Source organism: Macaca fascicularis, chromosome 1, assembly GCF_037993035.2.
Source record: "Macaca fascicularis isolate 582-1 chromosome 1, T2T-MFA8v1.1".
NCBI lineage: Eukaryota > Metazoa > Chordata > Mammalia > Primates > Cercopithecidae > Macaca > Macaca fascicularis.
Window position 1 is genome coordinate 1,936,097 of NC_088375.1, and position 475,852 is coordinate 2,411,948.

The following is a 475,852-nucleotide window of genomic DNA, read 5'->3' on the forward strand; positions in this document are numbered from 1 at the left end:
ATCTGAGAAGCAGCAAGTCTTTGTTTTCACTCCCAGACCTGTTTTCTTTGCTGAATAGGGTCAGGAGACCCCCAGGTCAAGCTTCTTCTCATCTGCAGATAGGCTGAGTTACCTTCGGTCCAAAAAAGGGCTGGGCCTGTGTTTCTCCCAGAAGGAACTCTGCACTTCTCCAGCCAGGGCTGGACCCTGGGACAAGTCAGTGTGGCTGAGATTCGCAGCCCGCAGCAGGGAACACAGGCCACCTGGGAGTCCATGGTGTAGACGATCTGTACTGCAGCACAGAGGCCCCCAGAGCTGGTGAGCTAAGAGAGCTGCGCCCAGGTCAGCAGAGAATGGACCTACTGCGCTTGTGTCTGAGCTAGGTCTTGATAAGTGGCCTCAGACTTAGCATAGAGGTCATCAGGCTTTTCAGAAGTGGCAGCAGGTGATCTCCTGGGGACTGAGATATGGGCTGCTTGCTGGACCCAGTGCAGACCCTTGGGGATCCACTATGGCAGGCATCACAGGTCTGCTCAGTTTTCCTGCTGTAGGGCCCCCAGCTCATGAACACAGAACAGTCACCTCTCCCCTGGCTGAGCGTACCCACCAGTAGTGGCCCAGAGTTTCCCATGGAGAGCCTCCGAGAGGCATATGGAAGCCCCTCTGCCACTGCCACAGTAACGGTTCTATCCCTGCTGCCTTTGGTCTGGGGAAGAAACAAAGAACCTGAGAGCTACAGCCAAGCTTACAGCCACCACCACAGCCCCACACCGAGAGCAGACTAGTCTTTCTCCCTGTGAGAGCTACACCCAAGCTTACAGCCACCACCACAGCCAAGTTTACAGCCACCACCACAGCCCCACACCGAGAGCAGACTAGTCTTTCTCCCTGTGAGAGCTACAGCCAAGCTTACAGCCACCACCACAACCAAGCTTACAGCCACCACCACAGCCAAGCTTACAGCCACCACCACAGCCACCATACCGAGAGCAGACTAGTCTTTCTCCCTGTGAGCCTTCATCCCATTGCTCCCCAACAAGTGGAACCCCAAGCTTATGCCAGCAGTGCAGCTGCCCCACCCACCAGCTGAACACCCCCAATAACTGTGGTTCTGCATTTCTTGGAGGTGGAGCCCTCAGGAGCAACCAAAAGCCTTTCTACCACTGCAGTGGAACTGCCCTTGCTATCCTCAGACAAATGAATGAACCAATACCATAAGTGCCTTATCCACACCTCCAACAAACTGCACTTGACCCAAGGAGAGGAGACCAGTTCATCTCCCACGGGTTCCACCCACACCCCTGCTTGTCACCAGACAGGAAACCCTGGGCTTGGACCCACAGCACAGACCCTCCATCCTGGGCTGGTTGCACTTAGCAATTGCTAACTGGCACCTCTGGGGTGGAGCCCCCAGGAGACAAGCAAAAGACCTTTGGCCACGACCACTATTAAGGTCCCTTCCTCTGCTGCCTCCAAGCCAGAGGAGGAACATAAACCCTGAGACTGCCCCAGAGCTGTGGTGGGCAGCCCAAGGGTGCCAAGCTGCAATTTATAGCCAGCATTCAAGTGGGAGAGAAACCTGCACTTTCAGAACATCAAGAGAAGCGTGACTGCAACTGTCAGAAAATATAGGGGAGCCACATGACCAAGCAAGAGCCTACCAACTAACCAGTATGCCTAAGTACCACCTACTGGATCACATCCCAAAGTTCCAACACCAAAAACACCTTGCTATCATTCCCCTCTGTGAGACCAAAGACAAGTCAGCTACAAATGAAGACGCTGCACAAAGCCTCGGCTCTGTGAAAACATCGAGAAAAAAGGTGTACTCACTGTACTCAATCTACACTGCAGTTACAGGAACACCCACGTGCAGAGATGAAAAAGAACCATTGAAAGAACTCCAGTAACTCAAATGGCCAGAGTGTTATATGTCCTCCAAATGACCACACCAGTTTTTCAACAGGGGTTCTTACTCAGGCTGAGCTAGCTGGAATGACAGAAATGGAATTCAGAATATGGATAGAAATGAAGATCATCAACATTCAGGAGAATGCAAAACCCAATCCAAAAAAACTAAGAATTGCAGAAGCTGAAAGACAAGATAACTGATACAAAAAAGAATCTAATCATTCTGACCGAGCAGAAAAACACACTACAAGAATTTCATAATGCAATCACAAGTATTAACAACAGAAGAGACCAAGTGGAGGAAAGACTCTCAGAACATGCAGACTGGCTCTCTGAAATAAGACAGACAAAAATTAAAAAGAATAAAAAATGAACAAAACATCTGAGAGATACGGTATTTTGTAAAGTGGCCAAATCTATGAATTATTGGCATCCCAGAAAGGGATGGAAAGAAAGCAAACAAGTTGGAAAACGTTTTAGTATATCATCCACAAAAACTTCCCCAACCTTGGTAGAGAGGCCAACAGTCACATTCAGGGAAACCAGAGAACCCCTGTAAGATTCTATACAAGAAAATCATCTCCAGGACACATAATAATCAGATTTTCCATGGTCAAAATGAAAGAAAGACTATTAAAGGCAGCTAGACAGGGCAGGTCACCTACAAAGGTCACCCCATCAGGCTAACAGCAGACCTCTCAGCTGAAACCGTACAAGCCAGAAAAGACTGGGGGCCTATATTCAACATTCTTTTTTTTTTTTTTGAGACGGAGTCTCACTTTGTCTCCCAGGCTGGAGTGCAGTGGCACGATCTCAGCTCACTGCAAGCTCCACCTCCCGGGTTCATGCCATTCTCCTGCCTCAGCCTCCTGAGTAGCTGGGACTACAGGCGCCTGCCACCACGCCTGGCTAATTTATTTGTATTTTTAGTAGAGACAGGGTTTCACCATGTTAGCCAGGATGGTCTCAATCTCTTGACGTCGTGATCCAACCACCTCGGCCTCCCAAAGTGCTGGGATTACAGGCGTGAGCCACCACGCCCGGCCTCAACATTCTTAAAGAAAAAACTCTTCAACCAAGAATTTCATACCCAGCCAAACTAAGCTTCCTAAGTGAAGGAGAAATAAGATCCTTTTCAGACAAGCAAATGCTGAGGGAGTTCATTACCACCAGACCTGCCTTACGAGAGATCTTGAAAGGAGCCCTAAATATAGAAAGAAAAGTCTGCTACCAGCCAATACAAAAACACACTTAAATACACAGATCAGTGACACTATAAAGAAACCACACAAACAAGCCAGCATAATAACCACCTAACAACATGACAGGATCAAATCCACACATATCAGTACTAACCTTGAATGTAAACACGCTACATGCCCCACTTGAAAGGCACACAATGGCAAGCTGCATAAGAAAGCAAGACCTGATGGTATGTTGTCTTCAAGAGACCCATGCAGTGACCTACGCTCACAATAAAGGGATGGAGAAAAATCAACCAAGCAAATGGAAAACAGAAAAGCAGGGGTTACAATCCTAGTTTCTGACAGAATAGATTTAAACCAACAAAGATTTAAACTGACAAGGGTATTACATAGTGGTGTGAACCATGAAAACTTGAGATGAGTCACAGTTAATTTAGAAAGTTTATTTTGCCAAGATGAGGACACTCATCCATGACACAGCCTCAGGAGGTCCTGACAACATGTGCCCAAGGTGATCAGAGCACAGCTTGGTTTTATACATTTTAGGGAGACATGAGACATCAATTAACATATGTAAGATGAACATTGGTTCAGTCCAGAAAGGCAGGACAACTCAAAGCAAAAGCAGGCCAACTCGAAGGGAGGGAGCTTCCAGGTCATAGGTAGGTAAGAGACAAGTGGTTGCATTCTTTTAAGTATCGGACTAGCCTCTCCAAAAGGAGGCAATCAGATATGCATTTATCTCAGTGAGCAGAGGGGTAACTTTGAATAGAACGGAAGGCAGGTTTGCCCTAAGCAGTGCCCAGCTTGACACTTCCTGTTATTTCTTACTGTCAATCATGTTCACACTCAGCCTTAAACAATTTGCCAATTACACTTTTCAGTTTTCCTGCAGATGTACTGGTTCATGAAGATGTTGTGCTCATGAGTTTCTACTCTATTAAGTTTTGGGTCTATGTATGTACCTTTCTTTCTCTGCACTCTTGGGGCAAGGATTTGCCATATGATTGATCGGAGAATTGTTCATTTTAAATTAGAACAGAATTTTTATTATTTCTTTTATTCTAAAAAACAAAAACAGGATACATGTATAGAACATGTGGGTTTGTTACATGAGTATACGTGTGCCTTGGTGGTTTGCTGCACCTATTGACCTGTCCTCTAAGTTACCTCCCCTCATCCCCCAACCTCCAACAGCCCCTGGTGTGTGTTGTTCCCCCTCTGTGTCCATGTGTTCTCAATGTTCAGCTCTCACTTATGAGTGAGAACATGCGGTGTTTGGTTTTCTGTTCCTGTGTTTGCTGAGGATGATGACTTCCAGTTTCATCCATGTCCCTGCAAAGGACATGATCTCATTCCTTTTTATGTCTACATAGTGTTCTATATATGTCTACATAGTGTTTTATATATGTGTGTGTGTATATATATGTGTGTATATGTGTGTGTGTGTGTGTATATATATATATATCACATTTTCTTTATCCACTCTATCATTGATGGGCATTTGGGTTGGTTCTACATCTTTGCTGTTGTAAGTAGTGTTGCCATAAACACATGTGTGCATGTGTCTTTATAGTAAAATGATTTATATTCCCTTGGGTATATATGCAATAATGGGATTGCTGGGTCAAATGGTATTTCTGGTTCTAGATCCTTGAAGAATCGCCACACTGTCTTACACAATGGTTGAACTAATTTACATTCCCACCAACAATGTAAAAGTGTTCCTATTTCCCCACATCCTCACCAGCATCTATTGTTTCCTGACTTTTTAATAATCACCATTCTGACTGGCATGAGATGATATCTCATTGTTTTGATTTGCATTTCTCTGATGATCAGTGATGAATTTTTGTTCGTGTGTTTGTTAGATGCATAAATGTCTTCTTTTGAGAAGTGTCTATTCATATCCCTTGCCCACTTTTTGATGAGTTATTTGTTTTTTCTTGTAAATATATTTAAGTTCCTTGTAAATTCTGGATATTAGACCTTTGTCAGATGGATAGATTCCAAAAATTTTCTCCCATTCTGTAGGTTGCCTGTTCACTCTGAGGACAGTTTCTTTTGCTGTGCATAAGCTCTTTAGTTTAATTAGATCCCATTTGTCACTTTTTGCTTTTGTTGCAATTGCTGTTGGCATTTTTGCCCTAAAGTTGTTGCCCACGCCTATGTCCTGAGTGATATTCCCTAGGTTTTCTTTTTCTTTTTTCTTTCTTTTTTTTTTTTGTATTTTTAGTAGAGACAGGGTTTCACTGTGTTGGCCAGGCTGATCTCGAATGCCTGACCTCGTGATCCACCCACCTTGACCTCCCAGACTGCTGGGATTACAGGCACGAGCCACCATGCCCAGCCTCCCTAGGTTTTCTTCTAGAGTTTTTATGGTTTTGGATTTTACATTTAAATCTTCAACGCATCTTGAGTTAATTTTGGTATAAGGTGTAAGGAAGGGGTCCAGTTTCAGTTTTCTGCATATGGCTGGCTAGTTTTCCTAGCACCATTTACTGAATCAGAGATCCTTTCTTCATTGCTTGTTTTTGTCAGGTTTGTCGAGGATCAGATGTTTTTAGATATGTGGTGGTATTTCTGAGGTCTCTGTTCTGCTCCACTGGTCTATATGTCTGTTTTGGTACGAGTACCATACTATTTTGGCTGCTGTAGCCTTGTAGTATAGTTTGAAGTCAGCAGCATGATGCCTCCAGCTTTGTTCTTTTTGCTTGGGATTGTCTTGGCTATATGGGGTCTTCTTTGATTCCATATACTTCTTTTTTTTTTTTTTTTTTTTTTTGAGATGGGTCTGACTCTGTTGCCCAGGCTGGAGTGTGGTGGCATGATCTCGGCTCACTGCAACTTCCACCTCCTGGGAGCAAGCAATTCTCTTGCCTCAGCCTCCCCAGTAGCAAGGATTACAGGTACACGCCACCATGCTTGGCTAATTTTTGTATTTTTAGTAGAGATGGGGTTTCACCATGTTGGCCTGGCTGGTCTCAAACTCCTAACCTCAAGTGATCTACCTGCCTTGGCCTCCGAAAGTGCTGGGATTACAAGCATGAGCCAGTGTGCCTGGCCAATTCCACATGAAATTTTAAATAGTTTTTGCTAATTCTGTGAAGAATGTCAATGGTAGTTTGATGGGAATAGCACTGAATCTATAAATTACTTTGGGCAGTGTAGCCATTTTCGTGATACTGATTCTTCCTGTCCATGAGGATGGAATGTTTTTCCATTTGTTTATGTCCTGTCTTATTTCCTTGAGTAGTGGTTTGTAGTTCTCCTTGAAGAGGTCCTTCACATCCCTTGTTAGCTGTATTCCTAGGTATTTTATTCTCTTTGTAGTGATTGTGAATGGGAGTTCATTCATGATTTGACTCTCTGCTTGCCTATTGTTGGTGTAACAGAATGCTTGTGATTTTTGCACAGTGATTTTGTATCCTGAGACTTTGCTGAAGTTGCTTATCAGCTCAAAACGTTTTTGGGCTGAGTTGATGGGATTTTCTAAATATAAAATTATGTCATCTGCAAACAGACTTCCTCTCTTCCTATTTGAATATGCTTTATTTCTTTCTCTTGCCTGATTGTCCTGGCAAGAACTTTCAATACTATATTTTGTTGTTTTTTTGTTTTTAATCATTATACTTTAAGTTCTAGGGTACATGTGCACAATGTGCAGGTTTGTTACATATGTATAAATGTGCCATGTTGGTGTGCTGCGCCCATTAACTCGTTATTTACATTAGGTATATCTCCTAATGCTATCCCTCCCCCATCCCCCCACCCCATGACAGGCCCCGGTATGTGATGTTCCCCTTCCTGTATCCAAGTGTTCTCATTGTTCAGTTTCCACCTATGAGTGAGAACATGCAGTGTTTGGTTTTCCTTCCTTGTGATAGTTTGCTCAGAATGATGGTTTCCAGCTTCATCCATGTCCCTACAAAGGACATGAACTCATCTTTTTTTGTGGCTACATAGTATTCCAAGGTGTATATGTGCCACATTTTCTTAATCCAGTCTATCATTGGTGGACATTTGGGTTGGTTCCAAGTCCTTGCTATTGTGAATAGTGCCACAATAAACATACGTGTGCACATGTCTTTATAGCAACATGATTTATAATCCTTTGGGTATATGTCCAGTATTGGGATGGCTGGGTCAAATGGTATTTCTAGTTCTAGATCCTTGAGGAATCGCCACACTGTCTTCCACAATGGTTGAACTAGTTTACAGTCCCACCAACAGTGTAAAAGTGTTCCTGTTTCTCCATATCCTCTCCAGCACCTGTTGTTTCCTGACTTTTTAATGATCACCATTCTAACTGGTGTGAGATGGTATCTCATTGTGGTTTTGATTTGCATTTCTCTGATGGCCAGTGATGATGAGCATTTTTTCATGTGTCTGCTGGCTGCATAAATGTCTTCTTTTGCGAAGTATCTGTTCATATCCTTTGCCCAGTTTTTGATGGGGTTGTTTGATTCTTTCTTGTAAATTTGTTTAAGTTCTTTGTAGATTCTAGATATTAGCCCTTTGTCAGATGGGTAGATTATAGAAATTTTCTCCCATTCTGTAGGTTGCCAGTTCACTCTGATGGTAGTTTCTTTTGCTGTGCAGAAGCTCTTTAGTTTAATTAGATCCCATTTGTCAATTTTGGCTTTTGTTGCCATTGCTTGTTGTGTTTTAGTCATGAAGTCCTTGCCCATGCCTGTGTCTTGAATGGTATTGCCTAGGTTTTCTTCTAGGGTTTTTATGGTTTTAGGTCTAACATTTAAGTCTTTAATCCATCTTGAATTAATTTTTGTATAAGGTGTAAGGAAGGGATCCAGTATGTCTAGCCAGTTTTCCCAGCACCATTTATTAAATAGAGAATCCTTTCCCTATTTCTTGTTTTTGTCAGGTTTGTCAAAGATCAGATGGTTGTAGATGTGTGGTATTATTTATGGGGGCTCTGTTCTGTTCCATTGGTCTATATCTCTGTTTTGGTACCAGTACCATGCTGTTTTGGTTACTGTAGCCTTGTAGTGTAGTTTGAAGTCAGGTAACGTGATGCCTCCAGCTTTGTTCTTTTGGCTTAGGATTGTCTTGGCAATGCAGGCTCTTTTTTGGTTCCATATGAACTTTAAAGTAGTTTTTTCCAATTCTGTGAAGAAAGTCATTGGTAGCTTCATGAGGATGGCATTGAATCTATAAATTACCTTGGGCAGTATGGCCATTTTCTCAATATTGATTCTTCCTATCCATGAGCATGGAATGTTCTTCCATTTGTTTGTGTCCTCTTTTATTTCATTGAGCAGTGGTTTGTAGTTCTCCTTGAAGATGTCCTTCACATTCCTTGTAAGTTGGATTCCTAGGTATTTTATTCTCTTTGAAGCAATTGTGAATGGGAGTTCACTCATGATTTGTCTGTCTGTCTGTTATTGGTGTATAGGAATGCTTGTGATTTTTGCATATTGATTTTATATCCTGAGACTTTGCTGAAGTTGCTTATCAGCTTAAGGAGATTTTGGGCTGAGACAATAGGGTTTTCTAAATATACAATCATGTCATCTGCAAACAGGGACAATTTGAATTCCTCTTTTCCTAATTGAATACCCTTTATTTCTTTCTCTGGACAGAAGTTCTCTGACCAGAACTTCCCACACTATGTTGAATAAGAGTGGTGAGAGAGGGCATCCCCGTCTTGTGCCAGTTTTCAAAGGGAATGCTTCCAGTTTTTGCCCATTCAATATGATATTGACTGTGGGTTTGTCATAAATAGCTCTTATTATTTTGAGATATGTCCCATCAATACCTAGTTTATTGAGAGTTTTTAGCATGAAGGACTGTTGAATTTTGTCGAAGGTCTTTTCTGCATCTATTGAGATTATCATGTGGTTTTTGTCTTTGGTTCTGTTTATATGATGGATTACATTATTGATTTACATATGTTGAACCAGCCTTGCATCCCAGGGATGAAGCCAACTTGATCATGGTGGATAAGCTTTTTGATGTGCTGCTGGATTCGGTTTGCCAGTATTTTATTGAGGATTTTTGCATTGATGTTCATCAGGGATATTGGTCTAAAATTCTCTTTTTTTGTTGTGTCTCTGCCAGGCTTTGGTATCAGGATGATGTTGGCCTCATAAAATGAGTTAGGGAGGATTCTCTCTTTTTCTATTGAGTGGAATAGTTTCAGAAGGAATGGTACCACCTCCTCCTTGTACCTCTGGTAGAATTCGGCTGTGAACCTCTCTCATCCTGGACTTTTTTTGGTTAGTAGGCTATTAATTATTGCCTCAATTTCAGAACCTGTTATTGGTCTATTCAGGGGTTCAACTTCTTCCTAGCTTAGTCTTGGGAGGGTGTATGCGTCCAGGAATTTATCCATTTCTTCTAGATTTTCTAGTTTATTTGCTTAGAGGTGTTTATAATATCCTCTGATGGTAGTCTGTATTTCTGTGGGATCAGTGGTGATATCCCCTTTATCATTTTTTATTGCGTCTATTTGATTCTTCTCTCTTTTCTTCTTTATTAGTCTTGCTAGTGGTCTATCAATTTTGTTGATCTTTTCGAAACACCAGCTGCTGGATTCATTGATTTTTTGAAGGGTTTTTCGTGTCTCTATCTCCTTCAGTTCTGCTCTGGTCTTAGTTATTTCTTGCCTCCTGCTAGCTTTTGAATGTGCTTACTCTTGCTTCTCTAGTTCTTTTAATTGTGATGTTAGGGTGTCAATTGTAGATCTTTCCTGCTTTTTCTTGTGGGCATTTAGTGCTATATATTTCCCTCTACACACTGCTTTAAATGTGTCCCCGAGATTCTGGTATGCTGTGTCTTTGTTCTCATTGATTTCAAAGAACATCTTTATTTCTGCCTTCATTTCGTTATGTACCCAGTAGTCATTCAGGAGCAGGTTGTTCAGTTTCCATGTAGTTGAGCGGTTTTGAGTGAGTTTCTTAATCCTGAGTTCTAGTTTGATTGCACTGTGTTCTGAGAGACAGTTTGTTATAGTTTCTGTTCTTTGACATTTGCTAAGCAGTGCTTTACTTCCAACTATGTAGTCAATTTTGGAATAAGTGTGATGTGGTGCTGAGAAGAATGTATATTCTGTTGATTTGGGGTGGAGAGTTCTGTAGATATCTATTAGGTCCACTTGGTGCAGAGCTGAGTTCAATTCCTGGATATCCTTGTTAACTTGCTGTCTCGTTGATCTGTCTAATGTTGACAGTGGGGTGTTAAAGTCTCCCATTATTATTGTGTGGGAGTCTAAGTCTCTTTGTAGGTCTCTAAGGACTTGCTTTATGAATCTGGGTGCTCCTGTGTTAGGTGCATGTATATTTAGGACAGTTAGCTCTTCTTGTTGAATTGATCCCTTTACCATTATGTAATGGCCTTCTTTGTTTCTTTTGACCTTTGTTGGTTTAAAGTCTGTTTTATCAGAGACTAGGATTGCAACCCCTGCTTTTTTGTTGTTTTCCATTTGCTTGGTAGATCTTTCTCCATCCCTTTATTTTGAGTCTATGTGTGTCAATAGGAGTGGTCAGAGAGGTCATCCTTGCCTTATACCAGTTTCCAAAGGGAATGCTTCCAACTTTTGCCCATTCAATACGACATTGGCTGTGGGGCTGTCATAAATAGCTCTTACTTTTTTGAGATATGTTCCATCAATACCTCATTGATCGAGAGTTTTTAACATGAAGGGATGTTGAATTTTATTGAAGGCCTTTACTTCATCTATTGAGTCATGTGGTTTTTGTCTTTGGTTCTCTTTATGTGATGGATTATATTTATTGATTTACGTGTTAAACCAGCCATGCGTCCCAGTAATGAAGCTAACTTGATCGTGGTGAATAAGTTTTTTGATGTGCTGCTGGATTCAGTTTGCCAGCATTTTCTTGAGGATTTTTGCATTGATGTTCTTCAGGGATATTGGCCTGAAGTTTTCTTTTTTTGTTGTGTCCCTGCCAGGTTTTGGTATCAGGATGATGCTAGCCTTATAAAATGAGTTAGGGAGGAGTCCTTCCCTTTCAATTGTTTGGAATAGTCTCAGAAGGAACGGTATCAGCTCCTCTTTGTATTCTGATAAAATTATTTGAATCCATCTGGTCCTGGGCTTGTTTTGGTTGGTGGGCTATTAATTACTGCCTCATTTTCAGAGCTTGTTATTGGTCTATTCAGGGATTTGACTTCCTCTTGGTTTAGTCTTGGTAGGAGTCCAGGAATGGATCCTTTTCTTCTAGATTTTCTAGTTTATTTGGATTGAGGTGTTTGTAGTATTCTCTGATGGTAGTTTTTATTTCTGTGGGGTCAGTGGTGATACCCCCTTTATCATTTTTTATTGTGTCTTTTTGATTCTTCTCTCTCTTATTAGTCTAGCTAGTGGTCTCTTTTGTTAATTATTTCAAATAACCAGCTCCTGGGTTTGTTGAATTTTTTGAAGGGTTTTTTGTGTCTGTGTCTTCTTCAATTCTTATCTCATCTTAGTACTTTCTTGTCTTCTGTTAGCTTTTGGATTAGTTTGCTTTTGCCTCTAGCTTTCTAATGTAGGCATTTAGTACTATAATTTTTCCTCTTAACATTGCTTTAGCTGTGTCCCAGAGATTCTGGTACATTGTCTCTTTGTTCTCATTGGTTTCAAAAAACTTCTTGATTTCTGCTTTAATTTTATTATTTACCTAGCAGTCATTCAGGAGTAGGTTTTTTGATTTCCATGAAATTGTGTGGTTTGGAGTGAATTTCTTAATCCTGAGTTCTAACTTGATTGCACTGTGGTCTGAGGGACTATTATGATTTCAGTTCATCTGCATTTGCTAAGAATTGTTTTATTTCCAATTGTGTCATTGATTTGAGAATAAGTGCCATGTGGCACTGGAGAAGAATGTATATTCTGTTGATTTGTGGTAGAGAATTCTGTAGACATCTACTAGGTCACTTGATCCAGAGCTGAGTTCAAGTCCTGGATATCCTTGCTAATTTTCTGTCTCATTGATCTAATACTGACAGTGGGGTGTTAAAATCTCATACTGTTATTACATGGGAGTCTAATTCCTTTTGTAGGTCTGTAAGAACTTGTTTTATGAATCTGGGTGCTACTGTAGTGGGTGCATATATATTTAGAATAGTTAGCTCTTCCTGTTGAATAGTTCCCTTTACCATTATGCAGTGCTCTTTTTTGTCTTTTTTGATCTTTGTTGGTTTAAAATCTGTTTTGTTAGAGACTAGGATTGCAGTCCCTGCTTTTTTTTTACTTTACATTTGCTTGGTAAATATTCCTTCATCCCTTTGTATTGAAACTGTGTGTGTCTTTGCACATAAGACGGGTCTCCTGAATACAGCACACTGATGGGTCTTGACTCGTTATCCAGTTTGCCAGTCTGGGTCTTTTAATTGGGGCTTTTAGCCCATTTACATTTAAGGTTATTGTTATTATGTGTGAATTTGATCCTGTCATCACGATGCTGTTTTGTTATTTTGCCCGTTAGTTGATGCAGCTTCTTCTTAGTGTCATTGGTCTTTATATTTTGATGTGTTTTTGCAGTGGCTGGTACCAGTTTTTTCTTTCTGTATTTAGTGCTTCTTTCAGGAGCTGTTGCAGGGCAGGCCTGTTAGTAACGAAATCCCTCAGCATTTGTCTGGAAAGGATTTTATTTCTCCTTCACTTATTAAACTTAGTTTAGGCCGGGCGCAGTGGCTCACGCCTGTAATCCCAGCACTTTGGGAGGCCGAGACGGGCGGATCACGAGGTCAGGAGATCGAGACCATCCTGGCTAACACGGTGAAACCCCGTCTCTACTAAAAAATACAAAAAACTAGCCGGGCGAGGTGGCGGGCGCCTATAGTCCCAGCCACTCGGGAGGCTGAGGCAGGAGAATGGCATGAACCTGGGAGGCGGAGCTTGCAGTGAGCCGAGATCCGGCCACTGCACTCCAGCCTGGGTGACAGAGCGAGACTCCGTCTCAAAAAAAAAAAAAAAAAAAAAAACTTAGTTTGGCTGGATATGAAATTCTGGGTTGAAAATTCTTTTCTTTAAGAATGTTGAGGCTGGGCACGGTGGCTCATGCCTGTAATCTCAGCACTTTGGGAGACCGAGGCAGATGGATCACCTGAGATCAGGAGCTCAAGACCAGCCTGATCAACATGACGAAACCCCATCTCTACTAAATACAAAAAATTTGCCAGGTGTAGTGGCCATGCCTGTAATCCCTGGTAATCAGGAGGCTGAGGCGGGAGAATCACTTGAACCTGGGAGTCGGAGGTTGCAGTGAGCTGAGATCACATCACTGCACTCCAGCCTGGGTGACAGAGTGAGACTCCATCTTAAAAAAAAAAAAAAAAGAATATTGAATATTGGCTCCCTATCTCTTCTGGCTTGTAGTTTCTGCTGAGCTATCTGCCGTTAGTCTAATGGGCTTCCCTTCGTAGGTGACCTGGCCATTCTATCTGGCTGCCCTTAACAGTATTTCCTTCATTTTGACCTTGGAGAATTTGATGATTATGTGTCTTGGGGTTGTTCTTCTTGTGGATTATCTTAATGGTGTTCTCTGTATTTCCTGAATTTGCATGTTGGCCTGTCTTGCTAGGTTGGGGAAGTTCTCCTGGCTAATATCCTGAAGTGTGTTTTCCAGCTTGTTTCCATTCTCCCTGTTCTCCTGGTACTCCAATCAGTCCTTGAGTTCGGTCTTTTTACGAAGTCCCATATTCTTGGAGGCTTTGTTAATTATTTTTCATTCTCTTTTCTCTCTTCTTGTCTGCATGTCTTATTCAGTAAGGTGGTTTTCACACTGTGATATCCTTTCTTCTACTTGGCCAATTCAGCTGTTGATACTTGTGTGTGCTTCACGAAGTTCTCATGCTGTGTTTTTCAGCTCCACCAGGTCATTTATGTTCTTCTCTAAACTGGTTCTTTTTTTTTTTTTTTTTTTTTTTTTGAGATAGAGTCTCGCACTGTCGCCTGGGCTGGAGTGCAGTGGCACAATCTTGGCTCACTGCAACCTCCACCTTCCAGGTTCAAGTGATTCTCCTGCCTCAACCTCCCAAGTATCTAGGATTACAGGCACCCACCACCACACTCGGCTAATTTTTTGTATTTTTAGTAGAGACGGGGTTTCACTATGTTGGTCTCGAATGCCTGACCTCATGATCCACCTGCCTCAGCCTCCCAAAGTGTTGGGATTACAGGCGTAAACCACCGCTCCCGGCCTTAAACTGGTTATTCTAGTTAACAATTCTTCTTGTAGCAGGAGGGGCTGCAGACAAAACTCCTCAGACATCGGGTTAAGGAAGGAAGGAGCTTTATTCAGCCAGGAACTTCAGCAGACTTGTGTCTCAAAAGCCGAGCTCCCCAAGTGAGCAATTCCTGTCCTTTTTAAGGGCTCACAACTCTAAAGGGGTCCGCATGAGAGGGTCATGATCCACTGAGCAAGCAGGGGGTACGTGACTGGGGGCTGCATGCACCGGTAATCAGAACGCAACAGAACAGGACAGAGATTTTCACAACACTTGTCCATACAATGTCTGGAATCTGTAGATAACATAACCGGTTAGGTCAGGGGTCGATCTTTAACCAGGCCCAGGGTGCGGCACCCGGGCTGTCTGCCTGTGGATTTCATTTCTGCTTTTTAATTTTTACTTCTTCTTTCTTTGGAGGCAGAAATTGGGCATAAGACAATATGAGGGGTGGTCTTATTGTCTTATGCCCAATAAGGGGTGGTCCTCCCTTATTCTAACCTTTTATCAAGGTTCTTAGCTTCTTTGCATTGGGTTAGAACATGTTCCTTTAGCTCATTGTAGTGTTTATTACCCATCTTCTGAAGCCTACTTCTGTCAGTTCGTCCTACTGATCCTCCATCCAGTTCTGTGGCCTTGATGGAGAGATGCTGTGATCGTTTGGAGGAGAAGAGGCACTCTGGCCTTTTGGGTTTTTAGCATTTTTTCATTGATTCTTTCTCTTCTTCGTGAGTTTGTCTAGCTTCGGTTTTGAGGCTGCTGACTCTTGGATGGGGTTTTTGTGTAGGCCTTTGTTGTTGACACTGTCAGTTTCTGCGTGTTTGTTTTTCTTTAAGTAGTCAGGTCCCTCCTCTGTAGGGCTGCCTCAGTTTGCTGGGGGTTCACTTCAGGCCATACTCATCTGATTCACTCCCATGCCTGGAGATGCCACTCAAGGAGGCTGGAGAAGAGCAAAGATGGGCGCCTGCTCCTTCTTCTGGGACGTCTTACCTCAAGGGACACCAACCAGACGCCAGTGGGATCGCTCCTGAATGGGGTGCCTGACAACCCCCGTTGGAGGAAACAGGGAGAAGGACCCGTTTAACGAAGCACTTTGTTCCTTGGTGGAGAGGGTGTGCTTCGCTGGGGGGAAACCCACCCATCAGGGCTGCTGAGATTCCTCAGAACTACCAGGAGGAGGGGCTAAGTCGGCTTCTCCTCAGAGACTGCGGCCACCCCTCCCCTAGGGGCTCGGGCCTAGGGAGATCCAAATTCTGTCCCTGAGCCTCTGGCTGGAGTTATTGGAGACCCTCCAGGGAAGCCCCGCCCAGTGAGGAAGGATGGGTCAGGGTGAGGCCTGAAGAGGCACTCGCTGCAGGCTGCCACAGCCGCCTATTGGGCTGTAGGGACAGGTCTTGGGACCGAGCTGCCCCGCCTCCCTGGCTGAAGCAGGGGAAAGTGCAGCCTGGAGCTTTAGAAATGAGTGCCACCCTTCTCCCGCCCAGGGAGCTTCGCACCTTAGGCAGTTGCAGTCCCTGTGCTGGCTGCTGCCCCTCCCCCAAGGAGCTCAAATGGCTTGGACAGCAGGCAGGCTCCAGTGCTGGTTGCCCCTCCGCCTGGGAAGTGGGTGGGCTTAAGTAGATTCCAGCTGAATGGCTGTAAGAATACGGGCATTCCAGGGTTGGGCCGCTGGGCCTCCGTGGCGTAGGTTTGCGAGTGGGATCTTCCCACCGTGGGTGGCACAGCTCCATGGAAATAGCACAGTTTCCCTGGTTGGGTTGCGCAGTCACTCACCGCCTCCCTCGGCTGGGGTAGGAGGTGCCCCTTGCCCGCATGCTCTCAGATGGGCCCCGGGCACCACACCGTTCTTCCTGCTGTCCGTGGGGCACGCCATGCTTCTAGGCAATTTTGATGAGAGAACCTGAATACTTTGGTTGCTGGTGAAGGATTCACATGCTTATTATGTTTTTTGTTTGTTTTGTTTTGTTTTCAGACGGAGTCTCACCCTGTCGCCCAGACTGAGGTGCAATGGCGTGATCTCGGCTCACTGCAACCTCCACCTCCTGGGTTCAAGCGATTCTCCTGCCTCAGCCTCCCGAGTAGCTGGGATTACAGGCATGCGCCACCAGCCTGGCTAATTTTTTTTATCTTTAGTAGAGATGGGGTTTCACCATGTTGGTCTGGCTGGTCTCGAACTCCTGACCTCATGATCCGCCCGCCTTGGCCTCCCAAAGTGTTGGGATTACAGGCGTGAGCTACCACGCCTGGCCTATTTTGCATTTTCTAGAATTTTAGATGAATACAATTGTACAATATTTACTTTTCCCCAGTTAAAATAGCTTTTATTCAAATGTCCTTAGCCTTATCTGGATTATTTTACTTGGACTAGTTAATCTGAGATCCATCCACATTGCTGCATGTGGTTTAAATAGGTAAATCGTATGCTGTTTGAATCCTCTCTCAATAAAGGTGTTACCAAAAACTCCCATGAGATACCACTGCATTCCCAGTAGAATGACTAAAATGAAATATATAGACAGCTGGGTGCAGTGGCTCAGGCCTGTAATCCCAGCACTTTGGGAGGCCGAGGCAGGCGGATCATGAGATCGGGAGTTCCAGACCAGTCTGGTCAATATGGTGAAACCCCATCACTACTAAAAATACAAAAATTAGCCGGGTGTGGTGGCAGACACCTGTAATCCCAGCTACTCAGGAGGCTGAGGCAGGAGAATCACTTGAAACCAGAAGGCGGAAGTTGCAGTGAGTGGAGATGGTGCCATTGCACTCCAGCCTGGGCGAAAGAGCGAAACTCCATCTCAAAAAAAAAAAAAAAAAAAAAAACAGACAAAAACAGGTGTCAGTGAAGATAAGGAGAAATTGGAACCCTCACACCCTGCTGGTGGGATTGCATAACGGTGCAGCCACTCTGGAAAACAATCTGGTCTATCCTTGCAATGGAACCTTATTCACCCATAAGAACGAACAAAGGGGCGCTGTGGCTGATGCCTGTAATCCCAGCACTTTGGGAGGCCTAGGCAGGTGGATCACTTGAGCTCAGGAGTTGCCAGCCTAGGAAACAGGATGAGAGCTCATCTGTACTAAAAATGCAAAAAAAAAAAAAAAAAAGCTGGGCATGGCAGTGTGTGCCTGTAGTCCCAGCTACTTGGGAGGCTGAGGTGGGAGGATCACCTGAGCCTGGGGAGGTCAAGGATGCAGTGAGCCATGATCACACCACTGGACTGCAGCCAGGGTTTTAGAGACCCTGTCTCTAAAACAAAACAAAAGGAATGAAATGCTGATACATACTACAACATGAATGAACCTTGAAAGTATTTGGCTAAGCGAAAGAAGTCACATACACACACACACGAACCCCACATATTGCATGATTTTATTTTTATATGAAATGTCCAGAATTGGCAAATAGAGACAGAAAGTAGATTAGTGGTTGCATAGGCTGGGGTAAGGGTGGCTGGGGGAAAAGGAGTTGGCTGCTACAGGATGCAGAATTTCTTTGGGGGGATCATCTCAAATTGACTGTGATAGTGGTTGCACAACTCTGTGGATATACTAAAAGCCACAGAATCAGGGCCGGGCGCGGTGGCTCACGCCTGTAATCCCAGCACTTTGGGAGGCCGAGGTGGGCGGATCACAAGGTCAGGAGTTTAAGACCATCCTGGCCAACATGGTGAAACACCACCTCTACTAAAAACACAAAATTAGCCAGGTGTGGTGGCGTGCGCCTATCATCCCAGCTACTCAGGAGACTTAGAGGTAGGAGAATCGCTTGAACCTGGGAGGCGGAGGTTGCAGTGAGCCGAGATCACACCATTGCACTCTAGCCTGGGCTGTAACAGAGCGAGACTCTCTCTCAAAAAAAAAAAAAAAAAAAAGTCACAAAATCATTCTTTTTTTTTTTTTTTTTTTTTTTTTTTCTTGAGATGGAATTTCGCTCTTGTTGCCCAGGCTGGAGTGCAATGGCGGGATCTCGGCTCACCGCAACCTCCACCTCCCAGATTCAAGCAGTTCTCCTGCCTCAGCCTCCAGAGTAGCTGGGATTACAAGCATGCGCCACCACGCCTGGCTCGTTTTTATTTTTGATAGAGACGAGGTTTCTCCATGTTGGTCAGGCTGGTCTCGGTCTCCTGACCTTAGGTGATGTGTCCGCCTCGGCCTCCCAAAGTGCTGGAATTACAGGCGTGAGCCACCGCATGCGGCCCAGTCATTCATTTTAAATGGCTAAATTTTATGTGTGTGAATTATATCCCAATAAAGCTATTACCAAAAAATGGCTCAGGTACTGAGTTCCTTGCATTGTGTGAATACACCACAGTTTGTCCATGCATTCATTTGTTGATTGGCCATTGGATTGGTTCCGGCTCTCACCCATTAAAAATCCCAGCACTTTGAGAGGCCAAGGTGGGCCATCCTAGGCAACATAGCAAGACCCCCTGTCTCTACAAAGAAATTCAAAAATTAGCCAGGCCTGGAGGCTTGTGCTTGTGGTCCCAGCTACACAGAAGACTGAGGCGGGGAGATCATTTGAGCCCAGGAGTTTGAAGCTGCAGTAAACCATGATCATGCCACGGTACTCCAGCCTGGACAACCGAGTGACACCCTGCCTCTAAATAAATAAATAAACTGTAAGCCAGGTGGGGTAGCACGTGCCTGTAGTCCTCGCTACTTGGGAGGCTGAGGCAGGAGGATTACTTGAGCACAGGAGTTCAAGTCCAGCCTGGGAAACATGGCAAGACCCTATCTCAAAAAAAAAAAAAAAAAAAAAAGCTGCTGTCATTTATATGTGTCAATATACCTCAGTAAAGCTGAAGAAGAAAAATAAATAAAAAATTAAAAAAACAAGCTTGTATGAACATCCATGCATGAGCTCTAGTATGGACATACGCCTTCCCCCACTCCCAGGTAAATACACAGGGGTGGAAAGTCTAGATCACACGGTAGGTATGTTTAACGTTTTAAGGAACTGATCAACCATGTCCCAAAGCAGCCTCATCAGTCCGCTCCCCCACTGACAGTGTATGAGGGCTCCACATCCCCACACTCTTGTCAACACTTAACATGATGAGTCTTCTAAGTTAGAAATCTGATAGATACGCCGTAGTACCTCATTGTGATTTTAAGCTTGTATTTCCTTAATGGATAACGATGTTGAACATCTTTTCATGGGCTTATTTGCCATCTGTATAAACTTTTAGGTTCAGGGCAACACGTGCAGGTTTGTTACGCACATAAACGTGTGTCATGGGGCTTCAAAGTGCAGATTATTTCATCGCCCAGGCATTAGGCCTAGTACCCATTAGTCACTTATTCCTGATTCCCTCCATCCTCCGACCCTCCACCCCCTGAGAGGCCCCAGTGTGTGTTGCTCGCCTCTATGTTTCTACGTGTTCTCATCATTTAGCTCCTGTGTATAGGTGAGATCATGTGGTATTTGGTTTTCTGTTCCTGTGTTAGTTTGCTAAGGATATTGGCCTCCAGCTCTATCCATGTCCCTGCAAAGGGCATGATCTCAACCTTTTTTATGGCTGTGTATTATTCCACGGTGTATATAAACCAGTCTGTCATTGATGGGCATTTATGTGGATTCCATGTCTTCACTCTGGTGGATAGTGCTGCAGTGCACATATGCATGCATGTGTCTTTGTAACAACGATTTATATTCCTTTGGGTATATACCAAGTAATGGAGTTGCTGGATCAAATGGTATTTCTGGTTTTAGGTCTTTGAAAAATCACCGCACTACTTTCCACAATGGTTGGAAATTGACACTCCCACCAACAGTGTATAAGCATTCCCTTTTTTTCTGTAACCTTGCCAGCATCTGTTATTTTTTGACTTTTTAATAAGAGACATTCTGACCGCTGTGACATGGCATCTCATGGTGGTTTGGATTAGCATTTCTCTAATGATCAGTGATGTTGAGCTGTGGTTACACGACTCCAGTGTCCCAGTGGCTGAGCACAAAGTGTAACCCCAACTTGGATTTGATTCACTGTATGTGGGTGACCTTCCGGGGAAGCTGACTCACAGGTGGCAGGGACCTACCTCCTTCACTTCCACTCCGCCCATTGCTCAGTCTAGTCCTGGCTCTGTGAGAGGCACTGGGAAAGGCAGAGGAGAAGTTGGCCAGTCAGATGCAATGAGCATTTCAACCTCACATACTTCACCTGGTAGCTCTTCGGGTGAAAGTTTCCATGTTTTTTCACAGTCCATGTTCCTTCCCCAGCCTGTCTATAATGGAAAGTTCATTGTCAATTGTGGAAATAGATACAGCAAATTTGGGTATCAGGTTATGTTCACACATGATTGGTGCAACTGAAATATAATAACAGATCTCATTCTGTAGTTAATAGTTTGTGTTCAATTACACCAAAAAAGATTGTTGTGTACATAAGAACATAATATGTGTATTGTGTCTCATGTACACTGTTGAAAAGGTAGCAGCCCACGATTGATGAGATAGTCCAGTGATCTTTTTTTTTTTTTTTTTTTTTTGAGACGGAGTCTCGCTGTGTCTCCCAGGCTGGAGTGCAGTGGCGTGATCTCGGCTCACTGCAAGCTCCGCCTCCCGGGTTCATGCCATTCTCCCGCCTCAGCCTCCCAAGTAGCTGAGACTACAGGTGCCCGCCACCACGCCCGGCTAGTTTTTTTTTGTATTTTTAGTAGAGACGGGGTTTCACCATGTTAGCCAGGATAGTCTCGATCTCCTGACCTTGTGATCCACCCGCCTCGGCCTCCCAAAGTGCTGGGATTACAGGCTTGAGCCACCGCGCCCGGCCAGTCCAGTGATCTTATGAGATACAAGTTTGTTCTTACGTTCTGTCTCTGACATTGTCTGTACTTAGTTATTGTGTTCATGCTTATTCCTTCATGGTCCAAGTTGGCCGTCCCACGTCCAGGTATCAAACCACATTCCAAACAGCAACCAGGAGGAAACATGAAGCTGACAGGTCATGGGGAATTAGGTTGGCAGCCATTGCTTTTGAATTTAGAGAAGGCCATCCTCCCCAGGCACTTCTTTCTAAGTCTCATTGATCATAACTCAACCATGTGGCCATCATCAGCAGACATCTCTCTGTAGCACCGTGGAACACATGAGAACGTAATTGGGGATGGCCGTTGTTATTTGAACTGTTTTGAAAGATCTGACATAAAGGTCATTGCCTTGTGCACTTCAACAGGGTGTTATTACAAAACTCCCAGGTCTGGGCATGGTGACATACACCTGAAATCTCAGCTATCTGGGAGGCTGAGGTAGGAGGATTGCTTGAGCCCATGAGTTTGAGGCTGAAGTGTGCCTGTGAATAGCCACTGCACTCCAGTGTCTAGGACACATAGGGAGACCTCACTTTTTTATGGCTGCATAGTATTCCCTGATAAAGAAATGTACCACATTTTCTTTATCCACTTCACTGTTGATGGACATTTAGGTTGAATCCATGTTTTCGCTATTGAAGTCACACTTTTTAATCAAGTTACTTAACTTTCCTATGTTCATTTATGTGTTATATACTGAAACATTTTTATTTCTGTGGTTTTAATGCCACCTAATATGATTATCAATATGCATTCTCCACAAATCATTGTGTTATACATGTTAAACGGTTACATATTAAGTGTACAGGTATAATAATGACTAACACATTGTATGAACTAAATAAGTACTTATCACTCTGATTCATCAAATTTCCATTGTTCATCCCATTCATAATTTATTAAGTGGTGTAGTATTTGTTCTTATCAACATTTGCTTTTCTGTCCTATCTAAATATTAATGAAACAGTGGAGGTGGGCTCAGTTTCAGTGCTGTCTTGAAATAATCCAAAGTCAGATGGCATGCTTCACTGGTTTCCTTTAGATTCAGTAACTTATTCGACTCACACAATAAAATGAGTTTTAAGTATATCAGCTATCCTTATATTTGTCATGCTACAACAGAGAAAACTCTGGGTCGCCGGGCATGGTGGCTCACGCCTGTAATCCCAGCACTTTGGGAGGCCAAGGCAGGTGGATTGCCTGAGCTCAGGAGTTCGAGACTAGCCTGGGCAACATAGTGAAACCCCGTCTCTATTAAAGTACAAAAAATTAGCTGGGTATGGCAGCACGCGCCTGTAGTCCCAGCTACTCAGGAGGCTGAGGCAGGAGAATTGCTAGAACCCGGGAGGTGGAGGTTACGGTGAGCCAAGATCACTCCACTGCACTCCAGCCTGGATGACAGAGCAAGATTTTTGTCTCTTAAAACAAAAAGAGAGGCCGGGCGCGGTGGCTCAAGCCTGTAATCCCAGCACTTTGGGAGGCCGAGGCAGGCGGATCACAAGGTCAGGAGATCGAGACCACAGTGAAACCCCGTCTCTACTAAAAATACAAAAAAAAATTAGCTGGGCGCGGTGGCGGGCGCCTGTAGTCCCAGCTACTCGGGAGGCTGAGGCAGGAGAATGGCGGGAACCCGGGAGGCGGAGCTTGCAGTGAGCTGAGATCGCGCCACTGCACTCCAGCCTGGGCAACAGCGTGAGACTCCGTCTCAAAAAAAAAAAAAAAAAAAACAAAAACAAAAAGAGAAGAAAACTCTCGGTCATTCACTGATGACACCGAAACCTTACCCTCATAAATCTTCCATGTCGACTGCCCAGAAAACCTAAAAACATGGAATACTATGGAATACTACAAATTAAGAATAAATATCTCATTAGGTACAAATTATCAAGGTAAACCCAAGATGAAATAGGACAAATACACATATCATAGTAAAGAGATTTAATTAATTTAAAAATATACAAAGTTGCAGAGAGAAAAGCAAATGTTTTTTATTTTTTTATTTTTATTTTTATTTATTTATTTATTTTTTTTTTTTGAGACAGAGTCTCGCTCTGTCGCCCAGGCTGGAGTGCAGTGGCCGGATCTCAGCTCACTGCAAGCTCCGCCCTCCGGGTTCCCGCCATTCTCCTGCCTCAGCCTCCCGAGTAGCTGGGACTACAGGCGCCGCCACCTCGCCCGGCTAGTTTTTTGTATTTTTAGTACAGACGGGGTTTCACCGTGTGAGCCAGGATGGTCTCGATCTCCTGACCTCGTGATCCGCCCGTCTCGGCCTCCCAAAGTGCTGGGATTACAGGCGTGAGCCACCGCGCCCGGCCAAAGCAAATGTTTTTTAACCAATTAGAGACAGTCACAGGAGTGATTCCCACTTTTATGAATTGACATGTTGTTGAGGGGAAACTACATCTAATTTTGGACTTTGGTTCATAGCAGGTTCTATATGAACCAACAACTTCATATCCTGGAGAACTACTCAGTGCACAGGATTTTGTTTCCTGCTGGTGCCTTTTTTTTTTTTTTTTTTTTTTTTTGCTGAGACAGGATCTCACTGTCTTCCAGGCTGGAGTGCAATGGCACCATCTGGGCTCACTGAAGCCTCGACATCCAGGGCTCAAGTGGGAAAATTGCTCCCACCTCAGCCTCCCAAGTAGCTGGGACTACAGGCACGTGCCACCACACCCAGCTCATTTTGTTGTATTTTTTGTAGAGACGGGGTTTTACTACATTTCCCAGGCTGGTCTCAAACTCCTGGACTCAAGTGATCCTCCTGCTTCAGCCTTCCAACATAATTTTGTCTTTCATAGGTTACTCCAAACATTCTTTTTTTTTTTTTTTTGAGACGGAGTCTCGCTCTGTCGCCCAGGCTGGAGTGCAGTGGCGCGATCTCGGCTCACTGCAAGCTCCGCCTCCCGGGTTCACGCCATTCTCCTGCCTCAGCCTCCTGAGTAGCTGGGACTACAGGCGCCCACAACCGCGCCCGGCTAATTTTTTGTATTTTTAGTAGAGACGGGGTTTCACCGTGGTCTCGATCTCCTGACCTTGTGATCCGCCCGCCTCGGCCTCCCAAAGTGCTGGGATTACAGGCGTGAGCCACCGCGCCCGGCCCTCCAAACATTCTATAATGCTAGTAGAGTTCAATGAAATCTACCAGTGAACTGAAGACTTAAGTGAAGCGAGGCCTCCAGCCTGCCCATTCCCCTGTACCCAGCCAGGGGTGCTGTCCAGCCTGTACCCAGCCGGGGGTGGTGCCCACCTTGGGAGCAGTGAGGTAGGGCGTGCTGTCCAGCCTGTACCCAGCCAGGGGTGGTGCCCACCTTGGGAACAGTGAGGTAGGGCGTGCTGTCCAGCCTGTACCCAGCCAGGGGTGGTGCCCACCTTGGGAACAGTGAGGTAGGGCGTGCTGTCCAGGCCTGCCTTGCTGCCACTCACCTCCATGTGCTGAGGCGCTGTACACCTGCCGTGGAGCTGCACCTCGCTGCCCAGCAGAAGGGGCTGGCGAGGAGAGCACGTTGAGGGGCCCAGCTGGGCTTAGGGCTACCTCACTTCATGCTCCCTGCCTGAAGGCCACAGCCCACACAGCATGTCCAGCATGTAAGTTTGCTGGATGCTGCTGAGCTTGTTCTTCATGACACGGGTGGAAAACAGCAGTCTGAAGGCACTGCACTCTTCATAACCAGACTCTACTGCTGGTGCCTCAGCTCCACATGGAAGGGCGGGAGAGAGGATGGCAGCCCTGCAGAGAGGATGGCAGCCCTGCCCCCACCACCCTCCAGGCCCACCTCGATGCTCACGTGTGATGCTTTCCATGGAACTTCTTCTGGCTCTTCAGCCAGATGGAGGGAATAGAGTTGTCCACGGTCAGGCATCAGAAGCAAATGGTGTTGGTGTCTGGCACCACAAGCTGGTTCCTGTCCACCCACTGGAGCTGAGTCCAGTGGGGTCCCTGTTGGCAGAAGTGCACGGGAAGGCCATAGCCAAGGTGGGGAGCAGAGGCCCATCTGACCCGATGCCCTTCCAAAGCTGCCCTTGCCCACGCCTGCGATCTTGGTTTTTCCTCCTGTGTAGGGAGTGTTGGCCTTTCAAAGACCCCTGCCTAAGTAGATGAGGCTCCCAGAAGCCTCGACATCATGTTCCCCCACGTCAGGCTTTCTCAGAGCTGGACCATGTGTCCCCTCCCCGTCTGCTTCCTCCAACTGGCAGCTCCTGCTGAGAGGTCCGGGGTGCTCCCCCTTGGCCTTGGGGCCTTCAGGTCATAAGGGCATCTGCCAGGGGAGTACCCACCTGCCCGAGGAAGCACACTGAGGCAGGCCCACCAGGAGAAGGCCCAGGACCCAGCTGGGTGCATGAACCAGGACAGGCCTTGGGAGCAGTTTACCAGAAGGGGAAATCCGGCTGCCTGGAGAACTGGGAGCCTCAGAGACGGCTGGGCAGCGATGGCCCACTGGAGTCTGCGCCCCTAGTTCTCCCTCTGTAGAGCTCCAGGGCTTGGTGGGTACCAGGTGAGGATGGCATCCAGGAGGCCCTGCCTCTGCCCCCTTCTGGTGTCCGGGGCTGCTGCAGCCTCTACCCTCAGCCCAACGGTTTTCTCCCCTGGGGGCACCAGGAGCTCAGGAGGAAGATAACCCCTCCCCATGATGACCTTTCTGTCACCCACCCACAGGGACACGCCCCCTCCCCATGATGACCTGTCACCCACCTACAGAGACATGCCCACTCCCCATGATGACCTGTCACCCACCCACAGGGACACGCCCCCTCCCCATGATGACCTGTCACCCACCTACAGAGACATGCCCACTCCCATGGTGACCTTGCTGTCACCCACCCACAGGGACACGCCCCTCCCTGTGATGACTTTGCAGCCACCCACACACAGGGACATGTCCCCTCCCCATGATGACCTTTCTGTCACCCACCCACAGGGACACGCCCCCTCCCCATGATGACCTTGCTGTCACCCACAGGGACACGCCCCTCCCTGTGATGACTTTGCAGCCACCCACACACAGGGACATGTCCCCTCCCCATGATGACCTTGCTGTCACCTACCCACAGGGACACGCCCCCTCCCCATGATGACCTTGCTGTCACCCACAGGGATACGTCCCCTCCCCATGATGACCTTGCTGTCACCTACCCACAGGAATACACCCCTCCCCATGATGACCTTGCTGTCACCCACAGGGATACGTCCCCTCCCTGTGATGACTTTACTGTCACCCACCCACAGGGACAGGCCCCCTCCGGCCCCCTCCCTGTGATGACCTTGCTGTCACCCACCCACAGGGACATATGCCCACCTCTCAGGGGATGATGCCAAGGCACTGGTGGGCACAGTTCGGACAGATGCTGGGAAGAGGCACCTCCCAGAGCTCTGAGCTGCCCTCCCAGGCTTCCCCGGGTGGGGGGCAGAGACCCCAGGAGACAGTGAGAGCCTAGGAAACTGCACCAGGGGCTTTCTCAGGACCAGGCAACCACAGTGACTCAACAGTGCTGTCCACGGCCAGACAATACCTTCTGAAATGCTGCTGTCCAGGGACCCTCACAGCCCAAGCTCACAGGGGATGAAAACGCCTAACTCCTACCTGGGATGGTCAGGTAGGCGGGGGCAAGCAGGGACTCAGGGCAAGAGTACTGGAGTATGTGATCAGGAGTAGGGGCCATGGGGACAGCACAGCCAAAAGAATTCTCATCCTATCCCAGGATCCACTGCTCTGGCCTCTGGTACCCTGGGCTTTCCCCGACTTCCCCCTCCCAGGCTGGCTCCTCCTCACCTCCTTGCCTGCTCCAGTCCAGCGGGCATGGGGGCTCAGCCCATACGCCATTGGTCCCCAGGTTGTGTGACTGCCCCCCTCCGTGTCCATCCCAGGATGACACTCACTCGCATGTGCACGTCTCTTGGCTTCTCCAAAGCCAAGTCCCACCTCCCCACCCAGGCCATCTACAGTTGAGCAAAGTGCACCTGCCTCTGTTCCAAGCCAGAACCCCTGGGCATTGTCCCCCTGATTGCTGTCTCACACCCACAGCCATCTGCTGGGAAACCCAAACCCTGCTGGCACTAATCTACAGCCCCTCATAGACACCCTCCCCCGCACTGGGCAGTGGCAGTCATCTGCTGGTGCCCTTAATGCCTGGGTCCATTCACCCCATTGCAGCCACCTGAGCTCTGCTGTAGTCACATCTGCGGGCTCCACCTCACCCAGAGTCAACACCAAAGTCCCCACAGGCCAGCCCTGGCCTCCTCCTTGCTCCTGGAGCCCTCGGAGCCCTGCGCCTCAGTCTCCCCATCTGCAGCATGGGTGTCCCCTCCCACCCCCAGCCTGCTACCCAGGGCCCAGGGCCAGGCATACAGACCCATCTCAGTGGCCCAGCTCCTCCTCCACCCTGAGGCGATTTAGGGAGGTCATACCCCAGACCTCAGTCCCTTACCTGCCTGTGGAGGTCTGGGCTTGCTGGGTAGGAGCAGGCGTCACCTCCGGCCAGTCTATGTGCCTGGAATCTGGTCTCCCCTGTGTCTTAGCCTCATCCTCCCATCTTCCTCACCTCCCGAGGATGGAGCAGCTGCAGGGCAGGAGAGGGTGCGAGTGGGCGGGGGCCCTAAGGCAGCCCACACCCCGGTGCCTGCTGCTTCTCAGCTGGGGGAAGGGACTTTCACCCCAAGGGCTCAGTCTCTGACTCGCCCCAGGAGGACCCTAGGCGCCCTTCACAAGCGGGAATGGAGCCCCTCAGGCAGCACCTCCTGGGGGTCCTCTCCTCTCTACCAATGACAAGCAAGTCCTTCAGGGTAGGGTCATGGCAGCCACACCTCCAGAGACCCGTTGGCTGCTCCTGGACCACACAGTTGCTCAGGGAACTTTAACCTCTGGCCCCCTGCACACAGCCCGGCATGACCCCTGCAGGCACTCGCCTGTCACTCGCACACAGAGGGCACGGGACACACAGCCTGGGGGAGCCGCTGCCAGCAGCTGTTGGCCTCAGCGCTCTCTCGAAGGCATTGGCACCAGCAGCCACTGGGACCCCTTCAGAAAGCAGTTCAGGACACCAGCCCTGCCCCAACCTTGACCCAGACACCGCTGGGTGGGTGGCAGCTCAGCCCCAAGGTGTCCCCACTGGTTAAGAGTAAATATTCCTACTGGCCAGAATCAGGCACTGGGATCTCTGTCAGTGAGACAGTCAGCCTGATGCAGGCACCCCAAAACCTGGCACAAGACTCAACACCCCACAGGGAGGCCCCATGGCACCCCCACTTTACAGACACACCAGCAGAGGCCACTGGAGCCCTGAGTGAGGAAGGAGCCGGCCCAGAGCCTGGGGTCTCAGCAGACAGTGCTCAGAACCAGGCATGGGCTGGAAACTCCCTAAAGAGCCGAGGGTCAGTATTTTCAACTTTGTCAATGCTTCCGTCCCAAGGACGGGGCCCTGCAGTTGCAGCGTGACCGCAGCCTTCCGCAGACAATGTGTAAAGGAACAGGCAAGGCTACACTCCCAGAAAACTTCACTATGGACATGGAAACTTGTAATTGGAAAGTGTCATAAAGTGTTAATCTTCTTTTGATTTTTTTCCTATTGCTTGGGGATGTAAAATTCACTCAGTTCATGGGCAGCACAAAAGCAGGTGGGGACAGGGTGCGCCTGGCTGACCTCTGGCTGACATGGAGTTCGGGGAGAAAATGATGGGATGGGGCAAGCCCAGCCCCCTCACAGTAGAGATTCACCCAGGGGGGTCCCTGTCAGCACCCCCTCCCCATCCCTCGTCTTGGCTTCAGGAGTAGCTCAGGTGGAGAGTGGGGGAACAGAACGGGCCTCAGCAACAAGGATGGAGATGCAGGCCCAGGCAGCCATGTGGACAGATCCACTCAACAATGCACACTGCAGGGGCTGTCAACACCAAGCCAAACAGGCTTGACCAGCCAAGGGCCCCAGAGTGGGGGCTTTCGGGGGTGGGAATGTTCTATACCCTGCGGCTCTTATGATAGCTCCACACAGCGGTAGTTACAGAAAACACACCCTGGGAAAAAGCAAAATACAAACAGGACACCAGGTCTGGCCAGTTGGGTCTCACAGGCCAGTGGAGTGAGGAGGCCCAGGTGGGCTCATAAGAGTGGCTAATAGCAAACTCTACCTGCATGGGGTTTGGAACCCTGTGTCTCCCAGAGGAGGACTCAGGCTGGGAGAAGGAAACTGTCAGAGTCACCATGCGAGCTAGTAAGAGCTGGAGCCATAGAGCAGGTAAACAGTCCTGGGCCCCAACCCTGAAGGCTGAGAAGCTGGGGTGGGGGCACATCTAAGGGCAGATACACACAGGTAGCCCCTGGGCCCCTCCCCCTGCCCAGTGAGCACCTAGCTCCTGAGGGGCCACCAAGGCCTGATAGCAGGGACGCACCAGCAGACCATCACCCCCAGGCCTCTCTGCCAAGGTCAGACAATAATACCCAGTGCAGACAAGGTGGTTCTGCTGGGAAAGCCTCTCCCCAGATCCAGCTGGGCCAGCAATTCTTTAACTTGCCATTCTGCTGACACTGGGCCTAGATCCAAGGGCCCCGCTGCCCACATTGGCCACACCAGTCCTTGGCTCCCTGGCCAGGCCGAATTCTGCCCATCCTGCCTAAGCCAGCTCCACATGCCCAGTTCCCACCAGGATTCTGCCAGCCAGAAGGACCCCCACTCACCCCCTGAAGCATCCACAGGAGCCTGCGTCCCACAGGGACCTACAGCTCATGGCCAGGTCCTGTGGTCAGGGGTTCCCACCCTGATCTCTTCCCTCCAGTGCTGGACATCGTGTCTTGTGGGGACCACCCAGAGCTGGGAGATGCCACCCCCCAGAAGGCAGAAAACTGACTGTTCATGGCAGCCTCAGGCCCAGGCCCTGGTCCAAGGGCAACAGCTGGTTGGTTCCAGTTTGGTGAGGGCAACTGACAACAGGTGAAGCCATCTGTACAAGTATTTCCTTCAAACTGGCCTAGTGAGGGGCTGGGGAGGACCCAGAGTAGCCCCCAGCCCCACCAGTGTAAGCAGGGGTGGGGGAAAAGACCCATGTTCAGCCAAGGGCTGACCCCTGACCTGCCCACCCTCTCAGCCCACTAGGGGCCAGATTAGGGACCCCTGACTTCAGGCAGAGGCAGGCGACAGAGTTACTACCTCCTGTGAGCCCATCCCAGGGCCCCTGGGGACACATGGCAGGGCCGAGTTGGCGGAATGAGGCAGGGGAATGCTGAGTGAAGGATGTGTGGAACTGGGCAGGAATGGGCACTAAGGCCAGGGTCTGGCTCCCCCTGGGGAGGTGGCAGTGGAGCACGGGGCAGCCAAGCCCCCACATCCCCCACTGCCACCTGCCCAGCTGCTAGGCATAAGTGGTACCTATACTCCCCTGGCCGCTCCAGGAATGGTTCTTTTTTGATCAATAGAAAGGGGCCCAGTCCACACCCACATAGGCACAGGAGTCCACACACATCAGAGAACAAAACTGCTGTGCCAGGAAAGGGTGAAAATGTTCCCCTCCGGCTGTGGGTCCCACAGCACCTGCTCCTGCCAGCACCCTCACCCCACAAGGTGCTGACCCAACCAGGGTGCCACATGCCAAGAACAGCCCAAAGGCTATGGCAACCTGGAAGGGCTGTTCAGGACCTGGGCATGTTTCCCAGTCACAGTCTCCCCGACTTTGCTGCTCACTGGCCCTGTGCCTCAGTTTTCCCCACTGTGGCAAAAGGTAATCTCACCCTGAAGGCTAGGGGGTCTGAAAGCAGAGGGCGGAGATATTTCCTGTCCAGGGTCTCTTGCCCAGAGATCACTGTGCATCAGGCCATGGCCAGGCCAGTCTCCTGGGGGGACTGTGTTCCCTGTCCCCTGCTTCTGGAGTCTAGTGGCCAGATCCAGGTCGCTACAGTTAAGAGCCCCCAGTGTATTGGGGGAAGCCCCGGTTGGGGGGCGGGGGCGGATGGAGGTGGCATGATGCTCCATCGAAAGGGCCCTGGGTGGGTCCCAGAGAACAAGCATCAAATTGAGGCCCTTTTCTGAAGTGGCTGCCCAAGGAATTTGAGTTTTGGAGTGAGATGAGAACATGGGGTCAGGGAAGAAAGCATTTTGGTTTTGGAAATGCACAAAGTTCTCTGAAGCTCTCTGAGGTCCAGATGTTTTGCTAGGTATGTGCTTTAAAAGGGCCTAGAAGGAGTGGGGGCGCCCATAAGGGACAATGCAGCCAGGGGCCAAGGTCCAGCCTGCCTGCCTGCCCCCCTGCAGGCGTTCCAGAGTTCCACAGCGAAGTCAGAAAAGAAAAGTAAAAAAGATCTGCAGCCAAGGAGGGCTCACGAGAGCTTACCAGGATTGTCCAGTTTAATCGTCAAAACACCCCTGACATATGGGTCCTTCCTGGCAGGTGAGGAAACTGAGTTTCGAGTAGGGCATCCAGAGGTGGGGCGGGCAGTTGGCAGCCTGCAGCCCCTGAGGTCCTGGCAGATCTTCCCTGGCCCCCAGCCAGACACGCTCCACTCCAGCTCATGCACCTGTCAATCACCTGTCCAGGACTCAGGCTGTCTGGGCCTCCCGTCCTCCCGCCAGCCCCCTTGCTCATCGCTGGGGCCTCCCTGCGAGGCTGTCAGCGGCCGAGGTGGGTGCCCTTGCCGGGGTGGGTAGCCGGCTGTCCCCCGGATCAGGCCCCCTGCAGCAGCCTGCCTGGAACCCGAGCCTGGCCGCGCAGGGAAGGAGCGGCGGCCCCGGAATGGCTCCGCCCAGCTAAGGCCCGGGCAGTGGCTCCCGTGCAAGGTGGGCCTGTGCACCCTGCAGCCCCTGGGCCCTCCTGGAAAATCCTTCGCATCCTGTGGGACCTGGACCGCCAGCGGCCTCCCAACCCTGGGCATCTGCCCCTCGCCTCCGCCTGGCATTGGACTTCTGAGAACCCTGGGCACGAGGGCAGCGTGGGCGCAGGGGAGGCTGTCAGTCCAGGCCGGCGCTGAGAGGACGCGTCCACCCCACCCTCCAAACGCCGTCCTGCTGCTTCAGCCAAAGCCGTCCTGGAGACGGGCCCAGGGACTCCCCGCTGCAGCCTCGAGCTCCGGGGTGGCCCCGCGGCTCCCAGGGGTGGCCCCGCGGCTCCAGGAGTCACACACTCCGCCGCGCCAGCTCGGACCGACCGCAGACTTCGCGAGCAGAAGCAGCGCCGCGCGGGCCCTGACCCCACACCCTGCCCCGGCGCCTCCGCCTGCAGGACCCTCCCCGGGCTCGCTGGGTCCTTCCTCCCCCGCCGCTCCCCCGACCGCGCGCGGTGCCGACGGCTCCAAGGCGGCGCCAGCCAAGACGGTCCCGGCCACGCAGCGGTGGGTGCGGTGGGTGCGGTGGGTGCGGTGGGTGCGGCGGGTGCGGCGGGTACGGCGGGTGCGGTGGGTGCGGCGGGTGCGGTGGGTGCGGTGGGTGCGGCGGGTGCGGCGGGTGCGGCCGGCACCACGGGCCCGGCAGGCGGGGAGGACGCGCTCCCAGTCTCCGGCAGCAGACCGACCCCTCCGACTCCGACTCCGACTCCGGCCGCCTCCTCCCCGCCGAGGTCCCTCCGGGGGCGGCCGCCGCACACTTTCCGGAGCGGGAGCGACTGTGAACCCGAGTCCTCCCCGCGCCCGCCGGTCCCGCAACCCGGCCCTGCGCCCGCCCGGGGACCCACTAGTGCGGCCGAGCGACCCGGCGGGACCCACAGGGCGCCCCCTTCCCGCGTCCTCTCCACCTCCGCGCGCTGGGCCGAGGCGCCGGGTCTGGCGCGGGCTGCGGGACGAGGGTGCGCAGTCGGGAAACAGTCGGTCCTACGAGGCCCTTTGGCCTGGCGGGGGCTCAGCCTGTAACCCCAACAATTTGGGAGACCGAAGCGGGAGGCGCGCCTGGGTCCACGAGTTCAAGCCCCGTTGGGGAAATCCGCCCCGCACCGCCGGCGGGTACCCCGCGTCCAGCGGAGACAAAGGATTTAGAAAGAGACAGAATAAGAGTTAAAAGGCGGGTCCAGGGCACCGGAGCGTCCGAGGCTTGCTCACGGCCCGAGCTCTCGGCCTCCACCCAATTTATTGGTTTACAAGCTCTTTGTGCTTAGGGCGAATGGGAGGGGTAAGAAGGGAGGAGGAAAAGGATTAAATACTGAAGGAGAACTCGTGAGTCGTTCGATAAGGTGTATAGCAGTGGCGGTTTCTGCGAATTTTCCTTGAGTAAAGGCGTGTGTCTAAACTACTTAAGATCTTTAACTTAAGATCGGGACTGAAATGGGTGGGAGTGGGTTTCAGGAGGAGCCAAGATGTTTGATTATACTCCACTTCAACGGAGTGTTATCTCCCCGAGCACCTGTAGCATGCGGCTGAGCTGTTACACTGTGGGGCATAAAGACATGAAGGCAATAAGGAGACTTTTCTCCTCAGAGGCCGCCCATGGCTCCCCACGGATGTCTCACACAGGGGAGACCAACTCATCTGGTATTCCAGAAACTCTCTTTCCCACATGTGCCCCTCTGTTTGTCTCTATTATATGTATGTTTTTTTTTTTTTAAATTAATAACCGCCATTGCTATTTCCTTCACTGTCTGGCTTCTCTCCCAAGGCGCGTCCGCATCTGTAGACTAAAAACAAACAGCATAAACAGACACAAACCAAAATAAAATTTGCGATTGTTGATCTACCTATGGTTTTAATCCACTTTAAAGGATTAGTGTTAGAAAGGCCATCAGCAGCTCCAGTAAGAATATCAGCTCCAGGCAACAGGCTGAGATGAGCCTGAGATGCCTCGAAAAGTTGTTTTTTCAGTTTAGCAATATCTAATGTTAAATTATCTTCTTTTCCTTGTAGTGACGTCTAATCATCTGCCAGTGGTGTTCAGTGGCATTTAAGAGCTAGGAGTAATACAAAAGTCGGAAGTATTCCAATCACATTGCATTTGAATTCTATGCTCCAAGCTCATAATCCAATCTCCCATCCAAATTACTGTTTGACGGAGATCATTCATTTGATTTGCCAATTTTTGTTCTGTTTGGCTTTGGGAATTCCAAAGCTTAGAAGAATTGTTCTGCCAACTATCCACAAAGCCCACAGTTTGAATAGAAGAGTGCAAAGCAACACCAGCAGCAGCAGCTATGACAGCTAAAAGGCCCATGATCACAGCTATTAAAGTAAATATGAATCTTTCTGATCTACTAAGCATTCCTTTTAGTACTTCTGTGATACTCTGTATGGAGGGACAGGCCTCCCAAGGTCTATTGAGGGAAACAGGTATCCAAACTCCTTCTCAGGCCCTAACCACTATCTTTATTAGAGGTAGAATTAATGCAGGTAAAAAGACAACAGCTGAGGCATGATATGGTTTGAGAGTCAGGTAGGATGTTAATTTTTCCCACTGCCAACATAAAAGGAGGTTTAACACAGCTCTGCAATGGGACCGTCCGATTAGAGGTCATGGCTACAACAAATTGAAGTTTTTACCATGGGTCTCTGTTTTATATTCTCCTTTCCAAATCTGAATTGGGGTTTGAGCCATCATTAATTTCCACAATTCTGGATGTTCTGTACTTTTAATTGGGTCAATCATTTTTGGGCTTGGAGGAGCCATACCATTCTCCTCCCACTTAATAGGGTAATTTGTTTCAATTATTCTATGTAATTTTGGTGCATTATCTGGGTAGTCGTTTGCAAAAGTAGTCTCTCTACAATCTTCTCTCTGTCCAGTACAATTTACTGCAAAGTGTCCCCTAGGGGCTCAATCAATGATGATTCCATAGGAATTATTTTGCAGTACAGCAGCACTGTTTGCAATACAATCTTCCGAGGTTAGCACCTCTAGCTTCTCAGACCATTCAATGGCAGGAGGTTCTTATTAGGTTTAAATTTATTAATCTGGCGATGTGTCATAACATAGCCATGCTCAAAGTATTTAATAGTGTCCAAAGATTGAAATGTTCTTCCACTGATTACACGAATAAAGGCTTTTTATCCATTATGTGCAGAAACATAAGCCATCCAACTTTGTGTATCATAATTTAAACATCCCGCTGCTGGCCCCAGGCAGATGGGAGGAAAGTGATAACCAGTAGAAATATTCATTAACATTCCTTCCTCCTCTGGATGAGTAGGACCTCAGTTATCTGTTGGTCCAGGCATCCAGACACTATCATTAACATAAACCTCCACTGGGGTGTCTAACCATGTAACAGGCCTAACCAGTGGTGGGAATGGAATGTAGGCCCAATAAGTTTTTTCTTATATTCAGGGAGAGAAGATGATATTACTCCCAATATCGCAGGGGTTGTACACACTTCCTGCGATATTGTTCCTAATATCCTGAAGGGGAGAGCATAATATTACTCTCAATATCGCAGGGGGTGTACACCTCCTTTGTAATATTGTTCTCCCCCTCCCTGCCTAGCTATTACGATCCACATCGCAGGGGGGTGAGGCCCCCCCGCGATATGGGGAGTAATAGCCACCCCCTCTCCCCCTCTCCCCCCTCCAGCCTTATATAAGGAGGCTGGCCTTATATAAGTGCACCCCAATGCCATCGCAGGCTTTAATGTATTCACTTAAAGTTTTTTCCTCATTTAGATCTGCCTTTCCCTTAATAGGTCTAATTGCTGCCTGACATTCTGCATTAGCATTTTCATGAGCAAGCAGCTGAAGGATCACTTTCTTGGCATGAGAATCGGAAATAGCCTTTTGAGCTGCATCGTGCAAACAGGCGATACAATCTGGATAAGGCTCCCTTAGACCCTGTTGAACTGTGTTAAAAGAAGGATAAGCAGTAGCAGGGTCGTGAATTTTTCTCCCAGGCTCTTAGGCATAGTTCTGAGCTGATCAACAACCTCATCACCCATTTCCATCTGTTGATTTAGAGTACCCCATGCCTGTCCAATTACAAGCAATTGATCAGATGTGATATTAACGGGACGTTGGGCTTGAGCATTTCTGCCTGATTTGTTGCTTCATCCATCCACCAGGTTTTAAATTGGAGAAATTCAGAGGGGGACAGGGTGGATCGGGCTAATGCCTCCCAATCCACAGGTATTCAACGTCTGTTATAAGCCACACATTGTAACAAGGAACATAAGGAGAATTTGGCCCATATTGTCCAATTGTTTGCTTTCAGTCTTTAATATTTTAAAAGGAAATGGCTCCCAGCATGCTTGAGCAAGTTCTCTGGCCTCCTCAGCTGGCGAAATAATGACCAGAAACTGCCAAGCATTCAAATCCCCCATTTCTTGTGCCCGGCGAATGGATGACTGGATTGTCCCTGTGCCATAATTTGTATTTGGACCGGCTGGCAGCACTCCTCTACCATAATTAACAGGTGGGCAAGCCTGGATCATTCATTCCCTCATCGTAATTGGCTGTTGGACAAGCCTGAAGCTTTCCTTCGCCACAGTTAACAGCAGGGCCTGCAACAATGGGAGCGGCAAGGCCAGTCTCAGGCTCCCCTTCCAAAAATTCCTAAGGCTGTCCTGGGGGTGGCCATTCCAGACCTTCCCCTAAAGGCGCAGTAGGTGGCCCTGTTTCTTTTATAAGTTTTTGGAGATTAGCATACATACCTTCCCGTTTCTCGCCCTTTTTTAAACTAGACTGTCATGGTTCACTTTGCTGATAATTAGACTCCTGATTATTCAACTTTCCTATGTCATCCTGAACTCCTTCTTCTCCTCCTCAGTGTGGAAGGGCTCCAGGGCTGTTTTAATTGCCGATCACACAGACCAAGCAGAGGGGAATATCGTGGCCCTCTTGTGCTGGTTTTAAGTCTGATCCGACCTTGTCCCAACCTTCTACATTCATGATTCCATATTCCGGGAACCAAGGAGAATACTCGTCTACCAGATGGAGCAAAGATGTGAGATTTGGGGTACTCACAATTACCTCACCGCGGCGCAGTAACTGCCGCACAAGGCTTAAGTAATTAGCGAACTTACTCTCAGCCCGACCCACATTTTCCCGAGGTTTCCCCGGAATTCTCCGAGCGCCCACTTACCCTAGAGCTTGAAGTGAAAACCTACTGGGGAGTCCTTTGTCGGTCGTCCTCCGCTTTCCACGCTCTGGTGTTCCTTCACTGGATTATTTGTAGACATTACGGGGAGCCCCGCCTTGGGCACCAGAGACCAGCCTGGGCAACCGAGGGAGACCCCCGTTTCTACCAAAAAAAAAAAAATTAGCCAGGTGTGGTTTCGCGCGCCTGTAATCCCAGCTACTCCTTGAGAAATCAGACAAAACCTGGCACAGAGACTGATTTTCTTCTGAAATGCTTTCTCCAAAATATTTCTAAAACAAAAGGGGGAAATTGGAAAGGAAAATATTTTGGGCCCCCCAAATCACTAAGATAAAGGGAAAAGTCAATCTGGGAACTGCTTAGGGCAAACCTGCCTCCCATTCTATTCAAAGTCATCCGCTGCTGGCTGAGAAGAATGCATATCTTATTGCCTCCTTTGGAAAGGCTCATCAGAAACTCAGAAGAATGCAACCGTTCCTCTCTCACCTGCCTGTGACCTGGAAGCCCCCTCCTGGCTTCGAGTTGACCCACTTTTGCTTCAGGTTGTACCGGATCGAACCAGTGTTCATCTTACATATGTTGATTGATGTCTCCTGTCTCCCTAAAATGTGTAAAACTGTCAGATACAGTCAGTTTCTCTTCCAAGGTTTGGCATGTTAAAGTTCTTGTGTTTTGTTGTGGAACCCAACTTTCTTGTTCTCCATGCCTCCTTGCCCTTAGTTACTGTAAACAACCTTCCCCCCGTCAGTTCTAATCGATCACTCACATCTGTTCCCTTGGTTACCTGCTCTGCACCCATTTCTCCCTTCCAAACCACACGTCCCACCATTGTAACTCACGACTCCCTTCCCCCTTCCTTATTTGGGAAAATATTCACAAATAGCCGACGGGGTCAGTTTGGATCTTGAGGTCCGGCCCCAGCCCATGCCAGAGGTAGGGATTGCGTCAGGAATAAAAACCCCTGCTTTCCTTTGTTCTGTGTGCTCTTGCGATTGTGACTGATGCGAGCAGCACGCTTCTGCAGAGGTAAATTGCATTGCTGAGAAAACTTTCGCTTGAGTGCTGGTTTCACTTTGCGACACCGAGCATTTATCTCCAACAAAACCAAGCTGTGCTCTGACCACCTTGGGCAGCTGTCATCAGGACATCCTGAGGCTGTGTCATGCACAAGCATCCCCAACCTTGGCAAAATAAACTTTCTAAATACTCTTTTCCCCAAATGCTCGAGGAGACTGATTTGAATAATCATAAAACTCCGAGGCTGCACTCCAGCCTGGGCGACAGAGCAAGACTCTGTTTCAAAAAATAAAATAAAATAAAATAAAATAACTCGGATCTCCCGCACAGCCGACTCTGCGTGAATTACTCTTTCTTTATTGCTATTCCCCCGTCTTGAGAAATCGGCTCTGTCTAGGTAGCGGGCAAGGTGAACCCACTGGGCAGTTGCAGAATTGTCATTATATTGCTTTTAATTTTATATCTATATTATGCACAAATAGCTATAACCCTGTATACAAGGTTAAATGCGAAGGTCCTCCTTGCATGGTCAGATCCCAGCGCAGGAAGGACGCACCCCCTACAAACCGCTAGGCCAAAAAGGTCATTCTGGCCACATCCAGCCTAGTGAGATCGCAATTTCCTGTCACTCTGGGCCTGAGGGGGCGGGGCCGGAAGCCCCATACAATCAGGGGCGCTGGGGTGGGGACCCGTCAATCAGGCGCGCCGCCGGAAAGGAGAGGGCGGCTTCCGGGATCTGGCTGGCGGGCGCTTTGTCTCGCCTTCGCCACCGTAGGCTCTTCCTGTGAGTCTCCGCTGCTACTTCCTGGCTCTGGGAGCCCCGGTGGCTCTGCAGCAGCCTCGGCCACCCTGTGACCTGCGGGTGTTGGGACATCCCTAGCTGACGCCGGGACACCCGGGGAGCCGAGGAATGGTGAGTGGACTGCGCCTGGCTTCCCGAAGTGGGGAAGAGGGCTGGGTGAAACCTGCTGGAACCAGCCATGGGCTGCGGAACCTGCGGACCGAGTCGCCGGGCGCAGCCGGGCCTCAGTCCCCTTAGTACAGGGCCGGGCGGCGCGGGCAGCGGGACCCCCGCGTCCTGTCTGTACCTGCGGGCGCCACTTCCGCCGGCCGGAGCCCTCTCCGGAACCCCGCGCCTCCCCCACCCAGGTAGTGCGGTGACCACGGGAGGGTGATCCGGGAGATCCCGACTCGGTGTGCGGGGTTCCAGCGTGGGAGGAGCTGTGGTTCATGGAGCTTCCAGTCCCACCTTTCTCCCCCTAAAATTAGCCTGAGGCTTTGTTAAAACGTTAAACGGCGTGTTTGAGCAAACGCGATTCATAAACCGGGTACCGCAGTCATGGTTTGTGGTTTGGGGTCCACGGGAGGGGCGTAAATGAGAGTCTTTGATAAGGTGAATGAGGAAGCAAACCATTTATTATTATTATTTTTTTTTTTGAGACGGAGTCTCGCCCTGTCAGGCTGGAGTGCAATGGTGCAGTCTCAGCTCAGTGCAACCTCTGACTCCGGGTTCAAGCGATTCTCCTGCCTCAGCCTCCCAAGTAGCTGGGCTTATAGGCGCCACCACCACGTCCAGCTAATTTTTGTATGTTTAGTAGAGACAAGGTTTCGCCATGTTGGCTAGGTTGGTTTCGAACTCCTGACCTTAATTGATCGCCCACCTCGGCCTCCTAAAGCTCTGAAATTACAGGCGTGAACCACCTTGGCCAAAATATTTTTGTTTCCAAACATTTTACATGAGAGGAAAGCGGAGAATAAATCATCTGACACTCTACTGTAAAAAAAAATCTTTGTGCCTCTCTTCTTTTCATCCTTCCTAAGTGTACATATTACCAAAATGTCTTTAGGTTGAGGTCGCCCCGTGAAAACTTTACAGGGTGTTGTGTCCTCAGCCACTCTCCTGTCTTTTCCTAGTCCTGGCATTTTAGAACTGTCTGGGGATGACCCAGGATACCCACAGTGGCCATGTCTATTGGAGGGTCTAGTGAGTATCAGCCCCGGGGTCATCTGATTCCCAAGAACAGCCTGAGGTAGGGGGTAGAGTCTCTCAGGGGAGCAGCTGGATGCTCTTGGCCTTAGAGGAATCTCCTGGTATAGTTTCATCTAAAATGGTGACCCTTTAGGGTCATTAAAATTTTAGGACATTAAAATTAATGGACAATACAATGTAATGTCACTAAAGTTAGGTCATTAAAATTGTTCCTCCAGCCCGAGTTTTTATTCCTCGGAGACACATTGATGGTCTGCCAATCGGATGCTGATATTGAGAGGAAAAGGCAGAAATGATTTCTGCTCTCTAGCTTGTCTCAGACTTGTGAAGAGAGAAAAACTGTCCCAAAGGACAAGGAAAACCCACCCCAGAGAGGATGTGCAAGCACCTGAATATTAAAATGCACTGAAGGCACACAGGAGGACAAAGAGCAGTGCCAGTGCCTCCTAGGTGGTCACTGAGTGCTTTACTGAACAGGATGGGTGTCCCGAGGGATGGAATGGCCTGCCGTGACACTTAGAAAGGTCTGCGTTGGAGTCAGCCCTGCCTCCCTGAGTTTGTTACCTTGAAAAGGCTTGTCCGCTTATTTGAGTTTCAGGTTTTCACTCACTGTAAGATACATTTTGTCAGTACAGCTTGAAAGATAAAAATACTATTTCCAAAGAGGCAAGGTAAAATGATGTATTTCATTTGCTAAAAATTCGTATTTATTGCTTCCCCAGAGTGAGTGTGGTAAGTTTTAAAGGTCTGTTCTTATTTTATTTGCTAAAAATTCGTATTTATTTCTTCCCCAGGGTGAGTGTATAACTTTTAAAGGTCTGTTCTTTTTAGGGGTAATTTCAAATGGAATTGTAGGACTTAGTTTTGTAAATGCTACTGGTGAAATAAAAGTGTGACAGATAAATTGATGATTTACAAAGATTCACCAAAATGTCAGTTCCCCTCTTGTAGCATGGTGAAGAATTTATGACAGTGGACACATCTGTACCCTATTATGTGGATATCTGAAGGTTTTTTTTGTTGTTTTTTGTTTTTTTGGAGACGCAGTCTTGCTCTGTAGCCCGGCTGGAGTGTAGTGGCACCATCTCTGCTAAATGCAACCTCCGCCTCCTGGGTTCAAATGATTCTCCCGTGTCAGTCTCCCGAGTAACTGGGATTATAGGCGCCCACCACCACACCCAGCTGATTTTTGTATTTTTAGTAAACATGGGGTTTTAGGCCAGGCGTGGTGGCTCATGCCTGTAATCCTAGCACTTTGGGAGGCCAGGGTGGGTGGATCACGAGGTCAGGAGTTCCAGACCAGCCTGGCCAACATGGTGAAACCCTGTCTCTACTAAAAATACAAAAAAATTAGCTGAGTGTGGTGGCAGGCACCTGTCATCCCAGCTACTCGGGAGGCTGAGGCAAGAGAATTGCTTGAACCCAGGAGGTGGAGGTTGCAGTGAGCCAAGATCTTGCCACTGCACCCCAGCCCAAGTGACAATGCGAGACTCTATCTCAAAAAACAAATAAACAAAAAAGACAGGTTTTTGCCATGTTGGGCAGGCTGGTCTCAACCTCCTGACCTCAGGTGATTGCCCGCCTCAGCCTCCCAAGGTGCTGGGATTACAGGCGTAAGCCACCATGCCTGGCCCACTTTGTTTTCTTTTTATTCCCTAAATTTTAATATGTTTGAGTTTGTCTGTTCCTTTATCACTTTTTTCTTCCATAAAAAAATTCTGCCTAATCCTTCGTAAAAAAAAAAAAAAAAAATCTTCCTGTGACTTCTGAAAGTGTTCTGGCTTTATCTTTCATATTTGAATATATAATAAGTTGATTATTGTTCATGGAATAGAGAAGAATGCAATGCATTTTCCCAAGTAGATGCCAGCCTGGTTTGCCTCATATTTTAAAGTGCATGTGATTTCTTTTTCTATTCTACAGTGCCTACTCTATCATTCATCAACCTTCCATATAAATGCTGGGTCATTAAGACTTTTTTCCCTTGGTCTGCTTGTGCTTGTTCATCTCTCTGCTAATACTGTGCTGTCCTGAATATTTTTGTTTGAAAATCTTGGAAGTATGTTAGGCAAGCCATCACTCTTTTTTTAGATGACTAAAAACCATTTGACATTTGTCATTTTTACTAGGTATGAAAAAGTAGTTTTTCTTGCCTAAAAAAGCCTGATTTGGGAATTTATGTGATTTCATAAGAATAGCATCTGGAAGTGGTGACATTAATGTCATTTTTAAAAACATGTGCCATATTTCCTCTTATTCCTTTCTGCTTTGACATTGTGCAATAGAAAATTTTAAAATTGTATTAGTATTGTTAAATATCAATTATTGGTTTTATTTACTAAATTAAATTTAATAAGCCTATTCTTTCTTGGTGTAATCACATGGAATGGGCTCAACTCCCCAGTTAACAAGTGACAGCACATGTAAAATATTGTCTTCCAGGGAAACTCATTGAACACTTCGTGTTCAGACTGTGTTTTGGTGTCTGGTTTCCTAATACCACTGCAGTGACATAAAATAATAGACCTTCAGCAGAAAAAGTTTTGGCAAATATATTGCATCAGTTGTTTAGATGCAGTGAGTCATTCTTATTACTTAGGTTGGTGGAATCCCTTTCAAAAGGTAAGTTACTAATACAAACAAAGATTGAACTTTGCGAGCAGGCATTTTTAAGAATAAGAGTCTCAGGACTGATAATATTAACTCACTTACACTCATTAGGTAGGACTTTATTATGACAGATACTAGAAATGTACAAAGTGAAGTTAAAAGGTAAATCCTAGCAGCACATCTTACTCCTTGGATTCTCTAATGAGATGGGTGTTTCTACTTTGCTGTTGCCTTTTTGAATAGTTCAATTTTAGCATTAGTACTGCTGTGTGGGAGGGAGTATGTGTGAACAGAGTTACAGTTATGACAATCAAGTCATAGAATAAATGCTTGGAAATTTTAGAATCATGTAAACAGCTTATGAATTGAGTATAGATTCCCAGTGCTGTCAGTCTCACCCATCCTTCTATCCACATGTGTGGAATGTTCCAGGACTCCGTGGCTTTTGAGGATGTGGCTGTGAACTTTACCCAGGAGGAATGGGCTTTGCTAGATTCTTCTCAGAAGAATCTCTACAGAGAGGTGATGCAGGAAACCTGCAGGAACCTGGCTTCTGTAGGTGAGAATGACAACACATTTCACTTAATTACAGAAGTATTTCCCTATCATCAGTGCTATTTGTGATTTGGAATGTGGCAAGGGAATGATTTGGTGAAGAAATCAGGCATGGGCACTGTGTACAATGAACATTAAATCTAGTAATGTTTCTTTTTTTTTTTTTGAGACGGAGTCTCGCTCTGTCTCCCAGGCTGGAGTGCAGTGGCGCGATCTCAGCTCACTGCAAGCTCCACCTCCCGGGTTCACGCCATTCTCCTGCCTCAGCCTCCCGAGTAGCTGGGACTACAGGCGCCGCCACCTCGCCCGGCTAGTTTTTTGTATTTTTTAGTAGAGACGGGGTTTCACAGTGTTAGCCAGGATGGTCTCGATCTGCTGACCTCATGATCCGCCCGTCTTGGCCTCCCAAAGTGCTGGGATTACAGTCTTGAGCCACTGCGCCCGGCAAATCTAGTAATGTTTCTATAGTTTGTAATAATTCATGATAATTTTGTGGGTCTGCATTTTAGGAAACAAATGGAAAGACCAGAATATTGAGGATCACTTCGAAAAACCTGGGAAAGATATAAGGTAATTTGCACTGAGAAGAGGAAATAAAAGTCCTCTTAAGCATGTCATGAACTTAAAAACAAGCAATCAAAACAAATAAGAGTCGCTTGAAATTTATTTCTTTTTAGAAAAATTTCACCCAAAATGTAACGTACTTCAGTGTAGCAGTGAGTGTTTGGAAAACAGTTTACTTGAAAATAGTACTACAAAATTGTGTATATGAATGTTACTATTTTGGTTATAGCCATGCAAGTGGTAGCTGTGTTTTCAGTAGTCATTTACTTTCAAATAATTCAGTCATGGCAAAAAAAAAAAAAAGCATTTTCCCTGGTATTGGTAGCAGTGTAAGTCCAAGACCTATTAATAAGTAGAAAGTTAATAATAAACCAACCAATAATAATGTGCTTGTCATTTTTTTTACAGAAATGATATGGTACAGAGACTGTGTGAAAGCAAAGAAGGTAGTCAGTGTGGAGAAGTTGTCAGCCAAATTCCAAATCTTGATCTGAATGAGAACATTTCTACTGGATTAAAACAATGTGAATGCAGTATTTGTGGAAAAGTCTTTGTACGTCATTCCCTCCTTAACAGGCACATCCTAGCTCACTCAGGATACAAACCATATGGAGAGAAGCAATATAAATGTGACCAGTGTGGGAAACTCTTCGTTTCTGTTCCAGGTGTTAGAAGACACAGGATAATGCACAGTGGAAATCCAGCTTATAAATGTACAATATGTGGGAAAGCGTTTTATTTTCTCAATTCAGTTGAAAGACATCAGAGAACTCACACAGGAGAAAAACCCTATAAATGTAAACAATGTGGTAAAGCGTTCACTGTTTCCGGTTCTTGTCTAATACATGAACGAACTCACACTGGAGAGAAACCCTACGAATGTAAGGAATGTGGAAAAACATTCAGATTCTCTTGTTCTTTTAAGACACATGAAAGGACTCACACTGGAGAAAAACCCTATAAATGTACCAAATGTGATAAAGCCTTCAGCTGTTCCACTTCCCTTCGTTACCATGGAAGCATTCATACTGGAGAGAGACCCTATGAATGTAAACAGTGTGGCAAAGCCTTTAGTCGTTTGAGTTCCCTTTGTAACCATAGAAGTACTCATACTGGAGAGAAACCCTATGAATGTAAACAATGTGACCAAGCCTTCAGTCGCCTCAGTTCCCTTCACCTCCACGAAAGAATTCATACTGGAGAAAAACCCTATGAATGTAAGAGATGCGGTAAAGCCTACACTCGTTCCAGTCACCTTACTCGCCATGAAAGAAGTCATGATATAGAGGCTGGGTGTAGTGACTCAGCCTATAATCCCAGCACTTTGGGAGGCCAAGGTATGTGTATTGCTTGAACCCAGGAGTTCATAACCAGCCTCGATTAAAACAATGTGAAACAACCTGGGCAACATGGTGAAACTCTGTCTCTACAACAAATAAAATAATGCCAGGCACAGTGGCTCACACCAGCTACTCGGGAGGCTGAGGCAGGAGAATGGCGTGAATCCGGGAGGCAGAGCTTGCAGTGGCCGAGATTGCACCACTGCACTCCAGCCTGGGCGACAGAGCGAGACTCCGTCTCAAAACAAAACAAAAAAATCATTGCTGGGCATGGTGGCACATTTCAGTTGTCTTAGTTCTTTTTCAAGGACATAAAAAGCCATGGGGGGTTGGGGGGAAGCCCTCTGCTTGCAGATCACGAGGTCAGGAGATCGAGACCATCCTGGCCAACATGGTGAAACCTCGTCTCTATTAAAAATACAAAAATTAGCTGTGTGTGGTAGCATATGCTTGTAATCCCAGCTACTCAGGAGGCTGAGGCAGGAGAATCACTTGAACCCGGGAGGCGGAGGTTGCAGTGAGCCGAGATTGTGCAACTGCATTCCAACCTGGCAACAGAGCGAGACTCCGTCTAAAAAAAGAAAAAAGGCCCATGCATGTAAGAAATGTGGTAACATGTACTCTTTCCCATTCCCTCATAAACAAGAAAGAGCTCACACTGCAGAGAAACCTTAAGAATGTAGGAAATGTGGTCAAGCCTTCAGATTTTCCTGTTTTTGAAGATTTGGGAGGACTCAGAGTGGGGAAAAGCCTTTTGAATTTAAATTTATGGTAAGGCCTTCAGTTGTGTTAGTTCCATTTGAAGACATCAACTCATTCCTGAGAAAAACCCTATGAATGTCCAGAATGTGGGAATGTTTCATTTCTCTCATACCCACTCAAGGACGTATGAAAATGCACACTGTAGCTGGCTGGACCTTGTAAATACAAGAACGTACACAGGATTAAAACTCTAATAGTTTAGAAACTGCAAGAATATTTTCAGTTTTAACATTTACTTGAAAAGTCATGTGAAAACTCCCACTGGAAAGGAGTTCTATAAGTGAAGCTTTTCTAATTTGGAAAGCCTGATGCAAATTAATTATCGTGCAGTGCTTGAAAAAAATGTGTGAAATCTTACACAAGTTACAAGTATATTGTTTTTATCAGTGACTTTAGTCTTGAGTATGCTTTTCACCTTATTTTGCAGGGAAACCTTGAGGTGAGAGTTCTGTAAATGCTCTTTAAGCAGTAGTACTTGAATTTCATAGGTAATGATATTTTCTTAAGTTTGTTGGTAGAATTTTTGTCTATTCATTTGATAATGTGCTGAATTCATGGTTGAATTTTGATGTTTTCCTAATATGTAGGTAAGTTTAATTTTTTTATTTTATTATTTTTTTTGAGGTGGAGTCTCACTCTGTTGCCCAGGCTGAAGTGCCGTGGTGCAATCTTGGCTCACTGCAACTTCCGCCTCCTGGGTTTAAGCGATTCTCCTGCCTCAGCCTCCCAAGTAGCTGGGATTACAGGCACCCACCACTACATCCAGCTAATTCTTTGTATTTTTAGTAGAGACAGGGTTTCACCATGTTGGCTAGGCTGGTCTTGACTCCTGACCTCATGATTTGCCCACCTCAGCCTCCCAAAGTGCTGGGATTACAGGTGTGAGCCTCCGCGCCCGGCCAGGTAAGTTTAATTTGTATGTGTTGTCCTATGATTAATGGACCAGTGAATACTGATTGTTAATTGTTGGAATTTTTCTTACTAGCCTCATTTGGCAAATTTTGATTATCCCTTGTCCATTATGCACATTTCACCTTTTTTTATTAAAGGAAAAACTACTCCTGATGTAGAGATGTTTACTTTTTGCTAATAATGAGTTGGTGTTAATTCCTAAGTACATAAAGTTTACCATAGAATATCATCTCGTGAGTTCTTTGCATTTGTTGCCCTTTATTCTTTATTATTTCTGTTATTTGGATCGTTCACTTTGAATGAAGGAGAGAAAACTGTGATAGGACAATATATTATCACTAATCTGAGGGAGGAAGCATCAAGTCTCTCAGTCACATATGATAGCGTTGGACCTTTCATCGATGCCTTTGGTGCTGTAGTAGATAGTATTACGCCATTATGGTATTATAGTTTGTATATTGTATTTTACAGTATTACAGTCTTACCAGTCAGTGTCACATGATTCAGTTCCCTACCAGCCAACAGACAAACCAATCACATACTCTTGTAGGAACAAAGGAGCATCCTCAGCCGGGCGGGGTGGCTCACGCCTGTAATCCCAGCACTTAGGGAGGCCGAGGCGGGCGGATCACAAGGTCAGGAGATCGAGACCATCCTGGCTAACATAGTGAAACCCTGTCTCTACTAAAAATACAAAAAATGAGCCGGGCGTGGTGGCAGCGCCTGTAGTCCCAGCTACTCGGGAGGCTGAGGCAGGAGAATGGCATAAACCCGGGAGGCAGAGCTTGCTGTGAGCCGAGATCGCACCGCTGCACTCCAGCCTGGGCGACAGAGCAAGACACCGTCTCAAAAAAAAAAGGAATATCCTCACTTTTTTAATGCTATACCGCTCTCTGCTCCCAAGTTCATCCCTGTTTGGGCCTGTGGGAGCTTACACCATCCTCCTATACGTAATTAATAACTGATGTTCAGCTTATCTGTTTAGTAATAGATGTCATGTGTTTAACGGTGCCAGTAAACGTAGGGTGCTCATTCCTTCCTCACCAGTGGGGTGCATGAGACGCTATTGAAACAATTGGCAGCACAAATGGAATGGACCAGCCCTCATGCAGGACACCTGCTCAGCTTGACCTGTCTGCTGTCGACTGATGGTTCCGTAACACATCAGCAGTCACCTGGGTCAGAACCGTGAGCTGACGATGGGCCTTCCCTTTGGTCTGCACAGTGTTTTGTGGTCTTCAGGTGTTTTCATCTTCTCCCACACTAAAATGCTGTCATCTCCTAGACGTGAATGTTCAGTTGCACCCCAGCATGACATTTGGCCTGTGCTTAGCAGGCAGTTTTGAGGCCCTGGCTTATTAATGCACAAAAGGACAGCACATAAGCCGACACTTAAGTCCTAATTAGCAAGAATCAGGCTGTATCTCTGTAGTCACTGCATCTACTCTGGTCACCATCTCTGTATGCGTAGGGCAGCCATGTGAACATTGTTAATTATTGTACACTCCTGAGACAATAGTTAATATGTAGGCAGAAGTAGTGGCCTTGTTTGTTTCTTGTGCTGCTGCTCCCCTTGCTGCTGTCCCATACACCCTCCTGATGAGGTGTACATCTATGGTGCCTCATGGTTCAGGCACTGATGAGCAAAGAAAATGGGAAGAAATAGTTTGATCTTAGCCCCTGCCAAAGCATATGAAGAAGCATCTCAGCTGCTTTCACTGAAAAATTCCTGGCCCGTGTGTGGGTTTTTCTTATCACTGCTGCTTATCAGCATGTCAGAAGTCTCATCTTCAGACTGCAAGTCTTGACGGCCTTAGACATAATGGCCTTACTGCATGTGGAGCTAACCCCAGGAAGCTGGAGTGGCACTCTCTGGAGGATTAGCTGGTCTCCTCCAATGTGGGCTGATGGGCTCCCGAACTCTTTCCTTTAACCATGCAGAGTCCACACTGCCAGTGATCATGTGCCACAACTCTATAGATGTAGAAACTCAAAATATTCTGAAACAGTTTCCATTGAAAGGGAAGAGAAAAGCAGTCAGGTGCCACGCTCCGGTTAAGAGAACTAGTAGATGGCTCACAAGAACACTCTGTCGCTACTGTCTGTGCCTCTGTCACCACAAATATCCTGATCCTTCAGTTTTAAGGGTGCAGGGCCATTTTCCTCCCTTTCTTACTGGTAGTTCTCAAGATAACTGTATGATATACTGCGAAGGCAATATCCTGATAATCAAGTGACATTGGTCAGAACAGCCCAGGCTCTGTTATAGGCCCTGCTTGAAACAGAACAGCCTTTAACGTTTGTGTCCAGCAAACCACATCCTGGGAGAAAACCCAAGGTGGGCTGCTTTCTGGGGTCCCTCAGTTGTAGTGCAAGTGAAGCGTTAGTCAAAGCTCCATCCATCTGCTCTGGGTAGCCTTCCTGATCTTGTGGTAGCGGTTCATATTGAATCCTAGACTTCTGTTGTCTTTTGTTTGCTATTTGTAAGTAATAAATTCACTTCATGGGATTTATGTATGAATGTGTTTGGTCTCATTGTACTCAGAAAAGTTGCACAGCGAACCCTCTTTCGTAATTGGTGAAAACACCTATGGCCCCCTTGTGCCACAGCAAGGAGGTTAATTCAGCCAAATATCAACTTCATGTTCATAAAACCCTGTAGCACAATTATTACCATGTGGGAGGCCTTTAACAATGGTGATACTGATTTGAAGAACTCTGCAGGAAGAAATTTACACAAATGGGTTGGGTACATGGGCGTCCCTCCTAACTTAAAGCAACCCTTACTCCCCTCCGCCTAAAAAGAGTGGAGAGGCCGGGAGTGGTGGCTCAGGCCTGTAATCCCAGCACTTTGGGAGGCCGAGGTGGGCAGATCACCAGGTCAGGGGTTCAAGACCAGCCTGGCCAACATGGGGAAACCACATCTCTACTAAAAATACAAAAATTAGCCGGGCGTGGTGGCGGGCACCTGTAATCTCAGCTACTTGGGAGGCTGAGGCAGGAGACTCGTTTGAATGTGGGAGGCAGAGGTTGCAGTGAGTCGAGACCATGCCACTGCACTCCAGCCTGGGTGATAGGGCAAGACTCTGTCTCAGGAAAAAAAAAAAAAAAAAAAGTATAAGAACTGAAACACGTTTAAAATTTCACCTCATTGGAAATGCAAAGTTTACAAAAATAATATTTAAAATAAAAGGTTAAATGAATGCTCATTGAATTTTATGCCTCCACAAAATAGGTTGTGAATTAACTTCCACATTTGTTGAAAGCCACCAAAGTTGGGAAGCCTCTGTGTCTGAAATTCACATGTGGCTCAAATAAGCATTATACCTGGGGATACCCCAAAGTTTAAATATGGTATCCCCTATGATATGAGGAATTACTGTACATAAATCAGGTTGTCTTCCTTTAACTCTGAAAATCATATTATCTTGCCTAAATTCTCCATAACGCATTGCTCTGCAGTATCCTATAGTGGACATAGCTTTCCTGACCAATGAGCTCTAAAATTATGTGTGTGCGAATCACCTATGTGCTTATCAAAATGGAAATCCCCGAATCCCACCAGTTAGAATAACATGAGAGAATGTCAGATTTTCGGAATATATAAGTTCTCTGTAAGGTTATTAGGTATTGATTCCATTTTATTAATAGATATAAATATATTTAGATTACCTATTTCTCCTGTGTTTTAGTATTAATAGATTGTGTCTTTTACTTCATCCAGTTGGTCTAACTTACCAAGTTTGTGGGTTATGGAGATTGTAATATTCTTTATTGTTTTATCATCCCTGGGCTCTCTAATATAAAGGCCTCTTTTAATTCTTATATTATTAAGCTGGTGCAAAAGTAATTGTTGTTTTGGACCATGAATTTTAAATTTTTATAACTAGGCTGCAACACATCTTTATTAATCAAAATAGAACCCATTACAATGGGCTGGGTGCAGTGGCTCACACCGATAATCCCAGCACTTTGGGAGGCTGAGGCGGGTGGATCAGGAGGTCAGGAGTTTGAGACCAGCCTGACCAACATGGTGAAATCCGTCTCTACTAAAAATACAAAAATTAGCCAGGCGTAGTGGCATGTGCCTACAATCCCAGCTACTTAAGAAGCTGAGATAGGAGAATCACTTGAACCCAGGAGGCAGAGGTTGCAGCGAGCCGAGATCGCACCTTTGCACTCTGGCCTGGGTGACAGAGTAAGACTCTGTCTAAAAAAAAAAAAAAAGAAAAGAAACCATTACAATGAACACATTTTTGCCAATGAGAAATAAACTTGTTTATTCTGTGCTTTCAGGGTTCGATGAGCTCTTGGAAAGCGTTTTCTACATCCTGCTGGTTGTGTAAATGTTTTCCCTGCAAAAAGTTGTCAAGATGCTTGAATGGTAGTTGGTTGGCGAGAGGTCAGATGAATATGGCAGATGAAGCAAAACTTCATAGCCCAGTTTACTCAACTTTTTTTTTTTTTTTTTTTTTTTTTTTTTTTGAGACGGAGTCTCGCTGTGTCTCCCAGGCTGGAGTGCAGTGGCGTGATCTCGGCTCACTGCAAGCTCCGCCTCCCGGGTTCACGCCATTCTCCCGCCTCAGCCTCCCAAGTAGCTGAGACTACAGGTGCCCGCCACCACGCCCGGCTAGTTTTCTGTATTTTTAGTAGAGACGGGGTTTCACCATGTTAGCCAGGATAGTCTCGATCTCCTGACCTCGTGATCCACCCGCCTCGGCCTCCCAAAGTGCTGGGATTACAGGCTTGAGCCACCGCGCCCGGCCTTACTCAACTCTCAAAGCCTGGTTGTATGACATGTGGTCAGGCGTTGTGGAGAACTGGGCCCTTCCTGTTGACCAGTGCCAGCTCCAGGTGCTGGAGTTTTCTGTGCATCTCATCGAACGGCTTGGCATACTTCTCAGATGTAATGATTTCACCAGGATTCAAAAGCTGTAGTGGATCAGAAGACTGGCAGCTGATTAGCAGTGACCATGACCTTTTTTTGGTGCAAGTTTGACTTTGGGAAGTGGTTTGGAGCTTCTTCTCAGTCCAACCACTGAGCTGACTGTTGTATGAAATCCACTTTTCGTGGCATGTCACAATCTGATCAAGAAATGGCTCGTTGTTGTTTCATAGAATAAGAGAAGATGACACTTCAAAAGGATGATTTTTAAAATATTTGGTCAGCTCATGAGGCACCCATTTATCAAGCTTTTTCAACTTTCCTATTGGCTTCAAATGCCGGATGACCATAGAATGGTCAACATTCAGTTCTTCGCCAACTTCTCGTGTGGCTGTAAGAGGATCGAATTCAGTGGTTGCTCTCAATTGGTCGTTATCAACGTCCAGTGGCTGCCCACTACGCTCCTCATCTTCAAGGCTCTCGCCTCCTTTGCAAAACTTCTTGAACCTCGGCGCTGTACATTAATTAGCAGTTCCTGGGCCAAATGCTTTGATGATGTGAGTTGTCTCCCCTGCTTTAGGACCCATTTTGAACTCAAATAAGAAAGTCGCTTGAATTTGCTTTTTGTCTGCCATCATTTCCATAGTCTAAAATAAATAAGTAATAAGTCATTAGCAAAAAAAAAAAAGACAAGAAATGCCCATTAAAATAATATATAACATAACCACATTTATTTCAGAGGGTATTCCAGTATCAAACAGCAAATTCCAAGAATGCAAAAACTGCCATTACTTTTGTACTCACCTTATAGTAATTTGTGTGATTTCTTTTTTTCTCTGTTAGCCTGGCTGATAGTTACCAATTTTGTTGATCTTTATGAAGAAACAGCTATTGTTCTATTGAGTTCTTCTGTTGATTTTATGTTTTCAGTGCCATTGACTTGTCATCTTGTTTTCATTTATTTTGAGTGAATTTGGTTTATATTGTTCTTTTTTCTTTTTGTTATTTTTTGAGATGGAGTCTCGTTCTGTTGCCCAGGCTGGAGTGCAGTGGCGTGATCTGAGCTCACTCCAAGCTCTGCCTCCCGGGTTCACACCATTCTCCTGCCTCAGCCTCCTGAGTAGCTGGGACTACAGGCGCCCACCACCATGCCCGGCTAATTTTTTTGCATTTTTAGTAGAGACGGGGTTTCACTGTGTTAGCCAGGATGGTCTCGATCTCCTGGCCTCGTGATCCGCCTGCCTCGGCCTCCCAAAGTGCTGGGATTACAGGCGTGAGCCACGGCGCCCGGCCATGTTCTTTTTTCTTTAGTGACCTAAGGTAGAAGATTACATCATTGGGTGTGTAATTTTGTTTGTAATGTATGCATTCAACATTGTGAATTTCTAAGCAATACTTCCACTGCATTCCAGAAGTTCTGATATATTTTTATTTTCAGACTGGACACATGGTTCATGCTTATAATCCCACCACTTTGGGAGTCTTAGGCAGGATTGCTTGGTGCTTGGAGCCAAGTGTTAGAGCCTAACCTGGGCAAAATAGAGAGACACTGTCTCTACAAAAATTTTTAAAAATTAGCCAGACATAGTGGTACGCACTTACACTCCTAGCTACTCGTGAGGCTGAGACAGGAGGATTGCTTGAGCCTAGGAGTTTAAGGCTGCAGTGAGATATGGTCATACCACTGCACTTCAGCCTGGGTGATAAAGCCCATCTTTTAGATGTGTACGTGTGCATGTGTGCTTTGTGTATGTGTGTGTGTATATATGTATATTTTTTCATTTTCAATATATTTCAAGTACTATAAAAGTAGAAAGGAACAATTGTTCTGTAATATGACAGTATGAGTTTTAATTCACAGTTGTGATAGCAAAAGGTTAGAAATAATTCAAGTGTCTATTTCGAAAGGATTGGATAAATGACCTCATACACACTTAAAAAATGAGGGGCAGCATTTATTGATATGAAAAGATTTGCAGGATTTGTCAATTGAAAATAATCAAAGTATATTGCAATGTTTACACCATTCTACCTTTCTACAGCTTTTATGGTCATCTGCAGAGGCAGGTGGCCCCCAGCCACAAGTATGAGCCAGATGTTGAGATTAATGATGCTAATTATACATCAAGATAATAGAAAGTGTTTATTACTTCCATAATTGGTCTTTGGGGAGAGCAGGGCAGGACTCTCAAACAGGCGAAAAGTGGCCTGAGAGAGTAAGAAAAGAAACTTAGGTTTTTGTTCTGGTTAGTTTGGGGCCAGGGTGAGAGTTTGTATATGCATGTACCGAAGAAGAGCCTTGTGTAGTAGTTTGCTTTTTCCGCTGGCACCAAAAGAGGAAGCACCCAGTCTTGCTTATCACCTTTGTAGAAATAGGGCATAGTGGCCGGACACGGTGGCTCCTGCCTGTAATCCCAGCACTTTGGGGGGCTGATGCAGGCAGATCACGAGGTCAGGAGTTCAAGACCAGCCTGGCCAACATAGTGGAACCTCATCTCTACTAAAAATACAAAAATTAGCCAGGTGTGGTGGCAGGCGCTTGTAGTCCCAGCTACTCAGGAGGCTGAGGCGGGAGAATTGCTCGAACCCAGGAGGTGGAGGTTGCAGTGAGCCAAGATCACGCCACTGCACTCCCTCCAGCCTGGGTGACGGAGTGAGACTCCATCTCAAAAAAAAAAAAAACAGTGGGACATAGTAGGAAGATCATGAGGTCAGGAGTTCAAGACCAGCCAGGCCAACATGGCGAAACCCCGTCTCTACTAAAAATACAAAAACTGGCCAGGCAAGATGGCTCACACCTATAATCCCAGCCACTTTGGGAGGCCAAGGCGTGTGGATCACGAGGTCAGGAGTTCGAGACCAGCCTGGCCAACATGGTGAAACACCATCTCTACTAAAAATACAAAAATTAGCCAGGCGTAGTGGCAGGCACCTGTAGTCCCAGCTACTCAGGAGGCCAAGGCAGGAGAATAACTTGAACCCAGGAGGTGGAGATTGCAGTGAGTCGAGATCGTGCCACTGCACTCCAGCATGGGTGACAAAGCAAGACTCTGTCTCAAGAAAAAAAAAATACAAATATTAGCTGGGCATGGTGGTGCATGCCTGTAATCTCAGCTATTCGGGAGGCTGAGGCAGGAGAATTGCTTGAACCGGGACCCGGGAGGCAGAGGTTGCAGTGAGCCGAGATCATGTCACTGCACTCCAGCGTGGGCTACAGAGCGAGACTCTGTCTAAAAAAAAAATATATATATATATAGATATATATATATATGTATATACACACACACACATATATACACACACATATATATATACACACATACATATATATATGCATATATATATGTATGTATATTTGAAGTATTGTCCAATGAGATGTTCCGGAAGACCACATTTAAATACAGAATCTGAATGGGGGCCCATGTGGCACCTGCCATTTTTTTAACTTTGCAGCTGGGCTTTTCTCCTCTCCTCTGCTGGACTCTGCTGTTTCCCACGAGGTGTTCAGAGACTCTGCCCTGAATCCTACAACCAGGAGATGAGCAGCACAGAGTGACACCAGCAGGAGAACATAAGGACATGGTGACAGTTGTCCTCCTGCAGAGTCCAGAGCCGTGCACTCCTACCGCTGGTGCCCTAGCTAAGCCTGAGGGCCAGCATGCCCGAGGATAGTCTGGGAGTGCTGCAGTCAGGGTCCCCACAATGGGCACCCAGCCTGTGCCCTTGCACTCTGCACGAGCGTGGCCATTGTCACCTCAGAGCCCCTGGGTACAGAGCAATGCATCCTACCAGAGCCGCATGTGAGGAGGGACCACGTGAGTCCTGGGAAAGAGCTGAGGCCCTGCAGGAGGAGGTGGCCAGGACCGAGACCTGATGCCTGTGTGGAGAATCGTCTGTGGGTGTGAGTGGCACTGTGGGGTCAGTGCCCGGGTTCTGCTGCTCCCCCTCCTCAAAGATCAGGGCCCGAGCAGGGGCTGGCATGTGTGTGGCACCTGGAGCTGCAGGGCCACCGCCCATGTGTGAGACCGTCATGGGGACCTGAACACGGTGTCGTCTGCAGACCCCACCTGTCCATCGGCCCCAATTCCTGGCCAGCTTCTGCCAAGGTGAGAGGGTGGAATTCGGAAGGTGGGTGTAAGCTGAAGCCTGTCCCCCAGTGGCTGACATACAGTGGTGACACTCTCTGTGTGGAAAAGAGAGATCAGACTGTTATTGTGTCTATGTAGAAAGACGAAAGACGAAGACATAGGAAACTCCATTTTGGGCCGGGCGCGGTGGCTCAAGCCTGTAATCCCAGCACTTTGGGAGGCCGAGATGGGCGGATCACGAGGTCAGGAGATCGAGACCATGCTGGCTAACACGGTGAAACCCCGTCTCTACTAAAAAATACAAAAAATTAGCCGGGCGAGGTGGCGGGCGCCTGTGGTCCCAGCTACTGGGGAGGCTGAGGCGGGAGAATGGCCTGAACCCAGGAGGCGGAGCGTGCAGTGAGCTGAGATCCGGCCACTGCACTCCAGCCCAGGCGACAGAGCGAGACTCCGTCTCAAAAAAAAAGAAAAAAAAGAAAAAAAGAAACTCCATTTTGATCTGTACTAAGAAAAATTCTTCTGCCTTGAGATACTGTTAATCTGTAACCCTAGCCCCAGCCCTGTGCTCACAGAAGCATGTGCTGTATTGACTCAAGGTTGAATGGATTTAGGGCTATGCAGGATGTGCCTTAGTGAAAATGTGTTTGCAGGCAGTATGCTTGGTAAAAGTCATCGCCATTCTCCAGTCTCGAGTACCCAGGGACACAGTGCACTGCAGAAAGCCTCAGGGACCTCTGCCCAGGAAAGCCTGGGTGTTGTTCGAGGTTTCTCCCCACTGAGGCAGCCTGAGATACGGCCTCGTGGGAAGGGAAAGACCTGTACGTCCCCCAGCCTGACACCCGTAAAGGGTCTGTGCTGAGGAGGATTAGTGGAAGAGGAAGGCCTTTTTGCAGTTGATATAAGAGGAAGGCATCTGTCTCCTGCTCATCGCTGGGAATGGAATGTCTCGGGGTAAAACCTGACCATACACTGTATTTACTGAGATAGGAGAAAACCGCCTCACGGCTGGAGGCGAGACGTGCTGGCGGCAATACTGCTCTTTACTGCACGGAGATGTTGGTGTAAAGTCAAACATCAATCTGGCCGATGTGCACATCGAGGCACAGCACCTTTCCTTAAACTTATTGATGACACAGAGTCCTTTGCTCACATGTTTTCCTGCTGACCCTCTCCCCACCATTATCCTATAGTCCTGCCACATCCCCCTTGCCGAGATAGTAGAGATAGTGATCAATAAATACTGAGGGAATTCCAGAGACCAGTGCTGGTGTGGGTCCTCCGTATGCTGAGTGCAGGTCCCTGGGCCCACTTTTCTTCCTCTAGACTTTGTCTCTGTGTCTTATTTCTTTTTTTTTTTTTTTTTTTTTTTTTTTTTTGAGACGGAGTCTCGCTGTGTCCCCCAGGCTGGAGTGCAGTGGCGTGATCTCGGCTCACTGCAAGCTCCGCCTCCCGGGTTCACGCCATTCTCCCGCCTCAGCCTCCCAAGTAGCTGAGACTACAGGCGCCCGCCACCACGCCCGGCTAATTTTTTGTATTTTTAGTAGAGACGGGGTTTCACCATGTTAGCCAGGATGGTCTCGATCTCCTGACTTCGTGATCCACCCGCCTCGGCCTCCCAAAGTACTGGGATTACAGGCTTGAGCCACTGCGCCCGGCCTGTGTCTTATTTCTTTTCTCAGTCTCTCGTCTCCACCTTTCGAGAAATACCCACAGGTGTGGAGGGTCAGGCCCCCTTCACTCTGATGCCACCCTTGCCCTCACCTAGCTCTCTCATACCTGGGGTTCTAAGGGGTCTGCCCCAGGGTTGCATGCCCACTGCCAATCAGAGGTGAACACGTCGATGCCTCCTGGATGTGGGGCTACTGGTGGTCAAGACCTGGCAGTATGTGGAGGGTCTTCTCAGAGGGGCCATGGAGCTAGGGAATAGGATGGGGCGCTAACTCCACCCTGCACAGGAACCGCAGCCCCCAGCCAAGCCGGCCCAAGTATTCCAGGTGCTGTCCACCCCGCATGCACACTGCCAGGCTCCAGGTGGCCTGGCAGAGAGGGGTGGCCTGGTGGGCAGCTGAGAAGCCAGAATGAAGGGGGCGTGCACTGCCGTCCGCAGTCTGGCAGGCACGAGCAGGGAGGCTGTGGCCTGGTGAGCCAGGGGGATTGGGGAAGGGCAGGCAGCCCAGTCAGCCTGATTTACCAGTGAATGAGCTGTGGGCGGAGCCGCTCCTGGCTGAGGGCTGGGGTTGGGGCAGTCTGTTAGGACCTCCTGGGCTCCAGGCTGCCAGCTGCCTGCCCAGGGTCTGAATGTCCTACTGTGACCTGTTTCCTCACCTGGCCCAGAGGACAGATAGGGAAGGCTTGTTTTGAGGATTAGGCAGGGTAATCCCAGTCAGCCCTCATTAGCTTGCCTATCCTCCAGGTCTTTTTGATTTCTTTTTTCTCTTCTTTGTTGTGAAACTCTGGAGAATTGTCCTCCAGCCTGTCTTCAGCTGGGGAGGTGGAAAGGCTGGACCTTGCCCTCGGCTTCAGGGCCCCTTCTGGGTGCCCCCTCCTCCTAGGGTTTTTAAAAGCATATACTTAGCAACATATCCTGTACCTGAGACAGCTGCAGAGAACCTCCTGTGTGTCCAAACCAGAAAACATTGTTCCCTGACCCCAGGCCCTCATCACACCCCAAAGCCCAAATACTTTCAGGTGGCCAGCTTCAGACAAGAGTCTGAACTCGATGCTTGTTTTCTGGGGTCTACACAGGCCCGTATGATGGGGCTACCTCCATTCTACCCCTGTGCCTCCCCCAATCCATTAGGAGCCTCAACTCCAGCAATCCCTAACTGGGAGCAAGGTTCCCCAGGCAGGGAATGCAGCCCTCCCCAGGATGCTGGCCTGGCCATGCCCCAGTGGATATCAGTCCTGGAGCAAGAGGTCCAAGGCAGGGAGTTTCACCCCCCATTTCACCAGGTGTGGTGACCTTTCTGGGTTCCTGGCCTTCAAGATGGGATTTTTACACTGTGCCACAGTGGGGGAAACCGAGGCACAGGGCCGGTGAGTAGTAAAGAAAGAAAACCTCTGTGACTAGAAGAAACGTGTCCCTTGCCCAGCACAGTCGCTCCAGGATAGCACCCTTTGGGATGTACTGCTGAGCTGTTCTTGGCACGTGGCATGGCACTGTGGAGGTCAGCAGCTTGTGGAGTTGGGGGTGGGGTGTTGGCAGGAGCAGGTAATTTGGGACCCACCATGGGGAGGAAGGGGACATTGACCCTTTCCCCACACCTTGGGCACAGCAGGAATTTTCTTCTCTGATGTATGTGGGCACCAATGCCTATGTGGGTGTGGGTGCGTCCTCCCCTTTTGTTGATGAAGAACCTTCCTGCAGCCGTTGGGGTGGGTATGGGCACCACATGTGCCTGGCAGCAGGGTGGGGCCTGCACAGGCTTGGCTAGTATATGTCCCACGGCCACCTCCCCAGGGGAAGCAGACCCTGTGCCCTTAGTGCCCCTCATACCCAGTCCCTCACATTCTTCACTTGGCATCCCCCTGCCTGATTCTCCCAACTCAGCCCCTGCCCGGTTTCTCCAGGCCCTGTGGGCCGTGGGATGTGATCAAAGGAGGCAATAACTGTGCTGCCTGCCTCTGCCTGAAGTCGGGGATCCCTGGCTGCTACTGGCGTCTGGAGGGCAGGGTAGGTGGGGAGGTCAGGGTCAGCTTTTCCACCCCCAGCCTGCACTGGCTAAGCCACCAGGTGTAACTGGCCTGGAGGCTGATCTGTGTCCTCCATAGTCCCTTGATGCATTATACTGAAGCCAATCCTTGTGCGAATGACATGACCTGTTGTTACTGCCCAGATCAAACCAGAATCAAAGGACTGTTGCACTTGGGCCCAGAGCCTGGGGCTGAGGCTGCCATGACCACCCTGTTCTCTTCCTTCTGTTGCACTCGGGCCCGGAGCCTGGGGCTGAGGCTGCATGGCCACCCTGTTCCCTTCCTTCTGGGGTCCCCAGGAAGCTCCCAGGACTGAATGAGCCCCACAAAACACAGTGGCCAGGATGGGAGGGCTGGAGGTCAACTCCCCCCTGCCCCTGCCACCACAACCAAGAGGCCCCATGGAGGTTGGCCCTGAGCCGTGGGTCCCTGTGGCATGCAGGCTCCCACGGATACTTCAGAGGATGAGCATGGGTCCTCCTGGCTGACAGGAGCCTGGTGGGCACTGGGTATGTGGGGCCTGTGTAGGTGGGTTGGACAGCACTGGGCCCAGCCAGGGAGCCAGGGACTGGTGTGGCCAAAGTGGGCAGCAATATGTTGCCTGAACTAAAACTACAGTGCAACCAGCCCAGCTGGTAGGGAGAAGGAGGCCTGCCTAGCAGGACCATCCACCCCGTCCTGGCACCAAGCACAGACTGCCTGCCTGTACTGGACATTGCCTGGTCCAGGAGGCCTAGGCATCATGGTCAGGTGGTGTGTCCCTGGGTTCCAGGCCTTGGTGGTCCCTTGGAAGCTGAGCATCCTCTGGGCAGGAGGAGGGCCCGCGGTCCACTGTTTGCATAGGCCCCTGGGGGTGTGCCCCCACCCCAGCTTCTCAGCCCGCACGGGGACGTGGCCAGGGCTCCTCACCTGCTCTGTGGCTCCAGCTGTGATCAGCTCACTGGTGACTCTGACAGCTTCCTCCCCAAAGCTTGGGTCCTCCTCTGTGGGAATGGGGTGTCCCAGGCCCCCTGCAGGCAGGAACCCACCCCCAGCTCCTCTGGTGGGCCCTCCTGGGCTTTCTTACCTACTGGCTTGTAAGACCCAGTCGGCCAAACTTGGTGTCTTATTTTTATTTTGGCTTTTTTCTTGGTGTGTGTTTTCTGTAACAACTGCTGTGTAGAACCTCTATATGAGTTTTAGGTAGAGAATCTTGTCCACTCAGAGGTCCCCCACCCCAGAGAGCCTCCACTTCGGCCCCCCCGGGCTGGTCCTGCCTGTGCTCCGCTTGGTGTGAATGCTGAGCGTGACTGATCCACACGGCTGCTTGACCCTGCATCTCCTTCCTTCTTGTTGCTGAGGCCAGTTCTGTTCTCTCTTTCTCTACCTGAACTGCACTTGAATCCAAGACGAAGGATGAGAAGTGGTTGCTAAGAAGGACCCTCCTGCAGCGAATCCGCTGTGAGAGGCTGCGCTGGCCCAGCCTGTCATTTCCTTCTCTAAGCTCAGTCCAGAGGTCGGCAAGGGGCAGCCTGTCCCTGCCTGCTCTTGTGGCCCGTGAATCAAGAATGGATTTTACATTTCCAAATGGCTGAACAAATTAAAAAAAACACTTCATGACACTGAGAAGTGTCCATGTCCATAAGTAAAGATTTATGGGGGTGCAGTCATGCCCATCTCTTCACAGGTCGTCTGCAGAAGGCTGCTGTCGTGCAGCCATGGCAGAGTTGCATCCTTGAGGCAAAGATCAGTTGGCAAAGCTGAAAATACTGACTCCTGGCTCTTTAGGGAAACAGTTTTCAGTCCCTGGTATAAGGGCTGTGCGGCAGGATCCCAGAATCTTGGTCAGATTGTTCCTCACTCAGGGCCTGCTGTGGCCTTCACTAGTATGTCTGCAAAGTCTGCGTGCTATGGTGCCTCTCATGGGGCGTTGAGCTCTGTCGTGCTAGATTTCAGGGTGTCTGGCTCATGGTCATCTGTCTCACCAACAGAGACCCCGTGGCCAGATTCAAACTAGCAGGAACAGTTGGTCTTCGGCAGCAGGGATACCTTAGAGCTGAGCTGCCACCCACCCTGAGGTGGTCCCCTGACACCCACTGTCTGGGTCAAGGTTGGGGCAGGGCTGGTGTCCTGAACTGCTTTCTGAAGGGGTCCCCGTGGCTGCTGGTGCTCAATGCCTTCGAGAGAACGCTGAGGCCAACAGCTGCTGGCAGCGGCTCCCCTAGGCTGTGTGTACTGTGCCCTCTGTGTGCAAGTGACAGGCGAGTGCCTGCAGGGGTCATGCCGGGCTGTGTGCAGGGGGCCAGAGGTTAAAGTTCTCTGAGCAGCTGTGTGGTCCAGGAGCAACCAAGGGGTCTCTGGAGGTGTGGCTGCCATGATCCTACCCTGAAGGTCTTGCTTGTCATTGATAGAGAGGAGAGGACCCCCAGGAGGTACTACCCCAGGTGCTCCATTCCCACTTGTGAGGGGCGCCTAGGGTCCTCCTGGGGCGAGTCAGAGACTGAGCCCTTGGGGTGAAAGTCTCTTCCCCCAGCTGAGAAGCAGCAGGCACCGGGGCATGGGCTGCCTCAGGACCCCCGCCCACACGCATCCTCTCCTGCCCTGCAGCTGCTCCATCCTCTGGAGGTGAGGAAGATGGGAGGATGAGGCTAAGACACAGGGGAGACCAGATTCCAGGCACATAGCCTGGCTGGGGGTGAGGCCGACTTCCCACCCAAGCCCTGCCCTCCACAGACAGGTGAGGGACTGAGGCCTGGGGCATGACCTCCCTGGGGTCAAATCCAGGGTTGGGTCACCTCAGGATGAAAGAGGGGCTGGGCCATCAAGATGGCTCTGGGTCCCTGGCCCTAGGGTCTGCGTGCCAGGCTGGAGGTGGGAGGGAGACACTCATGCTGCAGATGAAGGGAGTGAGGCACAGGGCTCTTTGGATTCCAGGAGCTGTGAGGAGGCCAGGGCTTTGGTATTGAATGCAGGTGAGGGGAGCAATCGCAGGTGTGAGTACAACAGGGCAGGAGGGCTCAGGTGGTTGCCCATCAATGATAGACTGCATAAAGAAAATATGGTACATATACACTATGGAATACTATGCAGCCATAAAAAGGAATGAGATAATGTCCTTTGCAGGGACACGGATAAAGCTGGAAGCCATTATCATAGCAAACTAACGCAGGAACAGAAAACCAAACACTGCATGGTCTCACTTACAAATTGAAGCTGAATGATGAAAACACATGGACACAGGGAGGGGAACAACACACACTGGGGGCTGTCAGGAGATGGGATTCAGGGAAGGAGAGCATTAGGGAAAAGAGCTAATGTATGCTGGGCTTAATACCTAGGTGATGGGTTGATAGGTGCAGCAAATCACCATGGCACACATTTACATATGTAACAAGCCTACACATCCTGCACATGTATCCTGGAACTTAAAAATTTTTAAAGTGTCTGTACATGTCCTTTGCCAACTTTTTAATGGGTTTTTGTTTTTCTTGTAAATTTGCTTAAATTCCTTATTTAAATTTGCTAAAATTCTTTATTCCTTAGACCTTTGTCAGATGCATAGTTTGCAAAAATTTTCTCCCATTCCATAGGTTGTCTGTTAATAGTTAGCTATTAACTCTGTTATTAGTTGTTAATAGTTAGCTATTAACTCTGTTATTAGTTGTTAATAGTTAGCTATTAACTCTGTTATTAGTTTCTTTCACTGTGCAGAATCTCTTTAGTTTAATGAGATACCATTTGTCAATTTTTGCTTCTGTTGCAATTGCTTTTGGCATCTTTGTCGTGAAATCTTAGCCCGTGCCTATGTCCTGAATGGTATTGCCTAGGTTGTCTTCCAGGATTTTTAGTTTTGGGTTTTACATTTAAGTCTTTAATCTACCTTGAGTTAATTTTTGTATATGGTGTGAGGAAGGGGTCCAGTTTTAATTCTCTGCATATGGCTAGACAGTTATTCCAGGTGTTTGTTTATTTGTTTGTTTGTTTTGAGATGAAGTCTTACTCTGTTGCTCAGGCTGGAGTGCAGTGGCACAATCTCGGCTCACTGCAACCTCTGCCTCCCAGGTTCAAGCAATTCTCCTTCCTCAGCCTCCCAAGTAGCTGGGATTATATGTGCCTGCCACCATGTCTGGCTAATGTTTGTATTTTTAGTAGTGATGGGGGTTTCACCATGTTGGCCAGGCTGGTCTTGAGCTCCTTACCTCAAGCGCTCTGCCCACCTCAGCCTCCCAAAGTGCTGGGATTACAGGCATGAGTCACTGCACCCAGTCCATTGCTGATTTTTTTTTTTTTTTTTTTTTTTTTTTTGAGACAGAGTCTTGCTCTGTCGTCCAGGCTGGGGTGCAGTGGCCGGATCTCAGCTCACTGCAAGCTCCGCCTCCCGGGTTTAGACCATTCTCCTGCCTCAGCCTCCCAAGTAGCTGGGACTACAGGCGCCCGCCACCTCGCCCGGCTAGTTTTTTGTATTTTTTAGTAGAGACGGGGTTTCACCATGTTAGCCAGGATGGTCTCGATCTCCTGACCTCGTGATCCGCCCGTCTCGGCCTCCCAAAGTGCTGGGATTACAGGCTTGAGCCACCGCGCCCGGCCCCGTTGCTGATTTTTGTCAGGTTTGTGCAAGATCAGATAGTTGTAGGCATGCGATCTTATTTCTGGGCCTTCTATTCTGTTCCATTTGTCTGTGTGTCTGTTCTTATACTAGTACCATGCTGTTTTGGTTACTGTAGCCCTGTAGTATAGTTTGAAGTCAGGTTCCACAAGACCTCTAGCTTCGTTCTTTTTGTTTAGGATTGTCTTGGCTATTTTGTCTCTTTTTTTGGTTCAATACAAATTTTATTTTATTTTTTTATTTTTATTTTTATTTTTTTTTTGAGACGGAGTCTTGCGCTGTCACCCAGGCTGGAGTGCAGTGGCCGGATCTCAGCTCACTGCAAGCTCTGCCTCCCGGGTTCACGCCATTCTCCTGCCTCCGCCTCCCGAGTAGCTGGGACGACAGGCGTCCGCCACCTCGGCCAGCTAGTTTTTTGTATTTTTTAGTAGAGACGGGGTTTCACCGTGTTAACCAGGATGGTCTCGATCTCCTGACCTCGTGATCCGCCCGTCTCGGCCTCCCAAAGTGCTGGGATTACAGGCTTGAGCCACCGCGCCCGGCCTCAATACAAATTTTAATACCAAGTCCTGGCAGAGATACAACAACAAAAAAAGAAAACTTGAGGCCAATATCCTTGATGAACATCCATGCAAAAATCTTCAACAAAATACTGGCAAACTGAATCTAGTAGCACATCAAAAATCTTATTCACCACGATCAAGCAGGCTTCATCCCTAGCATGCAAGCTTGGTTCGACGTACACAAGTCAATAAATGTGATTCATTGCATAAACAGAACTAAAGAAAAAAACCACATGATCATCTCAATAGATGCAGAAAAGGCTTTTGATAAAATTCAACATCTCTTCATGTTAAGAACTCTTAATAAATTAGGTATTGAAGGAACATACCTGAAAATCATAAGAGCCATATATGACCAATCCACAGAAAACATCATACTTAATAAACAAAAGTTGGAAGCATTCCCCTTTAAAATTGACACAAGACAAGGATGCTCTCTCTCACTATATTAACTATATTTAATATAGTTATTGGAAGTTCTGGTCAGGGCAATCAGGCAAGTGAGAGAAATAAAGGGCATTCAAATAGGAAGAGAAGAGGTCATACTACCCTGTTTGCAGATAACATGATCCTGTATCTAGAAAACCCCATGGTCTCAGCCCAAAAGCTTCTTAAGCTGATAAGCAACTTCAGCAAAGTCTCAGGATACAAAATCAATGACAAAAATGTCTAGTATTTCTATATACCAACAACAGTTAAACTGAGGGCAAAATCATAAATGAACACCATTCACAATTGCCACAAAAAATAAAACACCCAGGAATACAGCTTACTAGGGAGGTGAAAGATCTTTACAAGGAGAACTACAAACCACTGCTAAAGAAACCAGAGATGACACAAACAAATGGAAAAATATTCCATGCTTATGGATAAGAAGAATCAATGTAATTAAAATGGCCACACTGCCCAAAGCAATTTTTGAATTTAATGCTATTCCCATTAAACTAACACTGACATTCTTCACAGAACTGCCTCTGTCCTGATTTTTTATTTTTCTTTTGTCTTACCACAGGTTTACTTTGCCTGAAATCCTACAAAAGATACTATGTCCAGCTGTCTCACTCAGCGAATTCATGAGGCTCATCTAGGCCATGCTCTTCAGTTGTTTTTGTTCCTTTGTATCACTGAGTAGTATTCTGTTGAAATGTTAGACTTGGAACCAACCCAAATGCCTATCAATGGTAGACTGGATAAAGAAAATGTGGCACATATACACCATGGAATACTATGCAGCCATAAAAAAGGATGAGTTCATGTCCTTTGCAGGGACATGGATGAAGCTGGAAACCATCATTCTCAGCAAACTAACACAAGAACAGAAAACCAAAGACCACATGTTCTCACTCATAAGTGGGAGTTGAACAGTGAGAACACATGGATGCAGGAAGGGGAACATTACACACCAGGGCCTGTCAGGGGATGGGGGGCTAGGGGAGGGATAGCATTAGGAGAAATAAATACCTAATGTAGATGACAGGTTGATGGGTGCAGCAAACCACCATGGCATGTGTATACCTATGTAACAAAAACTGCATGTTCTGCACATGTACCCCAGAACTTAAAGTATAATTTAAAAATGCAAAAAAAAAAAAAAAAAAAAAAAGAAGAAGAAGCGTTTCTTCTACATATTGGTGATCACACATATACCACATCCATGTGGATTGCCCAATCCCATAGGGCAAATGGAAAAATACATAACCCGACTGCAGACATTTTGAAAGTGATTGTGCCCATACGGGAGATCTAAATTACAACTTATGTTACAGTTGCCGGGCGCGGTGGCTCACGCCTGTAATCCCAGCACTTTGGGAGGCCGAGGCGGGCGGATCACAAGGTCAGGAGATCGAGACCACGGTGAAACGCCGTTTCTACTAAAAATACAAAAAATTAGCCGGGCGCGGTGGCGGGCGCCTGTAGTCCCAGCTACTCGGGAGGCTGAGGCAGGAGAACGGCGTGAACCCGGGAGGCGGAGCTTGCAGTGAGCCGAGATTGCGCCACTGCACTCCAGCCTGGGTGACAGAGCGAGACTCTGTCTCAAAAAAAAAAAAAAAAAAAACTTATGTTACAGCTATAGAACTTACATTTAAAATGTTTTTCAATACAATGAGGGAAATAGAAAAAATATAATAATGTGCAAAGAACAAGAAACTTGAAGCTTGACAAGCCATATTTGGAAAAGAGCTAAATATGAAGTAAATAATTGAAAATGTAATTAATATGCTTAATATGCAACATATGGGTTAAATGTTAAATTATTCTGAGCTGGTGAGAACTGGTATATTGAGCAAAATAAATATAGTAGAAGGAGAAAAAATATAAAATACAAACATAATTAAACATAGAAGTGAAATGAGAGGGAATAAAACAAATCTAATTGTTCTTCTAGACTATATTAAAATAATTCAAGTAAGTACTCAAAAAGTTGGTGATAAGTTTTTAAAATTGAACATCAGACATAAATCCTTGAATTCAGAAATGCAATGTGTCAAAAAAAAGAAAAATAAAAAATTACTTAAAAGAAGTAATAGTCAAGGTGCATAACACCAAAGAGAAGGAAAACACTAAAAATCAGAGGAAAAAAAAAAAGAGATAATTTACCGAGATGACAGCAAAACTTCCACAGCTTGAAGAGAGCCAAAAATAATGAAATAAATATTAACAGACCTGGGAGAAATTGTCATGTAAGCAAGAAGTGAATACTTACCTACCTAACACGCCTTTAACAAAAAAAAAACCAAAAAACTGTGAATTAATACAGTTTCAAAAGAGTAAACACTGAATAATTTGGTTACCAAAAGGAACTTAAGAGTGTACTTCAAAAAGAAAGGGGTGTGTGTGTGCGCGTGTAAGCTGAAAAATGATAGAGTAAGAGATATGATTTGGGAGTATCAAATCCTGGTGGGCATTGAACTCAAGAAACTATGTAGGCCAGGTGCAGTGGCTAACACCCGTAATCTCAGCACTTTGGGAGACCAAGGTAGGCAGATCGCTTGAGTCCAGGAGTTTGAGACCAGCCTGGACAAAATGGCGAAACCTTGTCTCTACAAAAAATACAAAAATTAGCCAGATGTGATGGCATGTTCCTGCTGTCCCAGCTACTTGGAAGGTTGAGATGGGAGGATCAGCTGATCCGGGGGAGGTCGAAGCTACAGTGAGCTGAGATCACACCACTGCCCTCCAGCCTGGGTGACAAAGTGAGACCCTGTCTCAAAAATAAAAATAAATAAAAGAAAAAGAAGGTGACATGAAGAAACTAAGAAGAATGAAGAAGACTGCATCAGTGGATTAGATGTAGAAGACTGACTATGCTGTCATAAATTTATATTAAAATCATTAAATAATAATTAGTACAACTTAACGCACATTGATTTGGAAAGCAAAATGATATGGAATTTTTCTGGCGAAAAACATATATAGTTCTTCCCAATATAGACCCCTGTTTATAAGTCTAAACAGAATAATATCCACAGGAGTAGAGAAGTTTATAAAAGAAGTGCTCACAAATAAAGTTCCGGGATCAAGTAGTTTAACAGGGAGATTCTACAGTCTTTTCAAATAACACATAAATCAATGCTTCTAACTCAATTTAAGAATATTGCAATGGAAGTATTACCTCCAAATAGGTTATGAAGATCAAACGGAACATTGGTACCCTAAATTTCCAAATGTTGTACAAAATAGAATAATACAGAAAAATCTCATTTCTGCCTACACACAGATACATGTAAGATAAAATACTAGCACATTCTAATTTATTATTAAAAACAACATATGACAAAATGCAATTTATACCTAGAATTCTAGAGTGATTAAATATTTGGAAGTCAACTGATAAAGTTCATCATTTTTATAGAGATAAATAGAACAGTCCCTTGATCATGTCTGCATATGCAAAAATGTCTAGCAGAATTTAGCACGTGTTGCTGTTAATTTAAAACCATCTACAATAGTAATTGATGGATTTTTTTTTTCAAAGATAGCAAAGTCTTTTTCATACTCATGGAAAACATACTACAGGCTACTTATTTTTAAGCTAACGTCAACATTGTATTTGATTTATCATTTTTTAAAGCTAGGAACAATTTTGCAAAGTGTATATGAAAGAGCAAACATATAAGAATAGCCAAAACGAAACACAGTGAAGGTTTCTGGTTCTGTAAAACATTAAAATACATTATGATCTTAAAGCAGTGCGATGTTGTGCCAAAACTAGGTGAACAGACCAGGGCAGTAGAAAAATCAGAAATATACCAAAATGCATAAGAGATATTATACAATAAAATCCACAGAGCCTTTATTAATACTTTGTGTTTGGCAACCGAACATGCCCATAAAAAGATGAAAATTAATTCACTCTTCACAAGCTATAGTAAGATAAGGAATAAATGAAAGAAAAATCTAAATGATAAAAAAAAAAAATGGGCCCAGCCCAGTGGCTCACACCTGTAATCTCAGCACTTTGGGAGGCTGAGGCGGGAGTATCACGAGGTCAGGAGATCAAGACCATCCTGGCTAACACGGTGAAACCCCGTCTCTACTAAAAATACAAAAAACTAGCTGGGCGTGGTGGCAGGCGCCTGTAGTGCCAGTGTCTCTGGAATTGGTGGGTTCTTGGTCTCACTGACTTCAAGAATGAAGCTGCAAACCCTCCCGGTGAGTGTTACAGTTCTTAAAGATGGTGTGTCCAGGGTTTGTTCCTTCTGATGTTCGGACATGTCCAGAGTTTATTCCTTCTGGTGGCTTCGTGGTTTCGCTGACTTCAGGAGTGAAGCTGCAAACCTTCACGGTGAGTGTTACAGCTCATAAAGGCAGCGGGGACCCAAAGAGTGAGCAGCTGCAAGATTTATTATGAAGAGCAAAAGAACAGAAAGAACAAACCCTCCTCAGGGTGGAAGGGGACCCCAGCGGGTTGTCCCAGCTGGCTCGGGCACCCTGCTTTTATTCCTTTATTTGGCCCCACCCACATCCTGCTGATTGGTTCATTTTACAGAGAGCTGATTGGTCCATTTTACAGAGTGCTGATAGGTCCATTTTAAAGAGCGCTGATTGGTGCATTTACAATCCTTTAGCTAGACACAAAAGTTCTCCAAGTCCCCACCTGACCCAGAAACCCAGACAGCTTCACCTCTCACTAGCTCTTTGGGAGGCTTAGGCAGGAGAATGGCGTGATTCCGGGAGGCGGAGCTTACAGTGAGCTGAGATCCACGCCACCGCACTCCAGCCTGGGCGACAGAGGGAGACTCCGTCTCAAAAAAAAAACAAAAAAGAAAACATAAAAACAGAAGAAAACATTGATAAATACTTCTACAAGCTGTGAGGATAAATCGGGCTTATGACTCAAACCAAGAAATATTAATTTAAAAAATTGATAAAGATACAACATAAAACCAGAATATTGTGCGTGTTAGGAAACGCCATAAGCCAAGTAACAAGGAAAATGCCAAATGGGCATCTCTTTGCAACTTATATAACAGAAAAAGGGAAGCACACAATTTCCGTCTGCTCCAGAAAATAAGCTCTCAAAACATACCATACAAGGACAAAGGAGGCAACGTATAGAGTCCCTCACTTAAGATGGGACAATTTGGTCGGGCGCGGTGGCTCACGCCTATAATCCCAGCACTTTGGGAGGCCAAGGTGGGTGGATCACCTGAGGTCAGGAGTTCCAGACCAGCCTGGCCAACATGGTGAAACCCTGTCTCTACTAAAAATACAAATTTAGCCAGGCGTCGTGGTGGGTGCCTGTAATCCCAGCTACTCAGGAGGCTGAGGCACGAGAATCGCTTGAATCCGGGGGGCAGAGGTTGCAGTGAGCCGAGATCGCACCACTGCACTCCAGCCTGGGCAACAGAGTGAGATTCAGTCTCAAAAAAAAAAAAAAAAAAGGGAGGGGGGATAATTTGAGCTCAAAAAAATAGATATAGACTGCAGTGTATGGAATCTCATTAAATACACAAAAAATAAGGTTAGAAAAAATATCGCTCACATTTTTTTTGTTTGCTGAGGTCACACCGTCATTATTATGACGACTGATAAAAGGGAGAATCAAGCTTTTAGTCTTCCTTTCCTAATAGACTAGTTTTTAATGTAATGGAGAGAGTTCATGAGGAAACGCAATTTTTAATAGAAAAATGAGAACTAATACCTGTAGAGAAAATAACTAGAAAACCACTATTTGGCAACTCTCCCTGAGATAAGTGAAATTAAGAAATACTAATCAATAAATAATGAACAGTTATATGAAAGGAACAGGCAGACATTCCTGGACCCATCGAACAACCTTAAAATAAAGTGGTAAAACCAGACACGTGTATCCAAATGTGCAGTCTGAATTGAAGCATGCCGGAAGCTTAATACAGAGAGTGATTCTGAAAGATTTAGCACCCACCCAAATTAACTTCATTAATAACATTATAAGGCCGGGCGCGGTGGCTCAAGCCTGTAATCCTAGCACTTTGGGAGGCTGAGACAGGCAGATCACGAGGTCAGGAGATCGAGACCATCCTGGCTAACACGGTGAAACCCTGTCTCTACTAAAAAATACAAAAAACTAGCCGGGCGAAGTGGCGGGCGCCTGTAGTCCTAGCTACTTGGGAGGCTGAGGCAGGAGAATGGCGGGAACCCGGGAGGCGGAGCTTGCCGTGAGCTGAGATCTAGCCACTGCACTCCAGCCTGGGCGGCAGAGCGAGACTCCGTCTCAAAAAAAAAAAAAGAGCCTGGGCGACAGAGCGAGACTCCGTCTCAAAAAAAAAAAAAATAATAATAATAATAATAATATTATATCGATTGTAAGGTCCTCTGAGCAGGCTGCGCCATGGTCAAGCCATGTATACATGACCCACATGTATACACCCAGAAGGTCTCCTGGAGCCAGAAAGTCTGGGACAACAGGAAAACCACAAAGGAAGAAAAAGGGCTAGTTTCTGTCTTAACTGATTAGCCAACCTCGCAGCATTCTACCATTGTGACGTGCACTACCCTAACTGATCAGCCTAGTGACACTGTGACCCCTCCCTCTTGTGACAATGTACCTTGTGACATTCTTCCCCTGCCCGCAATAAACGGCCCCTAACTGTAACTTTCCATTGCTGACCCCTCACCTATAAAACTAACTCCAATCCCACGACCCTCCGCTGACCCTCTTTTCGGACTCAGCCCGCTCGCACCCGAATGAATAAACTAGCCTTGTTGCTCACACTTAACCTGTTTGGGTAGTCTCTTCAATTAGGCACGAACTTAACATCGATCATAGATTGAAACAATATTTTTTGCTATATTTGGTTAAATAAATCATTGTAATCAATTTCACGTATTTTTTTCTTTTCTATTGCTACTAGAACACACGTGGCTCACATTTTATTTCTATTGGGCATTGCTACCTAAGAGGACGTTCTCTTTTCAAAATTCAGGCTGCCTCTAATCCCACTAGAAACAAGAAAAAAAAAATTCAGGCTGCCTCCTCAAAAGATAAGAGGTCAGGAAGGCTGTGAAATCTGAAATTTTAGAATAATTGTCATCATAGTGTTTCCAATCATAAATATCACAACTACTACTCATAAATGGACATAACCTTGTGTACAAGGTTGAATGGGAAAGTCCCTCAGGGGGCGCCAGGTCTCAGCACTGGGCAGAATCCACGCCTTGGAAAAGGACCGCACGGAAAGAACCGGCCTCACTCCGCGCTTTGTCTGATGGCAGCTCCGGTCACTCAGGGCTGAAGGGGCGGGGCCTAAAGCCCTGTCCAATCGGGCGCTGGGAAGGTGACCGTTCTCTCAAGCGCGCGGCGAAAGGAGGGGGCAACTTCCGGGCCCTGGCGGGGCTTTTGTGTTGGGCAGCGAGACCCTGGCGAGCTCGGTGTGTCTCCGCCGCTCCTTCCCCTTATCCCTGGGAGGTCCAAGTGGTTCCGCGGCAGCCTCTGCGGCTCTGGGACCTGCAGGTCCTGGAAGGTCCTTAGGGAAGACCCGAGACACCGCAGAGTGGGAAATGGTGAGTGTCCCCGCCAGTGTCTCGAGGGGGGAAGCGGGAACCGGCAGGAAGCGCTGTGGCGAACCCGGACCTCCCCGCGGTGCCGACCCGAGTTTCCGCTGTCGCCTCGCGGCCTTAGTGGCACAGGATGGGGGGCTGGACCCGCAGCCGGACCCTGGGCCGCCTGTCCCTGCCCCGCCGCCTCGGCCCGCCCCGGAACCTCTCTGGGCAGCTCTGCGCCTGCAGACCCGCGTCTCCCTCGGAGCGTGCGGAGCCGACGGGAGGGTCCTCAGAGGAGAGTCCCGACTTGGGGTTCGGGGTTCCTGCGTGGGAGGAGCTGTGGTCGGTGAAGTCTCCAAAACCTCCTTTATCCTGTTAGAAAAAAACTGAGGCGCCGTTAAGATATTAAAGAGTTTATTTGAGCAGAGAGTCGTGAGTTAGGAAGCCGCCCAGCGTGGTTTGTGGTTTGGGGAAGGAAGGGCTTTTGTAAGGAACCCAGAAGCAAACCCAATTAAACGGTTGATTGTGCACAGTTGTGTAGTCACCCCACATAGACTGTGCGCCAGGTATCTCCTGGTTATGTCATCAGAGGTTAATTGGTGGGTTCGTGGTTGCTTAAGGCTGTTTTGTTTGCCTTTAAGTTATTAATTTACAAGACAAGCATGAGTTAGTTTTGGTTGGTTGGTTACTCATTCATGTGTGTATGTACATATATATGATGGAGTCTCAGACTCGGGCTGAAGCGATCCTCCCACCTCAGTCTCCCTGGTACCTGTGTTTAATTATTTTAACATAAACTCCACATTTCTAAGTGTATGGCTAGCAGGATCTCACATCAGCGACCGTGTTTCCACAGCCTAACTCTTCTGGGGCTTGTAGTAAAATCCTAAATTTCCAATTCTTTTCCTACATTCAAATGCAACATTATCAAGTATTTGTCTTTTATTGTACGTTTCAGACAGATGCAGTGTTTTTTGGTTTTTTTTCAGAGTAGTGAGTCGTTTTGAAAATATTTGTTTTCGCTCGTAAAATATTTCTGAACGTTACATATGAGTGGAAAGCAGTAATAATCACCTGACAATTGTTAAAAAAAAAAAAAAGTCTTTGTGCATCTCCTAGTTTTATCTTTTTTGAGTGTGCACATCTTACCAGATTGTCTTTGGGGTGAAGTTCCCCTTTGGAAACGTTAGAGGGTGATATGTCCTCAGGCACCCTCATATCTTTTCTTGGTCCTCTGTTTAGCGGCCAGATCTCTTGGAGTGTCTAATGAATACCTTCTCCTGGGTCATCTCCTCCCAGAGGACAGTTTAAAATATGGGAGTAGAGCCTCTCCAGGCAGCATCTGGGTGCCCTGGAGCTGAGAGACGTCTCCTAGTATACTCTTCGTTTAAAACACAAGTCCCTGGTGCATTAGGATTTTCTTCCTCCAACCCTAGTTTTCATCATTCCTTGGAGACATGTTGTTAGGCAGCCAATCAGACGCTGGTATTAAGGGAAAAAGCTAGAAATGATTCCTGCCCTCTGGATTTTCTCGGACTTGGAAAAGGAGAAAAACTATCTCAAAGGACAAGGAATATCCCCCTCCCCCAGTGAGGTAGTGCAAGAACCAGAAAAGCACCATCATCAGAATTATGTAAGAAGGGAGTTGGCTGGACGTGACCCACGCCTGTAATCTCCGCATTTTGGGAGGCCAAGGGGGGTGGATCACTTGAGGTCAGGAGTTGGAGACCAGCCTTGCCAGTGTGGCAAAACACTGACTCTACTAAAAATACAAAAATTAGCCCAGTCTGGCGGTGCATGCCTGTAATCCCAGCTACCTGGGATGCTGAGGCAGGAGAATCGCTTGAGGCCAGGAGGTGGAGGTTGCAATGAGCTGAGATGGTGCCACTGCACTCCAGCCTTTGAGACAGAGTGAGACTCAGTCTCAAAAGAAAAAAAGGGAGTTTATTCTAAAATATTGCAATGGGGGGAAAAACACCAGGTATAAGAGCTGCAAGCATGTTAAAGTTTAGGCAGAAAAGGGCTTAGAAATTCAGGCACACAGGCCAGGTGCGGTGGCTCACACCTGTAATGCCAACACTTTGGGAGGCCGAGGTGGGCAGACCACGAGGTGGGCAAACCAGGAGATCGAGACCATCCTGGCTAACACGGTGAAACCCCGTCTCTACTAAAAATACAAAAAATTAGCCAGGCGTGGTGGCGGCGCCTGTAGTCCCAGCTACTCTGGCAGGAGGATGGTGTGAATCCCGGAGGTGGAGCTTGCAGTGAGCCAAGATCACGCCACTGCACTCCAGCCTGGGCGACAGAGCAAGACTCCGTCTCAAACAAAACAAAAAAAATTCAAGCACATAATGGGGCACAGTACAGTGTCTCCTGGGAGGATGATCATTGAGTATTTCTGTGAGGAGAATGGGCCTGTGAGGGTATCTAAAGTGATAAAGTGTCCCGACTTGACACTTGACCCGGAGATGTCTATGTTCTGTCAGCCTGACCTCTCCGAGTTTATTGCCTTGAAAAGATTTATTCACTTAGTTCAGTTTCAGTTTTTCGTTAACTTTAAAATGTTTTATTCATAGAGCTTGAAAGATTTAAAAAAATTATTTCCAAAGAGACAAGAAAGAGGTGGATTTCAGTGGGAGAAAAATCTATTCATATTCCATTTGTTAAAAATTCTTGTTGCTGGTCGCGGTGGCTGAAGCCTGTAATCCCAGCACTTTGGGAGGCCAAGACGGGCGGATCACGAGGTCAGGAGATCGAGACCATCCTGGCTAACACGGGGAAACCCCGTCTCTACTAAAAAATACAAAAAACTAGCCAGGCGAGGTGACGGGCGCCTGTAGTCCCAGCTACTGGGGAGGCTGAGGCAGGAGAATGGTGTGAACCCAGGAGGTGGAGCTTGCAGTGAGCCGAGATCACGCCACTGCACTCCAGCCTGGGCGACAGAGAGACACTCCGTCTCAAAAAAAAAAAAAATTCTTGTTAACCTTTTTCTTCCCAAGAGTGAGTGTAGTAAGTTTCTCAAGTCTGTTCTTTTTTGAGGAAGATTTGAAAGGGAATTCTAGGGCTTTGCTTTGAGAATGTGTATTAGTTTGTTTTCATGCTGCTGATAAAGACATACCTGAGACTGGGCAATTTATAAGAGAAAGAGATTTAAAGGACTTACTGTTCCACATGGCTGGGGAAGCCTCACAATCAGAACAGTGTGGTCCTGAAACTATCCCCACCATCTGTGGAAAAACTGTCTTCTATGAAACTGGTCCCTGATGCCAGAAAGGTGGTGAACTGCTGCAATAAAGTAAATTCAGAATTATATGAGAAGGGAGTTTGTTCTGAAGTATCGCAATGAGGAAAAACCACGTATAACAGCGGCAAGCATGTTAAAGATTAGGCAAAAAAGGGCTTTCTTAGGAAGGAGCAAACTAGATTAGAAAAAAAGCGGAGAAGAAGAGGGCCAGATGGATTCTAGATCAGAGAACATTTCACCCTGAGGTCAGCCTGTCAGCCTGTTCACAGGAGAGGAATAAAACAGGGTTGTATGTTGACTCAGACTGAGGGTGTATCAGAGTTCAGGGGCCTGAGGGAAGGAGGGAAACTTAAGTAAAATTTGGTTAACAAGTATTTTGTTCTGACCACTGAAGACAAATTTAGTCAGCTAATTAGTTAAGAGGCAAAAAAAAAAAAAAAAAAAAATTGTCTGTTTCTGGCTTTATTATACGTAAAGGAAGCATCATCTAAGTCATACTGAGAAGGTGTTTGTTTTCACTAAGCTGTTCCTGGAGAACACAAAGAATATTTTTGTTGTTGTTTGTTTTTTAAGTTGCAGATATTTAACAGGATTACCTACTCACCCCATCTTCACCTGCTACATTCCCTTGTCCTCTATAGCTGTTCCATTGAGTTGTTCCTGAGTCATATCTTTTATAATAAACTGGTAAACATCAGTAACTTGTTTTTGCTGAGTTTTGAGCATAGTTTTTTTTCACATTATCAAACTTGAGGAAGGGGTGATGGGAACCTCTGACTTACAAGCAATTGCTCAGAAGGATAGATGGGCCCCTAGGGCTTGCCACTGGCAAGTGCACTGTGGGCAGTGTTGTGGCACTGATCTGTGAGCTTGTGGGGTACGCGTTGACTCTGAGTGGTGTCAGAATTTAATTGTTGGACAGTTAGTAGGTGTTGGAGAATTGGTTGGTGTTCAGCGAAGTCCACACATTTGGTTTCAGAAAAAAATTTTGGCTTCAGAAAAAAAATTCAGAAGACTCACAGATCAGAGTCTTCACCGGACTCTGGGAGAGTGTGTGGTCACTGGTGAGAATTGAGACCTGGAGAAGAGAGCATTTCCTCACCTGCAGGGGATAAATGGGTATGGAGCACCCAGAATTAAATTCCGATCGCTCAGGCTTCCTTCACTCATTCCCTAGGAATGAACCACCTTGGGCTGTATCTCCACTTTGAGAGTGGTCCCCAAGCTTGGAACATATTTAACCTACTGAGCATGGGGTTCGTCTTTATAAAATCTTGCTGGGACATAATTCCAGTTTGGGCAAGTATTTAAGAATTTTATTCCATGATTTGAATGTGAGATTTTGATTCTCTTGATTGAAAACGAGTGAATTGAGTGATATGACTTGAAAAAAATCATAGATAATTCTTGGAATAAATTGTAAAGTCATGGGCTCGGCGGGGCGCGGTGGCTCAAGCCTGTAATCCCAGAATTTTGGGAGGCCGAGACGGGCGGATCACGAGGTCAGTAGATTGAGACCATCCTGGCTAACACGGTGAAACCCCGTCTCTACTAAAAAAAATACAAAAAACTAGCCGGGCGAGGTGGGGGCGCCTGTAGTCCCAGCTACTCGGGAGGCTGAGGCAGGAGAATGGCGTGAACCCGGGAGGCGGAGCTTGCAGTGAGCTGAGATCCGGCCACTGCACTCCAGCCTGGGTGACAGAGCGAGACTCAGTCTCAAAAAAAAAAAAAAAAAAAAAACAGGCCGGGCGCGGTGGCTCACGCTTGTAATCCCAGCACTTTGGGAGGCCGAGGCAGGCGGATCACGAGGTCAGGAGATCGAGACCATCTTGGCTAACATGGTGAAACCCCGTCTCTACTAAAAATACAAAAAATTAGCCGGGCATGTGCTGGGCGCCTGTAATCCCAGCTGCTCAGGAGGCTGAGGCAGGAGAATGGCATGAACCCAGGAGGTGGAGCTTGCAGTGAGCCAAGATCGCGCCACTGCACTCCAGCCTGGGTGACAGAGCGAAACTCCGTCTCAAAAAAAAAAAAAAAAAAAAAAAAAAAACCCATAAAGTCATGGGCTCACTCTCCAGGTGAATAAACAGACCTTGTGCAGTTCTGGTGTTCTGATCTTTTCTAACTTCTGCTCAGAGATGTGACCACGGGTCTGATTGTTTTTTCTTATTCTTTGTGGATTAACTGTCTATTTATCATGAATCAGAATTTTGCTCTTTTTTTTTTTTTTTTTTTGAGACGGAGTCTCACGCTGTAGCCCAGGCTGGAGTGCAGTGGCGCGATCTCGGCTCACTGCAAGCTCCGCCTCCCGGGTTCACTCCATTCTCCTGCCTCAGCCTCCCGAGTAGCTGGGACTACAGGCGCCGCCACCGCGCCCGGCTAATTTTTTGTATTTTTAGTAGAGACGGGGTTTCACTGTGGTCTCGATCTCCTGACCTTGTGATCCGCCCGCCTCGGCCTCCCAAAGTGCTGGGATTACAGGCTTGAGCCACCGCGCCCGGCCAATTTTGCTCTTTTTTTATGGCTGCATAGTTTTACCTCTTGAGTTTTTAGTAGCTTAATGTTACTATTAATATACCATAAATATTGTGCTGAAAAGATATTTTTGTGTGATTTCTTTATATATAGTATATATTTATATAATTATAAATACATACCATATTTTGTATAATATATAATATATACTTTATATGTTATATTTTATAAATAATATATAATATATACTATATATTTTATATATATATATTTTTGAGATGGAGTTTTGTTCTTGTTGTCCAGGCTGGAGTGTAATGGCACAATCTTGGCTCACCACCACCTCCGACTCCCACGTTCAAGCAATTCTCATGCCTCAGCCACCTGACTAGCTGGGATTACAGGCATGCACCACCACACCAGACTAATTTTTTTGTATTTTTAGTAGAGACGGGGTTTCGCCATGTTGGCCAGACTGGTCTCGAATTCCTGACCTCAGGTGATCCTCCTGCCTCGGCCTCCCAAAGTGCTGGGATGACAGGCGTGAGCCACCGAGCCTGGCTTGTGGTTTCTTTTTTTAAGTATATATTAATTTTTATTTGAAATAATAAGGTGGCCGGGCGCGGTGGCTCAAGCCTGTAATCCCAGCACTTTGGGAGGCCGAGGCGGGCGGATCACAAGGTCAGGAGATCGAGACCACAGTGAAACCCCGTCTCTACTAAAAATACAAAAAATTAGCCGGGCGCGGTGGCGGGCGCCTGTAGTCCCAGCTACTCAGGAGGCTGAGGCAGGAGAATGGCGTGAACCCGGGAGGCGGAGCTTGCAGTGAGCCGAGATCGTGCCACTGCACTCCAGCCTGGGCAACAGCGTGAGACTCCGTCTCAAAAAAAAAAAAAAAAAAAAAAAAAAAAAAAAAAAAAAAGAAATAATAAGGTTAGGCACAGTGGCTCACCACTGTAATCTCAGCACTTTGGGAGGCTGATGTGGGTGGATCACTTGAGTTCAGAAGTTTGAGACCAGCCTGGGCAACGTTACGAGGCACTGCCTGAACTTAAAAAAAAACCAGCCAGGCGTGGTGGTGTGGAGCTGTGGTCTCAGCTACTTGGGAGGCTCAGGTGGGAGGATCACTTGAGCCTCAGAGTTCCAGGCTGCAGTGAGCTGTAATTGCACCATTGCACTTCAGCCTGGGCAACATAGTGAGACCCTGTTTAAAAAAAAAAAAAAGAATTGGCCGGGCGCAGTTGCTCACACCTGCAATCCCAGCACTTTGGGAGGCCGAGGTGGGCAGATCACGAGGTCAGTAGGTCGAGACCATCCTGGCTAACTCGGTGAAACCCTGTCTTTACTAAAAATACAAAAAATTAGGTGGATGTGGTGGCGGGCACCTGTAGTCCCAGCTACTCGGGAGGCGGAGGCAGGAGAATGACATGAACCCGGGAGACGGAGCTTGCAGTGAGCCGAGATTGCGCCACTGCACTCCAGCCTGGGCGACAGAGCGAGACTCCGTCTCAGGAAAAAAAAAGAATGATGTAATGGACTCTGGGATCTCAGGGGAAAGAATGGGTGGGAGTTAGGGATAAAAGACTGCACATTGGGTACAGTGTATGCTGCTTGGTTGATGGGCATACTAAAATGTCAGAAATTACCACAAAAGAACTTACCCATGTAACCAAACACCACCTGCTCCCCCAAAACCTACTGAAGTTAAAAACAGAGCACAAAAGAAAGATTATCTGGTGCTAAAAATAAGGTTTTCTCAGGTCTTTTCTAAAAATTATGTGTTCTTCTGGGCAGACACACAGTTTCCTGAATTCCCTAGTATACCTGTGCTTTTTAGTACTCTACTCTCTGAAAGAAATTTTTACTCCAGCTTTTTCCTGGGTTGTAGGTGGTCTATTGTATGTGTCAGGCGCAGTCTGTTGTTTCAGGTGGCAGCATACTTTTTGTTTACGTAATTCTTTCCGGTTTTTCACACAGATTGCTTTCTGCCTTACTTGGAACAGAGAAGAGAGTCTTGTTTTAGAGATTTGGCAGCCTCCAGCCAAATTGGATCATAACCATGCAGTAATTTGTATATTTCATCTCTACTCCCTGTAAAACCAACGACCAAGGTTCCACACTGCAAACTTGTGATTTTGTCTTCAAGACTGGCACCACATTGGGGAGGGATTGGAGCAAGGAAAAGGAAAATCTTGATCAGGCTTTCCTGCTTTTGGCATTGTGGTTTTTTGCTTTTTGTTTTTGTGTTGTATTCTATATTTGCATGTTTGCTACAAAGCCTTTGATGGCTTTTAAGAGTTTTGAGAGGTTTTTAACAATTCTGCCTGTTGTTTAAATATTTTGGGGAGGGACAGGTGTTTGGCTATGCTTGCTCTGTCATTTTGCTGCCTTCTTTCTCACTAGACTCTCTGATGTATTTCATTGATTTATATGATTTTCTTTGTGCAATTTCAACAGTCTATCTTGTTTAGTGTTACTTTGAAGCAGTTTTGAAATTGTAAAGTGTGAGTTGTCATACTTTGCTTTTTTACAAGATTGTTGTGGTATTCTGAGTCCTTTGCAATTCCATATGAACTTGAGCATCAAGTTTTCAATTTTTACAAAGTAGTTGCCTGGAGCTCTGACAGGGATTGTGTTAAATACATGGAGTGTTCTGGGGAGTATAACCATCTTAATAATACTAAGCCTACTGAGCTATGAACATGGGATGAGTTTCCATTCATTTAGATCGTCAGCTTTTTCAACAAGGTTTGTCGTTTTTAGAGTAGAAGTTTTGTACTACTTCTTTTAAGTTTATTTCTGTATATTTATTCTTTATGTACTATTGTAAATGATTTGTTTCCTTTACTCGAATTTTCATATATTTCAAGTATAGAAGTGGAATTTGTTTTTTTGTTTTTTTTTGTTTTTTTGAGACGGAGTCTATGTCGCCCAGGCTGGAGTATGGTGGTGCGATCTCGGTTCACTGCAACCTCTACCTCCCGAGTTCAAGCGATTCTCCTGCTTCAGCCTCCAGAGTAGCTGGGACTACAGGTGCACGCCACGACGCCTGGCTAATGTTTTTATAGAGACGGGGTTTGGGGTTTCACCGTGTGAGCCAGGATTATCTCAATCTCCTGACCTCTTGATCCGCCCACCTCGGCCTCCCAAAGTGCTGGGATTACAGGCGTGAGCCACCGCGCCCGGCCGGAATTTAGTTTTGTGTATGTTTTACCTCTGACTTTGGTGAACACATCATCTTGGTTGTTGCCAGCTTCTGAAAATTACAAATAATGGTGCCATAAATGTCCTTGTGAAGGTTTTTGTGTGAACATATTTATTTATTTATATTTTATATGTATATTTTGAGATGGAGTCTCGCCCTGGTGCCCAGGCTGGAGTACAATGGCGTGATCTCAGCTCACTGCAACCTCCGCCTCCCGGGTTCAAGCGATTCTACTGCCTCAGCCTCCCAAGTAGCTGGGATTACAGGCGCCCGCCACCACTCCCGGCTAATTTTATATCTTTTTTAGTAAAGACAGGGTTTACCATGTGGATCTATATTTTTAACTCATTTGAGTAAACCTTTTGGAATTGGTTTGGCTTCTAGGAGATATCTTCTCTATGGCATGAATGGAGTTGAGAACAATTCACTTTGTGAAACTTAAGTGAGAGTGAGCTGATTATAAGATCTTTGTAAAAGCAGTGTGTATGTGTATTTGTATGTTTGAGAGCCATTATTTATCAAGTATTAATGTCTTGCTGTGTAACAGACCTTTTAATAAGTGTGACAGTGAATCAAACTCAATAAACATCCCTGTCCATTTGAGGCTGACATTCTAGGAAACAGGAGAGGAAAGATACAAGTAACATACAAAATAATTCAGATGGTGGTCTTGCTAAAAAGAGAGGGAAAGGTGGTGAAGAGATCAGAGGTCTGAGCTGGTTGTGTCTCTCTTAGAATCCATTGGTGACTTTGGGCCATTGCCTCTGAGGGTTAGTGAGCTTGTGTATCTGTGTGTGTGTGTCCCCACCTGTATGTGCAGTTGCGGTGCATGTCTGAGTACTGTCTATATCTGCTTTGTAAATTCTGGAATTTGTTTTTCTAACTGATTTCCTGGTAGCACCTTCTTTACCATGTTAAATAGAGGTGATAGGAGGATGGGTATTTCTCTTACCACAGCATGTTTAGCTCTGGTAAAATTTCATTTGGTTAGGCCTTTGAGAAATTGTTTATTTTGCATGCAGAAATATTAAGAAGATAATTATTTGGGCGTGAATAAAAATGTCTACTTTCTCCTCCTTCTGGAATCTGAGACTGATTTTTCCGTGATCTTCACTGGTGTATTAGTCTGTTTTGCATTACTATAAAGGAAAACCTGAGACTGGGTCATTTATAAAGAAAAGAGGTTTATTTGGCTCACAGTTCTGCAGACTGTACATGTGTGGCACCAGCATCTGCTTGGTTTGTGGTGAGGCCTCAGGAAGCTTTTACTTAATGGCCAAAAGCAGAGGGGGCATGTATGTCACATGCTGAGAGAGCGAAGGAGATTCCAGGCTGTTTTAAACAACCAGCTCCCATGTGAACTAGTAGAGTGAGAATTCACTCAGTACCATGAAAACAGCATCAAGCCATTCATGAAGGTTCAACCCCCATGACACAAACACCTCCCCCAGGCCCTCCTCCAACACTGAAGGTTACATTTCAAAGCAAGACTTCATGGACACATGCATCTAAACCGAATTTCACCCCTTGCACCCCAAATCTTATGTCTTCTCACTTTGCAAAACTCATCCCTTTTTAATAGTTCCCCAAAGTCTTTTTTTTTCTTTTCTTTTTTTTTTTCTCTGAGGCAGAGTTTTGCTCTTGTCCCCCAAGGCTGGAGTGCGATGGTGCGATCTTGGCTCATTACAACCTCCGCCTCCCAGGTTCAAGTAATTCTCCTGCCTCAGCCTCCCAAGTAGCTGGGACTACAGGCATAAGCCACTGCACCCAGTCTGTTCCCCAAAGTCTTAACTCTTGCCAGCATCAACTCAAAAGTTTAAATTCTCATCTGAGACTCAAGGAAAGTTTCTTTCACCAATGAGCCTGTAAGATTAAAAAGAAAAAGAGTTATTTACTTCCAAGATACAGTGGTGGCACAGGTATTGGCTAAACCTTCCCATTCCAAAAGGGAGAGATTTGCCAAAAGAAAGGGTAACAGGCTCTGAAATCCAGTAGGGCAGACATTAACCCTTAAAGCTCCAAATAAATCTCCCTTGACTCCATGTTGCACATCCTGGGCACATTGATGCAAGGATTGGGCTCCCAAAGCCTTGGGCATCCTCACTTCTGTGGCTTTGCTGGGTGCAGCCCATGTGACTTCTGACATATTAGAGTCTAATGCTTGCAGTGTGTCCAGGCTCAGGTGCATGCTGCTTGTGGCTGTGCCATTCTGGGGTCTGGAAGGCAGCAGCTCTGTTTCCACAGCTCCGCTAGGCAGTGCCATGGTGGGGACTCTGTGTGGGGGCTTCATCCTCACGTTTCTCTTGGCACTGCCTTAGTAGAGGCTGCCTATGGGGGTTCCTCCCCTGTGTCAGGCTTCTGCCTGGGCACCTGGGCACCTACATTCCTGATAACATCTGAAATGTAGGTGAAGCTACCAAGCCTCCTTAACCTCTTGCATTTTATGCACCTGCAGACTTAACACTAAGTGGAAGCCGCCAAGGCTTATGGCTTGTGCCCTCCGGAGCCGTGGCCCAAGTGGTATATGGGGCCTTTTTAGCCAAAGCTGGAACCAGAGCTACTGGAATGCAAGGAACAGTGTCCTAAGGCTGCACAGGGCAGTGATGCCTTCGACCTGGTACCCCAGACTTTTTCCTTTTAGGCCCCTGGGCCTGTGGCGAGAGGGGCCACCACAGAGTTTCCTGAAATGCATCACAGGTCTTTCTTAGTGCCGTGGCTGCTGGTACCTGGTTCCCCTTTAGTTGTGCAACTCTTGTCTTCCAAGTCATTGCTCCACAGGCTGCTCCACAGGCTGCTTGGATTCCTTCACCACAGGGCCAGGTTGCACATTTTCCAAACTTGTATGCTCTGCTTCTCTTTTAATCACGTTTCAACTTTAAATCACTTCTGATTGTGGGAGCAAAGAAGCAACCATACCACCTCTTGAATCCTTTGCTGCTTAGGAATGTCTGCTTCTGGAGACTCTTAAGTTATTACTCCTAAATTAAACCTCCTGCAAATCCTTAGGCCATGGACACAATGCAGCCCAGTCTTTGCTGGGGTGTAACATGGGTGACCTTTGCTCAAGCTCCCCAAGACTTTCTCAGTTCCGTCTAAGGCCTCATTGGCCTGGCTTTCACTATCCATATTTCTGTCAACATTTTGCTTTCAATCATTGAATCACTCTCTAAAAAGTTCTAACTTCCCTTATCTCCCTGTCTTTTTCTGAGCCCTTGAAGGTCTTCCAGCTTCTGCCTGTTACGCAGTTACAAAGCTGCTTTCACATTTTCAGGTATCTTTATAGCAACACCTCACTCCGCAGTGCCAATTTTCTGTATTATTCCATTTTTCCGTTGGTATAAAGTAATTCCTAAGACGGGGTAGTTTTAAAGAAAATAGGTTTATTTGACTTACGGTTCTGCAGGCGGCACAAGCGTGGCACCATCTGCTGCTTGGCTTCTGGTGATGCCTCAGAGGGAAGGCAGAGGGGGAACAGGCAAGCCACATGGTGAGAGAGGGAGGAAGAGAGAGGAGGAGGAAGTTCCAGCCTCTTTTAAATACCCGGCTCTCCTGTGAACCAACAGAGAACTCATTACTTCAAGGACAGCACTGAGTCATTTATGAGATGTCTGCCTCCATGACCCAAATGCCTTCCCCTAGGCCCACCTCCAACATTGGAGGTCACATTTAAACATGAGATTTGAAGGAAACACACAACCAAACCATATCAACTGGTAATGTTTCTGGATGTAAAACTCATACATTAGTGGGGATCCCTAAGCCTGGGCACCCAGGAGATGTCTCGAACTTGAGCAGCTCACCAATTTCAGTTTGGTTTTTCCTATACATGTACTGCTACTCGCAGAGGATTCTTACAGTTTTCTCATCAACTAAGTGTTAATTCTCTGGATGTGCCTCTCGGTCTCTCTATATTTTGCTTGGTAGTTTTTACTGGGAACTCAGTTCTTTAATGGTTAATCTTAGAGTTGTTTAGTTAAATTTATTTGCCTTTTATTGTGAATGTGAATGTTGCTTTTTTTTTAACTTTTGTGTTCTGGGGGTACATATGCAGATTTATTACATGAGTAAATTTCATGTTTCTGTTTTGCTGCACAAATGATTTTGTCACATAGATAGTGAGCATAGTGCCTGATAGGTAGTTTTTTGACTCTCACTTTCCTCCCATTCTCCCTCTCAGGTAGGCCCCAGTGTCTATTGCTCCCATCTTTGTGTCCATGTATACTCAACAGTTAGCTTCCATTTATAAATGAGAACATGTGGTATTTGGTTTTCTGTTAATACGTTAATTTGTTTATGATAATGGCCTCCAGCTGTAGCCATGTTTATGCAAAGGACATGATTTAATTTCTTATAGCTGCATAGTATTCCATGGTGTATATGTACCACTTTTTTAAAAATCCAGTCCACTATTGATGGGCATTTAGATTGATTGTGTGTCTTTGACATTGTGAATAGTGCTGTGATGGACATACTAGTGCATGTGTCTTCTTGGTAGAACAACTTATATTCCGGCCGGGCGCGGTGGCTCAAGCCTGTAATCCCAGCACTTTGGGAGGCCGAGACGGGTGGATCACGAGGTCAGGAGATCGAGACCATCCTGGCTAACACGGTGAAACCCCGTCTCTACTAAAAAATACAAAAAACTAGCCGGGCGAGGTGGCGGGCGCCTGTAGTCCCAGCTATTCCGGAGGCTGAGGCAGGAGAATGGCGTGAACCCGGGAGGCGGAGCTTGCAGTGAGCTGAGATCCGGCCACTGTACTCCAGCCTGGGCGACAGAGCGAGACTCCGTCTCAAAAAAAAAAAAAAAAAAAAAAAAAGAACAACTTATATTCCTTTGGGTCTGTATCCAGTAATGGGATTGCTGGGTCAAATGGTAGTTCTGTTTTAAGTTTTTTGAGAAACCTTCAAACCGCTTTTCACAATGGCTGAACTAATTTGCATTCCCACCAGCAGTGTGTAGGTGCTCCATTTTCTGCACTACCTTACCACCATCTGTTAAAGACTCTTTAATAATAGCCCGAATGTTGCCTTTGGTTTTTGGGTTGTTTTGGGTTTTTTTCCCCAATTATTTCTCCTTTTATTGCTCCTTCTATGAACCTTGACACTTTCCTTTGGTGGTCTCAGGAAATCTTTTCAACATAAATTATTTCTCAAGCAAAGGAAAATTTACTTTGAGCATTAAGACACATACGTAGTTCTGCTGTATTTGTTAAATGGCTCTTGGAGCATTTGATCCTTGGTTGAAGGCAGAAGATACCCACATTGGTTTGAGGAGCATTGTCTTCTGAAATCTTTTTGTAAATCACTCTTCTTAAGAAGTTTTCTTTTTCAGGGTTTACCCAGGTTTTCAAGAAATTGTTCAAAAACTGTCACATAAGGTACCAGACTGGTCTTAGAATCTCTGGTTCTATGTTTAATATCAGATTCAGCTTAATTCTCCTTTTTTCCTCTTTATTAGTGGAAGAGGCATCCAGTTCATGGCAGATGAGGCTTATGGTTGGAACAGTAAGTGGATCAAACCGATCCACTTTCTGCAAATCAGTAGGCACAGAAATGCGACCTGTTTTAGGATGAACACTAAAAGGGCTCTTCGGTAAATGATTGATTTCTTTGCTGACATTGATACCCCATCGTGGAAACAGTCCTGGAGCATAATCTCCCACTCCAGCCAGGTCCACATTTTCATTTTTGATGTTGTTCTGACATCTGCTGGTGCGCCCAGTGCTGAAGTGAATTGTGAGACTTTTGGAAGCTTTGTTGAAGTTCATCCTGAATTGTTTGAGGAACAAAGGCTAAAATCTTATCCCAGCTTTTGTTATTTTTGAGAATATCTTGATTAACCAAGGCATAGTCTTCAAAGTTTTTTTTTTATTATGTTTATAGATTTTCTGACAAAAGGGTGAATTTTTCAGTTAGTTGAACTTTCTTTTTAACATCTTGACCATGCTTTACAAGGCTCAAATACTCAACTATCCCAGAATGTACCACCGAAGACAGTTTTCTGATTTATCACAGACCCAACAATATACCCCCCTACTTCTAGAATATACCCAGAGACGATGCTTAAATCCAAAGTCCTCCCTCAGTGCTGTGTCAGTGATGCATATGGCCGTTGTCATGAGGATACAGCACTTAGAACATGTATCTGCAGAACTACAGCATCTCCTCACATTGTCATAGTCTGTCATGTCAGTGTCAAACACCAGTTCGTTTTCCTGAGCCTGGAAAGCTCCCAGATTCACTGTGTTGTGTTGATTGGGTCTGTGGGAATATACTGTGCCTATATCAATCTTGTATGGATTCATTTTCTGCATCTCCTTTTCCAGATCACTCTGGTTGTTGAAGGGTTGGTATCGAATGTAAATGTCATCTTTCAATGTGAATGAAAATTCACAGCGTTGGGAGTAATTCTTTACCACGCTGCTGCAGTTGAGCCAGTTACAGTACAGAGAATAGGGAAAGAGCCTCTGGTAATAACGTTTAAATAGCTCAGGCAGCTTGGTGGGGTCAGACATTTTCGTGGAGCTGAGAACTCAACCCAGGAAGCTTGACCATTGCCTTTTATGCCTTGCTTGACTGGAAATCAGAAGTGTCTGTCTCCATCTTTTTCTTTTAATTGACTGCTGTCAACTTTTAATCCTAAACTTTCTTTGTTCTACTTCTGACCTCACATCAGGATATGGTGAAAACAAGCCTGGGTGCTCTCTCTGGGTTTTGGCAGCAGATTGAAACCATGTAAATCTTTTACCTTGAAACTGAATTCTCACCCTAGCTTTCCACCTACCTTCAACAGAAAACACAGGCCTGGCTCCTTTTCTTCCTCATTCAAACCATATCAAACCATCTTGAAAGGCCTGACCTGATGGATCCACAAGGGTCAATTTTCTGAGTAATAATTTCCTACCCTCTCCAAACACATCTCTGCACTTGACCATCGCACTTAGTACCACTAGCAGAATGTTCAGACATTGCCCACCACCCTGTGGTTCTGTCTTCTCTTGCAATGACTTGCTAATCGGCTCTGCCGCCTGGGATCTGGTATGTACTTTAGCTGCTCACTAAGCAGCTAGCACTGTGAGCTGTGCTGCTCGATTTACTTATTTCTGTGAAATCTGTAAATCACAACTCAGATCACCATGTTATAAGACAAAGAAACAGAAAAATTGCGTTCTTTTAAATTTTAATTAATTTTTAAGTTTTCTGTTATGAAATATAGTAAGAATGAGTAAAACATTTGTCAGGAGTTTTAGTAATAATAGTTGAAGCAACTTTGATTCTTCACTGGGCCCCGTACAGTCCTTAAGAGTTTTCTGATAGTTTCACCTGGACTTGTCTCTTAGTTGACCACTGTTGTGATTCTTTGGCTATTTTTTTGCATTTTTATCATCGGTAATTTTTCAGTTCCATTTTGCTTTACTGGAACTTTCTGTAAATGAGTATGAATGGAATTAAAACAAAAAGGTTTATTTGGTGATTTCCTTGTGTCATTATGTTGCACACATGCTAGTGCCTGAGGCTGTGGACCATTGAATTCAGCCGTGCATTCTAATGATTCTGATGTTCGGGCTTTTTCAAGTTTTTTGTTTGTTTGTTTGTTTTTTTGCTTTTTTGGAAAAATAATGCTCCTATAATTTTATGCCACATTTCCAAGTGCAGATGCACAGTAAGTTCTCTGGACATTTTAGAAAAATTAATGGGCTACACATTGTGGTAAATTCAAATTAGAGCAGCGGAGAGTATCAGTTGACTCCTCCTTTCTTCCTGAGTAACCCGTTTGCCATGGCCGTCGTCACATGGAGTTGATTTTTTTCTTCTAGTCAATTTCAAATGTCAGGCACCTATTTTCTATTTTCTCATTACCAAGGAAGTTGACTTTTTAAAAAATAGATGGTCTTTCATCTTCTTTTAAGTATGCTTTGCTTATTTTCTCACTTTTCAATCATGTTCATTTTTACACTTCATACTAATTCTTTTTTTTTTTTTTTTTTTTTTTTTGAGACGGAGTCTCGCTCTGCCGCCCAGGCTGGAGTGCAGTGGCCAGATCTCGGCTCACTGCAAGCTCTGCCTCCCGGGTTCACGCCATTCTCCTGCCTCAGCCTCCTGAGTAGCTGGGACTACAGGCGCCCGCCACCTCGCCCGGGTAGTTTTTTTTTGTATTTTTTTAGTAGAGACGGGGTTTCACCGTGTCAGCCAGGATGGTCTCGATCTCCTGACCTCGTGATCCGCCCGTCTCGGCCTCCCAAAGTGCTGGGATTACAGGCTTGAGCCACCGCGCCCGGCCTAATTCTTTTATATAGCATGTATTACAGTTTTTTCCCACTGCTTTTTGCCTTTTAATTTCCTGAATATTAATATATGTGAATTCGTCAGTTCCTTTATTTTTTTTTCTATTTAAATGAATTCTGCCCATTTTTCTGTCCAAAAATACTCCTATTTTCCTTTGAAGTCTGCAAGTATTTTAGTTTTGTCTTTCACGTTTGAAATAAAGAAATTGATTATTGTTCATGGAATGGAGGGGAATGCAGTGTACTTTTTCAGTTAGTACCAGTTTGCTCTAACGTGCTTTTGATTTCTTCCACTGTTCTGGAATGCTCTGTCATCAATAAACTTTACATATAAAATTTCTGCTTATTTAAAACTTTTTTCCTTTTTGGACTATTTGTTTATCTCCATGTTAATACTATGCCATCCTGAATATTATAGTTTGAAAATTTCTGATACATGGTGAGGAAGCCATTGCCCTATTGTTTGGAAGACTTTAACAATTCTTAGACTTTTTTTTATTAGGTTTGGAAAAGTAGTTTTCAGTTGCTAATAAAGTGTCTGTTTTGGGGATTGATGGAATTTTTTAAGGCTATTTGAAAGAGGTGATATCTTGATGACATTGAGTTTCTTCTAAGCACATGTACTATCTTTCTGCTTACTCCATTGCACTTTGTTGTTATCTGATAGAAATTTTAAAATTGTTTTGTGTTATTAAAGATAAATTATCAGTCTTATTTACAACTAGATTTAATTTGGTCTGGAGTAAACTACTTGCAAGCTTCCAAATATTTTCTTTTTTTTTTTTTTTTTTTTTTTTGAGACAGAGTCTCGCTCTGTTGCCCAGGCTGGAGTGCAGGGGCGCGATCTCAGCTCACTGCAAGCTCCACCTCCCGGGTTCACGCCATTCTCCTGCCTCAGCCTCCCGAGTAGCTGGGACTACAGGCGCCGCCACCACGCCCGGCTAATTTTTTTGTATTTTTAGTAGAGATGGGGTTTCACCATGTTAGCCAGGATGGTCTGGATCTCCTGACCTCGTGATCTGCCTGCTTCGGCCTCCCAAAGTACGGGGATTACGGGCGTGAGCCACCGTGCCCGGCCCAAATATTTTCTTATTATAATCACGTTGATGCCTCATTTCTCCAATTAACAAGTTATAACAGCATATGAGAAATATTGTTTACCAAGAATGCTCGTTAGAGACTTAATGCTCAGAGTGTTTTCCAGAGCTGATACCCTAGGTACCACTGCAAGAATGGAGTAAAGTAGTAGGCTTTCAGAAACAAAACAAAGCTGGAGTTCAGCGAATAATAAATATATTGTTTGCATAAGATTGTTTACATATTGTTCACATAGGGTGATGAGATCCCTCAAAAACATCTTATTTTCTCACACCAAAAGGTCAGACTTTGTGAGCAGGTATTTCTAAGGATATGTAGTCTTAAGACTTAACACTAACTGTTATACGCAACAGATAGCATGACTTTTTTATAAGAGGCCCTCAAGATAAAATCTACACGTAGAAATTAGGGGTGACCTCATTTCTTACGGCACAGTTTATTCCCTCCACCTACCAATGAGAAAGGTGTTCCCACTGTGCTATTGACTTTCTGAATAGTTCATTTTAGCATGAAGAATGTTGAGTGGGAAGCAGTAAGTGCAGACAGAGAGTAAAGTTCTGATGACCAAGTCATGGAAGAAATGTTTGAAGTCTACAGAATTATGTTACGATTTTATGAGATGAATATAGATTCTTCATGTCTGTCTAAGCCATCCTCCTCTCCGCATATGTGTGATATTCTAGGATTCAGTGTCATTTGAAGATGTGGCTGTGGCCTTTACCCAGGAGGAGTGGGCTTTGCTGGATCCTTCTCAGAAGAATCTCTACAGAGATGTGATGCAAGAAATCTTTAGGAACCTGGCTTCCGTAGGTAAGAATAACACTTTTTCATGTAGTTGATTAGAAAACAAGTGTTTTGGCTGGGCGCGGTGGCTCACACCTGTAATCCCAGCACTTTGGGAGGCCGAGGTAGGCGGATCACCTGAGGTCGGGAGTTCGAGACCAGCCTGGCCAACATGGCGAAACCCCATCTCTACTAAAAAAATACAAAAATTAGCAGGTGTGGTAGCAAGCACCTGTAATCCCAGCTACTTAGAAGGCTGAGACAGGTTAATTGCTGGAACCCGGGAAGTGGAGGTTACAGTGAGCTGAGATTGAGCCACTGCATTCCAGCCGGGCCAACAAAGAAAGACTCTGCCTCAAAAAAAAAAAAAAAAGAAGGAAAGAAAGAAAAGAAAAAACAAGTGTTTCTTTGTCATGAATGTTTCCTGATTTGGCGTGTGAAAAGGGAGTACTTTGGTGAAAAAAATTAGACATGGTCACAGTGTATAGTGAACCTTGAATCTAGCAATTTTTCAAGTTTCTAATCATTTGTAATAATCTTATGGATGTACATTTTAGGAAACAAATCAGAAGACCAGAATATCCAAGATGACTTCAAAAATCCTGGGAGAAATCTAAGGTAATTTGCATTCACAAGAGCAAAAAATGCCCCTTGAGGGAATCTTAGCATGTCATAAGTTTTTAAAACAGACAAAACAGCTGGGCGCGGTGGCTCACGCCTGTAATCCCAGCACTTTGGGAGGCTGAGGCGGGTGGATCGTGAGGTCAGGAGTTCGAGACCAGCCTAACCAATATGATGAAACCCCGTCTCTACTAAAAATACAAAAATTAGCTGGGTGTGGTGGTGCATGCCTGTAATTCCAGCTACTCAGGAGGCTGAGGCAGGAGAATTGCTTGGAGTCGGGAGACAGAGGTTGCAGTGAGCTGAGATCACGCCATTGCACTCCAGCCTGGGCAACAGAGCAAGAGCAAGATTCTGTCTCAAAAATAATAATAATAATAATGATAATAATAATAATAAACAGACAAAACAAATAAGAACCACTAGAAATTTTTTTTGTTTTTTGTTTTTTTTCCAGAAAAGTCTTAGCAAAAAACACACCTGAATGTAACATGGATGTTCAGTATTTTCAGAACATTTTACTTGGAAACACCACTAAAATACTGTACATGTGACGATCACAGTTGTGATAATAATGATAATAGCTGGGCTGGGCGCGGTGGCTCACGCCTGTAATCCCAGCACTTTGGGAGGCCGAGGCGGGCGGATCACAAGGTCAGGAGATTGAGACCGCGGTGAAACCCCGCCTCTACTAAAAATACAAAAAATTAGCTGGGCGCGGTGGCGGGTGCCTGTAGTCCCAGCTACTTGGGAGGCTGAGGCAGGAGAATGGCATGGCAGGAACCCGGGAGGCGGAGCTTGCAGTGAGCCGAGATCGTGCCACTGCACTCCAGCCAGGGGGAGAGAGCGAGACTCCGTCTCAAAAAAAAAAAAAAAAAAGATAATAGCTTTTTTATGGGGGGCCCATGTCTTAAACAGTAATTAATTTATTTACTTTAAAACAATTTAGACATGGCAGGAAACTTGCATTTTCCCTGGTATTAGTAGCAATGTAAACCATGAATAAATGTACCATTAATGATGTGTTTATCATTTTTACAGCAGTCATGTGGTAGAGAGATTGTTTGAAATTAAAGAAGGCAGTCAATATGGAGAAACCTTCAGCCAGGATTCAAATTTGAATCTGAATAAGAAAGTTTCTACTGGAGTAAAACCATGTGAATGCAGTGTGTGTGGAAAAGTCTTCATATGTCATTCAGCCCTTCATAGGCACATCCTGTCTCACACTGGAAACAAACTATTTGAGTGTGAGGAATGTCCAGAGAAGTTATATCAATGCAAACAATGTGGGAAAGCCTTTATCTCTGTCACCAGTGTTGACAGACACATGGTAACACACACTAGTAATGGGCCTTATAAGGGTCCAGTGTATGAGAAGCCTTTTGATTTTCCTAGTGTATTTCAAATGCCTCAGAGCACTCACACTGGAGAGAAAACATATAAATGTAAACATTGTGATAAAGCCTTCAATTATTCAAGTTATCTTCGTGAACATGAAAGAACTCATACTGGAGAGAAACCCTATGCATGTAAGAAATGTGGTAAATCATTCACTTTTTCCAGTTCTCTTCGCCAACATGAAAGATCTCACACTGGAGAGAAACCCTATGAATGTAAAGAATGTGGCAAAGCCTTCAGTCGTTCCACTTACTTGGGAATACATGAAAGAACGCATACTGGAGAAAAACCCTATGAATGTATAAAATGTGGCAAAGCCTTTAGATGTTCCAGAGTCCTCAGAGTCCATGAAAGGACTCACAGTGGAGAAAAGCCCTATGAATGTAAACAGTGTGGTAAAGCCTTCAAATATTCTAGTAACCTATGCGAGCATGAAAGAACTCACACTGGAGTGAAACCTTATGGATGTAAGGAATGTGGTAAGTCGTTTACTTCTTCCAGCGCCCTTCGAAGCCATGAAAGGACTCATACCGGAGAAAAACCCTATGAATGTAAGAAATGTGGTAAAGCCTTCAGTTGTTCCAGTTCCCTTCGAAAGCATAAAAGAGCTTATATGTGGTAAAAAAAAAAAAAAACCAACAATAAAACGCCTCTGTGAATGTAAGAAGTGTGTTAAAGCTTTCATTTACTCTAGTTTCGTTAGAGCACGTGAAAAAATTAAAAACTCAGGCCGGGCGCAGTGGCTCACGCCTGTAATCCCAGCACTTTGGGAGGCCGAGGTGGGCACATCACGAGGTCAGGAGTTCGAGATCAGCCTGACCAACATGATGAAACCCCATCTCTACTAAAAATACAAAACTTAGCCAGGCGTGGTGACGCGCGCCTGTAGTCCCAGCTACTCAGGAGGCTAAGGCAGGAGAATCACTTGAATCAGGGAGGCAGAAGTTTCTGTGAGCCGAGATCGTGCCACTGCACTCCAGCCTGGGCGACAGAGTTTTTAATTTTTTTAAAATTTAAAATAGAGAGAAATCCAACACATGTAAGGAAGATTAGAATGTTGCAATTTTCCTAGTTCCCTTCTAAAACTTAGAAGAACTCATCCTGGGAAAGAACCTCATAAAATACCAAAAATGTGTTAAAGCACTTAATTTTCCCAGTCACTTACAAATATATTTTTATCAGTGATTCATTGTTAAAGAAGGTGTCTATACTTTAGATTTTCAATTTTTTGCAAGGAGTCATGGAGCTGACAATTTCATAGATACTTTATAAGCCATCGTACATGAGCTTAATAGGCTGTGTTTTGTTTTGTTTCTCATCAGTTAACATAATTTTTGTCTATTTATTTAAAAATGTATTGGATCCCTAGACTGAGTTGAAATGTATTTCTGACAGTTGGCAATTTTAATTTCCATGTGGTTGTTTTAATTGTTCTCTGATTAATGGACCATTGAAAAATGAGTTCTTGTTAATTGTTGGAAATTTCTTACTGATCTTATGTGGCAAGTTTTGGTTATTCCTCCCCCATTTTATATATATGTGTGTGTGTATATATATATCTATATATTTATTCTGCCTTTTTATGGGAAAGCTACTTTTTTGTTATAAAGATTTTCTTCTATTTTCTTTGCTAATAAAGAATTGTTATTAATTTGCATGTATGTGAAGTTTATATAGTCTCATGTACAGTATTATTTTCATTTTCTTTCCTTTATTCTTTGTCATTATTGGCTGTTATTTGCATAGTTCACTTTTTAAAAAAATGTTCTATTTTTAGAGAGGATCTCACTCTGTCAGCCAAGCTGAAGTGTAGTGGTATAGTCATAGCTCACTGCAGCTGCAAACTCCTGGGCTCAAGTGATTCTCCCACCTTAGCCTCCTATGTAGCTGGAGCTACAGACACATGTCACCATGCCCAGCTAATTATATAATTTTTAAAATTTCTTACAGAGATGGGATCTCGCTGTATTGTCTAGACTGGTCTTGAATTCCTGGCCTCAAGCTGTCCTCCTGCCTCAGCCTCTCCACATGTTGGGGGTACTGACATGAGCTACCATACCTGGCCTACTTTTTACTTTGAATTAAGAAGAGAGAACTGTGATTGGACAGTGTGCTTGTCTAATCTGAGTGTGAAAGCATTCAGTCTTACCATCAAGCATATTGTGGATTTTTCAGAAATATTCTCACACAGGCTCAGGAAGTTTTCTTGTGTTTTTTATTTATTGTTTCATGGTCAAGGAGTATTGAACTCTTATCACATGTTTTTTTCTGCATCTATTGAGATGATTTGTGGTTTCTGGCATTGTATTAATAGTCTATCACATTAACTGGCTTTCAGATACAAATACGGTCATTGGGGTGAAATCTGTCTTCATCATGGAATATAAGTATTTTATCTACAGGTTGAACGTCTGTAAAGCCCAGATTCCAACTACCAAATCTGAAATGCTCCAAAGTCAAAAACTGAGCACCAGCCTTATGCTCAACAGAAATGCTCATTAGAGGATTTTGATTTTTGGATTAGGGATGCTCATCCAGAAAGTTTTCTGCAAATATTCCAAGAATTTTTAAAGTCTGAAATCCAAAGCACTTCCGTTCCCAAGTATTTCAGATAAGAAACACTCAATCCATATTGATACATTCAATTTTCTAGTGTATTGTTGGGGCCTTTTGGATTTATAGTCAAATTGGTGTGCCCTAGTATACCATATAGTATAGCATCATCTAGTATATATAGAATGTCTACATGTATACTTATATGTGTATACATAGCTATATAATATGTAGTATAGTACAGTTTTGTAAGTTAGTATGAATTTTGCATAACTAGTTTATATTATATGTAATTAGCACTACAATAAATTGTATATTACAGGATTATGGCATTATACTATTTTGTTCTCACCAGTCTGTAGTCTAACATATTTCAGTTGCCTACCATTCCACATATTCATTTAAGCAAACCACTTGCATCCTCATGAGAACCAAGAAGCATCTCATGTTCTAGATACTACAGAGCATTCCCCTTACACCCTGTTTGTTCTATCTGCTCGCCAGTGCAAGTCCTATGTGGATCAGCCTCATTGACAGTACCCTCCCTCTTTTGTCTATGAGTATATCTAACTGATAACTGCTCTCAATCTTATCTGTACAGTCATGGGTGTCACGTGTTTTTCCCAGTAGCCTTAGGGTCCTAGTTCTTCTGTCACCAATGAGACTGTGGAAACAACTGGCATTACCAACAGAATGAACCAACAATGACTGATGATATCTTTTCAGCTTTAACTACCTGCTTTTGTCTAACTGGTTCCATAATGTAACAGAAATCACCCAAATTAGAACCAGCAATTGATGATGGACTTTCACTTTGGTCTACACAGCACTTTGCGTTATCAGCATTTGCCACCTCATCCCACAGTAAAACTCTCAACTCCTAGATGTGATTGGTTAACTGGCCATTCCCCAGCAGGAGGTATGTTCCACCTTGACCTGTGTTTGGCAGGCAGTTTCCAAGGTACCCCACATTGAGGCAGTGACCCAGCACCTTCACCACTGGGTTCTTCATTCCTGATTATCAAAAGTCAGACTGTTGCTCTGTGGTAGCTGCATCTCGTTTGCTTACCATCACTGGATGCTTGGAGTAGCCATGTGAACATTATTACTGTACACTTGGGACAGCGCCAGGGATTTTGTGTGTGTGAAGTTGCAGAAAGGAAGAATGTCCCCATGCTGGGGAGAATTAAGCATGTCACCTAATTGTCTAACAAGATGACTTGTGCAAGACTAGTGGCCTTGAGTGTTTCTTGTGCTGCTGCTTTTATGTGCATTCTTCTGATGAGGTGCACATCCATGGTGCCTCATGGTCCAGGCACGATGAGTCAAGAAAAGGGGAAGAAGCATTTGACATTAGCCTCTTTCATTGCAGAACCTCCATCTAGTGTATGGGCTTCTTTTAGCACTACTGATCAGCATGCCAAAGGCCTAACCTTGCAACCTAGATGGCCTTAGTCAAAATGACCTTACTGTATGTTGTTAACACCAGCAAGATTGAATGGCATTCACTGGAGGATTGGGTGGTCTTCAGTGTCAGTTGATGGACTCCTGAACTGTTTTCTTTAACCATACAGATTGCCCACACTAACGATAAATCAAATGCTGCTCCTTTGCATGAGAATTAAAAGGTCGTCTGAAGCAGTTTTCATAGAAGAGAAAAGCAGTCATGTGTCATGCTCTGGTCCAGCAACCTAATAGCAGATGGGCCACTAGGACACTGAAATTTCTGTACTGCTGCTGCCTATGTTTCTATCACAACAAATATCCTGATGCCTCACTGTTAAGGATTGAGAACTATCCTCCAAGTTGTATTGGACTGGCCCAGTTCTACCCTCTTTCTTACTTGCAGTTCTCAAGAATAAGTGTAGAATGTGCTGGGAATGCAGCATTCTGAAATCAGGAGAGAATGGTAGAACAGCCCAGACTTAGAGTCTTCACGGGAAATACAATGTCTCAACACTTTGCTCAGTGAGTCAGGGGATCCTGGGCTGGGCTATTTTCTGGAGTCTCTTAACTGTGTTGCAAGTGGGGCACATGCAGTCAAAATTCCATCCTTCCAGGCAACTTCTCTGAACCTTAGGTGACCACATCACATTGAATTTTAGACTTCTCATCTTCTTTGATGCCTTTATAAATAATAAATCAACTTATGTAATATGTGCATGAATGTGTTCTCTCTCATCATACTCAGACAAGCTGATAACAGTACACAGTGAGCCTGCTTTGGGGAGAAACAACCATGGCACCCATATGACACAGCAAAGGAGTTAATTCAAACATAAACCTAGAAGAAGAATTATTATTATTATTATTATTATTTTCCTGAGACGGAGTCTCGCTCTGTTGCCCAGGCTGGAGTGCAGTAGTGCGATCTTGGCTCACTGCAACCTCCACCTCCTGGGTTCACGCCATTTTCTCGCCTCAGCCTCCTGAATAGCTGGGTCTACAGGTGCCCGCCACCACGCCCGGCTAATTTTGTTGTATTTTTTTAGAGACGGGGTTTCACCGTGTTAACCAGGATGGTCTCGATCTCCTGACCTCGTGATCCACCCACCTTGGCCTCCCAAAGTGCTGGGATTACAGGCGTGAGCCACCGTGCCCAGCCAAACCTAGAATTCTTAAACCCCACAACACAACTATTACCTTGTAGGAGACGTGCAACAACGACAATGTTGGTTTTATCCTTTCTGGAGGAATACATTTATAAATATGAATAGGGTACACAGGCATTCACCCACTGGCCTCAAAGGAGCTCCTACCCAAGAGAAAAAGTTTTACAATTTGACCTGATTGGGAATCTGAAGGTTTACTAAATAACATATAAAACTAGATAATTGGGTGCCAATTGGGTTTTATGCTTCTGCAAAATGGCCTGTGAATTAATTTAAAAATCTGTTGAAATGCCTCAATTGGGAAACCTTCATGTCCTTAATCGATAAAGGTTACAAAAGAATTAAACCTGGTGATGCCACAAAATTTATGGTTCCCCTATGATCTTAGAGGGAATTACTGTATATAAAACAGGTGTGCTATCTTTTAATCAAAAAACAAGTATCGTGTAGCCTAAATTCTCCATAGTCATAGCACCCATTGTGCTATAATAGACTGTAGTTGACATGGATTCCCTGATCCAATGAGTAATACAATTGTTTGCTACTTCTACATGTTCTTGACAAAGAGGGAGCCCCTGAATCCCACTAGTTAAAATAAGTTAACATGGTTGAACATAAGTTTTTCCAAAGGTTACTAGGTAGATACTGATTCCATTTCATTAATAGATGTATTATCTCCTTTTGTGGGTTTTGGTAGATTATGTCTGAAGGAAGTGGTTCCATTGACCTGGGTTATATTTGTGGGAATAGAACTGTGTATAGTATTTTTTTTTAATCCTTTCAATGCCCATGGGGTCAGCGATGCTAGTCTGTCATTCATTTTTTATATTTGTTTTTTTTTTAATCTTTTTTTCTTGGTTATCCTGGCTTAATATTTATTAATTTTGTTAGTCTTTTCAAACAACCAGTTTTCGTTCTATTGATTTTTCTCTGTTGATTTTCTATTTTCAATCTCATTTACTTGCGGTGCAATTGTTTTGATTTTCCTTTTGACTAATTTAGGTTTACATTGCTCTTCCTTTCGTTTCTTAAAGTGGAATATTCTTGATTTTATTTTTTAAATATTTGCATATTCAGTGCTTTAAATTTCTTTTTTGTTTTTTTTTGTTTTGTTTTGTTTTGTTTTTTTTTTTTGAGACAGAGTCTCGCTCTGTCGCCCAGGCTGGAGTTCAGTGGCCGCATCTCAGCTCACTGCAAGCTCCGCCTCCCGGGTCTATGCCATTCTCCTGCCTCAGCCTCCCGAGTAGCTGGGACTACAGGCGCCCGCCACCTCACCCGGCTAGTTTTTTGTATTTTTTTTAGTAGAGACGGGGTTTCACCGTATTAGCCAGGCTGGTCTCGATCTCCTGACCTTGTGATCCGCCCGTCTCGGCCTCCCAAAGTGCTGGGATTACAGGCTTGAGCCACCGCGCCCGGCCGCTTTAAATTTCAAAGCACTGTTTTCACTGCATCCCAGAAATTTTGACAAGGTCTATTTTCACTTTCAATACATTTAAAATACTAAGTTTTAAAAGAACATATTTTTACTATGTCCTGCTCCATCTTAACATGAGTTATAATTCAGTTTTGGTAGCAAAAGATTAGAAACCATTTTTAAGTGTCTTTCTAAATAATCAGTTGCATAGCGTCATCACTACACACACCTATATAAAAATGAGCAGCAGCATTCATTGATATGCAGAGATCTATGGGACTGATTAATAGAACAAATTTGCAAAATGTATTTAAAATTACACATCATCTAGTTGATGCTAATTATGCACCCAGAGGGTATAAAGTGTTTATTACCTTCATAATTGACATATTTAGAGACCAGGCCTCTCAAGTAGGTGCAAAATGGTTTGAGTTAAAAAAAAAAAAAAAAAAAAAAAAAAAAAAGAAAGAAATTGGCCTGTATTTTCATTTTTAGAGGTTGTTTGGGGCCATGGTGAGAGTTTGTATTTACATGAGCCTGGGCAGGAGATCGTGCAGTTCGATTTTCATGCTGGCACCAAATAAGGGAGCACCTGGGCTTGCCTTTTCGAGAAGTGAGTCATAAGGGCGAAAATAAGATATTAGGCACCAAACGTGTCAGCAGTGAAACCTCAGAACGTAAAATCAGAGACCTCAGTTAGTTGGTCTACCATGTAAAGAACGTAGCCGCGGTTGTCCTACTTCTGTGTGAAGAATTCTGGGGGGGCCGGGCGCGGTGGCTCAAGCCTGTAATCCCAGCACTTTGGGAGGCCGAGGCGGGCGGATCACAAGGTCAGGAGATCGAGACCATAGTGAAACCCCGTCTCTACTAAAAATACAAAAAATTAGCCGGGCGCGGTGGCGGGCGCCTGTAGTCCCAGCTACTCAGGAGGCTGAGGCAGGAGAATGGCGGGAACCCGGGAGGCGGAGCTTGCAGTGAGCCGAGTTCGCGCCACTGCACTCCAGCCTGGGCCACAGCGTGAGACTCCGTCTCAAAAAAAAAAAAAAAAAAAAAAAAACTAGGAGCGGCGGCGCTCCGAGGCTCTCACTGAAAAAACGTGATAAGCGGCCGGGCGCGGCGGCTCACGCCTGTAATCCCAGCACTTTGGGAGGCCCAGGCGGGCGGATCACGAGGTCAGGAGATCGAGACCATCCTGGCTAACACGGTGAAACCCCGTGTTAATACAAAAAACTAGCCGGGCGCGGTGGCGGCGCCTGTGGTCCCAGCTACTCGGGAGGCTGAGGCAGGAGAATGGCGGGAACCCGGGAGGCGGAGCTTGCAGTGAGCTGAGATCCGGCCACTGCACTCCAGCCTGGGCGACAGAGCGAGACTCCGTCTCAAAAAAAAAAAGAAAAAGAAAATGCAAAATATCCGTAAATAGAGAAGGCAGATCAGGGACAACAGGGGGTAGGCGGGAGAGTTCAGGGGAGGTTTCCCGGAAGAAGGGATCACAGGAAGACACAAGGAAACTTTTGGGGGATGATATTTGCCATCGTGACTGAGGCGACGGTTCCATGCGTGTACACGCTTGTCAAATCTTATCAAATTACACACTTTAACTGTAGTTTCCTGTGTGTCAATTATACCTCAATAAAGCTATTTTGAAAGGAAAAAAGGGAAAGGAACAGTAACTTTTTAGAATATGCTTAGAGTTCTTCAATTGAGAAGAAAAAAACGGAGTGTATTAAATAAAACGTAACTATACACTCCCTGTGGAATTATTCACATCTTTGGATAAATTTCTGAACACAATTAAATTTCATGAAAAACATTCTTAAAATTCATAAGCATATCATATATACGATATTTCATGAGTGCTGAAATAAGTAAATCACGTAATAGTTCTTGCATGAGTAAAAAGCAGAAAAAAATTAGTATTTGAATGAAGAGATTCTGGACCAGAAGCCATGATATTTTGAGAAATCAATTCAGTGTGGAGAAAAGAGGTTTGCCAGCCGGGCACGGTGGCTCACACCTTTAATCCCAGAGCTTTGGGAGGCCGAGGTGGGCAGATCACTTGAGGTCAGCAGTTCGAGACCAACCTGGCCAACACAGGGAAACCCCGTCTACTAAAAATACAAAAATTAGCCGGGCGCGGTGGCGGCGCCTGTAATCCCAGCTCTTTGGGAGGGTGAGGCAGGAGAATCACTTGAACCTGGGAGGCGGAGGTTGCAGTGAGCCGAGATCGCGCCACTGCACTCCAGCCTGGGCAACAGGGGACACTCCGTCTCAAAAAAAATAAAGATAAAAAAAAAAAAAAACCCGGGCGCAGCGGCTCACACCTGTAATCCCAGCGCTTTAGGAGGCTGAGGCCGGTGGATCGCCTGAGGTCAGGAGATCAAGACCATCCTGGCCAACACAGTGAAACCCCGTCTCTACTAAAAATACAAAAAACTAGCCGGGCGCGGTAGCGGCGCCTGTAGTCCCAGCTACTCAGGAGGCTGAGGCAGGAGAATGGCGGGAACCCGGGAGGCGGAGCTTGCAGTGAGCCGAGATCGCGCCACTCACTCCAGCCTGGGCAACAAGAGAAAGACACCGTCTTAAAAAAAAAAGGGGAGGGGGTGTGATTTACAGAATATGTGAGGTTTCTAGTCTGTTAGCATACCTTCAACTCTTTTTTTTCTGAAATTATCTGTTTTTTCTAATGTTTTCCTTTCCTTATAAAGACAGGCATTCTATCTTTCCCTCTCTCTCCCGCCTCTTTCTCACACACACTCTCCATAGTTCTCATACTTCTAAAGTTTATCTTTTTTTTTTTGAGGCGGAGTCTCGCTCTGTGGCCCAGGCTGGAGTGAGTGGCGCGATCTCGGCTCTCACTGCAAGCTCCGCCTCCCGGGTTCCCGCCATTCTCCTGCCTCAGCCTCCCGAGTAGCTGGGATTACAGGCGCCGCCACCGCGCCCGGTTAATTTTTGGTATTTTTTAGTAGAGACGGGGTTTCACCGTGTTAGCCAGGATGGTCTCGATCTCCTGACCTCGTGATCCGCCCGCCTCGGCCTCCCAAAGTGCTGGGATTACAGGTCTGAGCCACTGCAGTCGGCCCTAAAGTTTATCTTTGGATTGATATAATTGTATATTTGTTAATGTAAATCAATACCCAAAATATGCATGTGTTTTGTGGGCCTAGAAGGATGGCTTGTGAAAAAAAAATGACGGTAAAATTCAAGATTAGGGAAGATACAGTTTATTATCAAACTTTTTTTTTTTTTTTTTTTGAGGCGGAGTCTCGCTCTGTCGCCCAGGCTGGAGTGAGTGGCGCGATCTCGGCTCACTGCAAGCTCCGCCTCCCGGGTTCCCGCCATTCTCCTGCCTCAGCCTCCCGAGTAGCTGGGACTACAGGCGCCGCCACCACGCCCGGCTAATTTTTTTTTTTTTTTTTTTTTTTTTGTATTTTTAGTGGAGACGGGGTTTCATTGTGTTAGCCAGGATGGTCTCGATCTCCTGACCTCGTGATCCGCCCGTCTCGGCCTCCCAAAGTGCTGGGATTACAGGCTTGAGCCACCGCGCCCGGCCTTTTTTTTTTTTTTTTTTTTTGAGACAGAGTCTCACTCTGTCACCCACACTGGAGAGCAGTGGCGCGACTTCCGCTCACTGCAAGATCCGCTTCCCAGGTTCAGGCGATTCTCCTGCCTCAGCCTCCCGAGTAGCTGGGACTACAGGCGCGCACCACTGCACCCAGCTAGTTTTCCTATTTTTGGAGGCAGGGTTTCACCGTGTTGGCCAGGCTGGTCTCCAACTCCTGACCTCGTGATCCGCCTGCCTTGGCCTCTCAAACTGCTGGGATTACAGGCGTGAGTGACTCCTCTTGGCTCTAAAATGTTTATTATAACTATCATAATATCTCAGTAGTCACACAAGTAAAGAACAAAAACATAATTTATGGTATCAATGTTCTTCAAACGATTTGGAATGTAATGCCACTAGGAATAAGGATTGCTAGAGACGATTGGCATGTATTACCCAATAGTACAGTGTAACAATCTGCTACCTAGGACCTTGAGCAAGGTGGAACAAGCTAACATTTTTGGTAAGGTAACACGTCAGTCAATATACAACAGTGTTAACACAATAAAAACCATTCCATTTCCTTTATTAAATTAAGTTTACAAAGAGACTGAAAAAAGCATTTCAAAATCCACTGTTTCCCCAATGGCCAAAATGCAGATTACACTCAAGGAACATTCTTCTTCTTCTGATACCATGATCTATGTAAAAAATATGCCTCTGGCCGGGCGCAGTATCTCACGCCTGTAATCCCAGCACTTTGGGAGGCTGCCGCGGGTGGATCACCTGAGGTCAGCCTTGCCAATATGGTGAAACCCTGTCTCTACTAAAAATAGAAAAAATTAGCCAGGCATGGTGGCAGGCGCCTGTAACCCCAGCTACCCGGGAGGCTGAAGCAGGAGAATCGCTTGAAACCAGGAGGCAGAGATTGCAGTGAGCTGAGATCACGCCATTGTGCTCCAGCCTGGGCAACAAGAGCGAAACTCCATCTCAAAAAAAAAAAAAAACTTCCTTTATTTTTTGAACTGAGGCTAAGTATTTAAAAAATTGAATTCAAAATAAGTATATTTCCCACTAGAGAGGAGTTATCTACACTTTTTGAGAAAGGATCTTGCCCCATCACCAAGGCTGGCATGCAGTGGTGTGTTCATGGCTCACTGAAGCCTGGACCTTCTGGGCTCAAGAGATCTTTTCACCTCAGCCTCCTGCGCAGCAGGAACCACAGGCATATGCCAGCATGCCTAGCTAATTTTTAAATTTTTTGTAGAGATGAGATCTCACTGTGTCGCCCAGGCTGGTCTTGAACTCCTAGGCTCAAACAATCCTCCTGCTTAGGCCTCCCAAAGTGTTGAGAATACAGGTGTGAGGCCACCATGCCTGACCTATCTGTACTTTTATCTCTTATCTGTGAAGATTTCTTTCTTGCTACCATACCAATCAATATTCAGGAGTTCTAACTATTGCTACTATGAACATATATGAGAATATTAATGGACTAAGCAGACTTTTCTTTTTTTTTTTTTTTTTTTTTTTTTGAGAGGGTGTGGGAGTTTCACTCCTGTTACCCAGGCTGGAGTGCAATGGCACGATCTCAGCTCACCGCAACCTCCACCTACTGGGCTCAAGTGATTCTTCTGCCTCAGCATCCAGAGTACCCTCAGCATCCCAAGTAACTGGGATTACAGGCATGCACCACCACACCTGGCTAATTTTGTATTTTTAGTAGAGACAGGGTTTCTCCATGTTGGTCAGGCTGGTCTTGAACTCCCGACCTCAGGTACTCCACCCACCTTGGCCTCCCAAAGTGGTGAGATTACAGGCGTGAGCCACCGCGCCCAGCCCAGACTTTTCTCTTTTATGAGTAATTGGTAAAACTATTCACTTCTGAAACTCAGAGTGTCCCTGTCTCATACTTTAATACAGAAGAATGAACACTACTAATGTGTGACTTAATACACTGTTATACAATGAGAACACATGGACACAAGGACGGGAGAAACACACACTGTGGCTGGTTGGGGGTGGGGAGAGGGAGAACATCAGCATAAATAGCTAATGCATGCAGGGCTTAATACCTAGGTGATAGGGTGATAGGTGCAGCAAACCACCGTGGCACACATTTACCTGTGGAACAAACCTACTCGTCCTGCACGTGTATCCAGAGCTTAAATGAAATTAAATTTTACTTTGCAGTCAGGTAGCGTGATGCCTCCAGCTTTGTCTTTTTGCTTAGGGTTGTCTTGGCTGTACGTGGTTCCATATGAAATTTAAAGTAGTTTTTTCTAATTCTGTGAAGAAAGTCAATTATAGCTTCATGGGGATAGCATTTAATCTATAAATTACATTGGGCAGCGTGGCCGTTTTCACGATTTTGATTCTTCTTATCCATGAGCATGAAATGTTTTTCCATTTGTTTGTGTCCTCTCTTATTACCTTGAGCAGTGGTTCGTAGTTCTCCTTGAAGAGGTCCTCACGTCCCTTGTAAATTGTATTCCTAGTTATTTCATTCTCTTTGTAGCAGTTGTGAATGGGAGTTCACTCATGATTTGGCTCTCTGTCTGTTATTGGTGTATAGAATGCTTGTGATTTTTGCACATTGATTTTGGATCCTGAGACTTTGCTGAAGTTGCTTATCAGCCTAAGGAGTTTTGGGGCTGAGACGATGTGTTTTTTGTTTGTTTGTTTGTTTTTGTTTTTGTTTTTGTTTTTTTTGAGACAGAGTCTCGCTCTGTCGCCCAGGCTGGAGAGCAGTGGCGTGATCTCACCTCACTGCAAGCTCTGGCCATTCTCCTGAGTTCAGGCCATTCTCCTGCCTCAGCCTCCCAAGTAGCTGGGACCACAGGCACCCGCCACCACGCCTGGCTAATTTTTTGTATTTTCAATAGAGATGGGGTTTCACCATGTTGGCCAAGGTGGAGGTTGCAGTGAGCCGAGATCGCACCACTGCGTTCCAGCCTGGGTGACAGAGTGAGATTGCATCTCTAAATAAATAAATAAATAAATAAATAAATAAATAAATAGAAATAAACTTGGAGGTTGCAGTGAGCCGAGATCGCACCACTGCGTTCCAGCCTGGGTGACAGAGTGAGATTGCATCTCTAAATAAATAAATAAATAAATAAATAAATAGAAATAAACTCTAACTCTAAAATCCTTAGAAGAAAATATAAGGGGAAAGATGGCAAAACCCCATCTCTGACCTCAGGTGATCTGCCCGCCTCGGCCTCCCAAAGTGCTGAGATTACAGGTGTGAGCCACCACACCCGGCCATATGGAGGTTTCTCAAACAGAATTATTATATGATATAGCAATCCCACTTCTGGGATTTGCAAAATATGCAAAGCAGGACCTGAAAAACATATCTGCACACCCATGTTTATTGCAGCAATATTCCTGAAAGCCGAAAGGTCGAAGCAACCCAGGTTTCCTTTGATGAATGAATGAAGAAAGAAAATGTGGCATATGGCCAGGCACGGAGGCTCTTGTCTGTAATCCCAGCACTTTGAGAGGCTGAGGGGCAGATCGCTTGAGACAAGCCTGGGCAACATGGCAAAACTCCGTCTCTACCAAAAATACAAAAATTAGCCAGGTGTGGTAGTGCGGGCCTGTAGTCCCAGCTACTCAGGAGGCTGACGCAGGAGGATCACTTGAGTCTGGGAGGCAAAGTTTGCAGTGAGCCAAGATTGTACCACTGCACTCTAGCCTGGGTGACAGAGTGAGACTGTGTCTTACAAAAAAAAAAAAAGAGGCCGGGCGCGGTGGCTCAAGCCTGTAATCCCAGCACTTTGGGAGGCCGAGGCGGGTGGATCACGAGGTCAGGAGATCGAGACTATCCTGGCTAACATGGTGAAACCCCGTCTCTACTAAAAATACAAAAAACTAGCCGGGCGTGGTGGCGGCGCCTGTAGTCCCAGCTACTCAGGAGGCTGACGCAGGAGGATCACTTGAGTCTGGGAGGCAAAGGTTGCAGTGAGCCAAGATTGTACCACTGCACTCTAGCCTGGGTGACAAAGTGAGACTGTGTCTTACAAAAAAAAAAAAAAGAGGCCGGGCGCGGTGGCTCAAGCCTGTAATCCCAGCACTTTGGGAGGCCGAGGAGGGTGGATCACGAGGTCAGGAGATCGAGACTATCCTGGCTAACATGGTGAAACCCCGTCTCTACTAAAAATACAAAAAACTAGCCGGGCGAGGTGGCGGGGGCCTGTAGTCTCAGCTACTTGGGAGGCTGAGGCAGGAGAATGGCGTGAACCCGGGAGGCAGAGCTTGCAGTGAGCCGAGATCACGCCACTGCACTCCAGCCTGGGAGACACAGCGAGACTCCGTCTCAAAAAAAAAAAAAAAAAAAAAAGAAAGAGAAAAGAAGAAGAAAGAAAATGTGGCACACAGGCATATGCACAGAATGGAATATCATTCAGCCTCAAACAAGGAAACCTTTATAACACAGTGCAGTAAGAATAACTCTTGACCACATTATAAGTGAAGGAAGACACTAACAAAGTGCCAGAGAGTGTATGATTCCACGTCTATGTAGTAAACTCACAGAAAGTAGAATGGTGCTTGCCAACAGTTGGGTTTATAAAACTGCAGCCGCACCCAAGACCAAGGGGGACTATTGTGAGAGAGCAGGCCCCCACCTAGTGGCACACTGGAGGACCCAAGGTCCTGACTAAAGATCGGGAAATAGCTTATTGAACTTGGTCTCACTGAAGATCCTGAAGCAACCTGGTAACCCTCTCAGACTCCTCTTAGCCATGATCTAGAAACAGTCCTGCCCATTGAGATAGCTGGGGGAGACACGCACAGCTGTGGCCATGGAGGCAGGCCCGCAGACCTTGGCCTCAGCTGTAGTCCCTTAAGAAGCACTGTGACGCAGTTCCAGTCCACATAGCTACAATCCATGGCCAGTTCTTCACACCCAGAGGCTGACATAGTGAACTGGGAGGAGAGGTGCTAACTACCTAGTGGGAGCCAAAATCCATCCATGCACCAGGTATCAGGCCCACCTGGATCCAACTGCAGGACCTTGCCCTTGAGCCTGTCCTATAAAAATCAAAGTTCTTGGCCGGGCGCGGTGGCTCAAGCCTGTAATCCCAGCACTTTGGGAGGCCGAGACGGGCGGATCACGAGGTCAGGAGATCAAGACCATCCTGGCTAACACGGTGAAACCCCGTCTCTACTAAAAAATACAAAAAACTAGCCGGGCGAGGTGGCGGGCGCCTGTAGTCCCAGCTACTCGGGAGGCTGAGGCAGGAGAATGGCGTAAACCCGGGAGGTGGAGCTTGCAGTGAGCTGAGATCCGGCCATTGCACTCCAGGCTGGGCGACAGAGCGAGACTCCGTCTCAAAAAAAAAAAAAAAAAAAAAAAAAAATCAAAGTTCTTAAGGCAATCCAGTCTGCCCAGGGACCAGACGGGATCCTTGACTTCCCAAGTCCCTGGTAATAGGCACACCAAAGGCAGACCCCACTGTAGACCCAGCAGCAGCCTTGTGATCCAGCTATAACCTCTCTTTTGTGCAATTCAAGAGGAGATCCTATCAGCCCAAGGACCCTGCAAGAGATCTTTACCTGATAAAACTAGTTTATAAAAACTGGAGATGTTTGCTCCTTCAAGCATCCAGATACCCACGCAAGGCTACACGGTGCCCACTCTCAATATGTCTATTTTAATATATTACTGAAAATTTGCACCACAGTAATTAGGCAATTTTTAAAAAAGCTCTCTGACTTGGAAAGGAGGAGTAAAAATGTTGCTATTTGTGAATGACATCTTTTCTTTTTTTTTCCCACCGCCTTGAGACAGAGTCTTGCTCTCCTGCCCAGGCTGGAGTACAGTGGCATGATCTTGGCTCATTGCAACCTCCACTTCCAGGGCTCAAGTGATCCTCCCACCTCAGTCTCTCGAGTAGCTGGGACTACAGGTGGGCACCACCACACTCAACTAACTTTTTCATTTTTTGTAGAGATGGGTTTTTTGCCATGTTGCCCAGGCTGGCCTCAAGCTCCTGGGCTTGGGTGATCCTCCTGCCTCAGCCTCCCAAAGTGCTGGGATTAGAGGCATGAGCCACTGAGCCCTGCCCCAACATAATCTTATATGTTAAAAAAAACCACAAAAAACACTAGAACACAGCAATAAACTGTTTGAACTAATAAATACATTCAGGAAAGGAGCAGGATGCAAAATCACATGAGAAAATCAGATGCAGCCGGGCACAGTGGTTCTATTTCTGGTTCTATTTCTTGGTTACACAACTGTATTCGCTTTGTAATAACTCACAGAGCTTTACGTGAATGTTTTGTATTTTTTTGTATGTGTGTTGTATATCAAAAAAAATTATATATTTTTACATAAATCCTAACTTGGAATCTCAGAATAACAGTAGTGTTTTATTTTGTTTGAAGTGAGACACACTCACCCATGACACCATCAAATGGCTTTGAATATTCTGAGCGATTTATTCATGTTGTAACCCTTGGGTAACCCCCCAGGTCTTTTCAGTTTTAGTTTTACTCCAATTTGGAAAGCGGAATAGTTTCAATTTGGGGGGGGGGGTGCAACTGTTTTCTGGCCAAGTCCTACCCTAACCCTAACCCTAACCCTAAGGCCAGGACAGCTAGTACTGTGCCCTGTGCATAGCAGGCAGTTGTAGAACTGGGCTGAATCAGAAACAAAATTAGTAGCAACCGCTGGTTTAAGGTAAGAGATGCATTAACCGGGCATGAATTCCATGTGTGCTGTGAGAGTTTGCCCCATGGCCAGTCCGGGGTTTAAGTCTTAGAAAATAGCTTTGCCCTGTTACAAAACAAAAAACAAAAAAACAAAGAGTGACTTCAAGACATACTCAGCTGTTTGGCTAAATTTCTGCAGGAGGAAATGTCTTCACAGCTGATCTTTTTCTTTTTTTTTGAGACGGAGTTTTGCTCTTATTAACCAAGCTGGAGTGCAATGACGCAATCTCGGCTCACTGTAACCTCCACTTCCCCGGCTCACTCGATTCTCCTGCCTCAGCCTCCCGAGCAGCTGGGATTACAGGCGATCGCCACCACTCCTGGCTAATTTTTTTTTTTTTTTTTTTTTTTGTATTTTTAGCAGAGACCGGGTTTTGCCATATTGGCCAGGCTGGTCTTGAACTCCTGGCCTCAGGTGATCCTCCCGCCTCGGCCTCCCCAAGTGCTGGGATTACAGGCGTGAGCCACAGCAACCCGCCAGATCCTAGAAAAAAATTTTTTTTTTTTTTTTTCCGGACGGAGTCTCGCTCTGTCGCCCAGGCTGGAGTGCAGTGGCCGGATCTCAGCTCACTGCAAGCTCCGCCTCCCGGGTTCACACCATTCTCCTGCCTCAGCCTCCCAGTAGCTGGGACCACAGGCGCCGCCACCACGCCCGGCTAATTTTTTAATATTTTTAGTAGAGACGGAGTTTCACCGTGTTAGCCAGGATGGTCTCGATCTCCTGACCTCGTGATCCGCCCGTCTCGGCCTCCCAAAGTGCTGGGATTACAGGCGTGAGCCACCGCGCCCGGCCTATCTTAGAAAACTTTAAATGACACGCGTGGCTCACGTTTTATTTATACTGCACGTTGCTGCCTGAGAGGATTGCCTCACTTTCCACAGCTCGGGCTGCTTGGTCAAAAGACCAGAGGCCGGGAAGGTTATGAAATCGGAAACTTTAATTATTATATATTGTTTCAATCTGTGAAATATATATGTGCATGTGTGTGTGTATAAAACTTATAAATGGATATAATCTTATATACAAGGTTAAATGCGAATATCACCCAGGCAGGTCCGTCCAGGTCTCAATGCCGTGAGGAATGTCGCCCCAAAAGGCCTGCACCCCAAAACCTGTCACTCTGGTTTCTTTCGGCCCAGTGTCTGATCGCCCTTCCTGTCACTCAAGACCTGAGGGGGCGGGGCCTGGAGTTCCATCCAATCAGCGGCGCCAGCGTGAGAGCTGTCCAATCAGGCGTGCAGCCAGAGAGGAAGGGGCGGCCTTGGGGATCTGGCGGGGCCTTTGTCTCCTTGCGGTTAACGGGGTGCTGGGCTCGCGTTTGCTGCCTCCCGGAGAGTCCCCGTGACCGCTGCAGGCCCTGTCGCCCTGTGGCCTGCAGGTACTGCGAGATTTATAGGGAGGCCGGCGGGACACCCAAAAGCTGGGAAATGGTGAGTGTGCGGGGCAGGGTGTCCCGAGAAGGGAGAGGGGTCTGACTGGAATCGGCGGGAATTGGCTGGAACCAGCGCTGGCGACCCCCGGCCTCCCCGCGGTGGGCTCCGGAGTGCGCGGCCCTCAGTCCCGTCCGCGCTGGTAGGGGCTGGGCCGGCAGCGGGATTCCGGCCGCTGAGTGACTGTCCGGTCGCTGCCTGGTGACTTCCGCCCGGCCCAGAGCCCTCCCGGGGCAGCCCCGCGCCCGCAGCCCGCTCTTCCCTGGATTGTGCCTTGATGGCGGTGGGGTTGTCGGGAGAGTCCCCACTGCGGTGAAAGGTTCCTGAGTGGTGTCATGCGCGTCCGTGTGAAGAGACCACCAAACAGGCTTTGTGTGAGCGATAAAGCTTTTTTTTTTTTTTTTTTTTTTTTTTTTTTTTTTTTTGGAGACGGAGTCTCGCTCTGCCGCCCAGGCTGGAGTGCAGTGGCCGGATCTCAGCTCACTGCAAGCTCCGCCTCCCGGGTTTACGCCATTCTCCTGCCTCAGCCTCCCGAGTAGCTGGGACTACAGGCGCCCGCCACCTCGCCCGGCTAGTTTTTTTTTTGTATTTTTTAGTAGAGACGGGGTTTCACCATGTTAGCCAGGATGGTCTCGATCTCCCGACCTCGTGATCCGCCCGTCTCGGCCTCCCAAAGTGCTGGGATTACAGGCTTGAGCCACCGCGCCCGGCCGCGATAAAGCTTTTTAATCACCTGGGTGCAAGCGGGCTGAGTCCGAAGAGAGTCAGCGCAGGGAGAGAAGGGCGGGCCGTTTTATAAGGTAAAGGAACATTACAGTCAAAGGGGGTGTTCTCTGGTGCGCAGGAGGGGGGGTCACAAGGTGCTCAGTGGGGGAGCTTTTGGAGCCAGGATGAGCCAGGAAAAGGAATTTCACAAGATAGTATCATCGCTTAAGGCGAGGACCGGCCATTTTCACTTTTTTTGTGGTGGAATGTCATCGGTTAAGGCGAGGCAGGGCATTTGCACTTCTTTTGTGATTCTTCAGTTACTTCAGGCCATCTGGGCCTATACGTGCAAGTCACAGGGGATGCCATGGCTTGGCTTGGGCTCAGAGGCCTGACAAGTGGGAGGAGCTGTAGTCTGTGGGTTCCTTTCTCCTCTTTTTTTTTTTTTTTTTAAAGACGGAGTCTCCCTCTGTCGCCCAGTCTGGAGTGCGGTGGTGCGATCTGGACTTGCTGTAAGCTCCGCCTCCCGCGTTTACGCCATTCTCCTGCCTCAGCCTCCCCAGTAGCTGGGACTACTGGCGCCCGTCTGTAATAAGATTTATTAGCATTTGGTGGTAGTTAAGCCTACGTTTTGTTTTTCTCCAAGTTTGCAATTTATAAGAAATTTATTTAAGTTAGCTAGGATTCCTTAGATAGAATCCCAGGACATCCAAGCCACTCAGTCTAATTGCCTGCCATTTAATTATTCTAACACTTCACAGGGGAACTGGTTTTCCCAGCAATTTTCTTTTTTTTTTTTTTTTTTTTTTTTTTGAGACGGAGTCTCGCTCTGTTGCCCAAGCTGGAGTGCAGTGGCCGGATCTCAGCTCACTGCAAGCTCCGCCTCCCGGGTTCACGCCATTCTCCTGCCTCAGCCTCCCGAGTAGCTGGGACTACAGGCGCCCGCCACCTCGCCCGGCTAGTATTTTGTAGTTTTAGTAGAGACAGGGTTTCACTGTGTTCACCAGGATGGTCTCGATCTCCTGACCTTGTGATCCACCCGTCTCGGCCTCCCAAAGTGCGCATTTTTCAAATGTATGGCAAGCAGGACCTCAAATCCAGGACTCTGTTCCCCCAGCCTGTTTTAAAGCCTGAAGGAAATCTTTTTTTTTTTTTTTTTTTTTTTGAGACGGAGTCTCGCTCTGTCGCCCAGGCTGGAGTGCAGTGGCCGGATCTCAGCTCACTGCAAGCTCCGCCTCCCGGGTTCCCGCCATTCTCCTGCCTCAGCCTCCCAAGTAGCTGGGACTACAGGCGCCCACCACCTCGCCCGGCTAGTTTTTTTGTAGTTTTAGTAGAGACGGGGTTTCACTGTGTTCGCCAGGATGGTCTCGATCTCCTGACCTCGTGATCCACCCGTCTCGGCCTCCCAAAGTGCTGGGATTACAGGCTTGAGCCACCGCGCCCGGCCTAGCCTGAAGGAAATCTTGCTTCCAGTTTCGTTTTTCTTTTCTTTTCTTTCTTTCTTTTTTTTTTTTTTTTTTGAGACGATGTCTACCACTGTTGCCCAGGCTGGAGTGCAGTGGCGGGATCTCGGCTTACTGCAACCTCCGCCTCCCGGGTTCACACGATTCTCCTGCCTCAGCCTCTCGAGTAGCTGCGATTACAGGTGCACACCACCACACCCAGCTAATTTTTTGTATTTTTAGTAGAGACGGGGTTTCACTATGTTGGCCAAGCTGGTCTGGAACTTCTGACCTCGTGATCCCCCCTCCTCAGCCTCCCAAAGTGCTGGGATTACAAGCTTGAGCCACTGCGCCCCACCTCCAGTTTCTTTTCTACATTCCCAAATGCTAACTTCCTCTCTCCAAGCACAACATTATCAACTATTTGTCCTTTTTTTTTTTTTTTGTGAGATGAAATCTCACTCTGTTGCCCAATGCCAAAGCTGAAGTGCAGTGGCACAGTCTCGGCTCACTGCAACCACCACCTCCCAGGTTCAAGCGATTCTCCTGCCTCAGCCTCCGGAGTAGCTGGGACTACAGGCAGGCGCCACTACGCCAGGCTAATTTTTGTATTTTTAGTAGAGACAGGGTTTCACCGTGTTAGCCGGGCTGGTCTCAAACTCCTGACCTCATGATCCACCCCCCTCGGCCTCCCAAAGTGCTGGGATTACAGGCGTGAGCCACTGTGCCCGGCCTATTTATCCTTTATTTGCTTTTCAAACAGATTCAAGATTTTAGTGGTTCTTTTTTGTTTTTTTCACAGTGCAGTGAATGGGCTTTTTTTTTTTTTTTTTTTTTTTTGAGATGAAGTCTAGCTCTCTCTCCCAGACTGGAGTGCAATGGCGTGATCTTGGCTCACAGCAACCTGCGCCTCCCGGGTTCAAGCGATACTCCTGCCTCAGCCTCCTAAGTAGCTGGGACCACAGGCGCGTGCCACCACGCCCGGCTAATTGTTGGTATTTTTTGTAGAGAGGGGGTTTCACGCTGTTCGCCAGGATGGTCCCGATCTCCTGATCTTGGGATCCTCCCACCTCGGCCTCCCAAAGTGTTGGGATTACAGGCGTGAGCCACCGCGCCCGGCCATGAGTGGCTTTTTAAAAAATATTTTCTCTTCTGAACATTTCACATGAGAAGAAAGCAGAGAATAATCACTTGACACTCTGCTGTAAAATCTTTGCTCAGCCAGTGTCCTGGACAGTTTCCTTATGTTTTCTGTTCATAGTTTGAGGTCTTAGATTTAAATCTTTAATCCATTTTTATTTGATTTTTTTGTATATGCCGAGAGGTGGGAGCCAAGTTTTTTTTGTTGTTATTTTTTGTTGGGTTTTTTTTTTTTTTTTTTTTGAGACAGTCTCACTCTGTCGTCCCCTGGGCTCAGGTGATTCTCATGCCTCAGCCTCCCGGGTAAACTGGGACCACAGGCCGGGGCCACCACAGCTAGCTAATTTTTGTGTTTTAATAGAGACAGGGTTTCACTATGTTGGCCAAGCTGGTCAGACTCCTTGGCCAGGCTGGTCTCGAACTCCTGGCCTCAAGTGACCCTGCTGCCTTGGCCTCCCAAAGTGCTGAGATAACGTGTGAGCCACCACACCCGGCCAAGGGGTTCAAGGGGTCAAGTTTTCTTCTGCGTATGAATATCCAGTTTTTCCAGGACAATTTATTGAGAGACTGTTGTTTCCCCCAGAGTATGTTCTTGGCACTTCTGTCACAAATGAATTTGCTGTAGATGTACTGATTTTTTCTTGGTTCTTTATTCTGTTCCATTGATCTATGTGTCTTATGCTAGTACCATGCTGTTTTTATTGCTATAGCTGTGTACTATAATATGAAGTCAAGTAGAGTAATTCCTCCAGTTTTTTCCTTTTTGCTCAGGATGGCTTTGGCTATTGTTAATCTTTTGTGATTCCAAAAAAAATTTTAGGCTTAGTTTTTCTATTTCTGTGAAGAATGTCTTTGGTATTTTGGTAGGTATTACACAGTTTGTAGAATGCTTTGGGGAGTTACGGACATTTAAACAATACTGATTCTTCCAATCCATGAACACGGAATATATTTCAGTTATTTTGTGTGCTCTTCAGTTTCTTTCATCAATGGTTTATAGTTTCTGTGGTTGAAATCTTTCACTTATTTGGTTAAGTTTATTCCTAGGTATTTTATTTGTTGCTCTCATAAGTGGGATTACTTTCTTCATGTCTTTTTCAGATTGTTTGCTGTTGGCATATAAAGCTACTGATTATCGTATGTTAGTATTGTATGCTACCACTTTACCAAATTTGCTTTTCAGTTTGAATAGTTTTTTGGTAGACCCTTTAGGTTTTTCCAAGTGGACAATCATATCATTTCAAACAAGGAAAATTTGATTTCTTCCTTTCGAATTTGGAGAGCTTTGTTTTGTTCTCTTGTCTGTTCTAGTTAGGACTTCCAATACTAAGTTGAATAACTGGTGAAAGTTGGCATCCTTTTCTTGTTCCACATCTTAGAGGTATAGCTGTCAGTTTTTCCTTCTTCAGTATACTAGCTGTGGTTCTGTCATTTATGATTTTACTGTGTATGCTCCTTTTATACTCAGTTTTTCGAGGGTTTTTTTTTAATCATTGAGGGATGTTATGTTGAATTTTATGAAATTCTTTTTCAGCATCAGTTGAAATGATCATATGGTTTTTCTTCTTCTGTTAATATGATGTGTCACATGGATTGATTTACATATGTTGAACCATCTTTGCATCCCTGGGATAAATCCCACTTGGTCATCGTGAGTGCTCTTTTTTTGTTGTTGTTGTTCTTTTTGAGACGGAGTCACGCTCTATCGCCCAGGCTGGAGTGCAGTGGTGCACTCTCAGCTCACTGCAACCTCTGCCCTCCCCGCGGGTTCAATGATTCTCAGCCTCCTGAGTAGCGGGGATTATAGGCGCCCGCCACCATGCCTGGCTAATTTTTGTATTTTAGTAGAGATGGGGTTTCACCATGTTGCCCAGTCTGGTCTCAAACTCCTAACCCCAGGTGATCTGCCCTCCTTGGCCTCCCAAAGTGCTGGGATTACAGGCATGAGCCAGATGCCTGGCCCTAAGAAGAAATTTTAGCTGTCATTCAAACACTAATGTTGGGGTCCGTGCCGGGGGTGGTGGAGAATGAAAGAACACACAAAAGACAAAGACACACAGAGAACATGGCGGCCGCGCTCAGAGCCTCCGCCTCACTTTATTTATACTCCATAAACCCCACGTCAGCAGAAAGAATGCAATGCAAAACAAACTTTCTTTTCCCAGATGTAACCTTCTACTCAGTTCTTTGTTTCTGTGCTCTTCCTTATCTGCCCGCCTTCTTGGCGCCTACGGGAGTTCATTAAAAGTTCAATTGGAGATACTGTCCTTGAGCCCTATCTATTCTCAGCATACTGTTTTCAAAGGCCCCTGCATTTCCCCCCTTTTTTTTTTGTTTTGCCTCAATCCTAAAAAGGTAGCCCATATTTGTTCTTGTGTTTTCTTTTGTTTTTGGAGGCGACGGAGGGAGCATCGAATCACCAAAAGAAGTAGACCCAATCCAAGTGCCCAAAGCAATATACTTCCAGAGATTGTAGAAATCCATGTCTTCATCTGGGTCCATGGGTTAAGGCAGCAAGGCGCTGACCCAGCTCCTGAAGGGTTACAGTTCTGGACAACACATGTAATTGTTGTCGAAATGCTTCGGAAATGTTCTGAGTGAGCTCTTGGATGTCCAAACTAATATTTTTATGGCCTACTAATAATTCTCGGATTACAGTCCAATTTTGAGAGATGTTAAAAGGCACAGGCGTTACACAAAATTAAGTGGAGTTCCAATCACATTGTAATGTCATCCGAGTACTGAGTACAGTGAGCTGATCTCCAAGCCATGTCAATGCTTGCTCCATGTTGTCCAATCTTTCAGCAAGTTAAGAGTCAATGTTTCGTTGTTGAAGCCATAACTGGTGAGATTGTTCGTGCCATTGCTGCATAAATTCAGCATTTTGTATGCTTTGACGAAGAGCGAGTCCTGCTATGGCTGCAGTGGAGACGATGGCGACAAGGCTCATCACCGAGGCAATTATAAGTCCAAGGGCACGGAGGGTTCGCTGGAGAGAAGTCCAAATATAAGTCTCAAGAGGTGATGCCCCCCATGGTCGCGTAAGGTTAACAGGTAGCCAAATTTCCTTACGAGCCCTGAGGATATAAATATCCCCAGTAAAGTTGTGCCACCAGGAATGATTGAGGCAAGACAAAAATGTACACGTATCTGTACAATTAACAATCCCCGTAAGATTATCCCATGTCAAATTTCCTGCTAATAATAGGTAGGGCTTACAGACACAAGCAATAATATATCAGGAGGTATTCCGATATAACTGAATATGAAAGGAGTTATTCGGGTTAGAAAGATTAAGGGCATATTTCCCACAAAAGTGCTAATGGCATCGCCTGCAACTAACAACTTCCAAAAATAACTCTGTACTTCAGGCCTCCTTCACGCCATACCAAGGTTTCATTACTGTTAGCAGCAATACTTTTATTTACCCAGTGTCATTTCAAAGGTATGTGACTAAATTTTGTTTGAAAATCACCGTGCACACTTCAATCAGTTATTTGCATCCCATTGTATTCTAATAAAATCCGGGGTTTAGTTCCCCGACATTGTTGTCACTCCAGCACCTCAATATTAGGAGAAACCTCTAGAATAGGACAAAAAAGTAAAGAACTAGGAATAGTTTCATTACTATATACAGTATGATTATACTGAAAGCTTCTAGTTACAATAATAACAGTATTAGCAGCCACATGACTATGATTATAACGAACAGCCCAAGCTTCATGTGATTTTCGGAGACAATGAGGACTATTTCCCATACATATTGGAAGTCCTTCCACTCCAAATTGGTATGTGCTGATTATAATTGCTGTTTCCCGTTCTATGTTGTCCTTGTCCATATGGGGGATGGCATCCAAGTAATGTCATTGGTGAAAACCTTAATTTCCGCCTCTCCCCAGGCGACTCCCTGATACAAGGGTGGAAAGGGAATATAAGTCCAATATTCATACAAAGCCTCACTAAGAGAAATAAGTCCCCCGCCGAGGCACATCCAACAAAGGAAGAAATGCATGCTGAATCCAATTCTCTTTTCAACAGGGTTTCAATCATCTTGTAGGAAACCACTCAGGTCCGCTCCCTGTAAGGACAAGAGCATAGCCCCGTCCCTGTTTTAGAACTTGCCCTTGAACATACTTACCTTCTTCATTAGGATACCAAACCTTTAAACTGTCAGTGGGGACTATCACCAAGGGAGGTGAGGAAAGATGGGTTACGACAGCAGAGTCTTGCAATTGTCTCCATTGATTCAAAAAAATTAAGGTAAAAAGAACCTTCAAAATCTGGTTTCAAAATCTGGTTTCTGGGGGGCTCATTTCCCCCTTTTTGTTTTGTTTTAATAGTTAAGTTTTTAAAGTTAAATTTGCGCGCTCAATGATGGCTTGACCTTGAGTGTTGCCCGGGATACCGGTGATATGTTGAATATTGTATTGCTGTAAGAAAACTTGTAATTTACGAGAGACATAGGCAGGGGCATTATTAGTTTTAAGTATGAGGAATGCCCATGATGGCGAAATAAGCTAAGAGATGAGTAATAACAGAAATGAGAAAAGGTATCAATGGTATGATGAACATACTTTAATCGTCTAAAAGAAGGGACACCTCGTGGATTAACCCCAGGATGGAAGGATGGAATGCTCAAAGGAGCACAGGAAGGACAAGCTCGAATAAGAGAACGAGCTTGTTTATAAGTTAAATGAAACCATCGTTGAAGGCCAGAACTATTAGTATGATGTAGAGTATATTTTTGTTCTGCAGCATGTAGGTGGCCTATTAAAAGCAAATCAATCTGTGTATTACCATGAACTAATGGTCCAGAAAGTTGAGAATGAGAACGAAGATGAGTGATGAATAAAGGAGCTCGATGTTGGCTCAAAGTAAAGGATAACAAAGAAAAGAATTTCTGAAGAGAAGAAGTAGCACAAAGAGGTAAAGTGGCCTGAGAAATATAAGAAGTAACATAAACGGCGTATTGAGAATCACTAACAATGTTACAACCAGTAGTAGGGAAATCAAGTAAGATCATCAGAACAGCAAACAATTCTCCCTGTTGCACCGAGGGATAAGGATAAACTGTAACTCAAGATTGATGAAGCTTCTTGCCAAGAATCAGAAGTTGCAAGAAGATAAGTGATCTGACTATGAGTGAATTGAGAGATAATTAAGGAAGGATCTCCTCCCCAAAGTTGTCCACAGTGATGCTGTCCTTTGATGATCAGTTCAGCTAAACGATCGATATAAGTAGCCAAGCGTTTAGATATTTTATTGGACAAAAAGATCCATTTTAGTGGTCGATTAGTTTGATGAATCATTCCTGTGGGAGAAGGTAAAGTATGAAATAAACAAAAGGAAGGGCCTTTTGAAGTTGCTCTTCAACAAGCTGGAGTTCCTGTAAAGCCAAAGGAGTTAAATGGCGTGAGTTGTCCAAGTGACTGTCTCCTTCTAGAATAGAAAAAAGATGTTATAACTGATATGTTGGTATTCCTAAAACAGGACGCATCCAATTAATGTCTCCTAGAAGCTTTTGAAAATCATTTAATGTTTTTAAATGATCACGTCGAATTTGAATTTTTTGGGGTCGAATATTTTGTGCCCCCAAGGTATAACCTAAATATTGAATAAGAAAATCCAGTTAAATTTTTTCTGTGGCAATATTAAGTGAGTAGAAAGAAAGCTGAGTTTGTAATGATACAAAAGCATCTTGCTGCTTTTCTCTGGTTTTAACTTTGTGGGATAAGGGCAGGATTAGGAAGACCAGGCTGTAAACTTTCCCTAGGTTTAATGTAAACATTTATAGTTTTAAGACAAGACAAAGACGGGAATTCCATGCAGAAATACGTGGCTTTATATTCCTTTCGGCCATTTGTTTTTTAACTTACTCTTTTAGAGTCCTAAGTATTTCTTTAAATAATGGTCACTGTTTCACCTAAATAGGAGTGGTGGCTATGAGTTTAAAGGATTGTAGCCCATTTTGAACATCTTATTTTTGGCAGCTGAGGAAATATGAGGAATGTTTAAAAAAGCAGCAAATTGTTGTGAAAGATCTTGTTGCCAAAAATTAATATTGATAGGAACAATATAAAAATAAAAAAAAACACTTGACCTTGTTGACCTTTAGGACCGACACAGGTTAAAGGTTCTACGTCTTGATAAATCACAGAAGCAGCACCCAAGCCAGTGAGTATAACTGAAACTTGTCTTTTTTCCCATTGAATAGGCCACTAATTTAAACAAATAATAGACATATTCACCCCCATATTAATTAACCCTTTAAAAACTATTCCATTAATATGCAATGAACATAAAGGCTTTTGATTAGAAACTAAAGTTTCCCAAAAAAACAGTTTTTTCTGTGCTACCAAATCCTCCCTATTGAGAATACGTTCCCCTGCCTCTAGGCGTATAAATTGTGAAACTTGTACCATAATAAAAATTTTATTAGTAACATCAAGATCAATGATTTCTGGAATCATCATTAACTTCCGTATAGCACTGTTGTTTTGACCTAACAAAAGTCCTACATGTCCTTTTGGCAAAGGGTCACACACTCTAATAGCTAATTTATATACTCCTCTATTAGGAGACAAAGTGTAAGGCTGAGTAATAGCTAAGTCAGCAGCGGCACTCTGCTTAGTTGCTGCATAAAGCTGAGAAACTGGGGTAAGGTGTGGGATCCTTAAGGAGGACTTGAATTTATTCCTTAATGTTGTAGGCCATTGCTCACTGAATATTGTAGTAGACTTGTATTGTAATTGTTGGGGCCCCAAGCCTGTGGGCCCCAGCTCCCGTTTCCCAGGAGAGGAGACAGTAAATTTCCACTTTTATCAGTTTTGGAACGACATTTATTTGTCCAATGTCGACCTTTACCACAATATTTGTACACCTCTGAAGGCAGCTTTCTGCCTTGAGGGATAAAAGTGTTCAATTTTTATGACATTCTTTTTTTTGAAATGTCTAGGTTTACCACACTGCAAACAAACACCTTGTTTGTTATTTCCTTTTAAGGCTTTAGACAAAGCTCCAGCAAATAATTGAGCATCATAAAGAGCCCCTCCAACACTAACACAAGTTTTAATATATTTATCTAAATTGGCCCCATTGGCCTTTAACGATTTTAACAATTTTTAACAGTCAGCATAAGCATTTTTAAAAGACAATGTTTGTAACAAAATTTTTGAAGCAAGGCCAGCACCCACAATTTTGAAGACAGCATCCTGAAGACGGGCTACGAAATCTGAATATAGTTCATTTGTGCCCTGTAAAATCTTCACAGAGGAAAGGGAAGATTTTCCTGTTATCTCTACCTTATTTCAGGCCCTTAAAAACAAAGTCTTGATTTGAGTAAAGGCAACATCATCTAAACCAGCCTGAGCATTAAGAGTAGCATATTGGCCCGTGCCTGTGAGTTGTTCCTCAGTGGGTCCGGGGGGATCACACATAATATTTTTCCTAGCCTATACATGTGCCTTGTTCATTTACCAGCTGTGCAATTGTAACCACTGAGAACGATCAAGAAAAGCCTTCCCCAAAGTCTTCCAGTCTATAGGAATCATCAAATTTTCTGATGAAAAAACATCAAGAAGACCAAGGATAAAAGGAGATTGAGATCCATAGTTAGAAATGGCAGCTTTCATTTCTTTTTAAAAATTTAATTTGTAAGGCATTAAATTGGACATTATTGCCACCATTTGAAAACTGAGCATTAGGAGCAAAAGAAGCACAAATAATTGGAAACAGATCCAGCTCCTTAAATTTTTTTTTTAAATTAAAACTATATATAATATATAATAATACTCATATCCCCAAATATAAAGAATCTCAACATATTAATAAGAAAAGGCAAATAACCCAACCAAAAGTAGCAGAACAAAGAAATGACAATAAACCTATATGTCTAACATCATTACTCACTAGGAAATATGTATATTAATACCAAATTGAGAATCATTATATACACAATACAATGGTTAAAATTTAAAAACACAGAAAATATCAAGAGGTAGTTAATGTGTTAAGCAACTCGAATACTCAACTTCTGTTTGGAGTGTAAATTGGTGGAACCTATGCACCCCTATAACATAACAATTTCCTAGCTGGGGTTATTAATACTATATTAATATTAATAGTTAATATTAATGTGTTTATTTATTGACTATTGAAATACTCATAATATTTTAACAAACAATAAGATATACATATACACTGGTTTTAACATATTAAACAGGTGTTTAGTATAAATTTAAAGTATGTCTGATGTGAACAGGGCTTCAACTTTGCCAAACAAAGGCAAAGATAAGGAAGCCGGGGGATTGGAGGCTCTGGAAAATCCTCTTTTAACAGGGCAGAAGGAAAAGAAACAGGGAAAGCTTGCAAAGGTGAATTAGAAGAATATATCTGTAATATTTGTTGAAGCATTTCCATAATACTCTGCATGTCAGAATTTCCCTTAGAAGAAGGAAGAGCTGGCTTTTTCTCTTCTCCCCCTTTTGCTACGCCCCCATCCTCTGTTATCCTGGCACAAATGGGCTTCATTTCAGATTTATTTTTTTTCCAAATCCTCAGATACCTTTCCTCCTGTGGCTACATTACCACACTCTGAATCAGTCTCAAGTAACTCTAATGTCTGAGTGATAGAGTCACACAAGGTCCACAATTTTAGAGGCATAATATCCCCTAACTGGAGAGCTCTAAGCAGAGTTTTTACTACCTGTAACCATTCTCTGCGATTCAGCTGCACTTTAGTCTGATACTGAAACCAGTAACAATGTTGTTCAACATGGGCAAACAATCACTTCAAAGTCTTTTTCTTTCACTTCTACTCCTATAGACAGCAATAGTCCTTGAAACAGCCGTAAATATTCTGAGGCCAGAGAGATGGAATTCCCCATAATGAAAGCTTAAGAAGGTTCCCCTTAACAATATCTGGGCCTTACCCGCCCCTAGGGGGTTCCCCTTCTTGTTCTCCCCTACTCACCCGTGCTGACCCTGCTCGCTGCGCCACTTGTTGGGGTCCGTGCCGGGGGTGGTGGAGAATGAAAGAACACACAAAAGACAAAGACACACAGAGAACATGGCGGCCGCGCTCAGAGCCTCCGCCTCACTTTATTTATACTCCATAAACCCCACGTCAGCAGAAAGAATGCAATGCAAAACAAACTTTCTTTTCCCAGATGTAACCTTCTACTCAGTTCTTTGTTTCTATGCTCTTCCTTATCTGCCCGCCTTCTTGGCGCCTACGGGAGTTCATTAAAAGTTCAGTTGGAGATACTGTCCTTGAGCCCTATCTATTCTCAGCATACTGTTTTCAAAGGCCCCTGCACACTAAGAATTTATGAATACACTTTTTTTGTTTTTTTCTTTTCTTTCCTTTTCTTTTGAGATGGAGTCTCGCTCTGTCGCCCAGGCTGGAGTGCAGTGGTGTAATCTCAGCTCACTACAGCCTCCGCCCCCCAGGTTCAGTGATTCTCCTGCCTCAGCCTCCTGAGGAGCTGGGATTACAGGCGCCCACCACCATGCCTGGCTAATTTTTGTATTTTAGTAGAGACGGGGTTTCACCATGTTGGCCAGGCTGGTCTCAAACTCCTAACCTCAGGTGATCTGCCCGCCTCGGCCTCCCAAAGTGCTGGGATTATAGTCGTGAGCCACGTGCCCGGCCCTAAGAAGAAATTTTAACTGTCATTGAAATACTAAGAATTTATGAATACACGTTTTTAGAAATATAGTTCTAATTGAACAGTGTTTCAGTGTGGAACATAACATATTTACCAACATCTAAATATATTTTGTTTTTCTGAAATAAAAAGCCCAAAATATATAAGATGAACTCATATTTAGTAGCTAAATATCTTAGCATTACATCTTATTTGGAAATTATCTGGATATTTAATGAATATCCATCACTGAATTTAGTTTACCAAAACTATAAAGATAGAGAAACTTTTTCCCCTATAATTTATTTACAGTTTATTTATTTTTTCTTTTCCAACATTTATTTTAGATTCAGGGAGTATGTGTGCAGGTTTGTTATACTGGCAAATTTTGTTTCATGGTGGTTTGGTGCACAAATTATTTATTTCATTACCCAGATAATGAGCATAATATCCAACAGGTAGCTTCTATTCTTACCTTCCTTCTACTCTAAAGTTGGCCCCAATGTCTTTTGTTCCCATCTTTGTGTCTATGTTTACTCAATATTTAGCTCCCACATATAAGAGAGAACATGCAGTATTTGGTTCTCTGTTCTGTGTTAATTAAATTATCCAGCGGCATTCATGTTGCTGCAAAGGACATGATTTTGTGTTTGTTATGGCTGCATAGCATTCCCTGGTGTTCATGTACATCATGTTATTTATTCAGTCCGTTGTTGATGGGCATGTAGGTTGATTCTATGTCTTTGCTATTGTGAAAAGGCTACAGTGAACATACACATGCAATGTGTCTTTGTTGGAGAACGATTTTTTTTTTTTTTTTTTTTTTTTTTTGAGACGGAGTCTTGCTCTGTAGCCCGGGCTGGAGTGCAGTGGCCGGATCTCAGCTCACTGCAAGCTCCGCCTCCCGGGTTCCCGCCATTCTCCTGCCCCAGCCTCCGGAGTAGCTGGGACTACAGGCGCCCGCCACCTCGCCCGGCTAGTTTTTTGTATTTTTAGTAGAGACGGGGTTTCACGGTGTTAGCCAGGATGGTCTCGATTTCCTGACCTCGTGATCCGCCCGTCTCGGCGTCCCAAAGTGCTGGGATTACAGGCTTGAGCCACCGCGCCCAGCCTGGAGAACGATTTATACTCCTTTGGGTGTATACCCTGTAATGGGATTGCTGGGTCGAATGGCAGCCCTGGTTTAAGTTATTTCAGAAATCTCCAAAATGCTTTCCACAGTGGCTAATGTACGTTTTCACCAGCAGTGTATAGGCATTCCTTTGTTTCTGCAACCTCACCAGCATGTTATTTATTTACTTTCTAATTATAACCATTTTGAATGGTGTAATATAGCATCATTGTGGTTTTGTGTTGCATTTCTCTAATGATCAGTGATTTTGAACATTTTTTCATATGCATATTGGCCATGTGCATATCTTCTTTTGAGAAATTTCAGTTCATGTCCTTTGCCTTTTTTTTTTTTTTTTTTGAGACAGAGCCTCGCTCTTTCGCCCAGGCTGGAGTGCAGTGGCGCGATCTCAGCTCACTGCAACCTCCGCCTCCTGGGTTCAAGCGATTCTGCTGCTTCAGCCTCCCGAGTAGCTGGGATCACAGGCGCCCGCCACCTCACCCGGCTAATTTTTGTATTTTTAGTAGAGACGGGGTTTTGCCGTGTTGGCCAGGCAGGTCTCGAACTCCTGACCTCAGGTGATCCGCTTGCCTTGGTCTCCCAAAGGCGTGAGCCACCGCACCTGGCCGTTGTTATTTCTTTTCTTCTTCTAGCTTTGAGGTTGGTATGCTCTTATTTTTCTAACTCATCTAGGTCTGATGCTAGGTTGTTAATATGAGATTTTTCTAACCTTTTGAACTGGGCTTTTGGCACTATAAACTTTTCTCTTAACATTGCTTTAGCTGTGTCCAAGAGATTCTGAAATGCTGTGTCTTTTCTTTATTCATTTCAAATATTTCTTCATTTCTGCCTTAATTTCATTATTTACCCAGTCATTCAGAAGCAGGTTGTTTAATTTCCACGTAACTGTATGGTTTTCAGAGATCTTCTTGATACTGAGATCTATTTTATTTAGCTGTCGTCTGACAGTGCAGTTGGTGTGATGGCCAAGCGTGTGGTTGATTTGCGAATACATGCCATGTGCGGATGGGAAGAATGGGCATTCCGTTGTTGAATGGAGTGTTCTGGAGATGTGTATTCAGTCCGTTGTTCAGGTGTTGGGTTCAGGTCCCTAACTTTGTTAGTTTTCTGCTTTGATGATCTCATACTGTCAGTGGAGTGTTAAAGTCTTCCACTAATACTGTATGGTTATCTGTGTCTATTCATAGGTCTCTAAGAAATAGTTTTATGAATCTGGGTGCTTCAGTATTGTTGCATATATATTTAGAATATTTAAGTTTTCTGATTTTATTGAACATTTTATCATTATGCAATGCCCTTCTTTGTCTTTTTTCTTTCTTTCTTTTTTTTTTTTTTTTATTTTGAGACGAAGTGTTGCTCTGTCACCCAGGCTGGAGTGCAATGGTGAGAACTCGGCTCACTGCAACCTCCACCTCCTGGGTTCAAGTGATTCTCATGTGTCAGCTTCCCAAGTAGCTGGGATTACAGGCACGTGCCACAACGCCAGGCTAATTTTTTTTTAATTTTTAGTAGAGATGGAGTTTCACCATGTTGGCCAGGCTGGTCTCAAACTCCTGACCTCAAGTGATCCACCTGCCTTGGCCTCTCAAAGTGCTGGGATTACAGGCTAGAGCCACCACCATGCCTGGCTCTTTTTTTTTCTTTTTTTCTTTCTTTCTTTCTTTTTTTTTTTTTTTTAACAGAGACAGGGTCTTGCTATGTTGCCCAGGCTGGTCTCTTGAAATCCTAGATTCAAGTGAGTCTCCCTCTTTGGCCTCCCAAAGTGCTGATTACAGATGCTATCCTCTGCTCCTGGCCTGTCTTTTTTTGTTATTGTTGGTTTAAAGTCTGTTTTGTCTGAAATAAGAATAGCTCATTTTTCTTTTCTCATTGCTTGATAGATTTTTCTCCTTCTGGTTACTTTTAGCCTATGGGTGTCACTCTATGTGACATGGGTTTCTGGAAGACCATAGAGTTGCGTCTTCTTTATGCAACTTGCACTCTGTGCTTTTTAAGTGGGGCATTTAGCCTGTTTACATTCAAAGTTAATACTGATACGTGTTTTTTTCTTTTTTTCTTACCTTTTTTTTTTCTTTTTTTTTTTTTTTTTTAGTAGAAACAGGGTCTCACTATTTTGCCTAGGCTGGCCTTGAACTCCTGGGCTCAAGCAGTTCTCATGCCTTATGCTCCCAAAATGCTGGACTTACAGGCATGAGCCACCATGCCTGGCCTTGATATGTGTGGATTTGATCCTGTCATTGCATTGTTAGCTGCTTGTTAGACTTGTTTGTGTGGTTGCTTTATAGTGTAAGTGGTCTGTGTACCTAAGTGTGTTTTTTGTGGTGGCCAGAAATGGTCTTTTGTTTCCATATTTAGCATTCTCTCTCTCTTTTTTTTTTTTTTTTTTTTTTGAGACGGAGTCTCACTCTGTTGCCCAGGCTGGAGTGCAGTAGTGCAATCTCAGTTCACTGCAAGCTCCGCCTCCCAGGTTCACGCCATTCTTCTGCCTCAGCCTCCCAAGTAGTTGGGACTACAGGCGCCGCCACCACGCCTGGCTAATTTTTTGTATTTTTTAGTAGAGACGGGGTTTCACTGTGTTAGCCAGGATGGTCTGCATCTCCTGACCTCATGATCCGCCCGCCTCGGCCTCCCAAAGTGCTGGGATTACAGGCGTGAGCCACCGCGCCCGGCCAGCATTCTCTTAAAACTTCTGATAAGGCAAGTCTGGTGGTCATGAATTCCCCTAGCATTTGCTTGTCTGGAAAGAATTTTGTTTCTCCTTCACTTATAAAGTTTTGATTGGCTACATGCAAAATTCCTAGTTGAAATTTGTTTTCTTTAACCCATTTCTCATTCGCCCTGAGAATACTCTTGTCTCTAATCCTAATGTAACATCATAGACATTTCCGTTACATTTCTGTCCTGTCTTCTGATCCTAATGTAACATCATATATATTTCTGTTGCATTGGGATTAGAGACAAGTTAGAGATAATTCCAAGGACAGTTTTTATATTATATCTTAACATTGAAAATCAGTCAGATTTGGCCAGGCGCGGTGGCTAATGCCTGTTATCCCAGCACTTTGGGAGGCCGAGGCGGGTGGATCACGAGGTCAGGAAATCGAGACCATCCTGGCTAACACGGTGAAACCCTGTCTCTACTAAAAACACAAAAAAATTAGCTGGGCGTGGTGGCAGGCACCTGTAGTCCCAGCTACTCGGGAGGCTAAGGAAAGAGAATGGCGTAAACCCGGCAGGCGGAGCTTGCAGTGAGCCAAGATCGCGCCACTGCACTCCAGCCTGGGTGACATAGGGAGACTCCGTCTCAGAAAAAAAAAAAGAAAATCAGTCAGATTTACTTCAGCCTCAAGGAGTGTGCTTATATAAAACTGAATGAGCACTGGCAGACGACTGCACTTTTCTTTTTTTAATGGGAAATGGATTAAGGATGCTGAATATAGGCTCCCTGTCTCCTCTGGGAGAGGAGTGTACATGCCTGGGATGTTTCTGGGTATTTTCATCCTTTTCTGCTATCAAGCATTACAGTGTGTTCTGCCTTTTACTGTCTTGCCTCAGGGATGTTCACATAGCCCCACTATCTGTCAGGAACTTCGGGTAACAGGATAACAGACCCCGGTTGATGGACTGCCCCTGGTGGCGGGGGTGGGGACATGGGTTTCATCGCATATCATGTTGGCTTCTGAGTCTTTCTCCAGCTGGCACACGTACCTTGCAAACCTTGCTGTCTCACTTGGCAAACAGAGGCTGGGCAGTCAGCACAGCACCTTCCACTGGTGAATGGTGTGCAGTAAAACCATTTTGCTAACCAGGTGCAGATGGTGGCCTCTCTCTGGAGCAGGAGGAACTATTGTGTCTGCAGAGCTGCCCTCTTCCTCCTCCACCACCACAGGCTTGCTGTGATGCACTCAGGATCCAATTCCAAGCTCTTGGGAGGACTTTCTATGCAGTGTGATTGTTACTCCTTTTTGTGGTTTTGTTTTTGTTGTTGTAGTTGCTATTGCTGCTGTGGCATCTGGCCACAATGTTCCTCCATATACCTGCCCCCGGGGAAATCACGAAAGCATGGCCTGAAAATAATGTGAGGGTATTCAAGGGTATGGGAGGGTGGAGTGTATGGTGGATGCACCTGTGTGACAGCAACAGCTAAACGTGAGCCTCCCTTGAGAATGAGCCTGTATGGCAGATGTAGCTGACAGCAATGAGGGTTGCTAGGTGGGGGTTGCCAGGTGGAGGGTGTTAAGTGAAAATGCTATATGAACTGCTTGCTTTTTGCAAGCAGTTGTGGTTCTCCTTGCGTGTTTTTGCGAGTGGTAATGGTTCTTCTGTCCATCCCACCACCACTGGACCATCCGTGTATATCAGTCCCCCTCAATAAAGCCTATGTCTCATTTTTTGGCTCCAGGTCTCTTCTTTGGTCTGCTGGACATGCCGTTCCTACTGGAGTCCACAGGGGTCCAGCTTGATAAGGGCCAGCAGAAAATGCCATGTTTCAGGATGCTGATTTGTGACCTTCACTTTGTACCATAAGTATTTGTGTTGTGATCACAGCGCTGAGTGTAAGGGACTCAGTGCTGTGCCTGCTTTCTCTAGCTGAGTGCTACCATAATGGTCTAGGAGAGGCAGCATCAGCGTGCAAGAAGCCAATTTGTAGACCCTTCTAAACCTCTGGAATCACATTACTTAGACTAGGGCCTGGAATACCAAATTATTTATCTGTACATTGAGACTCGAGGGGTAATACTTAGCTAAGTGGCTCTCACCCCAGGCTTCAATTAGGATGACATGGCCAGTTTAAAGAAATACTGTCACCTCTGTGCTTCCCTCCCCGATTCTGTCTGTTGGTCTGGGTGGGAGCATCCATATTGTTTTAAGTGTTCCAGATGATTCTAAGTGAAGCCACGGCCATGCATAAGGGCTCCCAGATACATTCATGAGAGTTGAGTTCAGCCTTTGTTCCAAAGAAAGGTTACAGGGCCTGCTCTGCTTGGGTTTGGTAGAGGTGGGTCAGTGTGTTCCATGTTCCCGTGGCTGCAGCAGCAATTGCTGGAGTCTTTGGAGGACAAGGGCACCAGAAAACAAAGAAACATACATTTTGATCTTTATGTAGGAGCTCATTGTTCCTGACTCTTTCCTGTGATAAAAGGACAGGGAGCGTGTACTTTTTATGAACCTCTAGGATTTTCTTCCTGTGGATGTGGTGGTAGAAGGGGAAAGGGTTGTGCCTACCCTTTTAAAGGCTTACAGGATGCAGGTGTGATTGGCCCAGAGACTCTCACCTGAGAAGGAATCCCAGAAATGGAGGAGGAAGACGAAGAAACGAATGGTTCTCAGGAGAATGTGTCCGGAGTCAGGGACTGTGTCCACTTTTTTTTTTGTGGAATGTCATGTGTTTAGAACCCACAAATATGTCTCTACTTCTGATGTTCCTGCCTAACTTACTCCCCCGAACCTTTTGTTGTGATAGTCAGTGAGCTCTGTACACTCTTTCTCCCCTATATCCCAGAGCCTTCTTTTTTTCTTTCTTTTTTTTTTTTTGAGACAGAGTCTCGCTCTGTCGCCCAGGCTGGAGTGCAGTGGTGCTATCTCGGCTCACTGCAAGCTCCGCCTTCCGGGTTCACACCATTCTCCTGCCTCAGCCTCCTGAGTAGCTGGGACTACAGGCGCCCGCCACCATCCCTGGCTAGTTTTTTGTATTTTTTTAGTAGAGCGGGCTTCACCATGTTAGCCAGGATGGTCTCCATCTCCTGACCTCGTGATCCACCCACCTCAGCCTCCCAAAGTGCTGCTATTACAGGCGTGAGCCTCATGATCCACCCACCTCAGCCTCCCAAAGTGCTGCTATTACAGGCGTGAGCCACCACACCCGGCCGATTGTAATTTAATTAAGGTAACTTTTCGTGTAATTGTTACGTAATTTTTTCAGTAATTTACTGGGCAATAATTTATTTATATTCAGTAATAATTTACTGGCCAAGAAAGCAGCAGTGATGTTGTACCTCTTGTGTGTATTAGCACACGATGCCAATTTTCCTATTGTAATTTATGTTAATTTTATTCACTTGAATAAAGTGCTGTCTGCCAGAATTTTCCACCATAGGGTTAATTATTTTTCCTTTTGTTATTAATAAGTATTTTGGGGAGATTTACTGATTGATGTACATAAATAATCACAATTAATCGGGAAACTTCTTTTTCTCTTTAGATTCTCTTTGCATACAGCTTTCTCTAGAAAATGAAGGCTCTCATGTTTGCTTACTGGTCGAATCAACTGGGATGAATGTAGGCTCTGCTATTTACTGGATGTTTGACAAAATATTCTTCTTGAGCCAGAAGCATAGGCGCCGCTGGCTAGCCTGTTAGAAAGTCAGAAATTCAGGCTTCATCCCAGATCTGCTGAATCAAAATCTATACTAAAAAAAAGAATTTTTTTTTTTTTTCCAGATGGGTTTCACTCTGTCATCCAGGCTGGAGTGCAGTGGTGTGACCTGAGCTTACTGCAACCTCTGCCTCCTAGGCTCAGGAAATTCTCTCATCTCAGCTTCCCAAGTCACAGGGACCGCTGGCATGGGCCATCATGGCTAATTTTTGTATTTTTTGTAAAGATGAGGTTTTGCCATGTTGCCCAGGCTGGTCTCAAACTCTGGAACTCAAGTGATCCACCTACCTCGGCCTCCCAAAGTGCTGGGAATAGAGGTGTGAGCCACCATGCATGCATTTTATTTGTTTGTTTGTTTGTTTTTTGAGATGAAGTTTCACTCTTGTTGCCCAGGTTGGAGTACAATGGCGTTATCTTGGCTCACTGCAATCTCCACCTCCTAGGTTCAAGCAATTCTCCTGCCTCAGCCTCCCAAGTAGCTGGGATTACAGGCGCCCGCCACCATGCCTGGCTAATTTTTTGTATTTTTAGCAGAGATGGAGTTTCACCGTGTTGGCCAGGCTGGTCTTGAACTCCTGACTTGCAGGTGATCCACCCACCTCAGCCTCCCAAAGTACTGGGATAACAGGTGTGAGCCACTGCACCCAGCCCGTGCCTGCATTTTAACAAGATTTCTACTTCATTGACATACTTGTTAAAATTTGAGAAGTACCTTCTAACTCACCCTGACTTCTCCATGTGAGAACAATACACAACTTATCCTGTAGGATGTGAATATATCAGTGCTTGAGTTGATGCCCTTAATTTTATACTATATTATGCACAAAAGTAGAGTATCTACACTGGTTTGTGGATCTTTTTTGTTTGTTTGTTTGTTTTGAGATGGAGTCTCGCTCTGTCCCCTAGGCTGGAGTGCAGTGGCCGGATCTCGGCTCACTGCAAGCTCCGCCTCCCGGGTTCACGCCATTCTCCTGCCTCAGCCTCCCGAGTAGCTGGGACTACAGGCGTCCACCACCATGCCTGGCTAATTTTTTTTTTGTATTTTTTAGTAGAGATGGGATTTCAACATGTTAGCCAGGATGGTCTCGATCTCCTGACCTCGTGATCCGCCCTCCTCGGCCTCTCAAAGTGCTGGGATTACAGGCGTGAGCCACCGCACCTGGCTTAGAGTATATTTGTGTGTTAAAAATTATCTTATTTGATAATTCTAGTCACTCATATAAGTCAGAGCCAGTTCTCTTCACTCTGTCTCCTTGCCTGGAGTCGAACTCTGCCATGGCCACTTGGTAAATGTTTTCTTTTTCAGGGACTATTGGCATTCAGGGATGTGGCTCTAGAATTCTCTCCAGAGGAGTGGGAATGCCTGGACCCTGCCCAGCGGAATTTGTACAGGGATGTGATGTTAGAGAACTACAGAAACCTATTCTCCCTTGGTGAGGATCACTTCAATATGCAATTCCTATTTCACCATAAGGATTTCATCTTTTTCCGTTGTAGAATGTTTTCTGGGAGTTTCTTCTGATTTGCATGAATGAGTTTCAGATCACTGCTTTCAAGAAAACCTTGGGGATTCCTTGGTGTAGAAAACAAAACTTTCAAGATGTTTTGCCTTGACATCAACCTTTCTCTTCAGCTGATGTACATCCTTGCTCTAGATTGGTGGTAATTCTAGAAATTCAGTAGTATCAAATATTGTTGCCTCCACTTCAAAATCCAGTTTCCACCACCAATTTTTTTTTTTTTTTTTTTTTTTTGAGACGGAGTCTCGCTCTGCCGCCCAGGCTGGAGTGCAGTGGCCGGATCTCAGCTCACTGCAAGCTCCGCCTCCCGGGTTCACGCCATTCTCCTGCCTCAGCCTCCCGAGTAGCTGGGATTACAGGCGCCCGCCACCTCGCCCGGCTAGTTTTTTGTATTTTTTAGTAGAGACGGGGTTTCACCGTCTCAGCCAGGATGGTCTCGATCTCCTGACCTCGTGATCCGCCCGTCTCGGCCTCCCAAAGTGCTGGGATTACAGGCTTGAGCCACCGGGCCCGGCCTCCACCACCAATTTTTGATCCAGTTATTATAGTTCTTGGTAGCAGAGCTGAGGACTCACAGATTTAAAACACTTCCTGAATATATTAAAGGCTCTGTCAGAAAACAGTATTCTGGAGTTAACTTTCTAGGATCTAATGTGATGTTTTCTCTTCTCTTCTGAGCACAGTGAAAGGTTGGTAGTTCAAGAATCCCCACAAGAATCATGCACCTTTTTTCTAATAAAACAGGTCTTGCTATGTCTAAGCCAGAACTGATCATCTATCTGGAGGCAAGGAAAGAGCCCTGGAATGTGAACACAGAGAAGACAGCCAAACACTCAGGTAGGTGGGAGTGAATGAAGCAAACATAGGTAGGGGGTCTGAGGATCAAGGAAGAAGCCAGACTTTAAAATGTGGTTTGGGAAGCTCTACTCCCATGGAAATGGCTTCTGAGAAGCCTGGATTTCTTTCTCTTGCTCTCACATAGGGGCATCTTCTATCTCATGCTCTTAAATTATCTAAGGACTGTACTTCCCTTCAGTGATTTTCCTTCAAGTTCACAGTGAGCGTCACAGTCATCTTTGTAGGTCATAGGGGACTGCATGATCTGACTGCTCTTCCATTGCTTTGGGGGACATGGAACTGTCTGCGTATTTTTGAGGAACTCTGTTAAAAATTATGTGTATATATATGTACACACACGTAATTTTCTTGAGATGGAGTCTCGCTCTGTCACCCAAGCTGGAGTGCAGTGGCACAATCTTGGCTCACTGCAACCTCTGCCTCCCAGGTTCAAGCGATTCCCCTGCCTCAGTCTCCCGAGTAGCTGGGACTACAGGTGCCTGCCACCACACCCGGCCAATTTTTTTTGTACTTTAGTAGAGATGGGGTTTCACCATGTTAGCCAGTATGGTCTCAGTCTCCTGACCTCGTGATCCACCTGCCTTAGCCTCCCAAAGTGCTAGGATTACAGGCGTGAGCCACCGTGCCCAGCCTAAAATATTTTTTAAGATCCCTTTTTGCATTGCATCTGGAACATGTGAGAGTAATGGTGATACTGGTATTTGGTTCAGAAATCCCACAACAGATATATGTTTTCTCCTTTATGACTTACCCTGTGGAGATTTCAAATGTAATTCTACAGAAATTGATAGTAATTTTATCAGAAGACTAAGCATCTCCCTAAATATAAGAAAGTCTAGTTTTGTTTACTTAAAAATGTTATTTCTTTTGTGTGAACTGAGATTTGTCATTTAAACCCTATGTGCCCAAATTTCTCAGCTGTTCTCAGTTTAATATATCTACTCACATCCTAGATTTCTTAAATACGCTGGGTCGTTGGGGAGTGTAGAACATTACCGATTATATAGTAAACTCCCACTTGTTACCTTCCTTTAAAATAACTGTCATTTTATAATTTTCTCTTGTTTAGTATGAAACTTCGTGGGTCTGTGTCATTTATATATATGTGTGTGTAGATATGTATGTGTATAATGTGATTTTTTTTACACAAATAAAAATTGGATAACTATTGTGTACAGTGTCATGATTTGATATCTATATATAGTGAAATGATTAATACAGTTAAGTTAATGAACACACCTGTCACTTCACATAGTTATTTTTATGTTGAAAACACTTGTCTGCTGTGTTAATACAGATTTTAAGCATACAAAACATTATTATTATTAACTGTACTCATAATGCTATTCATTAGATTTCCAAAGCTTATTTATTTTATAACTGAAAGCTTATAGTGCCCTTGTAATACTACATCTTCCATTTTCCTACCCCCTTGGCAGTCACCTCTGTCTTCTGTTTCTAGTTCAACCTTTTAAGATTCCTCATATGAGTGAGAAGAACAAGAAGTATTTGTTTTTCTGTGTTTGGCTTATTTCACTTAGCATGTTGTTAGAATGGCAGGATTTCATTATGTTTATTGCTTAATAATACTCTTATTACATCTACGTAAACATTTTCTTTATCCATTCAGCATTCACAAAGATTTACATTGTTTCTATATCTTGAAAATTGTGACTAATGCTATAATGAACATGGGGATGCAGATATTTATTTGAGATACTGATTTTATTTCTGTTGATTTTATACAAACACACACACAGATGTGAGATTGCTGTCTTGTATGGTAGTTATTTTCCTTTTTTTTTTTTTTTTTTCTCGAGACAGACTTTTGCTCTGTCGCCCAGGCTGGAGTGCAGTGGCACGATCTCAGCTCACTGCACCCTCTGCCTCCGGGGTTCAAGAGATTCTCCTGCCTCAGCCTCTCCAGTAACTGGGATTACAGGTGCCCACCACCACATCTGGCTAATTTTTATATTTTTAGTAGAGACAAGGTTTCACCACGTTGGCCAGGCTGATCTTGAACTCCTGACCTCAAGTGGTTCACCAGCCTCAGCCTCCCAAAAGTGCTGGGATTATAGGCGTGAGTCACCGCGCCTGGACTTTTTATTTATTTATTTATTTATTATAGAGATGGGTTCTCACTCTATTATCCAGGCTGGTCTCAAACTCCTGGCCTCAAGCAATCCTTCCACCTCGGCCTCTCAAAGTGGTGGGATTCTAGGCCTGAGCCACCACACATGAACAATTTTTACTTATGTATTATAATTTTTATGAACATATTCAGTTCTGTACACTTCAAGACATTATGGTGCAAAAGTGAATAATTCAACAATCACATCGTCTATTACCAGTACATTTATCTATAAGTTTGTTTGCCTTTATAAATGTTACAGGCAAACAAACTTAGAGATAAATGTACTTGCAGAAGACATGCCAGGACGTTTTCTTTATGATGTGTGTGTGTGTGTATTTGCCTGGCCCTTTAGAAACACCATTCTATATTTGTTTTTAAGGGTCTGTTTCAGATATCTCATATAAATGGATTCGTATAGTCTCTATCTTTTTGGGACTGGGTTATTTTGTTTAGCATGTCACCAAGATTTTCATTTTTAATTTGTAAGCGTACATAGTAGGTGTATATATTTATCTGGTACATGAGATACTGTGATACAGGCATGCAATGCATAATAATCACATCAGGACAAAGGACTTTTCTTAAAGATTCATCTTTATTGTAGATTTTACCAGATTTCCTGCTTTTTAAAAGCTGAGTAATATTCCATTATTTGTGGGGGGGATTTTTTTGAGACATCTCGATTTCTTGGGCGTCTGTGGTGCTAGTGTGAGTTAATTTTGTTGTGAGGAGTCTTGCTGTGTCACCAAGGCTGGAATGCATGGCCTGACCTCAGCTCACTGCAGCCTCCACCTCCCAGATTCAACTGATTCTCCCACCTCAGCCTCCGGGGTTGCTGGGACTACAGGCGCGCCCCACCATGCCTGGCTATTTTTTTTTTGGTATTTTTAGTAGAGACAGTTTCGTCATGTTGGCCAGGCTGGTCTCAAACTCCTGACCTCAGGTGATCCACCCGCCTTGGCCTCCCAAAGTGCTGGGATTACAGGTACGGGCCACCCACTCCCAGCCTATTTGTGTATTCTGAATTATATTTAGCCATTCATTTGGTGACGTAAGTTTGGGTTGTTTTCCCTTATTAGCTTTTGTGAATAATGTTGCAATAAATATGGGTATGCAAATAACTTTTCATGTGCCCATATATGTGGAGGTTTATTTCTGTGTTCTGTATTCTGTTTCATTGACCTAATTGTCTGCCTTTATGCCAATACCAAACGGTTTTAATTACCACAGCTTCTTTTTTTTTTTTTTTTTTTTTTTTTTTTTGAGAGAGAGTCTCGGCTCTGTCACCCAGGTTGGAATGCAGTGGTGCGATCTCGGCTCACTGCAACCTCTGCCTCCCAGGTTCAGGTCATTGTCCTGCCTCAGCCTCCCAAGTAGTTGGGATTACAGGCATGTGCCACCATGTATTTTTAGTAGAGACGGAGTTTCACCATGTTGGCCAGGCTGGTCTTAAACTCGTGACTTTAGGCGATCCACCCATCTCGGCCTTCCAAAGTGCTGGGATTACAGGCATGAGCCACGCGCCTTGCCGACGGAAATGTATTTTAAAATCAGAAAGTATGATACCTGCAACATTGTTCTTCTTTGTGGAGATTATTGCTCTCTTCATGGTTCCTTCACTTGCTGTGTAATTTTAGAGTTGCCTTTTCTATTTCTGCAAAAATGAAATTGTGAACTTGAAAGGATTGCCCTGAATCAGTAGGTCACTTGGGTGACATGAACATCTTCATAATATTAAGTCTTCCAGCCCACAAAGAAGAACATGCTCAAGTGTGTGTTGTTGAACTTCCGTGTATTTGTGAATGTTTCAGTTTATTTATTTATTTATTTATTTTTTGAGACGGGTCTCGCTCTGTCACCCAGGCTGGAGTGCAGTGGTACGATCTCGGCTCACTGCAACCTCCGCCTCCTGGGTTCGCACCATTCTCCTGCCTCAGCCTCCCAAGTATCTGGGACTACAGGTGCCCGCCACCATGCCCAGCTAATTTTTTGTATTTTTTAGTAGAGACGGGGTTTCACCGTGTTAGCCAGGATGGTCTCGATCTCCTGACCTCGTGATCCACCCTCCTCGGCCTCCCAAAGTGCTGGGATGACAGGCGTGAGCCACCGTGCCTGACCGAATATTTCAGTTTTCTTTTTTTTTTTTTTTTTTTTGAGACGGAGTCTTGCTCTGCCGCCCAGGCTGGGGTGCAGTGGCCGGATCTCAGCTCACGGCAAGCTCCGCCTCCCAGGTTTACGCCATTCTCCTGCCTCAGCCTCCCGAGTAGCTGGGACTACAGGTGCCCGCCACCTCACCCGGCTAGTTTTTTTTTTTTTTATTTTTTAGTAGAGACGGGGTTTCACCGTGTTAGCCAGGATGGTCTCGATCTCCTGACCTCGTGATCCGCCCATCTCGGCCTCCCAAAGTGCTGGGATTACAGGCTTGAGCCACCGCGCCCGGCCGTCAGTTTTCTTTCTGTTACTGATTTCTTGTTTTATTCCATTTTGGTCATAAATAATAATCTATAATATTTCCATTTTTAAAAATTAGTTAAGACTTTGTTTTGTGGCCTGACAGGTGGTCTATCAAGGAGAATGTTTTCTGAGCTGTTGAGAATATTGTGGATTCTGTTGTTTAGGGTGTTCTCTAGATGTCTGTTGGTTGTCATTGTTTTATGGTGCTTTCAAGTCCCCCTGTTCCCTGTGTACTTCTTGCTTCATTTCTGTAAATATTTGCTTTATATATTGTAAACCCTGGTGAGAAACAGATGTAGATGTAAATACACAAACAGACATACATTTGTCGTAGGTTTTCTGTGAACAAAACCTTTTATTTATTGTCTTTTTTGTCTCCTGTGAGTTGTTCACTTTTGGTTTTTTGTTTGTTTTTTGTTTTGTTTTGTTTCTTTGAGATAGAGTCTCGCTCTGTCACCCAGGCTGGATTGGAGTGGCATGATCTCAGCTCACTGCAACCTCTGCCTCCCAGGCTCAAGCGTTTCTGCTGCCTCAGCCTCCTGGGTAGCTGGGATTACAGGCGCGTGCCACCACGCCCAGCTAATTTTCTTTCTTTTTTTTTTTTTTTTTTGAGACGGAGTCTCGCTTGGTCGCCCAGGCTGGAGTGCAGTGGCCGGATCTCAGCTCACTACAAGCTCCACCTCCCGGGTTCCCGCCATTCTCCTGCCTCAGCCTCCCGAGTAGCTGGGACTATAGGCGCCCACCACTTTGCCCGGCTAGTTTTTTGTATTTTTTTAGTAGAGACTGGGTTTCACCGTGTTAGCCAGGATGGTCTCGATCTCCTGACCTTGTGATCCACCCGTCTTGGCCTCCCAAAGTGCTGGGATTACAGGCTGGAGCCACCGCGCCCGGCCTAATTTTCATATTTTTAGTAGAGACAAGGTTTTGCCATTTTGGCCAGGCTGGTCTCCAACTCCTGACCTCAGGTGATCTGCCCACCTCAGCCTCCCAAAGTGCTGGGATTACAGGTGTGACCCACTGTGTCCAGCCACAACAATATATTTTAAACTGGTAATGTCTTCAGTTACATACAAATTTTTTTTCTCAGTACGTCTGCCTTGAACTTTAGGTTACTGATGTCATTGATCATATCTTTTTATATGAACAGATGTTTATAATTATTTTTACGCTTTTGTTCCTCTGCCACCCGGGTTCAAGCAATTCTTGTGCCTCAGCCTTCGTGTAGCTGGGACTACAGGTTTGTTCCCTCACGCCCAGCTAATTTTTTTGTATTTTTAGTAGAGATAGGGTTTCACCATGTTGGCTAGGCTGGTCCCGAACTTCCGACCTCAAGCATTCCTCCCACCTTGGCCTCCCAAAGTGCTGGGATTACAGGCATGAGCCACCACACCCAGCCCCTTTAGTGTTTCTTGAGTGTAGATCTACTGATGACTTTTTCAGCATTTGCTTACCTTATATTCTTGAGCTCCATAATTTCTATTTCTTTTTATACTTTTTATCTTTTGGTTGATCTTCCAAGACAACTGATTTCATTTAGTTTTCTATGTTCTTATTTCACTTATTAATATTATTCACATGGTTATTTTGAGTTTTTAAAAATAATTTATCTCCATTTCTTTAGGGTTGCTATCTGGATATTTCTTTTTCCTTTCTGGGGCCATAAGTATCCTGATATTTTGTATACATTGTAATCTTTTGTTCAGATTTGAAATTAACAAAAAGCCACCTGTTTCAATCTTTATAAAGTGGCATTGTTCTGGGAAATTCTGACACCAATTGATCAGGCTAGAGGTTATGGGAGCCTCTCAAACTTGTTCTTGGGATATGTCTTCTCTGGAATGGTGTTTTGATTTGTTTTGTTTGAGACAGAGTCTCTCGCTGTGTCTCCCAGACTGGAGTTCAATGGTGCAATCTCAGCCCACTGCACCGTCTGCTTCCTGGATTCAAGCAATTCTCCTGCCTCAGCCTCCCAAGTAGCTGGGATTATAGGCACGTACCACTATGCCTGACTAATGTTTGTATTTTTAGTAGAGATGGGGTTTCACCGTGTTGACCAGGGCTAGGATTACTGGCGTGAGCCACTGCGCCCGGCTATTTTCTTAATTACAGAGGTTTTCACATGTTTCCTCTTATGAGGCTGTAATTACTTGTTATGTCTGTTGTCCATCTCTGGTACTGCAGTTTCTTGTCTGCTGTAACAATCATTTATTACTGGTTTCAAAACAACCAACCTGTCGGTCAAAGTATACCATCATTCCATTCAGTACTCTGTCATAGAAGACAGCAACCAGTTTTTTTCAAGCCCCCAAAATTATGGACACATGTGCCACTATTTTCTTTATTTTATGAGGGAGAAGTCAGCAGTTTACTCCTAAGGGCACCATACATACCATATTGGGAAAAAGGAAGGGCTGTGGTGGGTAAATGGAACACACTTTCCTTCCACTTCTATGGGGCTTATGGCATTGTGCTCACCTGGGGTGCTGCAAACCCTTCGCTGATTTTTAGAGTTCTCAGAAAGGCTTTAAAAACATTTTTTTTTAATTGTATGTATTTATGAGGTACATAAGATATTTTGATACAAGCATGCAACGCGAAATAAGCGTATCAGGGAAAATGGGGTGTCCATTCCCTCAAGCATTTATTTTTTGAGTTACAATCAGATTATACTATTTAAGTTATTTAAAAATGTACAACTGAAATTATTTTTTCCTATGGTCACCCTGTTGTGCTATTAAATAGTAGGTCTTACTCATTCTTTTTAAGTAATTTCTTGCACCCATTAACCATCCCCACCTCCCCCACCCACTCACCCAGTACCCTTTCCAGCCTCTGATAACCATTCTTCTACTCTCTATCTCCATGAGTTAATTGTTTTGACTTTTAGATTCCACAAATAAGTGAGAGCATGCAACGTTTGTCTTTCTGTGCCTGGTTATTTTACTTAACATAGTGACCTTCGGTTCCATCAATTTTGTTGCAAATGACAGGATCTCATCCTTAAGGATGAATAGTACTCCATTGTCTATAAGTAGTACATTTTCTTTCTTTCTTTCTTTCTTTTTTTTTTTTTTTTTTTTGAGACGGAGTCTCGCTGTGTCGCCCAGGCTGGAGTGTAGTGGCCAGATCTCGGCTCACTGCAAGCTCCGCCTCCCGGGTTTTTACGCCATTCTCCTGCCTCAGCCTCCCGAGTAGCCGGGACTACAGGCGCCCGCCACCTCGCCCGGCTAGTTTTTTTTTTTTTTTTTTTTTTTTGTATTTTTTAGTGGAAACGGGGTTTCACCGTGTTAGCCAGGATGGTCTCGAACTCCTGACCTCGTGATCCGCCCATCTCGGCCTCCCAAAGTGCTGGGATTACAGGGTTGAGCCACCGCGCCCGGCCTTTCTTTTTTTTTTTTTTGAGACAGAGTCTCGCTCTGTCGCCCAGGCTGGAGTGCAGTGGCGCGATCTCGGCTCACTGCAAGCTCTGCCTCCCGGGTTGACACCATTCTCCTGCCTCAGCCTCCCGAGTAGCTGGGACTACAGGCACCACCACCACACCTGGCTAGTTTTGTTTTTGTATTTTTAGTAGAGACGGGGTTTCACCATGTTAGCCAGGATGGTCTCAATCTCTTGACTTCGGGATCCGCCCGCCTCGGCTTCCCAAAGTGCTGGGATTACAGTTGTGAGCCACTGCACCTGGCCTATAAGTAGTACATTATCTTTATCCAGTTGCCTGTTGATGGATACTTAGGTTGCTGCCAAAATTTGGCTATTGTGAATAGTGCTGGAACAAACATAGAAGTGCATCTGTCTTTGATATACTGATTTCCTTTCTTTGGCATATACATCTGCAGTGGGATTGCTGGATCATATGGTACCTCTATTTTTAGTGTTTTGAGAAACCTCCAAACTGTTCTTCATAGTGGTAGCACTAATTTAAATCCCCACAGTGTACAGGGTTTCTCACCAGCGTTTGTTATTGCCTGGCTTTTGGATATAAGTTATTTTATCTGGGGTGAGATGATATCTCATTGTAGTTTTGATTTGCATTTCCCTGATGGTCAGTGATGTTGAGAACCTTTTCATATGCCTGTTTGCTATTTGTGTCTTGTTTTGAGAAATGTTTATTCACATATCCTGACCATTTTTTGGCTCAGATTATTAGATTTTTTTTCCTGTAGAGTTGTTTGAGCTCCTTATAACTTCTGGTTGTTAATCTCTTGTCAAATGAGTAGTTTTCAAGTATTTTCTCCCATTCTCTGGGTTGTCTGTTCACTTTGTTGATTGTATTCTTTGCTGTGCAGAAGCTTTTTAACTTGATATGTTCCCATTTGTCCATTTTTTTTTTTTTTTTGGTTGTCTGTGTTTGTGGGGTATTGCTCAATAAATTTTTGCTTAGACTAATGTCTTTGAGGTTTTTCTCAATTTTAACTTTTAAAAAAACTAATTTTTTGTTTCATTGATCTTTTGAATTTTTCAAAAAATTTTAATTTCATTTATTTCTGTTCTGAGCTTCATTATTTTTCTTCCACTAATTTTGGGTTTTGTTCGCTCTTGCTTTTCTAGTTCTGTACGATGCATTGTTGGATTGTTTAGTTGAAGTTTTCCCTTTTTTTTCATGTAGGCAGTTATAGCTATAAACGTCCCTGTTTGTACTGCTTTTGCTGTATCCCATAGGTTTTGGTGTATTTTGTTTCTGTTATCATTTGTCTCAAGAAATTTTAAATTTCCTCCTGAATTTCTTTTAACTCACGGGTCATTCAGGAGCATATTGTTTAATTTCCGTGTATTTGTATAGTTTTCAAAATTCCTCTTTTCATTCTAGTTTTATTCCATTGTGGTCAGAGAAAATGCTTGGTATTATTTCCATTTTTGGAATGTTTTAAGACTTGTTTTGTGACCTCACATATGGTCTCTCCTTGAGAATGATCCATGTGCTGAGGAAAATAATGTGTATTGTGCAGCTGTTGTATGAAATGTTCTGTAATTATCTATTAGATCAATTTGGCATATAGTGCAGATAAGCGCTATGTTTCTTCATTGATTTTCTGTCTAGTAGGTTTGTCTGGTGCTGCAAGTGAGGTCATGAGCCGCCGTGCCCAGCCTTCGTTTAATGTTTTCACTTTGGACCAAAGTAGTTTACACACCAGAGTTATAGGGTTATTTTGTGTTTTTGTGTGTTGTTACTATTACCAGTTAATTTTGTAACTTCAGATGATGTTATTTTTTTTTTTTTTTTTTTTTTTTTTTTTTTGAGGCGGAGTTTCGCTCTGTCTCCCAGGCTGGAGTGCAGTGGCCGGATCTCAGCTCACTGCAAGCTCCGCCTCCCGAGTTTACGCCATTCTCCTGCCTCAGCCTCCCGAGTAGCTGGGACTACAGGCGCCCGCCACCACGCCCGGCTAGTTTTTTTTGTATTTTTTAGTAGAGACGGGGTTTCACCATGTTAGCCAGGATGGTCTCGATCTCCTGACCTCGTGATCCGCCCGTCTCGGCCTCCCAAAGTGCTGGGATTACAGGCTTGAGCCACCGCGCCCGGCCCAGATGATGTTATTATTAATTAATGTTCTTTTCTGATTGAAGTATTCCTTTTAGCATTTCTTGTAGGACAGGTCTGGTATTGATGAAATACCTCAGCTTTTGTTTGGCCATCTTTATTTCTCTTTATGTTTGAAGGATATTTTTGCTGGATATAATATCATAGGGTAAAGGTTTTTTTCTTTCAGCACTTTAAGTATGTCATGCCACTCTCTCTTGGCCTGTAAGGTTTCCAGTGAAAAGTCTGCGATGAGGCATATTGGAGCTTCATTGTATGTTATTTCTTTTTTTTCCCCCTTCAGCTGCTTTTAGGGTTCACATAATGGCATTTTGTTTAGTATATTTTTGTTAGGATTATGACTATGAAGGAATAAGGGCCTGTAGTATTTCATTATGCTATCTTGCTAATGTGCTTGTATAATTTTTTGCCTTAGATTTGTAAAGTATGTTATCTAGTAAGTGGAATAATTTGTTGTTTTTATTTTTTCCAGCTTTGTCTTCTTATCTTACTGAAGACATTTTGCCAGAGCAGGGTCTGCAAATTTCATTCCAAAAAGTGATGCTGAGAAGATATGAAAGATGTTGTCTTGAGAAATTACGCTTAAGGAATGACTGGGAAATTGTGGGTGAGTGGAAAGGGCAGAAGGCAAGTTATAATGGACTTGACTTATGCTCAGCAACTACTCATAACAAAAACTTTCAATGCAATAAATGTGTGAAAGGTTTTAGTAAATTTGCAAGTCTAAATAAACATAAGATAAGCCATACTGGAGAAAAACCATTCAAATGCAAAGAATGTGGCAATGTCTCTTGCATGTCTTTAATAACAACTCAACAGCAGAGAATCCATATTGGAGAGAACCCCTACCAACGTAAAAAAGGTAGCAAAGCCTTTAATGAGCGCTCATACTTTACTGACTATAAGAGAATTCATGTTGGAGAGCAACATTGCAGATGTGAAGAATGTAATAACGTCTTTAAGTCTTGCTCAAGTCTTGCTATTATTGAGAAAATTCATACTGAAAAGAAAACCTACAAATGTGAAGAATGTGGCAAAGCTTTTAACCTGTGCTCAATTCTTACTAAACATAAGAAAATTCATACTGGAGAGAAACCATACAAATGTGAAGAATGTGGCAAATCCTTTAAGTTGTTCCCATACCTTACTCAACACAAGAGAATTCATAGTGGAGAGAAACCCTACAAGTGTGAAGAATGTGGCAAAGTCTTTAAATTGTTGTCATACCTTACTCAACATAAAAGAATTCATACTGGAGAGAAAACCTTCCAATGTGAAGAATGTGGAAAAGCCTTTAACCAGAGCTCACATCTGACTGAACATAGGAGAATTCATACTGGTGAGAAACCATACAAATGTCAGGAATGTGGCAAAGCTTTTACTTGGTTCTCATACCTTATTCAGCATAAGAGAATTCATACTGGGCAGAAACCTTACATATGTGAGGAATGTGGCAAAGCTTTTACCTGGTTCTCCTACCTTAATCAACATAAGAGAATTCATACTGGAGAGAAACCCTACAAATGTGATGAATGCGGCAAAGCTTTTAACTGGTTTTCATATCTTACTAATCATAAGAGAATTCATACTGGAGAGAAACCCTACAAATGTGAAGAATGTGGCAAAGCCTTTGGCCAGAGCTCACACCTTTCTAAACATAAGACAATTCATACCAGAGAGAAACCATACAAGTGTGAGGAATGTGGCACAGCCTTTAACCACTCTGCACAACTTGCCGTACATGAGAAAATTCACACCTGAGAAAAATCCTACAAATCTAAACAATATGGCATAGTCTTTAATACCTATTCACAACTTCACAGCAGAGTATTTTTACTGAGTAAGAGTGTTACAAATGTAATGATTGTCAAAAGTCCATTTACAAACTGTAAGCCTTTGAGTGCACTAAAACGTTTAGGCTAGGAACAATACAAATAGAAAAACCGGTTCAACACCTCCACTGATATCACAGCTCTTATTGTACACAGAGGAATTTATACTGTAGGGAAACCTTCCAGTTGCTCAAACTTTATTCAACTTCAAAGACTTTGTATTGGAGAGAAACCCTACAATCGTAATAAATGCAGAAACAGCATTTGTTCAAAAAATATACCTTAGAAAACACCGGAGTGTTCACACTAAGAACTACTTTACAGATGCAGTAAATGTGAAAAAAATAACTAATCAAAAATTACATCAAAACACGTCCAAGAATTGGCCGGGTGCGGTGGCTCAAGCCTGTAATCCCAGCACTTTGGGAGGCCGAGACGGGCGGATCACGAGGTCAGGAGATCGAGACCATCCTGGCTAACACGGTGAAACCCCGTCTCTACTAAAAAATACAAAAAACTAGCCGGGCGAGGTGGCGGGCGCCTGTAGTCCCAGCTACTCGGGAGGCTGAGGCAGGAGAATGGCGGGAACCCGGGAGGCAGAGCTTGCAGTGAGCTGAGATCTGGCCACAGCACTCCAGCCTGGGCGACAGAGCGAGACTCCTTCTCAAAAAAAAAAAAAAAAAAAAAAAAAAAAAACACGTCCAAGAATTCACAGTAAAAAGCACTAAGTCACTAACACTTTCAGATATTACTGTAAATCTGAGTGTTTATTATAGAGAATAATCCAAAGTAAAGTTAAAATAAGTAGGAGATTTACCTTTTGGGGAAGTTCTAATTACATTTAAAGTATACCTTTTGGTGCCAGGCATGGTGGCTCTTTCCTATAATTGCTGCACTTTTGGATGCCGAGGTGGGGGGATTGCTTGAGCCCAGGAGTTTGGGACCAGCCTGGGCAACATGGCAAAACCTCATCTCTACAAAAAGTAAAATAAAAGCCAGGCTTGGTGGCACATGCCTGTTGTCCCAGCTACTTCGAAGGCTCAGGTGGGAGGATTGCTTGAGCCCGGAGGTTGAGGATGCAGTGAGCTGATATCTTGCAACTTCACTCCCACCTGGGCAACAGAGCAAGACCCTGTCTCAATAATAATAATAACATAATAATAGTAAAGTATACTCTGTGCATTGAAATAGTTTTAGATTTTTTGAAAAGCACATATTTATGTAATTCAAGTTTGAAATCACTTGATACCATGCCTTCATTTCTAGTGTCTATGTGAAGGCATGTGGCCTATTGTTGCTACTTGAAAGCCTTGAGAGTTTCTTCTATATTTGGGCAGGCATCATTCATCTCCTTTTCTTTGGAAGATTATGGACATTGCATTTTAAGCTTCCTGAAGAAATGTAACCGGAGAGGCTCTTTGTAGTTGTAAGTGATTCATGAGATAGGTCTTCAGAGTAATATTCTCATTATATTTAAGAAAGAAACATTTAAGTTGTCTTTAGGCCATTGTATATTAAGTGATGTGTATCCTGCCACCAGCGTTGACCTATCTCACCTTAGTGTTATGGTTGTGGGTGACTAAAGGTAACAATACAATAGTGGGTGACATGGTGGAGTAGTATCTCTAATGATCCCTTCTCGCAGTGGCATTAAACTTCGAATAATTTGAAAAATATTGTTCCCACAAGTTACACTTTCATTCTGTTTGCTCTTTTTGTAATGACAGTGTCATTATTAGGGCTATAATAAAGCCTATATAGGATTATAATCAAAGACCATATATTTCTGAATCTTAAAGGACTATTAACAAAGTTTTATCTTACATTTTTCTTTTAACATGTGACCTCTCTGGCTTGCAAAACATATACATACTTTTAGTTTTGGTTTATATGGAGATAAATATATAAATATATTACTCTGAAGATAATTGTTAGGTGTAAGAAATTATGAAGCAAGTAATATGTTTGAAGTAAGTACATACCTGTTTTCAGAATAAAAGAAAAATGTTGGAACCAAACATAATTTTAAAAGTATGGATAATTTATTAGCAAACTAGAAACCTCAAAAATGTTGAAGGCAGATCTGTTTTCAATGCTTTGTATTGAATGCATTTCTCTAAAATCTTATTGCACTTTTTTCAGAATTTCCCTGTGAAAATCCTGTTTTTACTTTTATGTTGCTTGTGCTAGAGATAACATATAATCTTCTTGTTCCAAAATTCATGAAGAATTTCTTACGTGATCTTCTCAGGGATTATAATAATGATTTTATGAAACTTATTGGTGCTTCCAAAATAATCTTAAGATGTGAGTAATTCCACAGTGAGTGTATTTTCATTGTACTTAATTAATACATTTCCATTTTTCCATTATTAGAGAACACTATTCAAGCCAACTTTTTTTTGTTTGTTTCTTCCACTTTTCTGAATTGCAGTAATTGAGTTTATTGACTCTATTGGGCAATTTGTTCAGGTAAACACTTTGGAGGCTTTATAAGTTATAGGCTTATTTTGACATAAAAATGAAGTGAAGAAACATAGGGCAGTGCTAAATATGTAATAGATGCTCCATAATTAGCAATAAATATTCCTGTTGGAGTGAATTTGTACCTCCAGATAAGAGATTGGAAATATCCAGGATGAAGACCTGGCATTGATTCTGCATGCAGAGAAGGGACTTCTGTACCCAGGCTGCACAGTTGACTCTCTCTAAAGAGGAGGTCTGCTTTTATTTCCAAATTATCTTTTTTTTGTGGTCTCTTTTTCTTTTTTTTTTTTTTCTTTTTTTTTTTTTTTGAGACAGAGTCTCGCTCTGTAGCCCAGGCTGGAGTGCAGTGGCCGGATCTCAGCTCACTGCAAGCTCCGCCTCCCGGGTTCCCGCCATTCTCCTGCCTCAGCCTCCCGAGTAGCTGGGACTACAGGAGCCGCCACCTCGCCCGGCTAGTTTTTTGTATTTTTTAATAGAGACGGGGTTTCACCGGGTTAGCCAGGATGGTCTCGATCTCCTGACCTCGTGATCCGCCCGTCTCGGCCTCCCAAAGTGCTGGGATTACAGGCTTGAGCCACCGCGCCCGGCCTTGTGGTCTCTTTTTCTTTGTTCCCAACTACTTACGTATTCTAGCTCTCTTCCTTTTTTTTTTTTTCCCTTAAAAACCTGTGTTATGGCTACACTTTCTCACTGTTCTCCACACAATATGTCATTTTATATAGTACTTTGTACCTTCTAACAGGAAGTTTAGACTTTCTCTTTTTCTTCTTTTGTTTTTTGGGTTTTTTAAATTTTGTTTTGTTTTGTTTTTTTTGGAGACATGGTCTCACTGTGTCACCCAGGCTGGTGTGCAGTGGTGTAATCTCGGCTTACTGCAACCTCTGCCTCCCAGACTCAAGCAATCATCTCACCTCAGCCCCCTGAGTAGCTGGGACTACAAGTGTACACCCCCACACTTGGCTAATTTTTTTTTTAGTAGAGATGAGGTTTTACCATGTTACCCACGCTTGTCTTGAACTCCTAAGCTCAAGTGACTGACTTGCCTTGGCTTCCTAAAGTGCTGGGATTACAGGTATGAGCCACACCTGGCCTGGAAATTTGAAATTTTTTAATGTGATGATAGATTTTTGTTGGGTTTGTTTTTTTGAGACTGAGTCTCACCCTGTCGCCCAGGCTGGAGTACAGTGGTGTGATCTTGGCTCTGCAACCTCCGCCTCCTGGGTTCAAGCAAGTCTCCTGCCTCCGTCTGCCAAGTAGCTGGGATTACAGGCACGTGCCACCATGCCTGGCTAATTTTTGTATTTTTAGTAGAGATGGGGCTTCTGCATGGTGGCCACGCTGGTCTTGAACTCCTGACCTCAGGTGATCCACCTGCCTTGGCCTCTCAAAGTGCTGGGATTATAGGCATGAGCCACTGTGGCCAGCCAATAGATTGATTTTTAACTGGAGAGTTTGAGGTCATTTATGTGTTACAAAACTGACATTGTGATCATAGCTTACTGCAGTCTCAACCTCCCAGGCTCAAGTTATCCTCTCACCTTAGTTCCCTGGGTAGCTAGGAGTACAGCCACATGCCACCACGCCCAGCTAAATTTTTTATTGTTTTGTAGAAATGAAGTCTCACTGTATTTTCCAGGCTGGTCTCAAGCTCCTGCACTCAAGCAACCCCCTACCTCAGCCTTCCCAAGTGCTGGGGTGACAGGCTGAGCTGCCGCGCCCCGCCACACACAATTCTTTTTTTTTTTTTTTTTTAAGACGGAGTCTCGCTCTGTCGCCCAGACTGGAGTGCGGTGGCACGATCTTGGCTCACTGCAAGCTCCGCCTCCCGGGTTCACGCCATTCTCCTGCCTCAGCCTCCCGAGTAGCTGGGACTACAGGTGCCCGCCACCACGCCCGGCTAATTTTTGTATTTTTAGTAGAGACGGGGTTTCACTGTGTTAGCCAGGATGGTCTCAATCTCCTGACCTCGTGATCCGCCCGTCTCAGCCTCCCAAAGTGCTGGGATGACAGGCCTGAGCCACCGCGCCCGGCCAAGCAACACTCTTAATGGAGGAGAGGGATGCACTATCCATGGGCCAGAGAATTAAATCGGGCAGTTAGCATTGTTTGTTTGTTAAAAGAAAATATTTGAAAATCCTGACACAAAGTGTGGTGAATGTATAATTAATTAGAATAGGCCAAGCTTTAATAACATTGAACTATGTATTGTAAGCGCTATGTAAATAAACATGTCAGAATTTGGAAATCTCTGAAGAGCAAATGTATCTTAGAAATTCTTAAGGAGAGTTAATGATAAATGGATAATTTTGAATTTAATTTTCCATGAAACACTTATAGCACACGTTATGTTTCCATGCAGAACCTATTTTTAAATGTGTACGTTATGTTGAGCAATAATAGAATGACCTCTGTGGATTTAAAATTTGAAATAATCTTTTTTTTTTTTTTTGAGATGAAGTTTCACCCTTATTGCCCAGGCTGTAGTGCAATGGCACAATCTTGGCTCACCACAACCTCTGCCTCCCGGGTTCAAGTGATTTTTCTGCCTCAGCCTCTCAAGTAACTGGAAGTACAGGCATGCGCCACCACGCCCAGCTAATTTTGTATTTTTAGTAGAGTCAGGGTTTCTCCATGTTGGTCAGGCTGGTCCCAAACTCCCAACCTCAAGTGATCCACCCACCTCAGCCTCTCAAAGTGCTGAAATTACAGGCATGAGCCACTGTGCCTGGCGTGAAATAATCTTTCTTTTAGATTTATTTTTGCAATCTTGAGAAATTTTTTAATTTCTTCCTATATTTCACTGGGTGCAGTTCACAGTCCATAGTCTTCATTCTTAATCACCTAACTAGCCAACTGCTTGGTCATTCACTCTAAAGACATCTCAGAGATCATGGTAGCTTTTGGATTAAAACATTTCCTCGGCCGGGCGTGGTGGCTCATGCCTGTAATCCCAGCACTTTGGGAGGCCAAGAGCGGGCAGATCACCTGAGGTCAAGAGTTCAAGACCAGCCTGGCCAACATGGTGAAAGCCTGTCTCTACTAAAAATATAAAAACTAGCCGGGCGTGGTGGTAGACGCCTGTAATTCCAGCTACTAGGGAGGCTGAGGCAGGAGAATTGCTTGAACCCAGGAGACGTAGGTTGCAGTGAGCCAACACAGTGCCACTGCACTCCAGCCTCACTGACAGAGTGAGACTCTGTCTCAACAAAACAAAAAACAAAACAAAAAACAAACCAACATTTCCTCAGTGATTTTGGGTGCTAAATTCTTTTCTATGTTTCTACAGTAGCCAAATTGGGACCATTAGCACTGCCAGCTTCTTTACTGTTTTCTATACCATCACCATCAGGAACAGCAACTCCAGGTACCCCAAGCTTAAAGTAACAGTTCTAAATTACTTTGGTCGTTCCCATGTTCTGTGCTAGGCCTTGAGCACACTGGGAAATACCTGAGTTCCTATACTGATGACGGACTAATAGAACAAAAACATCACAAAAACTTTATTTTTGAGTCTTTTCCACTGAGTTTATGAGAAAGACAGAAACATTTATTTCCCAAATAGTCCCAAATATTATATATTTCAAAATTTGGGAAATATTTCTTTCAATATTTGGGAAATAAAGACGTCTTCTCAACCTACTGATTTTTTGTAGATGTATATCCAGTAGTAAAATTGCTGCATCATATGGTAGCTCTATTTTGAATTTGTTTTGCAGAAATCATCATACTGTTTTTTACAGTGGCTGTATTAGTTCACATTCACACCAACAGTGTGCTAGCATTTTTCTTTTCCCACACTTTTGCCAACACTTACCTTCTGTCTTTTTGATTGTAGTCATTCTAACAAGAGTGAGGTGATATCTCATAGCAGTTCTGATTTGCCTTTCCTTGATGATTATTGATGAACATTTAAAAATATATGTGTTGGTCATTTGTAGGTCTTTTGAAAAACATATTTAGATATTTTACCCATTTTTAATATCTTTTTGTTATATAGTTTAAGTTTTTATGTATTTTCAATATTAACCCATCTGACATATAATTTGAATATTTTTTCATTCTTTGGTTGTCTCATCATTTCATTGATTGTACCTGGTGCTGAATAGAAGCTGTTTAGTTGAAAGAAGTTTCATTTATTTTTACTTGTGTTGCCTGGGATTTTTACATTAAATCTAAAAAATTATTGCCCAGACTATTGTCATGGTACTTTTACCTTATGTTTTCTCATAATAGTTTCAGAGTTTCAGGATGGCTGTGATGAGTATACAATGATGTGAACGCACTTAATGCCTCTAAAATGTACACTCAAAAGTGGGTAAACTTGGTCGGATGCGGTGGTTCACTGCTGTAATCCCAGCAGTTTGGGAGTCTGAGGCTGGTGGATCAATTGTGGTCAGGAGTTTGAGACCAACCTGGCCAACATGGTGAAACCCCGTCTCTACCAAAAAATACAAAAATCAGTAGTGTGTGGTGGTGTACGCCTGCAATCTCAGCTGCTTGGGAGGATGAAACACGAGAATCACCAGAACCCGGGAGATGGTAATTGCAGCGCACTGAGATTGCGCCACTGCACTCCAGCCTGAGCGACAGAGTGAGATTCTGTCTCAAAAAAAAAAAAAAAAGTGGTGGGGAGCAAATCTTAGAGTTTGCATATTTCATTACTGCTTTAAAAAGTGAAATTAACAGCTTTAGGTATAACAGCCAAATAGTACAGGTCTATAGGAAGTGACTAAATGTATCATTTTATAAGGATAAAATCAGTCTTTAAAGGCCATTTAAAAATATATAACTGATTGATAAATTATGTATTCAAACAAAACATAAGATTTTTTTTTTTTTTTTTTTTGAGACGGAGTCTTGCACTGTTGCCCAGACTGGAGTGCAGTGGCGCGATGGCTCACTGCAAGCTTCGCCTCCTGGGTTCACGCCATTCTCCTGCCTCAGCCTCCCGAGTAGCTGGGACTACAGGCGCCTGCCACCACGCCCAGCTAATTTTTTTTTTTTTTTTTTTTTTTTTTTTAGTGGAGATGGGGTTTCACCGTGTTAGCCAGGATGGTCTCCATCTCCTGACCTCGTGATCTGCCCGCCTCGGCCTCTCAAAGTGCTGGAATTACAGGCGTGAGCCACTGCACCTGGCCAGCATAAGATTTTTATGTGAGTAATTGGGAAGGCTTCTATAAATATAAGGTAAAAATTAACGAGTTATTTAGAATGACATATTTTAATTTTTTTAGAAAAATTAAACAGTCAAATTATAATTTAGTCATGGGGATAATTCATTTTAAAGAATACTCAAAACTAACAATTATGAGCAAATTATATGAAACAAAAAGATTGCCTAAAAATAAATTTCTCAACCATATTCATAGTTTAAGAAATATGACTAGATTTGGAATGAGAAATTCATTTAGATAATTTCACCTAGCGAATGGGTAGTAAAGATTTCAGTAACATTTCCGAGGCTATCAATGAAAAATAATTTTCAAGGGGGTAAAAGTAGAGGAGAGCTGAAGGAGGCCTCAAGGATCTGTGTGGTATGATGCACATCCTTCCTTGAAATGGCAAAATCAAAAGCCCAGTCCCCTGGTTGAGATTCTTCTAATTAGGTAAATTACCCAGGATGCTATCCTGGCTGTGAAAAGCAGAATCAGGAGAAATGAGGGCTGTATTCTAAGTCTGGGTGTGGTCCCGTACCCCTCAAACCTCCATTGTCACCACCACCATCTTCTCCACATCTTCCCCCATATCACCCCCAAAGCAACAGGAACAATTCTAAAAACAGCCCCCCCAAAGGACCCTATTTTTGAATTATCTCCCCTCTTGGATCTCAGTGTTTCCTCCAGGTGTGTTCACACAGAGCAGGTCTCTAGGATCTGAGACAGATTCCAGAGGAAAGACTTCAGATCCTAGCCCAGGTTACATGTGTATTCCTGGAATGGATATGTACCTGACTACTGTAGACTTTGAACGGTCGTCAGGCTTCCAAGGTGAAACCATAGAAGTCCAACACACATGACCTCGTTTCTCACATTTGGATAAACAGGACCAGAGTCCACTTAAAAGCATTCATGATCACTGTGTATCTTACTGCATCCCATGCGGGCCACTGTCTTTACTGGAGAACATCATTGTACTGTGCGGCCAGACAAGTTCTTCAAGTCATTTCCCTGGACAAGCGGCTTTGGAAACACCTGAAAATTTGCAACAAAAGCAGACCAGACTGCTGAGTGAATAACATGAAGGAGAGGCCCAGCAACCTGTTATCCTACAGCCCTCCAGGTGGCTCCCGCCCATTCTACGTGCAGCAGCCTCTGCAGTACCTAAGCCATAGTTTATCCTGAGTTAGTGTAGTCATACTAGGAATACACCATACACATGTGGTAACATTAGAGTTGGACTCAAAACTCCGAAAATATGTGAACAAAAACAGGTCTGACCGACTCCACAGGCTTTATTGGTTTCTTGCTCTTTCCCATCTTCCTTCACTGCTTCCTTCTGTTCCTGGGATCACCCCCTTCAAGTAAATCACTTTTATGTGTCGCATCATCATAATGCAAATTAAAGCACTGTAATTTATTGAACATTTTATCAAAATGTAAAACATTACAAAAGATTAACAGGTTATGTTTGATTGTGGGATTGAATACTACATTCTCACTGTTGCGTTTGATCATTTTCATTACAAAGTCATAAGTAATCAAATGATTAGACAGCTCTTTAGTTAAATGTGTAAGAATAAGCATTCCATTTACATACATAATTGTGAATCTGGGATGAACGTATTCTGAATTTGAGGGTTTTTTTTCATAACACCCTGTTCCAGTGCACAAGGTAAATAGGCTTTTTGTCAGAACTCATGATAGTGCAAGTAGCAGCAGCCACTGCCAGTCGCGTTCTCATGTGTTCTGCTGTGCTACAGAGAAATGTTTCTGCTTATATTGGTGGCCAAGTGATAGCGTCCTGCTCAATGAGATTCAGAGAGAAGTGCCTGAAGAGGTTGGCCTTCTCTGAGTTAAAAACACTGGTTTTTAATAAAATTCCCTGTGTCCTCTCAGCTTCACATTTTTCTCCTTGTTGCTGTGTGGCATGTGGTTTGATTGCCTGGAGGTGGATCAGCCAACTTGGGCTCGCTCGAGCACAATGACCAGGTGTAGACAATTTCAGAGACAGGAAATGGAAAGAAACTGGTAAACTATAATGTCACTGCACTTCTGTATCAGTTCTGCTGCCCAAGTACGTGAGAGTACACCTTATATATTCTGATACTATACAAAAGTCTTTTCTTTATAGTTGAACACAAGCTAATTGCTTCAGAATGAGAAGTATGAAAGTTTTTAGAATCAAAATGAAATCACCAATGTCATAAAAACTCTGACAAATAGACATGCTGGAAGAAAGTGTTCTTAAGCTTATATGCCTGATAACAAAACCATCCTAAAAGACTTTTTAAAACCTTATCCTTTCGCCGGGCGTGGTGGCTCATGCTTGTAATCCCAGCACTTTTGGAGGCCGAGGCAGGCAGATCATGAGGTCAGGCTTTCGAAACCAGGCTGCCCAATGTGGCAAAATCCCATCTCTACTAAAAATACGAAAATTAGCCGGGCGTGGTGACAGGCACCTGTAGTCTCAGCTACTCAGGAGGCTGAGACAGGAGAATTGCTTGACCCCAGGAGGCGGAGGTTGCAGTGAGCTGAGATCACGCCACTGCACTCCAGCCTGGGTGATAGACCAAGACTCCATCTCAAAAACAAAAAACAAAACAAAAAAAAAACGGTTATCCTTTCATAAAGACCTTCACAACCTTGTACAAAACATTTCTATCGAGCCATTAAAATACCACTGGGCACTGAAGAGTAGATTTATTTGGGCATATATGAAAGTTTTTGTTAGCTGGCACAAAGCTGTGTCTTACATTTATATCTGGGGCTTGAGGGAGCATAAAAAATGCTTATAAACTTTGCAAATGACAGGGAACTGGGAATGATAGAAAATGTGTGTAATTGATCTGAGGTGGACTTCATAAGTATTGATATACTTTAGATATGTGTCCCTGCCCAAATCTCATATTGAATTGTAAATTTATAATGTCTAAAGTCTAAAAAGTAGCTGCTTCTCATTCTGGTTTTCTGAATTTTATAAAGGCAAATAAATTTTCAATCTGATTTGGGGGTCTCTTATTTGGCTTTGCATTTTCTCTTCAGGATAAATACAGTGTAACTTATTCCTTTCTTCAAATGTTGTTTATTTATAGCAAATGTGGCCTACTACATCATTCCCACTGAAATAGAATATCTTATGTCTTTGAATGCCTCAAAGGAATTTAAAGAAATAATAACTGATCCTTGAGCACATATACCTACAGGGATATAGCAATCAGTGAGCTAAAGAATTAGCTAACTAAAAAATTGTTTTGCAAATGTAGAAATGACTATTTTCTTTTTTTTTTTTTTCTTTGAGACGGAGTCTTGCTCTGTCGCCAGGCTGGAGTGCAGTGGCGCAATCTCGGCTCACTGCAAGCTCCACCTCCTGGGTTCACGCCATTCTCCTGCCTCAGCCTCCTGGGTAGCTGGGACTACAGGCGCCCACCACCATGCCCAGCTAATTTTTTGTATTTTTAGTAGAGACGGGATTTCACTGTGTTAGCCAGGGTGGTCTCGATCTCCTGACCTCGTGATCCTCCCGCCTTGGCCTCCCAAGGTGCTGGGATTACAGGAGTGAGCCACCACACCTGGCCAGAAATGACTATTTCATTCTTGTTCTGGTGCTTCTGTAACCTTGTGTTCTGTCCCGCATGTGGACAATGTCCCTTATCTAGTTTCTGCATAGATTTCAAGAAAGACATAAGGACAAGTTTGTCACATCGCACATCAGTGAAGATGCAGCTTAGGGCAGCAACATTACACACCAATTATAAACCAATAAAGTTCTCCTCCCTCGCTCTCCCTCAGCCTCTCCCTCACCAGCCAGTATCAGCAGATGGTCTATCTCATCCTTCATGGGAAAACAGAAATTGTTCAGCTTATGCTTGGTAAGCCTCTCTCCCTCAACCTTAAGATTTACCTTCAGAGATGCTCATTGCTTCCTTCTTTCCCACTGCCTAATAGAATAAGTTCTCTTCGCTTTCACCTCTTTTGAGACTTGGCCTCTTTAAAGATTCACTTTTGTTTTAGTTATCTTCGATTTTTCTTTCACTTGGCTTAATTCCCTCAGAGACATAATCATTTTCTTGATACTGTGTCTCCTGCTCAGTTTACACCTTAGCTTACTCCTTAGTGTCAGTCTTGGGAGGGTTGTATATGCTTCCTAGCTCCTCTGCCTCATGATTACTCCTCAGCCCTCTGCATTTGCATGCCAAACTCTGAACTTTCATGTTCTCAGCATGTTAGTAAAATAGCGTTCTTGTTTCATTTTACTTAAGTTAGAAGCACTTTGTTATTGCTCCCACAGCCCTCGGTCCAAAACTTCAGTGCATTGTAATTGTTAAAATCCTCAGCACATTGTATTTTAATGGTCTGTGTTCATATGTTTCCTCAGTAGACTAAGTTTCTAAAAGGCAGAAAAATGCATTTATATAGATTGCCTATTCCCTTTGGAGTTAAATGTAGGTCATGACACATAAATATATGGAAAATACATTATTCAATAAATTAATAATAAATACTGGTGGATGTAAGTGTTCCATAGTTACAATTTCTGCTTATATTCATTTTGCCAACAGTATGTCACTCATTTATTTATTTATGAATGCAGTACATATTCGCGGAATGCCTACACTGTCATAAAGTCTGTCCGAAAAATTGGTATATACGGTGAATGACAATATATGTAAGGTTCCTTAGCTATGGAGCTCACAGTGTGGTTAAAGGAGACTAATAATAAATGCAAAAACAACTAATTAAGATGCTTTCAAGTAATACTGGAGAAGAAAGATGAAAGGAGTCAGCCATACGAAGACCTGGAGAGAGACCATTCCAATCACCGGAAGTTACAAGGTTGAAAAGAATCCAAAGCAAAGGAAAGCTGGCCATGTTCCAGAAAAGTCAGTGAGGCCCTTGTGGCCATGGGTCAACAAGAGGGGTGGCGAGAGGAATGAAATGCCTGGGACTAGATGTGCTGCTTTTCTGGAAAGATGTAGGCTAGACAATGTCAACTTACCAAGCTTATTTCTATCTCAGAGTCCTCATGTACCTGTTATTCCATATCCACGTTGATTTTCCCTTTTCCCATTATCCTAGGAAACAAGGCATCTCCTCTCCCTCTCACCTGAATATTACTCTTCTGTTATCCCCACTCTCTTTTATAGTATAATATCTACATTTTTTATTTTAATTGTGGTTTTAAAAAGCCACATAATATGAAATTTACTCCCTTAAGAAAATTTTAGATGTATGATACAATATAGCTATATGTACATGGTAGTCCACAGATCTCTAGAACTTTTTTAGTACATTTGATCTTTGCCTCTCTGTTTCTTCTCCCCAGAGGTAAAAACAGGTGTTCATCTACTGTATCTTAGCTCTGGAGGGACTCATAACCCAGTATTTGGAATCCTAGACCAGAATTCTGATATTCCAGTGCATGCCAGAGATACTCTTGCTGGTCTTTGTGCTGGTCTTTGGGCTGGTCTTTGGATGGTCTTTGGGCTGGTCTTTGGATGGTCTTTGTGCTGGTCTTTGTGCTGATCTTTGGGCTGGTCTTTGGGTGGTCTTTGGACTGGTCTTCGGGTGGTCTTTGTGCTGGTCTTTGGGCTGGTCTTCGGGTGGTCTTTGTGCTGGTCTTTGGATGGTCTTTGTGCTGGTCTTTGTGCTGGTCTTTGGGTGGTCTTTGTGCTGGTCTTTGGGTGGTCTTTGGACTGGTCTTTGGGTGGTCTTTGTGCTGGTCTTTGTGCTGGTCTTCGGGTGGTCTTTGGGTGGTCTTTGGGTGGTCTTTGTGCTGGTCTTTGTGCTGGTCTTTGGGTGGTCTTTGGGCTGGTCTTTGGGCTGGTCTTTGTGCTGGTCTTTGGGTGGTCTTTGGGCTGGTCTTTGTGCTGGTCTTTGGGTGGTCTTTGGGTGGTCTTTGGGCTGGTCTTTGGGTGGTCTTTGGGCGGTCTTCCTGAATAACTGATAGTAAGGTGCTCCTGCAGCGTAGCTCAGACTCTTTCCTCACAAGCTCTGTGGGTTCTTGTTAACATGTAATAAGTTTTTTGTTGTTGTTTTTCGTTTGTTTGTTTTGGTTTTGGTTTTTTTATTCCAAGTAAGCTAGGCAGTTAATTCACAGTTAACAATGAATGGCCTGGAAAATTTCATTACCCAAGCCTTACATTATCAACACATCTGCTTATGAAAAAAATACTTAAAAGAGTGGCCTAAATATGCAAATTATTATTTCCAGGAAGAAGGAAACCACTGACAGGCAACCTGGGAGGGAGTGAGTGGGTGTACTGAGGCCATGAAAGGCACCGACATTCACACATAATAAGGTCATAAAAAGGAATTCACATCTATCGAGTACGTACATGGGCCAGGTATAATTTGGTTCTTAAGACGCACCAGCTTTGGAGTCCGTCAGAACTGGATTTGAATCCCAGTTCCATCATTCATCATTATGTGATTGTGGATGTGTTTTTAACCCCTCTGATCTTCAGTTTTCTCATCTATAAAAGATGCCTTTTTCAAGTTGTTATGAGGCTTAAATAAGGTATTTGTGTACAAATCTGGGCAAAATGCCTGTAATTTTGTGTCTAATACATGGAAGAGTATCATCCTTCTCTCATTTAATTTTTAGAGCAAACAAAGTCTGTGGTAATCATTTTTTATGGTTAAATTAAGGATCAGAAAGATTAAATCACTGTAGCCACATAGCAACTCACAGTACACATTCACATGATAATTGCTAGTTGCAAGTAGCAATGATAATCACATAATCTCACATTATGTAGTGGTTTTACTTTACATAAGCCTCCTTATTTGTTGGAACCATAGATTCTAAGTTGCTCTATCAAAGTGATCATTAGGAATATGTGATGTTCAGCTGGGCATGGTGGCTCACACCTGTAATCCCAGCACTTTCAGAGGCTGAGGTGGGCAGATCACTTGAAGTCGGGAGTTCGAGACCAGTCTGACTAACATGGAGAAACCCCATCTCTACTAAAAATACAAAATTAGCCTGGCATGGTGGTGCATGCCTGTAATCCCAGCTACTCGGGAGACTGAGGCAGGAGAATCGCTTGAACCCGGGAGGTGGAGGTTGCGGTGAGCCGAGATTGCCCCATTGCACTCCAGCCTTGGCAACGAGCAAAACTCCATCTCAAAAAAAAAAAAAAGAAACAAAGAAATATATGTTCTTAGTGTACACATTTTAGGAAATTTCTTATTACTGTTCTGTTTGATTTAATGTGTGTGATATTTTCAGAGAAACATAAGAATTTATATAGTGTATACATTAAAAATATAAGTTGACATCACAGACTTAACTCATGACAAATTTTTTTCTGAAAGCACCTGCAGAAATCGGTGTTCTTTCTCATTTCTAAAAAGCTCAGAGGCTGCCGGGCTCAATGGCTCACGCCTGTAGTCCCAGCACTTTGGGAGGCTGAGGCGGGTGGATCACAAGGTCAGGAGTTCGAAACCAACCTGGCCAACATGGTGAAACCCTGTCTGTACTAAAAATACAAAAATTAGCCGGGCGTGGTGGCAGGTGTCTGTAATCCCAGCTACTCAGAGGCTGAGGCAGAGAATCGCTTGAACCCGGGAGGCAGAGGTTGCAGTGAGCCGAGATCACACCACTGCACTCCAGCCTGGGCGACAGAGGGAGACTTCATCTCAAAACAAGCAAACAACTCAGAGGCCACTGGGGAGAGGAGGCTTTTTGGATTCCCAGTAGTGCATAAGACTTAGATTTGATTACAGTAGTAATTTAAGCGTAATCCACTTTAAGGTGATGATCCAGAGATACTTCATAACAATGCAGAAACTTAACAGCTCCCAGCAGCCGGAAAGGAAGGAAAACCGGAATTATGGTGGGGCAGGGTAACCACTTGGGGGGTCGCTGTGGGAGGGGACAGCCACCGGTGGGGCAGCCACAGGCCATTGTGAGCCAAGTGCCTGGGACAGGAACTCTAGGAGTGATTGGTTCCTGGTAACCAGGTGACCTAGGAGGCCTGGTTAGTAGGCACAGGGGCAGTCAGTGGCACGAGGAGGCAAAGCACCGGCCTCCTACAGCGCTTTCTTCCTGCGTGGTTGCGCTTCTCTGTGCTTGTTGGACTCCACCCATTTCAAATAAGCCAGCAGGGGGGCAAGTTATCTGAGCAGGAGGAGGGAAGGAGCTGAGGCAATCCCAGCACTTTGGGAGGCCCAGGCGGACGGATCACCCTGAGGTCGGGAGTTTAAGACCAGCCTGACCAATATGGTGAAACCCCATCTCTACTAAAAATACAAAAAATTACCTGGGTGTGGTGGCGCACTGCGGACGGCAAGCCACCCAGGTGCTGAGGCAAGGGACCGAAGGCACAAGCTGTCCCAGTGTAATAAAGAAAATACATAGAATAAGAATAGTTATACTAGAAATAGATTATAGATATGATTATACATGAATATCATTAGTCATTAGTTTGTAGTATTACTCTTTATTCCAATATTATAATAATCTTTGTTCTACAGTTATAACCTAGGAAAAACCAGACCATACAGAAATAGGAGCTGAAGGGACATGGTGAGACGTGACCAGAAGGTGTGTGAGCCCTCTGTCATGCCTGGACAGGGCCACTAGAGGGCTCCCTGGTCTAGCGGTAGCATCAGTGCCTGGGGAAGGCACCTGTTACTTAGCAGACCTCCCTTTCCCCAGGGAATTTAGAGACGACTCTGCTCCACCACCTCTTGTGGAAGGCCTGACATCAGTCACACCTGCCCGCAGCTATCCGGAGGCCTGGCCGTCTCCCTCTGATGCTGTGCTTCAGCAGTCACGCTCCTGGTCCGCTTTCATATTCCGCCCTGTACACCTGGCTCCACCTTCTAGATACCAGTAGTAGAATTGTGAAAGTACTGAAGTCTGAAATGCATAGAAGAAATAATGACGAGAGAGCTGTCCTCTCTCTCCGCCTGGGCTACCAAACAGGGAAGGGCCCCCTGTCCAGTGGACACGTGACTCACATGACCTTACCTGTCATTGGAGATGGCTCACACTCCTTACCCTGCCCCCTTGTCTTGTATCCAATAAATAACAGCGCAGCCAGGCATTCGGGACCACTACCGGTCTCCGCATTTAGGTGGTGGTAGTCCCCCGGGCCCTGCTGTCTTCTATTTCTTTGTCTTGTGTCTTTATTTCTACCATCTCTCCTCTCCACACAGGAGGAGAAAAATCCACAGACCCAGTAGGGCTGGACCCTACCGGGCACGCCTGTAATCCCAGCTACTGGGGAGGCTGAGGCAGGAGAATCGCTTGAACCCGGGAAGCGGAGGTTGCAGTAAGCCAAGATTGCACCATTGCACTCCAGCCTGGGCAACAGAGTGAGACTTTGTCTCAAAACACAAAAACAAACAAAACACTTTGTTTTTAGCCCTTCTACTAAGGGTCTTTACTCCTCACCCTAAGTCTTCAACAAGGGTTCTCCGCTCTGCATGGTAGGAACTCACATTTACCAGCCGTGTGTCAGCTTTGGGGATTGTTTAGCTTATAGATTCCCATCAATTAATTGTTCCTTGCCAGGCTTGGTGAGTTTCACCTTATACATGCCAGATTAGTATTCATGAGAAGTCTCCAGGGGACTCGTATGCGGATTTCTGGAGCTCTCTTTACATAGCTTCTTCCTCTTCAATACTCTGCCTCACAAATTGCCAACTGCCTTAGCCATCCCCACCTCCAGTTTTTCCTCAACTCAGCAAGATCTCTTGGGCTCTGTTTGGATTCCTTACACAACAACTCAAAAATTGCCTTCAGGCAAAGAACTGGGGTGATTGTAGGGCTCACCGTCTCTGTTTTCCTCTTCTCAGAGATCACACTTTACACTACCTACAGGCCTAATATCTGAATACAGTTGTTTAATGTATTTTGTCAGTTTTCTAGTTGTCTATGCCAGAAGGGGAACATCTGTCTCAATCACTCTTTCATTGTCAGAACAGAAGTTACTGATTTGTTCTTAACACTAGTTTATTCTGAATTAATGTGTGCTTTAAAACTCAAAAACACTTGTGTTAGAAGAGCTGCTCTGTCTGCTAAGTACTATGATAGCAATACTACAAAGGCTTTTAGAAGATACTCAAGTTGAGTCTTTAAGTATCTCTAACTTTACAAGGCCTGTGGTTTGGCTCTGTGTCTCCACCCAAATCTCATGTTGAATTGTAATCCCCAATGTTGGAGGACGGGCCTACTGGGAGGTGCTTGGATCATGGGGGTGGACTTCTCCCTTGCTGTTCTCATGATATTAAGTTCTCACGAGATCTGGTTGTTTAAAAATGTGTAGCACTTCCCCCTTTGCTCTCTCTTCCGCCAGCTTTGTGAAGATGTGCTTGCTTCCCCTTTGCTTTCCACCATGATTGTCAGTTTCCTGAGGCATCTGCAGAAGCAGAAGCCTATACAGCCCACAGAACCAGAAACTGATTAAATATCTTTTCCTTGCAGATTATCCAGTCTAACTAATACAGAAAACTGGTACCAGAGAGGTGGGGCATTGCTATAAAGATATCTGAAAATGTGGAAGTGACTTTGGAACCGGTTAACAGGCAGAAGTTGGAAGAGTCTGGAGGGCTCAGAAGAAGACAGGAAGATAAGGAAAAGTTTGGAACTTCCTAGAGACTTGTTGAACGGTTGTAACCAAAATGCTGATAGTGATATGGACAATGAAGTCTAGGCTGAGGAGTTCTCAGATGGAGATGAGGACCTTATTGGGAACTAGAGTAAAGGTCACTCTTGCTGTGCTTTAGCAAAGAGACTGGTGGCATTGTGCCCCTACTGTAGGGATCTGTTGAACTTTGAACTTGAGAGAGATGATTTAGGGTATCTGGCAGAAAATATTTCTAAGTAGCAAAGCATCAAGATGTGACCTGGCTCCTTCTAACAGTGTACGTTCATATTTGTGAGGAAAGAGATTATCTGAAACTGGAACTTACATTTAAAAGGGAAACGAAGTATTAAAGTTTGGAAATGTGCAGCCTGGCCATGTGTTAGAAAAGAAAAACCCATTTTCTGGGGAGGAATTCAATCTAACTGCAAACATTTGTGTAAGTAAAAGGAGCCATGTTAATAGCCAAGACAATGGGAAAAATGCCCCCAAGGCATTTCAGAGACCTTCCTGGCAGCCCCTCTCATCACAGGTCTGGAGGCCTAGAAGGGAAAAATAGTTTTGTGGGTCAGGCTCAGGGCCCTGCTATTCTGTGCAGCCTTGGGACTCTGCTCCCTGTGTTTTAGCTGCTCCAGCTCCAGCCATGGCTAAAAGGACTCCAGATATGTTTCAGGTTGCTGCTCCAGAGGGTGTAAGACACAAGCCTTCAAGGCTTCCAGATGGTGTTAAGCCTGCAAGTTCTCAGAGGGCAAGAGTTGAGGCTTGGGAGTCTCCACCTAGATTTCAGAGGATGTATGGAAACAACTGGATATCCAGGCAGAAATTTGCTGCAGGGGTGGAGCCTTTGTGGAGAACCTCTACTAGGGTACTGTGGAAGGGAAATATGGGGTTGAAGTTCCCACACAGAGTCTCCACTGGGGCACTGCCAAGTGGAGCTGTGAGAAGAGGGCCACTGTCCTCCAGACCCCAGAATCGTAGCTCCATCAACAGCTTGCACTGTGTGCCTGGAAAAGCTGCAGGCACTCAACACCAGCCTATGAGAGCAGCCATAGGTGCTGAGCCCTGCAGAGCCCCCGGAAGCAGAACTGTCCAAGACCTTGGGCGCCTACCCCTTGCATCAGTGTGACCTGGATGTGAGACATGGAATCAAAGGAGATTATTTTGGAGCTTTAAGATTTAATGACTCCCCCGCTGGGTTTCGGACATGCGTGGGGCCTGTAACCCCTTTGTTTTGGCCAATTTCTCCCTTTTAGAACAGGAGCATTTACCCTTATTGTATCCTAGAAGTAACTAACTTGCTTTTGATTTTACAGGCTCATAGCAGAAGGGACTGCCTTATCTCAGATGAAACTTTGGACTTGGACTTTTGAGTTAATGCTGAAATGAGTTAAGGCCTTAGGATACTGTTAGGAAAGCATAACTGTGTTTTGAAATGTGAGGACATGATATTTGGGATGGGCCAGGAGCAGAATGATGTGGTTTGGCTCTGTGTCCCCACCCAAATTTCATGTCAAACTGTAATCCTCAATGTTGGAGGAGGGGCCTGGTGGGAAAGTGATTGGATCATGGGGGCAGACTTCTCCTTTGCTGTTCTCATGATGAGTGAGTTCTCATGATATTTGGTTGTTTTTTTGTTTGTTTGTTTGTTTGTTTTTTTGGTTTTCTTTTGAGATGGAGTCTTGCTCTGTCACCCAGGCTGGAGTGTAGTGGCGCGATCTTGACTCACTGCAAGCTCCGCCCACGGGTTCACGCTATTCTTCTGCCTCAGCCTCCCGAGTAGCTGGGACTACAGGCGCCCGCCACCATGCCCGGCTATTTTTTTTTTTATTTTTAGTAGAGACGGGGTTTCACCGTGTTAGCCAGGATGGTCTTGATCTCCTAACCCCGTGATCCACCCGCCTCGGCCTCCCAAAGTGCTGGGATTACAGGTGTGAGCCACCACGCCCGGCCGATATTTGGTTGTTTAAAAGTGTATAGCAGTTCCCCCTTTGCTCTCTCTCCTACCAGCCATGTGAAGATGTGCTTGCTTCCCCTTTGCCTTCTGCCATGATTGTAAGTTTCATGAGGCCACCCCAGAAGCAGAAGCCTGTAAAGCCCACAGAACCGTGAGTTGATTAAACCTCTTTTCTTTATAAATTATCCAGTCTCAGGTAGGTCTTTTTTTTTTTTTTTGAGATGGAGCCTCACTCTGTTGCCCAGGCTGGAGTGCAGTGGCACAATCTCGGCTCACTGCAAGCTTCTGGGTTCACGCCATTCTCCTGCCTCAGCCTTCTGAGTAGCTGGGATTACAGGCGCCGCCACCAGGCCGCCTAATTTTTTGTATTTTTAGTAGAGACGGGGTTTCACCGTGTTAGCCAGGATGGTCTCCATCTCCTGACCTCGTGATCCGCCCGCCTCGGCCTCCCAAAGTGCTGGGATTACAGGCGTGAGCCACCGCGCCGGGCCTCAAGTAGTTCTTTATAGCAATGCGCGAACGGATTAATACACAAAGCCAGGTCAGAACTCCTGATCTTCCGCTGAAACCTGCCCCTGCAAGTCTTCCCCCATCTCAGCTAATGGCAACTCCATCCTTAGTGTTTCTCAGACCCAAAACGTTGACGTCATAGTTGTCTCCTCTCTTTCTCTTTTATCTCCCATTCATTCCATTAGGAGAGCCTATCTGACCTTTAAGCTATATCCAGAATTCAACTATGTCTTGCCACCTCTACTGCTACCACCCTTGTCCAGGTCACCAGCATTTCTAGCTTGGATTTTTGCAACAGTCTTCCAACAAGTGTCCTTTCCTCTACCCTTGTCTTCTTACAATCTATCCTCAACCCAGTGGCTTTTTAATACATAATCCTTTTAATATGTAACGTTTAGGCTGGGTGTGGTGGCTCACGCCTGTAATCCCAACATTTTGGGAGGCCGAGGCAGGCACATCACCTGAGGTCGGGAGTTCAAGACCAGCCTAACCAACATGGAGAAACCCCATCTCTACTAAAAATACAAAATTAACCAGACATGATGCCTCATGCCTGTAATCCCAGCTGCTGGGGAGGCTGAGGCAGGACAATTCCTTGAACCCAGGAGGCGGAGGTTGTGGTGAGCTGAGATTGAGCCGTTGCACTCCAGCCTGGGCGACAAGAGTGAAACTCTGTCTCCAAAAAAAAAAAAAAAAAAAAAAAAGTAATATTTAATATATTTAATATGACTTATTTAATATGTAACTTCTCTGTTCAAACCCTCCAATAACTCCTCATCTCACTATCTCACTTAGAGTAAAACCTTGCAGTGGCTCACAGGGCCCCCCCTAACTTTCTCATTTTGACTTTTTTTTCCTTTAAAGACAGGGTCTTGCTCTTTGCCCAGGCTAGACTGCAGTGATGTGATCATAGCTCACTGTAAACTTGAACTCCCAGGGTCAAGCAATCTCCCACCTTAGCCTCTTGGGTAGCTAGTACTACAAGAGTGTGCCACCATACCTAGCTGATTAGAACAAAGAATTGTAGAGATAGGTTCATGCTATGTTGCCCAGGCTGGTCTTGAACTCCTGGACACAAGTGATCCTCCTGCCTCAGCCTCCCAAAGTGCAGGAATTACAGGTGTGATTCACTGTGCCCAGTCTCACTTTGAATTTTTTTTGGTGGGGGAATGAAGTCTTGCTCTGTCGCCCAGGCTGGAGTGCAATGGCACAATCTTGGCCTACTGCAACCTCCACCTCTGAGGTTCAAGTGATTCTCCTGCCTCAGCCTCCGAAGTAGCTGGGATTACAGGTATCTGCCACCATGTCCAGCTAATATTTAGTAGACATGGGGTTTCACCATGTTGGCCTTGTTGGTCTCGAGCTCTTGGCCTCAAGTGATGTACCTGCCTCGGCCTCCCAAAGTGCTGGGATTACAGGTGAGAGCCACCACGCCTAACTTCACTTTGACTTTTATTCTCTCACTTGTTCACTGTCTTCAGGCCATCTGGCCTTTTTCTACTTCCTGGCACATTTGAAGTATGCCTCTGCCCCAGGGCCTTTGCCCTTATTCTTAACTTTTCTCTTAATATTTTTCTCCAAATACTCACATGGCTTGCTCCTTCACTTTCTTCAAGTCTTCACTCAAATGTCCCCTTTCATGGAGGCCTCCCTGACTACCGGTGATATTGTGATTTATAAAAAAAAAAATATATATATATATATATGTATTTAATTTTCTGGCTTAGTTTTCTCTTGCTTATAACAGAATACCTGAAACAAGGTATATAAAGAGAAAGGAATTTATTTTTTACAGTTTTGGAGGCTGAGAAGTCCAAGGTTGAGAGGCTGCTCCTGGTGAGGGCCTTCTTGCTGTGAGGACTCCAGAAATTTTTTTTTCTTTTTCTTTCTTCGTTTTCTTTGCACTGTCACACAGGCTGGAGTGCGGTGGAGCGATCTCAGCTCATTGCAAGCTCCACCTCCCGGGGTCAAGTGATTCTCCGGTATTAGCCTCCTGAGTCGCTGGGACTACAGGTGCGTGCGACCACGCCTGGCTAGCTTTTGTGTTTTTAGTAGAGACAGGGTTTTGCCATGTTGGCCGGGCTGGTCTTGAACTCCTGACCTCAGGCGATCTGCCTGCCTCAGCCTCCCAAAGTGCTGGGATTACAGGTATGAGCTACCATGCCCTGCTGACTCTGCAGAATCTTGAGCAGTGCAGGAAATCACATGGCAAATGGGCCAAGTGTCCCAGCTCAGGTCTGTCTTGCTCTTCTTATAGAGTCATCAGTCTGATTCCCATAATAAGTCATTAATCTGTTAACCCATTAATCCATGAGTAGACTAATCCATTCATGAGGGCAGAGCCCCACGACCTGATCACCCCTTAAAGTTCCCCCATCTTGCCATACTGCCACATTGGGGGTTAGGGTTTTATTTTCTAATTTATTTTTTATTAAAAAAAACCTTTTTTTGAGACGGAGTCTCACTCACTCTGTTGCACAGGCTGGAGTGCAGTGCCGCGATCTCAGCTCACTGCAACCTCCACCTCCTGGGTTCAAGTGATTCTCATGCCTTAGCCTCCTGAGTAGCTGGGATTACAGGCATGTGCCACCACGCCCAGATAATTTTTGTATTTTTAGTACAGATGGTTTCACCATGCTGGCCAGGCTGGTCTCAAACTCCTGACCTCAAGTGATCCACCTGCCTTGGCCTCCCAAAGTGCTGGGATTACAGGCATGGGCCACTGCGCCCAGCCAGGGATTAAGTTTCAACATGAGTTTCTGAAGGGACAAACATTCAAACCATAGCAATATTTGTCTCCAGTCCTTTGGCACAGAGTTCCTAAAACCCTTTAATTTCCTGAGTAATCAGGGCATTAGGAGAATCTTTTGTTCTGATATTTGGTCTTTGATCTTGGTTCCTGACACAGAGATCCTAATCACTTGGAATTTCCTGGGTAATAGGAGCATCTTTTGTTCTCAGGGGGCACCTCTTGATGGGCTCCTGGATAGGGCTGGTCACCAGAAAGACCAAGCCATGATTAGAAGCTTGGAACTTTCAGCTCCACTCCCCATCCTCCACGAAGGGGAGAGGGGCTGGAGCCTGAGTTAATAATTGGTCGTGCCTATGTGCTGAAGCCTCCATGAGAATCCCTGAACTGTGGGGTTTGACGAGCTTCCAGGCTGCTGAGCACATGGAGGTGCTGGAAGGACGATGCACCCTGGAGAGGGCACAGAAGCCCCCTGCCCCTTCCCTCATACCTGGCCCCATGCATCTCTCCCATTTGGCTGTTCCTCTGTATCCTTTGTAATAGCCTTTCTAATAAATGGGTGAACATAAGTAATGTGATTTTCTGAGTTCTGTGATCCATCCTAGCAAATTATCAAATCCAAGGAGGGCACCATGGGAACTCCAGTGTATAGCCTGTCAGTCAGGAACACGGTTCACAGCCTGGGGCTTGTGACTGGCATCTAAAGTAGGGGCAGTCTTGTGGGACTAAGTCCTTAAGCTGTGGGATCTGACTCTAACTCCAGGTATATAGTGTCAGAATTGAGTTAAATTGTACATCACCCAACTGGTGTTGGAGAATTGGTCAGTGTGGGGAAAACTCCACACACATTTTAGCAACCGGAGAGAAAGTATTCTATGACAAGTATGACTGTAGAAGAGAAAGCATTTGGTTTTTCCTATTATACACCACTCCATTTAAAATTGCAGTATGGCCGGGCGCGGTGGCTCAAGCCTGTAATCCCAGCACTTTGGGAGGCCGAGACGGGCGGATCACGAGGTCAGGAGATCGGGACCATCCTGGCTAACATGGTGAAACCCCGTCTCTACTAAAAAAAAAAAAATACAAAAAACTAGCCGGGCGAGGTGGCGGGCGTCTGTAGTCCCGGCTACTGGGGAGGCTGAGGCAGGAGAATGGCGTGAACCCGGGAGGCGGAGCTTGCAGTGAGCTGAGATCCGGCCACAGCACTCCAGCCTGGGCTACAGAGCGAGACTCCGTCTCAAAAAAAATAAATAAATAAATAAATAAAATAAAATAGGCCGGGCGCGGTGGCTCAAGCCTGTAATCCCAGCACTTTGGGAGGCCGAGACGGGCGGATCACGAGGTCAGGAGATCGAGACCATCCTGGCTAACACGGTGAAACCCCGTCTCTACTAAAAAATACAAAAAACTAGCCAGGCGAGGTGGCGGGCGCCTGTAGTCCCGGCTACTCGGGAGGCTGAGGCAGGAGAATGGCGGGAACCCGGGAGGCGGAGCTTGCAGTGAGCCGAGATCGCGCCACTGCACTCCAGCCTGGGTGACAGAGCCAGACTCCGTCTCAAAAAAAAAAAATAAATAAAATAAAATAAAATAAAATCGCAGTAACCCCCACGCCCACTTTGGTACTCCCAGCCTTCTTCCCTGCTGGATTATTCTCAATAGCACTTCTCTTGTCATCTAGTGTAGAATTTACTTGTTTGCTCGCTTCATTGTTCCTCCCCTCCCACCACCATCACCACCACTAGAAGGGAAGCTCTACAAGTGAGGAAGTTTGCCTGTTTTTTATTTTTATTATTTTTTGTAAAAACAGAGTTTCACTCTGCTACCTAGGCTGGTCTCCAGTTCCTAGCCTCAAGCAATCTTCCTGCCTCAGCCTCCCAAAGTACTAGGATTACAGGCATGAGCCACTGCACATGGCCAGTTTTGTCTGTTTGATTCACTGACGCCCAGCACCTAGATTAGTGGCTGGCACAGTCACCTTTAGTAAACGTATCGTGAATAAATGAATGCAGAAGCAGTGGCAGGGGTGGGCTAGTTAGTGGAGGATGGCCACTTCCGGATGAGGGACTAGCATGGAAAAGCACTAAAGGCAGAGGAGTGTGACATGATCAGGAAATGGACGTTAGCTGAATATAGCTGGAATGAGGGGCATGGAGAAAGGTGGCAAGAGACAGGGGCTGGTTTGCCTGCTGAGGTGTTTGAACTTCAGCCTAAAGGCAACAAGGAATCATTGAAAGGTTTCAAGCTGGCAGAAGGGGGTCAGAGAGGTGGTGAAATCTGATGTTAGTAATTAAGAAAGATCATTTGCAGAAGACATCAGTTTAGAGGTGAAGAGGCCAGCCCCAAGGAAGCCATTTGCTTCTAATCTTAGTAACTCTGATGATCAGTGATGAGGACCTGAATTAAGTCAGTGGCCAGAGCCATTGAGAGGAAAGGGGATGGATTTGAAAGGTATTTAAGAAGTAAAATCTTTATGACTTGGCAAACAAATTGGCTGTGAGGTATGAGGCAGAGCAAGAGGCTAGGATGACAACCAGACTTCTTGCTTGGGTGACTTGAGGGATGTGATGGCATTCCCTGAACTCCGATGTGAAGCAATCGTGCTGCCTTGCCAGCCGTGTTCCTGTTACTGGGCCATGAAATAATAGGTAGCAATACAAGATTGTCACATGAACAAATAAACAGCTCATTATAGGCTGGTGCACCAGTGGTGACGGGCACAAAGCTGAAGTCATTCGCCAGGATTCACCACATGTGCAAGCCCCGCTGGCGACAGGAAGCCTGACCTGAGCTCCGTTAGTCAGCAGCCTCTCCTTCACTGGGAAAGACCAGACCTATCATATAAACATGGCTTTATTTGTTAGCCAGGGCTTTGCCACCTTGACTGCCCTATGAAGCAACCAGAGAAGGAAATTACGCGTGGATTTCCTTAAAGAGAAGTTCAGATGTCTCTAAGGTTATAAAGATACAGGCAGCAGGGCTCGTCGCCACCATCGTCTGCAATGACAACTCATGTCTGGAAAGGACAGGCCCTTGAGGTGCCTCTCTATGCCTCTGCCTGCTTGAGATCTTTTCTCTTAATTGAATGATGAAGGGAGTGATGAAGAGGACCCTTTGCTAACCAGCCCGGTGAACACCGAAGTCAATGATCACAGTAGTCAGATCACCCTTACTACTAAGTTCAAGCTATCTGAAGTCCCTTCCGGGATGGGAATGGGGCGGCGTCCCTTCCGGGATGGCAACGGGGCGGCGTCCCTTCCGGGATGGGAACGGGGCAGGCTGCAGGATGTGGAGCCCAAGGGCAGCACCCAAGAAAACAGTCTGAAGCATCTTTCACCTATCTGAGGGACCTGGCGCGATGGGTCACAATTGGGTCTGAAGCAAAAGACTATAAGCAGAGGTAGCGAGAGGGACTAGGTGAATTCAGTAGAGTGGATGGGAAGCATCCTGGAAAGGTTCCCTGAGTGTCTCGGGAAGGAGAAGCAGAGCCTTCCTGTAAGTATGAAGAGAGCTGTGAAAGCAACACACTTAAACCCAAGCAGCTTATAGAACAATGGCCCTGCAGTTTGTGGAATGGAGGTGGCAGGGAATAGCAATAATGAGGCTTAGGATGTAAGAACATGCACTGTGGGAGGCAGAAGATTTGCATTCATTCATCTTAAAAGCCTTTATCAAGTATCTGCGTGCACAGGAAATAATAGGTAGCAATACAAGATTGTCACATGAACAAATAAACAGCTCATTATAGGCTGGTGCAGCTGGAGGTGACTTTCAATGCAGATATAATTCTAATGGAGTGTTATTTTTTTATTTTTATTTTTATTTTTTTATTTTTGAGACGGAGTCTCGCTCTGTCGCCCAGGCTGGAGTGCAGTGGCCGGATCTCAGCTCACTGCAAGCTCCGCCTCCCGGGTTTACGTCATTCTCCTGCCTCAGCCTCCCGAGTAGCTGGGACTACAGGCGCCCGCCACCTCGCCCGGCTAGTTTTTTGTATTTTTTAGTAGAGACAGGGTTTCACCGTATTAGCCAGGATGGTCTCGATCTCCTGACCTCGCGATCCGCCCGTCTCGGCCTCCCAAAGTGCTGGGATTACAGGCTTGAGCCACCGTGCCCGGCCTGGAGTGTTATACCTAATTAGAGGAGTAACGTGTATGATTTTTGAAATCATGATGCTAAAGATGAGAAGTTTGAGTTATGTATGCATTATTTGATGTTACGTATGCATTATTTGATGTTAAGACTTATACCCCAGGATTCTGAAATAGCTAAGTTTCTTGGTCATCAACTGACCCTACTACGAATTTCAGTGACTGAATCAAGTCAGGAGGCCCACCTTCATCACGAACGTCTTTGAAATGATAATCGAAATAACATTTTTGAGCTGAAAAGACCTTCATAGATTCTTTACTTTTGCAGCTCTCCGTACTATTCTTTGTGTTGTTTTTTGTTTGTTTGTTTGAGACGGGTCTCCACCCAGGCTGGAGTGCAGTGGCGTGATCTCAACCAGTCCGGGCTCAGGTGATCCTCCCACCTCAGACTCCCAAGTAGCTGGGACTACAGGCGAGCACCACCATGCTCAGCTAATTTTTATATTTTTGTACGGACAAGTTTTGCCATGTTGCCCAGGCTGGTCGTGAGCTCCTGGGCTCAAGGGATCCACCTGCCTCAGCCTCCCAAAGTGCTGGGATTACAGGTGTGAGCCACCATGCCTGGCCTGTACCATTCTTTGTAGGATAGATAGCTGCCTTGAACTATTGAGAAATGATCTGAATTTGTAGACAGAAATGAAGAAAATAACTTGTCTTGCATGACCAAGTAGGTCTTGTATAACCTTATCACTCTGAATGGAAACATAGTTCTCTGGGGCATATATGTAAAGAGAACATGGGCAGTATTCTGTACTACTACACAATACCAGCTGTCTTTACTTTTACATATATGACAAACAGCATCGGAGAAATTAGCAAGCCACTCCAAAAGAAACCCCGCTGTATATAACATACATTTTTCCCCAAACTGCAATCATATCAGCCTGCTTGAGTACAGCAAAATGCATCTAGGTTACTGGGAAATCTTAGGGTGGCAGTGTTGTTCACTCTCTAAATATATTAGTGTTCCAGATAAAACTATGGTTCCCTTTTTGCTGATATGTTTACAATTTCTTTGAATAGAAAAGAGGAAGTATTACAATATGAGAAAGTTTCCTTAAATAATGACATGGCAAAATGTGTGAAATCTGACAGGAAAAGCAAGCAATTAAATTATTCATGAAGCTTCTCAACTGGGTTTTTCAATGAGATTGGTTTGTTTCAAATAATACATTGTGAAATGTATAATCTAACATACTTAGAGGAGTTGAGATTCAGTGAATTTGACTATTTCTTGAAGACAGCAACCTACCAGAATAACCACAGTTATGAAAACTCATACATTGCTATAGAGCTAATGGATCAGAAACACTGGAGAGTTTTTGCTTCTGAGGAACAGTCCACTTTCACCGCCTGTCTTCAGAACTGCTGCAGAGAGGGAGAACTGAGAACATCTAGCTGCTAACATCCTGCATCATTGGAGCAGAATGTGGCACGTTGTAAGAGAAAGTGACAAGTTCAATAGTCTAGGTTCTAAAAATATGCCCATTTTGGGCCGGGCACAGTGGCTGACACCCATAATCCCAGCACTTTGGGAGGCTGAGGCTGGTGGATCACAAGGTCAGGAGTTCAAGACCAGCCTGGCCAACATAGTGAAACCCCCATCTCTACTAAAAATACAAAAATTTGCCGGGTGTGGTGGCACTCGCCTGTAGTCCCAGCTACTTAGAAGGCTGAGTCAGGAGAATTGCTTGAACCTGGGAGGTGGGGGTTGCGGTGAGCCGAGATCACACCACTGCACTCCAGCCTGGGCAACAGAGTGAGACTCTGTCTCAAAAGTAAAACAAAAAAAATGCCCATTTTGGGCTTCTCTAGAATAAGCAGATAACGTGTTTTCAACATTTAAATGCTTCTTTTCAGAAAGGAGATTTTATATATATATATATATATATTATTTATTTATTTATTTATATTTATTTATGTTTTTGAGACAGGGTCTCACTCTGTCACCCAGGCTGGAGTGAGTGCAGTGGTGAGATCATAACTCACTGCAGTTTCAAACTCCTGGGCTCAAGTAATCCTCCTGCCTCAGTCTCCCAAGTAGCTGGGAATACAGGTACATGCCCAGCTAATTTTTAATCTTTTTTTTTTTTTTTAGAGACAGGGTCTTGCTATATTGCCCAGGCTTGTCTCAAACTCCTGGCCTCAAGCAATCCCACCTTGGCCTCCCAAAATGCTGGGATTACAGGCGTGAGCCAACGTACCTGGCCAAGACACAGGATCTGATTCACTGACATCCGAGGAGAGTAATGATGGTTTACAGTGTCTGATCCGCTGACATCTGAGGAGATTAGTGATAATTTACAAGACACTTCTTCTTCCCCACGAGTGGCACTCGCTTTCTTAAATCAATAGCAAACATACGTTTTACCTTAGAGGATTTCACTGTCCCAACGTGTTACTATGGCTGCATAACAAATCACCCGAAAGTGGGGTGGCTTAAAGTACAATCGTGCATTACATCGTGTATTATCTCTCACTGTTTCCATGGTTAGAAATTCAGACCAAGCAGCCGGGCGCGGTGGCTCACGCTTGTAATCCCAGCACTTTGGGAGGCCAAGGGAGGTGGATCACCTGAGGTCGGGAGTTCAAGACCAGCCTGACCAACATGGAGAAACCCCGTCTCTACTAAAAATACAAAATTAGCCCAGGTGGTGGCACATGCCTGTAATCCCAGCTACTCGGGAGGCTGAGGCAGGAGAATCGCTTGAACCCGGGAGGCGGAGGTTGCGGTGAGCCGAGATGCGCCATTGCACTCCAGCCTGGGCAAAAAGAGCGAAACTCTGTCTCAAAAAAAAAAAAAAAAAAGAAATTCAGACCAAGCATAGAATGGATGGCCGGTTTCTGACCCACGCTGTCAGGGATATCGGCTGGAAAACTCAAAGGCTGGGGCCCGGACTCTGACGGATCATTCACTCAGGATCATGACAGCAGCTGATGCTTGCTCATGGCTGGGGACCAGCTGAGGATGTCAGCCAGAATTCCTCACTAGACCTTCCTGTGGCCTGGTCTCCTTACCATGTGATGGCTGAGTTCTAAGGGTAAGCATCCCGAGAGAGAAGGAAAAATAAATAGAGGTTGCTTCATGTTTATGACCTAGCCTTCAAAGTCCCATATTTTGTCACTTGTTGCCAAACTTCAATACTTGAGGCAATCACAAGGCAAGTCCCTGCCTAGATTCAAAGAGACGAAACATAGATCCCACGTCTCTGTGGGAGGAATGTCAGACTCATCATAGGAAAGGCATGTAGGATGCATGTAGGGATAAATACACAGGTGCAACCATCTTTAGAAAATGCAAGGCTGGGCGTGGTGGCTCGTGTCTGTAGGACCAGGAGTTCGGGACCAGCCTTGGCAACATGGCAAAACCTGTCTCCACTAAAAATACAAAATATTAGCCAGGCATGGTGGTGTGCACCTGTAGTCACAGCTACTGGGGAGGCTAATGTGGGAGTCACCTGAATCCAGGAGTTCGAGACTGCAGTGAGGCAAGATCATGCCACTGCACTCCAGCCTGGCCAAGCTAAGTGACACCCTGTCTCAAAAAAACAAAGCAAAACCAAAAAAACCCAATTTGCCACAATGTGTTTCTAGAAAGGTATTGGAGGTTCATCTCATATTGCTACATAATTTGAATTTTAATATATTTTATTATAATATCTGCTCATGTGGAAAATTTAGAAAAAGATGAAAAGAATAGTCCAATATAGTCCTACCACCCAAATTAACCATAATTAGAGAAGATTAAAGTTTTCATATAGTCATATATACTATTTTCTGGTGTGGTTTCTTCCATGGCCTGTGTTCCCAATTTTTTTTTTTTAAGACAGTCTCACTCTGTCGCCCAGACTAGAGTGCAGTGGAGTGATCTTGGCTCATTGCCACCTCCACCTCCCAAGTTCAAGCGATTCTCTGCCTCAGCCTCCTGAGTAACTGGGACTACAGGCGCCCATCACCACCCCTGGCTAATTTTTAATATTTTCTAGTAGAGATGGAGTTTCACCGTGTTGGCCAGGATAGTCTCCATCTCTTGACCTCGTGATCTGCCCGCCTTGGTCTCCTAAAGTGCTGGGATTGCAGGCGTGAGCCACTGTGCTCGGCCTGTTCCCCAATTTTTAATGAAAAACTTGAAAGAGTAGTACAAAGAATACCATTTATTCTCCATATAGATTCAGATCATATTAACATTTTATTAATTCAATATTTGCTTTATCTTTTTTTTTTACTGAACCAATAGAAAGTTCATTTCACATTATCATGATACCACCTGTAAATACTGCAATCACAACATGCATCTCTTAAGAATAAGGACATTATACTGAGTGATCACAACAACACTGTCATCTAAAGAAGTAGGCCCAGCACAGTGGCTCATGCCTGTAATCCCAGCAACTTTAAGAGGCCAAGGCAGGAGGATCACTTGAGGTCAGGAGTTCAAGACTAGCTTGTGCAACACAGCAACACCACATCTCTACAAAAATAAAAATAAATAATAGTTTCATGATATCTAATAATATAGAATGGGCAATTCAATATTAAAATATCCCCAATTATCCCATGACCGTTTTTTTAATTTTTGGAGGCAGAGTCTCACTCTGTCCCCCAGGCTGGAGTGCAGTGGCATAATCTTGGCTCACTGCAACCTCCGTCTCCCAGGTTCAAGCAGTTCTCCTGCCTCAGCCTCCCGAGTTGCTAGGATTACAGGTGCCTGCCACTACACCTGGCTAATTTTTGTATTTTTTGTAGAGACGGGTTTCACTGTGTTGACCAGGCTGGTCTCAAACTCCTGACCTCAAGTGATCTGCCTGCCTCAGCCTCCCAAAGTGCTGGAATTACAGGCGTGAGCCACCACGCCTGGCCCCCATGACCATCTTTTATAGATTTTTAAAAAATAATTATCCAATCAAAGTTAGTATCTGGCATGTGGGTATCTTTGGTTAATTTCCTGATCTGGCTCCTGTGCCTTGGTACCTAAATCTGTCACATAAAGGGTTAGTGAGGAGACCCTTGTCTACCCATGGAGTTCTTGTGAGCATCATATTCACTTTCTTCAGCTGGGAATTACTGAGCACCTTCTGTGTGCTGGATACTGTCTGGAAGACAGTAGTACTCTTAGGAGCCTTCATTCTAGAGAGATGGTAGAAAAGAATGGACTTTGAAAAGTTAACATCGCAAGGTAAATATAGGGGGTTATCATTTTAGGCTAAAGGATTGAAGCAAATCTTGGGGAAAAAACCTTTTGTACAAAAGAAAATGGATTTAGATTAAAATTCATTAGTTCTGTGTAGGTGTTTGTTTACAAACTCAATGAAGAGATCGGCAATACTGAGTAGAATGATAATTTTAGAGTTTAGAGTATATCAGAACACTGCAGGAGAGCTTCGTCTACTCTTAATTAGATAAAATTACTTATGTACATTTTGTCACGTAATACAGGTAAGCACCGTATAACGGCGTTTCAGTCAATGAGGGACCTCGTGTACGACAGTGATCCCCTAAGATTATAATGGAGCTGAAAAATGTCTATCACAAATACTTACCATTGTGTTATTATTTCCTTACACTATTCAGTACAGTAACATGCTGTACGGGTTTGCAGCCTAGGAGCAACAGGCCTGTATTGGTCCATTTTCATACTGCTATGAAGAAATACCCAAGACTGGGTAATTTATAACGAAAAAGAGGTTTAATGGACCCGCGGTTTCACATGGCTGGGGAGGCCTCACAATTGTGGTGGAAGGTGAAGGAGGAGGAAAGGCACATCTTACATGGTGGCAGGCAAAGAGAGAATGTGCAGACTTACTCACTATCATGAGAATAGCATGGGAAAAACTCACCCCTATGATTCAATTACCTGCCACCAGGTCCCTCCTATGACACGTGGGGATTATGGGAGCTATAATTCCAGATGAGATTTGGGTGGGGACACAGCCAAAGCGTATCAAGGCCTTACCTGATAGCCTAGGTGTATAGTAGGCTATACTATATAGATTTGTGTAAGTACGCTCAATGATGTTCTCACAATGACAAAATCATCTAACCACACATTTCTCAGAATGTATCCTGAGATGACTGTATGACTGTATTAAATTTTTGTTTTCTCAGTTACTATTTTCCTGAAAACTTAGTGAGCAAGAAAACCCTGTAAGAATACAGAGACAGCAGGTCAGAGTTTCGAGCTGCAAGTGGCCTGAGAGATCATCTAATCCAGATTCCACATTTTTACAGATGATCTGATCAGTGATCATTTTACAGGAATTTGCGTGAAACATAAGGCTCTAGACACACATGGTTTCCATATATAGAAGCCTGATTTCAAATCCTGTACATTAGACAAGACAATCAGAATCTTGTGTTATCCTGATCTTTGTTCTTCATCTTCCAGTTACATGGATTTTCTTGACTGTCTTGTGAGCGCTGAAATAATAGTATCACCTTTGTGGAATGGTGACTGCCAGTTTTGGATCAATCTTAGGCCACTGGAAGGTTGGTGGATCTTCTCCAGCAATATGGGCTGAACTCAAGCAAAGCTGAGTCTAAGATCAGTTTGAACCCTTTCCCCTGGAACAGTTGGCAGGCCTTGCCTGTTTCTGTCCTTGGCTTTCAACTGCTGGGCAATGTGTTTGGGGAGTGTGTGCCAATACTTGGGTTTTTATTCTTCTGGTTTAACAGTTGTTACTGCTGTTGGCTCTCAGGGAAATTCAGGACAAGCTCCTTCTGTAGCTTCAGGGTTGAACTGATTGGCAAGACAGTCTGTCCAGTTGAGGACAAACTGGAGTCATTTGCTGATTCATGTGCCGGCATCCTTGTGCTCAGAAACAGTTGTTTTAAGGATGGCAAAATGGCAGACTTCAGGATTTACGATAATACTGAATGGCTATCCTCTAGGGAGTCTTAGCAGAGTCCCAAGCTCTACGCTTACCCTGAATTTTAGGTTTCTTTGTTTTTGTTTGTTTGTTTGTTTGTTTGAGACAGAGTCTCGCTCTGTTGCCCGGGCTAGAGTGCAGTGGCGCAATCTCGGCTCACTGCAACTTTCACCTCCTGGGTTCAAGCGATTCTCCTGCCTCAGCCTCCTGAGTAGCTGGGATTACAGGTGCCCACCACCACGCCCAGCTAATTTTTGTATTTTTAGTAGAGACGGGTTTTACCACATTGGTCAGGCTGGTCTTGAACTCCTGACCTCAGGTGACTCACCTACTTTGGCCTCCCAAAGTGCTGGGATACAGGCATGAGCCACTGCGCCCCACCAATTTCTTTGTTGGTTTTTTGTTTGTTTGTTTTTGAGATGGAGTCTTGCGCTGTCACCCAGAGCTGGAGTGCAGTTCAAGCGATTCTCCTGCCTCAGCCTCCCGAGTAGCTGGGACTACAGGCGCCCGCCACCATGCCTGGCTAACTTTCTGTATTTTTTTTACTAGAGGCGGAGTATCACTGTGTTAGCCTGGATGGCCTCAATCACCTGACCTCATGATCCGCCCACCTTAGCCTCCCAAAGTGCTGGGATTACAGGCGTGAGCCACTGCACCCTGCCCACTTTATTACTGAGGTTATTCTGTAGGTTTTCTGAAAATAAACAATCAGCATCTAGGTCCAAATTTGCAGTTTTTAATGACATTCCAAAATTCGTCAATGAATAAAACAATAGCTAGGAATGTCATGTTAATTATTTATATATATTGGAATCTGCCAATGTTCCCTTAAGCCTCCCTCCAAAGGAGGCCTGAAGTTGAGCGTATGACAAGAAAATATATAGTAGAGTACAGCAAACTTAGTATTACACCAAAAGTCTAGGAAAGTATTACAATCTGACCATTGGGAACCTCAGAGAATTGTGGTGTGGACATGCCCTTCTAAATTATGGCTCAAGTACGGTCAAATCCTTTTCCTAGGTTTTCTTCAATGTGGCTGAGACTGGCAATAATTTCTTTTTTAAAACAAAATTTATATAGAGAGGGCCTCACTATGTTTCCCAGGCTGGTCTTGAACTCTTGAACTCCTGGGCTCAAGTGATTTTCCTGCCTCAGCCTCCCAAAGTGCTGGGATTACAGATATGAGCCACTGCACCTGGCCAAAAGTCAACAGTTTCTAAAAAGAAGTTGCTGAATACTGTTGAGGAATAAAAGGTGATTAAATATGGAGGATAAAGGAAGCATAACACCAGCATGCTGGAATGCACCTGTAGCCGCAGCTGCTCAGGAGGCTGAGGAGAGAGGATCACTTGAGCCTAGGAGTTCAAGCTTGCAGTAAGCTATGATTGCACCACTGTACTCCAGCCTGGGCAATGGAGTGAGACCCTGCCTCAAAAAAAAAAAAAAAAAAAAAGCATAACATTATTTATTCTAGTCATTCATTCAACAGATATTCATTGAATACCTAATATGTGCTGGATATATGAACTGTGAACAAAACTTTATAGAAGGTTTATAGTTTTTAATATCCTATGTCTGATTAAAGAGGAAAACAACTGGCCGGGCGCGGTGGCTCACGCCTGTCATCCCAGCACTTTGGGAGGCCGAGGCGGGTGGATCATGAGGTCAGGAGATCGAGACCATCCTGGCCAACACAGTGAAAACCCGTCTCTACTAAAAATACAAAAATTAGCTGGGCGAGGTGGCGGCGCCTGTAGTCCCAGCTACTTGGGAGGCTGAGGCAGGAGAATGGTGAGAACCCAGGAGGTGGAGCTTGCAGTGAGCCCAGATTGCTCCACTGCACTCCAGCCTGGGCGACAGAGCGAGACTCTGTCTCAATTAAAAAAAAAAGGGGGGCTGGGGAACAACTTGCAAACTGCAGGGAGACACAAAATAAATAAAAATGTTTAAATCACCTGTGCAAAATACAAAGCACACTAAAGAAAATTTGAAATGATCATCTGTGGTCCCTGTTTTCATAGAGCTTCCACTCTGGTGGTAGAAGTGGTACTTGGGGACTGGGCACAGTGGCTCACGCCTATAATTCCAGCACTTTGGGAGGCCGAGGCAGGCAGATCAATTGAAGCTAGGAGTTCGAGACCAGCCTGGGCAACAAGGCAAAATCCTGTCTCTACTAAAAATACAAAAATTAGCCAGATGTGGTAACATATGACTGTAGTCCCAGCTACTCAGGAGGCTGAGGTGGGAGACTCGCCTGAGCCTGGGAGGTCAAAGCTGCAGTGAGCCAAGATCACACATTGCCCTCCAGCATGTGTGACAGAGCAAGACCCTGTCTCAACAAAATATAGTGGTACTTGGGAAGCCAGACAGTAAATGAAGATAAACTGGTGCTATGAAGAGAAAGCAAGGTAAGAGGATAAAGACCACCCTAGGTAGGGTGGTCAGGGAACCTCTTTGATGAAGCCTGTGGGGCTCATTCTGTCCCTTTCTTGTCCCAAAGGGCTGGCTGAGCTCTGCCAGCACCTGCCTTACCAGGTCTCAGCAGTTCCCACAGGAAGGCTCCTCCACACAGAACCTGGCTTTCCTGACAACTTGGATCCTTGTAGCTAAGGACCAGGCCTCTGTGGTTGACCTGAGACTTGCCTCTTTGTTCTAGTTTCTGGTCTAGGAGCGTGTAATAGTCTCCTAAGGCTGCTGTAACAAAACACCACAAACGATGTGCCTTCAAACATCAGAAATGTATTATCTCAATTCTGGAGGCTCAAAGTCTGAAATCAAGGTGTCCTCAGGGCCTGGCTTCTGCCAACGCCTCTAGGAAAGCATCCTTCCTTGCCTCGCCCAGCTTCGGGTAGCCCCAGACATTCCTTGACTTGTGGCCACATCACTCCAACCTCCACCACCGTTGACGTGGCCGTCTCCTCTCCATGTCTCTGTTTTCCCTTCTCATTGGATTAGGACCCACCCTATTCCAGCATGACGACTTAACTAATCGCACTTGCAATGACTCCATTTCCGATAAAGGTCACATTCTGAGACCGGGGGCTAGGACTTCAACATACCTTTTTGAGGAACACAGTTCAGCCCATAACAGAGACCAAGGGTCCAAGCCCAAGGGCTAGGGTGATTTCTACAATGATGACATAAGGACACATACTGAGGGTGTCTTGGTGCCTCCATTTCAGACCAACTGTATGACAACAGTTAAACTGAGTAAAAAGCACAATATTCCTACAATATGAATTGCACTCATTCTGTAATAAAAGGAACATTAAGTCATACCTTTGTTTTATTACTAACTGTATATTGTTTGGTAGTAAACAAGTCGACATGACTTTGGAGAAATAAGGTATACCCGTTTAATATTTTTCAATTTGGAGTGGTCATAAGAATAGCTAATACTTCTTGAGTACTTGCTAGGTGACAAGTACTGCTTTAAGTGTTTTACACGTTTACTCATTTAATTTTCACAATAATCCTAGGAGGATGAAACTACTGTCTTTTTGCACTTTACAAATGAAGAAACTGAGACATAGAGTGGTCAAGTACCTTGTCCAAAGCTGCTCAACTAGGAAGAGACAGAGCCAGGAGAGCAATGAAGTGTTAATAGCTTTACAAATCCCTGTAATTGTCATCTGTTTCTATATTGGGTGGATTTGGGGTTTTGTTTGTTTGTTTGTTTGTTTGTTTGTTTGTTTGTTTTGAGATGGAGTTTCACTCTTGTTGCCCAGGCTGGAGGGCAGTGACAAAATCTCTACTCACTGCAACCTCCGCCTCCTGGGTTCAAGAAATTCTCCTGCCTCAGCCTCCCGAGTAACTGTGATTACAGGAGCGCGCCACCACGCCCAGCTAATTTTTTATGTTTTTGGTAGAAATGAAGTTTCATCATGTTAGCCAGGCTGGACTCAAACTCCTGACCTCAGGTGATCCGCCCACCGTGGCCTCCCGAAGTGCTGGGATTACAGGTGTGAGCCACCACGCCTGGCTTGGGTGGATTATTATTTTTTTTTTATTTTATTTTTTATTTTTTTTTTTGAGACGGAGTCTCGCTCTGTCACCCAAGCTGGAGTGCAGTGGCCGGATCTCAGCTCACTGCAAGCTCCACCTCCCGGGTTCACGCCATTCTCCTGCCTCAGCCTCCCGAGTAGCTGGGACTACAGGCGTCCGCCACCTCGCCCAGCTAGTTTTTTGTATTTTTTTAGTAGAGACGGGGTTTCCCCGTGTTAGCCAGGATGGTCTCGATCTCCTGACCTTGTGATCCGTCTCGGCCTCCCAAAGTGCTGGGATTACAGGCTTGAGCCACCGCGCCCGGCCAGATTATTTTTAAAGGATTATGTATAATCAAAAAGAATGACAAGTCTGAATCTTTTCAGTAATTATTTTTAAACCATTTGAGAGGCCTTCCTAGTTGTATATTCAAGCACAGTCCTTGGTCATAAGCACACACCAATTTTGTCTTTCTCAAATTATGAAACTAAGCAAAAGCAGGAGGCAACCAGTGGGGAAACATATTCTCCTTTTAATCCATAGACTCTTTTATGAGTTACATCAAGAGCTCATGAATTAATTTGGCTTTCAGTAACTGAAGCCTAGTATACGACTTTAGTACAATAAGATTTTATTTCGTAAAATGGGGCACGTCGCCACTTTAAAAATAAAGACACAAATGTCTCTTCTGTGGCATAAGATAATAAAAATATTACTTAAGCAGTAATCTGAAGCCACATTAATTCCGTATACATTTTCCTGCTACAGAATGTCACTTTTATATGATTATATTTAAAGACAAAATTGTTAGTATGTAATTGATGGTTATACTATATAATAGAGAAGTAATTAGTCTTTTCCGTTTGTTTGCAAAGTAAAAAAATAATATCTCAAAAAGTCACACTGACCACAAACTCAATAGCAAGAAGGTGTGGGGAAGTAAGGGACCTTTGATGAGGTGGAACGATCAGTCACTTTTGGGAACCTGTAAGAATAGAACATGAAGCTCAGTCAGGGAGGAAAATCCAGGGTTCAAGAGATGGAGCTGGAGTGCAGTAGCGCGATCTCGGCTGACTGCAACCTCCACCTCCCTGGTTCCAGCGAGTCTCCTACCTCAGCCCCCCAAGTAGCTGGGATTACAGACATGTGCCAACATGCCCGACTAATTTTTGTCTTTTTAATATGGGTGGGGTTTTGCCATGTTGGCCAGGCTGGTCTCAAACTCCTGACCTCAGATGATCTGCCTCCCTCGGCCTCGCAAAGTGCTGGGGTTACAAGTGTGAGCTACTGGGCCTGGCCCAAGAGATAGAGCTCTTTAGGAGATATTAGTCTCATTAGAGCCAACATAAATGGATTCAACCAGAGCTAAAAATTCCACCTGCCTCTCACAGAATTACTTTTAAAAGAAAATACCATAATATGGTGTTCCCATTTTCGCTTGTAGCAGCAGGGCCCTTCTGTTTCATCACTCCGATCTTTAATTCTTTTCTGGAGTTCTGGAGTTGCTGTTACCATTAGAAAAGTTTTGCATGTGGTAGCTGTTTCCCTAAACATCATGCAAATATTCTTGAAAGCATCTCAATGCCGTTGAAGTGCAAAAAGGAAACTAATATTCATCAAACACTTACTACTAAATATCTGGCAGTATTCTAGGTGTTTTACATAGGGTGTGTAATTTCGTTCTCAGAACAGCTCTGTGAGGTGGGCGCTATTATTTCAGTTTACAGATGAGGGAATAGATGCTTAGGGAGAGGCAAGGCTTAGGGTCTTCAGAGCAATGAGGCAAATGGCAGGGTATAAAGCCCTTAGACTCTTACCTCTCTTGTCTTATGAACCTGTTGCTGGTTTTAAACTTGCTTGAAAAGTTTGCTTTTAGTGCTAAATTGTACAACTCAGGCACACTAAAAAACCTATTTATTGTACACACATCGTGCCAGACACTTCATGGATCACCATTAATTTAATCTCTACAGCAGCCGCCCTGTGAGGTTAGTCTTGTTTTCTAATTTTATTGCTAAGGAGCCTGGGACAGAATGTAAATCAAGGTACTGTTTCCTTCATTGAGAAAGTCTGACTTTGGAAAAAAAGTCAGCCAAATTAAGCAGTGTGTTGAGTGACATGAGTGATTTTATTTTCTGGTACAATCTCCTTATCTCCTTGCAGACTTGTGCAGACAGTTTGGGAACCACACTTGGAGTGGCACTGGCTGAGAAAAGGTCAGTTACAGCCGGGCACAGTGGCTCACGCCTGTAATCCCAGCACTTTGGGAGGCCGAGGAAGGTGGATTATTTAGGTCAGGAGTTCAAGACCAGCCTGGCCAACATGGTGAAACCTCGTCTCTACCAAAAATACAAAGATTAGCCGGGCGTGGTGGTGCACGCCTGTAATTCCGGCTACTTAGGAGGCTGAGGCAGGAGAGCTGCTCGAGCCTGGGAAGTGGAGGTTGCAGTGAGCCAAGATCACACCACTGCAATCCAGTCTGAGTGACAGAGTGAGGTCCTGTCTCCAAAAAAAAAAAAAAAGAAAGAAAAGAAAAGGTCAACGATGTCACTCATCGCCTCACAGGTAATGAGTGGTGGAGACAGAATTCCAACGAAACTGTGCTCTTTCCCAATACCACATTATCTTTCCAGTATTCAAGGAATGACTCTGCAAACAACTCTGCAGAAGTTTCTCCTGCCACAGGGCTTTCCTTGTCCCGTTCCTTGCAATAATTTTGCAGCACATATGTTATATTAGAAAAACAAGAGCTACTTGTTTAAGTGTTCTATTCGAATTATAGAAGGCTGTGATACTGGTACATAGTAATTCATGGAGGTGAGCATGAGAAATTAAAGTAAGGGATAAGATTGTCCTCTGAAAATAAAACAAGTGGTGTCCGTACCCATTATGGATAGAATTATCCATCCGTGGGATTAAATCAAGAGATTGTGTGAATAAACATGTGGTTGAGATGCATGGAAACACCATTCACAGTGTCCCAGAAACAATGCCAGGGAGAAAAGCCTGACTGTAGCTTCATCAGCAAAAACCCAATCTGTTGTTCTGCGCCCTATGCGGAATGACCTTGTGCTTAGAATGGCAGTCGCAGCTCCAGTGTGGGAAAGGAAGTCAGAGACCCAGAGTTGGCTGTGTTGATCTAGAACAGACTGTTCTCTGTTGAGAGGCAATTGTGAGTCACCAGGCTTCCCAAACCTTCAAAACAATCCCTACCCCATGTGCAGTGGTGCATGCCAATAGTCCCGGCTTCTCAGGAGGTGAAGCAGGGGCTTGTTTGAGCCCAGGATTATGAGGCTGTGCTGCACACTATATGACAGGCACGACAGTGCCTGTGAACAGCCACCGCACTCCAGCCTGGGCAACAAAGTGAGGGTCTGTCTCTGGAAAAAAAAAAAAAAACCAACCCCCCCCCCCAAAAAACAACCTTATCACCCCTTTTACTCCTTGATTTCATGTTCACCAAGCAATATTTTGATTACTCAGTTTCCTGCATATCTCACTATCTGAAAAGAGGGTTCTCTGGATCGAGCATACAGGAATCCCAGTTAAGGCAAAGAAGTGTCCACTATTATAAAACAGTAAGTTAGAATTTTCATTTCTAGATACACTTCTTAGGATTGTGGTTCCCCCAAGTCAGTCTCCTTGAGACAGATGAGCTCTAGGAGTCCTGGTATGACCAAGTTTTCTCCAAGAGCAATATTGGAGCCAGGTTTGTGGTGTCCCCGGGAGGGGGCCTGCCTGGCTGCCAGCCAGATGCCACCTCTCTCATCACCCCTCCTCTCAGCCTTCACAAATGAGTGCAGTTGTTGGCTATATAAAGTGCCAGGAAGTAAGTAAAAGTCTGAGAGGGCATGAAAATTTATCAGAAGGCTAAAAATGAGTAAGAAATCAGATAGCATAAGAATTGAGAACGTAATAGGGACCGTGTGGTTCAGAAAAGACGAAAGGCACACAGGCAAAGGCTTTGGAAGAGAATGAAAGTACATTCACGTTGTAGGGAGAGATTGTCATGGTGTGGATGGGAGATACTCTTATCATATAGTGGTAGGTAGACTCAAGAAAAATCAGCAATCAAGATGGGGTGGGACGTGGGGATTAGGAAGGTGAAGAGACTAAAATGCAGTGACGGGAGGATGATAGCCTCATCAGGTGTGACGGGCGGAGCATTTTCATTGTTCACTCTTTGGGGGAACGACAATGAGCTGAAAAATAAAAGCTCAAACCTCCCATATTTATGGAACTATTGTATAACCTTAGAGTACTTCATGTTTTTGCCATCTAAAACCTCTCAGAGGCCGGGCACAGTGGCTCACACCTGTGTGAATTTGAAATGGCAAGGGACAGAAAGACTACTCCAATGGAAACGAGTCTTCAATCAGAATCGGTTTAACACCTCAGCGTAAGTCATATCCCAAGGAGCTACTCAGAACCTTCAGCTGCTTTTCTTTCTTTTTTTCAGGGTCCAGTTGTTGACCATCGAGCTGCTTTGAAGACCCTGCAGAGGTTCTGTCGCTTCTTGAACACAGCGCCTGGACTCCCTGCTCAGGCGAGTTTCCACCAGGTCCAGCTGAGTCAGCCCGAGCTCTCAATTAAAACATGCCTCTCACAGAATCTATTTCTAGTGGATGTAAAAGGACGATTGTTCTTCCATGTTTGTTCCTATTGAGATATCTCTTTTTTCCCCTTTTGTTTTGTTGTCCTAACTCCATGAATAGAAAAGAAAATGTATTGGCCGGGCGCAGTGGCTCACGCCTGTAATCCCAGCACTTTGGGAAGCTGAGGCGGGCGGATCACAAGGTCAGGAGATTGAGACCAGCCTGGTCAATGTGGCGAAACCCCATCTCTACTAAAAATACAAAAATTAGCCGGACATAGTGGCAGGTGCCGGTAATTCCAGCTACTCAGGAGGCTGAGGCACGAGAATCACTTGAACCCAGGAGGTGGAGGTTGCAGTGAGCCGAGATCGTGTGACTGCACTGCAGCCCTGCAGCCTGGCAACAGGGCAAGACTCCATCTAAAAAAAAAAAAAAAAAAAAAAACCGGCTGAGATTCATGCCTGTAATCCCAGCACTTTGGTAGGCTGAGGTGGTCAGATCACCTAAGGTCATGAGTTTGAGACCAGCCTGGTCAACGTGGTGAAACCCCGTCTCCACTAAAAATACAAAAGTCAGCCAGGCATGGCACGCACCCATGATCCCAGCTACTTGGGAGGCTGAGGCAGGAGAATCGCTTGAACCCGGGAGGGAGAGGTTGCAGTGAGCTGAGATCGTGCCACTGCACTCCAGCCTGGGCGACACAGCGAGACTCCAACTCAAAACAAACAAGGAAACAAATAGACAAAAACAGCTGAGTGTGGTGACTCATGCTTGTAATCCCAGTGACTGTGGAGGCTGAGGCAGGAGAATCACTTGAGGCCAAGAGTTCACAACCCAGCCTGGGCAATATAGGGAGACCCTGTCTCTACAAAAAATTTTTAAAATTAGCCAGGCATGGTGGTGTGTGCCTGTAGTCCCGGCTACTTGGGAGGCTGAGGCAGGAGGATCCCTTGATCCCAGGTGTTTGAGGTTGCAGTGAGCTATGATAGCACCACTGCACTCCAGCCTGGGTAAGAGAGTGAGACCCTGAGTCTAAAAAAAAAAAAAAAAACTGAATGCCAACTCTATGCTAGTGCTTTGCTAAACATTGAGGAGAAAAAGATGACGACTTTGTTTGTTTCTTTGTTTTTTGTCCTAACAAAGCTCACAGTAGTCAGGAAAATAATTTATAAAAGGTAATTAGAACATAGCATGATAGATGCTGTAATGGACCCTTGTTCCATTTCCTATTTCAAGGCACCAGGCTTCTCAAGCATGTGCAGAGAGCACCATGATTCATTAACTTCCTTTGTCTGGAGCGCCCCTTCCATTAATTTGGTGCTAACACATCAGATAATAGTAGCAATTATAGTGTAAGATTTTATTTCTAGTTCATTAAGCTGGAAGTGTTTTGTTTCTCTTTCATATGTAAACTGTTTTGTTTCCTATCTAATTATCCATGTTGATGTTTTAAAGTGGGCGCGATAATAGATTTTGTTTGCAGTTGTATCATAAGGGTAATTTCTTCTAAAGAGGAAAAAGAGAGACAGGGACTGAGGGACCGCTGGTGGTTGTCTGTCTAGGTTTACCAAAAACTAAAAATGATTTTGAGCAAAAATCTTCCCACTGAAACAAGATGGAGTAGGTAATTTTTGTTTGTTTGTTTGGTTTTTTTTTTGAGACGGAGTCTCACTCTGTCGCCCAGGCTGGAGTGCAGTGGCCGGATCTCAGCTCACTGCAAGCTCTGCCTCCTGAGTTGACGCCATTCTCCTGCCTCAGCCTCCCGAGTAGCTGGGACTACAGGCGCCGCCACTGTGCCCGGCTAGTTTTTTGTACTTTTTTAGTAGAGACGGGGTTTCACCGTGTTAGCCAGGATGGTCTTGATCTCCTGACCTTTTGATCCGCCCGTCTCGGCCTCCCAAAGTGCTAGGATTACAGGCATGAGCCACCGTGCCCGGCCTAGAGTAGGTAATTTTTAAGGGCCTGACTCTGATAATCTATTATTTATATACAAAATTATACATTAGTTCGACTAACATTCAGAACCAGTGACCAGCAACTCGAAAGAAAAATCATAATACAGTGACGGACTATAGCCTGACATTTATGTAGAATAATTCATCCAAACCAATGGAGAAATATCTTCCATACTATCGCAGTTTGTTGCGTATCAAATAACTCATTGAAGCTATAGAAATAAGAACAATATTTGCTATTGCACATGTTTGGTAGCAGTTCAGCTTACTATGTGTTTTCACACATAATCCTCACAATAGATAAGGAAACTGAGGCTTAGGTAGCTTAAGGTCTTTATCTATGGATGCACAAGTTGCATAGGATAGCATCAGAGATCAAAATTCAAATTTACATCTTTTTTGCCCAAATTTAGGACTTTTCATATTTCAATACACTGTTTCCCAGCTGTTTGAGTGACTCACACCTGTAATCCTTGTGCTTTGGGAGGCTAAGGTGGGAGGGTCACTTAAGGCCTGGAGTGGAGTATGAGACCAGCCTGGGCAACATCGTGAGTCCTTGCCTCTACAAAAAAGTTTGTAGGCCAGGCGCAGTGGCTCATGCCTGTAATCTCGGCACTTTGGGAGGCCAAGGTGGGCAGATCACCTGGGGTTGGGAGTTCAAGATCAGCCCAACCAGTATAGTGAAACCCCATCTCTACTAAAAATACAAAATTAGCTGGGCATGGTGGTACACACCTGGAATTTTTTTTTTTTTTTTAAATTAGCCAGGTGTGTTGGCATGTACCTGTAGTCCTAGCTACTCAGGAGGCTGGGGTGGGAGGATCACTTGAGCATGGAAGTTCCAGGTTACAGTGAGCTATGATACAGCCAGCTGGACAACAGAGCAAGACCCTCAATCTAAAAACAAACAAACAACAACAACAACAAAAAACAGTACTTCTCAAAGTGTTTCTTATTTTCAAGGAAAGTATCAGGAGAATACTGCTTTTAAATAATGTGTTGGCCGGGCGTGGTGGCTTATGCCTGTAATCCCAGCACTTTGGGAGGCCAAGGCAAGAGGATCACCTGAGGTCAGGAGTTCGAGACCAGCCTGGTCAACACGGTGAAACCCCATCTCTACTAAAAATACAAAAATTAGCCGGGTGTGGTGATGGGCGCCTGTAATCCCAGCTACTTGGGAGGCTAAGGCAAGAGAATCGCTTGAACCCAGGAGGCGAACGTTGCAGTGAGCCGAGACTGCGCCACTGCATTCCAGCTTGGTCGACAGAGTGAGACTCCATCTCAAAACAAATTTTAAAAACTAATGTGCTAGGCTGGGCGCGGTGGCTCAAGCCTGTAATCCCAGCATTTTGGAAGGCCGAGACGGGCGGATCACGAGGTCAGGAGATCGAGACCATCCTGACTAACACGGTGAAACCCCGTCTCTACTAAAAATACAAGAAAATTAGCCGGGCGAGGTGGCGGCGCCTGTAGTCCCAGCTACTTGGGAGGCTGAGGCAGGAGAATGGCGTGAACCCGGGAGGCGGAGCTTGCAGTGAGCCGAGATCGCGCCACTGCACTCCAGCCTGGGGCACAGAGCAAGACTCCGTCTCAAAAAAAAAAAAAAAAAAAAAAAAACTAATGCGCTAATGGGGTTAAGCCTATTGCATTTGTGTTAGGAGTCTGGTCTAGAATAGCACATGGCCCACTCTGAATGTTCTTGGCCTGTGGGCGCCTGATGGTCTCAGGGGAATTGAAGGCTGACAGGAAGTTGGAGATACTGTTTCAGATCTTCTCCATTCCAGGAGGTTGACAGTGTTCAGGTTTGAAGCGTGTGCCCTAAAATACCAAAGGAAAGAAATGATTCTAATTAAATAATGTTTACAAAAGCACTTAATTCTTAAGGACTTCACCAACAACTGTCATTGAACATCTTATTGAGATTGATACTATTTAAATGGTTTCTATGATACATCAGCTGGAATTACACTCAAGTTTACCAAAATTGTTTTTCACACATCATTTTATCCTTTAGTGTTTCTGCAGCATGACTCCATCTGAGTCTCACAAAGTGCGGGACCGTATTTCACTCTTTGAAACCTTCATGATCTTCAAACTGAAAAACTCCGGATTTTTTTTTTTTTTTTTTTAAGCAGAGTCTTGCTGTGTCACTCAGGCTGGAGTGCAATGGTGCGATCTCAGCTCACCGCAACCTCCACCTCCTGGGTTCAAGCGATTCTCCTGCCTCAGCCTCCCAAGTAGCTGGGATTACAGGTGCCTGCCACCACTCCCAGTTAAGTTTTGTATTTTTTGTAGAGATGGGATTTCATCATGTTGGCCAAGCTGTTCTTGAACTCCTGACCTCAAGTGGTCTGCCTGCCTCGGCCTCCTAAAGTGCTGGGATTACAGGCGTGAGCCACCACGCCCAGCCAAAACTCTTCATCTTCTTTTCTTATCTTTGAAGACTGTAACTCAAAGAGACAATTCTTAGACTATGGTTCTGGTGTATTTATCTCCGCCCTTCTTTTTTGGAGGTTAAATTTTCCCACTCTCTACTCTCTATTCCGCTGGAATGCCATCTTCCCAGCCTTATTTACTAGAGATGTATCAAGTGTCGGCCGGGTGTGGTGGCTCACGCCTGTAATCCCAGCACTTTGGGAGGCCGAGGCAGGTGGATCACGAGGTCAGCAGATCGAGACCATCCCGGCTAACACGGTGAAACCCCGTCTCTACTAAAAAATACCAAAAAACTAGCCGGGCGCGGTGGCGGCGCCTGTGGTCCCAGCTACTTGGGAGGCTGAGGCGGGAGAATGGCGTAAACCCGGGAGGCGGAGCTTGCAGTGAGCCGAGATCCGGCCACTGCACTCCAGCCTGGGCGACAGAGCCAGACTCAGTCTCAAAAAAAAAAAAAAGATTTATCAAGTGTCTATTTTCCAAAAGCTGCTCCACTGAAGAGGCAATTTATATTTGAGATAGAATTAAAAGATTGCATAATAGACTGGACGTGGTGGCTCACACTTGTAAACCCAGCACTTTGGGAGGCAAAGGCAGGAGGCTAGCTTGAGCTGAGGACTTCCAGGGCAGCCTGGATGACAGAGTGAGACTGTTTCCAGAAATAATAAATAAATACAATTAAATTTGCCAAGTGTTTATGTCGGTGTTGTGGGAAATTTAAAAAAATAAAAATATTTATTTTTATAGGTTGCAGTGAGCCAAGATTGCACCACTGCACTCCAGTCCAGGCCACAGAGAGAGACTCTGTCTCCAAAATTAATAAAAATAAAAATATTAAAATAAAATAAAATTTGCCAAGTGCATTAAACTTTCATGATCTGTAATGAAGGTAATGAAGGGTAGTTACCTAACTTTAAAATTAGGCCTTTTTAAAATAAGAGAATTCAGGGGCTGGGCATGGTGGTTCACACCTGTAATCCCAGCACTTTGGGAGGCTGAGGGGGAAGGATCACTTGAGCCCAGGAGTTCTAGACCAACCTGGGCAACATGGTGAGACACTGTCTCTATAATTTTTTTTTTAAAAGAAGTCAATTGGATGTGAAAAAAAAATTAAACATTATCTCTGACTGTGAAAAAAAATAAAATAAGGAAATTCAGAATCATATGAGTAACAGAAGTCTAAAAGATGATTATAGAGCTGTCATTTGAAAAAGTGCCGCCTTTTATTCAACTGGTGGGGAATTACCCAACCACTTCTAGTAAATTAATGGCTGAACCAAAACCAGAATGTGGGGTTAGAACATTTCTATGACTGACTAGAATGCTGAGTGTTTATTGTAATTATCAGTAAGATACTTATGAGAGAACTGTAGCTCTCCTTAATTTTAAAGTTGCCTTTATAAAAATATTTCAAACAAAAAAATGTTTTTTAAAAATAAATAAAATTTAAAAGAAGAAAAAATGTTTTCATTGAATTATGTTGTTCTGATTACTTTGCTGAGGGACACAGACACTGGTCTTCTTAAGCTGTGGCTTGAATGATGCCGACCCCAAATATTCAATAAATATTTGATGGATGAACCACTGAATAAATAAATGAATGATATGCAACTGAAACAAAGTAACACTGTACTAAAAAAATACTACCATAGAATCATGATTTAGGCTGGGCGTGGTGACTCACGCCTGTAATCCCAGCACTTTGGGAGGCTGAGGTGGGTGGATCACCTGAGGTCAGGAGTTCAAAACCAGCATGGCCAACATGGCAAAACCCGTCTCTACTAAAAATACAAAAATTCTACTCGGGAGGCTGAGGCAGGAGAATGGCGTGAACCCGGGAGGCGGAGCTTGCAGTGAGCCGAGATTGCGCCACTGCACTCCAGCCTGGGCGACAGAGCGAGACTCCGTCTCAAAAAAAAAAAAAAAAAAAAAAAAATACAAAAATTAACTGGGCGTGGTGTCAAGTGCCTGTAATTCCAGCTACCTGGGAGGCTGAGGCAGAAGAATCGCTTGAACCTAGGAGGCGAAGGTTGCAGTGAGCCAGGATTGCATCATTGCATTCCAGCCTGGGAGACAGAGCAAGACCCTGTCTCAAAAACAAAAAAGAATCATGATTTACAGTTTTAACCATGTAATTATAGTTTAATTAAAGTTCTTTATTGTTTTCTGTACTAATCATGTGGTCTGCTAATAAATAATTCATTTCTAAATCCTAAAGATCTTTAACTCATTTTCAGAAGAGTGGTTTAGGGCATACCGAATTTTATTTGATACATTCCATTGCTGGCTCTCCACATATGGCATCCTAGTTAACGTCTTGTTTTAATTTTGGTCTGTGCACCATCGCTCATGCCTCCAATCCCACTGCTTTGGGAGGCCACAGCAGGAGGATCACTTGAGGCTAGGGGTTCAAAACCAGCCTGGGCAACAATAATGAGACCCCATCGCTACAAAAAATGAAAATGCATACAAATTAAAAATAATTTTTTTCTGAAACAGCACATAGTGAAAAACTGATACTGCATCACCTACACTTATGCCTAATCAAATCCAACAAATCTACCCAAAGTTTATTAAAGAACCATGTAGAGGACCCAAGAAATAAACATCAGAAAAGGCGAAAATCAAAAGAAGCCCTACCCCGTCACAGCACAATTTAAACCAAGTAGAGATATGGTTTTGACAAGCAATTTAAAATGCATTGAAACCTTAAAACACCATGCAAACACCATAATTAAAATAAGCTGTGTAAGCTCAATAAGATTAAAATAAATTCACCAGGCCGGGCGCGGTGGCTCACGCCTGTAATCCCAGCACTTTGGGATGCTGAGGCGGGTGGATCACCTGAAGTCAGCAGTTCAAGACCAGCCCGGCCAACATGGTGAAACTCTATCTCTACTAAAAACACAAAAATTAGCCAGGGGTGGTGGCACGTGTTTATAGTCCCAGCTACTCGGGAGGCTGAGGCAAGAGAATCGCTTGAACCTAGGAGGCAGAGGTTGCAGTGAGCCAAGATAACACCATTGCACTCCAGCCTGGGCAACACAGCAAGACTCTGTCTCAAAAAAAAAAGAAAATTAAAATAAAATAAATTTACCAAACAAAATAAGACTGGGAATCTATCTAATAAACGTGGCACAAAGCATTTGTTAAAATGGGTGACCTATTCCCTCAATGGAACGTCAGACTTGACTGTCCTCATTTCCATCACTTTCTACTACAGAACCAACTTGTCTTTTTTTTTTTTTGAGATGGAGTCTTGCTCTGTCGCCAGGCTGGAGAGCAGTGGCGCGATCTCGGCTCACTGCAACCTCCGCCTCCTGGGTTCAAATGATTCTCGTGCTTCAGCCTCCCGAATAGCTGGGATTACAGGTGCCCACCGCCACGCCGAGCTAATTTTTGTATTTTTAGTAGAGACAGGGTTTCACCGTGTTGGCCAGATGGTCTCGATCTCTTGATCTTGTGATCTGCCCGCCTCGGCCTCCCAAAGTGCTGGGATTACAGGCGTGAGCCACCGCGCCCGGCTGGAACCAACTTTTCTTACCTGGGTTTCCTTAGACAGAGGCAGGGAGCCTCAGGCAGGTGACAGATTTGCAGCTCATGAGCAATGCCTGCAATACCATTGACTGAAAGAAGCTTGTAACTCCCTTGTGCCCTCTGGAATCTAACATAACAATGCCAGAAGGCAAGCATGAGTCTTGAGGTAAAGGTTGAAAATAAATAAAAACCGCAATGGTATCAGAGTACACAGTTTATAGTCAGCAACTGCAGGGCAGTCATACGCTATGCCACTAGGTTTTGGTCAACTACTGACTGCAAATGTAACTATGGTCCTCGAAGATTATAAAGGAGCTGAAAAATTCCTGTTGCCCAGTGACATAGCCATCATTGACGCCGTAGTCTAATTACTTGATTTCTTTATAAATGTAGTGTAGCCTAAGCATATAGCGTTGATAAACTCTACAGTAGAGTACAGTAGTGTCCTAGGGCTTCACATTCACTCCCCACTCCCTCACTGACAGCAACTTCCTGTCCTGCAAGCTCCATCCCTGGTAAGTGCCCTAGACCGGGGTACCATTTTTTATCTTTCATACCACATGTTTACTGTATCTTTTCTATGTTTAGATACACAAGTACTCACCACTGTGTTACAAGTGCCTACAGTATTTGGCACCATAACGTGCAGCACGGGTTTGTAACCCAGGAGCAACAGGCTGTCACATATAGTCTAGGTGTGTAGTAGGCTATACCATCTATACCATTCAGGTTTGTGCAGGTGCACTCTGATGTTTGTACGACAATGAAATTGTCATTTCTCAGAATGTTTCCCCATCATTAAGTGACATGTAACTGTATTTCAAGAGCTGTCATTAAGGGTGTTTGTTGGGTTTAAGTAACGGAGAAATCAGAACCTGGATGGTTTTAGCTAAAACACACAGATTTTTTTTAAAGTAACATTTGAAGAAAATAATATGAAAAAAATGGAGAAGTAGAAAGAGGAAATATTTTAAAGAACAGATTAATCGTGATGCCTGTTTATGACAAATATTACCAGTGTTTGGAGAAAGAAATATAATCTGTGGCTTTTGGGGGAGTACCAACCATGCAAACAATTTTTAAAATGCATAAAGACTATGATGAACGGCCGGGCGTGGTGGCTCACGCCTGTAATCCCAGCACTTTGGGAGGCTGAGGCGGGTGGATCACCTGAGGTCAGGAGTTCGAGACCGGCCTGACCAACATGGTGAAACCCCATCTCTACTAAAAATACAAAAAAAAAAAAATTAACTGGGCTTGATGGTGCATGTCTGTAATCTCAGCTACTTGGGACGCTGAGTCAGGAGAATCACTTGAACCCAGGAGGAGGAGGTTGCAGTGAGCCAAGATCATGCTACTGCACTCCAGCCTGGGCGACAGGGCCAGAGTCTGTCTCAAAAAAGTTTTAAAAATTTTAAAATTTTAAAAATTAAAACTTAAAAATGTTGAAGGGTGGCAGAGGATGCCACCCCAAAATATGCCACTTTGGCATAAGGATTATTTTGAGCTAAAGGCACTTGAGAAACAGCTGATACAAAAGGGACACGCGGCCTTCCTTGTCCCGGGAGAGAAGAAACATTCTGGTCATCAGAGATGTGGCGTCAAGGCTGAGAAAAATCTGAAAAAAGTTCATTGTTAAATTAACTTGTATGTTTAGCCTCACGACACATGTCCACAACCGTCACTCTTAGTTCAACCTACCATAGAAGCATTTAGTTTTTGTTATGTCTTTGAATCTTCATTTTCCTATGGGGGCTCCCATGTACATGTAAAAATCTGTATACTTTTCTCTTGTTTTGAGACAGGGTCTCACTCTGTTGTCCAGGCTTGAGTGCAGCAGTGCCATCATAGCTCACTGCAACCTCCAACTCCCAGGCTCAGGCTCAAGCAATCCTCCTGCCTCAGCCACCCACGGTATTGGGATTTCAGGTGTGAGCCACCTTGCCCAGCCCTTTTTCCTGTTAATCTCACTTGTATCAATTTAATTCTCAAACCCAGTCAGAGAGCCTAAGAGGGTAAAGTTTTGCTGCCCCTACAATGTTTTTTGTTGTTGTTATTTCTTTGTTTTGAGCTAGGGTCTCTTGCTCTGTCACCCAGGCTGGAGCGCAGTGGCACAACCACCGCTCCTGCAATCTCGGCCTTCCAGGCTCCAGTGATCCTTCCACCTCAGCCTCCCAAGTGGCTGGGACTACAGGCATGTGCCACCGTGCCTGGCTAACTTTTGTATTTTTTGTAGAGATGAGTTTTTGCCATGTTGCCCAGGTGGTCTTGAACTCCTGGGCTCAGGCGATCTGCCTGCCTCATCCTCCCAAAGTGCTGGGATTACAGCTGTGAGCCACTGCACCCGGCCTATTTTTTAAACAAAACAAAAAATCCATCCCAAAAAATTTGTAGCAAATCATTTGACAATTCATTTCCCCACCTATAAAATAAGGTGTTTGGCCTAGAATATCTCTAAGGTTCCTTATAATCTAATATTGCATATTTTGCTCTTTTTTTTTTTGCATATTTTGCTTATTTTTGCATATTTTGCTTTGAATGATGAATTATTATTTACTCAGTCACTAGACAATTATTTTAGTATGTATTTATGCTCTGGCCATTGTGCCATCACTGGACATATAGTGGGGAACAGGAAAAATATGATTGTTCATTCACCCAGTTTATGGTCAGTTGGAGAAGTCAAGGGTGGGCACTGCTTGCTACAACCAGTCATCTCCACAAAAATGATGAAAATGTACCTGTTAGGACAAAGACAATTTTCTCTATTTGAGACAGATAAACTCCATTTTTTCTGTTGTTAAAGTAATAAGGCTTTTCCTGTTACTTTGCAAAACAATTGGAGATCTAATTCAGAATGCTTCAATGAAGTCCTGAATTCCCTGAAATCAGATGGCTGCTAGTCACTCCCAGGATGCTGGAATGGTATTAAAATATTGCCTCTTGGCCGGGTGCAGTGGCTCATGCTGTAATCCCAGCACTTTGGGAGCCCAAGGCGGGTGGATCACTTGAGGTCAGGAGTTCAAGACCAGCCTGGGCAACATGGTGAAACTCCATCTCTACTAGAAATACAAAAATTAGCCAGGAGTGGTGGCACGGGCCTGTAACCCCAGTGGGAAGCTAAAGCAGGAGAATCACTTGAACCCGGGAGACGGAGGCTGCAGTGAGCTGAGATCATGCCACTGTACTCCAGCCCGCGTGATACAGTGAGCTGAGATTGTGCCACTGTATTCCAGCCTGGGTGATACAGTGAGATTCCGTCTCAAAAATCGATCAATAAATAAAATTTAAAAAAAAATTACCTCTTTAATCAAACATTCCAGATGGAAGCATGAGGATTCTTATCAGTTATTATCCATTTCTAGGCCTTTTACCAACATAACTTAGGACCATATAGGTGAAAACGGAATGAGGTTCTAAGGGAGGCACATACTTCCCTTCCATCTTTACAAGAATTCTGCAAAGTGACATGATCTTTTCTTCTTAGCTGAGAAAAAAGGCTCAGAGACTGAAGTAATTTAATAAAAGTCATGTTGCTAGAAAGTAGTGAAACGCATTAAAACCCAAGTTTGTCTGGCTCCAAATGATTTCATTCTTTTCACCACACCATGCTTCTTCCAGTGCGAGAAAGCTTGGAAGCTGTGTTTACCACAGTCTATTCTGTGGAGCACTAATAAGGCAAAAGATGTTACACAAGCGCAAACGGATGCCATGGTCATGGTCAAGCAACTCTGGGGAATGCCAAGCATAGTGGAGCACTAACAAGGCAAGACGTTACACAAGGGCAAATGGATGCCACGGTCAAGCGACTCTGGGGAATGCCAAGCATATTAAAGCCAGTGAAGTCTTACAGAAAATACATTTTTATTTTTATTTAATCAGCTTTTCCCCCAAACTCATTTGATTACCAAATCTAGATTTTTCTTCATTTAACACTTATTAACATCTCTTGAAACCAATTAAAATAATCTGGTATTGGCTTAGTTAAATGACTGAAAGAGGAAAAAGGGTTGAATGAGAGCTTTAAATTGGAAATTCAGTTTGCGAAGCAACTAAAATAAAAAACTAGCAGTTATGGGGGAAGCATGTTAAGAAGATACAGTCTGTGCTCCCAGCGCAGCTGGGAGATGGAGATAGTGGGTGGATGGAGAGAGTCAGAGGCAAAAAGGGAAACAGACGTGAAATAATTCAGACAGCATATTTTCACTCAAGGTTTTAGTGATTCATGTGGGCTGAAGCTGAAGAAAAGATTGGGAAGAGCAAAGAGGCTTGAGCTGGCCCCTGAAGGATGTTAAGATTTACTCAGGGAGAGAAGAGGCTGGGAGACACTGAAGGAGAAAACAGGTTTGGAGAGTTAAAAAAAACAAAACAAACAAAGCGCTCAGGAAGTATATAGGGAAATAAAATAGGACAGGTAGAGCCGGTCTAGATGATAGACAGTTACACAGGCCGGGCCGGTGGCTCACGTCTGTGATCCTAGCACTTTGGGAGGCCGAGTCCAGCAACGTCTGTGATCCCAGCACTTTGGGAGGCCGAGTCCAGCAACGTCTGTAATCCCAGCACTTTGGGAGGCCGAGTCCAGCAACGTCTGTAATCCCAGCACTTTGGGAGGCCGAGTCCAGCAACGTCTGTAATCCCAGCACTTTGGGAGGCCCAGTCCAGCAACGTCTGTAATCCCAGCACTTTGGGAGGCCGACTCCAGCAGATCGCTTCAGCCCAGGAGTTCGAGACCAGCCTGGGTAACATGATGAAATCCTGTCTCTACAAAAAATGCAAAAATTAGCTAGGAGTGGTGGTGTGCACCTGTAGTCCCAGCTACTTGGGAGGCTGAGGTAGGATGTCAAGGCGACAGTGGCCCGAGATTGTGCCACTGCACTCCAGCCTGGGCGACAGAGCAAGACCCTGTCTCAAAATAAGTAAACAAATAATAAAAATATAGACAATCATACAGAAATCATCCTGTCGATAAAGATGGAAAGGATTAAAATCTGAAAGACTATGTAGACAGTCAATCTGGATAATGTGTGCAATTGAAATAGATTTTTTAATTTCACAACTGGAAGGGCTCTTAGAGCAAAGTTAATAAATGTCTGTCTAATGAATCAGTCAATCCCTTGCTCTACACATCTGATAACTGAAGCCCAGAGAGGTCACTTGATTTTCCTGATGTCACACAGCTCACTAGCAGCACACCTGAGTTGATAATTCATGTCTTCTGACTACCGAGAGGTATAGTACTCATGAACTGGGCATAAAATAGTGCCAAAGAAAGTGTAGAGGCCGGGCGCGGTGGCTCAAGCCTGTAATCCCAGCCCTTTGGGAGGCCAAGATGGGTGGATCACGAGGTCAGGAGATCGAGACCATCCTGGCTAACACGGTGAAACCCCGTCTCTACTAAAAAATACAAAAAAGTAGCCGGGTGTGGTGGCAGGCGCCTGTAGTTCCAGCTACTCGGGAGGCTGAGGCCGGAGAATGGCGGGAACCCGGGAGGCAGAGCTTGCAGTGAGCTGAGATCCGGCCACTGCACTCCAGCCTGGGCGACAGAGCCAGACTCCGTCTCAAAAAAAAAAAGAAAAAGAAAAAGAAAGTGTAGAATGTGGAGCATGTGGCCGGGCGCGGTGGCTCAAGCCTGTAATCCCAGCACTTTGGGAGGCCGAGGCGGGTGGATCACGAGGTCAGGAGATCGAGACTATCCTGGCTAACATGGTGAAACCCCGTCTCTACTAAAAATACAAAAAACTAGCCGGGCGAGGTGGCGGGCGCCTGTAGTCTCAGCTACTCGGGAGGCTGAGGCAGGAGAATGGCGTGAACCCGGGGGGCGGAGCTTGCAGTGAGCCGAGATCACGCCACTGCACTCCAGCCTGGGAGACACAGCGAGACTCCGTCTCAAAAAAAAAAAAAAAAAAAGAATGTGGAGCATGTGACATAAATCAGCACATCCAACAGAGGGTGGTTTCTGTTTGAAGAGGCCTCTTTAAAAATAATTAAGACAACGAACCCCAAACCTCCTACTGCAGAAGCAGTGCTCTTTTTAACTGTTTCTGTCACAACTTGGTCCAATACCTTGTGCAAACAAACATGATATGTATGCAGGTTGCTGTTACTAAAGAAACAAAAATTAGAGAAAAAAGAAAATTACATTTCCAAAAAGCAGCATTATCTCCAAAAGCATATGGGCCAGGCATGACATCCATGCCTGTAGTCCCAGCTGCTCGGGAAGCTGAGGTGGGAAGAGAGCTTGAGCCTAGAAGTTGGAGGCAGCAGTGGCACTGATGAGGCCACAGTGCCTGCGAATAGCCATGCACTCCAGTCTGAGCAACATAGCAAGACACAGTCTCTACAAAAATAAAAATAGGCTGGGCATGGTGGCTCATGTCTGTAATCCCAGCACTTTGGGAGGCTGAGGCAGGTGGATCTCAAGGTCAAGACATCAAGACCATCCTGGCCAACATGGAGAAACTCCGTCTCTACTAAAAATACAAAAATTAGCTGGGCGTGGTGGCACGCACCTGTAGTCCTAGCTACTCTGGAGGCTGAGACAGGAGAATCGCTTGAACCTGGGAGGCAGAGGTTGCAGTGAGCCGAGATTGCACCACTGCACTCCAGCCTGGTGACAGAGCGAGACTCTGTCTCAAAAATAAATAAATAAAATAAAATAAAATAAAATAAATTAATAGGGCGTAGTGGGGCATGGTGGCCCACACCCATAGTCCCAGCTACTTGGGAGGCTGACGTAGGAGGATCATTTGAGCCCACGAGTTCGAGGCTGCCATGAGCCTTGATCACACCACTGCACTCCAGCCTGGGCAACAGAGTGAGACACTGTCTCAAAAATAAAATAAAAATAAATAAATTTAAAAAGCGTATAGGAAAGGTAACAGAAAAGTAGAAACTTTCTTGATAAAAGAGCATCTTCTTAAAATCCCCACTCTACCTCATGTTATAATCCTTTTATTTACTACTTAGTATTAAGGACATGTTCCCTATGTGTTTGAAACATGTTTGGCGCTGGGATTCGCTTCAAAGGAAGATACTAACAATAAGAAATTCCACAATGAAAACCCGCAGTGACCAAAAAGATAATAGTGATTTGGGGTATAATTTTGACTAAAAAGATTAGGTTAGGCTGTGCGAGCATTTTTGGCCATGAAAGTACAGAAGGATGCTAGAAAAACACAGTACCGTGGAAAAAGCGTTTCCCCGGAAGTCTGGGAGCCCACCTTTGGCATGAAAAGCGGGAGCACAGGTTGTAGTGAGCCAAGATCGTGCCATTGCACTCCAGCCTGGGCAACAGAGCAAGACTCCGTCTCCAAAAAAAAGAAAAAGAAAAAAAGAAAGTGGGAGCACAGAACAGAAAATACAGAATGCAAGCTGCCAATTATGGGAGAAAGATTATCACTCGGCCCCAGCTGGCAGGGCCACACGATAACGTGACAAGAGAGTCCGCCTGCAATCGCAGCCCTGAGGCTGCTGGTAGAGCCCGGCGCGACCCCCCGCGAAGACTACCACTCCCAACTGCGCACGGGGCGCGCCGCCGGGGCCGCCAGGGCGGCTTCACGCGCAAGGCACTGTGGGACTCGTAGTCTTTCTCCCCACCAGCTCCTCGGAGCGGGAGAGACCCGAATTTTTGTAAATGATCGGCCCTTCCAGGCCCTGCTTCTCTTTCCTCCCTTTCCCTCCCACCTCCTTCTTTCACCGAGAGTTTGAAAATTCCCGCGGAGCCAGCGCTCGAGCGCGGAACCATCGCGAGAACTCTGGTCCCTGCAGCCGCGATCTCCGCCGGTTCTCCCCTCCCTCTCCGCCCTTTTCCTCCGCTCCCTCCCTTCCGGGGCGTGTGGAAGTCGGTCTGTCGGCCCGAGGTAATGCGCAGAGCGGCGCCGGCGCTGTTCGAGGCTACCAGGCAGCGTTGCAAGGGGAAGGACCCAGAACCGCGGCGGGAGCAGCGACTGCGTGTTAGCCGCTGAGCGGTCTGCAGAGGCCCACAGCCCGCGAAGGCACCCTCGGGGGCGTGTGGCTCTCAGGTGGCCGGGGCGGTCGCAGGCGGAGGCCGGCGCGCGGAGGAGCGGCTTCAGCCGGGCGGAGGGGTGTGAGCCCGGCCCGTGGCGGCCACGTCTCCCGGGAGATGCTGTGACGGACCCGCACGGGAGGAGCTCGCGCCTGGCCTGGCGACCCGGTGGACTCGGCCCGCGGCGGCGCGCTCACCCGCCCTGCTCAGGTAGGGGGAAGGGAGGAGGGGGTTGGGCCCGCGCGGCGGAGGGCGGGTCGCTCGGCCTGGGCCCGCGGCGGCGGCGGCGGTGGGGCTTCTGCTCCGCGAGCGCCGGGCCTAGGCCGGGCGTGCGCGGGGCCAACGGATGGGGCTCGAGGGGGCGAGCGCTGGCGGTGGCGGGTACGGAAGGCTCGCGGGCGCCGGGCTTCGTTACATAACCTCGAACCGGAGGAGCGGCGGCACATGGCGGCGGAGCGGCGCTGGTGGGTTCGCGTCCTGCGCCGGCAGCCGGGTCCTTTCCCGACCCGGGAGGGCCGGGGCCGCGACCCTTTCCCACTGTCCTCCCACGCGATGCACTCGTTGGCGGGCCTTTCCCCGAGGGAAGTGGCCGGCGTGCTGAGCCTGTCCTGTGTTGGCGCGTGTTCCACATGCGCCTGGGCCTGGCCGCAGTGAGTAGTCCGGGCGGGGAGAAGTTGGACTCGGGGCCCAGACGTGAGGCTCCAGCTCACCCGATTGGTCAGATCAAGGAGAGTTAAAATAAAAGCACATCTTGGGGTGCTTATTAATTTGCCTTCCTTGTTCCCACCTGGGAAGCTGAGGGCGATTACTTTTGCCACTGGTTGCCTGTTTTGGTTTGGGTGTTTTGTTTGGAGAGATGGGTAGATTTTGTTCTCAAAGCTTACGAGGTTCACACTATCTGTGAGCAGAGTTTTGTGAGATGAGCGTTTATTTCCAAATGGTCAGTTGTAGAAATTTTTGGAAGAACTGGGTTCTTTGTAGAACAAAACGTAGATCCTTTGGGGAAATCCTAAACGATAGTTTATTCTCAGAATACCCTAAAGAGCCTGTAGATTTTCACAACTGTCTTTACCTGGGCGCAGTGGCTCGTGTCTGTAATCCCAGCACCTTGGGAGGCCGAGACGGGAGGATCGCTTGAGCCCCGGAGTTTGAAACCAGCCTGAGCAACATGGCGAGACCCCCCTTTTTTTTTTTTTTTTTTAACTGTTTGTGTGTGTGTGTGTGTGAGCTTTCACTGAGAGAGTCCCTTCGGAGAGAAGAAATTAAGAGTGGTTTACTGATTTCGGAGGATTTGACCAGGGATGACAAGCCCAGTTAAGGTTAATACTTGAAGGGATGTTTTAAGTGTGCTAAGCGCTATGGGAAGTCTACATTGTCGCTTTCTCATCTTTCAGTAACATACTACCAAACTGTCACGAGTTTGCAAACAACAATAATTATCTTTAAAAAAATTTTAAAACACCATGTCAACCGGGCGTGGGTGGCGCCTTTAGTCGCGCGGCTACTCGGGAGGCTAAGGTAGGGGGAACATTTGAGCTTCAGCCTCAAACCGAGATTTCCAGGATTACAGTGAGCTGGGATCGCGCCGCTGCACTCCAGCCTGTGTGACACAGCGAGACCCTGTTGCTAAAAAAATAAAGAATAAAAATAAAAAAGATCGTTATACGTCAGTTTTGAGACTTTTTTTTTTTTATGCCTCTCCTTTTTCATAGGTACAGATACGTCTTAAGAGGACAGAACATTGTCTTTCACGCCTACCTTTAATATTTTCAGGGACTTCTCTTTCTTCCCAGAATGAAGTCTGACTTCCCTAAGTACGCTCAAAGCCCTCTACAATAAGCGTATGCTACTATCTATCCTCATATATTCACAAATTTTATGCTTTTGCTATTCCGGAATCATCACCAATCCTGGGCCCATTCTGTGGAATGTTTCTTTGCTCATGTTTTTCATCCTGGAGTGCCATCTTTCCTTTTTTAAATTCTCAAATTTCAGGACCTCCTTCGAAATCCCATGTTTTCACTGTATTCTTTTTTTTTTTTTTGAGACGGAGTCTCACTCTGTAGCCCAAGCTGGAGTGCAGTGGCTCACTGCAACCTTCGCCTCCAGGGCTCAAGCAATTCTCGTGCCTCAGCCTGGTGAGTAGCTGGGACTACAGGAACTAGCCGCCACACCTGGCTAATTTTTTTGTATTTTAGTAGAGAGGAGGTTTCACCATGTTGCCCAGAGTGATCTCGAACTCCTGAGCTCAGGCGATCTGCCCACCTCGGCCAACCAAAGTGCTGGGATTACAGGCGTGAGCCACCGCACCCAGCCCACTGTACTCTTTTATTTCCCTTTATCCCACTTTTTTTATTGGGATCTCACAGCATATGCACCTCTATTGTGGCATTTATTCGTTGTATCTGATATTCTGATAATTGACTATGTATCTCCTTTTCTAGATTGTAAACTCCTTAAAGTCAGGAAGTAGGCTATCTTCTTGCCCTTGCATTCCTTTACTAACACGGTGTTTTAAAAGTAGTTCGTGATTTTAAAATGTTTGAATTAAATTGGAAAGAAATTTCTGAAAGGCTTGAAGTTTCTGGGTCCACTGGTAGTTTACATTTAAATGACAATTCGTCTTTTTATTAGTCAAAAAGAAAAAAAGTAAAATTGCATACAAAGTGGTTTATGGAAATGCTTGCTTGGTACAGGTTGCAGTATAATTGTTGAACTAGATTAGAGTTCCATTTTCTGTGGTGGAATTCAGTTACTGCAGGAATTTGTGTATTTCACACAGAAAACTGATTTATAGTATTCTGTTTTTAATATCTGGCCTAGTAATTTTAATAATTTTGTTTTGCTTAATACTGAACCAGTGTATACTTAAAAATAATTGGGCTCAATCTTGAGTTTTAAAAAATTGATTTTATTGTTTAACATGGCTATTCCTTGTCCCTGCTAGTGTCCTAATATCCTGCTACACAGTATCCTGTTATCCTAATTTATTACATTTAGGACCTATTAGTCCAAAGGCACTGTGACCTTGTCGAATGCCCAGGAATAAGATTTGGTGATTTTTAAGGCCGGGCGCGGTGGCTCAAGCCTGTAATCCCAGCACTTTGGGAGGCCGAGACGGGCGGATCACGAGGTCAGGAGATCGAAACCATCCTGGCTAACACGGTGAAACCCCGTCTCTATTAAGAAATACAAAAAACTAGCCGGGCGAGGTGGCGGGCGCCTGTAGTCCCAGCTACTCGGGAGGCTGAGGCAGGAGAATGGCGTGAACCCGGGAGGCAGAGCTTGCAGTGAGCTGAGATCCGGCCACTGCACTCCAGCCTGGGCGACAGAGCGAGACTCCCGTCTCAAAAAAAAAAAAAAAAAAAAAAAAAAAAAAAAAGATTTGGTGATTTTTGCCTTTTAGGAATTCGTAGTGTAGTGGAGAAGACAGGCAAGCAGAAGTAATGAATTTTTTTTTTTTTTTTTTTTTTTTTTTTGAGAGTGAGTCTCACTCTGTCACCCATGCTGGAGTGCAGTGGCGCGATGTCAGCTCACTGCCAGCTCTGCCTCCCTGGTTCACGCCATTCTCCTGCCTCAGCCTCCTGAGTAGCTGAGACTACAGGCGCCCGCCCGGCTAAATTATTTTTGTATGTTTAGTAGTGACGGGGTTTCACCATGTTAGCCAGAATGGTCTCGATCTCCTGACCTCGTGATCTGCCAGCCTGGCCTCCCAAAGTGCTGGGATTACAGGCCTGAGCCACCGCGCCCTGCCGAACATTATTTTATTTAATTAATTAATTTATTTATTTTTCTGAGGCAGAGTCTTGCTCTGTGCCAGGCTGGAGTGCAGTGGCGCGATCTTGTCTTTTTGCAACCTCTGCCTCCCGGGTTCAGCGAATCTCCTGCCTCAGCCTCCCAAGTAGCTGGGACTATAGCCCGCGCTACCGCGCCCAGCTAATGTTTGTATGTTTAGTAGAGACGGGTTTCACCATGTTAGCCAGGATGATCTTGGTCTCTTGACCTTGTGATCAGCCGGCCTCGGCCTTCCAAAGTACTGGGATTACAGGCTTGAGCTACCACACCTGGCCATGAAAAGCCGTGTTTTCATTCAAAGCCGGTAGAACATTCCTGCTCTGCCTATCTAGACTTTGGAAAGGAGTTGAAACTTTGTAAATTACTTTCTTTTTTTTTTTTTTTTTTTTTTTTTGAGACGGAGTCTTGCTCTGTCACCCAGGCTGGAGTGCAGTGGCGGGATCTCAGCTCACTGCAAGCTCCGCCTCCCGGGTTCACAGCATTCTCCTGCCTCAGCCTCCCGAGTAGCTGGGACTACAGGCGCCCGCCACCTCACCGGGCTAGTTTTTTGTATTTTTTAGTAGAGACGGGGTTTCACCGTGTTAGCCAGGATGGTCTCGATCTCCTGACCTTGTGATCTGCCCGCCTCGGCCTCCCAAAGTGCTGGGATTACAGGCTTGAGCCACCGCGCCCGGCCGTAAATTACTTTCTATAGGTTGCGAATGCTGGCATGTCATAAAAGGCTGGGACTCTATTTAATTTTGTACAGTACTGAACGTAGATGTTTCATGTGTGTTTGTGTTTTCATATACCTTTGAGATATTCTTTCTACTATAGTTTTTTTTTTTTTTAAGACAGTCTGGCTCTGTCGCTGAGGCTGGAGTGCAGTGGCACCATCTCAGCTCACAGCAACCTCCACCTCCCGGGTTCAAGTGAATCCCATGCCTCAGCCTCCCAAGTAACCGGGGTTGCAAGCGTCTGCCACCATGACTGGCTGCTAAGTTTCATATGTTTAGTGGAGGCGGGGTTTCACCATGTTGGCCAGACTGGTCTCCAACGAACTCCTGACCTTAACCGATTCTCCCACCTTAGCCTCCCAAAGTGATGGGATGACAGGCGTGAGCCACAGTGCCTGGCCTATTTCTTTCTTTTTTTGAGACGGGAGTCTCGCTCTGTTGCCCAGGCTGGAGTGCAGTGGCAAGATCTCGGATCACTGCAAGCTCTGCCTCCTGGGTTCACACCATTCTCCTGCCTCAGCCTCCCGAGTAGCTGGGACTACAGGTTCCCGCCACCACGCCCTGCTAATTTTGTTTCTGTATTTTTAGTAGAGACAGGGTTTCACCTTGTTATCTGGGATGATCTCAATCTCCTGACCTAGTGATCCGCCTGCCTCGGCCTCCCAGAGTGCTGGGATTACAGGCGTGAGCCACCATGGCCCAGCCATGCAGTTGTTTTTGTTTGTTTTGAGACTTGTTTGTTTTGAGACGGGGTTTCACTCTTGTTGCCCAGGCTGGAGTGCAATGGTGCAGTCTCAGCTGACTGCAACCTCTGCCTCCCGGATTCAAGTGATTCCCCTGCCTCAGCCCTCTTAGTAGCTGGGATTACAGGCATGCGCCACCACACCTGGCCAATTTTTTGTATTTAGTAGAGACGGGATTTCACCCTGTTAGTGAGGCTGGTCTCGAACTCCTGACCTCGGGTGATCCACCCACCTCAGCCTCCCAAAGTGTTGGAGTGACAGATGTGAGCCACTGTGCCAGGCCCCTATTTCTAATAATACAGTGTTTTGATGTTCTCTGTAGTGTGCTTAAATTGTAAAAGTCTTAAAACCAATTTTGCCCCATAGATTCAAAGGCTGTTAAATTTGGAAAACTTTGATTTATTAAACTTTTTTTGAACTCCTTTGTGCTGGGCACCATGATGAAGTCTGGAGAAATAAGTACTCCTCTTTTCTAGAAGCTTGGATATGAAAGGGAGGAAGACAGAATATAGTAAAGCACATTACATGTATTGTTAAGTGCTAGAACCTGGATTCAAAGTTTGAATTAGAAATATGTTAGGCTGTGTTGCTATAAAGGAATATGCGAAACTGGATAATTTATGCAGAAAAGAGGTTTATTTTGCCTCATGGTTCTGCAGGCTGTGCAGGCATGACACCAACAGCTGCCTGCCTTCTGGTGAGGGTCTCAGGAAGCTTCCAATCATGTCGGAAGGCAAAGGGAGAGCGGGATACTCACACGATGAGAGTGGGGAGTGAGGAGGTACCAGGCTTCTTGTTGTTTTTTTTTTTAAATACAGGGTCTCACTCTGTCGCCTAGGCTGGAATTCAGTGGTGCAGTTATGGCTTACTGCAACCTTGACCTCCCAGGCTCGAGCAATCCCAGTAGCTGGGACTGCAGGCATGCGCCACCACACCTGGCTAATTATTTTTTGTAGATACGAGATTTTGCCATGTGGTCCAGGCTGATGTCGAACTCCTGGGCTCAGTCAATCTGCCTGCCTCAACCTCCCAAAGTGCTGGGAGCCACCACGCGTGGCTTTAAACAGCCAGATCTCACGTGAATTCATTACTCTGGAGAGGGCACCAACCCATTCATGAGGGGTCCTCTCCCGTGACTCAGACACCTCCTACCAGGCCCCACCTCCAACATTTCAGTATGAGATTGGGAGGGTACAAATATACAAACCACATTAGGTTTATTTTTTATATTTTTAGAAACAGAATCTTGCCCAGGCTGGAGTGCAGTGGCCTGATCATAGCTTACCGCAACCTCCAACTCCTGGTCTTAAGTGATCCTTCCACCTAAGCTTCGCAGAGTGCTGGGCGTACAGGCATGAGCCATCATGTCTGGCCACAGTTTAAATACTGTGGCTTTATTCTCTTTGAGCTAGTACTTCTATATCATCTTTGTTTTGCATTCAAACAAAGTAACAAAACTCACCCAGCCTAAGAAATAGAACATTTACTGTATTTCATTTTCCAGAAAAATGCTCATTGTGTGTTATCCTTTGGACTTTGGATTTTGTGAAAATCTTTCCAAAATTCTATTGGGATGATTTTGATTGAAGTATAGGGATCATGGAACTTTTTTGCTTATTATTCATTAGCACTCCTTTGAATACACTTTAGAAAAAGCGACTGCGTGGAATTCTGAAGGTTTTGGTTCTGGTTGAATTACTTTGGTTTTAAGTTTAGTAGAAAAAATGTGTTAACTTCAATTCATCATTAAACTGGTTTTATCAAGCTTTGTAAAAGGCTGTCAGAGGGGAAAACAACATAGTAACAATGTGATTCTGGCCTTTTTCTTTTGTCTAAAAATTTTTTGGTACCTACTTAGTAGGAGATGAATAGGATCAATTTGTATAAATATAACAGCAACGAAGGCTTGAGTATAGGACCCTCATGAGGGTTTTGTATTGGAGGCTAATGGTCATAGCTTCCTGTTGATGCACACACCCTTTATATTAGGTTAGACTTTTGGATCTGTTTTGGATAATAAAAAGCAGACTTCTGCTTTTAATGACTTGGAAATCTCAAACATAACTTCCTAGGGTTTGTGACTTAATGGTGACATATGTGGTTAAGTTTTTTGAGGCAGTCTATCAAGTTTTTGTCTAGGAGATAGCATTTATACCCTGAACAGAAAATGATAACTCATGTATTTTAATTTTTTGAGTGAATCTTTGAAATGTTTTTTTCACATAAATTTTTTGGGGGGAGGGGACTCATGGAGAGAATAAGAATGACAAGAAAGAACGTTAGGTTGATTTTTGCCTTGTTCCCATCCTAAGGCTACATAAATATTTTCTGTATTTTTAAAGTTGTATTTTTATTTTATATATATGTATATGTTTTAAGATTCTTTAAGTAATTATTGATTTTATAAGAAATCCAAGCCATACGGAAATGAGCAAATCACAAATTTGCATCACGCAAAAGTAAACGGCACTAATGCTTTGTGAATATTTCAGACATCTCTGTTTGAAGATAAACAGATGGAAGAATTCATAGTGACTGTTGTATGAAATGCTAATTTTTAGAAAAAGTTAATTTTATAAGATAACTGAAAGGAAAGGAATTGTTAAATTTATAATAGTTCTTTTAACATAAATACTTCGTTACAAACTTTTAAAAGCTAAACGTATCTGTTAGAAGTGGCTGTTATCCTGTTATTTTACCACAGGTTTCAGTTTGATAGTATTGATTCTCTTCTATGAGAATGACTTGGGCTGAGTGTTAGAACTGAATGTAGTCCTTTCTGCACTCAATAGATAGGCGGAGGAGTGCTGAGAAACGGTGATGACTTGTACCTCGGATCTCTCTTTTGCCTGATTTATATTCTACGCCTTTGGGCCTTCACCTTTCTCCCAAAAAAGCTGCACAGTTCCCTGAAACATGGGCCTCTGCTCAGGTCCCGTGGCATGGTATGTAATTAGGGACTTCCAGACCTGGAGTTTTCCTGGAGTTATCTAATTCCCCCTTCATTTCACTTCTCCCCACACATGCTAAAGGATGTTAGAATTCTCTGGATTTTGTGAACTCACCTTCTTTCTTCTGTACCTGCTTCTGTGTGCTACACACACACACATACACACACACACACACACACACTTCACTTGCTAGATATCAGGGGAGGAATGTAATGTATCACTTCTACTGCTTCACTCTACCAGTGTGTGAAGTCTTTGCTGCGATGAGTAACACATTATACCAGACGTGCTTATTGAATAGTCCCCATGTCCCCTCTGAACTGAAATATCCAAATAGCTTTTTATCATCTGCTGAACTTTGTGATTCTGTGTCTAGATTATCTGTTTCATTGACCTATTTGTCCATTACTAGCCTATATCACATTGTTTCAGTTATTAAATTACTTATTTTTGTAGGGGACAGAGTCTCACTGTCACCTAGGCTGGAGTGCAGTGACACAATTTTGGCCCACTGCAACCCTTGACTCCTAGGTTCTTGTGCCTCAGCCTCCCGAGTAGCTGGGATTACAGACACATGTCACCATGCCTAGCTAGTTTTTGTATTTTTAGTAGAGATGGGGCTTCACCATGTTAGTCAGGCTGGTCTCGATCTCCCGACCTCAGGTGGTCCACCCACCTCAGCCTCCCAAAGTGGTGCTGGGATTACAGGCATGAGCCACTGTGCCCAGCCTTTTTTTTTTTTTTTCTAACGATTTGATTAAATAAGTTCGTCTTCATTCTCCTTTGGTTGTATTTAATACTAGTATTTGGCTGTTAAGAATACTATTGATAGGCTGGTGTCTCACACCTGTAATCCCAGCACTTTGGGAGGCTGAAGCAGGAGGATTGCTTGAACCCAGGAGTTTGAGACCATCATGGGCAACATAGTGAGACCTCTTCTCTACTTAAAAAAAAAAAAAAGGCCGGGCGCGGTGGCTCAAGCCTGTAATCCCAGCACTTTGGGAGGCCGAGACGGGCGGATCACGAGGTCAGGAGATCGAGACCATCCTGGCTAATATGGTGAAACCCCGTCTCTACTAAAAATACAAAAAAAACTAGCCGGGCGAGGTGGCGGGCGCCTGTAGTCCCAGCTACTCGGGAGGCTGAGGCAGGAGAATGGCGTAAACCCGGGAGGCGGAGCTTGCAGTGAGCTGAGATCCGGCCACTGCACTCCAGCCTGGGCGACAAAGCGAGACTCCGTCTCAAAAAAAAAAAAAAAAAAAAAAAGTTAGCCAGGCATGGTGGCACGTGCCTATAGTCCCAACTACTGGGGAGGCTGAGACGAGAGGCTTGCTAGAGCCCAGGAGATTAAGGCTGCATTGAGCTATGATAATGCCACTGCACTCCAGCCTGGGCGACAGAGTGAGACCCTGTCTCAAAACAAACAAAACCCAAAAAAACCGCAACACAATACTCGATATACAGTGTACATTCTTGCACATGTCCTTCCCCTTTTATTTGAGGCAGAGTCTCGCTCTGTCACCCACACTGGAGTGCAGTGCTGCAATCTCCGCTCACTGCAACCTCTGCCTCCTGGGTTGAAGCAATTCTCCTGTCTCAGCCTCCGGAGTAGCTGGGACTAGAGGCGCATACCACCATGCCCGACTGATTTTTGTGTTTTTAGTAGAGACGGCGTTTCACCATACTGGTTGGGCTAGTCTCGAATTCCTGACCTCAGGTGATCCACCTGCCTAGGCCTCCCAAAGTGCTGGGATTACAGACATAAGCCACTGTGCCCAGCCCTGTATTTGTTTTCAACATGGGTATGTAACAAAGTCTAAAATACATCAATATATCTTTATTCTCTCAGGCAGTAAGAAGACTCTGTATGGTTTATTTAAACCCCACGCAGCCATTATTATTGTTGTGTAGTCAGTGTTTAGATTTTTTTTCTGTATATGTACCAGTACTTTGACATCATCATTCTTGTTGCCTCTCAGACCTTCTATCTGATCTCTGTTCTACCTGAAGCCTTCTTGAATCCTTTAACATTTCTTTTAGGCAAACTTTTTTTTGTCTAAAAACGTATTTCCTATTTGTTAAGGATCCTTTCAGTAATATATAATTATGTTGGCAGTTAAACTTTGGATTAGACTTCTGAAGATATTCCAGAATTCTGATTTCCACTACTGTTGTTGAGTCATTTCTCTTTTTTTGTAGTGCGTAGGATTCATTGGACTTCCTGACTCAGGGAATCGGTGTGTCTCTACAAATCTGGGAAATATATTGCTTCTTCCTATTAGTATTGTATTTTGGGGGGAGATTCTGATTAGGCATATCTTAGATCTTTATATTGTCTATAATTTAAAACTACTCATCCCTTTTTGCTGCATTCTGAATAAGTTTTTGGGACTTTCTAGTTTACTTTTTTACTTACCCTTTGAGTTTGTTTTTGTTGAATATTAAGTAGGTACAAAATAATTTATTTGATGAGTGGGTGCAAAAGAATATAAGCTAGAGAAGATCACGGTACAGTGAATACCTGTATACTCAGCACCAAGTTCTAGAGAAAGAACATTACCACTACTTCAGAGTCCCTCATCTTCTTCCGCTTTCCCTCTCAAATCCACTGTGGATTCTCTGTTTATTTTTTCCTTGTTTTTTTCATAGTTTCATGTTTGCATCCTTAAGCAATATTTTGCTTAGTTCTGCATGTCTTTTTAACCTTATATAAATGTCATTTTGCATGTTTTTTTCTGCTGCTTTTATTTTTATTTTTATTATTTATTGTTTGTGTCAGAGTTTCACTCTTGTTGCCCAGGCTGGAGTGCAATGGCATGATCTTGGCTCACTGCAACCTTCACCTCCCAGGTTCAAGCAATTCTCCTGCCTCAGCCTCCAGAGTAGCTGAGATTACAGGCATTCGCCACTACGCCCAGCTAATTTTTTTTTTTTTTTTTTTTGGTATTAGTAGAGATGGGGTTTCACCATGTTGGCCAGGCTAGTCTTGAACTTCTAACCTCAGGTAATCCACCCGCGTTGGCCTCGTAAAGTACTGGGATTATAGGCGTGAGCCACCACCGTGCCTGCACTTTTATTGTTTGTTTGTTTATTTATTTTGAGACGGAGTCTCACTCTGTCACCCAGGCTGGAGTGCAGTGGCATGATCTTGGCTCACTGCAAGCTCCGCCTCCTGGGTTCATGCCATTCTCCTGCCTCAGCCTCCTGAGTAGCTGGGACTACAGGCACATGCCACCATGCCCGGCTGATTTTTTGTATTTTTAGTAGAGACAGAGTTTCACCTTGTTAGCCAGGATGGTCTTGATCTCCTGACCTCGTGATTCACCCGCCTCAGCCTCCCAAAGTGCTGGGATTACAGGCGTGAGCCACCGCACCCGGCCAGGTTAATAATGTATTCTGACATTCATTCATATTGTTGCGTGTAGCTGTGATTGATTCTCATTGCTCCATTGAGTTTTAGTTTTTAATTTTTCATTTTTAGAAATTTTATTATTTTTTCAAATCTACTTGATTTTTCCTTTATCACATTTACAGTTATTTCTTATCAAGCTAAATCACTGATTTACACAAATATATTAGCCATTTACTTTCTAATCTCTGGTAATTTCAATATCTGAAGTTCTCAATAATCTGATTCTGCTGGCTGTTGATATCCTTGTGTGTTTTATTATTTGGACTGTGAGCTGCTTTTCTTTTTTCTTTCTTTTTTTTTTGAGACAGAGTCTCACTCTGTCGTCAGGCTGGAGTGCAGTGGCACAATCTCGGCTCCCTGCAACCTCTGCCTCCTGGGTTCAAGCGATTCTCCTGCCTCAGCCTCCTGAGTAGCTGGAATTACAAGTGTATGCCACCATGCCTGGCTGATTTATTTCCGTGTTTTTAGTAGAGACGGGTTTTCACCTTGTTGGCCAGGATGGTCTCTATCTCTTGACCTCATGATCCACCTGCCTCGGCCTCCCAAAGTGCTGGGATTACAGGCATGAGCCACCGCGCCCGTACCTGTGAGTTTATTTTCTTTCTTGCTTTAACTTTGAGAGTTCTTTGAGATTCCAGAGGGAGGGTGTGTGGTTGTTTCTGTGGATTGCTTGGAGCAGCCAACCTGAATATACTTGATAATAAAATCTTCTCTTGAGGATTTTTTTTTTTTTTTTGAGATGGAGTCTTGCTCTGTCGCCGAGACTAGAGTGCAGTGAGGCTCACTACAACCTCCACCTCCTGGGTTCAAGTGATTCTCCTGCTTCAGCCTCCCGAGAAGCTGGGACTACAGGTGTGCGCCACCACGCCTGGCTAATTTGTTGTATTTTTAGTAGAGACAGGGTTTCACCGTGTTAGCCAGGATGATCTCGATCTCCTGACCTCATAATCCGCCCGCCTCGGCCTCCCAAAGTGCTGGGATTATAGGCGTGAGCCACCACTCCCGGCCTCTTGAGGATTTTCATATAACATAGCTTGAATTCTGGCCACACATTTGTATGAAAGAAAATGTCTTTCAGAGTAAGAGACTCAGAGCCATGGTCAATGTGGACAGCTTTATTACTTCCCATCCTGTACAATGGGGATTGTTCTTGCTCACCTTTAGGCTGATGTGGCCTAGTGGAGTTTAATGGGTTTGAGGGAGGCTCTTATTAGTTGTCTTTGCCCTAAGCTTTATGTTTTGCCCCTGGATCTTAGAGTGCCCAGAATAAGATCAGGGTTCCCAGGAGTGGATTTGATAGCTAACCAACTCAGATGGCTAAAATCTTTCTGTATTTTAACTAGTATTTTTGGGTGTTTATAATAGGAATCTCATCTTCGAAATGAAAGACAATTTTATGCATATCTTTTTTCTGTCCAGCAAAAGATATGTACCAAACTTGATTTCTGGGGTTTCTGTGAATTTACACATTTTTCATGGACTTTCTCCCCCTTTATTGAAGAAGTAATTTTTCTTTTTCTTTTTTCTTTTTTTTTTTTTGAGAAAGAGTCGCGCTCTGTCACCCAGGCTGGAGTGCAGTGGTGCGATCTCCGTTCACTGCAAGCTCTGCCTCCTGGGTTCACGCCATTCTCCCGCCTCAGCCTCCCCAGCAGCTGGGATTACAGGCACCCACCACACACCCAGCTAGTTTTTTGTATTTTTAGTAGAGACGGGATTTCACCGTGTTAGCCAGATGGTCTCGAGCTCCTGACCTCATGATCCGCCCGCCTCAGCCTCCCAAAGTGCTGGGATTACAGGCATGAGCCACTGCGCCCGGTCCGGCCTGAAGCAGTAATTTTTCTGAAAGACGCCAATCACTTTTTCTTTTTTCTGTGGGGAGGATGGTGGTGGTGAAGTGTTCTTTGCAAGGAGGTTAGACAGTGAGATGAATTGCACTGAACTAGTGTTTAAAGAATCTAGGGAATAATGTATATCCTTAATACATCTGGCTTAATGACTGTTTACTTTCCTAAAGCTGTTTGGGAAATATTTTCTTTTTTTGTTTGTTTGTTTTTGAGACAGAGTCTCGCTCTGTCGCCCAGGCTGGAGTGCAGTGGCGCAATCTCGGCTCACTGCAAGCTCTGCCTCCCGGTTTCCCGCCATTCTCCTTCCTCTGCCTCCCGAGTAGCTGGGACTACAGGCGCCCGCCACCTCGCCCGGCTAGTTTTTTGTATTTTTAGTAGGGATGGCGTTTCACCGTGTTAGCCCGGATGGTCTCGATCTCCTGACCTCGTGATCTGCCTGCCTTGGCCTCCCAAAGTGCTGGGATTATAGGCGTGAGCCATCGCGCCCGGCCTGGGAAATACTTTCTTAGGAGACAGTAGAATACCTTGGTCCCAGATGCACGTTACTTGTTTTTGAGACTGGATTTTGCTCTGTTGCCCGTGCTGGAGTGAAGTGGCACAGTCCTAGCTCACCGGAGGCGGAGGGAAGTGGCACGGTCCTGGCTTGCCGGAGGCCTTGGACTTCTGGGGTCATCCTCCTGCCTCAGTCTCCCAAGTAGCTGGGACTTAAAGGCGTGAGCGTCCGCATCTGGCCAATATGTATTTTGTAACCAGATTTTAGTTTCTCTTTATTTTGTTGGTGGCTTTTACTGTTTTTCTTGGCTGGAGATAATCTAGTATATTGTTTACAAATGTGTCATAATAATGTTTTTTAAAAATATTTACAGTGGAAGTATGCGAGACTTAAGAGCTCAAGTGACTAGTGGTCTCCTGCCATTTCCAGAAGTGACTCTTCAAGCCCTTGGAGAAGACGAAATAACATTAGAATCTGTGCTTCGTGGAAAGTTTGCTGCAGGTAAACATAATGTTGCTGAACATTTACTAATACAGTTGATTTGTAAGTTAAATAATAAGTATATGTTTTAGTTTCTTTATGTGGAAGAAATAAAAACAGAACCTAAGTGATCTTAAATATATAACATCTACAGTTACGTATATAACATTTCTAAGGTCTTTTTTTTTTTTTTTTTTTTTTTGAGACAGAGCCTTGCTCTGTCGCCCAGGCTGGAGTGCAGTGGCGCTATCTCGGCTCACTGCAAGCTCCGCCTCCCGGGTTTACGCCATTCTCCTGCCTCAGCCTCCCGAGTAGCTGGGACTACAGGCGCCCGCCACCTCGCCCGGCTAATTTTTTTGTATTTTTAGTAGAGACGGTGTTTCATTGTGTTAGCCAGGATGGTCTCGATCTCCTGACCTCGTGATCCGCCCGTCTCGGCCTCCCAAAGTGCTGGGATTACAGGCTTGAGCCACCGCGCCCGGCCATTTCTAAGGTCTTGAACACGTTATCAGTGAACCTCTGATTGGGGAGTTACAGTTAATTTTTCCTTATTAAAAATTTCACGTGTTTTGTATCTTAGTATTATCTATGTTTGGGAAGTAGAAGTAACATGCAACTAGTTTTTCTTTGTAATTAGGGAGTTTTATTGGTGATGCGTTTGGATTAGAACTTGAACAGTGTCATGAGTAGAAAAATCTAGGGCCCTAGATGTTATAAAATTTTCAGAAAATCTTATTTTCTTATTTCACTAACCCTGAATAAGATCTTAATATGTAACTTAGATTGTGTAATACACCAGAGAACCGTACTGAAGAAGCCTTTCTCTTACAGATCTTGTTCTAATGAAAGCTATTGCAGAAGACTTTTCTGAAAATAGCTTCATAGCCATCTTCCCAACAGGCAGACAGCAAAACATGTGTGTTAGTCATTTGTCTCTTTACAGTGCCATTCTCTTGAATGTTAAAAGGAGCAACAGTACTTTCTATATGCCAGGCATTGTATAATGACTTGATTGGAGTAGGTATAAAACTTTTCTAAGTAGCCGCTGTTCTGTGTAACTGAGAATGAAATGGTTTATTTGATCCCAGTTACACAGGTAAGTGGCAGAAAGGAGCCTGGAACCTTGGCATTCTCAGACCCCACTGTGCCATGCTACTTTCTTAAACTATGGCCTCCCTTAGCTATAAGCTTACATATCCAACTAATGTACTTGGATGCTTGATGGACATCTCAAATTTAGAAGTTATCATTCATCTGGTTGCTCAAGCAGAAATTCAGAGTCTGTACTTTATTCTTGTTTTACTTACCTCCCTGTGTCTAATTCATCAGCAAGCAAATCCAGTTAGTTCTACCTCCAAGTTGAATCTCCATTCAACCCACTTTTCTCTATCCAGTCACCAAGCAGGTGTCATCTTCCACCCACTGCTGCTACTCTGCTTCTGCTTGTCCATTCTTTGCTTAGCAGCTGGAGTAACATTTAAAAACATGCATAAATCAGATAGTCACTGACTTGATTTAAATCAGATAGTCACCTGTGACTTTGCCTTGCAGGCAGAGTAAAATCCAAACATGACTGACTAGTAGGTGGAGAAGAGGTTCTGATATTTCCTATTGTTATGCTAATTATGTCTTAATTTCTCAATTGGACTGTGAAGTCTTTAGGGGTAGAATAATGTGTTATATTTTATAACTGCCATAACTTCTAGTTTAAATTATTTAAGCTATAGTAGTTAAAGCATGAGTTTTGGAGTTAAATGGACTTGGGATCTCCCTCTGCCGGTGCTACTTTTTGACTTTGGGAAAGTTAAACTGTATTAAGGTTTAGCTGCGTTATGTCTGCATTGAGGTGTGATAAGGAATAAATGAGATATGTTCAAGCACATACCATGGTGGCTTTTACTGAATGACTACTATTGTTGTTGTTACTATTATTATTATTATTATTATTTGAGATGAAGTCTTGCTCTGTCGTGCAGGCTGGAGTGCAGTCGCACAATCTCGGCTTACTGCAAGCTCCGCCTCCCAGGTTCACGCCACTGAATGACTATTATTATTGCAATGATAGTTGCTTGATTATAAGTTTGAGGATCACTGTGTTGTATAAATGCTTAGATTTCAATGTGGAGATAATATGTCAAGTTTTATGTAATGAACATATATTTGTATGTAAATGAGCTAACCATTATTGCATTTTTTGTGTATATACAACACTAAATTAAGCAATTTTTTTTTCTTCTAGGGAAAAATGGACTTGCTTGCTTGGCTTGTGGTCCACAACTTGAGGTAGTAAACTCTGTAACAGGAGAGCGATTGTCTGCTTACAGATTCAGTGGAGTCAATGAACAGCCTCCTGTAGTTTTAGCTGTGAAAGAATTCTCTTGGCAGAAGAGAACTGGATTATTAATAGGACTGGAAGAAACAGAAGGGAGTGTTCTCTGTCTTTATGACCTTGGAATATCAAAAGTAGTTAAAGCAGTTGTTCTTCCTGGAAGGGTAGGTACTGTTTAAGATACCCGGACATTCTCTTTCAAAACTGAACCCCTGCTGGTTATACAGGTGTGTTACTTTGTGAAATTTCATTGACCTGCAACATTACAATTTGTGTACTTCTATGTAAATGTGTTACCTTAAGTAAAGTGTTTAGAATAAAAATGAGGTTAAAGATGATGTTATTCAAGGAACTTAACACTTAAAATGTAACTTTCTTATTGGTTAAAACATTCCAGAGTAAAAATAGCAGTGATGTCTAATGTTCTGATACTCTTTTTTTGTGAAAAGTATCATCTAAATCTTGTTCTTATCTCCAGTTGTCTTCTATGAGGACACTCAAAGTTTTTAAACATGTATTCATTACTATGCAATTTTTAAAATGTTTTTACCTTTTAAATTTGAGACTATAGTCTTGGATTGGAGCATTATGGAAAATATATGTTGGATTCCCAGAATGAATAAATTGAACTTGGTCTGTGCTTTTAGAGAGCTTATAGTCTAGTGGGAGAAGACAAATGAATAAGACTAGCATAAATATAGTGAATGCCTTGATAAACTTAAGCACTCGGAACGCAGAGAATGGATAATTTCTAGTCAAAAGAGTTGGACATTTTAGATAAAGAGGCTGGCATGGAAAAATAATAGTACATGGAGCATTTGGGAAACTAGACTTGATTTAGAATGGCTGAGGGAGGGGTAACGGGGAGGAAGAATGGGGGCCAGAAACGGTGAGGATTTACATTGTGAATGGCCTTGTTTGTAATTAGGGGCTCCTTTGAAATCAACGGTGAAGTAAATTTTTTTTTTTTTTTTTTTGAGACAGTCTTGCTCTGTCACCAGGCTGGAGTGCAGTAGCACGATCTCGGCTCACTGCAACCACCATGTCGCGGATTCAAGCCATTCTCCTGCCTCAGCCTCCTGAGTAGCTGTGACTACAGGCATAGCTGGGACTACAGGCATGCGCCACCATGCCCAGCTAATTTTTGTATTTTTAGTAGAGACAGGGTTTCACTGTGTTGGCCAGGCTGGTCTCAGTCTCCTGACCTCATGATCCCCCTGCCTTAGGCTCCCAAAGTGCTGGGATTACAGGCGTGAGTCACCACGCTCGGCCAGTGGTGAAGGAATTTTAAGTAGAACCCTCATGTAAAAGACTTGCTTGGATTGGGTCAGAGAGGATATTGTGAGAATAGAAACAAAGAGACTGTTGCCATTCAGGTAAATAATGATGAGCTGAACCATGGAAATGACAATAGAGATGGAGAAGATGGGGCAGATTGAGAACACATACGGAAGGAAACATGGACCCTCATTGATCATTTGGATGAGGAATTGAGAAGAAACAATATTCCTGAACTGGTTGCTCAGTTGAATGGATGGTTGTTGTATGGAAGAGAGAATATAGAATAAGGAAAAGATGGGGGAGTAGCGATAGACACTTTCAAAAGTTCAACCTACTAGCTATTTTTTGAGTAGGGTGCAGTATACACTCCTAAATATGGTGGGTTTTTTTTTTTAATTTTTATTTTTTTGAGACGGAGTCTCGCTCTGTCGCCCAGGCTGTCGTGCAGTGGCTGGATCTCAGCTCACTGCAAGCTCCGCCTCCTGGGTTTACGCCATTCTCCTGCCTCAGCCTCCCGAGTAGCTGGGACTTACAGGCGCCCACCACCACGCCCGGGTAGTTTTTTGTATTTTTTGTATTTTTTAGTAGAGACGGGTTTTCACCATGGTAGCCAGGATGGTCTCGATCTCCTGACCTTGTGATCCGCCCGTCTCGGCCTCCCACAGTGCTGGAATTACAGGCGTGAGCCACAGCACCCGGCAATATGTTTATTTTTAACTGTCTTCTAAAATTAAGGTAATATTATTAATCACTTCATATAGTATTTGTATGAGGAATGCAAACTTAGATTTTCTACTCCTCACTGAGGAATTGAATATGCTTTGGTATTTATAGACATTATTATAGTCATTAGAAAAGAAAAAATGATGAAGTTACAGCTTTCAGAATTAGAAACACTAAGTAATGTTTTGTATACTAATACAGAGAAAGAGCCAGGCTTTTGTCTGTAGTAAGTTACAGCCTGAAGAAAACTTTTAATCTTATTAACACATAAATCATTGATATCAGATATTTTCTTTTCTTACCAGAACATTCGTCAGTACAGGTTGAGAATCCCCTATCCGAAACGCCTGAGACGAGAAATGTTTTAGGTTTCAGGTTTTTGGATTTGGATGTTCAACCTGTATTAGCGTAGAAATCACCATTTTATATATCATACCTAATTAATGTTTATGAATTAATAGGAAATTGAAGGAAAGCTAGGTATAAAATATGGATGACTAGTTACAGACATTTAAAATTTGACTCACGAGATGAAGGGGAAAAATATGACTCCATAAAATAGCTAAAGTATAGCTTTCTTTAAATAATAGCAATTCTTGTTAAGTGTCAGTGATCCAGTGACTGCTAGAACTTTATATGAAGTCCAGTAGAAAGAAGGCTAGACCTCTTCAGTCTTTAAGGTATGAAGAGGACTTAAAATACCTTTTTTTGTTTGTTTTATAAAGAGTAAGCAGTAAATTTTTCGAGAATGGTTAGTTTTTACTCTTAGAAGAGTCCATAGAATCCTAGAGTAGCTGTTTAAGAGCTTTAAAGTGAGAACAATTTAGGTTTGAGTTTTATGTGTAATGATTTTATGGCTTGAATAACTAGACTAACTTTCTAAGCCTTAGGTTATTTCATCTTTAAAGAGAAATAATCACACATAGTCTACTATCAAAGCGTTGTCTTGAACATTAAATGAGCCAGTTCACACAATGCCTGGCATATAGTAAGCTCTCCGTAAACATCAATGTTAGTCCAACTGCGTGATTTTTTCTGTATTGAGTGATGGTGTAATTCCTAGTATATCTGAAGATTTCATTATTCAGGTCACAAGTATCAAATGCAGATTTACTCTATTTGATAATCTTAAATCTATTATAATTGATAACCTGCTTTAACTTAAATGTATTGTGCTGTTAATTGTATTTTCTTACTTTGCAGAAGAAAAGCAAATCATGTATTATGTTTTCTAGGTGACAGCTATTGAACCTATAATTAATCATGGAGGAGCCAGTGCAAGCACTCAGCATCTACATCCAAGTCTGCGATGGCTTTTTGGAGTGGCAGCTGTGGTCACTGATGTTGGACAGATCCTTCTTATTGACCTATGTTTGGATGACTTGTCATGCAATCAAAATGAAGTTGAAGCGTCAGGTAATCAGTTCTTTACTTGAAACCAAAAATGGAGCACCTGGATATTCTGTTGCAATATTTTTTTAAATAGCCAAAATTTTTTATAGCAACTGGAGTAAAATAAAAGATATCTTCCTGTCTATTAAAAAAAAAAGGTATTTTAAAATCTTTTTTATTAGCTGGACCTGAGCACAGTGGATACTTCTTACATAAGATACTGTTTTGTTGATCAAGTGTTCATATGTTCTCAAGCAGGCCTTGAGAAAGGTAGTGATAATTGATTTTGTTTCCATGTACATATCTGAATAAGCTCTATTCTTAAGTAAATGCCGGAATAAGGGCTAAATGTAAGAAATCTTGAGCCTTATCAGCCAATATGAAATTATCCAGCAATGTACGATCTAACATAGTGTTTTTTTTGGGCATATTGTTTGTGTTTCTGTGGTAACACCAAGATAGAAATAAAGTAATAGGAAATAACAGTAATTAAAAGTCTTTCTCACAAAATGACATCCTAAAATAGAAGTTAATTCTATTCAGAGTCAAAGAAAATGAAACAATTTTTTTCCTTTAAATGCTTGTATTTATAAAATTAATTTTTTTAAGTGCTTTCAGTTTTTGAAAATTATGAGACTTTGGTTTATGAAGAAAGGAAGAGCTAACGTTAAAATGTGTTTTTTTACTCTTAGTTTTTAGAAAGGGACTGTTTGACCCTTTTTAAAACATTTTGACCTTGGCTTTGTGAGGACATTCTTGATTTTTTTTTTTTTTTTTTTTTTTTTGAGACGCAGTCTCACTCTGTTGCCAGGCTAGAGTGCAGTGGCGTAATCCTGGCTCACTGCAACCTCCGCCTCCCGGATTCAACCAATTCTCCTGCCTCAGCCTCCTGAGTAGCTAAGATTACAGGCAGGCTCCACCACGCCCGGCTAATTTTTGTATTTTTTTTTTTTAGTAGAGGTGGGGTTTCACCATATTGTCCAGGATGGTCTTCGATCTCTTGAGCTTATGATCCACCTGCCTTGGCCTCCCAAAGTGCTGGGATTGCAGGAGTGAGCCACCATGCCCAGCACACTGATTTTTAAAGCAAGCCTAGAATGTCAGTGTAGCTCTTTTCATTTATGGAGCAGCTCAGAAATAGATACAAACTATCAACATTTTATCTAATTTATAATGAACATAATAAAAATTGTCAGTGTATAAAAAAACTGATTAAGACTGCAAGTGGTGTGGAACTGGGATGGAGGTTGCAGTAAACTGAGATCACGAGATCACAGAGGTTGCACTAAACCGAGATTGCACCACTGCACTCCAGCCTGGGCGACAGAGCAAGACTCCATCTCAAAAAAAACAAAAGCAAAAAAACTGCAAGTGGTAAAAACTATACTTAAGAAATGGAAGAGCCAAAATCATTGAACGAAACGTAAATATGCAAAATCAGACCTGAAAAAATTTGATTTGGCAGAAATAATGGTCATACACGCACTTTTAAAAATCTTCATAGAAGAGCCGGGCACAGTGGCTCATGCCTGGAATCCCAGGACTTTGGGAGGCTGAGGCAGGCAGATCACTTGAGGTCGGGAGTTTGAGACCAGCCTGACCAACATGGAGAAACCCCGTCCCTACTAAAAAATATAACATTAGCCGGGTGAGGTGGCGCATGCCTCTAATGCATGAGGCTGAGGCAGGAGAATCACTTGAACCTGGGAGGCGGAGGTTGTGGTGAGCCGAGATCGTGCCATTGCACTGTAGCCTGGGCAACAAGAGTGGAACTCTGTCTCAAAAAAAAAAAAAAAAAACTTCACAGATAGAAGCTATACCTTAACATTTGGTATATGTGGCCAGGCGCGGTGGCTCACGCCTGTAATCCTAGCACTATGGAGGCCGACGAGACGGGCGGATCACGAGGTCAGGAGATCGAGACCATCCTGGCTAACCCGGTGAAACCCCGTCTCTACTAAAATACAAAAAAATTAGCCGGGCGCGGTGGCGGGCGCCTGTGGTCCCAGCTACTGGGAGGCTGAGGCAGGAGAATGGTGTGAACCGGGGAGGCGGAGCTTGCAGTGAACTGAGATGGCGCCACTCACTCCAGCCTGGGCCACAGAGCAAGACTCCGTCTCAAAAAAACAAAACAAAACAAAAACAAAAATTTGGTATGTATACAAACCTGATTGATTAATGAAATTTTTATGTAAAGTTTAAATGATAAGAATTGATTAGCAAAAACAATAACTAAAAATGAATTTACAGATTATCAGAAATGGTATGACTGCTCTTCATAGAAGATTGATCAAAGAAGTAGGCTTGATGGGCTTTTGTTTCAGAGTGTATTTTGTGGTTATAGGTATAAGGCTAGTTACAATGCTTATATTCATAGTGAAAACTCCCTTCAAGTCAATATGGTAGCGTTAAAATATCCTTCATTTCAGAGGTCAGTAATCAGTAGGGGCACAAGGATAATTTTGTAACAAAAGTCTCTGGATTGTGATCAGAACCATTTCTCAATTTTGAAAATTAGGAAGCAGTTGGACTTTATAGCACAAAAAATTAAGCTTTAGGGTTTAATGCAAAATAAATTTTCTTGATTACAAAAGTAATTTATGATTACAGCTGTTCAGGCTTCACTGAAATACACCAAGATAGGAAATGAAGTTCCAAACATACAGCATAAATACTGTTCTGCACCTTCCCCAAACTTGACCAGTTTCTTATATATCTTTCCACATTGGAACCCATAGGGCCTACCCATTTCTTTTGTGAACTGTTTATTGTGGCAAAATCTAATCGCTTGTTTGAAAAAGACATCAGAAGCGGAAGTGATTTGGGGGTGGGGCCTGTTCTAGGACAGTATGATACAATTTTCCCTCTGTTACAACAATGAGAGAATCTGCTCTTGCACAGTGGTTATATTAATATATGAATCTGAGTTTTTTTCTTTTTTTATTGAAGATTTCAGACATTTTCAGATAATTGGAAGAATTCAAGAGTTCCCATATTCCCATCACCCAAATTCAAGTGAAGTTTCAACATTTACTATACGTGTGTCAGTTTAGTTCATTCCCCTTTCCTCTTTTCTTCTGTGTTAGTTTAAAGCACATAGGGATATTTTATTCCATCATCATAATGCCAGTAACACTTCTTTGGTATAGTCTGCTATCTAGTCTGTAATCAAATTGATGTGATTATCCAAAGCATCTTTTTACGTTTGGATTGTTTGGATTGGAATTCAAACACGGTCCACACATTAATTTCATTTGACAGTTAAGTCTCAAGTCTCTTTGAATGTACAGCAATCCTCTTTCTGCTCTCTCTGTTTTTATTTTTAGTGCCATTGACTTGCTGAAGTTCTCTGATAGAATGTTCCACATTTTGGAATTAACTGGTTTCATGTGGTGTCATATTTTCGATTTTCTGCAAATGTAAATTAGCTCTGGTTACAGATTAAGGTTTAACATTTTGGCAAGGTACTTTGGAAGTGCTGAGTACTTCATATTGTATCACATGGGTAGACACATAGTGTCTAGTAGTTTCAATGTAGTGATCAGTGTATTCACGTGGTGACAGCATGATCCATCCTTTTTAAAGTCTCTCATCAACTTTAAACTAGTGGTTCTCAATGAGGGGTGAATTTTGTCCTCCAGGAGATGTTTGGCAATGTTAGAAGACATTTTTGATTGTTGCTGCTGGTGTTACTTGCTACTAGTAGTTAGAAACTAATGATGTGGCTTAGCATCCTACAGTGTACAGGATAGCCCTCTGCAGGGTAGTCCCCTCTTATCTGTGAGGGATATGTTCCAAGACCCCCAGTGGATGCTGGAAACCACAGCTAGTATTGAACGCTGCCCACATGATTTTTTCCTTATTAAGTCAAGAACTTTGACCTTTTCATTTAAAGGAAGCACTTTACAGCCTCTCTTTGGCACATCTGAATTGGCAGTATGACTACTCTTGTGCTTTGAGGCCATTGTAAAGTCAAATAAGGGTTACTTGAACACAAGCACTACAATACTGTGACAGTTGATCTGATAACCAAGATGGCTACTAAGGGTGGCGTATACAGTGTGGATACACCAGACAAAGGGATGATTTATGTCCCTTTGATGGTAGCACATTTCTTCATACCACTCAGAGAAGCATGCAATTTAAAACTTTGGAATTTGTTGTTGTTTTCTTTTTTTAGAGGCTGGAGTGGTGCAATCTTGGCTTACTGCAGCCTCCACCTCCTGGGTTCAAGTGATTCTTCTGCCTCAGCCTCCCAAGTAGCTTGGACTATGGGTGCATGCCACCACACCCGGCTAATTTTTTTTTTTTTTAAGTAGAGACGAGGTTTCATCATATTGGTCAGGCTGGTCTTGAACTCCTGACTTTGTGATCCACCCACCTCAGCCTCCCAAAGTGCTCGGATTACAGGCATGAGTCACCTCGCCCAGCTGAATTTTTTTTGTGTGTGTGTGTGTGTATATATATATATGGAATTATCTGTTTAATATTTTTGTACTTTGGTTTACCACAGGTAACTGAAATTGGATAGCAAAACTGCAAATAATGGGAGGGAATATTGTAATGCCAAAATTGTAAAACCTACTTTGAACTAATTGTTTCATTCATTAAGATTCTTTTTCTTTTTTTCTTTTGAGACGGAGTCTTGCTCTGTCATCCAGGCTGGAGTGCAGTGGCGCAATCTTGGCTCACTGCATGCTTCGCCTTCTGGGTTCATGCCATTCTTCTCCTGCCTCAGCCTCCCCAGCAGCTGGGACTACAGGCGCCCACCACCACGCGCGGCACATTTTTTTGTATTTTTTTTTTTTTTTTTTAGTAGAGACGGGGTTTCACCGTGTTAGCCAGGTTGGTCTTGATTTCCTGATCTCGTGATCTGCCCTCCTCAGCCTCCTAAAGTGCTGGGATTACAGGCGTGAGCCACCGCACCCGGCCTAAGATTCTTGGATATGTCATTTATTTCATTAAAGGCGGCAAAATGATGATTTTTACGTTCTGTCAATGTAAAGCATAATTTTCTCATTAATTAGGGGGTTTTGGTCACTCTGAAACACAATGTGTACAGAACAGGCAGGATAAATAGTATTTCTTAAGTACTAATTTTCAGAGTAAGCAGGTGATACCCAGTTACTTCCAGTTGTTCAATCTAGGGTCTTTTGTAGGTGGGGAGGGTAGGCTTCCCTCTTGCCCCACGCCTCTTTTTTTTTTTTTTTAATCCCTGTGAATTTTTCAGGTTTGGCATGTTTACTATATTTCATTAATTTTATTGTTTTTGATGCCCACAATGTCCTTTCGTTGTTAATGAGAGCCCCTTCATGTTGTCTGATACATTTCCTTTCACCTGTGATAGCTTCCTAGATTACTGGCATAAGATGTACCAGGCTCATTAAGTATTTTCTTCCCCCTGACCTGGAATCGGCCATTGCTCCAAGGAAGGTATTTAGATAGTAGTACTAAATTTCAATAAAGAAATAATCAGTTTTATTTATGATGGTTAACCCTAAAAAAAATTCTACCATAGATAATATTTGAGATGTACTGAGAGAATTTTTTAATATTATATAATTGAATGTATTTTTTAAATTATGGCATTTAAATAGATAAGGATGGTGATTTTCTAGTTTAACATACTTTTTTGTTATCACTAATCTTTTATTTATTTATTTTTTAATTTTTATTTTTATTATTATTTTTTTGAGACGGAGTCTCGCTCTGTCATCCAGGCTGGAGTGCAGTGGCCAGATCTCGGCTCACTGCAAGCTCCGCCTCCCGGGTTTACGCCATTCTTCTGCCTCAGCCTCCCGAGTAGCTGGGACTACAGGCGCCCGCCACCTCGCCCGGCTAGTTTTTTGTATTTTTTAGTAGAGACAGGGTTTCACTGTGTTAGCCAGAATGGTCTCAATCTCCTGACCTCGTAAGCCGCCCGTCTCGGCCTCCCAAAGTGCTGGGATTACAGGCTTGAGCCACCGTGCCCGAACCATATCACTAATCTTTAATTTCAATTAACTTCATTTGCAGCTTGAATAATGGATGACACATTTGTTTTTCTAGTTTTTTAACTTCATTTGTCTAATTTGTGGTTTTAGATCTTGAAGTTCTAACTGGTATCCCAGCTGAAGTACCACACATTAGAGAAAGTGTGATGAGAGAAGGGCGCCATCTGTGTTTCCAGTTAGTAAGTCCAACAGGAACAGCCGTTTCAACTCTTAGCTACATAAACAGGACAAATCAGCTTGCTGTAGGTTTTTCCGATGGCTATCTAGCACTTTGGAACATGAAAAGCATGAAAAGAGAGTAAGTATAACTTTTTTTCCCTTATTTGGTTACAGGTAGTTTCTTTTTGCATATAGCTTGTACTTAGTTGCTAATATTTAAAAATTAGCGTAGTGAGAAAAGGGTGGGTAGATTAATGACTGAATGAATGATTATGACTAATTTTTCATGGCATTAAATCAATGTAATACCATAAAGGGGTGACTTAGCACATGAATTTAGCTTGATTTTTTTTTTTTTCAGTGTTTATTTAAAAGGCATTGCAATCATTGTGTTTAACATGCTAGTAAAGCATGACTTTGTAACTTGACAGTGTTTTGGTCAACAACAGACCTTATATAAGAAAGGGGTCTCATAAAATTTTACTGTATTTTGATTGTACCTTTTTAATGTTTAGATGCATAAATGCTTACCATTGTGTTATAGTTGCCTGCAGTATTCCATACAGTAACATGCTGTACAGGTTAGTAGACTAAGAGCAACAGGCTGTACCACGTATCCTCGGTGGATAGTAGGCTATACCATCTAGGTTTGTGTTACTACACTGTATGATGTTCGCACAATGACTGAATCCCTGATGAGCATTTCTCAGAACAGGTCCCCTTTACAGAACAGAAACATGACTGTGTGTGTATAGTATGAGTTCTTTCAGAAGTACCTTCCCAGTCATCATCTGTGTAAAGTCACAGCTGAATAAAGAATTCTCAGTTGAGAGGGGAAAAAAAGGATTTTTAAAAATCAAAGTGACAAAATACTTGTGTTTTAAATTTTTTATGCTGTCAAAAAGTCCCAAAAATATAATTATATTGATACTTTGTAGCTAAGTTAATTTGTGTTAAGAGTTAAGTAGATGCTTGGCCGGGCGCGGTGGCTCAAGCCTGTAATCCCAGCACTTTGGGAGGCCGAGACGGGCGGATCACAAGGTCAGGAGATCGAGACCATCCTGGCTAACATGGTGAAACCCCGTCTCTACTAAAAATACAAAAAACTAGCCGGGTGAGGTGGCGGGCGCCTGTAGTCCCAGCTACTTGGGAGGCTGAGGCAGGAGAATGGCATAAACCCGGGAGGCGGAGCTTGCAGTGAGCTGAGATCCGGCCACTGCACTCCAGCCTGGGCGACAGAGCGAGACTCCGTCTCAAAAAAAAAAAAAAAAAAAAGAGTTAAGTAGATGCCTATTTGGCCCTTAAGTTGTCGATTGATTTGTTTCTCCATTTTTCCCAAGGCATATTGATATATTTTATTGAGTAATTTATCTTATGGGAAGTGTATCTTAACTCTCTTTGCTGTTATCCTTTTATCAGCTCTTTTTTTTTTCCTTTTTTTTCTATTTTTTTCTTGAGGCGAGGTCTCACTCTGTGGCCCAGGTTGGAGTGCAGTGGCACGATCTTGGCTCACTGCAACCTCCAATTCCCAGGTTCAAGCGATTCTCTTGCCTCAGCCACCCAAGTAGCTGAGACTACAGGTGTGACCACTGCGCCCAGCTAGTTTTTGTATTTTTTTTTTTTATTTTTAAGAGATGGGTTTTCACTATGTTGGTCAGGCTGGTCTCGAACTCCCGACCTTGTGATCCACCTGCCTCGGTCTCCCAAAGTGCTAGGATTACAGGTGTGAGCTGCCGCACCCAGCCCCTGGTTTGTCAGCTCGTCTTTGAATTTGCTTCTCAAGAAATAACTGCAGTACCTCGCTTCTACAGTAGTGCCTTCTCTAACACTATCATCTCTTGGTCAATTTTTGCTTTTTTGGCAGTTTATGGGAACTCTTCAGTTTCTAACTCATCTTCTGTTGTAGTAGTGGGGAAACTGACGCTAAACCCAAACAGCTGAAAAGTCTTGTGGCAGTATCTTGTCTCTTTGTAGGGCACCTTTTATGGCTAAGCGGTATGTAGGAGTATACATTGAATATGACTCTTAGGACCAGTTTACACAGACATGAATGCGTATGCTTGAGTAATTCTAACTCTCGTCAGTTCTGCCTCTCAGGCATTGAATACGACTCTTAGGACCAGTTTACACACACGTAAATGCATCTGCTTGAGTAATTCTCACTCTTCCCAGTTCTGTCTGGGGGGGATGGGTGCCATGACCGTAGTCTTGATGTCTTGTACCCTGTGTATTTTTGCAGATAAGATGACTTGGCCATGACCTACAGATCACTTATTCTGGGGGAATGTATGAACAGTGGTTGCCTAACCCAAATTCTTATATGATGTACCTTTTTCCTTTCTATAAAATAACTTAAAAATATGAAATATACTAATTTGTCTGTTTCAGATATTACATACAGTTGGAAAGTGGACGAGTTCCTGTGTATGCTGTCACTTTTCAAGAACCTGAGAATGATCCTCGGAATTGCTGTTATTTGTGGGCTGTTCAGTCTACACAAGACAGGTAGGTCTCATACAAACAGTTTTTTTGTTTGTTTTTTGTTTTTTGAGACGGAGTCTTGTTCTGTTGCCCAGGCTGGAGTGTAGTGGCGCAATCTCGGCTCACTGCAACCTCTGCCTCATGGATTCATGCCATTCTCCTGCCTTAGCCTCGTAAGTAGCTGGGACTACAGGTGCCCGCCACCACGACTGGCTAATTTTTGTATTTTTAGTAGAAATGGGGTTTCACCGTGTTGGTCAGGCTGATCTTGAGCTCCCGACCTTGTGATCTGCCTGCCTCAGCTTCCCAGAGTGCTGGGATTACAGGCGTGAGCCCCCATGCCTGGCCCGATACATACCGTCTTTAAAAATTAGTCAAAAATAGAACAGGTAGTCTATGTAGTTATGTAGTCTTTTTTAGTGAAGGCAACATAATTCTTTCAGTGAGTTAGTGAGTAGTAGTTGAAATTATTTTAAAACTTAAATGGTTGTTTCTACGTGCTTGAATAATTCTGAGATAACAGTTGGAAGAAATTGTGCCAATGTATTTGAATGTTTTTCACAGATTAAGAGAGCCTTGGAACCTTCCAAGTACCCTGCTGTCTTGTTCTCAATCTCAGTACCCTGCTTTCTTACTCTTCAAATGTACTTGGAGATTGAGAACAAGAGAGCTGGGTACTCAAGCAAAGGACTGAGGAGTGAAATAGTATGGTGTGAAGAACATTAGGAAGGTGTGGTGTGCCAGAAGCCAAATAAAAGAAATAATAACTAGTAATAGGAATTATTAAGAGGGATCAACTAGTAGTAAGATTCAAATTCAGATGATGTGGCTCCGGAATCTGTGCTCTTAACACTTACTGCATGCTTCGTGCTTGAGTTCTTCACTACAGGGCTGATTTAGTATCTTCACTTTGTGTCTTGATTGTATAGGCCTTGTCTTCATGGTCCAGGGCAACATCCACATTAAAAAAAATTTTTTTCCCTACCCTTCCCCCAGCAGCCCTTTCTCCTTCCCACACCCCCCACTGTCCTTTGAACCTCTGCATTTTAAGTAAAAATAGCAAGATGGAGGAAGAGACCAGGATGAAGCCACAAAGGATATTTTGTTCATTAAGGAAGGTTCTCTGAGGTTACTATGGGGTAATTCTGTTTACATCGTGGCCACAACTCTACCACAGGGTACTGCACCTAGCTGCAAAGGAAGCTGGGAAATGTACAACTTTAGGCAACCCTGTGTTTAAGTAGAGTATACCCATTGAGGAAGGAATATTTGAGAAATAATACTGAGTAATCAGTCTTTGCCACATACGATATCTCCTACAGTATGCAATCAGCATCAGTTTAGTTGATTAGAATCAATAAATGTCAGTTATTGTTTCAAAGGACTACATTTTATGAAAATGACCAAATAAAACTAAATTCTTCCCTGTGATCTTAGTTTTGTCACATGCAGTCAACATTGCAAGCAAACTAAACTTACTTGGATAGTAGGAGATGTTTAATGTATTAATGTATTTAGTGCGTCTTGGTTAATTTCTGTTTCAGTGAAGGGGATGTTTTGAGTTTGCATCTGCTGCAGCTGGCCTTTGGTAATAGAAAGTGTTTGGCATCAGGACAAATCTTATATGAGGTAAATGGTCATTGGACTATGGGTTTATATTCTTTTGTTGTTTTCTATTTTAAATATGCTGTCTTTGTTTTAAGATACTGAAAAGTGATTCTTTTTGTTTTTTTTTTTTTGAGATGGAATCTCACTCTGTTGCCCAGGCTGGAGTGCAGTGATGCGATCTTGGCTCACTGCAACCTCCACCGCCCGGATTCACGCAATTCTTTGCTTCAGCCTCCAGAGTAGCTGGGATTACAGGCGCCTGCCACCACGCCTGGCTAATTTTTTTGTATTTTTAGTGGAGACGGGGTTTTACCATCTTGGCCAGGCTGGTCTTGAACTCCTGACCTCGTGATCCACCCGCCTCAACCTCCCAAAGTGCTGGGATTACAGGCGTAAGCCACCGTGCCTGGCCGTGAAAAGCGATTCTTATATGCAAATTAATATTGTATGCATAATATAGTAGAAGTAGTGTTAAATTAGAGATCTGTTTTATCTATTTACCAAGGTAGCATTCTTAACTTCTCATATATAATTTTCCTCTACAATGAGTATATTGGACTAGATTCAAGCTTGTGGCTTAATTGGTACACAGGAAAAGTAATTCCACTTTGTTGCTCTAACGTATCAAGCATTAAGCCAAGGGGTGATTTTTATAAGAGGGTATATGCATCTAGACTTTTAGATGGTACCTATTTTTCAGCTGAATTCCTGAGGAAGTAGGAGGGGTGCTGCTAATAGCTATATTTTGTACACCTTCATATACCTGTCTCTAGAACCGACTTTTCTTAACCTAATGTTTGAGGGGTATAGAAATGGATTTCAGGGAATCCATAAAGTCCCTGAATTATGTGTTGCATTTTTTTTTTTTTTTTTTTTTTTTTTTTTTTTTTTTTTTTTTTTTTTTTTTTTTTTTTTTTTTTTTTTTGAGACGGAGTCTTGCTCTGTAGCCCGGGCTGGAGTGCAGTGGCCGGATCTCAGCTCACTGCAAGCTCCGCCTCCCGGGTTTGCGCCATTCTCCTGCCTCAGCCTCCTGAGTAGCTGGGACTACAGGCGCCCGCCACCTCGCCCGGCTAGTTTTTTGTATTTTTAGTAGAGACGGGGTTTCACCGTGTTAGCCAGGATGGTCTCGATCTCCTGACCTCGTGATCCGCCCGTCTCGGCCTCCCAAAGTGCTGGGATTACAGGCTTGAGCCACCGCGCCCGGCCTATGTGTTGCATTTTTATGGGGAAGTCTGATAGCCTTTTGTCAAGATTCTTAAAGGTATCAATAAGCTAAAAGTCTAAGAACTCTTCTAGAGCAAGAATTTCTGTGAGAACACAGGTATAGTATTGCTGGTCTGGGATGTATGCATATATAATTTTGATGGTTATTCCACTTTACATATCAACCAGTAGTGCATGAGGGCTTCTGTGTTGAGTAACAACTTTGGAAGACTTGTTGGTAATTATTTTTGAGAGAGTAAATCTCACTCTATTTGTTTTAAAGTATGTAAAATTTTAGAACCTTTTCCCATGATTGGTTCTCTTCAGTCTAAATTGTTTTCTTTGTATTGTGTGAACAATCTTTAAATTTGGAGAATATTTAATTTTAGAGTGACCTTTTGCCTAGAATCAGATTAATATTTGCGTATATTTTATGTTACAGAGGTTAAATTTGGAGAATATTTAATTTTAGAGTGACCTTTTGCCTAGAATCAGATTAATATTTGCATGTATTTTATGTTACAGGGGTTAGAATACTGTGAAGAAAGATACACCCTGGACCTGACAGGTGGCATGTTCCCTTTGAGGGGACAGACGAGTAATACCAAATTGTTGGGATGCCAGAGTATAGAGAAATTTCGATCTCATGGTGACAGGGAGGAAGGCATGAATGAAGGTTAGTTAAAGTACTTGAAAATATGTCATGTGAAGGCTGGATTTAAAATTTATGACAGGTATTGTTTCCCAGATTTCATACTCCTGGCAGTTAAGAAAATTAGAATGGTAATTATGGAATTTATTCAGTTCTATATGAGATACTAGATATATCTTGCTCTCCAGATTGCTATGTATAACTAAAAAATAAAATAGGTTAGGGTAATGAAGGACCCTTTTATTTTAATCTAGTTCTCAGAACGAACAGGTGATCCCTAGTCTGAACTAGTGTGACTAGTCTTTGAATGAAGTTTACCTGTGTATTTTTTGAGCCGTGTATGGTATACATGCCTTGGTTGTCTTGAATGTTTTCTGTTTCCTTAGTATCATCGCTTTTTCCTGGCAATTTTTTTTTTTTGCTTAACATTTCAGAGCCCTGTTTCTCCATCTGTAAGTGGGGTCATACAGTTAGACCTTTTGCAGTGGGTAGTTGTGAGGATTAAATCACACAGTGAATTTACCCAACCCAGAAATGCCCTTTTGGCTAGGGCCTGTATCTGTATTTCTGATCCAGTTTTCAGATCCGGTTAAACATGTGAAAAACAGAACTTGTCATGAGCTCACTTCTTTTTAAAACATTTATTTATTTATTTATTTAGAGACAAGGTGTCACTCTGATGCCCATGCTGGTCCAGGCCAGAGTGTGGTGTCACGATCTTGGTTCGCTGCAGCCTTGACCTTCTGGGCTCAAGCAGTTCTCTCACCTTGGTCTCCCAGGTAACTGGGACTACAGGCACACACCACAACGCTTGGCTAATTTTTGTATTTTTTATAGTGGCAGGGTGTTTTGTTGTTTTGTTTTGTTTTGTTTGAGACGGAGTCTCGCTCTGTCACCCAGGCTGGAGTGCAGTGGTGTGATCTCAGCTCACTGCAAGCTCCGCCTCCCGGGTTCATGCCATTCTCCTGCCTCAACCTTCTGAGTAGCTGGGGCTACAAGCACCGGCCACCACGCCCGGCTAATTTTTTGTATGTTTAGTAGAGACGGGTTTCACCATGTTAGCCAGGATGGTCTGCATCTCCTGACTTCATGATCCACCTGCCTCGGCCTCCCAAAGTGCTGGGATTACAGGCGTGAGCCACCACACCCGGCCTGGGTTTTTTTGTTTTTTTTTTTTTTTTTAGAGACAGGGTCTCACTGTCGCCCAGGCTGGAGAGCAGTCGCACAATCTCAGCTCACTGCAACCTCTGCTTCCCAGGTTCAAGTGATCCTCCCACCTCAGCCTCCTGAGTAACTGGGACTACAGGTGCATGCCACAATGCCCAGCTAATTTTTGTATTTTTTTTTTTGTAGAGATGAGGTTTTGCTGTGTTGCTTGGACTGGTCTCGAATTTCTGGGCTCAATTGATCTGCCCACCTTGGCGTTCCAAGGTGCTGGGATTACAAGCGTGAACCACTGCACCTGGCCATGCTCTCTCTTATTCCTCATTCTTTCTGTTTCCTTATAGTAGTGTTTCAGATTTTTACTTCCTTCTTCTCCTGTTGATGTCCCTTACTCTATTTCTGTCTTTCCATTCCACAGGCACCATCCAAGCACTTTTCTTTTTCCCCCTTTACCATGTAACTAGATAAGTCCCTCTCAACTAAGATTCATCATAATAAAGCCTTAATGCCCAAAGGCATCCATTTTAGGTAGTGAATTAACTTCTCTACTACTAGCTCTGTATCATTCTTGGGAGACTGTTCATTCAAATCATTTTCTACTTTGTGCCTCTAATACCTCAACGTTGCTCAGGTATTAACTGAAAACAAGCAAGGATATAACTTCCAATAAGTGAGTACTTTTTAATAAGGCCTTAAAATTGAGAAACAGTCAAAATGCAAGTGAATGAATCTGGTCTTACATACAAATGATATAAATGCGTTTTAATGAATCAAGGGGAATATGAGTTAAACCTCTTAATATGAGTTAAACCTCTTAAGATCTTGCTATAAGAAGATCTCGCTATAATTCTGTTGAGGTAATTTTACTTTGAGATTCTTTATTCTGTTTTTAAAAATTATCTTTTTTTTTTCAGCTCTATCTCCTGACACTAGTGTTTCAGTCTTTACCTGGCAGGTGAATATATATGGACAGGGAAAGCCTTCTATATATTTGGGGCTTTTCGATATAAATCGTTGGTATCATGCACAAATGCCAGATTCGTTAAGGTATGATTTTCTTTTTTCTTTCTCTCTCCTTTCTCTTTGTGTTTGTATATGTAGCTGATTAATGACTTAGTAATGTTTTAAATTTTCTTTTAGGTCAGGAGAATACCTACATAATTGCTCTTATTTTGCACTGTGGTCTTTGGAGTCTGTTGTAAGTAGAACTTCTCCACATGGCATCTTGGATATATTAGTACATGAGAGAAGTTTAAATAGAGGAGTCCCTCCTTCATATCCACCTCCTGAGCAGTTTTTTAACCCAAGTACTTATAATTTTGGTATGTATTTCCTTAACATTACCTCTTAAGAAAAGTAATGCACAAAAGTATGTAAATGTCTGTGTTGTGTAGTTTATTCATTTGGTGTTATCCGTTTATATCTCACGGTTAGTTAACATATGGATAACTTAGGAAATTAATATATGCACACGAGAAATTTAGTATTTTTGTTTTATAAAGGAATTATGACTTATTTTGAACCTGCTAGGAAAGATATTAACTATTTCACATCTGCATTTTATAGTAGTTTTTATTTTTTTGCTGTGTTTCTCAGCTGTGCTCGGAGTTTTTTGAGTTTTGTTTTTTGCTTTTTTCTTGTTGTTTTGCTGTGTAATAGGTTTGTTATCTATTCTTAGGGTGAAAATACCTAGAAAAGTTTATTTAAAGATTTATTATATGTAATAATTTGATGCCTTGCAGTCTGTTATTTGGATAAATTTTGTTCTATTAATGCCATTTTAAATATATGTAAGTGGGTAATTTTTTAAATCTTTTTTATAGATGCCACTTGTTTGTTAAACTCAGGAGTTGTTCATTTAACTTGTACTGGCTTTCAGAAGGAGGTAGGTAACAATTAGTGATTTCTTAATTGAACCGAATCAGATCTTGGAATATAGTTGATTTATGGATTTAAGTTTGATTTAGTGTTAGTGATATTGACAGTTGTTTTGGCTTAAATGGTGGCTTCTGCTAGGTTTATGAGATTAGCAACTAGTAGTATCAGTTACCAATGACAACCTGCCAGAAGACGTATTGAATATTTTTAGCAACTAATGTATGTAGACGCTAGTTACTTGAACCTCAAGCTTTCTGTCTCCTCCGAAAGCTTATGAGGAAATGAAGTAATGCAAAGAAGGTACCTAGCACAGTGGTATAGTGCCTGGCACAGGGGAAAAAAAAGAATTTTGAAAAACACTTTTCTCTTTTTGAGACGGAGTTTCGCTCTTGTTGCACAGGCTGGAGTGCAGTGGCGCCATCTCGGCTCATTGCAACCTCTGCAACCCAGGTTCAAGCGATTCTCCTGCCTCCGCCACCTGAGTAGCTGGGATTACAGGTGCCCGCCAGCACGCTTGGCTAATATTTTGTATTTTTAGTGGAGATGGGGTTTCACCATGTTGGCCAGGCTGGTCTGAAACTCCTGACCTCAGGTGATCCGCCTGCCTCGGCCTCCCAAAGTGTTGGGATTATAAGCGTGAGCCACTGTGCCCGGCCTGAAAAATACTTTTCTAGGGAAGCATGATGTGGCAGACCTTTTCATTGAGAATCGACCAGATGTGGATGAATTTATACTTCATATCAAATCTCTTTCACATTCGATAAAGAGGAATAGACTGCCAGAGTTTTTCTCTGTGTGTGTGAGTTTTGTCAAGATGTCACCAAACCTGTCAGCTTTAGAGAAAACAGCAGGGTTATACAGTTCATAAAAATATATAAGCTAGGCCGGGTGCGGTGGCTCACGCCTGTAATCCCAGCACTTTGGGAGGCCGAGGCGGGCGGATCACAAGGTCAGGAGATCGAGACCACGGTGAAACCCCGTCTCTACTAAAAATACAAAAAATTAGCCGGGCGCGGTTGTGGGCGCCTGTAGTCCCAGCTACTCGGGAGGCTGAGGCAGGAGAATGGCGTAAACCCGGGAGGCGGAGCTTGCAGTGAGCCGAGATCGCGCCACTGCACTCCAGCCTGGGCGACAGAGCGAGACTCCGTCTCAAAAAAAAAAAAAAAAAAAAAAAAATATATATATATATATATATATTTTGTATTATTCAAAACTGGCAAGCATTGGTTAAGCTTAAGAACCTATAAACTGTTTCTTGCAAGGAAATACAGTCTTTCATAATTTCCATTTGCTATCTTTAAATTTTACTTAAATTTTAAGTGTAATTTATTAATCTTAAATTTGATGATTCAAATTGAGTATTGATTGATGCCTTACTAATTTATCTGTTACAGACTTTGACTTTTTTAAAGAAATCAGGGCCATCACTCAATGAAGTCATTCCTGATGGTTATAATCGATGTCTTGTAGCTGGCCTTCTTTCCCCAAGATTTGTTGATATTCAGCCTTCCAGTTTAAGCCAAGTGAGATGATTTTTGACTCTTACTGTTTTCTTTCGGTTGGATCACGTTATTAGCTTTCTATTACAATAAAAATGTATTAGGTAATTTCTGCAAAAATAGGTGAAGTAGTGTAATACTGTGGGTGATCAGCAGTTGTGGTCTTAGGTTTGGCTTAAAATTCCTACTCCTAATACCCAATAGGCCATAACTTGGCAGCAGGTTGACTTAGCTGTATAGAAGGATATAGGACAGGAAGCACCTCATGGCTGCATCAGGCCAAATGCAGTGGCATGGTTCACTGTAGCCTCAACCGCTTGTGCCTAATGGTTCACTGTAGCTTCAACCGCTTGTGCCTAATGGTTCACTGTAGCCTCAACCGCTTGTGCCTAATGGTTCACTGTAGCCTCAACCGCTTGTGCCTAATGGTTCACTGTAGCCTCAACCGCTTGTGCCTAAGCAAGCGATCTTCCCACCCCAGCCTCCCCAGGTAGCTAGGACTACAGACAGGCACCAGTATGCTTAGCCTTTTTTTTTTTTTTTTTTTTGGTAGAGACAGGGTCTGGCTATGTTGGCTAGCTGGTCTTGAATACCTGGCTTCAAATTATCCTCCCACCTTGGCATCCCAAAGTGCTGAAATTACAGGCATGAACCACCTTGCCCAGCCTGTAATAATGTATTTTTACTGTACCGTTTCTATGTTTAAATACACATACACTTCACATTATGTTACAGATGCTTACAGTATTCAGCACAGTAACATGCTGTACAGGTTTGTAGCTTAGGAGCAATATATATAGCCTTGATACGTGGTAGACTACACCATCTAACTTTGTGTAAGTACACTCTTAACCATGATTGCACAACAGCGAAACACACCTAACGAAACATTTAACAATGTATCCGCATCATTAAGCAACACATGGCTGTATGGAAAAATGCAATTCATTTTTTTATATTTATTTGATATCTACATAACTTTCAAGGTATGCGACCATCAGCAAATAATAGACTTTTTTCATTTGTTTGTTACTACCTTTTTCTTTTTTTGAGACAGCAGCTTGTTCTGTTGCCCGGATTGGAGTGCAGTGGCACGATCTTGGCTCACTGTAACCCTCCAACCTCCTGGGTTCAAGTGATTATCCTGCCTCAGCTTCCTGAGTAGCTGGAACTAGAGGCATGTGCCTCCACACCCAGCTAATTTTTTATTTTTAGTAGAGACAAAGTTTCACCATGTTGGCCAGGCTGGTCTCTAACTCCTGACCTCAAGTGATCTGCCCGCCTCAGTCTCCCAAAGTGCTGGAATTACACTGTGAGCCACTGTGCCTGACCAGTTACTGACTTCTCTCATTGCAATGTGGTAGAACTTCTATAAACTATAGGATAATAATGTTAGTAGCAGACGTTTTTGTTTTGTCTCTGGTATTAATGTAAATGGCTTCAGTGAGTCTCCATTTAGAATCATGCCTTCTTGAGTTTTGTGGGCCATTATCATGTAATTCCCTCTGTACCTATTTAACTTACATTCATGTGATTCCTTTTTGAACATCTTTTTTTTTTTTTTTTTTTTTTGAGACGGAGTCTTGCTCTGTCGCCCAGGCTGGAGTGCAGTGGCCGGATCTCAGCTCACTGCAAGCTCCGCCTCCCGGGTTTACGCCATTCTCCTGCCTCAGCCTCCCGAGTAGCTGGGACTACAGGCGCCCGCCACCTCGCCCGGCTAGTTTTTTGTATTTTTTTTTTTTTTTTTAGTAGAGACGGGGTTTCACCGTGTTCGCCAGGATGGTCTCGATCTCCTGACCTCGTGATCCGCCCGTCTCGGCCTCCCAAAGTGCTGGGATTACAGGCTTGAGCCACCGTGCCCGGCCTTGAACATCTTTTAATTTGCTCCTGTAGTGAATGAAATCAATAGATTCCTCTGATATTAAACCAGACTCAGTGATTTTCAAAATATCAGCTTTATTGAGATATTTCATATACCATGCAGTTCACATATTTCAAGTATACAGTTCAGTGATTTTAATTCACAGAATTCTGCAACTGTCATCACATTCCATTTTAGGACATTTTTATTACTTCTAAAGAAAGTTCTGTGCCCATTAACAGTCACTCCTTTTCCCTTACCTTCCTGCCTGCCCCATCTTGCCCAGCTTTATGTAACGACTAATCTACTTTCTGTGTAGATCAGCCTGTTCTAGACATTTCATATAAATGGGTCAAATAATATGTAATATTTTGTGACTGTCTTCTTTCATTTAACATGTTTTCAAGGTTCATCTGTGTTATAGCAAGTGTCAGTACTTCATCCCCTTTTATATGGCTGTATAATATTCTGTTGTATGAGCATACAAATTATGACCATAATTTCTTTATCTACAATTAATGGGCATTTGGGTTGTTTCCACTTCATGGCTATTAATAGTGGTGCTGGGAACCTTCATGTGAAATTTTTGCTTGGGCGTGTATTTTTGTTTCTTTTTGGTATATACCTAGGTGTGGAATTGGAGGGTCATGTGGTAAGTCTATGTTTAGCATATTGAGAAGCTGCCAAACTGTTTTGCAAAGTGGCTGTTCCATTTTACATTCCCGCCAGCAGTATATGAGAGTTCCAGTTTTAACACATCCTTATCAATGCTTGTTACTGTCTTTTGATTATAGCCCTTCTTATGGGTCATAATGATTTTTTTAGCCTTAAAATTTTTAAATTCAGAACCAGAACTTGCCTGTGATCTCACACCCTCTTTCTTTCCTTTCTATAATGCATGGTTTAGGAAGAACAGTTAGAAGCTATATTGTCAGCAGCAATTCAGACTAGTTCCCTGGGACTTTTGACTGGTTATATCAAAAGATGGATAACAGAAGGTAAGATTCTGATTTTTAACAAGTAAAATGTTTGGTATTTTTAAAGTTAGCAATTCGCTATTTGTTGTATTTTTTTCTTATTTTTATTTTGATATAATGGTAGATCCACATGCAGTTGTTAAGATGCAATAGAGAGATCCTACCCCCTTTAGCACATTTGCCCGCAGTGCTATGATCTGACACACCTTTAGTATAGTCAGCACAACCAGGATCCCTCACGTTGCCCTGTTATAGCCATACCCACCTTCCTTCTGCCTCATCCTTAACCCCTGGCAAGAATTTTGTCATTTTAAACATGTTCATAAATGGAATTATGCAGTATGTAACCTTTTGGGGTTACCTTTTTTACTCAGCAAAATTCTCTAGGAACTCATCCAAATTGTTGTGTGTATCACTGTTACTTTTCACACACACCCCAAACACATGGTTCAGAACCATTTCTGAACACATCTGTTCAGAACCATTTGAGAATCGTTTTTTTTCTGAACCATTTGATGATAAGCCATCATGCTTTTTTAGCCCATAAATATTTTGGTATTGCTGCTTCTAAGAATAAGGATACTCATTTACAGAACCACTTTGTGATCATTAAAAAAATCAAGAAAATTAAGACTTTTATCAAATCTAGAGACCTTATTGAAATCCTAGTAATGTCCTTTATTTCAGTTTAGAGGGGAGAGAGGGTTCAGAATCATGCTTTGTATTTAGTTTTTTGGAAAGAGATCTGGAATACTTTGTAGTTGTTTTTATAATTTCCCTTAATCTTGTACATTTTGTCACTTTGTCTTTCAAAAAATTGACTTTAAAAAAAAAAAAAAAAAAAAGAAATGCCTTATTTTATAGGCTGCATTTAAGTTTGTGCCTGCCATCTCTCCTCATGACTAAGTGACAGGTTTTAATTTTCGGTGGCAGTGCTACCCGACGTGATGTGCTCTGTGGTGTGATGCGCTGAAAGGTCCATTCTGCCTCCATTCAGTGTTGGTGTTCACTCGGTTAGGGTGCTGTCTGCCATGTTTTCCCACCAGCAATTTAGAATTCTGTGTGTAATTAATAATCTTTATTTTTTCCCTTTTGTATTTACAAATAAGAACAACCAAATTCTGCTACTAATTTGCGCTTTGTTCTTGAATGGACGTGGAATAAAGTGGTTCTCACAAAAGAGGAATTTGACAGACTATGTAAGTATTAGAAGTCTAGATGTAGGACAGAATTTGATATTAAAATACTAACCTTGGTTTATGTCTGAAGTACATAATTTTTAATCATTTTGAAGTTGTAAACTCTTATTTTGGTTGTTGTTTGAGACGGACTCTCGCTCTGTCGCCCAGGCTGGAGTGCAGCAGCATGATCTCGGCTCACTGCAAGCTCCGCCTCCCAGGTTCACGCCATTCTCCTGCCTCAGCCTCCCGAGTAGCTGGGACTACAGGCACCCGCCACCTCGCCTGCTAATTTTTTTGTAATTTTTAGTAGAGATGGGGTTTCACCATGTTAGCCAGGATAGTCTTGATTTCTTAACCTCATGACCTGCCCGTCTCGGCCTCCCAAAGTGCTGGGATTATAGGCGTGAGCCACTGCGCCCAGCCTGAAGTTGTAAAGTTGTAAACTCTTAAAATTTGAAGATGTCCCAAAAGAAAATTATTTCTTTTTACATTAAAGTGATAAAAGTAATTTTTTTTTTTTGAGACATGGTCTTACTTGTTGCCCAGGCAGTAGTATAGTGGTGAGTTCATGGCTCACTGCAGCCTTGACTTTTTGAGCCCAAGTTGTCATCCTGCCTCAGCCTCCTGAGTAGCTTGGACCACAGGCACATGCTGCCTCACCCAGCTAATTGTTGTATTTTTTGTAGAGACATGGTCTCACTATATTGCCGAGGCCAGTCTTGAACTCCTGGCCTCAAGCGATCCTCCTGCCTGGGCCTTCCAAAGCATTGGTATTACAAGGCGTGAGCCATTCCATCCAGCCAAAAGTAATTTTTGATCAAGATTTTGCAGCAGGTCATTAAACTGGCAACATGCTGATATGCCTACAATAGGAGGTTTTAGGATTATAACTTGTCTTTTTGGTCTTAGGAGTTTAATTTACTAAATATACTGGTGATGGAGTAAGGGGAATGTGCTAGGTAATGCTCAGAAGTTTCTGTACTTACTTTCTATTTAACATATTGATAGAAATGTTGAAGTTGAGTGGCAGGGTAAAAGTGCATCACCGTTGTCCTCCATGGACAGATGTCATTATTGTGGTGGCAAATCATTTTCCTTCTTGACAGTTTTGTTAGTCTCTTGTTCATTTTGATTGAGTCTTGGGGTATGTCATGACTATTAAAAACCTATCATGTCCAGTTAGGGCAAATACAAGGCTGAAAGTACTAGTAGTTAGAGATACAGCTGCACTGTAAGTGCAAGTAAAATTTAAGTTTATTTAGAGGTAAATGTTTTAGTCATTTCTCTTGTGTCATGATGAGTAAACAGATGGACTTTTGAAGTGATTTGACTATAGATAGCTTTTCACAATGTAAGTTATTCTTAGTAGAGAATTTTTATACCAATCAAGTTTGTTAGGAAGACATGGAGCTTTCTAGTGTGTTTAGGCTATACTTATGAAACTGTTGTCATGAATTAATTTAAGTATTTCAGTAATCAGTGTGATTGAGGTCTGGAAGAACACTATCAGGTGTTTAGGATCAGAGTAAAAATGTCTTTTTTTTAGAAGAGAAAAATGTTTGTTAGACCTCATTATGTTTTGTAAAAAGAAACTCAATTCATAAATCGTGTGACTGCTTTGATTCTTTGAGGATAGCGCAGTGTTTGGGAGTTTAACGTGGTAGTTCAGCTGTTGCTGCTTTGAGCTTTATTACTGGTAGGTTGGGTTTTTTAAAAAATAAAAACCTCGGCCGGGCGCGGTGGCTCAAGCCTGTAATCCCAGAACTTTGGGAGGCCAAGACGGGAGGATCACGAGGTCAGGAGATCGAGACCATCCTGGCTAACACGATGAAACCCCGTCTCTACTAAAAAATACAAAAAAATAGCCGGGCGAGGTGGCAGGCGCCTATAGTCCCAGCTACTCGGGAGGCTGAGGCGGGAGAATGGCGTAAACCCAGGAGGTGGAGCTTGCAGTGAGCTGATATTCGGCCACTGCACTCCAGCCTGGGCAACAGAACGAGACTCCGTCTCAAAAAAAAACCTCTAAGAATAATTAAAATACAAAGCATAGTAAGTGTTTTAAATGTATTAGAGATTAGGTGTGGTGGCTCAGGCCTGTAATCCCAGCACTTTAGGAGGCTAAGATGAGAGGGTTGCTTGAGGCCAGGAGTTCAAGACCAGCCTGAGCAATATAGCAAGACCCCCGTCTCTGCCAAAAAAAAAAATTCTTTTTTTAATTAGCTGGGCATGGTGGCACATGCCTGTAGTCCCAGCTCCTTGGGAGACTGAGCCTGGAGGAACACTTGAGCCCAGGAGTTTGAGAGTGCAGTGAGCTGTGATAATAGTACCATTGCACTCCCACCTAGGTGACAGAGTAAGACCCTATCTCAAAAAAAGTATTAGAAGTAAAGCAAATTAGGTCGGGCACAGTGGCTCATGCCTGTAATCTCAGGACTTTGGGAGACCGAGGCGGGTGGATCACCTGAGGTCCTGAGTTCAAGAGTTCGAGGCCAGCCTGGCCAACATGGTGAAACCTCGTCTCTACTAAAAATACAAAAATTAGCCGGGTGTGGTAGCACATGCCTGTAATCCCAGCTACCCAGGAGCCTGAGGCAGGAGAATTGCTTGAACCTGGGAGGGAGAGGTTGCAGTGAGCCGAGATTGAGATTGCACCACTGCACTCCAGCCTGGGTGACAGAGCGAGAGACGCTGTCTCAAAAAAAAAAAAAAAAGCAAATTAGAATTTGATTTGATTTAAAGAAGGATTTTAGAATGAAGACAGTTGTTTTCTAGACCAATAACACATTAAATATTAATGTAACTAAATGGGTCATTAAAGTAAATCCCTGTCTTTTGATGTGTACTGGTTGTGAGGATAAGCTCTAGATCTAGATGATTTGAGTTCATATTCTCATTCTTGGCTTTTGCTAGTTTTATATTGAAAGCACTTTTTAGGTTCCTTGGAAGTTTTGCCATGTCTAGCTTGTCTTTATAAATCTCATAATGAATAGAATAATTCTTTTGAGTGATAGCAGTTTGAGAAATTTTGCATTGTGATTCTAATTTATTTAGATTTACTGTATGGAAACTTATCTTGTATTTTATTCTTGACAGGTGTGCCATTATTTGATGGTTCGTGTCATTTCATGGATCCACAAACTATACAGTCTATCCAGCAATGTTATTTGCTTCTTAGCAATCTTAATATAGTCTTGAGCTGTTTTGCATCAGAAGCCCGAGAGATCACTGAGAGAGGTATCCTCTTTGTTTTATCAATTGATTGTTTTATTAAATTTTACTTTTTAGAGAAACGAATACATTTCTCATGTCTTAGATGGATCATTATGTAAAGAGAACATTATTTCTCCGTGCTAGGGTTTTTGTTTGTTTCTTTGTTTCAGTGAAAAGCTACAGAATGTTGTTAGACATGCTATGCCATAAGCCCATGCTTAAATAAGCTTGGGAAATTCTAAAGTTAATGATTATTAAGGTTAGTGTATTTGCAGTAAAGTTTCAAATTAAGTCATATGTATGTTTTTTATTCAAAGAAGTCATTATAATTTTTTTCTGTTTTGCAATTTCAAAACCAAAACAAGTCAATTTCATTTACAGGCCTGTTTTGAACAATCTATCTTAGTGATACTATACTAGTTTGTAATGTGTAAATTTGAGTTCTAGAATTAGCTGAATGAAAGTGTAGCTGAGGTGGAAGTGTATTCACCTAAAATGTCTATTTTAGGGAGTGACTTACTTATTTTAGCATTTTGGAGATTTGCTTGACATCATTTTGGACCAAAGTAAACTAGATACAAAGGTGAATTAGTTCAAGAGAGATACATATATCTTGAACAAATACATGTATGTAAAATATATATTTACATATATATGTAAATTACCAAGTGATTAAGTTTGAAAACTGTGGAGCATCTTGATTTTTTTTGTGAGTAAACAACTGATGTTAACTCTCTTTACAGGACTGATAGACTTAAGCAATAAGTTTGTGGTTTCCCACCTCATCTGTCAATATGCACAAGTGGTTCTTTGGTTCTCTCATTCTGGGCTTTTACCAGAAGGCATAGGTAAAATATTTGCTTACTCTATAAGTATTAATTAAAACATTCTGAATCTTTATAATTTTGTTATTGTATTCTAATGCTTTCGGTTTCTTTTCTTCCACCTCACTTAATTTTCTCCTTAATTTAATTTATGCTTACCTTCTTTTCTTACATTTTCCTTACTTTGTATCTTCATCCTGTGCCTGCCACACAGTGCTCATACATGTTTATTGGATTGAATAACATTTAGAAGGAAAACAAATTTGAGAAAACACAGCTCCTGAAAATGAGTTCAGCAGTATTACTAGCTGTTAGATCCATAGAACTATAGTTTCTATAACTCAGTTTTCCCGTTTCCTGATAATGGTCCTTTTAATATGGTTACTAATATTTCTTCAATTAAATAACCCCTTTTATCTAGTAATTTATGCCAGTACCAAGAATTAGAGAATTCTTGGTATTTGACTTGTGCTATATTTGTTTAGAATATAACTTGTAAAACCTTCGCTTTCTTGCATTTCCAGGAAGCCGTTAGATTTTATTTAGAAGTGCCTCTGCCACTGTACATAATTGTTGATCTTATTTTTTCATAATCCTCTGAAATTTTGATTTGTAGTGAACATGTCTTGCTTTCAAATTATTATTTGTGCCTAAGGAGTAAAGTTATTTAGAACAGTTTCCGGGGTTTTAAGCCACCATCCATGTTGTTAGACTTTCACGACAGATCGTTTTCTCACTTGCGCATCTGTAAATAAAAAGATATGTAGTAATCTTTTATTACTTAAATATAACCACCCTGTGGGTTAACCAGGGGTTGCTGTAAATATTAAATTACAGTAAAATATTAATATGTATTGTTGAGATATTTTGGAAATATTACCAGCTTTTTTCCCAACTCTTAAAAATCTAGATGATTCTGTGCAGTTGTCAAGGTTATGCTACAACTACCCTGTAATTCAGAACTACTACACCAGTCGTCGCCAGAAGTTTGAGCGTTTATCAAGGTACTAGTAAAACAATTTTAGAAATTACATCTGTAAGAAAAGTTTCTCAGAACAGTGTTCGGCGTGTGACAAAGTGATTGAATGGGTAGAATTCTCAGTAAAGTGTCAGAATTTGCTATTACCATTACTATTTTATTTCTCTCTTTTTTAAAAAAAGAGTACACGAATGGCCTACTTAGTTCCTTTGAAATAAAGAAGCAAAGGTAATAGACAAAGAAAGAGTGGTGTTTAGAGTCTGGACCGCACTTCTGGAAATAGTCGTCTTCCTCAGGTTGCAATGACAAAATTACAAAGCATGTAACATTAGAGCAATGATTCACAAACGTTGATTCCAGGTTTCTTACACCCGAATCACCTGGGAATCAGTACTTTAAAATCTGTGCCAGCTACGCCGGGCGTGGTGGCTCAAGCCTGTAATCCCAGCACTTTGGGAGGCTGAGACGGGCGGATCACGAGGGCAGGAGATCGAGACCATCCTGGCTAACCTGGTGAAACCCCGTCTCTACTAAAAAGTACAAAAAACTAGCCGGGCGAGGTGGCGGGCGCCTGTAGTCCCAGCTACTCGGGAGGCTAAGGCAGGAGAATGGCGTAAACCCGGGAGGCAGAGCTTGCAGTGAGCTGAGATCCGGCCACTGCACTCCAGCCTGGGTGACAGAGCGAGACTCCGTCTCAAAAAAAAAAAAAAATCTGTGCCAGCTGTAATTCTGATGCATGGCAATTGTGGGAACCAGTGCTTTAGAATGACCAAGTTAGGAGAGTGAGCATTAGCTTGGAAGATTGATTAGGATATTTTACAATTCTAGATCTGTTATTTCCTAAGTGTATATCCTTGGCGCTTTGTTATGCTTTCTAATCCTATTTGTTATATAAGTTATGAAGTCTGTATAAAGCTAAATAAAATAATGTGTGCAGGGCATCTAGTGCAGTGCCTGACTCGTTGGACAACCTCAAAGAGTAGTAGGTGCTGCCGCTATTCACAATTAGAAAAGGAAATAAGGGAAAAAAAGAAGAGAAAAGAAAAGGAAACAGGGACAATATTTGCATGTCACATCATAGGCGCTCAGTAATAGATATTTGAGTAAAGGAATCACTGAGGATAAAAGACTAACCCAAGTGATGAAACAGAAACTTTAACTTTCTGTCTTTGAACTTCAGTATTTTCACTATGCTGGGCTTTATACTCTGTGGTAGTTTGCTTAATATGGTGAAAAATAGAATGGTCACTGGCTAGATGGACCACCTGGGGACCTCACCTTGACTGACTGGCTTGCTGATGACTGAACTGGAGGCAACTTAAGGGCTTATCCGACTAACTCTCCTTGATGTCTGTAGTTCTCATCATGTTAACTAGGGTCCAATTCCCAATTCTCTTCTCTCTCTCTCTCTTTTTAGAGACAGGGTCTCTGTTGCCCAGGCTGCAGTGCAGTGGCATGTGTATAGCTCACTTTAAACTCCTGGGCTCAAACGATCCTCCTTCCGCATCCTCCTGAGTAGCTAGGACTACAGGTGCACACCACCATGCCCAGCTAGTTTTTGTACTTTCTTTAGAAATGGGGTCTTGCTTTGTAACCCAGGCTGGTCTCAAACTCCTGACCTCGAGTGATCCTCCTGCCTTGGCCTCCCAAATCACTGGGATTACAGGCATAAGCCATCATGCCCAGACTCTTCTGTCTTTGATAGTTGGGATTGTTGCTTTTAATATTTTGATGCTGGTTGCTTTGATATTAATTAACAGTGATATTAAATAAGTCTTAACTTTTCCCTGATTGCAGAGGGAAGTGGAACCCCGATTGCTTGATGATTGATGGACTGGTTTCTCAGTTAGGAGAGCGAATTGAGAAGTTGTGGAAACGAGATGAAGGAGGCACAGGAAAATATCCTCCTGCTAGTCTACATGTAGGTTTGCAGTAATGTGCTATCACTTAGAGTCTACAAAGCTGGGGAGGGAGGAGACATGCTTAGCTGCGTGTCTGGCACAGACTTGGGAAAACAAGAAGCATGAATGAATGAATGACCTTATAAGATCCACTGAAGGTTTTATCTCTTTGTTTTATAGGCAGTACTTGATATGTACCTATTAGACGGCGTTACTGAAGCAGCCAAACATTCTATCGTATCCTTTTAAGTTTTATCCAGTGTTTATGTATTATTAAAATTATAAAATTTCAAGAGTAGTAGAAACCTGACATATCTAATGTGATCTCAATTGCAAGGTTGAATTTTGGTTTTGTTTTTTTAAGGAGGTATTAAGCCAGGATCTGTTGTTTGGGCTCAGATGGCCTATGATTAACCTAAAACTATATGCACAATGTTGTTTTATATTTGTTTTTCTAGGTATAGGGTACTTGGGCTTTTATCAGATACTTAAGTGTGTCCAAGACACTCAAAAAGTTAACAACAGTTGCTCTAAAATACTACTACCAAGTGGTCTCTCTCAGTGGCGTTAACCTCTGTGCTGGAAATGAATACATTATAAGTTAGTGTGATATTACCTTAGGTGTTATTTGAGTCCTGTAGTCTTTGTGATAATATTTTTGTGCTAATGTTAATTACTTAGTCTAAAAATGTGTAATTCCATTTATAATTTATAAGCTAGATGATGTCTGATTAAGCTGCCATCTTTTGCTGGATCACTAGAAATTTGCATATATCTTTGTTTCTTATTTACTGAGCTACTGACTTCATAAAAATTCACTTTATCTCCTTTGTGGTGCTGGTAATAAAATACTGAGAATGAATGGAGTTGGTGTGGGACCAGTTTTACCTACATTTACTAAAACTATCCTCTCATTGCTGAGTCTCCATGACGGCTTTTAAACACTAAAAACGGGCCTTTCAGGTCTCTTTTAATGCTACATTTTGTTGCTACGTATTGTAAATATATATGTAGGAGGTTTTTGTTGTTGTATTTTATTGTCCTTAATCTGCTTTTTCAAAGACCATTTATTTGCTACTTGATATTATGTATTCCTTTCCCAACAAAACGGACACTCCCATTGAATCTTTCCCAACTGTATTTGCCATTTCTTGGGGCCAAGTTAAACTTATTCAGGGTCTTTGGTTGATAGATCATAATGACTTTGAGGTAAGTCTATTCACTTACAGCTTAAACTTCCATGAATTACTAGAATTTTAGAAAATACACATAATTTAAATTGATATTAAAAGATATGATACAGTCTACTTCTTTTTTTTTTTTTTTTTTTTTTTTTTTTTTGAGACGGAGTCTCGCTCTCTCGCCCAGACTGGAGTGCAGTGGCCGGATCTCAGCTCACTGCAAGCTACGCCTCCCGGGTTCCCGCCATTCTCCTGCCTCAGCCTCCCGAGTAGCTGGGACTACAGGCGCCGCCACCTCACCCGGCTAGTTTTTTTGTATTTTTAGTAGAGACGGGGTTTCACCGGGTTAGCCAGGATGGTCTCGATCTCCTGCCCTCGTGATCCGCCTGTCTCAGCCTCCCAAAGTGCTGGGATTACAGGCTTGAGCCACCGCGCCCGGCCTGATACAGTCTACTTCTAAAAATAGTTGAGGAAGGACTCAGTTTAATCAGTACCTTTACCAAGCACTATTTTAGAAGGCAAGAATATAAATGTAACAATTCAGAACCCAAGATTTCTTACTGTTTAAAGAAGGACACTACTAAGTAATTATGATAGTGCAGATACAGTGATTGTTATATTAGAGATATGTTTGGGGTGTTGGGGGAACCATGGAAGGCAAGATTTGGCCTTGATGTGTGAAATTGGGGATGGGACGATCTTATAAATTAGTGTGATACAGTTTCAGAGGTTTTTGATACAGTGTCAGGTTTTTGATAAGGCTTTTATTCTTTAAAATACAGTTATCACTCAGTATCTGGGCGGAATTGGTTTCAGGATCCAGAAACATACCAAAATTCACAGAGGCTCGTGTCTCTTATATAAAATGGCGTAGTGTTTGCATATACCTTATGCACATCCTCTTGTATACCATCGGCCCTCTCTGTCCATGGATTCCACATCCGTGGCTTCAAGCCACAGATCAGAAATACTCGGGAAAAAACTGGGTCTGTGCTGAATATGTACAGACATTTTTCTTGTCACTATTTCCTGGACATTACACTATAACAGTTATTTACGTGGTATTTACATTTCATTGGGTATTTTAAATCCTCTCTAGATCACTTATAGTATCTAATACAATGTAAATGCTGTGTGAATAGTTTATTCTGTATTGTTTTTATTTGTATTATGTTTTATCGTTATACTGTTATTTTTTATTCTTATTTATTTATTTTGAGATGGAGTCTCGCTCTGTCACCCAGGCTGAAGTGCAGTGGCGTGATCTTGGCTCACTGCAGCCTGTGCCTCCCGGGTTCAAGCGATTCTCCTGCCTCAGCCTCCCAAGTAGCTGGGAATACAGGTACACACCACCCTGCCTGGCTAATTTTTACATTTTTAGTAGAGATGAGGTTTCACCATGTTGACCACGCTGGTCTTGAACTCCTGACCTCAGCTGATCTGCCCACCTCAGCCTCCCACAGTGCTGGGAGTATAAGCATGCGCCACTGCACTTTTTAATTTTTTTTTAAACTTACTTTTGTTTGTTTTAGAGACTGAGTTTTGCCATGTTGCCCAGGCTGGTTTTGAACTCCTGAGCTGAAGCAGTCCGCTTGTCTCAGCCTCCCTCCCAAAGTGTGGAGATTGCAGGCATGAGCCACCGCGCCCAGCCTTATTTTTGCAAATGTTTTCTGTCTGCACTTAGTTCAGTCTACAGATATGGATCCTGTAGATACTGAGAGGCAACTCTATATACCACAGATTAAAGTAGATTTTTTCAGCTTATATTTGAACGGTCTTACCTTGATTTTTGTGGTTTTTTAGTGTTAGGTTTAGCTGCTTTGTCTAAATGTATAGGATTATGTTTATATTTAACACTTTTCATGTTATTTCCAGAGTGGTTTGGATCTTTTGTTTCATCCAGCTACTGCGAAACCTTTGTCATGGCAACATTCAAAGATTATTCAGGCATTCATGAGTCAAGGCGAGCATAGACAGGCCCTCAGATATATTCAGACAATGAAGCCGACAGTGTCCAGTGGTAGCGATGTTATCCTTCACCTCACTGTTTTGCTTTTTAATAGGTAAGTACATCTTTTGAAAGTATAAACTCCTTATCATATCTGTTAATAAAATGGAATTGATGAAATAGATAATTGCAATACACAGTTGGCCCTTAAGTCAGTAAAGTCAGTCCTTTGTATTAGTGGGTTCTGCATCGATGCAGATTGAAAATACAGTATTCATGGGATGTAAAACCTGCATATGTGGAAGGTCAGCTTTTCATATACATAGGCTCTGCAGGACCAACTTTGAAACTTGAGTATGGGTAGATTTTGGTATCCTTGGGGATCCTGGAACCAGTCCCCCCACGGATACTGAGGGACAACTGTATAATATTTTACTTTGTTGCATTACTTATTGGTCTTTCAGTGTTAAGGAAAACATACAACACCTTTTATCTAGAATAAGATAAGTACCTTGAATAAAAGGAAGGGGTGCCAAATTGAGATTTACAGTTATATTTGTTGCTAATTGACAACATTGACAGTTGTCCTGCCTGGACAGCTGAGGGTTTAGTATGCTGAAAAGGAGTCAGGAATAGAGAGGAAGAATGAAGTGATACAGAGTTGCAGATTGAGAATTTGTATTCAGTAGTGGTACGCTGATATTTTTGTTAATATTGGTTGTTTGAGTATTGGAATTCTTTGTATTTGAATTTTGTCATTGCATTTGCCCTATTGCATCCTCATAGAAAGAAAATCTTAATTTAAGGAAGTGTCTGATTTCACGTCTTAATACTTCAACCAGATTTGAGCAAGTGATATCTTTGTTTCTTCTTTTTGCAGATTTTAATGTTCTCTAATCGGTGTATTTGCCATTTACATAATAATGATTATTACAGTCTCACCTACATAGTAACTGTGAGAAAGCTAAATGGCATGATTGGAAGTACAGTGGTGTGGTTATTGGGTTTTCTTATGAACTAAGCTGGAGACGTTGCTTGGAGCTGAAATTCCTTACTAGGCTTACTTTATACCACTTTTATTGGTTTTATTCAACCCTATTGATCGTTTTTATATTTTTAGAAATTACTTTACCTCACTGTGTTATATATGAACCAATTATCAATTCTGCGTCAGCACTCTGAAAGTTACATTTTCTTGGTTCTCTTTGGTTAAATAGCATGTACTTCTACGGATAAGAGGGTAAGATCTACAAATTTCAGGCAGAAGAAAAGTTTTGAAGTTTAATAATAGATTGATTAGACATAGAACCTTAACAGTAATGAATTAGCAAGTACTTGTTGAAATAATCTGGCTTAGCAAAAATGTGTAGATAGCTTAATAAATCTAGAATCAATACTGAAATTTTTTCTGAGATCAAAATTGTAGTTTCAAGAAGATTTACTGTAAGAACAATAATTTAAAGAAGCTAAATGTGATAACTTGAATAAATGGGTTAAGCATTATAGTACTGGGTTGGAAACCGGCATATAAATTTTTTTCATTTGCATATACCTCTCACTCTTTAGTGATGTTAAAGTGTTGATACTTATCACTAATACTTACATCAGAAGGGCAAGTGTTGGAACTTTGGAAGAAACATGTTTGGAAGTTTGCTGATTTTTTTCCTTCTTTTGATTCCAAGTGTCCTCCTTTAATTCATCCAGAGCATGTTTCTCTGATTTGCTGGGTTCTCATTTCCTTTACCTTTGCCATATAGTAAACAAACACTAATAAATAGTTTAATTTCTAAACCTTATTTCTCTTAAGTTGGAAAAAGTCTCAGTTATTGATTCCCCAGAAAACTAGCGCATTAAGGCTCCTATACATTAAATACAGAAATAAAAACAACCACTCAAAATTCTATTTGTGAGATAGCTTGTATTCAGATTTAAGAAATGTTTAAAAATAATTACTAGTCCTGTAAAATAGAGAATGACGTGAGTGTTGCTAAAAAGTCAGAGAACGCTGTTGGAAGTGCAGGTGATAGTTTTTATTGAAGCACCTTAGGAGAAAGCTGCTTAAATGTTTGAACTGATAATTTTGCAAAAGGCAGCCGTGTTTATTGCCCAGGAGATTATATAACAGCATACTTTACACTTCACTTTTATCAGAGAGAAGCAAATAACAAGAAAACAAGCTGATTTACAAGGACTTATTCAAGAAAACAAAGTTTCTGGGTATCTCCCGCGGTCATACATAATCACCTAATTTGTTCAAGTACCTACAACTCTAGTCCAGCAGTGTTTAATCAGTATGTCCTTGAACCATGGATAGAGGTTACATTTGGGAAATTTGAACTAAAAGTCAAAGAAGTTAGGCTGCATCATGGTCTAACACTCAAATGATTTGATTGCATAAAGACAGTTGAAATGGCTGAAAAAGTTTTAATATTTAAACCATCAAACACTAACACTCTCCTCACACTCACCGTCCTGACGGTACACCCTTACTTCTGACCTGAGGAGGTTTTGCCCTGTTTTGAACTATTTATTTATGTTAGTGATATTGTTTATTAATTTGCACCCTTACAAATAATGTTATTGAAACAGCCACTTATTGTAGCAAAGATGTTAAGAGCAAAATCTTTGGACTCAAATAGATTTGGATTTAAATCTAAACTATGCCACTTTCTGAAATAGGATCAAAAGCAGTTTAGTTATCCTCTCTGATTCTGAGTTTCCTCATTAAGAGCATCTTTGCATTTCTCTAAAACTTCATGCTGGTAGCTTTTCAGTTTTATGAGCTGTGTGTACGGACATACCATCACAACTGTGGCGTGGCTGTTTTACGTGCAAATTAACCATGATGCACTGTACAGTGACAGACTGATAAATAAAGACTATAGATAATTCAGCTACTAACACTGATTATTCAGTCTTAGGATTATAAATGTACAAGAAACCTGAAAAATCCTTTTGTATAGGCATAATTTTTCTTCTTTCTATGTTATGTGGGTTTATTTTGCTGTACTTTTTTTTTTTTTTTTTTTTTGAGACGGAGTCTCGCTCTGTCGCCCAGGCTGGAGTGCAATGGCCGGATCTCAGCTCACTGCAAGCTCCGCCTCCCGGGTTCACGCCATTCTCCTGCCTCAGCCTCCCAAGTAGCTGGGACTACAGGCGCCCGCCACCTCGCCCGGCTAGTTTTTTGTATTTTTAGTAGAGATGGGGTTTCACCGTGTTAACCAGGATGGTCTCGATCTCCTGACCTCGTGATCCGCCCGTCTCAGCCTCCCAAAGTGCTGGGATTACAGGCTTGCGCCACCACGCCCGGCATTTTTGCTGTACTTTTAACTCAGGTTGGGTGATTGTTTCATTTTCAGCTTTTTTTTTTTTTGGTAATACAAAAATATAAATCGAATGTCCTACATAGCACCTTAGCAGCATCCCACCATTTTAATAGATGATTCTGTTCTAAATATTTTTAAATTTTCATTATGGTTATTTATTTTCCCTATGATTTAGAAGTTTTAATTTACAAATAATGAATTTAAAAAATTGTGTTGTTGGCTAATTATATTGTAATCATATAATGTGATCCATGTGGTACCTGACCTGTAAAATTTTGCTAAGACTTGCTCTGTTTAAAAGTAATAATAATAAAGGCCAGGCACAGTGGCTCATGCCTGTAATCCCGGCACGTTGGGAGGCTGAAGTAGGAGGATCACTTGAGCCCAGGAGTTCAGGACCAGGCTGGGCAACATAGGGAGACCCTGCTTCTTCTCCTTTTTTTTTTTTTTTTTTTTTTTTTTTGGAGACAGTCTTGCTCTGTTGCCCAGGCTGGGGTGCAGTGACACGATCTCGGCTCACTGCAACCTCTGCCTCCCAGATTCAAGCGATTCTCCTGCCTCAGCCTCCCGAGTAGCTGGGATTATAGGCGCCCGCCACCACGCCCAGCTAATTTTTGTATTTTTAGTAGAGACAGGGTTTCACCATGTTGGTCAGGCTGGTCTCCAACTCCTGACCTCAGGTGATCCGCCTGCCTCAGCCTCTCAAAGTGCTGGGATTACAGGTGTGAACCTCCTTGCCCAGCCAACCCTGCTTCTATTTAAAAAAATTTTTTGGGGTAAGACTTGATTTACCCACTGATAAGTACTCAATGTATTCTCCATTTAATAGGTGAAATGTTAAATATATTTGTCCCCATGATCAAGTTTGTTCGTTGCATGGTTTTAATCTTTCTGTGTCCTTAATAATTTTTTTTCCTGGTCTGTTTTGTGAGTTACTGAGTACGCAAAGTTGCTGACACTAATGGTGGATGTCTCAGTTCCTCACAGTATTGCCAGCTTTTTGTATTTTGAATTTTAGGTACATAAGAGTTTTAGTTTGTTCTTTTTAAAAATGACTTTTAAAATTATTATATGGTGGCCGGGCGCGGTGGCTCAAGCCTGTAATCCCAGCACTTTGGGAGGCCGAGACGGGCGGATTACGAGGTCAGGAGATCGAGACCATCCTGGGTAACACAGTGAAACCCCGTCTCTACTAAAAATACAAAAACTTAGCCGGGCGAGGTGGCAGGCGCCTGTAGTCCCAGCTACTCGGGAGGCTGAGGCAGGAGAATGGCGTGAACCCGGGAGGCGGAGCTTGCAGTGAGCTGAGATCCGGCCACTGCACTCCAGCCTGGGTGACAGAGCGAGACTCCGTCTCAAAAAAAAAAAAAAAAAAATTATTATATGATAACCTTCTTTATCATGAATAATTGTTAGTGTAGACACACAATCTTTTTTATTTATATCCTGTATGTGTCTTTCCCCAGTCTTTTTACTTTACTCTAGTCACGAGAAATCAGTGCTTGGTTGTTTACCTCTCTTGAATGTCTTTTTGTATTGTGGTCTCCACCGTGCATTTTATAATGCATGTTTATATTTCGTCTAGCACGTTTAGAGAGTTTGCCACAGGATGGGTTTTCAGTCTGTCTTTGCTGTATTGCTGAGAACTCCCATGCATTCCTTATTAAAATGACGTCTATATCTTTTACTGCCAACATGCTAGCCTAGCCTTTCATAAATTAATTTTCTTACTCTTCTTCCTAGCATCATTATTGTCTTCTGTAGGAAGAAAGAGAAGAGTGAGGATTTGGAGACTTTGTTTTCAAACATTTGCTAAGTGTTGGCAATGAATTTCTTGAAGTTGAAAGTGTTTTCCTGCTATGGGGGAAACTGGGAAAGAACATAATCATTTGTCATTTGTTGTTAAAAATACTCTGTATACGATTATTAAATATTTGGTAAATCATAAAATAAGTTTCTTATTCCTGCTAGTATGTCTGAGCAACTGGGAGTAGATATCACAGTTTAAAGTGGAAATTTTTTTTTTTGAGTTGGAGTCTCGCTGTGTCCACCAGGCTGGATGGAGTGCAATGGCGCGATCTAGGCTCACTGTAACCTCCACCTCCTGTATTCAAGTGATTCTCCTGCCTCAGGCTCCTGAATAGCTGGGATTACAGGCATTGCCACCATGCCTGGCTAATTTTTGTATTTTTAGTAGAGACGGGGTTTCACCATGTTGGTCAACTCCTGACCTTATGATACTACGCCCACCACGGCCTCCCAAAGTGCTGAGATTACAGGCGTGAGCCACCATGCCCGGCTTAAAGTGGAAAATTTTAAAAATATATAATGCCTATGGGCTGGGGGAGAGACATATTATTTATTTTTGATGATAAGCTATTTACATGCTTCAGTGTTTTAAGAGGTAAGAACGATGACATAGTGAATTCCCAACTGCCTGTTTCTTCTTAGTACCCAGTACTGTGAATAACTTCTAGTGTATTCTTCCTAAGATCTTCTAAACAAATGTTAACAAATGCCTATATGTTCTCTCCCACTAAACCCTTTTAACAAATAAAAACAGTACACTGTATACCCTTCTGACTGTACACCCTTGTGCAATATGCTTTTTTTCACTTTAGTTTGGTGCTAATTTTATAATTACATAAAGGATTTGCTTTTTAACTGTTGCATAGTAGTTCATTATTTGGATGGCTGTACCTTTATTTTTTTAGTTAGTTCTCCCTTTTTTTTGGCGGGGTTGGGGGAAAAGAGTCTCACTTGTCACCCAGGCTGGAGTGTAGCGGAGCGGTTTCGGCTCACTGCAACCTCCGCCTCCCGGCTTCAAGCCGATTCTCCTGCCTCAGCCTCCCAAGTAGCTGGGATTACAGGCATGCGCCATCATGCCTGACTAATGTTTGTATTTTTAATAGCGACAGGGTTTCGCCATGTTGGCCAGGCTGGTCTCGAACTCCTGACCTCAGGTGATCAATCCACCTATCTCAGTCTCCCAAAGTGCTGGGATTACAGTCTTGAGCTGCCACACCTTGCCCTAATTATTAATAGTTCTCTGTAATGAATATTTAGGTTGTTTCGACCTTTAGCCATTTTAAACAATGCTATGATGAATAACCACACATATTGCACATGTGCCAATTTATAGAATAAAATCCTAACGTGAAAGGATGTTTGCCCTCGTAATTTTGGTAGTTTAATTTTGACAAGTAGGGCAAATTGCCCTCCATCAAGGTTATGCCAACTTAATCCTCCTCTCAATTACCATGTGCTATGTTTTTTATCAACACAGTGTACCAGGTATTTTTTGTCTCTTCATCTCATAGGTAAAAATGGTAGTTTTAGTATGTTTGGTCTCACTATAATAATAAAAGTATCTGTTTTTAAAAGAGCTATTTCTTTTGTGACCTGCCCATTAAAATCTTTGGCTTTTTTTCCTGTGTTGTTGGGATTTATCTTACTGATTTATAGCCGCTTTGTATACATTAGAGAAATCAACCTTGTTGTGAAATTTAATAATGAAATGTTCATTTTATTCTCTGTTTTTCTTTGTTCAAAAATGTTCTGCTTTTAAGGTTTCTAGATTTTGGTTTAGGGAAAAATGACCATATTTCTGTGCACATGGACACACAGATGAACACTCTTCTACACTCAAGTTATAATGATTCCACTGTCTAGTAAGAGAAGTACGAGGCAATTTCGGATGTAAATTTTTAGGGAATACCTCTACACATTGTGCTTCTTGACTGTTGGCCTGTATAAGCCCTGTGGAATATGTGAAAATATTCTAGTCCCAGAACAACAAAATTAGCAGATGGCCCTGATCTGCCAAGAGTGGTACCGTTTGCTTCACCGAGTAACTCTGTGTTCACAGACAGTCTGGGGCGGTGCAGGCTTGCCATTTTTATTCTGCCTTGGAAGTCGTCAGCCTCTCCAAAAATTTTAACTGCCAGAGTGATCACTACCATTCTTAGTGTATATCTTCAGAACTTTTTCTTTTCTATTTAAATAAGTATGTAAACAGAAGTTTTATTGGTTTTTAAAATTATCATTTTCATACTGTTTTTAACTTGCTTTTTAAAAAACTAATGATTTTCCAAGTTAATACATATTTTCCTCATATAGGGCTACATCATAATTCATTGTTTCACCATATATTCTTTTTTTTCTTGTTCTTCAAAAAGAGAATCTTGCTCTGTCTGCCAGGCTGGAGTGCAGTGGCATGATCATAGCTCACTGCAGCCATGACCTCCTAGGATCAAGCAATCCTCCCACCTCAGCCTCCTGAATAGCTGGGACGACAGGCACACACCACCACGCTGGGCCAATTTTTGTATTTTTTGTAGTTAGGGTCTCATCACATTGCCCAGGCTGGTCTTGAACTCCTAGGCTCAAGTGATCTGCCCGCCCTGGCCTCCCAAAGTGTTGGGATTACAGGCATGAGCCACTATGCCTGGCCCTCACTATATATTCTTATACTTAATCTTTATGCAATTTTTGCTGGTGTTTCTGTAGACTGTATTCTTTGCATTGGGATCATTGGGTCCTGACCTATATCTAATTATAATTTTTATAGATATGCTCAAGTGAACCTTCAAGACAATGCTGTTGGTGGGGTATGAGTTGAACACTGGCATTTAAACAAATAAATAATAATAAAAAAACCTCCCACCTGATTCTGGGAGACTTCTGTGTAAGAAACACTCCTTCATTTAAATGATCTTATTGCCCACCAAAGGACGTCTCAGCACCTCTGCATGGTATCTGAGACTGCCAAATTTAACCCAAGTTCTCCAATCTAATCTTGCTGCAAATCAACCAAAAAAACATCTACTGCTAAGCTCTGCTCTCCCTTCCCCATGAACACAGTGTGCTTGATTCCACGTGTAGGTCTCTGTCTTTCCCACACTTCCCACTGAGTGTCACTGCTTTAAAAGCCTGACGTTCCTCTGTCACACCACACCAATCATTCAGCTCTATCCAGGCCACATTCGTTTTTTGTCTTCTTTGAAGCTTTGTGTACTTTGCGTTTTTATTATTTTATGTCTAAAAAGCAGCACAAAATTCTTTAAACATGTCATTTTACTGACATTATTAGCAAGATTCTTTATGCAATACTTAGTATTCAACAAATTTTTTAAAGTACTTTTAAATTATTTGTAAAGATACTTTACAAAGTATCTTTGAGATTCTGCGTTTAGATTTCTTGTTTTGTACATTTAAATAAATTTTTCTAAAACTAAACTTTGATAAATATGCTTTCAGATGCATGGTTGAAGCCTGGAGTTTTTTGCGGCAGCATTGCAATAGGTTGAATATAGAGGAGTTACTAAAGCACATGTATGAAGTCTGTCAGGAAATGGGCTTAATGGAAGATTTACTGAAGCTGCCGTTTACAGACACTGAGCAGGTAATTACTTACCCGTGTAAACTTGTCAGAAATTCAAGGTAAATTGGTAGTTGACAGTCTATTTTGTTCTTTTTAGGAATGTTTAGTGAATTTTTTACAGTCCAGTGCCAGTGTTCAGAATCATGAATTCCTTTTAGTGCACCATTTGCAGCGTGCCAATTATGTGCCTGCCTTGAAGCTGAACCAAACTCTGAAGATTAATGTTATGGTATGATTCAAGTTGTCTTATTATGGGGGATAAGAGAATAAGGAAAACTGGAGACTTTTTTGGTTTGTTATATAAGAGATTACAGTTTGGTAACCTCTGTGCCTAGCATTACTTTGAATCCTCAGTTATCTCTGTAACAGAATTGGGAACACGGTATTACTGCCTGATTCTTTTATGTATGCCATTTGTGTTCTGATGTCTGCCTACAATAATGCCATTTCAGTCAGGGAAAACAAGAGGAAGATGTAGAGGCCAGCAGTAGGAGTTACATAGTACAAAGATCATTGTGTGGTAGAGGAGGACGTAGAGGCCAGCAGTAAGGGTCATATAGTACAAGATCATTGGACTTCGAGGGTCAGACTAATTCTTCATTCACTCTGTGTGCTTGGGACACACTCTCAGTCTTGGTTTTATCAACTATAAAATGATAACGTCTCCTTGTGAGGTGGTTTTGAGGATGCACAGAGATGTGTGTAAAGTAGAATGTTGCCTGACACGTATGGAGGCTTAATAACCATTGTTTTTATTAGTTTTGAAGAACAAAGGCTTGGTAGCAGAGATTTGGAATTTATTGATGGGTAAGGATTGATAAAACAATTAGATATGTGGATGAAGTTCTTGGTTTGGAAAAATGGATATGTAGGTAGGAGGAAGATATTTTTGGATATTCGTAGTTTTATTTTAAATGGTAGAATTTTATTTATTAAATATATTTTATTTTAAATATAGAATTATAGCACCTAACATTTTGAAGGTTAAATTTCTTATCAATTTTGATATTTAATAGAATGATCGTGATCCTCGTTTGCGGGAGAGATCACTGGCTCGAAATTCTATATTAGACCAGTATGGAAAAATCCTTCCTAGAGTCCATCGAAAATTAGCTGTTGAACGAGCTAAGCCTTATCATCTGTCAACATCATCAGTTTTTCGATTAGGTAAGAATTTCGTTGAAGAATATCATAATCTATTGGATCAAAAACGATACTGAATAATTACTTTTCTGAAACCACCTTAAATTTAGCTACTTTCGCTAACACTCACAGGCATGTCTTGGAGATATTGCTGGTTTGGTTCCAGATCACTGCAATAAAGTGACTATCACGATAAAGCTAGTCTTCTCAATTTTTGGTTTCCCGTTGCATAATGTTTACACTATACTTTTAAGTGTGCGGTAGCATTATTCTTAAAACCAGTGTGCATACCTTAATTTTGAAATGCAATATTGCTAAAAAATGCTAACGATCATCTGAGCCTTCTGTGAGGTGTAATCCTTTTGCCAATAGAGGATCTTGTCTCAGTGTTGATGGCTGCTGACTGATCAGCATGGTGATTACTGAAGGTTGAGGTGGCTGTGACAGTTTCTTATGATGACACAGTGAAGTTTACCATGTCAGTTTACTCTTCCTTTCACTAGAGTTTCTCGGTAGCATGTGATACTGTTTGATAGCATTTTAGCCATAGAACTTTCAGAATGAGTCAGTCCTCTCAAACCTTGCCTCTGCCCTGTCATCTTAAGTTTATGTAATATTCTAAATGCCTGTTGAGTAACAAACTACTCTATAAGAAGGCAGGTTTTGGTCAATCGGACTTTTTATTATTTGGCTTCTAAGTAAGGAGGACAACACCGGGAGGATTCTCCAAAGCAGTGTCCAGCTGAGGGAGAGTGACAAGAGGGTTTTCTGGAGAGGGGAGAGGTTGTGTCGTTGTATGTGAAGGAGTGGTCCCGGTTGTGTAGACTTAGTTATTATGTCAGTATATAGGTCTCTGTCATGGTAAGGAAGCTGTAGCACCTCCTGGGGTGGAGACTTTAGTATGGTGGTAAAGAAAGTTCATTCTGATTTATCTATAATATAAGTTGTTGGCCTGTCAGGAGATGGTTTTAACAAAGTAGGTGACTAATATTTTACATAGGGTTTAGGAAGAAACCGGCTAAATAGCGGGAGGCTGTAAAAAGGCTGATAGTTGATTAAATTTCTGTAATCCTGGGAAACTCTCTGTTTACAAATTTTCTCCCTGGAGATACGTCACTCGTCATTCTTGAGGGCTGAGAGATGGAGGTCAGTTTTTTTGGTAACTTTTTAATGTTGATCAGGGATGCGTGTCTAGAGATGTTAAAGGAGTGAACATTTTTAGATGCTAAATTTAAATATATTTCAAGATCTCAGGATAGGTTGTAATGGCTGGTATTGTTGTAATAAGAGCAGCTATAGTTGAATTTTTTAAATTTGGAAGATACAGATTTTATTGAGAGGTTCAAGACGTAGGGATAAGTTCATGTTAAACAGGGTGAAGGGAAGGAATCCAAGGCAGCCTGGCAGTGGGGTATATATTTTTTTGGGTGGCCGTTTCATGGCCACCACGTCAGGTTGGTTAGAAAAATGAGCCACCACCCTTTTTAGTGGTCCTAGCATTTGGAAAGTGCTCCCCCAGCTAGCTATTTCCTGCCATTTATGGGACAGATAAGTCAAAAGGTTTAGCAGGTTAAGCAAGGCTACAGTGGGAGCAGCAGTCACTTTTTGTTTGCTTAGCATGTAGAGGAATACATGCCTCAGAGGGACATGTATTTGTCTGAAGATAGAGACATTTAATAGTATGTTATTTGGCTTTAGGTGTCGTCTTTATATAAGGGAGACAGAGGCCCACATCAAAGGTAGTCTTAGTCTCTTTAGTCAGCTGAAATTTTATTGTAAGTTGTTGGCATGTCTACTTGTATATACTAGAAACTGGAGTTTGGCACTCTTTGTCGTGAGTTTTATTTAGTGGGTTGTCTCTATTATTAAAAAATATTTTAAAATGCTAAATATTTTAAAATACTGTTTTTAATATTGAAATATGAATGGTGATTGTGTCAGGACAGTAGTGAGTTGTATTGAGGTGGCAGGTGGTAGTGTCGGAAGCAGCAGCCGGTACCTCCCTTTTGGGTCAGACTTACTACACTGACAATGTCACTTACTACACTGACAATGTCACTTACTACACTGACAATGTCAGTGTAGTAAGTCTGTGTTGAAAGAATATCATAGTGCCTGTGTATTTGACCTACAGTTGAATAGTTTAGTAGGACTTACACAGTAAGTAGTATTTACTATAGATGTGTTAGTCAAGGTGACATAAGGAACGTTTTTGTGGAGGGGATAACTGCAGGAAAGGGGAGCTTGCTCCAGTTTTGTGGGGTGAAAATGAAGTTTGAGGTCACCACAAATTGCATGGCTTGGACAAGCTAGGCTTGTGGGTGTCTATCGTATATTCAGTATTGGGACAGATGCTTTCCCTTTGCTGTGATGCAAGAGAAATCGACTAGTGTATTGTCTCTAGTATATTTAGTACTGGGACAGATTCTTTCCCTTTGCTATGATGCAGGAGAAATTAACTAATGTATTGTCTTTCCAGAGACCGTCAGTCACAGTAATAAAAGGGACTGAACGGTAGAGGGAGAAAGAGTTTATTTTTTATATGGTAATTTATCACCAGTTAAGATTTTTTTATTTTACAGAAGAGTAATGAGTATGGAGAGTTCTGTAAGGGGGAAAGTTTGAATATATCGAGTATGGCAAGGGCACGTTTTACTTAATGTGTAGTGTTCCTTCCCCGGAAGTCAGAGACTGGCTTATAGGAATAAGTTGAACCTAGTAGAGCCTGATCTGAGGGCTCTGGTGCAGCATCACTCAGGAATGATGGTTTTTAGGGTCTGAGCCCCTGAATTTTAGGAGAAGAGTGAGTGGTTAATAGCACATGGTCCAAACAGAGTTTAGTTGGTCCGGAGGTGATTAGGATTTTTGAATCTTACGGTGAACCCGGTCTGTAGGTTAATATGGGTGAAGCTTAACCTCAGTGGGAACTAGTAGACTGTGGTTTCACATATTTTGAGAGTTTGTATGTTTTAAAATCGACAGCATGTTTTACTGCCCTCTCGGTCTCAACAGCAGCTCACGTTGAAGGTTCCATCATGCCAAGCAAGCTCTTCTATATAGTAATCGGAAAGGGCCAAGTCCCACTCCCTTTCAGCACCCGTGATAGTGTGATGGGAAGGAGCTTTAGTCAGTTTTTGAGTTCCCTGGCATAGTTTGGCTAGCATGACCCTTATGGTGTTATTACTATGCTTGACCTTTTTAGATGACTGAGATTTCTTAAGTTGTGTGTAACCTCCTCTATTAAATTTCCAGGGCAGAGGACACCCCCTGAGTAACTTTGTAAATGAAGGCAGTTCTGTTGTCACTCTGGATTGGTCAGAGTAAGCCAGAAACCCCAAGACGATGTCTTTGATTAAAACTCTGACAACCTCGTTTGTCTTTTTGTGTGTGACAAGGGAAGGCTTTTATTTAGCCAGTAAAGGTGTCTACACTAGTAGGTACCTGAAGTTTTCGGGTGCTGGGGCATCACTGTAAAGTCTTCTTGTCAGTCTTTTCCTGGCATGCCACCCCAGCTGACAGCTTAGGTTAGTGGAGGCACAAGGGAGCCCGATCTGGGTGTTATGTTGTACAAATTGGAGACACCTGTTAGATCCTTGATGTTTTATCTTTTAGATCAGGTATCTTTATTAACTAATTGCATAAGATTTGTTTTGTTTTTTACCATGATGTGATGATCTATGACCATATTTAGTTATAGACCACCCTAGGTTTTTGGGAATCTAGATTTTTTTTTCTTTTTTTTGTCATTAATAGTTCATCCTTCTGAATCTAAATGTGGAAAATACCCTTCCCATTTGGCTTTAATTCCAGAGGTGAACACTTGTGGAGTAGGATGTCTGGGATCAGGGTCATTTGTAAAGTTCACATGTTTGGGTTGTCTTTTTAGTAGCTGTATCTTTAGGTTATTATTATTTTTAATAACCTCAAATTTTTATTTTTTATTTTTTTGGTGACCCTGGCAGTAGGCCACCGCTACCCTTTTAGGTAACTGTACTGCTTCCTCTAATAGCTGTAATATTTTTAATATGATTAACCTCCTTATTGTCTGCAGTCAGGAGGCCTCAAAAAAAAAATGCACTGTAGGCATGGATTACAGAGAAAGCATACTTAGAGTCTGTGGAGACGTGATGGCCTTAACCTGTCCTGAAGACAAGGCTCTATCTAGTCAGGGATTGTAGGCTGTTAGCCTCCTTAACTCCAGGTGAGGACAGCATTGTATGCTTTGTTTTTCTCGGCCCCTTTTTATGATGTTACTCTGATTTACAAACAAAGACTTTGTTAACTTCAGAGTTCTGAAAGGGTTTGTTTTTTATGTCCTTTTGACTAGAATACATTTTACCACCAGTGGTTGAGGATTTGTGTAGGGGCAGTTCCTGATTTTAGGTCCTTTTGAGGAGAATACGTTTTACCACCAGTGGTTGAGGATTTGTGTAGGGGCAGTTCCTGATTTTAGGTCCTTTTGAGGAGAATACATTTTACCACCAGTGGTTGAGGATTTGTGTAGGGGCAGTTCCTGATTTTAGGTCCTTTTGAGGAGAATGCATTTTACCACCAGTGGTGGAGGATTTGTGTAGGGGCAGTTCCTGATTTTAGGTCCTTTTGAGGAGAATACATTTTACCACCAGTGGTGGAGGATTTGTGTAGGGGCAGTTCCTGGGAGGTGGGCAGGAGCATGGCAGGGTTAAGCATCTGGCACACCTTGATGTGGCTGCCTCTTAGTTTAAGTTGCTATTGTAACCTCCTCCCCTCAGTAAGCAAATGGTGTCTCTGTTTTTAGCACTCTGGATAACTGAGGACCTAGACCAGTAATGTCTGACCCATGGTTTGTTTCTAAGCTTTTCTCATTACTAGGCAATTTGTAACCACTGTCCTAAGACATGGGGGCCATTTCGTGGCCACCATGTCAAGCTGGTTAGAAAAATGAGCCACCACCCCTTTTAGTGGTCCTCGCATTTGGGTAAGTGCCCCCCCCCCCCCGCTAGCTATTTCCTGCCATTTATGGGAAGGATAAGTCCAAAGGTTTAGCAAGTTCAGCAAGGCTACAGTGGGAGCAGCAGTCACTTTTTGTTTGCTTGGTTAGTTGTTTTTAGTTTTTTGAAGGCTCAGTTGTATTGTTTATCTCATTTAAAAGGGTCTGATTCCGGCTCTTGTAGCTTTTTATAAAAAGGCTTTGTTAAAATACCCAAATTGGGAATTTATATATGACAGAATCCGGCCATTTTCAAGAATTTTGGGTTCTGAGGAGGTGGTATTTGATACACAACCGTTTTCCTGTCCTGGGAAAGACACCCGGTCCCTGAGAAAGTAAATAGCCTCGGGCTTTTTTTTTCCAAGGTTTTTTTTTTTGAGAAGGAGTCTCGCTCTGTCGCCCAGGCTGGAGTGCAGTGGCGCGATCTCGGCTCACTGCAAGCTCCGCCTCCCGGGTTCACACCATTCTCCTGCCTCAGCCTCCCGAGTAGCTGGGACTACAGGCGCCCACAACCGCGCCCGGCTAATTTTTTGTATTTTTATTTTATTTATTTATTTATTTTTTTTTTTTGAGACGGAGTCTCGCTCTGCCGCCCAGGCTGGAGTGCAGTGGCCAGATCTCAGCTCACTGCAAGCTCCGCCTCCCGGGTTCACGCCATTCTCCTGCCTCAGCCTCCCAAGTAGTTGGGACTACAGGCGCCCGCCACCGCGCCCGGCTAGTTTTCTGTATTTTTTAGTAGAGACGGGGTTTCACCGTGTTAGCCAGGATGGTCTCGATCTCCTGACCTCGTGATCCGCCCGTCTCGGCCTCCCAAAGTGCTGGGATTACAGGCTTGAGCCACCGCGCCCGGCCTATTTTTTGTATTTTTAGTAGAGACCGGGTTTCACCGTGGTCTCGATCTCCTGACCTTGTGATCAGCCCGCCTCGGCCTCCCAAAGTGCTGGGATTACAGGCGTGAGCCACCGCGCCCGGCCTTTTTCAAGGTTTTATACCCTCTTTTAGCTAGAAAGTTTAGGGTATTTTTACCAGATTCCTCATTAGAGGAGCTAGTAATTAAAATACCGCTTACGTATTATACTTTTCTCTTTTAAATGTGAAATTCCTGTAATCCCTGGAGACCCTCCATCTGTTTACACTTTATCATTTCAACACTGTAGATTCCATCTCAAGAATCCACTTGTTTGTCTATCTGTAAGAAGCAATTCCTCATTTATTCATGTTTTATCATGAGATTACAGCAATTTATCACATCTTTAGTCTGTTTTTGTTTTTTTTAAGAGACAAGGTCTTAGTCTGTCACAGACACTCTAGTACCGTGGCATGATCATAGCGCATTGTAGCCTTGACCTCCTGAGCTCAAGTGATCCTCCTGCCTCAGCTTTCCGAGTGGCTTAGACTACAGGTGTGTGCCACCATGCCTGGCTATTTTTTGTAGAGAGGGCCTCACTATGTCGCCCAGGCTGTTGTCAAACTCATGGCCTCAGGTGATCCTCCCACTTTGGCTTGCGAAAGTGCTGGGATTACAAGCATGAGCCATCATGCCTGGCCCAGGCTCTGCTTCTTTCTAGTTCTCTTGCTCTTTCCTCCATATCTGTGGTTGTTTTCTCCACTGAAATCTTGAAGCCCTCAAAGTTATTCATGAAAGATGGAATCACCTTCTTCCAAACTCCTCTTATTGTACAGTTTGACTCCTCCCAGGAATTATGAATGTGCTGAATGGCATCTAGAATGGTGAATCCTTTCCAGAAGGTTTTCAAAGGACTTTGTTCAGATCTCTCAGAGGAATCACTCTGTGACAACTATAGCTTTATGAAATGTATTTCTAAATTATATCTTGAAAATCGAGATGACTCTGTGATCCAGGGTTACAGAATGGATGTTGGGTTTTCTTGCCTGCTAACAGCATTCGTCTCCCTGTACATCATCAGAGCTCCTGGGTGACCAGGTGCATTATCAGTGAGCAGTAATATTTGAAAAGACTTTTTTTTTTCTGAGTAGTTCTCAACAGTAGGCTTAAAATATTCGGTAAACCATGCTGTCAACAGATGTGTTTTCATCTAGGCTTTTTCCATGGATAGAAGGCAGGCATAGTAGATTTCCCATCATTCTTAAGGGCCTTGAGATTTTTGGAATGGTGATTGCTTTTAATTTAAAGTCATCGAGTACATTAACCCCTAACTGCAAAGTCACCCTGTCCTTTGAAGCCAGGCATTGACTTCCCATTCATGTGTTCACTGAAGTAGCACTTTTAATTTCCTTCAGGTTCTTTTTTGCATTTACAACTTGGCTAACTGGCATAAGAGGTATAGCTTTTGATTTAAAGTCATGGACATGCGACTCTTCCTTTCACATCAACACCTGAGGTCTTTGTAGGGTTATTTGTTGGCTTAATTTTTAGATACTGTCAGTCTCAGGGAATAAGGGAGGTCCTTGGGGAAAGGGAGAGACAAGGGGGAACAGCTAGTCAGTGGAGTAAGCACATGCTGTTGAAAAAATGGTGCCAGTAGACTTGCTGGACACAGGGTTGCCACAGACCTTCAATTTGTTTAAAACAAAACACGTGGCTGGGCACGTTGGCTCATGCCTGTAATCCCAGCACTTTGGGAGGCCGAGGCAGGTGGATCATGAGGTCAGGAGATTGAGACCATCCTAACTAACACGGTGAAGCCCCGTCTCTACTAAAAAATACAAAAAGTTAGCTGGGCATGGTAGCGGGCACCTGTAGTCCCAGCTATTCGTGTGGCTGAGGCAGGAGAATGGCGTGAACCCGGGAAACAGAGCTTGCAATGAGCCGAGATCGCACCACTGCACTCCAGCCTGGGCAACAAGAGCGAGACTCTGTCTCAAAAACAAAAACAAACAAATAAAAAATACAAAAATTAGCAGGGCATGGTGGCACATGCCTGTAGTCCCAGCTACTCAGGAGGCTGAGGCAGGAAAATCCCTTGAGCCTCGCAGGCAGAGGTTACAGTGAGCCAAGATCATGCCACTGCACTCCAGCCTGGGCGACAGAGCAAGACTCCGTCTCAAAAAAAAAAAAAAGAAAAAAAAAATTAGCCGGGCATGGTGGCTATGCGTGTAATCCCAGCTACTTGGGAAGCTGAGGCCAGAGAATCGCTTGAACCCAGGAGGCAGAGGTTGCAGGGAGCCGAGATCATGCCACTGCACTCCAGCTTGAGTGACAGCAAGACTGGTCTTAAAAAAACAAAAATTATATATATAATTTTTAGCTACTCTTACCACGTAATGTGTGGTGGTTTTTTGTAATCATTCTTTCATATGCTTTTATTAAAATCCTGTTTGTTAGAGATGCAGTTAATTCTAACATTCTTCATTTTACAGTTTCTAGACCCAAGCCATTATCAGCAGTTCCAAAGCAAGTTGTAACAGGAACTGTGTTGACAAGATCTGTTTTCATCAACAATGTGTTATCTAAAATTGGAGAAGTCTGGGCAAGCAAAGAACCTATAAGTAGCACCACACCTTACAATAGGTACGTTTTCTTACATGTTTCATGGTCACGCTGCTTGTTAATCTTTACTGGACATCAGCATCCACTCTCATTGCCTAAGTTTATTAGTGTTAGTGTATGTAAAAAAGATAAACTCTGTTTCTTAGAAGAATTTTTAAAAACCTTTAAAAGTGAAATGTTCATTGTTATTTGTAAGCAATGCGGAAATGTACAAAGTAAAAAAAAATGAAAACCCTTTGTTCTCCCATCTAATCCACTTGTTACCAGTGCTCCTTGTGATACATTAGGAGTAAATCTTTATTTTTGTAGTTCAAAAATAGAAGAACCATCTCCTATAGTGTATTCGCTCCCAGCTCCAGAGCTGCCTGAGGCGTTTTTTGGAACACCAATTTCAAAAGCATCACAAAAAATTTCTAGGTAAGAATTTATTAAATCATTCTTAGAGACACAATGTTAGTTGGTAATTACAATTATAATTTTTAATTATCTTTAACATTTTATAGACTATCTTAAATTATTAAATGAATATTTTAATGTTTGCTTTTTATTATACTTTGGGCAGCAGTAATTTTAGGAAATTTTACATCAGGTAGTGTACTTAAAACATTTGTTTAATAATTTCAGACTGCTTAGTGGACAGGAGTGAAGTTTGTCTCATAAGCAAACTATTAACTTACTTTCCTTGTTACCTCCTTGTTACTAGACCTCTAAATGAAGGTTGTTTTTATACTTAGTTACAAACTAATCTTGGGTAGCTCACTGAAGCTTTCTTCTGTTCAGCATTGCCTACTAAAATGTCTTGTGTTGCTTCAGATGCAGCACTTTCACATCTTACCTGTGGTGTTACAAAAATAGTTAACTTGAAGTTTTGTATCCAAGATGAAATTGTGATTGCAAGTATTTACTTACGAGCATTGGTTAGTTGAAAAATGTTCATAATTATCTACCACAGAGAACAGAGTATGTATCTTAATGTATTGATTATTCTTAATATGCCCAGGATCATTGCAAATTTTTTATTGTTTTATCATGGACAAAATTACATTGTTTAAAGTATTTATAATGATTATAGATAATCATTACAAGATTATCTGAATTTTTGATATTAAGAAAAAGATACTTGAGGTAAGATCATAGAAAGAACTGAGGCCAAAAGTATAGAGTGTAATAATAGACATATTTTAAAGGTTGAAAGGATTTTTTTTTTTTTTTTTTTTTGGAGACGGAGTCTCGCTGTGTTGCCCAGGCTGGAGTGCAGTGGCCGGATCTCAGCTCACTGCAAGCTCTGCCTCCCGGGTTTTTACGCCATTCTCCTGCCTCAGCCTCCCGAGTAGCCGGGACTACAGGCGCCCGCCACCTCGCCCAGCTAGTTTTTTGTATTTTTTAGTAGAGACGGGGTTTCACCGTGTTAGCCAGGATGGTCTCGAACTCCTGACCTCGTGATCCGCCCGTCTCGGCCTCCCAAAGTGCTGGGATTACAGGCTTGAGCCACCGCGCCCGGCCGGTTGAAAGGATTTTTAATGGCCTCAGGTCCTTAAAGAAGTGTTATGAGAATTTTTTTTTTTTTTTTTGAGACGGAGTCTTGCTCTGTCGCCCAGGCTGGAGTACAGTGGCCGGATCTCAGCTCACTGCCAGCTCCGCCTCCCAGGTTTACGCCATTCTCCTGCCTCAGCCTCCCAAGTAGCTGGGACTACAGGCGCCTGCCAACTCGCCCGGCTAGTTTTTTGTATTTTTTTAGTAGAGACGGGGTTTCACCGTGTTAGCCAGGATGGTCTCGATCTCCTGACCTCATGATCCGCCCGTCTCGGCCTCCCAAAGTGCTGGGATTACAGGCTTGAGCCACCGCGCCCGGCCGTGTTATGAGAATTTTTTAAAGCCAGCATTAGCTCAGATGGAAGAGAGCCAATTGGGTTTTGAATATTTACCTTATGTGTTTTTCATACTGAGTTTGCATTACTGGGTAGACAGTATATCTTGCAATGAAATACAGCAAAATAGATAACATCCGTGGGTACATCATATAGTAAGGCTAAAGTGCTAATTTATGAAATTGATATTTTTATGTGATATAGGATGCATTCTTTATATGGATTATAGTAAAAAATATATTAGCTCTAACAAGTAAAAAGTTACATAAATCAATTTTTTTAAATACCACTGTAGATTTTTGTATATAACCTTGCAGATAGTAATGACATCAGAAAAGGTTAGTTCTGAAAGAATATTTGGTCTCAGGATTGAAGACCTGAGACCTAGTGCAATATTTCACATTTCATTTAGAAAATACCTTAAGAAGGTTTTCCTTAGAAGCTTTAATGTTAAAATACTAAGTCTCGTTGATGCAGGAGTTTTGCTTTGACTTGGTAGGTTGCTTTTGTTGCACAGTCCTTGCTTTTGAGAAGCAGTCATTCCTAAATAGGTACCTTAAACATAAATATTAACACAATGCAAACATTTAACAATGTTACTTTGGGATGGCTCAGTATAAAAGTGAACAAACTATATTCCAAGTTTGAATTGAATCCAACTACAGAATTTAAATGCAAATGAGATAGAGAAAGAAGAGAATCTAGAAGAAAAGAAATGTCTAGCAGCCTGATTGGATATTCTTGGTTTGGTAGAAATCTAAAAGCTGTGTTTGATACAGAATAACAAGTGGGAAGACCTTTAAATATTTCCCCACTGTCACCTGTGTGGGTCTACCGCCCTGATAGATAGGATGACAAAGAGGGTCCTGCAACTACAAGTTTGTGTTTCTGGGCTCCACACCGCCCTGATAGATAGGATGACAAAGAGGGTCCTGCAACTACAAGTTTGTGTTTCTGGGCTCCAGAGCACACTCTGCTTTTCTGGTTATTCTCAGGTGAGCCGCGTTGGCATTTGGGGGAAATAAAACGGGATTGTTTTTACTGCTAGGAAATACAACCATAAGATAGACTGTTTATTAGGAAATCGAGAAAAGAGTGACCTGTGCAAATGGTCCACCAAAAATGACCACCTGAAAACTCGACTTTTGAGTTGAAATTTATCTGTATATTAAACTCTAAAACTTACTTGGATTATACATGCTCACCACAAGTAATCAGTGGGATCAGTTTTATCACTGGGACTAGGACATTACGGAAAACCTTGTAGTAGAGTCTTAACGTTGTACTTTGTCACCAAACTCACTGATTTGAAAAAGTTAACTTTTGGTTGTGGGGAGGGGCTGGTCAGTCTAGTCTTTATTGTAATCAGAACCATAAAGGCAAAATGAACCAGTTTTCATTATATGTATTACATGTAAGTGAATGGATATTTTGCATGTTAATGAATTGTAGTAAATGAATTGCCAGGGAAGCTTTGTCCTGTTTTTCTTAGTGTTTTAAATAATTGGCAGTTCATCTTCACTTGAAAATAGATGCTAGGCACATAGCGAGAGCTCAGTAAATATAGGTAAAGGGAAGGACGACGACACAAACTCCTTTTAAAAATCAGTTGCTACATGCAATTCTTTTTTTTTTTTTTTTTTTTTTGAGACGGAGTCTCGCTCTGTTGCCCAGGCTGGAGTGCAGTGGCCGGATCTCAGCTCACTGCAAGCTCCGCCTCCCGGGTTCACGCCATTCTCCTGCCTCAGCCTCCCGAGTAGCTGGGACTACAGGCGTCCGCCACATCGCCCGGCTAGTTTTTTGTATTTTTTTTAGTAGAGACGGGGTTTCACTGTGTTAGGCAGGATGGTCTCGATCTCCTGACCTCGTGATCCACCCGTCTCGGCCTCCCAAAGTGCTGGGATTACAGGCTTGAGCCACCGTGCCCGGCCTACATGCAATTCTTAATTCTGTTTTGCTATGAATAATTTTCTGACTTTTTGAATGCATGGTGGCACTTTGGATTACATTAATATACTTGACTGAATTTGTATTTGCATGTGGCTGTCATAGTTACCAGTGAATATAGAGGTCTGATTAAATGGGGTACTAAATTCTTTTGGTTTTTCAGTATAACTCAATAAATGCACATTCTGATTACAGACTGCTAGACTTGGTTGTTGAGCCTGTCCCCCAGCCTTCTCATTGGTTTTCAGTATAACTCAGTAAATGCACATTCTGATTACAGACTGCTAGACTTGGTTGTTGAGCCTGTCCCCCAGCCTTCTCATTTGGTTTTCAGTATAACTCAGTAAATGCACATTCTGATTACAGACTGCTAGACTTGGTTGTTGAGCCTGTCCCCCAGCCTTCTCAGTGTTCGGAGTTTAGTCAGCAGTGCTCCGTGAAGTCTCCTTTGTACCTAGTATCCCGTTCACTGTCCTCAAGTTCACAATTAAAAGGATCACCTCAGGCTGTCTCCAGGACTTCAGAATTACATTTGCTTGAAACTCCTCTTGTAGTTAAGGTTAGTATTTATGCATCTAGCATTCACAATGAAACTGGATTGCTCTTATTTTTCAAGTAGCAAGGAGAAAAATAAGCAATTTATAACTGATACTTTTGGGGAGTGCTGGGAAATGCTTTAAGCATCTTTTTATATTTTCACATCTTCTAAAAACAGAGCTGATTAAATTTATCCCTTCCTGCTTAAAGTTAACAATTACATTTATTTTCTTAAATGTAATATAAGGTTCTGTGTGGTTATTGCAAATTTGCCTTTGTCATTTGTAATACTTTCAGGTTCTTGAGTTTGTTTGTTTTTATTTTTACATAAGCTCCATTTCTGATATCATTATGCTGTTATTTCTTCTATCAAATGCTATTTAGTTCTTCGGTTTATTTGTATTTAAATTCTTTGACTCCTTTGACAAAACTGTTACTCCTTCCTACTTTGGTATCCCTCTTTAAATTGCCTTTTCCCATCTCATAAGTTAGTTATTAGCTGAGAAATCACAGCACTCAACTTGTGATATCTGCTAGTGGTGGTCTTTTTAAACCTTTCCATTTTAAAAGTTTTTTTTTTTAACATACTATCTTCCTAGCCCCTTGACTAATGTTCTGGATTGAAACCCAGAAGCTTTCTTTCTCCCTCACCCCTCCCCATTGTCCCTCGGTTCTCTGTTTGGATATCAAGCATTTATAGCGAAGCTAGGGAATCCTTATTTTTCAAGTTGAATAAAAGATACCTCAATTAATGCTCTTCCTAAAATAGTTATTAAAATAAGTTGAAAAGAAGATTAGGTTTCAATAAGTTAATATTCAGTATAGTATTTTTCTTCATTTGTCAAAAAAAAAAAATCCACTTTGTATCCTCTGCAGCTAGGTTCAAATGAAATGAAATTGGAGTAATTTTATACTTGCTGCCAGAATAGTCTAGAAAAAAGAATTGTTATGATCTTGTAACATGTCTAACAGAATTTATTATAATCTAATGGGATTCAGTAATTTGTTTACTAGACCTTTAGAGGCTAAGTGAAGGAATTATCTCTACTAAATAAATTTAACATGCTAATTTCAGATTATTTGTATTCATTATACTAAATCTTCAGAGGATTCTGATACATAATTTGGTTATTATTGGATTTGTGTGATGAAATTTTTTTTTCTGAAACATACTACAGTCTTACTGTAGTTTTCTGTAATAGATTTGTATAATTCTATAATGTTAAGTAATTTATCTTACTAATTGGCACTTTATTTTTTAGTTGAATTTAGGTTGGAAATAATGCTTTTAGAAAAATTATGGATGCAGTTTTATGTTTCGTAGACTTACATATAAAAAGCTCTGGAAGAATTTTGTATTTTCTTTGCAGAAATCCGGAATAAATATTTCTGTTGATACGTTAATGGAGATGAGAATATAACCACTATTGTGACTCAGTTGACCCAGTCTGTTTTTATATAACCACTTTTCATGGTGTAATTCCATTTGCTCTTTACCATAGAAAGCTAAAAGTTTGGCCATGTCAGTTACTACTTCTGGATTTTCTGAGTTCACTCCTCAGTCCATCCTGAGGTCTGCTCTTCGATCAACACCTTTAGCATCTCCCTCTCCATCACCTGGAAGGTCTCCTCAACGACTTAAAGAAACTAGAATTTCATTTGTGGAAGAAGATGTCAACCCAAAATGGATTCCTGGAGTAAGTTTGATAATAATTGGGAGAAAAGACATTTTTTAATAAGAATATATTAGCTCTGACAAGTAAAAAGTTACATAAATCAATTTTTTAAATACCACAATAGATTTTCGTATATAACCTTGTAGCTAGTAATGAAATCAGGAAAGGTTAGTTCTGAAAGAAACACTGGGGCCATTGGCTAAACCAAACACGTCATCTTACAGATAAACAGGGCTCAGAAGCACCAAGTTGGCTGTAGTCAACTAGATATATGGTGGTAGAATTGGGACTAGTTTTTAGTCCTTCCTAGTTTTTAGTCCTTCTTTTATGTTTGTTTTTACCTTATACTGTGTTGTTTCTAGCTGGTTGTATATTTAGGAGGGTGTGTCTTTAGATCCACTGTAGATTAATAGGAACCTTTCAGTGACTATTGGTCATCTAGCCTGTTCTGTGTTTTAGTCTTCTGAAAATACTGGTATATTACCAATTAGGGAAACATTAGCCACCATTAACTTTTATGTACCAGAAGAGAATGGATTTAGAATAAATGAATTTTTATTAAGGAGAAAGTTTGGATAAAAACAGCAAAGAAAGCGTGGGTATGACTGGGATGGGTAGCTTAGGACTAGACTTAACTGTGATATTTATTAATTTTTTTGTTTTCAAAATCTTACTTTACAGGCTGCAGATGATAGCAAATTAGAAGTATTTACTACGCCTAAAAAATGTACAGTTCCAGCAGAAACTGAATGGCTGAAGAGCAAAGATAGGACCACATCTTTTTTCCTGAACAGCCCTGAAAAGGAGCATCAAGAAATGGATGTGGGGTCACAAAGTTTAGAGAAACTGGATGTGAGCAAAGGAAACAGCAGTGTTTCAATCACATCCGATGAGACTACCTTAGAGTATCAGGATGCCCCATCACCGGAAGACCTTGAAGAGACTGTTTTCAGAGTCTGTAAGCCCAAAAGCTCTTCCACTGCACTAACTACTAATGTAACTGAACAAACTGAAAAGGATGGAGATAAAGATGCATTTGCATCAGAAGTAACTCCTTCAGACCTGCAGAAACAAATGGGTAAGAACTCATTTCTGAATACTCCAAATTGTTATTAATGTCCCTCAATAAAGTTTATAATAGAATTTTTTCCACCATAAGAAAAGCATCATAGCCAGGCACTGTGGCTAATGCTAGTAATCTCAGCACTTTGGGAGGCTGAGGTTGGAGGATTGCTTGAGCCCAGGAGTTCAGCACCAGCCTGTTCAACATAGCGAGGCCCTGTCTTTACAAAATAAAAATTTAAAAATTAGCCAGGCATGGTGGGAGTGTTCAGAAGTTTGAAACCTCAGTGAGCTGTGATTGCACCACTGTACTTTAGCCTGCATGACAGAGCAAGACCCTGTCTCAAAAAGAAAGCGTCAGAGTTAAATATTATATGCTCACAGTGTTCTAGTTCCTAGACATAATGCACAGATCTTACTCTTTCGGCTTAAAAAGTGTGGCTTACCTTGCTTCATGAGTAGGTATGAGATTTCAGAGGAGAACTTAGGTGTTACATTTTTTATTTGGCCATGAAATTTAGAAAAGAATAATAGTATTTAAGGAAGGAAATGTAAGATGCCATTGTCTGACTTGAAAGTCCTTCCAGTAGTTATAAGAAATAACTTTACAGAACAAATTATTACAATTTTTATGTATTTATTTTTTGGAGACGGAGTCTCACTCTGTTGCCCAGGCTGGAGTGTAGTGGCGCGATCTGCAGCCTCCCCTCCCCCGCAACCGGGTTCAAGCGATTCTCCTGCCTCAGCCTCCTGAGTAGCTGGGACTACAGTCACCCACCACCACACCCGGCTAATTTTTGTATTTTTAGTAGAGACGGGGTTTCACCATGTTGGCCAGGCTGGTGTTGAACTCCTGACCTTGTGATCCACCTTCCTTGACCTCCCAGAGTGCTGGGATTATAGGTGTGAGCCACCGCGCCCTGCCAAATCGCAATTTTAAACTTATCCAGCAGTCTTACGTTTCTAGAATTCCATTCTACTCTCCATCCTCACCTCCAAAATAATCACTGGATAATGAAAATAAATGTTCAGGCTGGGTACAGTGGTTCACGCCTGTAATACCAGCACTTTGGGAGCCCAGAAGTTCAAGACCGGCCTAGACAACAGAGGGAGACCCCATCTCTACAAAAATTTTAAAAAATTAGCTGGTCATGGTGGCCTGCACCTGTAGTCCCAGTTACTCGGGAGACCCCATCTCTACAAAAATTTTTAAAAATTAGCCGGGCATGGTAGCCTGCACCTGTAGTCCTAGTTACTCGGGAGACCCCATCTCTACAAAAATTTTAAAAAATTAGCTGGGCATGGTGGCCTGCACCTGTAGTCCCAGTTACTCGGGAGACCCCATCTCTACAAAAATTTTAAAAAATTAGCTGGGCATGGTGGCCTGCACCTGTAGTCCCAGTTACTCCGGACACTGAGAGGGGAGGATTGCTTGGACGCAGGAGGTTGAGGTTGAGGATGCAGTGAGCTGTGATTGCGCCATTGTACTCCAGCCCAGGCAACAGAATGAGACCCTGTCTCAAAAAGAAAAAAAAACTAGTTCAGTGGCTCATGAATTTATTATCTTCATATTCTTCTACCTATCAAAAAATGTTTTGAGTTCCTAATGTATGTATTCCTGTTAGCTCCTTCTGTGTTTTTTCTGAGTGTTGAAGATCAAACAGGGAGTCAGGTAGAAATGGCACCTGCTCCCTTGTCACATAGAGTATGGTGGACTATATTGACAAACCCTTATAATCCAGTTTGGTTAACAAGAGGGCCAGGGGAACCCTAGTTAGGGGAAAAGACTTGACCTAGAATTGGTGGATCAGAAAACAGCCTATTTATATGTTTCTTACCCTACACACAGTTTTAACAAGGTTATTTAAAGGTAACTCCTAACTCTAAAGCTGTAAAACCACATACTTACATAAAAATCTGCATCGTAAGCAGTTTAAGATGAGAGTCCACTGAAGTTTGGACTATGATATCTTTACTTAGTAAGCATGGGCATTATTAATTGCTCTAAGAACTTTAGCGCCATGCCATAAATAGCATATGTCTAGAAATTTACACTGCCTTATTTATATGAGGCAGAGTCTTGCTCTGTCACCCAGGCTGGAGTACAGTGGGGCTATTTCAGCTCACTGCAACCTCCGCCTCCCGGGTTTCAAATAATTCTTTTGCCTGAGCCTCCCAAGCAGCTGGATTACAGGCATGCGCCACTGCTCCTGGCCTACATTGCTCTTTAGATGTGCCTTGTTCTACTAACATGTTTAAATGGTAGCTATTAAAAGAATGTTCATAGCATTATCTTCACTGATTATTCTTACAATATGAGGCAGTCTCAAATAGAAATCTGTATTTTTTTTTTGAGACGGAGTTTCGCTCTTGTTCCCCAAGCTTGAGTACAATGGTGCGATCTCGGCTCACCACAACCTCTGCTTCCCAGGTTCAAGTGATTCTCCTGCCTCAGCCTCCTGAGTAGCTGGGCTTACAGGCATGCGCACCCACACCTGACCAATTTTTGTATTAGTAGAGGTGGGTTTCACCACGTTGGTCAGGCTGGTCTCGAACTCCTGACCTCATGATCTGCCTGCCTCAGCCTCCCAAAGTGCTGGGATTACAGGCCTGAGCCACCGCGCCCGGCCAGAAATCTGTTTTGTTTTTGTGGTAGGTGGAGTTTCATAAAACACAAACTCTAGAGTGAAGCAAGCTAGTTTTGAATCCTAGCTCAGCTACTTACTGAGTACGCTTCATGAGCTGGGATAGGCAGTATAACCTTAGGCTTCAGTTTTCTTACCTACTTTCTTGGATGTTGAGGATTAAGTGAGTTAATATATGTAAAACAGTTGCATTAGTGCCTGTTCAGCAAAAAGTAAAAAGCGAGAGGTTAAGGAGGGGGGCTTTTGAGCTAGGTTCAGAGAATTCAAAGAAGAAAGTGTTGGCCGGACGCGGTGGCTCACGCCTGTAATCCCAGCACTTTGGGAGGCCCAGGTGGGCGGATCACGAGGTCAGGAGATCGAAACCATCCTGGCTAACACGGTGAAACCCCATCTCTACTAAAAATAAAAAAACTAGCAGGGCATGGTGGCAGGTGCCTGTAGTCCCAGCTACTCGGGAGGCTGCGGCAGGAGAATGGCGTGAACCCGCGAGGCGGAGCTTGCAGTGAGCCAAGATCACTCCACTGCACTCCAGCCTGGGCAACAGAGCGAGGCTCCGTCTCAAAAAAAAAAAGAAAGTGTTAGCAGTCTGATAATACAGCAGCAAACCTAAAAGAACAAAAAAGCAGACCCAACAACTTTTTAAAAAGTAATAATGCAAGACTATCAGTAATCACTAAATATTTAGCATAAATAATATTCTTATTTGTATGACTTATAGGCCATTTAGAAGATGCAGAAACAAAGGATCCCTTAGTTGCAGCAGAGGCATTTTCAGAATTGAATCACTTAAGCCCTGTTCAAGGAATTGAAGCTTCTCTTTGTGCACCATCAGTCTATGAAGGGTAAGTTGATGGAGAAAAATTCAAATACTTTTTAAAAGAAATTTAATGAAATCGTGAACCAGAAATAAAATATTCTGTGCATGTTAGATCTCACTTAGATCTTTAACGTCTCCATTTTGGTAATGGGTTTTTTTTTGTTGTTGTTGAGACGGAGTCTCGCTCTGTCGCCCAGGCTGGAGTGAGTGGCGCGATCTCAGCTGACTGCAAGCTCCGCCTCCTGGGTTCACGCCATTCTCCTGCCTCAGCCTCCGGATTAGCTGGGACTACAGGCACCCACCACCATGCCCGGCTAATTTTTTTTTTTTTTGTATTTTTTAGTAGAGACGGGATTTCATGTGTTAGCCAGGATGGTCGCAATATCCTGACCTCATGATCCGCCCGCCTCAGCCTCCCGAAGTGCTGGGATTACAGGCGAGAGCCACCACGCCCGGCCTAATGTTGGCTGTTTTAAAAGAAATTTAGTTGTACAGTTGTATGTTATTTAGTAGTTACTATGAAATTTTGCAGTGCTGGCTGCTAGACATTTCGGAAATATACAGAGACATGATAAATTGAGGCAGAACTCTGGTGATTCTGTTTTTGTTGAAGACCAAAATTTCACTCACAGCTGTGCATACCTCTGTGCCCTCTGCTTTCCTGTGGTTTCAGGATGATCAGGCACAGGACTCTTCATAGGTAGACCAAAGTAGAACGCAGGGGAGATGACAGACAGTTTTATTTCCTTCCATCTGGTCAATACATGACTCTTAAGTTTGTGTGTTTTCTTTGTTTTTTGGTTTTTGTTTGAGACGGAGTCTCTGTCGCCCAGGCTGGAGTGCAGTGGTGGAATCTCAGCTCACTGCAAGCTCCGCCTCCTGGGTTTACGCCATTCTCCTGCCTCAGCCTCCCAAGTAGCTGGGACTACACGCGCCCGCCACCTCGCCCGGCTAGTTTTTGTATTTTTTAATAGAGACGGGGTTTCACCATGTTAGCCAGGATGGTCTCGATCTCCTGAACTCGTGATCCACCCGCCTCGGCCTCCCAAAGTGCTGGGATTACAGGCGTGAGCCACCGCGCCCGGCCTAAGTTTGTGTTTTTTGAGGACTAGTTGAAACATTATATTCTCAAATAATTTTCATTGACACTTTACTAGGTGACTTATTCAAAGTGTGGTCAAGCAGATTGTTGGGAGTGTCAGTTTATGTTCTGCAACAAGATAAACAGCTTGCCTTGGAATAGAAATCAGTGCACTGCTTCCTTTACGGAAAGTCAGCTGGACTGATGAGTATGATTAGTGAAGCAGTTGATTCACTTTCTGGCAAGAGCTCCTTATCTCATTGCAAGCCTGACACCGACTGCATGTCAGCACTTTGAACAACACGTTGTAGAGGATGCAAAAAAGGGGCGGCTTCAATTATCAAGTGGGAGGAAGGGGGTGACTCAGTAAAATTAACCGGCACGAAACGTAACTCACAACGTTATAAATGGTTCATTACTTTATAAATAACGAACGGGACTTATGAGACCACCTATACAATTCAGTGTCATGATAGTTACCCCTCGTACCCTGAACTAAATCACATGCTTTACGCCTGAAAAGAGAAATCTAGGTTAGCTGGAATCTTTGCCAGGCCTGCATGGAAAAAGTAGGAGAAGCCAATATGAAAGGATTATCCAAATTATGTTTTTGTTGTAATGTTTTTTGAATTTTAATGAAAACTAGTGTTATTTATTGCAATGGCTTTGATGGATAATTGCAACAATTGCAAAGCAAAGAGCAGTCACAGCCGGGCGCGGTGGCTCAAGCCTGTAATCCCAGCACTTTGGGAGGCCGAGACGGGCGGATCACGAGGTCAGGAGATCAGGACCATCCTGGCTAACACAGTGAAACCCCGTCTCTACTAAAAATACAAAAAAAAAATTAGCCGGGCGTGGTGGCGGGCGCCTGTAGTCCCAGCTACTCGGGAGGCTGAGGCAGGAGAATGGCGTGAACCCGGGAGGCGGAGCTTGCAGTGAGCTGAGATCCGGCCACTGCACTCCAGCCTGGGCGGCAGAGCGAGACTCCGTCTCAGAAAAAAAAAAAAAACAGTCACATGAGAAGGAATCACATGAGAATTATCAGTGAGAACCCAGGTGTGTATTCACTATCTTGGCTAACTAGTTCCTTTTAAAATGTAAGCTTATTTGATATTTTGTGGTGATGTATCACTGTTACTTTACCTTTTTCTTGAATTTACTTTAAAATACTATTTGTCCTAATTTTTAAAATTAGCATGCTTTAATTGGGTTTTGAGAAAGGTCAGATTAGAATATTAAAGGAACACTGTCATCATATTCCAGGATTTATTTTCATCATATGGATTAATACAGGTTTCATTGGTCTCTTATTCTGAGTCATTTATCATAGTCTTTCCAGGTAGCATTAAAATATTGCCTTGCCTCTACTGAGTTCATAAAAAATATTCCATAATGTTTGACAGACTTATTTGAAGACTGTGGCCACAGATTATTAAAAATTGGCTTAAATATAATGTATACTGACAGGCATTTTTAAATCATTTCATTTCTACTTTAAGGCCATGCCATTGTTGCCAGAAACATTAGAAAATGGGAAAACAAGTACAGCATTGTTTCTGAATTCACTTTTAAATTTTCTATGATTGTTCAGAATGAGCTTGAGTTGTAATGAATTCTCTGAACCTCAGTTTACATCACCAAAATGACAGGCTGGGCAGTGGGACTAAAGCGGGTTAAAGCAGATGGGATCTTCTTACACACTAAGGTATGTATTTCTTTTTCTAAAGGAAAATGTTCACCCAGAAGTCCAAGCTACCAGTGTTGGATGAAGGATTAACATCTGTTGAAACCTACACCTCTGCAATTAGAGCAAATGACAATAAATGTATGTATTATTTTGACTTTAGGATTATTCCATTTTTGTGTTTTGAGTGAAGAGTTTTCTATTCTTAGAACAAAATAATCTATTCTGTTGTTCAGATTTTTTCTTCCTCAGTTATTCCTCTCTCTGGTCAGCTTTCCTGGCATAGAAGTATTCTAAGATGTATAAGCTGTCAGACAGTGGGTTGCTTGTAAGGCATTCTGTGGCTCTAATATTGAAAGTCTTAGAATGGTTTTTGTGGACATATTTTCCACAAAAAATATGAAAAAAGAACAAAATAAATTACTAGTCCACAGCCAAATGCATCCCTGCTGTTTGATCTTCTTGGACTCAGAAGAGTTTTTATTTTGTGTTTGTGATAACTTAAGGCCACGGTTGACTTTTCATTATTAGAAAATAGTCACAAATGACTGAATATGCTCCAGGAAAATTAACAAATATATGGAATTTTTTTTTTTTTAAACCCAGTGAACATTTTTGTGAAGGCCTATTCTCAGGCTATACAGACATGAGGAAAATAGGTTTTTAAGGAGCTTGCAGTTGGATTCAGGGGAAGCAGACATGTCTGTGCCCAGAATTGGTCTGATCATCTTGTATCTATTACCATGTAGTCCTCACAGCACTATACTGTGACATAGTTGTTACCTGACTCAGGAGCCCACGCTCTCAACTGTTACGGCTTTGTTCCTGGTACATTGTGAATGGGGCTTAGGGAACGCTTCAGCAGGCTTGTTTTTGTCCCATGATTAAGGTAATACATGATTACAGAGTAATCCAGAGAGAATTGTCTAACATGTAAAGTAAAAAGCCCATCACCCATTTTAGGGGTCCATAATTAACTAAAGTGTCTTTCCTGAATTTCTGTTTTCTGTGCACATTTCCCCCGATATGTTGAAAGAGGAGACACGATGGTGCCTAAAGAGTGCAGGCGCCTGAACCCGAATGTTTGGGTTCCTAACCCAGTTCTGCACTCAGGGGCTTATACCTCTATTTTTTTGTTGGTAAAATTTTAAAAGTTTTAAATGGGAGTATTATTAATACCCATTTCATAGAGTTGTCAGGATTAAGCCACTTGCATGTAAAGTGTTTTGTGTAGCGCTTGGTACCTGAAGTTTAGTGAATGTTAGCTGTTAGAAATAATCATCAGTACATTTATTATTTAAGACATTTTTCTGTCAGGAATATAAATTAATCCTGTTGTTTTTAACAGCTCTAACAGTGTTCTGTAGTGAAGATGTTACATGCTTAACTAATTGGTTATTTCTGAACATTTGGGCCAGTCACCATTTTGGGGTTCATTTTGCTGTTTCTGCAGTAAATATTCTTGTGTCTTTGCACATTACATTCTGTATCAGTGTTTCTTTTGGGTAGATTCCTAACCATGGACTTGTTGGGTCCAGAAGTGTGTACAGATTTTTTATTTTTATTTTTATTTTTTTGAGACGAGTCTCGCTCTGTCACCCAGGCTGGAGTGCAGTGGCGCGATCTTGGCTCACTGCAAGCTCCGCCTCCCGGGTTCCCGCTATTCTTCTGCCTCAGCCTCCCGAGTAGCTGGGACTACAGGTGCCCACCACCACGCCGGGCTAATTTTTTTGTATTTTTAGTGGAGACGGGGTTTCACCATGTTTGCCAGGATGGTCTCGATCTCCTGACCTCGTGATCCACCTGCCTCGGCCTCCCAAAGTGCTGGGATTACAGGCGTGACCCACCACGCCTGGCCAGATTTTTAATATTTTATTGTTGTATCCAATAGTTTGTATACTACTTTTATGTATTTGATAAGAAGCCCGTAAAGTGGTTTTTTTCATCGTTGTCTTTTTGCCAAACAGGAAAACATTTTTCATTTTATTCACATGATAGGGATAACAGCCCCATTTTCCATTGAAAGTGTAGAAATATTTTTTCCTAGTTCATCTTTTATTTTTGTGCTTTATTGATTTTTTGTTGTTGTTAAGCACTAAAGGATTTTTAATTGTTATTTTCCCCCCTTGTAGTATTTTGTGTCATTCATAAACTTTACACCCAAATATTAATATCACCTATGATTGTTAATGACATATTAAACTTTAGCAAAGAGGAAGATGAAAGAAGGAATTTAAGTGAGCCCAAAAATTATTTTTTTTAAGTAGTAGAGTGTATTTGTACCCATTTGAATGCTTTCTGCCAAAAGAGATTCATTCTTTTTCCTAGTCATATCAAAGCCCAGATTGCATGTCTCTCATGTAATTCTATAATTACTCTACAGGGATAACTGGTTGTCTGGTAGTCACCTGGTAAATACAGTTTTCAGATTAATAAGGAACAAGCACCTGAACTTCCTCGAAGCAGTTGGTCATCATATTAAACGTTTCCTGATATCATTTATCAGTTACCAGTTTTAAATGTGAAATTTTTCTGTTTTATCTCTGTGGAAAGGTGTGTACTGTTTAAGAAGTTGCAGACTTTCTGTCATTGTGATAGTTTATTAATACACTATTCAAGTGCAGTGTAGCCTTTTCCTTTCTATTTGCTTCCTTAATTGTGTGTAGACTTATCAGTTTAAATGTAAAAATTCACCCATTTTTCTTTCAGCTGTGGCTGGTATCCTTGGTGATAGTGGAAACTCTTCGCTCACTGTCTCTGAAGGTCCTATTATCTCTGAGCGCAGGCTTAACCAGGAAGTAGTGTTGAACTTAAAAGAAGATGATGAAGTAGAAGTTGATGTACTAAAAGAAAGTGTTAACTTACCAGAAGAAAAGCTTCCAATTTCTGACAGCCCTCCTGATACTCAAGAAATTCATGTAAAAAAATTAATTTTTTACTTCTTTGTCAGTCTTTCAGTTTTGGTTTAGTTGTTTCAAGACAGTAGTTCAAACCTAACACGTTCATTTATTTGACTGCTATGTAAAAACTTATTTATAAAAATCTGGGTTCAAAAAATAAGTGTGTAAGTATTTTGTGGAATATAAAAACACGTCCTTTAAGAAATTGGCCTTCAAGGTGGGTGCTGTGGCAGTTGCCTATAGTCCCAGCTACTTGGGAGTTTGAGGAGGGAGGATCCTTGAGCCCAAGAGTTTGAGACCAGCCTGGGCAACATAACAAAATCCTGTCTCGGGGGAAAAAAAAAAAAGAAATTGGTTTTCATGAAAGCCAAAAGGAAGTGTTAAGCCATGGTTTTATCAATTTAATTTTGCTGATCTGGTTCAAATGAAAGGTCTTTTTAGTCGTAAGATCATATATTTGAAAATACATGGATACAGTTAAACAGGATTTCCCCCTACCCCAGGCATCCTTGTGGGAGAATGATAGTCAGCTGGTTGGTACTGAACATCCGTACACTCGGAAAAGGACTTTTTGCTACTTAATATAACTTAGAGTTTTTAGAAAAAATTATGCCAAATCTTTTATTACCAGCAGACAACTTTTATATAATAAATTTTGAGATAAAAAACCAACTCTTCTAATTATTTATAGAAATTTGATTGTTTAGAATTTGGGAAGTTTCTTAACTCATAAAAATGTCATAGTTATCCATACTCATCTTAATGAGTATTCCCACTGCCATATAGATGAGTAAAGTTCCAATTCCTTTAGTTGGGAAGCTGATAAAAATTGTGGGGATGGTGTTAAGTGGGAATCCTCATTTCTAGGTTATTTCCAATCTGTCATCTCACTGAATGTTTGGGGAGTGGGAAAATGTCATTGTCTAGGTGGGTGGTAATGTTCTACCTTCTTGGTCAGGAGATCTCTCTGTTACTTTCTGCCTCCTCCTTTTTCTCCCCTTCCCTTACCAAAAGGTAAATGCAAGGACCATTCCTTCTTCCACCAAACCCTTGCAGGAGAGGTACTGAACTTGAAAGCCTTAGGAATTTCATGGTTTATGCAGCCCCAGCAAAGGGAAGAGGATTGAGTCTAGCCCAAGGGAGCTTATGTAGGTGAATTGTTCTTCAACCTTATGGGGATCATGCTGTTTAGAAAAGTGTGGATAGTTAGGTAATTTGGGGAATATCATTAAAACACAGTTTGGGGGTTGTTTTCTCCGGCTAACGTTTTTTCTTGGGTGAGAACAGAATAAGTTCTTAAATGTTCTCAGAACTGTTAGCATCGTAATTTTCAAGCTTTTGTTGACTGTCTTTTTAGCCAGGGAAATGTGGAATTTCTAGTTAAATTTCAGTCATAATCTCAAAATCTTTCTCTCTAGTTATTTTGACTGAATGAGAGTCTGATTGCTTAAAGGGATAATTTTGTAAAGTAAACCCATAAGTATATGCCATATTAAATATAATTTATGTTTTAAAAGGCACACAGCCAAGGGTCATCAAAAGCCTGTATGCTTCAAGTTAAAACATGTATTACAATTCTTTAACCAGTCTCTTATCTTTAATTCATTTAGGTGATTGAACAGGAAAAGCTTGAAGCTCAAGATTCAGGAGAAGAGGCTAGGAATCTTTCATTTAATGAGTTGTATCCCTCTGGAACACTTAAGCTTCAGTACAATTTTGATACTATTGACCAGCAGTTTTGTGACTTAGCTGATAATAAGGACACTGCAGAGTGTGACATTGCTGAAGTAGATGGGGAACTTTTTGTGGCTCAGAGTAACTTTACCTTGATATTGGAAGGTGAAGAAGGAGAAGTGGAGCCAGGCGATTTTGCATCATCTGATGTGTTACCTAAAGCAGCTAACACAGCAACTGAAGAAAAACTTGTATGCAGTGGGGAAAATGATAATCATGGACAAGTTGCAGATTTGCCATCTGCCATAACTAGTGACCAAAAGTCCCAAAAAGTAGAGACTTTACCATATGTGCCTGAACCTATTAAAGTAGCAATTGCAGAAAATTTACTAGATGTAATTAAAGACACAAGAAGTAAAGAAATTACTTCAGATACAATGGAACAGTCCATTCATGAAACGATACCTTTAGTGAGCCAAAACATAATGTGTCCCACTAAGTTAGTCAAATCTGCATGTAAGACTGCTCAGGAAACAAGCACAGTAACTCTGAATGTCAGCCAGGTTGACGTGGTTTCCTCCAAGACTCATACGAGAGGACAACGTATCCAAAACGTGAATGTCAAATCAACACAACAGGAAGCAGCAGCAGATGTTGCTACTCCTAAGATGCCAGGGCAGTCAGTTAGGAAGAAAACTAGGAAGCCACAAGAAATTTCTGAAGCTTCTGAAAACACCTATTCTGATGTCAAAGGAATATCTGAGAACCAGCAAATATCTCAAAATCCTATTACGCCTAGGAGAGGAAGGAGAAAGAAAGAAGTTAATCAGGACATACTAGAAAATACCAGTTCTGTGGAACAAGAATTACAGATCACTACAGGTAGGGAATCAAAAAGATTAAAATCATCTCAGCTGTTGGAACCAGCAGTTGAAGAAACTATTAAAAAAGAAGTTACGGTTTCATCTGTTACAAAAAGGACTCCTAGAAGAATTAAAAGATCTGTAGAAAGTCAGGAAAGTGTTGAAATTATAAATGATCTAAAAGTTAGTAACGTAACAAGTCCTAGCCGAATGATCAGAAAATTAAGAAGTGCTAATTTAGATGCTTCTGAAAATACAGGAAATAAGCCAGATGATAAATCCAGCGATGAGCAGCTGCCTATTAAACGTATTAGACGGGTCAGAGGGAGAGAAGTTAGTCCATCAGATGTGAGGGAAGACTCCAACCTTGACTCATCTCAGTTGAGTCTTCAAGCAGAATTGGATATGTCTGCCATACCTAGAAAACGTGGTAGACCAAGAAAAATCCATCCATCTGAAGATGTAGGATCTAAGGCTGTTAAGGAAGAGGGAAGCCCCAAGAAGAAAGAAGCTCCCAGCATTAAAAGGAGATCTACAAGAAGTACCGCAGCTAAAAGTGAAAATACTGATGTTGGAAAACCAGCTTCAGGAAAATCCATTTTAGTGCCAAATAAGGAACTTTCGATGGTGATGAGCTCTAAGAAAAAACTTACAAAAAAGACTGAAAATCAAAGCCAAAAAGGTTCATTACAGTCAGTATCAGAAGAACGCACAGATGAAATGACACATAAAGAAACAAATGACCGAGAAGAAAGACTGCTTGCCACAGCTTCCTTCACTAAATCATCCCGCAGCACCAGGACTCGGTCTAGCAAGGCCATCTTGTTGCCGGATCTTTCTGAACCAAACAGTGAGCCTTTATTTTCTCCAGTGTCAGAAGTTCCAAGGAAAGCAAAAGGTACTTTTCTTTCTCTGCAAAACAGTTTTTCATCTCACTCACTCTTCAGCTTAAAATTGGGTTAATTATTTGTCCTAAGAATGGTTTTATAGGGAATTTTTCCCCTTCCCCCTCAAACCAAAATTGATCTTTTAGTAGTAAAGTTTAAAGGTTTCATGTTTCAAAGTTTGAGTTCAGTTATTCAGTATGGTTAACATGACTTCAGTCCTGTAACTCAAGTAACATAGATTTGTTTTTTAGAATAGTATAATTTCTCTTCTGTGACTTTTATAAAAAAGTGACTTTTAATTTTAGTTTCTTCCAAAATAGAGTCAGTATTTTTAATCTCCCAAGTACTGCTGCATTTGGCTCACACCCCACTGATATCCACAACCTGAAATTGTTTTGAAGGGAAACACTAGTAGCTTTTTATTAAGATACATAAATTATTTCAATCCATATTCACTGTTGCCCACAAACTGGTGCATCTGCATGCCCTCATCTTCAGTGAGGCCATCCTTCATTGTCACTGGTGAGCTGAGGACTGTGGTTGGTTGGTCAGACCTTCTCAACAGGGGTGACCTCTCTCCCCAGAGGGAGCACGTACATGTGTTAAGTATACAAACAGATACACAATAGATCTGCAGTGATAAAATGTCCATGGGGGTGCTTTAAAACATGTCTAAAAAGCTAAGACACTGGTGTGACTGAAGAGATCCCATTAGAGTAACTCTCTGTAAAAGTGTTAATGGTTAGGTAAACAAAATACAGGGTTTGTGTTTTTTGTTTTGTTTTTTTGTTTTGAGGTAGAGTCTCGCTTTGTTGCCCAGGCTGGAGCGCAGTGGCATGATCTCAGCTCGCTGCAACCTCTGCTTCCTGGGTTCCAGCGATTCTCCTACCTCAGCCTGCCTAGTAGCTGGGATTACAGACCTGGCTAATTTTTTCTGTTTGTGGAGACAAACAGAAAAAATTTCTGTTTCTGTTTCTGCACCCAGCCATGTAGTTGATTGTTTAAGTTACAGTTTAATGTTTGAATTTCAGCAAAGCAGCTCAGGACCTTATAAATAAAGTAGATGACTTGGCCAGGCGCAGTGGCTCACGCCTGTAATCCCAGCACTTTGGGAGGCTGAGGCGGGTGGATCACAAGGTCAGGAGATCAAGACCATCCTGGCTAACATGGTAAAACCCTGTCTCTACTAAAAATATACAAAAAATTAGCCGGGCATGGTGGCGGGTGCCTGTAGTCCCAGCTACTTGGGAGGCTGAGGCAGGAGAATGGTGTGAACCTGGGAGGCAGAGCTTGCAGTGAGCCGAGATTGTGCCACTGCACTCCAGCCGGGGTGACAAAGTGAGACAGTGTCTCAAAAAATAAAAATAAAAAAGTAGATGACTTGTTGTACTTGATATAGTTTGAGCCCAGGAAAATGCCTCTCCCCATAACAATTGATCATTTGTCCTAAAAAATGATTTGTGGCTATAGGGGATCCTCTTCTCCCCTCCTCACTCAGAAAATTTTTAATTAGATCTTCGATTTTGGTAGTATAACTTAATTTCTTCGTGGTGTTAGAAAAGTGTGCATGGTTATACCTGTGTTTTGCATGAAGGAGAATGAAATGACAGAATGTGTGATATTTTAGTTACCTTTTAAAGTTCATTTTATTAGGATGTTATTAAAAAGTTAAAAAGAAAAAAAAGTTAAAATGAAAATCATTTGATTGGCAGGAAGTCGTTAACATATAACTTATACACTCCTCAGGACTTGGATAAATGTAGTAAACACCAACAGTGAGAGCTGTTTTGTTAGAGCCTAGCAAACATCTCAGTAATTCTGATTTTTGTCATCTTTACATATTTTTCATTTCTGTACCTACTAATTTTAACTGTTTTCTGTTAAACTAAAAATACATGGCAGCAACATGGCAAAAAAAAAAAAATCTCTACAAAAAGTACAAAAATTAGCCAGACGTGGTGGCATGGGCTTATGGTCCCAGCTACTTGGGAGGCTGAGGCAGGAGAATCACTTGAGCCTGAGAGTTTGAGGCTGCAGTGAGCCATGATCGTGTGCCACTGCACTCCAGCCTGGGCAACAGAGCAAGACCATGTCTCAAAACAAAAACAATACATGCCTACTTAGCAAAAACTAGAAAACAGAAGTATATAATCCAGCCATCGAAAGAATCGCTATTCACATTTTCCTGTATCTCGTTCCAGATATGTATGTGTGGTTGGTTTTAAAAACCTACAGTTTATGTACATGCATACATTCTGCTTCTTTCTCCCTACTTATTTCGTGATCATTTTCAGTTACTTTTTTTGTTGTTGTTGAGATGGAGTTTTGCTGTTGTTACCCAGGCTGGAGTGCAATGGCACGATCTTGGCTCACTGCAACCTCTGCCTCCTGGGTTCAAACAATTCTCCTGCCCCAGCCTCCCCAGTAGCTGGGATTACAGGTGCCTGCCACCATGTCCAGGTCATTTTTTTGTGTTTTTAGTAGAGATAGGGTTTCGCCATGTTGGCCATGCTAGTCTCAAACTCCTGACCTCAGATAATCCACCCACCTTGGCCTTCTAAAGTGCTGGGATTACAGGCATGAGCCACTCTGCCCAGCCTCCAGTTAATCTTAAATATTCTTCAAAATCCAACCAGCCTGGGCAACTTGGTGGGAACCCATCTCTACAAAAGAAAAATTTTTAATGATTTGGGCATGGTGGCTGGCACCTGTAGTCCCAGCTACTTGGGAGGCTGAGGTGTGAGGATGGCTTGAGCCCGGGAGGTTGAGGTTGCAGCGAGCCATCACACCACTGTGGTCCAGCCCAGGTGACAGACTGAGATCCTGTTACCTCCCCCCGCACCCCCCCCCCCAAAAAATATACATATATGTTTCAAAATCTTAAACGTAATTTTTTTTTCATATTGGCATTTCATCTCACAAATATGCCACAGATTGTTTAAACCCTCTTCTGTTGGGTATTTGAATTACTTTCAGATTTTTTAATATTAGAAATAGGCACCTTCTAGAATGAGATGATGGGATTGGAGGGGATAAGAAACTTGGGATTGAGATCTCCCATTTCTGCCAGTTACTAGCTGGGCAGAAAATCATATAACCTTTCTGTGCCTTGTTTCCTCATCCTAGAATGAATGTGGTAGTGCGTACCTTACAGGGGTTCTTACGAGTACTCACTACTTTAGCAAAGCAATGACCACTCTGGGACATAGCTTCCTATCTTCCTCTGCCCTTTATACTGTTACCATACCTTGTCCCTTGTGCCTATTTATATTCTAAACTTCGTTTTACATAGGGATGGAGGTGCAGAGAAGACTGGGTGTAGGTCTACTATATGATTGGAAGGCTAGAGGTGGTCCTTTATTTTATTGAAACATAGTGAAGAAATTATCATAGAATTTTGTGTTTTACTAAATGAATATGAAACTTCACATTTCATACAGCAAATATTAAGAAGGGCTTGCTGTATACCTAAGGCCATGCTAGATACATGACGTTCATATATCATTTGATTCCCACTGCAACCCAGTGAAGTATAGGTACTTTTACTTCCTTCTATCCTCATTGAGGAACTTGAAGTTCATTGAGACTGAGCGTTCACATCACCCAGGGAATAAGCTGTGTTGTCCTGGAGCTACTAGTGCTGCTACTGGCTGGTAAGAGCCAATTGTTAAATATCCAAGAACTTGTAACCCAGCCATGGTTTGCACTGGCCACAGGAGGCACATTTATACCTTAGAAATCAGCACATGCTGTACATCAGCACTCTCTGAATTCTCAGAGTCATTTACTCGCACACAGTTGGGTTTGAACCTAGGTCTTTTGAACTCCTTAATCCTCAAAACAGAGATGGGTAAAGAATTGACACACACTCAAAGTCTCATCTGTGCTATAATAGAAGCATATGGAAAAAATGGTGGAGGCTATTTTTGCATGTGATAGTATATTTTTGTATTTCTTTATATATTCCTTTGAAATGGAGTAGGAAAGCTTGGTGAAGATTATGAAAAGTGAAAGAAATTGTCTTTTCAGGTAGTCTAAAAGAGAGTTGTAGAATGTATAATTTTCATTATAAAAATGTAGTATTTTTGTTCATCTGTTTCTTGAAACCAAAAGAGAGACCACCAGTAGACCGTTGCCATTTCTGCCATTTACAAACTGGGAGCAGAGATTATTTCTGATATCAACTCTGTTATTTCTTTTTTTAAGAATCATATGCTTATATATACCTACTGTGTACCCACAAAAAAATTTTTTTAAAGAATCATATACTTTAAAAGCAGAATTTGATATCTGATAGAACTCTTGACTGTCCCAGTAGCTGAGATAACATTGAACTATAATTTTATTTCAAGGGTTTATAAATGAAATGGGATTTATATAACAAATGCGAACATGTGTAGGCACTTACCACTACCATGCCACACATTGTTCTACTTCTTTCATCCTCGGAACAATTTTGAGATCGATGCAATTATTAACCTTATTTTATAGAAACTGATGCACAGACAGCTTTAAGTTACTTGAAGGTGGGATTTACTCCGTCAGACTGATTAAACTGAACTGTGCTCCTCTGTAATTATATTGATGATTGCTTTTAATATGGGGGCCCTATAGTTAAAAAAAAAAAAAAAAGGTCTGGGTGGTAAATGTTTTTAATTCCTTATTTTAAACCAATTGTTGTTTAAACCATTTTTATTTATCTATGGAATATCTTCCTGTTAGCTTTTAACTCTGTTACCCAGGCTGGAGTGCAGTGGCACAATCGTGGCTCACTGTAGCCTCAACTTCCCAGACTCAAGCCTCCCAAGTAGCTGACCCCACAGGTGTGCACCACCACATGGGCTGATCTTTTTAGAACTTTTTTAGAGACAGGGCTCTCACTTCGTTGATCAGGCTGGTCTTGAACTCCTGGCCTTAAGCTGTCCTCCTGCCTCAGCCTCCCAAAGTGCTGGAATTACAGTGGTGAGCCACTGCACCTGGCACTTTCTCCTTTTGTGGACATGAACTTTTCTGTTTGACTGGAACAAGTAGTTCAAAATGAACTGGCTAGAGTTTCTCTTTTTTGATAATAAAAAACCTACTTTGTAAATAACGTGTCTGGAATAGCAGTAGTTACGGCACAGACTAGCTCAGGTTACATATAGGATTAATGCTTTCCCTCCCCAGAATGCTTGAGGAGCAGTAAGTCTATTAAAAGAAATAGACTAAACAAACAGTTCTGTACCTGCTTTCATGGCCTGTCTTTATATTGTAGCCCTTTTTAGTTTGAAGCATTAAATCGTCCCACACATTTGGCTTACCCAAATGATGCTGGGATTTTTCCTGTCATTTCTCTGCTAACATGGATAATTAGGTTACAATACTAATGGTTTCCAGGTTTGGGGATGTTTGCATCTTTCTAAAGTACATCATTTGTTCCAGGTTTTTATTGTAGTTATATATTTGCACACATATATAAAGATACAAATACAGTTTTTTCAACTTTTTTTAGCTAAAAAAATAGAGGTTCCTGCACAGTTGAAAGAATTAGTTTCGGATTTATCTTCTCAGTTTGTCATCTCACCTCCTACTTTAAGGAGCAGACAAAAAAACACATCCAATAAGAACAAGCTTGAAGATGAACTGGTAAGAAATGCATGATTTTATTTGTGTTTGTTAAAACGTACTTTTTTTAAAAAAAAATGTTTTAATTTTATTTAAATTTTAATGATTTTAAATTTTGTTTAAGTAAATGTCTTAAAGATAACAGTCATGTGTACTAAAAGCCAAAAATGGTCTTGTCTGCCCCTTTGGAGACCCTCCTTACCTTTAAGACACATTTGTGGTATGTTACCGATGATATTTTACTGGCAGTTCTAGTTTAAATTACCTGTTTGTGGAAAGGTTTTTAAATTCTAGTGTCCATCAGAATTACCTGGGTGTTTTTTAAAGAAATAGTTGAGGGGTTGAGTGCAAGTCCCTTATGTTTATAAATGTTAATTCATAAGCATTGATTGAATTGTCTGCCATGAGTCTGTTACTCTGTAAATTACACAAAATAATTCAGGCAAATTCCTTGTCTGTCAAGCACCTGCAGTTCAACTGAGATACACATTTTCATTGAGATGAAAACAATTATTTCAAATCATTTATACTGAAATACTTTATAGACCAAGGTTAGAGGAGACAGGCATTCCTCCTGACAGAGTAAATGGCAGAGGCAAAGGCTCAGAGCATGGCAGTAGCAGGCAGATGAGGAGTGTTCATTGTGAATAGCCATGTGTATATTGCAGGTAGTTTCTATGAAAGATGAAATGTGGGTAGGAGAGAATAGTCTCTGGTTGTATACTTAGAAACCGAGAGCCTGGATATGGACAAAGGGAGTGGGTACAGAAGGCAGTAGACAGTGGAAACATTCAAAAATAAAACTGATCATAACTTGGAGATGAGTTGAATTGTAGGAATAAAGAACAGGCCTACATGACTAAGATTTCTACTAAAAAGCATCAGAAAAGGAGTCAGTTTTGCACTGGCAAGTTTGAATTCATCAGCAGTGTTTGGCTATAGTATTCCTTGTCTCAGTATAGAAGTTTTAAAATTAGTTTCGTGTTTAGTACTTAACTTTTTAAAATGTTTAACCCATAGAAAGATGATGCACAATCAGTAGAAACTGTGGGAAAGCCAAAAGCGAAGCGAATCAGGACATCAAAAACAAAACAAGCAAGCAAGTATGACCTTCTGTTCTGTTCTTGATTGATTGATTGATTGAGACAGTCTCGCTCTGTCGCCAAGGCTGGAGTGCAGTGGTGTGATTTTGGCTCGCTGCAACCTCTGCCTCCCAGGTTCAGGGGATTCTCTTGCCTCAGCCTCCCAAGTGGCTGGGACTACAAGTGCTGCTGAAGGTGGATTTCTTTATTTCTTTTTATATATATATATATATATATTTTTTTTTTTTTTTTTTTTTTTTTTTTTTGAGACGGAGTCTCACTCTGTCACCCAGGCGGGAGTGCAGTGGCCGGATCTCAGCTCACTGCAAGCTCCGCCTCCTGGGTTCACGCCATTCTCCTGCCTCAGCCTCCGGAGTAGCTGGGACTACAGGCGCCCGCCACCTCGTCCAACTAGTTTTTTGTATTTTTTAGTAGAGACTGGGTTTCACCGTGTTAGCCAGGATGGTCTCGATCTCCTGCCCTCGTGATCCGCCCGCCTCGGCCTCCCAAAGTGCTGGGATTACAGGCGTGAGCCACCGCGCCCGGCCGATTTCTTTATATACTAATAGCATGAAAGCCCAGTCCTTTTAAAAGGAGCATGGGAGGAATAAAAATAAAATAATAAAAGGAGGATGGTAGGGTGGGGGCAGTTTAGTTCCCAGTGGATCTTTCTGGTTTTTGCAGAAAAACAAAGTAGGGGAGGGAAGTGTGATGGTTTACCTCTTTGTTAGGAAAATTACTAAAAAATAATGATACATTTTAAAATCCTGCAATTATTTTACAAAAAGCAATAAAACTGCATCCATGGGAAAATTACTCCATTTCAGATATATTTGTTACACAGAATCTTGTTTATGCTGTGCTTAGTAGGCAGGGTTGAATTTAATAAAAGTACAAGTTGATGCATTTTATTTAAAAACTGATTTAATAACACTATGACTAATATCACTATTTACATATATATATACTGGCGTATCTATTTGAGAAACTCTTGTGTGTGAAATTCTGTGGATCTTTGCTAATTGCTGGTGTTTGATCATTCACAGTTCTGATGGGCCTGCGGGGCTCTCATCCCCTGGGCTGACTACTGGTACTCGGCCCATCCTTGTAATCCAGCAGTATTTTTTCATACATTTGAAACATTTAGAGGAAAATTCAATAATTGAATAATTGTTTGTAAATATTCTAATCGAAAAGGAAAAATTCCCCTTAATGAAACCTTAACTCTGCTTCTGATTAGCTTATATGACTTAAAGCTTCACTTCAGTTCTCTTGAAACCATTACATCTTTTATAAAATGAAAGCACTAAGCAGTCCCTAAGGTTTCTCTCAACATGTTGGGAAGCCAGTTTTATTTTATAGCGTAAAGTGTTTATTCTTACTTGATCATATCTTTTTTTTTTTTTCAGAAACACAGAAAAAGAAAGTGCTTGGTCACCTCCTCCCATAGAAATTCGGCTGATTTCCCCCTTGGCTAGCCCAGTTGACAGAGTCAAGAGCAAACCAAGAAGAACTACAGAAGTGACAGGAACAGGTCGTGGAAGGAGCAGAAAGAAACTATCTTCGTATCCAAAGCAAATTTTACGCAGAAAAATGCTGTAATTTCTTGGGAAGTTTTTAATGTACACCTATTTGTAAAGTCATCAGAATAGTGTGGATTATTAAATATCTAGTTTGGAAGAAAATAATTTATATAAATTATTGTAAATTTTTATGTAAACAGAAGGTCTTCAATAAGTAAGTAACTCCATATGGAGTGATTGTTTCAGTCCAGGCAATTTTTCTATTTTATATTAAGACTTCATACATTTATATAATATGTAAATATGGCTTCTTAATGGAATGTTAAATAAAATGTATACTTCACAGTTGTTTGTGTCTGTTGGTTTTTGAAAGGGAGGGGTATCTGTTTGGATAGTTTTATATGCTCATTGGTCTCATTTTCTCTATAATGAAAATATTAGACCAGTCTTAAAATGGGGATGATTGAACTATTGATATTTCTTTTTACAGTTACTATTTTATAATTTATGCACTTTGATTCTGTGATTCAGATTTCTAATCATAAAATGTTTTTTTTTTTTTTTTTTGCTTTTGGCTGTTACTATGTTAAAATTGAATTATGGGCATGTAATTTTGCCATCTTTGTAGTTTCACAAATTTTGTGTAATCTACCTCAAATGAATAATCCAAGTATTGGTTAACTATATGTTGGCATCTCTTATTCAGCAAGCTTACAGACTCTTCAAAGTCTTAGTCAAAGACTAATCCAGGTTAGATTGACCGGTTCACTGCTCACTTGCAACCTTATCAAAGGGTTTCAAAGGGAAAGTAAAATAAACCTGTTTATGGATATGGAGTGCATCTTGTATGTGCCTAATATTGATAGGATGAGATGTCTGAACAAATTTTTATAATATTGCTGTGAAGGAGCTTGCTACCGAACCACAGAAATCCCTTAATATTCAGGTTTTAAAACTGGCAAATTCTCACAGAACCTCAGGCACAGATTATTAAGGTTGGGAGAGAGTGAGTAGATGTAGAAAAGGAAAGAAGCAGCACACGCCCTGTTCTCTACAGTACAACTGTGCAATTACGCAATGATACTTCGTGTAGGCTCTAACATTCATCAATAAATAAGTGTTGTAAAATAATTTATAACAGGCAATTGATAGTGTGTAATGAATGGACTATTAATAATTGATCGCCTAGAAACGAACTGCTTTTGTGGGCTAAGCTTTTAATGTTTTAATGTGAAGCATAAGCAGTGTGCTCTCTGCATTTATTTTTCTACCAAATAATATGGATAATGAGAAACTGATGAAAATGCCTACACCAAGTATGGACAGTGTGAAAGTAGCAGTGCGAGTGCGGCCTTTTCGTCAGGTTAGTGATGGATGTTACGCTGCCTTGTTGAAAATTTCACTGACTTTGATTTTACTACTTTTTTAATGATAGTTATCAAACTTGTATTTAAGCTGCTTGTCATTTATGGAATATTGAACTTATTTAAATGAACTTGTTGAATTAATTTAAAGATCTAAACATTATTCAGCAAACAGTTTTACTCCTTTGCGCAAGTAGCACAATAAATATGGATGTTTGTCAAGTTAATGCTTTTTTAAACCAACGCAATTTGGTGAATATAGATGTGTGATACCTGTTTTTAATAAATGTACTTTTTCCCCCTCTGTGAATGTAGATCATAAGCAAACAAATTGCCTGTTCTAAATGAACTTTATATATATTTTAAATGAATGTATGTACTTATGTATAAATGTCTTTATATAGCTTGAATAAAAACACTGCTCATTAAAATGTGTTGCTACAGCATTTTAGGATAGCACATGAATGATATTCTCGGACCTTGTAGCAACTATGTATCTGATAACAGCACTGGTTAAACTAAGGTATTTAGTATCATAGTGAGGTAAACAATAGACTCAGATCAGGTATAGTTAATTCTGCCTGGATAGATACTGAAGGCTTCCTACATGTAGATAGAAGCATTTGAGAGGACTGTAAAGGCTTAGTAAAATGTCAGTAAAGACTTGCTCGACAAAACAATATGTAAAGGCCTGGTCCTGAATGGGCTGCAATGGATTGACCTTATATGAGGTCTTCCTGCTTTTACCATTATCAATATTACTTTGTACATCTTCAGCTGGAATCAGTTCTGTCTGTGCTGTGCCTCTGCATTCATCTATATTGTGGAGAATAGTTCAACAGCTGGGCACAGCTGTGTAATTACGTAACCAGGTATATGTATAACTAGGTAAGTGTAGCTGCTATTTAAGGCTTCGAAAGTAGCATGGTTTCTAAGGCAACTGATCAAAAAATACCCAAGAATGAATTTGTGACCAGTATATTAACTGCTTTGGCCCAAACAGACCGTCAGCAACGACGCAAGTGGTTATTGCTGCTGTCATTTTCACTGACCTCTAATATTGCCAGGATGAGTAACTGCAAGTTTTAAACAGTAAATAAGGACTTGTAGGATTAGGCACTAAAACAGTCATGTATTTACAGAACCTTTAGGTTCCCTTTACAAAAAGATTGCATTTTATTCAGGTTCACCACCAAAGTTGACTAGCTTGGACTAGAATGGTCTAAGCAGGGAGTACAGAGGATGGATTCCGGAGACAGCTTGCAGGTGCAGTGCTTGCTCTGTAGCCACAGGGGCTGTGTTCTAAGGCCCCCAGTGGACTCCTGAAACCACAGGTGGAACCTAACCCTATATATACACTACATTTTTTCCCTGTACATACATACCTATGATAGGGTATAAATTAGTCACAGACTCTTGTACTTTGGGGCCATGATAAAAATAACAGGGGCATAAGTACTGCAGTGCCACCACGGTCATCTGGTAACCAAGATGGTTACTAAGCGACTCCACATGGATATGCTAGACAAGGATGATTCACGTCCAGGCAGGACAGTGGGATGGCATGAGATTTTCACACACTTCTTAGACTGGTGGCACAATTTAAAACATACAAGGTATTTCTGGAATTTTCCATTTCATATTTTCAGATTCTGGTTGACTGCTGGTAACAAACCACAGAAAGTGAAACTGCAGACAAGGGGGGAATACCGTAGACAGAGATCATCCTGCCTAGACAACTGCAATACCTCCTACATGAACTTGCCACCCCCGATCCATTCTTTACCTAGCAGTAAGAGAAAACTACATGTAAAACTATCATGGAGCTCTCTGCTCAAAACCTTTCAGTTTATTGAAAATAAAGTTTTACAGTTTACGAGGCCTAGGTGACCTGGACACTGCCTAATTTTCTAACTCCATATCTAATGCTTATGTTCATTGTGGGATCAGAGAACCTAGTTTATGACACTTTCATTATAAGAAGCAATATATTGCTGGGTACAGTGGCTCACCTGTAATCCCAGCACTTTGGGAGGCCGAGTTCAAGACCAGCCTGGCCAACATGGTGAAACCCCATCTCTACTAAAAATACAAAAATTAGCCGGGTGTGGTCACACACACTTGTAGTCCCAGCTACTTGGGAGGCTGAGACACGAGAATTATTTTAACCCGGGAGGCAGAGCCTGCAGTGAACCAAGATCACACCACTGTACTCCAGCCTGGGCGACAGAGTGAGACTCTGTTTCAAAAAAAAAAAAAAAAAAAGGCAATATATTCTCAGACAGTATATTCTCTGGGCCTCAGTTTATCTGTAAAATGGGCTCGACACTTCCCAAGATTGCTATCGTAAGTAACAGAGGAAATACGTACGTATATCGCAGAGCACAGTGCCTGACAACTATTTCAGCTGCTACGTTTTTCACCATAATCTCTTTTAAACAACTTTGGGGTAATACAATTCAAAGTATACAATTCAATGGTTTTAAATATGTTCAGATATGTGCAACCATCACCACAGTCAATCTCAGGACATTTCCTCACCTAAGAATTTCTGTACCTTTTAGTTATCCTATTTCCCGTCCCTAAGCAACCACTAATGTCCCCTGCAGATTTCCCTTCCTGGGTGTTTCCTATGAGTAGAATCATATACAGTCTTTTGTGACTGACTTTCACACAGCGCGTTTTCAAGGTCCACCCATGTTGCAACCTATATCAAAATGTCATTCTCTATGGCTGGTGAATATTCAGGATTCTATTTTGTGGATACACACGGTTTTGTTCATCAGCAGGACACTTCAGTTGGTTCTGCCTTTTGCCTATTATTAATGACTGGTACACACATTTGTGTACAAGTTTTTGTGTGGGCATGCTTTCATTTCTCTTGGTTATATACCTAAGCATTGAATTGCTGAGCCATACGGTAGCTATGTTTAATCATTTGAGATATTCCCAGATTGTCCTCTAAAGCAGCTGTACCAACTTACATTCCCAACGGCGGTACATAAGGGTTCCAAATTGTTCACATCCCTGCCAACAACTGTTACCCGACTTTCCAATTACAGTCATCCTAGCTGAAATGAAGTGGCATATCGTGGCTATGATTTACATTTCTCTAGTGACTAATGGTATCAAGCATCTTTTTAGGGGTATTTATTTGTATATCTTCCTGGAGAAGTATCAATTCAGATTCTTTGCTCATTCTTTAAACTGGATTGTCTTTATTATTGAGCTGATCTTTATAGATTATGAATATGAATCCTTATCAGATACATGATTTGAAAATTTTCCTCCCATTCCGTGGATTGTATTTTTCACATTATCGGTGTTCTTTGAAGCAGAAACATTTTAAATGTTGGCAATTTTATTGCTTTGCTTTAGATGGCATATCCAAGAATCCTTTGCCCAATCCAAGGCCATGAAGATTTATTCCTGTTCTTCTAAGGCTTTTATAGTTTTAGCTCTTACATTTATGCTTTTAATTCGAGGTAATGTTGTATATAGTAAGAGATCAATTTTTTTTTTTTTTTTTATAAAGAAACAGTCTCCCTTTGTCACCCAGGCTGGAGGGCAGTGGTATGATCATAGCTCACTGTAACCTCAAATCCCAGGCTCAGGCACTCCCCGTACTTCAGCCTCCAAAATAGCTAGGGCTATAGGTATGTGCCACTGTGCCCAACATTTTTTTTTTTTTTTAAATAGAGATAGGGTCTCACTATGTTGCCAGGCTGGTCTCAAACTCCTAACCTCAAGTTATCCCCCTACCTCAGCCTCCCAAAGAGTTGAGATTACAGGCATGAGCCACTGCATCCAGCCAATTTCATTCTCACATAGGTATCCAGTTCTCCCAGTATCATTTCTTAAAAAGGCTCTTCTTTTCCCCATTGGATGGTTCTAGCAGCTTTGTTGAAAATCAGCTGACCATAGATGTCAGGGTTTATTTTTGGACTCAATTCTATTAATTTGTATGTCTGCCCTTGTCAGTACCACACTGCCTTCATTACTGTTGGTTGGTATTAAGTTGTGAAATCAGGGAGTGTAAATTCCACTTTTTTCTTCATTTTCAAGATTGTTTTAGCTACTATGGGTCCTTTGCAATCCATATGAATTTCTGAAGCAGCTCATCATGGCCAGGCATGGCAGCTCACGCCTGTAATCCCAGCATTTTGGGAGGCCGAGATGGGTGGATCGCCTGAGATGAGGAGTTGGAGACCAGCATGATCAACATGGTGAAACCCCATCTCTAAGAAAAATACAAAAATTAGCCAGGCATGATGGGGGGCGCCTGTAATCCCAGCTACTCAGGAGGCTGGGGCAGGAGAATTGCCTGAACCCAGGAGGCAGAGGTTGCAGTGAGCTGAGACTGTGCCATTGCACTCCAGCCTGGGTGACAGTGAGACTCCGTCTCCAGAGGAAAAAAAAAAAAAAAATTAGCTCAGCATTTTCTACAAAGAAGTCGAGTGGGTTCTCACAGGGATCGCACTGGATCTGTATATTAGTTTGGTGAATTCTGCCTTCCAAATGACCGTAAGTCTTCTGATCCATGAACATAGGATGTTTTTCCAGTCTTCGGTTTCTTAGTTTCTTTCAATAAAGTCATATAGCTGGCGGGGACGGTGGCTCACGCCTGTCATCCCAGCACTTTGGAAGGCCGAGGCGGGCGGATCACGAGGTCAGGAGATCGAGACCATCCTGTCTAACACGGTGAAACCCCGTCTCTACTAAAAATACAAAAAACTAGCCGGGCGTGGTGGTGGTGCCTGTGTTCCCAGCTACTCAGGAGGCTAAGGCAGGAGAATGGTGTGAACCCGGGAGGCGGAGCTTGCAGTGAGCTGAGATCCGGCCACTGCACTCCAGCCTGGGCAGCAGAGCAAGACTGTCTCACAAAAAAAAAGAAAAAAGAAAAAAAAAAGAAAAAAAGTCATACAGCTTTCAGAGTGTGGTTTGTATTTCTTTCATTAAATGTATTCCTATTCTTTTATTATTTATTTATTTATTTTTGAGACAGTTTTTCACTCGTCACCCAGGCTGGAGTGCAGTGGCACAATCTCGGCTCACTGCAACCTCCGCCTCCCGGGTTCACGCCATTCTCCTGCCTCAGCCTCCCAAGTAGCTGGGATTACAGGCGCCCGCCACCACGTCCCGCTAATTTTTTGTATTTTTAGTACAGACGGGGTTTGACCGTGTTAGCCAGGTTGGTCTCGATCTCCTGACCTCGTGATCCACCTGCCTCGGCCTCCCAAAGTGCTGAGATTACAGGCTTCAGCCACCGCGTCCAGCCTTATATATATATTTTTTTATTTTTGTGGGTACCCATAAGAATGAATTCTATGTAACTGCCTCACAGTTAAAGGGAGGCAGAGCCACACGAGGAAGTATCAAGAACAGGCAAAAGAGAGGAGAGGGCAGGACTTACAGCGTTTGCCGTCGTTTCTGCAGGAAGCAATGGGCAGGGCAGAGGAGACAAGCTTCACAAGGTTAGGATTGGATAGTATGAATAATTTTCGTGGGCTCTGACCTGTAAGAGTGGTCTTTAGTTGTTTAGTACCTGGCCTTGGGGGTGATTTAAAGCAGGGGAAGTACTGGCTTGGTGTAGAGGAATTAGACAGAGGAGGTAGTTGGGGAAGTGGGTGTAGAGGAGTTAGACAGAGGAGGTAGTTGGGGATGTGGGTGTAGAGGAGTTAGACAGAGTAGGTAGTTGGGGATGTGGGTGTAGAGGAGTTAGACAGAGGAGGTAGTTGGGGATGTGGGTGTACAGGAGTTAGATAGAGGAGGTAGTTGAGGATGTGGGTGTAGAAGAGTTAGACAGAGGAGGTAGTTGGGGATATGGACTTTGATTGGTGCATAGGAGTTAGATAGAGGAGGTAGTTGGGGATGTGGGTGTAGAGGAGTTAGACAGAGGAGGTAGTTGGGGATGTGGGTGTATAGGAGTTAGAGGAGGTAGATGGGGATATGGATTTTGGCGTATACCAGTTAGACAGAGGAGGTAGTTGGGGATGTGGGTGTAGAGGAGTTAGACAGAGGAGGTAGTTGGGGATGTTGGTGTATAGGAGTTAGAGGAGGCAGATGGGGATGTGGGCTTTGATTGGTGTATAGGAGTTAGACAGAGGAGGCAGTTGGGGATGTGGGTGTAAAGGAGTTAGAGGAGGTAGATGGGGATATGGACTTTGGTGTATAGGAGTTAGACAGAGGAGGTAGTTGGGGATGTGGGTGTAGAGGAGTTAGACAGAGGAGGTAGTTGGGGATATGGACTTTGATTGGTGTGTAGGAGTTAGATAGAGGAGGTAGTTGGGGATGTGGGTGTAGAGGAGTACACAGAGGAGGTAGTTCGGGATGTGGGTGTAGAGGAGTTAGAGGAGGTAGTTGGGGATGTGGGTGTAGGGGAGTTAGACATAGGAGGTAGTTGGGGATGTGGGTGTAGAGGAGTTAGACAGAGGAGGTAGTTGGGGATATGGGTGTATAGGAGTTAGACAGAAGAGGTAGTTGGGGATTGGGTGTACAGGAGTTAGACAGAGGAGGTAGTTGGGGATGTGGGTGTAGAGGAGTTAGACAGAGAAGATAGTTGGGGATGTGGGTGTATAGGAGTTAGAGGAGGTAGTTGGGGATGTGGGTGTATAGGAGTTAGACAGAGGAGGTAGTTGGGGATGTGGGTGTAGAGGAGTTAGAGGGAGGAGGTAGTTGGGGATGTGGGTGTAGAGGAGTTAGACAGAGGAGGTAGTTGGGGATGTGGGTGTATAGGAGTTAGAGGAGGTAGATGGGGATATGGACTTAGGTGTATAGAAGTTAGATAGAGGAGGTAGTTGGAGATGTGGGTGTATAGGAGTTAGACAGAGGAGGTAGTTGGGGATGTGGGTGTAGAGGAGTTAGAAAGAGGAGGTAGTTGGGGATGTGGGTGTAGAGGAGTTAGACAGAGGAGGTAGTTGGGGATGGAGGTGTAGAGGAGTTAGACAGAGGAGGTAGTTGGGGATATGGACTTTGATTGCTGTGTAGGAGTTAGATAGAGGAGGTAGTTGGGGATGTGGGTGTAGAGGAGGTAGACAGAGGAGGTAGTTGGGGATGTGGGTGTAGAGGAGTCAGACAGAGGAGGCATTTGGGGATGTGGGTGTAGAGGAGTCAGACAGAGGAGGTAGTTGGGGATGTGGGTGTAGAGGAGTTAGAGAGAGGAGGTAGTTGGGGATGTGAGTGTAGAGGAGTTACACAGAGGAGGTAGTTGGGGATGTGGGTGTAGAGTAGTTAGACAGAGGAGGTAGTTGGGGATATGGGTATATAGGAGTTAGAGGAGGTAGATGGGGATATGGACGTAGTAGTATAGGAGTTACATAGAGGGGGTAGTTGGGGATGTGGGTGTAGAGGAGTTAGAGGAGGTAGTTGGGGATGTGGGTGTAGAGGAGTTGGACAGAGGAGGTAGTTGGGGAGGTGGGTGTATAGGAGTTAGAGGAGGTAGATGGGGATATGGACTTAGGTGTATAGAAATTAGATAGAGGAGGTAGTTGGGGATGTGGGTGTATAGGAGTTAGATAGAGGAGGTAGTTGGGGATATGGACTTTGATTGGTGTGTAGGAGTTAGACAGAGGAGGTAGTTGGGGATGTGGGTGTAGAGGAGTTAGAGGAGGTAGATGGGGATATGGACTTAGGTGTATAGGAGTTAGATAGAGGAGGTACCTGGGGATGTGAGTGTATAGGAGTTAGACAGAAGAGGCAGTTGGGGATGTGGGTGTAGAGGAGTTAGACAGAGGAGGTAGTTGGGGATGTGGGTGTATAGGAGTTAGATAGAGGAGGTAGTTGGGGATGTGCGTGTAGAGGAGTTAGATAGAGGAGGTAGTTGGGGATGTGGGTGTAGAGGAGTTAGAGGAGGTAGTGGGGGATGTGGGTGTAGAGGAGTTAGAGGAGGTAGATGGGGATATAGACTTAAGTGTATAGGAGTTAGATAGAGGTGGTAGTTGGGGATGTGGGTGTATAGGAATTAGACAGAGAAGGTAGTTGGGGATGAGGGTGTAGAGGAGTTAGACAGAGGAGGTAGTTGGGAATGTGGGTGTATAGGAGATAGAGAGAGGAGGTAGTTGGGGATGTGCGTGTAGAGGAGTTAGACAGAGGAGGTAGTTGGGGATGTGGGTGTAGAGGAGTTAGAGGAGGTAGTTGGGGATGTGGAGGTAGAGGAGTTAGACAGAGGAGGTAGTTGGGGATGTGGGTGTAGAGGAGTTAGACAGAGGAGGTAGTTGGGGATGTGGGTGTAGAGGAGTTAGACAGAGGAGATAGTTGGGGATGTGGGCGTAGAGGAGTTAGACAGAGGTGGTACTTGGGGATGTGGGTGTATAGGAGTTAGACAGAGGAGGTAGTTGGGGATGTGGGTGTAGAGGAGTTAGAGAGAGGAGGTAGTTGGGAATGTGGGTGTAGAGGAGTTAGACAGAGGAGGTAGTTGGGGATGTGGGTGTAGAGGAGTTAGACAGAGGAGGTAGTTGGGGATGTGGGTGTAGAGGAGTTAGAGGAGGTAGATGGGGATATGGACTTAGGTGTATATAAGTTAGATAGAGGAGGTAGTTGGGGATGTGGGTGTAGAGGAGTTAGACAGAGGAGGTAGTTGGGGATGTGGGTGTAGAGGAGTTAGACAGAGGAGGTAGTTGGGGATATGGACTTTGATTGGTGTGTAGGAGTTAGATAGAGGAGGTAGTTGGGGATGTGGGTGTAGAGGAGTTAGAGGAGGTAGTTGGGGATGTGGGTGTGGAGGAGTTAGACAGAGGAGGCAGTTGGCGATGTGGGTGTAGAGGAGTCAGACATAGGAGGTAGTTGGGGATGTGGGTGTAGAGGAGGCATTTGGGGATGTGGGTGTAGAGGAGTTAGACAGAGGAGGTAGTTGGGGATGTGGGTCTAGAGGAGTTAGACAGAGGAGGTAGTTCGGGATGTGGGTGTATAGGAGTTAGACAGAGGAGGTAGTTGGGGATAGGGTGTAGAGGAGTTAGAGGAGGTAGTTGGGGATGTGGGTGTAGAGGAGTTAGACAGAGGAGGTAGTTGGGGATGTGGGTGTAGAGGAGTTAGAGGAGGTAGTTGGGGATATGGACTTTGATTGGTGTGTAGGAGTTAGACAGAGGAGGTAGTTGGGGATGTGGGTGTAGAGGGGTTAGATAGAGGAGGTAGTTGGGGATGTGGGTGTAGAGGAGTTAAACAGAGGAGGTAGTTGGGGATGTGGGTGTAGAGGAGTTAAACAGAGGAGGTAGTTGGGGATGTGGGTGTAGAGGAGTCAGAGAGAGGAGGTAGTTGGGGATGTGGGTGTAGAGGACTTAGACAGAGGAGGTAGTTGGGTATGTGGGTGTAGAGTAGTTAGACAGAGGAGGTAGTTGGGGATGTGGGTGTACAGGAGTTAGACAGAGGAGGTAGTTGGGGATGTGGGTGTAGAGGAGTTAGAGAGAGAAGGTAGTTGGGGATATGGGTGTATAGGAGTTAGAGGAGGTAGATGGGGTTATGGACTTTGATTGGTGCATAGGAGTTAGATGGACGAGGTAGTTGGGGATGTGGGTGAATAGGAGTTAGACAGAGGAGGTAGTTGGGGATGTGGGTGTAGAGGAGTTAGACAGAGGAGGCAGTTGGGGATGTGGGTGTAGAGGAGTTAGACAGAGGACGTAGTTGGAGATGTGGGTGTATAGGAGTTAGACAGAGGACGTAGTTGGGGATGTGAGAGTAGAGGATTTAGACAGAGGAGGTAGTTGGGGATGTGGGTGTAGAGGAGTTAGACAGAGGAGGTAGTTGGGGATGTGGGTGTATAGGAGTTAGACAGAAGAGGTAGTTGGAGATTGGGTGTACAGGAGTTAGACAGAGGAGGTAGTTGGGGATGTGGGTGTAGAGGAGTTAGATAGAGCAGGTAGTTGGGGATGTGGGTGGAGAGGAGTTAGACAGAGAAGATAGCTGGGAATGTGGGTGTATAGGAGTGAGAGGAGGTAGATGGGGTTATGGACTTTGCTGTACAGGAGTTAGACAGAGGAGGTAGTTGGGGATGTGGGTGTATAGCAGTTGGATAGAGGAGGTAGTTGGGGATGTGGGTGTATAGGAGTTAGAGCAGGTAGTTGGGGATGTGGGTGCATAGGAGTTAGACAGAGGAGGTAGTTGGGGATGTGGGTGTAGAGGAGTTAGAGGGAGGAGGTAGTTGGGGATGTGGGTGTAGAGGAGTTAGACAGAGGAGGTAGTTGGGGATGTGGGTGTATAGGAGTTAGAGGAGGTAGATGGGGATATGGACTTAGGTGTATAGAAGTTAGATAGAGGAGGTAGTTGGAGATGTGGGTGTATAGGAGTTAGACAGAGGAGGTAGTTGGGGATGTGGGTGTAGAGGAGTTAGAAAGAGGAGGTAGTTGGGGATGTGGGTGTAGAGGAGTTAGACAGAGGAGGTAGTTGGGGATGGAGGTGTAGAGGAGTTAGACAGAGGAGGTAGTTGGGGATATGGACTTTGATTGCTGTGTAGGAGTTAGATAGAGGAGGTAGTTGGGGATGTGGGTGTAGAGGAGGTAGACAGAGGAGGTAATTGGGGATGTGGGTGTAGAGGAGTCAGACAGAGGAGGCATTTGGGGATGTGGGTGTAGAGGAGTCAGACAGAGGAGGTAGTTGGGGATGTGGGTGTAGAGGAGTTAGAGAGAGGAGGTAGTTGGGGATGTGGGTGTAGAGTAGTTAGACAGAGGAGGTAGTTGGGGATATGGGTATATAGGAGTTAGAGGAGGTAGATGGGGATATGGACGTAGTAGTATAGGAGTTACATAGAGGGGGTAGTTGGGGATGTGGGTGTAGAGGAGTTAGAGGAGGTAGTTGGGGATTTGGGTGTAGAGGAGTTGGACAGAGGAGGTAGTTGGGGAGGTGGGTGTATAGGAGTTAGAGGAGGTAGATGGGGATATGGACTTAGGTATATAGAAATTAGATAGAGGAGGTAGTTGGGGATGTGGGTGTATAGGAGTTAGATAGAGGAGGTAGTAGGGGATATGGACTTTGATTGGTGTGTAGGAGTTAGACAGAGGAGGTAGTTGGGGATGTGGGTGTAGAGGAGTTAGAGGAGGTAGATGGGGATATGGACTTAGGTGTATCGGAGTTAGATAGAGGAGGTACCTGGGGATGTGAGTGTATAGGAGTGAGACAGAGGAGGCAGTTGGGGATGTGGGTGTAGAGGAGTTAGACAGAGGAGGTAGTTGGGGATGTGGGTGTATAGGAGTTAGATAGAGGAGGTAGTTGGGGATGTGCGTGTAGAGGAGTTAGATAGAGGAGGTAGTTGGGGATGTGGGTGTAGAGGAGTTAGAGGAGGTAGTGGGGGATGTGGGTGTAGAGGAGTTAGAAGAGGTAGTTGGGGATGTGGGTGTGGAGGAGTTAGACAGAGGAGGCAGTTGGCGATGTGGGTGTAGAGGAGTCAGACATAGGAGGTAGTTGGGGATGTGGGTGTAGAGGAGTTAGAGAGAGGAGGCATTTGGGGATGTGGGTGTAGAGGAGTTAGACAGAGGAGGTAGTTGGGGATGTGGGTCTAGAGGAGTTAGACAGAGGAGGTAGTTCGGGATGTGGGTGTATAGGAGTTAGACAGAGGAGGTAGTTGGGGATAGGGTGTAGAGGAGTTAGAGGAGGTAGTTGGGGATGTGGGTGTAGAGGAGTTAGACAGAGGAGGTAGTTGGGGATGTGGGTGTAGAGGAGTTAGAGGAGGTAGTTGGGGATATGGACTTTGATTGGTGTGTAGGAGTTAGACAGAGGAGGTAGTTGGGGATGTGGGTGTAGAGGGGTTAGACAGAGGAGGTAGTTGGGTATGTGGGTGTAGAGTAGTTAGACAGAGGAGGTAGTTAGGGATGTGGGTGTACAGGAGTTAGACAGAGGAGGTAGTTGGGGATGTGGGTGTAGAGGAGTTAGAGAGAGAAGGTAGTTGGGGATATGGGTGTATAGGAGTTAGAGGAGGTAGATGGGGTTATGGACTTTGATTGGTGCATAGGAGTTAGATGGACGAGGTAGTTGGGGATGTGGGTGAATAGGAGTTAGACAGAGGAGGTAGTTGGGGATGTGGGTGTAGAGGAGTTAGACAGAGGAGGCAGTTGGGGATGTGGGTGTAGAGGAGTTAGACAGAGGACGTAGTTGGAGATGTGGGTGTATAGGAGTTAGACAGAGGACGTAGTTGGGGATGTGAGAGTAGAGGATTTAGACAGAGGAGGTAGTTGGGGATGTGGGTGTAGAGGAGTTAGAGGAGGTAGTTGGGGATGTGGGTGTATAGGAGTTAGACAGAAGAGGTAGTTGGAGATTGGGTGTACAGGAGTTAGACAGAGGAGGTAGTTGGGGATGTGGGTGTAGAGGAGTTAGATAGAGCAGGTAGTTGCGGATGTGGGTGGAGAGGAGTTAGACAGAGAAGATAGCTGGGAATGTGGGTGTATAGGAGTGAGAGGAGGTAGATGGGGTTATGGACTTTGCTGTACAGGAGTTAGACAGAGGAGGTAGTTGGGGATGTGGGTGTATAGCAGTTGGATAGAGGAGGTAGTTGGGGATGTGGGTGTATAGGAGTTAGAGCAGGTAGTTGGGGATGTGGGTGCATAGGAGTTAGACAGAGGAGGTAGTTGGGGATGTGGGTGTAGAGGAGTTAGAGGGAGGAGGTAGTTGGGGATGTGGGTGTAGAGGAGTTAGACAGAGGAGGTAGTTGGGGATGTGGGTGTATAGGAGTTAGAGGAGGTAGATGGGGATATGGACTTAGGTGTATAGAAGTTAGATAGAGGAGGTAGTTGGAGATGTGGGTGTATAGGAGTTAGACAGAGGAGGTAGTTGGGGATGTGGGTGTAGAGGAGTTAGAAAGAGGAGGTAGTTGGGGATGTGGGTGTAGAGGAGTTAGACAGAGGAGGTAGTTGGGGATGGAGGTGTAGAGGAGTTAGACAGAGGAGGTAGTTGGGGATATGGACTTTGATTGCTGTGTAGGAGTTAGATAGAGGAGGTAGTTGGGGATGTGGGTGTAGAGGAGGTAGACAGAGGAGGTAGTTGGGGATGTGGGTGTAGAGGAGTCAGACAGAGGAGGCATTTGGGGATGTGGGTGTAGAGGAGTCAGACAGAGGAGGCATTTGGGGATGTGGGTGTAGAGGAGTCAGACAGAGGAGGTAGTTGGGGATGTGGGTGTAGAGGAGTTAGAGAGAGGAGGTAGTTGGGGATGTGAGTGTAGAGGAGTTACACAGAGGAGGTAGTTGGGGATGTGGGTGTAGAGTAGTTAGACAGAGGAGGTAGTTGGGGATATGGGTATATAGGAGTTAGAGGAGGTAGATGGGGATATGGACGTAGTAGTATAGGAGTTACATAGAGGGGGTAGTTGGGGATGTGGGTGTAGAGGAGTTAGAGGAGGTAGTTGGGGATGTGGGTGTAGAGGAGTTGGACAGAGGAGGTAGTTGGGGAGGTGGGTGTATAGGAGTTAGAGGAGGTAGATGTGGATATGGACTTAGGTATATAGAAATTAGATAGAGGAGGTAGTTGGGGATGTGGGTGTATAGGAGTTAGATAGAGGAGGTAGTTGGGGATATGGACTTTGATTGGTGTGTAGGAGTTAGACAGAGGAGGTAGTTGGGGATGTGGGTGTAGAGGAGTTAGAGGAGGTAGATGGGGATATGGACTTAGGTGTATAGGAGTTAGATAGAGGAGGTACCTGGGGATGTGAGTGTATAGGAGTTAGACAGAGGAGGCAGTTGGGGATGTGGGTGTAGAGGAGTTAGACAGAGGAGGTAGTTGGGGATGTGGGTGTATAGGAGTTAGATAGAGGAGGTAGTTGGGGATGTGCGTGTAGAGGAGTTAGATAGAGGAGGTAGTTGGGGATGTGGGTGTAGAGGAGTTAGAGGAGGTAGTGGGGGATGTGGGTGTAGAGGAGTTAGAAGAGGTAGTTGGGGATGTGGGTGTGGAGGAGTTAGACAGAGGAGGCAGTTGGCGATGTGGGTGTAGAGGAGTCAGACATAGGAGGTAGTTGGGGATGTGGGTGTAGAGGAGTTAGAGAGAGGAGGCATTTGGGGATGTGGGTGTAGAGGAGTTAGACAGAGGAGGTAGTTGGGGATGTGGGTCTAGAGGAGTTAGACAGAGGAGGTAGTTCGGGATGTGGGTGTATAGGAGTTAGACAGAGGAGGTAGTTGGGGATAGGGTGTAGAGGAGTTAGAGGAGGTAGTTGGGGATGTGGGTGTAGAGGAGTTAGACAGAGGAGGTAGTTGGGGATGTGGGTGTAGAGGGGTTAGATAGAGGAGGTAGTTGGGGATGTGGGTGTAGAGGAGTTAAACAGAGGAGGTAGTTGGGGATGTGGGTGTAGAGGAGTCAGAGAGAGGAGGTAGTTGGGGATGTGGGTGTAGAGGAGTTAGACAGAGGAGGTAGTTGGGTATGTGGGTGTAGAGTAGTTAGACAGAGGAGGTAGTTGGGGATGTGGGTGTAGAGGAGTTAGACAGAGGAGGTAGTTGGGGATGTGGGTGTAGAGGAGTTAGAGAGAGAAGGTAGTTGGGGATATGGGTGTATAGGAGTTAGAGGAGGTAGATGGGGTTATGGACTTTGATTGGTGCATAGGAGTTAGATGGACGAGGTAGTTGGGGATGTGGGTGAATAGGAGTTAGACAGAGGAGGTAGTTGGGGATGTGGGTGTAGAGGAGTTAGACAGAGGAGGCAGTTGGGGATGTGGGTGTAGAGGAGTTAGACAGAGGACGTAGTTGGAGATGTGGTTGTATAGGAGTTAGACAGAGGACGTAGTTGGGGATGTGAGAGTAGAGGATTTAGACAGAGGAGGTAGTTGGGGATGTGGGTGTAGAGGAGTTAGACAGAGGAGGTAGTTGGGGATGTGGGTGTATAGGAGTTAGACAGAAGAGGTAGTTGGAGATTGGGTGTACAGGAGTTAGACAGAGGAGGTAGTTGGGGATGTGGGTGTAGAGGAGTTAGATAGAGCAGGTAGTTGGGGATGTGGGTGGAGAGGAGTTAGACAGAGAAGATAGCTGGGAATGTGGGTGTATAGGAGTGAGAGGAGGTAGATGGGGTTATGGACTTTGCTGTACAGGAGTTAGACAGAGGAGGTAGTTGGGGATGTGGGTGTATAGCAGTTGGATAGAGGAGGTAGTTGGGGATGTGGGTGTATAGGAGTTAGAGCAGGTAGTTGGGGATGTGGGTGCATAGGAGTTAGACAGAGGAGGTAGTTGGGGATGTGGGTGTAGAGGAGTTAGAGGGAGGAGGTAGTTGGGGATGTGGGTGTAGAGGAGTTAGACAGAGGAGGTAGTTGGGGATGTGGGTGTATAGGAGTTAGAGGAGGTAGATGGGGATATGGACTTAGGTGTATAGAAGTTAGATAGAGGAGGTAGTTGGAGATGTGGGTGTATAGGAGTTAGACAGAGGAGGTAGTTGGGGATGTGGGTGTAGAGGAGTTAGAAAGAGGAGGTAGTTGGGGATGTGGGTGTAGAGGAGTTAGACAGAGGAGGTAGTTGGGGATGGAGGTGTAGAGGAGTTAGACAGAGGAGGTAGTTGGGGATATGGACTTTGATTGCTGTGTAGGAGTTAGATAGAGGAGGTAGTTGGGGATGTGGGTGTAGAGGAGGTAGACAGAGGAGGTAGTTGGGGATGTGGGTGTAGAGGAGTCAGACAGAGGAGGCATTTGGGGATGTGGGTGTAGAGGAGTCAGACAGAGGAGGCATTTGGGGATGTGGGTGTAGAGGAGTCAGACAGAGGAGGTAGTTGGGGATGTGGGTGTAGAGGAGTTAGAGAGAGGAGGTAGTTGGGGATGTGAGTGTAGAGGAGTTACACAGAGGAGGTAGTTGGGGATGTGGGTGTAGAGTAGTTAGACAGAGGAGGTAGTTGGGGATATGGGTATATAGGAGTTAGAGGAGGTAGATGGGGATATGGACGTAGTAGTATAGGAGTTACATAGAGGGGGTAGTTGGGGATGTGGGTGTAGAGGAGTTAGAGGAGGTAGTTGGGGATGTGGGTGTAGAGGAGTTGGACAGAGGAGGTAGTTGGGGAGGTGGGTGTATAGGAGTTAGAGGAGGTAGATGGGGATATGGACTTAGGTATATAGAAATTAGATAGAGGAGGTAGTTGGGGATGTGGGTGTATAGGAGTTAGATAGAGGAGGTAGTTGGGGATATGGACTTTGATTGGTGTGTAGGAGTTAGACAGAGGAGGTAGTTGGGGATGTGTGTGTAGAGGAGTTAGAGGAGGTAGATGGGGATATGGACTTAGGTGTATAGGAGTTAGATAGAGGAGGTACCTGGGGATGTGAGTGTATAGGAGTTAGACAGAGGAGGCAGTTGGGGATGTGGGTGTAGAGGAGTTAGACAGAGGAGGTAGTTGGGGATGTGGGTGTATAGGAGTTAGATAGAGGAGGTAGTTGGGGATGTGCGTGTAGAGGAGTTAGATAGAGGAGGTAGTTGGGGATGTGGGTGTAGAGGAGTTAGAGGAGGTAGTGGGGGATGTGGGTGTAGAGGAGTTAGAGGAGGTAGATGGGGATATAGACTTAAGTGTATAGGAGTTAGATAGAGGTGGTAGTTGGGGATGTGGGTGTATAGGAATTAGACAGAGAAGGTAGTTGGGGATGAGGGTGTAGAGGAGTTAGACAGAGGAGGTAGTTGGGAATGTGGGTGTATAGGAGATAGAGAGAGGAGGTAGTTGGGGATGTACGTGTAGAGGAGTTAGACAGAGGAGGTAGTTGGGGATGTGGGTGTAGAGGAGTTAGAGGAGGTAGTTGGGGATGTGGAGGTAGAGGAGTTAGACAGAGGAGGTAGTTGGGGATGTGGGTGCAGAGGAGTTAGACAGAGGAGGTAGTTGGGGATGTGGGTGTAGAGGAGTTAGACAGAGGAGGTAGTTGGGGATGTGGGTGTAGAGGAGTTAAACAGAGGAGGTAGTTGGGGATGTGGGTGTAGAGGAGTTAGACAGAGGAGGTAGTTGGGGATGTGGGCGTAGAGGAGTTAGACAGAGGTGGTACTTGGGGATGTTGGTGTATAGGAGTTAGACAGAGGAGGTAGTTGGGGATGTGGGTGTAGAGGAGTTAGAGAGAGGAGGTAGTTGGGAATGTGGGTGTAGAGGAGTTAGACAGAGGAGGTAGTTGGGGATGTGGGTGTAGAGGAGTTAGACAGAGGAGGTAGTTGGGGATGTGGGTGTAGAGGAGTTAGAGGAGGTAGATGGGGATATGGACTTAGGTGTATATAAGTTAGATAGAGGAGGTAGTTGGGGATGTGGGTGTAGAGGAGTTAGACAGAGGAGGTAGTTGGGGATGTGGGTGTAGAGGAGTTAGACAGAGGAGGTAGTTGGGGATAAGGACTTTGATTGGTGTGTAGGAGTTACATAGAGGAGGTAGTTGGGGATGTGGGTGTAGAGGAGTTAGAGGAGGTAGTTGGGGATGTGGGTGTGGAGGAGTTAGACAGAGGAGGCAGTTGGCGATGTGGGTGTAGAGGAGTCAGACATAGGAGGTAGTTGGGGATGTGGGTGTAGAGGAGTTAGAGAGAGGAGGCATTTGGGGATGTGGGTGTAGAGGAGTTAGACAGAGTAGGTAGTTGGGGATGTGGGTCTAGAGGAGTTAGACAGAGGAGGTAGTTCGGGATGTGGGTGTATAGGAGTTAGACAGAGGAGGTAGTTGGGGATAGGGTGTAGAGGAGTTAGAGGAGGTAGTTGGGGATGTGGGTGTAGAGGAGTTAGACAGAGGAGGTAGTTGGGGATGTGGGTGTAGAGGAGTTAGAGGAGGTAGTTGGGGATATGGACTTTGATTGGTGTGTAGGAGTTAGACAGAGGAGGTAGTTGGGGATGTGGGTGTAGAGGAGTTAGACAGAGGAGGTAGTTGGGGATCTGGGTGTAGAGGAGTTAAACAGAGGAGGTAGTTGGGGATGTGGGTGTAGAGCAGTCAGAGAGAGGAGGTAGTTGGGGATGTGGGTATAGAGGAGTTAGACAGAGGAGGTAGTTGGGTATGTGGGTGTAGAGTAGTTAGACAGAGGAGGTAGTTGGGGATGTGGGTGTACAGGACTTAGACAGAGGAGGTAGTTGGGGATGTGGGTGTAGAGGAGTTAGAGATGGAAGGTAGTTGGGGATATGGGTGTATAGGAGTTAGAGGAGGTAGATGGGGTTATGGACTTTGATTGGTGCATAGGAGTTAGATGGACGAGGCAGTTGGGGATGTGGGTGAATAGGAGTTAGACAGAGGAGGTAGTTGGGGATGTGGGTGTAGAGGAGTTAGACAGAGGAGGCAGTTGGGGATGTGGGTGTAGAGCAGTTAGACAGAGGACGTAGTTGGAGATGTGGGTGTATAGGAGTTACACAGAGGACGTAGTTGGGGATGTGAGAGTAGAGGATTTAGACAGAGGAGGTAGTTGGGGATGTGGGTGTAGAGGAGTTAGACAGAGGAGGTAGTTGGGGATGTGGGTGTATAGGAGTTAGACAGAAGAGGTAGTTGGGGATTGGGTGTACAGGAGTTAGACAGAGGAGGTAGTTGGGGATGTGGGTGTAGAGGAGTTAGATAGAGGAGGTAGTTGGGGATGTGGGTGTAGAGGAGTTAGACAGAGAAGATAGTTGGGGATGTGGGTGTATAGGAGTTAGAGGAGGTAGATGGGGATATGGACTTTGGTGTATAGGAGTTAGACAGAGGAGGTAGTTGGGGATGTGGGTGTATAAGAGTTAGATAGAGGAGGTAGTTGAGGATGTGGGTGTATAGGAGATAGAGGAGGTAGTTGGGGATGTGGGTGTATAGGAGTTAGACAGAGGAGGTAGTTGGGAATGTGGGTGTAGAGGAGTTAGGCAAAGGAGGTAGTTGGGGATGTGGGTGTAGAGGAGTTAGACAGAGGAGGTAGTTGGCAATGTGGGTGTAGAGGAGTTAGAGGAGGTAGATGGGGATATGGACTTAGGTGTATATATGTTAGATAGAGGAGGTAGTTGGGGATGTGGGTGTAGAGGAGTTAGACAGAGGAGGTAGTTGGGGATATGGACTTTGATTGGTGTGTAGGAGTTAGATAGAGGAGGCAGTTGGCGATGTGGGTGTAGAGGAGTCAGACATAGGAGGTAGTTGGGGATGTGGGTGTAGAGGAGTTAGAGAGAGGAGGTATTTGGGGATGTGGGTGTAGAGGAGTTAGACAGAGGAGGTAGTTGGGGATGTGGGTCTAGAGGAGTTAGACAGAGGAGGTAGTTCGGGATGTGGGTGTATAGGAGTTAGTCAGAGGAGGTAGTTGGGGATAGGGTGCAGATGAGTTAGAGTAGGTAGTTGGGGATGTGGGTGTAGAGGAGTTAGACAGAGGAGGTAGTTGGGGATGTGGGTGTAGAGGAGTTAGAGGAGGTAGTTGGGGATATGGACTTTGATTGGTGTGTAGGAGTTAGACAGAGGAGGTAGTTGGGGATGTGGGTGTAGAGGAGTTAGACAGAGGAGGTAGTTGGAGATGTGGGTGTAGAGGAGTTAAACAGAGGAGGTAGTTGGGGATGTGGGTGTAGAGGAGTCAGAGAGAGGAGGTAGTTGGGGATGTGGGTGTAGAGGAATTAGACAGAGGAGGTAGTTGGGGATGTGGGTGTAGAGTAGTTAGACAGAGGAGGTAGTTGGGGATGTCGGTGTATAGGAGTTAGACAGAGGAGGTAGTTGGGGATGTCGGTGTATAGGAGTTAGACAGAGGAGGTAGTTGGGGATGTGGGTGTAGAGGAGTTAGAGGAGGTCGTTGGGAATGTGGGTGTAGAGGAGTTAGACAGAGGAGGTAGTTGGGGATGTGGGTGTAGAGGAGTTAGACAGAGGATGTAAATGGGGATGTGGGTGTAGAGGAGTTAGAGGAGGTAGTTGGGGATGTGGGTGTAGAGCAGTTAGACAGAGGAAGTAGTTTGGGATGTGGGTGTAGAGGAGTTACACAGAGGAGGTAGTTGGGGATGTGGGTGTAGAGGAGTTAGACAGAGGAGGTAGTTGGCGATATGGACTTTGATTGGTGTGTAGTAGTTAGATAGAGGAGGTAGTTGGGGATGTGGGTGTAGAGGAGTTAGACAGGGGAGGTAGTTGGGGATATGGCTTTAGAGGAGTTAGACAGAGGTGGTACTTGTGGATGTGGTTGTATAGGAGTTAGACAGAGGAGGTAGTTGGGGATGTGGGTGTATAGGAGTTAGAAAGGGGAGGTGTTTGGGGATGTGGGTGTATAGGAGTTAGACAGAGGAGGTAGTTGGGGATGTGCGTGTAGAGGAGTTAGACAGAGGAGGTAGTTGGGGATATGGGTGTATAGGAGTTAGAGGAGGTAGATGGGGTTATGGACTTTGATTGTTGCATAGGAGTTAGATGGTGGAGGTAGTTGGGGATGTGGGTGAATAGGAGTTAGACAGAGGAGGTAGTTGGGGATGTGGGTGTACAGGAGTTAGACAGAGGAGGCAGTTTGGGATGTGGGTGTAAAGGAGTTAGACAGAGGACGTAGTTGGAGATGTGGGTGTATAGGAGTTAGAGGACGTAGTTGGGGATGTGAGAGTAGAGGATTTAGACAGAGGAGGTAGTTGGGGATGTGGGTGTAGAGGAGTTAGACAGAGGAGGTAGTTGGCGATGTGGGTGTATAGGAGTTAGACAGAAGAGGTAGTTGGGGATTGGGTGTACAGGAGTTAGAGGAGGTAGTTGGGGATGTGGGTGTAGAGGAGTTAGATAGAGCAGGTAGTTGGGGATGTGGGTGTAGAGGAGTTAGACAGAGAAGATAGCTGGGAATGTGGGTGTATAGGAGTGAGAGGAGGTAGATGGGGTTATGGACTTTGGTGTACAGGAGTTAGACAGAGGAGGTAGTTGGGGATGTGGGTGTATAGGAGTTAGATAGAGGAGGTAGTTGGGGATGTGGGTGTATAGGAGTTAGAGCAGGTAGTTGGGGATGTGGGTGTATAGGAGTTAGACAGAGGAGGTAGTTGGGAATGTGGGTGTAGAGGAGTTAGACAGAGGAGGTAGTTGGGGATGTGGGTGTAGAGGAGTTAGAGGGAGGAGGTAGTTGGGGATGTGGGTGTAGAGGGGTTAGAGGGAGGAGGTAGTTGGGGATGTGGGTGTATAGGATTTAGAGGGAGGAGGTAGTTGGGGATGTGGGTGTACAGGAGTTAGACGGAGGAGGTAGTTGGGGATGTGGGTGTAGAGGAGTTAGACAGAGGAGGTAGTTGGGGATGTGGGTGTAGAGGAGTTAGACAGAGGAGGTAGTTGGTGATGTGGGTGTAGAGGAGTTAGACAGAGGAGGTAGTTGCGGATATAGTCTTTGATTGGTGTGGATGAGTTACACAGAGGAGGTAGTTGGGGATGTGGGTGTAGAGGAGTTAGACAGACGAGGTAGTTGGGGATGTGGGTGTAGAGGAATTAGACAGAGGAGGTAGTTGGGGATGTGTGTGTAGAGGAGTTAGACAGAGGAGGTAGTTGGGGATGTGGGTGTAGAGGAGTTAGACAGAGTCTGTAGTTGGGGATGTGGGTGTATAGGATTTAGAGGAGGTTTTGGGATGTGGGTGTAGAGGAGTTAGAGGAGGTAGTTGGGGATGTGGATGTATAGCAGTTAGAGGAGGTAGATGGGGATATGGACTTAGTAGTATAGTAGTTAGATAGAGGGGGTAGTTGGGGAGGTGGGTGTAGAGGACTTAGAGGAGGTAGTTGGGGATGTCAGTGTAGAGGAGTTAGACAGAGGAGGTTGTTGGGGAGGTGGGTGTATAGGAGTTATAGGAGGTAGATGGGGATATGGACTTAGGTGTATAGAAGTTAGATAGAGGAGGTAGTTGGGGATGTGGGTGTATAGGAGATAGACAGAGGAGGTATCTGGGGATGTGGGTGTAGAGGAGTTACAAAGAGGAGGTAGTTGGTTATGTGGGGGTAGAGGAGTTCGACAGAGGAGGTAGTTGGGGATATGGACTTTGATTGGTGTGTAGGAGTTAGAGGAGGTAGTTGGGGATGTGGGTGTAGAGGAGTTAGACAGAGGAGGTAGTTGGGGATGTGGGTGTACAGGAGTTAGACAGAGGAGGTAATTGGGGATGTGGGTGTAGAAGAGTTACACAGAGGAGGTAGTTGGAGATGTGGGTGTATAGGAGTTAGACAGAGGACGTAGATGGGGATGTGCATGTAGAGGATTTAGACAGAGGAGGTAGTTGGGGATGTGGGTGTAGGGGAGTTAGACAGAGGAGGTAGTTGGGGATGTGGGTGTATAGGAGTTAGACAGAAGAGGTAGTTGGGGATTGGGTGTACAGGAGTTAGACAGAGGAGGTAGTTGGGGATGTGGGTGTAGAGGAGTTAGATAGAGGAGGTAGTTGGGGATGTGGGTGTATAGGAGTTAGACAGAGGAGGTTGTTGGGGATGTTGGTGTAGAGGAGTTAGACAGAGGAGGTAGTTGGGGATGTGGGTGTATAGGAGTTAGAGGGAGGAGGTAGTTGGGGATGTGGGTGTAGAGGAGTTAGAGGAGGTAGTTGGGGATGTGGGTGTAGAGGAGTTAGACAGAGGAGGTAGTTGGGGATGTCGGTGTAGAGGAGTTAGACAGAGGAGGTAGTTGGGGATGTGGGTGTAGAGGAGTTAGACAGAGGAGGTAGTTGGGGATGTGGGTGTAGACGAGTTCGACAGAGGAGGTAGTTGGGGATGTGGGTGTAGACGAGTTCGACAGAGGAGGTAGTTGCGGATATGGACTTTGATTGGTGTGTAGGAGTTACACAGAGTCGGTAGTTGGGGATGTGGGTGTAGAGGGGTTAGACAGAGGAGGTAGTTCGGGATGTGGGTGTAGACGAGTTAGACAGAGTCTGTAGTTGGGGATGTGGGTGTATAGGAGTTAGAGGAGGTGTTGGGATGTGGGTGTAGAGGAGTTAGAGGAGGTAGTTCGGGATGTGGATGTATAGTAGTTAGAGGAGGTAGATGGGGATATGGACTTAGTAGTATAGGAGTTAGCTAGAGGGGGTAGTTGGGGAGGTGGGTGTAGAGGAGTTAGAGGAGGTAGTTGGGGATGTCGGTGTAGAGGAGTTAGACAGAGGAGGTAGTTTGGGAGGTGGGTGTATAGGAGTTAGAGGAGGTAGATGGGGATATGGACTTAGGTGTATAGAAGTTAGATAGAGGAGGTAGTTGGAGATGTGGGTGTATAGGAGTTAGAGGAGGTAGATGGGGATATGGACTTAGGTGTATAGAAGTTAGATAGAGGAGGTAGTTGGAGATGTGGGTGTATAGGAGATAGACAGAGGAGGTAGTTGGGGATGTGGGTGTAGAGGAGTTAGAAAGAGGAGGTAGTTGGTTATGTGGGGGTAGAGGAGTTAGACAGAGGAGGTAGTTGGGGATATGGACTTTGATTGGTGTGTAGGAGTTAGATGGAGGAGGTAGTTGGGGATGTGGGTGTAGAGGAGTTAGACAGAGGAGGTAGTTGGGGATGTGGGTCAGAGGAGTTAGACAGAGGAAGCAGTTGGGGATGTGGGTGTAGAGGAGTTAGACAGACGAGGTAGTTGGGGATTTGGGTGTAGCAGAGTGAGACAGAGGAGGTAGTTGGGAATGTGGGTGTATAGGAGTTAGATAGAGGAGGTAGTTGGGGATGTGGCTGTATAGGAGTTAGATAGAGGAGGTAGTTGGGGATGTGGGTGTAGAGGAGTTAGACAGAGGAGGTAGTTGGGGATGTGGGTGTAGAGGAGTTAGACAGAGGAGGTAGTTCGGGATGTGGGTGTAGAGGAGTTAGACAGAGGAGGTAGTTGGGGATGTGGGCTTTGATTCGTGTGTAGGAGTTAAATAGAGGAGATAGTTGGGGATGTGGGCTTTGATTGGTTGGTTTGCACATGAAAGGCAAGTTGTTTGCCATCTCTAGGAATCTGATAGCCCTGGTGAGCTGCAGGACATCAAACCATCATAAAGGATAGATCTCCATAGGATTCCACAGTGAATAGTGCTATGTTTTCCTGGGGAGATATAAGACATAGCGACTCATAATCATGACATAATCATGATTGGTAATGTGGGGAAGTAAATAAATGTCTCAAAGCTTCTATATGTATGTATGTATTTTTTTCATACCTACAGAGAAAATTTTAAAATACAATTAATACAGTAATTTCCATTGTTGAACCAACTTTGAAGCCCTAGGATAAATTCCATTTGGTCATGGTATGCAATTCTTTTTGTATGTTGCTGGATTTAGTTTCATAGTATTTTGTTGAGGATTTTTGCGTGTATATTCATAAGAGATAATGGTTTGTAATTTTGTTTTTTCTTTTTGAGATGGAGTGTCGCTCTGTCGCCCAGGCTGGAGTGCAGTGGCGTGATGTCAGCTCACTGCAACCTCTGCCTCCTGGGTTCAAGCGATTCTCCTGCCTCAGCTTCTTGAGTAACTGGGATTACAGGCTCCCGCTACCACGCCTGGCTAATTTTTGTATTTTTAGTAGATACACGGTTTTACCATGTTGGTCAGGCTGGTCTTGAACTCCTGACCTCGTGATCTGTCTTCCTGAGCCTCCCAAAGTGCTGGGATTACAGGCATGAGCCACCGTGCCTGGCATGTATTTTTGTGTTTGTTTTTTGTTTTTTTGAGACGGAGTCTTGCTCTGTGGCCCAGGCTGGAGTGCAGTGGCTCAATCTTGGCTCACTGCAAGCTCTGCCTCCCAGGTTCATGCCATTCTCCTGCCTCAGCCTCCCGAGTAACTGGGACTACAGGCGCTGCCACCACGTCCGGCTAATTTTTTTGTATTTTTAGTAGAGACGGGGTTTCACCGGGTTAGCCAGGATGGTCTCGATCTCCTGACCTCAGGATCCGCCTGCCTTGGCCTCCCACAGTGCTGGGATTACAGGCGTGAGCCACCGCGCCCAGCCAGCATTTCTACTTCTATGTCTTCCCTTGTTCTAGGTCTATTTAGATTTTTTTCTTGAGTCAATTTCTGTTATTTCTGCCTTTGTAGGAATTTATTTCATCTAAGTTATCTAATTTGTTGGTGTTCAGTTGTTCAAAGTATTCCTTTATTATCCTTTCTTTAATCATAGTTTTCTTTCGTTCTGTGAATATGTTTATAATGACTACTTTAAAAGTCTTTTTCTGATGAATCCTGCATCTGGTCACTCTGTTTTTGTTGCCTGTTTCTTCCCCAGTGTATGGATCATACTTCCCTGTTACTTTGCGTGCCTCCTAACTTTTCCTTAGAAACTGGACATTGTAGATGTATTGTAGCGGCTCTGGCTACTAGCTCTGCCTCTCCTCTGTGGCTTGTTCCTTTTAACTTTTATTTGCCAGTTTGTTTAGTGACTGGCTGAATTGTTTTAGGAAAGTCTCTTATGGCCCCCAGCGCCCACCCTTGTTCCTTAGGGAAGCACAGTTTTGGGTCCACCCCAGTCACGCTGGGAGAACAATGGTTTTGGTAGGTCCCCCTTACTGTCTTTCCTTGCCCATGCCCAGCTGTAAACTTCACTCTTTGCTGTCTGATTATTGTTTTCAACAATGTCCTGGGGTATAAATTGCTTTACAAATGAATCCCATCAAATTCTTTCTTTGAAGGGAAGTTTCTAAAACCAGTGTTTGATACTTTTGACCTTCCAACTATCTTATTCTCCAGTTCGTCCCTGCCAGTTAGAGGGCGTACACTTTTACTTGTATGTGACTCTCTTCTCTGCTGTCTTTCATCCCAACTTCCACCACTCCCCAGGGCATCCTTAGGCTTGAACTTCCCCAATCTATTACAAATGAAGTCAGTTCCTTTAGGAAGAGATGTTAGGCACCAGGGGTTGTATGGCCTAATTATCGCCTCAGGCAAAATCTCTAAGCCAGGACTCTGGAAACAGATGTGTGAACAATAGTCAACTGCTCTTCACATGACATGCCTGCTCTAGGAGCAGAGTACTCCGTGGAGGTGGGGTCCTAGCCTAAGGTCCTCTCAGCTTGTCTCCCCTGGTGTTCAACCATCTCAGGACCCAGGGCAAAAGTAGTCAGTACTCCAGTAAGCTCAGCATGCTGCAACCAAAACAGAGCCTCCATTCCTCGAGTGGGAGCTGGGTGTGAAAGGGAGACCCCCAGTTAACCTGACACTTGACCTCACTAACAGGTAGAGAGAGGCAGAATGAGAAATGCTAATATCTCGATCTTCCTGGGAAGAAAGTCCTCCAGCTGGGATCTGGAGCAGAGACAGAACCGTGTGTTACTGGCTCCAGACGTCTGGAGTGGAGTCTCCACCTTCCTGAGCTGGCAAAGGAAAGGAAAGAAATGATCTCGCTTAAAATACCACAAACTCTTTTCTTACCAAATTTTAGTACATTTTCTTGAATAGATGCTTTTTTTTTTTTTTCTTTTTGAGACAGAATCTCACTCTGTCACCCAGGCTGGTGTGCCATTGTGCCATCTCAGCTCACTGCAGCCTCCACCTCCCAAGTTCAAGCGATTCTTATGCCACAGCCTCCTGAGTAGCTGGGATTAGAGGCGTCCGCCACCACACCCAGATAATTTTTATATTTTTTAGTAGAGAGGGGGTTTCACCATGTTGGCCAGGCTGGTCTCGAACTCCTGACCTCAAGTCATCCGCCCGCCTCAGCCTCCCAAAGTGCTGGGATTACAAGTGTGAGCCATTGCACCTGGCCACGAATAGATGTTTCTTCACATGCTGTTTGTCCTTAGGACCATTTCTAGAGGTTTTAAAAGGTGTTTTTTCTTCCATTTGTTTGTGTCCTCTTTTATTTCACTGAGCAGTGGTTTGTAGTTCTCCTTGAAGAGGTCCTTCACATCCCTTGTAAGTTGGATTCCTAGGTATTTTATTCTCTTTGAAGCAATTATAAATGGAAGTTCATTCGTGATTTGGCTCTCTGTTTGTCTGTTATTGGTGTATAAGAATGCTTGTGATTTTTGCACATTAATTTTGTATCCTGAGACTTTGCTGAAGTTGCTTATCAGCTTAAGGAGATTTTGGGCTGAGACAATGGGGTTTTCTAAATATACGATCATGTCATCTGCAAACAGGGACAATGTGACTTCTTCTTTTCCTAACTGAATACTCTTGATTTCTTTCTCTTGCCTGATTGCCCTGGCCAGAACTTCCAACACTATGTTGAATAGGAGTGGTGAGAGAGGGCATCCTTGTCTTGTGCCAGTTTTCAAAGGGAATTTTTCCAGTTTTTGCCCATTCAGTATGATATTGGCTGTGGGTTTGTCATAAATAGCTCTTATGATTTTGAGATACATTCCATCAATACCGAATTTATTGAGCGTTTTTAGCATGAAGGGTTGTTTCCCTATTTAATAAATGGTGCTGGGAAAATTGGCTAGCCATAAGTAGAAAGCTGAAACTGGATCCTTTCCTTACTCCTTATACAAAAATTCATTCAAGATGGATGGGAGACTTAAATGTTAGACCTAATACCATAAAAACCCTAGGAGAAAACCTAAGTAATACCATTCAGGACATAGGCATGAGCAAGGACTTCATGTCTAAAACACCAAAAGCAACGGCAACAAAAGCCAAAATTGACAAATGGGATCTCATTAAACTAAAGAGCTTCTGCACAGCAAAAGAAACTACCATTAGAGTGAACAGGCAACCTACAGAATGGGAGAAAATTTTTGCAATCTACTCATCTGACAAAGGGCTAATATCCAGAACCTACAAAGAACTCAAACAAATTTACAAGAAAAAAACAAACAACCCCATCAAAAAGTGGGCAAAGGATATGAACAGACATTTCTCAAAAGAAGACATTCATACAGCCAACAGACACATGAAAAAATGCTCATCATCACTGGCCATCAGAGAAATGCAAATCAAAACCACAATGAGATACCATCTCACACCAGTTAGCATGGCAATCATTAAAAAGTCAGGAAACAACAGGTGCTGGAGAGGATGTGGAGAAATAGGAACACTTTTACACTGTTGGTGGGATTGTAAACTAGTTCAACCATTATGGAAAACGGTATGGCGATTCCTCAAGGATCTAGAACTAGAAGTACCATATGACCCAGCCATCCCATTACTGGGTATATACCCAAAGGATTATAAATCATGCTGCTATAAAGACACATGCACACGTATGTTTATTGCAGCACTATTCACAATAGCAAAGACTTGGAATCAACCCAAATATCCATCAGTGACAGACTGGATTAAGAAAATGTGGCACATATACACCATGGAATACTATGCAGCCATAAAAAAGGATGAGTTTGTGTCCTTTGTAGGGACATGGATGCAGCTGGAAACCATCATTCTCAGCAAACTATCACAAGAACAGAAAACCAAACACCGCATGTTCTCACTCATAGGTGGAAACTGAACAATGAGAACACTTGGACTCGGGAAGGGGAACATCACACACCGGGGCCTATTGTGGGGAGGAGGGAGGGGGGAGGGATGGCATTGGGAGTTATAGCTGATGTAAATGATGAGTTGATGGGTGCTGACGAGTTGATGGGTGCAGCACACCAACGTGGCACAAGTATACATATGTAACAAACCTGCACATTATGCACATGTACCCTGGAACTTAAAGTATAATAATAAAAAAATAAAAAATTAAAAAATTAAAAAATAAAAGGTTTTTTTTTTTCATTTTTTAATTGATAACTTTTCACTAGTTTTACTGAGGAGTTCACCAGTTATGCAGGAATTCAGTCTCTCCACTACTGTAGTTATTGTTATTAGTATAGTTGGGTGTTAGAGAGCCAGCTCTTCTCAGAAAGTTAGTATGACTAGAGACAGCCTGTCAGAAATTCCGAGGGAGTGCAGGAACAACTGCTTGTCGTAACAACTGCTAGAAGTAACACAGTTAGAGAACAAACTGAGGGGAGGGTACGTTTGTGGCTTAACTTCTTAGTAGGTATGAAGACTTGCAAAACAACGAACTTGGATAACAAAGAGACACTGGAATGAGTGACTCTGAATTTGTAATTTGACTGTAGAGAGAGAAGAATTCGGGGAGCAAATGTGTGATTTCCATGCATTCCAGAACCACCACCACTATACAGGACCCTAAGAACCCAGAGCATGTGAAGACATTTACTTTTGACCTGGCGTATTGGTCTCACGATGGATTTCTAAAGGATAAAGATGGTGTCCTTATTTCAGCTGATCCTAGTAGTAAATTTGCAGGCCAGGTAAGTTGCTTTAAAACACAGCTTCACTGTCAGTTTTTTGTTGTTTTATTTTTGATGATGTGTTCACAGTGTGAAAGTACAATAATTTTATGCAAGCATCAATATATGCTTCCATATGAGAATTTGACTTTAAATTTACTCCTTTTCTATGCTGAATATGAGGTCCAAAACTACAGCTATTGCCTAAGTAATGTTTAGATACTCAAATCAGTTCCTTTGCCAACGTACTGACATACCTTGAAAAAAGCATGATATGACAAGCAAAATAAGCAAACTGTGTGAGGCACTGAGCATCTGAGAACTTCTGTTTTAATGAGCATTTATCATGTGCTGTGCACTGCTCTGCCTTAAAGTTGCTCACAATTTGGTTTGGGGAGAGAGGCAAGAAAAGTGCACTCAGATGTTACAGGTTCCGTGATCAGATGTATGGGATACAGTGGGGTACGAAGGTGAGGTGGTCATTCAATCTAGACAGGATATTTGGTGAATGGTTTAATAAAGGCTGTGATGTTTAGGCTGAGTTTTGACAGACAAGGAGAAACAGTTATGGGGAGGAAATGAACACAGCCTCAGTGACCTGTGGGACAATCTTAAACTCCACACGTCACTGGAGTCACAGAAGAAATGGGAGGGGTGTGTGTGCAAGAAATACTTGAGGAATTTATGGCTGAAATTTTCCCAAATTTGATGGAAACTACAAACCCACAGGTCTAAGAAGAGCAATGAGTCCTAAGTAGAATAAACACAAGGAAAATCACAGTAAGCCCCATTTTAATTAAATTGCTATAATCCAGTGATAACATCTTAAAAACAAGTGAGAAAAGATGGAGGAACAACAAGAATGGCAGCAGATACATTGTCAGAACTTTGTGAGCTAGAACACAAGGGAGAGACTTAAGAGCTGAAAGCAGTTCTCAGGCTTGGGCAGGAGCAGTAGTTCATGCCTGTAATCCCAGCACTTTGAGAGGCCGAGGCAGGTAGATCATTTGAAGTCAGGAGTTCAAGACCAGCCTGGCCAACATGGTGAAGCCCCATCTCTCCAAAAAATACAAAACAAAACTAGTTGGGCATGGTGGCACATGCCTGTCATCACAGCTACTAGGGAGGCTGAGGCAGGAGAGTTGCTTGAATCCAGGAGATGGAGGTTGCGGTGAGCCAAGATCGCACCACTGCACTCTAGCCTGGGTGACAGAATGAGACTCCACCTCAAAAAAAAGAAAATAAATTCTCAACCTAGAACACTGTGCCCAAGAAATTTTTTTTCTAATTTTGAATCTTTCAGAAAGATCATTGATTGTCAAAGCAAGAATAATAAATTCTGTTGGGATTCAAAACAAATACAGAAATAAAATATGACAACACTAGAAAAAGGAGACAGGTACCAGAAGTATATTAAGATTTTGCATTATATAGGAAGTAATATAATATTTGAAAATAAAATATTTTAAAGAAATCTATTGTAACCCTAGAGCCCAGGGTTTGTTACAAACACAGGGTGATGTTTTATTAACATCAGTTAATAAAAACATTAAAAATCCATTACTAGTAAACATACATAATATAAAAATATTTTTATGAAAAGTAATTTTTTTTTATTATTATTTATTTATTTTGAGATGGAGTCTCCCTCTGTCACCCAGGCTGGAGTGCAGTGGCACAGTCTCGGCTCACTGCAACCTCTACCTCCCAGGTTCAAGCAGTTCTCCTGCTTCAGCCTCCCAAGTAGCTAGAATTACAGGCGCCCGCCACCACACTCGGCTAATTTTTGTATTTTTAGTAGAGACGGGATTTCACCATGTTGGCCAGGCTGGTCTAGAGCTCCTGACCTCAAGTCATCTGCCCACCTCAGCCCCCAAAAAGGCAGGTCCTCTCAGCTTGTCTCCCCTGGTGTTCAACCATCTCAGGACCCAGGGCAAAAGTAGTCAGCTCCCCTAACCCTTTTGGTGGAAGAATTTTTATCCCTTTCTCAAATATTACGTGAACGTTGGTTATTGTCTATTGTCCTCAGGTAAATCACACTATGTTGGTGTGTGCATTTTCCCCAGACACATGAAATAGATTATACAAATGTATATACTGTAATAAATGGAATATCTAATGCTTAGTGCTTTACCATTGCTATTAGAGAGTAGGAAGAAATACACGCTTTGAAACAGCCTCAAATAAGAGAACTATTGCAGTCGATGGCCGCAGCCCAGATGGTAAAAGGAGCCAGATCACATCCCCTCTCTTTCAGCAACTGTGGCACAAACGTTTCTATTTTAACTTTAAAAAGGGGTGCGTGTGTGTGTGTGTGTTTCAGAACCACTGGAAAAAGTAGAAAAAGCGGAGACGTCACCAGAGAGGACTAAAATGTGTGTGGCTACATTGTGATGTTATTGTTTGAGTTAACGAATAAAGTAGTCGAAAATGCTTTGACTGGTTTCTGTGCCTTGACATTTTTACCTAATTGCTTAATTTTAAAGACCTGGCCCATGTTTTGGCAAGGCTGTAAAGTCCGCAATTTCATGGCCCATGGGGATCAGCTAGTTCAGGATGTACCCGATGTGGTCCATGAAGGTAAATGATCAGTGTTTTCCAAGTCGACAAATCCCTTTGTTTTCAGTTTCACTCCACCTGTTCTAAGCTGCATCTGAGTTGTATTTCAAGCAGGTCGTATGGTACGAATTGAGGTGGGATTTTTGAAAGCCAGGATATTTATTCGGATTTGAGAGGACTGAGAAAGCAGGGAAGAGGAGCCCTGCATGCCACTGACGGTGCTGGCCACGCCACCTGTCGTCTTTCCAGCGAGATGTCTTCCACGACCTTGGCAGGGAATCCTGGACAGCGCTTGGCAAGGGTATAACGCAACCCTCCTAGCCTACGGCCAAACTGGCTCCGGGAAAAGCTATTCCATGATTGGGTTTGGTGCAAACAAGGGTATTATTCCAACTGTGTGTGAGGAGCTCTTTCAAGCAATTGAGAACCAGGGGAGAAATCAAGAACACCAGGTACGCATTCTTGAGTCCCTTCTCTAAGGGACTGTATTTTTTCATTCCGAACCCCTCCCCCAAATGGAAGTTCTCAGCGTCTCTATTTTAGGATAATGTTTGTTTTTCATACCAAAATGTTTATATGATTACAAAATCATGTTGCAGCTAAATAAGATGGTGGATTTTTCTGGTTATATGGAGGCAAATCCAAGGAAAGTCACTCTGGTGTAATATGCTAGAGTCAGACATCTTAATTGCTAACACTAACAAGGGATTATTATTGGATATTATTATTTGGTTTATAAAACAAAAGCTTAGCCGACTCACGTCTGTGGCTGCCTTTGCCACCCTCTTCTGCCAACGTTGTGGCTCTATGCTCGTCTTCATCAACGTGTTTTTAGTGCTGAAGAATATTACTTTGTTTTTAAATTGTTTTTTACACAGAGCATAGCCTTTTACTTGCCCTAGCACACGAGACCCAAGACCAAATTTTAGATTCACTGAACGTTGGTGATATTTTCAAGATGGAGTGTACCATTAACATAATTAGCTTTAAAACATGACAGGAGAATGTCAACAAATGCCTGTAAGCATAGTTCATGGTTCTGCTTTCCTAAAATGGTAGCACCGTTTAAGCTGCTGTTATGAAAACGCAATACTGCATATTTTTTATCTTATTTTTCTGATGTTAATGGTAACATGTTCAAGTTAGAGAATTTTATATTTATAATATCACCTAACTACCGCTAACATTTCAGTACCTTTCTAATATTTATTCATTTAGATTTATATATTTTGTAGAGATGGGGTCTTGCTATGTTGCCCAGGCTGGTCTCAAACTCCTGACCTCAAGCAATCCCTCCTCCTTGTCCTCCTAAAGCTCTGGGATTACAGACATGAGCCACTGTGCCCGGCCTCTAATTTTTAATTCAAATATTTTCAAAGGAATACAAGTCCAGTTTAAAACCTCAAATAGCCAAGAGAAAGAACATGTCCACACAAAAACTCGTACATGAATTTTCCATGGCAGCATATTTATAATAGCCACGAAGAGGAAACAGCCCAACGCCCATCCACCGATGAACGGTTGAATAAAATGTGGTCTATCCTTACATCGGGCAATTCAGCCTTAAAAAGGAATGAAATTCTTTTTTTTTTTTTTTTTTTTTTTTGAGATGGAATCTCGCTCTGTCACCCAGGCTGGAGTGAGTGGCACGATCTCAGCTCACTACAAGCTCCGCCTCCCGGGTTCACGCCATTCTCCTGCCTCAGCCTCCGGAGTAGCTGGGACTACAGGCGCCCGCCACCTTGCCCGGCTAGTTTTTTGTATTTTTAAAGTAGAGACGGGGTTTCACCATGTTAACCAGGATGGTCTCGATCTCCTGACCTCGTGATCCGCCCGCCTCGGCCTCCCAAAGTGCTGGGATTACAGGCGTGAGCCACCGCGCCCGGCCAAAAAGGAATGAAATTCTAACAGATTACAACGTGGACAAACCTTGGACGTGTCATTCTAAGTACAAGAAGCCAGAGACAAAAGACCACACACTGTATGATTCCATTTGAAGGAAACCTCCAGGATAAGAAAATCTAGAGATAGAAAAGAAACTGGCAGCTGCCTTGGGCTGGATGTTGTGGGGAGGGGAGAGGAGGGGAGAAGGTAGAGAAAGGGGAGTAACAGTTTTGTCAGTAAACAAAATATTCTAAATTTAGGTTGTTGACAGTTTCACAGCTCTGTGAGTATACTAAAACCCATTGCGTGGAAAGTTGGCGAATTATATGGTATGTGAATTATATCTCAATTAAGCTGTCAAACTTCAAATTGTTCTGAAAGGCTTTAATGGAAACCACCAGTCTCCCGCCCACCCTTTCCCCTTTCCCGGTATTCTCGTTACTTTCTTCAATCTTTTCACTGTTTGCCCTGGTAGCCATCTCCATATTTTAAAATAATGTTGGTTTTTCTCCTCTGCAAAAGCAATTCTGGACACTATCTACTGTCTTCCCACAGTGGCAGAAGAAAATTTAACTCGGACACACCAATGCCCCCAACCACAGTACGTTCCCCCCACATACTCCCCAGCCACGGTACCTTCCCCCCCCCACACTCCCCAGCCACGGTACCTTCCCCCCACATACTCCCCAGTCACGGTGTCTTCCCCCCACACACTCCCCAGCCACGGTGTCTTCCCCCCACATACTCCCCAGCCACGGTACCTTCCCCCCCACACACTCCCCAGCCACGGTACCTTCCCCCCACACACTCCCCAGCCACGGTACCTTCCCCCCCACACACTCCCCAGCCACGGTACCTTCCCCCCACACACTCCCCAGCCACGGTACCTTCCCCCCACACACTCCCCAGCCACGGTACCTTCCCCCCACACACTCCCCAGCCACGGTACCTTCTCCCCCCACATACTCCCCAGCCACGGTACCTTCCCCCCACACACTCCCCAGCCACGGTACCTTCCCCCCACACACTCCCCAGCCACGGTACCTTCCCCCCACATACTCCCCAGCCACGGTACCTTCCCCCCAACATACACCCCAGCCAGAGTACGTTCTCCACACATACTCCCCAGCCACGGTACCTTCCCCCCACATACTCCCCAGCCACGGTACCTTCCCCCCCCATACTCGCCAGCCACGGTACCTTCTCCCCCCACATACTCCCCAGCCACGGTACCTTCTCCCCCCACATACTCCCCAACCACAGTACGTTCCCCCCACATACACCCCAGCCACGGTACCTTCCCCCCCACACACTCCCCAGCCACGGTACCTTCCCCCCACATACACCCCAACCACAGTACGTTCCCCCCACATACTCCCCAGCCACGGTACCTTCCCCCCACATACTCCCCAGCCACGGTACCTTCCCCCCACACACTCCCCAGCCACGGTACCTTCCCCCCACATACACCCCAACCACAGTACGTTCCCCCCACATACTCCCCAGCCACGGTACCTTCCCCCCACATACACCCCAGCCACGGTACCTTCCCCCCCCACACACTCCCCAGCCACGGTACCTTCCCCCCACATACTCCCCAGCCACGGTACCTTCCCCCCCATACTCCCCAGCCACGGTACCTTCCCCCCCCCATACACCCCAGCCACGGTACCTTCCCCCCACATACTCCCCAGCCACGGTACATTCCCCCCACATACTCCCCAGCCACGGTACCTTCCCCCCCCCATACACCCCAGCCACGGTACCTTCCCCCCACATACACCCCAGCCACGGTACCTTCCCCCCACATACTCCCCAGCCACGGTACCTTCCCCCACACATACTCCCCAGCCACGGTACCTTCCCCCCACATACTCCCCAGCCACGGTACCTTCCCCCCCACACACTCCCCAGCCACGGTACCTTCCCCCCACATACTCCTCAGCCACGGTACCTTCCCCCCACATACTCCCCAGCCACGGTACATTCCCCCCACAAACTCCCCAGCCACGGTACCTTCCCCCCACATACTCCCCAGCCACGGTATCTTCCCCCCACATACTCCCCAGCCACGGTACATTCCCCCCCCACACACTCCCCAGCCACGGTACCTTCCCCCCACATACTCCCCAGCCACGGTACCTTCCCCCCACATACTCCCCAGCCACGGTACCTTCCCCCCACATACTCCCCAGCCACGGTGTCTTCCCCCCACATACTCCCCAGCCACGGTACATTCCCCCCACATACTCCCCAGCCACGGTACCTTCCCCCCACATACTCCCCAGCCACGGTACATTCCCCCCACACACACTCCCCAGCCACGGTACCTTCCCCCCCCACATACTCCCCAGCCACGGTACCTTCCCCCCACATACTCCCCAGCCACGGTACCTTCCCCCCACATACTCCCCAGCCACGGTACCTTCCTCCCACATACTCCCCAACTACAATATGTCCTCCTGCCATACTCCCTACATTTAGGACAATGCTTATTATAACATTTGGTTAAATCAATAATTGTTAACATCTTACTATTTTTTCTTAACAGTGTCTGCCTCAGAATTTAATTATGAACATTTTAACTGCACAAGTATTGTTCACTGCTGCACCAAATACCGCATACATCCTTTCCACATTTTATTTTTCTTGGAATTTTTAATTGCCATTTTAATTATGTTTACTTTTCTATAAATCTAAGTGCTCCAAATCACTGTCACATACCTATTGACAATCTTTTCCATACACTCCAATGTACTGGTACCATGATATTTGGGGTCTCCTTCAGCAGGAGTCCTCAGTTCTCCTATTACAATTGTGTTAATTGTATTAGCACAATTTGGAGCACTGTTGCTACAGAGCTACTCAACACTGTCATTCTGGAACTTGACTTCAACCTTCACCTTCGTTGGCTCCACTGACTCCTGGACCCAATGTATTCTTCTTTTTTGATTTACTCTCTTTTTGCTGCAATTTTCTCAGAAAAGGTGCATCCAGAGTACATTTTTCTTTTCATCCTTTGCACAACTGAAAATATCTTTTCCTACCTCCACACTTGACTGACATTTACCTGGAATAGAATTCTCTGAGAATATTGAAGGCCTCCGTTATATTTTAAGTTCTAGTGTTGCAGCTGAGAAGTTGGCTACCATTCTGATCGCCAGTTCTTTGTATGCAACCATTTTTGACGGTCAGTTTCTCTCTCGCAGCCTTCAGGGTCTTCTCATTATCCTTGATGTTCTGACATCTTTTTGTTGTTGTTGTTGAGACAGAGTCTCGCTGTGTCGCCCAGGCTGGAGTGCAGTGGCCAGATCTCAGCTCACTGCAAGCTCCGCCTCCCGGGTTCACGCCATTCTCCTGCCTCAGCCTCCCGAGTAGCTGGGACTACAGGCGCCGCCACCTCGCCCGGCTAGTTTTTTGTATTTTTTTAGTAGAGACGGGGTTTCACCGTGTTAGCCAGGATGGTCTCGATCTCCTGACCTCGTGATCTGCCCGTCTCAGCCTCCCAAAGTTCTGGGATTACAGGCTTGAGCCACCGCGCCCGGCCTGATGTTCTGACATCTTAATGAGTCTTTTTTCATTTATCATGCTGGACACTTGGTGGACCTTTTTCAATTTGGAGATTCCTGTCCTTCAGTTCTGGAAAACTTTTCTTATATTATTTCTTATTTTATCTCCTGTATTTCTTGTTTTCCCTTTCTGAAATTCCTACTAATTGGATTTTGGGCCTCTTGTACTAATGTTGTAATTTTATTATCTTTTACAACCTATCTTCTATTTCTTGGTCTTTTCTTTTTTAAAAGAGATGGAGTCTCACTCTGTTGCCCAGGCTTGTCTTGAACTCCTGGGCTCAAGGGATCCTCCTGGCATCAGTCTCTCAAGTAGCTGGAATTCCAAGTGTGAGCCACCACTGGTTTTTTATTCTGCATTCTAGAAGTTTCCCTTAATGTTATTATAACCCTCCTGCATTTTTATTTTGGCTGTCATTCATAAATTTAATTTACAAGCACTTTCTTTTATTCTCTGGTTGTTCTTTCAAATAAAATCCTCTTTTTTTCCATGGGTATAATTCTTTCTTTGAGGCTATTACTTCTAGGGCTTTAAAAAATATTTCTAAGCTGAGCACGGTGACTCATGCCTGTAATCCCAGCACTTTGAGAGGACGAGGGGGGCATATCACTTGAGGCCAGGAGTTCAAGACCAGCCTGAGCAAGATGGAAAAATCCCACCTCTACTAAAAATACAAAAGTTGGCTGGGCGTGGTGGCATGATCCTATAGTCCCAACTACTCAGGAGGCTGAGGCAGGAGAATTGCTTGAGCCCAGCGGTTGAGGCTACAGTGAGCTGAGATCATACCACTACATTTCCAGCCTGGGCGACAGCAGAACCTTGTCTTAAAAAACAAAAAAAAATGCTGGGCATGGTGGCTCACACCTGTAATCCCAGCACTTTGGGAGGCTGAGGCAGGTGAATCACAAGGTCAGGAGTTCGAGACCAGCCTGGCCAACATGGTGAAACCCCCGTCTCTACTGAAAATACAAAAAAATTAGCTGGGCCTGGTGGTGGGCGCCTGTAATCCCAGCTACTTGGGAGACTGAGACAGCAGAATCGCCTGAACCTGGGAGGCAGAGGTTGCAGTGAGCCAAGATTGTGCCACTGCACTCCAGCCCGGGTGACAGTGCGAGACTCTGCCTCAAAAAAAAAAAAAGAGAAAAAAAAAGAAAAGAAAGAAAAAAACATTGCCTTTTACTCTCTCAGTCTGTTTCCTGAGTTCCTTCTTTCTACTTGTTTGTTTTAACCCCTCTCTCTATATTGCAGGCTTTCTATGTCTGCTAATCCTTGGCCCTTTGTTCATTTTTAAACATGAGACACCCTTACATGGATATATTACATATGGAAAATAAAAATAAAAAACATGAGACATACGGAAGCTAACAGGAAGCTCTGTGGCTGCAAGGCCTGACTAGCAAGACTTACCGCGGGGTGACAGACAAGCCAGCTTTTTCTTGGGGGAGGTGGGAAAATGCCAGTACTCGAGGCCTTTGCTCTAGACTAGAGCCATCCAGAGTCCCCCACTCCTGCTTAAGTGGTGCGAGGTTGGCTAGCAGGAGTCCGAGAGCATGGGCGGGTGGAGACCAGTCTCTCCACATATGTTCAGGTTGGGGCGTGAACATGAAAGAAGAGCCTTCCTCTGTCCCCAGTTGAGACCAAAACACATGTACTACTGTTTTGTATCTTTTTATTGTTGTTGTTTTTATTTTTGTGAGATGGAGCCTCACTCTGTCGCCCAGGCTGGAGTGCAGTGGTGCGATCTCAGCTCATTGCAACCTCCACCTCCCAGGTTCAAGTGACTCTCCTGCCTCAGCCTCCCGAGCAGCTGGGACTACAAGCACCCGCCACCACGCCTGGCTAATTTTTGTGTTTTTAGTGGAGACGTGGTTTCACCATGTTGGTCAGCCTGGTCTCAAACTCCTGACCTCAAGTGATCCACCTGCCTCGGCCTCCCAAAGTCCTGGGATTACAGGCGTGAGCCACCGCATCCAGCCTATATCTGTTTTTAATTATTGGAAGAACTTCCGCTATATCATTATTTGAGAACCTCATATTGCACATTGAAAAAGAGCTTTGCTTTATTTAGCATCAGCTTTTTTCCCGTTGTTCAACATTTATGTTGTTTCGCTATCACTTCTCTGCCCCCAAAATAACTGTTTCAAGAGAATATTTACTTTGTGTGCTCTTCTCCATGCAGGTTACGTTCAGTATGCTGGAAATTTACAATGAACAGGTAATAGAGATGTTTCTGACATGCAAATCTGGGCGACTCTGCAGCTCAGCAAACCCATGGGACTCAGGGTCACCTGTCCTGCCCGTAAACTCTGGCCTGGCCTCAACCCCCCAGCCCCACCTACCTCTCCAACTTCATCAACGTCCCCTTCTCTTCACGCATGGAACTGTTCCTCCTTTCCAGAGCATGTTCTCCTTTCTCGCATCTGTCCTTTCTCTGCCTGGAGCACCGATTCTCCCTTCTCTGTCCTTAAAGAAACCACTAAACTTGAAGATCCAGCTCAAGGTCAGCACCTTGCTCTGTCTGAGGCAGGTAGCTTCAGCTGGCATGACACTGTACAGGGACTGGCAAACTTTACCCGCCAAGGGCCAGGTAGTCAATAGTTCAGGCTTTGGGGGCCACGCTGTCCCTGCTGCAGGCACTCACCTCTGCTGTCATAGTTCAACAGAAGCCGTAGACGAGACGGGAGAAGGCGCAACTGTCTGTGTATCAATGAAACTTTACTTATAGACACTAAATTTGAATATTACATCATTTTCATATGTCACAAAATAGTACTTTTGTTTCAGCCATTTAAAAACGTGATAAACACTCAGAGCTCAAGGGTCAAAAGCAGGCGGTGGGCTGAATTCGGCTCACAGGCTGTGGTTCCCCAGCTCCTGGAGAGTCGGAAGAGGATGGTTTCAAAGCCCAGCTCTCCTGTTTACTAGCTGTGTGACTTTGGAAACTCATCTTATCTCAGAGCTCAGTTTGCATTTTCATAAGGAAAATTTAAAATAAGACACTACATCTGAAGATGTACTAAATTTTTAAATGTCTAACACAGTGCCTATACAAAGCTAGATCTTCAGCATTTTTTTCATTCTACCCTTTCCCCTTGCACTTATTACACTGTACTGTAAAATTTTATTTACATAGTTGTGATTTCCAAATAATCACATACTTTTTCATCCACAGGACTTATGCGATATTTAGTCTACAATCGGTGCTTCCTAGATGCTTGCTGAATGGATACATTGACAAATGTACCTATAACTGTAGGTTTCTTATGGTCAGAGGCCATATGCTAATAGTTTTAGTGGAACCCCAGAAACTACCCAAACCCTGGACCTTACTCCCTTTACTACTGGGTTCTTATGGGGAAGAATGGGGGGAGAAGGACATCTTACCATGGTCCCCCTACTGACAGCCACTCATGATGATAATCTCTCTGGAATTCTGTTCCTTATCTCTAAGTAAGAGAATCAGGGCCGGGCGCGATGGCTCACGCCTGTAATCCCAGCACTTTGGGAGGCTGAGGCAGGCAGATCACGAGGTCAGGAGATCGAGACCATCCTGGTTAACATGGCGAAACCCTGTCTCTACTAAAAAATACCAAAAATTAGCTGGGCATGGTGGCGGGCGCCTGTAGTCCCAGGAGGCTACTCAGGAGGCTGAGGCAGGAGAATGGCGTGAACCTGGGAGGCAGAGCTTGTAGTGAGCCGAGATTGCGCCACTGTACTCCAGCCTGGGTGACAGAGCAAGACTCCGTCTCAAAAAAACAACAACAAAAGCAGAGAATTGGGCATCCTAAGTTTCACTCTTGTCCGTGTGAAGAGACCACCAAACAGGCTTTGTGTGGGCAACAAGGCTATTTCACCTGGGTACAGGCGGGCTGAGTCCGAAAAGAGTCAGTGAAAGGAGATAAGGGTGGGGCTGTTTTATAGGATTGGGGTGGGTAGTGGAAAATTACAGTCAAAGGGGGTTGTTCTCTGGCTGGCAGGAGTGGGGGTCACAAGGTACTCAGTGGGGGAGCTTTTGAGCCAGGATGAGCCAGGAGAAGGAATTTCACAAGGTAATGTCACCAGTTGAGGCAGGAACAGGCCATTTTCACTGCTTTTGTGATTCTTCAGTTACTTCAGGCCATCTGGATGTATACGTGCAGGTCACAGGGGAGATGACGGCTTAGCTTGGGCTCAGAGGCCTGACACTAAGATCCTTTTCAAGCCTCATTTTTCCGTCAGTTCTTTCAACAGTCAATTAAATAAGGTCTGTTAAATATCCTTATTGTTTTAGACAGAATGCTAGACTCTGAGGATGAATAAAACCTAAGACATGATTCCTGCCCTGGAGCAGCTCAGTGGAGGACGCAACACTCACTGCAGCAAGTAACACGATGCTATGTGTGCACAGGAGCGGCACCCGGGCGGAGGCTTGGAAGCAGGGGTGGAGCTAATACCACCACGGCTGTTCCCTGCCGTCCGCAGAGGAGTGAGGCTGGGCCTTGAAAGAGGGTTATGAGTTTGGCGAGGCAGAGAAGTGAGGGTGCAAGGTGCAAATAGAAATAGCGGCACTTCCGGCAGCAGGATGGGTATTTTAAATCCATTAACACATGAAAGTTAGCATTTACAGGGTGGGCAAGTACCCTGTGTGGTGGGAGTGGGTATGAGGCTGCTGAGGGTAGGGGGAGCATCCGGGGATGAAGCCAAAGATTGTTGCCAAGAAGGAAAGTCCTTCAATGAGCAGTCAACGGAGAACCAAGCAAGGCTTCCAAACGGGGGAGTGAAATATCAGATCGGGGTTTGAGGTATTTCTCCAGCGGCAGAGTGAAGCTGGACTTGAAGGAGTGCCAGACAGAGCAGAGCAGGAGTTAGGAGGCTCTCGATGGCCCAGCTCAGGGACAAGGTTGTGATCTTTTTTTCTCTTTCTTTCCTTTTTGAAACAAGGTCTCTGTCTGTTGCCCAGGCTGGAGTACAGTGGCATGATCATAACTCACTGTAACCTTAAACTCCTGGGCTCGAGTGATCCTCCTCCCTCAGCCTCCAAGTAGCTGGAGCTACAGGCGCACACTACCATGCCCAGCTAATTTAAAAAAAAAAAATTGTGGAGACAGGGTGTCACTATGTTGCCCAGGCTGGTCTCGAACTCCTGGCCTCAGGTAATCTTCCTGCCTCGGCCTCCCAAAGGATTACAGGCAGGAGCCACCGCACCCGGCCCATCGTCACTCTTGATCTCCAGTTATAACTTGAGGGTCCTGCTGCCAGCATCTGTCCCTGTCAGTCCCTGTACTTCCATTCCATCCAGATACACTTACTTGCCGTTTTTCTAATAAGCCTGATTCAGTCATGTCTTCAGTCTGATATGCCACTTCCTATCATTTCTATCACGGGGGAAATTACAGAAAGGCTTCCTAGCTAAGGCAGAAGTTGTCCCCATTTTGATGTTTTATCTCCGGCACCTTATGTCTGTCATCCTAATTTTGCTTCCCCCAAACTTCAATCTGCGATCTTGCCTGGACTCTAGGACTTAAAGCCACAGACGCTCGAGCTCGGGGAGAGCTTAGAGATCATTTAATCTGTCCTTCTAGAAGGAGAACACTGGTAATGTCAGAGACTTTCCAAAGGTCTCACATGTTGGAGGCAGAACCAGGACTAAGATGCCAGGTCTGATTCTCAGTCCGGGTCGCTCTGCACCACGTAACACAGGCTGCTCCGGCTCGACTGGGACACAGCATGACTCTGCTTTGCCTTCTTAGCAGTGGCTTTGAGAGTAAGGGGACATGGGAATTTCCCTAAGGCCCTGGTGTAAGCATCATCACACAAACCTCCCATAATAAAATCCAAAGAATTACCCAGATTTTCTGGTTTGGTTAGGCTGTTGCAAATACTGGGGTTTTGTTTGTTTGTTTGTTTGAGATGGAGTCTCTTCTGTCGCCCAGGCTGGAGTGCAGTGGTGTGATCTCAGCTCACTGCAATCTCTGCCTCCCGGGTTCAAGTGATTCTCCTGCCGCAGCCTCCTGAGTAGCTGGGACTATAGGTGCCCGCCAACATGCCCGGCTAATTTGTTTTGTATTTTTAGTAGAGATGAGGTTTCACCATCTTGGCCAGACCGGTCTTGAACTCCTGACCTCTAATGATCCACCAGCCTCAGCCTCCCAAAGTGCTGGGATTATAGGCGTGAGCCACCGTGCCTGGCCACAAATACTGTTGAGACTAAGTTTCCCTTGGAAGTAGAGGTCTCAGGGTAGTGGTATTTGTTGTGCCATGACTTAACCTAGGCAGAACGTGTCTTCTGCGCACATTAGGTACTTTGAACATTACTAACTTCCAATTACTTTTATTATTTATCACTGTTCTTAGTAAAGTAAGACTTCACTACTTTGTAATACAGAATTTAGAAAGAGGCTATGGTGGTTTATTTTTATATTATCTGCAAAGGAGTTGCTAATGAAATAGAGTTAATGAGATTGCCAGGAGAATATTTGTGTTAATAAGAGAACAATGTGTTCAAGTGCAAAAACTTCAGAAGCACCTATTTATAGACAGACCGCTGTGGACACCTACTCACACACCTCATCATGCTGCAAAGGCAGCTTCCCCGGCCCCCGGAGCAGTGAACTAAGTGTCAGGTGTGAGCCCAGCTCCAGCTGCACTGTGCATGCAATGCTCATCGCGCATGCTCTGTGTCAGGAACTGTGAGGATCCACTGGTAAAAAGACACACACCCTTAGGGAACTCAGTCTGGTTGAGTGGTCTAGGTATATACCTGACAATAATAAAACTGTATTTATAAAAGAAATTTTTTTTTTTAACTTAAAAAGAAAAGCTGGCCAGGCATGGTGGCTCACGCCTGTAATTCCAGCACTTTGGGAGGCGGAGGCAGGCAGATCACCTGAGGTCAGGAGTTTGATACTAGCCTGGCCCACATGGTAAAACCCTGTCTCTACTAAAAATACAAGAAGTAGCCAGGCATGATGGTGCATGCCTATAACCTGAGCTACTTGGGAGGCTGAGGCAGGAGAATCGCTTGAACCGGGGAGGCGGAGGTTGCGGTGAGCCGAGATCACGCCATTGCACTCCAGCCTGGGCAACCAAAGCAAAACTCTGTCTCCAGTGGAAGCATGCTTCTGACTTCACTAATTACGGCAGTCTTCCTATCCTTTTGCTTGCAATTTCCCTATTTCTTACTTTGCTAAATTATGAAATACCTACAGAAATTTATCCATTCATCCAATAACTATTATTGAGCATCTATATAGGCAGAGATGCAGAAGTGAAGTAAACAACAACCCCTGCCTTCCTGAAGTTTACATTATTTGTTCTATTTTCTATAGATAAGAGATTTACTGTCCAGAACCAAAAAACCTGGTGGGCTCAGAGTAAGGCAAGATCAACAGCTGGGCTTTTACGTGGAAGGCCTGAAGTTGGTGCCCTGTCAGAACTATGCCCAAATTGAAAGGCTGATGGAACAAGGAACAAAAATAAGGACCACGGCTTCGACCAACATGAATGCCAGCAGCAGCCGGTCCCACCTGGTCATCACCATCCAGTTCAAGCAGGTGAGAGCCGAGTGGACACCACTGTCCCCATCTCCAGAAAACGCTGCTCTGGGAGGAAGGCTCCCCCTGCAGAAGGCTCCCCCTGCGGAAGGCTCCCCCTGGTGGGATCTCCACACAAGGCTGCTCTGCGGAAGGCTCCCCCTGCGGAAGGCTCCCCCTGGCATAATGGGTTGGTGGGTATTACAGGATCCTGCAGATTTGACCTATGGATGAAGGTGGCTCTTCCAACCACAGCATATAGAGCCAGAAACAGGAAAAGGGGACATGTGTGCCCTTTTCCTGCCTCCCTGCCACCTCAATGGTCACACCCCACCCAGCCTAAGTGAGCCTATCAGAGCCCCAAAGGGCCCCATGGGACTAAGAGCTGTTTTCCCTCGAGTACATTCCAGGGCTTGGAGGAATAAGCTTTGACCCCAATTTGATCAAGGAGCAAATTGTGAAGGTATGAGAGTGTCTCCATGGTTTATCCTGGAGAACTGCATCAGCAACACATCTGTTCATTACCACCGTGAGACCAGCATTCAGACCCACGAGCCTGAGGACTGCCAGGTACTGAAGTACCCTTTCCATGTGTGGATGCATCAAGTTTTTTTTTTTTGAAACGGAGTTTTGCTCTTGTTGCCCAGGCTGGATTGCAATGGCACGATCTCGGCTCACTGCAACCTCCGCCTCCCAGGCTCAAGCGATTCTCCTGCCACAGCCTCCCGAGTAGCTGGGATTACTGGCGTGCACCATCATGCCTGGCTAATTTTGTATTTTTAGTAGAGACGGGGTTTCTCCATGTTGGTCAGGCTGGTCTTGAACTCCCGACCTCAGGTGACCTGCCCACCTTGGCCTCCCAAAGTGCTGGGATTACAGCATGAGCCACCGCGCCCGGCCGCACCAAGTAAGTTCTTAGGAACCAAGCAGTGCATGTAACATTCCACTAACTAGAATCTTAGATCCACTAGAGCCCACTTTGATCCTCCACACCGGTACCTCGGTGGACATCAGAGGGTGATCTCTACAGTGCCACCAGTTTGATCTAGAAATGGCTATTCACAAATCCTGGGTCAATGTTACATGTAGCTATGATCCTACAACCTCTGTCCCCTAAGTCTTAGTACCAGTAATAGAACAGTAATCCATGAAAAGAATCCCATTCTATGCAGGAATAAGGGGAAAGCACGGGACTGTGTTCAAGTCTGGACACCTCTGTTCACCAGCTCTAAGCCTTTGGGAAATAACCTCTGAGCCTCAGTTTCCTCTTCTGTAAGATGAGACGAGATACTCTCCTTGCAGTAACGTCAGGAAGCTTGAAAAAGATATTGCATTTGAAGGAACTTTGTAAACTTTTAAGTACTATTCACTTGATTTCACAATGTTAGTAAAATTCACCAACTTTATATATGGTTTGCCCTGATATTTTTTTAACTTGGTATTTTAGGGGCAAGTGAAGAAATGAGCTAGGAAAAAAGGAGTGAAGAGAGTTAGCACCGTACTCTGTATATTGGGATCAGTAGTGATATTAACACCTGATATTGTGTGCCAGGTGTGTGCTACAACCATCACCTCTATGATCTTTAACCCTCATAACATCTCAGGAATGTGTTCCTATCACTGGTTTGCCACTGTGAAAGTTGAAACTCTGAAAAGATAAGTCGTTTGCACAAAGTCACGGAGGCTGCAAAGGAATCTGTAGGATCCTGAAGTACATGTTCTTTCCACATGACCACACAGTCCTGAAGAGCTACTTATTTTGCAGATTTCACAGTGATTTATATTAAGAATTTATTGGTCATAGAAATAATGGAGCACTAATCGGTATCTAGCGTTTTACTGGAAAGGAGATTTACAGAATGGGAAGAGGAGACTGAGATATTTTATTGTAAAATGTTATTGTAGGGAATGGCATTTTATGTTGCAGATTTTGTTTTTTCAGACTGAAATACAATGAAAACAACCATTTAAGGCCAGGCGCGGTGGCTCACGCCTGTAATTCCAGCACTTTGGGAGGTTGAGGTGGGTGGATCGCTTGAGGTCAGGAGTTTGAGACCAGCCTGTACAATATGGTGAAACCCCATCTCTACTAAGAATACGAAAATTAGCCAGCTGTGGTGGCAGGTGCCTGTAGTCTCAGCTACTCAGGAGGCTGAGGCAGGAGAATCACTTGAACCTGGGAGGTGGAGGTTGCAGTGAGCCAAGATCATGCCACTGCACTCCAGCCTGGGAGACTGGGAGACAGAGCAAGACTGTTTAAAAAAAAAAAAAAAAAAAAAAGACCACTTTACATGTCAAGGGGAGTGCCCGCCCATGCAGCCCGCCCCTCCCTAATACTGTGGCATGACCTGTGATGCTTTTCTCCAGGTTTTCCTAGAAAGAGACCTGACCAAACAATCCAGCATTAATTTGGCGGACCTTGCAGGAAGTGAGAGGCAGAAATCTTCAGGATCTGAAGGAGACAGACTGAGGGAAGGATCATGCGTTAACTTAAGTTTAACCAATTTGGGAAATGTTATCAGGTAAATCATCAGTGGACCGGTATTTGTGTTATAAAAACGACCTCAGGTATGAAAAACTGGACTAATGATAACCCTTGGTGCATGATCCGCTGGTGTCACTGGCTCATGCCTGGGTGGCCTCCATATTTTATTTTAAACCAATTACTTTATTTTTAAATAGAGTAACACCAATACAACTGCCATCCAACCCAAGAATTGTTGGTGTTCCTCTCCTATGCTCCCCTTGGAGGTAACCATCATCTTGAATTTTATGTTCTCTCCCCGCTCAGCTCTCTCCTTCCTAGTTTTATCACATGTGAATATTATTGTTTAGTAACTCTCATTTCTGAACTTTATAAAAAGGGTGAAATTCCATTTTGTCTTCTGGAACTTTAAAAACTTTTCTCAGAAAGGTGTAAACTACAGTAAAGTACACAAATCCTACGCATTCAGCACATAAGTTTTTATAGATGTATATACCTCCGTCATTATCATCCAGATCAGAGTATAACACATTTCCAAAACCCACACAGCTCTTCATACTCCCTCCAGATTGACACTCCCACCAGAAGAAATGGACCTTTGTCATTGTGGATTAGATTTGCCTAATTGTAGTGATTTTCGTATAAATGCAATCATTTTTATGAGGTCACCGACTTAACCATCTGGCTTCTTTCACCAAGGATTGCGTCTATGATATTAATCAAAGTTGTTTCATGTACCAGTTATTATTTTCATTGTTATGCAATATATCAATGTGTGAATATCTCATAATTTACTTATCCATTCTCCAATTGAGGGGCATTTAGCTTATTTCCAGGTTTGGGCTGTTATAAAGTTGCTGTGAATGTTTTTATACGTGTATTTTGGGGAAAATAGTCACTCATTTCTCTCGGGTATGTAGGCAGGAGTAGGACTGCAAGGACTTGCTTTTAGACTCAATGGTATTAACAGTATCTATCCACATGATGCTGTACCTAGAGTGAGTTTTCCATTCTTTCACTGAACATTGTCTATGAGATTCTTCCACGTTGTTGTGTGGAGCAATCGTTGTTTTTCATTGTTGCATAGGATTCCGCTGTGGGAATATGCCACAATTTATTCATTCCCTGACTGGCATTTTGATTGTCCCCAGTTTGTTTTTTGCTATTATAAGTAGTGCTATTATGAGCATTCCTGTGCAAATCATTGGGTATTAACACAGTCATGCATCGCTTAACAATGGGGATATCGGCCGGACATGGTGGCTCACGCCTGTAATCCCAGCACTTTGGGAGGCCAAGGCAGGCGGATCACCTGAGGTCAGGAGTTCAAGACCAGCCTGACTAACATGGAGAAACCCTGTCTCTGCTAAAAATACAAAATTAGCTGGGCATGGTGGTACATGCCTATAATCCCAGCTACTCGGGAGGCTGAGGCAGGAGAATCACTTGAACCCGGGAGGTGGAGGTTGCAGTGAGCCGAGATGGCACCATTGTACTCCAGCCTGGGTGACAAGAGTGAAACACAGTGTCAAAACAAAACAAAACAAAAAAACGCAACAACAACAAAAAAACAATGGCAATATGGAGGCCAGCGTGGGTGGATCACTTGAGCCAAGGAAGTTGAGACCACCATGGGTAACGTGGCAAAACCTCATCTCAAAAAATTTTTTTAAATTAGCCAGACGTGGTGGTGCCTGCCTGTAATCCCAGTTACTCAGGAGGCTGAGGTGGGAGGATCACTGGAGTCCAGGAAGCAGAGGTTGCAGTGAGCTCTGATTATGCCACTGCACTCCAGGCTGGGTGACACAGTGAGGCCCTGGCTCAAAACAAAACAAAACTAACAAAAATCCAGTGGGGATATGTTCTCAGAAATGCATCAGTAGGCAATTTTGTTGTGTAAACATCATAGAGTGTACTTACACAAACCTCGATGGGATGGTGTTGCCTGCAGAGCACCAGGCTCTTTGTTATAAAAGATTGCTCCCAGCTGTACTTATAATGCAGTACAGCATGTAACTGGGCTGAATATCGCAGGCAACTGTAACATGACAGTAAGTACTTGTATATCTAAACATAGAAAAGATACGGTAAAAATATGGTGGTTTCATCACTGCTGTGTGTATAGTCTGTGGTTGACCACCACATGGTTATGGGATGTGTGACTGTATTAAAGTTTGCATATAGACAAATAACTAAAATTGTTGGGTTCTAAGGTATATGAATACCCAATTTTGAAAGATGTTAACAGACTTTTCCAAAATAGTTGGACCAATTTAATTCCCAGCAGCAATGTATTAGATATCGGATTGATCTACATCTTTTCTAAGACTTGGTATTATCAGATTTCTTTATATTTACCAATTAAGTTGGTGCAAATAAATCTTACTATGGTCTTGATGTTCCTGGTTACTAATGAGTTTAAGCATCTTGATATGCTTCTTAGCAATGTACTTCCTCTTGCAATGCCTGTTACTTTTTTTTTTCTATCATTCTCTTGAGTTATTGCCTTTGTATTGACTTGTAGGCATTCTTTACAGATTTATTATTCTTTTCTCAGGTAAATGTATTAAACGTATCTCTCCCAGTTAACTTGTCTTTCCACTTTAAGGTGTTTGTTGATGAGCAGAAGTTATGGTTATGGTTTATGTTTTGCATTTGTTTCCCGTTTAAGAAAATTAGAAGGCCGGGCCCGGTGGCTCAAGCCTGTAATCCCAGCACTTTGGGAGGCCGAGACGGGAGGATCACGAGGTCAAGAGATAGAGACCATCCTGGCTAACACGGTGAAACCCTGTCTCTACTAAAAATATAAAAAAATTAGCCGGGCGAGGTGGGGGCGCCTGTAGTCCCAGCTACTCAGGAGGCTGAGGCAGGAGAATGGGGTAAACTGGGGACACAGAGCTTGCAGTGAGCCGAGATCCGGCCATTGCACTCCAGCTTGGGTGACAGAGCGAGACTCCATCTCAAAAAAAAAAAAAAAAAAGAAAATTAGAGTTAGAAAGGTAACTACCTGTATTACATTTAAGTTCCTATCCATCCTGAGTTGATTTCTGTGTATGATGTAAGGTAGGCATGCTTTTCATCCTTTTTCCTTATAGATTACCAATCTTTCCAGTTCCATGTGTTGAGTAGTCCCTCCTTCCCCCAATGATCGTCTATGCTACCTCTGTCATATCAAAGCTCGATATATGCTTTTCACTTTTTTTTTTTTTTTTTTTTTGAGACAGAGTCTTGCTCTGTCACCCAGACTGGAGTGCAATGGTGTGAACTCTACTCACTACAACCTCTGCCTTCCAAGCTCAAGCGACATTCCTGCCTCAGCCTTCTGAGTAGCTGGGATTACAGCGCACACCACCATGCCCAGCTAATTTTTGTAGCTTTTGTAGAGATGGGGTTTCACCACGTTGCCTAGGTTGGTCTCGAACTCCTGAGCTCAAGTGATTCTCCCTCCTCAGCCTGCCAAAGTGCTGGGATTACAGGTGTGAGCCACTGTGCCCGGCCAATGTAGACTTAACTCTGTTTCTTGGCTCTTAAATCTGTGGTCAAAGTCTAAATGTAATAAATCCTCCTGGATAATACAAGAATCTTCATCCTACATGTGACAGTTACATATTTTTTTCTTTGTTATGTATTTCAATTCTTCCTTCACCCCAAAAGACATTGTCACTATTTTACACAGTGTTCATTCACGTTTATCTTTTAAAAATGTTCTCATTCTTATACCTCAGAGCTGCTCTCTCAGGTCAGTTTCCTTCTGGTTGAAGTGTATTATTTAGGGTTTCCTCTAGTGATGATCTGCTGGTGGCAGTCTGTTTTTGTTAGGTTGAAATATCTTTATTTTTACCTCATTCTTTTATTTTTTTTGAGACAGGGTCTCACTCTGTCACCCAAGCTGGAGTGCAGTGGCACAATCACAGCTCACTCCAGCCTCCACACCCCCAGGCTCAAGCAATCCTCCCACCTCAGCCTCCCAGGTAGTTGGAACCACAGGCACATTCCACCACATCCAGATAATTTTTGTATTTTTTTGTAGAGACAGGGTTTCTCCATGGTGCCCAGGCTGGTCTCGAACTCCTAAGCTCAAGCTATGCTCCCACCTTGGTCTCCCAGAGTGCTGGGATTACAAATGTGAGCCACTGCACCCAGCCACCTCATTCTTAAAAAGACATTTTTGCTGGGTATGGAATTTTAGATGGGTAGTATTTTCTTTCTGCACAGAAAGCATTTTCCTATTGTCAACCAGTTATCTAACTGCTTTTTCTTGAAGACAATCTGTCTTTTCTCCCCTAGCTGCTTTTAAGCTTTTCTCTTTATTTTTAGTGTTCTCCAGCTTCACTATGTTGTTGCATCTGAGTGTAAACCTATTTCTTTTCCTTCTCTTTGGAATCCCTTGGGGCCCTCATGACTTTATGGAGTAGTGATTTTTTTTTTTTTTTTTTTTTTTTTGAGACAGAGTCTGCCCAGGCTGGAATGCAATGGCACAATCTTGGCTCACTGCAACCTCCGCCTCCTGGGTTCAAAGGATTCTCCTGCCTCAGCCTCCTGAGTAGCTGGGACTATCGGTGTGCACCACCACACCCAGCTAATTTTTTTGTATTTTTAGTAGAGATGGGGTTTCACCATGTGGGCCAGGCTGGTCTCGAACTCCTGACCTCGTGATCTGCCCACTTTGGCCTCCCAAAGTGCTGGGATTACAGATGTGAGCCACAGCATCCAGCCAGAGTAGTGATTTTCATCAGTTCTGGGAAATCCTCAGCCACTATCTCTCACCTATCACCTCCCTTTTTTTTTTTTGAGACGGAGTTTTGCTCTTGTCGCCTACACTGGAGTGCAGTGGCGTGATCTCAGCTCACTGCAACCTCCACCTCCCTGGTTCAAGCAATTCTCCACCCTCAGCCTCTGGAGTAGCTGGGATTACAGGCACCTGCCACCGCACCCGGCTATTTTCTGTATTTTTAGTAGAGATGGGGTTTCACCATGTTGGCCAGGCTGGTCTCGAACTCCTGACCTACGGTGATCCGCCCGCCTCGGCCTCCCAAAGTGTTGAGATTACAGGCGTGAGCCACCGCACCTGGCCTTAAGTGGTTCTTTTCATTATATTTCAGACTGAAAAAACGTAAAGTCTGCAACATAAAATGCCATTCCCTACAATGATGTTTTACAATAAAATATCTGTCTCCTCTTCCAGCTTTAGCTCCCATTTCTTCCTCGCTTCTAGGACTTCAGTTAGACTACTTGGGGGATCTAACTCTGTCCTCTGTGGCTCCTAAACTCCCTCTCTTGTTTCTCATCTGTGTCACTGGGCTGCAATCGGAATAATTTATTCAGAACTATTCAGTTCACTAATTCCAACTAGGCAGTGTCTAATTTGCTGTTAAACTTATCCATCATGTTTTTAATTATTATATTTCTTCCTTCCTAAAAAAAAATCATTTTGTTTCTTTTCCAAATCTGCTAGATGAATTTTATAGGTTTCCATTTGTGGTTGTAATTTTTTTCTTTTTCTTTTTACTTTTTTTTTTTTTTTTTTTTTTTGAGACAATCTGTTACCCAGGCAGTGGTGCCATCTCTGCTCACCTCAACCTCCACCTCCTGGTTTCAAGCAGTTCTCCTGCCTCAGCCTTCCGACTAGCTGGGATTACAGGTGCCCCCAACACACCTGGCTAATGTTTGTATTTTTAATATAGACAGGGTTTCGCGTGTTGGCCAGGCTGGTCTTGAACTCCTGACCACAAGTGATCTGCCCACCTTGGCCTCCCAAAGTACTGGGATTACAGGATTATAGGCTGAGCCACCGTGCCTGGCTGGTTTGTGGTTATAATTTCTCACAGGCGGGATCTCCCTGCATGCTTCCCCACTCTCTTCAGTGCCGACACTGCTTTCTTTGTGGCCACTGGAGCAGGGCAGGTGCTTCTCATTCACTCCTATCCTGAGGCTATAGTCAGATGAGGTCCTAACTTTATGGGATCTTAAGGCAGCATGAGAGAGGCAAGAAAAGGCCCTAAAACTACCCTGCACACCTATCTGCACACTGCCAGGCCTGGCACCTCCTTCCTTGAACTGCAGCTCCTCCTCTGCACACAAACTTACAGTAACCTGCAGGCTCTTCGGGTTTTCCTCGCAGCTTTGGGTGGTTTGTTCCTCAGACCTGGGCCTCCTCCTCTAGGTTATGGCTTCTCCAGGGCTGATTTTGGAGGAGTCAGGCCGGTGTTTAACTAGATTACTCCAGCACTGACGACAGAAGGCATCTCCACTATTGGATATAGTCATCAGGCTTATGGGGCCAAAGAGGGGATTTGAGAGCTGTGTCCGACGTATCCCAAAGGAAGGCGGATTTCTTCTTGAGGCATTCTTTTTCTCTGTCTTGCATTTCTTTTTCTTCCAGTGCTCTAGCTGATGCGGCCGTGGGGAAGAAGGTCTTGCACGTTCCATACAGAGATTCTGTTTTGACCAAACTGCTCCAGTCAGCTCTGGGCGGGAACAGCAGAACCGCTCTGGTAAAATACCTTTCTTACAACGTTTTACGCTGATTCTGCTATTGTAGTTGTTATTGTTGTTGCTGTTGGGATTAAAATTATTCCCAACACACCTGTAATATAATACAGTACTTCGCATTGACCTAGCCTAGCAATTTTTTTTAATTTTTTAGACGGAGTCTCACTGTGTCAACCAGGCTGGAGTGCCGTGCAAGCTCGGCTCACTGTAAGCTCCACCTCCTGGGTTCAAGTGATTTTCCTTCCTCAGCCTCCTGAGTAGCCGGAGCTACAGGCATGCACCATTGCACCTGGCTTTTTTTTTTTTTTTTTTTTTTTAATTTTTAGTAGAGACGGGTTTTGAACTCATCTCTACTAACGAGTTGATGTTAGTAGAGACGAGTTGTTGGCCAGGCTTGAACTCCTGATCTCAGGTGATCTGCCTTTCTCGACCTCTCAAAGTTCTGGGGTTACAGGCATGAGCCACTGCACCTGGCCTTGTTTTGTTTCCCCCTCAGGACTAACAAATGATGACCTACCATTATCTCGTAACTTCTGGTCCTCTAGTACAATGTCCAATGTTTCTATATTACTAATTTTTAAATTTATTCTTTTCTGTAGTTTAAGTTCTCTACAAGGAATACACGCTACTTTTATTATCAGGAAAAAAACTAGTACAATTAAAAAAAACAACTAGCAATGTCATGTTATTCTAAGTTAGCAGAGTCGTTCCCCGGCAAGGCTGGAAATCAGTGTGACTGTGTTTCTTCAGCCTGGAGAGTAGCTGCACCCGTGTTATCTCAGCAAAGGCTCTGGAATCTCATTATCGAATGTTCGCCAAGTGGGCACAGCGTGGAATGTGTTAAAATCAGGACTGGCCGGGCGCGGTGGCTCACGCCTGTAATCCCAGCACTTTGGGAGGCCGAGGCGGGCGGATCACAAGGTCAGGAGATCGAGACCACAGTGAAACCCCGTCTCTACTAAAAATACAAAAAATTAGCCGGGCGAGGTGGCGGGTGCCTGTAGTCCCAGCTACTCAGGAGGCTGAGGCAGGAGAATGGAGGGAACCCGGGAGGCGGAGCTTGCAGTGAGCCGAGATCGCGCCACTGCACTCCAGCCTGGGCGACAGAGCGAGACTCCGTCTCAAAAAAAAAATAAATAAATAAAATAAATAAATAAATAAAATAAATAAAATAAAATAAAATAAAATAAAATCAGGACTCTGCTCTTCAGCTTCAGCTGCAGGGAGGGACAAAATGTGGTGAACTCTGCCCCCAGCCCGGTGCTGGCCTCCACTCTGCTGCCTGCTTAGGAGAGAAATGCTCCCTGTCGGGACCAGTTACACGCATTTCTCTCCAAAATCCACAGTAAAACACACCCTTACTCTTGATCACTTAATCCTGTTTTCAATACTTCATTTTAAAGTTTTTCTGGTTGTCAGTTACCTGTGGGTCTCAATGGGACATCCCCCCAAAAACCTGGGACACAAGAAGGCACGTAAGATGCTCTCTGAACGTTAACCTACAAGATTCAACCTAGCGGGTCTCAGCAGATGTGTGCAAAGCCACTGAGACCCGCAGCACGACGCCCGGACCTGCGAGACTTGACAGGGGCTGCCTGATGGCAGTGCAGTGCTTTGACAAAGGAGCGTGCTCGGGAGAGGCCGTGGGTGGCATCCTTCATCTCAAGAAGCAAAAAGAACAGAGGACCTGCAAGGTCAACAGCCAAGCTCTCCGGTCTCTATGGCGCCAATCCCAGTTTTAGCACGAGTGTCTCACAGCCTTAATTTTTAGTGGTGATAATAAAAATCCACCTGAAAATATTGCCATGATGATTAAATGAGACGACATAAACGAACAAGCTTTATAGCTGTGAAGTTAGACAAACGTAGATAATCACTTCCCGGGCTCCCAGTACTCTGGGTCACGGGCCTCCCGGCCCACAGAGGATGTGCTGCTGCATAGCAGCTGCCACAGCCACCCTCAGTGATCTGCCCACCCAATCATCACAAAGTTTGCTTCTGATTTGAAAACTTTTCTGAATTCTGGAACAATCAATCCAAAGTCAAGGCCGGGCACAATGGCTCATACCTCTAATCCCAGCACTTTGGGAGACCGAGGTGGGCATATCCCTTGAGCCCAGGAGTTCAATGCCAGCCTGGGCAACATAGGGAGATCCTGTCTGTACAAAGAACACAAAAATTAGCTGAGTGTGGTGGTGCATGTCTGTAGTCCCAGCTACTCTGGAGGCTGAGGCAGGAGGACCACCTGAGCCCAAGAAGTCGAGGCTGTGAACCATGATTGCTCCACCATACTCCAGCCAGGGTGACAGAGTGAGACCCTGTCTCAAAAAAATATAAGTATAAATAAAGTCAACAGCCAGACTTGAAACCATACAAGTGGCTGTCAGGAAATGAGCAAGGTCTCTGAGGCTAACATTCAACCGTCACTCAAGCCCCTGAGGGAGTCCACAGAGGACTCAGTCCTGAGGGCGGCCAGTCCCGCGACTGGCAGCACAGGTATGAGTTAGGCAGGCGTAGGTTTGAGCCCCAGCTTAGCAAGTGGCCTCAGGCATTCCTCTAAGCCTCCATTTCTAAACTGTAAAATTGGAACAATATCACAAATTACAAGATGCCAAACTGTTCTGTGAATATGAGCTGCTTTAGTAACAATAAATTCCTCTATTAGTAACAAAGTCTGAACGGGATGTTTTTACAGATTGCGGCCGTAAGTCCAGCTGACATCTGCTATGAGGAAACTTTATCAACACTAAGATACACGGAAAGGTACGTCTGAATATTTATCATCCATGGTGGTTCTACGTTCTAAATCTAGCAAAGTCTTAGTGCTCTTAGACTGCAGGGGTTGGCACTGGGAAGGGGGTCCGGGAGGAGAAGGAAACGATGTGAGAGAGAGGAATGAAAGGAACTAAAACACGAGGGGAAAGAATGGAGACCTGGAGCCTCGGGGCAGGGCTGTGTCGCTGGGTCCTGGATGGGAGCAGAGCTGGGGGCTCAGGGATGGGGGTGGCGCGGATGCCAGTCCTGACGTGATTGGCCTGATCTGTCCCTGTGTTTTCCTGCCGAATAGCACGGCTGTTTCACAGCTTTCTCCTTCGGTTGCACAGGGCACGGGTAGAGAATGGTGCCAGGCAGGGGATTTTTGTGCTAATGACAAATGAAGATGAGCTCTGTGAGCGACAGCTTCTTGGTCAGAGCCACTCGCGGGGCCGCCCTGCAGCCCCTGCGCAGACCAGCTCTCCACACTGTCAGTTACCGTACTTCCCAGGGCCCACACCGCACACTGCAGTCTGGAGGTGGCCTGATGGCCACAGGAGTCACCGGGCCGGGGGGCGGCTGTCACTGCCAGGTTCCTTCCCACCCACCTGGCTGGGAGACAGGCCCACTCGGTCAGCACTACGGGAGGCTGCCACCAAGCCGAGTTCCTGCCCCTCGGCCTCTGCAGCTCCTTCCAAGCCTGCTCTCCTGAACCTTCTAAGATAGAGAGGCGTGGGGAGAGGGGAGTCTGTGGCCACAGTAGGACCCTCCCCACATGCTGCCCTGCTCCTCCTCAGGCGAAGGCCAGCCTTGGGAATCCACCAGAACAGCTCCCCACCGAGTCTGGGCAGGAGCTTGGGACTGTCAGACCCGGTTCTGGGCAGCTGGAGTTGGCACATGAGGTGAAACTGACTTGCCAGCCCTGATATGTCATTCGCCAGGTCTATGGGCTTAGAGGTCAGAGTCTGCCCCTAGCAGCTGTGACCATGGGCAAGAAATAGAACCTCTCCCCCATCCCGTTACCCTGAGCCAGCATTCCTCATTCTCAGCACTGGGGAGAGCTCTGACCGCGGGAGGTAGGTGTGAACTGTGCCCAGCACTGGGGAGAGCTCTGACCGCGGGAGGTAGGTGTGAACTGTGCCCAGCAGAGTTCTGCCTGGTGTGTGAGGGAGGGTGGGGAACTGTGGTCACAACGATGCCACCCAGGAAATGCCTCCCCTTCCGGTCTTTTCTCTGGCCCTCTTCTCAGCACAGGAGCACTTGCATGTTGGTGACAAACGTCTTCCTTCTCATTCTTCACTGCACAGCCTCAGTATTGTCACACCATGAGGCATTTTCCTCCAGCATCTGACACAAGCTCAGGTTTTATTTTTATTTTCTGAGATAGGGTGTCACCCTGTCACCCAGCCTGGGGTACAGCGGCACATGGCATCCTCAACCGATCCTCCCTCCTCGGCCTCCCAAAGTGCTAGATTACAGGTGTGAGCCGCCGCGCCCAGTGCAAGCTCGGAGCTTTAGATCGAATTTTGCCTTAAGCGGTATCCAGAACGTTTGTTTTCTCCCTGCTTATCAGGTGCAAATCTGTGGCTCCCAGTCTGTACAGGAGGGACCATGTGATACAGGGGAGAGAGAAAATGGTGCCCACAGCCCGTGGGACTTGTAAACTCTGATTCCATCTCCCCTGTGTGAAATGAAAGGGGTACAGTTACCAGATTTAACAAATAAAAATACAAGGTGCTCAGTTACATTGAAATTTTGGAGAACAAGGAATGTTTTACTGTATATCCCATGCAGTATTTGGGGGTATCTGTTCTCTGACAACATTGGAAGGAGCGACCTGGAGCACCTCCGAGGCGCCTCCCAGCCTGGCGCATGCGCAGAGCGGTCCCAGCAGCCTCCAGGCCAGGAGTTATTTCAGCAGCAACAGGGATTGGGCAGGTTCTTAGGTTAACCAAGTCAGCCCAATTGGCTGAGTGTGTTCAGGTCCCAGGACATGTCAGGGGCCGAGGCCTGGCCTGGCTGAGCTGCTCGTGTTTATTTGGACTGTGCAGGTGATTCAATCACTTTGGTCTTAATAGTTGAATGGAACCAGACCCGGTGTGGAATCTCAAGTCACCTGGGGCAGGGGGCCTGGGGGTGCTGCTGCTCCGGCAAGGGGCTCCAGGCCTAAGAGTGTGTCCATCTTTGCACATGAAAGGGCTAAAAAGATCAGGAACAAAGCAGTGGTCAACACCTGGACACTGATGAGAGAGTCAAGGGCGGAGAACAGCAAGCTGCTGCCCAGATGTAGACACTCCATAATGTCAGGTAAACCGAGTCAGGGGCCGATGCCCTGAGCAATGGGGGGGTCTGAGCTGGGCTAACCCTGGGGCCAGGGGTGGAGGGAGCACCTGGATTCGAATCTGAGGGAGTGGTTAGGGCACAGTGGGGGGCACCGTGGGGGGCACTGGGGCTTTGTCCAGGATATTGTGATTCCATCCTTTAAAAAAAAACTGAGATAAATGTAGACTCATTTGCAGTTGTGAGAAATAGCCCTGAATTTTAAGATGGTCATCTTACTCTCATTTTTATTGACATTTTATTTGGTATTTGAGACAGGGTCCGCTCTGTCACCCGGGCTCGAGTGCAGAGGTGTGATCACTTAGGACAGCCTTACATCTCCTGGGCTCAAGCAATCCTCCTGCCTCGGCTTTGCAAAGTGCTGGGGTTACAGGCGTGAGCCACCGCGACCAGCCTCATTTTTATTTTGAGGTCATTGTTTCTCCCAGGATGTTTTCCCTTACCGGATTTGGACAGTGGCCACCTGATGTCTGCCCGCTGAGGGCTTCCTGCGGCGAGATGACGCCGGGAGCCCATTGAGGGTTGGCCACCTCCTCCAAGACGGAGTTCCATCCTGGCTGTGCATCACAGCCGCCTGGTGACAGGGCTCCCCCCAACCTCATAAACCGGAATCCCAGGCAGCAGTCAGCCCTAAATCCCCCAACCTCATAAACCAGAACCTGGGCAGCCGTTAGCACTAAAGTGTCCCAGGTGATTCCAACATGCGCAATTATCCAGAGCCCCCATGATAGGTGAAGGCCTTCGATTGCAGTTTGGCAGCATAAAGATATATATCGTTTTATGCTTATTAATGATTTAAAATGAGATGGACAAAAAGGTAAAACTACTGGGTGAAATTGGCATGAGCGTCCGGCATCAAAGCAGCAATATCGAATGGGCTCCCTCCCTCCTGGGGGCCCTCGGGTGGTGGCGGGACCTCCTGTACCCCTTGCCCTACCGGTCATGCCAGGCTACCCAAAGGACGTGTGGCTCAGACAGAGGGTGGGCCAGCCCCGAGCCCCACCTGGCCCTTCCCAGGCACACGACCGGACTCGCTGAGGCTTCAACCTCAACAAAGCGCTCCCTAAATCAGAATCAGCGCACATGTGTGTGTGGCTGGCCTGGGCCTGGCTCTGCCTGTCGCAAATCTCTGTACCATCAAAACCTGACATGCCAGATGTGGACCTACACGTAACCCGTAACCCCCACTGCTCTCCAGCACAGACACGGACTACGTGGAAAACAGTGTAATCCTATGAATCTTCCCGAATCCCCCCACCCCATGGGAGTTCCCCGTAGCAAGAAATCACGTGAAACGCCCTCACAAGCCCGAGCAAGTACAAAAATAAGAGAGCACTGAACTCCTGCCTCCCCGTTAAAGGACCTTCTTGCCCTAACGTCTTACGAATTAGGAGGATAATTAGTCCTCTTTGTAGGACTTACCAAAAGATCTCGTCTTCACGCATAAGCGTGGTGCATTCCTGCTACTGCCGGGATCCCGGGCTTTGAGAAACGAGCGGAGACTCCCTGGTTATCCCGCGCCTCCCTTCGGCACTGCAGACCCCCTGCTTAAAAAGCTTCCCTCCTTCCAGAGCCTTCAGCCTGTCTCCGGGCAGAGCCGCAGCTGGGGACTCCTGCTGATCAGGTGACCTGGGCACACCTGCTGGAGCAGGCCCAGGTGAGCTTCACTCCTGGCACCTGCGGAGGCTGAGTGAGCCCAGGGCAGGGGGCCAGGCCCAATTGTGTCGAGGCTTTTTCGGTGCATGTGTAACGTGTGACTGGTAATGATGCTACTGGCAGAGCTTGGGAGAGAACATCACGTTGAGCATGCAAGCGAGGGAAGCAGGGTGGCCTCGGTGCCTGGCGGGGCGTGAGGCCAGGTATCGATCCTGGCATTTGCTGATATCACACCCTAAATGGGCTATGATGTGAATTTCGGCCTCCCCTCGCCACCCTGGCTTCCACCCACCCCACTCCCTGTAGCCACAAGGCCCTGGGAAAATCCCGAAGTCGAGAATCAGACCTGGAGTACTTGGGGACTGGAGCTGGGGATTCAGGAAGCTCACGCTGCCTAACCACGGCCTCAGGGCCTGGGGGTGGAGCAGGGTGGGGTCTGTGGCATCAGGAAGCCGGACGGTTAGAGCCGGACGGTTAGAGCCGTGCTGAGTCACGTTCTGTGTAAGTGGTGGCTGGGACTCTCAGCATCAACGGTCAAGTAGGGTCACATGGAGGAATACGGGATTTGGGGTTCTGCATATACAGTAAAATTGGAAGGATTTTTGCTCTGTTTACTCCTTGTCAGAGAGGATTGCAAGCTGTAAAAGTCTTCCTCATGCCTGCATAATCATCCCCGTTTTGTTTACTGTTAAATCCCTGCCCACCATCCATCCATCCTTGTGTGGACGAACGACATGTGCTCAGGTTCCCAGGCCAGGGTTCGTGCCATACCCCACTTTTTGCCATCAACATCTGATTCTCAACCAGCCAGCAGCACTTGGGGAGAATGAGAGGCTGCATGGAGACCTGGGGGAGGGGCTGCCCAGGCGGGGGACGCAGACAGCTGGGGAGAGCAGCGGGGAGAACAGCTTCTTGGAACTGTCCCATCCAGATGTACTCGGACTCCTGACGGCTGGCCCGCCTGAGACTCCACCCCGCCATCAGCACTGCCCCAGCCCCTCTCAGCTTTCCTCCCTTCCCAGGCAGGCTGACCAGGTGGATGGAGACAGGAAAGAAGCGTTGCCCTCCCGGGTGAGCGGGTGCGGACTGGCGATGCCCACCCTCTCCACTTCTCCTGCAGGAGCGGCAGATGATGACCTTCCCTCACCTTCTTAATGTCAACGAGGACCCACAGCTCACCGGGGTCCTCAAGTACTTCATTCAACCTGGTACTCCGCCGGCCCCCTGTCCCTGCCCTGCCCTGCCCTCTCCCCACCCCACCCTCCCCCTGCCCTCCCCTGCACCAACCCTGCCCTGCCCCTGCCCCTGCCCCCACCCTACCTTTTCCCCACCCTGCCCTCCCCCTGCCTCCACCCTGCCTTCTCCCGACCCTGCCCTCCCCCGCCCTCCCCCACCCCCGTCCCCTCCCTGCTCATGCTTCTTGCCCCACAGGCATGTTTCTTTTCTTTCTTGTTTTTTAAATATTTTTCATTTTGGTAAAATATACATAAAGTTCACCATTTTAACCATTTTAAGAGTACAGTTCAGTGGCATTAAGTACATTCATATTGTGTGACCGTCACCACCATCCATCTGCAGTACATTTTCATCTTCCCAGACGGAAACTCTGTACCCATGAAACGCGAGCTACGCCTCCCCCTCCAGCCCCGGGAGCCAGTGTCCCACCTTCTGTCTGTGCGTTTGACGATGGGGGCCTCAGATAACCCCTCCCCCTCCAGACCCGGGAGTGTGTCCCACCTTCTGTCTGTGTGGATTTGAAGATGGGGAGACCTCGACGTTTTCATCTTTCTCTGACTGCTTTATGACCTCAGGAGAATGTCCTCAAGGTGCATCCATGTAGCATGTGTTGAGAATTTCCTTCTTCTTGCTGAAGGCTGAAAAGCATTCTCTCCGATGTATACAGCACGTTTTATTTATCTATTATCCTGGCATGGTTCTTGTTACATTTTTGTTTAGCGGTTTCTAAGGAGGGCATCAGCCCTTAAGCTGTCTTCCTGACCTAAATGAACAGGCTGGAACACAGCGCCCAGAACCTCAAGAGCCCCTGGCTTCCCCTCCCCGGCTGTGCACCCCAGGACGGCCGCGAGGGCTCTGCACCCCAGGACGGCCGCGAGGGCTCTGCACCCCCAGGACGGCCGCGAGGGCTCCGTGCACCCCAGGACGGCCGCGAGGGCTCTGCACCCCCAGGACGGCCGCGAGGGCTCCGTGCACCCCAGGACGGCCGCGAGGGCTCTGCACCCCCAGGATGGCCGCGAGGGCTCCGTGCACCCCCAGGATGGCCGCGAGGGCTCCGTGCACCCCAGGACGGCCGCGAGGGCTCCGTGCACCCCCAGGATGGCCGCGAGGGCTCCGTGCAAGATGGCCATGGGGGATGTGGGGGTGTGGAGGGTGACGTGTCTGCACTCCTTGGGGTCAGTCACTACACAGAAACGGAGCTTCAAACACCAGAACCTCTCCTATGGCCAGTATTCAGTGGGTCTCCTAAGGCTCAGGCCTAACGGTTTCTTCTTCCAGAATGCTCATGAAGAAGGTGGAATTTTTAAAGTTAGGAACTCCCCCCCACTGCCCCACTACACACACACATTCCCCCCCAACACACACACATTCCCCCCCCCCACACACATTCCCCCCCACACACACATTCCACATACACACACACACACACACACAAGGCGGAAAGAAAAGTATGTCCAAGTACCACGATGATTGCAAATCCCAATTGCAGAAATCCCTTCAGTGCCATCCCGCTGTGGAGAAAGTGTCACGTCCAACACATCAGACATGTTAACTTCTTAGGGTCAAATTCTGAAAGTGTCTGATTTATTTAAAAAATAAATTATATCTTGATTCTTTTCAGGTTCATGTGACGCCGGTCGGGCTGCCTCAAATGCCATCACGATTCAAGGTTTGGGGTGAGTTTCCATGCATCAGTGTCCTCGTCCAGCATGAGAGAACTGTGACCCCTCCATCTAGACAGCTGCAAAGCCACAGTCTGCAGGACCAGCAGGGCCACTTCCCAGGTCTCCCCGGGCCACCCACTCCAGGGCTGGTCTGAGAAAGCTGAGGGCAGGGCTTTCGTCCGCTGGCTGAAATCCAGGGTGCAGTGCTGGTTTGCTTCCTGGGCTCCAACCCTGGGAGAAAAGGGAAAGCTGGTTTCTAGGTTCTGTGTAATAATTCTTCACAAACAGATGTAAGTAGAGCTGGCCAGGGAACGAAGGGAGCTGAACGAACACGCCCACCAGGGGTGGCCCAAACATAAGCGCATCCTTGGATCTCTCCTGGTGCTTGGAGCCCTCACCCACTGGACTACAGAAAGCCCAGACTGCGGAGTGACCCAAGGGCTCCCTCACAAGGCCCCTGCAGGAGCCCTGGGAACCCCATGACGGGCCTCCCGCAGTCAAGTGCTGTCCCCAGCTCTGTGGCTACCCTGCCTGGGAGGCCGCTGCTGGAGGGTCCTCCTCCTGCTTCCAGCTCCCCTCCCTGTCGGAAAACCCGTGGGCCTTCGTAGCGGGAGGGGTGCTGACCCAGGGCCGGCGGGCCCCGCCTCGTCCTGCACTGCCAGCCTCCTTCTCGGGACACCTTCCTGGGGATCCCCTCAAGTCCCTTTCCAGAACACGTCCTCAGTCTAACACACAGGTGCGTGAACGTCTGAACTCCAGCGAGGAGGCTGAGACCTTTCCCACAGGATCCCTGGGCCCCACGCAAAAAAGGGTTTGGATGAACATGGTCTCCACATCCAGAACATTCCATGATGGCCAAGGAGTGCAGGAACATGGAACATGCTAAGGCAGGGAGCCAGTCATTCAGGACATACAGATGACATCCGGTGCTGGGGAGTGGGGTGGGGACGGGGGATGCCAACCTGACACCCCTGATGTCCAGCCCCAAGTCTGATAACATAAGGTCTGAGCGTGTACGGCGAGGACGCAGAAACAGCCCCAAATCTGATAACATAAGCTCTGAGTGTGTAAGGCGAGGACGCAGAAACAGATCGAAATTGGATAACATAAGGTCTGAGTGTGTAAGGCGAGGACACAGAAACAGCCCCAAGTCTGATAACATAAGCTCTGAGTGTGTAAGGCGAGGACGCAGAAACAGATCGAAATTGGATAACATAAGGTCTGAGTGTGTAAGGCGAGGACACAGAAACAGCCCCAAGTCTGATAACATAAGCTCTGAGTGTGTAAGGCGAGGACGCAGAAACAGATCGAAATGTACCTGGAGTAGGTGAGGCTCGTTAAGAGTCGCCTCCTGAGCTGAGCGTCTCTTCTGAAGCTTGCTTGCTGCCGTTTTCCCACCACCCCATCCCGCTGGCCTGGGAGGGTGAGGACTCCAGTGTGGCCTTGGCCGGCTCCCCGCAGCGCTGGGCCTGCGGCTGGTGTTCGTTCTGTTAACGAAGCCCTTGCCTGCTGTCTCCCAGCTCCCCATGCTCCCCAAGCGCAGGGTCCGTCGACACCCGCTGCTTTCCCCATGCACCGTGAGCCACAGCACACAGGAGGCCCCGAGATGCCACCTGCCGTCCTCGACAGCTGTAGATCTTCCCTCCTGTGCAGATGAGAGAGATCAGCCTACCTGCTCACAAAAGCCGCCACTGGCTGGGCGTCTTAGACTGACTCTTGTCTTCTTAGAATTTCAGATAAACACGCTTCCTTCACAAATGCCGACGGTAAAGTGACGGTCACTCCACACAGCAAATGCAAGGTTGCCGTTAACGGGGTGCCCATCGCCACCAGGACAAAGCTGCAGCATTTGGTAAACTTTCCTGCAGGCCCACAGAATGTCCTAGGTCCCCCCCAAGAGCTGGGAGGGGACAGTCATGTGAGGTGCCCACATCACAGACGTGGCAGGATGGGGCGTTCACACCGGCTCGTCTGCCACCATGGTCCGGGGACGACATGGCACTGCTGCTGGAGGGACAGGCCTGCTCCTGACTCGCTGTGTGGTCTTGGGCAAGTCACTTCACTCCTCTGACCTCACCTGGAAAACAAGGAGGGCTGAACTAGGTGTTCTCCAAGGTCCCTTCCAGCTCCAACATTTTGTGCCATTTTAGATTTTTCTTTTTTTTTTTTTTTTTTTTAAGACGGAGTCTCGCTCTGTCGCCCAGGCTGGAGTGCAGTGGCCGGATCTCAGCTCACTGCAAGCTCCGCCTCCCGGGTTCACGCCATTCTCCTGCCTCAGCCTCCCGAGTAGCTGGGACTACAGGCGCCCGCCACCTCGCCCGGCTAGTTTTTTGTATTTTTTAGTAGAGACGGGGTTTCATCGTGTTAGCCAGGATGGTCTCGATCTCCTGACCTCGTGATCCGCCCGTCTCGGCCTCCCAAAGTGCTGGGATTACAGGCTTGAGCCACCGCGCCCGGCCAATTTTAGATTTTTCTAAGAGCCTGTCGCTGAGAGGGGTTGAACAGCATCTTGCAAACGTCGCTGCCTCTTCCTCTCCAATCTGCCAATTCTGGGGCCGCTGCCAGCTTCCCAGCAGCCCTGGCCCCTCCCTGGTGGCCAGAGCCTTTCAGACAGGACAGGCACGTGGGGACTGGCCACTCCCCTTTTGGAAAGCCCCTCAGTGACCTCCCTCAGCCTCCTGTCCCTGGCCACACCGCCCTTCTTTTGGTTGTTCAGCAGCTGTCTCTGCCCCACCAAGACTCACCAGCTGGGAGGGCTTAGCTTAAGCATCACCCCTTGGAAGACGCCTTCTCTAGCCTACAGTCTGTGTTAGTCCCTGGTGTCCCCGCAGCCACGGCTGCACTCGCCCAGCCCAGCCTGGAAACGCGTGGAGGGAGGGCCTGGCTCTGGGTGGTCCACACAGACCCCCAGGGCCAAGGGAGTCCCGCCCTCAATGTGTGCGATGAAGGTGAATGCAGGAGCCAGACGCCACCTGCCCTCCTGTCTGGGTCTCTCCCTGTCTGTGGGATTCCTGAGGGAAGGACATTCCTCAGGTCCTTCTCACTGGGGAGGTTCACCTTACCCTCCTTGGTCTCAAACCCCTCCTAAGCCCACCGTCTCCTCCCCAGGACCGCCTGATTTTGGGATCCAACAGCACCTACCTGTACGTGGGATTTCCTTCGGAGCGGGGCAGTGAGGACCTGAGCAGGTTCGATTACGACTTCTTCCAGTTGGAGAGGGCAGCCGCGGAGGGAGTCAGCACAGACAAACTCGGTGACCCCTCCTGACTGCTGGCCTCTCCCGTGTGCTGATCTGACAGCAGCGATTTCACACTCTGTCTCTCTGCTTTCCTTAAGAAAATCATCATTTGTTTTGTCAAAGTCTAATGTTTACAAAATTGAATTATGATTTCCATATAGAGTGAGTACACGTTAAATATTCAACTCGTTAAATGACGAATGAGGGTAAAGATGGTTCAAAGGGGTAGAGAAGAGAGTGGGGTACACAGCAAATGAGGAAGAATGCTGAGCTAGAGAAGCCGGTGAGTGACCTCCGGCCGCCCCCAGGGGCCTGCTGGGCCTGCAGAAACAGTGGCCCAGCTCAGGAGGGGCCGGCTGGGGCCTGCTCTGGGCTGGAAGTGCATGGCCCAGAAGAACGCACAACCGAGGCCTCTGAGACGGAATCTCCCCTTCTCCTCTGAACGCAGCCTTCAGCAATACCTGAGGCTGGCCGCCCGGCGCTGCCTGTCTCCTCTGGGGCTTTCACAGGCCTTCCTGCTCCTCTTCCCTCCCCGATTCACCGTGCTCGGGGTGGTTCCCCCAGAATCCAGGTGAGGCTAGAGCCCGCTGAGATCTCAGTGGTGTGCGGGCTTCCTGGAGGGGCCCAGGCTTTGCTCAGCAGCGGGACTGTGCCTGAACTTGCAGTAATGACACCGCTGGTGGAAAGTGGGCAGACCCACCTGTGTGTATGCACAAGTTCCTCCCTGTTCCCTACACCACAGTGTTTCTCTCAGAATTTCGGCAAAATACATCGATTTGAAATTCACCTCCTTGCTCTTCTGCTGCCGAAGTTCTCAACTTTTAAAAACGAACCAGGCCGGACACGGTGGCTCACGCCTGTAATCCCGGCCCTTTGGGAGGCCGAGGCGGGAGGATCACGAGGTCAGGAGTCCAAGACCATTGCAAACATCGCTGCCTCTTCCTCTCCAATCTGCCAACTCTGGGGCCCCTGCCAGCTTCCCAGCAGCCCTGGTGGCCACAGCCTTTCAGACACGACAGGCACGTGGGGACTGGCCACTCCCCTTTTGGAAAGCCCCTCAGTGACCTCCCTCGGCCTCCTAACACGGTGAAACCCTGTCTGTACTAAAAATACAAAAAATCTAGCCGGGCGTGGTGGCGGCGCCTGTAGTCCCAGCTAGTCAAGAGGCTGAAGCAGGAGAATGGTGGGAACCCGGGAGGCGGAGCTTGCAGTGAGCTGAGATCCGGCCACTGCACTCCAGCCTGGGCCACAGAGCGAGACTCCGTCTCAAAAAAATTAACAAAAAAACAAAAAACAACGAACCAGCAAGACTCTGTCATACCAGGCCTGGAAAAGCCATCTGTTCATTGACTTTCTCTCCGAGGTTGACTGTGCCGCTGCCCTCGTGGCCCTGGTGGCGCCATGAAGCTGAACCAGCCCCAGACCCTGGCTCGGACCCTAGTGAAGACTTGGGTCCCCAACAAGGCAGCAGCTGTGTGAGCAGTTTGGAGTCAGACCTCAGGGCCAAGGGCACTGTGTGCACCCACAGGCCAGGGGTCTCTAAAGAGTTGAGATTTGCCGATTAGAGTCAGTACCAGCCTGGGTTTGAGAGGGAGATTGATCCTTCCATAATTTCCACAAGCCTCTCCTTCAAGCCATCCCAAGTATAAGAAAAGCACAGGTCGCTTGCTATGCCAGCAGCAGCTCGAGGTCACCTCCAGGCCTTGTGTCTAGCCAGCCATGTCTCACCCCGCCCCACCCTCCTCCAGTCTGGAGCCACCTTGGCTCAACGACCCTGAGACCAAGAATGGTAACTGGGGGCACAGGGTCTGCTGCCTGCGGCCAGAATGCATGGGTTGAGATAAGCAGCTACATAAGGAGAAGTCAGGCAGTGTCGTTTTCCCCTCAGTTTTTTTTTAATTACATGCTTGTAATTTTAAAATGTAGATATTTGATGAGCAGCTGAACGAAGGAACAAATAAGCATACAAATTTATTCATGGTGACGGCGTGGTGTCTCGTGCCTATAATTCTAGCACTTTGGGAGGCCAAGGCAGGAGGATCGCTTGAACCCAGGAGTTGAAGACCAGCCTGGGAAACAAAGTGAGACCTCATCTCTACAAAATATTTAAAAAATTAGCCAGGCATGGTGGCTTGCACCTGTAGGCCCAGCTACTCAGGAGGCTGAGATGGGAGGACTGCTTGAGTCCAGGAGGTGGAGGCTGCAATGAGCAGAGATCATGCCACTGAAGGCTAGCCTGGATGACAGAGCAAGAAAGCTAAAAAAAAAAAAAAAAAAGAAAGCTAAAAAAAAAAAGAAAGAAAAAGAAAAAGAAATAAGAAAAAAAAAAAGGGCCTGGTATGGTGGCTTATGGCTGTACACCTCTAATTCCAGCACTTTGGGAGGCTGAGGCAGGCAGATCACCTGAGATCAGGAGTTCAAGACCAGCCTGGCCAACATGGTGAAACCCCGTCTCTACTAAAAATACACAAATTAGCCAGGTGTGGTGGCACACACCTGTAATTCTAGCTTCTTGGGAGGCTGAGGCAGGAGAATCTCTTCAACTCGGGAGGTGGAGGTTGCAGTGAGCCGAGATGGCGCCACTGTACTCCAGCCTGGGCAACAAGAATGAAACTCTGTCTCAAAAAAAAAAAAAAAAATTATTCATGGTGGAACAAGTGACTGACTTTCACCTCCCCTGTGATTGTTGCCAGGTGCTGCGGATGGTGGAGACGGCAAGGCAGACCCCAGTGTCCTGGCTGCATTCCAGGACTACATCAAACTGATGCCGCTGGTTGCAGAAGCAAATCAAATGAGTGAAGAGCTGAAGAAGGTAATTTAGCCAGAGCCAGGAGCTGGTATGCCAGGTGCCCCTTGTGGGGCAGGGGCGCCTTCTCAAGGACTCTCAGGGAACTAGCGACAGAAGCCAGACTGCCCAGCCCAGTCCCGAGCACCATTCCTTTCACCAACAGCCTACCAGGGCCATCAGGATCCCAGACCAACTCTCACTGGCCATGAGCAGGCCCTCCCAGATGGTCCTGGGGCCTCTCCGGGTCTAGGCACCCTGATGGCTGCTGTGCCACGGAGACCACCCGGGCCGGGGACAGCTCCCTGGAGACATGAGCTCCCATCGGCCGGAAACTTGTAAGAGATTTAATCAATTTGGTAGGGACTCCAAGTGTTAGTTCCAGGATATATCGGAGAAAAACTGGTGCTCTGTCCTTCCTCTTAGTGGGAAATCCAAGGGGCAAGAGTGGGACACCTTCTTAGAGAAAGTCTTATCCATTCGTTGTTTAGGAAGCTGGAGGGTGGGAGGATGAAAAAGCAATTGCAAAAGTGGTATGAGCTGTGAATGTAGGATTGTTTTTTTTTTTTTGACAGGGTCTCACTCTGCTGTCCAGGCTGGAGTACAGTGGTGCAGTCGTGGCTCACTGCAACCTCCACTTCCCAGGTTCAAGTGATCCTCCCACCTCAGCCTCCCAAGTAGCTGGGACTACAGGCGTGCACTTCCATGCCCCGCTAATTTTTGTATTTTTAGTAGAGATGGGGTTTCGCTATGTTGCCCAGGGTGGTCTTGAACTCCTGGGCTCAAGCAATCCACTCGCCTCAGCCTCCCAAAGTGCTGGGATTACAGGTGTGAGACACTGTGCCCAGCGAATGTGCAATTATTGAGTAAGAAGTGTTTCTTTTACCAGGGACTTAACATGGAATTGAAGGTGAAGAATTTGGCATCATCAGATTCCAAGGGCTATGACCTACAGAAGGAGGTCTTGGTGAAGGTGACGCACCACGGGACTCACGAGGTGAGGCCCCACGGGGACGGGACTCGGGAGGGGAGGGTCCGCGGGGACGGGACTCGGGGCGGGGGGAGGGTCCGGGGGGAGGGGACTGGGGGGGGGAGGATCCGCGGGGACGGGACTTGGGGGGAGGATCCGCCGGGACGGGACTGGGGGGGTTGGATCCGCAGTTACCTTTACCAGCTGCAGCCTCCGGAGACCCAGTCAAGGGCAAAACGTATTCCAAGTGTGAGCTGGAGCTCTGGGGAACAGGGGGATCCACTCTCCCGTTCCCTGTCCTGGGTCCTCCCTCACAGCACCAGCCATTCCCTGTCCTGGACCCTCCCTGGCAGCACCAGCTCCTGGGAGCTTCCGAACCTACCCTGCACTGAGCATCTGTTCATGCTGAATATGACTCAAAGGCTTTGGTACCAGAAGGGGGCCTGGTAGTGGTGTCTGTGCATGTACATGTGTGTGTGTACATGTGCACGCGGGAGCACAGACTGCCTGTCTGCAGCAATGAGAAAAGCCGCCCTCCTAGGTGCTCCAGAAAAGGCCGTTTCACCAGCTGCACTGGCTGATCCACTGGACCTTACTGTCAGGAAGGTCAGTTTTAGAAACTGAAGACCCTGCTTCCTCTCCCTCCGCCTCAGAGGAGGAAACAGAAAATGCAGGCCCGTCTTGCAGTGCCCCTTGCGCACATCAGGCCCCTGGAGCAGCCCTCAGGCTTCGGGCTCCAGCACACTCAGCCGTAGCCCTGCCAGGCTGCTCCCTCCCTGCTCAGCAACTGGAGCTTCACTTTTCTGCTCCTCTGCTCATTGCCCGAAAATTGCCAAAATGTTCTGGGCCAAGACTGATTTTTGTAAAGCTTTTAAAAATTGTGAAATGAAATATGTGTGTCCGTGCCATGTGGTCAGCACCTGTGCACCCACCACCTTGTCCATGGGAGTTTCGCCCTCCAGATGCTGGGGCTGGGCTGCCAAGATCCCGCCCCAGGGAGGAAACCGAGCAAGGATCCTCCTGGAGCCCAGGTCGTCAGAGACCGGCCCCTTTCCTGCAGGTCTGTGTGATGTCAGACACTGGGGAGTCAGGCTGGACTTCTCTGCCATGTTCTGTGGGGCCCTGGGAGGGGATCCCTCAGTGTGTTTGTACTTTGCATTTTTCTTTTTTTCCAGCAAAGGCCACTGGGGCAAAGTGGCTCTGGTGCCCCGATATTCCACGTGCCTCTTTTGGGCCAGGCTTTCCCCTAGAATTTGGCTTGGCAGTTTCCTGTCTCGTCAGACCTTGTTTTAAGAAAATTTGTAATTCTAAAAAATCCTTTTCTATGCTATTCTATTTTGTATTATAGTCTAAGATAGTTCGAAAAATAGCCTTTTAAACTATTGCTAGCAGAAGAGTTACTGAGTGCACATGAAGGCATTCGTGAGCTCCTGCTTGTCATTACCAGAAACAGGACAGGCGACGGAGTTTTCACACTATCATTGGGAGAATTGTATGGGAGGGCTGAGGGCCTGGATTCAGGTGAAATGTCATTTTCCTTCAGCCCAGCATCCTGTCACTGGGACAGGCAGCTGTTTGATAGGACTGTCACTGGGACAGGCAGCTATTTGATAGGACTGTCACTGGGACAGGCAGCTGTTTGATGGGACTGTCACTGGGACAGGTAGCTGTTTGATAGGACTGTCACTGGGACAGGCAGCTGTTTGATAGGACTGCTTCTGCTTAAACACACCAGGTTCTCTGTTAAGGGGTTGTACAGTTTGGTTTTTTTTCCATTTTTCTCATGAAGGTATGAATCTTACCAATCTGTCATCCTCAAGACTGTTCATTTTTACATTAAAACAAGTAAGATTAGGCCCGGCACGGTGATTCCCATCTGTAATCCCAGGATTTGGGGAGGCCAAGGTGGGTGGACGTCTTGAGCTCAGGAGTTCGAGACCAGCTTGGGCAACATGGTGAAACCCCATCTCTACAAAAAATACAAAATTAGCTGAGTATGGTGGTGAGCACCTGTAGTCCCCGCTACTGGGGAGGCTGAGGTAGGAGAATCACCTGAGCCTGAGGAGGTCGAGGCTACAGTGAGCTGTGATCATGCCACTACACTCCAGCCTGGGTGACAGAGTGAGACCCTGTCTCAAAAAAACAAGCTTAGTGCCAGTGACCTGTCCTCAGATGAAGCCCTGCTTTCCTCAGGAGGCTTCTGGAAGCCTGTAGTCTGGGGCTCTTGTGACACGGTGTGTAGATGGAGGCTTCTGGAAGGCTGTGGTCTGGGGGTCTCTTGTAACATGGTACGTAGATGGAAGCTTCTGGAAGGCTGTGGTCTGGGGGTCTCTTGTAACATGGTATGTAGATGGAAGCTTCTGGAAGCCTGTAGTCTGGGGCTCTTGTGACACGGTGTGTAGATGGAGGCTTCTGGAAGGCTGTGGTCTGGGGGTCTCTTGTAACATGGTATGTAGATGTGGGCAGTGCATGTGAGACAGGTACTTCTGAAGACTAGAAGACCAGCAGAGACAGCTGTGGGTCCCAGCTAGACACACGAATGGTACTTTGCTGGCTGATCGTGTACGTGTTCACCTATCCTCCTCGCTGACTGTGTGGACGGCGACTGCTGCTGCAGCTCTCAGGGAGGACGCAGTGTTGTGCAACTGTTGGAGTCACACATCACAGACAAGCCCAGGAGCAAACCAGGGCTGTGTGAGGGTTGGGGAGGGTTTTCTGACTGGCATGCTGCCAGCTTGTGGTTACTTTTCAGCAGTATTCACCCAACAGCTGTTGGCTCTGGTGAGCAGCACATCCCACCAGGGAACTCTGAGTCAGCCCTGCAGAGCCCACCCGGGAGCGGGCGGGGGTCAGCATGGCCTTGCAGCCTGGCCCGGAGCCTCGCTGACCTGTTTCCTCCTCAGGCCAAGGATGACATGCAATTTTAACTGACACCAGGCCTGTGGTCTGATATCCACAGGTAATGAGGCAGTGAATTCATTTATTATCTAGATTCCCATGATCTTAGTTCCCTAAAGTCTTTAAGAAAAAGCAGAATAAGGCGGTGCAGTGGCGCACGCCTGCAGTCCAGCTACTCCGAGGCTGAAGCAGGAGGCCCGCCTGAGCCCAGGAGCTCGAGGCTGCAGTGAGTTAAGCTTGGGCCACCGCACTCCAGCCTGGGTGACAGAGTGAGATCACGTATTAAAAAGAAAAGAAGGTCAGGAGATCGAGACCATCCTGGGTAACACAGTGAAACCCCGTCTCTACTAAAAATACAAAAAAAAAAACTTAGCTGGGCGAGGTGGCAGGCGCCTGTAGTCCCAGCTACTCGGGAGGCTGAGGCAGGAGAATGGCGTGAACCCGGGAGGCGGAGCTTGCAGTGAGCTGAGATCCGGCCACTGCACTCCAGCCTGGGTGACAGAGCGAGACTCCGTCTCAAAAAAAAAAAAAAGAAAGAAAAGAAAAACACACAAACAGAAAAACCACAATGACTAGAACTCCCGTTGTTCCCTGCTGCGCCACATTCTTTTCTTTTCTTTTCTTTTTTTGAGATGGAGTCTCTCTCTTTTGCCCAGGCTGGAGTGCAGTGGCGTGATCTCGGCTCACTGCAAGCTCCGCCTCCCGGGTTCATGCCATTCCCCTGCCTCCACCTCCCAAGTAGCTGAGACTGCAGGTGCCCGCCACCACAGCCGGCTAACTTTTTGTATTTTTAGTAGTGACGGGGTTTCACCATGTTAGCCAGGATGGTCTCGATCTCCTGACCTCGTGATCCGCCCTGCCTCTCGTGATCCTAGACTGCCTCTAGGAGAGTACTATGGTTCTTCACTTTGAGGCCAACAGAAAAAGATGCAATCTGTTTTCGGAGTCCTGAGAATGTCCTTTCTATGAAGAGACATCATACATAGAATGACTTATCTGTTGATTTTTGCTTTTGCTTTTCAAGTTGCCCAGAAAAGGAGTTCCTAGTTTTACCTGACATTTATGGTCTAAAAATTACCTACCTGGAATCCCTTATACTGTGGCTTCAGGTTTTGTCCCCTCTCCAGACCCAGTGTTGACAGAGGCTCTGTCCCTCACCCAGTAAGGAGGAAGACAATGGCAGGCTGTTGTCCTGGATCTGCTGCGCACTGGGTGTGAACCCCTGAACAGGGAAGGACACCTGCTTGGGTCTCTGCAGAATGAAGCTCAGCATGCCTGCCATGCTGGGCCGGGAGGGCTGTGGGAGTGTCTCCTGTGCGTGTGGATGTGTGCCCGTGTGCACACCAATCACGGCAGGGGAGCCACCTCTCAGCTCTTCTCCAGACTAATACCCCTGCATCATCTTCCATGGTTGCTGTTAATGAATGACCAGGCTCATTAAATGACACAAACTTACTACCTTATCGTTCTACACGAGAAGTCCAAATTGGGTCTCACTGGGCTAAAAGCAAGGTGTCGACAGGGCTATACTGCTTTCCGGGCCTGAGGAAGAGAATCCGTTTCCCAGCCCTTTCCAGCTTTTAGAGGCCACCTCCCTCCATCTTCAAAGCCGCCACATGGCCTCTCTCTGACCCCGCAGGCACTGTCATCTCTCTTTCTGACCCTCTCTTATGCCTCTCTCGGCCACACTGAAGACGCTTGTGATTTCACTGGGGCCACCTGGATACTCCAGGCTAATCTCCGTATTTGAAGGTCAGCTGATGACAAACCTTAATTTCCGTTTGCCGTGTAAAGTAATATATTCACAGGTTCTGGGGATTAGGACTTGGGCATCTTTGAGGACCATTCTGCACATCACGAGCCCAAACCTTCGTTTCTCCTGAGAGGGTCTGTTTTCCGACCCCTTCATCATCTCCTCTAAGTCATTTCCTAGGCTCAAGCGATGCTGAAGCAACAGGTCCAGGAATGAATATGGTATTCTTGACGTCAGCAAAGCTAAGTTTGGAGAGAGTGGGATGTGGCCATGAGTACCTCAAACCCAGTCAATGGAGGGAGCGTGCTGGCAGAAATCAGAGTGATGAATTGTTAAGAGCAGCAGATGAAATCAAACACTGGTGACATACCTCTGTGTTTCCAGGTGTGGATATGGTCAAAAGCCAAGTTCATCAATAGGAAATTCCTAATGGAGGAACTTTACCAGCGCTTTCTAGATGGAGACAACAGCCCTGTGGCTCCAGAAGACGACCCTTTCTGGGATCCTGTCGAGGTCATCCACTTGGGCTCAGCTCACGTCTGGCTCCAGTCGCTGGCCTACTGCATGAAGCTGGAGGAGCAAGTGGAGTTTCTGAACTGTGACGGGCTGGAGGAGGCGGTGCTGCCCATCTGCATGGCGCCCTGCTCCCCGACAGGACAGTGAGTGTCTCCTTCCCCTGCCTACTTCTGGGTCAGTCACACACGGAAAATCCGGAGCAAGCCTGAGTTCTCCTGACGGGTGGTCAACTTGGTACCCTGAACAGGTCATTCATAAGACAAACGAAAGAGCTCATTCATTCACCATTTGGCCTCAACAAATTTGATTTTTGCTATCCCCTGGGGACCTAAGGAATGAGGAGGACATCTAGCAAAGAGGCAGGTGTAGTAGAAAGAGTCCTGGACAAAACCGAAAGAGCTGGGTGGGTTCCAAACAATGGACCCTCAGGAGAGAAGCCAGGTGGACTGTGGGGCCTCCCCAGCCACACTCCCCTCCTGGCCCTGTGGGCCTGGCATCTGCCGCACGGGACGCTTTCCCATGCTGAAGTCCCAACCTGCTTCAGGAGCCAGAAGTAGAAGCTGATTTTCCAGCTCAGCCCTTTTCTTGAGGTAGGGACTGTGAAGCCCGACCTCATTCTGTGCTGTCACCTGACCTTTCTGTGGGCACAGGCTTGTTCTGAGCTATCAGCTCTGTCCTACACATTGCCTCCTTACCCTTTACTGTCCTTTCTGAATACTCATCTGTTTTCCCTCTTTAGGCCACAGGCAGTTTTTACAAAAGCTAAAGTCTTTGAGCAATCCTAAGCCAAGAGGCCGGCGGGGCGTGGTCTGGGTGCCAGGGCCCTCACAGGCACTCAGTGCAACCTTTCCATCTTTCTGAAGAAGAAATCAGCTCAAGAAGAGAACCTCAAGCTTCCATGACCAAGAAACCAAGCTGCCCAACAACTCACTGCCTTTACCCCAAGCAGCGCTCTGATCACACATTGTATTTCCTGTTGCAAATTAATGAATTTAATTGGAAAGGTTTCAGACTTTGTGAGCCTGGTTGATAGGACAGCAGTCCCTTGTTGGAAAGCTGTCCACGTCAGTGTCTGAGCTTGTAGGCCTGGGGTTCTCTCTTGACTATAAAGAAACAGAGGAAAAGGAAAATGACAACCGAAGAGGCTGCATCTGGGCGGCCGCTGGCTTTCCCACTCTGTCCCACTGTGGACCTACCTAAGTCTTCGGTGTGAGTTTAGCATCCACATCTGTGTGCATCTATCGCATGAGACTGTCTTCCTTTTCCTCCCGGCAGGGAGGTCCTTCGGAAGCCTGGTCTTACTTTGACGTGCCAGGGTAACGGGCTCTTGTTTAGTGCCTCTTGCATGCATGAATGAACTCTACTGTTGGTGATATTAACTATCCCGTCTTCAGTGAAATTAGCTCTCTCTTAAGGATTCTGTTTAATCCCCTTAACATCACAGTCTTAACTTGCTTGGACCCAGCCTAACCCAAGGTCAACGTTAACCTCTTCTGTTTGTAGAACACATGGCGGCCGGGCGCGGTGGCTCAAGCCTGTAATCCCAGCACTTTGGGAGGCCGAGGCGGGCGGATCACAAGGTCAGGAGATCGAGACCACAGTGAAACCCCGTCTCTACTAAAAATACAAAAAATTAGCCGGGCGCGGTGGCGGGCGCCTGTAGTCCTAGCTACTCAGGAGGCTGAGGCAGGAGAATGGCGTGAACCCAGGAGGCGGAGCTTGCAGTGAGCCGAGATCGCGCCACTGCACTCCAGCCTGGGCAACAGCGTGAGACTCCGTCTCAAAAAAAAAAAAAAAAAGAACACATGGCGAGGAGGATGTGGTTATCGACCCTTTGGAGCTGCTAGGCAAGAGGATGGATTTTCAGATTCACATTGTCCGGTGTCTTGGTGTCAGCTGGATGAAGGAAGATGCAAAGCGGGGCATTCAGATAGGGTGCCAGCTTGCACCGCGGAACAGAGCCACACACGCCATCTGCCATGTGGCCCCTGGGGGAGGCAGCCCAGTCTTCCTTCAAGTTTTAAAAATGAGCTTATCACAAAGTTTTCTTAAGTTTCTGTTTAACTTTAAGATGACTATTTCCTCATCTATTTAATAGAGAAGTTTCTCTGTTTAAGATGACTATTTCCCTCATAGTTTCTCTGTTTAACTTTAAGTGACTATTTCCCATCTATTTAATAGAGGGGCCACATGCCTCTCCAGGTCTCTGGCCTGTGGTCAGTGTGTACTGAACTTTTTTTTTTTTTTTTTTTTTTTTTTTTTTTTTTTTGAGATGGAGTCTCGCTCTGTCGCCCAGGCTGGAGTGCAGTGGCCGGATCTCAGCTCACTGCAAGCTCCGCCGCCCCGAGTTTACGCCATTCTCCTGCCTCAGCCTCCCGAGTAGCTGGGACTACAGGCGCCTGCCACCTCGCCCGGCTAGTTTTTTTTGTATTTTTTAGTAGAGACGGGGTTTCACCATGTTAGCCAGGATGGTCTTGATCTCCTGACCTCGTGATCCACCCGTCTCGGCCTCCCAAAGTGCTGGGATTACAGGCTTGAGCCACCGCGCCCGGCCTTGTACTGAACTTTTTACTGAACTTTTTACTGAAGCAGAAATTCTAATTATCAGAAAGAATATCCAGTAAAACCGTATTATCTAAGCAAAACAGTTTTTGGGTTTTAGTTGGAAACAAAAGGACCGTATTATGATATGGCAGAAGCATCAGATATGCTTAAACAAACTAGGCTAAAGGATATTGAAAGATAATGCAGGCCAGGTGCGGTGGCTCATGCCTGTAATCCCAGCACTTTGGGAGGCCGAGGCTGGTGGATCACTTGAGGTCAGGAGTTTGAGACCAGCCTGCCAACATGGTGAAACCCCTGCTCTACTAAAAATAGAAAAATTAACCAGGCGCAGTGGCATATGCCTGTAATCCCAGCTACTTGGGAGGCTAAGGCAGGAGAATCGCTTGAACCCCAGAGGGAGAGGTTGCAGTCAGCTGAGATCACTCCAGCCTGGGCGACAGAGTGAGACTCCACCAAGAAAGAAAAGGGGAGGGGAGGGGAGGGGGAGAAAAGAGAGGAGAGGAAGAGAGAAAGAGAGGAAGAGAGAAAGAGAGGAAGAGAGGGAGAGAGAGAGAGAGAGAAAGAGAGAGAGAGAGACAGAGAAAGAGAAAGAAAGAGAGAAAGAGAGAGAAAGAGAGAGAGAGATAGGGAGAGAGAGAGACAGAGAAAGAGAGAAAGGGAGAGAAAGAGAGAGACAGAGAGATAGAAAGAGAAAGAGAGAAAGAGACAGAGAGAGATAAAGAGAGAAAGAGAAAGAGAGAGAGAGAAAGGGAAAGAGAGACAAAGAGAAAGAAAGAGAGAGATAGAGAGACAGAGAGAAAGACAGAGAAAGAAAGAGAAAAGAGAGAGACAGAGAAAGAGAAAGAGACAGAGAAAGAAAGAGAGAAAGGGAGAGAAAGAGAAAGAAAGAGGGAGAGAAAGAAAGAGAGAGAAAGAGAGAGAGAGAGAGAAAGCGAAAGAGAGAAAGAGAGAGAGAAAGAAAGGAAGAAAAGGCAATAAAGGGAGACTCTGAAGAACAAAAACCAAATCACTGCCTCACATGGAAAATTAACCATTTTTGATTATCTAAGTAGAAGGGATTTATTGAAATCCATTTTGTTTGTTTTTTGTTTTTGAGACAGAGTATTGCTCTGTCGCCCAGGCTGGAGTGCAGTGGAGTGCAGCAATCTCAGCTCACTGCAACCTCCGCCTCCTGGGCTCAGCCTCCTGAGTAGCTGGAACTACAGGCATGCACCACCACACCCACCGAATTTTTGTATTTTTTTACAGAGATGGTTTTTTACAGAGATGGATGTTGCCCTGGTATTCCTGAGCTCCTGGGCTGAATTCCTGGGCTCAAGCAATCTGCCTGCCTCAGCCTCCCAAAATGCTGAGATTACAGGCATGAGCCATTGCGCCCAGTCTGGCCTTTTAAAAATTTTATTATTATCTACATAGTGATGATATCCATGTTGAACAAGGTGCTGGAGGTTGATAAACATGAAAATCAATCACAGGTCATCTTTTATCTGACACATGGGCTGTAAATCTTTGGCTCATCTGTCCCTTTTCTTTACAAATGTGTCCCTTCTGGTTTTAAATTTTATGTTCTTCTCAGGTACAGAATTTACGACCTTCCAAACACTATCTATACCAAACCTGTATGGAAAAGTGTGAATCCACAAATTGAAAAGACTGTCCAATTTGCAGCCTTAACTGCATCTCAGGAGTTTCTGAATTATCTGCAGACAAATGCCCTTATTGTTGACCTATGGGGCCTTCAAGGTACCTTGCTCACGTATTCTTTCATCAGATATACCATACACTGAGGGCTGCAGAAGAGGCAGAGGAGCGAGGCAGTCAGGGTCCTAACAGCGGTGGGCCAGAGCCATCTGTTCCCCTGGGCTCCCGGGCTCTCGTCCAGCAGGGGGGTTACTTTAACAACTTCTCACACGACACTGGAGCTGGGCGACTGGGATGTTTCTTTCTTTGACTGTGTGTCTCCCCACTACAGAAGGCTGCACCGTCCCCACTACAGAAGGCTGCACCGAGCTGAGCTGCTCTCAGCGGGGCCTCGTGGTCACAGGTGAAGGCCACATCCTGGTAGACACCAAGAAAATTTCCACTGTGAACGATCCAAGCCAGGTGTGTACGTATGACATTAAAATGGGCATCCCAGGTGGCTAGAAAATCTCTGACAGCTGCTTGACGTTCCTTCCCCCTTAACAAACGTTTTCTTTATTTACTCCTGTGTACCCTGAGGTGCTTAAACCCTGCTCACCATACACACACCCCCGTCCCATTTGATTTTCCCATGGTAGCCAACATTGCTGGTCTCAAAGGATATGCAGATGATACAGCAAAAGATGAAACTGACATGTTTTCTCGTAGGCGGCCTCAGACCAGATACCAGAACTTTATCTGAAGCTGCTCAAGCTAGAGCAGGAGACAGAGCTGCTCAGGAACATCAACAGAGCCCTGAGAGAGGAGAACATGCTTCTCAAAGAATCACTTGCGAAAACTGCTTCTGGGCAAGGTGAGAGACTGCTCCAGGCTTGGCTGTTTAGCTTATCCCTTGCCTCCTACATTTGGGATGTGTATTTGTCTTTTAATAAACAAACTTTTAAATGAGTTAATTCACATCTTGTTTCATAAACAGAAAATGCAGGACACTTCTTTTCTTCTGCCCTGTGAGATTTCTCATTTCCCTTGGATGGATCCAAACTGGTGCCTGATAAATGCTGATGTAGTAGAATGTCACCAAAATAAATAAATATAGAGATGCCCAAAGAAAGAGATCCATACATCAACGCTGCCTTTTCTTTCCGCCTCAGCCCGGAAGCCTTCCGACACTCTGAAGGTCAGCGGGATGACTGCGCAACTGCCCTCCGCCAGGGACACGAGTCGAATGTGCACACAGCAAGCTGGCTCCGACCGAGAACTCGCCCAGGCTCTGAAGGTGTTCTACCAAAGCATGAACACGGCAAGAGGGCAGCTTTTCAGACTGAGACAGTATAAACCTCCTGTAAGTAACTGGAATCCTGGGAGCACGCAGAATTTCTTTCCATCCAATTTAGACATTTGATGTAACTGTACTTCCTGAGCTTGGAGATGTGTGTGCTGATGCAGAAGAGCAAGGCCAGGGGGCCTTGCTTGACCTGCTCTGTGAGCGCGAATCTACCGCCCTCTCAGGCCGCCATCCGTCTCTGCTCTGACCTTTTTATTTTAGTGCCACATCCGGCTGCTTCCATGCAACCATGTCACTGCATGATTGAAATCCATTCACTTTACAATACAATATACAGACTACCCTGTTCGGTTTATCATTATAAAACCAAGTGTAATTCATTAAGAGACTACAAGATAAAATAATTTGATGACTTCAACAGATGCAGAAAAAACATGTGACCAAATTAAACATCTTATGGCAATAAAAATTCTTGGCAAATTAGGAATAAAATGGACATTCCTCAATCTGATAAAGGCAATCTTAAGACAAACACACAGTGGACAAAATGCTTAGTGATGAATGACTGAAAGCATTTCCTTTCAGATCAAGAGGTCAGGAACGCCAGCTTTCTTGACATCTGTCCTTTAGGTTCTAACCAGTGCAGTAAGGCAAGAAATACAAAGTATGATTGGAAAGGGAAAGAAAAGTAATTACAATAATAGCATACACTTATGTAACACTAAGTGCTTTACGTTTACTGACTCGATTCTCGCAGCAACTCTATGAGGCAGGTACTATTATTCACCTTATTTTACAGTTCATGGAACATGTTTAAAGACACATCACTCATCTGTGGCAGGGCTGAGGTCCAGACCCCAGTTCCCGAGTCTATACTCTCCCACCACACTGCGCTGCCTCTAGTATTATCCCAGATGACATGCTTGTATAGACAGAAAATCCCCAAGAATTTATAAATGAATTACAAAGTTGCTGGATACAAAAATCAAGATTTAAAAATTAACTGTATTTGAATATAACAGCAGCAAGCAGAAAATTACTTTTAAAATAAAAGACACCATTGATAACTGCATCAAATATATGGAATACTTAGGCCTATAGCTGACATTAAATATGTAAGAGTTGTATGGAGAAAATTTTAAAACTTATTTGAGAGATGTTTGAAAGGATATAAATAGATAGAGAAATTGACATCTCTCTGTGGTTTGGAAGATTTGTTACTGTACATCTGTCAACTCTCCCCCAAGAGTCAGTGTAATTCCAATGAAATGTAATATAACCTAACAAGATAATTCTACAATTTGTATGGAACTGCAAAAGCAAAACCTAGCCAGGATGAGAGCAGACCCAAGAAGAGGACAGAAACACTTGCCCTACCTGACATCAACACTTCATTTCAATGCCACTGTAACAGAGGCAGTAAGGTATGGTGTTGGCCCAAAGATAGATAAATCACCAAAGAAAAAGAACAGAAACTCAGAAACAGATTTATTCAGGACTACAGACTTGATATACAAGCAAGAGGAACTGCAAATCAATGTGGCAAGGATGGACTTTTCAATAAACAGTGCTAGGGGAATTAGGAATATGTATGGGGAAAAATGAAACTGGATTCCTATCTAAAACTACCCCAGAAATCAATTTCAGGTGAGAATTAAAGAGCTAAATGTGGAAGGCACAACCCTAATGCTTTTATTTATTTACTTACTTATTTATTTAAGTATTTTAAAAATAGAGATGGGGTCTTGTTATGTTGCCCAGGCTGGTCTTGAACTCCTAGCTTCAAGCGATCCTCCAGCCTCAGCCTCCCAAAGTGCTGGAATTACAGGCATCAGCCACCACGCCCTGCCTCTAATACTTTCAGAAGATACTTTAAGAGGTTGTCTTTACCACCTCACAGTGGAAAAGGATTTCTTTTTTTTTTTTTTTTTTTTGAGACGGAGTCTCGCTCTGTCGCCCAGGCTGGAGTGCAGTGGCCAGATCTTAGCTCACTGCAAGCTCCGCCTCCCGGGTTCCCGCCATTCTCCTGCCTCAGCCTCCAGAGCAGCTGGGACTACAGGCGCCCGCCACCTCGCCCGGCTAATTTTTTTGTATTTTTTAGTAGAGACGGGGTTTCACCGGGTTAGCCAGGATGGTCTCGATCTCCTGACCTCGTGATCCGCCCGTCTCGGCCTCCCAAAGTGCTGGGATTACAGGCTTGAGGGAAAAGGATTTCTTATGCATCACACACACACACACACACACACCCCTAGCTTTAAAGAGGGAGACTGGTAAATTCAGCTAAATTAATATGGTGAACTTTGTCCATCAAAAGACACCAAATGAAAGAGCCAGAAGGAATGGGAAAAGTTCTTTGTAACACATTTAACATAGAATGAACTAATATCCAAAATAAAGAACTACTACTACCCAAAAAGAAAAATAGACAACCCAGTAGAAAAAAAAAACGGTCAAAAGATTTGAACAGGAACATCACCAAAGAGGAGATTAAAAATGCCAATCAATACATGGAAAAGTGCTTCATCGCATTAATAGTTTGGAAAATACTAACTGATACCACCATGAGATACCATTATTAACCTTCCATACTGGCAAAAACTGAAAAGCCTGACAATATCAAGTTGTGGTGAAGACATGAAGTAACGGAAACTCTCACGTATGGCTGAGAGGAGTATAAACTGGCACAACCATTTGAAAATTATTTGGCATTTACTTATTAAAAGCTGAAGATACTAGAACCTAGAAGGCTGCAATCCAGCTCTTCCTCCTTCACGGGCGAACTGGTTCTGCAGAGACTCAAGCCCTAATGCCTCAGGCAGAGGTTCTCAAGGTGAGCCCTATGGCCTGGCAGCTTCAGCAGCATCTAGGAGCTTGTCAGAAATGCAAATTCCAGGGCCCCACCCCAGACCTACTGAATCAGAATCTCTGGGTGTGAGGCCTGGTAACGTGTGTTTCAACAAACCCTCTCCATGATTCTGCCTTCAAGTTGGAGAACCTGCTGCACTGAGGCATCTGGCGTATGAAATACGCTCACTCTGTCAGACACGTCTAGGACGGCACTAGTTACACAGCATTCTTGAAAGAACAGAGAAAATAATTCTTCAGATCACTTCTGTTCTGTGGTTCAGATGAGGGGCCAGTTGAAAAACACGACCGCAATCTTAGTTCATGTGCACTGCTGTTCTAAAGCCCTCTTCCATAGTAGCCCCAAACCGGAAACATCCCTAATATACGTTCACAGAAGGCGGTAAACGTTGGCGCCTCTATGCTGTGTAACACTACAGTGCCATGAAAATAATGAACAACAGCCACAGGCAACACGAACAGTGTCCCAATAGTGATGGAAACCAAGTTATGAAAGATGACATCCAATGCGATTCTATAAACATCCAAAGAGGGCAAAATAGACTGTTCAGGGATATACTCCAGGTGGCAAAACTACTGAGAAAGGCAAGAAAACGGGGACCACACAAGTCAGGCTGGCAGCTGCTTCTGGGACGGGGAGGAGGTGACAGGAGGCGTTCCAGGCAGTGGGCTCTCTAGAGCAGGTGTGTTCACTTCATGCCGGTCAATACATTTAGGGTACTTTTCTGGTCTACGTATCTCACAATAAAAAAGAATAACTGGTTAAATGAAAGACCCCATAAACAGAGTTTCAAATAAACCACAGCCTGGAAAATATATTAGTATTATTTAGCAAGCATTAGTATTCAGAACAAACAATTACTTTTAAGATTAAAAAAAAAAAAGATAATATGTTGGAAAGCACATTAGAAAAAATCGGCAAAGGATTTGAACAGGCATTTCGCTAATACTCAGGGAAACAGAAACTGAATCCCAGTGCCGCGTCATACTACCTGCTCTCTGCCGTTCTCATCTGCAGCCAGTGCGGTGCCATCTCCTCCACCATCTGTCTCCAGGACTCTGCCCCAGGCCATCCCCAGTTCTCAGGGGCACTTGTTCCACTGGTCAGGGGAAGCACTGGCAAAACCCTACCAATGGGAGAGCTCCCACATCCACTGGCTCCTTAAGACTCCTTTAGTACTCCTTTGACAGTGTAAAACACTATGTAAGTAACATTCCAACTGAAAATATCTGAATTACCTCGCTCGTTTTCCCTACTGGCAGTAACTTAGGGTCATCTGAAACACAGCCGCTCCGAGGTGACGCTCTGCCTCTGCTAGCAGCTTTCAAATGCAGTTTTCTATCCCTGAGGGGAACTTACTGGGCACCCCACTCACAGACACACAATAGTCTTTACTCTGATGACATGAAGTCTGTCACTATCATTTTTTTCACTTCTTTTTTTTAGGAAGATGATCAAATGCTTCGACCATTCGTAAACCAACGGTCACAGATGTTTAAGGATTTGGGGGATCTACTTGAATCCAGCTTGTGGAAACTGAAAAAGGATGTTGCTCTTATAGTGAAAAAGAAGAGAGAATATTTACTGCATGTCAAGTAGTGAAGACACACCAACTAAAAACTGAAGATATTCAAGCTTCAAGTTGTGAAGATGATTTGTGTAGCTAACAAGCTTACCTCATTTCCCACTTACTTTACCTATTTCTTCTACCAGTTTTAAGCAAAACGTTCTTTCCATGTGATTGTAAATCATCTCCGTAACCTAAAGGCTGCTTGAATGGCCCTCCGTTCCTGACGCATAGAGGGGAACCACACACACTGGGGTCTATTTGAGGTTGGAGGGTGGGAGGAGGGAGAGGGTGAATGATTAGCACTCGGAGCTCTGGGATCAGACTGCCGAGGTGAAATCCCGGTTGAGTCCATCACTTACTAACTGCAGGATTTGGGGCCACTGACTTTCCCTCTCTAAGCCCCTCTTTCCTCATTTGTTTTATGGGAAGGATAACAGTATTTATTGCAAATGGTTAATGAACGTAAAGCACTTAGAACAGTGCCTGAAACACAGACGTGATTGATAAGCATTCACCATTAATATTTTTATGGTAAACAGTTCAAAACTTCAAATGAAGCTCTTTTATCTATATTGCTTGCTGTCAGACCTACAGACAATGGTTATTTCATGTCTCTCATTTTGTATCTTGCTCTGAGCAAGTTTGAATTCTACCTCTACTTATTATTCTCTTCTCATAAGTTTATCTGAAATACTGTTATGTTCGATTTTTTCAGCAGCAGGAGTGCCCGTATGATGGGACCTTTTCAGTGTAGGGTCTGCGGTTCAAGGATTATAACTGTTTTTTTTTGTTTTGTTTTGTTTTGTTTTTTTTTTGAGACAGAGTCTCGCTTAGTCGCCCAGGCTGGAGTGAGTGGCGCGATCTCGGCTCACTGCAAGCTCCGCCTCCCGGGTTCACGCCATTCTCCTGCCTCAGCCTCCCGAGTAGCTGGGACTACAGGCGCCCGCTGCCTCGCCCGGCTAATTTTTTGCATTTTTAGTAGAGACGGGGTTTCACAGTGTTAGCCAGGATGGTCTCGATCTCCTGACCTTGTGATCCGCCCGCCTCGGCCTCCCAAAGTGCTGGGATTATAGGCGTGAGCCACCGCGCCCGGCAAGGATTATAACTGTTAGTGAAAGCTCTGTTAGGAGTTAGTCTATCTTGAAGCCAATCTTGATTCCACAAATTGACTGATGGGTGTTAGTCAAGGATATGATAAAAAGCTCAACACCACTGATCATTAGAGAAATGCAAACCCAGACCACAATGAGACACCCTCTCACACCAGTCAGAATAGCTATTACTAAAAAGTCAAAAAATAAAAGATGCTAGGCTGGACATGGTGGCTCATGCTTGTAATCCCAGCACTTTGGGAGGGTGACGCAGGCGGATCACCTGAGGTCGGGAGTTTGAGATCAGCCTGACCAATGTGGAGAAGCTCCGACTCTACTAAAAATACAAAATGAGCCGGGCATGGTGGCACATGCTTGTAATCCCAGCTAATTGGGAGGCTAAGGCAGGAGAATCACTTGAACCCAGGAGGCAGAGGTTGTGGTGAGCCAAGATCGTGCCATTGCACTCCAGCCCAGGCAACAAGAGCAAAACTCCGTCTCAAAATACAAACAAACAAAAGACAGTGCTGGCAAGGTTGCAGCGAAAAAGGAATGCTTACACACTGTTGGTGAAAGTGTAAATTAGTTCAACCGTTGTGGAAAACAGTGTGGCTATTCCTCAAAGACCTCAAAACAAGTACCTTCCGACCCAGTAATCCCATTACTGGGCATATACCCAAAGGAATATAACTTGTTCTATTATAAAGGCACACACGTGTGTATGTTCACTGCAGCACTATTCACAATAGCAAAGACATGGAACCAACCTAGAAGTCCATCAACAGTAGACTGGATACAGAAAATGTGGTGCATATACACCACGGAATGCCACGCAGCCATAAAAAGGATGAGATCATGTCCTTTGCAGGAACATGGATGGTGCTGGAGGTCATTATCCTCAGCAAACTAACGCCAACTAATGCAAGAACAGAAAACCAAATGCCACATGTTCTCACTTATAAGTGGGAGCTAAGTGACGGGAACACATGGACAGAGGGGAACAACACACACTGGGACCTCTCAGAGGGGTGGAGAGTGGGTGGAAGGAGAGGGTCAGGAAAACTAACAAATGGGGACTAGGCTTAATACCTGGGTGACAAAATAATCTGTATGACAAACCCCCTTGTCACTTTACTTATATAACAAACCTGCACATGTACCCCTGAACTTTAAAAAAAAAAAAAAACCTTTTGGGGCCAAAGACAGACTACTTCTTCTTCTTCTTCTTCTTTTTTTTTTTTTTTTGAGACGGAGTCTTGCTCTGTTGCCCAGGCTGGAGGGCAATGGTGTGATCTCAGCACACTGCAACCTCTACCTTCTGGGTTCAAGCAATTCTCCTGCCTCAGCCTCCCTGAGTAGCTGGGATTACAAGGCACCTGCCACCAGGCCCAGCTAATTTCCGTATTTTTAGTAGAGACGAGGTTTTACCATGTTGGTCAGGCTGGTCTCGAAACTCCTGACATCAAGTGATACACCTGCCTTGGCCTCCCAAAGTGCTAGGATTACAGGCATGAGCCACCGTGCCCAGCCCAAAGACTTCTAATAACAACAGTAGTGATGATGTTGAAACTTAGTAAGTGCTTACACCATGTGCCAGGCACTAATCCAAGTGCTAACCATGTTAGCTCATTTAATTCTCACAATAATCCGATGAAGTTGAGTAACTTGCCTAGGCCATTGTAAGCACAGAGGCTGATGCCAGAGCCTGCATCCCTAACCATGATGGCCTGCTGCCTGACGGTGCAGGACCATACCTGGGAGTCCTGGCTGATATGCAGAAAAAATCAGGAAGGAGAAAATAAGGGGGTGACAACCTCACTCCTTGCTCCCTAAAATATAAAGTTAAGGAAGTCAAATGGGATGACGCTGAAGCTGCACTGGCAGGAGAGGCTGTCAAGGGCTCCAAAAAGGAACCTCTCTAGAAAGCCAAGGGAATCCGGGCTAGTGATTTCAGCTTAATAGCAGGGTCCAGGGATTCGTACGGGAGGCATGGGTTTTGCTTGCAGCTCAGGTCCTGACCACACACACAAGTGAACTGAAAAAACTGCTGTAACCGTGGAGCCCACATGTGGAGCACCTCGTGGTGACAGCCAGGACAGGGCCAGCAAAGGCCTCACAGAACCCTGGTAAGACTCTGTTAGTGAGACGCAGCAACAGTAGAGGCCGGGCAGACTCAGTTCAAAAGACAGAAGCCATTCCTACTCCCAGTGGCCAGGCCGAGGGAGGTCTTTTGAACTGAGCCTCAACGTTTTTGACAATTAGCAGTTTACTCACCTGAGGTGAGTCATATACTTTCAGCAAATGGGAGCAGGCAGAACCTTGGGGGATTAAAAGGAAAATCAGGACGAGACACACACGTACCTCAAGCCAGAGGATGGGGTCACACTGCTACCTTCAGAATCAGGGTCAACGCTCGAGCATACATTGCAAAAGCTAGAAACAGGGACAGGATAGCTTCACCTAGCGGTTCCCAAATGCGTATCAAAAACACAGAGGCTCCGACCTCCTGACCTCCTGAATGCAAACTCCTGGAGGCACTGAGGAACCTGGAGGCACTGAGGAACCAGGAGGCACTGAGGAACCGGGAGGCACTGAGGAACCTGGAGGCACCGAGGAACCGGGAGGCACCGAGGAACCTGGAGGCACCGAGGAACCTGGAGGCACTGAGGAACCCACTGCTGTTCTGTGACTCGGATGTGGGCTCGTCGCGGGCTCGATTGCTCCGGCACCACTTTCTAATTTTAGAGCTGGTAAAACCTTTCCTAAGGTCCCACAAGTTAGGGCACAGCTGAGGATCTGTATCTTGTGACGACCAGGCCAGGACAGAGGAAGCAGAGGTAGGCTGGGCAGTACTGCCACCAAGAATCCCCGTCGTCGAGTTAGATGCCCCCCTTCTTCTTGCAGGCAGAGCAGAAGGGTCTCCCAACACGAATCATAGTCCTAAATATTTCATGTTCCTCACTGTTTAGTAGAAATTCCATAAAGGAGTGGCTGTCTTGTTTAGTTAACGAACAACATGATCGCTCTGTATATATGTGTTTATTATATGCTTATTACAAAAGGAAAAGTCTTTTGCCTTATTTTAGGGCTTCCACGTAAAACCTAGTTAAAATACAAAAAGTAAATTAGAGAAAAATTCTGCTTAGGCAGTGGAAATTGACAGCAACTTATAAGCTGTATCCTTAAACCTAGTCACAGACATAGAATTAGGTAAAGATAAAATGATAAGCCCACTTATTGGCAAGAAACAGGTTAGGCCACTTAAGCAGCACGTTTCTACCACTATACAAATACGCAGGCAGGTCCAAACATTAAACCACCATTCAATTGACAACTCTTTATTTTTCAACTTAGGTAACAGTCCAAAATCAGTGTAGATGGGTGAAAAACTAGGCAAAAATAGCAAAGAGTGCAGTTTCATTTAGCAAAGGCTCAAGACAGCACGTGGAGACACTCACTGGAAGGTGAGATTCCCTTCCCGCTGCGGTAAGGCAAGCGGCAGCTCCTGTCGGACACTAACGCTGCTGCGCGCCCTCCGGAGCAATGCTGCTGCAGCACACGGCGGGCACCGCCTCCCCTTAGACCTGCCAGCTCATTCATGAACACCTACCAGGAACACATCAGTGAAAAATACGTCAAATATGAGTTCTCTCTTAGAAGCAATAAAATCACAAAATCAGCTGAGATTTGAAATTTAGGGTAAGCTAGGACAATTTCCTGCTTTTTAATATATAGATATTTTAGATTTGACAATCGTTTCCACATATACTCAGGCTTACAGAAGAGTTTCAAATATCAAATAGAGAAGCTGTTAATTCGCGCATGTTATGACTTCAGTTAATTCTTCTAGTGTTCAGACTTCAGAGCTGCTAATAACACTAAACTCAATACCGTGTTTGTTGAGTCTGTCAATCAACTTTGTTTTGGAAAAAGCTGCTCCAGGTGTGAAGACCCCGCCCCTAGAAAACAACAACAAGAAACAGTGCACTCAGCTCCTCTCCAGTCTCCTGTTTCACAGGCCTCACTATCAAATTGCTACAGAACCCAGGAAAACCCGAGTCTTCTTGCTCATCACGGCTACCTTTGATTCCTTCCTAAAACCAGCCAAATGAGCAAGTAGCTATTAGTCAGAAGAAACCTGCACCACAGCCAACCCTATCTAGACTGGCTCCGTTCCTGGTGATCCTGTTTCCATTCTATGCCATTCTATTCCATTCTATGCCTGTGTCCAAGGCGCACACTCTGCGCCATCACCCTGAAGAACCGCTGTTGTTTATAAGGACAGTCCTCAGACTCGGGGGGATTAAAGAAAGACCCGAATGGAATAAATTTAGGTAATCAATTATTATTAAAGTGTAAACAGAACTTAAATTGGATGAAAAAGTTTTTAAAAATGTGATAGCTAACATTCATAAATGCTAAATATTTTCAAGGGGGACCTAAGTATTTGAAACAATTGTATATAGGTTTTACTATGTACAAATTTTACTTTTATTAATCCTGTTTTGGGTCATGCCCGATTTACTTCTCAGCAGCAGGACTCTGCTCATTTGAAAAGCCGGCCTCGTTTCAGGTGAGAGCTAAATGCTCCAGTAAGACAGTACGTCTGATCACCATCTAGCCAGGATCCCATGGGTCCGCTCTTGCTGGTGTCAGGCAGGGTTAGCACTGCCAGCTGGGTGTTGTTCAGCACTGACTGGAGGCTCCTAGTAATACTACTTAACAACAGGGACCTGTTTTGTGTGGCTGACTCTGGACTTGAGCTATTTTTATAAAGAGCTGAAGTTAACTTATGGCTCTCCGACTTTTCTGTCTCCTCTCATTTACCTCCACAGTTGTTCCTCTGGGACCAGCTCTGGGCTGGTAAGAAGCTGTCCTTCTCAAAGTTTTAATTTATCTATATTTTTGGAGCAAAGGAACTGAACTATAAATGCTTATGTGCAAACCCAAAGCCTGAAAATCAAATCAAAATAAGCTAAAATGTAACACAGATAAAAAAGATATCTTCTAATTGGAAGAAAACCAAACTTACGCCTTAGGCAGATCAGAAGCATCATTTAGAAGAGTCATGGCTGCCTGGACCATAGCTATGGGGGTAGCCACATAGCCAGCCTCTGCAGAAAACAGTTGATCAAGGAAAAAGAAAGCATTCATAAAGTATCCATGCAGCGACATCAAAAATCAAATGGTAGATTTTATACCTAACTCTAGGTGTGCAGATTTCTTTTCAATAGATACTCTAGTCACTTAACAAAAATAACATTTCTATAGTATTTATTAAGTGTTAGGAACTGTACTGTTTTAAATCTATTAAACTCATTTAATTTTCATAACAAGTATTTAAGGTCAATATTATTTTTATCCCATGGAGAGAGAGGTTAAGTGACTTGCCCAAACTAACAGGTAGTGACTGAGCCAGAATCGCACCCAGGCAGCTGGTTCCAGAGGCCACACTCCCACCCACTGCACCGCACTGCTTCTTGACAATCACTGAAGCCAATGATCCTGGCCGATCCCTATCTGTATTCACACACTTCACTTAAAAACAACAACAACAAAAACCCTCTCAATTTTTTTCTTAAAGAAAAATGACTAAACACGAGTAAGTTAAAAAAATGTTTATAAACAAATGGAACGTTAGCATTTATAATCCTGTCAAATAATGAAAATACAGTCAACTTACCTTAAAAAGTCAGGTGGGAATTTGAGAAAAGGGCAAGATGGAAACATACTATCATCTGGCTTGATTAAAATCCCCGCGGGCCAGGCATGGCAGTTCATGCCTGTAATCCCAACACTGAGGATTGAAGGCTGAGGCAGGAGGATTGCTCGAGCCCAGCCTAGGCAACATAGTGAGACCCCGTCTCAATAAAAAATAATAGCCTGTGACCTATCAGGGCTGACAGTAATTATACCACAGTTCACAAGTGGACCTGTCTGTCTCTGACAGTAATTATACCACAGTTCACAAGTGGACTTGTCTGTCTCTGCATAGTTCTCTAAAATGTATAGCAAAAGTTCTTGAATGTTTTTGGGCAACATTCTTTTAACAACCTATCAGAAGCCATTCCCTTCCCTTGAAAAGTGCACGTGTGCATACACATTTTACAAACAATGTCAGGGTGTTCGGAGACTAAAGAAATCCTAGACCACATATTTGACTGATGTTATAATTACATTGCTTGCATATGAGACTCAAACAGGTAAATACCAAACAATCCCTCTTCCTATTAATACTAATTAAAACTTGCCATTCGGAATTATTGAATCATACTCCAAAAAAAGCCAGAGGGAAGGATGCACTAATACAATTGGATTATATCAATAATTTCAATCTTCTTTTGACAGAATAATTTTAAGTTACTTAATTTGTACAAATGTATTTCTAAAACAAGCTTTAAAAAGAACATATTGTAATGGCATTCTACTTTACAGCTAAGGGTACAAGATTCCCAAGCATTCTTAAGTGATATATGAAATACCTGGTCCTTTCACCTGCGTACAGATTTTGATATTTGGTTTGTTCTTATCAGTACCAAGGCCTTGGCTGTATCCTTGACCAAAGAACGTCAACGTGAATGAGGCAGCATCGATCTGTGGAAGAGAAAGCAAAGGGTGCATTTCATAAATACGTCATTTCCTCCTGGAACATAGTAAAACCGACTATTCTATTTCAAGGGAGACATTTTCAACAGATGCAAACATTATTTTATCTGCCAGAATATCCTGTCATCATTTAAGCATGGAGCGAAAATTAATTCTTTGAAGCTGTAAGTTTTGAAGACTGATGTGATGCTGGGGGGAAGGGGAGTGGTAAGAAATAGGGAAGAAATAAAGATGAACTGGAAATAGTTTTTATTGGGGGACAGAATATAGAAATCTGGTTTTAGATACCTATTTGAGGCGATAAGACAAAAATAACCAGCAAGTAATGGAAATATGGGCCTGGAGTACAGGTATATAATTGTTCCATAATTGTTCCACTTAAAGATGTAAAAATTCGACTCAAAAAATTAAATTATAGAGGACTTATCCTAGCATGTTTCACAATCACTAAATTTAGGAATGAGGTGATAAAGAATTCAATCATGAGCAACACATTTTTATTAAGTATTAACTAAGGGTCAGAGACCATGTTAGGCCCTGAGACATAAATATATGATCACTGCCTTTCCTGGAGCTTACAGTTTAATAGAAGGGAAGGGGGAGAGAGAGAGAACCAGATTAAATGACAATATGAGACACGAACTAAAACACACAGGAATAGCTCAGAGGAGGGTGTTACTAATCTACCAGGCAGAGGGCAATGGTTCTGAAGTGTACACACACACACACACACACACACACACACACACACACACAAACACATTTTAATATCTTTTTTTAAAACCCAAAAAGTAGATGGATTCCAGAAAGGAGAACCCATTATTTAAAGGGAAGAAGGGATGCAATCGCATAGCCTTTCCAGAACATACAATTCAAGAGGTACAGATGAGGTCAGATACACAGGCCACACTTGTCCCCTCTCCTGCTATGGCACCCACACTCATGGGTTCTAATCCTCCCTCAGGCTACACACACTATCCAACCCAGCATAGTCTCTGGGTGGCTCCTACCAATCAATCTCAAAGTTGGATGAAACATGAAACCGATGTGCTACCCAGAACTAGATCATGAAGGGTCTAGGACGGCCTCACATCTCTGAAGATGGACTTCCGGCCAGTTGTGCTCCAGGGATGGGTACCAAAACCACTCAGATCTGGAACCTTCTTCCTTCCTCCACAGCAGTGATTCTCAACCCTGGCAGCACATCAGCATCACTGGGCAGGTTTAGAAAGCCCCAGTGCCCAGGCTGCATTCCAGACCAACTGAACCAGAGTCTCTGGTCATCTGTTTTGGCTTCTCTTCCACAGTTGGGAACCAATGCTCTATGCTTTCAGGCCCCACTCCAGACCCACTGAATCAGAATGTCCAGAAGCAGGATGAGGGCATGTGTAGGTGAAAAAAGCTCCCTAGGTGATTCTTTTTATTATTATTTTGGAGACGGAATTTTACTTTGTCACCCAGGCTGGAGTGCAGTGGTATGATCTCGGCTCACTGCAAGCTCTACCTCCTGAGTTCAAGCAATTCTCCTGCCTCAGCCTCCTGAGTACCTGGGACTACAGGTGTGCACCACCACGTCCAGCTAATTTTTGTATTTTTAGTAGAGACGAGGTTTCACCATGTTGGCCAGGCTGGTCTCGAACTCCTGACCTCAAGTGATCCGCCCTTCTCAGCCTCCCAAAGTACCGGGATCACAGGTGTGAGCCCCTGTGCCCGGCCATGATTCTGATATATGAAATCTCAGTTAAGAATCACTGCCAAAGCAGTGGGTCAGGACGGCCATGATTCTGATACATGAAGTCTCAGTTGAGAATCACTGATACAGCAGTGGGTCAGGACGGCCATGGTTCTGATATATGAAATCTCAGTTAAGAATCACTGCCAAAGCAGTGGGTCAGGACGGCCATGATTCTGATACATGAAGTCTCAGTTGAGAATCACTGATACAGCAGTGGGTCAGGACGGCCATGGTTCTGATATATGAAATCTCAGTTAAGAATCACTGCCAAAGCAGTGGGTCAGGACGGCCATGATTCTGATACATGAAGTCTCAGTTGAGAATCACTGATACAGCAGTGGGTCAGGACGGCCATGGTTCTGATACATGAAGTCTCAGTTGAGAATCACTGATACAGCAGTGGGTCAGGACGGCCATGATTCTGATACATGAAATCTCAGTTAAGAATCACTGCCGGCCGGGCGCGGTGGCTCAAGCCTGTAATCCCAGCACTTTGGGAGGCCGAGACGGGCGGATCACGAGGTCAGGAGATCGAGACCATCCTGGCTAACACGGTGAAACCCCGTCTCTACTAAAAAATACAAAAAAAACTAGCCGGGCGAGGTGGCGGGCGCCTGTAGTCCCAGCTACTCGGGAGGCTGAGGCAGGAGAATGGCGTGAACCCGGGAGGCGGAGCTTGCAGTGAGCTGAGATCCGGCCACTGCACTCCAGCCTGGGCGACAGAGCGAGACTCCGTCTCAAAAAAAAAAAAAAAAAAAAAAAAAAAGAATCACTGCCAAAGCAGTGGTCAGGACGGCCATGGTTCTGATACATGAAGTCTCAGTTGAGAATCACTGATAAAGCAGTGGGTCAGGAACATTTTATAAAGAAGGCAATGACAAGGTCAGATTTTCTGTCTTAGAAAGATCTCTTGGACAGCAGTGGGAAGAAAGAAAGCATAGGAAGGCTATGAAAAGTTGAAGCAAGAGACGGAAGCCTGCACTACCAGCCACGAGCCGGAAGCCTGTACTATCCACAAAGTAAAACAGCAACCCAAAGAATAACAGAAAATATTTTCTAGTCCTTTTGTTCATTTTTGAATTGGGTTGTTTGTTTTTTGTTGTTGAGTTCTAGTTCTCTTTATTTTCTGGATATGAATCTTCTGTCAAATATATGATTTGAAAATATTTTCTCCAAAGAAGACATACAAATGGCCAATAATTACAAATGAAAAGATGTTCAACACTAATAATCATCAGGTAAATGCAAGTCAAAAATACAGTGAGATGCCTCCTCACGGCCATTACAGAAAATAACATGTCGGTGAGGAGGCGGAGAAACTGGAACTCTTGTATACTGCTGGTGGGAAGGTAAAACGGTGCAGCAGCTCTGCAGAACAATTTAGTGGTTCCTCGAGAAGTTAAATATATAATTTACGTATGGTCTAGCATTCCATTTCTGAGTATACGCCCAAAAGAATTTAAAGCAGAATCTTGAAGAGGTTGTCTGTACACCCACGTTCGCAGCAGCATAACTGGCAATAGCCAAAAGCTGGAGGCAACCCACGTGTTCACTGATGAATGAATGGATGCACAAAATGTGATCCCAACAGGCAACAGACAATCATTCACCCTTAAAGAGGAAAGAAATTCCACCATATGCTACAATGTGGATGAACCTGGAAGACCTTATGCTAAGTGAAATAAGCCAGTCACAAAAAGACAAAGACTGATTCCACTTACATGAGGCACTTGGAGTCATCACATTCAGAGAGACAGAAAGTGGAATGTGGCTGCCAGGGGCTGGGGGAAGGGGGAAATGAGGAGTTACTGTTTAATGGGTGTAGAGTTTCAGTTTTGCAAGATGAAAAGTGTTCTGGACATGGATGGTGGTGATGGCTGCACAAAAATGTGAATGTACTTAATACCACTCAACATTTTAAAATGGTTAAGATGGTAAATTTTATGTTTTGTGTATTTTACCACAATAAGAAGAAAAAAGAGGCTGGGCGCGGTGGCTCACGCCTGTAATCCCAGCACTCTGGGAGGCTGAGTCGGGTGGATCACGAGGTCAGGAGTTCAAGACCATCCTGGCCAACATGGTGAAACCGTCTCTACTAAAAATACAAAAAATTAGCCGGGCGTGGTGGCGCATTCCTGCACAGTGCTTACCTTAAGTGCACAGGAGGGGGAATTAGCCTTGTACAAGGGAATATATCATCCAGAGAGGAGGAAAGAAGTCAAGATGGGAACAGTGATGATAGGTCTGAAGGTAGGAATTTGAGGGGATCCAAAACGGTGCTCTCAGTTATTTTAGTGAGGTAGGAGTTGGGATAATTTGCAGATAGGGAAGACAGCTGCAGTTGGGTAGATTTTGAAAAAAGCCACTGAGAGGAAATAAGAGGCAGGACTAACGAAAAGGAGAAGAATCAGCAAGTGATGCTAACATTCCACAGAGGGGGAAATGGGAACCTGCTGCTACCATCTGTTCAGCAGTGGGATTTCCCCCGGGGTGCCTGGTGTCAAGGAGATGAAAGCTGATGACCCAAGGCCTGAGCCAGGGCTGGGATCTGTGAGCCAAATGGTAGAAAATGAGGCAGTCCTATTGTTAGGGATACTGGACACACAGAAATTCACTTGATCCACCATCGGAATCCAGGGGGTGTGGAAGAGGAAGTGAAACTGGGGGCAGAGGCGGCACAGAGGAAAAGATAACAGAGGAGAGAAACGAGGAGGAAAAATATTTGAGATTTCTAGAAGTAAAGAGAACACAATTTCTGGAGCTAAATGGCTGGTTCTCATCCTAGCTGGGGCATGTACTAGCTGGAGAAACTTGGGCAGGTTTCTTAGCCTCTGTGTGCCTCAGTTCTCTAATCCATGAAATGGAGATAATAATAATACCTGCATTCAAGGGTGTTTGAAAAGATTCAATTATCTAATTTACATAAAGCACTTAAAAGAGTGTCTGAAACACAGTGCCCTGTCAAGTGCTAGATGATACTGTCATTGCACTGAGGATAAGTAAAAACAAAGAAAAATATTATTTTAGTGTCTGAATACAAAAGAAAGGATTACCTGTTTTTGTGTTGGGCCTTGTTTTGAAAAATAGCCAAAGGAGAAGAACCATGGGAACTAAAGGAAAAAACAAAAAACAAAAAAACACCTCAGTGATATTTTTTTAAAACCCATGGAAAATACTTCTAATACAAATAATCTAATTTCATAAAATCTTACTTACTTTTATGAGAAGTTGCCTTCCAATTCCAAACCTCACAAAGAATAAAAAGAAAAGTCCTGCAAACATCAGCTTAATAACAGAGGTGATTCCTCCCACAGTTACGTAAGCAGCATACTGAACCTGGATGATGGAGAATACAAAGTTAGAACAGTACTCCCTGCATTTTAGACCAAGTAATACAACAATGTTAGCTACCTGTACCTTTCTCTTCCATCACAAATGTGGAACAAAAGCAGTTTCCACTTTACAAATGCATTATGTTCTGAAACCTTGTTCAGAAACCAGACACTGGGAGCCTATTTTCTGTCTTGTTTGTCAGACCTGGTGAACAGGAAGTGTGATAGTCTACTTTTTAAAGAAAATTGTTTATAAATAGTAATTAGCTTCCCCTACTTGGACACAAAAATCCACATAATCCCTAATGTATCTGAGCTTAGCAATCATACATTACAGAATGCAGAGAATTTCCTAGGAGAAAATGCCCTCCACCTTTTAACTTGAAATATAGTTTCCTCCTGAAGTCTCGGCAATGAAAGCAATTACTTTCCTCACCAAAAGCAGCAGGACGGCACTCCAGGTGTGGCAAGGAGAGAAGGACAGAAAGAGTTCCAGACATTTCCACAAGCAAAAGAGTTTCTAGCAACTGAAACGCTAAACAGGGATTCTGGGGTGCTTATGACAGCAGGATTTCCCATACTGAATTTGCTGCTATTGTGTTACATTAAAAAGATATTCAGCAGCCAGATCTGAAGCAAAAGACAAGGCTGTAAAACACAAAATGTTCTACCCTAATGATTCTGTATATTTCCAGAGGCTGAAACGTATTATTTAGCTCTTCCTTTTTCTGCCTTATAAACAAAAATATCCCACACTGAATAGATAGGGGAACTGTAACACACACAGAATATTCTTTATTGATAAATAAACCATATATACTTACTGGTGATTCCTCTAAATTTTCATACAAGTAACGTTGAGTCCTCTTTACAACAGACACATCAGATCCCATAAAAGGAATGGAATAACCTTTGAGTTCCCGACAATAAGAAATTGGCCACCTGCAAGACAGGCCTATGAATATTTTGCATTTCCTGCAGTTACAGCTTTGGCTGGTAAATGTCTGAATAAGCAGATCAGTGGCCGGGCGCGGTGGCTCATGCCTGGAATCCCAGCACTTTGGGAGGCGAAGGCAGGAGGATGACTTAAGGCCAGGAGTTTGAGACCAGCCTGGGCAACAAAGAGAGAATCTGTCTCAAAAGGAAAAAAAAAAAAAAAAAAACCAGAATGCTCCTTTCAACAGCCCAACCCTAAATTCTTATCTCTGAACTCCTCACATGTGTCCTGCAGTACAAAACTAAAGTACATTTTTAAAAAAGAAAAAAAGTTCTCACATAAAATTTAGTTGACAGTTAATTTCTACATTGATAGGCAAAAGTCATAAAATTCACTTATTTCCTAGGATTCAAATGTTTTATTATATATGAAGTACTTAAGCTTATGGTAATGTATTAATTATAACTTATTTATCTGTGAAAACAATTCTGAACTTACTACAAAATAGTCCCCAAGCTTTTCTTAGTAACATACTTTATTAATAGCCAACCCAACAACAATATACTTAGACTACATATGTAAAAAATGGATTTTAAGTAAATATACCTTCTCTTCAATTTTGGACCAATGAGTGGGACAGGTTTCAGATTCGACGCATTTCGTAGTTTTCTCAAATTACTCTGATCTCCAAAACCATAAATTGCTGACTTCCAGGTACCATCATGAATGCTCAACCCCTAATAAAATATTTCAAGAGTTAAAGAAACGTATCTTAAGGGATAGTTAAAAACAATATTTCACTTACATTTGGACAAGACATAATCCCTTATTTAATAATCTTGAGGTAAATTTTCATGACCAGCTAGGGAGCAGTCACATTCATTAGCTTGATCATACTCAATATTTACACCAAGAGAAGCCCTTTCTTTCCCCCTCCTATCATTCTTTATATTCTGTAATAAGTTACTTAGTTTTACTTCACCGATTTTACTCAACTAATTGACCATATTCCTTTAAGATCAGCCACTCTAATCCTTTTTTTTTTCTGCCCCATATGATCTGCAGAATAGCCACTTTAATCCTCTCTCGATCCTACACAAACTCCTCGACATTTCCGGATATGTCCGTGTGCACATTTATGCATACATACACTGCGTACTGTGCATCTCTCCATCCTGCTACACCTGGATCCCTGTCTACCTCCAACACCTCTTACTCCAGCCCCAAGTTATAGATCTGTCTTCCTACAGAAGTCTTGGTAAAATAATCTTTTAAAACATTTAAAGTTCACTAATATGATTTGTATTTTAATTGCTTTCCTCAGTCCCTTGATTTCTTTTTGGTATCATAGCCAGTGCAGAGTCCTTAGTATTTGCTTGATCTTACTTAGACTCTCATTTATTCACTGATTTTTCATCCTTTCATGAGACTTTGGGCTGTCAGTGCCTTCCATTCTACCAATACTCTTTACACCTTCCGCAACCCTTACCCCCAGCGCCACCGAGAAACAAGTGGCTGAGATGAGACCCTGGGAGAGGACATGACCTCTGAACTTAATATCACAGCGCTGGCCTTTTTTTTTGAGACAGAGTCTCGCTCTTATTGCCCAGGCGGGAGTGCCAATGGCACGATCTCAGCTCACTGCAACCTCCACCTGCTGGGTTCAAGCAATTCTCCTGTCTCAGCCTCCTGAGTAGCTGGGATTACAGGCGCGTGCCACCACGCCCGGCTAATTTTTGTATTTTTAGTAAAGACAGGGTTTCACCATGTTGGCCAGGCTGGTCTTGAACTCCTGACCTCAGGCAAGCCACCCGCCTCGGCCTCCCAAAGTGCTGGGATTGCAGGCGTGAGCCACTGCACCTGGCCTAGCGCTGACCTTTCTTTCCCAACCTCTAGGTGGGCCTTTTAATTCTCTATTACATGAATAAACTTCATTTATTATATTGATTGTACATCATTGTATTATGTCCTTCCTTCCATGTTGTTTACATTGTTTAGGTGAACAGAGTAATTCAGAAAGATTCAAAACCAATTCTGTCACAAGATTTTCAAAGAGGGATATCCGTGAGGCAGATGTGCGGTACCTTTCATTGTTAATAAACAAACGAAGAGCAACAATAAAACCATCAAAAGATTCGGGTTTTCCTATCTCAGCTTTGATGATACTGAAAAGCAGAGATACCAAATCTAACTTTCATTCTGGTACAGATTTATTTCTTCTGTTTTATTAAAACTACAACAGAACTAAAGTCTTAAAGGTTTGATTTGTTGTCTACTCAGTCTGAGCCTAGCCAAAAGGGCCTATGTGAATCTCTACAAATGTGAAGATTCCAAGCACCAGGAGAAAACAGCTTTTTAAAAATCTAAAAATATTTTCTTATACGACTAAGCCATCAAAAATTACATTCAATTAAAAAAAAATTGCCTTTCACAGAAAAATATAGAGATGTACCTACTACAATTTTATTAAATTGTATATTGATATATGTTATGAAGCCAACGTACATGTAAACATCCAGGCCAAGAACTACAGGTGGCCAGCAACTAAGAAGGCCTTCCTTCCATCCTGCCTTTACAGTAATCAAGAAAAATTCTTTTCTTTAGAGTTTAATCACCTAAGAATTCATCCCTAAGCATTACAATTAGTTTTGCCTGTTTCTAAGCTTTACAGAAATGCAATCAAGCATGATTTATTACTTAGCATTTGGCTTTTTATGTTTGAAATTATGATGTCAGGATTTATCATGGGTTGTAAGTAACTCCTACACTGCAGCCAGCCTTTTGACTTTCTTACCCGTGTGTTTTGGGAAACATTCTCAATTTTAAAAGTACACAAGTACATCACTTTTTCATTACATTTAATGCCTCTTTGTCTTTTTGTAGAAGCCATTCCCAACCGTGAGGGCTTCCATAATCCATCTAAACTTGATTTTTGTATAGGGTGCAAAAGTATGAATCCAATTCCATGTTTTCTCCAAGCAGACACTCAATTGTCCCAGCATCATCTCCTGAAAAGCCTCCTTCCTGTTCCTGCCATCTTGAAGCCTGGAGGCCTGCTGGGAGGAGGAATTCTAAACGACAAGCATGTCTGGAAAGCTGTGGTCCAAGGCCATTTTTGCTATGGGCGGGATCTCCAGAACCAAAGGGAGGACACAGCTCTTCTTAAAACTGAAGGTATTTATGGCTGAGATAAAATGAGATGTGATTTGGGCAGGAGATGCGCTTATGTGTACAAAGAATAATACTGACTCCTGGCAGCAAACCAGGCAAAACCACAGTAACATGGAGAAAGGTGACGTGTGCCCACGGGCACAGTGGCACAGTGTGCCTAATTCCAAAGCAGCTTCCTGCTGAGGCCACTAGACATAGCAGCTCTGTGATGCTGTACCCCTCGAGGATCTGATCGAATGAAAAGTAAATAAATACAAATAAAAGTGGATTTGTAAAAAGAAAAGAAAAATGATAGGAAAAGCCTCTCTATCATATATCAAGGGTTTACCCTGACTTAATACCAGGTCTTCATACCCAGGAGTGTCTTTCTGCCTTACTCTCTCTCAAGAATATCTTGCCTGTTCTCAGCCCTTTGAGTTTCCACACACATTTTAGAAACAGCTTGTCAAGATGCACATCAAAACAAAACAAACCAAAAAATCCGTTTGTGATTTTGATGGGAACTGTATGAGATTATAAACAAACTTGAAGAAAATTAACAACTACAAAATGGATTCATATTTTAATCCATGAATACGCTGGATCCTTCAATTTATGTCTTCTTTATGGCCCCTCAATAAACGTTTACAGTTTTCTTCACAGAAATCTTGTACACTTTCTATTACTTACTCTTAGGCACTTGATTTATTTAATGCTATCATAAATGGTCTTTTTTACAAAAATAATCACCTTCTAACCATAGCTGACATACAGAAATACCGATGATTTTTATATTAATTTCATATCCAGGAACAATAAAAACTACTGTGGAAATAAATGAAACAGAATAGAAAAACCAACAAAACCAAAAGTTGGTTATTTGAAGAGGTCAACAAAACTGATACATTTTAGCTAGACAGACCAAAAAAAAAAAAAAGAGAGAGAAAAAACCCAAACTACTAAAATCAGGAATAAAAGAGGGAACATTATTACCAACATTATCGAAATAAAAAGGAGTATAAAGGAATACTATGAATAAGTGTATGCCAACAAATTAGATAACCTAGGTGAAACGGACGCATTCCTGGGAAGACACTGTTATGGGCTGAATTGCATCCCCACCCAGAATCAGAAATTGAGATGTTGAAGACCTAACCCCCAGCACCTCAGAATGTGACCTTATTTGGAAAAGAGTTTTACCAGCAGTTCACAAAACTCTTCTATTAATGCTAATGTTATCTGTAAGTTCTTTTTAATTTTCTACATTCACAGTTATATCAGCCATCGAAAATAGTTTTGTTTCTTCCTTTCTAATCTATTTGCAGTTCATTTCTGTTTTCCCGCCTTACTCCCCCGGCTAGGATCTGGCTGAAGTAATGATAATGGGCATCTGTGTCTTATTCCTGATGTCAGAGCAAAAGTTTTTAATGTTAAACACTGGGCATCACACTTCTTACAATTTTTGTTTGTTTTAAAGAGATGGGGTCTCTTGCTCTGACATTCAGGGTGGAATATAGTGGTGTGATCATAGCTTACTGCGGCCTTGAACTCCTGGGCTCAAGCTATCCCTGCCTCACCCTCCAAGTAGCTGAGACTACTGGTGCACACCACCACACCCAGGTTGTTACAGCTTTTTAAAAAAAACTTCCCTGCTATTGTTAGTTTGCTGTAAAAATTAAAAAAAAAAAAATTTTATTATTATACTTTAAGTTCTAGGGTACATGTGCACAACGTGCAGGTTTGTTACATATGTATACATGTGCCATGTTGGTGTGCTGCACCCGTTAACTCGTCATTTACATTAGGTATATCTCCTAATGCTATCCCTCCCCCCGGTCCCCACCTCACAACAGGCCCTGGTGTGTGATGTTCCCCTTCCTGTGTCCAAGTGATCTCATTGTTCAATTCCCACCTATGAGTGAGAACATGTGGTATTTGGTTTTCTGTTCTTGCGATAGTTTTCTGAGAATGATGGTTTCCAGCTGCATTCATGTCCCTACAAAGGACACAAACTCATCCTTTTTTATGTGCTGTAAATTTAATCATGGATATTACATTTTATCTATCTACTTTTCTCTACTGACATGATCATATGATTTTCTAACTTTAGCCTGTAATGAGGTAAATTATAGATTATACAGTGCCAAACCTTGCGTTCCTGCTCTAAAACCAGTTTGGTCAAAATATATTATTCTGTGTATATATCGCTATTTTTAATTTACTAAATTTTGTTTAGGATTTTTACATCTATGTTCCCATGAGACTAGACCGAACTTTTCCATTATGGAATTGCTCTTGCAGGGTTTTGAAATCAAAGTTACGCTAGCCTTGTCCACTGAATTCATTCAACAAACAACTATTGAGATGCTATTATGTGACCAGTACTGTTTTAGGTGTTCAGTGAATTAAATAAGGACGATCCCTCCTTATGCGGTGCTCGCATTTAGAGACAGTGATAAAGCTAACAGAAAAGGTCATATCTAGAATTTAGAAGGTGGGAAGCACCACAGCAGAAGAGAAAAAGGACAGCAGATAACATGAACTGCTAGTGCTAGGCAAGGGAGGTGGTTTGCAATTTTAAATAGGATGGTCAGGGCAGGCTTCAGTTAGAAAAGTGACATTTCAGAAAAGACGTGATGGAGGTGAGGGAGCTAGGCATGCAAATATCTGGGAGAACTGTTTGCAGGCAAAGGAAACCGCCAGTAAAAAAGCCCTAAGGCAGGAGTGTGCAGGTGTGTTCAAGGAGCAGAGCAGAAATCAGTGTCAATGGAGAACAAACGGGCAAAGTGTGGGGGAGAAGGCTGGAGAGGTCACTGGGGCCAGATCGTTCACAACCATTCAAACTACTGTAAGGACCAGGCTTTCTTTCTGAATGCAGCAATTCTGAGCTGAGGAGTGACACGGTCTAGGTTATGTCTGAAAAGGATCACAGTGGCCGTTATGTTGAGCATAGACTGTAGAATAGGTGGTAGCAAGGGAAGTGGTTAAAAAAAAAAAAAAGGGTTGGATTCTGACATGTCTTAAGGTAGAGTCAACAAATTTCCTGACAGGTTGCCAGGTCTGGCACTAGACTGCTGTTCTGCAGCTACTCCTTATCCTTCTTCTCTTAAGCTTTTTATTTATACATAAAAACTTGTAGCTGGGAGTGGTGGCACGCACCTGTAATCTTAGCTATTCAGGAGGCTGAGGCAGGAGAATCACCTGAACCGGGGAGGCAGAGGTTGCAGTGAGCTGAGATCGTGCTACTGCACTCCAGCCTGGGCGACAGAGTGAGATCCCATCTCAAAAAAAAAAAAAAGAAAAAAGAAAAAAATTGAATCATAGACTGATTCTGATTGCTCTTGTCAAAGGCAAGTATCTTGGGCCCCCAAAATCACTAAGGAAAACTCTAGCTGAAAACTGCTTAGGGCAAACCTGCCTCTCATTCTATTCAACGGCTCACTGAGATAGATGCATATCTGACTGCCTCCTTTGGAAAGGCTAATCAGAAACTGGGAAGAATGTAACGGCTGTGTCCCACCTGTCTGTGACCTGGAAGCTCCGTCCCCACTCCCAGGCTTCCTGCCTTTGCTTCAAGCTGTCCCGCCTTTCCAGACCGAACCAATGTACTTCTTACATGTAGTGACTAATGTCTCATGTCTCCCTAAAATACAGAAAACCAAGCTGTGTCCTGACCACCTTGGGCACACGTCGTCCCGACTTCCTGAGGCTGTGTCACGGGATGGGTGTGTCCTCAACCTTGGCAAAATCAACTTTTTTTTTTTTGAGATGGAGTCTTGCTCTGCCACCCAGGCTGGAGTGCAGTGGTGTGATCTCAGCTCACTGCAGCCTCCGCCTCCTGGGTTCAAGTGATTCTCCTGCCTCAGCCTCCAGACTAGCTGCGATTACAGGCACCTGCCACCACACCCAGCTAATTTTTTCTATTTTTAGTAGAGATGGGGTTCCACCATGTTAGCCATGTAGGATAGAATAAATTCCTCTTCAAAGGTTTCAGCCTGTAAATTGTTAAGTACAATGAGTTCTGAGATCCTCTCCAAGAACCAATGTATCAGTATGTTCCACTCCCGTTCTTTGTTCTTTATTTTAAAAGTTTAACTTCCTCGTTCTTTATGTCTCCTTGCCCCTAGTTTCAGTAAACAACCCCCACTTAGCCTCTAGCACCTGCTGGGACCTTAGTCACTCCTGGTCACCTGCTTTGACCTTAGTCACCCTTGGTCACCTGCCCTGACTTTAGTCATCCTTGGTCACCTGCTCTTAGTCATCCGAGTCACGTGTTCTGTAACCATTCTTCCTGCCAAGCTACTCACCCCATCACTCTGGCTTGTACCCCTGCTCTCTTTAAAATAGTCAACCGGATTTAGCTTAGACTGTGTGGTCCAACCCTAGCCAACAGGGGTAGGGGCCCTGTGTCAGGGATAAGAACCCCTTCTCCCTTGTTCAGTTGTGCTCTCACCATTGCTCCATCCACGAGACACACCCTTCTACAGAAGTAAAGTTGCCTCAAGGGAGGAGACCACCCCTCAGTCTGTCTTATGCCCAATTACTGCCTCCAAAGAAAGAAGTAAAAACTAAAAGGCAGAAATGAAATCCACAAGCAGACGGCCCGGCGCCGCGCCCTGGCCTGGTGGTTAAAGATCGACCCCGACCTAATTGGTTATTTGCATAAAAAAAGCACTGGGAAGATCCCTGTCCTGTTCTGTTCTGTTCTAATAACTGGTACATGCAGCCCCCAGTCACGTACCCCCTGCTTGGTCAATTGATCTCGACCCTCTCACACGGACCCCCTCAGAGTTGTGAGCCCTTAAAAGGGACAGGAATTGCTCACTCGGGGAGCTCGGGTGTTGGAGACGTGAGTCCTGCTGAAGTTCCCGGCGGAATAAAGCCCTTCCTTCTTTAATTCGGTGTCTGAGGGGTTTTGTCTGCACCTTGTCCTGCTACGGCCTTGCTAAGAAAATTTATGTTCGAGTGCTATTTCTTTTGCGGCCCCCAAAATTTATTTCTAACAAACCTGGGAGCCCGCCCGGGATTCCCATTCTCCTCTGGGGAAGGGTCTGGTCCTCCCCAGTGAGGAGGCGCGCCCGGCTGCCTTGTTGCAGTGGCCTCAGGGGTAAGGAATCAACACCCATCGGGTGAGACAAATAAACCCGGACTCTCAGCAACGCGGAAAGGAGCTGGCCGGCAACCTGGGGAAAGGGATCCTCACACACCGCAGCGACAAGGTAACTCTGTGCACAGACCACGGGAAGAAACGTCACGGGAGCGGCAATTACTTCCTTGGTGGCTGGGGTATTCTGGGGGTGTCGGGAGTGTGTGTGAATGCACGGAGCCTCCAGCAGGCGGCGCTAAAGGACAGGCGAGACATCTCTAATACGCGAGATCGCGCCGAACCAGGACCCAGTGTGGGAAATACCCCGAGCGAGGCAGGGAGCAAGAAGGATAAAGATGGTAACAAGCATATTCCCCTTGACAGCCCCCAGGTCTCGTGTTAAAATACTAGAAGGATAATGGGAAGACCAAAAACAAGAAAATGCAGCTGCTGTCCCAGACCCTTCTCCTGTCCCCACTGTCCCCTCCTTATAACCCTGCCTCTTGGGAACGTCCCAAGCGCCACTCACTACAGTGCTCTTTCCTGAAAGGGCTTCAGCACGAGATGGAGCAATGCAAAAAGGTTCTTCAGAACTTCCCTTTCCCCTCTTCCCAGGGGAAGAAAGAGCCATGATCCGTAGAGCTGCTATGGGAGCCTTGGAACATGAACACCCTCCTGGCCAAAACGTTCCTACAGCAGATCAAAACTTTCCCGCCCAAAACCTCAGGTGGGACAATGACAACGGAGCCCATCAAGAAAATATGCAGGACCTTAGGGAATCGATAATAAAGGGGATCAAAGAATCAGTATCCCAGAATCGTACCCGGACATTTTATATACAGCAAGGGAAAGAGGAAGAGCCTGTAACATTTTTTAGATTAAAGGAACAAATGAGAAAATATGCTAGTCTAGGTCTTGAGGATCCTCTTGGGCAGAGAATGTTAAAACTTCATTTTGTCAAGGCCGGGCGCGGTGGCTCAAGCCTGTAATCCCAGCACTTTGGGAGGCCGAGGCGGGCGGATCACAAGGTCAGGAGATTGAGACCACAGTGAAACCCCGTCTCTACTAAAAATACAAAAAATTAGCCGGGCGCGGTGGCGGGCGCCTGTGGTCCCAGCTACTCAGGAGGCTGAGGCAGGAGAATGGCGGGAACCCAGGAGGCGGAGCTTGCAGTGAGCTGAGATCGCGCCACTGCACTCCAGCCTGGGCAACAGCGTGAGACTCCGTCTAAAAAAAAAAAAAAAAAACTTCATTTTGTCACCAACAGTTGGCCAGATATTAATGAGAAATTACAAAAGATAGAGAACTGGAAAGATAAACCTATAGAAGAGCTTCTAAGAGAAGCCCAAAAAGTATATGTAAGAAGAAATGAAGAAAAAAGCAGAAAGCAAAAATTCTGCTGTCTACCATACAACAAAGTACCCAGGGGGCCAGAACCTGTAAAGAACCTAGACTCCCACTCTCCAGGCAATATAAAGAGTACGGAAGAGTAAAGCCAGGAGACTCAAAGGTAGAGAAAAAAAATCTTAGAGGAGAGAGAAAGACTGACAGAGGGAACAGAAGGAATCAAAGAGAAACAGAGAGAGAGTCAGAAAGAGAGAGAGAGAGAAAAGCAGAGAGAAAGAGAGAGAAAGAGACAGATAGGCAAAGAGGGAGTCAAAGAGAGACAGACAGTCACAGAGAGAGAGAGACAGAGAGGGAGAGGCAAAGGGAGAGAAAGAGGACAAATGTTTCAAATTAAAAATAGGTCACTTCAAAAGAGAATGTCCCAAATGGGAAAAAGAACAAAAGTCATATAAAAAGCAAATCAGCTCATATTAAATTTCTGTTAATTCCAGAGGCAGGAACAAACCTATCAGAGAGAGATTTAATGCTAAAATTTGGCTTAGGCCTCTATATCGATCAGGGAAAATTCCTCCCCTCCCTATACTTGCTCCCCACTGCAAAGAACACATTCATCCCAAAGTATGGTCAAAAGACGGGAATGGAGGGGAGTTACAGATTCCTCCGATTCGTATTAAATTTAAAAAATTAAAAACCTCTGGGGAAGTAGAAAAGAGAAAGCAATACCCTATTCCTTTAAAAGCAAGGGTAGATTTAAAACCTATCATTGATAATTGAAGGTCTTCTCCGTGATGGGCTTCTCCAACCCTGTATGTCTCCCTGTAACACTCCAATTCTGCCTGTAAAGAAGCCAGATGGGTCATACTGGTTAGTGCAAGAACTTAGAGCTATTAATCAGCCAAACGGGCTACCGTTTCTTAGCTCTACAACTGGCCTGCTTTGCAGCTAGGTAAAACCTAGGACGTATGGAGTTAAATGCTAGAAAAAGTCAAACCTTATCTGCACGTCTGTCTAGGTTCTAGGCTCTACACCTGGCACTAATTAAAATCCCAAACTTACAAGGTTTTCAACAAAAGTAAAGTTTGCTAAAAGTTAACAGTGTAACATGTACTATCCTAACTTCTAATCTTGTGGCCTTAGGTAGTCTAGTCCACAGACATGAAGGAAGTTTGCTTTGGAAAAGAATGGTTATTATGTTTGACATTAAAAAAAAAAAAAAAAAAAGGAGAATTAGCCAGGCACAGTGGCTCATGCCTATAATCCCAGCACTTTGGGAGGCCGAGGCAGGCAGATCACGAGGTCAGGAGATCGAGACCATCCTCGCTGATACGGTCTCTACTAAACATACAAAAAACATACAAAAAAATTAGCTAGGCGTGGTGGCGGGCGCCTGTAGTCCAGCTACTTGAGAGGCTGAGGCAGGAGAATGGTGTGAACCCAGGAGGCGAAGTTTGCAGTGAGCCGCGATCACGCCACTGCACTCCAGCCTGGGTGACAGAGCGAGACTCTGTCTAAAAAAAAAAAAAAGGAGAATTTATGTAAAAAGAATCTTACATGGTAAATTCTTGTTCTAAAGTAAATTAACTGGTTGTTTAAAGAAAGGAATATTTACGACAAGTCAGAAAGTTAAGGCATGTCACAGATTGTCTGTGAAAGTCATGAAAAATGTTATAAAAGAGAATTTATGCAAGAAATGTTGTATAATTTAAAAGTAATTAGGCCTCCTGAATGTAAAACTATTGAAGAAACAGTTTATGTGCAAGGTGTGTAAGGAAAGTAAAATATACTTTTGGTAAAAGGATTACAAGGAGGCATAAGAATGTGAATTTTTACCTAAATTAAAACGTTAAAAAATTGTTTTGAAGGTTTAAGCAAGTTTTGAAACGTTAATTGTAAAGGAAATTCTGTGTGTCAACATGTTGGCTAAAGTTTCTGTAAACTGGACATTAAAATAAAAGCACAATGGGTTTTTCTTAAAGTACTAACCTGTTCTTTAACAAAAATTATAAAGGGTTGGCTGGGCGCGGTGGCTCAAGCCTATAATCCCAGCACTTTGGGAGGCCGAGAGGGGCGGATCACGAGGTCAGGAGATCGAGACCATCCTGGCTAACACGGTGAAACCCCATTTCTTTTTTTTTTTTTTTTTTTTTTTTTTGAGACGGAGTCTCGCTCTGTCACCCAGGCTGGAGTGCAGTGGCCGGATCTCAGCTCACTGCAAGCTCCGCCTCCCGGCTTTACGCCATTCTCCGGCCTCAGCCTCCCGAGTAGCTGGGACTACAGGCGCCCGCCACCTCGCCCGGCTAGTTTTTTGTATTTCTTAATAGAGACGGGGTTTCACCGTGTTAGCCAGGATGGTCTCAATCTCCTGACCTCGTGATCCGCCCGTCTCGGCCTCCCAAAGTGCTGGGATTACAGGCTTGAGCCACCGCGCCCGGCCGAAACCCCATTTCTACTAAAAAATACAAAAAACTAGCCGGGCGAGGTGGCGGGCGCCTGTAGTCCCAGCTACTCGGGAGGCTGAGGCAGGAGAATGGCGTAAACCCGGGAGGCAGAGCTTGCAGTGAGCTGAGATCCGGCCACTGCACTCCAGCCTGGGCAACAGAGCAAGACTCTGTCTCAAAAAAAAAAAAAACAAAATTATAAAGGGTTAAAAAGAGTCTATAAAAATCTTAACTTATGGCCAGACATTACAATTGGATAAATATGTCTAAAAGGTTTTATTAAAATTGAGTTTAACATTAATAGCACACTAATAAAAAGGTGAAAGGTAGCTGATCTGGTATAAAATCATACAGGAAGCATTGTCAAATATAAAATGGTGTTTGGCTTTCTGTGGTCTAAAAACTAATGAAAATAGGTGCTAAAGAGAATTCAGAAGGAAATTGGATATTGCCAGACCAGAGAGAAGTGTTATCCAAACCCCTTATGAGAGAAATCTTGCTCCAGCTGTACCGAGGGACCACTGGGGGCCCCAAGCCCTGTGTGGCGCAGTCCTCGGAGTTTATGGGTGCATAGGAATTTACACCCTGGCCAAACGGGTTACAGACAATTGCTCAGTATGTAAGAAAACCAATCAACAGAGGCCGGGCGCGGTGGCTCAAGCCTGTAATCCCAGCACTTTGGGAGGCCGAGACGGGCGGATCACCAGGTCAGGAGATCGAGACCATCCTGGCTGACACGGTGAAACCCCGTCTCTACTAAAAAATACAAAAAAAAACTAGCCGGGCGAGGTGGTGGGCGCCTGTAATCCCAGCTACTCAGGAGGCTGAAGCAGGAGAATGGTGTGAACCCGGGAGGCGGAGCTTGCAGTGAGCTGAGATCCGGCCACTGCACTCCAACCTGGGCGGCAGAGCGAGACTCCGTCTCAAAAAAAAAAAAAAAAAAAAAAAAAAAAAAAAAACCAATCAACAAACTATAAAGGGATTACCCCTTGGGGGAAGCAGTCCAGGCTTAAGGCCATTCCAAAGAATCCAGATTCATTACACAGAGATGCCTCCAATTGGTGGTCTAAAGCATCTATTAGTAATAGCAGATCACCTTACTCATTGGGTAGAAACTACTCCCTTCTCAAGTACAACTGCTAGAAATGTAGTCAAGGCATTAGTTGAAAATCTTATACCCAGGTTTAGACTAACAGAAAGCATTGATTCAGATAATAGGACTCATTTCACTGTACATGTCATGAAGAAATTAGCCCAGGTACTGGAGTAATTTCGTGGGAATATCATACTCCCTGGCACCCACCTTCATCAGGAAGAGTGGAAAGAAAAAAACCAAACTCTAAAAAAAGCCACCTAACCAAATTAGTCTTAGAGACTCGGGTGCCATGGACTAGCTGCCTTCCCATTGCCCTGCTGAGAATCCGAACTGCCCCTGGGAAAGATGTTGGCTTATCCCCTTATGAAGTGCTGTATAGGTTGCCCTGTTTGCCCTCCACTGCTGACATGCCCACAGTCAAAACAAAAGATCAGTTCCTCAGAAATTACACATTGGGTTTATCTTCCACTTTCTCTTCCCTCAGAACTACAGGTCTTTTAGCACAGGTACCACCCCTAGAGTTTCCAGTACACCAACATCAGTATGAGGACCATGTCCTCGTCAAAAGCTGAAGGAAAGGAAAACTCAAACCAGCTTGGGAAGGACCCTACCTAGTGCTTCTCACCACGGAGACCGCAGTTCAAACAGCAGAAAGAGAACTCATCACACCTGGGTCAGAGGAGCACCACCGCTCCCGAATCATGGACAGCTATTCCAGGGCCAACTCCAACCAAGCAAAAGCGAAAGCGAAAACGGGTTTGAACCTCTTACCTTGCATCTCTTTCTTCTCCCCTTCTACTGCTAGTCCTCTCGTTATTAGTGTGACCAGGTCAAGTTCACCCCAAACCACTACTTTTGATGCTTGCCTTCTGATGCCCTGTGAAGATGTGTCAAACCAGAGGCAACTCTCCACTTCAGAAAAGCATCTTTATCCTTCTTCCTAGCACTCCTCAGACTGGAAATCTGTTAACTGAGATCAGTTAGTTTGGGCGGGCGTTGACGAAGAGTCCAGTATGAACTGGGAATCTTGTCCTCCTAGAGCAGAGCTTCTCTGCTGAAATGCGTCCAACGCGCTATAAAAGACCAAAGAGCAAGGATGGACGGCCCCAACTAGTACTTGATGTTTCTTAAAACCATATATTCATTTTACTGAAGAAGTCTCCCCTCCCCATTGTTAGCTGAGCCAATGTAATCCAGCACAGATTACCACCTCTGCGCCCCAGAGTTCTTCCCCTTCATTGGCCGTTTCTGTGGTGTAGGAGAAGTCTCAGGGAAGGACCCCATAGGATCTTTTGAAATGCGCTTCATTGCCTCCTCACATCCTACACCTCCTTCTCCCTCTCCTAAATTCTCTGCTAACCAAACCTTCTCTCGTTATATACCCAATGATAAAACCTAAGTAGATGTTGTAGAGGTTAAAGATTTAAAACAAACTATAGCAATTGAAACAGGGTATCTGGACGCAAATGCTTGGCTGGAGTGGATTAAATATTCTGTTGGCAAGCTAAACAAAAGCAACTGTTATGCTTGTGCAACAGTCAGGCTAGATACCCAAATTGTCCCCTTTCCACTTGGGTGGTCCTCTCACAACCGGGCGTGAGCTGTACAGTAGCTCTCTTCCAGAACCCCACAGCCCGAGGCGGTGAGCCATGCAAGACTCTTTCATTGCTGTTCCCTGAGGTCAAGAGGCCTGTGGGCAGCCCCCGAGGGCCATCTGGCCTCCAGCCCCTGATATTAACTTCACCTCCTGCCTTTCACGGCAGAGGGAAAAGTTAGCATTCCCTGGAGACTTTAGGGGGTGCAGCGAAACCAAGACTCTTCAAGAGCTTGCCAACCAGTCTGCCCTTGTTCATCCCCGAGCAGGTGTATGGCAGTACCGCGGGGGATACTGCTGGGTACTCTGCAAGTCATTAGAGCAGCACTTATGCTCTAGTCCAGCTGGCCATCCCTTTCACCCTAGCATTCCGTCAACACGATCAAAAAGAAATCATGAAAGAAGTGCCCCACATGGGTCCTTTGACCCTCATGTTTTATATAAATGCTATTGGAGTTCCATGAGGAGAACCAGATGAATTTAAAGCCCGAGCTCAAATAGCTGCAGGATTTAAGTCAATATTTTCATGGGTGACAATTAATAAAAACGAAGACTGGATAAATTACATCTATGATAATCAGCAGTGGTTTATTAATTACACCAGGGATACTGTCAAAGGGACAGCAGAACACTTGGGGCCCACTGGCCAGATGGCCTGGGAAAACAGAATGGCCCTAGATATGATAGTAGCCGAAAAAGGCGGTGTTTGTGTTACGATAAAACTCAGTGTTGTACCTTTATCCCAAACAACACTGCCCCCACTGGGAGCATAACGAGGGCCTTACGAAGACTCACCGCTTTATCCAATGAACTAGCTAAAATGCTGGAGTCGATAACCCTTTATCAGGGTGGTTAGAAAGGTGGTTTGGTAAATGGAAAGAACTCACAGCCTCAATTCTCACTTCTCTTGCAGCTGTAATAGGTATACTCATTCTTGTTGGGTGCTGTGTCATACCGTGCATCCATGGGCTGGTACAAAGACTTATAGATGCAGCACTTACTAAAACCTCCCATAGCTCTCCTCCATCTTATTCAGATCAGCCTTTTCTTTTAAATCACAGAGTCGAGCAGCAAAGCCAAGACACGTTTAAAAAGTTTGAAGAGGAAATAATATGAAAATTGAAAGGAGGGAAATTGTAGGATAGAATAAATTCCTCTTCAAAGGTTTCAGCCTGTAAATTGTTAAGTACAATGAGTTCTGAGATCCTCTCCAAGAACCAATGAATCCGTATGTTACACTCCCGTTCTTTGTTCTTTAAAGTTTAACTTTCTTGTTCTTTATGTCTCCTTGTCCCTAGTTTCAGTAAACAACCTCCTCCTAGCCTCTATCACCTGCTCTGACCTTAGTCACCCTTGGTCACCTGCTCTGTTCTTAGTCATCCTGAGCCACCTGTTCCATAACTGCTCGTACCCCTGCTCTCTTTAAAAGAGCCAATCAGAATTAGCTTAGACTGTGCAGCCCAACCCTAGCCAATATCGGAATGACACAGCAGTAGGGGCTACCTGTGTCAGGGATAAGAACCCCTTCCCCTCCCCTGTTTAGGTGTGCTCTCACCATTGCTCCATCCGCAAGATGCACCCTTCTATAGAAGAAAAGTTGCCTTGCTGAGAAAATTTATGTTCGAGCAAAAGAAAATTTATTTCTTTTGCGGCACCAAATATTTATTTCTAACAGCCAGGCTGGTCTCGAACTCCTGACCTCAGGTGACCCACCTGCCTCGGCTCGGCCTCTCAAAGTGCTGGGATTACAGGTGTGAGCCACCAGGTCCAGCCTAACTTTCTTAATTAACTGAAACCTGTCTCCAGATTTTCTGGGTTCACACTCTATTACCCCAGGTCACACTGACTGGCTTAAGAACAAGCAAAATGACTAATCTTCTCTATTGTTTGACATATAAACTGGGCAGCTCTTCCCAAGAAATCATGAACCTTTATGACAAAGTATACCTGAGGATGCCAGTACTTCCCTGCTCCATCCAGAGCCTACACAAAGAAAAGTAGCAGAAACGAAAGAGACAAAAAAGGAGAAACAAGAGGGGAAAAAAAGAGTTCGGACAGTATCATTTGAACATCTAGATCCAGCCATATGATTTACCTTCAGGCATTTGGTTACATGAATCAATAGATTCTTTTTTGTTTTGTTGGTTTAAGCTGGGTTTCTAACATATGCTACCAAGGGCCCCAAGGATGCACTTCTCATTCCTGTTTCTGAGCCTTTGTTCCAGTTGCTGCCTTTCACCTGCCAAATGCTATTCACTTTTCAAAACTAGTTTCAATAAGGCCTCTATGGAGCATTCCCAAATTACTCCCACTATCACTTATTTTTATTTTTGACACAGCCTCTTGCTCTGCTGCCCAGGCAAGGGTGCAGTGGCGTCATCTCGGCTCACTGCAACCTCTGCCTCCCAGGTTCAAGCAATTCTCCTGTCTCCATAACCTGAGTAGCTGGGATTACAAGCATACGCCACCAGGCCTGGCTAATTTTTCTATTTTTAGTAGAGACGGGGTTTCACCATATTGGCCAGGCTGGTCTCAAACTCCTGACCTCAAGTGATCCACCTGCCTCGGCCTCCCAAAGTGCTGGGATTACAGGCGTGAGCCACTGCGCCTAGCCATTTATTTTTATTCTTATAAGGGAGGAGAACACCCCTAATATTGTCTTATGCCAAATTTCTGCCTCTAAAGAAAGAAGGAGTAAAAACTAAAAGGCAGAAATGAAATCCACAGGCAGACAGCCCGGCCGGCGCCCTGGGCCTGGTTAAAGATCGACCCCTGATCTAACCGGTTATGTTATCTACAGATTCCAGACATTGTATGGACAAGCGTTGTGAAAGTCCCTGTCCTGTCCTGTTCTGTTCTGATCACCGGTGCATGCAGCCCCCAGTCACGTACCCCCTGCTTGCTCAATCAATCACGACCCTCTCACGCGGACCCCCTTAGAGTTGTGAGCCCTTAAAAGGGATAGGAATTGCTCACTCGGGGAGCTCGGTTGTTGGAGATGTGAGTGTGAGTCTTGCCAAAGCTCCTGGCCAAATAAAGCCCTTCCTTCTTTTTTTTTTTTTTTTTTTCTTTTTTTGAGATGGAGTCTTGCTCTGTCACCCAAGTTGGAGTGCAGTGGCACAATCTCGGCTCACTGCAAGCTCCGCCTCCTGGGTTCAAGCAATTCTCCTACCTCAGCCTCCCGAGTAGTTGGGACTACAGGCTCCCACCACCTCGCCCAGCTAATTTTTTGTAATTTTAGTAGAGATGGGGTTTCACTGTGTTAGCCAGGATGGTCTCGACCTCCTGACCTTATGATCCACCCGCCTCAGCCTCACAAAGTCCTGGGATTATAGTTGTGAGCCAGCATGCCCAGCCAGCCCCTCCTTCTTTAACTCGGTGTCTGAGGGGTTTTTTCTGCGGCTTGTCCTGCTACACTTATACTCTACTAAAGAGTCTGTGTAACCACAAGTGGTAGCATATTTTACATAGCTCTTTATGTTAATCTGAACCCACAATCTAGACGAAGACAGTCATTCCTCTTATTAAACACATTCCGCACCACTCCACCTTTGTCTTTGATTCACTATTTCCTCTTCCTTCACATCTCCACAGCACCAGCCCTTGAAATTCAGTCTATATCCCAGCTTCTCCAGAAAGTTCTTGATCTCTGGACTCTTAGTTAGATATATTCACCATACTCAGAATCCTACAGTATTTCATCTGATCTCTTCAATAACAAACATTTTTTTCTTTCCTGCCAAACTAAATTATTACACTTTAAAGGTAGGGTTTGTATCTTATTCATTTACATGCCATTTTCTCCTGCACAGCTACTGTATGCATTTGCACTACTATACAATATTTGTTGAATGAATATAATTTAGAACAAATACTTTGGAAGCCACAGTGCAGACCTAGAACTGGGTTAGGCACTATCGGCAATAAAAGTCTTGTCATAAAACATGGTCCTTTCCCAGAAATGCAACTGTCTTATGTTCCCGACGTCAATGTCTTCTGTGACCAAATACACTGTAAATTCAGTGAGACTAGATCTACCTCATATACCTCTTTTTGGTCATGACAGTACCTAAGTTATGCTCAGGATAAAAACTATGCTGACTTGCACTAAGGTGAAAATTTTCCTAGCCAACAACATTTACTGTGCACCAATGATAAAGGCTTTAGTGTTGAGATCATGATAATTCATTCTAATACAATGAACACTGCAGTTGTTTTTAGAAGAAATTATATTTTAGGGGCCCGGCGCAGTGGCTCATGCCTGTAATCCCAGCACTTTGGGAGGCCAGGGTGGACAGATCACTTAAGGCCAGGAGTTCTAGACCAGCCTGGCCAACACAGCAAAATACCAACTCTCATGAAAAAGAAAAAAAACAAAAATTAGCCAGGTGTGGCGGCACATGCCTGTAATCCCAGGTACTCAGGTGGCTGAGGCAGGAAAATCACTTAAATCTGGGAGGCCGAGATTGAATGAGCCAAGATCACACCACTGCACTCCAGTCTGGGCAACAGAGTGAGACTCTGTCTCAAAAAAATAAAATAAAATAGCAGGGCACGGTGGCTCACGCCTGTAATCCCAGCACTTTGGGAGGCTGAGGTAGGCGGATCACCTAAGGTCAAGAGTTCCAGACCAGCCTGACCAAAACCCGTCTCTACCAAAAATACAAAAAAATTAGCCAGGCATGGTGGTGTGCGCCTATAAGGCTGACGCAGGAGAATCACTTGAACCCAGGAGGCAGAGGTTGCGGTGAGCTGAGATTGCGCCATTGCACTCCAGCCTGGGCGACAAGAGCATAACTCCATCTCAAAAATAAATAAATAAAATAAAATAAAAAGAAAATAATGTATATTTCAAGTCAAAGTAATCTTGGTATCTTTTAAAAAATTAAACATGGTGACTTTCACACATTAAATATTACACATACATAAAAAGTTAGTCTAAATATGTTTTAAGACACATGTGTCATTTCCAAAATATTTTTAATATTAACTTGAAACAACACAAGACAAACAGAAAACCAACCTCAGGGCCTGAATGTATAGTCAGGAAACTTTCCACAGCAGTCAAAGTACCTAAAAGAGCAGGAGAATGGTAAAAAGCAAAATAAAATCTAAATTATTTAGGACAAGTAATAATAAACAATGCCTATTCACTTAGAGACTAGCTTTTCTTTTTTTTTTTTTTTTTTTTTTTTTTTTGAGGCGGAGTCTCGCTCTGTCGCCCAGGCTGGAGTGCAGTGGCGCGATCTCGGCTCACTGCAAGCTCCGCCTCCCGGGTTCCCGCCATTCTCCTGCCTCAGCCTCCCGAGTAGCTGGGACTACAGGCGCCCGCCACCGCGCCCGGCTAATTTTTTTGTATTTTTAGTGGAGACGGGGTTTCATTGTGTTAGCCAGGATGGTCTCGATCTCCTGACCTTGTGATCCGCCCGTCTCGGCCTCCCAAAGTGCTGGGATTACAGGCTTGAGCCACCGTGCCCGGCCGAGACTAGCTTTTCTAAGCCTACAGCTGACATAGAAAATCTGTACAGATAACAGTTTTATTATGTTTTTGTACACAGACTTAAGAAGTAGTTATGGCCAGGTAAACCATCAGAAAGACTAGACTAGCATAAACTCTATTCGCTAGTACTGACAAAATCTTTTCTAGTATTTAAAAACTGATGACAGTAAGAATCACCCCCAATAAGGCAACAATTGAGCTCACTCGAATCCTGGTGGCACAGGCCTATAATCCCAGCGTTTCGGCTCGAATGCTGGTGGCACAGGCCTATAATCCCAGCATTTTGGGAGGTCAAGGCAGGAGGTCACTTTCTTTCTTTCTTTCTCTTTTTTTTTTTTTTTGAGACGGAGTCTGTCACCCAGGCTGAAGTGCAGTGCAGTGGCGCGATCTCGGCTCACTGCAAACTCTGCCTCCTGGGTTCAAGCGATTCTCCTGCCTCAGCCCCCTGAGTAGCTGGGATTACATTTTTAGTAGAGACAGGGTTTCACCATATTGGCCAGGCTGGTCTCGATTTCCGGAACTTGTGATCTGCCCACCTCGGCCTCCCAAAGTGCTGGGATTTCTGGCCCCCATCTTTTTTAGAAAAATTAGCCAGCTGCAGTGGCATGTATCTGTAGTCCTAGGGACTACTACTACCATACTAGGGAGGCTGGGGTAAGAGGACTGCTTGAGCCCAGGAGTTCAAGGCTGCAGTGAGCTTTGATCGCGCCACTGCACTCCAGCCTAGCCTAGGCAACAGAACAAGAGCTTGTCAAAAAAAAAAAGAAAGAAGAAGAAAGAAGTTAGATCCATGGGAATTATTCTGCTTTAAAATATGACAGCTTTCAAGAGGCTTATTAACAATGGGTTACAATGAATGTACACAAAAACTATCAAAACACCCTTTGTGATAGCTTATAAAACACTAAGACTACTAAAATGAAACAAAAATAAGTATAAAATAAAAATTGGAAACCAAGCCAGGAAAAAGCAGACATCAAGTATATTAACCATGAAGACTAATATGCAGGCATAGTGGTTAAGCATTTAATTAATTATTGAGTTTCTCAAGAACAATGAGGCAAAAGAAAAATATAATGGCTGGCTAATTCTCAAAATCTGATAAATGAAATATATTCATTCCTTAAGTGACAATGTTCCTGCTTTTAATTCTAAAAGAAAATTAAAACATGGGGCCTTACAAAGTTGACACCAAGCAAAATAATAAATAACCACATAATCAACAAAGCTGTTACAGCAGAAGAGAACTATAGCCAGGTAAACGTTATTAGTCTGGCCACAGACAAAAATAAAAAACAGATCATTCAAATATAACTCACTAGAGGCGATTCCAATGGTTACTAAAAGAATGTGGCCTGGGTATGTGGCTCTGTGATCTAACCCCATCCACAGAACACCTAAAGCGTAATCTAATAAAAGTGGACCACCTGCATCAACGATCAGCTGGCTGACTTCTAGCGTTCAGTATCCGAAAAAAATGTTTACACAAACCTTAAACTAATATTTCTCCCTTACGAAGGAAAAAGTCTTATTCAAATAAAAGCAGAGAACCTCCTCAAGAAACAGGATTATCATGAAGAAAACTAAACTTCACAGACTTTAAAGAATTATTTTAATAAATGGAGACATATTAGGTCTAAGGATTGGAACACTGAATATTTTGAAGATGTTCAATTCACATTTCCCTTTTTAATTGGAATGGTTCTAGTGTTTAACTATTCATTACGTATGATACAGGCTACTGCCTTCTGACATTCATTCATTCATTCGTTTATTTGAGACGGAGTCTTGCTCTGTCGCCCAGGTTGGAGTGCAGTGGGGTCATCTCGGCTCACTGCAACCTCCGCCTCCCGGGTTCAAGCGATTCTCCTGCCTCAGCCTCCCGAGTAGCTGGGACTATAGGCGCCTGCCACCACGTCCTGCTAATTTTTTTTTTTTGCATTTTTAGTAGAGACAGTATTTCACCATGTTGGCCAGGCTGGTGATCCAACCGCCTTGGCCTCCCAAAGTGCTGGGATTACAGGCGTGAGCCACCATGCCCAGCCCTGAAATTTATTATGTAAGAAACTATTCTATTCCTAAAAATGTAAAATCACTAAATGGTGTGAATTCTCAATTTTCAAATCATTTTTTGAGATGGGCACATAGCTGCTCACCTCTGATATGATTATATAACTTCCTAATGCTAAACCTTGGTCTCAATATATTGTTCTTCTAAAATGCCACTGGATGAGCTGGGCATGGTGTCTCACGTCTGTAAATCCCAGCACTCTGCCAGGCCAAGGTGGGAGGATCACCTGAGGCCAGGAGTTCAAGACTAGCTTGGGCAACATAGTGAGACCCCATCTCTACAAAAATTTTATAAAATTAGTTGGGTATGGTGGCATAAGCCTGCAGTCCTAGCTACTTAGGAGGTTGTGGAGGGAGCACTGCCTGAGTCCAGGCGTTTGTTACAGTGAGCTATGGCACAGCAAGATCCTGTCTCTTAAAAAACTTTTTAAATGACACTGGATTTATTAAAATTTTATATAGTATTTTCTTTTTACTTCTAATTTCACAAGCAAGCAAGATCTGCAGTTTGTGTGTGTGTGTGCTATCTTTGTTGGACTTTGGTCTCACAGTTATGCTTTTTAATATACGCTGGAACATTTTCCAATTTTTTAAGTCTAGAACACTTTATATGGCACCGAAGTTACCTGTTTCAGGTTTGTTTTTTGTTTTGTTGTTGTTGTTTTGTTTTTTGCTTTTTTTCTAAGAGACAAGGTGTCACTCTGTAACCCAGGCTAGAGTGCAGTGGTGCAATCACAGCTTACTATAGCCTCAAACTCCTGGGCTCAAGTGATCCTCCTACCTTAGCCTCCTGAGGAGCTAGGACTGATTATGGGTGTGTACCACCACATCTGGCTAATTTTTTATTTTATTTTTTAGAGACGAGTCTTGCTATGTTGCCCAGGCTGGTCCTGAACTCTTCGCCTCGAGAGATCCTGCTGCCTCAACCTCCCGAGTAGCTAAGACTTGGGAGCAAGCCACCACAGCCTGCTCAGGGAATTTTCTAAACCAGACACTCTTAAATATGTAAAACATTAGTAACTTCAAATGTTTTATTGTAATATTCATTATTTTATCCATTATTAAATAACTGTCTCCAATTCTGTGTTCAATACTTTCTAGCTTTGATGGTTAAAAATTTAAAACCTTTTTAAACTATAATATACAAATTATGCTTTAAAATGTGCTGATTCCTAAACAAAGCAAGCTTGAATTTATAATGGTTGCCAAAGGTGTTTTCCAGAAATTTGACAGCTCAAACCAAACTATACTGAGACAATAATATATCACTGTAAAATACAGTATTATCCATGTCTCAACAATAGTCTCAATAGCATTTTATTAAAAGTGCAGCTATATTAAAAACAAAACGTGTGTTTTAATATTACCCATTTATGGCTATGTTTCTTTTTTCAACTAGATTTTAGTTCACCACAGTTACAAACATGAAGCCCTTGCACCGTACTGTTAAGTTCCATGATTGCTTATTGATCAATAATTACCATTCATTTTATTTCTGGTATATATCACTCCCAGATCTGCCGGAATGGAGTCAAAGCCACTGCTTCCAATGATATAAACCCCTTTGTCTGCAGCTTTCTCATGATACTTCAATTGCATTAGTTCCAGAAACTAAAAAATCCAGGATAAGAATTTTAATTAGAGTTATGCAGAAAGACATAGACCAGTATTAAATAATTTATCTTTAAAAACAAAGCAATCAAACTTTGAAAATGCTAACCAGTGTGGCTCTGCAGCAAAATATTAACTGTCAAAATATTTTTTCACTTATTCAGCAAATACAGCACCTACTGTGTACCAGATGGCATGGAAGATATGCTCACCTGACTTTATGACACTTAGTATTTTTAGAATGACTTTTAAATATAAAAGTAATGCCTATTATAAAAAATTAAATAAAACATAAAAAATAGAAAGTAAAAAAAAATTACCCCAAACGGCATTACCCAGATGAACACTGTCACAGACACAGAGCTCTGCCCACGCACAGACAGAGAGCGGGAAAGGAGATGACGGCAGAGGGCACAGGGGAATAACGTCCGCTCTGCTCTTCCGCCTGTTTTTAGAAATTACTTTTTAAAAACAATGTAAGATTTACAGAAAAATGGAATAGGAGAGAGTTCCCAAGTACCCTGCAGCCCAGTTTTCTCTATTTTTAACATCTTTTACATGAACGGTTGTTACAATTAATGAACCAATACTGACATATGATTTAATTTGCTAAAGTTCACAGTTCATTCTGATTCCCTCAGTTTTTACTGAACCCCTTTTTCTGCTCCAGGATCCCATCCAGGATTACAGTCGGTTGTTATGTCTCCTTCGGCTTCTTTTGGCTGCGACAGTTTCTCACACTTTCCTTGTCTCTGATAACCTTGATGGTTTTGAGGAGTACTGGTCAGGCATTTTGTAGAGTTCCCCTCTACTGGAATTTGTCTCATGTTTTTCTCATTATTAAACTGGGGTTATGGGTTTTGGAAAGAGACCACAGGGGTAAAGTGCTATTCATTTCATATCATATCATATCATATATCATATCATATCCTATCAGGACTACGCACTGTCAACATGATTTACCAGGGTTCGTCAGGTTTCTCCACTGTCAATTTATGCTCCCTCTTCCAGAGGGTGACACACATACACAATCACACCTGTTCAGGCACATACACAGACACAAACACACACCACATACACACACACTCATTCATGCACATACACAAACACGAACACAATCACACACACATTTGCTCATGCACACACAAACACACGTTAACAGTCACACTAACACAGTTACACTCACACATACACACAAACACATTAACACAGTCACACACACAGCTGCTTGCACATCAATGTGGAGAAGTTACATAAATTATGTGGAATTCTTCCACACAGAAGATTTGTCTCTTCTCATCCCCTGCCCTTTTTGTTTTGTTTTGTTTTGAGACGGAGTCTCGCACTGTTGCCCAGGCTGGAGTGCAGTGGCATGATCTCGGCTCACTGCAACCTCCACCTCCCAGGTTCAAGCGATTCTGCTGCCTCAGCTTCCCGAGTAGCTGGGATTATAGGCATCTGCCACCACACCCTGCTAATTTTGTATTTTTAGTGGAGACAGGGTTTCTCCGTGTTGGTCAGGCTGGTCTCAAACTCCTGACCTCAGGTGATCCACCTGCTTCGGCCTCCCAAAGTGCTGAGATTACATCCCCTGCCCATTTTAAAAATAAATTGTCTTTATTATTGACTTGTAAAAATTCTTTATATATTCTGGGTTTTTTTTTTTGTTTTTTTGTTTGAGATGGAGTCCCACTCTGTTGCCAGGCTGGAGTGCAGTGGCATGATCTTGGCTCACTGCAACCTCTGCCTCCCAGGTTGAAGTGATTCTCTTGCCTCAGCCTCCCGAGTAGCTGGGACTACAGGCGTGCGTCACCATGCCCAGATAATTTTTGTATTTTTAGTAGAGATGGGGTTTCACCATGCTGGCCAGGATGGTCTCGATCTCTTGACCTCGTGGTCTGCCCGCCTCGGCCTCCCAAAGCACTGGGATTACAGGCGTAAGCCACCTAGTCCGGCCCTCTGGTTCTTTATTAGGTTTCTTGTTGTTGTTTTGAGACAGGATCTCACTCCGTTGCCCAGGCTGGAGTGCAGTGGCTCAATCTTGGCTCACTGCAGCCTCCACCTCCCGGGTTCAAGTGATTCTCATGCCTCAGCCTTCTGAGTAGCTGGGATTGCAGACATGCACCACCACACCTGGCTGAGTTTTGTACTTTTAGTAGAGAAGGGGTTTCGCCATGTGGCCAGGCTGGCCTCAAACTCTTGATCCACCCACTTTGGCTTCCCAGAGTGCTGGGATTACAGGCATAAGCCAACGTGCCCAACCCCTTATTAGGTTTTGATATTATGGCTGGGCACAGTGGCTCATACCTGTAATCCCAGCATTCTAGGAGGCCGATGTGGGTGGATCACTTGAGGCCAGGAGTTCGAGACCAGCCTGGCCAACAAGGTAAAACCCTGTCTACTAAAAATACAAAAATTAGTCAGGTGTAGTGGTGTGCACCTGTACCCCCAGCTACTCAGGAGGGTGAGGCGGGAGAATCGCTTGAACCCAGGTGGCAGAGGTTACAGTAAGCCAAGATCGTACTACTGCACTCCAGCCTGGGCGACAGAGAGAGACCTGTATCAAAAAAAAAAAAAAAAAACCCAAGAGATTTGATATTACTTTTATGATAGTTTATAGATGACTTAAAAGGTTTTCACCATGCTCTGGGTTATTTTAAATAACACGGGAATTGTTTTTTGTTTTTGTTTTGTGTTTTTGAAGACAGGGTCTCACTACGTTGCCCAGGCTGGAGTACAGTGGCGTGATCATAGCTCACTGCAGTCTTGACCTCCCAGGCTCCAGTGATCTTCCTGTCTCAGTCTCCTGAGTAGGTGGGACCACAGGTGTGTGCCACCAACTCCTGGCTAATTTTTTAACTCATGGGCTCAAGTCATCCTCCCAAAGTGCTCCCAAAGTGCTGGGATAACAGGCGTGCGCCCCCTCACCTGGCCTTTTTCAAAGTGCTGGGATAACAGGCGTGCGCCCCCTCACCTGGCCTTTTTCAAAGTGCTGGGATAACAGGTGTGCGCCCCCTCACCTGGCTTTTTTTTTTTTTAGTTTCCTCCTCCTTCTTGAATCAATTTTGGTAATTTACACTTTCTCAGTATTTTCCAGTATTTTACCAATTGATAAACTGCAAATACATATTAGTATCATATTGGCACACTGATGATGATAACCAGTAGTTACTACAGAGACACATGATGTTACCATTTTAAAGGCTGAAGAAGAGCTTAATGCCTGTTAACACATAACTTCCTGTGGTCAGGCAAACCTCAATTGAAGACCTAGTTCTTCTACTTACTAGATGCATTACTGAGCCAGTTATTTAAGCTTCCTCAGCTTTAATTTCCTCATCTATAAAAAATGGAGGAAGATAACTACTCTATACGTATTTTTTAAAAAGTTACATAAAACACTTAGCACAATGTTGGGCATATGGTAAGCATTCAATAAATGTGAACATTTAAAATCTTTAGGTTGATTTTACACTAGTGAATTTTACCTTTATTTTTATGTAATGTTATAAAGGTAACTGATTTTTTTTTTTTTTTTGAGACAGAGTCTCGCTCTGTCGCCCAGGCTGGAGTGCAGTGGCGTGATCTCGGTTCACTGCAAGCTCCGCCTCCCAGGTTCACGCCATTCTCCTGCCTCAGCCTCCCAAGTAGCTGGGACTACAGGCGCCTGCCACCCCGCCCGGCTAATTTTTTGTATTTTTAGTAGAGACGGGGTTTCACCGTGTTAGCCAGGATGGTCTCGATTTCCTGACCTCATGATCCACCCGCCTCGGCCTCCCAAAGTGCTGGGATTGCAGGCGTGAGCCGCCGTGCCTGGCCTAAAGGTACCTGGTTTTTAAAAGTGAATTCAAAATTAAAACCTTACAGAAGTGAGATTCTAAGAGTTATGCACGGTTCACTATTTTAATTGATTCAGTTTAAAGCATGAAGTAGTTATCATAAGCACAGACCTAAAAGAAATGATGCTGTAGAGAGGAAAAAAATTCAAGAAAACTGAAGCTAAGACCTTACCATCAGTGCTCTCCTTTGAGCTATCAATGGAATACCATACGCATACCATCTCTGAACGCTAGAGAGGAGCTGTCGGCTTCTCAGTATGTCTGCAAAATTGTACTAAATATTTCCACTTCATGAAACAGAAATGTATGTGTTAATTCTACGTTGTTTCCTTTTCATTTTATATACCTGAGGTTCTCCACTGATGTCGATACAACTGGCTCCATTTTCAATACACGCTTTTATTACAGGTTCTCCATAAAATCGATACTAGGGAAATAAGAAGAAGAAAGAGGTTTATTCTTGCTTGACAAGTTTAACTGAATAAAATGCCATCTAATCCTGGAAGTAAATGGTCCTAGTTATCAAGAAATCATCTGCTAATAAAATAGCCTAAAGATAAATTGAAAAAGTGGCCAGGCACGGTGGCTCACACCTGTAATCCCAGAACTTTGGGAGGCCGAGGCAGGCGGATCACTTGAGGTCAGGAGTTTGAGACCAGCCTGGCCAACATGGTGAAATCCCATCTCGACTAAAAATACAAAAATTAGCCGGGCATGATGGCGCACACCTATAATCCCAGCTACTTGGGAGGCTGAGGCAGGAGAATGGTTTGAACCTCGGAGGTGGAGATTACAATGAGCCAAGATCACGCCACTGCACTCCAGCCTGGGCGACAGAGTGAGACGGTCTCAAAAACAAAAAGATAAATTGAGAAAATAAGATAACTGCACAAAAATACCTCGCACAGTGTGAATACATAAAGGCATGATGGAATTACAGAGGAATGTACGCTTACCTCTACCTGAAGACAAAAGGGAAAGTTTCATACAAGTGATTCCCTTGAGTTGAACCCTAAAGAAAAAATAAAAATTTTCCAGGAAAAAGAAAAATCTGGATACAAGAAAAAGTAAATGCAGAGGTGAAGAAAGAGGAGATTTTCCTGTTACTTGAAGCAGGAATCAAATACACTGGAGTAGGAAGTGGAAAGAGATTAGTCTGGAAAGGCAGGCTACGGCCACATCAGGAAGGACAACATGTGCTATGCTAACAGGTTTCAACTTTATCCTTTCTAGTTTATTTGGCCTTCCTGGAGAATTTTAAACAGGATTGTGGTATAAGACTTACAGCACAGATGATATACTAAAGATAGACATACAATACTAAAAAGGCGGAAATGACTGGATTTCCAGACTAGCTGGGCTGGACATGGGGGCCAAGAACCCGTGGTACCACTGGCCAAAATTAAAAACAAACAGGAAGAAGAGAGTATGCAAAGGATAAGTTTGATACTGAACAGAGCAGATATTCTGAGCCTATATGACACTAGATCTCTCGTATTATCTGTTACTCAAACTCAAGGAATTAAAATAAAATTTTCATATGTAAAAGCTAATACATCAGAATTCAGTCCCATTTCCGAAGAAGCACGACAAATCTTTCTCTTAGATTAGAAGCACAAACTCCTCTGCTTTACTCATCCCTGGCAGCAAAAGATGCAGGAAGGAAATCGTTTCTTTCTTCCAGCCTTCGAGAAACAAGGGACACTTAAAAGACAGGGCAGTGCAACAACTGACCTTTACAAATAGGTCAGATGGGCTGTCCTCTCACCTAACTCCAAGACCTCACGCCTCTTACTAAGAATGGCGGATCACACTGGAATTACAGGACTGGGAGAAGTATGTGAAATTCGAGTTCCTAGCCTTCCATTAACCACATGAAATGAATGAAGAACTTTACTTCTCAGGCAGTATGGTGTCATGGAACAAAGGATTTCAAGGCAGTGGACCCAAGTTCACACCTGGAATCCATCACCTACTAACTATGTGAATTTATTTATAAATCACTTAAATTGTCTACCAAATGAATAAAATACACACTTTAAACATATTTAAATAGAACTAAAGTTGAGATTAAAACATAAGTTGAAGCTCTATATTCTTTCTGCACCCAGTTTAATCCTTAGGGTTTGCACACATCCATTTTAAAACTCATTTGGAGCTTTCTCGGCCTGTCTCTGGATATTTCACTCCCAAATTTCTCAAGTTGGCCATGAGTCCACCTGCTTTAGAATCACCTGGGTCGCGTGCTGGTCACAGTCCCACTCCAGACCCCCAGAATCAGGCTTTCTGAGGTAGACTCCAGTAACTTGCATTTTAAATAAGCCTCACAGGTGACTCTTGCGTACTTCAAAGATGGAGAATCACTGACTTGGACATTCTCCCAGGAAATCTCACCTACTCTCCCAACTTCAATCAAATCTGTGCTGTGACCTCCAACCTCTACGTCTAGAGTTGCTCACTGAATGGGTTTCCCTCCCTATGTTTTTTGTTAGAAAGGTCAGGACCAGTGACAGCACAGGACATGTGGCGTGAGTCACACATAAAACTAATTTCACTTTGCCTACATTTTCCTTTTATTTTCTCTTCACCCTGACTTTCTCACTTACTTATAAAACATCATATACAAACAATATATTATTTGTATTTTCCGTCTTGATGCAAGGTATCTAGCAGACACCTCAATTTCAACAAGTCTAAAACTGAATTCATCATCTCTCTCTCTAAACCTATTTCTTCTCCTCCACTTTCTAGCACATGCTTCAGTGTGTAGCCTCTAGGCTGGGTGTGGTGGCTCAAACCTGTATCTCAGCACTTTGGGAGGCTGAGGCAGAAGGATCGCTTTGAGACTCTGTCTCTCTAAGAAAAAAAATATGTGTGTGTGTGTGTGTGTGTGTGTGTATATATAAAAAAAATACGATGCTGAGGACTATATATATGCCATTTATATATTATATATATATCTATAAATATATAATACATATATTATATAATATATATCTATAAATATCTATAATATGCATTATATCTACATGTAATATAGATATATAATACATACAAGGACTATATATATATGGCATATATGTATAAACACATGGCCAGGCACAGTGGCTCACGTCTGTAATCCCAACACTTTGGGAGGCCAAGGCGAGTCAATCACTTGAGCTCAGGAGCTAGAGACCAGCCTGGGCCACAGGGCAAAACCCTGTCTCTACAAAAAATACAAAAAGTAGACAGATGTGATGGCCCAAGCCTATAGTCCCAGCTACTTGCAGGGCTGAGGCGGGAAGATCACTTGAGCCCAGGAGGTTGACACAGCAGTGAGCTGTGTTCGTGCCACTGTACTCCAGCCTGGGCAACAAAGTGAGACCCCCATCTCAAAAAAATAAAAATACAAAACAAAGTATAGCCTCTAGTTCAGCCTGCCTGGGTCCCACTTCTAACGTCTTTCTGATGTGCTCAAATGAGGAAAGACTCTGAGACAAAACTGTGCAAATGGCTGAACAGCAGAGTGGCCTAGAATGTGGGCTTTAAAGTCAGGCCAGACTTACATCCAGGCTCTGCAGCCACTAGCTGTGTGACCTTGGGCAAGTCACTTTACCTAAGCACCAACCTCTTCAATCAAAGAATGGTGATGAATACCACCACCCACTTCCCTGGGAGTTGTGAGGATGAAATAAGAGAATACAAAGAGCCTGGCGCAGGGCTAGGCACATGGCACTCAGATGTCTTCTTTTTTGTTATTATCAATGGCATTACTCCCCACATAATTCTCAGGTTAAAACCTGGAAGCAGGCTGGGTCATGCCTGGAATCCCAGCACTTTGGGAGGCCGAGGCAGGTGGATCACCTGAGCACAGGAGTTCAAGACCAGCCTGGCCAATTTGGTGAAACCCCGTCTCTACTAAAAATACAAAAATTAGTTGGGTGTGGTGGCGTGAGCCTGTAGTTCCAGCTACTCAGAAGGCTGAGACGGGAGAATTGCTTGAACCCGGGAGGTGGAGGTTGCAGTGAGCCGAGATTGCGCCACTGCACTCCCGCCTGGGTGACAAAGCAAGACCCGTCAAAAAAAAGAAATCTGGAAGAAGTTTCTCATGCTACCTATCCTGGAAGTCACCAAGTTTTATCGATTCAGTCTCCTAAAAATATCTCAAATCAGTCTCCTCTCCCCTACACAATTATATCTTAGTTCAGACCCCATCAACACTCATCTAATTTACGACAAATAGGCCCTAACTGGTTACACTGCAGCCAGCTAGCCCCATCTCCAAATACATAACAAACTGTTATTCTAAAATAAAAATCTGATGTCACCTTTCCTCCTGCCTCACTCCTGTAACATATCCACTCTTAAAACCTGATAGACTGGATTAAGAAAATGTGGCACATAAACACCATGGAATACTATACAGCCATAAAAAAGGATGAGTTGACATCCTTTGCAGGGACATGGATGAAGCTGGAAACCATCATTCTGAGCAAACTATCACGAGGACAGAAAACCAAACACTGCATGTTCTCACTCATAGGTGGGAATTGAACAATGAGAACACATGGACATGGGGTGGGGAACATCACACACCAGGGCCTGTCATGGGGTTGGGGGTGGGGGTAGAGATAGCACTGGAGGAAATACCTAATGTAAGTGACAGGCTGATGGGTGCAGCAGGCCAGCATGGCACATGTATACCTATGTAATGAGCCTGCATGTTGTACACATGTACCCTAGAACTTAAAGTATAATAAAAATAACAAAAACAACCTCTACAATATATAGTACGAAGTCCAAACTTCTTAGCATGTCACAGAAAGTCCTTAGCATCGTATCATACCACAGTCCCTTAATTCTCATCTTCCAGCAGTTCTAAATTCCATGTAACTCCCCAAGCATGCTGCTGCTGCTCCACACCCAGTGTGCTTGCTTCCACTGCCTGGAGCATCCTCCCTCCATTCTGCCAACTCCCAGCTCCTCCAGGCTCTGCTCACAGCCACAGGCTCGCTCTCAGTCTGCCCATTCCTTACTTTCACTGCATATTGTCACATCTGGCCCACTTCTTTGAGTAATCTGGAGTTGAGCCTTCTCACTTATTCCTATTTTATGAACTTGCTAGATTTTTCTCCACTTCGTACCCTGTGCTTGTCTGAGATAGGTGAACACAGTCAGAGCAGCAATCCTTCATCTCGGGGAGATCCTTCTCCTGTGAGGCCAATTAGCTTAGAGGTCAGAACTGCAATCCCGCTCTCCATGCTCCATCTTCTTCTGTTTTTTTTTTTTGAGCCAGAGTTTCATTCCTGTTGCCCAGGCTGGAGTACAATGGCGTAATCTCGGCTCACTATAACTTCCGCCTCCCGGGTTCAAGCGATTCTCTTGCCTCAGCCTCCCGAGTAGCCGGGATTATAGGCACACACCACCATGTCCAGCTAATTTTTTGTATTTTTAGTAGAGGCAGGGTTTCACTATGTTGGCCAGGCTGGTCTCGAACTCCTGACCTCAAGTGATCTGCCCACCTGGGCCTTCCAAAGTGCTGGGATTCCAGGCGTGAGCCACCGCGCCCGGCCCTCAAAGCTCCATCTTCTAACCCAGTGGTCTCCCAAGTAGTCTTCCCCCAAGGGAAGCACAGAATGATCCACTGAGGGTGGAAGTAAATATTAGAACTTTTATATTTCACGTTAATGTTTACAGAAAACACAAAGAAAAACATGACGTTCTATTAACAGTTACCATATGGACTGACTACGAGACATTCTCTGGGCCACGTTAAGTGCTCATGTGTTGAAGGCAGGACACAGCAGGTATCCTGAGGGGGTTGTGGGAGAGTTTCCATCACACAAAGGGGGCCGCAGCACCACTCTGCATTTGGTCATTTTCATTTTACTGCAACCTAATGCCTGAATGAGGATACTGAGGTTCTAAAGCTTGAACACTGAGGCCTCAGGCATTTAGAGTGGGGAGGATAAAGACGCAATGGAGGAGACTAGGACTTCCAGGGTGAAGCTGGTGGACAGGAGGAAAACTACGAGAAGATGACAATGCAGAAGCCAAGTAAAGAAAGGAGAAAGTGGTCAGCTGGATCAATGCCGAAAGCTTTCAGATAAGGACTGGATTTGACAGGATGGGACTTTAGCAGAGTACTTTCACTGGAGGAGGGAGGAGGAGGGAGGAGGGAGGAAAACAAAAGCCCAACAGGAGTCGTTTGAGGAGGAGGTGAAGCAGCAGAGATAGTGAGTCATGAGAATTCTTTCAAGGAGGTTGCTAAAGGGGGGCACAACAAATAAGAGTAGTTGGAAGGTATGTGGAATCAAGCAGCTTTTCTTTAAAGATGGGAGATATCACATATTTAAATGCTGATGGAAATAATCCAGTAAACAGGAGAAATCCGAGAAAAAGATAATGTGTAACTGTAAACATGAAGTGTTGAGGGAAGTCAGGAACCCCAAACGGAGGGACCCGCTGAAGCTGTGGCAGAAGAACATAAACTGTGAAGATTTCATGGACATTTATTAGTTCCCCAAATTAACACTTTTATAATTTCTTATGCCTGTCTTTACTGTCATCTCTGAACATAAATTGTGAAGATTTCATGGACATTTATCACTTCCCGTATCAATATTCTTGTGATTTCCTATGCCTGTCTTTAATCTCTTAATCCCATCATCTTCCTAAGCTGAGGATGAATGTCGCCTCAGGGCCCTGTGATGATTGTGTTATCTGTACAAATTGTTTGTAAAACATGTGTGTTTGAACAATATGAAATCTGGGCATCCTAAAAAAGGAACAGGATAACAGCAATTTTCAGGGAACAAGGGAGATAACCGTAAGGTCTGATGCCTGTGGGGCCGGGCAGAACAGAGCCATATTTCTCTTCTTGCAGAAAGCGAACAGGAGAAATATCACGACTTATTTTCCCAGCAAGGAATAACCCTGGGAAGGGAATGCATTCCCAGGGGAGGTCTCTGAAATGGCCGCTCTGGGAGTGTCTGTCTTATGCGGCTGAAGAAAGGGATGAAATACGCCCTGGTCTCCTGCAGCGCCCTCAGGCTTGCTAGGATTAGGAAATTCCAGCCTGGCAAACTCTAGTCAGACCCGTTGTCTGCTCTCGAACCGTTTCCTGTTAAGATGTTTATCAATGATAATGTGTGCCCAGAGGGACATGGAACCTCATCAGTAATTCTAATTTTGCCCTGGCCTTGTGATCTTGCTCTGCCATTTGCCTTGTGATATTCTATTGCCTTTTGAAACACGTGATCTCTATGACCCACTCCCTATTCGTACACTCCCTCCCCTTTTGAAATCCCTAATGAAAACTTGCTGGTTTTGCAGCTCAAAGGGCATCATGGAACCTGCTGACACGTTATGTCACCCCCAGAGGCCCAGCTGTAAAATTTCTCACTTTGTATTCTTTCTCTTTATTTCTCAGACTGGCCGACACTTAGGAAAAATAGAAAAGAATCTACGTTGAAATACTGTGGGCTGGTTCCCCCGATATCTGGCACTCAGCGTGTTTTTTTCTTTTTCCCAAGCGCATGTGGGAACCTGATTCCCTTTGGTAGGTGCGGAGAAACATCATCAGTTCGGTCCACAGAAACGCTTGTTCTGTTCCCTGACGAGTGGTGAGTCTGTCTGTGTATTGTCCGGGTTAACTATGGGTCACGTGGAGTCTAAACATTATACTTATCTCTTCTATATTAAGCTCCAGTTAAAACAGAAAAGGGTTCGAATGCCCATGGAAAATATGGCCACTCTATTCAGGGCAGTAGAAACATACTGTCTTTGGTTTCCTGAAAAAGGAAACTCAGATGTACACCTGTTAAAACGGTGGTGTCCGAGTAACCATGGAAAATATTTTCCTGAAAAAGGTACCTTAGATGTAGAACTATGGGATCGTGTTGGTGCAACATTCCAGGAACTGGTCTTGACCGGGAATTTTGTTCCCATCACTGTCTGGGGTGACTGGGCCTTGGTACGTGCTGTCCTAATGACATACCAATTCTGTGACCCCCTGCAGTTACCACTGTTTTCTGAATCTGATGACCCTCCACCTCTCTCCCTTCACCTACTCCTCCCCCACCTAACGATACTGAGAATTCATTATCTAATTCCAGTGACTTTGGTTTAATGTCACCCCTTGATGATCTCGTTTCTTTTCACGAAGAGCCGGTACTTTTAGCTCCCATGGCTCCGACTCAGACAGCCCGGGACCACATATATGCTGATTCTTCTCTTTTCAAACCTCTGGAGTCAGCTAATAGCTCCAGGACCAAACTACAATTTACCTATAATTCTGCAGGCCCTCCCACATCCATTGTAGCCCCTCACCCTCCAGTCGTTTCAGTTTCTCAACCAGTCACTTTGCCATCCACTTAGCCAGCTTCTCTATACCCTTTTCCACACATGGACACCAGTAATCACCAGTATACTTCTGCTCCTTCTGCTCCCCCAATGCTCTTTCCTCACACTGTCATACTGGTCTGACCCCCTCACCCTCAGTTTCCCTTACCTACACATGCTTTTCCTGTCATTTCTATGCTAACTCCATCTTGGATACCTACTCTTAAAACTTCAATGCAACGCTTATTATGCCAAAACAAAACAAAACAAAAGTGGATAGATGTGTGGGCTTATCTGCTCACACTAGAACCTCCTGACACCCAAGGGGTACAAATGTGTCATTATGTACCTCTCAGTCTTACCTTTTTAAAAGAATTTAAGGATGCTTGTACTCCGTATGGTCTTACTTCTCCTTTTGTTAAAATGGTATTACAAACTTTTTGTACTGAGGTCACTTTGCTTCCCTTACACAGGGACCTTTTGGCAAAAGCTGTTCTGACTCCATCTCAGCATTTACAATGCTGTGCATGGTGAGCAGAGGAGGCCCGTCTGCAGGCTCCGCTACATCGGACTAATGGCATTCTAGTTACTCAGGCTCAGCTCACAGGCTCCGACAGCTTCTCTGATACTTACGCCCAATTAGTCTTTGATGCTCTCACCACAAAACACGTAACAAAGGTGTGAATGAGAGCTTGGGGCAAATTATGAGCCCCCAGGCCAAGCTCCTGTTTCTTTTACTAGGGTTAAACAAGGTCACAATGAATTATACCCTGATGTTTTAGCTACATTACAAGATGCTGTTGAAAAACTTGTCTCTGATGAGCACACTCAAGGTACTCTCCTTCATATGTTAGCTTTTGAGAATGCAAACCATGAGTGTAAAACGGCCATGCGTTCTGTCCAATAACAAAATTTACCTGATCACAACGTGTTGCCTGCATATATTAAAGCTTAAATCTGACACAACTGTTTGGATTGAGAAGTGGCCACTCTCTAAAGAAAAACTGGAGGCTTTGACTCAATTGGTTTCTTAACAGTTACAACTTGGAAATGTGGAAACTTCTCTTTCCCCCTGGAATGCTCCTGTGTTTCTACTAAAAAAGAAAAAAAAAATCAGGCAAGTGGCAGATGGTAACCAATTTAAGGGCCATTAACGTTGTCATTAAACCTATGGGGGCCATCCAACCCAGCATGCCTGCCCCTACTTTAATACCTAAACATTGGCCTCCCATAGTTATTGATCTTAAAGATTTTTTTACTATTACTTTACATAAATCAGATTGTGAAGAATTTGCCTTTACTGTACCATCTCTCAAGAGTCAGGAGCCTGCAGGTCGTTGCCAATGGGAAGTACTTCCTCAGGGAATGCCGAATAGCCCACCATCTGCCAGCTTTCTGTTGGACAGGTGCTTTCACCAGTGTGAGCTCAATTTCCCCAGGCCTATATTCTTCATTATATTGATGATATCTTAATTGCTGCCCCCACTGATGAAGAATTAATAGACTGTTATCGAATTTTAAGCCGCTGTGTTACAGAGGCTGGATTACACATCGCTCAGGATAAAATTCAACAGACCACTCTTGTTCAACATTTAGGAATGGTGGTTGATAAACAATGTATTCAACCTCAGAAAGTTCAAATTAGGAGGAATTCTTTGAAAACTTTAAATGACTTCCAAAAACTTCGGGGTAACATTATTTAAGACCTACTTCAGGCATTCCAACATATGCGCTAACTTGTTTTCTGTGCTGTGTGGAGATTCCAATCTCCGCAGTCCCAGCACTTTGACCTGAGGCTTCACTAGAACTGGAATTCGTAGAGGAAAGAATCCAGACCGCCCAGTTATCTAGAGTACAGCCGTCTCGCCTTTTCAGCTTCTGGTTTTCACTTCATTACACTCCCCTACTGGGCTAATAGTTCAACATAATGATTTAGTGGAGTGGTGTTTTCTTCCTCATTCTGTGTCAAAAACTTTGTCTGTTTATCTGGACCAAATGGCCAGTCTAATTGGACAAGCTCGGTGTAGAATACTTAAAATTTCCAGATGTGATCTGAATTTAATTATAGTTCCTTTAAATCAGCTCAAAGTTCAAGCCGTTTTTCAACATTCCATATTGTGGCAAATTCACTTGACTGATTTTATTGGCGTTATTGACAATCATTATCCAAAAACAAATTGATTTTATAAAAATGACATATTGGGTGGTCCCTTGATTGACCAAAGATCAGCCATTCCTGAGGCTGTTATACTGTTCACTGAGGGCTCCAGTAACAGAAATGCTGGTTATGTGGGTCCTACAGACAAGCTTATTTCTACCCCTTATACCTCTGCTCAAAAGGCAGAGTTAATTCCTATAATCACTGCCTTACAGGATTTCCCCAAACCTTTAAATATTGTCTCTGATTCCGCTTAATGTGGGAAAGAGGACATGCTTTGTTTCACCAGGAGACCATCAGTCCCCTTCCTGGGTGCCCACTAAAAGACTTAAACTTCCTGTGAATGAAACCACAGGGAAAAGACGTCCGTGTCAGAGACCGCCCTCAGACGTGGTGAGATCTGTGCCAAGTCCTCAGAAGCAGGCACACCAAATCAAAATGGGTCTGGTTCAATCCTCCCTCATGGCAACGGAGACCCATCTAACTCATCCCACTTCTCCAAATTACCTTTTTCTACTTACAAACCTAAAAATCTCACCATTTCTATTAGCCTGAAAAGAACATCCCTCTGCTCTTCTCTTCCTCCTTCAGCACTCAATCTTGCTTACAATAGGTTTTATTTAATGATTCTCCTTCTTATACTTTGTGTCTCACCAGTTTCCTCTCACACTGATTTACCTGCTGCACAAAATTATTCTTATTGGGCTTATGTGCCTTTCCCTCCACTTATTCAACCTCTCACCTAGATGGATGCTCCTGCAGAAATCTACACTAACGATAGTGCATGGATGCCTGGAGCTACAGATGACCATTGCGCCACTTAACCAGGAGAAGAAGGCACTGCATTTAATGTTACCATAGGTTACAAACACCCACTCAGTGCCCTGGACATGCACCTGGTTGTATCCATCTAGAAACTCAAGTCTGGGCTGCTTATCTTGCGGAGAAATCAGCTACAGAGGAACTGGGACATTCGGTCTCTGGCCTCTCCCTTTCTCCTTTAAGACAAATGAAAGGGGGAGTAAGGGAAGATACCCCATACTTTCAATATAAACCTGCAGGAAAACCATGTCCTAAAAATGTTGAGGGCCCATCTAAAACTTTAATTTGGAAAGACTATGTTAACTCACATGCAGTAGTATTTAAAAATGACTCATATGGTTTAGAAATAGACTGGGCACCAAAGGGCTATTTAAAAAACCATTGCTCCTCTGGTAGAAAAGAATGCCTGGAGGCTACTTATTTTATTTCTTATGGGAGAACGAGAATCATCCTTCTACTTTGCATAGGAGATTCAGCTCATTCTTTCCCTTAAAATGGGAAGATAAAGGCATTATCACCCCAGGCTTCATATGATATTCCCCATTCTGAGCCCGAACTTTGGAAATTGGCTATTGCCATGTCTGGACTGCGACTACGGGAAGGGGAAACTCTTCTGTCTGTTGTCCCCGCTATCGTCCCCCTCCCTCCGTATCAATGTGGATTCAGACATTCTGCTTTGCTTACCTCCAACCTGACTGTTCCCATACAGAGCTGTGTTAAGCCTCCTTACATGCTGTGAGTGGGAAATATCAGAATTTGGACAAACAAACCGTCCAATGCATTAATTGTCATTTATACACTTGCATTAACTCCCGTTTTGACTCCAGGAAAAGTGTAATGTTGGTTCGAGCTCGAGAAGGAATCTGGATTCCAGTAACTTTGCCCAGACCTTGGGAATCTTCCTCCTCGATACGTTCAATTAATGAAGTGTTACAGCAAATTCTAAAAAGATCTAAGAGGTTTGTTTTCACTTTAATTACTGTGATCATGGACCTAATTACAGTCACTGCACTGGCCACCACTGCTTGAATGGCGTTACGTCAATCTATTCAAACAGCTCATTTTGTTAATGACTGGCAAGCCAATTCCACCCAAATGTAGAATCCTCAACAAGGCACTGATCAAAAACTGGCTAATCAAATTAATGATTTAAGACAGTCTGTTACGTGGCTTGGAGATCAGGCAGTGAGTCTCGAACACCGCATGCAAACGCAGTGTGACTGGAATGCCTCTGGGGCCCAGCTGTGAAATTTCTCTCTTTGTACTCTTTCTCTTTATTTCTCAGACCAGCCGACACTTACAGAAAATAGAAAAGAACCTATGTTGAAATATTGGGGGCTGGTTCCCCCGATAATAAAGTCTTTGAAAACTGTGTCCAATAGGAAGAGGACCAGTTTTTCCTTGGAACAAGAGATATGGCAGACTACAGGGTACGATGCGGATTGGCCGACAGGTAGGTAGGTAGATAGATCTGGTGGTAGGAAGATGAAGAAAGAAATTCTGTTATTAACCAGCTTCTATTTTCATAGTTAAAAAAAAAAATCAGATAAGAACAAGGAAAGAGAGATGGGATACTAAAAGTGCAAGGAAAACAAGGTTGTGAGCTACTTCAGAGAGCAGGAGAGAGAATTCCTGAGAATTCCTGAGCAGAGCTGCTGGAGGTGCTGAGCGCCACACGAGGTTTGTAAACACATATTTGAAGGGTGATCAGTTTACATGGGGATATACTTTTCTCCAGCCACATTGGGTTACTCACGTTCAGGTGAAGAGAAGGTAAACAGAATAACCAGGGCTGGGATTTTTCCAGAGTACTGAGGAGAAAAAGGCACGGGAGATGGATGAGGGCCTCCATTACAGAGTGGAGCAGTGGACCTCATGGATGGAATCTAAGCTAGTTAAGAATGAGATGAATCGGCCGGGCGCGGTGGCTCAAGCCCGTAATCCCAGCACTTTGGGAGGCCGAGGTGGGCGGATCACGAGGTCAGGAGATCGAGACCATCCTGGCAAACACGGTGAAACCCCATCTCTACTAAAAAATACAAAAAACTAGCCGGGCGCGGTGGCGGGCGCCTGTAGTCCCAGCTGCTCGGGAGGCTGAGGCAGGAGAATGGCGTGAACCCAGGAGGCAGAGCTTGCAGTGAGCTGAGATCCGGCCACTGCACTCCAGCCTGGGCGGCAGAGCGAGACTCCGTCTCAAAAAAAAAAAAAAAAAAAAAAAAAAAAGAATGAGATGAATCTAAATCCACAACATTTTTATTTAATAGCAATTCACAAACCCTTTTGCTCTCAATTAAAAAGTATTAATATTTTAGAAGTTTAATTTTTAAACATCTTGCCAACTGTGACGGCTTCTTCAGATCACTAAATGTCACCAACACTCACCTTGTTACACAGGCCAAAAGTCTGATGGCCTGTGACTTGACTTTTTCATACTCAGTACAATAGCAAAAGCTGTTCTCCTTTGAAAATATACTCTGAACCTAACGACTTCTCAGCACCTCTACCACTACTACCCCAGGGCTTGTGCTTGGACCTTTCCATTGCTCATCCCTTGTTATCTATTTTTTCAATCAGAAGCCAAAGAACTTCAAATTTAAATCAGATGAAGCCCTTCCTTTCAACCATTCAACGCCTCTTGGTCACACTTGGAAGAAAAACCCACGTCCTGACCACGGCCGGTAAGATCCTACACAACCCAGCTCCTGGGTTTCCCTCTGATCCACTCTCCACCTCCTGCTCTGCCCAGCCACACTGGCCTCTGTCACACTCTTCCGTCTTGCCAAGCACACTTGCGTCTCAGGACCTTTGTGCCTGCTCTCCCTGGAAAAGTCTCTCCTCAAAAGTTCATGCAATTTGCTCTCATTTCATTCAGATCTTGGTTCATACGTCAATTCCTCACAGAAACCTTCCCTGACCATCTATCTAAAAACACCGACATGCCAACACCTTTTCTCCTTTCTCGGCTTCACTCTTCTTCAAAGCACTTTTCATTACCTCCTATTACAATCCTATTTTTCTGTCTTCCCCACAAGAATGTAATCTCCATGAGGGATTTTCTGTTTCGGTCACCATTGTGTCCCACGTGCCTGCAATAATGCATTTTACATACGGTAAGTATCAATAAATATTCATTCAATAAATGAGTCCTTTTTATTCTTTTTGTGCATTTAAAAAATATGTTTACCCAGTAATATAAGAATATAATTTATAAATAAAAAATATACCAGGGACACACACTGAAGGGGCAGACAGTAAAAAGGAAAGAAAATTCTGATAATCACAGATGTAACCAATCAACAAGCCAGTGCACATGCCCTAAGGAGAGGGTCATAGAGAGCCTGTCAGTCTCTCTCAGGAGACTTTGGTAATCTCCATTTGCTTCTCGCAAGAAGGAAAAACTCCCCATACGGGGTTAAGGCCTTCAACCAACAATTCTGTCCTCTGCCCTTATGTTCCTCTGGAATATTTTGCTAGAAATGAATGGATTGTTTGTTCTGATACAAAGAAGGGTTGATTACTTACTGGTCCTACGCAATTGAGGACAACTGTTGCCTGTTTAGCCATTTCATCAAGCGAGGCTGGATTAGCGATATCACAAATGATGATTCCAACTTCAGACGACAGTGTTGGTCTTCCTAAAATAAGAAACAAATGAAGTAAAGAAAATTCCGGTAGAGGATTACATCTTGCTTGTCTTCTTTTTATAGTAATCAGTGACCAGCAAATTACTAAATACACTGATATACTGAAAGCTAGCTCTCCCGTTTAGACAAAAGATAAAACTGTTTTTAATCAGGTAATAAAAAAGGAAAAGGTTATGAGGAAAACTGAGTTAACACTAAGCGTTACTAAAAACCTGATCTTTAAAAAAAAAATCTAATAAAAGCGTTGTGTAAATAACAACCCTGTGTAACACGACAATTTAACGATCAAGTTTAAATGCTGACCAGATAACTATCCAGACTTCCTCTCCAACAAGAAATTTATGTCATAAAAATAGTTTCTTGGCCGGGCGCGGTGGCTCAAGCCTGTAATCCCAGCACTTTGGGAGGCCGAGACGGGCGGATCACAAGGTCAGGAGATCGAGACCAGCCTGGCTAATACGGTGAAACCCCGTCTCTACTAAAAAATACAAAAAACTAGCCGGGTGAGGTGGCGGGCGCCTGTAGTCCCAGCTACTCGGGAGGCTGAGGCAGGAGAATGGCGTAGACCCGGGAGGCGGAGCTTGCAGTGAGCTGAGATATGGCCACTGCACTCCAGCCTGGGCGACAGAGCGAGACTCCGTCTCAAAAAAAAAAAAAAAAAAAAAAAAATAGTTTCTTGGCCAGGGGCAGCGGCTCAGCACTTTGGGAGGCCAAGGACTTCTCGAGCTCAGGAATTCCAGACCAGCTTGGGCAACATAGCAAGACCTTGTCTCTACTAAAAAAAAAAAAAAAAAAAAAAAAAAAAATTATCTGACATGGTGGCATACGCCTGTAGTCCCAGCTACTCAGGAGGCTGAGGTGGCAGAATCACTTAGACACAGAGGTCGAGGCTGCAGCGAGCTGTGATCACGCCACTGCACTCCAGCCTGGGTAGCAGAATGATACCTTGTCTTTAAAAAAATAAAGTTCCTCATCAACTACTAAACAATCACTATGCATGATTTAGTTGTAGGTGATGGAGAGTCTCGGACTGACTGTTAACATGAAAACCATTAGGGCCAGGTGTGGTGGCTCACGCCTGTAATCCCAGCACTTTGGCAGGCTGAGACGGGCGGATCAGGAGGTCAGCAGATCGAGACCATCCTGGCTAACACGGTGAAACCCCGTCTCTACTAAAAATACAAAAAATTAGCCGGGCGTGGTGGCGGGCGCCTGTAGTCCCAGCTACTCGGCAGGCTGAGGCAGGAGAATGGCAAAAAAACAAAAAACAAAAAAAATTAGAACTCTGAGGTGAAAAGCACACGCTACATAAACACACAGGCTCATAAGAAAATAATTGGAATTAACTGGCTCAACTAAGTGATGCAGGTTTCAATAGGTGAAGGTATATCCCCCACAATAAAACTGGATTTGGGCATTATATATGGTAAGTGACAAGGCTGTACCGGTACGATCTTGCCGAGCCGGAAAAAGAAATGGAAGCATATATTTTAATAGTGAAATTACTTCTCTTGGAAAAATAACAACCAAAAAGCTCTTTGGTCAGAATTACGTGTTGGTAGTATCAGCATCAAAAGCTGTGGGAGAGTCCAGCCTACGTGGTGTCTTCTGTACATAACCACGAACAAAAAGCACTCCGAGCAGGGCATCGTACGAAAGTAGATTAAACAGAAAGAATGTAGTATTTCCAGAACTCTAACGGGTGTCTGTGTAAGGGAAATCTACGGTGGGGAGTTAATAGCCAAATTTAAAGGCTACGGAGTCGTAAGTCAGATGTCTCCCCAGCCATGAAGGCAGCAGGATCCCTGCGTCTGTCTCCTCTCTGTCCCATCCTGCACCCCAGACTCGGGACAGGTCTCAGCAAGGACAAGGTCACTCAATAAATAGACGCTACCCGAATGCTTACAGAATCAATGAATATATGCTACCTGAATGCTTAGAATAAGTAAGCGTCTAAACCAGAAATACACACTTTTTATTCTCTGAAGAGGAAGGCTGCTGGAGTATTCTTACAGAAAAGAAACTAAAACAGAATAGCCACAAAGACACTGTCAATACAACTCTTTTTTTTTTTTTTTTTTTTTTGAGACGGAGTCTCGCTCTGTGGCCCAGGCTGGAGTGCAGTGGCCGGATCTCAGCTCACTGCAAGCTCCGCCTCCCGGGTTCATGCCATTCTCCTGCCTCAGCCTCCCAAGTAGCTGGGACTACAGGCGCCGCCACCTCGCCCGGCTAGTTTTTTGTACTTTTTAGTAGAGACGGGGTTTCACCGTATTAACCAGGATGGTCTCGATCTCCTGACCTCGTGATCCGCCCGTCTCGGCCTCCCAAAGTGCTGGGATTACAGGCTTGAGCCACCGCGCAGTTTGCTCTCCCGTCCTCAAAACACGAGGCAAAGGGAAACTACGATCTCCAAGAGACCAAAGCCCTCCCCTCCTCTCCGACCAAATATTAAGAAACCCGCAGACTCAACAGGTGCCCCTGCTGCGGGGCAGGATGAAGCAGAGAGAGGGCAACTCAAGTTCTTGGCCATTTCGCCAGGGGAACTCCCCAAACTGAGGCAGAAATGCAAATGCGGGAAACAGGAGGAAGAGTGTGTGTGTGTGTGTGTGTGTGTGTGTGTGTGTGTGTGTGTGTGTGTCCCCAAACTGAGGCAGAAATGCAAATGCGGGAAACAGGAGGAAGAGTGTGTGTGTGTGTGTGTGTGTGTGTGTGTGTGTGTGTGTGTGTGTGTGTTTTCAGTGTATCCCTGGTATATAGTTAAGGAGGTGGAACAAAGCTGTGGCAATACTTGAAACATCCCTCCCTCTCCTCGTGTGTGTGTGTGTGTGTGTGTGTGTGTGTGTGTGTTCAGTGTATCCCTGGTGTATATACACACACACGTATATAGTTAAGGAGGTGGAACAAAGCTGTGGCAATACTTGAAACATCCCTCCCTCTCCTCTTCCTGTCCTCACGCAGGGCTCGGGGACACGCACCCCTGCGGAGAAACGCTGGTTTGGGGCGACGCGGGGTCCCCGGCCCAGCCACCGCGCAGCCCCGTCCCGCCCGCCCCTTTACCCAGCTTCAGGGCCGCCTTCTCCAGCACCCGCTGCAGCTTCTCCCGGGAGCGGCCCGCCACCGCCCAGGGCAGGCGGGAGCTCCGCTCCGGGTCCACCTGCTCCCGGGCCACCTCCTCGGTCACGAACTGGCCGGTGAAGCCAGAGGCGCCGAACACCACCAGGTGGAAAGGCCTCTGCTCGGTCGCCATGACGAGTCCACTGCGAGCCCAGGCCCGGGGCGCGCTGAGTCCACGGCGCCTGCGCCTCCGGCAGCGACCCCAGTACCCGGCGCAGCAACCGCCGCGTCGCCGCCGCCAGCGCCGCGCTCCCTTCACCCCGCGCGCGCCGCCGCGCCAGGGCCGCGGCCAGGCCCACGCCGCCTGGCGCCGGAGCCGCAGAGCCGCTGCTTGCCCGGGAGGCTTCGGACGCGAGGCTTCCTTGGCCGTGGCTCTGGCTGCCAGTCCGCTTCCAAGCCTGGCAGGCGCCCACCGCGGCCCATAGTTCCCTCCTGCCGTTTTTCCCGCACGGCTCTGGCCGCCCCGCGCAGCGCATCTTCCCGCCCTGCTGGAAGCTGGAGGCGGCAGCCGTTTCTTCTTGTTGCACGTGGGCGTGGCGCAAAGAGAGTGCGAGAAAACCTGCCGGTGGCCCACGCCAAGAACCTTTGAGCTTCTTTACTTGCTTGCTTTTCTTCCTTTTTTTCCCTTTTTTTCTTTTCTTTTTTTGAGACGGAGTCTCCCTCTGTCGCCCAGGCTGCACTGCGGTGGCGCGATCTCGGCTCACTGCAACTTCCGCCTCCCGGGTTCAAGCAATTCTCCTGCCTCAGGCTCCTGAGTAGCTGGGATTACAGGTTCGCGCCCCCACGCCTGGCTAATTTTTGTGTTTTTAGTAGAGATGGGGTTTCACCTTGTTGACCAGGCTGGTCTCAAACTCCTGACCTCAGGTGATCCAGCCACCTCGACCTCCCAAAGTGCTGGGATTACAGGCATGAGCCACTGCACCCAGCCCATTCCTGATTTTTAAAAACTCTCATTAAAATAGGAATAAATGGATGCTTTAAAAAATTATGAAATATATTAGTCTTGCAAAAAAGGTACAGCCAATAACAAATATGTGCCCTCAACACAGCTTAAGAAAAATATTCCAGATAGCGAGGTTTCCAGGTATTCATTCCTGAATACATTTCCTTTCCTGTCCCCGAGGTGGCCACTTGCCTGAATTCAGTGTTTATTATTCCTATTCCTATCTTTCTGCTTGTTATATATGTATTTATAAATATAGTACTGTTTTGCATATTTTGCATATTTTGTAAATGTTAATCCTGCAACTTTCTTATTTGGTCATGATGTCATGAACTTATTCCCAAATGATTCAGAATTTTAAAAAATGTCTGTGATACGTGTGTGGAGAGAGAGAGAAATATACCAAATTCTACAATGCTTTTGAACAATTTTGTATAGTGCTTTTGTACAATACAAAGAATGCTACAATAAAATTCTTGTGCATTTCTCCTGAAGCACCTGTGCGAAAGTATATCGAATATATGTCAGGAATGAAAATGGTTGGTGCTAGAATATTCACATTTGAGTTATCTCATTGCTCTTTAAAGCACACGCACTAATTTTCACTCTCAGCAGGATACTAGAATCCTCTTGCTTTACATCCTTGTCAGCACTTGGTATTCTCAAGCTTCATTCATGTCCATCTGGTGGGTATAAAGTAGTAAGCATTCAAGTATTTTACACACTTAACTATATACTAGGCACTAAGAATAAAGTACTGGGGATATGGCAACAAATAAAGCCCCTGCCCTCAAGAAGTTTACATTCTAGTGGAGTAAACAGTCGCTACAAAATAATCTTACAGAGCCGGGTACAGTGACACGCACCTTTGGTCCCAACCTGGTTGTTGGAGGTTATAGTGAGCTACACTCCAGCCTGGGTGACAAAGTGAGACATTGTCTCTTAAAAGAAAAAAAAAAAAGGCCAGGTGCAGTGGCTCAAGCCTGTAATCCCAGCACTTTGGGAGGCTGAGACGGGCGGATCATGAGGTCAGGAGATCGAGACCATCCTGGCTAACCTGGTGAAACCGGGTCTCTACTAAAAAAATACAAAAAACTAGCCGGGCGAGGTGGCGGGCGCCTGTAGTCCCAGCTACTCGGGAGGCTGAGGCAGGAGAATGGCGCAAACCCGGGAGGCGGAGCTTGCAGTGAGCTGAGATCTGACCACTGCACTCCAGCCTGGGCGACAGTGCCAGACTTCATCTCAAAGAAAAGAAAAGAAAAGAAAAGAAACCCTAAAACTAAAAACTATATATGTGTGTGTGTGTGTGTGTGTGTGTGTGTGTGTATTTTGGCAACAATGCTTGCCATGGTTTGGATGTTTGGCTCCCCCAAATCACATGTTGAAATGTCATCCCCAGCGCTGGAGATGGGGCCTGGTGGGAGATGTTTGGGTCATGGGGGTGGATCCCTCATGAATGGCTTGGTGCCATCCCTAGGATAATGAGTGAGTTCTCTCTGTATGAGTTCATACAAGAGCTGGTGGTTGAAAGAGCCTAACTCATCCTTCTCTCTCTCGCTCCCTCTCTCACCATGTGGTACATTAGCTCCACTTCACCTTCTGCCACCACTGGAAGCTTCCTGAGGCCTCACCAGAAGCACATGCTGACACTATGCTTTATGTACTTCCTGCAGAACCATGAGCCAAAATAAAACCTTTTTTCTTAATAAATGAACCAGCCTCAGGCATTCCTTTATAGCAACGCAAAAATGGACTAACATAATGGTCATTGCAGCATTGCTTTGTAATAACAAAAAGTAGAAACAAATGCAATGTCCTTTATCAGAGGAATTATGAAATAAATCATTGTGTCCTATTCATTCCATAGGAACTGTACAGCTATAAAGAACAAAGTATGACTATTCAGGTGGTTCTAGGTAAAAAACACACAACAACAACAAAAAAGAATGAAGTTGGCTGGGCACAGAGACTCAACGCCTGTAATCCCAGCGCTTTGGGAGCCCAAGGCAGGAAGATCACGAGTCCAGAAGTTTGAGAGCAGCCTAGGCAATGTAGCAAGACCCCATCTCTTAAAAAAAAGTTTTTTATTTTATTTTATTTTAACTAGCTGGGTGTGGTGATGTGCCTCTGTAGTCCTAGCTACTTGGGAGGTTGAGGTGGGAAGATTCCTTGAGCCCAAGAGTTCCAGGTTATAGTAAATCATGATCACACTACTGCACTGCAGCCTGGGCAACAGAGCAAGACTATGTCCCTAAAAAAAAAACTGTGTATAGTGACATGGAAAATTGTCCATATCTCCTAACATTACAAGAGTATATTTAAGACAAAAAAGATGTATGTATATGCACACAGAATGTTAAGAATACATTATAAATCTTAATAACTGTAAAATGCTTAGAAACATGTCTTACACATGGTAACTACTCAATAAATGTTAGCCATTGTTAACAGTAACAGTGATTATTACTGGGAAGTGGGTTTGTATAAATTATGCAAGAGAAAGGGGTTCATAATTTTTACCTTTCTATATTGTTCAAATTTTTTAAACAATTTATATGATAATTATTTGATAATTTGTAATCGTAAGTTTTTTAAAGGAGCAGGGGCTGATTTTCAGAAGGGCCCAAGGGGCGGCTGTGGGAATCGCACCCCACCATCTGCAGTTCTGACACTGAGGCCTGTTCCTGTTGCTTCCAGGGAACTTAATTTTTTTGTCCGTCATAACACGCAACAATATGAATGAATCCCACAAACACTAATCCGAGCAGAAAGCCAAACAGAACGTCTATGTCATTTCTTTCATCTAAAGCTCAAAAGCAGGCAAAACCAACTTACTGTGACAAGAATCTTGGAACAATTTGCTTTTGTGTAGAGCAGTCCCAGGTCTGGCCCTTCTTGAAGTAATTCTTCATCTAAAGGAGTTCGAAGGAATTCATTTGCTCCAGGGGCCAGGAGACAGCTTAATTTCTGCACCAAGGTTAGTGCCAAGAAAAAGGGAAGACCCCCTCCTCCTCCAAAAGAAGACAAGGTTGGCTTGGGGACAGGCTGTTAACCATCACCGTCACAAAGCCAGAAGCCGGGTCTTCTGAAGCTCGAGAATGAAGGGTAGAACTAGGGGCAGGAGAAGAGAGAATAATACCTGCAACATCAGCTGTGACTGTTTCCTAGGTGACAAAGATCCTCTCCTCAACCAAGCTCTAATCAGGTGACAAAGATCCTCTCCTCCAACAAACTCTACCCAGGTGACAAAGATCATCTCCTCGACCAAGCTCTAGCCAGGTGACAAAAATCCTCTTGTGTCTGGAATTGGTTCCTTCCAGCAGGTTCTTGGTCTCACTGACTTCAAGAATGAAGCTGCAGACCCTCGCGGTGAGAAAGTTCTTACAGATGGTGTGTCCAGAGTTTGTTCCTTCAGATGTTCAGATGTGTCTGGAGTTTATTCCTTCTAGTGGGTTCGTGGTCTTGCTGACTTCAGGAGTGAAGCCGCAGACCTTCACAGTGAGTGTTGCACCTCTTAAAGGTGGCGCCTCCAGAGTTGTTCACTCCTCCTGGTGGGTTCATGGTCTCGCTGGCTTCAGGTGTGAAGTTGCAGACCTTCATGGTGAGTGTTACAGCTCATAAAGGTAGTGCACACCCAATGAGTGAGCAGCAGCAAGATTCACTGTGAAGATCAAAAGAACAAAGATTCCACAGCACGGAAGATGACCCAAGCAGGTTGCTGGGGCTGGCTTGGGTGGCCAGCTTTTATTCCCTTATTTGGCCCCGCCCACATCCTGCTGATTGGTCCATTTCACAGAGCTCTGATTAGTCCATTTTACAGAGTGCTGATTGTTCCATTTTACAGAGCACTGATTGGTCCGTTTTTACAGAGTGCTGATTGGTGCATTTACAAACCTTTAGCTAGACACAGCGTGCTGATTGGTGCATTTTTACAGAGTGCTTATTGGTGTGTTTACAAACCTTTAGCTAGACACAGAGCACTGATTGGTACATTTACAATCCTTTAGCTAGAGAGAAAAGTCCTCCAAGTCCCCAACCAATTAGTTAGACACAGAGTGCTGATTGGTGCATTTACAAACCTTATCTAGACACAGAGCACTGATTGGTGCATTTACAATCTTTTAGCTAAACAGAAAAATTCTCCAAGTCCCCACCCTACCCAGAAGCCCAGTCGGCTTCACCTGTCACTCTCCTCAACCAAGCTCTAGTCAGGTGACAAAGATCCTCTCCACAACCAAGCTCTAGCCAGGCTCCTCTGAGCCCGGTTATGCACGAGTCTCATCCTTGGCCTGTAAAGACTTGAACAAACAGTAATGCAGTTTCTAATAGCTCAAGGCCCCTTTGCCGGCATGACCCTACCCCTATTCTTCACATAGCTGCCTGAGAGAAAGCTCAAGCCTGCCCCAAGAATTTGCTGCTTGTTCTAGCCAACACCTGAAGACAGAGCCGCTGTCACCCAGCCTCTGTGGGGGGCTAGGTGCCTAGCTTCCAAAAGCACCAGTGAGTTAGCAAACCCAGAGAAGTTTCACGTGGATCGAGTCCCCCAGTGTAGTTTGAATGCCTGTCCCCTCCAAATCTCATGTTGAAATGTGATCCCCAGTGTTGGAGGTGGGGCCTAGTGGGAGGCGGTTGTGTGTCCAGAATTGGTTCCTTCTGGTGGGTTCTTTGTCTCGCTGACTTCAAGAATGAAGCTGCAGATGCTTGTGGTGAGTGTTACAGTTCTTAGAGATAGTGTGTCTGGAGTTTGTTCCTTCAGATGTTCAGATGTGTCCAGAGTTTCTTCCTTCTGGTGGGTTCGTGGTCTTGCTGACTTCAGGAGTAAAGTCACAGACCTTCGCAGTGAATGTTACAGCTCTTAAAGGTGGCACGTCCAGAGTTGTTTGTTCCTTCTGGTAGGTTCATGGTCTCGCTGACTTCACGAGTGAGGCTGCAGACCTTTGCAGCGGGTGTTACCGCTCATAAAGGTAGTGTGAACCCAAAGAGTGAGCAGCAGCAAGATTTATTGTGAAGAGCAAAAGAACAAAGCTTCCACAGCGCATGGAAGGGGACCCTAGCGGGTTGCCACTGCTGGCTTGGGTGGCCAGCTTTTATTCCCTTATTTGGCCCCGCCCACATCCTGCTGATTGGTCTGTTCTTACAGAGTGCTGATTGGTGCATTTACAAACCTTTAGCTAGACACGGAGCCCGGATTGGTGCATTTTTAGAGTGCTGATTGGTGCATTTACAAACATTTAGCTAGACCCAGAGCACTGATTGGTGCGTTTACAATCCTTTAGCTGGAGAGAAAAGTTCTCCAAGTCCCCACCCGACCCAGAGGCCCAGCCGGCTTCACCTCTCAGTTGGGTCACGGAAGCAAATCCTTCGTGAATGGCCTGGTGCCATCCCCATAGTAATAAGTGAGTTCTCACTCTATTAGTTCATGCAAGAGCTACTTGTTTAAGACAGCCAGGCATTGCCTCCTCTCTGTCTTGCCCCCACTCTCTCCATGTGACGTGCCTGCCCCCTCTTCACCTTCTGCCATGATGGTAAGCTTCCTGAGGTCCTCACCAGACGCGGCACCATGCTTCTCGTACAGCCTGCAGAACCATGAGTCAAATAAACCTCTTTTCTTGATAAATTACCTGGTCTCAGGTATTCCTTTATAGCAACATAGAATGGGCTAATTTACCGCCCCCCCACTTCTGCTTTTTGTAATTTTTTTGTTTCCCTGACTCTCCTGAGCCCTCACTTACCCTTGCCTCTTCCCTCATTCTTCCTTTAAAATGCCTAGTCACCTCCAATTGGGTTCAGAAGTTGAGTTCAGTTCATGCTAGACTCTTTTCACATTGCATTAGTGTATAACTGATTATCTGTCCTTCCACCTTGTTTATCTTTGACATAGGAAATCAGAAGAAGACAAATAAAGGAACACCCAGGTAGTCCAAAAGTCCATTTGAAGCTGAAAGTGAGAAGGAAGCGGAACTTGCCACGCTTAGGAAGCGGTTTGGCAGCTGTGGCTAAATGTGAAGGGAAGAAGTCATGGGGAGTCATCTATGAAAACTCTTGTTTTTTTTTGTTTGTTTGTTTGTTTGTTTGCAACTTTTGATTACCTGCATTATTTGCTGATCTCTAGTGGATAATAAAAAGAAACAAAAGGCAAGGAAAGTAACTAACCCAATTCAGAAATTCCATCATATATTGCCACATTTTATTTTATTATTACCATTATTTTTTGAGACAGGGTCTCACTCTGTCACCCAAACTGGAGTGCAGTGGCACTGTCACAGCTCACTGCAGCCTCAACATCAGGGCTCAAGCGATCCTCCACCTCAGCCTCCTGAGTAGCTGAAACCTTAGGTGCTCACCATCATGCCCGGCTAATTTTCAAATTATTTGTAAAGACGAAGCCTCACTGTGTTGCCAGGCTGGTCTCGACCTCTTGGCCTCAAATAATCTGCCTACCTCAGGCTCCCAAACTGCTGGGATTACAGGTGTGAGCTACCATGCTCGACCAGCTGCCACATTTTGGAACATGTTGTGGTCTCAGCATACTGAAAGTTGTACAGTAGTACAACACAGCCCTACCTCCCAATACCTGGTCCTTCTACCAACCTCTGCACATCATGCTGGAATGATGCAGTGAAAAGGAGTTAGTCCAGGCTGACCTTTTAGGTATGCAACATAAACTAAGTGCTTTTATTGTCAATTAAGGCAGCTACTTCTATTTTTTTTTTCCTTCTTTTCCCTTCTAGGTATCATTTTTTCCTTTTTTCTACTATTAAACTAAAAATCTATTTGTCATTAAAAGTTCTTTATACAAATCCTCAGAAGTCTAGGGCTTTATTATTTTTAATGTTTTTATTTTTAATAAAGGAGGCATCCAATGGTGAAGATCACTCACTCATACCACCTTTATGAAAGCCAACTGTGAAATTTTCAGCACCGTTGGAAATCAGACATGGTTTACAGCCATGGCTGGATTTACACCAGGGCTCTGGCACGCTCTACAAATCGTGTTTCTCCCCACAGAGAGTGGATTGTTAAATACTTATCAGCAAACTAGAGGAAGGAGGGAAGGAGGGAAGGAGGGAGGGAGGGAGAAGGAAAGAGAGAAATCAAGGACTTTGTAGAAATCAGAAACTTGCAAAAATCTCTTTTATTTTTTATTTTTATTTTTTGGTATGGAGTCTTGCTCTGGTGCCCAGGCTTGAGTGCAGTAGTGCAATTTCAGCTCACTGCAACCTCTGCCTCCCGGGTTCAAGCAATTTTCATGTTTCAGCTGCCCAAATAGCTGGGATTACAGGTGCACACCATGACGCATGGCTAAGTTTTGTATTTTTAATAGAGACGGGGTTTCACCATGTTGGCCAGGCTGGTCTTGAACGCCTGACCTCAAGTGATCCACCTGCCTTGGCCTCCCAAAGTGCTGGGATTTCAGGCGTGAGCCACCATTCCCTCCAAAAAATCTCTTTTAAAAAATTAAAAATTGATTTAATAGAGTAGGGAATCTATTCTTCCTGATTCCCCCCTATCAGTGATTAATTTTGGTACAGCTAAGTTACTCAGCTTCTGGTTTCTTGGTTTCCTTGTGAGTAAAAAGATAATAGGGCCTGATGACAAGAGCCTGTTTTATAAAAATCTAACAAAGCATGTGTATACTTAAGCAGTAATAATATTCACTTGTGACATTAACGTACATCATGATATAAGTGGTATAATTTGGTCAGGCAATACCATCTTCAAATAATGACCTGAAGAATCATAAATCATCTTTCCCAATTTACTTCTTTCTAAATTTAAAAAAAAATGTAAGGACATGATCCTGTGAAGCAAGATTTAATTTACTCTTCCAATATGCACAAAAATTTACCAGAAATATCTCAAAAGACTTTGTCTTCACCAAGCAATGTGACCTTCCTGCCAAGGCCCAAGGGAGGCCAGCACACATCCACAGAGTATTGTATTGATGTTTTTATGCTGCTTTCTTTAATTTTCAATGAGCATGATAGTTTTGAAACACACACACACAAATTAACCTTGTGTGAAACTCAGTGCCTACTATGTTAGGAAGCAAATCCACTTTGGACACTGCTGTTTTGCACAGAGGTAGAGGATTCATTTTATTAAGCTACAGTGAAAGCAAGCTCTTCAATCAACCTTTGGGCCTGTGTTACAAAGATCAAATTTTGAAACATTTGCTATTAGAAAATTCTAAACCACACCACACTACCAGTGTCCTGGTAGGATGGGCAGTTAGACACAACACTCATTCTGCATTTCCGAGGGACTCACAGTAATCCCATCTACTTGGAAGGCTGAGACAGGAAATCGCTTGACCCCAGGAGGCAGAGGTTGCAGTGAGCTGAGATCACACCACTGCACTCCAGCCTGGGTGACAGAGCAAGACTCCATCTCAAAAAAAAAAAAGAAAGAAAAGAAAAGAGAATCCCCCTTTAAAAATGTTATTTAACTTTAAAACATTTTATTTATGCATTTGTTCATTTCTCCATTCGTTTCTTAAATAAATGTCTCTAGCCTGAAGCAGGCCCTGGTATTCCAAAGATGAACAAGATAGTTCGTGATCTCGTGGATTTTTAGTGTGGCGGAGGAAACGGTAATAGTAAAACTCGTAATTATCGAAAGATTTATGTCCACAATCCCACCAAAGATTTACAACAATTATTTTTGGGTCTTTCTGATCTTTATTCACACGTGCTCATCGTTTATACATATTTAAAAGTATAGTGTGAACACAATTTGGTGTTCTACCTTTTATTCTTAGCTTTTTAAATCTTTTTTGGGTGGAGGGAGAAAGACTGGAGAAGTGGAGGGTTAAAGCCCTGGAATGAAATCCTCCCTAACCCGCCCCATCCCTGTACATTCTGCATGCAGGGGGAGGAGGACTAGTGTCTACCACATCCCTGAGGGCAATTTGCACATTTGCAAGCTGCTGCTAGGTGACTCTGCTACCTTCTGACTGCAGCTAAACAGGAAAGGCTCACTTAGGAAATGCTGGCCTTGGACTAGGAAAGCTTTTTTTAAGTTTTAAAAATTGACACACAAAAATTGTACATATTTATGGGCTACATAGTGATATTTTGATACATTCAATGTGCAGTAGCAAATCAGGATAATTAGCATATCTGTCACCTCAAACGTCTATCATTTCTTTGTGTTGGGAATATTCAAAATCCTCTTTTTCAACTACTTGAAAATATATAATAAAGTATCGTTCACGATAGTCAGCTTAGAGCACTATAGAACACCTCAACTTATTCCTATCAAGCTGGTTGTATTCTTTAATTAACCTCTCCCAATCTCTTCATCCCCCCTACCCTTCTCATCCTCTAGTGACCACTATTCTGCTTCTATGAGATCAACTTATTTAACTTTCTCATCTGAATGAGAACATGTAGTATTTACCATCCTGTGCCTGGCTTATTTCACTTAACATAGTGTCCTCCAGACTCATTCATGTTGCTGGGAATGACTGAATTTCATTCTTTTTTAACAACTGAATAGTATTTTGTTATGTATATGTACCACATTTTCTTTATCTATACATTCATTTGTTGATGGACACTTAGGTTGATTCCATATCTTGGCTATTGTGAATACTGCTGCAATAAACATGGGGGTGCAGCTATCACTTCAATATACTGATTTCCTTTCGTTTGAATATACACTTAGTAGCAAGATTGCTGGATCACATGGCAGTTCTATTTGTAGTTTTTTGAGAGACCTCCATACTATTCTCTATAATGGCTGTACTAATTTACATTTCCACCAACAGTGCATAAGAGTTCCATTTTCTCTGTACCCTTGCTGGTGTTTATTTATTTATTTAATTTTATTTTTTGAGACAGAGTCTCGCTCTGTCACCCAGGCTGGATGGAGTGCAGTGGCACGATCTTGGCTCACTGCAACCTCCGCCTCCCGGGTTCACGCCATTCCCCTGCCTCAGCGTCCTGAGTAGCTGGGACTACAGGTGCCCGCCACCAAGCCCAGCTAATTTTTTGTATTTTTAGTAGAGACAGGGTTTCACCATGTTAACCAGCATGGTCTCGATCTCCTGACCTTGTGACCCACCCGCTCGGCCTCCCAAAGTGCTGGGATTACAGGTGTGAGCCACCGCACCTGGTGGTGTTTATTATTTTTTGTGTTTTTTGATAATAGCCATTCTAACTGGGGTGAAATGAAATTTCATTGTAGTTTTGATTTGCCTTTCCCTGATGACTAGTTTCATTCTTCTGCATATGGATATCCAGTTTTCCAGCACCGTTTGCTGGAAAGATTTTTCTTTCCTCTTGTGCCTTTCTCAAAAATCAGTTGACTGCAAATGTGGATTTATTTCTGGGTTTTCAATTCTGTTCCATTGGTCTGAGTTTCTATTTTTATGTCAGTACCATGCTGTTTTGGTTACAATAGTTTTTTAGTATATTTTGAAGTCAAGTAGTGTTTAATTTTGTTCTTTTTGCTCAGGATCACTTTGTCTATTTGGAGTCTTTTGTGATTCCATATGAATTTTAGAATTTTTTTTTTTTTCCATTTCTATTTCTTTCCCTTTTCTTCTTTTCTTTCTTTGTGTGTGTGTGTGTGTGTGTGTGTGTGTGTGTGTGTGTCTCCTTCAATTTCTTTCATCTCTGTGTTATAGTTCTCCTGGTAGATATCTTTCACTGACTTGGTTAAATTTATTTCTAGGTATTTTTATTTTTGTAGCTATTTTAAATGGTGGTGCAAACTCAGCTCACTTTAACCTCCACCTCCCCAAGCTCAAGTGATCCTCCCACCTCAACCTCCCAAGTACCTGGGACCACAGGCGCACCACCACACCCAATTAATTTTTTGTATGGTAGAGACAGAGTTTTGTCATGTTGCCCAGGCTGGTCTTGAACTCCTGAACACAAGCCATCTGCCCGCCTCGGCCTCTCAAAGTGCTGGGATTACAGGCGTGAGCTACCGTGCCCAGCCCATGTATAACTTTTGACTCTCCTAAAACATAGCTACTAATAACCTACTGTTGACCAGAACCATTACCAATAACATAAACAATCAATTAACATATTTTATACATTATATGTATCATATACTCTCTTCTTAAAATAAACTAGAGAAAAGGAAATGTTATTTATAACCATAAGGAAGAGAAAATATATTTACTACTCATTAAGTGGAAGTGGATCATCATGAAGTCATACTTATCTTCACTCTGAGCAGGCTGAGGAGGAACAGCAGGGGTTGGTCTTGCTGGCTCAAGGGTAGCAGAGATGGAGATGGAAGAAAATTTACATATAAGTAGATCTGTGAAGTTCAAACCTGTGTTGTTTAAGGGTCAACTGCTAAGATCATATTGTCTGCAAATAGGCCATTTGATCCTCATTTCCAATCTCGATACTCTTTATTTCTTTCTCTTGCCAATTGCTCTGGCTAGGCCCTTAACATGTTTAAATTGTGTATGTTTAAGGTTTACAACATAATGTTTTGGTGCACTTAATAAATGTCCTTAACATTATTTGATGACCATTTTTTTTCTGATTTCACATTATATTCAAATTTATGAAAAAAAATCCACATAGTACTTGTAGACATAATTTAAGTACTTCCCTACAGATGTACATTTAGAGCTTTTCCAATTTGTCACTTTTTTGTTTTTTTTGGAGACAGACTCTTGCTCTGTCGCCAGGCTGGAGTGCAGTGATGTGATCTCGTCTCACTGCAACCTCCTATAATCTCTGCCTCCCAGGTTCAAGTGATTCTCCTGCCTTAGCCTCTCGAGTAGCAGGGATTACAGGTGCGTGCCACCATGCCTGGCTAATCTCTTGTATTTTAGTAGAGACGGGGTTTCACCATGTTGAACAGAACGGTCTCGATCTCCTGACCTTGTGATCTGCCCGCCTCGGCCTCCCAAAGTGCTGGGATTAGAGGCGTGAGCCACCGCGCCTGGCCTACTATGCACATTCTTATATAACTTTTCCTTCTTAATAATCATATTAGAGTAAATTTCCACATCTGAGACTACCATGTCAAAAGCTCTTGATATCTATTCTATATTTCATATCTATGGTACCTTTATTGAGGTATGGCTTGGGCTTGTCTATACATATCAGTACACAAATCTGAACTATTTTATGGCCATTGCAAACATAAAGGTCTGCCGAAGCAAAATCTCAGTGAACAAAACATGGTCCAAACTTTCTTACTGGATCATGTTTTGATAATGGGGGAGGGAAATTAGTGTCTTTCTTTACTTACGAATCACAACAATAAGTAATTGGTTATTTAGCCTTCCAGAAAACAGATTCTGACTTATGTTTATGGGCAGAAAAGATTTCCCACAAGATATTCGGGCGTTGTCTGAATGTCTGAAATTGCTCAACTCACTTGCTACATTCTTTCAGTACTGCTTCCCTATAGAAAAAACCAGAGAAAGGAAAATAAGTTTACCACCAAGATGGTTTTACATCACATTATTTCAGTACTGCCTCACTATAGAAAAAACCAGAGAAAGGGAAAATAGGTTTACCATTAAGATGGTTTTACACCACATTCTTTTTCTTTCTGAGGTTTATTTTTTAAAAATCTTCGAGTCGGGTCAGGCACACTCACGCCTGTAATCTCAACACTTTGGGAGGCTGAGGTGGGAGGATCACCTGAGCCCAGGAATTTGAAACCAGCCTGGGCAACATAATGAGATCCTGATTCTACAGAAAAATAGGAAAATTAGCCAGGAGTGGTGGTGCACACCTGTAGTCCCAGCTACTCAGAAGACTGACAGGGGAGGATCACTTGAGCCCAGGAGTTCAAGGCTGCAGTAAGCTATGATCATGCCACTGCACTCCAGCCTGGGTGACAGAGCAAGACCCCATCTCAAAAAAAACAAAACAAAACAAAAAAAATCTTCAAGTCCACAGAAAGATTAAAGACTGCCGGGCGCGGTGGCTCACGCCTGTAATCCCAGCACTTTGGGAGGCCGAGGCGGGCGGATCACAAGGTCAGGAGATCGAGACCACGGTGAAACCCCGTCTCTACTAAAAATACAAAAAATTAGCCGGGCGCGGTTGTGGGCGCCTGTAGTCCCAGCTACTCGGGAGGCTGAGGCAGGAGAATGGCGTGAACCCGGGAGGCGGAGCTTGCAGTGAGCCGAGATCGCGCCACTGCACTCCAGCCTGGGCGACAGAGCGAGACTCCGTCTCAAAAAAAAAAAAAAAAAAAAAAAAAAAAAAAAAAAAAAAGATTAAAGACTGATAATAATACAATAAATACCCATATACTCTTCTTAATTCACTAGTTGTTAACATTTTGCCACCGTTTTTTCTCTATCTCCATATATATTTTTTTCTGAACCATTTAAAAGTTGCAAATATACTGAACTTCACCCCTAAAATTTTCTAGCATTCACTTATTTCTTGAGAACAAAGACATTCTCCTACATAATCATGGCACCATTATCATACTGAAGAAATTTAACATTGTTACAACAATGTGAGCTAATAGCTGGAATATATTCACTTTTCAAATTGTCTTGAAAATGTCTCATAATATTTTTTTAAATCCAGGCTTCAATCGAGGATTATACATTTGGTTGTCATTTCTCTTTAACCTCCTCGAATCTGGAAGAGTCACCTCTTTAAAAAAAAATCTTTTATGACTGACATTTTTGAAGTGTTCAGGCCAGTTGACATGCAGAATGTCATGTCAACTGGATTTGTCTGATTGTATCCTCAGAATTGGATCCAGGTTTTAAAAATTTGGCAAGAATACTACATTGGTGATTTTTTTTTTTTTTTTTTTTTTTTAACAGTCTTGCTCTTGTCGCCCAGGCTCGAGCAGTGGTGTAATCTTGGCTCACTGCAACCTCCGTCTCCCGGGTTCAAGCGATTCTCCTGCCTCAACCTCCCGTGTAGCTGGGACTACAGGTGTGCACCACCATGCCTGGCTAATTTTTGTATTTTTAGCAGAGATGGGGTTTCGCCATGTTAGCCATGCTGACCTCAAACTCCTGACCTCAAGCAATCCGCCCACCTTGGCCTCCCAAAGTGCTGGGATCACAGGTGTGAGACACCGCACCCGGCCTACATTGGTGATTTTAGTAGGAGCTATTCTAAGGTGATCCCCAAATGACCCTTGTCCTTGTGTCACTTCCTTCCCTTGAATGTAGGCAGAGCCTGTGAATATGAAGAGCTGCCACTCCTGTGGCTGTGTGACCTTCAATGACAAGAGGAATTTCGCAGGTGTAGTTAAGGTCTCAAATAAATTTATCTTACATTTCAGAGATTACTTAAATGGGCCTAGGCATTTAAATCCTGGTCTAGAGGTCAAGACAGAGGAAGCCGGAAATTTGAATTTCAAGAAGGGCTCAGTGTGTCTTTGATGGCTTAAAGATACAGGAACCCAGGGCCGGGAGGACAGGGAGCCTCTAGGAGCTGAAAGCAGCTCCTGGCTGACAGCCAGCGAGGAAACCGGGAAACCTGGGTCCTGCAACCACAAGGAACTGAATTCTGCCAACGACAAGAATGAGTTTTAAAGCAGATTTTGCCCAGAGTCTCCAGATGGGAACTCAGCCTGGTCTGCACCTTGATTTCAGCCCAGACGTGCTGTGCCAGGCTTCTTATTTATTTATTTATTTAGAGAAGGAGACTTGCTCTGTTGCCCAGGCTGGAGTGCAGTGGCATGATCTCAGCTCACTACAACCTATGCCTCCCGGGTTCAAACAATTCTCCTGCCTCAGCCTCCCGAGTAGCTGGGATTACAGGCACATGCCACCATGCCCGGCTAATTTTTGTATTTTCAGTAGAGATAGGGTTTCACCATGTTGACCAGGCTGGTCTCGAATGCCTGACCTCAGGTGATCCACCCGCCTCAGCCTCCCAAAGTGCTGGGATTATAGGTGTGAGCTACTGCACCTGGCCAGCAGTTTTCTAATTCTATTGTTCCTTCTGTATTTATCAGCTGGAAGTTTCATATAGGAAAAATAGTTTCCTCATCAACTATTTGTTTACTCTGAAATATTACCGCTAAGGAAAAACGGGAAAAATATCTGATTTTTTCTTTTTACCAATTTTCAAGATAATAACAGATAAAGTATTATTTTTAGAATTATTACAAACTAATGGGCTTTTATTTGTTTAATATGTTTCAATACATCACAGTCAAAATTTTTCTTGATATTCAAATTGTCCCATCTTTGGCCACTAGTATTCCCTTCAAGTTACCATCTGTATTCTTTTTTTCTTCTTTATTGAGGTATAAAATAAATATAATAAAGTTTTAAAATACATTACCCTGAAATGTAGATATTATTTAATTTTAATATATATACGCACCCTGTAACCACCACTCAGATCAAGATACAGGATGTTAGCACCTCAGAGGATTTGCCTGTACTCCTTTTCATTCAGCACCATCCTCTCCAGGGGTAACCACTGTTCTGATTTATTGAACTTCATATAAAAGGAATTATTCAGCCAGGCGCAGAGGCTCACACCTGTAATCCCAGCACTTTGGGAGGCCGAGGTGGGTGGATCACCAAAAGTTGAGAGTTTGAGATCAGCCTGGCCAACGTGGTGAAACCCCGTCTCTACTAAATATACAAAAATTAGCCAGGTAAGGTGGCACATTCCTGTAATCCCAGCTACTCGGGAGGCTGAGGCAGGAGAATCACTTGAACCCGGGAGGTGGAGATTGCAGTGAGCCGAGATCACGCCACTGCACTCCATCCTGGGTGACAGAGTGAGACTCTGTCTCAGAAAAAGAAAGGAATCATTCAGTATGCACTGTTTTGTATCTGGTTTCTTTTATTCAGTATAATGTCTATAAGATTCATCCGGCCGGGCGCGGTGGCTCAAGCCTGTAATCCCAGCACTTTGGGAGGCCGAGACAGGCGGATCACGAGGTCGGGAGATCGAGACCATCCTGGCTAACACGGTGAAACCCCGTCTCTACTAAAAAAATACAAAAAACTAGCCGGGCGAGGTGGCGGGCGCCTGTAGTCCCAGCTACTCGGGAGGCTGAGGCAGGAGAATTGCGTGAACCCGGGAGGCGGAGCTTGCAGTGAGCTGAGATCCGGCCACTGCACTCCAGCCTGGGAGACAGAGCGAGACTCTGTCTCAAAAAAAAAAAAAAAAAAAAAAGATTCATCCATATTGCACATATATCAGTAATTCCTTATTTTTATTGCTGTATAACACTATGCCATATGAATAAACTATAGTTTTTAGTTTAATTTTTATTCTTTTTTACTTTTTTCTTTTTTTCTTTGTGAGACAGAGTCTTACTCTGTCTCCCAGGCTGGAGTGCAGTGGCACAATCTTAGCTCACTGCAACCTCCACCTCCCGGGTTCAAGCGATTTTCCTGCCTCAGCCTCCTGAGTAGCTGGGATTACAGGCATGCACCACCACACCCAACTAATTTTTGTATTTTTGGTAGGGATGGGGTTTCACCATGATGGCCAGGTGGGTCTCGAACTCCTGACCTCAAGTGATCAACACACTTTGGTATCCCAAAATGCTGGGATTATAGGCGTGAGCCACTGTGCCTGGCCAGTTTAGTTTTTCTTTTTCTTTTTTTTTTTTTTTGAGAAAGAGTCTCGCTCTGTCACCCAGGCTGGAGTGCAGTGGCACAATCTCGGCTCACTGCAAGCTCCACCTCCTGGGTTAATGCCATCCTCCTGCCTCAGCCTCCCATGTAGCTGGGATTACAGGTGTACACTGTCATGCCTGGCTAATTTTTTGTATTTTTAGTAGAGACGGGGTTCCACCATGTTAGCCAGGCTGGTCTCGATCTCCTGACCTCTGATGCGCCCACCTCAGCCTCCCAAAGTGCTGGGATTACAGGCGTGAGCAGTTTAGTTTTTATTATGCTGCTGATAACTATTTGGGACACTTCTAGTTTTACTTTTATGAATAAGGCTGCTCTCAGCTTTCTCACATACAAGGCTTCCTACTCAAGTGTACTCATTTCTCTTGGATTTACACCTAGGAGTGAAATTGCCAGAGTAAAAGGTAGGTGTATGTTTAGCTCTAGTAGATCCTGCTAAGCAGTTTTCAAAAGTGGCTGCTTCAGTTAACACTTCAACTAGTAACTGATGAGAGAAAGTTCCAGTTGCTCCCTAACATCAGCAACCCTTCGTATTCCCCATCCTTTTAATTTTTGAGTTGTTCTAGGTTGTTAGGTAATGATATTTCATTGCACTTTTAATTTGTGTTTACCTGGTAATTAATGATACAGATCGCATTTTCTTAAGTCTTTTGGTCATTTGGATATCCTGTTTTTTTTTTGAGACGGAGTCTCGCTCTGTCTCCCAGGCTGGAGTGCAGTGGTGTGATCTTGGCTCACTGCAAACTCTGCCTCCCAGGTTCACACCATTCTCCTGCCTCAGCCTCCCAAGTAGCTGGGACTACAGGTGCCTGCCACCACGCCCAGCTTATTTTTTGTATTTTTAGTAGAGACAGTGTTTCACCATGTTAACCAGGATGGTCTTGATCTCCTGACCTCGTGATCCACCTGCCTTGGCCTCCCAAAGTGCTGGGATTACAGGCATGAGCCACCGCGCCCGGCCTGGGTATACTCTTTTGTGAGGTACCTGTTCAAGTCTTCTCTTTCCCCTTAGCTTTTTTGGTTTTATTGGTGATGTTAAATGTAATCATTTGATTAAGGTGATGTCTGCTATATTTATCCACCTCGAAGGTTCTTTTTTCCTTTGTAATGGATAAGTGATCTGTGGGGAGATACTTGGAGGCTGTTTGAATATCTGGTTCAATGGTTTTAGCATCCATTGATGATCTTTGCCTAGACAAATTATAACAGTGGCTGTACAATGGGCATCAATATCTTTTAAAGGCCTCCAAGTAATTTTAGTGTTTTTGCCTTTTTTTTTTTTTTTGAGATGAGGTCTCAGTCTGTCACCTAGGCTGGAGTGTAACGGTGCAATCATAGCTCACTGCAGCCTCAACTTCCTGCACTCAAGTGATCCTCCTACCTCAGCCTCTGTATTAGTCTGTTTTCACACTGCCAATAAAGACATACCTGAGACTGGGCAGTTTACAAAAAAAAAAAAAAAAAAAAGAAAAAGTTTTAATGGACTTACAGTCCACATGGCTAAGGAGGCCTCACAATCATGGTGGAAGGTGAAAGGCACATCTCATATGGTGGCAGACAAGAGAAGAGAGCTTGTGCAGGGAAACTCCCCTTTTTAAAACCATCAGATCTCATGAGACTCATTCACTATCACAAGAATGGCTGGGAAAGGCCTGTCCCCATGATTCAGTTACTCCCACCAGGTCTCTCCCACAATATGTGGGGATTCAAGGTGAGATTTGGGTGGGGACACAGCCAAACCATATCATTTATCCCCTGGCCCCTTCCAAATCTCATGTCCTTACATTTCAAAACCAATCATGCCTTCCCAACAGTCCCCCAAAGTCTTAACTCATTTCAGCATTAACGCAAAAGTCCACAGTCCAAAGTCTCATCTGAGACAAAGCAAGTCCCTTCTGCCTATGAGCCTGTAAAATCAAAAGCAAGTTAGTTACTTTCTAGATACAATGGGGGTACGGGCACTGGGTAAATACAGATGTTGCATAAATACAGCCATTCTAAATGGGAGAAATTGGCCCATACAAAGAAGCTACAGGCCCCATGCAAGTCCAAAATCCAGCAGGGCAGTCAAAATATATATATATTTTTGAGACAGAGTCTCACTCTGTCACCCAGGCTGGAGTGCAGTGGCTGGATCTCAGCTCACTGCAAGCTCCGCCTCCCAGGTTTACAACATTCTCCTGCCTCAGCCTCCTGAGTAGCTGGGACTACAGATGCCCGCCACCTCGCCTGGCTAGTTTTTTGTATTTTTTAGTAGAGACAGGGTTTCATCTTGTTAGCCAGGATGGTCTCAATCTCCTGACCTTGTGATCCGCCCATCTCAGCCTCCCAAAGTGCTGGGATTACAGGCTTGAGCCACCATGCCCAGCCCAGGGCAGTCAAATTTTAAAGCTCCAAAATAATCTCCTTTGACTCCATGTCTCACATTCAGGTCATGCTGATGCAAGAGGTGGGCTCCCATGGTCCTGGGCAGCTCTGCCCCTGTAGCTTTGTAGGGTACAGCCTCACTCCCAGCTGCTTTCACAGGCTGGCACTGAGTGTCTGCGGCTTTTCCAGGCACATGGTGTAAGCTGTTGGTGGATCTACCATGTGGGGTCTGGAGGACGATGGCCCTCTTTTCACAGCTCCATTAGGCAGTGCCCCCATTAGGGACTCTGTGTGGGGGCTCCAACCCCACATTTCTTTTCTGCCTTACCCTAGCAGAGGTTCTCCATGAGGGCCCCACCCCTGCAGCAAACTTCTGTCTGGGCATCCAGGCATTTCCATACATCCTCAGAAATCTAGGCAGATGTTCCCAAACCCCAATTCTTGACTTCTGTGTACCAGCAGGCTCAATACCATGTGGAAGCTGCCAAGGCTTGGGGTTTTCACCCCCTCAAGCAACAGCCCAAACTGTACTTTGGCCCATTTTAGTCATGGCTGGAGCAGCTGGGATGCAGGGCACCAAGTCCCTAGACTGCACACAGCAGGCGAGCCCTGGGCCTGGCCCACAAAACCATCTTTTCCTTCTAAACCTCCAGGCCGGTGATGGGAGGGGCTGCCACAAAGGTCTCTGACATGCCCTGGAGACATTTTCCCCATTGTCTTGGTGATTAACATTCAGCTTCTCCTTACTTATGCAAATTTCTGCAGCCAGCTTGAATTTCTCCTCAGAAAATTGGATTTGCTTTTCTATTGCATTGTCAGGCTGCAAGTTTTCCCAACTTTTATGCTCTGTTTCCCTTTTAAAACTGAATGTCTTTAACAGCACCCAAGTCACCTCTTGAATGCTTTGCTACTCAGAAATTTCTTCCACCAGATACCTTAAATCATCTCTCTCAAGTTCAAAGTTCCACAAATCTCTAGGGAAGCGGCAAAATGCCACCAGTCTCTGCTAAAACATAACAAGAGTCACCTTTGCTCCAGTTCCCAGCAAGTTCCTCATCTTTATCTGAGACCACCTCAGCCTGGATTTCATTGTCCATATCACTCTCAGCATTTTGGTCAAAGCTGTTCAACAAGTGTCTAGGAAGTTCCAAACTTTCCCACATTTTCCTGTCTTCTTCTGAGCCCGCCAAACTGTTCCAACGTCTGCCTGTTACCCAGTTTCAAAGTTGCTTCCACATTTTGGGGTATCTTTTCAGCAGTGCCCCACTCTACTGGTACCAATTTACTGCACTAGTCTGTTTTCATGCTGCTGATACAGACATGCCCAACACTGGGCAATTTACAAAATAAAGAGGTTTAATGGACTTACATCCACATGGTTGACAAGGCCTTGCAATCATGGCGGAAGGTGAAGGGCACGTCTCACATGGTGGCAGACAAGAGAAGGGAGCTTGTGCAGGGAAACTCCCCTTTTTAAAGCCATCAGAAATCATGAGACTCATTCACTGTCACAAGAACAGCAGGGAAAGACCTGCCCCCATGATTCAATTACCTCCCACCAGGTTCCTCTCACAACATGTGGGAATTCAGGATGAGATTTGGGTTGGGGCACAGCCAAACCAATCAGCCTCCTTGAGTAGCTAGGACACAGGTACATGCCACCACACCTGGCTAATTTTTTTTCTCTTCTTTTTTTGTGGAGACAGGGTCTCCCTATGTTGCCCAGGCTGGTCTCAAACTCCTGGGCTCAAGCCATCTTCCTGCCTTGTCCTTCCAAAGTGCTTGGATTACGGGCATGAGCCACCACGCCTGACCCCATTTTTGCCAATTTTTAATTGAGTTGTTTGTCTTTTTCTTAGTGACTTGCTGTAGTTCTTCATATATTCTTGATATGAGTCATTGAGTCATTTGTCAGAGATATGGACACCAAAAGTCTTCTGGTCTGTGACTTCTGTTTTCACTATTTTTTTTTTCTTCCTTTTTCTTTTCTTTTCTTTCTTTTTTTTTCTTTTTCTTTTTTTTTTTTTTTTTTTGAGACAGGGTCCTGCTGTCACTCAGGCTGGAGTACCATGGCACAATCTTGTTCACTGCAGCCTCAACCTCCCGGGCTGAGGTGATCCTCCCATCTCGGCCTCCTGAGTAGCTGGGACCACAGGTATGCATGACTACACCTGGCTAATTTTTATATTTTTAGTAGAGATGGGGGTCTTACCACTTTGCCCAAGCTGGTCTCAGACTCCTGGGCTCAAGGGATCCACCTGCCTCAGTCTCCCAAAGTGCTGGGAATACAGGCATGAGTCACCATGCCTGGCCCTGTTTTAAGTATTAATATCTTAATGCTATCTTTTATTGAAACAACTTTCTTAATTAATGAAGCTCAACTTATTTTATTTTTAAGGTTTGTGCTTTTTGTTTTCTGCTTAACATTTGCCTACCCAAATCTGTTCAACTGCTGCTGGGTTCAGATAAAATATAGGAAGAAATAATAAAAACTATTTTGGGTTTTTTTTGGGGGGTGGGTGGTTTGAGACAGGGTCTCACTGTCACCCAGGCTGGAGTGAGTGCCATGGCACCAACGTAATTCACTGCAGCCTCAAACTCCGGGGCTTACTCGACCTCCCACATCAACCTCCCAAGTAGCTGAGTTTGGAAGAACACAAATCTGTGTTCTTCTAAAAAGTTTATTGATTTACCTTCCAAAATTTAGGTCCATGATTCCTCTTGAAATTTTTTTATGGTGTGAGGTAAGGTGTCAAGATTCATTTTCCCCATACAAATATTCAATTATTCTAATACCATTTATTGAAACACATAGATCTTTTTTAATTTATAAAAATGTGACATCTGAAAAAAATTGATGGGCCAAATAGAAAAATTTGAACACTGAATATTGATGCTATTAAAGTATTAATGTTATTTTTTTAGGTGTGGTAATTTTATTAGGTAAAATTTTTAAAATTATTTTCTTTTAGAGATATGTAGTGCATTTTTTAAAAGATGAAATGATGTAATGTCTAAGATTACTTCAAAAGAACTTCAAAAAATTAAAATTTCTTTGCATTACAAATATAACATTTCTATATATTGGTGCAAAAGTAATTACAGCTTTCACAATTATTTTCAATGGTGAAAACTGCAATTATTTTTGCACCAACCTAATTATAATCTGAATAATTTCGTTATGAAAATTAAAATATTCTCAAGACGAGTAAGGGTGATTAATACGTGACATCTAATGAAACATACTGATTTAATGATGTATTGCCTCCAGCTAAGTACACACCCACATCCAGCTGTGAGACACACTCCGCTGTTGCCAACTGTCACCTGCATATGTAAGTTTCCAAATTCCGTATGTGAGGTGACTCAGAGTCATAAGAGAAACGATATTTTGGTTGCCCGATACTGACTCTCATCTCTGCCTTCCAACAATCTATGCAGAGCTGTGAGGAATCCAGGTTCGGTTTCATCTGGACCCAGGCTTGCCATGAGACATACCTTTAGGCTGCCTAGAGTGTATTAATATTCCAGGAAATGGTGTGTTATGCTGGGTTTGGGCCTTTCTTCATCCTATTTCATACACATCTTGCACATACACAAATGTAAACGTCATTTCCAAAATAGTTCTTATTGATTCAGGTGCAGTGGCTTATGCCTATAATCCCAGCACTTTGAGAGGCCAAGGTGGGAGAATTACTTGAGCCCTGGAGTTTGAGACCAGCCTGGGCAACATGGTGAAACCCCATCTCTACAAAAATAAATAAATTAGCTTGACGTGGTGGCATGAACCTGTGGTTCCCGGCTACTTGGGAGGCTGAGGTGGGAAGATTGATTGAGCCCAGGAGTTTGAGTGCCGTGATGGCGCCACGGCACTCCAGCCTGGGGGATGGTGAGACCCTGTCTCAAACCACCCACCACCAAAAAAACCCCAAACTAGTTCTTAGTCTTTTTTTCCTATATTTTCTGTGAACCCAATAGCAGTGGTTTATACAATATCTTTCCTAAATCCTAGCAAGAACAAAACTCCCACAAATTACTGCAAACTAGAACATTCCAAATAAATATTCTATAATAACAAAAATGATACAAGTTGGCCGGGTGCGGTGGCTCACATCTGTAATCCCAGCACTTTGGGAGGCCGAGGCAGGCAGATCACTTGAGCTCAGGAGTTCGAGACCAGCCTGACCAACATGGTGAAACCCCATATCTACTAAAACAAAACAAATACAAAAAATCAACTGGGCGTGGTGGCATGCGCTTGTAGTCTCAGCTACTCAGGAGGCTGAGGCAGGAGAATCACTTGAGCCTGGGAAGTAGAGGTTGCAGTGAGCCGAGATCGCGTCACTGCACTCCAGCCTGGGGGACAAAGTGAGACCCTGTCTCAAAAAAAAAAAAAAAAAAAAACAACTTATAAAACAAAGTGATAAATATATTGGCACACAATGTGTCACATAATAACGGCTGGATTCCTAAGTTAATGAAGATATTTAGTTGTCATCTTTGTTTATGAACATAAAACATTTCATATAAAAAGGAAATATCTCATTTAATCATCAAACAACCTATAGGATGGGCACTCCGACCCCTGTTTTTCACGTCTGAGGTCCGTGCACTCTCCTTCCTCGCTTTGGGTTTCGTTTCCAGGGCCTCTGCCTGAGGTGTTTTTCTGGTCCTCATTGTGAGGTGGCTCTTGGTTTCTCCTGACCGAACACTTCCTTCAGGAAGAGAACTTGTGGGTCACTAGACAGCACTCTTCGTTCCTCTTGCCCGAAGGCGGCGTATTTTGATTGGCTTGTGTACTTCCCAGATCAAAGCGCCTCTGGGCATTTTCATAATAACTCTTTCTACTGTTTGGGCTATGAATAGCCAGTGACTCTGCTCCACACAGCGTCCCCAGCCTCAGCCCTGCTTGTCTCCCTCAGGAGACCGAGCCCATCTGTTTCACCCTCTTCCTGAGATCATTCTCAGAAGTAGACTAAGCATGTTTCTTTTTCTTTTTTTAATTTAAACTCTACTTATTTATTTTATAGAGATGGGGTCTCACTGTGTTGCCCAGGCTGGTCTCAAACTCCTAGACTCAAGTAATCCTCCCACTTCGGCTCCCAAAGTGCTGAGATTACAGGTGTGAGCCACAGCCCCTGGGCACCTAAGCAGTTTTTAGCTCAGCAGAGACATTTAGCAAATATGAGCCCCACTAGCCATTCCCTCATTAGAAGCCGTAAGGGACATCTATGAGACCTAATCCAGTAGTTCCCATATTGTGGCCCAGTGTGGCTCGGAGAACCACAGTTGCTGTTTTTGCTTCAGTTGCTTCTCCCTGGATGGGCCATACAGAATTTTGTGTGCTGTAGCAGGAGGCGCACAGGCACCCCGTGGGAAGGGGTCTCCAGCAGGCAGAACATCGTGTGACACTTACTGGCAGGTAGCAATGGACGTTGATATGAAAGAGGTGGGTTTGCCTTCGTGGTGCTCCTCCCTGAGGTATCTGCGGGTCCAAAGCAAATGGAATGCAGAAGGCTGGGGAGGGAAGCTGGGAGAGTGGAGGCTGAATTAGTAGGAAAGGAAGATGGGGCTTCCTGGTGCCCACCCTTGGTGGTCTAAGCACAGATGAAGGGTTACCTAAGAAATCAGTAAAGAAATATTTGTGGCCGACACGGTGGCTCACGCCTGTAATAGCAGCACATTGGGAGGCCGAGGCAGGGGGATCACTTGAGGCAAGGAGTTTGAGACCAGCCTGGCCAACATGGTGAAACCCCATCTCTACCAAAAATACAAAACTTAGCTGGGCGTGGTGGCACACGCTTGTAATTGATTGTACCACTGCACTGCAGCCTGGGGGACAGAGCGAGACCTCATCTCTCTCTCTCTCTCTTTTGTTTTTGTTTTGTTTTTTAGACAGAGTCTCTTTGTCCCCCAGGCTGGAGTGCAGTGGCACGATCTCGACTCACTGCAACCTTTGCCTCCTGGGCTCAAGCAATTCCGCCTCAGCCTCCTGAGTAGCTGGGACTACAGGCGTGCGCCACCACGCCCGGCTAATTTTTGAATTTTTAGTAGAGACGGGTTTCACCATGTTGGCCAGGCTGGTCTCCAACTCCTGACCTCGTGATCTGCCCACCTCAGCCTCCCAAAGTGCAGGGATTACAGGCGTGAGCCACCGCGCTCGGCCGACCTCATCTCTTAAACAACAACAACAACAACAAAGAAAGAAACCTTAAAACCAACAACAAAAAACCCCTAATAAACATGTGATAGTTGGATTGTGAATACCGATCGGATGAGGGTGCGGCTGAGAAAACCCTGACTCAGCAGGGGCAGAAGGCGGCACTGACTTCGGGGCTGGATCAGAAGCTGCTTTCCCGGGAGGCTTCCTGGGCTGCTCAGCCTTCTGCAGAGAAGGTGGCTGATTTCTTCCCTTCCCCTGCGGCTGCAGCGCCACGCTCTGGAGGCCGGAGCCCTCCCCTGCGCCTCTGCTCTGACTCCCGAGGGAGGTCGGGCAGGTGAGGCCACGCAGGGCTCCGGGTGAGTGACCGTGGTTGTCAGAGTGTCCTCCTGCCAGATGACAGCGTGGGAAAGGGGCTCATGTTTCTGGAAGGGCACCAAGGCTTCCTGGTTGTATCATTTCCCTTTGGATTTTTGACAGGATCCTTCCCATTTCCAGTGGATGCGGAAAATCCTTTGGGGCCACGGGTCAGCATCCTTTTCCTCCAGCGAGCTTGTGCACCTCCAAAAGCTGACAGGCAAGGTGCAGGGCCCTGGCCATCGCACACACGCCTGTCAGTCACCCCGGGGTAGGGCCCCTGCGCCCCGCATGATGCTATTCCTCGTGGAAACCACGAGGTGGCGCTGGCGAGCCAAGGCAAAGGCGAGGCGGGTTCCCCACGCTGTGAGCGACAGGTGACGCCCCGGGCTGAGTCCTCAGCTGGATCCTGTTCTGGCTGCCGGCGCTGTGGCTTCTTCATGGATTTTCCCTTCGCTTCAACAAACATTGACTGAGTGCTACCAGGAGCCAAGCAATGGAAAATGATCCATGTTCATTGCTGTAGTACCTGAACACTTAAAAACACACTCCCGGGCGTGGTGCAGGTGCCTGTAGTCCCAGCGACTCCGGAGGCTGAGGCAGAAGAATCGCTTGAACCCGGGGGTGGAGGCTGCAGTGAGCCGAGATCGCGCCACCGCACTCCAGCCTGGGCGACAGAGCGAGACTCTGTCTCAAA

General features: G+C 44.3%; 8 protein-coding genes, 2 long non-coding RNA genes and 1 pseudogene across 44 annotated transcripts; 7 read left to right on the plus strand and 4 right to left on the minus strand.

Annotated features, from left to right (window-relative positions):
- The first annotated feature begins 29,715 nt into the window (after positions 1-29,715).
- LINC02897 (long intergenic non-protein coding RNA 2897) lies at positions 29,716-38,121 on the plus strand. The gene is made up of 2 exons (XM_045381398.3): positions 29,716-29,997; positions 31,725-38,121. Exons 1-2 carry the CDS (start codon positions 29,716-29,718, stop codon positions 33,060-33,062), a joined length of 1,620 nt encoding a protein of 539 aa, XP_045237333.2. The 3' UTR covers positions 33,063-38,121.
- Positions 38,122-38,806: 685 nt separating this feature from the next.
- Positions 38,807-66,931, plus strand: ZNF669 (zinc finger protein 669). 17 transcript variants are annotated; one of them, XR_010581573.2, is made up of 7 exons: positions 38,807-39,003; positions 40,299-40,604; positions 43,123-43,249; positions 43,755-43,815; positions 44,218-45,146; positions 55,162-55,814; positions 65,650-66,931. XR_010581573.2 is itself a non-coding variant. In XM_065530716.2 (6 exons), the coding sequence occupies exons 2-6, from the start codon at positions 40,575-40,577 to the stop codon at positions 65,712-65,714; spliced, it is 1,212 nt and encodes a 403-aa protein (XP_065386788.1). In that variant the 5' UTR covers positions 38,807-39,003; positions 40,299-40,574; the 3' UTR covers positions 65,715-66,931. The 17 variants fall into 17 exon arrangements, 11 of the variants coding, with proteins under 11 accessions (XP_065386788.1, XP_065386337.1, XP_065387181.1 ...); XR_010581958.2 differs by lacking the exon at positions 43,755-43,815; XR_010581702.2 differs by lacking the exon at positions 40,299-40,604.
- Positions 66,932-72,452: 5,521 nt separating this feature from the next.
- On the plus strand, positions 72,453-98,416 carry ZNF670 (zinc finger protein 670). 3 transcript variants are annotated; one of them, XM_045390731.3, is made up of 5 exons: positions 72,453-72,623; positions 80,296-80,429; positions 91,590-91,716; positions 92,247-92,307; positions 93,352-98,416. In XM_045390731.3, exons 3-5 carry the CDS (start codon positions 91,683-91,685, stop codon positions 94,328-94,330), a joined length of 1,074 nt encoding a protein of 357 aa, XP_045246666.1. In that variant the 5' UTR covers positions 72,453-72,623; positions 80,296-80,429; positions 91,590-91,682; the 3' UTR covers positions 94,331-98,416. The 3 variants fall into 3 exon arrangements, with proteins under 3 accessions (XP_045246666.1, XP_005539643.2, XP_045246664.1); XM_005539586.5 differs by lacking the exon at positions 80,296-80,429; XM_045390729.3 differs by lacking the exon at positions 80,296-80,429 and having other exon boundaries at positions 93,355-98,416.
- On the minus strand, positions 86,702-88,201 carry LOC123572925 (DNA primase small subunit pseudogene; annotated as a pseudogene).
- A 12,789-nt stretch (positions 98,417-111,205) lies between the features above and the next one.
- On the plus strand, positions 111,206-158,938 carry ZNF695 (zinc finger protein 695). 6 transcript variants are annotated; one of them, XM_074025821.1, is made up of 5 exons: positions 111,206-111,985; positions 133,734-133,896; positions 134,692-134,784; positions 145,402-145,536; positions 158,197-158,938. In XM_074025821.1, exons 1-5 carry the CDS (start codon positions 111,560-111,562, stop codon positions 158,355-158,357), a joined length of 978 nt encoding a protein of 325 aa, XP_073881922.1. In that variant the 5' UTR covers positions 111,206-111,559; the 3' UTR covers positions 158,358-158,938. The 6 variants fall into 6 exon arrangements, with proteins under 6 accessions (XP_073881922.1, XP_073880105.1, XP_045246636.3 ...); XM_074024004.1 differs by lacking the exon at positions 158,197-158,938 and having other exon boundaries at positions 111,545-111,985; positions 145,402-151,493; XM_045390701.3 differs by lacking the exon at positions 158,197-158,938 and having other exon boundaries at positions 111,545-111,985; positions 133,734-133,860; positions 145,402-151,493.
- On the minus strand, positions 117,328-124,311 carry LOC135968688 (uncharacterized). Its single transcript, XR_012430720.1, has 2 exons — positions 124,244-124,311; positions 117,328-119,350 (listed from the first exon to the last, which is right to left on the minus strand). It is a non-coding gene; the product is annotated as an uncharacterized lncRNA (long non-coding RNA).
- Positions 158,939-185,711: 26,773 nt separating the features above from the next.
- LOC141409633 (uncharacterized) lies at positions 185,712-195,356 on the plus strand. Its single transcript, XR_012430740.1, has 2 exons — positions 185,712-187,426; positions 189,670-195,356. It is a non-coding gene; the product is annotated as an uncharacterized lncRNA (long non-coding RNA).
- Positions 195,357-205,562: 10,206 nt separating this feature from the next.
- Positions 205,563-304,531, plus strand: AHCTF1 (AT-hook containing transcription factor 1). 7 transcript variants are annotated; one of them, XR_012430799.1, is made up of 37 exons: positions 205,563-205,945; positions 220,063-220,190; positions 222,409-222,662; positions 225,738-225,918; positions 231,978-232,185; positions 234,435-234,551; positions 236,072-236,156; positions 237,864-238,014; positions 240,069-240,201; positions 240,295-240,476; positions 240,978-241,039; positions 242,427-242,555; positions 245,300-245,390; positions 246,479-246,568; positions 249,644-249,784; positions 250,504-250,608; positions 251,495-251,588; positions 253,361-253,484; positions 253,645-253,701; positions 254,527-254,673; positions 256,521-256,708; positions 265,179-265,323; positions 265,400-265,531; positions 266,319-266,469; positions 274,757-274,907; positions 275,196-275,303; positions 279,068-279,260; positions 280,741-280,935; positions 281,596-281,992; positions 285,340-285,463; positions 288,247-288,344; positions 290,913-291,121; positions 292,118-292,251; positions 292,714-294,538; positions 300,019-300,152; positions 301,152-301,234; positions 302,623-304,531. XR_012430799.1 is itself a non-coding variant. In XM_005539591.4 (36 exons), the coding sequence occupies exons 2-36, from the start codon at positions 220,070-220,072 to the stop codon at positions 302,813-302,815; spliced, it is 6,798 nt and encodes a 2,265-aa protein (XP_005539648.3). In that variant the 5' UTR covers positions 205,563-205,945; positions 220,063-220,069; the 3' UTR covers positions 302,816-304,531. The 7 variants fall into 7 exon arrangements, 4 of the variants coding, with proteins under 4 accessions (XP_005539648.3, XP_005539647.3, XP_045246717.2 ...); XM_005539591.4 differs by lacking the exon at positions 292,118-292,251; XM_005539590.5 differs by lacking the exons at positions 205,563-205,945; positions 292,118-292,251 and adding an exon at positions 205,995-206,199.
- LOC102122566 (kinesin-like protein KIF28P) lies at positions 304,016-389,286 on the plus strand. Its single transcript, XM_074038335.1, is given in 22 exon segments — positions 304,016-304,099; positions 332,846-333,040; positions 335,828-335,849; positions 335,852-336,030; positions 343,212-343,247; positions 348,340-348,564; positions 350,911-351,065; positions 357,411-357,522; positions 360,216-360,283; positions 362,472-362,555; positions 365,399-365,530; positions 368,893-369,022; positions 370,279-370,423; positions 373,102-373,220; positions 374,083-374,190; positions 379,199-379,473; positions 381,131-381,265; positions 383,472-383,638; positions 383,892-383,998; positions 384,245-384,389; positions 384,688-384,878; positions 389,134-389,286. Coding segments are annotated over 22 exon segments (2,967 nt in total).
- Positions 367,060-377,434, minus strand: LOC135969358 (uncharacterized). The gene is made up of 2 exons (XM_074031543.1): positions 370,312-377,434; positions 367,060-369,247 (listed from the first exon to the last, which is right to left on the minus strand). Exon 2 carries the CDS (start codon positions 368,696-368,698, stop codon positions 367,577-367,579), a length of 1,122 nt encoding a protein of 373 aa, XP_073887644.1. The 5' UTR covers positions 368,699-369,247; positions 370,312-377,434; the 3' UTR covers positions 367,060-367,576.
- Positions 389,287-393,670: 4,384 nt separating the features above from the next.
- On the minus strand, positions 393,671-448,929 carry SCCPDH (saccharopine dehydrogenase (putative)). 6 transcript variants are annotated; one of them, XM_045390809.2, is made up of 13 exons: positions 448,696-448,929; positions 445,517-445,629; positions 431,036-431,116; positions 426,721-426,850; positions 422,693-422,742; positions 403,565-403,695; positions 402,846-402,963; positions 401,906-402,025; positions 401,743-401,799; positions 396,831-396,942; positions 395,381-395,462; positions 394,240-394,307; positions 393,671-393,954 (listed from the first exon to the last, which is right to left on the minus strand). In XM_045390809.2, the coding sequence occupies exons 1-13, from the start codon at positions 448,883-448,885 to the stop codon at positions 393,941-393,943; spliced, it is 1,266 nt and encodes a 421-aa protein (XP_045246744.1). In that variant the 5' UTR covers positions 448,886-448,929; the 3' UTR covers positions 393,671-393,940. The 6 variants fall into 6 exon arrangements, with proteins under 6 accessions (XP_045246744.1, XP_073887526.1, XP_045246739.1 ...); XM_074031425.1 differs by lacking the exon at positions 431,036-431,116; XM_045390804.2 differs by having other exon boundaries at positions 393,671-394,307.
- Positions 448,930-475,852: the final 26,923 nt, after the last annotated feature.

What these genes read in the sequence shown, in the direction of transcription:
- LINC02897 (XM_045381398.3), top strand. Translation starts at nt 29,716, where the DNA reads ATGCCCAGTTCCCACCAGGATTCTGCCAGCCAGAAGGACCCCCACTCA. An exon ending in AGCTGGTTGGTTCCAGTTTG is followed by an intron (nt 29,998 to 31,724) that starts GTGAGGGCAACT and finishes CGGGGTGGGTAG; the next exon opens with CCGGCTGTCCCCCGGATCAG.
- ZNF669 (XM_065530265.2), top strand. Translation starts at nt 40,575, where the DNA reads ATGGAATGGCCTGCCGTGACACTTAGAAAG. An exon ending in CAGGAACCTGGCTTCTGTAG is followed by an intron (nt 43,250 to 43,754) that starts GTGAGAATGACA and finishes TCTGCATTTTAG; the next exon opens with GAAACAAATGGAAAGACCAG. An exon ending in CAGCACTTTGGGAGGCCAAG is followed by an intron (nt 45,147 to 55,161) that starts GTATGTGTATTG and finishes TTAACTTTGCAG; the next exon opens with CTGGGCTTTTCTCCTCTCCT.
- ZNF670 (XM_005539586.5), top strand. An exon ending in TAGGAACCTGGCTTCCGTAG is followed by an intron (nt 91,717 to 92,246) that starts GTAAGAATAACA and finishes TGTACATTTTAG; the next exon opens with GAAACAAATCAGAAGACCAG. An exon ending in AATCCTGGGAGAAATCTAAG is followed by an intron (nt 92,308 to 93,351) that starts GTAATTTGCATT and finishes TCATTTTTACAG; the next exon opens with CAGTCATGTGGTAGAGAGAT.
- ZNF695 (XM_074024004.1), top strand. Translation starts at nt 111,560, where the DNA reads ATGGATATAATCTTATATACAAGGTTAAATGCGAATATCACCCAGGCA. An exon ending in CACCCAAAAGCTGGGAAATG is followed by an intron (nt 111,986 to 133,733) that starts GTGAGTGTGCGG and finishes TTTCTTTTTCAG; the next exon opens with GGACTATTGGCATTCAGGGA. An exon ending in TATGCAATTCCTATTTCACC is followed by an intron (nt 133,897 to 134,691) that starts ATAAGGATTTCA and finishes CTAATAAAACAG; the next exon opens with GTCTTGCTATGTCTAAGCCA.
- AHCTF1 (XM_005539590.5), top strand. Translation starts at nt 206,180, where the DNA reads ATGGCGGCGGAGCGGCGCTG. An exon ending in CAGTTGTTCTTCCTGGAAGG is followed by an intron (nt 222,663 to 225,737) that starts GTAGGTACTGTT and finishes TATGTTTTCTAG; the next exon opens with GTGACAGCTATTGAACCTAT. An exon ending in CTGATACTCAAGAAATTCAT is followed by an intron (nt 291,122 to 292,713) that starts GTAAAAAAATTA and finishes TAATTCATTTAG; the next exon opens with GTGATTGAACAGGAAAAGCT.
- LOC135969358 (XM_074031543.1), bottom strand. Translation starts at nt 368,698, where the DNA reads ATGGGGAGCTGGGAGACAGCAGGCAAGGGCTTCGTTAACAGAACGAAC.
- SCCPDH (XM_045390804.2), bottom strand. Translation starts at nt 448,885, where the DNA reads ATGGCGACCGAGCAGAGGCCTTTCCACCTGGTGGTGTTCGGCGCCTCT. An exon ending in GGTCCAAAATTGAAGAGAAG is followed by an intron (nt 402,964 to 403,564) that starts GTATATTTACTT and finishes CCTGTCTTGCAG; the next exon opens with GTGGCCAATTTCTTATTGTC. An exon ending in AAGGCCCAACACAAAAACAG is followed by an intron (nt 396,943 to 401,742) that starts GTAATCCTTTCT and finishes TCTCTTCCACAG; the next exon opens with ATCGATGCTGCCTCATTCAC.